The sequence below is a fragment of the Schistocerca serialis genome, chromosome 1, assembly GCF_023864345.2.
Source record: "Schistocerca serialis cubense isolate TAMUIC-IGC-003099 chromosome 1, iqSchSeri2.2, whole genome shotgun sequence".
NCBI lineage: Eukaryota > Metazoa > Arthropoda > Insecta > Orthoptera > Acrididae > Schistocerca > Schistocerca serialis.
The window spans coordinates 120,316,748-120,809,995 of NC_064638.1; the positions used below are offsets into that span (position 1 = coordinate 120,316,748).

The following is a 493,248-nucleotide window of genomic DNA, read 5'->3' on the forward strand; positions in this document are numbered from 1 at the left end:
GTCTAAAATATTTCTATTGTATATGGATCACTGAAGTAGCTGCTCAAGACAGTTTTCAGAAAATGTGGTGAGAACTACCTCACAAGATTGCCTGTCCATACCACTTGCAATGAATCCATAAAAGTTCCACTTTATACTCGATAGGTTAAAGTCTTGTCCACGTAATATTGCACGATCTAGGTATTTCCACACTGCTGAGCATAGACTTGATTTGAATGATTCAATTATTGTTACTGTGGAATTCCCAGTATAAACACCTGACGATCACCTTGCATTCACCAATCCAATCACTAACTTCCAGATAAATTTGCTCTCAGGCTCAATTTTGACCTTAACAAACACAATATTTTCATCGACTGCAATGAACACTAACACTACTGTGGCATCTAATCTGTCTTTTCAATATGCATACCATGCCTTGTTAAATACTTTGCATTTCATCAAGAGTTAGTTCTGTGAATAGTTTGAGTGTGACAACTTTCCTGGAGGGCAATAAATGTGGGAACTTTGTTAAGAATTCTTCGGAAATTTATTGTTAAAGTTTCGACACTCAAAGTGACTTTCCTTCATGTGCAATCTGATTTCACTCTCTGCATATTGACTGTCATGTGTTAATTGGAGGGCACATCAGAACTATCTCCTAGACTAAAAAAAGCCCCATGTCCACTCCACTCTTAATCAATGGAATCCTTGGATGAGGTCCTCTGTTCAGCCCCAAAGCAAAAGGACCCCAATAAATTTTGGGCATGATACTACAAATTGTGGGCTTTGCTTGCACCTTGTGAGGAAGGCCAGCAACTTTTATCACTTCTCACAGCTACCAGCACTAACTGAAGGTGGCCTGGAATGTAAGTGAGAGGTGTCATTGGTACTGACATGAGCCGCAACTTGCAGATGACTGCACCATGCGCTCTTGATAGCTACAGGCAGTGCCTTCTCCACATTGCACTTCTTTCCCACCCTGAACGCTATTTTACTTGGGGCTCCATAATGTGCCTAACATTGGACTTCCCAATGGCACATCAGTGAAGTCTTTCAGAAAAATGCAGTTTCTGAAAAATCAACCCATCAATCTTAAGTAATTTTTCTTGTTCAGCTCTACCAAAATTGGATTTATGAGAACTTATATTGCTTTCTCTGTGAATAATGCTTTATGGAAGCTAGTTTGAAAGGTTGTTAAAAGGTTCATTATGATTTAGTTTAATTTTTCCAAAGATTTGAAATCTATAGCACAATGATCTTCCTTGAACCAGCAGTCTCAAAGTGTAATGATAACTAGGTAAATTGATGAAACAGGGTTGGAACTACCAACCAAATCTTACATGACTGATTTCAGATTTCAATGCCCAAAATTGTTAATAATGTCAGGAAAGAAATTGATTTAGTTTAGTGGATTGATAGATGGGACATGAAGAATCCAAGAAGGGAGGCACAGGCAGCCCTACTATTCATTGAGTTTTTGATACTTACTACCATCAGGTAGAGGAAGCAGTCCCCACACAGTAAACAAACTGCTGTGGGTAGACTAGCAGTGCAGCAAAGAAAGCTACTTTTGCCTTCCTCATGCAATGCTAGCAGTATGCAACTCATGTAAGTAACAAATGTGAATTTCAGTAGTTAAAGGTATCATCTACAATGAGTATGGAATTGCTTCATCCCTCACTTTGGAAGCAAATAAACTTTCAGTGCAAGATGACATTGACTATTACTACTACTGCAGTGTGACACGTAGTATTGTTGTTTTTGGAGCCACTTTTTCAGGGAGAGGGGGCTCAATGATCATGAAAAGTTTGACAGATAGTGGGGAAATTTGTCCTGAATTCTGTTGGTAACTTCTAGTAATTCAGAAATATGTAATGTCCAGTATGGGGAGAATACAGTCAATTCAACAACTCATCCCTCTTAACTCATATTTACCTTGGAATATAGGGCATCTATGTATTTCAAAAGACTACCAGAGCCATTCTCCTCATCTGCCATCAAAGAACTGTAGTACTCATTTTTGCTTGATTGATTAGACTGCTATAATGTGCATGCTGATAGGTTGAGAGTGAAGGTAAAATTGTGTCAGCTCTTCGGGAAGAACTAATACGCCAACGCAGTGAACTGGAGACTGAAGTGATACGGCTTCTCACAAACTGCTTCAAAGATAACAATCTATCAAAGGATAAGGTGTTGGCAGTTGCACAGAAGGTGAAGTATTTTTTGGACTGTTTTGCTAATCTTCTTAATATGCATTCTGATTGCAACTGTTAGTTTCACTTTATTTGTTGTATTATTGTGCAATAATTTTGGAGTTGGGCAATTACCAAGTATCTAGATCTCTGGAGACAATGCATTTGTTGGAGGAGGAGGCGAGGGGATGCTGGCTGATTTGTGACAAATACATAATCTACAAATATCCAAAATGGCTTAAGACAAAAATTGTATAACAGTCCAACAAATAAAGTTAAACTGACAATTGTAAACAGAATAGATTCATTTAAGGGGGGGGGGGGGGGGGGGGGGTTAGGACGTCAAACTGGCCGACTTGGAGCAGGAGAGGCACCAAAGGGCATTTTATTTTCTACTGTCTATACTTTTACAAATAGATTCATAAAACTTTGTCAGTATGACCAGGAAGGATTCAGGATTCACACTCATAGCAGTGGAGGTGCAAAAACAACAAAATAAATTTTTTTTTAGATATGAAATTTCATCATTATTTTCACTTACTGTTGGCTGCATTTGTTGCTATAGGTACATTTTTCTTCACAAGTAAGAGAGATTCTTTGATGAATTTTGCACCGCATACAAACCATACTTACAGGTGTATGAAACTCTAGAATTTTCTAAATCTATTAAAAACTATGGTGAAAATTGAGATAATTAACTACAAAATTTGATTTTTTGTAGACATAAAGTTTAAAACGTAACAGCTCATTCATTTTTTCATAAATTAAATAGATTGTAGAGTTTCAGACACCTGTAAGTATGGTTTTTATGCTGAGCAAAATTCATCGAACATTCTCTCTTACTTATGAAGAAAAGTGTACCTATAGCAACAAATGCAGCCAATAGTGAGTAAAAAAATGATGAAATTTCACATGTAAAAAAAATTATTTTGTTATGTTTTTGAACTTCCGCTGCTACGAGTGTGTATACTGAATCCTTCCTGGTCATTCTGACAAAGTTTTATTAATTTACTTGTAAAAGTATAGACAGTGGAAATTAAAATGTCCTGTGGTGCCTCTCCTGCTCCAAGTCGGCCCGTTTGACGTCCTATCCCCCCCCCCCCCCCCCCCCCCCCCCCTCTTTAAACAATTGTCATGGTGTCATGGGTGTGGACTCAAGTTAAATGAAAAGCATAGTTGACCATTAAAGTGACACTGAAAATGATTTCTCCAAAATAAAAGTAAAATAATTGTGTGTTTGATGCAATAATTTTAAAGAGGTGCGGTAGCACATGAGGAATATGCTAGATGGGAATTGGGAATATTGTGGAAGGAGGAAGGGACATTATGATGTACCCTATGTAATTTATATTTTTGATTATGTCATTGTTTTAGTTTTTATCACATTTTAACTTACATCTTAGATGTCTATGCATTTATTCACAAATAATACTGGACTGCAAACAAGAACATCAGAGGAGTAAGTTTGAAGTCAGAAATTGATTTTTGAGAAATGGTTTGCTGAATGTTGTTCTACAGCTATCAGCATTTAATCACATAGAAGCATTAATTAAAGAACTTGCATTATCAAGAAGCAGTAGAAATGTATGAAATGCATTAGCACTGACATTTGTAACTGATCAGAGTAATAGTTAGAATAGTCATAGTGTTTTATCAGCAGTGGAAGCACTTAGTGGTTCAAACCATAATGTGTTCTTGTAGCTATGTGGAACAGTCACACGTTAGTATCTGTTGTGCCACTTAAATCCAATATAGAAGAAAAACACAAAACTGGAAATGAACGAAACTAATCATGAGAAGCACAGTCATTCCTTGTGGCTCTATTTTACAAAATAATTTTTATTATTCATCATTGAACATATTGCCAGATCATTAGCCATTCTATACCAGGGTAATTTTAGATGGTTGTTGTTGTTGTGGTCTTCAGTCCAGATACTGGTTTGATGCAGCTCTTGTAATTTTAGATGGATCCAGATACTTTTGAAAATTTTTATCAAAGTCCGTAAGACCTCTTATTCTTTGCTAATGTTTTATTTTAATTTTTGCTAATTTTTATTTTTATTTTCACTCTCAAACTAATGTGAAATGCAATAGATAGGCATATTTGTATTAAAAAATCCAGAAAAACTTATGTTCATCACTCTTTTTCATTTTTATTTTCACTCACAAAAAATATGAAGTACGGTAGATAGGAATATTTGTAATAAAAAATCATTGGGAGAAATTACATTTGCAGTCTCGAGTCAGTTTCTTAGTGTTAGGTTCATGTAGGGATCAGTTTATGTGAATAGTGTCTTTCAGGTGGGCAGCCATTGATCCTGAGTGATACTTGTTCTTCAAAAATAAAAATCATTTTTGAAATGAAATTTCACAAATATATGTGGATCCAAACATAGTAGCCAGGTATATGGCTAATTATTTTTGCCATTTTCATATTTTTCTGGGATATGTTTATTCCAAAATTCCTCAGCAGTTGCAGTTTTACACATCTGCAAGGAAATATCTTCCTGCAAGTCTGTTATCTTCATTTGGAGTAAAGGCTTTGAAAGACAGAACAGCTTTGCAGCCACATCCATCCATTCTGCCACAGGAGAAACTTCAAAAGATGATTTTAAGAATTGTGCAGCTTCTCTATCTATGAAAAGTCTTAGAATCTTGCTGCAAATTCCTTCTTAAAAGCTGACATAAAATTTGAGAATACTGAAATGTTCATTTTAGAATTATTTTTATATTCAAAAATTGTTGAAAAAATGAAGAAATTCTTGACTTGGTATGTCTTTTTTCAAAGACATCCAGCTTGCGATGGAAAGAAGATACACTTTGTATCCGTCCACATATTAGTATCCCATTTCCTTGTAGCTCAGTATTGAGCACATTGAAATGTTTCAGAATGTCTGTCAAGAAAGCCACAGCTAGCATACTGCATTCGTTTGGTAAGAACTCCAAATGGTTTTCCACTTCTTGTGAATCCACATTTTCTAATAAGCATGTTACTTCTTTTATTTGCCACAAATGTTCAATCATTTGACCTTTACTTAGCCAGTGAACATTGTTGTTCTGCAGTAAATCAGAATGTGCTAAATCACACTCGGAAAGAAACTCTCTAACTGTCTGTGCTGAAGAGCAGAATGAGATCTCATAAAATTAATCAACTTGATCAAACTGTCCATTACTTCTTTCAGAGTCACACTAAGTTTTCCAAAAAGGATAGTCTGGTGAATTATGAAATGAAAAGATAGTAGCCCAGCATTCTTATCTTTGATTCTCTTTACTAGTCCTTTTTCTTTCCGATCATATTAGAGCCCAGTCAGAAAATGGATGTTTGTTCTTCAGCAACAATGTTGCATGATTTATCTAGTGCTGTTCCACAGCAAGGTGCCTTCTGTATAAGTTCAAGTAAACTACTTTTGGTGTCAATAATTTCAGTTCTTCTTGTATTACTTCTTGCTGACAATGGAATACCTTGAGTTGTGGCAACAACATACTTTTTCTCTTCATAAAATGCCACGGCCACTTCCAGCAGACACTTTTTTACTATATCACAGTCTGGAAATGGCTTCTGGTGTTTATTAAGTGTCCAACACATATTCATTGGTGCTTCTGCAGATTTTTCGCACACACTCATAAAGAAAGCTGAGAAAGCCATGCTTTTTTGTTAGAAGCTAGATATGCCTGTAGTTTATCTTGACAAGTGTTACTATCTAGATGAAAGTTTGTATGGTGCTGCGGATGAGTTGTTTCATAGTGTCACTTTAAATTGGCACTTTCCACAAGAGTGACAGTTTTGTTGCATATGAGGCAAACTGGAACAGCTCGAGGCCTAACATTCACCATACAATGATATTCTTCAGTCCACTCAGTCAAAAACTTCCTGTTTTCACTAACAACTTTATTGCTTTTTAGGATCCATATCAACACAAAGGAAATGTTACACACCTGGATATTAATGAAATGCTTCATATGAGATTGCAGCAACTAGTGAGGAAGTGGCAATAAAATTTGTGCACTTATTTAGACTCATTCTGTATCAAAATACTGACACCCGGCACACAGCACATGCTGTGGCACTACAAAGGAGCTACTTCCATATCAAAGTGTATGCTGCCGCACACCAAAGGAGCCTCACTGCGAAGGAGCCGCTCTGCAAATGAGGCACTTTGTTGCCAAAGATCACTGCCACCGAATGAACTCACTGAAGCTAGTACAAAAAATGGTGTTTAAATGAATATGCCGTCTCTGATTTAAGAGAGATTTCAGAGGTTGCCAGAGTCTGAAATCGATTTATAAAATCCTTGTTCATTAAATAAAATTGTTTTGTTGCATTTGTGTGTGCAGAGCTCTTATGTGGATCGACATAACGTGCTGTACAGGCCGGCCAGCTTGCTCCCTCAGCATAGCAACTGTGTATTTAATCTACCTATAACTAACCATTAAGAATTCCAATTATTTGGCTGTTAATTGTACACTACTAGAAAAAATTGCAAGGGTGGTGCTCAAATGAACTGTTAGTTACAGAAAAATATTTTCTTCAATAACTTGAGTATGTAATTAAACAATGTAGGAAAAGATAGATTGCTACTTACTGTAAAGACGACACATCAAGCTGCAGACAGGCACGATTGAAAGACAATCACATATAGCTTTCAGCCACAATCTTCGTCAGCAGGGGCAGGGGGGAGATAGAGAGAGAGAGAGAGAGAGAGAGAGAGAGAGAGAGAGAGACAAAAGCAAGCACACGTCATGCACACGTCATGCACACATGACCACCAACTCCAGCATCTCAGGCTGGAATGAGTACATAATTTATACTTTAAAAATATTTTTGGCAGACCAGTTTTGACCTTCTGCAGTCCTGACATGGACTGCAGTCCGCCAGTTGCCGACCACTGTCCTACACAATAAGATGGGCCAACTGATCATGCGCTGATTTTCTAGATGTTTCTGAGATTTGCTCTCTCAGTAAGAGTTTGTTGTCTAAAGATTAATCTTGGTGAGGAAAATCCGGTATACTATTTCTTTTCATGATATTTAATGAGGTGCAAATCCAGTAGAGTCATGTGGCATATGGCACAAAACTCAGTTGAATTTCACCTCATATTCTTTCAGCTATACAACCTTTCTTGTGTTTGTTCCACACATTTCAATGCTGTGCACACTGTCTTCTGCTAGAAAATGCAGCCACCCTCTAAATGCAGTAACCTGGCTGTTGAAGTGCTGGACCAAATGTCATTTGGAGAGGCACTGCGTGGAAGTGTAGGTGTGAGTGGGAGATTTTAATGCAACAGCAGTATAGAAACTAAAGGAGGAATCTAAACTTTGATTTTGATACCAGAAGTGACAGAAATTGTACATTACAAGAATTCTCAGAGAGCCACAACTAGTTTGTCCACTACACATACTTAAATAAGTAAACAAAATGATAATGTACATGGAAAATAGCAGATGAAAATAAAACTGAAATTGACAACATTTTATAGGAAAACAAATAAATTGTACATGTTGTGATGGTTGTAAACTACTTTTCAATTGCAAATAATCTTAACCTCATAAGATGCAGAAGAAAAATAGTTTCAAATCTAGGAAGAAAAAGACTTATTTAATTATCAGCTTCAACATCTTGCAAAAGAAAGTTTATACAGACAGAGAGTGTGAAAGTAGCTACATAACAAAGGTTCTTAAGCAGTTGGTGAAATACGTCACATGTGCAGTAAAAGCAGAAGAAAGGAATGTCCTAAATGGAATGAGGTAAGTATTAAAGAGAAGGTAATTGTTTCAGATGGACACTAATAGCGTCATGACAGAACATGCTGAATTAAACAAAACTATCACAAAATATCAAACAATGGAAAATCCAGGATGGAATCTAACAATATTATGAAAAGGAAACTTGCTACTCACCATATGGCAGAGATGCTGAGTCGCAGATAGGCCCAACGAAAAGACTCTCATAATTAAAGCTGTAGGCCGTTGGCCTTCATCAACAATAGACAACACACACACACACACACACACACGATTGCAGTCTCGCAGCCTCAGGCAACTGAAACCACCACTCTGCAGTGTGGTTTCAGTCTCGTGTGTGTGTGTGTGTGTGTGTGTGTGTGTGTGTGTGTGTGTGTGTGTGTGTGTGTGTGTGTGTGTGTATTGTTGACGAAGGCCTACGGTCGAAAGCTTTAATTGTGAGAGTCTTCTCGTTGTGCTTATCTGCGACTCATCATCTCCGCTATATGGTGAGTAGCAACTTTCCTTTTCATAATACAATCACAAAATATATTTGAGAGGATGTGCCAAGATACAGTCAAAATTAGCTAAGAGAGATAGTTGAAAGAAAAAGTAAGGGCATGGAAAAAATTAAACAGAATCTTACGTTGGCTACTCAGTTGATCAATTGAAATGACAGAAAGCACAGCAACAAACAATAAAGAGAAAATTGTACAAGGATCTGTAGGTTTTTTTTTTTTTAATTCTGTATTTTTAGAGGTAAAGAGAAGTGTCAGAAACATAGAAAGTAAATGATGACATTCTGTACGCAATGCCAGGTGAGGTGTGTAGAACCATCCAAGGTACAAAAAAGAAAAATCACATGAAGATAATAGTATTTCAGTACAAATGGTTAAAATAATACAAAAGAAGCTCACAAAATTGTTTACGGACAATCACAGAGAGTTGTGATATTGCTATAATTATTCCACTTTACAAGAAAGCAGATGGTAAAGATATAAATGGCTATAGATCCAAGGGCCTCCTCTCTGTAATATACAATATGTTCACAATATATATTACGAGCCTCAAAGAAGAACACATTAGATTTTAATCAGTCAAATGAACAAAATGGCTTTAGAAGTAGATATAGCACAGTGGATCATTTGCAGCAAGTGAAAGCAATTTTAGAACAGAACAATGAGTATGAGTTATGACTTGTTTGGGGTTCATTGCTTTTGACATAGCTTCTGACTCAGTTTCTATAAAATCACTATAAACAGCCCTTGAGGAACAAGACTCGATTCAACGTAAGTTATTACTAGTACGGAATGGATTCGCATATTTCTACTGTATGTTGATGTCAGCTGTTCATGACAATTGAAAATTGTGCTGAACCAAGACTGGAACTCCGATTTCTCACTTATTGCAAGCAGTCACCTTAACCACTTTGGCTATCTGAGTATGCCTCCAGGATCGATCCAGATTTCCATATGTCACACTGTCACAACCCTTATACTCACACAGCGCATGATTACCACACAGGGAGACAAGTATTATATAATCATTTTAAACCATCAAGTCAGGGGTACATCATTGATTGTTTCAGTGTCCATGTTTATGTATAAACATCTCTATGTTCACAATACAGTGTTCTTCAGACATGCATACAGTACTAAATTGATTTCCATATTCAAACTATACATTGAAATCATCTGTTTGTGACAAATGAAAATTTGTGCCAAACCAGTACTCAAACCTGAATTTCCTGCTTGTGTGAGTGCAAGGGATGTGACTGTGTGACTTATTGAAGTTTGGGAACATGTATGCATGTCTGAAGGACATTGTATTGTGAAGATACAGAAACTGTATGAACACAGACATTGTAACCATTAATGATGTATTCATACCTAAATGGGCAAAAATGACAATATAATATTTGTCTCCCACTGTATTCATACCTCAATGGGCAAAAATGACAATATAATATTTGTCTCCCACTGTGGGAATTACAATTTGTGCGAACATAAGGATTGTGAATTCATGGCATACAGATGTTTGGATCAGTCCTGGAGGCATGCTCGGATAGCTGAAGTGGTTAAGACAACCGCTCATGATGAGCAGGAAATCCAGTTTCGAGTTCCAGTGTTACATTTACTTGTTTTAGGTTGAAAGATTTAACTACAGCATTGAACATTTTGTTATTTCACATTGTACAAAGACACACTTTGATAAATAACATGGTTATGTTACTTTTCTCTCCAAAGACTCTACAGCAGAAGTACTGTCAACTATCTTTTGTACTTAAATATAGATGTATGCGACTGTAAAACTTTCCCTTGCTTAATTAAGAAAAAATGAAGGAAATCTGAAACTCATCAACATGAAAGACCCATTTTATGACATAGAACTAACACTGTTGGATTTGCTTGGCAGTACATCTGCTAACTGATTATCTCTTTAACAGCTTCTGTTACAGTTACCAGTTTTGCTTCTGTTGTATAAGTGGCAGACATTTGCCATCTCTCGCTGAGCCAGGAGATGGCTCCACCTGCACGTTTAATAACTACACCAGATGTTGACCGCCTAGTGTTGTTGCATCCTCCAAAGTCTACATCACTGTAGCAGTCTAATATGCCATTGCATAAATTTTGATGGAACATTAGGCTTACATCACATGTGCATGCTACATACCAGAGTACTTCAGTCGTAATATATCATCTGTTGATGCCAAGTCAAGAGTTTGAGACAGGAAGCTTACACTGTAAGCCAGGTCAGCTCTCATTCCTAGCATCAGGTACATCAGTGCTGCAGCTGCTTGTTGACATGGAAAGTTGCACTTCTCTGTATTCTTTCTTTCTGCTTGTGATGTGTCTGTTTTCTTTACAGTTGGTGTTGAGATGGGGTTTGCACTCTTGAAAACTGAAATACTCCAGAATCTTCTTTGGACAGGCTTTCTGACTTATCTTGACTACACTGTTGAGGAAATACAATGCTGGTTTCATGGTGATCTCAAATTCAGCCTTCAACTCATCAACAAACTTTCTGACCTCCTGCTGATAACTCACCATAACTAACCCATCATATTCATAAAAATTCCAACAGTTTCTTGTCACCTTCTTCTCTGATATATAAACAAGTACCTGCGTGACTTGTGTTGAAACCTGCTGTCAAAAGAAATGCCCCAAAATGTTTACTCCAACATCTTGGGGCTTGCTGAAGTCCACACATACTTCACCTTAATTTTCAAACTCTCACTATGCTATCATTGTACCCTTCTGGCTGTTGCATAAATATTAATTCTTCTAATCCTCTATACAAGAATCAATGTCAAACCACTATGCAGCTGTTGATGAGGCTGGATAAAGAGTTTCTTTCCTCTGGTATCAACACTTTTGTCTTTGGTCTCTGATTCTTCAGACTCTTCTTTGTTGGAGTTTCCCTCAACTTCTACTTCTATACTGTGCAAACCACTGTGAGGTGCATTACAGAGAGTACATCCCATTGTACCAGTTATTAATGTTTCTTCCTGTTCCATTCACGTATGGACCATGGGAAGAACGATTCTTTGAATGTCTCTTTGCATGCAGTAATTATTCTAATCTTATACTCACAATCCCTATGTGAGCAATAAATAGGGGATCGCAGTATATTCCTAGAGTAATCATTTAAAGCCAGTTCTTGAAACTTGGTTAACAGGCTTTCTCAGGATAATTTACATCTATCTTCCAGTTCAATTCCTTCAGTATCTCTGTGACACTCTCCCATAGGTTAAACAAACCTCTGATCATTGGTGCTGCCCTTCTCTGTATCTGATCATTGGTGTTGCCCTTCTCTGTGTATGTTCAATATCCCCTGTTAGTTCTGTCTGGTAAGGGTCCCACACACTTGAGCAGTATTCTAGGTAGGGTTACACGAATGATTTGTAAGCAATCTCCTTTGTAGAGTGATTGCAGTTCCCCAGTATTTTATTTATTTATTTATTTATGCATTTATTTTACCTGGCAAGATTAGGGCCTTCAGGCCCTCTCTTAAACCTAACCAGGCATACTCAGATTGAACGAAATTCAGTTTGTACAGAACATTATGGACTCATCATGGGTTATGCAGTGTTAATGTTAAAGAAAAAAATAGAGATTATAACAGTAGTACAAGGAAAATTATAAGGATCAAAAAATAATTATAACAATCAATAATAATAATAATAATAATAATAATATGTCAGTCCTATTGCTAGTTGGGAATTTTCTCGTTATGTTCTTGCAGCTTGTGAGTTATTCTCATCGAGCAGAGACATAAGACGATAGAATGGGGTGAAAGAGATATAGGTTAGAGGAAGAGAAATAGAACGGTAAAATTCGAAGCTATGATGGATAGGAGAAAGAAAGAGATGAGAGGGGCACAACAATGGTGGCTATACCGTCCCTAATATGTAAGTTTTGAGTTCCCTCTTGAATGTTGAGTGGTTCTGGATAAGGGAAGCGCATTCCATAGTCGTATGGCTGAGATGGAGAATGACACGGAGAAAGATTTTGTGTTATGTAAAGGTACAGCCAAATGCGCAGAACAGGGAATCGGTGATCATAAGGCTGTTGCAGCATCCCTGAATATGGAAGTGAATGGGAATATAAAAAAAGGGAGGAAGGTTTATCTTTTTAGCAAGAGTAATAGAAGTCAGATTTCAGACTACCTAACAGATCAAAACGAAAATTTCTGTTCCGACACTGACAATGTTGAGTGTTTATGGAAAAAGTTCAAGGCAATCGTGAAATGTGGTTTAGACAGATACGTGCCGAGTAAAACTGTGAGGGACGGGAAAAACCCACCGTGGTTCAACAACAAAGTTAGGAAACTACTGTGAAAGCAAAGAGAGCTTCACTGCAAGTTTAAACGCAGCCAAAACCTCTCAGACAAACAGAAGCTAAACAATGTCAAAGTTAGCATAAGAAGGGCTATGCGTGAAGCATTCAGTGAATTCGAAAGTAAAATTCTATGTACTGACTTGACAGAAAATCCTAGGAAGTTCTGGTCTTACGTTAAATCAGTAAGTGGCTCAAAACAGCATATCCAGACACTCCGGGATGATGATGGCATTGAAACAGAGGATGACACGCATAAAGCTGAAATACTAAACACCTTTTCCCACAGCTGTTTCACAGAGGAAGACCGCACTGCAGTTCCTTCTCGAAGTCCTCGCATGAACAAAAAAATGGCTGACATCGAAATAAGTGTCCAAGGAATAGAAAAGCAACTGAAATCACCCAACAGAGGAGAGTCCACTGGACCTGACGGGATACCAATTCGATTCCACACAGAGTACGCGAAAGAACTTGCCCCCTTCTAACAGCCGTGTACCGCAAGTCTCTAGAGGAACGGAAGGTTCCAAATGTTTGGAAAAGAGCACAGGTAGTCTCAATCTTCAAGAAGGGTCGTTGAGCAGATGCACAAAACTATAGACCTATATCTCTGACGTCGATCTGTTGTAGAATTTTAGAACATGTTTTTTGCTCATGTATCATGTCGTTTCTCGAAACCCAGAATCTACTCTGTAGGAATCAACATGGATTGCGGAGACAGTGATCGTGTGAGACCCAACTCACTTTATTTGTTCATGAGACCCAGAAAATATTAGATACAGGCTCCCAGGTAGATACCATTTTCCTTGATTTCCGGAAGCCATTCGATACAGTTCCGCACTTGCTGAAGTCCACACATACTTCACCTTAATTTTCAAACTCTCACTATGCCATCATTGTACCGTTCTGGCTGTTGCATAAATATTAATTCTTCTAATTCTCTATACAAGAATCAATGTCAAACCACTATGCAGCTGTGATGAGGCTGGATAAAGAGTTTCTTTCCTCTGGTATCAACACTTTTGTCTTTGGTCTCTGATTCTTCAGACTCTTCTTTGTTGGAGTTTCCCTCAACTTCTACTTCTATACTGTGCAAACCACTGTGAGGTGCATTACAGAGTGTACATCCCATTGTACCAGTTATTAATGCTTCTTCCTGTTCCATTCGCATATAAACAAAGTAAGAGCTTACAGAATATCAGACCACCTGTGTGACTGGATTGAAGAGTTTTTAGCAAACAGAACACAGCATATTGTTCTCAATGGAGAGACGTCTACAGTCATTAAAGTAACCTCTGGCGTGCCACAGGGGAGTGTTATGGGACCATTGCTTTTCACAATATATGTAAATGACCTAGTAGATAGTGTCGGAAGTTCCATGCGGCTTTTCGCAGATGATGCTGTAGTATACAGAGAAGTTGCAGCATTAGAAAATTGCAGCGAAATGCAGGAAGATCTGCAGCGGATAGGCACTTGGTGCAGGGAGTGGCAACTGACCCTTAACATAGACAAATGTAATGTATTGCGAATACATAGAAAGAAGGATCCTTTATTGTATGACTATATGATAGCGGAACAAACACTGGTAGCAGTTACTTCTGTAAAATATCTGGGAGTGTGCGTGCGGAACGATTTGAAGTGGAATGATCATATAAAATTAATTGTTGGTAAGGCAGGTGCCAGGTTGAGATTCATTGGGAGAGTCCTTAGAAAATGTAGTCCATCAACAAAGGAGGTGGCTTACAAAACACTCGTTCGACCTATACTTGAGTATTGCTCATCAGTGTGGGATCCGTACCAGGTCGGGTTGATGGAGGAGATAGAGAAGATCTAAAGAAGAGCAGCGCGTTTCGTCACAGGTTTATTTGGTAAGCGTGATAGCATTATGGAGATGTTTACCAAACTCAAGTGGCAGACTCTGCAAGAGAGGCACTCGGCATCGCGGTGTAGCTTGCTGTCCAGGTTTCGGGAGGATGCGTTTCTGAATGAGGTTTTGAATATATTGCTTCCCCCTACTTATACCTCCCATGGAGGCCACAAATGTAAAATTAGAGAGATTCAAGTGTGCACGGAGGCTTTCCAGCAGTCGTTCTTCCCGCGAACCATACGCGACTGGAACAGGAAAGGGAGGTAATGACAGTGGCACGTAAAGTGCCCTCTGCCACTCACCGTTGGGTGGCTTGCGGAGTATAAATGTAGATGTAGATGTAGATGTAGACGTGTCCGATCTGGTATTGGGTTGTGGAATGATGATAGGTGTTTAATGTGAGAAGATAAGTATTGGGGTCACCAGTGACTAAGAAATCGATGAAGTAAGCACATCGTGTGGAGACCGTGTGCCTTATTTGGGTGTATCCGACCTAGCTGGGAGTATGAAGGACTGATATGATCATACAACCGTATATTGCACATGTATCTAACGCAAGCATTCATCACTAGCTCGAGGCATCTCGACTTCTCACTATTTGTGCCGTGTTGAACTACATCACAGTAGTAAAGATTAGGCAATAATAGTGTTTGGACTAATTTTTGTTTAACATGGGTTGGAAATATTTTTCTAAATTTTTGGATTGCATGTAGGGAGGAGAGCGATTTCTGGCAAGCTGTGACTGTTTGTTCTTTCCAGTTTAGGTTTTCATCTAAGATTATTCCAAGGTCTTTTACTGTTTTTTTTGGTATGGTAGTTGGGTACCATTGAGGAGTATTTGAGGGACTGTTTCATGAAAGATTTCTTGGGGTTTAGTTTCAGACCTAGGTTCTGTGCCCATCGAGAAACAGAGCAAAGATCTGCATTCATACTCGCTACTGCATCAGCGATGTTCTTGGGGCTTGCAGTTATGTACAGTTAGATGTTGTCGGCAAATAGATGGTAGTTTCAGGAGTGAATCACTGAAGAAATATCGTTGATGTACACTGAGACCAAGGACGGAGCCTTGGGGAATTGCAGAGCGCACTTTTTCCATGATGACTTCTCTGACCCACAAATGGCTTGTAGACTTCTGTTTTTGAGGTAGCTGTTGAACCAGTGTATTGTGCTGTTTGAGAAATTCAGCTGTTCCATTTTAATTAGTAATATATCAAAGTCAACTGTATCAAAAGCCTTGCTAAAGTCAAGCAGTGTTTGGATGGTAGCTTCACGTCTGTCCATAGCATGTTTAATGTCATCAGTTACTTTGATTAATGCAGTTGCTGTACTATGGTGCTTTTGGAAGCCTGACTGATATTTATCATGGGTGTTATGAGTTTTGAGGTAATGAGTTTTGAGGTAATCCGTCAGCTGTTCATGGACGACGTATTCTAGGGCTTTAGATATTGCAGGTAGTATGCTGATAGGCCTGTAGTCACCCGGTGACTGTGGGTTGTCAGTCTTGGGTACAGGTTGAATTAAACTTTGCTTCCACTCAGTAGGATATGTACTACTGACAAGAGACAGGTTGTTGTACAATAAACCGAAGTCTACCACCTGCACTACCCGCGACTGAGCCTACGGAATTTTATATGCATACAAAGTGTTACACCGAGGTATTTGTATGAGTTGGCCAATTCCAGCAGTGACTCACTGATATTAGTCATAGGATACTATGTTTTTTCGTTTTGTAAGGTGCACAATATTACATTTATGAAAATTTAAAACAAGTTACCAATTTCTGCACCACTTTGAAATCTTGTCAAGATGTGACTGAATATGTATGCAGCTTCTTCCAGATAGTACTTCATTATAGATAACTGCATCATCTGGAAAAAGCCTGATTTTACTATTAATATTGTCTGCAATGTTATTAATATACAACTTGAATGGCAAGGGTCCCAACACGCTTTCCAGGGGTATACCTGAAGTTACTTCTACATCTGACAATAACTCTCCATCCAAGATAACAAGCTGTGTCCTCCCTACCAAAAAGTCCTCAATCTAGTCACAAATTTCACTCGATACCCCATATGATTGTACTTCTGACAATAAGCATTGGTGTGCTACTGAGTCAAATGCTTTTTGGAAATCAACAAATACATCTTCTACCTCACTGTCTTGTTTCGAAGCTTTCAGTACATCATGTGAGAAAAGTGCGAGTTAGGTGCCATGTGGTCAATGTTTTCAAAATCCATGTTGGTTGGCACTGAGGAGGTCATTCTGTTCAAGATACCTTACTGTGTTTGAGTGTAGAGTATGTTTCAAGATTCTACAACAAATCGATGTCTAGGATATTGGACAGTAGTTTTGTGGAGCACTTCAAGTACCCTTCATGTAGAAGGGTGTGACCGTGCTTTTTTCCAACAACTGGGCATAGTTTTTTGTTCTTTTCTTCTTGAGCTGCATACTTTCCCTGATTACTTTCTTCAACATCCTTCAACAGTAATTTGACTTGTTCTTCACATTTTGCGGGCTTTTCATAGAAGATTACACATCTACTGAAAATGACTTTGTTTTCTTCTTTCACCCAGATTCTGTAATGCCCATTGTCATCATACCCCATGAGGTAACCCCTGACACCTTTCTTATCAATTAGAAGTCTTCTTTGGACTGGGATGTGGGCACAGCATGTAGTGATGTGGGCACAGCATGTAGTGCCTGTTATACGTAAATGTTTTATTCTCGGCTTCATATCTAACCACAACTCAAAAGGACTAATACCTTCCAGAGATGGTTTTGCAGTTCAGATTAGAGTGTATGCTGATTCTCCAACCAATTTTGCCCACATGTCTGCTGGAAAATTAATTTCTTTATTTGATTACTTAAGGTTCTTTCCATTTCAATTATAATTCGCATCTCATGCTCACCCCACCATTTTGCTGTGGTGTGCAGGGTGCCGCCAGCCTCTGAGTAACATCTTCTGCATGCACTATGTTCTGAACTTTTTTTACTGTTGAATTCTCCACCATTGTCACTTAGCAGCTCTTTGACTGTATGACCCAGGGCTGCTGCTTCATAGTTCACGTGTGGAGTTTGTGCTTGATTCGGCCACTAGAGACCATCTGGTCTACTAGTACGAGCAGTTGTGTGCAGTTTGCCAACTGTGCTCCTGTGAAAACTAATGACTATATAGGCCAGAGTGCAAGGCTCTGCTGGGCACTTGGGTGTTCTCTGTTGTGTGTACTTTGTCTTTCATGTGTTTATGTCTCTTCAAGTAATAAAGTTACAGTGTTCTTGGGTTCGAACACACAGTGTCTTTGAATGTTGAAGAACATATGTGAAAGCATTATTAGCATCAGGCTTCTGCCTTATGATATAGTAATGCAAAAATTCTGTGTAGCTGTGTTTGAACACAGCCATATAGTCTTCTTCTGGAAAGAGTCATTAAAAGGTCATTAGCTGACATCAGTTCACTTGGTTTGGTTGTTTTACATCTCTGACTAAATGGCTGTGATCTGCTGAAGTAATGAAGTCTTTTCAATGGCATTTACTATAGAAATTTCTTTAGGCAAAGATGATTAAATGTCTGCCTTGTACAAGATTCCAAATGGCTCCCAGGTCCCATGTAACACTATTGTATCATCAATTTTAAGCCAACACTCCCCTGCTGATGACTTAAATTCACTTTTATGATTTCAGTCATGAACAGCTAACACTGCAACCAAGTTTCTGGATTGATGTGGAACTTGCCGCACATCCAACAGCCTCATTTCCTCCCTGTCTGTCAGAGATGATGACTGAATACTGCTTTTTCCCCACTGCTATTATAGTTTGTTTTCCTGCTGTCTTTACACCACTTAGTCTGTCAGATTTAAGAAAGTCAGTAAAATGCTGTGAACAGTTTGTTACACACCTTGTAGCTACAATGTCAACCCACTATGTTGCTGAACCTGCTTCAAGTTAATAGGCTTCTGCACAGACAGATATTATCACAGCATTAGCAGCTGCACAACTTTCCTGGCTTCTGTTTTGATTTTTATTTGGTGTCCTGTCAGAAATCCACTGTTTTGAGTCCTCCGCCCAATGACCCTTTCATTTACAATGAAAAGCACCACTTTTTCTGGACTCATTTTCAATGAACTTGCTATTTCCATCTGGTTTTTGGTTACTTACATTTACCATTAATGCTTCCTTTGGCATTTTGCCACTGTTCAGATTCTTCATAAAATTCCTTGTAAACATACATAACTGTGCTATCAGTTCATCAAATGTCCTTTTCTCATTCTTGTTAACGTAAGATCTGGTAAAACATATTCATTTTCAGCTTTAAGTCCACTGTTCAACTCCTTCCAAAAAACTTTTAAGTTTTGCTTTGTGTGGGTGGAACATCTTCACCCAGTTTCCAGCAAAAGGAGAAAAAGTCTATACAGATTTTGAACAATTGATCCTTCGATGAGACTTCAGACTTCTGCTTTAAGCTATCGCTATCACTAGCTGTTTCCTTGTCCATTACCTCTTGATACACTTCATCAATAATTGCACTAGTTATCATACACTTTGCATAACTGTTTGCCTTTTAATACAAATTGAAATGTTCCTTGTGCTTTTTGGCTTGTAGATCTCTTGCACTGCCTTTCAGTGGTTTCAGCTTCACTAATCTTTTATTAGTGACATCCAGTGCACCTTCATGGTAATCCAGTAAGTCACTTCTTTTGCAAACTGGCCAATCCATTTCTCCAATTATCAGTTTAATATTTTTTGACGTATCCATTCCTGCAAAACTTTATCTCAAAACACTGTATGTGGCCTGAAGTTTCGAGAACATACCTTCACCAAGGAGTCGAGCAGTATATTGCCCACTCCTACGTATATCTCGCGAAGAGACCATGAGGATAAAATCAGAGAGATTACAGCCCACACAGAGGCATACCGACAATCTTTCTTTCCATGAACAATATGAGACTGGAATAGAAGGGAGAACTGATAGAGGTATTCAGGGTACCCTCCGCCACACACCGTCAAGTGGCTTGTGGAGTATGGATGTAGATGTAGATGTAGATGTAGATACTTGCTTTCTGTTGAAAAAGTTAAATACTGCACTGAACATTTCATTTATTTCACATTTTACAAAAACACTCTTTGATAAACAACACAGTTGCATTATTTACCTCTCTAAAAATTCTACAGCAGAAGTGCTGTGAACTGCATTTGATACTTCATCAAATACAGACATATGTAATAATATTTACCACAGCTGTGATCATTAGTGACAGTGTCTGTTCCTTCAGACAGGCATGCATGTATCATCAAGACTAATCTCAGCAGTCCTAGAAGAAAACCGAGTGAGGTGGCGCAGTGGTTAGCACACTGGACTCGCATTCGGGAGGACGACGGTTCAATCCCGTCTCCAGCCATCCTGATTTAGGTTTTCCGTGATTTCCCTAAATCGTTTCAGGCACATGCCGGGATGGTTCCTTTGAAAGGGCACGGCCGATTTCCTTCCCAATCCTTCCCTAACCCGAGCTTGCGCTCCATCTTTAATGACCTCGTTGTCAACAGGACGTTAAACACTAACAACCACCACCACCACCACCACCACCACCACCACCACCACCACCTAGAAGAAATTTTCAGACCCCTGGGAAAACAAAGAAGGAATATATGTTAATGTAATATATCCAAACCCTCTCCTTTCTGCTGAAGATAACGTATTGTTTGCATCTAGTACAGACAAACTTCACCATTTAATGGAAGAACTTACAGAGCAATCTTAAAAGTAGGTCTGAATATCAGTTACAACAAAAGTAAAACAATACATAACACAAACTGCCATAACCATTAACATACAACATTCCTGAACATACGGGCTAGCAAGAAACTTCCAGATGACTGGATCGTGGCCATTATCCACCCAGCTCAAAAAAAAAGGAAGCAAAAAAGACTCTGGTAACTAGAGAGGCATATTGTTCCTGTAGTCTTACACAAAATCTTTTCTAACACCCTCGAATGACATGTAATGATTGCAGGACTTCATGAGTTACGGGAATGTCAAGTAGGCTGCAGAGCATAGAGATTTTGTGTTGAACAAATAGAAAAGCTCAAGACCACCATCCAATACAGCAACAAATGAGGCAGGCAGAATGTAATCAGCTACCTTTGTAGACTTCCAAACAGTGTATGACTCAGTAGACAGAAACTATCTTTCAAATTCTAAGATAACTAAGGCTTAATGAAAAGATCAAAAGGTTGGTGCAGGCCACCCTGTATAACACTAAATCCAATGTAAAGTTTAGAGGAAAACTTTCAGAGAGACCCCTGATCAATACAGGGGTGACGAAAGGTGACAGTATTTCATGTACATTATTTAACTGCATTCTGGAAAAAACTGTCGGGGAACATGTAATGTGACATTTAAAATTTGTACAACCTGCAGGGCACCAAACGTACAAGACATTTTCGAGACATTCCATTCCCTTACAAGCCGTTGTTAACAACAAATATCTGTAGGTCTATATCCATTATTTGATGATTTATTGGAGAACAGAGAAATGAATGACAGCAGCCTGTGAGTCAAAGTAGCAATATACTTTTAAATTTCATGTTGCATTAGAAATGTAAATTGCAGAATGAATGCAGGAAGAGCATTCAAAGGGATGATATGAATACATGGTGAAGGGAATACAGAGACTGAATTACTACTGACCATTAAAATTGCTACACCAAGAAGAAATGTAGATGATAAATGGGTATTCATTGGACAAATATATTATACTAGAACTGACATGTAATTACATTTTCACGCAATTTGGGTGCATAGATCCTGAGAAATCAGTACCCAGAACAACCACCTCTGGCCATAATAACGGCCTTGATATGCCTGGGCATATCTTGGATGGCGTGTACAGGTACAGCTGCCCATGCAGCTTCATCACGATACCACAGTTCATCAAGATGTGACTGGCGTATTGTGATGAGCCAGCTGCTAGGCCACCATTGACCAGATGTTTTCAATTGGTGAGAGATCTGGAGACATGTCGGGTGATACACCAATATGGCGATGAGGAATACACGCTTCCAATGTGCGTTCACCGTGATGTCACCAAACATGGATGCGACCATCATGATGCTGTAAACAGAACCTGGATTCATCCAAAAAAATGACGTTTTGCCATTTGTGCACCCAGGTTCGTCATTGAGTACACCATCGCAGGTGCTCCTGTCTGTGATGCAGCATCAAGGGTAACCGCAGCCATGGTCTCCGAGCTGATAGTCCATGCTGCTGCAAACATCATCGAACTGTTCGTGCAGATGGTTGTTGTCTTGCAAACTTCCCCATCTGTTGACTCAGGGATCGAGACGTGGCTGCACCATCTGTTACGGCCATGCGGATAAGATGCCTGTCATCTCGACTGCTAGTGATACCAGGCCATTGGGATCCAGCACAGCAGTCCGTATTACCCTCCTGAATCCACCAATTCCATATTCTGCTAACAGTCATTGGATCTCGAGCAATGCAAGCAGCAGTGTCGCGATACGATAAACCCAATCCCAATAGGCTACAATCCGACCTTTATCAAAGTCGGAATTATGATGGTACTCATTTCTCCTCCTTGCACGAGGCATCACAACAACGTTTCACCAGGCAACGCCGGTCAATTGCTGTTTGTGCATGAGAAATTGGTTGGAAACTTTCCTCATGTCAGCACGTTGTAGGTGTCGCCACTGGCTCCAACCTTGTGTGAATGCTCTGAAAAGCTAATCACTTGCATAACACAGCATCTTCTTCCTGTCGGTTAAGTTTCACGTCTGTAGCAGGTCATCCTCGCGGTGTAGCAATTTTAATGGCCAGTAGTGTAGATAACAGTTTTCAAAGATAGACATTTCAAGAAAAGGGAAAGATTTAGAAGGGACAAGTAGGCATCACTGAAAATAGGATTTTTAAGTGAGTCCATTTATTCATAAGTGTTGTGTTTTAATACGTAAGAATAATAGTTGAAAACTTTTTCCTGTGTGTCTTTCATTGTGTTGTGTGTTTCAGCTGTTGGACCAATGGCCAGATGCTGAAAGCTCAACTCCTAATTCTTCCAGCCCTGACTCATGGGCTAGTTTGGGGATTGATTCATCTGAACCCACTCTGGAGTACGTTAGAGATCTTGTTAACACATACGTAAGTCTCACATTTTAAGCAATTGTTATATACCTTTTACAATATTTGAGAGTATTTACTGGTTGTTTTTAGCATTTTCAGCCGGCTGGGGTGGCCGAGCAGTTCTAGGCGCTACAGCCTGGAACTGTGTGACCGCTATGGTTGCAGGTTCGAATCCTGCCTTGGGCATGGATGTATGTGATGTCCTTAGGTTAGTTAGGTTTAAGTATTTCTAAGTTCTAGGGGACTGATGACCTCCAAAGTTGAAGTCCCATAGTGCTCAGAGCCATTTGAACCATTTTTTAGCATTTTCAATGGTATCATGCTACTAGCAGTTTTCCCTACAACTTGTTTTGTGAATTTCCAGTATATTTTTGTTGCATGAAACAATGTAATAGTTGTTATCACTGTTGAGTGTCTATTTACCAAGCGGTGTTCTCCAACCAACAGCTTGCCAGGTTGTCTCATATGTGTGCATTTGGTGTTCAGTGAAACTTTAGTCAGAAGTTCCGACTGTTTGGGCTGAATGACACAAACCACATTGGCTAAGGTGTAGGAGTTACTAGCAATATGTAGAGGCCTAGAGTGTACGATACTGTGTGTGAGCGATGTAATTGGGGCGGATAAGTGCATATGCCAGCGACTTGTGTTAAGAACTAGAAATTTCCATTTGTCACACAGTACGTTGTAACAGGTTGGTAAATGCAAAGCTGGAAAGTAACAGTAAATTTCTTCAATGTGAAATGCTTCTGTTATTAATGTAAAAGAGTTAACTGAGAAAAAATGTCTTAACATAACTGAATAACAAAGAAATACCAAATAATAGTGCTATTTAAAATTTTTCCTGTGTGTCAGTAAGTCTAAATGAAAAATATTGCACTTTCATTCTTTGTACTATCTTAACAATAGGAGTTAAGAGTTTTTGAAATGTAAACATCCAAATGTGACAATGTTAAGTTATGATGTGTTTATTACTGTGTTCGGTGTGCCATAAAAACAAGTTTCCAGCAAAATTATAAATAAAGACAATAATGAAGTGATTTAAACACACAATTCAAGATTTACACTAAGATAAATGAAACCTTCTGTACAGGGTTAAATTTCAGTACATTACCTCACTGGAGTGACACACCCAGCAAATAATCCTCATCACATTTCCAATTAATATACTTGTAACTGTACATGATGATTGGCAGCGTACTGCATAATATTAGTAAAAAGTGACTGAAGCAGTAAAAATTATTTCGTATGTTTATAATGCAGTTGCTGACCTCAGTCAGTTCCATACATCATGGATGTTATATTTTTCAGTAGCGTTCTGAGAAAAGAGCATCCCCCCCAAGGATTCTCATTATAAATCATGAAGCATTTCTATTATAAAAGTCAGACTTAGTGGAACTGCAGATCCCATTAACGACAACTAAGAACTGAACTCAATAGCGACAAGCCACCCTGCATGGAGTCTTCCCAGTGTGTGTTTTGATTTAGCCAACCAGTAACAAATCTAGCAACACACTTCTAAATTTCTTTGAAGTTTTCCATTAATATTGCCTACTGGGGATGCCAAACATTCGAATAGTGCCCAAGAATGGATCTCACAAGTGTTCTGTATGTCGTCTTCCATATAGATGAGCTATACTTTCCTAAAATTCTCCTAGTAAACTGAATTTGGCATTGCTCCCTCCTTACAACTGACCCTACAGGCTTATTCTATTTCATGTCACTTTGAAGTGTTACATCTAAATTTTAATTGCTGTAACTGTATCAAGACGCACGTCACTAATGCTGTATTCCAACATTGCGGGATTGTTTTTCCTACTTATATGCATTAACTTACATTTTCCCACATGTAGATCAAGCTGCCATTCATCACACCAATTGTAAATTCTAACCAAGTCATCCTGTATCCTCCTACAGCCAGTCGAAGGTGACACTTTCCTAGACATGACAGCATCATCAGCAAGCAGTCACAGACTGCTGCTCACTACTGCTTAACTATCATACAGAAATAGCAAGAAAAATTTATGAAAATAGACTCACTGATTATGTGGATGATCAGTGAGATGTCAAGATTTCTATATGTTTTTTGAGTCAGTGTGTTAAAAAGTATGTCATTTCCAAAAAACCAGTGCTTGGACTGTATAATTTGATGTTCATACATTTTCCAGCTTTTGATTATTACTTTTCGTGTTATGACCTGTTACTGCAGCCACCTTTGCACCAATTCATTACTTTACAAACAATTGTTTTTAGTTAAAAACATGTTGATGTTGTGGTCTTCAGTCCTGAGACTGGTTTGATGCATCTCTCCATGCTACTCTATCCTGTGCAAGCTTCTTCATTTCCCAGTACCTACTGCAACCTACATCCTTCTGAATCTCCTTAGTGGATTCATCTCTTGGTCTCCCTCTACGATGCCCTCCAAAGCTAAATTGGTGATCCCTTGATGCCTCAGAACATGTCCTACCAACCGATCCCTTCTTCTAGTCAAGTTGTTCCAGAAACTTCTCTTCTCCCCAATCCTATTCAATACCTGCTCATTAGTTATGTGATCTACCCATCTAATCTTCAGCATTCTTCTGTAGCACCACATTTTGAAAGCTTCTATTCTCTTCTTGTTCAAACTATTTATTGTCCATGTTTCACTTCCATACATGGCTACACTCCATACAAATACTTTCAGAAACGACTTCCTGACATTTAAATATATACTAGATGTCAACAAATTTTTCTTCTTCAGAAACATTTTCCTTGCCATTGCCAGTCTACATTTTATATCCTCTCTACTTCAACCATCATCAGTTATTTTGCTCCCCAAATAGCAAAACTCCTTTACTACTTTAAGTGTCTCATTTCCTAATCTAATTCCCTCAGCATCACCCGACTTAATTCGACTACATTCCATTATCCTCGTTTTGCTGTTGTTGATGTTCATCTTATATCCTCTTTTCAAGACACGGTCCATTACATTCATCTGCTCTTCCAAGTCCGTTGCTGTCTCTGACAGAATTACAATGTCATCGGCAAATCTCAAAGTTTGTATTTCTTCTCCATGGATTTTAATACCTACTCCGAATTTTTCTTTTGTTTCCTTTACTGCTTGCTCAATATACAGATTGAATAACATCGGGGAGAGGCTACAACCCTGTCTCACTCCCTTCCCAACCACTGCTTACCTTTCATGTCCCTCGACTCTTAACTGCCATCTGGTTCCTGTACAAATTGTAAATAGCTTTTCGCTCCATGTATTTTACCCTTACCACCTTTAGAATTTGAAAGAGAGTATTCCAGTCAACATTGTCAAAAGTTTTCTCTAAGTCTACAAATGCTAGGAATGTAGGTTTGCCTTTCCTTAATCTAGCTTCTAAGATAAGTCGTAGTGTCAGTATTGCCTCACGTGTTTCAATATTTCTACGGAATCCAAACTGATCTTCCCCGAGGTCGGCTTCTACTAGTTTTTCCATTCGTCTGTAAAGAATTCGTGTTAGTATTTTGCAACTGTGACTTATTAAACTGATAGTTCGATAATTTTCACATCTGTCAACACCTGCTTTCTTTGGGATTGGAATTATTATATTCTTCTTGAAGTCTGAGGGTATTTCGCCTGCCTCATACATCTTGCTCACCAGATGGTAGAGTTTTGTCAGGACTGGCTCTCCCAAGGCTGTCAGTAGTTCTTAATGGAATGTGGTCTACTCCCGGAGCTTTGTCGCGACTCAGGTCTTTCAGTGCCCCGTCAGACTCTTCACGCAGTATCATATCTCCCATTTCATCTTCATCTACATCCTCTTCCATTTCCATAATATTGTCCTCAAGAACATCGCTCTTGTGTAGACCCTCTATATACTCCTTCCACCTTTCTGCTTTCCCTTCTTTGCTTAGAACTGGGTTTCCATCTGAGCTCTTGATATTCGTACAAGTGGCTCTCTTTTCTCCACAGGTCTCTTTAATTTTCCTGTAGGCAGTATCTGTCTTAACCCTAGTGAGATAAGTCTCTACATCCTTACGTTTATCCTCTAGCCATCCCTGCTCAGCAATTTTGCACTTCCTGTCGATCTCATTTTTGAGATGTTTGTATTCCTTTTTGCCTGCTTCATTTATGCATTTTTATATTTTCTCCTTTCATCAATTAAATTCAATATTTCTTCTGTTACCCAAGGATTTCTACTACCCCTTGTCTTTTTATCTACATGCTCTTCTGCTGCCTTCACCACTTCATCCCTCAAAGCTACCCATTCTTTTTCTACTGTATTTCTTTCCCCCATTCCTGTCAACTGTTCCCTTATGCTCTCCCTGAAACTTTGTACAACCCCTGGTTCTTTCAGTTTATCCAGGTCCCATCTCCTTAAATTCCCGCCTTTTTGCAGTTTCTTCAGTTTTGATCTACAGTTCATAACCAATAGATTGTGGTCAGAGTCCACATCTGCCCCTGGAAATGTCTTACATGTCAAATGAAAATTATATTATCACAGTGCAAAATTATTTACTAGTAATGATGCATACTGAATGTCCCAGTAACTGTTTTTGTAATGTACCAGTCTTTTATGATTTCATCATTTTTGAAAAAAATGGCTTTTTCTCCAAGTATTAATATGTATTGAATTTGGTGTATAGGAAATTTCAAAGAACTCAATGTAATGATTGATTTACTAATGAAGATTGTGTGTTTTTTACGTGTACAGCACCAGGAATTGGGCACTCTTGAAGCAGAACTACAGAAAAGACTGCAGGCAATGAGTGAACACCATTCTAGAGTTGAATCTATTAACAATGAGCTTCAAGAAATGTGCTCAAAGATGCAGGTTTGTTCAACTCTACTATATGATCTGAAGTTAATGTTGCCTATCATTTTATGTTCCATAAAACTTTTAGTTCATAAAATTTTAATATAATGTAAAATTGAGGTATTTCCAGATGTAAGTAGCTCGAGGATATTTCAAAACATTTCCGTGTTTTCTCTTTCCTTCAAGGGAGGATCAAAAGAATTTGAAAAAATGAAGACATGTTTGGCCCAAAGAACACAGGAGCAGTTACAAGAGATAATGCTACGGAAACAGTCGTAAGTTATGACATACTTGTTAATGTGTGCAGAGTTTGTTCTAAGTGCATTATACATCTTCATCAGTTCACAAAATTTTCTATTTCTTTTGCACTGTGTTTTAAAAACTTTATAACTGAAAAATCTTTTGGGTTTTAATTTCATCTATTAGACAGGTTAATAATGGTTCTAGCATGAATTAAGGCATTCTGAAGACATACAGTCTATGTAAATACCAGATATTCACGTGTTCAGTAATAAATCTAATGGTGTGAGAAGATTTGTTACTTCAAGATATTCATTTCGTCAGGGGACTTAAGATCTACATCCTTCTTCTTTCTGGAACCTAGTATATTTATTAAAGAGAGGCTATAATCTTTGTGAAGCCCAGGGATGATGAATAGGAACAGCATTTCACAAATAACCAAATTTAAAAACTTGGATTTCAAAGAGGAGTGGTGGTTGCAGGGACAGCATCCACTCTCCTTCTGTCCTATAATTCTGTCAGAGTGGTGCAGGCTCAGCATTCGGTTGCTGGGTACGGGTTTGGCGACCCCGGGTTCCTGAGCTGGGGACTGATAAGCGCCATCGGTCCTCCATTACCGTAAGCTCCAGGCATGGTTCAGCAACCACCATGCAGTGCAGCGGTGGAATGTTGTTTCGGAGAACGGGCACTTCGGCTACACTGCCTGGACCACGAGTAAGGTACACACCTCTATAAAAAACCACTCAGCCTTAAGGTGTGCTACTTGCTGATGAGATGAATGGCTGTTGAGGTAAAACAGTCTCCAATGGGCAACCTGTAGGGTGCCTGCTGTCCCCCTGTTGTATAAGGCTTGATCAGGCATGCAGGGCTCTGCTTGGGTCAACAGTTGTTTCCCTAGCATCTCGTGGAATCCCTCTGGAACGGTCTCATCAAACTACTACAAACTGCTACTACTGATGGGACGGGTGTACCGTCAGGTAGTACCCACACCGGCTCATCAAAGAGAGCTCGGTTGGTCAGTCCTCCCAAAAAGTCTCAGAACCATAGTAACAGGTCATTAGTGTGCCATAACACTTTCATTGTAGTCAAGTGAACAGGGGGAACCTTTGAGAAGCTCTACCCTTTATATATTCATGAGGCATTTGAAGGTATTGCTGGCTCTTCAAAAAGTGCCAGACAACTTTGTAATGGAACACTTCTAGTTGAAACTGCTAATTCAAACCAAGTATCTAAGCTTCTGGGATTACCCAGTCGAGGCTAAGTTGCATAACACCCTTAACGTTAGTAAGGGCGTGGTTACCTGCTCCGATATAATGGAGGTGGACCCCACAGAGTTACATGAAGAATGGAAAAATATGGGTGTCATGGAAGTACAGAACTATATGAGGGGAGTCAGTGACAAATTGGAAAAATCTGCAAAGTTTATTCTAACATTTAGTACTCCAGAATTATCTAAACATATCCTCACAGGCTTTATCTGTCTTGAGGTTCACGCGTTTGTTCCTAACCCAATGTGATGCTTCCAATGCCAAAGATTTGCCCATACCACTATGGGATGTAATGGGAGGGCTACATGTGGCAATTGTGGAGGCTCAGCTCATGAGTCAGAAATTCTTGTACACTTCCTCTGAAATGTTTAAACTGCTCCAGGGATCATCCAGTGTGGAGCAGAAAGTGTGAGGTTTACAAAGAGGAAAGGAAAATTCATGAGTTGAAAGTCTAGAGATGTGTACCCTATTGTGAAGCTAAAATAGCTTTTAAAGCTGTGCAACCTCTGGTTTTTGCTACTTCTTTTGGATCAGCCCTTAACACACCAATCGGCAAGTGTGATGCCTCCACACAAACTCAGACCACAGATTCAAGTATGAGCACATGCACTTGTCGTTGTACCTGCGGGGGAAACACTACACTTGAAACAGAAGTCATTCGGAAGCCTTTGGCAACGGGATTACCATCTAAGCCATATACCACTGCCCATCATCAGAAGCCTACTAAACTGTCCCCTCAACCCAAGCAACCACCTCCTTCTATAAGTAAAGAAATACGTCCTTTGAAAAGTATTTTCAAGTTGAAGAAAGTGGTAGTTAAACCTTCGGATCAGTGAGCTCTCTCCCTCTCTGATGTGGACTATGCTCTTCAGCATATGGACTTCCAGTCAGAAGAACCAGAGCGCCGGGGACTGGCAAACATTCCCCCTGACCTCCCAGGTAAAACACCGCCTCCAAGGGAGAAAGAAAGGAACAACCTTCAGTAAACAATGGCTTCCACAGGGACTTCCATGTAGCAGTGGATTTTAAGTGGCTATCGCTCACATTTAGAAGAATTACCGCTCCTGGTCGAGGAGAAACCGTTCTGCATCTGCGTACAAGAAACGCATCTTAAAGTCACCGACACACTAGCATTACGGGGTCACCACCCCTACAGGAAGGACAATATTACCGGAGACATGGCTAAAGGTGGAGTGGCTGTTTTCATTGATGACAGATGACCCTTCTCCTTTCTCTCTTACCATGACCTTACAAGCATTTTCCTTGAAAGTTTTAGCACCACATTGTGTATCTTCCACCTATCTATGATTTGGATGCAGATGCACAGACAGAACTCTCCGGGTACTCCCACATCCATTCCTCCTTGTGGGGGACTCCAGTGCACACAATGTGCAGTGCGGCTCATCTAATAGTTGCTTCAGGGGTCATATGATCGAGCGACTTGTCCATTCTTAGAATATCTGCCTTCTGAACGCGGGTCAGACGACACACTTTTCCACAGCTACAGGATCTTTTTCTGCCACTGACCTTTGTTTCTGTTCCCCAACTATAGCAGACTCAGTTCAGCGAGAAGTGGCTACAGATATACATTCTAGTGACCACTTCCTGGTGTGAATCCATCTGCCGAGTAGGACGGTGGCTGACAGGAGACCACAAAGATGGCTGATGCAAATGGCAAATTGGTTGCAGACAGTCAACAGGCTATTTATGAACAAAATGATGTGCACAGGAGATGGTGGCCCATATCACTTATGAGATCCAACGGGCTGCCGCAGAGTCCATCCCCCGATCCAGTAACCACCTCAGACGATGGCCTGTAAATTGGTGGAATGACAACAGTCGATTGGCAACCTGGGCAGATGAACAGCTCTGTAGAACTTCAAACACCGTCCAACTACAGAAAACCTTTGTGCCTTCAGATCTGTGAGAGCACATGTGAGGCGATTGACAAAAGAACAGAAGAGGGCTTCCTGGAATGAATTCATGACTTCCATCAATCGGTCCAGTTCCACTGCGCAAGTTTGGGACTCAATAAGGCAGATGTCAGTTAAGGGTAATACAAATCCCCTCAAGGCCTTGTCAAGTAATGGGGTCTTGATGGACATGCCAGAAGACATGGCTCAGGGTTTAGCTGAACACTTTTTTACTGTCACTGTGACATCCAGACAAGCTCCTGCTTTTCAGGTGTTCTGTAGGACTGTGGAGATGAGTAAACTCTCACATAATGAGGAAGTATACAACCTTCTGTTCTCAATTTGGGAAATTGAATCAGCTTTATCTGCAGCCAGAGACACTGCTCCAGGACCTGATAAGATCCATTGCTTCATCATTTGTGCCATGAAGTGAAAAGATAGCTCCTCTCTTACTTCAACCAGATCTGGTTTGATGGACAGTACCCCATGACTTGGAAGGAGGCAATATTAATTCCATTCTGGAAACCAGGCAAGGATTGTAGTGCCCCATAACAGTTACTGGAGTGTGGCCCTTACCAGTTGTATGGGTAAGACTCTTGAACGAGTGGTCAACCACCACCTTGTCTGGCTGCTCAAATCCTGAGGTCACCTGGACTGCACCCAGTGGCATTTTAGGTGCTACCGTTCCACCATTGTTAGGGTAAGAGCTGTATTAGAAATGCCATTAGATAAAGAATCAAAAACCGTTTCAACTAAAGTTACTAAATACCCCGATTTTGCTATACTACACAATAACGTTCAGTCCCTCACAGATAAAATTTCCATGTTGGAAGCACTACTCCAGTATGCACTAAATGATTATAAAAAATATCGGTCTTTCATTATTAACCTTCCTGAGCTCTCTTACATTTGAAAATATAACATTAAGATGACTCACGAGATAATGAAAATGGATACAAAGTAAATTAATATATATTTTTTAAATATATGTTATGTTTTATACTTTTTATGAACATTTCAAATTTTAGAATAATTGACAATGCAACAGAAACTGCTTGCAGTGCATGCTTGTAGTCTGAAGATGATCAGTGACTGATCGAATCCCAATATGGCATTGTGACAAAAAAATTGTGAGTGAGACAAAAAAATTCAAAAAAGCGTAAGAACATGTCACACTTAAAATTACAACCAGCATGCCATTTTAAAAATAAATATTTTTAGGACTCTTCATTTGATAACATAAACAGTTACTAGCACTTGTTCAGTGTACTGCAAGGTCTCCCCCCCCCCCTCCCCCCAGCCCACCCTCCCCCTCATCCCCCTCCGAGATACTCAATGTTAGTATCATTCACGTAACAGTCTGGAGCTCTTCATTCAGGGATACAGGGATATTGTGAATTTAAACCACATGTGCATTGACCTCCACATAGCTCGGTAGAGAAAAATATGATACTGAGTGTGCATCCAGTGTTGATGACGCATAATACTTTCAAACATCAATTCCCTAATATAATACCTTTGTCTCTGTTGTACATTTATGCAGATTATCACTGGATCTGAAAAGGGCCACAGTAGTCTCTCCATCTATACCTTCTACTGAAGAGACAGTGCTACCCACATTGTCAAGCTCAGTAGGCACTGGAGACACATTTCACACAGCAACTTCACCATGCTCAGAGAAGAATGACAATGAGTACCAGCCAGTCAGCAACAACTCCACCAGCTCTTTTGAGCATGTGTCCCCACTAACCGAGTGTCATGCAAGTCCATATCACAACAACAAGTTGAACAAAGTAAGTGAATTTAGATCTGAATTATCAATACAGTGAACAACATGATGTCTCTCCTTTGTCCCTGATTTTACTTGTAATTAACATATGTGGTGCATAAATTCAATGTCATATAAAAGTCTTCATAATCTAGATTATTTATTTGGAATAATGATGTATACTGTAAGTGATTGTAGTTTCCTAGCATAAACAGTAACAAAAAAAAATCGCAGAGAAAAAATGTTTATATTTATTTCTAGTATTGAATGGAAGTAAGTGTACTGCAGTAATCATGATTTATTATTGTTGTTGTTGTTGTTGTTGTTGTGTCAGCTACTGTGGAAGTCAGCACAAACACAAACAAGGAAGGAGAGAAGTTGCAGTGGCAGTGGTAGGAGTCCAAAGTGATCTGTACAAAACACTTGCACATTAATGCGAAACTTTATTTCTAAAAAGGAAAGAAACATAACTTCTTTGTATGGAGTAGCTTGATGTGCTTCTTGTGCCTCCTACATGCAATTACATTTATACACTATTACTACTTGTAGAATGCAGGCTAACTTATTGCTCAGTACTAATGCTTTCAAAGTCTGTGACTGAACTGGGGCCGACTAGCGATGGGCAGCTGCTCTGCAGCTACTCTGTCTTGCTGAAGATGTGGAACTGCCTGCTCTCTCCATTGGTGTGTGGGTTGGTGCCTTCTTGATACCGTTTCACGGTGCCGCACTGTTAGATGGGCAAACTCCCCCCCCCCCCCCCCCCCCCCATATCCTCGCCGTTGCATGTAGGGAGCCATCTCACAACAGTGGGGGAGGGGGGAGGGCCAGGAGGCAGGAAATGGGGTGTGGCATGAGGAAATGGGACCGAAGCCGAGCCCCGGCTGCACCCCAACATCTGTCCTGTGCTCCAAGAGGAACGTCGGTCAGAAAATACCCAAAAAGGTGCCCACCCTCTTCCTGAGACAGTCTGACAAAAATGGAGAGGATGGCGATGACGATGATGCCAGGTCCACAACAGATGCTGAGGCAAGTGCTGGGAAGTTGAGCTTTTGCAGTGGCGATGGCGATGGGTCCAGCTCCATCGGTTCCATGGGCAGTGCCGAAGTGGACCGTGGGGGTGGCCGCAAGATCCCTGTAGGATGCAAATCTGTGGACAGAAAATTTGTGGAAGAATCTCGCAATCGATGAGCACAGATCTGTTTCGGTGGGTGGCACAGCACCTGAATACATGCAAGCACACAAATTTCGAAGAACTGTTCTTCTCTGCCAGTGCTTAGTGTGACCAAAAGCTCTGAAAAGAAAAGAATCATTAGGCGCAAAGCAATACTTATGGAGCATGGAGGAGGGCGGGGGGCTGTGCACTGCAGTGATTTGAGCAACTGGAGCAACGTGCGGTGGTGCTGGCCATGTAGAAGCCACCGGCAATGGACAGTTGTGGGGCTGGGTGCGGTACACTGTGAGGAAGAGCAGCAGTGCCTGCTCTCGTCGTATGGGAGGCACGTAGTTTGTTCATCTGTTGCTTGAACATACGCACAAATTGTTCAGCTTCTCCATTTGACTGAGGATGAAATGGTGCACTGGTAAGGTGCGTAAAACCACTGGCTGTAAAAAAACTGTTCAAAGTCCTGTGCCATAAACTGTTGTCCATTGTCTGCAATCAACTCTTGAGGCAAATATGACAAACCCTCAATGGTACTGCACAGCACAGTCAAGTTCATGGGCACTGCAAATGGATATTTGCTAAAACAGTCCACAACAATAGGCCAACAAGTGTTCCAAAAGGGGCTAACACAATCAATATGCACTCGTTACCACAGCGATTGAGACTTTGGCCAAGCTGAAAATGTCTGTTGCAGGGCCGATAGAGTTTCAGCACAACCACGACACTGTGACATCATCTGTTCAATTTGAGCATCTGTGCCTGGTCAAGTATAGTGCTGACATAGTGCTTGTGCATACGATTCCCCAATGTCCTTGCTGGGGTAATCACAGCACATATTTTTGCAACACTTTAGGAATAAGCACTTGCAATTGTCCCGAGTCATTTTACAATAAAAACACACCTTGCTGGATGGGGAGGCGAAGCTGATGAGCAAAATATCAGTGCACAAAAGAATTCTGAATGTTTTTCACTAAATGAGGCAAAGCAGTATGGATTTAGTGCAAAAAAAAAAGGTTCAAGTTAGGGTCCGCTTCTGACTAGCCTGTGTAGGAGCAATAACACCATTATCCTGCCAGTAGAAAAGTGCAGCATCTTGCGCATCGATCTGACATGTGGCATTAGCACTGAATTCAGAATCAGGACCAACAAGAAGCCAAGGAAGATCATCTGCATTTTAATGCTTTGACGTGGGCTGGTACTGTATTTCATATTGATATTTTGACAATAACAAAACCCAATGTTGCAGCTTCTGAATTGTGTGCGGCAGAGCAGGTTTGGACAAATGAAACAAAGACTGAAGTGGCGTTTGGTCTAGGCAAGACTTCCGACCAAACATATAATGGTGAAACTTCGTCATACCATTAATAATAGCAATTAGGGAATAGTTACATTGAGTTTTGGACAGTAACTTGAACATGAAAGATATCGGCCTGACCTGTGAGCGAAGTCTATGTGAGAGCACAGCTCCAAACTCGTACAAAGAAGCACCCACTCCGAAAACCACAGACTGAGCAGGATCAAAATATCAAAATGAACAAGGCATGTGTCACTCAGAAAGGCATTTTTAAGTTTCTGGAATACATCCTGACACTCTTTAGTCCGAATGAAACGCACATTCTTCCAGCACGTTGCAACGGATCTGCAATCTGGGCTTCATTGGCTATAAACTGGATATAATATGTCATTAAACAACGGAAAATCCAGGACAGAATGTAACAGTATTATGAAAAGGAAAGTTGTTTCTCACCATTAGTGTGGTTTCAGTTGCCTGAGACTGCAGTCCTGTGTGTGTTGCGTTTGCGTGTGTGTGTGTGTGTGTGTGTGTGCGCGCGCCTTTGTGTGTGCATGGGTGCACGCGCAGACGTGTTTATGTCTGTCTATTGTTGACAAAGGCCTTAACGGCCGAAAGCTATAATTGTGAAAGTATTTTCGTTGTGCCCATCTGCGACTCAGCATCTCCGCTATATGGTGAGTAGCGACATTCCTTCTTACAATATTGTTATAATATGACATTGTAATATGTCTGCAATTCCATTATATTCCACAAGGCAGGGAGGATCTGGATGGCCAGCAAATTTGGGTGAGGGGTTGAATGCCTTGGGTATTAAGAACATGGGCCACGTACTGAATATCGGTCTGAAAAAAGTCACATTTGTCCAGGTGACACTTCAAACTTGCAGCTGGAAGTACTTGAAAAGCATATGAAGGCTGCTCGTATGTTCCTCTGGTGTATGTCATGACACCACAGCATCATCCAAGTAATTTGAACAGAATGGAACTTTTGCAATAAGCTGTTCTAAGTAGTGTTGGAATATGGCAGTTGCGGAAGTACTACCAAAGGGCAAGCACAAAAACTTGAACAACCCTAAATGTGTGTTGACCACAAACACTTTTGAGACACCTCATCTAGGGGAATTTGCAAATACACATCACATAAGTCAGTTTTTGAAAAATAGAGGCCTGCACCACGCCTGTCCACTAATTCCTCAGAGTGAGGTAAGGGATAAGTATCAGTTATTGTTTGTAAAAATCAAACAATGGAAAATCCAGGGTGGAATGAAACAATATTATGAGAAGGAAAATCGCTACTCACCACACAGCGGAGATGCTGAGTCGTGGATAGGCACAACAAAAAGATTTTCACACTTAAAAGCTTTCGGCCAATGGCCGTGCACACACACACACACACACACACACACACACACACACACACACACACACACTCATGCAAACACAACTAAAACACACGACTGCAGTCTCAGGCAACTGAAACCACACTGTGAGCAGCAGTACCAGTGCATGATGGGAGTGGTGACTAGGTGGGGGAAAGGAGGAGGCTGGGGTGGGGAGGGGAGGGATGTATGGTGGGGATGGCAGACAGTGAAGTGCTGCAGGTTGGGCGGCGGGCATGGGAGAGGTGGGGAGCAGGGGAAAGTAGCAGAAAAGGAAAGAAATAGAAAAAAATAAATAAAATAATAATAATAATAAAATAAATATAAAAAAGGACTGGGTGTGGCAGCGGAATGACGGCTGTGTAGTGCTGTAATGGGAGCAGGGAAGGAGCTGGATGGGTGAGGACAGCAACCAACGGAAGTTGAGGTCAGGAGGGTTACTCTCCTTTTCCGCTACTTCCTCCTCCCCCCCTTCCCACCTCTCCCCTGCCTGCCGCCCAACCTGGAGCACTTCACTGTCTGCCATCCCCACCATACATCCCTCCCTATCCCCACCCCAGCCTCCTCCTTTCCCCCACTCAGTTGCCACTCCCATCATGCACTGGTGCTGCTGCTCACAGTGTGGTTTCAGTTGCCTGAGACTGCAGTTGTGTGTGTTAGTTGCAAATGCGTGCACGTGTGTGTGTGTGTGTGTGTGTGTGTGTGTGTGTGTGTGTGTGTGTGTGTGTGTGTATGTGTGTGTGTATTTATTGTTGACAAAGGCCATGGGCCAAAAGCTTTTAGTGTGAAAATATTTTTGTTGTCCTATCTGCGACTCAGCATCTCTGCTATATAGTTAGTGTTTGTAGATTCACAGTGGATTTAAAGTCAACACAAAGACAAAGTCTTCAAGAAGGCTTTGGTAAATTACTAAGGGAGAAGGCCATTGACTAGCCTGTATAGGAGCAATAACACCATTATCCTGCCATTCCTGAAGTTCACTTGCTGCTTTGTCTCTAAGTGCATGAGGGACAGGATGCGCCTGAAAAAACTTAGTTTGTGCATTGTCCTTTATTGTAACATGTGCCACAAAATTATTTGCTCTGCCAAGCTCTTCAGAAAACAAATCAGGGAACTCCTCAATTGAATGAGTAACACTGTCTTTTGGGTTGAAAGCAAAAATAGAAAGTACAGTGTCCTGAATACAAAGACCAAACAAATCAAAAGACTCTAAGCCAAAAATATTTTCACAGTCACATGAATGCAAAATAATAAATGTCACTGGTATGATGTGTAACTGGAATGTGGCAGGCAAATTACATGTTCCAAGCACTGGAATGTCCTGACTTTTATTTGCAGTAAGGTGCATGCAAGATTTTGTCAACTGTGGGGAGCCTAACTGTTTGTAAGTGGCATGATTAAGCAATGTAACAGAAGCACCAGTGTCTAACTGAAATCGCACACAGCATCTGGCAGTGATGAAGTTCACAAACAGTTCTTTTGACTGTCATTGCACAGCACTTGGGCAGGGTGAAAGCACATCCTGAAGTTGGTCACTACTAGTACTGGTAGCCAGTTAAAAAAAAAACTAGTCACTGAGTGAGGAGGTTCTTCATGCCTTCAAGAACGAATGGGGGTAGAGATCTTTTTCTGTTGCAAGCACACTGATTGTACATGACCTGGCTTTCCACATGCAAAGCAAGTCATATTGTGTGAAGGGAAATTTTACTTTTTATGCTTGGAAAAGCAATGGGGACATGATTTCACAGCAGACTCATGCTTTGACACTTGTTTACTCTGTCCATGGCACAGTGGCCTGTTTGCATGTGGTGATCAGTCACAAGGCCGTACCTGTTTGTCAGTGTGCACTACACTGCAAGTGGGAGCTACCTCAAAGTTTTCCACGGCACTATCACACGAGACCTGATGTTCAATAATTTGTAACATTTGTTTCAATGTAGGATCAGAATGTTTGAGAATTTGTTGATGAATCCTACTGTCTGGCACACTGCATGTAATTGCATCACAAGTCATTGTGTCACTGTAGTACTGTCCACAGCTACACCGAAAACAACACTTTCGTGTCAAGCCCTGAAGTTCAGTGACCCACTGACTGTATTTCTGTTCTGGATTTTTCCATAATTGAAAGAACTTGTAAAAAGCTGCAGCAGCAACCTGTACCTGATCCTTGTAATACTGAGTGAGGTCGGAAACTAAATCTTCAAAAACTAGCAACTCTGGCATACTAGTTGGGAATAACTTCTGAGCGTGCTGGCCATTGACAAGGAATAACAAAATTTCACAGTACCTTTCACTTGATGTGTAGAACAGTGAGCATTGAACTGTGCGTACCACTCGTTCCATTCCTCTTGTTGTTCATTGAAAGTTCAGAACGGTGGAATGCACTGAGGTGGTGCCATGGACGTGGTTGGCTGTTGTGGCAGAGTTGATGCAGCAGCAGTTCGTGCATTAATGAGCTACTGGACTGCCATTATCAGCTGCAACATTTGGTGGTTCTGAAACTGAATAAACTTCATTAGACCAAAGTCAGCTGCAACTGGAGGTGTAGGCACAGGTGGTTGTGTAGGAGGTGGGTCAGAGGCCATTTTAATGAGAGGACTGCTGCAACAAAGTATAAGTAAGCAATGCAAATACGTAAATAGCAGAAATGTTGTGGCTAGTCTGCAAGAAAGAACACAATTAGTATCAATATTACCCTGAAAGAAAAGAGAGAAATATTAGTGACACACTGAGATGGAACACCGAAGAGCAAAGGCAGCATTGGTTTCGGAATCTGTGGCTCCAGATGTTGTGTCTGCTGCTGTGGGAGTCAGCACTGACTCAAACAAGGAAGAAGAGAAGTTGCGATGGTTGATGGCAGGAATCCAAAGTGATACATACAAAACACTTGCAGAATAGTGGAACACTTTATTTCTAAAAAGTAAAGAAACTTAGCTTAACTTCTCGTTATGAAGTGGCTTGATGTACTTCTTGTGCCTCCTACATGCAATTACCTTGAAATACTATTACTACTCACAAAATGCTGGCTAAGTATTGTCTTCCTATGCCCTCACAGTCTGCGACCAAACTGGGGCTGACCAGCAAGGGGCATCTGGTTAAGTCCGTATTGACAGGGGGTGCTGAACTCTGTCTTGCTGGAAGTGTGGCACTGTCCACTCTTTCTATTGGTGCACAGGTCAGCACCTCCTTGATACCGTTTTGTGGTGCTGCACTGGTCAGTGCGGAATTGATGCTTTAGGACTGCACACACTGCAGTACACTTACTACAATAAGTAAACAGTACTAAATATCACAGAAATTTATGTAGAGGTAAATCTGTATGGGAACATAAAGTACCATATGAAGACTGTGAAGTATGCATAATTGACATTCGTGCTATCACCTACTCTCTCTTCAGTGTAAAAAACTTATATCTATGCTTACAAGCCTCTGTAGTCTGTTGTCAACTGGATGTGCATAGTGTACCTGGGTCATGTTACTGGAACATACAGTTCTGTTTTCAGATGATGTGCTAATAGAACAACTATTGGTACATTTGCTTCTTCTTTCTCTTCTTCTTCTTATTTTTCTTTCTGTTTCAAGGAGTAGATGATTCACCTGCTCCAGTCACAGAGGAAAGAAGCCAATGTTTCCATGGTCCCCCAAAGTCTCATTTTACCATTTGGTACATATCTGCATCCTTATCTTGTACTCTTAAGTCACCTTTTAGTGTGTGGAAGAGGGTACTGCACGCACCATTGTCATTTTCCGGTTCTAATTATGAATGATTTGTGGCAAGAAAGGTTGTCGGTAAACCTCCGGGTGAGCTCAGTTACCTCTAATTTTATATTTATGGTATTTTTGTGAGATATACTTAGCAAGAAGCAGTATATTAATTAACAGATCCCAGACTCATGAGCAATATTCAAGTTATGCTCGAAAGAGGACTTTGTAAGCTCCCTCCTTTGTGTATGGACTACAATTTTTTTGGTATTCTTCCTTCTTGCATTCTGTTCAGGTGTAAGAGCCATCTTTCTTTATTGTTGTTGGTTCACCATCTGTTTTAGAAACATTCAGTTTTCACCACACATCATTTTTAAATGTGTACAGTCTTGGACAGTCGTTCAGGGATCTCAGGAGTCTCATTTCTGATCCCTGCATCTTCATGAGCTGTTTAGCATTTGTCAGCCAATTCTCTGAGCTGCAAAGCAAGACTGGCACAACTGTGACTTCATTCTTGTTTCTTTTCTTGTTTCCCTGTATATATGGCCTGATACGTACACAGTTTGTGATGGATATAAAAATCAATGCCATATAATTTATATGAAAGCCAAGATATTAGAATGAAACACTTGCTCAGTAGGTCTATTATGTCTTCATTTAACCTGAAATTTCTGTAATTTTACCATCACGGTAATTTCACAGTGTTTATGTGGGAAGAAGTCTGTTTACTCTTCTTTCAATGGGAACTCACAAAATTTTAACAGCAAGTTGTCACATGTCACACAGAAGATAGTTAAGCAGAGGAAAATCTGGAATGGAATAAGAACAATATAAAATAGGATACACTGCTATTCATAGATGAGGATGAGGTGTTGAGTGGCAGACAGGTACATTCAAGTGAACTGTTGCATTGTTTGTCATTCTTCGGATGAAGTGTCACTGCACGCGTGCGACACACACACACACACACACACACACACACACACACACACACACACACACACAACACAACACAACACAACACACACATTGGGAACTGAGTTTGCTGAAGGAAAGTACTGACCAGTCTTTCTGCCACTTTGTAATTTGAACTGTAATTTGTGTTTTCTTACACTAACTATTTCCATTGTTAATCATATGTCACACAGTATATTTTCCTTGCATTACCAGTTTGTTTGTTTGTTTGTTTGTGTGTGTGTGTGTGTGTGTGTGTGTGTGTGTGTGTGTGTGTGTTAACAAGTAGTGTAGCTACAACTGTCGTGTCTCTGTCTAGATGCTGTTGTTGACATTTTTGCATCTACGCTGACAGCATAATGTTTTTGTCAAGAGTAAGGGAAACTTAAAAAATACTACTAAATCGAGTGAATACACTATTTAGCTCAGACTTGGGGGTAAAATAAAGATGAAGTTGCAGAAAATGTGGTGTAACACATCACCTTGGAGAAAGTGATGTGTTACACAATGTCTATCTAAAAGACAAATGATGTTTTTTAGTTAAGTAATGAGTTTAGAAACAATTACTGTTTGAAGTTTATTCTTACTTGTACATGAACACAGCTTTGAATGGATGGAGTGTGTTTGCAAGGCGAGATGACAATAGCAGCTTTATTGCACTTCGCAGAGGTTTATTCCATGCTGCCATATCCTGGCTTGGAAATGTCCTGTACACCATGGAAAAGCAAGTACTGTGACAATTGGAGTGATGTCATGGGAGACAGTTGAGTGAGGATTGGCTTTTTAAATTTCAAACATCTTACAGAATAAATGTCAAATTGATGTATGTTGTTATAACACGATGAAGTGATTCCATGCTGTAAAGGAAGGATCAGTATATTAATAATTTATGAAGAAGTGTTTTCTGTTCTTTAGTAGAGAGTTGGAGATTAAGAAAACCTTACAGCTTCCAGCACAGGAAAAGTTGATGGGATAAGGAAGTCCAAAGCATAGAAGGAACATTGAATCAAGAAGCAACAGTTCAGAATATAAAAGGAGCAGGAATCATAATCAAAATATACGCATGTCATAATATTAAACTAGGGATCAGTTCAAAAGGAGACTAAATGCTTGGTGACAGTCGAAATGGGACATGTTAATAAAATTAATAGAAGAATTATTTTATCTAACAAGCAAGAATACACAAGAAAGACATCCAGAATTAGTGTGGTACAGTTCTAGAAAATAAAACTTTGGTGACATCAGATATTGACATTAAACTGTGGAGAGAGCTCATGAAATTGCACATCTGTTCCGTAAACTTTGTCTGGAAATGGAACTTAAACTGAGAGTCTGCTTACCATACCAGATGGACATTTAGATTCAGTCACAAACCTAATGTTCAGGCCATTTTAGTATCAATGGACCATAGTTACATGTTAATTTGTTAATTAGTGTTTACTGAGAATTAGAAGTGAACTAATGACTTAGTGTATGTTTTTGTTGTTTCCAGAATGGTATAAATTCCGTCTCACATGGCATAGGGGCTGTGCAGATGATGCAACAGTTGTGTGAACGGATGGGACAGCAAAAGATGCTTATTATCAGAACACTGGAGGGTGAAAACTGCAGCAAGTCTGAGCTGAATCAGCAGATTGCAGTACGTACCCAGAATACACAGTTTTGCTGACTTGTGATACTGTTTTGGTATTGTATAGCTTATATTTTATGTATGTTTGCATTTAAATGACTAAAATATGTATTTTTCATTGTTGTAGGTATTGCAGGAACTGAAGCGGCAATATGTTAAACTAGAAATGGCTCTGGAGCATCAAACCCAGGGAGACATCACAGTTAGCAGTGATGAGTCTGAAGATCTGTCAACATCAGCTGATGACGGGTTTGTACAATCTTGTACATGTATATCAGTAAATGCCAAACAACAAAAAAACATAAGTAATGTTGAGCAGACTTCAAAAAATTATTAAGTGGCAGCTCTAGTTTCAAAACACATTTCTTTCATAATGCATACATGTACACATGCAGAAGTGGTCATGAACACTCTCTCTTTCTCTCTCTCTCTCTCTTTCTCTCTCTCTCTCTGTGTGTGTGTGTGTGTGTGTGTGTGTGTGTGTGTGTGTGTGTGTGCGTGTGTGCGTGTGTGCGTGTGTGCGTGTGTGTGTGCGCGCGCGCTCGCGCACTACATATTTTGTGTTATGCAGATGTTTAAAGAAAAAATAACAGCATTAGCATTTTTTTCACATTGTTTGCATTACTTTTCATTTGGCACTGGCCATTCATACTGGTGGAGAGCTGACTGGTAGTCATATCAATGTACAAAGCTGAGCAATGATTGCAGCAGAGCTGATATATGACATGGCTGGTTTCGCAGGTAGTTCAGTTTCTGATGTGTTAGCATAAACCTGTGATAGGTCTGGAATAGGAAGTTCAGGGTGGGTGGATTGGGCACATCTTGCACCTGCATCTTTGCCCTATGTCAATGGGGTAGGATTGTGAGTGGCATAGGGATGGACTAGGATGTTGTGAAGGTTGAGTGGGTGACAGAACACTACTTAACAAGAGATGGGAATGATCTTGGGTAGGGTGGCCATAATTTCAGGGCATAATGATAGATAATCGGGTGGTGGGAGGATTTTGGGTGTGTGTGGATATGGCACAAGAAATCTGCTGGCCGTCTAGGTCTGCGGGATAGTGCCTGTCCATGATTCCCTTTTTGAGAAATTCAGCATTCTGGGTAGGGGAGCACGTGTCACTGCAATTTGCCATTCCCAGGTGGCCGGCTGTATGGGAAGGGTTTTTTTGGTGTGGAATGGATGACATCTGCTGAAATGCAGGTGGCTTTAATGTGGGTAAAGGTGCAAATGAAGTCATCTGAGAGGAGGAGGTGCAGAAGAGAACTAAGTGAAGTGGATAAGTGGATGGGAAAGAAGGTTCTGAGGTTGTAAAAGAATGAGGATAGGATATTCTGGCTCTGAGTTCGATCATTAACGTATATCACCAATGAACCTGAACCAGGCTAGAGGTTTGGGGATTTGGGACGCTAAGAAGTTTTCCTCTAGACAGCTCATAAACAGACTGGCACAGGAGGGTGCCATGCAGGTGTCCATGGCTGTGCCATGAATTCGTTTTATTTCTTCCCTTCAAAGGAGAAATAGTTGTGCATTAGGATATAATTAGTAAGATGTGTGAGGAATAAGGTAGTGGGTTTGGTGTCTGAAGGACATTGGGAGACAATGTTCAGTAGGGGCAAGACCATGGGCATGGAGGATTTTGGTGTATATTGAAGTCGTGTCGACAGTGACGAATTGAGATCTAGGACATAAAGGGGTGGGTATGGTGGAGAGTAGGTGAAGGAAGTGGTTGGTATCTTTATTGCGGGGAAGGGGGTAGATTTTGAGTGCTAAGTTGGAAGCGTTGGTCAGTGGGGGCTGAAATTCTTGCAGTGTGAGCACAATAACCAGCTACAACAGGGCATCCAGGATTGTTGGGTTTGTGGATTTTGGGGAGCATGTAGGTGAGTGTGCAAGGTGCCACCAGTTGGTGGCAATCCTTGTAGCTAAAGCCACGTAATCCCAACACTGAACCCTGCCTCTCCCAATTTACACCGCCATCCAACCATGATCCTAGCCCCTGCTAACTTTCCAGGGATTCCTTACCTCCAACTTGGCCTGAACATCCTTTCCCATATCCCTTCCTAAGAACAACAACGTTTCAACAGAAGAAAGGCCTGTCGTACAGATCCTGCTAATTGCAGACAAAAGTTCCACCACTGTCGATAAGAATTGCAGTGACTACCTGGTGGAGCAGGCCTCCGGCAGTTGTCACCTCCACCTATAAACTTGGCCAGAGTGATCTGACCCAGGAGTCAAAATAACCTACAATCCCTACTTGAAGCCTTAGGCCCTTGCCTGAACATTTCTTCTGAATATTTTTCTCACTTCACTCGTATGACACCCCTTACACCCACCTTCCATGGGTCCAAGAGAACAGACACACATGTATTATTAAGGCAAGTCTGATCAATGATCCTTTCAGTGCAGATGCACACCTTGCTCTAACTCTTTTGGAAATCAGCAGAATGCCACAAGCAATGAGGATAATGGCCAATGACACTATGTCAGTAGTGTGTGGATAAATTAGAATTTGGGTTTGATCAGAGTCATGTTAGGGTAGTCCGTGAAGTTGCGATGAGCACTATATCTGGATGGCTTTGTGGTCAGAGCATCTTTTTAGTGAAATTTTAAACTGGTATGAAGTGGTCAGAAGAAAGGGAGAAAAAACATAGTGAACAGATGAAAGAATACTGAAAGAAAAGAACAGAACAATAGACAAAGAGTTGAAATGTGCCAGTCCCAGTCATCCGTGGTTGACCCATTCCAGAATAGGGAAGGGAGTGGGGGACAATTAACAATGAAAGGGTATTTGTTTCAAACAAGAAAAATCATAGAAATGATCAAAATCATCTGTAAATGTCTCAAAGAGAATGTTAGAAGGAATAATGAATATTTGATAAGAGAAACAATTTAAACAATGAGAGTCCGAAGAAAACCAAACAGAAACTTATGAAGATCATCCAGAAAGTAAGTTCCAGTGACAAAAAAGAAATCAAAAACATCAGTATGTAAGAGATATTTATTTCATCTTTTGCAGAGATTTCCTCAAGATAGTCACCATTGTTATTTAACATTTATAATCCTGATGCGCCAACACTTGTATGTCTCTGGGGTAGGTGTCTGCCACCAGCATCTATCCCTTATTGTCATTGTCGGATTGTTTTCCTACCAGAAAAAGTACCAGGACAATGGACAGATGAAAATCCCTTAGTGCAAGGTCAGAGCTGTAGGGTGAGTAGTTGAAGATCTCTCACCCAACACCATTTATTTATATATATGGATATATATATGACCAGATATGACCAGACACTTATTTTTACACCCATCCATCAGCTGTCGTGAAAACAAACTTGCACATGCTTTGTGGCAACTAAGCCATTGTGTGATAAATTTCTGCAGCAGTGTCTGCAAAATTGCATGCCACACTCTTTTTATCAGTTCTGTCATCACCAGGAGCAGTTGGTCACCATAATCTTTTCTGTGTGGACTGGTTTGCCCTTCAGTGAATTGCCGGCAGAATCATCTACCCACACTATTGCTAATGATGTTGGCTCTGTACTCATGGCACTGTTAGGGGCAGATCTGTAATGGAGTTTGCTTCCGAACATGCAGAAATCTGAAAGTTGCACAAAGCTCACAGTTTGCGAGAGACCACATCAGTGCTACCATTTTATCATAGTTCTGTGAAATAATTGAATGTTGTCACAACATTGATACTGCATCACATAAAAACCTGTGTACTACCACATATATGAATTCTAATCCAATTCTCCTTGGATTCATGGAGTTTGAGGATCTTTTTGACTTATGGGGGAATATTCCTAAGTGTCAATAAACAATTGTGAGGAAACTTGGTGGGTGTGTAGAAGAGGAAAACGAGTGCAATACTTGTTTTTTGTTTATGCCCAGTTTAACTTTAAGGGGTAAAATACATCCCGAAACGTAATTTGACATTTTAAATTTAGAGGGAATATCTTCAAAACAATGATATATATAAAAAAAATTTCATATAAAATTTGATATGTACTGTTCTTGAAAATGGTATAATCAACTTTTGTAATAATTTGAAATTTTTCAAAATACCCCATCACCATTGATTGATTTTGTTAAATTAGAACTTTTATTACAACATAAATTAAAGCAGCTTTCAAGCTACATACATCCATGTGTAATAAAGCTGGTTTTTGAAATACCATTTATGGAAAATAAGTTGTACACAATGTGCTGTCAGAGTATTTTCAACATACGTAATTAAAATATATAAACATTTATTACTGTTGGATTAATGGTGAGTTTGAACCAAGTTTTCAAGAATCTCTTTTTGAAGTCCCAGATGTCTTTGTGACAGCATAAAAATCTGGCAAGCAATTGTCTGACCAGATCAAAAGCTATTTGAAAGAGTTTTCTTTCCCGGGGAGGGAGAAATACCAGTATTATTATTAGATTCTTGCAGTGGTCAATGTGAAAGAACCATTTACAGCATCATGCCTGTGGACAAGGAACTTGCTCATCAGGCGATCCCAAGGAGCTTGATGGCACACGTACACCCTGAGGAACACGTATAAGTTTCAGTGACAGAAGAACTTTATGAGAAGACTTTCAAATCTAGTTTTATGGAATGATTTTGATGTCAGTCTCCACAATATGAACATACTGCAGTCATTAGTACATAATCATTTCTCTTCACCAAGGCTTATGAATGTACTGAAATATGCCTGATACAAATTAGGATATTTAGAGTATCACTCATGATGATTTAAAATAGTATTGAATTTTGTGTTACGTTACCTTCTATGTCGTGTATGTTACATGAAAGAATTTTGTTCATTTTATGTGCATGGTGTAGAAAAGTTATGTTTTAAGCATTTCTTTATAGATTATCATTATTGTAATTATTTTCTAACATAATAATGAGTCACTTGTTGTTTTCAATTAACAAGATATACTAATCTGAAATGTTAAACTAAAAGTAAGAAAATGAATGTAAAATACAATTTAAACTATAAAACAAACATAAGTAAAATTCACAATTAGAATAGTAATGAATGTTTAGATATTTTAATTAGGTATGCTGAAACTACTCCAACAGCAAATTGTGTACAGCTTATGTTCCAGAAATGATATTTCAGAAACCAGCTCTAGTTTTATTTCTTTAATTGATGTGCTAACAGACATGTGGTGGTGGGGTATCCTGAAAAATTACACATTATTACAAAAGTTGATTATACCATATTCAAGAACATTAGTTACATAGTAATTTTTATATGAAAAACATTTTTTGTATATCATTATTTCATCAAGATCGATTATTGATATTTGAGGATGTTCCCTTGTTAGTTTCAACAAAACCTATACTTAAAGCCTTAGAGAAACAAGGCATTGATTCAACCCGTGCTAAAGAAAATATACATTAATTTTATGGATTGTATTAGACTTCATCTGGATTGTGAGAAATACAGAATTGAAAGAGAGGTTAGACAAGGAGATCCCATATCATTATAACTGTTCTCAGCAAACATAGAGATAGTCTAGAATATTAGAACAGGGAAAAAAAGAAAAAGAGATATATGTTAATTAAGTGAAAAACATTATGACACTAATGACAATGAACTGAAGGCGCGCAGGACATGTAACCTAGTGAGTGGAAATTTAATGGACCAAGGAAGTTCTTCCAAGAGATAACAGGAGAGTAAGACAATGATGGAATGGAAGGTGGGAGGAAGAGATAAAGGAACATGATGGAGCAACACTGAGGCATGTTGTATATGGCCATAATGCAAGTAGTAGCCTGGAAGTTGCTATAATGCAGTACTGGAAACAAAATGGCTGGTAATGACAGTGATGTAATATAATCATACCTCAATGCAAGCACGCAGACCTGTCTTCCAAAATGCTTGATTTCAGTGTTATGAAAAGGGTTTATCATAATATTGTTAATATTGTAATTGTTCCATCAGGATTTTCCATTGTTTGATGCTTTATTTCAAGGTAGATAGGGAAAATAGGATTTGCTTCTTTTCAAGTGAACAAATGATAGCATTCAAACATGTATCTGACAAAGTAAAACTTGCTACCACCACCGCTGAATTGCGTGTTTGGCTGTCTTGGCCATGATCCTAGGCTTAGCAAATTTTATTCATTATTTTATAAGAAACCATGAGAAATGAAAAGTCAGTATCCTCTCAGATTTTCACAGGTAGCACAAACCTCCCTGTGCACACTTAATAATAGGTGCTCAGCATCTAACTCTAAGAGGAACCAACACTGCATTGTTCTACATCAGTTTGTCTGTCTGTATTTACAAAGAAAATGGCTCTTGGAATGTTACTTGTAATGGCATGCTCCATGGGATTGCTGAAACCCTGTAGAACAGTGTACTTTTGACCAGTTTCACTTCACTGTCAGGTACAGAATATGTATGACTACTGTTCAGTAAATCCAAGTTTCCATATTCATATTTGAAGTATGTGTAAGGCTATTTGTCATAATTATCACATGAAATATTAACCGAAATAATGTATCAACAGCTCATTAAAGTTAGAGAATTTGCTTTGAAATGTTTCGATTTTGAGTACTAGACACCAGGAAAGATAAAACCTGTTACTGGGACTCTAGAATAACAGTAGAAATTAGTTTAACTGTGGTTAGATGTATGTAGCAAATGTATTTAGCTATGTCTGTCGGTGTAGTTAATGAGTCTAGAATTATAAAAGACATCAATATCCTTGAAATCACATTACTGAAAATTTTCTTATTATTTAATGGAAAAAACTGTAAGTAATTTGAGCACAAATTTTTAAATAATAGTTACTTCTCTGAAGCACATGTCGCTCATGGCTTCTGTACAGGGGATGGCTGTGAATCTCTTATCAGTGTGGTCAAATTCTCGAATGCCTATCTGTGGACTTTTTGTCCCTTCAGTTATATCTCAAAAGCATGTATTTGACAGTTCTATTTATTTTATTTTTATTTACACATCAAGATCCGTAGGACCAATTTGAGAAGCATATCTCCAATGTCATGGAATGTGTCAGTACATGAAATTGCAACATAAAAGTTACAAAAGATAAAAATAAAATGTTTATGATCCCAAAAAAAGGTCAAGCCATAAATTTAAGTAAACACAATCAACAATCAGCTTGAGTTTTCAATGAACTCCTCAACAGAATAGAAGGAGTGACCCATGAGGAAACTCTTCAGTTTTGATTTGAAAGCACATGGATTACTGCCAGGATTTTTTTTATTCTTGTGGTAGATTATTGAAAATGGATACAGAAGGATTTCTGCTGAGTATTAACTGAATGAAAGCTGCTTATTCATCAGAATAAGCTGATATTGTTGACAAGGAACAACAGTAAAGAATATATATATTGAGAGGCCAATGTCAAAATCCCCAGACTAGTGAAAATGGGTCGACAAGAGATTTACGAACTTACACCACTTATTGCCTGAACCACCCATTTCTGGGCCATAAATATCCTTTTAGAATGGGAAGAGTTATCCCAAAATATAATACCATATGACATAAGCGAATGAAACTAAGCAAAGTAGACTAATTTTCTTGTTGAACGACCACTTACTTCAGATGCCATTTGAATAGTAAAAATGGAAGCATTAAGGCGCTGATCAAGATCCGGAACGTGGGCTTTCCATTACAGTTTACTATCTATCTGAATACCTAGAAATTTGAACTGGTCAGTTCCATTAATCATATGCCCATTCTGCGAAATTGAAACATTGGGTTTTCTTGAGTTGTGTGTTAGAAACAGTAAAAACTGAATCTTACTGTGATTTAGCATTATTTTTTATTTTATACAAGCCATGAACTTATGTCATGAACTACACTATTTGAAACTGAGCCAGTGTTGCACACAACATTCTTTACTACTAAGCTAGTCTCATCAGCAAACAGAAATTGAGTTACCTGTAATACTAGGGGGCGTATCATTTACATAACTAAGGAACAGGAATGGCCCCAACACTGATCCCTGTGGCACCCCTCATTTGACCATACCCCACTCAGATCCCACATCACAGCCATTCTCAGCACTGTGAATAATGATTTTTTGCTGTCTGTTGTTGAAGTAAGAGGTGAACCAATTGTGAGCTACTCCCTGTATTCTGTAATGGTCCAACTTCTGCAGCAATATTTTGTGATCAACACAATCAAATGCTTTGGTTAAATCAAAAAATATGCCTAGCATTTGAAACCTTTTGTTTGACCCACCCAGTACCTCATGGAGAAAAGAGAATATAGCATTTTCAGTTGTTGAACAACTTCTAAAGCCGAACTGTACATTTGATAGCAAATTATGTGATATAAAATGATCAATTATCCGTACATACACAGCCTTTTCAATAACATTAACAAACACTGATGGCATAGAAATGGGTCTAAAATTGTCTACATTATTCTATTCTCCCTTTTTATAAAGCGGCTTTACTACTGAGTACTTCAATCATTCAGGAAACTGACGATTCCTAAAGGAAAAATTACAAGTATGGCTAAGTACAGGGCTAATGTGTGCAGCACTGTACTTTACTATTCTGATAGGCACTTCATCATATCCATGAGAGTCCTTAGTCTTCAGTGATTTAATTGTTGACTCAGTCTCCCCCGTGTCGGTATCACAGAGGAGTATTTCAGACATCAATCTTGGAAAGGCATTTGCCAAGAGAGTTATATGATTCCCTGTAGAAACTAAATTTTTATTAAATTCACCAGAAATGCTCAGAAAATGATTGTTAAATACTGTACATATATCAGATTTATCAGTAACAGAAATATTTTTACTATGAACTGACTTTATATCGTCAACCTTGTTAGATATAATACACATCATCAAGCAAACACAGTGAGCAAGCAAGGAATTGTTAATGACCGAAATCAAGGAAACATTCTTTGTACATAATCATCTGAAAAACTTGCACTAGACGGTGATGGTCCCATTACTGTATTCTAGGGCACTTTACCGACACTGTATGCCCTTTTAGGGCTGATCTAAGGCCCATGCAACACAAACAGCTGCTTGCGGTGCCAATCTAAGAGGGATAGAAGAGGCACGTGAAGTGCAAAATTTATGTGGACTGTGTATCGTCAGCAAACAAGTTGTTAGGACATTACAAATGTGTGGTTATGAACCAGCACTGACTTCATTATCAAGAACAGGCTCACTTATCCATTTTCGACTATGTTGAAACATTAGAAGTTGTCTTATATCAGCAGCAAAATGTACCATATTCCCCAGTGTTGCACAATCTGAGTTATGGCAAGGGTGAAATTTGAGGTCAGTCAGATGGGGGATTTAACTGACATTTCAAATAAACAATACTAACTAGGGTAGTACGTCATACTAAAGCTAGTGGCAACTCGTACCACGCATTTGTGTTTTATCTTGCAAACAGCTCGTTTGTGAACACATGTTTACTGGAACTTTTTTGCTTTTGTTATTGCACGTTTTTGTGCATCATAAAATAAATGGGTTCGGCTATGAATGACAGACGAATCACAGTGTAACGGTTGTGATGTGAGTTACACAAGCTGTACTGTACAATGTGCTTGACCACACAGGTTTCCCTTCAGCAGTTATAGCACTATTAATTTTATAAGCCCTTCCAGTCAGGTTGTGCCACATTGGACAGGAAAAATTGGTTTTTACTTTTACTGAGGCCATAAACCGCATAAAAAGCAACAATCAAATTGATTTTTGAGTATTGTGAGACTGGCACAAGGCATGTTCAATAAGATGTCCACCTATTTTTCTCCCACAAGTTGAAATCGAGGAACACCATGTTGCACAACAAGAATGGAATGTTTCAGGAGTCACGTTAAGAATGCATTGCACAATGTGTGCCATTAATGCAGCATTGAACACTACATCTTTCAGGTAACCTTGCAGCCAGATCTCACATAGATTAAGATCATGATCTAGATGGTCCAGCTGTAGGGAAATGATGGCTGATAATTCTAGTATGTCCAAAATGCCTCTGCAGTAGCTGCTTCACCAGCTGTGCAATGTGTGGAGAAGCACCATCTTCCATAAAAAGATTCATACCCACTTATCCAGAGTGCTGAAAGGTCGGAATGATACTGGTGCACAAAAGGCTGTCATAGCCTTTACCAGTGACAGTACAGGTAACATGACCTACAGGACCTATCTCCTCAAAAAAATATGCCTTATGATAAACAATCCCATCAACCAGCATCACACAGTTGCCTTTGCAGAATGAAACAGTACTGGTTGACATAGGAGTGGATTTTCCATTGCCCGTATTCTGCAATTTGGTGTATTAACATGTCCTTGGAGATGTAAATAGGCTTCATCCCTCCTCAGAATGTTCCATGGCTGTTCATTGACCTATTTCATGCCTCCTACACATAGGTAATTTTGTATGGATAGCAATGCAGGATGTTTCATAGAATTTTATGCACATCCACAGTTTGAACAATTTCACGTGCACTGCACATATACATAACCACTTGCCCCCTCCCAAAGTGTTGTGACCACATCTCTTACTGATGTCGGATCAGTTGTTTTCCTCCCTCTGACATAGTGCTATGCTAAAGAACCTGTCTTTTAGAATTTCATGGTCTTTTTTCCAGACCTTGACAGTCACCATTCTTGTAAACAAGCTTTACTGGCAGCGTATGATATTGAAATGAGGCAGTCATACTGAGCATCTCAGAGACAAACTGAGGGACAACCATGTACCCAGTGTTGTTTATTTTGCATATTCTGCTGTTTACACCACAGTCTAGTGGTAATATTTTTGTTAAGTTATTTTTGTTTCCATGATGTTTCCCCCTTCTTCAATAATATTCCATTAAAATTCCACATCATTGTGAGCAGTAGTTCATTTTTTTACAGCATTTTGAAACTAGTACTTTAATTATAATTACCCTGTATATGATTTTCGGCTGGTGCTGTCAGCAGGAATCAAACCCATGTCAATGACCTTAAAATTCTGAACACTGTCAGTCAATTATGGAGGGTGATTATTATTTATGATATGACTAAAATAGTTCTGATTGGATGTTATTAACATCAGGTCATTTTCACTAATGATTTGCAAATGCTCTTTGCAACAAAATACCAAGCACTTCGCCCCTGCTCAGTAATAAGGAATAAACCATTTGCAAACACAAAATCATGCTCTGTAGCCAACTGTGACACTTCCTCCTCTCCTTCCCACTACTCAGTCAGTGATGGTGTCAAAAAAATGTGGTAGCAACACTTGATTACAAACCACAGTGTTCAGTTGACCTCCTTGAGGCTTTTGTTCCATCCAAGTATGGTGCTTTGTGACTGCGTTATCAGTGTGATGACAGATATAAAAGGGCTTGCTTTCTTCTCATTTAGACTTTGAAAAAGAGAACTAGATTCATCCCATGAGAGGGAACAAGGAATTTACGTGTGAGTTCCACGATGAGCCAGTTAGTGAAGGTGAAACAGAAACCTCCTTAATGTAAATTTTTCCTATTTCATTGTTGACACAGATATCTGCTCACTAAAAGATATCTACTGAAGCGCTAAAGAAACTGGTGTAATCACGCATATTCAAATACAACAATATGCAAACTGGCAGAATACGGCGGTCCATTTGGCAATGCCTATATAAGACAAGTGTCTGGTGCAGTTGTTAGATTGGTTACTGCTGCTACAATGGCAGGTTATCAAGATTTAAATGAGTTTGAATGTGGTGTTATTGTTGGCACACAAGCAATGAGACACAGCATCTGCGGGGTAGTGATGAAGAGGGGATTTTCCCATACGACCATTTCATGAGTGTACTGTGAATATTAGGAATCCAGTAAAACATCAAATCTCCGACATTGTTGTGGCCAGAAAAAGATCCTGCAAGACTTGGACGAACGATGACTGAAGAGAATCATTCAACATGACAGAAGTGCAACTCTTCTGCAAATTGCTGCAGATTTCAATTTCAGCATGTGTACCATTCAAAGAAATATCATCAATATGGGGTTTCAGAGCCAAAGGCCCACACATGGACCCTTCATGACAGCATGACACAAAGCTTTACTCCTCACCTGGGCCTGTCAACACTGACACTGGACTGTTGATGACTGGAAACATGTTGCCTGTTCAGATGAGTCTCGTTTCAAATTGTATCGAGTGAATGAACATATACAGGTATGGAGACAACCTCATGAATCCATGGACCCTGCATGTCAGTAGGGGACTGTTAAAGCTGGTAGAGGCTCTGTAATGGTGTGGGGCAGGTGCAGTTGGAGTGATATTGGACCCCTAATACGTCTAGATATGACTCTGACAGGTGACAAGTACATAAGCCTCCTGTCTGATCACCTGCATCCATTCACGTCCATTTTGCATTCCGACGGACTTGGGCAATTCCAGCAGGACGTGCAACACCCCCCATGTCCAAAATTGCTACACAGTGGCTCCAGGAACACTCTTTTGGGTCTGAACACTTGTGCTGGCCACCAAACTCCCCAGACATGAACATTATTGAGCATATCTGGAATGCCTTGCAATGTGCTATTCAGAATAGATGTCCACCCCCTCGTATTCTTACGGATTTGAGGACAGCACTGCAGGATTCATGATGTCAGTTCCCTCCTACACTACTTCAGACATTAGTGGAGTCCCTGCCACATTGTGTTGTGGCACTTCTGTGTGCTTGCGGGGGCCCTACACGGTGTTAGGCAGGTGTACCAGTTTCTTTGGCCCTCCAGTGTATTTGAGCTCATGAGCATACTTAGAGCAAGAACTAATACAGTATTCATGATCTGCAGATGTAGGATGATGGGAAATTAAAAGCTGTATGCATGGGTCTTGAGCTGTGTTAACTACTGGTGATGAATGTGACACCAGTGAGAAGGAACTAAATGATGAAGTTCTGATCTTAGCACCCAGTCTTCCTGCTGGAAGTCCACTACAGGGTTTATTATCTTATACTACAAAAAGCAACTTTATTGTCATTTTTTCAGTTCTTATGTAAGCTCACAATTCTTCTCGACTTCGCCTGTATAGGTAGCTAGTGGTGAAAGGAATTTTTCAAAACTCAAACTGATAAAGACATACCGTAAGTCAGTAGTTTCTCTAGAACGATTTTATGGACTGTCAACTTTAGCTGTTGAAAATGGTGCTGTGAAGTCAGTAGATTCAGATTCTATTCTGAAGTGTTTTTCAATGTTAAAGAGTAGAAAAATTTCATTGTAATGTTTTAATTCTAGGGAAACATTATCAGTATATATGCTACACAAGTGTAGGAATTATACATGACTTTATTAATAGAATATTTCTCTTTTGTATCCTGTGCAAATCTGTATGTCTCTTTTCAGTTGCATACATAAAATTTTACCATCTTTATCACTTTTGAATTTTCCAAAATTTAAGTACGTAGTAGTGAGATTTCTACACATGTAATATGCAACATATGCATTCAAACAATGTCTTCTTTAATATGTCAGTATAAAATAAATTAGATGATAATTTTGTATTCTGTCCCAGTCGTAAATTATAGAATGAAAATATTGCATTATTAAAAAAAAAAAAAAGAAATTTTGTGTTTCCCACTCTTTTTAATAAATAGCACATTTTTGTTGAAACTAGAACAAAACAATTGAAACTAGAACAAAACAATAGGACTACATCTTCCTGCTTTCACTAAAATATTACAAAGATTTCAGGAATTACCTTAAATATAAATAAACAGTTTCTTCTTGTAATATTTAGCACCAGAATACAGAAATTTATGTTCATTACAGAGTAATGTTTGTGTACTACTTATTATAAAAAAAAGCAACCCATTTCCATGATCACTAAATTTAGAATAATGTTTAAAGTCCTTAATAAGAGTCCTAGGAATAGTGACTAATGTTTGTTGGAGGGGAAAAGGAAGAGGAGGAAACAAATGATATATCACTTGTTTGGAAAAATGTTCTTGAGCTGGCTGTGGTGCCTTTACTACTGTGGATAGAACAGCCAGTTCCAGAGGGATACCTTTAACACTTTCAAAACATTAATATTAAACGTCAATTAATGATGCATCAAAATGCAATAGAGAAATCAAGAGACAGAGATTTGAGAGTGAAAGTTCAGTCATTCTATTGGTGCCTGTTCATTGTAAGCACTAGAACTTGAAAATTGTGGAGATTGGTATGACTCCCTTAGGCTCAGATTGTTGAGTATTCTAGAATCCCATAAAAACTGTACTATGCAGAAGCCATCTTCCCCCCTTCTAGTTCATGGAGCTAAACAGCATTTCACTAGCTACTACTTGACAAACATCACTCGATATCAACAGCTCTAAACAACTTGAATGTCATTTAAATACGTGGAAAATATTCGAAATGCTTCATGGTAATCTGAATTTTGTGAGGCATTATTAAAAAAATATTTCAATATATCTATTGTGACAGCTCCACTACAGAGTCCTCAACTATGGGCCACACATGCACTGAAGTACATTTCCTTTTGACTACAGTGGAGCTGTAATAACTGTACTTGGAAACTTGCAGCATGTTACATTGTAAAACTTACTGTTTCCACATCACAGTGAGAGACTGCAGTTATGAGCCATAAAAACATTCAGATAACTAAGCAAAAGTAGAAGATTTGGATGAACAGATATGAGTCCTTCAGGGGATAGTGGCACTGCATTTTTTATTTGCACAAACTATAAAACAAGACTGTGATGACTTAGTAGGAAATGAACATTACGAATATCACACCTACCACTCCCATAACACAGTGTCTCTTACAGTCATTCTCAGTGTAATTGGCATCTTCTGACTTTTTTTTCACAATTGTGATTGATCAAATATTACTAAAAGAAGCATAATCATTAGATGTTAAATTAGAATTAGCTTACTCAGAACATAAATAATACCCAGCCCTGAGCATACCAGTGAAACATTTTCTAAGGGTTTTCTTCATCCAGGTGCTCAAGGGCAGTTAATAGTGTTGACACAGCTCATCACACCAAGTTTGTCAGCCCTGTTCTGACATTACACAGTTGAAAAACAATTGGCCATTAATCATTTAAGCTGAGAGCCTGATAGAATTTCCATTATTGCATTTCCGCTATGTTAGTTTATGTATTAATAACTTTAAATTAATTTATGGTATTTGTAAAGATATTAACTTTTAATATTACATCATTTGTTCACTTTCACAGGTTATCTGAGAACTTGAGTGCGAGCTTGAGGATAGATACCCACAGTTATCAGGAAGACAGTCCAAGACGCAGAGCTTCGCAGAACATACATAAGAGAATTCTTCAGTATGTGTCATGGGATTGTACACCCTTACATACATGCTAAGGCTACATTAATTTCCCTTACCACTGTGTTAATTTCCCTTACTACTGTATTCTCGTCATTCCTTTTTTATGATTTACATTTTGAATGCAGCATAAAAGATGTCTGCAATTGGTAAAGATGGCATTGAAATGTTATCATGTATTACATGCCTATTGTAATTATTACTTATCTTCTACCTTTTGATGATAATGCTAATCCTGTTTCATTTAATAAAGTTTAAATTTCCTTCCAGTGGCCGACTTGGATCGCCTGTGAGTCCAATCCTCTATACTTCAAATTCTGTAAGTGATTCTTTTTCTTTTTTGTTGGGAATTTGTGACTGTTGTATTTCTAACATATCTTTCCTTTTCTATTTAAATACAGAGTCAGGGAGATGCAGATAGTCTTTCTGCTTACAGTCTCAGCATCCCTTCCCCCATATCTGGTGAGTAGGCTTAAATCATACATAAAATATGAATAGATAGTGTGCAGAAACCTCCAGGAATGCACAACGCTTGTATCTAAATTTGGACAAAACATGCTAATTTTGAACTATGAGAGAGAATTTTTCCCTTAGGAGCAAATAAAAGAGAAAGATGCAGTAAGTTAAAGGCCAAAAATTCAGGAGGGTGATTTAGGAGTTGACACAAAGTTTGTAGTGCAGGTCAACACAAACCACTTTATATTAGTACTGGTATATCAATGTAACTCCAACACAAGTTTGATAAGCCAAACTTGTTAACTGATGTGGCATCACATTGTACTAGTGAGTACAAAAATTTACAGTACTTAGATGTTAGATTAGTGGAAGGCAAAAAGAATATAATGATGAAGGAATTTAAGTAACAGTAAAAGCAGTTAATATATTGAATAATACAAACTACTATGATTTTTGAAAATCCAGGAGAAACAAAATTAGCAACCCAAGGAAAGGCAACCACTTATATTAGAAGTAGTTTTGACGGGCTAGAAGGTGCACATTAATGTCTTGATGGCTACAACTGAGCTGTTGACAACTATGGGACACTTTTACACAGTGTTATAATAACTGTGCTCTGTAGAGCCTCTCACATAGGGGGATTATCAGGGATGTGGATTGAGTTGGGTTTAAATTGAGAAAGATAAGTAGACATAGAAGAAGGCAGTGAAGAGGTGCTGATACCAGCTAAAAGACATTCCGATACTAAACTCCAGGTGGGATGGGTGATCAGTAGTAGACTGGCCCGTTTGAAATTTGCACTGTGAGTTAGACAAGTGGCCTTTACGTGATAGATCCCTCAATTTTTCATAAGTTGGTCTTCATGGAAGTACCACAGTTCAAATATCGTTTATACGGATGGCTCAAGAGTTAAAGACCGGACGGGCTACACCTTTACATGCACCAGGACCAACAAGCAATATCCCTGACTAGTCAGCACAGCCTATTTATGGTAGAACTGGTGGCACTAGTGTGTGTCCTTCACTACATTTGCAACCTATCACAAGAATGTTTCCAAATCTGCAGTGACTCAGTGAACAGCCTCAGGTACGTCACTCTCAAAAAAATTCTAGCTGATAATGCCTAGGCAGCAAATCAGGTTTTAAATTTCACCCATCAGAGTAGTTTGTATACTTTTATGTGAATCCTTTATAGTTATCATCTGGCCGGCTGCCAGACGGGGATGAAGGGTTTCCTGCTTCTGCCTTTTTGGTCCTGAGGGAGCCTCTGGCTGCCTCCTTATAGAGGTCAGGCTCGACCCTTGACATATCCACTCAGTTCTAATAGTATCCATGATTTTTTTTATATTTTAGTGGTCCTCCTAATAGGTATCCAACTTGGCAGCCGTATTGACTTTGTGTAGTGGGAGAGGCAGCCCGTCACAGTGCAGAGGTGGACTTTCCGCTGCAGGACAAGATGCCGTGGGCCTGTAATAATTTATTGTTAACACCTCTTATGGCTACCCTATAGCAATTTTCTTTTACCATCTATGTGGTTTAAAATCAAATGTTTTCTCATGTTTCTAACATGCCTGTATTGAGAGACTGATGACCATAGTAGTTTGATCCCTTAAAATCCTGTAAACCATCCAGCAAGAAATTGTTGAGTTCATCACTTGGCAAGTTGTTACGCAGAACTCTATTACTCTTATCGGTAAAATATGCGATTAAGTCAAAATTTTAGTAGGACCAAGAGTCATTAATCTAGCAAACAGATTCAATCCTGCTGTAATGAGATTTTCACTCTGCAGCGGAGTGTGCGCTGATATGAAACTTCCTGGCAGATTAAAACCAGCACACAGTGTTAATCTGCCAGGAAGTTTCAATCCTGCTATGTCGAATAAGCCATCATGCTTTGCATTAAGCACACGAGCAGCTCTGATGGACAACTGATGTAAATGAACAGTGTAGCACCATACAGCTCTGATCAAATAAAAAGTAATGAAAAATATTACATACACCAGAATACATTGTTTTTAAACAAGGAGAGATCCCCAGTGGTGGGATCAACTTTCTGAATCAATCTATATGGGGAATTACAGTTTGCAGCTGTTCACCCTGGTGGGGCCTCGTTTGCGAGTAATCAATGAAAAAAAAATTTTGGAATTTTGCGGCATACTATATTGCCTTAAGAAAAGGTATTAGTTTACAGCCTGGTTGCATAGCTAATAGTTAAGGTACTGACTTCACATGCAAAAGCTTACCGGTTTGAATCTCCTCAGATACCTAAAAACTATTTTATTTTAAAATCTTTATCAAAATGACAGTGATATTTATTTTTGTTCAGTTAATTGGTTTACGTGCAATTTTTTTTCTTTCCATGTGTCACATCATATTATTCATCATATGAAATACATCATTTGCTCTTGTTTTTCTATCAATCAGTCCTTTTCCATTTGGAATCTTACATTGACTGTGCAGTGGTGTCAAGAATGTGTTTCTCATTACAGGATGTACATCTTTTTTGATGGCAATGGTCATACACGATTTAAAACATAAACTCTTATTGCACTCCGGACAAAGTAATGTGGATGATGATTTATGCAAAAGCAGGGATTTTAAGTAAAGTGAAATTCAAGCAAAATGATAAAGAGAAATAATGATTGCAATAACATGAACAAAAATGTCAGGTGACAAAATGGAAGTAATTAATATCCATCTTTTTGATTTGCAGCTCCTTGTATTGGCCGTGTTTGCAGTTAAAATTATTGGATGTGAGGTCTGTCAGTTACACAAAACACCGTTTTTCTCAGTACCCAAACATGTTTCGGCCCCACTGTGCCATCATCAGTGGGTTTTCGTTTTTATTTATTCTTTACATTTGGTGACCATGAATTTTCTGGATCACTTTTGTGTTAATTATTACAGGTAGCTTGTCATGCTTTCGTGTGACAAGCACTTCCATTCTCCACGCCATGCTGAGATGTTGTGATTATTAAATTATATTATTAAATTTTATTAATTAAATCAAAAATAATACATAACAATAATTAAAATCACATGAACAAGGATTCCAAGTGGAAAAGACTGACAAGAAGAAAAACGAGAGCAAATTATGTATTTCATATGATGAAGAATATCATCTGACAAATAGACAGAAGGAAATTGCATGTAAACGAATTAGCTGAATAAAAATAATGATCAAAGTCATTTCTATAGAGATTTAAAAATAAAATAGTTTCTATGTATCCAGCGAGTCTCAAACCAACAACCTTTTGCTTGTAAAGTTAGTACCTTTACCATTACACTATGTAACCATTTTGTAAATTAATACCATTTTTAAAGCCATGTAACATCACATGAAATTCCAAATTGCAGCTAAAATACCATGCGATTGGAAAAGGTTTATTAGTATTATCACCACACAAAGAAACAAATATGGGAAGGATAGGTTGCTACTTACTACACAGAGGAGGAGGCGGCGGGCCACAGACAGGAAAAATGAAAAGCACACTAGAAATATTGAAGCTTCTGGACAAAGTCGTTCATCAGAAGTAGAACACACTCACATTCACACAACAACATCTCTCACCATGTGATTGAGGCCCAACTGCAACTACATCTGAAGTGAGCAGCAATCTGGTTGGGTGGGTGATGGGGCCAAGGAGATGGTCTGAGATGGGGAGGGGGAGGATTTAGCATGGCAGGAGTGGGGCAAGATGCTAATGCTACCTATGGCAGCATAAGAGAATGTGATGGGCACAAGAGAGGGCTGCATTGTACATCTACATTGATATTCCACAATCAACCTTACAGCACGTGGCAGAGGGTACCTCATACCACTACCACCACTAGTCATTTCCCATCCTACTCCACTTGCAAATAGAACGATGGAAAAATGACTGTATATGTGCTTCTGTATAAGCCCTAATTTTATGTATCTTCATGGTCCTTAGGCGCAAAGTATGTTGAAGAAGTAGAGTCGCCTATTTGTAGCTACAGGGTCTAAGATATTTCCATTGCTGAACTAGCAGTCCGGGACAGTTTTCAGAAATTGTGTTCAAAAATACGTCGCATTACTGTCAGTCTGTACCACCTGTAAAGAATCCATAGACATCTCAGTCTATACTCAGTAGGTTAAATCACCTCCAACCAGTAATGGATGATCTGTATATTTACATCTACTGGCCATAGACATTCTTTGAATTACCCTACAACTGTGACAACACAATCAGGTGACCAATAAAAACAGCCAACAATTAACTTGGTTTCACTTAGATCTGTTAAACATTACCAGATAACTTCACTGTCACACCCAACTTTAGCCTCAACAGAGATAATATTTTTGTTAAGTGCTATGAACAATCCCCTTCCTATGGCCTCTAATCTGTCTTTCTTATATACGTTCCCTGACTCACTAAATATCTTAGAGCTTTACATTGCAGGTTTCAGCCAGCTCTTGGTCCTGAGAATAATTTAAGCATGAGGACTCATGAGGACTTTCCTGGAGGGCAGCAAATTCAGGAACTTTGTTACAAATACTTCTATAATTTACTGATAAAATTTTAACAGTCAAAGTATGTTTACTCTGAATGTGGTCTGACTTCCTTTGCTGCATATCAACTGGTGAGTGTTTATCAGAGTACCCAAAACTAACACCTAGCCCAAAAGGCCATCATGTGCTCTCCACAAGTCCTCTGATACCCGAGTACCTGCTTTCTTTGTGTAGTGTACCCCTGACCTATCAAGGAGAGTCCTACAAATCCCCAACCAATAACACAGGTTAGAAGTCTCCTGGCAAGACAATCACAGAGTCAACAAATCGTTTAGTTGAAGTCCTTCACTCTGCTCCAGACCTAAGGATCCCAATCAATTCTGGGAACAATGCTACGAATTGCAAACTCTGCTTGCACCCACATGTGAGGCCAGCAGCCTTCACCACTTCCCCCAGGTGCCTATATGAACTGAGGATGGCCTCAGAACCAATGCAACAGGCATCGTTGGTGCTGACATGAGCCACAACTGGCAGATGACTGCACCCTGCATGTGCGATAGCCACAGGCAAGGCCTCCACCACACTGTCAGACATAACTAGTGCACAGTGGCTTTCTTTCCAGACATGATCGCAATTGCTGAAGGTGCTCTATAATGTGCCTAATGTTGGCAGCTAGCTCCCAATAACAAATAAACCACTCCCCCCCCCCTCCTCTTTACCTGCTCAGACACTGCTGAAGGAGGGCCACCTGTCCACTCACCAGGTGAATGGGTGAGGCCAGACCAGCAGTCTCCATATTGGTTTTCCGCCTCGAGCGATGCAGACGCATTACCACCTGCGTGCCACTCCCTCTGCTGTGAAGACGAATCCACCATACTGGGTACACCAGGAGCTGCCTCAGGAGCAGAGGCTGTCAGTGAAACAAGTGACACCTGAGGTGTCCCCTAAGACATGCCACATTCTCTTCCACCAATACACCCCAAGGCGGCAGACTGCAGGTGACTGACCATAGCCAAAAGTGCATTCATCTGGCTGCAAACTATGGCCAGCTCTTTCTACATTCACACACAGCTTGCCCACACCCTAACAATAGAGGCTTGGGGAGGGGGGGGGGGGGGAGGACGTAGAGAAGAGGAAAGGACTTTAGGTGCATTGACAGGATAGAAGGTATTTGTGTACTGTAGTGACAGCAGGGAAGAGGATAGACAGATGGACGAGACACTAACGAAGATAATGGCACCGGGGAGGGGGGAGGGGGGGGGGGATGTATACATTGTACAGATAGTTGCCACCTGTAACCTGTGCAGTTCAGAAAATCTGACTTGATGGGAAGAATCGAGATGGCACAGGCTGTGAAGCAGTCATAAATGTGAAGTATACTGTGTTGAATGGCATGTTTAGCAGCCAATGTATAAAATTTAATTTATTTTTTGTTTATTTATCAATTTCCGTGGGACTGTGCAAGCCAAAGCTACTTGGTCATGGCACATATCAGTACATGGTTTATAGATCCAATTGATGAACAGCTGCCCCACACAACGCACTTCACTTTAATGAGTGCTCTACAGGCTGTGCTATAACCCGGATTTTTTCCAACAACACCAGTTTTCTCAGTTGCGCAGGTGGGAACTGTCCCTGCAACACATCCTTCTTTCTTATAATCCCCCTGACCTCAATGTTCAATAGTCCCTTCCCTTCTCCCACTCTCCCACCACTGCAGTACTGGCCTCCGAATGCTGAACCTAACAGCCCCAACCTCGCCCCACCACATTAGATGCAATCACATTCATGCCTTAGTGGCAGTAGACAGTAGTTCTCTCTCTCTCTCTCTCTCTCTCTCTCTCTCTCTCTCTCTCTCTCTCTCCCTCCCCCTCCCTCCCTCCCTTCTTCTCCCTCCCTCCTTCTCTCTCTCTCTCTCTCTCTCTCTCTCTCTCTGTGTGTGTGTGTGTGGGGGGGGGGGGGGGGACGCGCGTGTGTGTGGTGCGTGCGTGCGCCAACTCCTACGCGGGACTCGGCGCTTCCTCTGTGTGGTGAGTAACAATTCAGAAATTATTTATTATTATTGTTTAGGCTGTGTGCATCATAATGTTTTTTTCCCGTGCTTCTAGCAATGATTTCTTAATGAGAACATCATGCAACTGTACCAGTATCAGAGCCCATGTTGTACTGCAGTTCCACTATAACTGACTAGAAGCCATTTCAATGGTCAGGGTAAGGGTAGGGGCATGAACTCCACTACTTGAGTATTTCTTTTGATATTCATTTTGATGCAACGAAAAGCTGTTTGGTTGGAAAAATCTTTAATACTGCACCTGCATAGGTAGTTAACAAAATGATATGGTTGATTTTGTTACACAGACATACTGAAAAGAAATCATATAAGTTTTAAGTGAAGGCTATTATTCAAGGAAACATAACGTCTTTTTCTCATTTCTGTCTTTATTGTTACAGATGGCTGTGCAAGTTGGGTGCAGATACCATCCTACGTTTTGCGAGGTGCTGGATCCTTTACTCACTACGAGTATGTGGTTCGAGTTTGTGTGGGTGAGGACAGGTGGACAATTCTGAGACGTTACAAACGCTTCAGAGAGTTACATCAGCGTATGTCTGCAAAATATGGACCGAAGGTGAGTAAACACAAATGATATTTCCTGCAGTGATTTGTTGCTGATATTCGGAAGTTGTGGAGAGTGTGTGGAGATAAATCGTGGGACTGGAGAATGTTTTCTTACGTACCCCAACAAAGTACCTGATATTCCTTGAGAACATTTCTCATGAAGAACAACAATTTTTTTACTACTTTAAAATGAAAAAAACAGTCTCGATGGCAAGAAGCCTTTATTTTTGTGGTTACCGATTTGTCAATTTTTGCCCATCTTCAGACCTCATACCATGATGGTGATGAACAGAGCAGGTGTTACAACTCCATGAATGTCAACTGCAGTTGAAGTTCCTGGAATTGTAACACCTGCTCCTTTCACCACCATCATGGTATGAGGTCTGAAGATGGGCAAAAACTGACCGAAACCAGTAACAAAAATAAAGGCTTCTTGCAGTCGAGGCTGTTCATGTTCATTCTAAAACCTGGTATTCAATTTTTTGTGTATTCAAGAGAACACTATTCTGATACATTCAATAAACCACAATTATTTGGACTAGCTTGTTATATTTTTTCTTACTTACGGCTTTGACATATTTTGCATTTCAGTAATTCACTGGATTTGGTTGCATCATTGTCTTTCCTTTCTTTCTTTTTAAAGTATTCTGTTCAGAGCATATAAATAGAATGAAGATCTCATTAGTTTCCCAGTAGCAAACCTGATTTTATTTCTTCCTGAATCTGAGTTTGCACAATGTCTGTATCAATCTCATTTTGGTGAACTGGTAAATCCCAATATTTTTTCATTCGTGTTTCAGTTCTCCTGATAAAAACTGAAGTTGGCAGATCTGACAGCATATTTATTGATAAAGAGTGTAACTGATATTGAAGTTCAACAGTAACATGGGAAGCAAAAGAATTGACTGTTTGATTTAAGAAATGAATGTAACCAGTTGAGATTTTATCATATATTGCAAGATAGTAATCACAGCAAAATTGGAATCAAACACAATTATAAGAAAAAAAGAAACTTACCTAGCACAATAAGATAAAGGCAGAAATAATTTTTCTTGTATGTTTTAACTGTCCAGGGTCTCATTTATATGGTAAAGCATAGAAAACTATTGTAAAAAATAAGTAAGCTTAATTGAGAAAGCTGCTCAGAATGCCATTCGAGAGGAAGAGAGGATGGAATAGGAGAAAAATGAACAGTTAAATACTACTAAATTTGCACGATTTTATATTCTTAAAAGTTAGAAAATGCAGAGAAGCCAATTGACAATTTAGAGATAAGGGAAAAACACAACTAAAACAGAAATATATAGTATATGTATGTGGTATGGAACATATGAAATGGAGGAAGCCACAAATAGAGGAAGAAAAGGAGGACATAAACAAATGGAAAATGATGGTAACAGTGAGGCAGAAGTAATCAGCATAAGTAATTTCACCTTACATTGCCCAAGAAAATTAAAGGTTTGTGTGAGGAGTGAACTGGTCAGGCATAGCTCAGTAGGTAAGAACACATTTGAGGACTAAGGCTCAGCTTTGAATTTCCGATTTTTAATCTTCTGGTGATCTTGAAACTTGGTGATGGTTGTGGTCCTTCTCTACAAATCCAGCATCCAATGTCACACTGATCTACTAATAATGGTTGGTTTGACAGAGACCTTTCCTGCATTTTCGCTGTTTAGGAAATGTGCCACCTCAAAAATAACCTCAGCCTTAACCTTCAGTGTCATTATAAAAATGCCTTCCACACAATGGTCACTTTGTGCGATGTCAGGAGAATGTAGAGATTCAGCAAAATGTGAATTCCCGAAGAATCTGCATGAGTAACTGTGCCCCATGTAGAATAAGCCAGGGAATTATCACTGAACGAGAGCACACCTCAGGGAGCTGCCTGTGGTGCTTCATCATTACAGCTTCCTGTAATCTCCCTGGGAGTTTTGGTCCTATGCTTCCATGACAGTTTGTTCCATATGAGTATAATCTGTCAACACCGTTACACGGAACCATCACCTCACCTGTTGATCATCAGTTCTTCACCTTCTTCGGCGGTGCTGAAACCATATTTTCATTACTCCTTTTTTTTCCCCTGTCGTTTGTGGTACTATGCCCAGCACTTGCCCATGGTGATTGGGCAGCTATAGAAGTCATCTGGATCAGTCTAATAGAAATGCAATATTTGTGCTGCCACCTCAGTTCAGCGGGCTGTACGAGTGGGTGTGAGCAGTTGCGAAACCTGATGGTTGTACAGCTGAACAGTTACAGTTACCTGTATCTGCAGTAACTGTTCATTTGCACTTCATTTGCATTCTCCCAAATACCATTTTGACTACCTGGCATGGTGATATGAAAATGTGTCCCAACTCGAAACTAGTCATCGAGCAAATGAAAAAAGTGAAATTTGCAACTTTAGCTGATTTTTTTCGTTGTACTGAAAAACTTAATTGCATAGTTTTATTCTTTCAACATAATTAATAAAAATACTAGAGGGAACCATAAGTGTACAGCTGTTGCAAAAGACGAAACTTGGAGTATATCCAATAAATAATTGAGTGCGCACGCACACACACACACACACACACACACACACACACACACACACACACACACACACACACAGAGTCTTTGACTTCGAGGCCGGGCCTCGGCAGCCTCCCCTCTGCTTTTCTCTCTTTGAAGTGTATGTGGTACCAGAAATATTCAAACGTGTTTATTTTTTTCTGCAGGTAGAAGCATTGCCATTTCCTCCACGCCGCTTCTTCTCAAAAAAATCAGAATCTGTGGCTCGACTGCGTCGTGTCCAATTGGAGACATATCTACGGCAGCTGCTTGAAGTATGTTCCACAATAGAAAGTTGTCCTTTATTCTCTTGTGTACAGAATCCAACTCGACTTGCACTTCTCGAGTTTTCTTCTTTTTTCCGGAAAGGTGTGTTTGAAACAGGGAAGTTTGGCACAAGTTAATGCCATTTTGTAATGGAGAGCAAGCTCTTTCTGGACTAATGAAGTGTGATACTTGTTATTAAGTAAGCAGTGTAATAATTTATTGCAAGCCAGCTACTTATGCTGCTCTTGTGCAACTGTTATTTTTCAGAATTTTGTTCTGAAAGTCTTTACTGGTTTTGTTTGACGACACACTCAGCTGTTTAATGAGATGCATATCTGAAAAGAGTATGTAAATGAAGAATAATATATGTAAAGAATGGTTGAGCATGGAGCTTAGTATTTTGATGGCAGATCATATTTCCATGACAAAAGTGTTTTGTAATTTTTTAACAGTGTAGTACACACAGAGAATAGCAATATTTAATTTTTGTTGATATTTACTTTTCTACAGTATTTAGTGAGGTTTCTCATTTCTTCTCTTCTTTTAATGATGCAGACAAGCTCATATTTTTATAAATCACAGATGAATATGTAATGGCCTGTAAGGTGCAAACTGCTTATACCTATTTACTTTATTTTATGGTTTATCTAAATAAATTTTGTGTAAACAAGCTATTCTGTAAGTGATATGAAAATACTATAATCTGTTTAATTTCCAAATGTATCTGAATTGAAGAGTGGTAATCATGTGAGTCTCAATAATAAAAGGAGATGTTAAAAAAATGTAAGAAGGGAGGAAGATAAGTGGCTACAATATTTTGGATTTCATTATTATTATCCTGCATATAAAATTTGTCTGATTATGCCAAGTTGTGAAATATTATACAAGTTGAAGTAATTGTAGAAACTGTTCAATTTCAAGAAACTGTGCTCAATAATATTTAGTGTACAATTATTTCTACAATATTTTCTTCATGATATGGGATTAATTGGATTAAAATACTGCGTTAATGAAGCTTCTAGTAATTCTATAATTATAATGAGCATCTTCTTTGTATATCTGCACACGAATATTTTGCCCCAGTTTCTCTATGTAAACATTGTAATGGTTTTCCTCTTTTTGTCATCACATTATTCATCTTCACCCTTTCCTGTTAGTCTTACTCCTTTATGTCTTTCAAGTAATTTATGTTGAGACTAATCTGCCAAAAGCATTATATAAAGAGACGTTTGAGTGATTTAGTGTTACTCAATTCCCTGTCTTACAACCTGTTTGGCAGTTCTGTACATGATACCTCATAGAGATATCTTGCAATATGTATCCAAAATAACTTGTTGATCTCTCTCGTAGAGAGATGCAATAGTAGTTAACACAGATGAAATAGGACCCCTATTACTTTAAAGATATTTGTAACCTATAACATAGTCATGATATCAAAATGAGTATGAAAGGTATTCAGTACTATTCTCATCATTATTATTTTAATTGTAAGATACAAACTCACTCTTTGTACATTTGCTGATAAACCGTGTTTCTGAAACTTTAGAATACAACACTGACTTCATCATCATCATTATTTCCTCCTCCTCCTCCTCCTCCTCCTCCTCCTCCTCCCCCCCTCCTGTTTTGGAGGGGTGGTGGGTTTATGATGTATGGATGTGAAAGAATTGTTGTCAATAACAATTATTCTTTGTTACTGAGACAAATGCATTCTTGTAGGAGTTATTAAAAAATGAATGCAAACAATCCTTGAGAACTATAAGCTGTGTCTTCAATTTTTTGTTTTACGTTGTTAATGTAGGAAACAATAAGTACTGAGTTATTTTCACCATTTTTTTCATGAAAATGATTTGCAAATGCATTGATTTTGCACTAATAAAAAAGTAAGAATGGATGTAAATTATATTTAAATAGCACTTGTTTAATGACTATGCATGGATTGTGAATTGTTGATATTCACCATTCATTAGCTTTCCAAATCATTTGTCAACCCTGCTGTTTGCATTGTTCTTCATTTTCTCTTTACATTTTGAAGAAGCGATCAGTATGAAAAAATTACATCGAGCATTCACAGATTTATGTTTCTCTTTGGGTCAATTACGGTCCTTAAAGCAATTTTTACTTGCAATCTTGATTTTTTGTCTTATTTGGACAATATTGTCTTAAGTGTAGTGAATTTGCACTGGGTTTATTCCTATATGGAAGTTACCTGGTTCAAACTCTGTCTGAATGAAGAGTGTGCCATTTTCTTGTTAAAATAAAAAAGTTGCACAGTAAATGGAAATTAGTTTGGCTGTTCCTCATATAAACTGAGTAGTTTGCGTAATATGACAGGAAGATGCTTCTTCTTTCTTACATAATTTGGACCTATGCTGTTGGTCTTACTGTGGAAAATTCTCCCTCTGTTTATTGTTCATTGCAGAAAAGATGACAAGTAATAAACTAAATAACAGTAGAAATTTATCCCAAAAAATATTTAAACTTAAATGTTTTTTAATAAGGTTCAGAAATTAATGGGAAAAGGAAGTGATGAATCAACAGAAAATTCTCTCCAGAAAACTATAAAGTTATGACACAATTGGTGGCTAGTGCTTTCCTTCAGGACAAATGTCTGTACTGCAAATAGACACTACTACATACACTATCCTAGCTTTTGGACCTAACAGTTCCTTCCTTCTGGAGCAGAGAGGGATAGATTGGGAAAGGTTAAAAATGAAATCTATCCACCCATCCTCCCCGAGGGAGGAACTGTTAGTTCTCAAAGTAAGGATACTGTATCTCTTCTGGCACTATTGACAGTTCTTGTGAATGTACTTACCACAAGTTCTGTCTGAAAAGAAGTGATATGGCAGAAAGCATGATGTGAGGCACAATAAAACATTTAGTTCCATAGTTCTCAGTAGAGCATATTTAAATATGATGGTGTAGAAGAGTAATTAGTAAATAATGCAGATCTTTCAGGAAGTTTCCATCTCAGAAGGGATGCTTATTGATAAATTATCTCCAAATTGTGAGAAGGAAATAAAATTGTTACCAGGAGTATAGATATAGATAAAAAAGAAATTACAAGAGGAAGGAATGAAGAGGTTATATTCACAGGAAATAGTGTAGAGCATAGAGAGGAGAGGAGAATAGATTCACAATGAAAGGAGGCTGAAAGAGGATATCAATTATTGTATTTCCAAAAGTAAGCTTAAACCAATATGCAGTGAATTTGGAGTAGATGTGTGTAAAAAAAATTATTCTTAATGCAGGAGAAAGTATAGGTTTTACATATTGTTACACTGTAATAGGACATCTTTCTTCTTACATTACAATGCTTAATTGATCTAAACTATTATTGTTTTCCTACTCACCATTCACTCTTAAAGACTGCCAACATTGCATTTCCTTTTTCTTTGCCTCATTGCATTCATTATTTATTTATTCTTTTTTTGTTATGTTTCCTTTCATGTATCCCAGTTTTTCATCCTCATGTTGATGGTAGCTTTACCATTTCTGCTTCTTTGTTTGTATGTGATTGTTCTTTCTTGTGCTACTCTTGATCTACTGTTAGTTTTTAAGTCTTTGCTGTTGTAGCACCATCATAAGTAATCTCCTCCACTTCCTCCCCCCCCCCCCCCCCCCAAGCCCCCACCCGCCTCACAGGTGTTAGTATGAAATTATCTATCCTTCAATCCTTCCTGTCTGTCAGTTTAGTGCTGTTACATTTTTTTATCTTGTGTATATCTTAATAGATAAGTTGTGTGTTAAATCATGTTTAGTCCTAAATGTTCATGAGTTTCATTCCCACAGGGATTGGTAAAATTCGTTTTTAAAGCTAAAAGTAAAAGGCACAGAAAATAATTTGAATGCAATACACAAAAACAGTGTTCTACATGTCAGCTTGTTTATTTACTGAGTTTTATATTTACATAACCTTATCTCCAAAGTATCAGCATTACAGCTGCATTAAAAGCCTATTAATAGACTTAGCAATATTACTTTGGAATTCTTAGAATTGTTTCAACAAACATGTTTGAAATCAACAGTAGGATTTCACTTTTAAGGATTTCACTTTTGACAGCAAAGTTTTATTTTTCTGTGGCATTGAGCTGCTTCTGATGTGATAAACTTTCAATGGCTAGAGTATCATCTCTGTTGTTAGCTTTAGGAACAGGAGGAAGCTAAACCTCTAGTAAACCCACTAAGTGAGTTTTCAGTTTTTGTTTATATCTTAATAAGTATGTAAACTGAGTATTCTGTGTCTTCTCTACATTATTTCTGTAACAAAAACCAAGATGGTTCTCAATTTTCCATTTCTTGACAATTCCAAACTTTTGTTGGGTATTGTTATGTCTTCCCAGTATTCTGGGTGTTCTAGTCAGTCATAATGGTTGTTGCGTGTTGTACTCCACTATCTTCCAAATGTCATCCAGATTATAAATTATGTATAACATAAAAGAAAACTGTGTTAGAAATTTTTGTGAATATTTAATGTTGTAATTGTGTGACTGAAGCAATCTAAGGCTTGTGTATACTGTATAATGTGTTATAAATGTTTTTCCTGTGTGTTGTTGGATAAAATTTTAATGAATGTTAAGCCAAAAAAGTCGAACTGTGAAACAATATAACCAATGTGAAACAGTTTTTCATACATAGTGTGAAAGATTCCCAAATGATTTGAATGACATGTTGGTTGCAACAGCGAGCATATCATTTAAGGATGAATGTGGAGTATTTAGTCACTTCACTGTTTACAGAAACAGCATTTTAATACAATAAAAAATGGGGAATGGGGCTTGCAGCTATATTTGACATCTTAGTAGCTTTTATAATTTTCAGTTTCTTTTAAGTACATTTGCAGTATAGCAAATAGACAAGGAAAGCTCTGATCTGTAACTTTTCTATATATAAATTTGCAAAGAGTGCCTTCCTTTTTAAAGAATATTGCAATAAGTAAATTTGAAGTTCCTTTGCTCATGCTGTAAATAAAAAGTTTGCAGTACACAGTATGCACACCATTTATTCCTTTGTTTATTTGTAAGCAGAATTGAAACAGATCAGAAGTAGTACGTAGTGTTAGCCTGGTACTAAGATTATCACTTTGATGATAGCAATGTATTATTTTGTAACATTGTTTTATAATGTCATGGTGCAAAGGAAGGCATATAAACTTTTGTGTATACAGTGCTTTTGTAAAAGCTAATCTTGTCTTGCTTAAGTGACTGAAGACATAAAAAAAGACTGATATGAGAAAGACATTAATGTGAACTGTTTATATTCAACCAGGTGTTGTTAAAAATTGCTTCTGTATGTGATACAGTTTCTCCAAAATGTGCCTGAGTACAAAATATTAACAATGATATTTATCAAAAGTTCATTTGTTTTTGAGTCTGTGTAACACACAATGTGCTTTTAATAGATTTTATTCATTGTGGAAAGCTGATGTATTCAATAAAGAAATTTTATTGTTAAACCACATTAAACAATTGACATTTTTATGTTTATATTCTTTAACTGTCTTCATAATCTCCAATGAATGTGTTCAGTAAAAGTCACCAGTTGTCTCCAAAAAAAAAAAAAAATAAATAAATAAATAAACCACACACACACACACACACACACACACACACACACACACACAGAAGGTTATACTTACGTAAGCTTTCAGAGTCAGTGGCTTCTCCTTCCGGCAGAAAGGCTAAAAGAGAAGGAAGAGGGATAAAGTGAAAGTACTGGAGAGGTTAGGGAAGGGGGTAGATTTCGGAAAAGTCATATCAGACCACAGGTCAGGGCAGACTTACTGGACGAGATGAGAAGGAAAGACTGATTGTTGGGGACTGCACCAAATGATATTTGAAAACCTGATAGCTTAAAGGTGGAAGACAGGGTAATATGCAAGACAGAGATTACTGCAAAAACATTGTGTATAAGTTAATAAGAGTGAAAAGCTAAATGCTTTGTAAGTGACAGAGGTGGTAGGGGGATGGAGAAAAATAGACAGGTCAGAAAATGAAGGATGTATAAAACTAAAACAGAACCAAGAAAGGAGTGGTTAAGGTGAAGAATTGCTGAGACAGAAGAAATTAATGTAAATCAACGCCAGGTGTGTGGTGAGAATCAAGGACATGTTGTAGTGATAGTTCCCACCTGTGGAGTTCTGAGAAAGTGGTGTCTGTGTCTAGGGAAAATATCCGGATGGCACGTGTGGTGAAACAGGCACCAAGGTCGTGTTGTAGAGCATAGCCTGGAACAGGATATTGTGTGTTGCCAGTATACATCCTCTGCCTATGCCCATTCATCCTAACTGACAACTTGATGGTAGTCATGCTGATGTAAAAGACCAAACAGTGTTTACGTAACAGCTGGTGTGCGGCATGTTGTTTCACAGGTGGCTTCTCCCTTTGATAGTATGTGTTTTGCCAGTTACAGGGCTGGTATAGCTGGTTGTAGGAGGGTGCATAGGGCAAGTCTTGCAGTTGAAGATGGTCACAGGGGTAGGAGGCATAGGGTACAGAGATGCATGCGTAAGAAACATAGGGTCTGACAAGGCGTAAGAAACATAGGGTCTGACAAGGATATTGTGGAGATTGCAAGGACAGTGGAATGCTGTTGTAGGTGTGGTGGGCAAAATCTCAGATAGAATGGATCTCATTTCAGGACATGATTTTAGAAAGTGATGGATTGTCGAAGTAGCTGATAAATACATTAAAGACCAGGATTATACTGAGTGACATTGGTGTGCTCCAAAGTTGTTATTTGGAGCGACCAGCAGTAACAGGATTGGATCTGATGGGCCGGGTAATTGCTTTTGAATCAGGCTGGTGGGGTAATTATGTCCAGTGAAGGCTGAGGTGAGAATGGTGGTGTATTGCTGTAGAGTCTGCATCTGAACAAGTATGTTTGCCTCAAATGCCAAGGCTGTATGGGAGGGAATGTTTGACATGGAAAGGATGGAAACTGTCAAAATGTAAGTACTGTTGTTTGTTAGTAGGTTTAATGTGGATAGAAGGGTGTAGCTGGCCTTCGGTGAGGATGTGAGGAAATTGTGGAAGGCTTGCAGGGGATGATTTTGTGGTGGTGATGGTGGAGGAGGAGGATCATGTTGGTATCACAGTCGAAACTGTTCAGGACAGGGTTCAATGTCTGGTCTACCATTCAAAAGGAATTCCTCATATCCAGTATTGCTTCACAATCCTTCCTCAGGTCCCAACAATATGACCCTAACCTGTCCTCTGCAGAACTCCAGGCTCAGCATTCCCTAAAAGCAGATGACTCCATCATTATCCTCCCAGCAGATAAAGGATCTACCACTGTGGTACTTGACCATAAGGAGTATGTTAGTGAAGGTCTATGCCAGCTGTCTGACACCTCTACATACAGCATCTGTATGAAGGTCCCATCCCTATGATTCAAACTGACCTGCAGTCTCTCCTTAAAACCTCAGACCCCTCAGAAAGACTAACGCCTCAATCCATAGAACTTCTTACCCCACCCAAACCACACATCCCCACTTTTTACCATCTTCCTAAGATCCACAAACCCAATCATTCATGCCATCCTATAGATGCTGGCTTTAAAGCATCCACCGAATGTATATCTGCCTTAGATGATCAGCACCTGCAAACCATAGTACAATGACTGCGCTCCTATGTTAAAGGTACCAGCTACTTCCTAGATCATCTGAAATCTATACCCATCTCACTCCCACCAAACAGCTTGGTTGTCACCATTGATGCCAACATCTCCCACATTCACGGTCTGTCTGCTGCTGAACGTTTCCTCAGTCACACCCACCTGATACCAAACCTATGCCATCCTTCCTGCTCACCTTAATCAACTTTATACTTACCAAAAATTACTCCACATTTAAGGGCAGACATACAAACAGATAGGGGTATGGCCAAGGGAAGCTCCATCCTATGCCAACCTTTTCATGGGTCACTTGGAGGAGGCTTTCCTGGGATCCATAAGCTTCAGCCCTTGGTTTGGTTTAGATACATTGATGACATCTTTGCATATGTACTCATGGTGAGGCTGACCTGTTAAAATACCAGGAATCTTTAAATACCTTCTTGACACTAAATTTCAAATTGTCTTATTCCAAACCCCATGCCACTGTCCTCGATGTTGATCTCATCCTCACTGAAGGCCAGCTACACACTTCTCTCCACATTAAAGCTACTAACAAACAGAACTTACATTTTGACAATTACTATCCTTTCCATGTAAAACATTCCCTCCCATACAGCCTTGGCATTTGAGGCAAATGTATGTGCTCAAATGCAGACTCTTTACAGTAATACATCACCATTCCCACCTCAGCCTTCAATGAATGTAATTACCCCACCAGCCTAGTTTAAAAGCAGATTTACTGTGCCACCACATCCAGTCCTGATTCTGAGTGTCTCTCGAAAAACCAGCATTGGAGCACACCACTTGTCACTCAGTGTTACCCTGGTTTTTAATGCATTAATCAACTATTTCAACAAGGCCATGACTTCCTAATATCAAGTCCTGAAAGGAGATCCATTCTGTCTTGAGATTTTGCCCACCACCTCTACACTAGCTTTCTGTCGCCTTCCCAATCTCCACAATGTCCTTGTCAGATCCTATGGTCCTTCTGCACGCATCTCCCTACTCTATGCCTCCTATCCCTGTGACCATCCCCATTGCAAGACCTGCCCTATGCACCCTCCTACTAGTCCTGTAACTGGCAAAACATATACTATCAAAGGCAGAGCCACTTGTGAAATGACATGTTCTATACCACCTATTATGGAAACACTGTTCGGCCTTTTACAGTGCACCACCAAGTTATCAGTTAGGATGAGTGTGGGCATAGGCAGAGAGGTATTTGCCAGCAACACACAATATCCTGTTGTAGACCATGCTCTACAACATGACAGTCATGACCTCGGTGCCTGTTTCACCACGTGTGCCACCTGGATTCTTCCCCTAGACACAACTTTCTCAGAACTCCACAGGTGGTACATGTCCTTGGTTCTCACCATGCACCTGGCCTTCATTTACATTAGTTTCTTCTATCTCAGCATTTCTTCACAGTAACTACTCCTTTTTTCACTCCATTTTAGTATTCTACATCTTTCATTTTCTGACCCGCATATTTTTCTCCGTCCCCCCAACCACTTCTGTTACTTACAATGCACTTAGCTTTTCATTCTTATTAACTCATGCACAAGGTTTTTGCAATAATCTCTGTTTTGCATATTACCCTGTCTTCCATCTTTAAGCTATCAGGTTTTCAAATATCTGGTACAGTCCCCAACAATAACTCTTCCCTTCTCATCTCATCCAATAAGTCTGCCTTGACCTGTGCCCCTGGGTTGACGTTTCCGAAATCTACCTATTTTTCCTAACCTCTCCAGTCATTTTCCTTCACCCCTCTTCCCTCCCTTTCAACTAGTGGCTCTGAAAGCTTGCATAAGTATAACCTTCTCTTGTTTGTGTGTGTGTGTTGTGTGTGTTGTGTGTGTGTGTGTGTGTGTGTGTGTGCCGCTGCTTGAACCCACTGACTGCTATTAAGTAAAATGCATGCATTAAGTAAAATGATGGCATGGCACAAATATTTGGAAATCTCTCCCAAAATAGAAGATTCTTTGTAGATTTTCAAGGGCAAGGAATCCCGTCAAGAACACAGAACAGCTTATCAGAAGGCGGCACACTAGTTTCATCGCTTTCCAGTATCTATAACAATGACCAGCCATGCTCTGAAAGCAACTAAACGCTTTATAGATGCAGGTGACTGTGCCAGTACAGTCTAAGTAGGTAAATTGGATACCATCGGAAAAAAAAAAGAGTCAGAAGCCCTTAAACAGCAGCTCGTGGTCTACTACAAGGAAAACCAAATCAAACCTAATACTTCTGTTGAGGAATGAAAGGAGACTCTTATGCCATATGATGACATTTTATAGTACTACAGCAGATTATCCATTATTCAAAACAGTTCAGGACAAGGAGTGTTCAGAAAACAGATCTTTTACATAAACAAATGTATTAACTATCACTGGAGCAGTATGAAACAAAGAAACAGATAAATGACAATGTTATGAAAGTGAAAGATTGCTACTCCCATACAGTGGAGATGTTGAGTTGCAGACATACACAACTAAAAGACAGTACTAAAAAAAATAAGCATTTGGCCAGAAGGCCTCCTGAAATAGACAACATACACACACACACATTCGTACAAACGCAGCTCACACACAAATGACCACTGTCTCTGGCTGCTGGGTCCACAGACAGTAGTCAAGTGTGTGTGAGCAGTTTTTGTGTGAATGTGTGTGTGTGTGTGTGTGTGTGTGTGTGTGTGTGTGTGTTTTGTCTATCTTGGGAGAAGGCCATCTGGCCGAAAGGTTGTGTATTTAGTAATCTTTTTGTTGTTCTTGTCTGCAACTCAACATCTTTGCTATTTGGTGAGTAGGAATCTTTCCTTTTTGTAATATGGTTGTTATTCCTTCTTGGATTTTCCATAGTTAGAATGTATTAAACCCAAAATTGCATATTGATGGTAGGAAATGAAAACCTCATAACACCATCTTTTAAATTTTACAGAAAAAGCAAAAGTGGATTCTTAAAAATATATGAATTTATACAGATGATGGTGCTACACTTGTAACTATATAGTAGAAGCCTTAGTTATTGACAGATTAGAGAAATCCACACACTTTCAAATCTCTCCTTGTTCATGGAGTTCTGTTTACTGGAATTACAAGGTTTTCATTGCCCTCCATTGGTATATTTTATATGTATTACAAAAAACTGTACAAACCTTATATAAAGTAGACATTTGCTATTAAAGTAGTCCTTCAGTTTTCGAAAAGAATTTTGTCATGACGCTCTTCCTTGTTGCTGCAAGGATGTTAGTCATTGTCAGCACTTGCAATGACTTATCATTCATCAGTAACTGATAATCAGGGTCACTAGCATTACATTCTAGCCAGTCTTGAATGTTTTCCTTATCACAGTCTTCAAATCCTGAATATTCTTAATCAGCACAGCTAGTTGCGATAAAATTGGCTCTTTGGTGGGTCTTCAGTTGCAGTGGTAAGCTCATCTGATGGAAGGAGCTTATTCCGAGGGCAGTGCCCTTTATAAGAGCCCAAGCTTCTGCTGCCATGTACACAACGTCCAAGTTAATTCTGGCGTACACTTCCTGAATTGTTTTTTGATATCTTTTTCCAATTAGAATCATATGTAGCAATGCCTTTCTATAATCCCATTTGAAGCCTTCAGTGATCACCTGATCCAATTGCTGGAAGAAAGAAATAATATTTGAAGGCAAAAATGTATCCCTCCATGAATTCTTTTGATTCCTGTAGGTGACCAGCAATCTAGCCTGTGTGTTCCAGTAACATTCCTCATATTCTAGCAGTGATGTGTGATTTGCTTGCCTTATAACTAGGTGCTGACATGTCTTTGTTGGAAACTAGGGATTTCGTTATCATTTTCTCCCAGTACAAACCAATTTCATCTGCATTGTAAACAATGATTTTGTTATAGCCTTCCTTATAAATACGTCTGTTAAAACATATTTTAAAACACTCAGCTGCTTCAGTATCAGCTGACAGTTTTTTACCCTGAATGTCCAATTCTCTAATTCTGTGCCTAGATTTTAAGTGTGTAAGCCAGCCGATAGTCCTTTAAAGTCAGCGTTAACCCCAAGTTCCTTAGTTATTTCAAGCTCTTTTTCATTAAATCAAAGGGTCACTTATTGGTTATCTTTGGCTCCTTACCTGCATAAACCATGTGTAATTTGCAGTCTGTACACATTGGTTTTTTGCCATTTTCAATGTTTTTTTGAGTAATATTCTGTCTTCATTGCCAAGTTGACTTGCAAATTTTGTAATGGCATCACTGTTGTTTTTAATATCTGATATTATGGCATGCCCTACTGCATATTCCCTAGCTAAGCTTGATCCACTAGCACCATTTTTCAATTGGCCTATTATTTTAAATTTACTGGAAATAATGTGAACAATGCTATTACATTTATTTATGATTGCAAATGGTACAACTACAGCATAATGTTACAAGTGAAGTCTAAGATGCCACTGACGAGTGCTGACTAGAGGCTCAAGGTCAAAAGCATGTGATTGCTCATTCATTGTTGATAGGGAGAGGAAAAGAGCTGCAGAGCAAAAGAACAAGCAGCTGCTAGCTGAACTGGATGGCATGCAGATTTAAATTTGCTGTCTGGGACCCATTTGGTTAATGGATGTTTCAGTTTATCAACATTCAGATAATCAGTGCTCTATAGTAGTAGACTGATGTGTGTGATGTGACTGTAACTGTAATTGATACTGTGAAATAAAGCTATGTTTGCTGATTTTCATCATTTTAAGTGGTGGTAAGAAGCAAAATTTTCATGCTGAAACCCAGAGCATGTCAAGAGATTAATTAGTACAACACTTTCAGGAGGAGTCTATGTTGACAGAGAGGATTTCGACTGACTTCAGTCTCGAAATACCATCACACTGAGCCACATTTAGCTCGTGGAGATAAGTCGTGGCACTGCTGTACTGCATTCACATGGACATTACTTATTTGCTTGGTGCATGCATCTTTGTGGGTAATATTGTGCAGTTGGTGTATTATTGAATGCAAAAGGAAACTGCTTGTCCTACTAGACAGCAGCACCATCTGTTGACAAACAGGAAACATTCGTAATGAGTACAGACAGTGAACTATGGTTCAGCAGTCCCATCTCTTAACAACGGCAACTACTTATTAGGGGGCCAACTATTACAGATGCACTGCCACGGCAATCTCTTAGCAACAGCAACTACTTATTAGGGGGCTGACTATTTCAGACGCACTGTCACACCAGTAGCAAAGGCATGACTGACAAGGTCATGATTCTCCCAAAACTGCAACACAAAGGTACAGCTCTGTGCTTGAACACTGTGTGAGCCAGATGCTGGTGGAGGAAATTGGATACTGTCAGGAATGATTGCAGGAAATGCTAGAAGAGCTGAACACACTAAATGACTTAATACTGAATTTCAAACAATGGAAAATCCAGGATGGAATGTCACAATATTATGAAAAGGAAGGTTGCTACTCATCATATAGTGGAGATCTGAGTCACAGATAGGCACAACAAAGATACTTGTCACAAATAAAGCTTTCAGCTAGTAAGGCCTTCATCAAACAAACACACACACACACACATACACACACAAATGCAAATTACATTCAGATGCAACTCACACACACATAGCTGCAGTCTCGGGCAACTGAAGCCACACTGAGAGCAACAGTACCAGTGCATGATGGGAGTGGCAAATGGCTGGGGGTAAGGAGGAGTCTGAGGCAGGGAGGGGGAGGAGGGATAGTAGGATAGGGGTGGCAGACAGTGAAGTGCTGCTGGGGAGCGCGCAAGGATGAGATAGAGACAGGGTAGCGCAGCTATGTGCAGTCAGGAGGTTAGGTGCAGGGCAGGGGAGAGGATGGGGAGGGGAAGGGGTAGCGGAAAAGAAGAGAATTAAAAAGATGGGCGTGATGGTGGAATGAGGGCTGTGCAGTGCTGAAATGGGAAGAGGGAAGGGTCTGGATGGGCGAGGAAAATGACTAACGAAGGTTGAGGCCATTTCATAATATTATTAATACTGAATTTGCTTGATGAGACTGAGTGTGAGGCCGATACAGAACCTTGCAGTGACTACACAGACAAATGTATGTGTGCTATTTGAGAGGCAAAGGGGCTTTTAGCAGGATCGTGTTCAGGGGATAAAAATATAGCTGATTACATTTGCCAACTGGAGCAGCTCAACAGTACCCTCTCTCTGGTGGCACAGAAGCATGGCCTCAATCACAGCTTTCATAGGTGAAATGTAGATGGCATTGATTGTGAATAAGCACATTTCTCCATGAATATTCAAATGAAGAACCCAAGGATTTGCTGTTAAAGCTGACAGAAATGAGCAGACAAAACAAATTTTGAAATCCAAGTACAGGGATAACAGGATTATCCAACGACATCTTGACTACTTGATGCACCTCAATGCTTCTACTTCAGGTAGTCCAGAGGCTCTCATTGCCAGCTACATTGAATGCTATAAGTGGATCCAAGCATTATCAGCACTATGAAAGAGTGTAGTTTCTTATGGAAGAGTGCTCATCCCCCTTCTCCCCAAACCACAGAAGAAGTTTGCAGACAATGGCTTACATACACATGCAAGCAAAAGGTTAAAGATAAGTGAAGATAGTCAATTATGTACCCTTGGCACCTGTTTTTCATGTGAAGATTAAAGTGAAGAGTGACAAGAAGAAGAAGCAGCAACAAAATTCAGACCTCTTTGCATGTACTGTGTAGATGTGGCCACAATAAAAATCACTGTTTTAAATGGGGCAAGCCATCCTTTGATAACTTTAAGGGAGAACTCCACATTTCCATCTGCAGTAGCATCCTCATGACAGTGTACAAGACTGAAATGATTTCCGGCTGCACATACCTATAAACTATTTGTATGTGTATCAGAGAACCAACCGGAAGGAGTAAACTGATATGTACAACCCTAGACACTAGGGGTCAGTAAAGTTTTATCCACCATTCACTGATCAAAGATCTCAAACTCAATATCACAGAAACTGCAACTCTGAAAATAATGTCATTTGTATCATCCTACAATTTGTTTCTCTCAAGAAGGATAGTTCATATTGATATGATGGGCTACTCCACAGGTGCCCACATATCAGTTAAAGCTTTCAAAAGCAGCAATAAATTCTCAAATCAACTGACAGAACCACAACATATAGGAGATATGACCTTGATGGAGGGTACACAGGTAGCAGATCCCTCTGTTGAAGTTCTGATCAGAGTTGATTACTGTGGGAAAATTGACATTGAAACAACCAATTAAAGAATCACTTCATTCATTCTTCTTCCCACAACCTTTTTAGGTATTCTTAGAAGAAACACAACTGATAAAGCAATCAACAACTTCTTTCATGGCTACTCCAGTGAGATGCCTGATGAGTCAGTGTGCTTCTTTTGTGACTTGGGAGACTGTTGGCTTAACACAGCATCACGTGTGAGCATTGAGACCCATGCACAACCCTGTCTCGCAGAAGTTTCAAGAGTCATACCACAAAGAGAATGGACAGATTTGCAGGCAAGTGTACTGCTTCTGAACCATATCTTTGCTTCCTACAAAACAAGTTGCAAGGGAATGAGGAACTGAAACTTATTTAACTTGAGAACATGTCAGACTACATTAAGAGGTATCAGCTAGAAATTGCATCTAAGGACTACACAGTTGGAAATGTGTTTTACCTGCCACACCATTTAGTGAAGAGATGTAGCAGTGGAACTGTCAGATACAGGATCATGTTCAGTGCATCATCACATCAATCAAACTGTGTAATAAGGGAAAAGTTCTTCGAGCAACACCTCAGTTTTACAACCCTTTTTATCTGTTCACAGCCATTGAGATTGTGGCTAAACTAATCTTCCAAGACACATGGGTGAGGGGTCTTGCATGAAAGGAAGTTTTATTCACAGATCTTGCATGTAGTTGGCATTCTGATTTCAAAATTTCACCACTTGTCATCATTGTACTTTCCCAAATGGATAGCTATAACAAGGACAAACGATTCTGCAGAGGCGTGTGTGTTCTGCGGTGCATCTGAATGAGTTTGTGATGCTGTTTTGAATGTATGATTGCACATTGAAATTGGTTACACACCACACATTGTTTGCAGCAAGAACAGACTGTTACCAGTCCAGAAAGTAACCTCACCTAGGTTGGAATTACTTGCTGCATTGGTCAGCTCCTTCATTACTTTTGCCAGGGAACATGTTTTGATGACAACAGAAGCTACTTCGTGGAATGATTCAATGGTTATCTTGGAGTGGGTACAAAATGATCCCAAGAAATTGAAAACCTTTATTTGCAAATTGAGTAGTAGAAATACTGCAACCAACATTACACCCAGTTAACGGAGGCACTGTCCTGGAAGACAAAACCCCACAGATCATCTCACTTAGAGACTAGAACCAGATTTGCTAGTAATGCTTGACATCTGGTGGTATGGTTCACCATGGCTTTCAGAAGACATTCACCAACGACAACTGGACATCCCAGCTCTTCATAAATCTATGCCAGAGACCCAAACCTGAACAAGTCACTCTGATGGCCATCACTGAACCCTTGTTGAACACCACATAGTTCAGTCCACACTGATGAATACTGCATACAACTAACCTTGTATTTCAATTTCTTGATATCATGAAGAACAAGGTTAAAAGTAATGGCGGTTTGAATGCTATGGAATTGCAAAAATTGGATCAGAAGAGCTTAAGAGCAACAATTTACTGCCAAACTGTATGGATTGTGTAAGGGAGGACAGTTACCCAAATCATCAAAGTTTGGTCAGTACAACTCTCCTGTCAGATGGCATGATTCAGCTCAGTGGTAGACTACAATTTGCTGCTTTGTCCAACACCAATTACCCTGAATGAGCATTGTCTTCTCTCGGAGCTTTTGATCAAATACATACGTATAAGATTTCATTCTTCTCTGTGTACACATTGTGCTAAGAGAGCTGCATGAAGAGTTTGGGATTTGTGAGGACAGCAAGCTTTTAGAAGAGATATTCACTCTTACCTGCCCTTGCAAGATAATACACAGTTATTGATGGACAAAGTTCAACTCGTAAATCCGTATGCAGTAATGGAGATGACACGAACTTGTATGAGACAGTGTTAGCACGTGATAAATTCTGTCATTGTGGGTCTCCATTTTGTTGGCTGGTCAAATAGTGCAGTATTCCTATTAATGGCCCATTCAAATGGGACAGTGGACAGATGTTGGACAGCATGGAAATGTGAGGCAGGCATAGTTGTGACTGAAGTTCCAAATGACCACTTCTGATTACTACAAAACGGGGTCACCATATTGTGCACCATCTACTCTGTAACCCTACCACACCCACATCTGTCATCTGAGAGCAAGTAATAAACTCCTTGCAAAATTTTGTGTCATCCTACACCTTTGGTTGGAGACTTGCAGTCTAGCAAATTACTGTCCTATGTTTGGGCTGCCATTAACACCACAAAGCAAATGGCTGCATCTGGACAGGTGCCGTGACCGGGAGACATGGATTGCTGATGAATGGTATCACACTGTATTCAGCAATATTCTGGATGACCATCATAATTGAGTATGGTGGTGACCAAGGGCAAGATCCCATTCTTCCGATGATTTGGAGAGGCAAAGTGGTATTACCAGTACTCCTAGCATCATGGTGTGAAGACCCAGCCAGGTAACGTTTGGTTATGACTGAGGGAACTATTGACAGCACAACAGTATGTCAAGGACATCCTATATCCTCACATCACCAAGTTTCCCTATGAACTATCTGTGTAATGTTGTACTCTGGTGACCAGTAAGAGTCCCAAATCTGCCTTCTATAAAACATCAGTGGGACCAGTTTGGACATCAGCTGCATCCCAGAGTCAGTATCCAGGATATCAAGGACCAGTTAAAAAGTTGTGGTATAACTTGCTCAGCAGAGGAAACAATGAGTTTATGATACTCTTCCCCACCAAATCATTTCCAGCCTCCAGATCAGAGGGAATGCAACATCTTATAAATAAGTGGACCCATACGGCCAAGTTAGATAAGTGTGAAGACTACTGCAAAATCAACTTACAGCTCATGCAGCCAAGCTGCAGACAAGAATAATAAATGGAAGAATAGAAAACAAAATTGAGGATCTGTTAGGTGATGATGTGTTTGGCTTTAGGAAAAGTAAAGGCACCAGAGAGGCCGTTCTCAAATTACGCTTCACAATGAAAGCATGTCTGAAGAAGAATTGAAACACATTCATAAGATTCGTCAACCTAGAAACAGCATTCAGCTATGTAAAATGGTGCAAAATATATGTAATTCTGAGGAAAATAGGAGTAAGCTATAGATGGGTAATATACAATATGTACAAGAACCGAGAGGGAACAATAAGACTGGAACATCAGGGATGAAGTGCTTAGATTAAAAAGGGTGTAAGACAGGATGCTGTCTTTTGCTGTACTGTTCAATCAATACATCAGAAAAGCAATGAAAGAATGAAAGTAAGTTTCAAGAGTGGGATGAAAATTCAGGGTGAAACAATATCATTAATAAGATTTGCTGAAGATATTGCTATCCTCAGTGAATGTGAAAATAGAATTACAGAAATCAGCAGTCTAATGAGTACAGAATTGGATTGAGAGTAAAGTGCAAAAAGACAAAGGTAAAGAGATGCAGCAGAAGTCCCAATAATGAGAAACTTAAAACCAAAATTGGTGAACACAAAGTAGATGAAGTTAAGGAATTCTCCTACCTTGGAAGCAAAATTACCCATGACAGATGAAGCGAGGAGGACATAAAGTGTAGACTAGTATAGACAAACAGGGCATTCTTGGCCAGGAGAAGTCTTCTGGTATCAAACATAGGCCTTGACATCAGGAAGAAATTTCTGAGAATGTACATCTGGAACACCACAAAGTATGGTAGTGAATTGTGGACAGTGGGGAAACTGGAACAGAAGGGAAATTAAGCATTTGAGATGTGGTGTGATAGCAGAATGTTGAAATTGGGTAGACTGATAAGGTAAGAAATGAGGAGACGCTGTCCAGAATTAGCATAGAAAGGAACATATGCAAAACACTGACGAGGAGAAGGCACAGGATGATTGGACATGTGTTACAGTATCAGGGAATGGCCACTATGATACTAGAGGGAGCTGTAGAGGGTAAAAACTGTGTGGGAAGATAGATATTTGAATACTACAAACAAATAACTGAGGGCATAGGATGCAAGTGCTACTCTGAGATGAAGAGATTAGCGCAGAAGAATTCATGATGGGTGGCATCAAACCAGTTGGAAGAACGCTCAAGAACCTGCCAAGTTCTTTATAAATCTGACTAGATTTCATAATCACTGATCTAACATCACATATCTGTGAAGTTTCATATAATTTCCTCCTCCACTTCTGGATGCTTCACTCTTTTTTTTTTTTTTTTTTTTTTATTAGGCAGTGTATGTTAAAATTTGCCACCAAATCAAATCAAGAAGTCTATGTCTACGTTTACAGCTACAAGGGCACACTGAAAAGTAATGCCTCCAAATTTTTTATGTGAAAACTCTTAAGACTTTTAAATAAAACAAACTTTATTAATATTCTACATCTTTATTCTTTATGTCTACATGTTTATTTCTCAACATAGTCATCCTGACCATGAACACATTTCTCCCAATTAGAGTGCAATTTGTTGATGTCGTAGCTGCAGAATGTTTGTCTTTGTTGATGAAGCCACAACCTCACATCTGCTTACATGGGTTCAACATAGGTCCTCAGAGCTGTTGTCTATGTTTTGGAAACAGATGAAAATCAGATGGAGGCAGTCAGGACCGTCAGGACTGTATGGAAGATGATGGATGGCAGTGAACCCAAGGCATCAGGTTGTTGCAGATCTTGGTGCATTTATATGAGTTCTGGCATTGTCATGCTGAAGGAAATGGTGCTCCACACATAGACGAACTCTTCAAATTCAGAACCTGATTACAGCATGCTGTTTCATATGCACTGTCATAGTTATGGTATGCATCATCATGTTACGAGCTACAATTCAAAGGCCTCTAGCGGCAGAGGATTGCAACTTGTGTCAGCGAAGCAGGGAAGTCGACCAAGTAAGATCCATGACATGTAATACCACAACCGATATTGAGAAAAAAATAAAAATTTCAGAGCACTGCTTTTCAGCACACTCTCATACATGAATACTCTGCAGTTTACAGTTAAGTGCTTGGCAGAGGGTCCTACATGGTCCTGTTCACATGTGGCACAATACATGCAGTTCATGCTGAGCTGTTCACTTATAGATTTCTGATAATTATGCAACACTTTGCAAGTTGTAGAAGTCTATCACTTACTGTTTATTTAGAAAATGCAACATGCAGCAAACACATAGCTGTCAGAGCTTTTCTAAATCCAACACTCAGAAATATGATACTACTGTGTCCACCATGGAATCACTTGGAAGTACACTAATGTCCAAAAGTAAAGCATAATCACAAAAAGAGGATATTACTGCCTTATCAGGATGTCAGAAGAATTACTGGACAAGATACAGCTTAATCACAAGACATTTGGCATACAATAGTGTCCTAAACATTTATGTCAGAAAAGTTCTGCTGGCTAAGATACACATTTGTAAGAAAATAACACAACTGGAAAACCTCTCCAGCAAAAAAAAAAAAAAAAAAAAAAAAGAAAGAGCTGTTAATAGGGGATATGATTATCCCTAACAGCCATACATTCTGCACAGCAACATGGAATGCTCTCTATGCTCTCTACGAGATGGCTCACGAGCTGTTATCGCAGCTGATCCCATTCCTCAGCAGAAGCAGTGCGGTGGTCTGGAATTGTTCTTAGTGGAGGGTGACAGGATGCGATTTGCTTCCCTAATGCGTTCCAGACGTATTCTATAGGATTCAGATCTGTGGACCTTGCTGGCCAGTCCATGCAATGGGATTTCTCCACGTTCAATAAATTCATCCACCAGAGCAGCTCAACGTTGATAGGTGTTATCATCCATAAAGAGGAAGTATGGACCAACTGCAACTCTGAAAAGGTGAACATTTGGTTCAGTATTCCTCTGACCATCAACAAAGATGTGCAGCTCCGTATGGCCATTTATCTAGATGCCTCCTCACACTATGACATCATCACCGCAAGACCGGAGTCTTTCTGTTCCTGGGGTTGTATCAGCTCCCAGGTTCTCTCCAGGGTAATGTGCAACAAGAATCATTTGACAAACAGAAGTGAGATTCATCTGTGGAGAGCACATTCCTCCATTCATTCATGATCCAATTGCGATGTTGCCGACTCCAAAACACACGGCCCCATCTCTGTGCTGGAGTGAGTGGGATTCACATGGCCACATGTCTGGCAAACAGCCCTGCTGTTCTAAGCCTTTGATACACAGTTTGTCAGAAAATAGCTACTCCTGAGGCAGCTGCAAGCTCTGCAGCCATTTCTCTAGCAGGTGTACTTCAATTTTGTTAGGCAACTATAGCCAGATGGCTTGCTGTGAGTAGCTGTTCTTGGTCAGCCTTCCTGACCTACAACCACCATCTCCAGCCTCAAAATGAAATTTTGTGGCACATCCAAGGATACTGAGACTGTGGTCTGTGTCTGGCCTGCCTCCAGATGGCAAAGTATTCTACCCTTCAAAACTGGGTCCAAATGGCATCTTTGCAACATTATGTTGTCAACTTCAGCAAGAGACCACACTCTGCTCACCAGGAATGGATAAACAAGAATGAGACATGAGTAGTCTCATGCATTGTTTGTGTTTACCTTTCACTTAAGCCACTATTCACAGCACAGAGGACTCCTTTCTTATACAGAGTGAACAATTCATTTGCAGAACAGAGCTGCACTTGCAGAGGTGGGAGTTTCTACTATAGGAAAAAAAGAAAGCACTGTTATGTCACAAATTCAGCCTGAAGCTGACTGTGGGTGGCTATGCGTTACAGGAAAAAGGAAGGAAGACTTATGTTTAATGTCCCATCAACAATGAGGTCATTAGAGATTAAACACTAGCTCAGATTAAGAAAGGATGGGGAAAGAAACTGGCCATGCCCTTTCTAGGGAATCAATCCACCATCACTGACAGGGATTTGAACCATCATCCTCCCGAATGCAAGTATACTGTGCTACCTTACTCAGTAGATATTATAATCAGCAAGCTCTTTTGTGTAATGCAGATATGTGGACCTTATGATGAATTTCCTAAGAACATTAGAAATTTAGATTAACTGAAAAATGCATTCCTTGGAGTGACCTGATATAAAATAAAAAGCTCCATTGATGGATAAGAGCAGAAAGATAACTAATTTTAGAAATGAAATATGATGTAAACTACAAGTATTGTCTATATATTATGTGGAGAAAGACACCAGCATGGGTGTTCTGCATATTCCAGACTTTTTCTCTCCAACAAATTTGGGGCAGGAGTGAGAACACTGAGACTTTACTATCTTCTCTGAAGTTTTGGTTCAGTTGTTGGTACCTACTGTGGCTGTGAGAAACATTATTATTTATTCTCAGGTTTTCTAAGTTTCATTTCTGATATTGTTCTTGTGATTCCACTGTCAGTATATTAAGGCGTAGAGGTAACAAAAATAAGTTTTTACTATATTTAAGTTACTTGTTTATGTGTGGATCATCAAATATTTAGAAAAATTTTTACGGTTCACTCAAAGGTAATGTCTTTCCACAACATGGAAACCACCTCTATTGAAAGGGGGTGCACGCTGTCGTTATCTGGTGCCATTCTGAAAAAAATATCTGCACTGCGGAACAGTGAGACATGAATGATGAGGGTACAGTGAGACACGTCTCACTGATCTCAATGCTTATTCTTTGTTCCTAAAAACAGCTGCTGCCCTAAAAAACAGTGAATCTGGTATTTCTAATTTAAAAAAATTAGTTTTAAGTTATACAGTACCCAGGAGAAAGAAGAAAAACAAGGGAATAGAAAGATTTTCAGAATCTTCAATGAAAGAAGCCATTATGCTGAAAATCAAAAATAAAATGAGCGTGTAAACAGTTTAGGTTATTCTTTCAAACTGTCAGTTGATATGTCAAGAAATACTGTAAGGTTAATGCTGTGAAAATGTGCCCCAACTGAAACTTCCTGGCAGATTAAAACTGTGTACTGGACCAAGACTCGAACTTGGGACCTTTGCCTTTCGCGGGCAAGTGCTCTAGCCATGTCTCCGCAATATCCTTTCTTTCAGGAGTGCTAGTTCTGCAAGGTTCTCAGAGAGCTTCTGTAAAGTTTGGAAGGTAGGAGACGAGGTACTGGCAGAAGTAAAGCTGTGGGACAGGGCATGAGTCGTGCTTGGGTAGCTCAGAAGCTAGAGCTGCCCGCGAAAGGCAAAGGTCCCGAGTTTTAATCTGCCAGGAAGTTTCATATCAGCGCACACTCTGCTGCAGAGTGAAAATATCATTACATGCCCCAACTATTCAGTGAACTGCATTTCCAATCAGAGTTGGAAAGTAATTTAAGTGGATATTTAATTGTATGCTCTAAAATGTTTTGTGGACTTACTATGAAAGATTGCCATATCATAGCTTATGAATTAGTTAAAAACCTGGACTAAAAATTAGAAAGCATCCATTGACTACCTCTTCAAACACCTTAAGGATGCAACTTGTCTAGAGCTGCAGCTTTTTGCTAAATTAATATGTCAGCCTTCTTTGATAAACCAGAAGAAGTTGTCAAGCATCACCCAAATTTTGCTGATCGCTCACGCATTTTCAATGTAGATGAAACTGGAACAACAACAGTGCAGTAGTGACAGAAGATTTTGGCATTAAGTGGTATGAAACAAGTTAGCAAAGTTACCAGTACAGAGTGCAGAACATTATTTATGGCATATTGTATTATAAATGTTCTTGGTAACAGCCTACCCCCCCCCCCCCCTCACCCCCCCCCCCCCTCACCCCTCAACTCCCGACCACATGTGAATTCCAAAGAAGATATGACATTGGGAGCACCTTGTGGCACATTAGATTTTGCCACTAAAGGAGCATGAATGAGCTCAGAATATTTTGTAAAGGTCATTAAGCACTTCAAAGAATTTTCAGCCAGCTCCAAAACAAATCCATCTTTGTACTCATAGATATTCACAAGGGCCACATCTAAATAGATGCTGTAATTCTGAGCAAGAAGACTGGAATAACAATTTTGACAATTCTACCTCACTGCGCCAATAAATTGCAGCCTCTTGATGTCAGTGTCATGAAACAATTTCACATATTTTGCAATGCACCTGTAGATACATGGATGATGTCACACACAGGCAAAACATTTTCAGTTAGCAATGCTCCTCACTGTGTGGGGAATAGGATATCTCCAAGGAATGACTACAGTTAATATCATTGCTAGTTTTAAGAAGACAGACTTTTTCCCGTTTGATCACCATTTGTTCAATGAAGATGACATTCTCCCATCCTCTGTTACTGATAGGCCTCTATGTGGAAGCCTGGACACAGACCTAACACCTCACAAACTCCCTGCAACTGAAACTGATGAGTAATAGCCATCACATTTTGATATTAAAACACTATATGCGGTGACAAGTAAGAAAAAATGCTCAAATGTGTGTGAATTCCTAAGGGACCAAACTGCTGAGGTCATTGGTCCTTATCTCTCTCTAGAAGATATGAGGGTTTCCCAGAGGTTACACCAAGAAAAAATTACAGTCATTGATGATCTAAAGGAGGAAAAATGATTGCAAGAGATGCACCAAAAGGAATGAACAACAAATGAAATAAAAACCAAAAAACGTAACCCAAACCAAAAGGGGGATTTTTTTCTAGATGATGGTAGTGATTCTAACAAAAGTGAATTATATATATACTAAGATGGTATCTGTTCTTTCGGACATGTCCGAAAGAACAGATACCATCTTAGTATATATATTGTTAAGGCTCACCAGCCACTTGACCATCTTCTTCTTCTGTGCGAATGCACAAACAGTGCCCGAACTCTTACAGGAATCGGCAACGCACCATGAGTGATGAGTCTTAACTTTGAAGACTTAGAGTGCTTAACCAAACTGATTGATTTTCTTTCAGTACAATTTAAAAAATGGAAATATATTATGTAGGAAAAATCCTTAGAATTTTAGAAGAGTCATCTGAGGGTGAAGTGACAGTTTTCAGGAAAATTTTGCGATTAGACAATAAATTTGTGCTTCCTCTGGTTCCTGATATTTCTTACAGTGACAAAAAAATGTATGAAACTGTTAGTACCAAACCCTACACAGCTCATTGCAAGGTAAAATGACAACAATCTGCTCCTGAGATAAAGTTTGATTTATATGACGTTCACTAAGGTTTTAAACACTGTCTTACTGTTCCCACTAGTCAAAAGTCATTGGTACAGTGAGACACTTTTACTTTTCATTTTTTATTCTTTAAAATGGAAGACAATAGTATAAAACGTAATTGTATCATTTTGCACATTACGCATTGCTACCATGGGATATGATGCCAATACTTTTCTTGGAAAGTATAAGTTGATTCTCAATTTTTGCACCTCACTGTTCTCGTTCCTCCCCTGTAAGTTGTTTTATCTGTGCCTGTCTGATCGATACTACTGAATATTTTCCCTTCTTTTTCTATTTAGATAATTTTATTTCGTAGATTGTCCTTCATTCATAAGCTCAATTTAAAAAATACCAAGTCTTGTGTGAAAATATGGATTTTCTAACTTCTTTTTTATATGGCATACTGCTTCATTTCTGAATTTTACAGATTAGTTTGTGAACTCAGTTATTACTTTCAGTTTTCTAATCATGGTGCAATATACAGGGTGTTTCAATAATGACCGGTATATTTGAAACGGCAATAAAAACTAAATGAGCAGCGATAGAAATACACCGTTTGTTGCAATATGCTTGAGACAACAGTACATTTTCAGGCAGACAAACTTTCGAAATTACAGTAGTTACAATTTTCAACAACAGATGGCGCTGCGGTCTGGGAAACTCTATAGTACAATATTTTCCACATATCCACCATGCGTAGCAATAATATGGCGTAGTCTCTGAATGAAATTACCCGAAACCTTTGACAACGTGTCTGGCGGAATGGCTTTACATGCAGATGAGATGTACTGCTTCAGCTGTTCAATTGTTTCTGGATTCTGGCGGTACACCTGATCTTTCAAGTGTCCCCACAGAAAGAAGTCACAGGGGTTCATGTCTGGCGAATAGGGAGGCCAATCCACGCCGCCTCCTGTATGTTTCGAATAGCCCAAACCAATCACACGATCATCGAAATATTCATTCAGGAAATTAAAGACGTCAGCCGTGCGATGTGGCTGGGCACCATCTTGCATAAACCACAAGGTGTTCGCAGTGTCGTCTAAGGCAGTTTGTACTGCCACAAATTCACGAAGAATGTCCAGATATTGTGATGCAGTAATCGTTTCGGATCTGAAAAATGGGCCAATGATTCCTTTGGAAGAAATGGCGGCCCAGACCAGTACTTTTTGAGGATGCAGGGACGATGGGACTGCAACATGGGGCTTTTCGGTTCCCCATATGCGCCAGTTCTGTTTATTGACGAAGCCGTCCAGGTAAAAATAAGCTTCGTCAGTAAACCAAATGCTGCCCACATGCATATCGCCATCATCAATCCTGTGCACTATATCGTTAGCGAATGTCTCTCGTGCAGCAATGGTAGCGGCGCTGAGGGGTTGCCGCATTTGAATTTTGTATGGATAGAGGTGTAAACTCTGGCGCATGAGACGATACGTGGACGTTGGCGTCATTTGGACCGCAGCTGCAACACGGCGAACGGAAACCCGAGGCCGCTGTTGGATCACCTGCTGCACTAGCTGCGCGTTGCCCTCTGTAGTTGTCGTACGCGGTCGCCCTACCTTTCCAGCACATTCATCCGTCACGTTCCCAGTCCGTTAAAATTTTTCAAACAGATCCTTTATTGTATCGTTTTTCGGTCCTTTGGTTACATTAAACCTCCGTTGAAAACTTCGTCTTGTTGCAACAACACTGTGTTCTAGGCGGTGGAATTCCAACACCGGAAAAATCCTCTGTTCTAAGGAATAAACCATGTTGTCTACAACACACTTGCACGTTGTGAACAGCACACGCTTACAGCAGAAAGACGACATACAGAATGGCGCACCCACAGACTGCGTTGTCTTCTATATCTTTCACATCACTTGCAGCGCCATCTGTTGTTGAAAATTGTAACTACTGTAATTTCGAAAGTTTGTCTGCCTGAAAATGTACTGTTGTCCCAAGCATATTGCAACAAACAGTGTATTTCTATCGCTGCTCGTTTAGTTTTTATTGCCGTTTCAAATATACCGGTCATTTTTGAAACACCCTGTACAAGGTATGTCTTTACTGAAATTAAAATAAAAGAGGCATAAAATAAACCTTACAGTTCTGTCCTCCACAGTATCCTTTTGTTTGAACAAGTCTCCACACCCCTCTGCCATCATCATCAAGAAAAGTTTCCAGACAGTAGTTAGGCCACATTTTCACATAACCCTCTCCACTTCTCTCAATCCTCCGACCAACATTCTGCAACTACCCTCTGCCAGTCCTCTCCTTTCCTCCAAATACTATCCTCCACTTCTTTCAGCCAGTTATCCTTTGATCTTTTGCCTTGAAATCTCTTCTTCCCTCAGTTTGTCTCACAGTCTTTCCGATTCTGCCTGCTCCAGTAAGGGTCTTTCCTTTACCATTGTCCTGATCTCTTCATTTCTTATTCTGTCCTTTATTGTTACTCCCACTCTGCTTCTGTAAAACTTCACTTCACATGCCTATGTGTTGCTTAAATACCTTTTCTTCATCATTGAAATTCAGGAGCATAGATCAGGATAGGCACATAGGACGTCTGATATGTTATTCCCCTGGTCTTTTGTAGAAACCTTTATACCCACACCGAACGCCTGGCACTTCTCAGAAATGCTATCATTTGCCTCCCTGTCATTGACTTCATTTATTAAAATTTCTTCCCACTATGATTCAAAGAAATCTGAAGCCATCAACATTTGTCAGCTGTTCTCTTGCTACCGTGAGTCCAGCGATTGTCGCCACCCTCTTCCTGGTCACAATTGTTAACTCATTCTTCCTCACATTAAATTTCATACCATATAATCCAACCAAACTAATTGCAACAGAGCTTCCTCTTCCTTTTTCTCCAGATCACTAGTTCACCAGCAACACCCATTAGTTTGTATTTATCCTCCCCAATGCTTTGCACCATATTGTGTACAAGGGACATAACAAATTAAAGAGACAAACTGATGGAGAAAAAACTTTTTTTTTTCACTACTTTTCAACATAATCCCCACCAATATTAATACATTTGTCCAAATGAAGGACAATTTTTTTTATACCTGATGCAAAGAAGTCTTTGTCTTGCTCTTTGAGCCATCTACCCACAAATTGTTTGACCTCCTAGTTGCTGCTGAACTTTTTTTCCCATCAGTGGGCCAAATAAATGAAAATCCAAGGAACCAAATCTGGACTGAAAGAGAATGAGATAGTATCTCCCAACCCACTTTTTCAGTGGTTTCTTAGATCAGCTGGGCAGCATCAGAACAAGCACTGGCATGTAGCAATATCGCACGTTTCCTTGAGATGTGCAACTTTTTTCTCTCATTGCTGGGTTTGCTTTGTTCACCAGAATGCCTGAGTGGTAGGCACTATTTATTGTATGCTGAACTACCAAATAATCACAAAAGACAATACCTTGGGTATCCCAAGAAGACCCACAGTCGCTGATGTGCAATCATTTTTTTAACTATTCTAAATACAAAAATTTCCATGGTGCATTCAACTTTCAGCATACTATAAACTCATTCAAGAAAAGATTTGGCCAGTTTTTCACTTTCAGAAAGCAAAAAACCTATCACTGAATGTTGTTCAGCTTATGTGGAAGCTTCAAACACACATGCCATCATTAAATGCGGTATTGAGGTTGTAAACAAAAGAATTTTTATCCATCAGCTGTTCACAGCTCATCCCCTAGTGTGGTGTCAATTTAACAGACTTGCAACTTGGCAGCTAAACTTCCTCATTTAGGGATTCCCAGCCTTCAATGCCTTATGGTCATTTCATTTTTCTCAATATGCTGGCAAGGTTCATCAGTAAATCTTGGCCATACTTATATTGTTCCTACTGCAGCTGCCTTAACACAAAAGCAACCCACTGAATAGCTGAGGCACTGACAAGCATATAAACAACACTAACACACACACACACACACACACACACACACACACACACACACACATAAACAACAATAGCAGCACACAGGCACACACATGTGCGCAAGCACGCCCCCCCCCCCCCCCCCCCGCCCCCCCCCACACACACACACACCCCTCAGCTTCAGCTGCAGCTGCAGTATCCTAGCTGACACACTGTGCTGGCACCACCTCAAATGGGTGGGGGACAAGGCCTTATCTACCGGAGCTAGCACAGACTGAGTCCACAGCACGAAGGTTATGTTGCAAGGGCAGCACCCATCTACATAATTCAGAGAAGCTGATGTTGGGGGAAAGGATCCAGATTGCATGGGTTATGAATCAGCCATTGAAATCCTGCACTGTGTGCTCAGTAGCATGTTTTGCCTTTGGGTAGTCAACTCTGCATTTGACCAGAATTTGGTGGTGACTATTAATTCAAGTTGACACCTGGTTTGTGTAATCTTAGTTTTCTACTGTGTATTTTCCTTCTGATTTGTTTTCCAAGCAAACATAGAAGGAAGGGGCCTAGCATTTGTAACCAGGGAACTATGAGCACACACAAACATGGTGGCAACTTTTATTATTGATGGTTAACTGGGTACATTTCAAGCTACAAGTCCAAAGGTTCAGCGTTAAATGTTCAACTCAGTCCTAAATGACTGGTGGTGTTAATCAGTCTTCCGGCTCATAACCTCAGGTGCCACTAGCTTATATATGGCCAAGATTCTTTTTTACATGCTTTCCATTTAGAGTAACCTAAGGGGCAGTTATAAGAGTTGAGGGGCATGAAAGGGAAGCAGTGGTTCGGAAGAGAGTGAGACAGGGTTGTAGCCTCTCCCCGATGTTATTCAATCTGTATATTGAGCTAGCAGTGAAGGAAACAAAAGAAAAATTCGGAGTAGGTATTAAAATCCATGGAGAAGAAATAAAAACTTTGAGGTTCGCCAATGACATTGTAATTCTGTCAGAGACAGCAAAGGACTTGGAAGAGCAGTTGAATGGAATGGATAGTGTCTTGAAAGGAGGATATAAGATGAACATCAACAAAAGCAAAACGAGGATAATGGAATGTAGTTGAATGAAGTACGGTGATGCTGAGGGTATTAGATTAGGAAATGAGACACTTAAAGTAGTAAAGGAGTTTTGCTATTTGGGGAGCAAAATAACTGATGATGGTTGAAGTAGAGAGGATATAAAATGTAGACTGGCAATGCGAAGAAAAGCATTTCTGAAGAAGAGAAATTTGTTAACATCGAGTATAGATTTAAGTGTCAGGAAATCGTTTCTGAAAGTATTTGTATGGAGTGTAGCCATGTATGGAAGTGAAACATGGACGATAAACACTTTAGACAAAAAGAGAATAGAAGCTTTCGAAATGTGGTGCTACAGAAGAATGCTGAAGATTAGATGGGTAGATCACATAACTAATGAGGAGGTGTTGAATAGGATTGGGGAGAAGAGAAGTTTGTGGCACAACATGACTTGGAGAAGGGATCAGTTGGTAGGACATGTTCTGAGGCATCAAGGGATCACCAATTTAGTATTGGAGGGCAGCGTGGAGGGTAAAAATCGTAGAGGGAGACCAAGAGATGAATACACTAAGCAGATTCAGAAAGTATGTAGGTTGCAGTAGGTACTGGGAGATGAAGAAGCTTGCACAGGATAGAGTAGCATGGAGAGCTGCATCAAACCAGTAACAGGACTGAAGACCACAACAACAACAAGGGGCACATGTGGCATTGAAAACTGGCACAAATATAACAAGCTTACCCTCATTCAATTGTTAACTGTTTTTATCTGTTGGGTTGTTATTGGGTTATAAATGATGATGTACCAAGATGTGCATTAGCTGTTTGCTACATACATCTGGCCAGTTGTTTGCCTCTGTACTACTACTAATACACAAATTGTTTTCAGTGTCTTCTTTGCTTGCTGTCACTTCATCATGCAATCAAGGGGGCGTATCTACTATCAGCCAGACATAAGTAGGAATGGAATTTGTTCTCAATCAATATTTCTTGAGAATTTTTAAGAAGGTATCAAAAGTGTTGCACTGGTAGAGCACCTTACCACAGTACAGAATTCACTTCAGTACATTATACAACTCAGTTGATCTCAAACACTTTTTTCCCCAGTTAATATGTAACTAAATATAGCAATAAACATCCTTCGTGAAATATTGCATGCTCCACAACTTCTACATAGTGCCAATTTTTTGTCAAGGTCTCTAACAAATTAACATGCCACAGTGAGGCAAATAGTTACTTCGTAAAAGTACAAAACAATACAGATAGCAGCAAAAGCTATCCATTCCATGACACAATTATTAATTTCCTATAGACAAACCATTACATAATGGATGAATGCAGTGCAGGAAAATGAAGTCGATAATATCACTGAGGTAAAAGCCACATGCTCTATCACGTGACAGTGACATTGAGAAATAGCAAGTGCTATGAATGCTGCTTCAAACTGCTCGAGAGCTCATTGAGAATATGAAACTCAAATGGTGTGCTTGAGATGCTATGCCGCTTCCTTCTGGGCACTGTCACACAGTAGTAGCAGTGTGTGGTTCAATGTTGGATTTCTTCACATCAGTGGCAATTTGTTGTTTATTTTTGGTAATTTTTCTCTTAGAGCTTCTTTAGCCTGCTGTAATCTATTGTCAAATTTCATTTGTGGTTTAAAAGTATTTTTAATAAACTGCAAAATAAAGCTTTGACATTTTATTTGCTGAAAACGCTTCGTGAGATGGAAGAGATGAACGTCCCTTGGGGTGAGGTCAGGGCTGTAGAGTGGATGGTCAAAGATGTCCCATCCTAACTGATTCACCACACTTCATGTGGTGCTGGAGCTGTATGGGATCTTGCACTGTCATGCACAAGTGTAACACCTCTTGTCAACATCTCATGTCTCTTGCTGGATCACTATCCTTCAGATTTTTCAATGTCTGACAATGCCAATCAGCATTTACGATCTCTCTTCACAACAGAAAAACTCACAGGAGGACATCATGTTGATCCCAAGAGGCAATGCACACGATTTTTTTCTTACTACGGTGCAGTGCATGGATGGTCTTTTTGTTTCTGGTGTGGCATGCACACCCATGTTTCATCCCCAGTGACAACAGGCTTAGGAAATGTGTCACCTTTCTATGTGTACCACAGAAGGAATGTCAGTGTTCATCTGTCAATTGCCTTGGCACTCATCTTGGATGTACTTTATGAAAACCAAGCCACAGGGAACAATTTCGTACAACAGTAAGCAAGACATCTGAGAGAGGGGGGTGAGGGGGGGGGGGGGGGTGTGGTATGGATGAGAGAGTTCTGAAATTTTGAAGTGCCAATTCTGCAAAATTGCTTGCCACACACTTTCCATCAGTTCTAGTGTCACCATCACGGTGGACCACTACGGTCTTTGTCGTGAATACTGCTTTGTCCTTCAGTGAATTGCCTGCACCATTGTCTGACTATATTGTTGTGTCTATACACATAGCACAACTGGTAATGGATCTCTGCTGGAGATTGCTTCTGAGCGTGCAAATATTGGATAACTGCATGAACCTTGGAGCTGGTGGGAGACAGTAGCAGAGCAGCCATTTTATCCTAGTACTGTGTGGTAACCACGCCATCACAAGACAAACTCTGCTGCATTATTCCCACATACCTCCTCTGGACACACTCAGAACTTACTTTCTGGATGTATCTCATACTTTGCATCTACACCAGCAACAATCCAGAATTTGAGATAATGTTTCTTGTTGTTGGGCATGGATAGGATGAACAAGTATGTTATTCTGCTTGTGTGTTACTGTCAGCAATAGTTCTATTTTCTGCAGTGGTAAGAAGAATGGAAATTTCCAACCAACTTCTCACAAATGGGATTAGACTTATTAGTTGGCAAGCTTCCAGACTGGGTTGATTTCTTGAAATTTAAAACCAAGTATTGTCTTACAGGAATGTACGCCCAAAATACATAACTGCAGTGCACATACATTGGCACCAAGGACACACACTGATGAGAAAATACGTCCACTGCCCATCCCAAGATTGAAAATCACGTAACAACACTGCAAGCATGTGACACGGTGTTGGACATCCATGCCTCATTACAGAAGATGGAAATCGCTGACTTTCCCACTCTGTAAAGTGGGGTAGATAGCAATCTGGTGACAGACAACAGTGCTGGTGAAGGCACAAATGTTTCGAAGCACACTGTTCAGCTCACATTGTCGAACATGGGGCTCCACAGTAGGTGACCCCAACCTGTTTCCAGTTGATGCCATGACATCAAGACCTACAAATGCACTTGACACCGAATCGTAGTTACCAGGCGTGGATAGATAGAAACATGTTGCTCAGTCAAATTAGCCGGGTACGCCTTCACCCAGGCAAATCGTGTTCAAAACGGGCACCGTGCCATGGATGGGTGCTGGTGGAGGCTGTTATATTATGCAGTGGGGGACACTCACCTAGGCTCCCATAAAACCTGTGTTAATAATGAAATATACTGTGACAGGCGAGAATTACAAGAACATTGTTGCAGGCCACCTGCATCCCTCCATCCTTAATGTCTTCCCCGACAGCAATGGCATCTTCCTGCAGGTAACATTCCATGTCACAAATTCAGAATCATTCTACAGTGTTTTGACGGACATGATTGTGAACATGTACTGTTTTGGTCACCGAATTCACTGATCTGAACCCAGTGCAACATATCTGGGATATTATTGGATGCCAGCTAAGCACTGACCCATATTTACAAGAACTGTGTGAGCTGTGCTTAGACACAGCAGTACTGGCTCATCAACGTAAATGTATATCAATTTTTCCAGTTCCTCAAGTGAAAGTCTACTTTCTCTAAATTCTGTGAAACTGTTACTAAATCAAAAATCTGACTTATGATAAAAAAATGTACATCATCTGATAATTGAGGCATTGACTTGTCAGGTACAAGTAGTGGGATCTTCTTGCTCTTCTAGAATGTTTATATCAGAGTTTTTCCATGACAACAATTGTAATGAGTAGGCATATATACCACCGTATTTTACCTCTTGCTACCATTCTGAATGTTTATGCATTTTACCGAATCTGTCGAGATGATCAGGGCATGTTCTGACAGGAATGAGGAATTATGTTACATCTGTAGACAAACTGGAATTTCCACTTGTCAGAAAATCTGAATAGATGTTTTCAAACTCTACATAACAACTTCTAGCTAGCACGTTACAGTGGATTGATCAATCACAGCTAAGACTCCATTTATGATTGTGCTACATGTTGTAAAGTAATATTATTTACTGCTGCAATTGGAACAGAAATTATAGTAGTGTCAGACTGGTTCGTTCTTCTGTCCACAGAAAATTTAAACTACACAAAATTCATACAATTTCATTAATTGGAATACATCATTCTAACAAGGATAAAAAAAAATTAAAGATCATGAACATTGCCTAACCTTCTCCACTCCAATGATGAGTGGTGCTCGACACTTCGAATTTTGTTTTCCACTCCAATGTCAATCACAATGGACATGATTTTTCGTAGCTCTCACATTCTCCATTCTCGAATCTAAGACTGTACTAAGCATCAGTACTGCATAGTACTGCGATCTAGAGAAACGTGTCAACTTGGCATGTAACTGTAGCAGATGTGTTGAGAGAAGAGTTGTGATTATTAAAGTAGTTGTGTGAGAAATGGCTAGTTCTTTCTGAGGAAGAGATCATAGAGCTTTTAGAGGAATCTTTTAAGTGGAAATGCATGAGACAATGATTTCGATGTGGTAGTGATTCATTTCTAAGCCATTTTGAGTGAAAAGAATGATTAAAACAGCAAAAATACTGCTGTTTCTTATGATTCGGCTGAAGATTTGTGGTGAATGTGGACCGGCGGCGACTCTCAATTTACAGATTTTCCTTTTACATTTAAAAGTGTGGTTTTATCATTGAAATTAGTAATGTTACGTCAACACCGGTTGGTTTCTTCCAGTTAAATTTTAGGACTGACCTAGCTGCAAATGAAACGAACAGGTATGCTACAATAAAAGTACAGAGAGTGACACCACTTCCATAACATTCTCCACAATTTGGCAGAGAAATGTTACCGTAGAAGAAAATAAATGCTCCCATGGTGTGCTACTAACTGTAGCATTATAAATGTGTAAAAATTTGTAGAACTTTTTGAGTGAATGGTCACAATTACCTGCCTCCTATTCAGACTGTTTTAGTCCAGACAATTTATACAAATTATCCTGGAATGTCATGTTTCTAATCCAGAGAGGGTTACACAAGTAATACTGAGATTCAGTCATGTCTCAGTAAAGTGAAAAATTTGTTGGATTTCTTGGCTGTTGAGTTTCTCTAAATTAAGACACAGATGAATTCAACACAGTAGATGCCAGAGGGTATTGATATATCAAGGGAGCCAGACTGGGATTCGAACCCATGTTTCCTGCCTACTAGGCAATTTTACTGACTGCTACACCATCCGGACACACTAGTCACCACAACTGCATGGACAACTCTAACGTGCTTCCCATCAGACTCTAATTCTTTACTTATTACACATACCACTGATGCAGTGCCCCTGCCCATTACTCGCACCATATCACTGATTTCCGTTAAGAGTTTGAGCACGGTGCACTAAAGGGATCATTGGTCATCATTGCCTTAATTATATACATAGTGTCTGTTCTTTTGGACATGTCAGAAAGAACAGACGCCATTCTGATCTTGAAGCCACTATGAATCAAGACAAGATGGTATTAAAGACATTACCTGCCAGTGGGCATTGATTTATATCAATACGGCAAGTTGAAAATTTGTGCCATCAATTTTTGTCCAAAAGAACAGACCCCATATATATAATTAAGACTATGGTGCTCAATGATTCCTTCAGTGCAGTTGCACACCAAGCTCAAACTCTTATGGGGATTAGCGAGATACTGTGAGTAATTTGACTAAGGAGAATTTGGGTCTGACGGGAGGCATGCTAGGGCAGTCTGCGTGGTGTGGTGACCATTATGTCTGGATGGTGCAGTGGTGAGAGCATCTGTCTAGCATGTAGGAGACCTGGGTTTGAAACACAGTCTGGCACAAATTTTCAACTTGCCCCATTAATATGAATCAATGACCACTGGCAGCTAATGTCTTTAATTCCTTTGTGTCTTGATTTGTAGTGGTTGCAGGATCAAAACAGTGTCTGTTCTTTCAGACATGTCCAAAAGTACAGACACCACATATATTTTCCTCTAAATTTACAAACTATATAAGTACTTTGCTGCTAACAAATCTACATATCGTTCAAGGGTCGTGTGTTCTTCAAAATGTAAAAACCTCGCAAACGAAAAATTTGGGGACTAAGTGTTTATGTAATTCAAGATCCATGAAACAGTAAATTTCCAATGTGATACCATATTTGGCACTACAGTGACAGAGTCATTGATTTGTCTAGACTTGGATTTTTCTGAGAATCATTCTTCAGTAGCTGGCTAATATCAGAAATGCAGCAAGGCAATTGTTGTATCTTCTGTACACAGTCTTTTTTATACAGGTGTTGCTTTAGCTTAAGCAATGTTGAAACAGATCGCGTGTTTTGCAGGAACTATACAGGCCAATCACAAGAGCCTTCCGGCTGCAATAAAGAAAAAGAGTTGGGTGTCTAAAGAAAAATGAAATAAAATTCCTCTGCAGTGACAAATGGTAATTCTAGCAGGGCAAGATGAACGAAATGTTCTCATGCATTCTACAAAAGAAAATACGTCAGTGCCACTTATAGAAAGGAGAAACAGAAAGGAAAGAGAAGAAACAATGAAACCAGATGTGGTTAAAGATTATACTTTGAAAATAGATGGAGCTGATTAATTTTACCACTTTATTTTCAGTTACAGTTTCATAATAAAAAGTCTCGTGTGGTGGTGAAAACTTGTACTTCTGGTTGTCGGAGATAGGACTTGTAAACAACTATTTGCTATTTCAGGATTACTGAAGATAAAACAACTTGACAATACTGTCTCACATAGCTTTCTGTGAAAGCATTGTAAAGGACTTAGTTGGTGAAGAAAAAAGATGAGGGTGAGAATGTAGTTCCACTTCTGATGCCGGGGAATGCTTAAATGGGAAGTTGAACATTATCAACAGGTTTCTTGGGGACAACACAAGGATTGAGTAACATGTTCCTCAGAAAAAAGGAAGATAGCAGGCATGAAACTGTGTATTATTGCAAAACATGCACATGAAACCCAGCTCCCCACCCTGACGAGCGTTTTTTTAAAAAAAAAAAAAAAAAAACCATTTTGTAATGTGATGCTTTTGTCAATATATATGTATGAATGAGTCCTTTTTGTTTAAATGTATACCCTAATAGTTGGTCAATGGCCTCATTGTTTCCACAAAGAGACTGGCGCATTTCTCAGTGGTATACTCACCACCCAAGCAGCAGCTATTTAAATAAGATCACACAGATATGCCATGTGTCTTCACTATGGAGTGCAAAGGGACTAAAAAAAAAAAACTGAAAGCATTACTAAAGAGGGAGGTAGCCCTGATCTAGCCAGTATACATGCAACAGCATGCACTACCTAATGTGTCAAAATGTGTGAATGCCTAAGGGACCAAACTCCTAATGTGTCCCTAAATCCCATGGATAAAAGCAGGATTCTTTCGAGGCACCATTAGTTCATGGGCAGTTCCTTAGAAATCCCCTAAAAAATGATCGCAATCTCAAACAACCTTGAAAATTTTCTCAATAGCTTTTCCAACTCAGAGAGGTTCAAAGTTACCCTTTTGTACAGGTAAAAAATGTACATAAAATCAAGTAAGAGGTGAAGACGAGTTTATACAGTGATGTAGCATGGTAAAATATGCTGTAAAGTGTCTCCATTATCATCAGAAAGGTTCTGGAAACCCCCATGTTGTAGTACTGAACCACGTGGAAAATTTTTGTGCACGTAAAATCTACTTTGGGGTGTGAAATTATTTTTGCATTATTTCAATTCCACATGAAGTAAAATACCAACCTTTTCTAGCCCATAAAGTTCTTTTTGTGAGTGACATCCATCGCTGTGCCAAGGAAAATAAGGGAACCAGCAGAAAAATGCTCCTATTGAAGCAAAAAAGGTGAATATGCTCATGCCTCACTTTACCTTCTTCAGCACCTTCAAGAAGTTTGGCATGCAAACATATTCACAATTTTTTGTGCTGAGAGAGAAGAAGACAGACAGTGGCCTTAGGAAAAAGGAAAAGTAACAGATATTGGACAATAGTGGTTGTGATACAGATGGCAGCTTGAGAGAATGAGAGGGATACAATGGCAGTGGAACACAGCTGACAGTGACAGAACAGTGGTAGGAAAAGAGTGAAGGAGAGAGTGCCACTGGGAGAGGAAAAAAGACAAGGAGAAAGTGGCAGTGGGTAACAGCCACTCATAATCAGCACAGTCTATAACAATGACAACAAGGAAGGGGGGGAGAAAGGAAGGGTGGGAGGGGGGAGGGAGAGAGAGAGAGAGAGAGAGAGAGAGAGAGAGAGAGAGAGAGAGAGAGAGAGAGAGAGAGAGAGTGCACAATAGTGGTAAGAAATGAACAAGATAGTAGCAGTAAGAGAGAGTGAGAGGGAGAGAGTGTGTGAGGGGGAGATAGTGTTAGTAGGACACAGAACGAAGGAGGGTGGCTGAGAGACTGGGGGTGGGGGGGCAGTGATAGACACACACATAGAAATAATGACAATGAGCTGGGCTCAATGAGAGTGAGAATGGGCAAGTGGAGTGAATGTGTGTGAGCGACTTATAGTGATAGAATAGTTGGTGCGAGTGAGTTAACAGTTAGGGGAGCTTGTGGGAGTGACAGGTATTTTGCACGTGAACACGATTATGTTCGCGTCCCAAAATTTTTAAAGGTGCTGAGGAAGTTGGTACCACACTTTTCAGTCAGTCTTATAAACAGAAGCATATTCACCTTTTTCTACTCCAATAGAACCATTATCCTGTTAGTATTAATATACATCTCTCTCATATACACACAATGGTTACAACAAACTGTATCCCTGTAATTTTGTCTTTATTCCACTCTTTAAAACTGCAACCAAAATATAACAACTGCTTGTGAATGCAAAGATAAAATCGACAGCTCCAACTATTAACACCAGGTCCAAAAACAGCAAAATTGTGTAATGATGTTTGCAGAATAGCTACTTCAATCCTCGTCTCCTGTATAAAAAATCTTATCTCTAGCACTCCGGCTTCAGCAGCAACAGAAATCTTAAAAATCCTCTGTGGAATACATATACCAATAAAAAGAATCTTACGTTACGATGTTTTTCCTGGGGCAGTAGTGGTAGTGGCTGTTGTGGTCTTCTGTCCAAAGACTGGTTTGATGCAGCTCTTTGTGCTGCTCTATACAGTGGAGCCGCATACCCTCGGGAAAAATTACAGCTGTAATTCCCTCTTGCTTTCAGATGTTCACAGAACAGCACGACGACGTCATTTTGGTTGATGCTACAAGTCCAGATCAGTCAATCATCCAGACTGTTGCCCCTGCAAATACTAAAAAGGCTGCTGCCCTCTCTTCAGGGACACATTTGTCTGGCTTCTCAACAGATACCCCTTTGTTGTGGTTGCACTTACGATACAGCTATCAGTACTGCCAAGGTTTATCATCTTCGCTATTAAGTTGGAAGCACTGTTATCTGAGGTGGCTTGTAGCCAATAATATCTATGCTGATTGGGACATGTTCATCAGTACAAGGATAATAAGTGATTTCACACAGAATAATAATTTATATCAGTAATTAAGTTCTTGATTAATTATGTACTCAAGTCAAACATTAAGAATAATGAGCAGGGTTCTCAACCCAATGAATGTTGCTGAATGTAGGTAGACATTTTCTCTTGTATGAACAATGATAAAAGAACAGAACTGAAAAAGAACCCTGATATTCTGTAGATAGTAACATATACCCATGTTATATAAACATAAAGAACATTAATCGCAATTTGTTGGATGCTTGGTTCTATTTAGAGCCACAAATAATTACGTGTTGTGTTGCAACAGTAATTATTGATGACACTTTTTCATACAGGAGAGAGAACTGTAAATAAGAGGGCATTGTTTCCCACTGATGCCGATTTCTAAATGATCATTCCAACAATACCACAAATTAAGTTATCAAAAGCAAGATTACTTTATGTGCATTATTGTGTCAACATAATACAAATTCTTAGTTTTGTTTGTTCCAATTGTTTTACAGAAGCTTTTTTTTTTTTGTACAGCTCAAGTAGTGACAATGGGAAAAGATGGCAAAAATTATTGATTCCTCACATTTGGATAATAGTGAAAAATTATGTTGCTGATCCAGAATTTGTTGCCAAAACAGTTGATGGTTTATCAAGCAACAGAAATGAGAAGGAGCAAAAGAGAACATGGTTGAAAGGGAAACACAAGAAAGATAAGAGTAGTTTTGTTGCACACACCTTTCAGGAAACAGTATAATTTAAGCATTTCATTTTAACATTATGCATTTTTATTGCAAGAGAGTAGAGCTCCTTACAAACTGAGGGGTAACCTTTAAATGCTTCTCCACCTGCCTCCAAAGCAGAACGTAACGCAACACACTCCTCACCAGACGCTGTTAGAATGTAGCAGTGCTCAAATAATGGAGGAGAACCCGTAAAAGGAGTAAAAATTTATCCTCATGTATAGTAAATAGAGCAAAAGAATCCTTCAACAAAGGTTCGTGCATAAAGGCCGAAAAAGTGCTGAAATCCAGGCTACATTAATGAAACCTGGACGTGATCCCAATTCATGCTGACTGAAATGTCATAAGAAGTCAACCCAAGAAAACACGCAGGATATTTTTGAACAGTTTTGGCAGATGGGAGATCATAGCAGACAGCAAGAATTCACCTATTGATGTCTGAAAAATATTAGCAGAAAACAGATCCAAAATGTGCCTGAATGAAGACGAAATATTTCAAGAGTATATTCTCCAACAGCTGATGGGAATAGCATTTTATGTCGGAAAATGTTTCCGCATTCCTCTCTATTACAGATATGCGGTTGAGGACTGCCCTGAAAAAATTGGGAGCAGATGGAATTTAGTCACCTGATGTGACAGGAAAGCGTTCCAAAAGGGGGAATGCAATACAACCTGAAATAAAAGAGTCAGTGCAAGAGCATATAAACAGCTTTCCTTGTCAAAAGTCACATTACACAAGGAGAGAAATGAGCAGAAAATGGTATGATGGTGAACAGTGCATTGTAAAGATGCACAGAATGTACAAAGAGTGGATAAAGGAATGTAAATATGTCAACTTGAATTCTGCCACATACACTGATAAATTCAACAAAGAAAATAATGTGTCATTCTTTTGCCCTAAAAAGGATAAGAGTGAACTACACGAAGTTTACACTAGTTCTTGCAGAGGGGAGAGAGCAAAGTTGGCAGTCAAATATGGATCTCACATTGCAAATAAAGCTGTTTCAGGGAACTGAAAGAAAAAGACAAAATCACTTCAATCTCAGACAATTCCATTATCAGTGCACTTTTCGATCTGCAGAAAGTGTTGGCACGAGGCCATTTGCCTGTCGTGGTCCAAATGAAATGGCCAGCTGTCTTTACCATTTCTTACAGATGCAAGCTGGTGAAGGTGACAGAACACCTAAACTCTATTTGCATAACTGCAGGGGACAAAACAAGAACAGATTCTTATTTTCTATGTCTGCCGTTGCATCTATTAAATATGGAATATCAATCGCTCAAATCTTTTTACAATGTGTATAACCACAGAATGAAGGTGATTCAATGCGTTTTATGATTGAAAGAAGAAGCAATTTGTGCACATTCTGTATCAGTGGATCACCTAAATCATGATGTGCAAGGTCAGTGTCAATATGTTCACAGTTAACAAAATGAATCATGCCTCCAGGAAAGTGGTGCAGAAACAACAGTGGATATATGACACCAATAAGAACAAGGCGATGTGCAATAAAGTAACACCGTATGAAACGTACTTTGAGTACACTTACTACGAAGAAGCAAAGTGTATCTTCCTCAACAAGCAATCTAGAGGAAGGCCACTATCACCCTGTCACATCCTCTAACAATGAACAGAAGTTGAAGCATCTATTGTCCTTACATGACAGCATGTGGATCCTAACTGCTTATGTTTTATGAGAGCCAGGTTTCAAAACAAACTGGCCCACCAGAACATATTGATGGTGATATATGAACTGCTGATGAATGAGGATCTCTTACAAAAATTTCATAGGAACATCATATAGCATTAATTTCTCAGTTTTTTTATCGTTGTGCTATTGCAACACAACTTGCAACAGAAATCTGCTGTACATTTACCAGAGAAAAACATCGTTAAGTATGCAATGTCCATTTCTGAAAATAGGTTTAGCATATAGGATATTTAAATCCCTTCATTTATTACCTGCTAGCCTGTGAAGTTTCAAAGAAATTTAAAATAAATTTGGATTTATATAATTCATTTTAATTTTCTTTTGCTTCTACTGTAAAACTGACAATCTGTAGTTAACAGTGTTAATATGTAGAGCCATCAAAATATCGCTGCACAATGTTCTGTTTTATGGTCATTAGGACAGACTGCTGCATGGCTGGCAGCAGCCACAGCAGAACCGCACAGCTGATGCTATGTGGCCACTGGCAAGGGGGCAATAGCAGAGCCTCATGCCCACTGCTGTGTGTCTGGCCTGGTGGTAAAACAACATCCGTCACTAAGCATGTGGCACTTCCAACGTTAAAGTGATAGTTTAAAACAAGTTTCTGCACCTAACCTTTCATCTCTAAGGCTTGAAAGCCTTATAAATTTGTATACAGAGAATTTGCAAACTTGAGCAAGCTGAATTATTTATGAATAGTTTAAGTTTTCAGTTAACTACATTTATTTTCATTTTACTTCTGCCATTGTAAGTCATTTTGTTGTCCAAGTGGCAAACTCCTCTACTATTTTCAGCATATAATCTCCTAATCTAAATCATCAACTATGCTATGCATTTAATAACTAATAAATTATGGTCAGAGTCCACATCTGCAGTTTAAAACCCAGGTTCTTTATATTTTTAAAATATAATCTGAAACCTTCTGGTGTTTCCAGGTATCTTCTGCACATTACCGTCTTTCATGATTCTAAAACCAAGTGTTAGCAATGATTAAATTGGCAACGGAAGAAATGTCCACTACATATTACTCAACCGTAATGTTACTGCAGTTGTTCTCTACCATTTGTGAGATGGACCACCCACTTCACAAGTCAAGGTTAGTGCAGTTTTCATTGCAAAACTGTAGTCCTGGTACCCTGCCTTCCCTCCTCAATCCCCCAATTATCAGTCGACTTACAGTAAGCAGACCGAAATGTCTAGCTCCCAGGTGCAATGATATTGTGATCGACTAATAACTACTTCTTTCATTCCTCTTTCCCAATCCATGTCTTCCCACTATTTTCCTTCCCTTCCTTTTCTCACTATTGAATTCCAATTCTTAATTGCAATTAAGTTCTAATCTCTTTTTAACATAGAAATTTCTTTCACCACAAACATTTTACACAATCTCTTAATGATTTATGAGGCTAGTAGGCAGGCAGGTCATGGTTTGTTCTATAACTTGGTTGTGATAATCCATTCACTCTTCTGTTTGTCATAGATCGCCCATACTGTAGCAAAGGTGCTACAGACTATGACACAGGGGAGTGGGTTGGGAGGTGTGACACAAAGAAAGCCAGTTAGGAGCGGTGAGTAGGTGTGGGGATTTAGTAGAGGATTGAGGCCAGGAGGAGGACAGCAACGAAGGATGTGTTGCAAGATTAAATCCCATATAAATAGTTCAAAAAGCTGGTGCTGAGCAACGGAAAGGATCAAGATAGCAATGATTGTGAAGCAGCCATTGGAACTGGACACGTTGTGTTCAGCAGCATGTTCTGTTTCTTGGCCACAGTTTGACAGTGACCATTCATTCCAGTGGGTAGTTTGCCGATGGTCAGCTTTGCTGTAATTTACACACAGAATTTTATGAGGGCAAGACCACCAACCACCAGCCCATTCGAAGTTTCTCACAAATAAATCATGCCAGGGCCAACCAAATAAAAATGAAAAGATATGTTATGAGACCTACCATTTACAGCTGTTGTAACAGGGCTGTTGGTGAACAAAAATAATAACCCAGCAATTATGTATCACAGGGTTAACCAATTATATTTAGGGGAGCTATCACATACTTTCTGGTCAAAACCAACCAATGAGAATCAAATCAATATTATATGAAATTTTCCTTGACACTAGAAGGCAATTAAGTTACTACAAAGTCACATCGATGTTTTACACGTGTAGCAAAGCAGTATAACTGAGAAAATATTGATTATGAGTTACACAGATCTTTTTACACTGGTCTGAAAACGTATATTTCAGACAAGGATTACTTTTGTAACAAATGTTAAGCTGCCAATAAGCCATTCTAAAAATGTACAATCTAAACTAGGACACTGGATAATAATTAAAACAAAATACTGCCTGCATCTTAACTGTAATCTACATGAAGCCTGCCTGTCTCGAGTATTACTGATGTCGTGATTCAATGGAGGGTGTGAGAACAATTTAACTCCTTTCAACATGCAAACATACCATGTTTAACAGAATGGTAGTTGTATGCAGAAAATATTTTTAAATTTTTGACCACAAAGACTTGTTATATTACTAAATAAAACAAAAACATATTATATAGTTGTATCAGTCTTTTATAGTCATCAACTTGTTACACATTCAGAAATAAAACACTGAAGCGTTGTTACATTTTGCCTGTCAGAATCCCATAACTTCTTACAAGATTTTTTTTTTTTTAATTCAGCCTTACACTGTAGTCTCATACATTCACCTTATGGCTGCTCACAGTAAGAGATAACTAACGGCAACAAATATGATGGAGATGTACTATGTTAATAACAGTTCAATGAATCACTACCAAAGGATGTAAAATTGCAAAATGAAAACTTTTCTCACATTGCAATCTATGGAGAGTATAATTACATTTAATTACAACGGATCTGATTTCAATAGTTTTACATGGAAAATAATTGTTTAGCAAATATCTAGTCCCCATCAGATGTATTTCTGCCTACCTAACTGGAGGTTGGTAAAGAAAGAACCAAGCGTGTTGTAGCAAAGCAGATATATCTGAAAGACTTCACAAAATTATTCCACTAAAGTGTTACATGTACACATCTAATAATTCCTAGAACTTAATATTTTACAATAGGATAAAGGCTGCAATGATGAATCAAACTGTGGCATTATGTGCAAAATAAAATCTATGCACTTTACAAAATTGTCAAGGACTACACATTTTGCTATGTCTATCAAACTTATCCAAATGAGGCCTCTGTCATTTTATCTCACTAAAAAAAATAAAAAAAATTAAAAAAAAAAAATTCAGAATAACAAAAAGAAAGCAGAATCTTTTTTTTTTTTTTAGAAAACAACAACATGACTTTTATGACCATAGTAAATACACACTGCCTACATTACATTTTTGACAATATCTGAACAAGTACTCAGATCTACAATATATACAAGGGCCTACATGTTTTTCCCCTACAGCCAACTTATGCAGAGTGATGGTACATGTTACAATTACTTCAGACACTGTCTTACAAAATGAACAATTACAAGTCATGGAAAAGGAAGAGGCAAATAACGTTTGAATATCCTACGCATGTCACTGTTCACAACATACTTCGATTATAACGAGGATTCATAACTGAGAAATAAATTATTTCACGAGAAACTAGAAGATTTTAGTACTGTGAAGTAGGTCACTGAATAATTTACAATAGGGTGATATCTTGTGACAACACAATTATTACTTAAATGTAAATTAAACTCAATAAAGAAACAGTTGAGTAATGAATGAAGGTTCAATTGTAAAAAAAAAAGCAAAACAATTGGCGATAGTCATTAAAATTTGTATTTCTATTTCTCATCTCGAGTTGAACTGTATAAAATTAATTACAATCATCTATGTACATAAATCACATAAAATATTTCAAGTTATTCTAAAACAAATACTTGATTTTAAAATTCTTCACCCCACAATGAACACTGCAACAGAATTTTACAGGGCAAGATGATGTTTCTTGTTGTATTACAATTGAGATTACAAGTAACTTTTGTTAAATGAGTAATACTGTAATTTGAAATGACATAGTTTCAATGCTATACTAACTTAAGCTTTAAGACAAAGAAGGTACAATGATGTAAAAAAAGAAACTTTAAGGGCATACAGAGTTAAACTCCAATATACATACAATTAATTTCACTTTTGAAGGAGAACGACAAATTGTCAAATAAGCATGCACTTCAAAACTTCTTTCTTTATCAAATTAACCACAAAATTTTGATTTCGTTAACGATCTTATATCAACAGAAGAATATCTGGTACACCACAGTGCAGATTTATAACCACTGCAACTCTCATCAAGGACAATATCTGCATTCAAGGACTAGATATTTGCCAAAGGTATCTGCCTGAGGTACTTTTAAATGAATTGGTACTTATAAAAAAATTATGAAAAAGTAACCTTTTAAGGACAGTCAGTATCAACTACCAGGATCATACACTTTACTTTGTAGGGAACAAAGAAGCCTTCCAGGAGCACAGGGACTTTAATTATTGGGGGGTTCATTTTACTGCAGTAAGAAAGGAAGAAAAATTCAAGAACATATAATAATAGTATATTTAAAGATCTAGACTGCTGCCTTTCTGTAAGCGTATTAGTGCTAGAGCATACATACAAAATAACAATGATACACTCTATCAGATATGAAAAATCTGTAATTAATTTGGCATTAATTTTCTTAGTTTGTGATGAAACACACACTTTTTTGAGTTATAAGTATCCCTTTCTAATTAATTTCCAACCTATGTAATCAGTCTCGCAAGTTTTATCTTATGCCCTGGAAAATCTACGTCAGTAACTATTCATACATGAGGAGAAGGGGGGAGGGGGGGGGGGGGGGGACACCTGCTCACACTACCATGGAATGGTCAGCTTGCAGTATACATATCAAGCATGCGAGATATATAGAATACGCTCTTATAAAGAGTACATACATCAATTTCTAGATATAAAGGTGGTCTGCTGCATCAACAATCACATATGTGAGCACTGGATTTGCTATATGAAGTAACTTTTCAGAACTGTCACATTATGTAAACTAATACTCCTTTTCAGAACTGAAGCTAAAAATCACTTTCTCCAAAGACGTGTAATTATTTGGTGGATCCTTAACATATTTAGCAACTTAAAAATGTGTGGTAATTTGTTCCTCCCTATTTCTATGAATGGGATTATGCAATTCTTTTAAAGGTAAATGAATGTTTAAGACAGATGAATATACTGTAACTATGGATTTGGCTGACAAACATAACTTCTTAGAAAAGGGTGACAGTTTCTTTTCTTAATGACCACTGACAATACAAATGAACATCGAAAATTTTTGAGTTATCTATTACCATTGAGCATACTCAGAGTAATGACTAAGTCTATATGATCATTAATTTTCTCTTTCATATTTTTGCACATCAAATTTAATAATTACACAAATAACTAATGTATAACAAGAAGCTGCAATTTGATGCTCACATTTTTTATCTTTGATGCCAATGGAGCAGGCCATTTAAGCAAGGAATTTACATCACACATAGTGCACTTAAAGAGTTTTACAACATTTTTCTCTATTAATATTTCTCCTGAATCATCACACTCCATTATCTGACAGTTGTTTGAGGTAATCTAAGATGGAGGCTACAGCACTGCTCCAGCTTTATGAAGCTATTACTCTGCTGGAAAATGCAGATAAACAGCTGTGTAAGCTATTTAGCAATTATCCGAAGACTTTTCTAACAAAATCTCCAACAATCAGCCTACACATCAGCATAAATGCTGAAAAACAATTACACCAATTTTTGCAGCCAAGTTATATTAATAATTATCTCTTCACAGAAGATTTAACCCTGTCACGTTCAAATTCTCTCTCTTCTTCAACTGTCCATTCTGGATCATTTGGATCTTCACCTTCCCCAATTGCAGACTCTGTTGAATCTGTACTAGGAGATACTGGTCTGCTTTCACCCTGTAAATAAGGATAGCACCTGCATTACAAATATATCCAAGAAATAAGTTATATTTTTATACACAATGCTTCCTTAATATCTGACTATGATTAATGTGTGCTGACTTTACTGTGCATGTCGACGTAGAATGGCAGGAATGAATCACTATCATTATCATCATTCAAAACATTTCAATTAGCATACTGCTAAAACTAGCCGTTTCCTGGATGTACTGTGTGTGAAATACTATGCTGTTCCTATGGTAGCTGCTCTAAACACAATTAGTTGTCCCAGTCTGATCTACAAACAGTAATTAGAGCAGATTCTCCATTGATGTCAATGAGGGCACTTGTGAAAGCAGCACTGACAAGTAGAATTCATCTGCAAAATTGTTATCGGACAGCTAGGATGGTACGAGATACTGATTAAGATGACTGTTCAGCTGTTATTGGGCAAACATGATACCAATGATTCAGGTTCTACTTGCTCTAACTGATTTTTCTCAAAGTTGATAATTAGCTGTGCATGCACGAGTACAACAAAGTGTGCTCTTGAACAGAAGTGCTGTTTTATCTTTGGCAGGCTGCACAAGGTACACTTATGGACAGACTTCAGACCTAGAAGGTCACCGCCAATCTTTCCAACTGCCCAATAATCCTCAAATGACTGAGTCAAGACGAAAAGGAAAAATGCTTGAGGATACTGAACATGTAATTCAGTATATGAAGAGACATGAAAAAATAATAATCATTGTATTTAAACAATATAATTTTTGTCAATTCTCTAAGAAGAAGTACTGCTTCAAATTGTTAAAACCAAACCAAAATTTGTTTTACAATACGAAGATGTGCCATCTCCACCACCCATCAACATCATTTGTCTGTGAAATTCTGCATTCATGTACAATCCATTTTGAAGGTTAATGAATCTAAGCACTACAGAAACACAAGTGCCTGAAGACACTTATGAGCAGTGTACTGACGAAAGCCACAAATCAGTTATTTGGCAAAAACCTAAGCATTTGCTTGAAACCATATTAATATTGACACTTACTGAAGAGTTATAGTTTCGAAAATAGAAGTTGCTGTGTCTTCCCTCATTCATTATCGAAGTTTAAATAAAGCGATAGCAACACAGCAGAATATACTCTTATCAAAGATCTAAATGATTTGATCACTGTGGCTTTTTATACTGGAATATTACAGTACAGATGCAACTAGAATTATGTAGCGTCTCTACAAGTTGCCTTGTCAAGTGTGAATACTCTTTGTTCTGTATTTTAGTTACATAACTGAAACTCCACATATGTAGATCAATGATTAGTTAGGGAAGAACTTACAACAACAAAGGAACTTCTAATTCATGGAATACGTCTCTCTCTCTCTCTCTCTCTCTCTCTCTCTCTCTGTGTGTGTGTGTGTGTGTGTGTGTGTGTGTGTGTGTGTGTGTGAGAGAGAGAGAGAGAGAGAGAGAGAGAGAGAGAGAGAGAGATATCCACAACACTGGATATAATGAGGCTGCAGCAAGACAACTACGTAAATGCAAGAAGACCTGCAGAGGACTGATGATATGATAGGTGCACGATAGGTGTAGTGGCTGGAAGCTGTCAATCTCACTCAAAACAAATTTCCATGATCATACACTACTTTAAGGCAAGCAAGAATATCATTCTCAGGGTAAGAAAATCGACTGAGATACTGTCGATCTCCTTCAACTGAAGCCTTGACTTGCTGCTTCACAACACAGAGATATGCATAAAAAGCAATAACAATGTGTTATGGTTACATGCACTTTAGTCGTCATACAGAAAATTGACACAGACGGTTATGTGATATTGATTCTTCAAGGACAAACTACGGTTTCAAGCCAATGTTTAGCCTTTTTGCAGCGCAATACTTCAGTTATGGCTTTCATAAATCTGCTGGCTACAATACTCTGTTATGTAGTAATGTTTCTTCAGCAATCTACACTTTTGTCATTAACCTTCAAAAATAAATTGTACAAAAATACAACTATATAGATAAGTGACCTTGATGAGCGGTTAGACAGATGCATCTCCAGATTTTAAAATCATTTTAATTTGGTTTTTGTTGATGGAAAACAACACATTCTTTAAAAAATATCATTTGTGACTTATTTTTTCTCAAAGCATGCCAAGTAAGGGTTTGAAACAACCTGTACAAAAGCTCAAAAGTTAACTTTTCTTTTACAACAGAATGTACTTTTAATAATAGGCAGTCAGGATTTGTTCATGTTTCACCTCCACCAGCAGAAATGATTTGAAGACACAGAGAAGACAGGAGCAGATAAGTTTACGAAATATTCTCTAGTGTACCAAATTTATTGCCTAACAATGGCTCATTTGTGGCTCTGCTCACTTCAGTTGTTCCTTTAAATTCCACTACATAAAAGCAATTCCATACTCCACATAATAAAATTTTATTTCTTTTTGTTCCTGTCTACAATAACAATGTGCGCGCTTCCACACATGCACACCAATTTTGTATGGGACTGGACTGAAATTGAGTAATTAATACGAAGCACACATTGTGCTTTTCACTGAACATTTCCTAAATCTTCTTGGGTAACTTGTGCAACAGTAGGTCATAGTGTTTTCTTCTTTTTGTTGTACCTTCATCCCACATCTACATAGGGTTGGTATGGGTGCTGTTTGTCTGTAGTGATATCCATGTGAAAGAGAGCAAACAACTGCTAAATATTTGGAAATTATGTAACTGAGTTGGGGCTTGGGTACCAGCCCTAATATTCACCAATTCAGATGTGGGAAGCTGCCCAAGATCAATTTCCAGGCTGGCCTTGGCAAAAGTCCCGCAGGAGGATTTGATCTGGAGCCAACAGTCCACCTGCCTGAATCTTGGAAACGTGCACAACTATCTGGGCGTGTTAATAAGTCATAGTTTCTATTTGTAAAGTACCACTTTTTTAAAGACCAGCTGACAGGTTTGCTAGGTCACATTGTGAAAGAGCTCTTTTGGCAAGACAAAAGTAGTTATCTTCCTCTTTATCTTTTTCAGGTTATGCTCACATGTAAGCAACATACTTTCGGATGGCTGAGAATCTCAACAACAAAGATACAGGTTTCCAACTCAAAGCAGTCTGGAATCTGACACTTCTACAGAAATCAGCCACAGGTATCCTTAAAAATGGCATTTTTCTAATACAATGAATAACACATAAAACCACATCTAATACTAACAAAGAGATAGAGGGGCTGGCCAGTACTTACCTCAGCTCAGTACAGCCGATAGATACACATAGAACAGAACAGAAAATTTACATTCCTAGCTTTCGGAACTTTGTTCCTTCATCAGGGAGGAGAGAGGGGAAAAAAAGGGAAGAAGGGAAAGTGGATTCAGTTACTCACAACCCAGGTTATGAAGCAACAGGGAAAGGTAAACGGGGAGGGTAGCAAGGATGGAGGCATGGTTGTCAGAGGGAAGCCAAAGATATTCTACTGTAAGTACTGTGCCAGCTTCAAACCAAAGAGGATGCATACAGAAGTAAAGAGGTATATAGTATAAAGATAAACACAACTATGTAGGATGAAAAGATGCGTGAATGGCTAAAGAGGAAAGGGAAAGAGGAGAAGACTGAAGAGTGAATGGGAGTGAGGTTGTTTAACGCAGGTTCAGTCCAGGGGGATGGCGGGATGAAAGGATGTGTTGGAGTGCAAGTTCCCATCTCTGCAGTTCAGAGGGACTGGTGTTGGGTGGGAGAAGCCAAATGGCACATACGGTGTAGCAGGTTCCTAGGTCCCTAGAATTATGCTGGAGGGCATGCTCCGCTACTGGGTATTGGGCATCTCCTAGGCGGACAGTTCGTCTGTGTCCGTTCATGCGCTCAGCCAGTTTGGTTGTTGTCATGCCGATGTAAAAGGCTGTGCAGTGCAGGCATGTCAGTTGATAAATGACATGTGTAGTTTCACACGTAGCCCTGCCTTGAATTGTGTATGTTTTACCAGTAGCGGGGCTGGAGTAGGTGGTTGTGGGCGGATGCATGGGGCAGGTTTTGCAGCGGGGACGGTTACAGGGGTAGGAACCGCTGGGTAGAGAAGGTAGTCTGGGAATATTGTAGGGTTTAACAAGGATGTTACGGAGGTTAGGAGGGCGACGAAAGGCAACTCTGGGTGGTGTGGGGAGAATTTTGTCAAGGGATGATCTCATTTCAGGGGTTGACTTGAGAAAGTCATATCCCTGGCGGAGTAATTTGTTGATGTTTTCGAGGCCAGGATAATATTGGGTGACAAGGGGGATACTTCTGTGTGGTCTGGGGGTAGGAACATTGTTGTTGGACGTGGAGGAATGTATTGCTCGGGAAATCTGTTTGTGGACAAGGTCTGCAGGATAGTTTCGGGAGAGGAAAGCACTGGTCAGGTTATTGGTGTAGTTGTTGAGGGATTCGTCACTGGAGCAGATACGTTTGCCACGAATACCTAGGCTGTAGGGAAGGGAGCGTTTGATGTGGAAAGGATGGCAGCTATCAAAGTGAAGGTACTGTTGTTTGTTTGTGGGTTTGATATGGACATAGGTGTGGATGTGAGCTTCAACAAGATGAAGGTCAACATCCAGGAAGGTGGCTTGGGTTTTGGAGAAGGACCAGGTGAAATTCAGATTCGAAAAGGAGTTGAGGTTATGGAGGAAATTAAGGAGTGTTTCTTCACCATGAGTCCAGACCACAAAGATGTCATCTATAAACCTATACCAGGCCAGGGGAAGCAGCTGTTGGGTCTTCAGGAAAGCCTCCTCCATGCGGCCCATGAAGAGGTTGGCATAGGAGGGAGCCATCCTGGTTCCCATGGCCGTTCCCCTGATTTGTTTGTAGGTCTGGCCTTCAAAAGTGAAGTAATTATGGGTGAGGATGAAGTTGGCTTCATCCTCACCCATAATTACTTCACTTTTGAAGGCCAGACCTACAGACAAATCAGGGGAACGGCCATGGGAACCAGGATGGCTCCCTCCTATGCCAACCTCTTCATGGGCCGCATGGAGGAGGCTTTCCTGAAGACCCAACAGCTGCTTCCCCTGGCCTGGTATAGGTTTATAGATGACATCTTTGTGGTCTGGACTCATGGTGAAGAAACACTCCTTAATTTCCTCCATAACCTCAACTCCTTTTCGAATCTGAATTTCACCTGGTCCTTCTCCAAAACCCAAGCCACCTTCCTGGATGTTGACCTTCATCTTGTTGAAGCTCACATCCACACCTATGTCCATATCAAACCCACAAACAAACAACAGTACCTTCACTTTGATAGCTGCCATCCTTTCCACATCAAACGCTCCCTTCCCTACAGCCTAGGTATTCGTGGCAAACGTATCTGCTCCAGTGACGAATCCCTCAACAACTACACCAATAACCTGACCAGTGCTTTCCTCTCCCGAAACTATCCTGCAGACCTTGTCCACAAACAGATTTCCCGAGCAATACATTCCTCCACGTCCAACAACAATGTTCCTACCCCCAGACCACACAGAAGTATCCCCCTTGTCACCCAATATTATCCTGGCCTCGAAAACATCAACAAATTACTCCGCCAGGGATATGACTTTCTCAAGTCAACCCCTGAAATGAGATCATCCCTTGACAAAATTCTCCCCACACCACCCAGAGTTGCCTTTCGTCGCCCCCCTAACCTCCGTAACATCCTTGTTAAACCCTACAATATTCCCAGACTACCTTCTCTACCCAGCGGTTCCTACCCCTGTAACCGTCCCCGCTGCAAAACCTGCCCCATGCATCCGCCCACAACCACCTACTCCAGCCCCGCTACTGGTAAAACATACACAATTCAAGGCAGGGCTACGTGTGAAACTACACATGTCATTTATCAACTGACATGCCTGCACTGCACAGCCTTTTACATCGGCATGACAACAACCAAACTGGCTGAGCGCATGAACGGACACAGACGAACTGTCCGCCTAGGAGATGCCCAATACCCAGTAGCGGAGCATGCCCTCCAGCATAATTCTAGGGACCTAGGAACCTGCTACACCGTATGTGCCATTTGGCTTCTCCCACCCAACACCAGTCCCTCTGAACTGCGGAGATGGGAACTTGCACTCCAACACATCCTTTCATCCCGCCATCCCCCTGGACTGAACCTACGTTAAACAACCTCACTCCCATTCACTCTTCAGTCTTCTCCTCTTTCCCTTTCCTCTTTAGCCATTCACGCATCTTTTCATCCTACATAGTTGTGTTTATCTTTATACTATATACCTCTTTACTTCTGTATGCATCCTCTTTGGTTTGAAGCTGGCACAGTACTTACAGTAGAATATCTTTGGCTTCCCTCTGACAACCATGCCTCCATCCTTGCTACCCTCCCCGTTTACCTTTCCCTGTTGCTTCATAACCTGGGTTGTGAGTAACTGAATCCACTTTCCCTTCTTCCCTTTTTTTCCCCTCTCTCCTCCCTGATGAAGGAACAAAGTTCCGAAAGCTAGGAATGTAAATTTTCAGTTCTGTTTTATGTGTATCTATCGGCTGTACTGAGCTGAGGTAAGTACTGGCCAGCCCCTCTATCTCTTTGTTAGTATTTGTTTCACATCTTATATGAGATTTTCCATTAATCATTTAAAACCACATCTAATTATGATCCCAAACATAGTAAGATGAGGTAGCTGAACTGGTGTTAATGTATACACATTTACACATTTTCGTGGCTCTGTCTCCTGAAGGACATTTTGGATTTACTGCCAATCCTGGTGCCGCCACCACACATCCAAGCAGACACACAGCTAATGATCATGAACAGTATAACATTTCACAGTGCCAACACTGGTAGTACCTACACTCAGGCTGTGTTATATGTATTAGGGTTTTCACAATGAGATTGAGCAGCAAATCCAGGACCACACACTACCCACAAAGTGAATAATATTTCAGCAACAAACACAACATGTAATCAGTCTTTAAGGGATTCTCCTGGTTTAAAAACACGACGGTCATGGGCACAGCCAACATAATTATTGTTGAGTGGAGAAAATATTTCATCAAAAAACCCATGAATTACTATAATGGCCAAAATATAAGGTACACTTTTTTCATCAAAATTCAGCTGTAAGTTTTGTCTTACCTGCGCAATCCTACAAATGCTAATATACTTTAATATCACAGAATCTTCAACACTAGATCTCTTCCCTTATTTCAAAATGGAGCAACAATATTGCTATTGTTGGGAAACAAATACCCTGAACTTTACGGTTGGGTACTTTCCTTTGCAGAAGATAAGACAAAAGGTTGAATAGCTATACCGAGAGATCCAAAAAAATATATCCACTGTTTAAAAGTCCATAACTTGCAAACTAATTGACGGAGTTGTCTCATTTTTGGTGAAAGTGTAGCTTAAAGTCCAACTTAAAGGTATCACTGTAGGTGTTTAAAATGGTCACCATTAACATCCACACACAAATGAAGCTGCCGAGCTGCACCACAAACTACTGACTGCAACGTGTTCAGTTGGATATTTGCACATGAATGTACGAAGGATTCTCCAAGTTCATCCAATGTGCATGGCTTTTGTCAATAAACGATGTCCTTTAGTGTTCCCCACAGGTAAAGGTCCAGAGTAGATAGCTCTGGGGAACTTGGTGGATATTCCACAGCACCTCTACGGCCTATCCATCTTCCTGGTAGATTTTCGTCGAGTTACGCCCTAACACGATTTTGGTAGTGGGCTGGGGCACCATCTTGTTGAAAGCAAACTCTTCCGTCTCCATACATGTCTCGGATGGCAAACTCTTCATCGTTATGTACCATGTTAGTAAACCACTCTCAGTACTCCATTCTACGATCTGGGTCGTCTTCATTCATTGCGTGTAGCAACTGTGGGATGTAGCACCTCCACTTTGCTGTCTTCAAAATTCGCCAAACACTTGAGCGACTCACTCCAGTTTCACGGGCACACTGTCTCACAGACTTCTGTGGTGACCAAGTGAATTGCTGTAACACACAATTGGAGTTAGCTGGATTTGTTACTGTTACAGGTCGTCCACATCATTATTTGTGTACATCTGTTACACAGCCTTCTGCTTCAAATTAGTCTTGAATGCGACGAATCGTTAAACGTGTCGGTGGATCTGTTTGATACTCATTTCGCCATTGCCGTTGAACCTCATTAATGTTTTCGTACTTAAAATACCACTCCAAAACTGACTTCCTTTCATTGAAAGTAAGCCTTGCACCAGCCATGTTTACTTGAGTAACTAGGTGCAACTAAAAACAAAACACTTACTATCTGGCGACTGCCATCTGAAAAAAACAAAAATACGCAATACAATGCTTGTGTGGCGATTGCCAGAACTAAAAACTATTACACTACCAAAGGTGAGACAACTCCGTCAATTAGTTTGCCAGTTATGGACTCTCAAACAGTGGATACATTTTTTGGACCCCTCTGTATATTGACAAATAATTTAATTAAAGGGCTTGGCAAATGGGAAGACCATAAACATACTCATTACAGAATTTTATAAGAGTACCTGTTAGTGTCACAGGTTTAGTTCTAGAAGGGGACTTTGTATATTCAAACTGACAGAAGATTTTACTGAGGAACTCAACAACTTACAGAGGTAAGTAATACAAATGCAGCAGCAGCGCCCTAACCTCTACACCAGATACACAACAGTGACCAGACCATCTTTTGGCAGATTCCAACCAATACAACAGTGGTGTACAAAGGGCGAAACAACTGGAATAAGAAAACTAAAAATTACTGTTATTTTAACAGTTACATAAGAGGAAAATTTCCCCACGGTGTTACTGATTTTCTGCCAAGAAATACCATAATTAGTTATGATCAGACTAGCTATTGCTTGTAATTGCAGATCTGGCGCACTGCCAAGTAAGAGCTATGCTAGCATTGGATGCCTTTAAAGTTTATCTCAAACTTGGAATAAACGAGGAAGTTACCATATTCGTGACAACAACAGAATCAACAGCAAACTAATGTCAACAATACTTCAGGTATACATGTGAACATCACAAACTTAAGGTGGAAAGAAAGAAAATAAGTATATCAGGATATCAAACACGAAGTTCAATATGTAAAGGAAAACAAAAATTTAACAGCTGTGGGTGATTGGAACACATTATTGGGGGAAGGAATAGAAGGTATGAGTTATGGGAGAATATGGGCTCAGTAGAAGGAATGACGGGGGAGAAAGACTAAATTCTGCTACAAATGTCACTTAATAGCAAGGAATACATCACTCAAAAGGATGGAAGAGGTATATATGGAAAAGGCTAGATACATAGTAAGCTTCCAGTCGGATTATATGGTGTACCCAGGATCAAACACTCGGATCACAATTTCATAATGTCCAAAAATACACTGAAGTTTAAGAGAATAGTCTGGGAGAATCACTGTTGAAAGAAGTATGAAGAAATAATAATGTGTGTTTGAAGTTCTCCAAGGCTGTAAGTACTGTTATGTAGAGGTAATAATGAACACCACAGTTAGTGGGTCACTTCAAGAGAAATGGACATCTCTAAAAAGGCAATAACAGACTTAGATAGAAGAAAGGTAACTGCAAACATACCTTATTTGACAGAACAAATACAACAATTGGAGAAATAAAAAAAATCAAAAAAATCTACACATCAAGTTACAGCAGGAGAGAACACTTATAAAGGTTAAAGGAATGTGGAAGCTTTTGGTGTCAGTGGCTCCACTTTCTGGCAGAATGGAATGAGGGGAGGAAGAGGGATGAAGGGGAAGGAAAAGGGAGGAAGGGGAAGGACTGGCAAGGTTTAGGAAACTGAGGAGTTTAGAAAAGTCGCCCAAAATCCTTGGTCTGGCGAAACTTACCAGACGGGATGAGAAGCAAAGACTCATTATTTTTTTCTTAGTCTTTTCCTCTTATCCCATCCGATAAAACTTCTTCAACCCGGGGTTCTGGGCAACTTTTCCGAACTCTCCCCATTTCCTGAACTTCACCAGTACTTTTCTTTCATCCCTCTTCCTTCCACTTCAATCTTTCTGCCAGTGGGGGCAGCCACTGGCTCCTTGCATTTTCTTTAGCCTTTATATTTTTTCCTTCTGCCACTGCTTTGTGTGTAGATTTTTTTATAGATCCAATTGTAATTTCAAAATGTGACTATTTTTGTTGACATAATAGAACAATTGGTACAATCAATTGATGAACAAACCAAGTACAAAAATACCCAGTAAAAGTCAAGAATAGAACATTACAAGTCAATTAGGAATGAAATAAACAGGAAGTACAGGGAAGCTACGGCAAAAAGGTCGCAGGTGAAAAGGGAAGAATTCGAAAAAGAAACAGGTTATTTGAAGAACTGTTTAAGCATATAGTTAACTCTCAACAACCTTTGGTGTATTAAAAGCAATAGCATCAACATTAGACTGCAAAAGGACAGGTCAAAAGAATACAATGAAGGTTTCTGTGAAAGGAACAAACTGGCTGATGATGTGATTGAGAGAGAAACAAAAGTCTTTAGGGCCACTCTATGATAAGTGGTCTAACTTTTTCCAAAGTTCCCACATGATGATCACTGATTTTGATGAAATTTTGTGCGAATGATCACACTTGGTCCCATTGAACATTGGTAAAATGTTACTTTTGCCAATTTAGTACTTGCAGAGTTATAGTCGTTTGTTTGACACTACAGTGCAGAAATCAACAGTGCACCCGTGAGTTTTCGGCAACTTTGAGACATAATATCTACGCTAATATTTTCTTGGAAGAAAATAAAGTAGGCCACCTTGCACAACATTTCGCTTTCTTTTAAGTGAAATCATAACGAGATTTCCTAGGCGATTTGCATATGGATAATTTGAAGCAAATAGACATTGGGAAAAATGTGAAATTTAGCTTTTTATATCTCTGAAGTACCATATATACTTGAATAATCTGTGCACTTTATCACCAAATTTAAGGACAATTGAGGTGTGCGGATTATTTGAAACAAGGTTGGTACTGTTCTGCCTCCAACAATATATCCCACTACACTATTGCATTGTTGTGACCTCATTACCACATTAGAAGTATTAACAGCGTCTTCAAACTTGTTAACTACAGCTACAAGTTCTCGTTATCACTCGTACACTGCTAAAGAAAAACTGAAAATTTTTGAAGAAGCCGAGAACATTGGAAACCAAGCAGTGGGAAGCAAGTATACGTGAGCAAGAGTTGTATTCACAAGTGGCAGAAAAACAAAACACGGCCTCAAAAAACTAACAGTAATCGCCGGGCACTTTGAGGCCAAAAAGCAAAGCATCCAGACTTTGACAAAAGATGAAAAGATGAAAAGTGTCAATATGGCTGCGGACAATTACAAGGAAAAATTGTGCACTTGAATTATTATGTGATGAATCTGCGACACAGACCTATATATTATTGCAAATTGGTGACAGGGATCAAATGCCAGTCTATTTTGAGATGCCACTTGACAACACCATGAACAGGAAAAGAGAATCCAGCCTCACGATATGAACTGGTGGCAGTGAGAAGCAAAAGTGTATAGTGATGATGTGATTAACTGGCGATGGACGAAAGCTACTACCTTACGTGACATTTAAAAGGAAAACTATTCCGAAAATATCTGTGAAAGGCATATTGGTGAGAGTGAATCCAAAAGGGAGGGCGGACAATGATCTTGTAATTGTCTGGGTGATGCATGTTTGGCGACATCATCCTGGTACGTTACTGAATTTACGTAACATGTTTGTCCTGACAGCTTCTGCAGACGTACACCTAAGGAAGTGCAGGACAAATTACAGAAAGGAAAAACTGACTTGGCCATTATTCCTGGAGCCCTCACATCCACCCTACAGCCATTAGAAGTGTGTATAAATCAGCCATTCAAAGCTGCACTTAAACAGCGATATAAGCAATGGATGGTTGATGTAAACCTCAAGTTCACACTGCGTGGAAAAATCAAACTGCTACATCTGTCCCAGATTTGTGAGTGGGTGAAAAGTGCATGGGATTCCATTCCACATCCAGTGGAGGAAAAATCCTTTAAAAAATGTAGTATCACCTGGATGGAACAGAGGGCGATAACTATGGGAAGATCGTGATACCGACAATTATTCTCCCGCCAGTGATGGTGACGAAAGTTATGATGAGCAGAGGTAAGGAAGTATTTGAACTGGCTAGAATCTCATACTGAACATACAGTATTAACACAGGGTGTATATGTGGACAAGGAAAAAAAATTCCCGGTTAAAAATACACTTTCTCCCGGGTGAAAACGCACTTTTTCCCTGTTAACTGACAGTATATTTTCTCTCGGAACTGTATAACTTAGCAGTCCTTTGAATGTTTATGGTTTTATACATGGGCTTAGGATTTCCCGGTGCTTTATAAAACGAAATTCATGGAAGAAAACACGTTTTGGAAAGATCTTTGATGTGCAGCAACATGTACGCTGCGTATTTTCGTATTACGAAAGTATAAATTCGAATCCACCAAACACCGCATGTTACTTTCCAAAGCATTGAAGTTGAGATTGCAATGCGCTTTGTAAGCCAGTCAGTCATATCGTCGTGTCACATGATCTCGCCAGCTGATAACAGCGGTTATTCAGAGCTCAGGACACATGATGTAGTCAGCCAATGGCACCATCACTGTTAAGTAGCGCTAACACACAAACAGCACACAAACAGCACAGTTAACGGTTTAAATTAATATCCATAGTGTTGCTACAAGAAAAGCAGAGCTTTCACATATAATATTGGTGTCTGAGGTTAATAAGCTGCAAGAGAAGCTAAGCTTTCACATATAATGTCTGTCTTTTATGGGCGTATTACACTTTTAAGATATATATATATCACAAATGAGGCAGTAAAATTTTTAATAACGACATAAATGTCTGAACTTCCGGGCTCGAAATTCTTCTAAATGGCTCATCATCAGTTGAGTTTTAAATGAGAGTCAAATGCTCTGTGATTTAAGAAATTCATCGTACAATCTCGCACATAGTTCAACTTGCGTAAAAGGAAATTTACTTTGTAAGTAATGCTTTTCAAACCACCATTCGCAATATTTTCCCAAATTGGTTTGTTTCAGCAGTTGCCAGAGAGCACCAGATAAGAGGCGCCACCCCGCTTGCGTAGCTACGATGACTTAGGAGGCCCGTATGTTCGTACGTGTAAAACATTAAAAGATCTTACAGTGTCATAAAAGAAACAAGACATCAGAGGATACTCCAAGGGTATCGGAATTTCGTGAACCGTACTAAAATGTACACATTTAAAGATCACATTCGTTTGTCTAAATTCCCAACGAAGTAGGCCTTGACCTGATATTAAGCTTTTCAGTGTGGTTTTCGGGATGTAAATTTTCTTGGAGTACCAGTACTGTGTTATCTCATGTATGTTTCTTTATTATGGCATAACGCAATACGTGCTATAAGATGAAAACGTGCACTTGAAATACAGCGACTAGTTGAAATTAGCCAATAGTGTGGAATTAAAACACTTAGTTTCTAAGATATTGACTGCATCAGCATAAAAGATTAACAAAAGGAAATTTCTTTAGCAAACTGACAAAAATAACTTCATTGTTCTACAGGGCGATTAATGCTTGACCGTCAGAAAGGTGGAAATAAAATAAAATCTGAAACTAATAACATATTTTTGCCTTCTGTAATCATGTGAATGTATTTTAATTCACTTGATATCTCCCGGCCACAGAAAACGGTTTTGTTTTCATTTGACGTGAGAGCAGTAAAGGAAGAAGAAATAGCAAAATCACTAAATGTAAACACAGGTCACATGGAGAATACCCACTTCCCCACTGTACTCAGACTGCTCTGCACATCAGCTCCGGATCTACCTGCTTCCAGTCGGCTGGTTTGACATCCTGCCCCACCCCCTTTTTTTACACCCTCTGTTAATACTGGATGGGATTATTTGTAAACAAAAACGCTTCAGAAAATATGCACTCTTTATTCCCTATTTGCTAACAACTTGCTGCTTTGTGTGACATAAAATTAAATACAGGATACATAAAACCAGCAAAGACAAGAGACAAGCAAGACAGCTCACGTTTCTTCAATCCTTAGTTCCTGGAGTTTTTTTCTCTCTAATCTTACTACAGGTGTATGTGGCAGGTTTTCCTTTCTGTGAAAGAACCTACTACTTTATCAAAGTTCGTCAAAAATTTTGCTACATGAAAAATCGAAATGTCGTTGTCTAATACTGAAAAAGCTGTTAATACAAATAGGACCCAAGATCGGTGTGGTTTCTTTATCTTATTACGTTTATTTTGTCACTGTCTGCTAGCTAAAACAAAATAGGCCTTCTAATACTGCAGCAATTGTAACACACAAATAAACGAGACTGTTTTGGCACAAATGGTCATTTTTACAACACAAAACAATATAATTCACAAAGTGCCAATATAAAATGCCTATTAGGCCTACTACAAGCAAAAAGCTTTATGTTGGGAAATAGTTTCACACTTGATTCATACGCTCCAGTTTCTCAAGCATGAGATCGAAAAGTAATAGTACGAAATTTTTACACAAATTTGGGATCATCATATTCTTCCATAATTTGTGTGATGTCCCCGTTTCTTCTTATTCCTCGTTCTAACGAACAGTCTTCTCATCACTAATTCTGTAACTATTCCTGTGAATGTCAAAGCTTATTTGCAGTATAACTTCACTAACTCTGACCTGCGGTTATTCTCCGGTTAGGCGTTGTTACATATTCGTACAACACGTCTTCCGCGCTACTTCCAGAATAGATGTTAAAGCGGCTGCTAGCTGGTGACTGTACAACTGGCCCTTACTGGTACAGCGATCTGGCCAAAACTTTCCTATCAAAATTTCATTTTCTTCGATACACCAAGAAGATAATAAGTTAGCTTTCTTATCTGTTATTTATGTTAGTCGTTTTATTTCCACACTGGTAGTCTGAATCTATGGATTTCGCAAGTAATTATAACAACGCTCATCATTCGCAAACCCAATCAACCACATAATCAGACAGCGGTTGGCATTCATCCGTTTCGGCTTTACTTCACTCAGCTTGTATAGCCCCTTTTGTCTGCAGGAAAGTTTATTTCTAGATGCGACGAGGATTCCCCTCACAGACATCATGTGCACTATGCATGCATTCACGAATCATTCAGAAATCAATTTAGAATGTGTTCAAAAACTGACAGGGATGCATTTCAAAGTCATGAATAATCGATAGACCAACGTGCGCTGGATGCTAGGCGCTTTGTGAAACAAGGTTTTTTTTTTCCCCTCAAGAATATGAATTTGATCCCGCCCCTCACCCTATATTCAGCCTGCTGCGCATGCGTGAATCTGGCGGCTTGGACACGCCAGTAAAATTTTTCCTGGTAGCATCTAGCTGCTTGCTGCGACTGCTTACACAGCCGACAGCCACATTTCTGTAGCCAGAAGCGGGAGGTGGCACTACTCAACTGCACATGCGCACTATCCCGCTAGTAACTGATAAAACGAATCTAATGTAAACAGCTGTGACGTCAAGCTCATCGGAAGCAATTTGTTGTTATGAAGCACTGCATTCATACGCTGCACACTTCATTCATACGCTCCAGTTTCTCAAGCATGAGATCGAAAAGTAATAGTACGAAATTTTTATACAAATTTGGGATCGTCATATTCTTCCATAATTTGTGTGATGTCCCCGTTTCTTCTTATTCCTTGTTAACTGAAAACAAAACAATGAAAATTCCCGGAAATGTAAAAAATTCCCGGGTTTTTCCCGGATCTCCCGGGTCGTAGACACCCTGTAACGTTAAATTCTTAAATATAGTGATTCGCATTTTCCCTTGGCTGTTGTAGGTAGGCCTAGAGTCATGGCTAGTGGGACTAATGTTTTTACCAATACAAGGACTTTGAACATAAAATTTCCGTCTCCTACTGCTTTCCGATATTTAACAAATTGAGGGCGAAGTTGACAATTTTTTCTCAAAGGTGTACAACTTTGTTTCCACCATTTGCAGGTAGGTGGTGACAATAGTAAGTAGCGGTCGAAAGAAACAGATCATAGACATCAAGCAGTTAGCTTGGACCTCGGTCAACATAACCTCATTCAAACGTTGGTCGATTTGCATCTGCATCAAAGTTGTTCTCGATTTAAAATATCAGTTTATGAGCTTAATTCTCATCATTTGCGGGAGGTGTTACTGTTTTGTTTCAGTATGAAGAAAACAGCAGCCGAGTCTCCTTGAATGCTCTCAACTACGTGTGGTATGGAGGCTATTAGCGAAAGAACATGTTGTGAGTGGTTTCAACACTTCAAGAACAGCGATGTTAACGTCTTAGACCGACATAGTGGTGGAAGAGAGAATGTTTTCAAAGATGCAGAATTGGAGACATTGCTGAGTGAAGACTCGCGTCAATCTCAAGAAGAACTGGGGCGATTAGTGGGAGTGACACAGCAAGCCATTTCAAAATGTCTCAAGGCTATGGGCATGATTCAGAAAGAAGGAACTTGGGTCCTGTGTGAGCTGAAACCAATAGACATTGAACGGCTTTTGTGTGTTTGCAAACAGTTGCTTCAGAGGCAAAAATCGAAGGGATTTCTGCATCGCATTGACACCAAGGGCAAAAAATGAGTTCATTGCGATAACACTAGACGCAAAAAATCATGGGGATATCCCGGCCACACTCCCACGTTGACAGTCAAACCGAATATTCACAGTTCCAAGATTATGTTCTGCATTTAGTGGGACCAGCTTGGCGTCGTGTACTATGAGGTGTTAAAAGCAACTGGAAGAATCACAGGTGCTTGTTATCAAAGGCAATTAATGCGCGCGCGCACACACACACACACACACACACACACACACACACACACACACACACACATATCCATCCACACACATAGACGTCTGCTTTTTTTGGTTTCTGTATTATCAAAATTTCCTTCCAAACAATCCCATAAATGACATCACCTGGATGGCAGTATAGTTTTCCCCATGACATTCTACAGCAAATTAATGAACCCTGTAAAAAATTGAAGTGGCTTGAAGTAAACATAAGCTTAGGGTCCTAAAAGGCACCTCTTCTAGCTCTTGACATCTGACACTTATAGAAACTTATCATCAGCTTGGGATGCTGTGTAAAGAACCCCTTATGAGGTTGGGGAATCTGCGGTAAAGTAACTCATCTGTAGCTGCTGTTGCACAGCTACCAGGTGTGGCCCCTATAGTAATGGGGGTGTTGGTTTTCTCACTTCAAAAGGAATGAGCAGTGATTAAGCCACAATGGATGATACCAACAGATTTATAAATTTTTAACTGCAAACTATACCTTAAATCACAATTAAACTGGCCCATCAATACCATTACACAATATAAAGACATACTAATAATTCTCTATAACATAAATCCATTCGAAAAAGTGTCGGGACGACTGCTGTGAATCTGACCAAAATTTACACACTGTGACTGATGTAAAACCCGCAGAATATTTATATGATGTGCGCTGCAGTTGTTATACAACAATTTTGCTACCATGATATCCACTGCCGTGGTAATACACAGATGAACTGTGAAGCTTACAATCAGTCTGATTCTGAAGTTATAGCAGATAAACAGATTGAAATATGTCACAACGAGTCATAACAAAAGAAAACCCTTTTTTGAAGTTTTCTGAACTTTATATCCCTTCCTAGCCATCAGTCTTTCTATATTGCCTTCCCCAGTGAGTACTAAACAACAAAAAGATCAGATTTGAGTACCAGCAGAATGTTGTTGTTGTCGTCGTCGACTTCTTCTTCAGTCCAGAGACTGGTTTGATGCAGCTCTCCACGCTACTCTATCCTGTGCAAGCAGCCTCTTCATCTCTGAATAACTACTGCAACCTGCATCCTTCTAAATCTGTTTCTGTAGCACCACATTTCGAAAGCTTCTACTCTCTTCTTGTCTAAACTGTATATAGTCGCATGTTTCACTTCCGTGTATGGTTATACTCCATATAAATACTTTCAGAAAAGACTTCCTGACACTTAAATCTATACCTGATGTTAACGAATGTCTCTTCATCAGAAACGCTTTCCTTGCCACAGCCAGTCTACATTTTATACCCTCTCTACTCCGACCATCGTCAGTTATTTTGTTCCCCAAATAGCAAAATTCATTTACTACTTTAAGTGTCTCATTTCCTAATCTAATACCCTCAGGATCGCATGATTTAGTTTGACTAAATTCCATTATCCTCGTTTTGGTTTTGTTGATGTTCATCTTGTATCCTCCTTTCAAGACACTGTTCATTCCATTCAACTGCTCTTCCAGGTCCTTTGCTGTCTCTGACACAATTACAATGTCATCGGCCAACCTGAAAGTTTTTATTTCTTCTCCATGGATTTTAATACCTATTCTGAATTTTTCTTTTATTTCCTTTACTGCTTGTTAAATACACAGATTGAACAACATCGAGGTAGGCTACAAACCTGTCTCACTTCTTTCTCAACCACTGCTTCCCTTTCATGCCCCCCGATTCTTATAACTGAACTGCTATCTGGTTTCTGTACAAATGTAAATAGTCTTTCGCTCCCTGTATTTTACCCCTGCCACTTTCAGAATTTGAGAGTATGCCAATCAACATTGTCAAAAGTTTTCTTTAAGTCTACAAATGCTAGAAACGTAGGTTTGCATTTCCTTAGCCTGTCTTCTAAGATAATTCGCAAGGTCAATATTGCCTCATGTGTTCCAACATTTCTACGGAATCCAAACTGATCTTCGCCGAGGTCAGCTTCTACCAGTCTTTCCGCTTGTCTGTAAAGAATTCGTGTTAGTATTTTGCAACCATGACTTAAGCTGAGCGTTCGGTAATTCTCAGACCTGTTAACACCTGCTTTTTTTGGGATTGGAATTATTATGTTTTTCTTGAAGTCTGTGGGTATTTTGCCTGTCTCATACATCTTGTTCACCAAATGGAAGAGTTTTGTCATGGCTGGCTCTCCCAAAGCTATCAGTAGTTCTACTGGAACGTTGTCTACTCCTGGGGCCTGTTTCGACTTAGGTCTTTTAGTATTCTGACACATTCTTCAAGCACTATCATATCACCAGCAGAATATGGATCCATTTTCAACACCCATACACCTTGTCGTTTTTTAGGGCCTTTTATGCTTGCACTGTGAAACCAAATATAGTTTTTACATGGTTTAGAACATGGTCTTTATAATGAAAATGATTTAGAAGAGTTTGCAGAAGACACTTGTTCCAGCATAACATCATGCACCGGCACGTTGGTTTGGAATGATACAGCAGAGGGGGCTGCGAGACAACGTCATCCAATAGTACGCTGATTAGGATGACACGACAGGAGCGGCCACTATACAATGAGAATATAAGCGCTGCTCCACCAAGCCTTGGCCGTACCAGAAGACGAGCGGTCATTCAAACACTTTAGCTGAGAAGATGGAAGACGAGCGCTTTTTTCTCCGCCCCGAGTTTCGACCCCTGCATTTTCATACATTATCCGACGAAGTAAATACAAATTCCGTATTTTTTCATCTTCGAATGTAGCAGCATTTCAATATACTATGAAAATCCGCCTGGCAAGACTGTTTGGAATGTTTGTCAATATGGCCAACTCTATGTTCTGAATCTTTCCCTAACTGTGAGAAGAGATGGTTGTTAATCGGAACTTTTCTGAATTGTGAATCACATGCAGTATTCTCTTCACCATGAGAATAATACGAATATAAACATTTTGCCATGTATTCTTTCGTGTTTGCTGCTATCTCATTTAAATCCTGTCTGCCTAAAAACTACGAAACTAGTGTGAGACAACAGCAAATGCGGAAGAATATACATATTGTGTCATGTTTATATTCGTATTATTCTTATGCCTAATAGTGATAACAGTCAGAAATGAAGCGCGGCAATTGACTAGATTTTTAAATCTAAGATGACTAATTTTTGTGCAGAAAGTAATGTACAAAAGAGGCGTCTGCAAAGATTTTCAAACGGAGAAAAATTTTAGCCAAGCTCTCGTTCAGAACATCTTCTATCATAGGCGGTCTGTTATTTGGTTCTTGTTGATTATTATCAAAGAAACCAGCAGTGTAAGTAACAACAAATAGCAGTCTCTTGCCATTGTTTCACTAATGAGACAATTACTCTCTTTTTTTTAAATTGTAAGCGGCGGTAGCGCGCACAAAAGCAAGCCATGCCGCGAGCGGCGACAGGTCGTAAACACACATTAGTAGAAGGCGACAAACAATGCATGACACGGTACAATAATGCATTTTAAGCTTAGATAAACACCTATAACAAGGAGAACGGCACTTGTCAGATCAAAGAAAAATAAGCAATCTATTCAAGCCAGGCGAAGCACGTGAAAAAGGAAGGGTACCCGTATACATATGGATAGACCGCCTGACGCATAGCAATGGCTACCTGGTAAAGCTTAACTGCTAAGCGTAAGACTCGAACCAAACTACTGTAGCTGTACCATCATTCATTCAACCTAAATTGTATCTCATATTACAATGGACCAACTTTGTTTCGATTTGGAGATGCGGCCTAATACTTTTCTCTCCCCTTGAATTTTGAGTCTCAAATTTCAGTTCCGGCTTAGATTCGGGCAATTTTTTTTTCTTTATTTCGAGTCTCATTTTTCAGGTGCGGCTTAGATTCGAGTAAATACGGTAAGAATTTGGCCCACTCACAAAAATCTAGTCATAAGGCTCATGTTATAAATGCAGTATATTCAACGTCTGCAACAGGCATTCGCATAACTGGCACGTGAGTGATATGCCAGTCCAACGAACTTTTTGTTCATTTGCTTCCTTGTTCGAAATACGTGAAATTTCAGTTGGACACAAGTGCTTCTGTCACACTGCTCAATTGTCACACATATGGACTGTTAGGCTCCCCACACCTGTCTAAGACTAGCAAACAACTGACTCCTTACAATGGACAAGGCATTCCTGTTCTCAGAAAATGTACTTTACCTGCCATGTACCTCTTGCATACGCGAACAGTGACTTTTACAGTGCTACTATCACGCGATTGTGAGAACATATTTGGTCTTTATTCATTTGATTTGTTTGACTTTAACATTTGGGATAGTTGTCAGCGTCTGGATTCCGTGCATAAGGACAGTGTAGCTAGCTTGGTAAAAAGTCCCGGAACTCTTTTCTGAAGGTTTAGGCAAAGCTAACAACTTTGTTGCACATATTACCCTGCAAGACAATGCACAGACGAAATTTTCTCGAGCCAGGACTGTTCTCATTGAGTTACTTGACAAAGTCACTGCTGAACTTAACGTAGTTTTCGTGTTAGATTTCTTAGTGTTTTCTTGATCGTTTAGAACAGAAAGCGCCCTAAAACCGTCTTTTGTTTGTTTCGCGGCCGTTAGCCACTAGTCACTTGAATCAGCAGTTGTCTTGTGACAGCCAGAGCGAGACCACCAGCAGCAGCGAGTACTGTTTGTATAAAGCGTTTTTGTACTTATTTGCTGCGCTTAGCTTTTAAATAGTTTTTCTGGGAAAACCTAGCGTAGTTTTCGCGTCTCGTATTTCAGTGAGTGTTTCTTGATTATCAGAGTAGCTCATCAGAAGATTATCTTGGGAATTTGTCACCGTATAGAGTAGGGTAAACATAGTCATGTGTAGGGACTGTGGTTGTTGTGAGCGGACGCAAGGAGAATTGGCCACTCTTCGGGGGCAGGTGGAGGCTTTGTCAGTTAGGCTCATCGAGCTCGAGGTGCAGGCGTCGGCTCGTAGTGGCGTTGGGGCAACTGTGGTGAGACCTATGCCTACTTCGGTGGCCTTGGAATCACATGGAACCCCTGATGTCGCTGCGTCTTCCGGCAGTGAGCATCTTACCGGTCAGCCATCACTCCAGGGTGAATGGCGGACAGTGGTGGGCTCGCGCGTGCCTGGCCGAAAGGCGAAGGTGGGATCTGGCCGCGTGGCAGCTGCCTTACCCCTTTCTAACAGGTACGGGGTGCTTCCTAGTGGTGATGACATCGTTTCCGAGCCACCACAGGATGCCTCGCCTGTTGGGCCAGTGGCCGATTCTCCAGCAAGGTCCCGACAGTCACAGAGGGCGGGCCTATTAGTTATAGGGAGCTCCAACGTTAGGCGGGTTATGGAGCCCCTCAGGAAAATAGCGGGTAGGTCGGGGAAGAATGCCAGTGTGCACTCGGTGTGCTTGCCGGGGGGTCTCGTCCGTAATGTGGAGGAGGCCCTTCCGGCAGCTATTGAACGCACTGGGTGTGACCGGCTGCAGATAGTAACACATGTCGGAACGAATGACGCCTGCCGCTTGGGTTCTGAGGCCATCCTTGGTTCCTTCCGGCGGCTGGCTGATTTGGTGAAGACAACCAGCACCGCACGCGGAGTGCAAGCTGAGCTTAATATCTGCAGCATAGTGCCCAGAGTCGATCGCGGTCCTCTGGTTTGGAGCCTTGTGGAGGGTCTAAACCAGAGGCTCAGACGACGACTCTGCGACTATAATGGTTGCAAATTCATCGACCTCCGTTATTGGGTGGAGAACTGTAGGGCCCCCCTAGACAGGTCAGGCGTGCACTACACACCGGAAGCAGCTACTAGGGTAGCAGAGTACGTGTGGCGTGCACACGGGGGTTTTTTAGGTTAGAGGGACCCCCCCTTGGGCGAAACGATAAAATACCTGACGGCTTACCAGAGAGGACATTATCATCGTTGATAAAGAACGTCCGTCCTCAGAGACCAAAAACAGGAAAAGTTAACGTAATATTGGTAAACTGCAGGAGTATCCAGGGCAAGGTTCCTGAATTAGTATCTCTTATTGAAGGAAATAGTGCGCATATAGTATTAGGAACGGAAAGTTGGTTAAAACCGGAAGTGAACAGTAACGAAATCCTAGACACAGAATAGAATATATAGCAGTAAAGAATTCAATAATATCCAGTGAAGTTATTAGCGAATGCGAATGTGAAATAATCTGGGTTAAGTTAAGTATCAAAGGTGGGTCAGATATGATAGTCGGATGCTTCTATAGACCACCTGCATCAGCAACCGTAGTAGTTGAGCGCCTCAGAGAGAACCTGCAGAGCGTCGTGAAGAAGTTTCGTGATCATACTATTGTAATAGGGGGAGACTTCAATCTACCAGGTATAGAATGGGATAGTCACACAATCAGAACTGGAGCCAGGGACAGAGACTCTTGTGACATTATCCTGACTGCCTTGTCCGAGAATTACTTCGAGCAGATAGTTAGAGAACCAACTCGTGAAGCTAACGTTTTAGACCTCATAGCAACAAATAGACCGGAACTTTTCGACTCCGTGAATGTAGAAGAGGGTATCAGTGATCATAAGTCAGTGGTTGCATCAATGACTACAAGTGTAATAAGAAATGCCAAGAAAGGAAGGAAAATATATTTGCTTAACAAGAGTGATAGGGCACAAATCGCAGAATATCTGAGTGACCACCATCAAACGTTCATTTCTGAGGAAGAGGATGTGGAACAAAAATGGAAAAAATTCAGAAACATCGTCCAGTACGCCTTAGATAAGTTCGTACCGACTAAGGTCCAAAGCGAGGGGAAAGATCCACCGTGGTATAACAATCATGTACGAAAGGTACTACGGAAACAAAGAAAGCTTCATCATAGGTTTAAGAGTAGTCGAATCATAGCTGATAAGGAAAAGCTGAACGAAGCGAAAAAGAGCGTAAAGAGAGCAATGAGAGAAGCATTCAACGAATTCGAACATAAAACATTGGCAAACAATCTAAACAAGAACCCTAAAAAGTTTTGGTCATATGTAAAATCGGTAAGCGGATCTAAATCCCCTATTCAGTCACTCGTTGACCACGATGGCACCGAAACAGAGGACGACCGAAGAAAGGCAGAAATACTGAATTCAGTGTTCCGAAACTGTTTCACTGCGGAAAATCTTAACACGGTCCCTGACTTCAGCCGTCGCACGGATGCCAAAATGGAAAATATTGAAATAAACGATATCGGAATTGAAAAACAACTGCTATCACTTAGTAGCGGAAAAGCATCCGGACCAGACGAGATACCCTTAAGATTCTACAGTGATTATGCTAAAGAACTTGCCCCCTTTCTATCAGCAATTTATCGTAGATCGCTGGAAGAACGTAAAGTACCTAGCGACTGGAAGAAAGCGCAGGTCGTTCCCATTTTCAAGAAGGGTCATAAATCAGATGCGAATAATTATAGGCCTATTTCGCTTACGTCAATCTGTTGTAGAATAATGGAACATGTTTTGTGTTCTCGTATTATGACGTTCTTAGATAATACAAATCTCCTTCATCATAACCAACATGGATTCCGCAAACAGAGATCATGTGAAACTCAGCTCGCCCTATTTGCCCAAGAAATTCACAGTGCCGTAGACACTGGCGAGCAGATTGATGCCGTATTCCTGGACTTCAGGAAGGCATTTGATACGGTTCCGCACTTACGTTTAGTGAAAAAAAATACGAGCTTACGGAATATCGGACCAGGTTTGTGATTGGATTCAGGATTTCCTAGAAGAAAGAACACAACATGTCATTCTTAACGGTTCAAAATCTGCAGATGTAGAGGTAATTTCGGGAGTACCGCAGGGAAGCGTGATAGGACCTTTATTGTTTACAATATACATAAATGACTTAGTTGACAACATCGGTAGCTCCGTGAGGCTATTTGCAGATGACACGGTTGTCTACAAGAAAGTAGCAACATCAGAAGACTCGTACGTACTCCAGGAGGACCTGCAGAGGATTAATGCATGGTGCGACAGCTGGCAGCTTTCCCTAAACGTAGATAAGTGTAATATAATGCGCATACATAGGGGCAGAAATCCATTCCAGTACGATTATGCCATAGGTGGTAAATCATTGGAAGCGGTAACGACCGTAAAATACTTAGGAGTTACTATCCGGAGCGATCTGAAGTGGAATGATCACATAAAACAAATAGTGGGAAAAGCAGGCGCCAGGTTGAGATTCATAGGAAGAATTCTAAGAAAATGTGACTCATCGACGAAAGAAGTAGCTTACAAAACGCTTGTTCGTCCGATTCTTGAGTATTGCTCATCAGTATGGGACCCTTACCAGGTTGGATTAATAGAAGAGATAGACATGATCCAGCGAAAAGCAGCGCGATTCGTCATGGGGACATTTAGTCAGCGCGAGAGCGTTACGGAGATGCTGAACAAGCTCCAGTGGCGGACACTTCAAGAAAGGCGTTACGCAATACGGAGAGGTTTATTATCGAAATTACGAGAGAGCACATTCCGGGAAGAGATGGGCAACATATTACTACCGCCCACATATATCTCGCGTAATGATCACAACGAAAAGATCCGAGAAATTAGAGCAAATACGGAGACTTTCAAGCAGTCGTTCTTCCCACGCACAATTCGTGAATGGAACAGGGAAGGGGGGATCAGATAGTGGTACAATAAGTACCCTCCGCCACACACCGTAAGGTGGCTCGCGGAGTATAGATGTAGATGTAGATGTACCGGAGCTATTGAGCTCATACAAGCTAGTCAGTGGGCAAGTCCACTGGTTTTGCTCCCCAAACCTTCAGGTGGCATTCACCTTTGTGTTGACTTTAAGCCTACAGTCAACCAAAAACTATGATTGATATTTATCCACTGCCATGCTCAGAGGATCTCAGTGAGATTAGGTGCTGGTCGCTACTTCTCGAAAATTGATTTGTGTGACTCATATGTTCAAATATCGCTCGATGAAGAATCTCAAAGAGTGTGTGGTAAATACTCATTTGGGACTGTTGAAGTATTTTGCCTTTTGGCAGTGCTTCCGCATCCACCATTTTCCAACAGTATTTGGAACAGCTGACTGCACAAGTGCCAAACTGTTCAAACTATTTGGACGACACTGTTGTAGCAGGTCGTACACTTGAAAAACATGCTGCAAATTTGGGTGCTTTGTTTAGTGTGTTATCTGATACAGCACTAAAGTGTACACTGGACAAGTGCATTTTTTTTTAAACCCAAGTTGCAGTATCTTGGTGATGTCATAAACAGTCAAGGTGATTTCCTCTTCAATTTGTTAGCCATACGAGATTTGCCAGTTCCTCACATTGTCGCAGAATTGCAGTCAGTTTTACGGAAAATCAACTATTATATTCGGTTCATACCGAATGCTTCATAAATCGCAGCTCCACTGCATTGCTTGCAATGCAAGAATGTCCCCTTTGTTTGGACAGATGAGTGCCAAGAAGCTTTTCAAAAACTTAAAAGATGCTCTGCTCGGTGATTGACGCTTAGTTCACTTTGATCCGAACAAGTCAGTTGTATTGAAAGTTGACGTTTCCTCTTACGGAATCAATGCAGTGTTTTTGCACAGATTTGGTGATGAAGACAGGCCTAGTGCTTTCACATCAAAAGTGTTCTCCAAAGCTCAGTGTAAGTATTTACAAACTGAGGAAGAGCCTTTGGCTATTGTGTATGGTGTCACCAAATTCCAACACTATTTGTTTGGCAGAAAATTCTACTTAGTAATGGATCACAAGCCTTTGCAGTCCTTGTTTCATCAGACAAAACTGATTCCTGTATGAACTGCCCAAAAATTGCAAAGATGGGCTTTGTTGTCTTCTCAATAACAGTATGAGATTGTGTATCGTCGGACAGCTCAACATTGTAATGCGGATGCATTTTCACGTCTTCCAATTGACTCCGATACAGACTTTGATGCTTCTGCTGCATCTTGTTGTCACGTCGATGCTCAAGATTCTGAATTGCTTCAATCTTTTCCGCTGAACTATAGGAAAATTGCACAAGCCACGGAAGCTGATTCAGATTTGAACATTTTGCTAATACGCATTTGCACATCTTGGCCTTGTTCCTTGCATATCATACAGAACTCCACAGTGTTCCGATACTTTGCACATCAACATAGCCTCGCTATACAGAAAGTAGTGATTCTTGTTCAAAATGACAGTGGACTGTCATGTGTATTGTTCCCTAAAGCTTTGCAAAAAGAAGTGTTGCAGTTTCTTCACCAAGGACACTGGGTGACTGTTCGTATGAAACAGTCAGCACATCAACACTTGACTTGGCAGGGTATGGACACCCAAATAGAACAGATGACGTCACAGTGTCATGCTCCGCCACAAAAATCCTCTGCTTGGCCTAAGTCGCAGTCACCATGGCAACGTGTGCACAGACCTTGTGGGACCTTTTTGGAACAATCGTTAGTTGATTGTGGTTGATTCGTATAGCAAGTTTCGATTTGCCGAGGCAATGAACTGGACAATGTCACATACCACAATTCAGGTGCTGTCCTCTATTTTTTGCCTCCAAGGTTTACCTGAAGTCAGTGTCGGACAAAGGCCCTCAGTTCATGTCAAATGAATTTTAAACATTCTGTGACCGCAATGGCATACATCATATAATTAGTGCACCGTTCCACTCACAGTGAAACGGCAAAGCGTAATGTTTTGTCAGAACCTTCAAGCAGTAGATGGCCAAACTTCACTCTGCATACACCAGGATCAAGCATTGGAACTGTTTCTCACCTCCTATCATTCGCAACCACTAGATGGACCACTGCTGACAGAATTGATTCACGGCCATCGCCATCAGACACTGCTCCGCCTGTTCCACCCTTTCCAGCATCTCGCGCTGAAAGAAGGCTACAAGTATCGCTTTGTGCCGCATGATATTGCCTTCTATAGTGGCAGCAGACAGTGGGCGCGAGGCGAGATTGTCCATCGACTTGGCGCTCACGTGTATCTCATTACAGGTCCAGACAGGATGCAGCACCAACATCACAATTGGCTTCGCCACTGTCATGTGTGCAATGATCTTTCTGCGTCTCTTTCCCCAGATTCAAGGATCCCGAGGACAGTGTGGCCACCAGAGGGTGTGTCATGACACCGCAGGATGACCCCATGGAAACTGAGCCTTTGCCTCCTCTTGTCCTACTGATAAGAGTTGGACCCACCCATACCACAGCAGCCAGCAGCCGATGCCTTCCCCATCTGGTTACTGGCCTATGGAGGTGGACATGTACCCTTCTGGTTGTTTTCCAAGAGACGTTTCTGCCGGAGCGAAGGCCGAATAGTGAGGTACGACCAGAAGCTTGATGTCCCCTGCTGCCACAGCTTCCCGTCCAGCGCAGCGTCCACCCTATTGCCTCCCTCGCCATTGTTGTGCTCCCTGAACGACAATGGGGAAGGGAGGAATGTTCCGGCGTAACATCAAGCGCCGTCATGTCAGCTTGGAATGACAGAGCAGAGAGGGCTGTGAGACGTCAGTCGATAGTACACTGACTAGGACAGCACCACGACAGGAGTGGCCCCTATATGAAGAGAATGTAAGTGCGCTCCCCCAAGCCTTGGCCGCACTAGAAGGCGAGCCCTCATCCAAACACTCTAGCCAAAACTTGCGACCATATTATTTACTTGCATGGAAATTGTATATATCAAAGGACATTGATTATCTGTAGTCATCATATAAGATTTGCTTGATCTGTTGTCCAGCTATCCAAGGAAACAGCCTCCTAGGCACCCTATATTAGACGAGAGGGCAGGAGATGACAACTTCTTTGTAAAAGTCTGCTGGAAATGGAAATGTCGTGTGGCTAGGGCCTCCCGTCGGGTAGACCGTTCGCCTAGTGCAGGTCTTTCGATTTGAAGCCACTTCGGCGACCTGCGCGTCGATGAGGATGAAATGAGCTAAAAATATTTGTTTCTGATGTTTTTAGAAAAATTGTCAACTTTGCCCTCAGTTAATTTGTTAACTATTGAAAAGCGGTAGGAGACTGAAATTTTATATCCAAAGACCTTGTACTGGTAAGTTATTAAATGCATGGTTTCATATGTATCCCGCAATTACTTCCGGATATATAAGTTGAACTTAACATTTTTTTCAAGCATCAGAAGTATTGAAATAATAATTGTGAAACTTTACCAATGTTCACTGGGAACAAGTGTGATTGTCCACATAAAATTTAATCAAAATCTGTGACGGTCATGCGGAACCTCTAGACCATTTGTCATGGAATGACCCTATATGAAAGACATAGGTAATCCAGCAACTTAATAAGCTATGAAAGATTCATGATCAAATAAGGCAGAAAGCAACAATAACATTCCTTCGGAATTTCCAAAATGATTAGAAGAACTGGCAACAAAATAGCCATTCCAAATAGTTTGTAGGATATACACTCCTGGAAATTGAAATAAGAACACCGTGAATTCATTGTCCCAGGAAGGGGAAACTTTATTGACACATTCCTGGGATCAGATACATCACATGATCACACTGACAGAACCACAGGCACATAGACACAGGCAACAGAGCATGCACAATGTCGGCACTAGTACAGTGTATATCCACCTTTCGCAGCAATGCAGGCTGCTATTCTCCCATGGAGATGATCGTAGAGATGCTGGATGTAGTCCTGTGGAACGGCTTGCCATGCCATTTCCACCTGGCGCCTCAGTTGGACCAGCGTTCGTGCTGGATGTGCAGACCGCGTGAGACGATGCTTCATCCAGTCCCAAACATGCTCAATGGGGGACAGATCCGGAGATCTTGCTGGCCAGGGTAGTTGACTTACACCTTCTAGAGCACGTTGGGTGGCACGGGATACATGCGGACGTGCACTGTCCTGTTGGAACAGCAAGTTCCCTTGCCGGTCTAGGAATGGTAGAACGATGGGTTCGATGACGGTTTGGATGTACCGTGCACTATTCAGTGTCCCCTCGACGATCACCAGTGGTGTACGGCCAGTGTAGGTGATCGCTCCCCACACCATGATGCCGGGTGTTGGCCCTGTGTGCCTCGATCGTATGCAGTCCTGATTGTGGCGCTCACTTGCACGGCGCCAAACACGCATACGACCATCATTGGCACCAAGGCAGAAGCGACTCTCATCGCTGAAGACGACACGTCTCCATTCGTCCCTCCATTCACGCCTGTCGCGACACCACTGGAGGCGGGCTGCACGATGTTGGGGCGTGAGCGGAAGACGGCCTAACGGTGTGCGGGACCGTAGCCCAGCTTCATGGAGACAGTTGCGAATGGTCCTCGCCGATACCCCAGGAGCAACAGTGTCCCTAATTTGCTGGGAAGTGGCGGTGCGGTCCCCTACGGCACTGCGTAGGATCCTACGGTCTTGGCGTGCATCCGTGCGTCGCTGCGGTCCGGTCCCAGGTCGATGGGCACGTGCACCTTCCGCCGACCACTGGCGACAACATCGATGTACTGTGGAGACCTCACGCCCCACGTGTTGAGCAATTCGGCGGTACGTCCACCCGGCCTCCCGCATGCCCACTATACGCCCTCGCTCAAAGTCCGTCAACTGCACATACGGTTCACGTCCACGCTGTCGCGGCATGCTACCAGTGTTAAAGACTGCGATGGAGCTCCGTATGCCACGGCAAACTGGCTGACACTGACGGCGGCGGTGCACAAATGCTGCGCAGTTAGTGCCATTTGACGACCAACACCGCGGTTCCTGGTGTGTCCGCTGTGCCGTGCGTGTGATCATTGCTTGTACAGCCCTCTCGCAGTGTCCGGAGCAAGTATGGTGGGTCTGACACACCGGTGTCAATGTGTTCTTTTTTCCATTTCCAGGAGTGTATATATCTGGAGACACACCATCCTGAGTATCTCAAGGGCAGATACATGTGAGAACTTTTCTGCTGTCAGTTTAATATATTGTGCATTCAAATTGCTGACAAGAATATACCCCCCCCCCCCCCCCTCTAAATTAAGAGCAGAAGCTTACGTTTAGGCCAATATGGTATATATAAATTTGGGCAGCACCAAGCACATTATTTCACAAGGTACACAGTCTTTAAGTTACTTCTCAGCATATCTTAAAAAGTGAGTTCATCAACAAGTAGTGAACATTCATACAGTGTGCAGGCAATATTTATTGGAAAACGACATTCCACATTGACCTTAAGATTACACTACAATTATTTTTACGCAATATTCTAGTTCTACTTACAAATTCAATATCTTTGGCTAAGAGCTTCTTTGGTTCTTGAGATGGAGGAGGATATGGATGGCCCTCTGGCATACATTTTAACATCTTCTCATACATATCGTCACCGAGAGGAAATTTTCTTGGTTCATAAGGAGGAACCTATGTAACAAAGAAGTAGGTCTAAATAACATAAAAGTTTTAAATAACTTATTAATTAGTTTACAGAACATTAAGAACATCTGCAGAGTGCAAAATACTCTTTATTTTGTTATTAGGACACAGTATTGTTTCTATATTTTACAACGTTTCATCCAGAAGATAAATTAAGTTCACAAATCCTGGTTCTCTCGTACTCTACACACATAAATACTAATCTGTGGCTTAAGATTCGGCTGCAAATGATATTTATAAATGGTATCTTAAAAGGCATTATACAAGTTTGACGTATTGTAACATTTTAATTAACTAACATATGCACTTCTGTTATATAGTTTACTCTGATCAAACCAAACAGTCGGGCTTAAAGCAATTTCGAGAGCATGGAAAGAAACCACTCACAGAGCTTCTATATGCTAATTGTAATGCAATTTCATGCGGACCAGAAATGAAAGCCTGACGCATTGTTCTGGCCAACCACACAAAAGCGAACTTGATACAAAAACCATACGGGTTGCTTTAAAGTCTATACCAAACCAAGTCTCTTCAGGAGGCTTTATCAGCCTTATCAATATCAATTACAATGGAAGAAAAAGTTTAAAAACCACAACTGAATGCAGTCTGCTATGAAAATTCTAGAGTGTTTAAATGACAATGGATATTTCACAGGCAATGGAAGACTTTTTGACAAAACCCCCCCTCATATCTGAGGTACAGTAAACAAACACAATCCTAACATCAAGGGCACAAATAATTGGCATACTGTTTCCTCAGTGTTACAGTGCTTTCTGAAAGTTCTTATTCTATTGTGTAATTTAGGGTGGGAATAATTTGCATTAATGTGTACAACTGTTCGGTGGTGTCCTCTCTATAAGTACACCAATCTTAGTTGCATTCAGCCTGATAGAGGAGTACATGCCCAGGCTGGTGAAACATGTCACTTGAAAGCTCGGACGTGGTTGGCTCTACTGATTACGAGGTTGCAATAGTTGTCACCGCACCCACCCACAACTCTGAAGTACTTTTTTGTAAATGTAAGCTACAATCAACATTTATACCAAAGTGCAACAAAGTACGTTTTTCTAACAGAACGACAACAGATACTAAGTGTTTGATAGTAGATGAAACCGGGAAATAAAAACACCCGAAGTTAACGACGATATCTATGAAAAGTCATTCCAAATCGTTGCCGTAATAGCTGCACATAAAACGTCATATAATCACGTAAACATAAACATACCAAAGAACACCTCATCCACACTCACAGAAAGAAATAAAGCAAAACATGCATAGCCTACCAGATTGCACAGAGAAAGAATTAATTCTGTATACATTTACACTCACCAACTTACAATGTCAATGGCACTATTCCATCCAGTTCTCCTTCATCGGAGTCAGTGCCAAAACAGTTGTCTTCGTCTTCATCTCCGTCTTCGTCATCATCATCATCATCATCATCATCATCATCATCATCAAGAGAAATCATTAATTGTTCATTTTCATTTATAATGCTGTCTATAGTCTGTGCTTCTCTTATGAGTTTAGCAATATGGTGTGTACTTTCTTCCTCAATGAGGTAGCATCTTTTTCCACTTCTGTTATAGTAAAACTTTTGTTGTTACTTCTAATGCATGCCTTGACTGCACTCCAAACCAATTCAATTGGATTAAAATGGCAGTGATAAGGTGGTAGCCTAATTATCAAGTGACCCTGTTTGCTTGCAATTTCACCTCCAATGTATTTAGGGGTCACAGGCTTATTTTGTTTTACGAGCGAGTATAGCAGCAGCTTTGTCATGCTCATGTCCACAGCAATGTCTCTCGCCTGCAACCACTGCACCATAGTTTCTTAACGGTCACTAGTGGCGGGAGTTTTATCTAAAATCATGGAATGGTACGGTGGATTGGCCATCACAAACACTGTCAGAACACTAAACTGGAGCAACAAATTTTTAAAGCACTGTAGGAACCATGGGTCATCCATATCCTCATGATAATCATCGGTTCTTTTCGATAGAAAAACTAAAAGTACTTCAGGCACAAAGCCGTTTGAAGATCCTGCATGAGCCCCAATTAATCGGGATCCTCTTCCTGTTGGCTGATGACCGCTGCTATTCAGAGTATATTTCTCTACTGATTCTCCAGCACTGACCCAGGTTTCGTCTAACCATATGGCTTGAGTGTCTGTCCTTTCTCACAATTGTGTGTAAGAAAATGGTACAAGCTGCAAAGACATGAGCTTTTTTAAGTACCTTATTTACTCGAATCTAAGCCGCACTTTTTTTCCGGTTTTTGTAATCCAAAAAAACCGCCTGCGGCTTAGAATCGAGTGCAAAGCAAGTGGAAGTTCTGAAAAATGTTGGTAGGTGCCGCACAACTAACTTCTGCCGTCGAATATATGTAGCGCTACACAGGCTTGCTTTGTAGGCACAAAGATAAATACGGGCGCCAAAAACTCTGCGTCAGTAAATAAATTTAAAAAGAAAAAGGTGGACGACGAGCTTTTTTTCTCCGCCCCGAGTTTCGACCACTGCATTTTCATACATTATCCAACAAAGTAAATACAAATTCCTTATTTTTCATCTTCGAATGTAGCAGAATTTCAATGTACTATGAAAATCCGACTGGCAAGACTGGGATGTTTGTCAATATGGCCAACTCTACGTTCTGAATTTTTTCCTACCTGTGAGAAGAGATGGTTGCTAATAGGAACCTGATGAAATGTGAATCACATGCCATATTCTATTCATCGTAAGAATAATACGAATATAAACATTTTGCCGTGTATTCTATCGTGTTTGCTGCTATCTCATTTAAATCCTGTCTGCCTAATAAACTACGAAACTAGACTGAGACAACGGCAAACGCGGAAGAATATACATATCGTGTCATGTTTATATTCGTATTATTCTTATGCCTACTAGTGATACAGTCAGAAATGAAGCATGTCAACTGACTAGATTTTTAAATCTAAGATGATTCTAATTTCTGTGCAGAATTTGATGTACTGAAGAAGCGGCCACAAAGATTTTCAAACGGGGAAAAATTTTCGCCTAACTCTCGTTCAGAACATGTTCTATCATACGCAGTCTATTATTTGGTTCTTGTTTATCATTATCAAAGAAAGCAGCAGTGTAAGTAGCAACAAATAGCAGTCTCTTGCCATTGTTTCGCTAATGAAACGATTCCTCTCTCTTTTTTTTTTTAAATTGTAAGCGGCGGTAGCGCGCACAAAAGCAAGCCATGCCGCGAGTGGCGACAGGCCATAAACACGCACTATCAGAATGCGACAAACAATGCATGACACAGTACAGTAATGCATTTTCGGCCTAGAGTGATGTAAACACCTATAACAAAGAGAACGGCACTTATCAGATCGAACCAAAATAAGCAATCGATTCGAACCACACGAAGCACGTGAAAAAGGAAGGGTACCAGTATAAATACGGATGGAGCGCCTGACGCATAGCAATGGCTACCTGGTAAAGCTTAACTGCTAAGCTTACGTCTGGAACCAAACTACTGTAGCTTTATCGTCATTCATTAGACCTACATTGTGTCTCATATTACAATGGACCAACTTTGTTTCGATTTGGAAGTGCGGCCTAAAACTTTTCACTCCCCTTGAATTTCCAGTCTCAAATTTCAGGTGCGGCTTAGATTCGGGAATTTTTTTTTCTTTATTTCGTGTCTCATTTTTCAGGTGAGGCTTAGATTCGAGTGCAGCTTAGATTCGAGTAAATACGGTATCAGTTTTCATCCATCTAACTTTTTAAAGCAGAAGCCCATACTATCATCTTAAGTGACTTTTCCCCCTTGAGAAAAGCCCACTTTCTTTAAAGAAATAAAATACTTCACTATCGTGGGGTATTCTTTCCTTCTATTGTATCCGTATGTGCCGATGAATTGCAAGGGATTGGAAACAATCAGTAACTGTAACAGGACGAGGCTGCTGTTTTTTCTTTCCCAGTGTACTTAAAAACATGCAGGGCTGTCTTCCACACTGTTCACTTAAGTGTCTAGTAAATCTTGAAGCAGCACCCCTTTCCTTATATCTGTTCTTTGATTGAGTCATAGAGTTTTCAAGGTATGCTCTAAAACTTTATCTGCAGGAGTCAACACATGTCCATGAACAGAAACAAATTCTTTTTCTTGCTCGTAAAACTCGCGTCCTCCATAGCTATTCCAAAGCCCGACTATTTAATGGCACTCCATGGCGCAACGGATTGTCACTCAGTGAACGACATTGTTTAATAAACAAAAACTGTTGTTGAGGCAGTACCACAACACAACACAACACAACACAACAGCAGGCGTCCACACAGTAACATACAATGTTTACATTGAAGCCGGCAACATGGTAGCATCAAAAGCCGGAACTATCTTTTGTTCGGTGCTGTTATTGGTGCAGAAGACACATTGCCTCGCATACCTTACTTGTTTGTTAGTTATATGACCAACTCTACGGTGCTTGGGGAGTGACCTTGAAGTGACACGTTTCAGTGGCCCTGGTATATATTAATAGGTCAACATATTGTGTCAAGGTGTAGTGGATAACTACTGTGTTTTGCCTACCGACAGCCACATTTCAGTGTAGGTCCATTTCACTTTTTCACAACTGTTTACAGAAGGATAACTTAACAGCAAAGCTGCTTACATTAAAACTGCAGGAACAGAAGAAATTTGGAAGTGAAACTGGGTACACTGGATAATAAGTGCTTTAAAACTCAAGTCTTCACATTCTGCAATGTTTCACAACCAGTGAAATGTACCTGTTACACAATGAGAGACTACTGGCGGCCCTGTAACCTTTTCCTTTCTTCAATCTTCCGAGTAAATGTTAATTACATATGTTTTGGTTTATAACTAATTTTACATCCCTCCCACAATCCAAAATGTCTCCCACTTCCAGTCTAAGAATACATCCTGCAAATCTAGTCTTCTTCAGCTTCATATTGCACAATACTAAAGCCACATTCGTAAGAACAGAAAGTTCTTCCTTATAATAAATAATTTGTTGAGATATTTGCAGTACTTACTTCAGTTACGCCATCTGGTGTAGAACTTCTCATCTCATCACGGTGCCATCGTGATGAGGAAACAGTACGTCTGCGTGTGCCAGAACCACAATACTGGTCTGGATCAGATGATGGTGGGAGAGGTGACATAACAGGAGATATGCCATCCTGATATTCCGAAGGATTCGGTGACATTGGATCTTGCAAAAAAATAATTTATTAGTTGAAACCAATAAAAGGAAATACGAGGAGCATTGAAATTATAACACTTTTTTAATGTGTGTGCACTCATAAATGCACTGACAGAGATGGACCACTGTACAGCACACAGCAATCTAGTGGCTAGTGCATAACCATTCGTTTTCTTCATTTGTGTTGGTGGTGCCATGGATGTATCTCATGTGTTCGTGGTGCAATAGTTCAAAGGAAATAGAACCGTGTATGACAACTAACCAAACCAATCTCAGCCTTGTACCAGCCAGTCTGTCAACATGATCGAAAAAGGTGAGTTGGTAGTTTTGGAGGACTGCCGAATGAGAGTGTAACACAGTGTCTCCAAAGCTGGTACACCAGTGGGACCTGTGCACTGAATCTCGCATGAAAACCTGATAATATGAAACATGTCCTTCAGCTGCCAAATGCTGACCACATGGCTGCTGCTAGGCAATGTTCAAGTGTAACGATGGCACGCATGCAACGTTTTTCTCCATCAACTGTGACAATGGATGAAACATGAATGCCATTTTCAATTCTGAAATGAAGTAGAAAAATTATGGTGGCCATATTCAGGCACATTGATGGCCTAACCCTTACTCACTGGGCACCAAGGGTGCTATGGCGACTGGTAAATCCTACGACGATGTTTTGATGAACAAGATCCTTGCAGCAATGCGGAAAAATGGTCAGAAAAAGTGCATGGCACGTTCTCTCACAAAGACCACACACCTGTGCATTGGGTGAACCTGACACTGCCACTTCTTCATAACGGTAACTTTGAATTGATTTCTGATGCTCTCTACTCGCCTGACTTTTGGCCATTTCCAACGATGAAAGAGACTCGACTTTTACAGAAGTGTTTGTAGAGGCCATGGAATCCTGGACTTGACAGTGGGGAAAATGTGCAAGGCTCCATGGAGATTACATTGAGAAGTGAAAAGTCTCACAGTTTTCATGTGATTAGCTTGTGAGGAGGTGTTTTAACTTGAATGCACCCCCCTCTCTCACTCACTCACTCACTCACTCACACACACACACACACACACACACACACACACACACACACACACACACACAACCTTTCAGAACTAATAATACATCTACAGAACATTTACCTGGAGTATTTGCACCACTACTCTCTGCCCTACTGTCTGTCCTTCTAGCAGCTCTACTGCGTCCAGAATATGGCAATTTAATATAGCTCATGAATTTCTTTTTCTCTTCCATTTCACACCTATCATGCCTTAAAGCTATTGTTTCATCACTAATATCCTCCACCTGTGAACATTTGCAAAACAGTCATTAATGCAAACACTTTTTCACACACTGGACATGATAGTTACTACAGTATAAGAGTCTACTGAAACTATTGTAGGCAACAAATAATGTCTTCCTCATCAGGAGTTTATTGTATGTATTTATGTATTCTGTAAACAGATTTTCATCTCAAGACCTCATAAATAACTAACATTGTCAGTGTTTTCTGATTACTGCCAAAATTTAGGAGAGACTAGAAACCAAGCAGAAGAGACTAGAAACCAAGATGACATTACATTTTAGTTTAATACTGTAGTGCACATCATTGTTGTCAGAACCACATAATCCTCTTCTTGCTGCTTGATAAAAAGGTAGGCAAAGAAATGAAGGACTTATTTCAATAGTGGTATAAGTCCACTTTTCAAAAAAATGGGGTTATCCTCACGTATGTACTCACACAAGTCGTTTTTAATGTACTTGCATAGAGGGACAGCTCCAGCTTCGTCCTGCTGCCAATAGAGTGCACCTCAATGCTGACACATGCAAGGAAGCATTTCACTAGTGGTATAAGTGCACGTGCTTTTGTGCATTACAGCGTGTTGCAATTTCTTGCAAAGACGATGGATTCAGGAGCATTATCAAGTGACTGTGATACAATTGATGATCCAGATTTTCATATGATTGCAAGTAAAAAGAATTTACTTACTTTCCTCTCAGCATTATAGAGAATGAAGGTTATGTTGAGAGTAATAATGAAAACTGAGGGTGTCCATCTTAATGTATTTCACATATACATATGTTTTGAATCATCTCGTGCTGTATATATAAAATTTGTGTTACTTTCTACCTAGATACGAGTACCGATGACGAAACTTCCAATGAAAGTGCAAAAAATTACGAAACAGGAGACACTGTGACTGATGCCTGTGTGAATGGTGCAGCTGCAAATTTGCAGACAAAAGGAAGCACACTCAAAGCAAGAATGATGCAAGGAAAACGGACACACACGAAAAGCATATTCGAAAGAAATAAAGGAACACTGGGGAGTTATACGTCACAACAACTGGTAAAATAATGCCCCCAAAAACATTTCACAATGTGGACTGCAGGTGTGCACATAAATGTTTCAATAAAATTTCAGAGGATGAGAGGAAGGCATTATTTGACAATTTCTGGGCTATGGGTGATATTAATCACCAAAATAGTAATCTGAATGGTTTATGCAAGTATCATTCAGTTAACCACCGACGTCCAAGATCTGGCTATGGTTCTCAGAAAATATGTGTTTATGTATATCGATTACATGTAAATGGAAACTGTGCAATAGTATGCAAAAAGTTTTTCTTGAATACTTTTGACATTTCTAAAGGACGACTCTCTAGGCTTTTAACAAAAAGCAAGGAGGAAGGTACATCTCACCTTGATGGGGGGCAAATATCCAAACAAATTCTCTGTACCAGAATGTCTGATCAATGATGTAAAGGAACACTTCAAAAGCTTTCCAGTTTCCAAGAGCCATTATGCAAGGAAGGATAATACCCACAAGAGGTTTTTAAAACTTAAGCTGTGTGTGGCCGCAAGTACGATTTGTACAAAAATAAATGCATATCTCAGAATAAAGAAATTGTGGGGGAGCACATCTATCGAAAAATCTAAGAGACTTCAACCTGTCATTTAGACCACCAAGTAAATGACACTTGCTCTTTTTGCGACAAATTGAGCTTTGAAATGGGCACTGCTACCAATGCAGAAGAAAAAAGAAAGCTTCAAACTGAAAAGGAGCTTCACCTTAGGAAGGCTGAAGCTGCAAGAACAGCAATGGCTATAGACACAGCTTGTAGTAAAGAGGCAGATTCTCAGATGTTCGTGTTTACCTTTGACCTGCAAAAAGCACTTACATTTCCTAAACTGACAACATCGATATCATACTACAAAAGAAACATGTACGTGTATAATTTTGGATGCCACAACTTAACTGACGGGAAAATCCATTTGTATTTTTGGGATGAAACATCTGGATCAAGAGGTTCACAGGAACCCCTTGAAAAGTGTCCCCCTTCTCAAAAACAGGTAGTTGCGTACAGTGACGCGTGTGGTGGGCAAAACAGGAACATAAACATTGGCCTAACACTAATGAAAGTGACACAATCTCCTCAATTTCATGTCAGCATTACTGATTTAAAGTTCCTGATCCCAGGTTGCTCATACATGTCAAATAACAGGGATTTTGCCCAGATAGAAAAACAATTAAATAAGAAAGTGCTTCTGTTTTTCCCAGATGGTATTTTTGAAGCAATGAAGAAAACTGGCAGAAAAAAAAAATTTGTATGCACAGAAATGAAGCATTCTGTTTTTTTAGCACTGAAACAGTTACAAAATGCAGTGGTAAGAAGGAAGCAAAATGAGGAGTATGTTCAATGTAATTGGCTGAAAATGAAATGGATACGTTTTGAAAGGCAGAAGCCGTACAAAATGCTCTAGAAGGGAACACTGAATAATGATATTGACTTCCACGCCCTAAACCTCGCTCACAAACTTCGTAGAGGGAGACCACAGAAATATGGTACTATTGCAGTTTCACAACTTTACCCACACATGAGAAAAGTGCTGCAAAAGAAAAAGCAGGATATGATTTATTTGCTCCCTTATATTCCAGTTATCAAACTTGGTTACTTCCTTGCTCTACAAACAGAAGACAGAGGTCTGGAACATGAAGAAGAAGAAGAAGAAGTAATCCTTAGTTTTACAGAAACCAAATGACCTGAAACACATCTGACTGTGTAGTTCAATTATACATTAAATTTAATAACAAGATGTACGTCAAAACTGCAATAAAATTATTTGCAATGAAAGAATTAAGTTTTATATACAATTTTCAATTCATTTTATTTCAACAGTGGTACAGCTCCATTACCTCCACTTTTCTGCCTATAATGCTGCTGAGATTAATGATCCAAACAAATACAAAGAAAAGTTCATCTCTAGCAACAAGCCATATACTTGAATATTTCTGTTATCTCAATTGCAGATTTTTCAGCACTAATTTAACTTTAAGACTGTATCTCAAAATGAACAAAAATGGACTTGTACCACTATTGAAAGAAGACCTTCAAATGTTCTTATACAATAATTGACACTTCAGCCAACACAAACAAGGAAATATGTAACAATTACTCAAAGTAGTATATTCCTACAATTCGAGCTACTAACACAGTTTTCAAAAAATTACAGCATTCAATATTCATTCAAACATGAGACAGCCATGTTTGACACAACTTAGCGCTTTTAATGTAATTTTGTATTCTCACATTTGACTGTTCTGACAGTCTACTTAAACAAACATATTTTGTAATAATGGTCATCTTCCGGCAATAGCTGTTAAAATCAATTATTATTGGTTTCTCTGTGTTAAGCTTACTGCATTTATAGAGAATTTTACAGCAGAGGTGCTTTGCTTTTATTTACAAAGCCACTGGTGTTTTTGCTTCTTGTTCGCATATTCTGAAAACCTTAGCTTTTTTCTTCTCTTTTGTCTGACAATGAGGGTGAAAGAAACTTTGCTTTAATATACACTTGGCACTTTTTTCCTTTTTGCACTCCCTCTTACACTGATCTGGCATTGTTTACACTTCAACTCACTTTAGAAATAAAACTGGAGTTACATGTGTTTGCACTCAGCACAATATTTCGATGTTTATGCAAACAAACACTATGCTTAGCATAAAACTGTAATACTGTATTGGGTGCTAATATATGTAACTATAGTTCTATTTCTAAAATGAGGTGAAGTACAAATAATGCCAATGCAGCATATGAGAAAGTAAAAAAATGAAAAAACTGCTTAGTGTATATTACAATGAAGTTTCTTTCAACATCAAACTCAGATAATGAACATGGAAAAAGCAATGGTTTGCAGAATATGCGAACAAGAGGCACAGACACCAATAAGAGAAGGTGCTTCGTAACCAAAAGCAAAAACAATAGTAATTGATGAAAGTTCAGATTACTTCCACCTTCTTCCGTTGTGTGTACATCTAATTCAACTATGTCACGTAATGGAAAGTGTTCTTTTTTTGTCTGATACTTACATCACTTTCATGACTAGACCTTCTGATAACACCATTATTCCTCAAACTTAACCTCGATCTTCCCACAAAATTATTTTCAATTAGCCTCCACCTGAAACAAACAGAATACAGTAGCTGAAACATACTACTTACACTAAAATAAAATGTACATTAAGAACTTAATGTGAAAGTTCACACAGAGGTACAGAGTATTAATACAAAATTTGAGGGGGGGAGAGGGGCAGGAAGAGGACGCAAGAGATGAGGATGAATGGTGGAAGGGGATGGGGGAGAAACGGGCAGGGGTGAGGGAAGAGAAAGGGGGGCAGTGGGTGTGAAATTGGGGGAGGTGGTGTGAAATAGGGGGAGGGGTGAGAAATGGGGTGGGAAGAAACGGGGAGGGGGTGAGCCGGAGAGTGAGGGGGGTGAGCCGGAGAGTGAGGGGGGTGAGCCGGAGAGTGAGGGGGGTGAGCCGGAGAGTGAGGGGGGTGAGCCGGTGAGTGAGGGGGGTGAGCCGGTGAGTGAGGGGGGTGAGCCGGTGAGTGAGGGGGGTGAGCCGGAGAGGGAGGGGGGTGAGCCGGTGAGTGAGGGGGGTGAGCCGGAGAGGGAGGGGGGTGAGCCGGAGAGGGAGGGGGGGTGAGCCGGAGAGGGAGGGGGGGGTGAGCCGGAGAGGGAGGGGGGGGTGAGCCGGAGAGGGAGGGGGGGGTGAGCCGGAGAGGGAGGGGGGGTGAGCCGGAGAGGGAGGGGGGGTGAGCCGGAGAGGGAGGGGGGGTGAGCCGGAGAGGGAGGGGGGGTGAGCCGGAGAGGGAGGGGGTGAGAGGGGGAAGACGGGAAGAGAGGGGGAGAGGGAGAGCGCTAATATGGGGAGGGTGACTGGGAAGGCTGATAAGGTGAATAAAAACTGTTACTCACCTCCACTTTAAAAACCTGTAAATTAAATAGTAGTTACAGCTGAAACCCTTAGCTTCTAAAACAATAGTTTCCAAATTAAGAAGGCATAGTACTTTACATCACTATAACACCATCTATAGACAGAAATATATTCACAAACATCCATTAACGTAAACACTTACTTGGGCGTGGGTATTTCCTTATACTGGAGTTTCTCAAGGCGTGCAGCAGAAGCAATACTGTATGGTATTACAATATTGTCAATATCATATGAGTTCTCTCTTTTACGCCTGCAAAATAGAAATTATAGTTTGTGAATGGCAATGCTCCTTGACTCAAAGAGTGTTTAGTGCTGTCGTCAACCGACTTCTGTATACTGTATCACATTTATAAATGTTTATATGTGCATATAATGAACAGTGCAAGCAACAACGTTTACTGATATCTTTTGGTATTTCAGTGGAGTTTCAATTTTCATTAGTATGATAAATGTTAAATAGTCATTTCAGATCACTTTTCCTGGAGCTGTATTCTAGCAACTGGATATGGCCAAGTGCATCTCATCTGAAGGACTCAAAAGGCTTCTCTTCATCTAGCCATCTTCTGTGGACGACTCAAAACAATGAAAGATTTTCTGGAATCAGGTCCTAGGCTTCTTTCAATTCACTTTTCAACAACTTACGCTGGGGCGGAATTGAAATTATTTGTATTCATTTAATGGTGATCCTTAATTACAAGAGGTATTTAGAGGAAATCACTAACAAGTTTTGGTCCATGTAAAGTCTGACAAAGAATAATAATAATAATAATAATAATAATAATAATAATAATAATAACAATAACAATTATTATTATTTCTTTCTTTCTTTTCTCAGATGTTATGTCTGGTCAAAAATGGAAAGTGACACGGACCTTGATCAAGCGTGACTTCCTTTTAACTGTACGATATACGTTATATTGCATTTAGGAACTTTCGGGTAATTGAACATATATCAATAATTACGGATTTCTGTAGTTGTATATACAAGTTTGGATGTAGCTGTATTGCATTGATGTATTGGTGGATATTGTGTGGTATGACTCCTGTAGTTGATAGTACAATCGGTATAATGTCAACTTTATCCTGATGCCACATGTCCTTGACTTCCTCAGCCAGTTGGATGTATTTTTCAATTTTTTCTCCTGTTTTCTTCTGTATATTTGTTGTATTGGGTATGGATATTTCGATTAGTTGTGTTAATTTCTTCTTTTTATTGGTGAGTATGATGTCAGGTTTGTTATGTGGTGTTTTATCTGTTATAATGGTTCTGTTCCAATATAATTTGTATTCATCATTCTCCAGTACATTTTGTGGTGCATACTTGTATGTGGGAACATGTTGTTTTATTAGTTTATGTTGTATGGCAAGTTGTTGATGTATTATTTTTGCTACATTGTGATGTCTTCTGGGGTATTCTGTATTTGCTAGTATTGTACATCCGCTTGTTATGTGATCTACGGTTTCTATTTGTTGTTTGCAAAGTCTGCATTTATCTGTTGTGGTATTGGAATCTTTAATAATATGCTTGCTGTAATATCTGGTGTTTATTGTTTGATCCTGTATTGCAATCATGAATCCTTCCATCTCACTGTATATATTGCCTTTTCTTAGCCATGTGTTGGATGCGTCTTGATCGATGTGTGGCTGTGTTAGATGATACGGGTGCTTGCCATGTAGTGTTTTCTTTTTCCAATTTACTTTCTTCGTATCTGTTGATGTTATGTGATCTAAAGGGTTGTAGAAGTGGTTATGAAATTGGAGTGGTGTAGCCGATGTATTTATATGAGTGATTGCTTTGTGTATTTTGCTAGTTTCTGCTCGTTGTACAAAGAATTATTATTATTATTATTATTATTATTATTATTATTGACACTACAGAAAAAGTTTCCTGACAAATGACCTGATCTTGTTAAACTATTTAATTTACCTACCACAGAATAAGACAACCCTAAAAAAAAAGAAAACCTCCTTTTTAATGATTTTCTTTGAGAAAATTATATTTTTAATGTATTCTAATCAAAATCACAAAATGTTTCATTGATATAAAGTATCTGCCTAAGAACGTTAAAAAAAAGTTTTGCATCATCATCATCATCATCATCATCATCACATAATAATCATTTCTTTCTATGCTTACTATCTAAGCCAGTCATCAATAGTATTAATATTTTTACCACCACCACCACCACCACCACCACCACCACCACCACCTTGGATGATACTTTCAGCTAAACAATGAGCAGTGGACAAAAGAGGCAGTGATTTCCTATATATAAGCAGCAATAAGCTTTATAATCTTTTCTGTCACAAATATTTGGCTGTTTTCTCAGAGTATATCATGATTTCCAAGCTGATGGTGAGGGTGTAACTACATACAACACATGAAATTGCTGCCAAGTGAAACGAGCACAATGAAATTTATGATCTTGGTTGTTGCAAACAGTTCGCTGTTTCTTCCAAATATGTTGGAATGTCTTAAGTTGTGGTTATGGTGGGACCTGAGAACACAGCTGTTTTTTCCAAATAGATAGTGGATTTCGCATCTGAACTGACATGAGAATGTGACATCATCTTCCTTTGTCTCTCGCTACCAAACATGCTTTCTGCCCATTGCTCTCTCGCTGGCTGCATAGAACTAGAAGCCTACATACCCCTCCTTTGTTCCTGTCATACCTCACAGCAAGCATTGAAAACAATACTGCACAAAACACACTAGCATGCCAGGGGACCCTACCTAGACTGTTACAGTCTCCTGCAGCAATGTATACTATTGTTGAGTATTTGTCCACTTTTAAAGTCAATCCAATTCCAACTACTAATGGAAAGTCAGCTAACTCAGAAAAAGATTTAGTTGCAATCTCCCTTTCATTGCTGCTGTGAAAATAAGTTTTCTTTTTTGCTAATGTATAGCATATTTTGGAAAAATCTGACGACACATTTTGCTCAACAGAGCCAATTAACGAATGTTATTACTTATGTGCGAACTTTCTTCAATCAATTCATAAAAACCATTAACAATATTTCACTGTTGAAACAGAAAGAGTATAAGCCATATAAGGAGGTTTGTACAGATTCTAACTTCCTTACCGCAGTGCCTTGGAGTTAGCACCATCTTAGTTGAATGAGACGTTCCCCATGATTGCACCAGTTGGAGGAGTACGAATGCTAGAGTCAGCAATTTTCTTACAACACAGCCTTTCCACATGCTTCAACGTGAACTCAATTCCCAAAGCTTTATCCGTAAATTTAAGATGACTCCTACAGTAATCTACTACAGGACATAAAAAAACCTTAAAGTGTTGCCCTCAGCAGTAGCAGTTTAGTCTAAGAACTTAAGACAATGCTGTATTTTTCAAATGACAAATCTGGGAAAAGACCTTGACTTATAACTGGGCTAATACAGTAGTAACATATTATCAATGGAAGATTTTCTGAATGGCTGAAATAAGATGAAACTGAACCCCCGTTTAAGAAAGAAGGTAAACAAATACCACAGAATTTCCAACCAATTTCACTTTTGCTAACATTTTTAAAATTTTTAGAATACACAAATCGGCTCCATAATTACCTAACTACAAATAATACATTGTCAAAATTACAGTTCAGGTTTCTAAAGGATTACAATACTGAGAAGGCTACTTACACACGCAAGTTACTGGAATATTTTCTCTCTCAAAGGTTATTAGATTGTCAAACCACAATGTCCTTTTAAATAACTAGAATATTACAGTGTAAAATGAAATGCTGCTGAACAACTTCAATTTTACCTCCTTGACAGGAAACAAAGTGTATCAATAGTGTCTTAAGCTAGCAGATATTTTCCAAATTGGACTTTGTCATTAAAATTTGTAAAAATTTACACTCTACGCAATTCAAAACCTTTAAGAGATTTCCCCAGTATATGCCTAAAATATGACAACAAGCAAATAGAAGAGGGTGATAATATTAAATTTTTGTGATTGCAACATGTTAATTAACTGAACTGAGAGCATACCATACAACCGCTGAAGTGTTTAATTTGAAATGCAGATGAGATCATACAATGGTGACAAAAATAAAAAAGCTAACATACTTCACTTATTTTTACTCCACAAAGACATAAGGGATCATTTTTTTGTAACTTATCAAGTCACGCTAAAGTTTTCCTAGTTCAAAATTTTGTAATATGAACTGGTTGTGGTTTAAACTCTAGAAACTTGTTACGGGAATTGGGGATGCTAACAACTGTTCTCCAATATACATTGAAGAGCCAAACAAATTGATACACCTGCCTAATATTGTGTAAGGCCCCCACGAGCATGCAGAAGTGCCGCAATACGTGACATGGACTCGACTAAGGTCTGAAGTAGTGCTAGAGTGAACTGACTCCATGAATCCTGCATGGTTGTCCATAAATCCAGAAAAGTACGAGGGGGTAGAGATCTCTTCTGAACAGCATGTTGCAGGGCGTCTCAGTAACTTGCCAGCAGACATGAGAAGTGTAATCACTAGTAAAGTTCTGTTAAAGAGGAGTATTTATTAGTGACCAACACCTACTAGATAGACGACTACCTTAGTAGAATAGAATGATGTGTTTATATTAATATATAATAAAGTATTAAGTAAAATTTGACTTCTGTACATCTTCAGTACAGTAATGAGATCAATTTAACTAAGTGTTGTAAACTGATCTCTCGTGATGAGGTGGGTATAATGGCCCAAGAATTATTATACATATCTCAAGTGTACGGATTTTCTGACAAGTTCGTTGTTATCTTTTAAATGAAAATTTGGTTAAGTTATTTTGACTGCTTCCACACCCAAGACGAGCCTTTCACTCGGGATCTGTGAAGATATATTAGTACATTTTTTCTTTGTAAATATGTATTATGTATTCTTGTTTTGATTAGTTCTGTATCCTGTAAGATTTCCTCATTACAGATCTACTGAACGTAAGGTACTTCTTCTTCTTCTTCTTCTTCTTCTTCCTCCTCCTCCTAAAAAGTTTCTGCATATGTAGGTCCATTTGCAGAGGCTCTTCGAAGCTTCTGTTTCCCCCACAGTCTCTCATTCAGCATTTCCTCCCACTTTGGTTGTTCACATTGTCCTTCACATAGCCTTTCAATCTTGTTCGTGGTTTTCCAATTGGCCTCCTTCCAGATTTTGTCCATTCTAGAGCTCTTCTTGGAAGTCTTTCTCGTCTCGTTCTTGTAACACAGCCAAACCATTTAACCCCATTTCTGTCCATAGTTTCTTTTAGGGGACTGATCTGAAAAGTGTTCCACATTATTTCATTCCTTACCCTGTCCCTTCTTATCTTACCTTGACCAGATCCATCATTCTTATACATATGTGAAAACTGGCATTTATGTCCGATACACAATAATAAAATTTTTAACCATTTTTCATCCCCTCCAAAATTTCATCCTTGATGTTTGCTTTCTTTCCTAACTTACTCCCCAGATTTTTGAAAGCATCTACTACTTTAATAGTATTTGCATTCCAACTTAAATTTCCTGTCGATCTTGATTATCTCCCTTCTTCTAAAGCTTTATTTCCATGCTAGCACCTTCAATCATTCTCCGCCAGGTATGTTTCTGCTAGTTTTCTTCCCAAATCATCAAATTTTCCAGTCAAACCTCTCTGTCTGTCCTAAAGCATTCTAATTTTTTCCCATCTATTGTATCACAATTCAGGCATTTGTTATACAAGTTTCCGAATTGTTGCATCCCTCTTGACAGTTCCAGTCTATTCAAACCTTGCTGTATCGATCCCCTTCTAACAATGTTAATAAGCCTTTTTTTTATACCTACAAATGCAACTGCGATATCTTTTCCAAATAGCCTTGCTTTCCTACTACCTGTCTATCTGTAAATATGGCATCTACGGTTGATCTTCCAGATTGAAATCTTTCTTGTTGTTCTCTTAATTATGGCTCTATGTTTTTATGATTTTCTGTTAAACTGTCTTCTCAAAAATCTTCATGCAGTGGCACAGTAATGCTATCCCCTATAGTTCTCCAGAGCACCTTCTAACCCTTCTTAAATATAAGAACAATAATTACCTTTGTCCAGTCAACAATAATATTTCAATGTATCCATACTATCCTCATTCTATACAACCACTGAATTCCAATATGTCCTGCGGATTTGAGCATTCCAATTTTGATGTCACCTATTCCATGAGCTTAGCTATTTTTCATTTCTAATAAGGCTTTTTCTATGTACAACATCTGAAGATCATGTCTTTCTATTTCATCTATGATGGTGTTATTTCTTTTGCCTCCCTCTTATTTCATTACATGTATGTGTTTCATGCTGTCCTTCAAATAGATTTTGAAAGGATTCTCCCACCACAGGTTTACCTTTCTTGTTGTACAATATCTTCTTGTCATACTTAAATTTCTCTTACGTTTCTTTTGAGACTTTTCCCCAAGATAGTTTCTTAGCCAATCTTACGCCTTTCCTTGCTGCTCAGCTGTTTCTATTTGTCACTATTATGTTCTGTTCTGTTTCTGAACCATTCACTCCATGTGGTGGTGGTGGTGGTCTTCACTGCTTCTGCAATTCTGATATTCCACCAAGAAATTTCTTTGCGTCTGACTCTTTCTGATGTCCTTCGCATGTTTCTGTCTTCCACTCTTTGAACCTCCTCGATTCTTTCTCTACACCCTTCCTCTCATCTTTGGGAAGCTCTGTTTTAATCTTTTGGATTTCTCCATCTTTTAGTTACCAGCACTTTATTTTTGCCTCTTACATCTGTTTCAAATTCCAACTGTGTATGGTAAAGTTGTGTGTCTCTCTTTTCTTATATAATCCATTAGCAATTATCCATTTCTTTCTCAGACATGTGCCTAGTAATAAATCACCACCTGTGATGATCTCTGTGGCTTCCTATCACTGTTTCATGTCGTCTTCTATCATTCCCCACTCTGGCATTAAAGTATCCCACAACCACGGTTACAGCATCTTCCAGTTTAGAGGTAAACTTTTCATTTCTCATCTATTACTCATCCTGTTTGTGGGGCATAAACTTGAACTACATCAAGAATATTTCTTGGCACCACTGTCTTAAGTTTAAATATTCTATTGCTTACATTTTCCACATTAAATACCTCATTTGCCAGTTCTTTAACTATTATTATTGTGAAATAATTTCTTCTTTTGTCTATTCCCAACTGCCACATCTTTTACCCCTTTTCCAGCACCTTCATACCATTTTCCTTCTTTCTTACTTTAATTAGTCCCATTATCAAAAGGTACTTCTTTGTCGAAATACATTTGATATACTGTATCCTTCCACCCTTCTCTAAGGATACAACACAGATAGTCCTAACTCCTACACACTTCTTTGGAGGAAAACATCTTTCATAGGGGCTATATTGGCTGTCATACCTGACAGATCTGCTCAAAGGCTTCTGCCCACTTCTGGTATGGATATTGATCCAAGAATCATTTTATTATTGAAAGTAAATGGATTATGCATTACTGGATTCTTTGACCTCTCATAGTGACACCATAGCCACATTAGCTGTCATTTATAAGTGTTCCTGTAGGGCCTTCATAGCTAACGTAACTGTCTGAGGGTACACATAGTCCCCACTGTACTTCACCCCTACAGACAATCCCCGCACCAAATCACCTACAAACCACTTTCATTTAAATGTAGTATGGGAAATTACTACAAGAAACATTATAGAAGATAATGTAAGCCCATGGAGACAAGAGTGGGCACTCAAAAGGAATAAGGCTATTGTATAGGATCCCCAAGAAGAGAGTATGTTTGCAGCTGAGGCAGTTACCTTGATGACTCTCCAGATACTTTGCAAGAACCTTGTGAAGTCAGCCTTTCCAAGGAACAAGATGCTGGGCCAGGGGATGGCACTGGAGAAGCATGTTTACTGACAGAGGCACCTGAATCAGGGACATCGTCATCTCCATCCTCGTACCCATGGTATGATGCTGAAATGACATTTATTGTGAGCAATTTCATACTCTTAAGTAGTCAAATTAAATAGTACTAATTCACCATCTCCATAAGCAGAACATACATGGCTTATGAATTATTCACAAATAATTTTGTACCTTCAGTTGTGTATTTTAGCACTCACTTCCATTACATCTGCAATGATAGAAAGTGCCCACCTTACCAGTTTCTCTCTAAAACTGACTGCAGATGCCTCAAAATCTGAAATCAATTTTTTATGGGAAAAAGGGGAAAACTGGAGATTCATCTCCGTCTAATTAAAGCCTAACTAGAAACAAAATAACAGTGCACACAGTGTCACTTTCATCACGGAAGACACTGGGAAAAATCTTTACCCTAGAATCAACTTCTTCAAAAATTCACATACTGCACCCCACAGCATCACAAACAACTCCTTGTTTAATAGTAGGACAAGGTAAGACTAGCGTTTACTCTGAACATCTTCAATGCAGAAAACCTAAGTTGGTACTCGAAACAAGGGGCATAATGACACTTTGGATGATATTACACTTATTCATCCCTGGTAGCACATTCCTGATGTAAGTCCTGATTTCATTTACATCATAACAATGATTATGCAATGATGATAAGAAGTTTGGTATCTCCAAATTAACTTTCTAGACCATCAGACAGTTTGCAACACTACATCAGAACTGACAATTTGTACCATACGCAGGTTAAGTTTCCAAAGCACTTTAAATGAGCTCTATGTTCCTTTCAGAGTATCTCCTTCACTATTCAATGACCATTTGTTTGAGTCCACAGTTACTTTCATCGATACAACTGCTACCCATAGTATATTTTGCTGCAGACACCATGAACACTCTTACTCTCAATATACCTAACACAGAGTATTTGATACTGTTGTTCCTGTTATGAGCTCCACAATAGTATATAGTAGTTTAATTTTGCCTCATTTAGATATAGTGAACTGCTTGGTTAAATCTATTGCAGGTTACTTAGAGAATTCCAAATTACTTACTTCATTACAATATCAAACTACAATAAGCACAAATTTATTAAGACTTTTTATTTTACAAAAATTATTTGTTCCAGAACATATATCTACCTATGAATTTAATATCTGTACATAATTACACACATACTGATACTACATGGAAGTTATATTTTATTTTAGAGTAAACAAATTAACCCTGACACTGAATCATAAAAAAATTACAATAAGTTTAATATAATGGAAGGAAACATTCCACGTGGGAAAAATTATATATAAAAACAAAGATGAGGTGACTTACCGAACAAAAACGCTGGCAGGTCGATAGACACACAAACAAACACAAACATACACACAAAATTCAAGCTTTCGCAACAAATTGTTGCCTCATCAGGAAAGAGGGAAGGAGAGGGGAAGACGAAAGGAAGTGGGTTTTAAAGGAGAGGGTAAGGAGTCATTCCAATCCCGGGAGCGGAAAGACTTACCTTAGGGGGAAAAAAGGACAGGTATACACTCGCACACACGCACATATCCATCCACACATACAGACACAAGCAGACATATTTAAAGACAAAGAGTTTGGGCAGAGATGTCAGTCGAGGCAGAAGTGTAGAGGCAAAGAAGTTGTTGAAAGACAGGTGAGGTATGAGTGGCGGCAACTGGAAATTAGCGGAGATTGAGGCCTGGCGGATGACGAGAAGAGAGGATATACTGAAGGGCAAGTTCCCATCTCCGGAGTTCGGACAGGTTGGTGTTGGTGGGAAGTATCCAGATAACCCGGACGGTGTAACACTGTGCCAAGATGTGCTGGCCGTGCACCAAGGCATGTTTAGCCACAGGGTGATCCTCATTACCAACAAACACTGTCTGCCTGTGTCCATTCATGCGAATGGACAGTTTGTTGCTGGTCATTCCCACATAGAATGCGTCACAGTGTAGGCAGGTCAGTTGGTAAATCACGTGGGTGCTTTCACACGTGGCTCTGCCTTTGATCGTGTACACCTTCCGGGTTACAGGACTGGAGTAGGTGGTGGTGGGAGGGTGCATGGGACAGGTTTTGCATCGGGGGCGGTTACAAGGATAGGAGCCAGAGGGTAGGGAAGGTGGTTTGGGGATTTCATAGGGATGAACTAACAGGTTACGAAGGTTAGGTGGACGGCGGAAAGACACTCTTGGCGGAGTGGGGAGGATTTCATGAAGGATGGATCTCATTTGTTTTTACAATAAGTTTATATACATACAATTTCCTGACTTAGGTCCATCTCTCCTCCTCCTTTTTATCCTCTGCAGTGTATGGTTATTGTTGTCTGTGTTTTTTTGTTTACGACTCTTTGTCAATTTTTTCTTGATTTCTGCAAGAACCAAAGTATTTTTATTCTTAGACTATCATCACAAATAATATAGAAATAAAGCTGAAAAACCCTGATAATTTCATTTAACATAATACATTCCTATATTATTTCGAACAACACAGGGTCACAGCCACTCAAAATTAACACTCACTTGCTGTCAAGGTATTTGTCATGGTTTTCTTCAGCCTGCTTGTATACTTTCTTCTTGGTTCAACTTGATGTTTTTTGTTTCTTCGTTCTACAACTGTATCTCTGTCAAACTTCGGAAGACCAGCAGCTCTCATGGATTTTAAACTGCTTCGTAATGTCTTCTGCTGCCATTCAGTGGTTTTCATGATACCTTCATAATAGATGCTCTCTTTAACATCTGTAAAGAATAAAAATAGAGGGATGATAGTTTCAGAACATAAGATTTAACCAAAATTCAGCTACACTGGGGAGCTGACAAGACATTACAAAAAAGCTTTTGACTTGTTAACTTGGTCTATATCCGAAGTTAAGCAGTGCATAATGCGTAGCCAACTCAGCAACAGGATGCAGAGATGAACTCTCCAATAAAGAATGAGCAGCACTGAGAAATCTTTGGGAGGAAAAAGAAACTTTAATTCTGCCAACCAACAATGCTATGGTCCTAAGTCTTAAGTAGATTACAATCAAAAGAATTGCAATGTTTTAAATGACACTGTCTACAGATGTATAGATTTGATCCTACGAATAATACCGAGAAGAATATCGTGACTTTTCTCAATGTGTCAGGCTTGCCACACATCATTACAGGTATTAGAACACGAGCAGCTGTGCCACCAAGATTATAGCTCTTCCTAATGTGCACAAGGAAAGCATTCCTCCAAGACCCAAAGGTACCAATATTGGTCCATCTACACAGCAGCTGGAAAAATACCTGAAACAACACCTCAGTGAATATGTGAGAAGTGTGAGCACCACATCTGAAACTCTGAACACCAAATCAGTCAACGGCGGCTCCAGGATATGGATATTATAGTCAGTTTTAATGTAGTCTACCTCTTTATGACCGTTGTGTTTCTACGGTAAAGTATGAGGATTGCTTCATTGACCTTTTCAGCACACACTGATCATCATCATCTCTATTCAAAGGAAAATAATATGAACAAACTAATGGTGTGATTATGGGTAGCCCATTATCACCTCTTGTGGCAAACCTGTAACGCATCAGTCACTTTGAACCCAAGCACAATGGCCTCTACCTCCACATGTCGAGCCATCACACTTCTATCACAAAGCAATTTGGTGAGAAAGACTCTCGTGCACAGACCTCCGACCACTCTCAGACAAGGACAGCCTTGCGAAAGAGCAGCAGCACGTGTGAAGTGTGTTCTGAAGGACTGGATGCCCAGAGTGTCAAATGGAGCACGAGTTGGAGTCAAAATAAAGACTGCCTGATAAAGTGGCTGAGGGTAAGTTTGAAACACAGAAAGAAGCTAAGAATTGCTTATCTACCTTACACTGGCCAAATAACTGGAAAGATCAGGAGACTCCTGTGCTGCTGCCAAAAAAGAGGGAAGTCTTCTCTGCAATGTTAAAAGACAACCTACGTCTTTGAAAGGCAGGTGCGTTTCACTTTCCGTCAAAATGTAGCACGTCTTGTGTGGGACCGGATTATTACAGCAGTCTACAAAAGATGTGAGGAACATTAGTGACACCCCGATGAAAACCACCCACACCAATCAGCTATCATCTAGCACAGTATCATGGAGCAAATGCCTAGTTTATGGGACCGTTATTAAGAAATCTAAGGCATAATCCATAGCACTTCAGGCAGGGCAGTTACCTTCATAGTCTCTGATGTTATTGAATTTTGCACACGTTAAAAGTCAGGAATAAGGAAGAAACACGTAGTTTTCTGTGTCACCCCCCCCCCCCAAAAATTATTCCTGCCCCAGTATACAGGCCTCCAATGATGATACAGCAAACGCCATTTTTAAGATGGGAATTTCGGAATTTTTTTTAAAATGCTGTATCTCTGTAACAGTTCTATATACTTTGTTAGAGCTTTTTAATTGAAAAATAATTGTTTTATGATTACAATGGTATCCTCCGTTTGGACATGCCTGTCAAAGTTCTTTTACTGTCACCTATCGAATTTTTTTTGTAATTTACAGGTTTTTTTAAAAAAAATTTTTTTATTAGTACCATGTAGTACTATATTCTCTGTAAAGGAGAGCTTCCACTTTTAATTTGGATGGGTTTTATTTTAACAAATATTTTTTTTCAATTTGCAAGGGTAATGTATGTCTTCACTGAAGTTGTTTCTTGCCAATTTCTTTGTTACAATGTTTTTTCTATTGTCTTTGTTGCAATTATTTCTTTTCACTTTCATTGTTGCAGATATTACACTCTGTAGTAGTTTGTCAGTTTCTTTCATGGTAGTTCATTGCAGGTTTCTGTACTGTAGTTGTTCAATGCTTATTTGTTTACTGAAGAGGCTTCTAAGAAATCTGAGACCATCCAGTGAGTTCTGTGAAAAGGACTGAAATGTCTTCTGACTGGGGCCACAGGAGAGAGACGTATGCTGGCTATTTGCATATCCATAAAAGAGTGATATTTAAAAACTCACCACAACAAGTGTTCTCATTTTAAGACTATGTTTCGAAGTGCAGATGTTTCCAGTGACGACTTTGTGTGTTCCAAATATTTTGACAGAATAACAATGATAGTATCTAAACAAGATGAAGCCACCCATGGTGCAGATGCTGCGGATTTTACATTAATAGAGGAGGAAATAAATATCCTGAATCAGTCAACTACAGAGTTGCGTGTTAGTCCTGTTAAGAAACAGTAGAGCAGAGAGCTTACTAAAGCTATGGATGAATACATTACAGCAAAACTGACCACACTTTTCAAAGTAGAAATTCAATCTTCAGAAGAAAATGAACGAAAGCACTGTTGCACCCCTTGCCAGGAATTTTTCACAAATATCAATTCAGCTGTTGAAAATTGTGCATTCTACAGTGAAAAGGTGCAAGTTAACCATGTAGTTAACTATTATTCCAGAGACGTTCTTAAAGAAAACAATTTTGAACCACTTTCCATCATCAGTATCAAAGTACATGGTAGACAAATCAAGAAATGTGAGGTCTGTAAAAGGAGTCTTTGGAAGACCAGATCCCTATTATAGCCATCATGTAGAAACAGCTGAAGTTCAAATAGTGCACTCGTTTTATCTGGAAGATAAATGGGACTGTTTTCACCAGAGTGCCAACAAAAAAGACACTTTTTGACTTCTAACTGTAACAGTTAGAAGTCAAAAAGTTGTGGAAGTGAAGACGTACATGACTCACAGTATTAAAGAAACTTCTGCAATTTACAAGAGCAACTATACAACTTCACATATTGGAAGGTCAAAATTTTATGCACTATGACCTAAGTGGGTAGTTCCACACCAACCTAGAGATGTCTGTTTGTGTGTGTACTGTGTGAATTTTGAACTCTGTGTGGTAACTTTGAAGAACTTACTGGAGGATGCGATATACAACACCTTGGTTGGGCGTGTGAAGTATTAGTAGTCTGTGACGTAAAGCAAGATACCTGTTTGTTTCAAGAATGTGGTGACTGTCCTGGAAAGGGAGGACTGTCTTTACAGACACTTGGCCTGGAAGACGTAGCAAATAACTCTGCAGAAATTACATATGTGACATGTAAAGAAAATAAACTAATTAAGAAAACTGTTGCCTCTGACAGTTTTATTGATGAACTTGGTAAATGGTCAGTGAAAGCAGTAACACACCAGCATCTGAAGAAATTGCAACAACAACATAGTGCAGGAGTGAAAGGGTGTGTACAGGCTGAAGAACTATGTTTAGTGCTTCACTGTGATTTTGTTGAGAACTGGTCTGCAACTCTTCCGCAATAAGTACAAGGGTATCATTGGAGTAATGACCAGGTTTCAATTTTTACAGGAGTGATATTTCCAATACAAGACCACAACTGTTGCAGTTTTAAGTGATGACACGGGCCATGACTCAGCACATGCTTTGCTAGCAGTGCGCAAAATTCTTTAACTGCAAACAGGGGCAGAGAAGATCATTATTTCTGATGGTGCTCCCTGTCATTTTAAAAATTGTTACCAGCTGTTTGAATTGAGTAAGTCGCTTGTGCCAACTGACTGGGTATACAGTGCTACTGGTCACAGGAAAGGGTCTTGTGATGGTAGCAGGCCTGCTGAAGCACCACGCTACAAAACAATCTTTCCAGACCAAATATAGCTGCGATTCAGAATGCTGAAGATTTTACAATAGTCGTGAAATCTTACACATCCACAGCCCTCATTCTTTTGTCCAAAGAGGAAATTTCTTTTGTCCAAAGAGGAAATCGAATAAGACTGTGTGGAGAAAAAAGTAGAATGGTCCAAACACACTACTCCTGTGAAAGGGATTCAGAAGACATTTTTGGACTCAAAGTGATGGGCAAACTCTTATTGCACACACTTTAAAGAGCAAGAAAGAAAAATTTCATTTGTTCGGCCAACACCTCAGAAACCGTGTTAATATTCAGATTCACAATGTGAGAAGGATGATGTTTGTGGCATGTGTGTATGACTGTGACTGATGGATTGCAGGGATTACAGACACCAGTTATGATTTAAACAAAATTGTAGTGAACTTTATGTTACCACATGGACCAGCTGCTGGATATAGGTTTACAGCTGAAGGACAGCAACAATGCCATCAGTGCTCACTTCCTGTTCACAATATTTTGAAGTTTGTAAGTGCTCCAGTTCCTATTGGTTCAACAGGAAGACATCACTCTATATCAGAAGCAGTGAAACACAGTTTTAGTCCATTGACTGGCTAATTTCAGTTCAAAATAGAGTGCACAGAAGCTGTATAAATTGAAACCTTTAAGTCTTTGGACCTTTCACATACATTTTGGAACCATTTAAAATGCTTGAAAAATGAGTCTCTTACTCATCTTTCAAAACTAAAATTATGTTAAATAAGGCTAAGTTTTGAGTTTTATGAGCCTGTTATGTGATAATGTGGTAATAAAACAGGTATTATGTATGACAAAAATTTCAATTGTTTACAAAAACTGTTAAACCTAAAAGTGGAATCTCTCTTCTTTCAGGAAATGTAGAACTATACAGTCCTAATAAAAATAAATAAAAAAATTACGGATTGGCATTTTTGGGAAAAAATCCATAAATTATAAAAAAAATGTTCAGAACACTATAGTAAAACAACTTTGACAGAAAAGTCGAAAAGGAGGCTTTCTTTGTAATCATAAAGCAATATTCTTTCAAATAAAAGAAACCCCAACGAAATATCTAGAACTGTTCCATAAATACAGCACTTCAAAATGTTTTCCAAAAATTCGCATCTTCAAATTGGTGTGCGCAGTATATCTTTGGAGGGCTGTATCTCTGAGCAGAAATTTTTCTGGAGAAAACAAAAAAATACGTGTTCCTTACTTAGACCTTCATTTTAACACATGCTAAATTCGATAACGTCCGAGACTATGAAGGTAAGACTTTTTCCTAGCCTGCCTGAATTGATATGGACTATGCCCTAAGGAAATAAAGATGTCTGGGAATCTGATGAACAGGGACGGAGGTTGTAATTTAAATAATGCTTGCTGTCCAGCAATCAATTTATGAAGATCTCATTGGGCATCACATTCACATGAATTGGGAAACAATGAGAATGTAAGTGTGGGTTCTGAAAACAAAGCAGCATCACAGGACATAGCAGGTGAACTCTAAGTCTTAATCAGCTAGAAATTGTGGTGTGATACCAAAAACAGTTCGTATCTGGTTCGAGTCCATGCAGAGAGTACACATAACAGCACAAATCTCAGCATCTGAAGAAGATAACAGAGTTGATCATTGAAATATCGTGCAAAGAGACTAAAATAAAAACTGTTTGTTGCTGCAAATAAAACGAGAATCAATATTTCGACATTTTTACAGAAAAATTCATGAATTTTAATAAGCCCAATAATTCTTTCGGTAGGATGTCTCACAGCAATAAAGACAACTATAATACTGCTGACAGACCCATTTCAGTGGTCATCAAGATATTTAAGCAATCAAAAAATTTTTGCTAGACCATTTCTCTGTCATACTTCTCGTATGGCCTCATTCAACAAAATATGTATGATATTTTTTTAAGAGTTTACAAAATGGAAGAGGTACTGGCAGAATTTAAGTTGGGAAGGTATCACAAAAATGTCTCATATATACATTATGTTCCCATTAAACCAAAATCAATAATTTTGACTGCAAAATAAAAATTAATAGATTCTTGAATTTTTCTTAAGCAAATTTTGTTCAAAACACAAAATGTCTCGGTGGTTGGTGCAAAATGGATAAGGCCACAGACTATAAAAATCTGAGTAGCAGCTGTGCCTTTAGCGTGCGATTTTTCCTATGTATCCCATTTTTATTTTACATTCAAGGCCATTAATAACTTTTCACATTCAAATTATGGCTCATTACAAAACTTTAATTTGTATTATTTTTGTAAAATGTTTATTTGTGGACTTATCACATTACTCCTCAAATAATCTTGACTTTCAGAATGTTCCAATACAAAAAATGAAACTCTGCCACAAATTAATCCTACAGCTGGTGTATTTTATACCAGTCACCTTTCATCCTCTACCAGGAGAACGTCAAGCCTCATAGCTGCTGTTACCTTTCCAGTTATTGCTTAGCTTATTTTTAGTTGTGTCAGAGCAATTGCAGCATCAACATGTCAATGACAACACTACGTTATTCCTAGAATTGTAGCTGCAATGTACTGTGTACACCACATACCTTGTCATGTAAGTACTACTTCATATTGTCAACATTATCTCTTTTACAGGGAGACAATTATTGAACTATAAAAAAAAACATAAATTAGTTACAAACTACAGCGAGGACATATTTTACTTCATCATATAAACATCACTACAGATATTTGATATAGGTTAATACATTTTCTATATGCCTGTCATCATTGGCGATGATGTGGCACAGATGAATAGCGTAATTCTGCGAGACCTGCTGAAGTGTCGGAACATCAACGCTGTTTTTGATCTCCTCAATGCCGGTTTTCAGCTTAACTGTGGTTTTGGAGTTATTGCTGTACACCTTGTCTTTAATATAACCCCACAAAATGGAGTCGCATTTGTTCAGATCTGGAGAATATGGTGGCTAACGAGGCCCATGCCAGTGGCCTCTGGGTACCCCAGAGCCAGAATGCAGTCCCCAAAGTGCTCCTCCAGGATGTCAAACACACTCCTGCTTCGACTGGGTCAAGCTCCATCTTGCATAAACCACATCTTGTCGAAATCAGGGAGTAATTTTGGATAATGGGGATGAAATCATTCAAAACCTTCACATAGCGTTCGGTAGTCACCGTGTTATAAAGGAATATCGCACCAATTATTCCACGACTGGACACTGCATACCACACAGTCACCCGTTGAGGGTGAAGAGACTTCCTGATCATGAAATGCGGAATCTCAGTTCCCCCTAACGCGCCTCTTTTGCTTATTGACAAACCCATCCAAATGAAAACAGGCTTTGCCGCTAAAACCAAATTGAATACATTGTAGTAATTCCCGTCATGCCCTGCGGCCAATTGTGCAGTTTGAATGTCCTAACAAAAACTGTTCAGAAGTTACAATGATTTTGTTTCATAAAATTCAATAATTGTCACACTGTACGTTTACATGAATCAGTGTGCCAAAACGTGGTATATTTTAGAGAAGTCCATTATTATACTTCATTACCTGCTAACAATAGTTCATATTTCTAATTTTAGGGTCAAACAATACTTCACACAGGAGGAATTAGAGTGAACACTTTTAGAGGCACTTGCAGAAGATCAACAACTGCGGAGATATTGATAATTTGTTCTCCGACAGGGAGGATGAGGTAATATTACCAAGAGATCATAATAGTAACTCAGAAGTTGAGTGTGATGGAAGATTACCTTCCATCCATACCCAATAAACCAGCAAATATATGGCATCAAAATATTTGCTTATGTGATGCTTAAGTCATTCTACATCGGTTTTTCATATGTTTACTGCGACTAACTGAGCCAATAAAAGGCACGAATGCAAATGTAGCAATAAACAAATGTATACCAGCTGTCTGCTGTCTCTCTCCCCCTAGTGCAAAACAAAATTACTTGTGTAGGAACCCTAAGAAAGAACACAAAAGAAATCCCACCTGAGATTTTGCCAATGAGAATATAGAAACCAGTCTGGCAGTTTTTTGATCCAGAAAGACATTACAATGTAATTGCATGTACTTAAACATAACAAATCTGTTTTACTCATTCCGACAACATGCAATAAAGGAACAGTAGATGAGGCCACTAAGAAATCGCACATTGTATTAGATTATATTATGACAAAAAAGTGGGGTTGATACTGTTGACCAAATGTGCAGGAAATATTCAACAACACGAATGACAAGAAGATGGCCAATGGTTATATGGTGCACACTGTTGAGCTTGGCCATTACCAACGCACAGGTGTTGTTTCAGACAAATAAAAAGAACAAGAAATATCAACGTTGCATTTTCTAAAAAACTTTTCTTCTCAACACATGAAACCATGTCTTATTGAAAGATCTGCAATACCAAATTTATCAACTGTTGTTAGCATGTATCCATGCCATTACAAAGAAGAGAGGCATATATAGGAGCAACAAATGAAGAAAAAAGGTATATGTGGAAGGGCAAAGAATATCTCCAGAACAATAAGACATGACTCCCTTAATGATTTTGTTTGCATAAATCATTCTCAAACAACAGTTCTCGCCGAAAAATGCAGAGTGTGTTAACCTGAGCTTGAAGACAATGTGTGTGTAAATTATTCCATTATTTGTAATCACCATACGACATAATGTGCAAGCCCGCTATATAATTCATTTAGCGAGCCACTTGTTGCGATAGAAATGGTTTATCAGTTTATACAAATAACTTTCACAAAATCTGGATGTTGCAATAGGTCAAAATAACAGCCAATAATTTAACTCATGGACAATCTTTAGGCACTGCTTTTAATGGAAATGATTTGGAAAGAGCAATTTGATGACAGTATTTGATAGCAGATTTTTTTAACATTTCAGAACACTGCCCCTCCCCCCTTCAGACACCAAAAGTATGTAATGTGGAACTGACCACTAGATGTCACGAGAAGTGGATCTCCCAGTATATAAGGATGCGAGGAGTATTTTGTAGTCGGTAGAGAAGCAATAAAAGCAGAATTATGCATTCAGCTGATCCTAGTGGCTTTGAACGCGGACTAGTCATTGGGCCTCACCTGAGTAACAGATTTATCAGGGACATTTCAGTCCCCCTAAAGCCACCCAAATCAACTGTTAGTGACATGACTGTGAACTGGACACTTGAAAGAAAAACCAAGGCTAAACCGATAGCAGACAGACCTCGTGTAGTGAAGGACAGTGACCACTACGCATTGTAGACTGTGGTTGTACAAAATCAGCAGAAGGAACTACAAACAAGTTCCAATGTGCTACCAGCAGCCAGCAGAGTCCAGCTAGCACTGTCACTGTGCGCAGGATGTTATAAGAGAATCTTTCAGATGGTCAACTTCATTTTGTTTTTTCATCTGGTATCCACCTTCGAACTTCTTTGGCCATGTATTATCATCCATTTGTTCGAAATAGTCACACCATATAAGTTTTTCATTTCTATGGCTTCCACAATATTCCCATCTATGTCCATAAATTTTTCTGTTTTCTTCCTTACTTGTGTGAACTGGAAACCTGAAAGAACAACTACCAATAGCAGTCAGACCTCGTGTAGTGAAGGACAGTGACGACTATGCATTGTAGACTGTGGTTGTACAAAATCAGCAGAAGGAACTACAAACAAGTTCCAAAGTGCTACCAGCAGATTCCAACGCACTGTCTCCAGGAGTAATTTTTTGCGAATAGCAGTTACCTTTTTCCTCATTCTTATTCCCCAAACTTCTGAGCCATATATCCATATGCTTTCTGCTCGTTTTGTATACGGCCTTTTTAGTTTTATTTATACATATATTACTACACAGAATGTGTTAAACTGTGAAATTACACGTTTCCCAGCCTTATCTTACTTTTAATATATGTTACTCCTAGACGTTAAGTGATGAAAAAATTTTGTATCAAATTCACAGTATTTAAATCATGCTGTTGGTCACTACCCAGTACCATATACTTGGTTCTCTCTGCGTTTATTTTCAAACTCAATTAAACAGCTTCCTTAGTAAGTGGATAGTCGTCACTATCTCAGCAACCATCACTTGGTCATCAGTGAAAAGGGGAGAGTATAGTTTTATCACCTCCCCTTGAAATTTTACTTTCCCAAGTCTTTAATCTTTCGTTTTCATAAATTTTATGATAAATTTTACAAGTCAGAAGGACCTGTGAACTACCTTGCCGAACGCATTTGATAATTTTTAATTTCTTCGAGTTGTGCAATACCCAACTAGACGACGAAAGTATTGCGCAACATTAGAAAATTACTGGTTCGTGTAAAGAAGAACGTGACGGTAAGGAGGCAATTTGGTTGGTTGGTGTTTTTGTGTAGTAATCAACAATTGCCCACTCAGTCGTTTGGAGGGAGCTGTGCCGGCATATGGTGAGTCAGATGCGCGTGGGGGCGCGCGCGCTTTGACCGGGACGGCTGGAGTGCTGCGCTGGCGCAGGCTTATCGACGCGACGAAACGCGGCCGCACACTGCGCGACTTTTATGGATCTCCAAACGTGATTATGTACCTGCCATGTGACTCACCAGTTCCTCTACCCGAGCATGCTCAATGCGCTCTCTCATATGGCACATTTTCTAGCGTTACTGGTAAAACCCCGTTACGCACATATTTGAATTAAACGAAAAGCGCGCGCAAAACTTTTTCCACTGTGCACAGTGCTTACTGTTATGCAGGCATACAACTGTCTTCATTTATATTTAAGCAACACTTCGTAATTTCAGGTTGAATATACAGTATCTCAACATAAATTACGAGCCATTTCTACTTTTCACAACATGCGGTGCTTCATCAAAGCCAAATAATTTTCAGCATACTGATTCAAGAATGATATCCCAGCTAGCACTACTAGATCGAGCTCCTGCGTGGCACTTTCACGCAGTCCTCCACTTAACGCCGAAATTTGATAATTTGTCTTCAACTAATAAACAACACACTTGGCGATATCGAAACAACGCTTTCAACACAAAAGATACAGATACTAAAAAGTTTTAATAGTGCTATTCATGATGAACAGTTGTGTGGCGATCAAAGAATTTTCAACTGACATCTAATGTATACGAGTCTCGCACTTCTTTACTAGTAAACAATGTAATGAATCTGAACAAATCAGCTTGACAACGAACCTTATCTATTATGGACAGTGAATAGAGTGGATTATGCTAAATGTATGTTCCAACGATAATATTGCAGATGACCCGCAGTTTGCCACTCACAATTTGATCTAAAACGTCGGTAACGTCTCTCTAACTGATAGCAAACACGATTAAGAGAGTTCCACTTCTATGCTCTTTGGGAAAAATCTCTCAACGTTCGACGCATCCCACTGGCACACCAATATAGTCGGCAACATTGTACTTATAATGCCAACTCCTTAAAACTACAGAGGAAAATAAAGTTCTTTGTCTATGAATTTCGATAACACGCAGTATTTATGCATTGAAAAAAGGATTTAACTCCAAAGTTCGAACTTTCTACTGGTGGTCCCATGACTTTGTGCGAATGGGATTCTTTATAAATTTGCCGTTCGGTGGTCCGCTAAGCTACGGTTCAAAACAACTTCGCATATCTGAAATCTGCTGGCTAGTGCTACAGCTTAAATGGGTGTTACAGGAGGAATGGTCAGTATTCAGGGATATGAGAGGACCGATCATTCAAACCAAAAAGAGATCTAGATCCAAAATACATACGTCAATTGCGACGATCACTTGCTTGGTAGAAGAAGTGTTTTTCACAGAACAGAAGAATTCTTTCTTGTTTTGGTCTGTACCTCCCAAAATGTGGAAAGCAAAGACCTTGCAGTAGAAGAGATTTGTTTCACAGTATCATAATAGAAAACACACTATTTACTTGAACGGACTGTAGTAAGTATTGAATTCTCATCATAAGAATAAACCTCATGTAAACAAACACAAACGCTAGTCAGAAGCCGTAGCACACGTACAGTGGTGTTGTTACGCTCGTGGAAGTAGGTCCTACTTACGATTAGATATCGTATTACTAAGTTACGTTAAAGGAAACTAAAATATTCAAATATATTAACAGCCATCAAAGTTTTTCTTAATCACGCTTTAGCTACATACTTTTTATTTCAAAGTTTGCGTACAGTCACAGCCTCTGCAGCGTTGTGCTCTGACTGTCGCGCTGTTAATGCGCAGTATGAAAATGGCTGGGGCTGCTTCTGTTCCGTAGTGAAACGCGCGCGTGGAAATGGTTAAAAAGGGCCGAGAATACACAGCGTGCCGCAAAGGAAATACGACTGGCTGAAATGGCTAAACAAGACAGTAAATTTAAGTCTCATCTTGTTCAACGCATTGCCAACAGTCACTTGGAATACGCGAATGATAATGTAACTTCTATTGATTTATGGACCTCTGCGCAATACGTTCGAGAGAAATGGAATTGCTGGTCAACTTCTGTTGAGAAAACAATTGTTAATTATGAAATTATGTAAGTCAACAAGGAACTTCTTTCAACTTTTACTTGTCACAGTTGCGGGAAGCCTGGACACAATTGGGCTAATTGTAGAGTTAAGGTACCAACAAGAATTCAGTATCAGCAACTCTGTGGCCGTAGCTAACGTCAAAGAGGAATATGGGTTTTGTTTTTAAGCATCAAATGAAGGTCAGTCAACGAACAACAATGGTTCTTGGACTATGGAGCAAGGAACATCTGATTAACAATAAGATACCTCTCACTAATTTAAGGAAACCGGAATAGCCAATTAAAGTCAGAGTAGCTAAGCCAGGCATTTTTCTTGAGGCTAAAGTAAAAGAAGAAATTAAGGTCACTAGTGTGGTAAAAGGAAAGGAAAATCAGATAACGATTAAAGATGTTTCATCTGTGCCTGATCTTAATTATAATTTGCTGTCAGTTAAAAAACTGGAAATAATGCTTTCAGTATCACGTTTGAAATGGCTCAAGGTTTAATTAAAAAAGGAAAAGAAACTGTTGCCATTGCAAATAAAAAATGCCGTGTGACTAGACCGTTCGCCTGGTGCAAGTCTTTCGATTTGACGCCACTTCGGCGACTTGCGCGTCGATGGGGATGAAATGATGATGATTAGGACAACACAACACTCAGTCCCTGAGCGGAGAAAATCTCCGACCCAGCCGGGAATCGAACCCGGGCCCTTAGGATTAACAGTCCGTAGCGCTGACCACTCAGCTAATAGGTATGAATGTTCTAAATTTTTTGCAACGAAAAGCCTTGTCAGCTGCTTCAACTGCAACTAATGCGGAACTGTGGCATAGCAGATTAGGCCATTTGAGTTATGGTATAGACACCTCCAGTCATAAGTTGATGGTATGGAACTGGACACTTCACTTCAACAATCCCCACGGAACAATGTTCAAATTGTGTCGAAGGAAAACAATCACAGCTGCCATACAATCACAATAGGAAACGTGCCACCAGACATCTTCAGTTGATCCACAGTGATCCGTGTGGGACAACTGCACCAGAATCCTTCGACGGAAAGAAGTATGTGCTCACGTTCGTCGACCGCTTTACACATTTCACAGTGGTTTATGCACTGGAATCGAAGTCAGAGGTAACCCGTTATCTGAAGATGTTTCATGCCATGGCTACAGCTCATTTCAACTGTAAGATTAGCAGATTGCTCTGTGACAGTGGTCGTGAATACATGTCAAATGAATTGAAAGTTTTTTGAAGAACAAGGAATACAGTTTGAGTTTACAATCAGATAGATTCCTCAGCAAAATGGTGTTTCAGAGCGAATGAACAGAACTATTATGGAGAAAGCTCATTTTATGATACTTCAGTGTAAATTAGATAAAATGTTCTGATCAGAAGCTGTTCGTACTGCCGTGTACCTGCTTAATAGAAGTTCTACTTAATAGAAGTTCTACAGCAGGTTTGGAAGGAAATGTGCCTGCAGCTTTGTGGTATAACGAGAAGTCTAATTTGAATAAGCTGTGAGTGTTTGGATGTATTGCTTATCTACTGGTATCAAAGGAATTGAGAATAGGGAAATTTGAGGACAAGTCCTTAACATGCTATTTCACTGGTTACTGTCCTAATTGCTACAGGCTTTGGTGTCCAGGGGAAGGAAAAATAGTCACAGGAAGGAACATTGTTTTCTATGAAGTAAGATTTGACTTTGGAAGTAAACCAGCTGAGGATTGGATCCCAGAATCTGTACAGGAATCATCCAAGAAGGATGATGATGAAGAAGAAGACATTGTCGAAGAAGATACCAAACCAACTGATGGGGCCCATGAAAGAATTCCCATACCAGAACTGACCCATGATGAAGAGGAAGCTGAAAATTTGTCAGAAAAGAAAACTGTTTGATGTTCTGCCAGGGAGAGGAACCCCCAAATATCAGAGAGACTATGCTGTTCTTGCACTCAATGCTGATTCATTTGTGTTTGATGTACCGAAAAGTTACACGGAAATTGAAAATCGTGAAGATAAGGAACACTGGTATAAAGCTGTACAGGATGAGACTGACTCTATAAAGGAAAACAAAACTTGGATCTTTGTTAAATTACAACCTAGAAGGAAGACCATTGGCAGTTAAGTGGGTGTTGAAATTAAAAAAGGACACGGATGGAATACCATAAGACACACAGCTAGACTTGTGGCACAAGGATGTTCACAGGAAAGGGGATCTGACTACAATGAAAAATATGCACCAGTGGCTCGACTTGCAACTATCAGAATAATGCTAGTTATTGCCATCTAACTAGGACTGGTTCTGGAACAATTTGATGTTGGCAACGCTTTTCTTCATGGATTACTCAAGGAGGAAATATACATGACTATTCCTGAAGGAGTGGGTATTCCAGAAGAACTGAAAGACAAAACTGGTTTGCTTTGCACGTTACAGAAATCTTTATACAGCTTAAAGCAAGCACCACTATCATGGAATCACTCTATTCATACCTTTCTTAAGTCTATACAATTCAATCAGTCTGAAGCAGTTAATGTCTTTCTAATATGATTTTAAAGGAAGTTGTCATTTACACTGTGCTCTATGTTGATGACAGGAAATAATAGAGAGGAAATGGACAGAGTGAAATTTAGGTTACAGGAGAAGTTCAAAATAAAGGAACTGGGAGAGCCACAATCATACTTGGGAATCGAGATTTCTATGAACAAGGGGGAAATGTATCTGAGCCAAACATCATATTTGAAGAATTTGCTACAGCAATTCAACATGCAAGATTATAATCAGGTCAAGACGCCTATGGAAGTTATACTGGAAATCAAGGAGGGAAAAATGATCGATAAGCCCTGCAGAGTTGATTGGATGTTTGATGTACGAAATGACAGCAACAAGACCTGATTCATGTGCTGTGGTCAACTTCTTGAGCAGATACCAAAACAATCCATCAGTACAACCCTGGAAAATCTTAAAAAGAGTTTTGAGATATATCAAAGAAACTGTCAATATGAGACTACATTATCGTAAGGGGAATGAAGAGGTTCTTCTGACCTATGCTGATTCAAACTGGCATAGAAAAGAAGACGCAAGATCTACCTCTGGTTATCTATTAAAATGTTTTGGAAACACCGTCTGTTGGGCAACAAGAAAACAGACTAGTGTTGCTTTGTCTTCTACAGACGCAGAATATGTAGCCTCTGGCGACAGCTGCAGCTCAGTTACTCTGGGTGAAATATTTGCTGGACGATATTCAAATTCCACTCCAGCTACCAATTCGTATATTTGAGGATAATCAGTCCTGTATACGGTTACTGAAAACATGGGAACATAGACGGTTGAGACACGTCAATGTTCAATATAATTTTGTGCGTCAACTTCACCACTACAGGATCATCATGACCGAGCATGTATGATCGAAGGACCAGATTGCAGATACTTTTACCAAAGGTTTACCAGCTCCTAGATTCATTGCTTTTGAGGAGTTTGTTGGGTTTGTTTTAATTTTTGTTAGCGTTAAATGGAAAATCATTAAATTGAGCAGGGGTGTTAAGATTGCAATTTTAATGATTCTCTGTGTGACTTGCGTTAAGTGCTGTACCATCAAAGAGTAGAACAGGCGTTTTTGTTCAGTTGTTCTGTTACGCCCTTCAGTTTAATAAAAACCATCTAATAGTTTTTAACTCTACGTGTGTTATTTTAACGTAAGAAACTAAATTACTTCAAATTTGAAGTACCTGCATCTCGTAATTATGAAACTCATCATTTTTTATTAATAATGCACATCTTCTTGTTTCTAATTCCATATTGGATGTGAAATTCCTGTTTCAAATAGAAATTCTTCATTATCGATGTTTTATGATTACTGTTCATAAAAGTTGTTTAGTAAAACAATTTAATTTTTTTTAAGGCTAAAATAAAAAACCAAATCCCCTTTATTTGGCTATGTCCATCGTTTTAAACCTCAGAGGTAGATAAGTATCTTAGAAACATGAAAAACAATAATTTTCAGAGGATCGATTACATCACACAAGTGTTACATTTCTACATTTGCTACTGTACCACTACAATATGAACCCAACAGAACTGATTTGGAGCCGAGCTGCGGGATTTGGCCCGAGAAATAATAAGACTGTTAAGCTGCCAGACATAATGAAACTAATGCACGCAAATTTTCCACACATCACTGCCAAACATTGGTAGGATATAGAACGGCTCATCATAAAAGGAAGAGAAAACGTGCTGTGCCTGGTTGGCTTCGTGGATTCAGTTGTTGATAGGCTCGTCAACATAGCAGGTGACACTTCCAGAACTGAAATGTATTTCTCGGATTCGGACAAGGAAGGAGCTAAGAGATTACCAGACAAACTGACTGTAAGTAATACCTTTAGTGGCTTCAATATTTAACTATACGGTGAAATCTTTGAATACTCTCTTACATTACACACAGCTTATACAGAAAAATTGTCCTGTGGTTAAGTCAGGAATTTTCATAATTCTTGTTTTTAATTACAATAGTACGTTAGCTAAAAACAACAATGTGTTGCCATTTTCGTCTAGTCGTCTAAGGAGCATATTGTGGGAGATTTTCAGTGTATTGTTTCATTATGCATAAAAATTAAATGACATTCGAAGCTGTATTGCTCCTATGCTCGTCTCTTTCTACGTGTGAACTGCAGCTGGCCACGTCACTGCAGGCTAGCTGTACCAGCTGACCGGCCAGTGCTGTCCAAGTTAAATGTGACGGTAAAGCTGTTGTCCCGTATTATTGCTGAGTCTATGTGCAAGTAACGCACAGCACAAAAGTACTCTTATTATCGAACTTGACAGTACTCTAAACAGCTTGGCTACAGTCCCACGTGCAACGAAAATCCAATTAGGATCCTGCAAACGCGGAAGAATACAAGGTTTATTTTTATGATGAACGGATTATAGTGGCCATTTTCCCACCAGCATGTTTAAAAATGACAGTGGTCATGCACTACATAAAAAACGAGATAATCCACGGCCCAGTAACTACTGAACAGTTTCTCTACATTCAAACTTTCGTAAATGCCACACTCGTTGACCCAAATAAAATTTACACAGAATTATATAAACCATCTATTTACTGGAGGGACTGAGGAGATCTGGCAGATTTTGTGTGGAACTGTGTTACTCGACAACCCATTACACCTCTGGGGACAGGCATCCCATTCCATGTAGTTTCTGCTTCCTACACTAGATGTATGGACAGCCCAAACACCATTCAGAAGCCAATACCTCAGCCCGAAATGTAAACAGCTGTATTGAAAATGGCTGTTTGGTATGTGAAACAACTCTGCAAAGTTATGTAAATAAAATGTTCATATATGGACTGAGGTGAGTAGTAATTTATTTAGTTACCTTTATACATACTAATGTTACTTTTGATAAAATATAAATACAATACCCTTGTAATATTAAATTATAATGTAAAATGTGACTGGGACTTAGCAGTCTTGACAAGTCCAGTGCACTGCCTTCACAATTTCGAAATTAGACTAATTTTTTGTGGCTTTTCTTTGATGGTTATAACTTTTCCTGCTTTCAGACCTTTAGTAAACTTTCCAGATGATACTGACTGATACACCATTTGAACGTGGTAATTACAGCGAAAACGAAATGATTAGTAATTTGATCGATAATAATAATGCAAAAAGTCTTTGGTGTGTGGTAGTACTTCACAAAAAATTGCAGAATCTGCAGTAAATGCAAATGAGTAAGAGAAGGAGTACGGCAAGGAAAATATTCAATCTGTATCTGCATTCCACAACCATATCACCCTTTAGTCTGCATTCAGGAATATGCCCAAAAATGATCAAGCTTCAGCATTTTCAGTACCAAACGACTAGAAAATACAGGATCTCACTGGGCAACATTTGTCAGTTCAAGGGGCAGATGTGAACTTTGCTGCTCATCTACAAATTGAAACCTACACCCACATTCAAAGTGCTCAGAGTGAAACAGTTTTTGCGTATTGATGAAAAAAGGACTGCTTTTTTATCACCAGAAGCAATAACACTAGCAGTACGATTCTTTTGGGACTTCAGTCCCTTAATGTGTTTTGCCTATATAATCCTGCTAGTCCTCTGATCATTTTATGCATTTACTGACTATCGTTTTTTGAAATATAATAATTTGCTATCCTTTCAGTAATACCTCATCAAAAATAAAAAAAATTTGAACCTAGATTTTATGGTTTTTAAAATTACCTCAAATAAAGGGTTTAAAAAGCTTTACTTTTATGGTTTTGAGGGCGAAGTGCTATCCCTGGTTACATCTTAACTGAGTGAACGAAAGCAAATTGTAGATTTTTAACAAAAACAAATCAGACACACTGTGAGTCACAGGAGGTATCCCACAAGGTTTCGTGCTTGGAACTTTGCTTTGCATAATTTAAGTAAATGATTTACCCAATATGATGGTATCTTATTAAGTCCACATGACAGATGACACTGCCTTTATTATAGTTGACAAGAACGCTGACACACTCAGGCAGAAGTGTGCAAAATTATAATATACAGCATTGCGGACAAGAACGCTGACACAGTCAGGCAGAAGAGTGCAAAATTATAATATACAGCATTGCGGCTGAGAGTAAATTATTTGTAAATTAGCCCCTCTAAAACTAAATATCCTTTTCAGGCTATGTAACAATGATAACTGTTGTGCCTCAGTTGAGCATTTGGCATTCATCTTGATCCAAAATTAGCTTGGGAAACTGACACCAACTCTATCCACAAAATTGGCCCTAGTCACCTATCTGCTAAGTAAACTCATGACTTGTTGGACTCAAAGCTGCTGCTGAAATTTTATGTTCTCTCTCTCTCTCTCTCTCTCTCTCTCTCTCTCTCTCTCTCTCTCTCTCTCACACACACACACACACACACACACACACACACACACACACACACACACAGCATGCAGTGCTCCTATGGTGCAATTCCTCTTGGGCGAAAATAATTTTTATCTGACAAAAAGGCCATTAGCTACACTGCTGGAGTAAGTAACCACTTATATACAGACTACTTTTAAGCTGCTCAAAATACTGACGACTGCATTCTCATTTATTTTCAGTTGCTTGGTGCATTTCATTTCAAGGAAAATAAAGACAGCCATGAACTGCATAAGTCTATGCACCAGTATGACACACATCAAAGACAGATGATTGATATACAAGTTACAAGCTTAAAAAACGGAAACAGTTACACATTCATAGGGATACAGTTATTTAATTTTGTCACCAATTACAGGAAGCAGTGTATTACTGAATTTCTTCTGAAACATTACAAAAGATGTGAGTCGAAGAAAAAGAGTTCTGTATGGTAGAATAATTTAAAATAATCTAATCTACTAAAATTACTGCCACTATTAAATCCACTATTATTTGAGCTATACATCAAATACAAGCGATATATATATATATATATACACACACACACACACACACACACACACACACACACACACACACACACACAAAAAGTGGCTTTTCAATCATCGAGCTACACCACCTCACGTGGTTTGTACTGGCGAGACATGCCACTTTTTAGATTGAACTATGAACACCTGCGAGCTCTGATAGTCACTCTTCACCAGTGTGATTCTTCATCACTGGCTGCAAACATCTATTAGTTGTCGTCCAGCCTTTTGAGATGGCATTGTGGATTGCAATACAGTGTCCTCGACAGATGCGGGCTTTCCTGTTACATGTAGACTGCTTTTGACTTTGGAGAAGTGCTTTTCCTGGTGTTCCCGTTCAGATTCCCAAAATTAATCTCTCTGTTACAAGTGTTCCCATAAGCTGTTTAACATATACATTTGGTGAAGTTACTATCCAATGGCTTCTTGAACATAGGACAAATGACTTTCCTGTAATTTAATACTTCCTTCTTCAGGTTGAATTTGATGGTGCAGAGAAACCAAAAAGGCTCGATTGGGTATTGTGTACAGGATCTTAAAACAATATATTTAAATCAAAAGTAAAAAAATACATACAACTAAAATAAGTAAGTTTAATTCCTAGGAAGTTACACAGTTCGGAATCTGTCAAATAAGAATAAGAATGGCTGCACTGTGGAATTCGGAACAATATTTTACATCGGGAACGTTATCGCCTCAATTCAAAGCTCCTACAGTAAGTGTCTGCGTTTCGATGAGCGCACACCGTAAGGTGTCGCTAATCGCACCGTCGTGATCGCGCTAGGCCACCTATTCTAGTTGCTTTCTTTCACAGAGGAGAAAGTTGTGGGTTAAAGAGAAATATCTTGTATGAAAGTGCCTGCAGTTACCTATGGCTGATAGGATGGAAGCCGCTCCAATTAGAGCACGCTAAGTTTACTTGCTTTTTACTCTGTCATTTTTTTCCCCACGTCCAGCCACGACGTGCTCCCCTCGTAATTGCAAACTTTTTCGTAACGGGTTTTCGGCCACGAATGATGCAGCTTTGTGGACAGAACTTCCCCGAGCCCGCCGAGTCAGAGACATACTCACCCTGCGGCATGGACAGCACGGGGTGGAAGGCGGGGTCGAGTGCGGCGGCGCGCTCGGCGGCCGGAAGGTGAGCGTGCAGCGGCCGCGGCTGCGTGGGGTCCGGCCGGCCGGTGCAAAGCGCGCACACCGTGGCGGGCGGCCGGCAGGCGCAGCGCACCGTGGCGGGCCGCGAGGCGCGCTTGCTGGCCGCGTGCAGGCCCTGCACGTGCAGCAGCTTGCGCTTCGGCAGCTGCGGCTGGCGCGCCAGCGGCCTCACGCGGGCGCAGCACTGCTCCTCGGACTTGCCCTGCGACGCCAGTGACGCACTGCCCGCGCCGGCACCGCTGCCGCCGCCGTGGTACCCGTTCACGACGAGCGGCGGACCCGCACCGCCCGCCGCGCAGAACGGCACGTCAGCCAGCACCATGGGGTCTTTAGTCAGGCGGATCTGCCTAAAACATATCGCAACGCCGCCCCATTACTTCCTACGCATTACACGCTTCAGTACAAAATAACTCTCGTTCGACGGAAAAATCTCTCTTGTAAAAGGATTAACAACACCATCATCTGAGAGATTTGCTGTTACGAACGTTACTCGATACACGCAACTCCAAGAAATGTATATGATGTGTTGTTCTTAGGACTGTAGAAATTAAAGTTTACTTTTTACTAAATTATGCATTTATATTTCAATCACTAAAAGAATAAAACAGAAGTGATATCCCCAAACTTTTTTTCTGTACCTTCTGTTTATTGGTTTTTTAATATACCTAAAAGAAAGAAAAAAAAGGGGGTCAAGTGTCCTCTGAGTGAAATTGACAGCCTCTAGAATGTTTCCTTTTTCTAAATTTTGGTTCTAGTTTCTTTAAAAGTTGGCGAAGTTGCGCTGTGTCATCTTAAAATATTCATAAAACTTTGTCTCGTCCATGAGATGAGGAAACTGTTCGAACTCTCCCTGTAGATGTCTTGTTTTACAGGTACTATGGATCTACATATTTCTTCTTTTGTCTGCCTTGCTTATTCCTCCGAAACAAGTACTGTAGGTCCTAAATTTGCAAACATATTTACAACCTTCACGAACAGAAACACAGACTCCCACTGCCGAGTCATTACAATGAACTACAAAACGCGGACGACCCTCAGTTATCTGTAGTTGCTAGAGGAACGGGTCGGAGCACAGGCGTCACTCTTCCGACGCTCGGTCCTGACACCTCCCTGGACATGTGTGAGCAGATTCTCAATGGTGTCAAGTCGGGGGACCGGGCTGTAAAGAACACAGGATCTTTTCGTCCCATCCACCTATTTGGAAACATTACATTCACAACTTCCCTGGAAACACGTGCGTAGTGTGCGGGGGCACAAATCATGCTGGAACCACATTGATAGACGCGTTTCCAATTCCACGTCCTCCATAAGAGAGGCTAGAATGTCTTTAAGTAATGGGTGCGTACTGCTGCATGTTTAATATTCCCTGATAAAAATAGGGAGCTACAGTACGGCTACCAATGATATCGCACCCAGCATTGAGACCCCAAAGTCGTATGTGCCGCAGATTCACGTCACCATGATTTGTGAATGACGCTTCATCCATAAACAACGTATCACTTAGGAATTCAGGATTACCTTTCAACTGCTTAAGTGCAAACCGACAGAATTCAATGCGGGATTCAAAGTCATTCCCGTACAGTTCTTGGAGAGAGAGAGAGAGAGAGAGAGAGAGAGAGAGAGAGATGTAAACGTACGCATGTGCAATGTTATCCACACACTACTTCAGCCTATTCCGTAATTGCGAGCGATGTGTCGTACATACACCTCAGTAGTGTTGTATGCCGACGCTTCCTGCGTACGCAGCTTCCCGTTTCCGTAAGACTTGTGCGCAGATGCTGACAACGGTAAGAGCGTAGCGTTCAGCGTCGTGTTAACAGCGGTGGTTGCATTTCTTTGACATGCGTCGGAAATTAAATAATACCTAGTTTTCTTTCATTACTGAAGACCGGCATATCGATCACAAGAAAGCAAATGTAACAAGCCACACACAATACAGGGAAAGCAATATTCTAATCGTAAGCGAAATGCGTTATAGTTTAATTTCCTGTTGGACCGCGGCAGCAGTACAGCACGCCAGATCAGGTGGCACTTGGAGACTGAACAATGTAGGTAGAGCGTCCTCGCTGATCTGGGTCTGTTTACAGCATGTTTTAGGACAGCGCAGGCAACTCCTGTTCTGCGCACTGGCGGAAACTGTTGCGCCTTTGCCATCCTTGAAAGTCTAGATGTTTCAGACTGTATGAGATTTATAACAGTAAAACCAAGTCTGCTATCACTAAATGTACCTGCATTCCTGGTCATTGTATGAGCTCCTAACATAGGTGCATCCGTGGCGAATTCCTTTTTTCACACTTTCATTTTACGAAACATTAGAGAAACATTTGACGTACATTTTAATGATGCTCGAAATCATCTACAGGAAATGATATGCCGATTGCGAATGTCCATTCTCTTTTCTTGATACTGGAATGTCTACCGAAAAAGAAAAGTGTTAGCGGCTGGAAAACTGTTGGAACTTTTTTTAGACATTCGATAATATATAACAGAAATGCGTCGACGCCACGTAACGGCAGACCACACGGTCTGCTTACCCACAGACACACTAAAATTTTAATCCACCAAGCAAATATCCTTGAACTTAAAAGTCTCAATTAGTAGCTTATGTGCTGTACACGATTTCAAGCCTCATTCGAAGGATTGTCAAACGTGTATCTAACCGATTTTATTTCTTATCTTCAGAAAACTCATTTCACTGCACATTTGGTCGCTTATTTTTTCCCAAAACTTTTTTTATATTCAAGTTTTGTTCAGAAAGCATGATCCTTCTAACACATCGTTTATCTTCCTTGTCTCTTCTGCTCTCTAAATGACCTAAATATAGTACTTTATTTGAAGGACGCTTTTTGACTTAAATATCACCCTGATGCAACTCTTTATGCACAAAATACCTACGCTTTGAAGATGTAAACTTTGGCACTTCGTTTACGTAGCTAGCAGCAGCTGCTCGTGAAATAATTCAATTTTCCTTCAAATCACTGATTACTTTTTCTCAATCACTTTAGTTCAGATGGCTCTGAGCACTATGGGACTTCTGAGGTCATCAGTCCCCTAGAACTTAGAACTACTTAAACCTAACTAATCTAAGGACATCATACACATCCATGCCCGAGGCAGGATTCGAACCTGCGCCCGTAGCGCATCTAGACTTTCAAGGATGGCAGACTGTAGCGCCTAGAACCGCTCGGCCACTACGGCCGGCAATCACTTTAGTTACTGAAGCACTTATTTTCCAGAACTAGATGTCACGCTGGTCAATTGGATACCCCTTTTGCCTATTTCCCACTCATCATTTGGCTATGAAAATACTGACAAAGATTCATCGTATAATTTATACAGACTCTTGTTTTCCCTCAGCTCAAATATTTCATTAAAAATGGGAAGGGTCAAACATTCCGCTTCACTATTTTATCTCAAAAAATAGTAACATCTGTGCTACAATCGTTCAATCGTCACCTGAAAAGCAATTAATTAAATGGATCGTAACGTCACTGGTAGAACGCGCGCTCCACACAACAGCCGGTTTTGTCACTGGATAAGCCTCGGATCTGTTGCGTGACTTGTACCATTACTGAGTCTCAATAACGAGCTTTCAATTTCAAACACACTATTTATTCAAGTATTTGTTACATCTGTGTGTCGCTACTTAACACTTGATAAGAAGACAATTTCAAGTACAGTGAGTCCACTGTGTGAGAAAGGTGGATATAAGTTCTACCGCTGCCTTAATTCTGTGCCCTGTAGATGTAAAGGCAAAAAGCTTGCAGAAATGCATAGTTTTTAGTGCCTTTTTTCTGCTTCTGTTAGTTGTATTGACTTGTACTGGTACTGAATGATTTGTTAACTGGATTTTGTTCTGTCTCTAACCGTACTGCTATGTTTGCACATTTTCGCACTAGTCCTATAGCGCTACTTCAGTATGACTGTGGACTGTACTAGACACAGACTGTTTCGAAGCTGAAACTGCGTATAATGGTGTTAATTCGTGGCAATATGGGTTACTTTATTTTCTTACGAAAAGACTTTACAACGTTTTCACGGCAAGTTGTAACTTATTAGTACAGTGCATACTAAACAGTATTTATTGAACACAACAGATAAACATAAAGAGATAATTAAATCAGCAACGTACATTATCTGAAACAGTCGCAGTATGTTCGGGTCGTTTTTCGATCCCACACCTAAAGGCAATATGTTGGTAGCACTTCGTCTTCTTGTATGTTATGCTGTGTTAACAGTAAAGCTGTGAACAGTTCACCATATTCTGTTACCGACTCAACTTCATTCCTGTTACAGCAGCCCGCCACCTCATGTAACGGCGCAGTGATTAGCAGATTTAACTCGCATTCTGGAAATTCAAACCCCGAGTCTGTTACAACAAGTTCAGGGATGGCTCCGTGGAAAACGACACGGCCAACCTTCGGCATGCCTTAAGCAGCCGACCACTGTTTTTCACAATATATGTAAATGGCATAGTGGAACGCCTCAGCAGTTCTGTGGGGTTTATCACGTGTGATAACTATGTGTACAGAGCAACGCTAGAAAATAGTAGCGAAATACAGGAAGACCCGCAGACGATAGGCACATGGTGCAGGGATTGACAATTGACCCTTAACATGAACAAATGAAACATACTTCGGATAAACAGGCAGAAAGACTCACTATTTTATGATGACACGATTGCATAACAATCAATGAAAGCATTCACAGAACAATCAAATGCAGAACAATCAATGGAAGCATTCACACCATAAATCATCTAGATATATACGCACATGCGATTTTAAGTGAAATGACCACATAAAACTAATCGGTGGTAAGGCATATGTAATACTGAGATTCATTAGAAGAATCCTCCCATAAAGGAGGTAGCTTACAAAGCAACCGTACGACCAATACTTGAATTCTGCTCGTCAGCCTGGGATCCGAAACGGATTGGATCTTCTCCATTTCCTCTATCAATCCTAAGAGCAGCAAACCGTTTCTTTGCGGTTTCATTAGCAAGTGCAAAAGTGTCACAGAGATGCTCAGTCAATTCCAGTGGCAGACGCTAAAAGGGGAGGAGTTCTGTATCACGTCGTGGATTACTGTTAAATACTGAGACCTACATCCCTGTAAGAGTCAACAAATACATTGCTTCCTCCAATGTACATCTCGTTAGAAGTCCATGAAGGCAAAATTACAGAGATGCAAACGACTCGGACGCTTGCCACCGGTCTTCCTTGCCACGAATCATTCGTGACTGGAACCGGAAAAGGGGCGAAGTGACGGTGCCACAAACGGTAAGGTGACCTGCGGTGTGTGGATGTAGATTTTAAATCGCCGATCGCGCTTTCTTGCTCCCATAGACAAGAGCACAGAAAAACATGCACCACACAGTTGAACGTACATTACTGCAGACGAAACGGCTTTATTGGCGCGTTCCGAAATACAGATTTAGATCTGAGGACTGTTCTGGAAGAGTAGCCACAGACTAAGATCTGATGTACTATGTTCTCATATTTGCTGCGTGTTTGGTTTGAGGTTTTCGGGCGCTAAACAGCATGATCATCAGCGCCCATCATGTTTGCTAGTCTACTAATGGTTTCGTATGATTCGTACTGGGGCTTCTATAACCTTATAGTGTGCACATAAAGGATAGTGAAGATACGCAGCAAAAGTTTTACAGCTCATTTACCTTGCCAGTTTCGCCACACAACGGATTTTTTTCTCCTTGAAGACATTTTTTGCATGAACAGCTTTGTCACTGCGAACTCCTCGATCAGAGGTTCCTATGCGGTGGTACGCAAGGACATTTCAGGTGATACACGTACAAGTGGGAAAAAAAAGTTCTGATAAAAGAAAATTATTCTTCTACGTTATTTTGTTTTTAAAGTAACATGATTGAGAAATAACTTATGGATAAAAGCGAAATCTGTGATTTTTAAAGATGTAGCACAGAATGTTTGTTCCTGACAGTACGCAGGACACAAGAAGGTAGGACTGTACCGCCCTCACCACCCATCATTAGTCCTCGCTGTCTTGGGCGGGAATGATTCATCTTGTTTTGACGCAAGCGATATTTTGATCGGGTCATGTCGGTGGTTATTCGGAAGTTTTCGTGGCGCTTTGTAACTACTACCAAATTATGTGGTGTACCACTATGTGGCACTGAAATCTTAATCATGCAGTGAATCGTTTATTACTGTTATTGTAGCGTTACGTTAAATGGCATAGTGATAGAAAGGTTGCGCCTGTAATCGGAGTGTGCTTATTACAACGATCTGATTCTTGACTACCATGATCAGGATGTTACGTTCAAATTGAATGTGTGACTTATACATGATTGTGTTTTTAAGCTGCTTATCGCAACGTTTGAAGACCTTTTCTGGCATTCTCAGGACTGGTTCTTCCTGCATGACAAAGGCAGACCCCATACCTCTTTATCTGTTAACGAGTATCTGTATAAACAGTCTGTTACTGCCATCCGACATCCGCCATACTCGCCCAACCTCTCGCCTTGCGATTTTTTCTTATTTCTGGTAGTGAAAAGACGGTATCTCAGGCATCCAACGCCCTGTGACAAAGAAGCTTCGAAGTATTGCAGTTGGAAATTTCCCTGCTTGCTTCCAAGACCTTCAGAAACATTGGCAATGGGACTACTTCGATAGGAGCTAGGATCGTTACTTGGTAGGTACAATTTTTTTCTTTAAATTGCACTGGAACTTTTCTGACAGAATTTTAAATGTAATTCTTCTCTTACTCACTGAATATTTGTAACAGAACCGGCGTAATTTAATTTCATACCATTAAGTATTACATGTAAATACGAACGACTCTGTAAAAAGAGTGCTTCCACGAAACCTTATAACGTACGTACACATAGTAGTTGACCTGCACGACGCAGATACCATGTACGCGTCGTCAGCACTGAGCAAGATTGTGAAAAATTATTGCCCCCATACCGTTCCTTCATCCTGCGGCAGTAGTTCCGATCTTCCGCCCCCCCCCCCCCCCCCCCCAGGGTTTGTTAAATAGTGAACTAGCTACAGTAATATGCCCGAATTTCTAAAAATGTCAAAAGTGATAGGCACTGATAAGAAGTATGGTACATGAGTGGCTACAGAAAACCACCCTAAAAGCCACCGAAGAACGACTCGCGGCTTACATGGTTACAAGAGAATGTATTCTCTGAAGTTTGAGATTCGGCGATACCGCTGATTTACAGGGAGCAGGATACTACTGACAAGTGAACAATCACATTCGTGATGTGGTTCGGACCAGGCCACATTACTCGTCTATCCTGAAAAAATACATGTGACATTTTTTGTTCGCAGAAGTTTAACGTAAGCAAATATGCTAAGGAGTACGATTTAGGCAAACTAGTAGTGGACAAAAAGTGGATCTACTTAATACTAAAATTTGGAGTTATGAGATATAAAGCTAACGTTAACGTTACTCTGCAACTAATCCTTTATAGTTTATATTGTGTTATGCACTTTTCACAGGGAAGTGAGCAAGTCCATAGACAGTAATTCTATCTCTTAACCACTGTGCCAAGTCACTCCGTGAACAATGAAATGCCCACGAAAAAAAGAAAATGAAAAAGAAAGTATATTTGATGCTGTAGTGCCTTCATTCCTACGCCTACACAATCGCAGGTGTATTCATACTTACTGTATTTCTAGATTTTTTTTTCAGTGTGACTATCAAATGAAAACTGTAACTGAATGACGTGAGAATATTCCTGCGGCTTTGCAATGATCGATCAAAACTAATGTTTCCTACAAAAATTTTCAGTTTACTGGAATTGTTGCCCACAGCCAATGTTTGTTCTCATTAATGCTGTTATCTATGTAGAATCTCATTTCTTCAGCAGCTTCTTTTCTAAGTAATTCAAATATGTACAAACCCGTGTGGAGTTGTTAGTCTCCCATCGGGCGCCTCCCCAGGTGGCGGATAGGGGAACGCCCCCCAGATATGGAGGGTACCGGGGAAATAAAATACCCGGGGTGGACCAAACCTAGCAACTACTGCCTTGTAGTTTAGGTACTGGATTACCAAAGGCTAAAGGAAGAAAACCTTGAGCAAAAATTACCTGGTCCTCCAGGTTGGGTGTTAATGCGATGGGCCAACTCCCCATTCATTGGAAAAACCTCACTGGTTAAAAAGCCTATAAGATTACAGCAGGACGGATATAATAGGAGACGAAAAAGGCTAAGAAAACGGACTGTCTTAATTGGTGTATGGAATATACAAGGATTACAAAATAAAGTAGGAGAAGTGATTAAAGAAATGGAGGCTAGAAATCGAGATATTATTATACTCCCAGAAACTAAGAAAAAAGGACGAGGTATTGAACGAATAGGATCATATACACATTTCTATAGTGGTGTCCCAAAAAATCAAAGAGCAAAACGGGGGATATCGATATTGATGAAAAACAAATTCAAAAGAATGGTCACAAACTGGGAACCTATTGATGAAAATCTGATTAAAATTAATATTGATATTCATGGATACAAAATTACTATTATAGGAGTATATGGAATAAGCGAAGATGAACCAATTTGTAAAAAGGATGATTTCTATAATAATTTAAATGGAATCATAGAGGATATCGGGAAAACCAGGGAGATTATTATTGCAGGGGATTTTAACAGTAGAACTGGAAGTAAAATTGGAAATAAAATTATAGGACCATTTGGAGAAAATGTTATAAATGATAATGGTAATAGACCTATTGATATCTGTGAACAAAATTCATTGAAAATATTAAATGGCTTTTATCAACATAAAGAAATACATATATCTAAAAACAAAGATGATGTGACTTACCAAATGAAAGAGCTGGCAGGTCGACAGACACACAAACAAACACAAACATACACACAAAATTCTAGCTTTCGCAACCAACGGTTGCCTCGTCAGGAAAGAGGGAAGGAGAGGGAAAGATGAAAGGATTTGGGTTTTAAAGGAGAGGGTAAGGAGTCATTCCAATCCCGGGAGCGGAAAGACTTACCTTAGGGGGAAAAAAGGACGGGTATACACTCGCACACACACACACACACACATATCCATCCACACATATACAAACACAAGCAGACATATTTAAAGACAAAGAGTTTGGGCAGAGATGTCAGTCGAGGCAGAAGTGCAGAGGCAAATAGATATATATTTCCTACGAGGAATGTTTCCCTCTATTATAGCCTCTGCACTTCTGCCTCGACTGACATCTCTGCCCAAACTCTTTGTCTTTAAATATGTCTGCTTGTGTTTGTATATGTGTGGATGGATATGTGTGTGTGTGCGAGTGTATACCCGTCCTTTTTTCCCCCTAAGGTAAGTCTTTCCGCTCCCGGGATTGGAATGACTCCTTACCCTCTCCTTTAAAACCCAAATCCTTTCATCTTTCCCTCTCCTTCCCTCTTTCCTGACGAGGCAACCGTTGGTTGCGAAAGCTAGAATTTTGTGTGTATGTTTGTGTTCGTTTGTGTGTCTGTCGACCTGCCAGCACTTTCATTTGGTAAGTCACATCATCTTTGTTTTTAGATATATATTTCCTACGAGGAATGTTTCCCTCTATTATAAAGAAATACATAAATACACATGGCATAAAGATACATTGAATCAAAAATCAATAATAGACTATATTATAATTAAACAGCAAATGAGGATAAAAATACATGACATAAGAATATATAGAGGGGTAACTCTTAGCGATCATTATTTGGTAAATTCCAAATTTTTATTCCCCTTCAGAGGAAAAAGCACCGAAGAAAATCGAAATTGTCCTATAGAAAATATACAAACAGAAATCAAAACTCCTAAATATAATTTGAATAGTTTTAAGAATGAAAGCACAATATTTTTATATCAAAAGAGATTAGATGAAAAACTGGTAGAAATAGAGTTTGATAATACAGAAAATCAATATCATTATATTGTAAATAAACTACATGAAGCCGCCAAGGAAGCTTTAGGAGAAACAGAAGAAACACGTACAAACCATCCATTATACTACTGGAATGAAGAAATTAAAAAGGAAGTGAAATTAAAGAAAGAAAAATATTTAAAATGGTTAAATACCAGAAATCTTCAAGATAAAATAGAGTTTAATGCACAACAAGCGAAAATCCGGAAAAAGGTTGCAGAAGCAAAAAACAAAGTTTGGGAACAGTCATGTCAAAAAATTGAATCCTATATTGGTGGTAAAAGAAACACAGAAGCATGGAAAACTATAAAAAATCTAAGAAGGAATTCCAAAGAAACAACACATATTAAATATATTACTCATGACTCTTGGGAAAAATATTTTAAAAGTTTATTAACAGAAAACAGGCAAGAATACTTGGGAAACCCTGAATATAATGAAATGATAGATCTACAAGCAGAGAATTACATCCGTTTGGAAATAGAGACAGTAAAAACTGCAATAAAATCCTTAAAGAATGGAAGGGCTACAGGCATTGGAGGTATTCCTGCAGAATTATTAAAATTAGGAACAAAGAAATTAATGGAATTGTTAAGAAACCTTTTCGAAAGATGTTTAAATGGGGAAGATGTCCCAAATGATTTGAAAGTAGGATATATTTCAGTGATACATAAAAAAGGAGCGAAAGATGAGTGTAAAAATTATAGGGGAATAACAGTGACCAATACCTTCGGTAGATTATATGGAAGAATTATTAAATATTTGTTAGAACAAGAATACAAAGAAAAGGAGGCTGAAGAACAAGCAGGTTTTAGAGCTGGAAGATCAACAATTGATCATATCTTTTGCCTACAACAAATTATTGAAAAAAAAAAAAAAAATGGTTCGGGCACAACCTATACATTTAGTATTCATAGATATAGAAAAAGCCTATGATAGTGTGCCTTTATCCAGTTTATGGAAAGCTTTAATATCAATAGGAATAAATCCAAGAATAATTAAAGCAATTCAAAATTTATATAAAAATTCTATTTCAAAAATAAAAATTGGTAAATATCTGTCACATGGATTCCAAGTCACAAAAGGATTACGTCAAGGATGTAGCATCTCACCTACATTGTATAAAATATATACAGAAGTAACTTTACAGAATTGGAAGAAAAAATGTCACACTATGGGAATACCAATAAATGATAGAACAATATACTCGTTACAATTTGCAGATGACCAACTGATTATAGCCCAAGACTATGAGGACATAGAGTATATGACCAGAAAATTGATTCAAGAATATAAAAAAATCAGGTCTAAATGTAAACATGAATAAAACAAAGTACATGGTAATTGGTGGAGTGAATGGAGACTTAATATTAGAAGAAGGGATGGGAACAATAACAGCTACTGAGGAATATAAATATTTAGGTGTGAAAATTACAAATGATGGGAAACAGGACAAAGAAATTAGATCAAGAATAAATTCTGGAAAGACGACAATCTCTTTATTGAATGGAATTCTCTGGGACAAACACATAACAACTGATAACAAAATAAGGATTTTTAAAACAATAGTTAGGAGCATTATTACATATGGTTCAGAAGTGTGGACAACAAAATGACAACTGAAATCAAAATTATTAGCCACAGAAATGGATTTCTGGAGACGTTCAGCAAGAATATCAAGACGAGAAAAAATAAGAAATGAAGTAATCAGAGACAAGATGAAATGTAAAAATTCAGTTATTGATTTCATCGAGCACAAACAACTTAAATGGTATGGACACATCAGACGAATGGAACAGGAAAGGCTACCAAAATGCATAATCGACTGGGTACCAATTGGAAGAAGAAAAAGTGGAGGGGACGACCACCTGATACATGGATGCAGGGAGTTCAGTCAGCAATGAGGAAGAACAACATTCCTGAAGATTTATGGACAAATAGAGAAGAGTGGAGAACAATAATTAGTGACTTACTGTAATCTAGAATAGGTGCTTGAAAAATGTACTCACATTGTAAATCCAGAATAATAATAATAAAAAAATATGTACAAATGCCACATCTAAATAGAACTGCGCGCCATACGCACACGCACACAAAAACAGTTTCTATTTTTCTTGCGTTCCATCGGTGAATGGGTGTGAAGAAATATTTATATATAAATAGATCTCTCACAGGCGGAGAAGAAACGTAAGGGAATAATCTTACGTATCTGTTGCGGCCTCTCAGTCCAGAAATTTTAAACGAAGAGTAATTCATTAGCTAAGAAATACTATTCTTTTTAGAAACTTTAAATTCTTCCCTCAAAACCAGTGAACAGAAAGAAATAGAAACACTTTTAAGAGAAATTCTACCAACTCTAAAAGCCACATTCCCAGAAGAACAAGTAACTACCTCTAAAGCAAACCACCGCTTTCTATGTTCACAAAAGTACAATAGGGTATGTAACAAAATTTAGATGTCTCACAACGATCATCAGCCCTATCAAATAAATGCAAAAACAAAAAATACATATTTGGTAACGGTCCTGGAGCGATAAATTAGGACAACAGGGAAATCTGAAAAAAATTAGAATTTTGGAATCTTTTAGAAACATATTTAAAATACCTAATATGAATATGATACTGCCTAGAGGGAAAAAAATGTAGAAACGCAGTACTGCATTACTCAGTCCTCAAAAGAGCTAACACAAATGGTATGAGACTGATCAGTCTATGTCAAAATTCCTACCTGAAATTAACGTGTACTATCTTCAAGAAAAGCCCAAATGTGGGCTAGACCAGATATTGGGAAAATTTCACGTAGATCATGTAGCGGTTTCTCAGAAAACTACTACGCAAATTATGAATGTGAAAGTAAAATAGAATGTTGAATTTTATTCTGATCACTACCCCTCTAAAATTAAGGTTGTACTCCTACCTAATAAAACCAATATCACAAAACTAATAAAATGAAAACAGACTTACTATAGCAAAAGAATCAATTTGAAATATCAAGACGAAATTGAAATAGCTGAAATATGACAATTTGTTAGTTATCTAAAATAATTAATGATGCTGTGCAGAAAACACTTGCTCAATCCAAAATAAAATTAAAACATGGTGCTATGAGATAAGAAAAGAAGCTTTAACGATGATGGCGAAAATAAGGAAAAAGTAGAAATATTCAAGAAAAGTTTGACACTATGGTCAATTTAAACAGCAAGAAAAGAAACAGTACGGGCAATTTCAAGAACAAAGATTTTCAAATAAGGAAACTTAGGGCAGACTGAACGAATACCAAACCCGAAGAGTGCATTTCATAAATGAAAATGGCAAACTTGGCAGAAGCGACACTGAAAATTGCAAAAAACTTGTGAAATATTTTGATCGGCTTCTTAATTGTCCAGAATCAACCCATAAAGCTAGATTTCTCACTCATGAAAATCTTTTTAAGATTTACTTCCAACTAATACAGAAATTGAAGTAATAACAACACTAAGAAAAGTGAAAGATTAGATTAGATTAATACTAGTTCCATGGATCATGAATACGATATTTCGTAATGATGTGGAACGAGTCGAATTTTCCAATACATGACATAATTAGGTTAATTTAACAACATACTTAAGTTAATATAACAACTTTATTTTTTTGTGTTTTTTTTAATATTTTTGTTTTTTTTCTTTTTTTTCTTAATTTATATCTAAAAATTCCTCTATGGAGTAGAAGGAGTTGTCACTCAGAAATTCTTTTAATTTCTTCTTAAATACTTGTTGGTTATCTGTCAGACTTCTGATACTATTTGGTAAGTGACCAAAGACTTTAGTGCCAGTATAATTCACCCCTTTCTGTGCCAAAGTTAGAGTTAATCTTGAATAGTGAGGATCGTCCTTTCTCCTAGTATTGTAGTTATGCACACTGCTATTACTTTTGAATTAGGTTTGGTTGTTAATAACAAATTTCATAAGAGAGTATATATACTGACAAGCTACTGTGAAAATCCCTAGATCCTTAAATAAATGTCTGCAGGATGATCTTGGGTGGACTCCAGCTATTATTCTGATTACACGCTTTTGTGCAATAAATACTTTATTCCTCAGTGATGAATTACCCCAAAATATGATGCCATATGAAAGCAATGAGTGAAAATAGGCGTAGTAAGCTAATTTACTAAGATGTTTAGCACCAAAATTTGCAATGACCCTTATTGCATAAGTAGCTGAACTCAAACGTTTCAGCAGATCATCAATGTGTTTCTTCCAATTTAATCTCTCATCAATGGACATACCTAAAAATTTGGAATATTCTACCTTAGCTATATGCTTCTGATTAAGGTCTACATTTATTAATGGTGTCATACCATTCACCGTACGGAACTGTATGTACTGTGTCTTATCAAAATTCAGTGAGAGTCCGTTTACAAGGAACCACTTAGTAATTTTCTGAAAGACAGTATTGACAATTTCATCAGTTAATTCTTGTTTCTCAGGTGTGATTACTATACTTGTATCATCAGCGAAGACAACTAACTTTGCCTCTTCATGAATACAGAATGGCAAGTCATTAATATATAATAAGAACAACAAAGGACCCAAGACTGACTCTTGTGGAACGCCATTCTTGATAGTTCCCCAGTTTGAGGAATGTGCTGATCTTTGCATGTTACGAGAACTACTTATTTCAACTTTCTGCACTCTTCCAGTTAGGTACGAATTAAACCATTTGTGCACTGTCCCACTCATGCCACAATACTTGAGCTTGTCTAGCAGAATTTCATGATTTACACAATCAAAAGCCTTTGAGAGATCACAAAAAATCCCAATGGGTGGTGTTCGGTTATTCAGATCATTCAAAACTTGAATATATGGCATTTTCTGTTGAAAAACCTTTCTGGAAACCAAACTGACATTTTGTTAGTACTTCATTTTTACAGATATGTGAAGCTACTCTTGAATACATTACTTTCTCAAAAATTTTGGATAAAGCTGTTAGAAGGGAGATTGGACGGTAATTGTTGACGTCAGATCTATCCCCCTTTTTATGCAAAGGTATAACAATAGCGTATTTCAGTCTATCAGGGAAAATGCCCTGTTCCAGAGAGCTATTACACAGGTGGCTGAGAATCTTACTTATCTGTTGAGAACAAGCTTTTAGTATTTAGTGGAGAAGACTATTACAAATGAATTTTTACACAGTATCTAATACAAATAATTAAAAAAATGAGCTAAAATCTTTAATGAAATCTCGAAAACAGAAAAATCGAAGAGTGTGGAAGGTAGCCTTGACACATCCATAACACAAGAAAGAAAAATAATCTGAAGATGACAACTGCAGAGGCATTTACTTGCTATTAGTTGCATGTAAAACATTTTGCAAGATTTTACTAACCAGTGTAGAAAAAAACAGCGTACGGTCATTTAGATGAATATGAAGGTGGTTTCAGGAAGAGCAGATCATGTTCTGAACAAATATTCAATTTGAAATCAACCATTCGCCACACATTACTGGATTAAAAATACGTTTAGAGATTTTTGTCGATTTTAGCGTGCCGTTTCATTGAAGTTGGCAGATAAAACTACAGATACAATAATCCCATTTTTGGTGTAAGGTCTAAATTAGCAAATCTAATTCGTGAAACACTTACAGACACAGTATCTACAGTGAAATTTATGGGAGAAATATCTCGCTCTTCGAAATAAACACAGGTGTGTGAAAAGGCGATGGTCTATCATCAACTATTTTTAATTGTGTTGTACGAAAAATAGTGAATTTAGAATGGAAACCTGAAAGAATAAAAGAGTTCTCCAATAAAATTGGGAAGAAAAAAAAAATACTTAATAGTCTCACGTTTGCAAATGACTTTGCTATACTTTTTGAAAATGTGATATCTGCTGTAACACAATCTTTTAGAAGAAATAGCCAGGAGGAGCCGCTTAAGAATTTCTGCAGAGAAAACCATACTTTTTATAAATATTAAAAATGCACTAAAATTTTTGAAAACAGATATTGACAAAATTGAACGTTAAAAAGTTTAAATATCTTACCGAGATAATTCAAGGAAATGGTTTGCGAAAACCAGCTATAGAGGAAAGACTACATAAAATCGAAAGGGCTTATGTTACAATCTTAGACTGTTTAATGCCTGTCTAAAAAATGCAAAACCGCCCCTTTACAACACAGTAGTAAAGCCAGACTATATGTATGCAGGTGAACGTCAACAGATTTGCCAACTTTTAAGAAAGACAATTAGTAATGTGACGGATAGTGCCTTACTTTACCAAGTAATGAGAAATGTCACTTTTTTTGTTTGTGGTTTTAGGGCGCACAACTTCAATGGTCATTAGCGCCCAGACTACGTTAGGAATGCACCGCGAGGCACAAGTTTAAAACAGCAACTAAAAGAGAAAACACGATAAAAGACAGATTGACAGGCATAGGATTAAAAAACAGCATAATCAAATGTCCTTAGACAGATTTGTCAAGTTCATAAAACGAAGAACGCGAGCAGCTGCTCCTGGGTCATCCGCTAAAATGGCATCTAGAGTACATGGCAGGCTAAGATCAAGACGCAGTGTATTAAAATCCGGACAGGACGTTAAAATGTGGCGGACCGTCAGCAATTGCCCACATGGGCAGAACGGCGCTGGCGCAGCCGTCAGCAGATGGCGATGGCTGAACCGCAGTGTCCAATTCGTAACCGGGCCAAAACTACCTCCTCCCGCCGAGAAGGGCGTGGGGAGGACGTCCAAGCCGCGGGAAGAGGTTTCAAGGCCCGAAGCTTGTTGTCCGTAAGTGCAGCCCAATCGGCATACCACAGCGATAAAATGCGCCGACAAATGACCCTGCTACAATCTGATGAAGGGACACAACAAGAAGCTGTCCGAGGCTGGAGGACCGCAGCCTTGCCGCGGCATCTGCAGCTTCGTTCCCAGGGATACCGACATGGCCAGGAACCCACATAAAGCCAACCGGAGAACCGTCGTCCACCAGCTGATGAAGAGAGCATTGGATCCGGTGCACGAAAGGGTGAACCGGATACGGATCACTGAGGCTCTGGATGGCGCTCAGGGAATCGGAGCAGATGACATAAGCAGAATGTCGGTGGCGACAGATGTAAAGAACAGCCTGGTAGAGGGCAAAGAGCTCAGCTGTGAAGACCGAACAATGGCCATGGAGCCGGTATTTGAAACTTTGTGCCCCGACAATAAAAGAACACCCGACCCCGTCATTGGTCTTAGAGCCATCTGTATAAATGAAGGTCATATTAATGAACTTCGAACGAAGTTCGACAAAAAGCGAGTGGTATACCGAACCTGGGATAACCTCCTTTGGGAGCGAGCTGAGGTCAAGATGAACGCGAACCTGAGCCTGGAGCCAAGGTGGCGTGTGGCTCTCGCCCACTCTAAAGGTTGCAGGGAGTGAAAAATCAAGGTGTTGAAGGAGGCGACGAAAGCGTACTCCAGGGGGTAGCAGGGCAGAGACATACAACCCGTATTGACGGTCGAGAGAGTCGTCAAAAAAGGAACAATAAGACGGGTGGTCGGGCATTGACAGTAGCCGACAGGCATACCGACAAAGCAGTATATCGCGCCGGTAGGTGAGTGGCAATTCACCGGCTTCAGCATGAAGACTCTTGACGGGACTAGTATAAAACGCTCCGATCGCAAGACGTAAACCCCGATGTTGTATGGAGTTGAGGCGGCGTAAGATGGACGGCCGTGCAGAGGAGTATACGAAGCTCCCATAATCCAGCTTGGAGCGGACGATCGACCGATATAGGCGAAGTAGGACGGTTCGATCCGCTCCCCACGACATGCCACTGAGATCACGGAGGACATTTAGAGAACGGGTACAACGGGCAGCCAAATATGACACATGTGGAGACCAGCTAAGTTTCCTGTCAAATGTAAGACCTAAAAATTTTGTTGTCTCCACGAATGGGAGAGTAACGGGACAGAGTCGTAAGGACGGTGGGAGAAACACTTTGTAGCGCCAGAAGTTAATACAGACCGTCTTCTCGGCAGAAAAACGGAAGCCATTGGCGACACTCCAGGAGTAAAGACGGTCAAGAAAACGCTGAAGACAGCGCTCCAGGAAACATGTACGCTGCGCGCTGCAATAGATGGTAAAATCGTCCACGAAAAGGGAGCCTGATACATCAGCTGGGAGGCAATCCATTATTGGATTGATTGCTATGGCGAAGAGAGCGACGCTCAAAACTGAGCCCTGTGGCACCCCATTCACCTGGCGAAAGGTGTCTGACAGGACAGGTGTCTGTCGATCCATTAAAAAGGAACGAATAAAAAGAGGGAGGCGACCAGGAAGGCTGATGGTGCGGAGAATGCCCGTCCTCCAACAGGTGTCGTAAGCCTTCTCCAAATCAAGGAACACAGCCGCGGTCGGGCGCTTCCGCAAGAAGTTATTCATAATGAAGGTCGACAAGGTAACCAGATGGTCAACAGCAGAGCGGCGCCTACGAAATCCACAGTGTACATTGGTAAGTAGGCGTCGAGATTCGAGCAGCCAAACCAAACGAGAGTTAACCATTCGCTCCATCACCTTACAGACACAGCTGGTAAGCGAGATGGGTCGACAACTGGCAGGCAAGTGCTTGTCCTTCCCCGGCTTAGGAATCGGTACGACAATAGACTCGCGCCAGCATGCGGGAACATGTCCCTCAATCCAGATGCGATTATAAGTACGAAGAAGGAAACCTTTACCCGCAGGAGAAAGGTTCTTCAGAATCTGAATATGAATAGAATCAGGCCCTGGAGCGGAGGACCGTGACCGGGCAAGTGCATTTTCGAGTTCCCGCATGCTGAATGGGGCATTATAACTTTCACGATTCGACGAGCGGAAGTTAGGTGGCCTAGCCTCCTCTGCCTGTTTTCGGGGGAGGAAGGCAGGGTGGTAATGAGCGGAGCTCGAAACCTCTGCGAAAAAGCGGCCGAAGGCATTGGAGACATCCTCAAGGGCCACAAGGACGTCATTCGCGACCGTCAAGCCAGACACTGGTGAGTGGACCTTAGTGCCAGATAGCCGGCGCAGGCTACCCCAGACAACAGAGGAAGGAGTAAAACTGATGAAGGTCCTTGTGAAAGCAGCCCAGCTGGCTTTCTTTAATAATAACGACGACACTGCGCACGTAATCGTTTATAATTGATACAATTCGCCACTGTAGGGTGGCGTTTAAAGGAGCGTGAAGCACGTCGGCGAGCACGTAAAGCGTCTCTACATGCTGCGGTCCACCAGGGGACCGGTACGCGACGTGGAGAAGAAGTAGTGTGAGGGATGGAATATTCAGCAGCAGTGAGAATGACTTCCGTGAGGTGTGCGACCTGACTATCGCAGCTTGTGAAAGTTTGATCCTGAAAGGTCGCCCTGGAAGAGAAAAGCCCCCAGTCTGCTTTGGAGATGTTCCAACTAGTTGAGCACGGAGAGGGGGTATGATGCTGGAGATGGATAACACACGGGAAGTGGTCGCTCGAATATGTATCAGAAAGTGCATACCACTCAAACCGGCGTGCAAGTTGGGTAGTACATATAGAGAGGTCTAAATGGGGATAGGTGTGAGATGTGTCCGAAAGAAAAGTAGGGGCGCCAGTATTGAGGCAGACAAGATTGAGCTGGTTGAAAAGGTCTGCTAACAGGGAGCCCCTCGGGCAGGATGCTGGAGAACCCCAAAGGGGATGGTGAGCATTGAAGTCTCCAGTTAACAAAAATGGTGCAGGTAGCTGAGCAATAATTTGCATCATGTCTGCCCTGGTGACGGCAGACGACGATGGAGTGTAAACGGTACAAATGGAAAATGTAAAAGTGGGGAGAGTAATTCGGACGGCAACTGCCTGCAGGCCGGTGTGCAATGTGATGGGATCGTAATAAATATCATCCCGGACCAGCAACATAACCCCTCCATGAGCCGGAATACCTACCTACCACAGGGGGTAGGTCAAAACGCACAGAGGTGTAGTGTGCTAAGGCAATTTGATCGCATGGGGGTAGCTTCGTTTCCTGGAGGGCTATGACGAGCGGACGGTGCAAGCGGAGCAGCAACTTTTAAGTCCTCTCGGTTGGAGCGAATGCTGCGAATATTCCAGTGAATAAGTGCCATCGTGAGAAGAAAAGGAAGATGAAAGAAGGGGTCACCTCGAAGGCCGCTGAGGGCCTGGCTTCGAGCGAGCACTGCCGCCGCTATCAGTAGGCGGACAGTCATCGTCCATTGGTTCTATAGGTTCATCAGCCATCTTGTTAAGATGGCCGGGAGGGGGAGCTTCCTCTGCGGGTGAACGGCCAGATGTTCGGCTACCAGCGGTGCGGCCAGGCGAAACGAATGACGGCCTGGGGGCGGCAACCGCTGGGTGGAGAAGGAGAAGAAATGCGCCGTGGTGGAGAAGGAGAACTGTGCTTCCTACGAGCCTTCTTGGAAGGTCGTTTAGTGGAAGTACTGGTCGACGGCTGGGAGTTCGAGGTGCGTAGGAAGTCTGCACGGGATGGTTCCTTCTTGAAGGCCCGTGCATCTGACTTCTGGGTCTTCGTCTTGGCAGAAGCTGATGAAGGTGCTTGTGTCTGAGGGGTGACGGGAGGAAGAGGAGACTTCGACCGCGCGATCTTCGCACTGGCCGAACGGACGACCGTGGTGCTGAAGGTCAGATCGCATGTCTGCGTCGCCACCTCCCTGGTAGTCCGAGGAGAGGCGAGGACAGTACTGTATTTTCCCGCTGGGAGCAGCGTGGGCTTCCTACTAGCAAATAGCTTGCGAGCAGCCGAGGTGGACACTTTCTCTTTGACCCGAATTTCTTGGATACAGCGTTCTTCCTTGTAGATGGGACAGTCGTGGGAGGACAGGACGCTGCAGGGTCACCCTGACAGTTCACACAACGAGGAGACGGAGGTGGACAGTCACCCTCATGGGCATCCCTGCCACAAGTGACACATTTAGCCGCATTGGAACAAGACTGGCGAGTGTGATTAAAACGCTGACACTGGTAGCAGCGCGTAGGTGTCGGGACATAGGGGCGAACATAAATAACCGCGTAGCCCGCTTTGATACGCGACGGCAGCTGAACACTATCAAAGGTCAAGAAAAGCGTCCCGGTCGGTACAAGGTCATTGTTGACCTTTTTCATGACCCTATGGACAGCCGTCACGCCCTGCTCAGCGAGGAAAGACTGAATCTCCTCGTCAGTCAATCCGTCGAGTACATACCACACCACGAGACGAATTCAATGTGCGGTGAGCCTCCACCCGGGCAGGGAACGTGTACAGGAGTGTGGCCCGAAGCAGTTTTTGTGCCTGAAAGGCGCTCTCAGTTTCTAGTAACAAGGTACCATTACGCAACCTGGTACAAGACTTGACAGATCCGGCTATGGCATCTACGCCCTTCTGGATAACGAAAGGGTTGACAGAGGAAAAATCCTTTCCGTCGTCAGATCGAGAAACTACGAGGAACTTTGGGGCAGGCGGTAGTACTTTTGTCACTGGTGGCTGGTCAAGTTTCCGTTTGTGGGCAGAAGTCGAGAGAGAAGAAGAAGAGGAATCCATTGCGGAGGAATCCCCCATGATTGCCAGCGTCTCCGATGGCGCGCTCCTTCTTTGTGGGGGCCCTCTCAGAGGGCACTCCCGCCTTAGGTGAATGTTTACACCTCAGGTCACACCTCCCGAGAAACAGACGGAGGGACCAATCGGCATGATCAGAAGGTATCAACTCAGGCAATCACCCCTCCCTGGGCCTGGCCTTTACCAGAGGGTACGTGCGTGCCTTACTTGTCTACCCAGGGCGGGGAATTACGCGTTACCCCGTCACCGACTACGCGTGCGAACGCGTGGGTCGGCCTTCAGGCACGCACAGGGAGGAAGGAAAAAGAGGAAAAAGAAGAGAGAGAGGACAGACTGTCTCAAACGCCGAGGCGGAGACCAGAGAAGGCAAGGAGAAGAAGGCAAGGGGAAGAAGGCAAGGGAAAGAGTAAGGAAGACAGTGAGATGGAGAAGAACAAAGAAAGGAACCAACCAAAGGAAGGAAGAAACGAGAAGAAGTGAAAAACCAAAAGGACCGCAAATATAGGTCGTGGAACCGTCCTTCTCCGGACGCAGGCGCTAACTACCCCCTTGAGGGGGAGGGACTCCTTTTAGTCGCCTCTTACGACAGGCAGGAATACCTCGGGCCTATTCTAATCCCCGGACCCGCAGGGGGGGGGGGGGGGGGGGAGGAAATGTCACTTAAAAACTGTTCAATATTAATATTTACGAGACCATTACGGCCCTTTTGGGAAGCTACGTGCACAAAATGACAAGCACAGCCTTGAAAGCGAATATTAGTATTTTCTTAACAAATAAAGGATTTAAACCTTTGGAAATACCTGTCACAGAACTTGGATTGTCACATACGAATCTTACACGCTTATCCCACAGAATATCCATCTACTTTAGTTCATTATCCAAAACAATGAATATTCATTTGCCTGTATTGTGAGTGGATTCTTGAATTGTGAGAATGACAGTTGAAATCTGCGTGGTTTCGGTGTCGAAAAGCGACGCCACTACTTAATAGAGCTTTTTGTTATATTGTTACTGCCGTTTGTTGCCAGGCAAAGGGCTGGGAATTCATTAACTTCGTTACCTTTCCCACAATTGCAGAAACTTTTTAACTAGCGCTCCCATTTTTGTTCTCTTACAACCGTACTTCAGGGCTATTTTCTAATCAGGAAACATTTTCTTGAATGAACGTCCCGCATGGTCAATGCATTCTAAAGGCAAGTTGTGATCAATAAGGAATGTCGTAAATAACTCTGTGTTTGCCACCGAACTTTCATCTTCCGAAGATTTAGTCAAAATTATTAAATTCTTGTCGGTGTCCTTCAGCTTCACTGTATCTGAATGAATTTTGCTAGCCAGGTGTTTGCGTCAATCGTCTCTTCGACCATGCGCAATTGAAAAACACCAGCCACACAACCTCAAAACATGTGTGAATCAGATTTGTAGAAGCGCCCTAGACAGGACCAAGCTTTCGATTATATCTCCCTAAATTTTTGAACAATTCCTGGTTCTCAACAGTGTCACTAGGCCGCGTACACAGCCACACACTTTTTGCTGCACCAGAAATCGCTTCATTGTTTATTTCAAAATCTTTCGAACATATTTCCTCAACACACGCCTTGTATGCACAAGAAGGGCATAAATGAAATAACCGCTTGTATGTGTATCACGCACAGACACATTATTCACTAAACGGAGCTTGACTCCAACCTGTCGTCGTAACAGAACAAAGACACCTACGCGGGAACTCGGCAGGAAGATTCATTATGTGACTAGAGGAGAACAACTGTGCAATATAAACCACTTCATACCTGGTTATACGTTACTATAAGTGAAGTCATATACCATATATGATATTTGGTGCAACACAATTCTACGAGGGGCAAGATAGGACAAGAATACCAACTGTTAACGAAAATGTGAAAAGAAATATCGTTGAGAATACAAGCAGTAAAGACTGATTTTTCTTGTGCAATCTTTTGGAGCACTTTATACGCTTACAAATAAACAAAAAAAATCGTAATTTTTGTTGGGCTTTCTGCGTCTAACATTGAACTATAATTTAGACAATTAAAAGTTCTAGAAAAGACGAATGTTAAGGAAAATGTTAGGTCCTTGAAAAACCATGGAAGGTTGGAAATTACATAGTAATGATGTAATTTATTGAAATAAATAAAACGTATCAGAAGGAGAAAAAGACCACAGGTTTTTTGGTCATATATATCTCGAATCCCAAGATTGTACAATAACCAAACATATCTTCAAATATTTGTGGGATAAGAAGTCAGTGGGATCCATGAAGTAAAAAAGGATTTAGAAAAAAACAACAGAAAAGCTATAGAACCAACTGAAAAAGTGTTTAGCGAAAATTACTGAATATGGAAGGATTCAAGGTAGAAGAGTGAGAAAAAATTTAATTTGAGTACAACAAATACGAAATTGGAATCAACACGTGGTATCTGGTAGGACCACGTGTTTATGAGTACTAATCTCTGCTGCACTGACATAGATATTCACTGTTTTGGATTTATCTTCCCACTGTCATACTTTCAGAATTTGAATCTGTAACTGAAGATAAAGCTTTCGAGCTCCTTTCAACTTAACCACAGGAGTAGAAAACATGTGCACTAAAATACATACGTTAAGAGCGTTACTTCATCTTCGCTACGGTGAAACATTTATTCTACTGAAGAAGTGCTCATAGCTATTAATGTTTGCATTTTTACAGTCACGTTTACGACTTTTTTGCTCTCCTCTTGGGATCCATATATGTAATAGTGATGCTCTCCCAACAAAGCCGCAGTGGTTAGACACTGGACTCGCATTCGGGAGGACGACGGTTCAATCCCGCGTCCGGCCATCCTGATTTAGGTTTTCCGTGATTTCCCTAAATCGCTCCAGGCAAATGCCGGGATGGTTCCTTTCAAAGGGCACGGCCGACTTCCTTCGCCGTCCTTCCCTAATCCGATGAGACCGATGACCTCGCTGTCTGGTCTCCTTCCCAAACAACCCAACCCAACAAAGCTCCAAACAAAAAAGGATGATAATTGGCCAAGATTGGTAGGGAAACTAGCAGAGTCTTTGTCAAAGTAATCACACCACGACTTGCCTTCAGCGATTTGAGAGAAACTACGGACAACTAACATATAGGATGCAGGAAGGGCACTGAACTCCATTCCTCCAGAATACGAGTCCAATGGGCTATGTCCCTGCTGCAAACAGTACCGTCCTAAGATTTTATACCGCTGAAACACGAGAGATATAGACGTGCAAGCAATTGGATGGTGTCTCGTACGACGAGTGGAGGTAACGTGAACTGCACTGAAAATTGAATCTAAAGTGGTTTACGAGGACACCTGCTCTGGTAAGAAGTTAGCAAAAATCTGACGCTACATACCTTTTTTTCCATTAAGTCACGAGAGGTTCAAACACACGGCGTCAATTTGTATACAGGGTACTACAGAACTGCCGTACACACTTTTTCTCGGAGACACCACGTCCGAACTTTTTGGGGTAACGTGCAAAAAGGCAAAGCGATAAGGACTAATTGAATGGTGAACCTCGCTGTGCCTTGCTGCAGCCGGAAAATGGAGAATCACAAAACGGCAAAAACTTGTACCATTGAAAATGCTTAAATCTACATTGGCTGTCTAGAAAAAAATCTTTGTTGTACCGACCAGGAAAAAGAAAGTGCCAATAAGGCTCGCGCAGTGAGGGTTCCATACAGAAATTTCACCCATTCTGGTAAAGGAGAATCTCCACGATGTTTGCTTGTTATCTACACTGATACTAAGATATCGCCTTGGACAGTCCAAAACTTTCGAGAATATTTTATTTTCAAATTTGAAATCTGAGAACAAATGAGAAAAGAACTATTTTCTGTGGGATCACAAATAATAATTTTCTGATTTTCTCCTTTACTTGCGCAGTGGAACTTTGCTCCTTGTCAAATTTCATTTCAACGGGAAGTACCCCACGGGTTTTAATGAGCGAGTTTGAGAGTATCAAAATACGTGACATACGGGTAAATGGCCTGTCTTTTGATTGCAATGACTTAGAAGTTAGCTTTTATTACACCACCAAGGGATAAAGTGATCCTGTAAGGACTCCGTTTTTATCGATTGAGATGGGGAATAAACGAAAGAACTGTCCCTCGAGCTGACGATCGACAAAAGGCTTTTTAATGCTGCAATGATAAAGTAACTTAACCTAGAAATTTAACACTTACAGCAACTTGTTAGAATGTAATTTCTTTGTGTTACTTTATGCCTCCCGCCTTGTTCTAAACACAGGTGTGCCAGCCTTTATGCACGTGGACTAACCCAAAGTATACCCGCATCTCTTATATAACCTTGTAATGTAGAACACCGTCCTAAAACAAATAAGGGGGTGTGTTAGTCAGGTCCCTTTCCCTTCCTCTACCAAATCATCGACCAGGAAACGTGATTTTGGATACACTCGGATGCCGAGGAAAAAAGTACTGGACATCTAACCGCTAAAACTACATGAAGAACCGCGTTGTTAGCGGAACATTTCTAACAACTGTCGGTGATGCTGAGGAGTACGAATAATCACTTTATTGCTCATCTAAAACTAAGATCCGATAACTATCACCATTAAGTCCACACGAGGTGTTTATGCTCCAGACGTGTTGGTTGACTTGCTTCGACAACGAGTAAAGGATTTCCTTAATAGTGAATTTGGTATTATCAGTTCTCAGAACGACAGACTAGGATAGATTTCGAAACCAGATGCAGAAAGAGTTTACTGCCGTAGATCTACTTCGCTTAGCGCCTGATAAACATCGATGTGATACTTATGTATACCACCACCCTAAAGAAGTCTCTAAACGGTACTTCCGCTCGCTCTGTAACCGTACTATTCTCTTTGTAGGGAGATTTACTTTACTGAAGAAAAAATACTCAACTGTTTGGAAGGATGAGACAGGTGATTAAACTATTTATTCCACACATTGCGGAAATAGCAACAGACATATGATTACAATTACAGGATGATACATAGACTTTGATGGCGAATATTCATAACGGAGAGAAGTCGCCATGTGCTGCGATTACAGCCTCTAGAAGCCATGACACGCAATCAAACGATCTAGATATACTGCTGTAGAACACATTACTACGCGGCTTGTGGGTGCGACCACAAAGCATCGACAATGGTTGCATGAAGACCAGAACGAACAAGTTACCAACAGACGGTATTGCAGGTATGTTCGATGGGAGACAGGTCAGGAGAAAGTGCAGGTCAGGGTAGCGCTGGTATCCCTCGTTATTCGAATAAGGCTTGTACATTCATCGTCAGGTGTGGGTGGACATTTTCCTGTATGACATGTGGAAATTATCGCCAATAGTAGCCCAAACCATCACATTTAGCTATGCAGCTCAACAATGCACTCTGCGATTTCTTTCACCTCAGTAGCGTCTATTAGGCACTAACACGTAGTAAGCGACTATCACAGGAGGACAAGTTGAAGCAGGACTCGTTCGAAACACTACGTTCTGCCACTCAGCAAGCGTAAAAAAAAAATGAGAAATGATCCACATGACAGATCATATACAATACCTCAGTGTTCGCCTCCTACAATAAGAGGCTCTGAAAATCATGCAGCGTCTTATTTCCGTGGGGACCTATCCAATCATCATAGTGCTAAAGTACGTGGATGCTAGGTATTGAACTTTTAAGTCCGTCTTTTTGCCGATAAGGAGTGTTCCGAAACTCAAAACGCCAATCTGATCGTATCCCATAGTATCACTATCACGTTTCATAAATTGGTTAAGGTTTAACATCATAGATCGTTCCCTTTTTGTTATTGATTACTAGCCAGAAAAATTATCCAATCTGTTTTTCTTTGACGAACTAACTACTGAAAACATTCTTGTTGCATGCAATTAACTGTTGATGGCTTTATTATGTCCTCCGCTAGAATTGTAATGGAAATCATGGAGTCCGTGTCTCAACATGTAGATGAATGCGGTTTTAGGAAAGGATGGCCAGTCTTCGAACTGTTGACGGTAAGGCCGATATTACACTATCATATTTCTTTATCAAAGTTGGTATGTGAAATATCTATGCCAAAGAAATTTGATAGTGTATTAGATAACTCTGTCAAATCTCGCCTGCCGTCAAATAAATACGATCATATTTATGGCCTCGCCGTGGATTTGATCATTAAAGTCGTTCGTCTTCAGTTCACTGCAATGTGAAATGTAACCACCTGGAGCGCTGGCGTCGATACAGCTATTTGATGTCTCTATAGTGTGTTTGTAAACTTGGCTTCGAAGTTAGTGTGTTTCTAGTTGTTGGAACACTTAATACCACTAAATTATTCAAAAATAAAAATAGGTATTATTGTCCATATAGTGTACTAAACATTTATTTACCTTCACATATTGCCCGTTCAATGCTTTATAAACCGCTTCACACGTTTCTGGAATTATTTATGTTAATGTGCAGTGTGATTTTCGAATGGTTCAAATGGCTCTGAGCACTATGGGACTCAACTGCTGAGGTCATCAGTCCCCTAGAACTTAGAACTACTTAAACCCAACTAACCTAAGGACATCACACACATCCATGCCCGAGGCAGGATTCGAACCTGCGACCGCAGCGGTAGAGCGGTTCCAGACTATAGCGCCTAGAACCACTCGGCCACATGTGATTTTCGAGTGCCGTGTTGTAAACTGGAGTAGCTCTCTCTTGTATCAAGAAATCGCCGTGTCACAGTTTGCCTGTCTTCTGCACATACAGCATTTCCAAGAGAGTATTCTGTTTTGCAATATGAGAAGCTGCTTTACTGAGATAATACTGAAATACAGTCTCATCCATTCGTAACTAACTTACACGAGGGTTGGATCTTAAATGGTGGCAACTATTTATTCACAACCGATACAAAAGTGTTACATGTTTGCACCTGTTACTGTCCTTCAAAGTAGTCACCACCGTTGTGTAGAACCCGTTGCCAGCGATGTGGAAGGCGTAGTACACCGTTAGCGGAGCCTGTTCTATTGATGGTGGGAATGGAGCGGTCTACTGCCTGTCGAATGTTTCACTGCGACGACCAATAATCATGAGCTACCCGAAACGGTGTTTCGAAAGCGAGTCATCTTTGGAGGAATGATAATGCCTTGGGATTCTTCAGACAATTCTCAAGCTGAGGTCTGCCTGTCCCGCGGCTGTATTTATATGGTTGCCAACCTTACAACGACTGATCAACTTTTTAGTGCTTCAGTGTCTAGGCCTAGTTTATAATGACTTGGAACGGGCTCCTTATATACAACTGCGTCATTGCGAACACCCAAGGAGAACTAAAAAGTTTTGTCACACATTTTATAAATGTGTTAACAGTAATGGTCCTTTTCCGCCTTCCATGATATTCAACGAACGCAGTTCTTATTTCTGACGATGTCTCGCCATTGGGAACGACGTGCTGGGTTCTGTTTGTATGCAATGCGATACCTGTTCTGCTATTTCATGGGCAAATTGTTTACAACAGGCGACGGGGTGGAGCGATATTTAACAGTTTCTTTAATCCATTACACACAGTATCAACCTAAACTCCGATATCTAGTCTTCTGCACTCCTTGAACGACCAGAAAGACGCAGGTCTGAGCAATACGTGTTGGATCCTACAGAGGAGCTTTCTGTCTTCTTTAACAATAATAAAATTAAAGAAAGGCTGAAACATTCCCAAGGCACTATCAACCACACGAATATTCCTAATGTCTTTTTGCAGCAAAATCTTAAAGGATATTATCAAGATCGATCGTAATGCCATTCCTCGACGGAAAATACCATGTGTGTGAAACGCACACTATTTTTTGCCAATATTAGAAGTTAAAAGTGGTTTGTGACTGGCATGAGAATTTCTTGGTAATGAGAACGCATCATATTATACTGAATGTAGAGTTACCGACATTCGGGAGAGCCTGTGGAACTGTGTTGGGCCTTTGTTCAAATGGCTCTAAGCACTATGGGACTTAACGTCTGAGGTCATTAGTCTCGTAGACTTAGAAATACTTAAACCTAACTAACTTAAGGACATCACACACATCCATGCCCGAGGCAGGATTCGAACCTGCGAACGTAGCAGCAGCAGCGCGGTTCCGGATGGGCCTTTGTTGATGGATATTAATGGTCTGGTAGATAATATGAATAGTAATCCAGACTTCTCGCGGACGGTGCACTTTATAATGTAGTATTCTGTGAAAAAAGCTGCACAAATGTCCCGCCTGATCTTGATAAGAATTTGAAGTGGTACGACGATTGGCAGCGTGCTTTGAATGTTCACAAACGTAAAACTGTGCCCCTACACAAAACGCAAAAACATATCCCAGGGGCTATAATCGAAGAGAGTCATAATTCTAATCAGTCAACTCACATCAATATGTCGGTGAAAAATTTGCGGTGATATTAACTGAAATGACGTAACAGGTGACAGACTTAGGTTCATCGATATGATACTGAGGAAATAGCCAGACCACAAATGAGATTGCTTACAAAACGCTCGTAACAAATGGGACTAGCAGGGAATATTGAACGTATACAAAAGGGCAGCAAAAATGATAGAATTTGTTTCACTAGGTAATGAGGCAGACGCAAACTATACCGCGAAAGTCTATTCACAAAATTTCTAGAACCGGTATTACGGGAGGAAATTAGGCATGTTCTACATTATATCTCCACACGTATCGCTCACGTACGAACAGCGAAAACAATACATGACTAAATAATATTGATTACAGTTCGCTCAGAGGCATTTAAAACATGCTCTTCCAATGCTGCTTACACGTAATGAACGGTAAGACATCCTAACATGAAGTACGTTACACGAGGTAGCAATAGCCCTGCCGTGCAGTTCCTGGTGGTTTGTAGGGTCCGGATGTAGTAGTAAACGTTCACCTATATTTCCGAAACGCGTTCTACGCTGTTCCAAACAAATAACTCTTAACTAGACAACAGCCATTCGAAACATCTACTCGGAACATCTAATCGAATGGTCGCTCACATTTTGATTGGTATGTTACAGTACACTTAATATTCTCAGTATACCTAAGTATCGTTTATGGATGACATACAAAATTTTAATTTTCCCTACTGCCCTACTGAACTGCCACTTTCCTCAAAAGAATAAAAAAAATGGTTCAAATGGCTCTGAGCACTATGGGACTCAACTTCTTAGGTCATAAGTCCCCTAGATCTTAGAACTACTTAAACCTAACCAACCTAAGGACATCACACACACCCATGCCCGAGGCAGGATTCGAACCTGCGACCGTAGCAGTCCCGCGGTGCCAGACTGCAGCGCCAGAACCGCGGCCGGCAAAGAATAATAACCCCTCGAGATAATGACCATAAACAATACAGAGAGAGTGAAACTGTCAGACTGTAACCTTAATCAAAGCCTGTCACATCGTTCTGAAACCTACCGGTAGTATTCTGAAGCGATACGAAGTAGAAAGATCACTCTCCAGCACATTGCAGCTTTTAAGAAAACTGCATGTCAGACATTAATGTGACAAATTATAGGATACTCCTCCAGTATTAGAGTGATCTTATCAAATTAAGACTGATGACAGACGCGAAAGGAATTCGAGACACGCTGGTCGAATCTTGTTCATTTTATTTCAATTTATTACTGATGGCTTGGGACCTAGGAAACTCAGAAACATGAGACAAAAGCACAATATGGTTACTTCATAATTATGTTGGCGTAGCCTATCTGAAGGAGCAACACGTACGACCAAAATACGTACAAGGGATCCGGCAGATGATAGGCTTTGTTTTCGAGAAATACTACTTGGTAAATCTGGAGAATATAGAAAATAGATATCTCCACACGCTAATTGGAAAAAAACGGGAATAGATAAAATATGTACTACGTACCCTCCCCCATGGGTAGATCACATAACTAATGAGGAGGTATTGAACAGAACTGGGGAGAAGAGGAGTTTGTGGCACAATTTGACTAGAAGAAGGGATCGGTTGGTAGGACATGTTCTGAGGCATCAAGGGATCACCAATTTAGTATTGGAGGGTAGCGTGGAGGGTAAAAATCGTAGAGGGAGACCAAGAGATGAATACACTAAGCAGATTCAGAGGGATGTAGGTTGCAGCAGGTACTGGGAGATGAAGAAGCTGGCACAGGATAGAGTAGCATGAAGAGCTGCATCAAACCAGTCTCAGGACTGAAGACCACAACAACAACAACAACAACAACCCTCCCCCACCACCCACTGTACAGTGGCTAGCGGAGTATACTCTAAAGCAGTTGATCTGGAAGTGGCGATGGGTAGTGGTTAATAATTACAATAATCAAAGTAAACGTATATAGAATATGGCTGTTTTTTCTCGGCCTAGGTTTTTTTATGGTAACGGGACCTCTTAAAAAGCTAACATTCCGACGCTGAACCAAAGTATCAAGTACATTCATAAGATTAGTGCATTGGCAGTTCCGAGCCATCAGTGACGGCACAAATACTCACAGAGAGATGCTTACATAGCTGAGAATTCAGCGCTTCTGGAACAGACTTTCTCGCCTAAAAGGTCACGACACACACTTTTTCTGAAATAAAAATGTTTCCAATATTTTCTTGTCAGTTTTAATAACCAAACGGGAATCTTTTGCCGCTTATACACATAGCACCCTTGCCGAAAGATATTTTTTCGGAATTTACTATAAACCATCATATTTTCGTAAAGTTCCTAGTTGTCTGGGGAATGATATCTTTACAAACATAGAAAAGAGGTAATAAGCCTTCATTCCACAGTGGTTCCAATACTGATTTCCGGTTTATGAGACCACGTGCTAATAAAATCGGTACAACAATCTTGTCATTCAGAGGAATGGCATCCTCTCTCCCGCACGTAGTGTGACACACAGACGAGATTGGATGGGAAGGGCTTTTACAGGCCCCGAAAAATGAATGTGCATCTGGTGGGGTAACATAGCGGGAAGTATATAATGGCTGGGACAGTGGGTGGGGGGTATCTTCCGGAGAGTGAAGCACGTCGACGTGTGTGCATCCGGCCCGAGGTCCAGCCAGACGACACGACTTCACAGGCAAGTCTAGAACGACAGCTACGAATGTAGGCCAGTATCCATCTCATTTCCGCTCGCTACATATAGTATCTGCTATATCAATACGCTTACTGGTTTTGTTACACGTGGAATAGATACTCGCAAATTTCGTGGCACTTGGTCGCAAGTTACTGATTATACCTATTGAAGTTCATTGACGCAAACAAGAACTGGAAGCTGATCATTTGTTTTCTCACAACGAAAATGCGTTACTAAATTCATATATGCAGCCAAAGAACTTTCGTCTATATGATCAAACGACAACTCACAATTTTGCTTCGCCTTAATCGCATTCATTCCTCTGCTAGTATATGATTCCGACTCCCAGCTCAACGTCGAAAGACGGTAGTTCATCGAATTGGGGTTATACATATAAAACGACTACGTTTAGAATAGAGGTAAAACTGTCTCCAAAGGTCACCTGCAATTGTGATAAATTGCAGACACATTTATGGCAATTAAACGAAGTACCCTTTTGTTCAGATATAATTCTTACGGATAGTAATGATTAAGTTTCTGGCACGCCGTAAGGCATTCATTTACGCTTATCTCGCAGCGTATTCTGTATCTTCTACGTTTATGATTTAAAAAAGAGGAGACAAATCCTCAGATTCCTTGATGTCGTGCAACCTCTACTCTTTTGGGCAAATAACTCACATTTCTCTCACGAACAGGACACTCCTCAATACTTGCGCAAGATACTGTCGAAACTGGTCTTTCTTCAAAATGACTGCTCAAACCAGCTGTGAATCGTAGTTAAAATTGGTGCGATAGTTCATTGAGAAGAGAAAATCCGAATGAGTTCCAAATAATATCTTCTTATGTCAAATGAACTGCACTAACTGTTGAATAAAAATATTCCACTAGAACGCTTCATCCTGAGATAAAAATATTAACGATTAGCCTATTTCGATGGGAAATTGACCACTCGAATGAGTGTAGAAGACACAGGGGACGCTGGAACCTGAATTGTACTGAGTTTTCTTCAGACGATTCCATTGGCAGAAAAAATGCCAGTGGTCACAGTTGTTCGTAATCAGTGTTACAGTATAGGTCATCCCCCACACCACAATGATCCCAAATAAATTTTTTTAGTTCATTCTCCAGTTGGGAGATTTTCAATAACACCTGCGTTTATACCTCCCTCAAACGTTATTTCAACTGTGCACGAAATCTGTACTAATGTATAGAGGGGAAACGTTGTTTCCAAAGGCATAGGAAAGTTCTTGACCGATTTACTTCGTATTTTTACACTATACTCTAACAAACATTTGGCCGGACGTGAGCAACGCAATTAAAAAAATAAAGCAATAATGCACAGGTTTCTATTAAAACCTACTAATAGAGAGAACAAGCTGTGCTGTAATTTCATGTAAAAATATGTTGTTTCGTTTTCTTTTCTGCACTAGGTTTAACTACGAACGTTAAAATTGAATGGGTAAATCGGTTGGGATCATTGGAACAAAGCATGAGAGTGTCTCTTCCGGCTGCTGGATCTGTGCCGATACTAGCTCCAATGAGATTATTTCGCAGTTTCAGTCTTGTCAATGAGTAGCTTTCTGATGATTCAGGTAGTTCAGCAGTATCCTAATCATATGCCTACAAGCCATAAATAAAATCTTCCAGGTATAGGTTTTCTATTACAATCGACTCCGAACAAAAAAACAAAACAGCATTATGTTGCACATACGATTACGGTTTAAAATTATAGCACACGGAACAACAATTTATACGTCCTACTGTTTTAGTTAAAACCGACCATGAGAAATACAACGAAATCGCACACTTTCACAACACCGCACACTACAGCATTGCCTTTCTCGCAGTCTTTTTTAACACAAAACCTGTAAATTCTTGCTTAATAAAATATATGGCGTATGTCCGACAGGAAGTTTACTAGAATATCGATGTCACAATGAGGAGCCGAAATTTGCTTCCCGCCAATTTTCAGGCATACCCCAGATTAGGACGTACATCCAATTCCCATACATATTTACAACTGCGAAGTATTGCCAGGTTCGATAGTATCGTATAAAATCAAAGTTTGGATTGCGATTTTAGAACTACTTCCGATAGAAAGTGCTTGCGTGGTGTATACGGTAAATGTTACGTTTACTGTACTGTGTCAAACAACCCGCAGTTTGCTGCTTCTCTTGTGAAGTCTAGAAATTACGTAAGGAGTCGATACAGATCTAGCGTGTGAACTTCACCGTGCACATGCCTATTTTACTCGACAGGTTAATTTACGACGTACTTCGAAAAAACGTAATGCACCTGTTTTACGGGCTTTGGACAAGAACGAATGGAACATAGGATGTCGTCCATCACGAGACCATCAGAAACTGTTCTAGGAGCTACGTTTTCTAGCGAAAGTGAACAGTAGAAACATGCAGTTGCAGCCCTCATTTATAATGCTGTCTACAAAGAGTTAATTACTCAATTTAAAAAAAATGTAAATGGAACTTGCTTCTTAAAGGAATTACCCCTGCATCCGGTGAAGGCACTAACTGCAAACATTAATTCCAAAGGGCAACAGTGAGAACTAAAGCAGTCCGGCAGAATACTGGTTCCGTGTTTCAGACCTGCATTAATATAAGAAAGGACACACATTTAACTGGAGCGAAACATCACAATGAGTGTCTCTGCTTCCAAACAGCCCAGTTCACAAAATCAAACTTGGGAATAACAATAATCGACATTAAGGCTCTAAATTTTGTGAAGTACAGTTTAATATGTCTGAAGGATTTCACGGTGAATAATTTCTTCTACATTTCTACGCTGAACTAACAGACGTACAAATTGATACTGAGAATCACTTATTGTGAATGTGCGTACTTAATTTACCTTGGTTATCAAGTCGTCGTCTTCTTTCTTCTCCTCCTCCTCCCTAGCACGAATTTTTATCAAATAAGCATAAAACTGTCACCCTATAGTAAGTCTCAGTCATTCTTAACTGTATTCCCATGTCTCCCAAAAGTTTGTACCTCCGGGATCTAGCGTACTTTGGTTCTCTTTTCCACAAGAAACTGCATTACCTTACGATACATATTACGTTTGTAATTTTTATTGTGCCGCACCCCTTCGGATGTTTCCATTTAGGATTACCGAAACGAACAACGTATGAAAAATTCCGGAATGAACAATGTATCTGACTCATTTCACATTTTACTGCATTTCGAGGATGATTGGACAACTTCCATTACACCGAATAAAAAAAATAAAAATAATAATAATAATAATAATAATAATAATAATAAACGGCACCCAAGAGCAATATCTAATCTACGATACTGCTGCCAGCTTTCAACAATGTGTGACTAAAGGGCGCTGGGAGGATCAGCTTTTCGTACTCCGCACGGCAGAAGTAGCTGCCTACCATGGAGTCTGAACAGAAACTTTTCTTTCTACCGCTTTTTTTTTTAAAACCTTATTTCAGAGTGGGTTAGAATGTGATACAGAGCATATGTACCTGAGAATTATTCGCATTCCATAGCAATGGTTCTCTTCGTCCGTAAAATAAGGAGAACAGCGGTCCCTACCCCCACTGCCCTAGAAGAAAGGTAACATTAACTTTACAACCGAACTCTCATGTTGCCCCTTCACTAAGGCAAGCCAGACCTTCTAACAGAATGCGAGCTTCTGTTCCGTCTCCAATGACCTCGTCGGCTACACGACGTTAAATCCTTCTATCTTTCCTTCGCTTCTAAACTATTTTGCCATTTGCAACAGAAATATCCAAATGGCTCTCAGTCCTTAAAAAGGTACCAGTCGCGATGTACTTTAAACACATTTTTCCTCGTGATACTAGGTAATATAAAAATACTACTAAAATGTGAATATAATTAGCATAAGAATGAAAGTTACCTGCCTGACAGCAAAACAATGGGTAAGGAGCTTGAAGTCCCGTTGCCAGATCGATTTCCTTCCTTAAAACCGAGCCTGCGCTCTGTTCCCAAAGCAACATTCCCGAAATTTGCCTGGAGCAATTTACGGAAATCACGGAAAACATAAATCTGGATGGCGAGTTGAACATTCGTCCTCCGGAATGCGAGTCCAGCGTGCTAACCAATGCGCCATCTAACTCCGTAAATGGGTATAAATATAACACAAACATACTAAGTTAAGGTGTGTTGCCTAAGTAGACACGCCAACCTATTGTAAAGTGCTAACATTAATATGTTGTTGTTTTTGTCTTCAGTCCAAAGACTGGTTTGATGCAACTCTCCACACAACTTTCCTGCTCACTGCATCCATCTCTTTCTCCCTCTGCGGTATTTACCCCCAAAACTTTCCTTCAACTACATTGGTGATCCCTTGATGTCTCAGGATGTGTCCTATCAAACGATCACTTCTTCTAACTCAGGTTCCACCAAAAATTTCTTGTCTTCCCGATTCTATTCAGTTCCTCATTAGTTAAGTGATCTATCCATCTGACTTCCTCATTCTTCTACAGCACCACATTTCAGAAGCTTTTATTCTGTTCTTGGCTACACTGTTTATCGTCCATGTTTCACTTCCACATATGGCTACACTCCACAAAAAATACCTTGAAGACTTCCTTACATTTAAGTCTATATTCGATGTTAACAAATTTCTCTTCTTCAGAATGTTTACAAATTTATCTTCTTCAGATGAGCTTTTCCTGGCATTGCCAGTCTACATTTTATATGCCCATCTTCTAAGAGGAGTCGTAGAGTCATTATTGCTTCTTGTGTCCGTACTCATACATTTCTCCGAAATCGTAACTGTCTTCCCCAAGATCGGCTTCTACCAGATTTTCGTGTTAGTATTTTACAACTATGGCTTATTTCACTGATAGTTCGGTTATTTTCACAGTGTCACCAACTGCTATCTTTGGAATGAAATCACTACATTCTTCTTAAAGTCTGAGGGGATTTCACCTGTCTCTTGAACACCAAATGGAAATTTTGTCATGGCTGGCTCTCCCAACGCTATCAGCAGTTCCGATGGAATGTCGTCTAATCCTGCGGTCTTGTTTCTACTTGGAGGTCTTTCAGTGCTGTGTCAAATCATCTTTTACTACATTTTTACGTTTTCATCAATTAAATTCCGTATTTCCTGTGTTACCCCAGGATTTTTGGTAGGCCTTGTCTTTTTACCTATTTAATGCTCTGCTGCCTTCACTATTTAATCTCCTAAAGCAATCACTATTCGTCTTCTACTGTGTTCCTTTTTTGTTAATATATAAATTTTTCTGCGGTGTTAAGTTTTATCTAAAAGAAATTTTTCTTAGTTTCCTCCAGCCCTACATCTTCCATGAAATCAACAGATAGCGTTACAGTTTGAAAACATGATGGGATCATAAAGCCACAAGCTTCTCTCATTAAAAATAAACCGAGATGATTATGCCGTGACACGCGACTTCTCTTAAAACTTTATTCTTGAAACAGAATGTTGTCTGGTTGTTATGTGTTTGTGTTCGATTTTCGGCGATATGTCGTCTGTCAAGTAAACATTATTATGTCAATTCTCATCTGTTAAGGCAGCCATAACTTACTCAGGATCATTCTGGGCGTTCTTGTCGTCGTTCAACATGACAATGTCTGTTAAACAGGAAAAAAAAGATAAGAAACATATGGGTGGAAACAACTAAGACAAAATTTCAAATAATGGACATACCGGTTTGACCTCTAAAAATTTAAGATACACGACAATGAGTAGTCTGAGCGCTCCATGTTTCACGTAACGTGTCCATGTTCATGAAGGAAAACAACATGGCGTTTTGTGTGTGTATACGAAACAACGATATCTATTATTGTATGGTCAACAGATTACGTGGATTTGTAATAAAGTTCTGTGATGCTCGGATTAGGATCAGCTCTTTGACAGTTAAATTTGTGCAGGAAAATACAACAGAATCTCTTTCCAGAAACAACGTTATATGGACTACAATTAAAACCTACCTATTTATTATATACAAAATACGCCCACGGCGAAGCCATCGAATGCCGCTGTTGACATGACACGTCATTCGCACAGGTAACAGACACCAAACAACATACGGTGTTCCGAACGCGACAGCAACAGGGAGAAATCCCAGCCTGTCTTACACGGAGTAATGTTCGCAATCCGTGTGCTAGCGGACGCGTTTGACTGCCGGCTGGCATTGGGGTTTCGGCTACCTCGTATGCTGAACCTGAGATTCTGTGCGGAAACTATCAGGTTGGCTTGACTCCGTGAACATTAAGACGCGCAAGCCCGCCTCCGAACTGCAGTCTTTCTCAAACAATTATAATGAACCTATTGTGTGAAAAAATTTGACTCTCGCACATCTTATAGCTTCATGATTAACTACCTAATATTTCGTTAATGGTAGTAATTGTGACATTTCAGAATTAAGTAAACCCCTGCAAGAATTTCGGAAAGTATGCACTGAAAATAGAGGTCGCTATGAATTTAAGGTTGGTTCATGTTAGGTTATTTTTGCTGCTTGTGAAATATAGCTAACATGTTGAATTTTTCGTTAACCTCTCAAGAAAATGGGTTGCACGTAAATCGCATCGTCCCGAACTCCTGTGACAGGGAAAACGCCAAAATGAAATATTCATACAATTCTTCCTATCCAATAAAAAGTTTGAGATACCGAAATAAGATTTTGGCATATGACAGTATGAAAAGAGGAGAGTAATTCGTTAAATATGTAATATGCGAAACTTTTATATTAAGCGCAATACTCAAACGACTAATGGTTTCTTTCAGTAAAATAAGTAATATTTAAGGGCTATAGATAACTGGCGAAACGAGAATTGCTGTGGGGTTGGGGCAATATAGGAGAAAAATTACAGTTTATTTTTACACCGAGAACCGACATTTTCATGAACTATTGTCATATCTTTCCATCAGTTGCTGTTTCATAATTTTGTCGCAATTTTAATTGCGTAAGTACGTTAATGAGATGAAAAATTAAAATCTCTTGTGTTTTGGCGAAAGAACCGGTTTTAACATGGCAACAGGAGAACTTGGGTATCACTCAAAACTCGTCACTGATAACGTGTCTCTGAAGAAATAACGAGAATATTAAGTCGGGCGAAAATAAATCGCTACGGCACTTCTGTTGAAATTTCAATGGAGTCCTACACCCCCTGTGTTTCTAATAATGAATGACGTGGACTGAAACTGACCAAAGGAATTTTATTTTGTATCTCAATGATCAAAAAAATATGAGAACATTTCAATCTGCACAATTCTATCATCTACCTGTCAATGTGTGAACAGATTACCAATTTTCTAGACGAAATAGTTGTTTTTGTTCAAAAAGTACATTCCTTTTTCTGCATAGGGATAGGAAAGAAAATATGGCATGCTACGTGCTGTTAATTGTTTTCATATTCCTTAGATAAATGAGATACACGCTGATGAGCCAAAACATTATGACCACCTGATTAACAGCTTGTTTGTCTCCTTGGAACGAAATTCATTAGTCATTGCGTGTATCAGCTTGGTTGGTTGCTTTGGAGTGAAAGGGACTAACCTGCAAGATCACCAGTCGTTTCATCCGTTTATGGAGTGGACGTCAAACAAAGGAGGCGAAAGGCAAACTCTGGAAAGCCTACATGTTACTAACACAATAATAAACGAGATAAAAGCCAGAAAAAAGACAGCAGCCGTTAAAAGATCAGTCAAGACAAGGCATTAAAATCAAGAAATGGAAAAAATAAAAAGATTGGATGGAGGTCAGGAGCAAAGGCCGCCTAAGGACCCCAGGAGAATGAGGAGGGGACAGGGAAGGGATGGGGGATTATGGAGCAGAAGAATGGAGCCCCTACCACTCCCTCAGGTGGTCAATGAGGCCAAAAAGCCCTAAAAATCACTGGGATGAATAGAAACCACCTTCATAGGCAAAACATAACATCAGGTCAGTCGCTTTGGCGTCGTCTGCTAGCACCAGATGTAGCATGTTGGGAAAATTAACATGTCACCTCAAAGCAGCCAAAACAGGGCATCTAGGAATAATTGGACCACCGTCAGGCGGCCTCCACATCAGCAGTGATTGGGATCCTCACATCGGAGAATGTGGCTATGGGGCACCCAAGAGTGGCCAGTGCAGAGTCGACAGAGGATGGTGGATACTCTGTGAGAAGCATGCAGGGGAACCCTGTCACATAGTCATGGTAGCCTCAATTGTACTCTGTTTGGGTTGATCAGGGCAGACCATTCTGAGTACCATACTTCCAGCAATTGTTCGAGTATAAAAAACCGAAGGTCCAGTTCTGGGATCCCCATTTCCAGAATCGGCATACTGGTGACTAGTTTGGCCAACCAGTCAGCTCATTCGTTTATCAAAATTCCAACACAGCCATCGGTCCAAACGAAACCGACCAGCAGTCGATCTTGAAGGAGGTTGAGGCAAGATCCTGGACAGCTGTAACCGCTGAGTGAGGAGAGTATCACTGGGTCAATAGCCAGAAGGATGCTTAGAGTGTCACTACAAATTAGGATACTCTTGCCAGCGCAAGAAGAACACAGCTAAGGGGTAGTTTAATGACCATCAATTCAGCAGTGAAGACACTGCAGCTGTTTGGCGGAGAGTGGATGTTACTGCTGTGTAGACATGGCTCAACAGTAGCCGGATGAACAAGCTATCAGTGAACACCACTTCTGAACCACGATTTGTCTAAGGTCAGCCAAGAACAGGTGGCGAAAAACCATGGTCAAAGGAATCTTTGTGGACCAAAGGATACTTCTGACACATATCCCAGATGAGGCAGATATGATGTCTCTCTGACCAGAGGTGACAGTGGAGGAAGGTGGAGTTCCAAACATAAGACACTGTAGGATTGCACCAATTGAAAACCCAGTTCTGTGTCACTGTTGTGGGGGGTGGAGCTCCCTTCCTGGCAAAAGGGCACAGTAATTGGGAAGTTCACGAAGGATACAAACGCATATAATGTAACTCAGTAGCTGCTGTTGGCGCCTGATACGTAAGGAGGGACTACTAGGCTGTTCATAGGGCTAGTTCAGAATGCTCGTGTCATACGGCGACACCACAATGATGAATGAGTTCCAGTATCCGCAATGGTAAGGGTGATGCTGAACCATATGCAAGACTCCAATGCACCAGAAGGACCCCCAACCACCTAGGGGACCGGCATTAGTGGGTAGCTCTGAGAGCCCACAGTAAGAGGCACAACAGAGGAAAGCCCCATCGACAGAGAAGGCGAGAATGTCGCGGTTGGAGTGCAAGATTGTGTAATTTGTATGGGTTTAAGACATTATACTTTTTTCTGGCACCTTGAAATCTAAGTTTGTCCAGGGTCTTATACTCGATTTTCTTCTCACGCTTGAAAATGGAGCAATCAGGCGAGCAGGGAGAAATAATCTCGCCACTGTTTACAGAGATAGGTGTGGGGCACAAGAAATCTTCGCATGCAATGGATGTCCACAATCCCTGCAGACAGGGTCAGTGGTGCAATGGGAAGACATATGTCTGAACATATACCTGAAGCATCTCATAGGGCAAGGAACATAGGGTTTCACATCACACTGGCAGACCTTTACATTTACCTTCAAAATGGTTCAAATGGCTCTGAGCACTATGGGACTTAACATATGAGGTCATCAGTCCCCTAGAACTTAGAACTACTTAAACCCAACTAGCATAAGGACATCACACACATACAAGCCCGAGGAAGGATTCGAACCTGTGACTGTAGCAGTCTCAGAGTTTCAGACTGAAGCAGACTGAAGTGCCCAGAACCGCTCGAACACCGCGGCCGGCACCTTGACCTTCTCAGGCAACTGATCGCCCTTAAAAGCCATGACGAAAGCCCCTCTAGCAACTCTATTTTCCCTTGGCCCCTATGAACACGAAGGATGAAATTCACGTCCTGTCACTGTAAGTTAGCCCACAGCTCATTTTCAGATTGTATAATGACTCCTTGGACTATACTGAGACTCCTGTAGGGACTGATAGTCACAGGAATGTCGGCCAATGTTTCACAAGAGAGCAGTGCCTGTGCCAGGGCAGATTGCAACTTCCTTGTATTTGTCACCAATGCCCTCAACGAAAAATAACGCCTTTGTGGCCAAAAAGGTGTCCCCGTCGGTCCTGGTATAAGACCACATGTTGGGGTATTACTTTCTCTCTGTCTAGCCCAACGTTCCTCTGACAATGTGGTCAGGGAAAGGAACATGTTGGGATAGTATTTCGTTACATCATATGAGTCCTTTCCATTTCAAGAGACTGCAGGGGCCGCGTGACCACCATCGGGGGAAAATTTAAGTTGCTTCACGTGTGAACTATCTATCATGGAGTCGCACCCAACGGGGCTCTTCCCATATGCGCTACCCGGCCTCAGCAATGGTTACCTGGACAGTAATCCATTGCTAGGAGTCCCCAAGCCCCAGTCATGATGGGCACGTATTCCATGGCATACATGAGGTGTGTGCAACGCACACAACAACAACAGTGAGTCCCAGTGTGGCCCCGTCAGGTGGCTACTGCTGTGCGGGTACTTGACCCCCCGCCTCCAACAGTATGGCTCCCATGCAGGGTTTTTGGTGCACTACGACAACAAGAACGAAGAGGGCTAGGAAGGCACAGGCGCAAAGGATACACCACAGTGGGCGACCTTCCCTGCATGACACTCGCTTCTGCAAAATTTGGCAGGTCAAACCCAATAATGTGGACCATATAACCATTAATGGAGCGCGAAGATAGCGCCAGGAGTGAAACTATAAATCAAGACCGAACTACGTCCAAGCGCCAAAAGGACCATCCACCAGAAAGCCAGAGGTGGTAAGAGATAGTTGAACTATAGGTTTGTAGCACATAAACATAACGTAGTGTTGCACAGGCTGGGGCCCCCGTCATACCCAAGCACGTACTCACCGTAGAGTGGTGAACCCCTGTGGAGGGGGTATCAGGTATCCGACAGTTTGTTGGTAGGTTTGTGGAGATATGTGGCATTAGATGTCTACAAACAGGTAGTGTAAAACATGTAAATAACGGGCCGCTGATTTACGTACATGTTTATGACACGCGATGGGACCCAGAAGCGTTCGATAGGATTTCTATTAGGTGAATTTGGTCACTGAGCCATGACTTGACTATAATGCTCCTCAAAATCACTGGAGAACGGTTCTGGCTCTGAGACGCGGACAATTATACTGCTGAAAGATAACATCGCCGTTGGGCAAGACACCGAGTATGAAGGGATGCATTGGCTGATTGATTTAGGGGAGGGAACCAAACAGCGAGGTCATCGGTCCCATCGGATTAGGGAAGGATGTGGGAGGAAGTCGGCTGTACCCTTTTAAAGGAACCGTCCTGGCATTTGCCTGAAGCGATTTAGGGAAATCACGGAAAACCTACGTCAGGATGGCCGGACGCGGGTTTGAACCGTTGTCCTCCCGAACGCGAGTCGAGAGTGCTAGCCACTGCTCCATCTCTCTCGGTGGGATGCAGTGGGTCGCAGTCGCCAGCGTGTCTTCGATTGCAACCACAGGTCCCATGCAGTCGCAGAACAACATCCCCCGTAGCATAATACTACTATCATCAGCCCTCCGTTCACCTAGATGACGGCGTTTGTGGAGATGACCGTCGACCTAGTGTAGCAAAAAGCCGACAAGTTTCTATTTATCGACGATCGAATCACGCTGGTTCCCTGTCCACTGCAATCGCAATTGACGACGTCGCTGGGTCAACATGTGACCAAGTTGGGGTGGTCTGCTGCGGAGCTCCATGTTCAACAATTTACGATGAACGGTGTGCTCTGAAACGCTTATGCGTGCACCAGCACTGTGTTCTTTTGGCAGAGATGCCATAGATGATCATCAATTCTACTTTACAAAGTAGACAAGCCTCCGAAACCAACGTTCGGTGAAGAGTCGTGTCGTCCAACCACTTAGCGCCTAGTGGTAGTTTCGCTGTCGTCCTCTCTCTTTCCATAGATGCTCACGACAGTAGCACGTGAACATTGTATCAGCTTCGCCGTTTTCGATATACTTTTTCATACGCTCTGCGTAATAATTATCAGCCCTTTGTCGAAGTTGCTTAACTCTATGATATCCCCATTTGCAACCCTTATCTTCGCTAGAGTGATCACCCGTCGGTTTCTGCTTCGCTTTCATATTTTTCTTACCGCGTCACGTACCCGCAACGTCACCAGCCGGCATCAAATAGCGCCGTGGGCATTGGTCATATTTGTTTGGCTTATCGATATAAAACCTGTTGGCCACTCGCAATCCACAACATTCGTTATTAAAAACACACTCGAGTACAGGATTCCGCCGAAATTTCAACGGAAGTAATGATTTATTTTCCCCGGACTTATTGTTACCTTTGTTTTTCTTCAGAGAAACGTTATCAGTTACGAGTTTCGAGTATAAGAAAGTGACCTTGTTGCCACATTAAAATCTGCTTCTTTCGCCAAAATTCAGCGGAGCTTATCAGTACTCATCTCAGCAACATTTTAATGTGGTTACATTTGCGACGGAAGCATGTAGCAGCGTTTAAACTAGAAACTGAGAGAAAGTCAAGTCAGTAGTTAATGAAAATGCCTATTCACTGTTTAAAAATAAACTAACTTTTTCTCATATATTGCTTCAAACCCCAGCAATTTCGTTTCACTGGCTATCGGTGGCCCCTCAGATACCACATTATTTAACTGAAAGAAAATTCGTAGTCGCTTGAATATAGCTCTGGATACGGAAATTTCGCATATAAACCATATAGCGAAATACACTCCTCTTTGCGTACAATCATTTGTGAAAATCCTGTTTTGATAGCTGGAACTGTTTATGAGATACGAGGAATCTTGTGAATATTTCATTCTGGCTTTTTCGTTTGCGCACGAGCTCTGGATGAAGCACTTTACATACAACCCGTTTTCTGAAGGCCACATCCTACCAAGTTCGAAGAATAACTCAATATGCTAGCTACATTTCACACGCAGAAAAAATATGACTAACACACATCGAACGCAAATTCATAGCGATCTCTATTTTACAGTGCAAACTTAGCGAAATTCTTGCAGCAGTTTACTTAATCCTGAAATATCAGCAGCATTTTTCTTAATCCTGAAATATCAAGTAACTATGAACTTTTAACGAAATGATAGGCACTTTTTTGCCCAATACTTTATTTACAGTCGTTTGAGAAAGATCACACATCGCCAGGGGTGCAGGTGACATTTTTTTTTTTAATCTCTAGGGTCAACTGGCATTGTCAGTGTTCCCACCCCGTATGCTATGACGTCAAACAGGACTCGTGATTGGCCTGCGCAGGTATTATTCAAGAAACCTTGCAAGGCCCCACAAGGAAAATAGCACCGGAGCTATCACGGAAAGCATGCACAGCACCCTAAGGGCAGCCAGCTAGCAGACATCAGAGCCTGCAACAGCTCGCCGGCAGCGTCAGGAAGGGATAGATTTCAACAGCGCTCTGGGAGTTCAGACCTCTCGGTGTGGGCGACAACTTTCGTCTCTCACGACGTGTTCGCCTTAGCTCTCAGGCAAGAAAAACTACACATCGCATACCAGATTTCTGCGTTATTTCACTGTTAAACATGTACAGTATCATAGCTTGGTAATATATTTTGCTGTACTGATGCACACATTACATAGAAGCACCCATGAAATTGCATATTTTGAGCCGTAAATGTGGCCTTGGCATGTTTCTGAGCAAAGAAATCGCCCCTTTTAGCTCCTCAACGAACAACACACACTGTTAGCCTATTTAGAAAGTTCTAGACTTAAGCCACGCTTTGCAGCAAATAAGGTAAACCATCACAGAAATATTATATAGAATTAAGAAACGAAAAATAAAAAAAAATTGTCACTGCAAAGATTCGATCTCACGTTAATATGATAAAATGAATTTACACACAGGTGCGCTACACACTTCGCCAGATCAATACTGCAACGAACCGTTCTATAAACTTGTACAGTCATTGTCGGTGTACAGTATCGTCGCGATTGATAAGGCAGGGTTGGTGAATGGCAGCGATGTGTCGGCAAAAATAGTAATGAAAATACTGCCAGGCAGTGGACTAAGAACGAAGTTAACTAGTTTGTAGGTGAAAGGGCCAAAGCTATGACTGAAGTTATGTTTGAAAGTAATTGTTTTGGAACTGTAAAAATTTCATGCAATACAGCTGTAACTACAATTTTGTATTACTTGGTATACATATTGTTTATGTCATTACGTTAATTGGGTGTTGAAGAACAGACCTCCAGGAATGTACGAGTTGATCCGTAAGTCAACACAAGGAAAAACGCTAAAATAACATGTCCGGAAATCCTTCATTTATCAGATATCCGCCCTATTTGGCTTTTGAACGTCTATGGGTATAACGATGAAATTTGGTCGTGTCATTGCGTCGTAATTGCTACTGTACCAAATATTAAAGAGAATAAACAGCTGATGCTAGAAATATTAGTGTCAAGGGCAGTCTATTTTTCACACTAATTGATTTAAGCATAACAGTATCTGGATTGGCAATTTTTGGCTCAATTATGAAGAGTATTTCTTGTGTCTTCATCAGTGTCATTCTTGCAAAATTTCTATACTATTGTCTTTTTCTCATCACAAGCTCTACAACGTGATTCTTTCGTGCCCCAAAATTATTCCGCTGCCGCATCCGCTCTCTCATCCATCAGCAACACGGCCATGTAAGTATTTACTTTGCCACTACAACGATTACTAGTGTCGCTGTATCCCGAGGCTCTTCCTTCACGCACAAAACTTCACCCTGCTGTGTGCAAACTTTTCCGACATCAGCTCTCCCAAGACAAGACACTTACACGAAGTTCTCGCAGGAACTACCAGACTGTAAATATCAGCATAAAATCGCCCTAGTGTAAACAGTTCTGCGACAACCATTTGAGAGGATGAAACTGACTTGAAGCAAAAAGCTCTCATGTGTTCCACGCCCTTACACGGCGAATTTTGCTCCGTGCGGCTTAATATGCTAAGTACCCTACGCCATGCGATTCACAGTGGTTTGCGGAGTATGTATATAGACGTAGATCACTCACACATTGATCGCTGAAGTAACAGGCAGGAAACGCAAATCATTTGAGATACTGCAGAACCTAACCTGCATTACTGTCGTGTAATCGGCAAAGTAGCTTTATAAAGATACAGAGGAATGGAAGACCACCTTTTATTTTACAACGACATCGAGATAATACCCGGACTGGGAAGAATGAAAAAGATCTTTATTAGTTTTAAAGATGGTACCATCAATTCCTTCTCTTCGACTTAAGTTGGTGCACAGACAGCAGCAAAAATAAGTAAGGATAACGCGACGAGATTTGAGGTCCACCCCTCATGATTAACTGTGTCTCAGCCACTGTGACATCTCACCGAATTTAGCTCTGGAGAATGAGAAACGACTTGCGTAAACCTTACCTTAAGAACAATGCGCTATTCCTCACATCAAGTACGGATTATTTGGGTAGCACTGCACTGAAGCAGATAACTTGACTCCGGTCACGTCCGAGGCACTTCTTTCGCTGTAGGACTTTCGTGTGTCATTCCACTGTGGCGAAATGCTAGTCTCTCCCAGTGGGAACTGAAAATATTTACCTGATTTTGGACTAAGAAGTCTCTTCACCACTGATCCGAAACAGACATGATGTTAATATCTCACCCTGCCTCGAGTCCAGCTAACATATGCGCTCAGAGAGATTTTTAATACCGCTTACGTGAGCTGTGCTTACAGCAAATCAGATTCATGGTGAAAAACGAGCATTAGTACTGAAGTCAACCGAGCGAGGTAACGCAGAGATTTAGGCAGATGTCTTTTTCGGGAGGACGACTGCGGCTTTCCTACATCGCTATAGCTAGTCGCAGGACGTTTCCACATGGAGAACGACATATTTCGTGTCCCATTCTTCTCCAAATGACATTTTACTGTCTCTCATAACTTCTTGGCGTAAAGTTAGAATTTAACATCTTTCAACTAATACTGAACGAACATTTACAGGAGTGAGGAAAATAGTCTACCTCTTGCAATTTCCTTGGACTTTGGTGACAGTCGTAAACAGGTGTCCACAGGTTACCCGTCCAACTACAATATCGGCAATGCGTTTCCCACCACTAACTACAATGTTTACAATAATTCCATACTTGATTAACTTGAACTAGCCCAATCCACTCTCCATGTTATGGGAATCTACAATAAGCCAGAGAAATCCGACTCGACTCCCAACGTGAATTTTAGTGTTGGTATTAATCGGTGAAGTTGGTTTGTGTGTTTTGCTGCATTTGTATGTAATACAATCGTGATTACAATGAAGCTCCGTCGAAGTGTCACAATCTAGTCTGGCCTAAGGAAAACACAAGCAGGTTGATCCTTAAAGCAGAGGAATTACCTCGAGTTCTCAACTCGAGGTAATTCCTCTGCTTTAAGGATCAACCTGCTATGTCATAAATACTGTAATTTCCCAAAAATTACTTATAGAACTTCAGATAATTAAATATCATTTAACATTTCTCATCCAGGTCTACGTTAATAGGTGAAGACATTACTAAGCTGCATCTGCAAATATGAAATTGAGATGCATATTTCCGTAAGTAATGTAATAGAGACTAGATGTTTACTTTAATGAACTCATTTTCCTGTGTAGGCTCTTTTATTTTTAAATAAACACTATTCCATTATTTATCAGTTATCTAATTTCTCCTGATTGGGCATAATCAAGCTACAATATGGCGGGTTGCTGGTAAATGTGTCGATTGCACCCAATTTGATTTTAATAAGTCAAAGTGTGTTTCTACTTATTTTAGTGTGTAACGTATGCTGACACAGTAACAAAACCGGCATATTGACTGCACTTTTTCCATTTTACATATGGACTTGGTAGTTGAGCTAGTAGATACTATGGTTGTGCGAAGTTCTTTATTAGGGACGTCGTCATATTTGCCTCCTCCCCCTCTTCCCCACATATACAAGACACTTATGTATGGAATATAACATGCTGCAAACATACAATATATTTTATGTGCTTAATTATGCGTAGGTGGGTAAAATTAACTAACTTCTAAATAATGAAATCATAGAATAGCCAACGAAAGAAAATGACTTCCTTTTAAGAAATGAAAGTACCTATTTATTAGAGTACTGTAGGACTGGAATGGCGTCTTCCATAGTACTCACAAATATGCGCAGAAGCATAGAAGGTTGAAGAGGAGAGCACGCCTACCTGTGGATGTCATTGTGCTGGCGGATGCGGTACTCCAGGTCAGAGATCTGCGCCTGCAGCCATGTCCACCGACTGGCTATCCTCGCGCGATGTTGCGCCCAGCGCCAAGCCGCGCGTTTCTCTCTGAAACAACAGAGTTTGCAGCTGCTATCAAATCTATACACACACAAAATAAACTCTTCAATCATATTATATAATGTTCTTATTTTAAAGACAGTACTGTTACAACACAGATTTCTTTCTAATTGGCGAGCAATTCTTTTTTATCTTAACCGTCCTTTTCCGTGGTCGAGGTCGCTAAATCTCTCAGCAGCCTACAACGTGATAAGATTCCATTTGTATCATCTGACCGGAAATGGGAGGAACGGAAGCTGCCTACCGCTCACAATCGGTCATCAATGTAGTGAGTTTCGCTCCGGAGCCAGCGCAGTCTCGTGTTATCCGTCACTTAAAGACGAAAAGTGGACTGTGAGATATACCTCATTATCACGATAATCTTCTTCCTTTTCTCCGCAGCTATCCGTAACAGCACAAACGCCAACATTACATTACACAAACGCACATACTACATTAACCTAGACCAAACAGTGTAAGTAAGGTACCATTCACGGACTGAAGGAAGGCAACAACAAACCACTTTTACTATAGTCCCATTAAAATTACTTTACTGTTGACACCAGTCATTTGCCACTACAGTGTTGCCACATGGGCAGCCGTTCGGTTAAAAGCGGGTCACTTCGGAAGTGCTGTTCATGTGACGCGGTGCAATGTTGGAAGCAGCTGCCGTCAGGTACGGCGGGAACGTGAAATGCTCTACCCACAACTGATTTTAAGTGACCAACGACTGAACTGCGGCAACCGACGTCTTTTTAGCTTTGGACTTACTCTCGTGTCCTAACTTAACCAAACCGCATACTGTGCAATGTATCAGGGAAAAGGCGGTCAGTAACCTGCGGCAGAAGTATTAATCACGCTGTTTTGTTCACGGAGATTAAAGCTGACTTCTCCCAGCAAACTCAAGGCAGAAAACTATCAGTTCCAGCACTAACAGCTTCATTGGCTTCACGAGCTGGTGCGATAGCAACCAATGAACAGTCCTGGTCATTACTCTGTTACAGGTTGTAGGCGAGACAAGCTGATTACAAATGAAAAACGAAAGACGGGTACAAAAATAAGACCAAATAAAGTCAATACGGTGATGAAAATGATGCGAAGAAACATTAAAAATAAAAAAAATTACATTTAACCAATTAACTAAAAACAACAATTGTCATTATGATACAGAATTACAAATAGCCATAATTAGATTCGAACCCACGACCTTCAGTATGTCAGGTTTGTACGGTAACTATTGCAAACTACTTCATTTCAAATTATAGTATTTATGCCTCTGCCTGTATAGGACCAGTTGCAAACGATGATTTGCTCTATGCAAAAAGTTCCGCCTCAAACAATGTCGTATGGAGCCTATCTACTATAGGACGATCTCTGTGATGACGATAACTGAGAATATGAAGCTGAATTGCGACTTCTGCTAAAGGATCCAGCAGTGGTTAGCTAGTGCTGTGCACGAAACGCGCGCGCGCGCGCGCGCGCGCGCGCGCGCGCGTGCGTGTGTGTTTGTTTGTTTGTTTTGGATAACTGTCTGTCTGATTAAAGGGACCAAACTGTAAGTCATCAGTCCCTTTTTCCTGGAGCAGACAGGTCTACGTGACTGTACCTCAAAGATGGCCTACCGCACAAAACGCCGGGGAAGACACCCCCAAGGTCTCCCAAATAACAATGAAGGCTAAATAAGGAACAAAAAAGACAGTATTACTGATTTTGAATATGTATTTTGCTCTGGTAAATGAATGGCTAACTTAACCAATTAGCTACTAACCCGCCCTCTTTTCAGCTCAATTTGCAACCAGTCTCTAGCACGAAGAGTTGACTACTAATCTATTTAAAGCCGAAGCTATTTTCACCTTGGAATAGTACTTTGAGTGTTGAAAAAACGGGTCATTGCGTAACTACTAACTTAAAACAGGTAGTTCTTACGCGTAATACTGACTCAGTAATAGCGCTTTTATCTTCATTTAATCGATGTGTCAAGTAAATCATTATCAGTTAAGGTAAAATCCACCACATTCGAGATGGTATTCGTATGAATGTAAGGTTCACTGTTTCCCTTTTCTTTCAACGACCGCTACATGGCGCTACTGAGATGTGACATTACTACGGTTTGAAAATTTGTTGTTGTTGTTATTAAAACTACGGCAGTTCAAAAGTTTGCCAAGTAGTTTGTTTACAGTGACCAATTAAAGAAAATTTTGGGAAAAAATTGAAATGTCACGTGAATGTACACAAGAAGACCTCGAAGCGCTTCGTTCGCGCAATCCAAACTGACAATCGTCGTGATGACAGATGGGAGCAATCGTATAGGCATTTTCCGATTTCCGTTCGCTTCAATCAGCCTCCTCGTCGAGTGTCAGCTTCGATTGCACTAATAGTAGTTATATTTAGAAAATACTGTTCAGAACTGTTACAGAATTTCGTCATGCATGTTTCCATCAACGAAGAATTTTGACAAGATAGAGTATAATCGGTAGCTGATCCAAGACACATCGAAGAAGTGCGCAACATGACAAAAGAGGTTCGACCTGAGACTTACCGTGAGGTAGAAACAACCTTATGCATATGGAAGATTGCAGTATATTCGATTCTTGATGAACATTAAACTGTGAAAAATAACAGCGAGATGTCGCACGATTCGACCGAAGTTCATAAACAAAGTAGTGTCAATTTGTGTAAGGAAATATTCGACCGTGGAAATGTTAAATCCATATACATATACATCATTGTAAAGGGAGACTGAAGTTTGATGTATTCGTATGAGTTAATAAGCACAGCATCAACCAATTGTTTGGGTATCCCACGATGAAGAGACACCAACTACAGTGGTTCGTTTGCGAAGACCTTGCGCGAAACCGATCGTTTATCACTACAATAAATTGAGGAAGAAGATTAAAAAATGTCGCAGCATTTATGACAATGCCAGCAGCTCAAACAGACCAAAACCTTATTGCCATTATTGATCTGATTTATCGCCATAGGAATTCTTTTCATTCCCCTCCATCAGACAAACAAATATACATGGACGGCAATTTTCATCACCTCAAGAACTTGTTGGACCCTTGCAAAACCTTGCTTTTGAGGTACCAGCATCAGAATGGAAAAATGTTTCCAGAATTGGTTCGAACGGATATAAAAGTGCATGTATTTTTTATTATAGGCGAATATTTTGAGAAACAATGATTTTTATCAAAAAAAGGGTTCTTTCATTGTTTTTGTAAAAACAAACAGGCGTGCGGAAATAAGGCCACAGATCAAATAAAAATTTTCACTCTTTTAGCTAATTTAAAACCCTTATTTCTCCTTCCAAATACATCTTAAATTTATCATTTCACCTTTCAAAAGTTCTGATAAATGTGAGAATCTTTTGCTGAAAGCAATTTAATGAAAGAGCGTCGTTCCATGACATTAGTTACAATTTGAGAAACGTCTTTATCGTAAATAATTCAGTGCACACATTCACGAATCACTTCGACAACGTAAAGCAAGCATGCTTTTCTTGACGATTTCCAGAAAATGATAGCTTTTTATTCTAAGTGCCGCTCCAAATTCGCATTTATGCTACTTCTACCTGAACCGGAGGGCTGCGGCTTGTTATCCGCGTTAGGAACTATTTTAGAAAAGCTGAGGTACCTTTTTTTTGGCGGGTTTGTGTTGATACAGGTGGGGGGGGGGGGGGGGGAGTGAAAGGAGGAAGGGTGGAGGGATTGGGGGGGGGGGGGGGGAGGGGGAGAGAGAGAGAGAGAGAGAGAGAGAGAGAGAGAGAGAGAGAGAGAGAGAGCCTATCGCCACGGCGCATCGAGTCGTGAACTTTGCACCGGCCACCAGTTTGATAGTGCTGCTCCGAATAAGCAGACGCGCTATCAGCTCTTTACATCGAGCCAAACAGTGCACGCACGTAGCATGAGACATTCCAAAGCTGTGCTGCCACTATGTCAAGGCTATAGTGAGAGTATCTCTATTCGAAAGAAACCACCACTGACAAGTGTCCATTGACACGCACGAGATTCGAAGAGTTGCACAGGCAGCGTAATCTCTGCTACCCCAACCCTAATGTGGAATGTTGCAATGAATCGAAGGAAAGTATACAGAAGTTACGCGGTCGGCTATGTTGTGCTGAGAAACAAAAGTCAAGAAAAAGTTCAACACATTGCGCCATTTCCGAGTTAATTAGCATGGAGTTATCTAATTAGGCCATTGCGCGCGCAAAGTGTAGCGCCCCGCGACAAACAATTAGTGTCAGTTGTTCTCATGGCGTCGATGTTAGCGCGTAAGACTGCTCAGCCCCTAGATCGAATTCGATTTTTACCACCGTTCTATTTTCAATTTTTGTATCGCTCTCTTGTTCGGTTTTAGGCAACAAAACGAATAACACGCTTGGTGACACCGCCTCTGACAGGGGGCTTGAATTTTCGCGCCCAACGGCCTGATTGGCTAACTTCAACGCTAGTAACTCGGAAGCGGCGCAACGTACTGATTTTTTTTTTCGTAACAGTTATTTCTCAGCATAGCCATCCTTCAAAATCCTTACAAATTGTTTTTACTACCCTGCATACCCAAACGTTGACGCGCCCATTATCTTCGAATGGGCGCCCAACGACGTGCCAGATACATGGCAGTATAGTATGCGTGTGACTATGCTAGTGCAAGTAACGTGGTACCATGTCTTCTTCACACGATGAAGGTATTCTGTCTTTTGTTAATCAATAGTGAGCTTCTGGGTGTTCCTCCGAGTTCGCTCCATTTTATGCACATTATTTCGAAGACCGATCCAACCATTTTCTTCAAGTCTGAGTCCAGGCAGCGTGTACAAGTAACAGCGTGCGGCACTTAAGGAGACGGCTGGGTCATCGAAATATTGCGCATAAAATTAAAGTCACGCCGAGAAAATCTGGGAGATGTTTTATTAAATAGAGAGATGCTGCACACATCTCTGTAGTTAGTTTTTCAGCGAAACTTTTACTTTTCGCGTTAAAAATTAAGAGCCACTATTTTGGGATTGTGCATGTTCCCTACATGCTATGTTTCTCATTCGGTATTGACGAACTGTAAGAAGTAAAAATCGGATTCTTACGCTTCTACTCGGAAATCTAAGCTTGATCATGAACTGTCTCTTTTCGGTATTGCTTATTGTTAGTATGATATTTAGAAATAAAGTAAGCATGCCACATATATTTAAAAATGTTTGTACGAGGTCTGTTCAATAAATACTGAAAAATTTACGGTCATAGTTTCTCGCGCTAAAATTTAATCTTATGATATTCTGTTAGCTTAATGTGCAACAAACACGCCGGAGTAGTTTGATTGTTGGGACTCCTTGTTCCCGCCTGTGAGAGGCAAGCAAGATCAGACACATTATCGCCTACTCCTGCAATGGAGGTAACAAGCGAGAAACAATATGCGGCTTTGAAATTCTGCTTTCGTCTCAACGAATCTTCAGCTGAGGCCTATACAGGGTTATTACAAATGATTGAAGCGATTTCACAGCTCTACAATAACTTTATTATTTGAGATATTTTCACAATGCTTTGCACACACATACAAAAACTCAAAAAAGTTTTTTTAGGCATTCACAAATGTTCGATATGTGCCCCTTTAGTGATTCGGCAGACATCAAGCCGATAATCAAGTTCCTCCCACACTCGGCGCAGCATGTCCCCATCAATGAGTTCGAAAGCATCGTTGATGCGAGCTCGGAGTTCTGGCACGTTTCTTGGTAGAGGAGGTTTAAACACTGAATCTTTCACATAACCCCACAGAAAGAAATCGCATGGGGTTAAGTCGGGAGAGCGTGGAGGCCATGACATGAATTGCTGATCATGATCTCCACCACGACCGATCCATCGGTTTTCCAATCTCCTGTTTAAGAAATGCTTCTGCTTTACCCTTTTCCGTAAGATTTTCCAAACCGTCGGCTGTGGTACGTTTAGCTCCCTGCTTGCTTTATTCGTCGACTTCCGCGGCTACGCGTGAAACTTGCCCGCACGCGTTCAACCGTTTCTTCGCTCACTGCAGGCCGACCCGTTGATTTCCCCTTACAGAGGCATCCAGGAGCTTTAAACTGCGCATGCCATCGCCGAATGGAGTTAGCAGTTGGTGGATCTTTGTTGAACTTCGTCCTGAAGTGTCGTTGCACTGTTATGACTGACTGATGTGAGTGCATTTCAAGCACGACATACGCTTTCTCGGCTCCTGTCGCCATTTCGTCTCACTGCGCTCTCGAGCGCTCTGGCGGCAGAAACCTGAAGTGCGGCTTCAGCCGAACAAAGCTTTATATGAGTTTTTCTACGTATCTGTAGTGTGTCGTGACCATACGTCAATGAATGGAGCTACAGCGAATTTATGAAATCGCTTCAATCATTTGTAATAGCCCTGTACAATGTTACATGAGGCCTATGGAGAGAGTCTGTTCTTTCCAACAACACAACTCGAAGGTGGTTTAAAATGTTCAAAGAGGGGAGACAATCATTTTCAAAGGAAGGTGGACCCGGTGCTCCAGATAGTGCTCTTACGGAAGAGAACATCAACACTGCTGCTGTCATGGTGAGAGAGGATCGACGAATTACCTTAACCATGTGGCGCATAGCGTCAACTACAGTGGACAGCTGTTAAAGGTAGCTTCTTTGACATTTTCAATCAGGCCTGAGGCTGCAAATGTACACCGTTCACTGCAGTGCGCACTCCCTACTGGTGTTGTGTCCTGCATGCATTTGCAGCCTCATGACTGACTGAAAACGCCAGAGAATTGACCATTAACAGCTGTCTACTGCAGTGAAATTCATGCACCACAGGGTTAAGATCACTTTCTGAAATACTGAACATTTCATTGGGTGCCATCCACACGTTGGTGACAGAAAAATTACACATGACACGTGTTTGTGCGCGATGGGTTCCAAGACCGCTGATTCCTGAACAAAAGGACATTCGCGTGCAGGTCTGTATGCAGCTGAAGTTGATGTTAGAGGAAGATCCGGAGTTTCTTTCAAATGTAATCACGGTTGATGAAGCTTTGCTACATCATTTTGATCCTGAGAGCAAACAGCAATGCTCAGTGTGGAAATCTCCATCACCTACCTCCAAAAAAGCAAAAGTGGTTGCCTCTGCTGGGGAAGTTATGGTCATCTCATTCTTTGATATTCATGGAATAGTTTAGCGACATGTTGTACCTGCACACACATCAGTAACTGGACAATACTACATGGATGTCCTGAAAACATTGTAAATCCATATCAGTCGCAAAAGATCACATTTCCATGAAGCAGGCTGGATGCTGCACCACGATAATGCGCGGCCGCATATTGCCAATGTTGCTGCTGAATGTCTTACAAAAATCAACGTAAAGTGCATCCCTCACCCTCCTTATTCTATTCCCTAACATGAAGAAACACCTTCGCGGGAGGCATTATCAATCATCAGACGCAGTGGTGAAGGCTACGGTGGCGATTTTGAAGGACCTCTCAAAAAATGTTTTCCAGCATGTATCTGAAGACTGGCAGAAACGCTCGGACAAGTGCGTAGCGTTAATGGGAGACTACTTTGAGAAGGACCATCAAAATTATAAGGATGAGAAAAGGTATGTTGTCAAAAAATTTTCGATCATTCTTTATTGAACAGCCCTCGTAGTTGAAAATGTAGCCACCGGCCAGTTTACATCTGGTGCATTTTAGGTCCCATTCCGCTGCGTACGAATCGTACACCAAACATATAGTAATTGTTTTTTAACACTGAAAGGACAGTTATATCTTTCCAGTCCCGAATACGTAAGTGGCCGCGATGAGTTACGACGTGCCACACTCGATGCTATGGTCGCATGCTGTGTGGAATTGCAGATCGTGTTTCTCTTTAGTATGTGGTTTATGACCTCAGTTACATTTGAAGGTAACTGAGTTATTTTCATTGTAAAACTAAGCGATAGGCAACCGCGCATCCAGTGGCATAGTTAGCTATATACTCTATACGTCAATTATTCTTGTCTACATTAACAGTTTCATTCAGGAAAATTTCAATAACTGTATTTGTTCACACGTTGTCGAACAAATTGCGTGTGTTCCGGCGATCAATGGATGCGAAATACTATTACGTTACTGATGTAGTTAAAAAACATATCGTGTTCTGAGCGTCACAAACAATAGGACGCATTTACTGAGAATGGTTTAGAGACTGCCACAAACTTGCTTGGAAGAAGAAAAATGTGCAAAAAACAAATACAGGATGCAATGGCTAATTATTTTGTAAGATGACAAAATCTGAGGCCTTATAAACTCAAATAAAATAACAATAATAATAAAAAAACGACGCACGACAAATGAATTATCCGAATGGGATAGAAATCTGTGGATGTGATGTACATGTACAAACAAACAAATTATTGCAAATTTCTGAAAAACTGAATGATTTATTCAAGTGAAAGAGCTTCACAAACTGAACAAGTCGATAACGCGTTGCTCCACCTCGGGCCCTAATGGTTGATGGCACTGCCCATAATGCTCCAAACGTTCTCAATCGTGAAGAGCTCTGGCGATCTTCCTGACCAAGGTAGGGTTTGGCACGCACAAAGACAAGCAGTAGAAACTATCAGCGTGTGCTGAAATGTAGGACCAGGATGGCTTGCCATGAAGGGCAACAAAATGCCATGAAGGGCAACAAAACGGGGCGTAGAAGATACTCTACGTACCGCTATGCTGTAAGGGTGACAACCAAAGGAGTCCTGCTACGAAACGAAATGGCACCCCAGATCACCACTCCTGGTCGTCGGGCCGTATGGAGGGCGACAGTCAGGTTTGAATCCCACTGCTGTCTGGGGCGTCTACAGACACGTCTTCAGGCTGTGTTCATATATAATCTTTTTTTTGTTGTTGCGTTATTTTTGGTGAAATACAACTGAATTACTGAAAACAAATATCAGGATCATTTCTTCTGTTCTGCACGCTGCAAGATATTTACTTTATAAAATACCTTTACAAGCCTTCAACATAAGTCTCCATTCCTGCTTATGACATTTACCCAACACTCGGCAACTTCTGTATTCCGAATAGGTAATTCCATTGTTCAGGTGTCTGAATACTACAATCACGTCACTACAAGTTTCGTCAATTGTATAAAAAAGTTTCCGTAGGAGTAGTTCCTTAAATCTGAGAAACAAAATAGGGCGGGCTCAATCAGGACTGTATGGTGGGTGGATGATTATTTCCCATCCATATTTGTCGTGCGTTTCTCTCAATAGTAGGGCAATATGCGGTCTTGTATTATAGTGCAAAATGGGGACACCACCAGCAAGCCTGTTACCCCTTCTCTGACGAATTCAGTAAATTGAAGCAAGACATTCTGACCGCATTTGCTATTTCCTCATATGTTTTTCGTCTATCGTCTCTCTGAATGCCATTAACAGTAACCTGAGAGATTTAGTCTGTTGCAGTTGATGGCCTTCCACCTACGACCCACTAGACTGTTCCCACACACGTCTCTCAAAGCGTTGCAAATTTCCGTTGGGCATTGAGAAGCAAAATGACGTGTTTCTCGCCTATTTAAATTTAAGTTTGGATTTTATTTGCGTTTCTGAATTTCACAATATGGCACAATATGGAATTCCGCATTTTTACACTAGTGTTCCACATAACTGCTGTACTTTCACAACCTGTTTTACTTATAGGAATTACTTCAGAAATGACTTCCCTAGCTCGAAAGCAGTGGAATGAGTCTGCTATGAAATAACAATTAAACGTGTTTGAGAGGAAAAAAAAGGGCCATTCCAGAAATCTGGATGTTTTAAATCTCGCACGCGAAACCGTGTCAAACCTTGTGTCTGCCTCCTACAAGATGTAACCGCTGGACAGAACTTTCACGAGTCCTTTGAATACCTATTATTCTGAGCTGGTACGCGTATGGATGACGAATAATGAATGTCCAGTAACAAATTTGTATATCGCCGAACTGAATGACAAGGTCTACCTCAGTGCCAGACAGGGGCGATAGCAGTCAACACATTTAGGGTGACATGATATACCCGTTAAACCATCATTTTTACGAATGCAGACTTCATTGCCAGCAATGAATACACGTCAAACCATCATATTTTTACGGATGCAGACTTCATTGCCAGTAATGAAGGTATAATTAAGGATTTACCGAATCATCCAGTCAATGAGCCGTTTGCTGCAGCAGCTGTGGCTTCTGAAAGTGGGAAGGATAAAGTTGAAGTAGAGGGAGAAACATCTGCCGCCACATCTGAAATTACACCTTGACAAATCTCACCCACTGCACAAATACGGAAGGTGCCAGGAATAAAGGAAAGGAAAGCAGGTCCTTCAGCAGTCCTAACCTTGATGCCATCTCTTGAAGTATCGAAGACAGCAACAAATAAACTGGAGACAAAGAAGCAGAGGCGACCAAATCCCAGGAACCAAGAATCTCTGATTTTGAGGATGGTGTCTTTTATTGTGAGACTAAAGTTCTGGACAACAGTGACACCCACTTTTGATGATGGCAATTGTCTCGTCTGCTCAGGTAAATATTCGCAGAACGAGGGAAGGAAAGAATGGGTAGTGTGTCTAACGTGCCAAATACGGGCGCACCCTGAATGTGCACATTACGGTAGAGGAATACGCATGACTTCCTCAAGTGAAATTACTTGGCGTAAGGAAGTTAACAACTGAAAAAAGGTATATTTGGTGTTTTTTATGGAGTTATTTTTATAGCGTTTTCTTTGACAATGAATTATTAGATTTTCCATTATTCGTTTGTTTTTAACTTTAACAAACTTGAAACGAGTGGAGTATTCCATATATCCTGAAATATGTGCAACAGATATTTTGTTTGCTTAATGTAAAATACTGACAAATTTATGAACGAAAAACAAAATGGTATTCCATATTTCTACCACTTCCTCTACGATAAGTTGTTTGTTGATGAAATCTTAATACTAACGTGTTCATTACAAGTAATTCTGCGAAGTGCACGGCATTATGTCAACTCTGTGACGTATACTTTTACCGGCAGTAGAAAAATTATACTCACTGATAACAGAAGTGTCCAGCTCTCATCGTACAGCTAAGAGAGATCACAAGTAGACACGATGCAATTCAAATACACGCCTCGATCCAGCATCAGTTACAGGCTCCAGCTTTCCCGAAAATGTTTCGACATACATGGTGGTTTGCAGCGTTAACGAGACTTCTTTTCCTGATACACTCAATAATGTGACTATGGTGTATGTGGCTTCGCTCCGTTGCTCGTGGTGCTCCGAAATTTTTAGGATGTGAATGCTTTTGTGACAGGTGGAATGCAATGGTTCTCTCCAAGTTGGTTGGTTGGTTTGGGGGAGGGGACCAAACAGCGAGGTCATCGGTCCCTTCGGATTAGGGAAGGAAGTCGGCCGTGCCCTTTCAAAGGAACCATCCTGGCATTTGCCTGAAGCGGTTTAGGGGAATCACGGAAAACTTAAATCAGGATGGCAGGAGGCGAATTTGAGCCGTCGTCCTCCCGAATGCAAGTCCAGTGTTTCTCTCCCAGTATGGGAGTAAAAATCAAATCAGAAAAGGAATGTTTTTCATGTTCGATTACTTTCAATAATATAAGCTTACATTCGACTTGCGATGAAAAAAATCTATCTGAAATAAGATTTGAAATTCTCATTTGTCAATTTCATTGTATTTCGTAACGCCACGAAAAATGTTGCTGTCACGTACTTCCGACCCAGCAAAAAATACAGAAAAACTAAACATAAGATTGGATTTGGCTACAAAAGGCAACGATGCTACCGACTCACATTTGACGCTGCGCAAGCGACTCGATGAACTGGTGTCTAAACTTTGGTCGTCATTTTTTCGGAAACTAATGGTTGTCGTCACTTAAACCGAATGGTGGGTTTCTCTTACCAGCTTTCAGGTGTTTTGGAGTTGAATATGATTCCTATTTCTTTTTATTTTGTTCTGAGGACATGCAACGATTCAAATAATTTTGGCTGACACGCCAAAGGCAATATGAGAACATCTACAGCCTATATATTTACCAACATCAAATCAATAATTTTGGAACAAAACAGCTCAAGGTTATTAGGAAGTGTGGAATCTATCTAACTGTAATGGTCGCTTCGACGGGAGGCATAAAAGATTTAAATTTGGATCAACATTTTAGAATTCCAATGCATAGTGATGTGCTATTTTTAGATACAGATGGATAATATTTATCAACTGATGTTGGTGAGTATTAAAAGAAACTTAGTAAAGCAAGCACAGTTAGGAGGGAATACCGCTTTCAGAATCAAAATTCTGCCGGGAGACGAGTGCTTTTCCATTTACAGAACACATGAAATTGTGGTCTCTCAGAGAATTAACTAACGAATGGCGTAATTTAATAACGGATTATCCCCGGGAAGGTGGTCTGTAGGACGTTTGTTTGGTATGGAAGTGTCAGAAAGCCAGATGTTGGCTACTTCAATTATGGCACGAATAAAAGCTATACGATGGTTCGAACTTGAGAACTCGCATCAAAAACCAGAAATCCAACAGCTACCAAGCAATGCTCCGCAATTGAGTGATTCACACTGTAGCTTCTTTCTTGGTCCATGGGAGAATTGTCTTTTCACAACGAAGTATCATCTATGTACCTACATACTGAAAGTGTAGCTAGCTTCTTCAAGGATCAGAAGTAAAGCAGCGAAGAGATTTGCAGATTTTTACAGAAATCCACCTTATGTAATTCTATTTTGTTCACTTCTACAACAAATTTAGAAAATTTCAATTACTGTATTACCAGTAGTCCTATCCCACACTTATTTTAAGCGTTCCTGTTGCTGTGTTCAGCACCATTACGATCGTAAATACATGGATCTTTCTCCACTAGATCAACCAAAAACTAATACTGAACTCAGAATCGCCTCTCGTTTTCCTGGATCCTGAGGCAATAGAACAACCAAAGCAGAAACGTTCGCAAACTGTAAGTAGCTTAGATATGGCGCGTGACAAAAAGAGAAACACGCCGCATTTATCTGGCTATGACATGGAATGCCATGCGACTCAGTAGCGTCGCAACTGTCTGGTACTATCGAAGCGCGCATGACGTGCTGCCCAACGTTCTGTGTGTGCACCCGCAGGCGTGTATAGCTGCGCTGGCCAGCGCGGCGAGTCGGCGCACAGACTACGGGCACTCTTTCTGTTCTTACTCTTACACGAATGCTTCCGATAGAAACCGAAACGTGCCTTCGAGAGGAGAAGACGTCAGTACCTATGCACGTTTCGAGAAGAAAGATGTTAGAATATAGCAACGTAGTGCACGGAACACGTGAGTGTTCTGACAATATAAACTGAAACCATACGGTTTTGACAACAGCTTCAAAGCTTATCAGAGTAGGAACAAACGTGATACGGCAGTAAACGAAATGTGCAGTATATATATATATATATATATATATATATATATATATATATATATATATATATGTGTGTGTGTGTGTGTGAATTCCTAAGGGACCAAACTGCTGAGGTCATCGATTCCTAGACTTACACACTACTTTAACTTAAACTAACTTATGCTAAGAACAACACACACACCCATGAGCGAGGGAGGACTCGAACCTCCGAGGGGAGGAGCCGCCCACTTCGTGAAATGGCGCCAGACCGCGAGGCGGTACGCTGAAGATTGTACAAAGGCAGAAGAAATAAAAAAGAAAATCTTAGTACTGCTGAGAAACATTTCAGTAAGACATCTACGATAAGCGGAGATGTTTGCTTATAGTATAGTTTTTTTTTACAGTCATAGATTCACCAATGACATGGAAAAAGTAATTGCTTAAATCATCACAGTGTTCTCCTTTGTTAATTTGTTACAGATCCAGTAAGAATCAATAAATATACTCACTTTATTATGTGTTCTAGTCAGAAACAAATACAATAAAGAGTAAGTAGCATTAAAAGCAAATGAAATCTTGAACTGTCAAGCTACACTAGTGTTGACCAAAGTCGTGCAACAAATGCTCACGGAACTGCAAACAGAAGATGTGTGCAAGAGGCACAGCAGGTGGTACCCACAGGAAGCGTAATTTCTGAATGTTTCTCCTGGATCTTCCAGTTCTCGAGGAAGGGAGAGTCTAGGCATAGTTACTGATGTATACTAGATGAAATTTAGGCTTGATCTCAAACGTGGGGTTGCTGGAACATACACATGTAATGAATGGTTTTCCCGATGAGCCGGATTTGTCCCTCCGCGTTGGCAGCTTCTTGGCGACGAATATATGGGTGGCGCTATGCTTACGTGCCCCTAGTTACCAGTGCCGTACATATCAAACAACTTGAAAGACGACTACACGTTTCGTTCCGCGCCTTGTCAACCAAGTTTGCGTGGATGGTCTGCAGTCTGTAAGGTATCACTTCACTCACTACAGAAATAAGTATTTTCTTTCGAGCTTAAAAATAAGCTCTTAGACTAATGCTCCACTTACTTGACTACGGTGGTGCTAATTTTCCAAGGACTTTCGTACGAAAACTCACGCAGGCTGGAACTGGAGATCAATAACTGTGTACGATACAACTGTGACTAAAGTTTTTCCGACCGTATTACATCAGCCTACGAACAATTATCATGGCTACATGCCGATTAGCACAGTAACCATCGTACTCTATGTTTACTCTAGCGTCTTCTCAATCACTGCACTCAAGCTCATTTGTCTTCAACTCTTACAGAACTATCTATACAGCACGACAGGATACGCTTCTGAACACCTAGTAAAATTATCGCTGTCCCCCTTATAAGACTGCCATGTTCTCTACATAGTTTTCCATATGAGGGAGGCAACTTTGGAACAGTTTTCGCCAAAAATATCAGAGAAATTAAATTCCTTCCTAACTTCACAAGAGAGCTAATGGGGCCTACCTATCACAATACCGTCTCCCCCATATTCTGTGCAACTCACTCTCGTCAGTCAGTCAGTCTCATCTCCCCCCCCCCCCCCCCCCCCACCACCAACCACTTTTCTCTATCCCTCTGCTGCAGAGTTCTCTACTTGCATTCTGCTTCTTCCTAATAGCTACTATCACTGTCAGATGAAAGACAGGGCTTAAGGCCCTATCTGGTCAGGCTAAATATGTAAGCAACAAATAAATAAATGATTTGTACCTGACTGCGCAGGCATACTCTGCAAGCACTTTAACATGTTTCTAGTGCCGTGATTCTCATGACTTATGGTCGAAAACCTCCCGTGCTACCGCTGATCTTACCAGGGATATTTCTGGTTTCCGCCTTCGTTCTCGTATTCTCGCAATACTGCTTGTACGTCAGAGTACGATCCAGAGTGACTCCCAGATACTTTGGATTGGGCGGATTTGCAAACTATATCCCTTGCTACGTTAAGTTTGCGACATGCCTGATTGTGATGAAGATGAAACGCATACAGCTGAATTTGGAAGAAGTAGACTGTAGGGTAACAGAAACTCAACTCCATGCATCTGTCATGGGAGCTTCAAGATTTTCGAAAGATTTGCTTTGACTCATTAACGCCTAATCATCGATGAAAGGAGACTCCTCGTGTTTCTCAGAAGCGGTTGGGCGTTGGTATAGATGTTAAATAACATTTGCAAAAACGTTCACGTAGGATCTTTTGTTTGGAGTATACATAGAATAAGTTTGGTGAAGCTGTAATCTTTCGTTATCCCATACATTTCCTGTGACAATGCCTGGTATAGTGTCAAACATGCGTCAGGCGGATAAAAGCTACTTCCGTTAATTCTTATTTCAAAGCTACCGTATAAACAGAGTGAGATTTCACCTGGTCTGAAACTTGCTTGCCCTTGGCTCTACAACAAGAATTAAACGATTCGCAACATTCGCTCGAAGATAGCACAACAAGGATTTTGGGCTTCTGAGAAACACAAGGAGTCTCCTTTACATCGATGATTAGGCATTAATGAGTCAAGGCAAATCTTTCGAAAATCTTGAAGCCCCCAGGACAGATTTTCGAAGTTTTAGGGCAGGAACCACGCGTGATTTCCTCCACGTTATGGGGACATATATTTGTTGAAAAAGCGCCAAAATTCACACTCTCTTTTCATCACCTAAGTGTTTGCCCGCTACATTCCCATACCTGCCTCTGCTGCTTTAACGCCACACGAAAGACAGTAAAAATTCACTAGTCTCCAGTTTCACTGCTCAGACAATTTTATAATCTTTCTTACGTCCAGTTAACCATAATTTGTAAGTCCCTTTCTAGTTGTTGCATCACAACTCAGACGCTAGCTCCATCCTCAATTTCGAAACGAGTAATTCAGTTATCTATTTGTAATGTTGTTCACTGACCTGCATATAAAACAGCGATCGGAAAGAGAGCACTCTACGGCTTCTCCGTGGGCGCAGTACTGAAGGGCGCTTTGTGGCGCGTCTAACCACAGGCTAGTTTCTCCAATCGCTGTTGCGCCTACTTTAAGGCACGTATAATTAAGTCCATTGCCATGAACAACAGCAACAAATTGATGAGAGGGATATGGAGTACAGAAACCACCGATCCCGGTGAACTCTGTATAGCTCAGGTTACAGTGCACAGAGATTGGCACGGGTGTAGAAACACAGCCAGTTGGGTTTCGCCGCATGGAAAAAAAATAAAAAATACAGGCTCAAATGATAGTCGCGGTCGATGGCGGAGAACAAGTACGTCGAAAACTACATGAGACTAAACATCCCACTTACAAGGCACTGTTCGGGTAAATGGTAAAGGTATTCTCAATAACCGGGGGAGGGAGAGGGGGGCGGTGGTAGATGGGAGGGGGGTGTGTCACACGGGATGAAATGGACCCTTGATAAATCTGCAATTGTCTTTCACTGGTGAACAACACACACACCTACTGTCTGATCATACCTATCCTCCTATTCGCCTGCTACACTCCCTGTGACTTCAAGAAGATAATGCATCAACCCAAGCCTTTGATATGTGTGTGTAAGTATGATTTTCGGGAACACTCCAACGGTATTAAGGTGCTTGTGTAGGCGCCGCATGCCACATGGCCTCAATACTAACACATCTGGATTGCCATATGGAGAGTTTTGGATCCAGCTACGACCCATCCACGCCCGTGAGTTGCAAGCGCCGACTGAGACGTCAAGCAGTAGGATCGCGTTTCGTGGAGTACAAGCCACGACGCGTCGCATTCGACATCAGGGCGAAAGGTAGTGTTAAATGCATGTAGCTAAATGTCTCTCAACATAATTGCTAATGCGTATTACAATGGATATCACAACATTGAGATCAAAATTACTGACAGCAGATGATCGTAAAAGGAGTGTTTTCAGACAAATAACTGAAGGTAGGAAAACGAATATTTCAGGCAACACAAGGTCTAGATTGAACACCAGGTAATGTGCAACATGGAAGCAGATTGGCAGCAGAGAAGATACTACTAACTGACACCATACAGTCCTAGTCCACAAGCTGAGAGATAATCATTGCTGGTGATATGGTAAGTACGTGGCATACGGGGTTTCACCATACTAGCCGGCCGGTGTGACCGAGCGGTTCTAGGCGCTTCAGTCTGGAACCACGCGACCGCTACGGTCGCAGGTTAGAATTCTGCCACGGACATGGATGTGTGTGATGTCCTTAGGTTAGTTAGGTTAAAGTAGTTCTAAGTTCTAGGGGACTGATGACCTCTGATGTTAAGTCCCATAGTGCTCAGAGCCATTTGAACCATTTTTTCCACCATACTGGGTACAGTCACTGAGCCAGTTGAGAACATCACCACTGCTGAAAGATGTGTCATTCGTTAACGTTATAAACTGTAGGAATGTCGGCAGTGCAGTAGTGTGCCACATAGTTTACTAACAAAGTTTTAGTTTCAAAATAATTTGATTCCACTGTTTGCATACGTTATTGAAAGATATGTACGAGGGTTTGAACTATAATAGTGGCGACTATTTATTTACAGTTTATACAAAATAGATATGTTTCAAAGTTTTTCTGTTCTTCAAAGTAGTCACCAGCATTGTACATAACCCGTCGACAAAGATGTGGAAGTCGTAGGATACCATTAGCAGCGCCAGTTCTGTTAATAGTTCAATTCTTCCAATTTAGGAACCAAGATGAAGGCACAAGAGTTTACGTTTGGGGAGTGCGGTGGCTAATACAGCACTTCCTGCCCCATCCATTGAACAAGTCAGTCACAACATGCACAATATGCAGCAGAGCATTGTCCTGCAAAATGATGGGCGGGTCCTGCAGTGTAACCGCTTCATTCTCGAAGCTGATCGCAGGCAGTGTTCCAAAAACGAAGAACTCTGAGAAAGAAGCTGTGACACTTTCTCTCCAAAACTTGTCTGTGTAACGTGTCGCTATTGATTTGACATGTGCGCTACGGAAAAGCTAGTAAGCAAATGTTCCTTGTGGTGTAGCTGGGTAGAAGGACAGGAACTCGGTAGCTCTCTGTTCAGTATGTAGACAAATTATACCACCCTCGCATCACTGTAATTAGAGTCTTCTTATTTAAGAATACAATGACAGAGAATCGTGGCGAGAAGTTGTAGCGGCCGTGCGGGAGGAACGTGCGAGGAAATAGATAACAAGCACAAATCAGATCTTGATGAGAACTGAAAGCAAATATTTTATTTGTATAAACAGTGTACACTGAAATTTATTCCTGAATAAAATGCCAACGAGCCATTTCTAGACTAAAAAATTAGTCTTCATTCGAGGACGTTAGCAAAATGATCTCTGATACTTAGACGGCTATTAGTTACGTCTGTCCCAGTTGAAGGAATTCTACACAGGTTTGAGTGTAAATTTTTTTACCTGGTTCAGTTGCTTTCAACATATTTATCTTCTTGATGATTAACGTCTATGAATCAAACAACATCTGCTGTCTGCTAAGGCCATTAGTACAACATATAAAAATACTATCTGTAATTTTACTAATCACTACCTGATCTCCATGGTTTAACGATTCTTACGTCTATTTATCCCACACAGTAAGCAAAATTTGCCGTTTCTTATACAGGTCGCTAACATTCTTCCACTCTTCTGTGGTCGGTGGATTATTATTAATCTTTAGCATCTACCATATGAACGTGCACGGGTCTCAAATGATGTCAGCGACTGTCGATCGGCCGAGAAGTTTCCCAAAATGTGGACAGTGCATCGAATTCCCAGTCGCAAGATAACTGTAAATTTGATCCGATCCATTAGAAATGGCGCCTGTGGCTCTTATTTATATTTATATTTTGCAAGACGCGTTTCGGTAAATGATTCCCATTTTCAAGGGCGTTTCCTGTCTGATATACCATTTATTCGTGATGTTTTCCATGTGTTAGGTGGTGCTGGTGTTAGTGACTAAACTCTACACGAAGACTGATCATTAATTAATAATTGAGCATATATATATATATATATATATATATATATATATATATATATGCAATTTTTAATTGGTGTGTTTGGAGTGGAGAAAACAGGTGTGACACCTCACACACGGAAAACATCACGAATCAATGACAGCAGATACAAAACGAAAATGGGAACCGGTTCCCGAAACGTGCCGTGCAAAATATAAATAAAGAAGGAAATCGTGACTGGTATCAGAAAAGCAACAAAGCTATTAAATTATTTCATTTTAATTAGGAACTACGAAATAAGCAGCACATAATTACATAACTGTGCAACACTTTTATCCACGATCTTTTTAAGGACAGAAGTAAGAAAGTGTGGAAATGTATGAAAGATTCGTATATGGAATACGTGAAAAATCAGGAAAAAGTGGTGATATTGCCACATCCAGCAGACCATATGTATTTCACTAGCCGAGGTCTTTCCTAGAAGGAGTGTGTCAACATAGTACGTCAGTGAGTTTATCGATTATTACCTGTGGGTCTGTATGTTCCCTAGTTGAACTATAATAGCCATTTCGATTGGTTTAGTATAAAAGAATATTTCATTAAATAATTTTTTTTCAGAACTGGTGGGGAGTATGAACACCGTTGAAAGAGGTCAGAGTACAGAGAGTACGTGCACCTGAGCCTCGATCGGCAAAAGTACGCTGAGGCTAAAATCTAAGAAGTGGAAACAGGAAATGCAGGCAAACTATATTTTGAACTGAAATTCATTCGACTTTAAGGCCGGCTTCACACGGGGATGACTTAACCCTGTACTACTTGACCTCTTACTTACAAATTACCTGAGTATTGCTCTTAATGATGCTACGGCGTAACGACAAGTGATGTCTCCTTCGAGAAGCATTTGTAAGTGATATTTTTCTACATTACATTTCCTCAGTGAAAACTACTTCGCAGTCGGCTTCAGAGTTTCGTTCCTTCCCTTTCTGTTACTGCGTATTAGGGATTTCTACCAATTAAAAAAGAGAAAAACCTGTATTTAAAGGAACGTAGGGATAAACGGAAAATTGCTCATTAGCTGTCTAGATGTTCTAAGAAATTATAATGTACGGTATCTCTCGTCACTTGAAGCTAAATTTCTACGTACCTGACACACACACACACACACACACACACACACACACACACACACACACACACACACACACACACACATTCATGAGTAGTCTACAAATAGCCAAAATGCTCGAAAACCCTGACAAAAGTACATTTCGCGCTTTCTGTACCGGTCAACTTGATTTGTGAAATGTACCAGTTAAATCACATAAGATGACATATTTTAAGCAGCAAATGTAGGATCCTGCGTAAACTGGTTAACACACAAACTAGTGCATCCAGTGCATTGTCCAACGTAAGGTACGCTGCTGTTGGCGCCCAAAGTACCCCGTTGACAATGACGATGATCCCAACCTCTCAACGACCAAAAACGCGAAGAATGCAGTGGAACAGATGATACTAACATGCTCATTAAAATTTGAAGATGTGTATTAATGTGTAGCGCTTCCAAAACAATATGGTATTATTGCATTCCAAATTGTGAAACGTCATTTGGGTATTGATCTACAGTAAAAATACGGGTGGGTGGGTGTATCGGATAACGTTTTGTCGACGACGAGGTCGTTATAAACGTACCTTAAGCTCTGGAGAAGATGAGGAAGGAAGTTGTCTTATCGTCTCCTTTACATGATTTATGATCTACAGGGTCAGTCAACAGCCAAGGTGTGTAAATAATAGCAATATTTAGTTAAAGGATTTCTATGTATCCTGAAGAGTTGACTCTAAATCTGAAGCAACAGTTTCAACTCCTTGTCCCATATAGAATTTATGAGCTTTTCAAGGGAGATAATGCGTCAGATCGAACCAACAAATATAAAGGAGTATATTGTTTTTAACCTAACATTACGGTTACCAAAATGAGGGCGCCAGCACTGCGATACGTGTAGTGTCATTTTCTCTGCCAAGTAATACTCAAAAGGTTTTTTCGAACAACGTGAAATGAACAATTACGCTCGATCAACGTAAGCCAGTCAAAACTCCTTTTTGAAAGAAGCTATCTCATCAACCCCACCCAGTTCAGAGGCCCTCTCGACTAGTACCCGCGACTTTTTAGCCTTTACTTCATTAACGTGCTGGACGATGGATCCCTTCTGTCTAGGTCTCTCTCTGCTTCTTCACTTTCTTCACACTGTTTCTGCTTTAAAGCCTTGTCATGCCGATCTCGAGCACTGCGATAGCCAATCAGCCCATTGTTACGGTCAATCTTTGGAGACGCCACCAGCCGAATTTACGGCGTCATATGCTTTGTGTGTGGCCACTTGACTGACTACAACACATTTTGTTACAGGAAACTCCTTGGTCGATTCTCGTCTGATTTCTCTTGTAGCCTGCGCAGAGATCCAAAACTACTTGCTTACCAAGAAGTTTCGCGAATTCTCTCTCAACCTTATCACCGTCCTTAGCACTCATCCAATACTGCGAAGAGAATTTCTGCAAGGCATTTGAGATTCTTCTCTTATTAGTTCTTCGACTACTATTTATCGCAGCTGGATCGTAAAGGTTCGTGTATCTACGAATGCTTCTTCGCCTACAAAGGTGACTAGGTGGTGGTCTGAGCACGTTTTGATCGTAAGTGCCTACCCATCGCGTAAATGCACTCATGTGCGGCCAGCTATTCACGCGCATAATCATGAGTCAGCGACAGCGGTGTTGTTTAACTGAGACCGTGGTGATCAATCCGTGCAGCGGGTAACCTCAGCGAATACTGAGTGATCCAAACAAACCACTCGTCGCGCCTCCCTGGCGCTTTCGTCGGCAGCTGCTGGGCTAGCGGCAACCCGTGGTGGCGCGCTGATTGTGAGCGAGTGGGGGGAAATGAGGGAGGGGAGAAGCGGTAGGGAGGATGGAGCAGGGAAGACCGCACGACACCCAGCAGCCACTCGGCTGCGCCCATCCAGCGTCTACGCAATGGGCAGTTAAAAACGATACTGATATTTTAGTTCTGAATAACCGGTTTTTTCGCAATGCTAAAATTTCTGGATTTTAAATAACCCTTTTAAAGCAAAGGCCAATGTTATTTATAACATTTGCATTGGTTGGAAATATGAAAATGGGGAAAAGCGAAGAGTGCTATTTTATTAACAATGCCGACAGAAACGAGCGACAAACACATGGTATAAAAACTGGTACAGAGTTGCTGAGGCAATAATGACCCTGTTTGCGCGTGTTGTGGCTTGAGGTACGCATGTATATTCAGCGTTGAAGACTATCCAGCAATTTCTCTCTGGTCGCGGGAAATCTTTTGTGTTGCAGAGTGGCATAAAACTCAGTCTGTAAATATTTTTACGAAGTGTCGTGGCAATGAAGTCCAAAGCTTTGTTTGATTTGAAAGATTAAATATTTGTCCGCCATTCCCGTCACATAATAAAAGAGGAAGGAAATTTTGGTAACAGTAATACGTCACTTAACAATTTATTCATAGTATACAACAAAAATAGAAAGGAGATGATCTGCCCGTGTCTACATAATATGCTTTTATCTGATTCTAGCCCATGAAAACGGGAAAAAAACGTGAAAAACGGAGTTCTCACTGTCAGTTTTCATCCTTTAGCACTGAAGATTAATTATGCCCAAATAGTGGTATGATCCCCGATTACAACATGATTTTTGAGCAAATATTTCATAAAATTAGAACCAATAGGAGAGTACTAGTGATTTTTTTGTAGTATTCAACCAATTATCACTTTTCTATGTATCGTGAAACAGATACATTTCTTCAGTCCTACTCCGATTTCTAAGTTTATCACAGGAAATAATATGAATAAAAATCGAAAATCGGTTATTGCGCGTGTTGTGGCTTGAGGTACGCATGTATATTCAGTGCTGAAGACTTGCTCCCTCTTGGTCTATCCGGCAGTTTTGAGCAGATTTAACATTCATGTTAAACTAGCAGGGGAAAGAAACGACTTACCCGAAATCCGGTTGTTTTAGTGATAACCGCCATCCCTACTACGTGAAAAAAGCATCTCATCCATTGAGCCAAAAAACGAGACTTTCCTGTTTTATTTCGATTTTTCACGACACGTTTGAAATTCCCTAATTTCAGATGTTGTGACAACCCTGCTTATGCAAGTGGACCTTTGTCTCTTTGTCCTAGGATACAGTCATCTTTTTTCGTTCAGATAACGGTGAGAACATTTGAAGAGTATGCAAATTTTAATAGAAACACGTCTCTTTCAAATACAGCCTGAAAAACAATAGTCTCATTACATAGGTATGAAAAACACACACACACACACACACACACACACACACACACACACACACACACACACACACACACACAGAGAGAGAGAGAGAGAGAGAGAGAGAGAGAGAGAGAGAGAGAGAGAGCACGCCAGGAAGACATCTGCAGATTCAAAGGATAGAAAAATGAAGAGAATGAACGACGACCTTAGTCACTGACCAGTGTAAAGACCGCGTTCCAAAACTAGTTTTTATCCCAAGCAATGCCGATATAAGAAAATTAAAATTTTATTTCTTTCGAATTTTGTTGAATAAACTTTGACACACTTACGAATTCATACAGTACAGCTTTTCTATTTATTCTGCGCAATTTCATGCTAACAGTTGCTCGCAACGCCATTCCTTCCACGTCAGATTAGCTACATGAGTCACGCTTGGGCTTTGACGGGAATTCAGGTGAGTTGCTGACGCAACATATCATGTACGGGCTGCCGCTACCTAAGTATTGATAATTTCTTTCTTGTACTCCGAATGTTCTCTTTCTTACTGTACGTCTAAGAACCAAAGCCCGCGATATTTGTGAGTCGTCAAAGCTTTGGAATAGTTGTTAAAGAATTAATGTACTTACGTATGCATAAAAGTTCTGTTCATTTTGTAATTAAGTCCTTGTAAACTAGTTAACTTGCGTTAGTTAATGTCATTACAACATACTCATTTAAATTTAGAATGAGCCCATAAAAGATGTAGTGAGTGGGAAGACTACTTCTGACCAACTATGTTACCGTGACGATTGGCTTTTTGCTGATTTCGAGCACACAAGATACTTGGCCTCTCAACGTTACAAACTCTTCAACTAACTTCTTAGCAACAATTTCCGTGGGAATTCCACAGGCGTACGTCCAGTGTCTCCGGTATTTTCTTTTTTCCTCTCAATATCCTGCCACCTATTTACGGATCCAGCGACCAGTATCTTCTCCAGCCTTTAGCAGAGCCGAAAAAAGCTGTATCTACTATTTTCACACACTTTTTGGACTTAAAAATCACACTACAGTCAAACAATTTACTTCTCAATATAAGCCCATAGATATTTTTTTGATATATTTGTTACTTTTTTGTTTCAGGAGGTATCTGTTGTACCTCGTGGTAGACTATTTTTAGCAGGTAACTTAGTTCCCACAGAATTCAGATTATCACTGTTTTCCCGTTTGAAAGTTACCACTTTTTCCTTCATTTAGCGGAAAGGATGCAAATAGGTCTTAAGTCAACCACAGGTCGATAGGTTCAAGAGTATAGCTGTAGATTCATTTCTCTAGAATTAGTATGATGAAACCAGAAAACGTTGCAGAACTTTTTCGATAAGTTACAAACGGAAACGGAACTACATTAAAAATGTAATCTAGAAATAAATGCTACACATGACATGGAGTTTGGTACACATTAGTTGCCTGTCTTACGACGCGGCGATTGATATTAATTTGTGCAAAGGACGAAAGAGAATTTAGATATGGTAACAGTAATACATATATGCCACGCTGATTACATATATCCCCATTTGATGCGCCACAGTACTGGGCGCTTGCAGAAATTTATTCATGCAGTGGGGGAAATTAAGACTAAAATTGGCTTTTTTACGTAAATTACACACATCAAAAAATGTTTTGCATCACCCCAGTTCCCAGAACTCCTGAAGACAGACGTTGACTGTGGATATTGTATCACAGGGACAGTCCCTTTGACTGTTTACAGATGTCACTAAACCCGCCAAAAATGTGAACAACCACGCACGAGCAGCACCTATTACACGGAGCAGGTCCGGCAGCCGATCAGTTCCAGTCATTCCACCAGGAAGGAAGTACACGGCTCGTGTTAACCATGCCTAGACGGTCAACATAGCGGTTCGATCGCGTCCGCATTGTTCCTTTGTGCCAGGAAGGGCTCTCAACAAATGAAGTGTCCAGGTGTCTCGGAGTGAACCAGAGCCATGTTGTTCGGACATGGAGGAGATACAGAGATACAGGAACTGTCGATGACCTGCCTCACTCAGGCCGCCCAATGGGTTACTATTGCAGTATTGCCGAATGGACCGCTCAGGATTGGCATCACGTTCTCTTCACCGATGAGTGTCGCATATGCCTTCAACCAGACAATCGTTGGAGACGTGTTTGGAGGCAACCCGGTCAGGTTGAACACCTTAGACACACTGTCCAGCGAGTGCAGCACGGTGAAGGTTCCCTGCCGTTTCAGGGTGGCATTATGTGTGGCCGACGTAAGCCGCTGGTGATCATGGAAGGCGCCGTAAGGGCTGTACGATACGTGAATGTCACAGTGCAACCATTATCGGCAGCATATTGGCGAGGCATTCGTCTTCAAGGACAATTCGCGTCCCCATCGTGCACATCTTGTGAATGACTTCCTTCGGGATAACGACATCGCTCAGTGGCCAGTATGTTCCCCAGACATTAACCATATCGAACTTGCCGGGGATAGATTGAAAAGGGCTGTTTATGGACGGCGTGACCCACCAACCACTCTGAGGGATCTACGCCGAATCGCCGTTGAGGAGTGGGACAATCTGAACTTGTGGATAGTATGCCATGACTAATACAGGCATGCATCAATGCAAGAGGACGTGCTACTGGGTATTAGAGGTACCGGTGTGTACAGCAATCTCGACCACCTCCTCTCAAGGGTTCGCTGTATGGTGGTACAACACGCAATGTGTAGTTTTCATGAACAATAAAAAGAGCGGAAATGATGTTTATGTCGATCTCATTCCAGTTTTCTGTACAGACTCCGGAACTCTCGGAACCGAGGTGATGCAAAACTTTTTTTGATGTGTGTAGTTGGTCGGTATTGAGACGTGCCATGCTGTAAGAGCTTGATTTTTTAGGTGACATAAACTTAATATGTCCCACAGAATTGACGTTCATTCACTCAATTTTTATTATTGTATATCTGTTCTTCCGATTTCGCAGGGAGAGAGAGAGAGAGAGAGAGAGAGAGAGAGAGAGAGTTGTAAGGCCTCATGTGCTCTATCTGTACCCTCTCCCAACTCCCCTCCTTGCGGCCGACTACTGACAGTCTAACGGCAATTTAACCACATCTTCTCATTTGCACTAAAAATATTTATAACACTTATTCACAGAAATCTTGTAATCAGTGATACGCCGCATGCCAGTGTGAAGAGTACCCACATATTTATTCTGCCTTTTAGCAATCACATGATCTATTTCCAAAGTGTGCCGTTAAAGTTACTGTGTAAGTACTACTCGTTTTATCTAAAACAAATAATCTGATTCCTCTGGTGGAATGCGTGAGAAAACTATGTTGAACACACACACACACACACACACACACACACACACACACACACACACACGCGCGCGCGCGCGCGCGCCACGCGCGACAGCAAAAGGTAGGAATCTGCTGGGCCGAGTAAGCGCAGACGCAGCAGAGGAAATGTGAGCGGCTCCCACAACAGCGTCCCTACTGCGCTTTCGCGCTTCCATGCGGCGCCGCATTGAGATTCACTACATACGTAGTGTACATTGTCCGACGCAATCTATTAGTTGCAAAGTTCTAAAGCAACGTGCAAGCATAAAACAAATCAGGCGCAATGTACGGACCTTACTTTCCAGTTTAGTATTAAGGAAAAGCTTTCATTTTCTACAGCAGCTGCTCGGTCTCTAGTACTTGATGCATAAATCTCTATCACACCGTGCCAAATACCATTTCACGAACTGTCTTTTTGTTGTATCAGTATAGTCCAAGGTGCTCTAGCTTTTGGTCTGAATACTTTCACTGATTCCTAAGATTTAGTACTAACATTTTAGGTTAGTTACTTATATCAATTGAAATTACGTGTTTACTGCTACCAGTCACGATTTATTTTATTTCCACTACTAGATTCAGAGGGCGGAAGAAAAAGGAGCTTGTGATCAGTGGAGGCAGTACTTAAGGTTAAAGCCTTACACACAACACATACATGTCATATTAATCCATTAAAAACCATGAGATGGACGTCTAAAATGCATACTGGAAATAGCACTGCGACTGGCAACACTAAACTACGTTCAATTAATACGATTTACATGTAAAACCGATAATCGTGTAGTAGAATATTACTGGCAAGTTTATCTTGGAAATGTGTTTCCTCGTGGCGATGGAAGTTCCCCCGAACTCTATTCTCTAACAAAAATATCTTAGGTTTTTATTTCACACCGAAAAAATTTATTGTAACTGAATAAAACTGAACGTACTACAGTTTTCGATGGGTTTTCAAATTCATTTTTATCTTCAACGAAAATAATAAAAAGACGTTGACTGTTTCTCTGCGACCTGGACGCTCTGATAACCACACACTAAGATTTCGCTAGAACGCTAACACGCAGGAATGATCCAAGACCGCTACTGTCATTCTTCTAAAATTTCGACACTGTTGCCGATTTTCCATCACAAGCTCCATAATGAGTTTCTTCCATGTTCCAAAATCATCCCGTTGGCTCGTCCGCTCTCTTATCGAACACAAAAACGGTCATTTACGTTTTCTTCTTCGACACAAAGCATTAAAAGTGCAACTGCCGAACAATGCTCTTCCATAGCAACCTCTTCCTTCAGGTGCGGAACAACGACCAAAATATCTCGAGACGAATAATCTCTCAGGTCTCACGGGCATACTCATCCTGCTCAATGTAAAAGCTTCCGACTTATGCTCTGGCAAGGCTCTAGACACTTATATAGAAAGTACTGCGAAGGAACTATCAGCTAAAATCCGCCCCCAAGGGTAAAATTATGCGATTACTATCTGAGAGTACCAAACTGCCTGAGAGGAAAAAAACACGTGTATCCCAAACCATACGACATAAGCAACGTTTTTCTGTACCAATGACGACGATAGAACTGTTTGGACACAAGACATTGAGGCAGATAACGCCCGCATCGGAATCTAGGGAGACATTATATGGTTAAAATGAGTAGCAGAGCCAAAAAACGGCACTAAAAGGTAAAATATTTTGAAATTTTTCTCTGCAAAACACACACCAAAAATATGTCAAAGGAAAAACTCAAGAAGGACTAAAAACTAACTTATTCACAAAATTTCTATTCGATCGGCAGACAATTGTAAAACCTGTTTTGAATAAATATCCCATCTACAATAAGATCTGTTAAGTACACATGCTACACACTGCGCTTTACACACTGTGCTTTACGCTTAGCAGGAAAATGGTCGCACACAAATATTAACATTAATGCATTTTCCTTCACATCGATATATTTAGGAACCTAGCAATTTGCAGCAACATGAATACATTTTGCTTCTCTTAGTGGTACATCCCCCTTCGATGCAAAATATCCCTGGCAACAGAGGAGTCGTCGCCTCTGTAGAACAGAGTCCACGCCCCTCCACGATTTCGTAATTATTTTTATCTTTATTCTGTTGCCAGACACGTTCCTGTTGCACAAACGTCAGTTTAAGAGAGGAAGTCGTAGGCGCCATGTCTCTGAAATTTGCCATCTTGGTTTCGTGTGCATTCGTATTTCAACTGAGGTGACATCTTTTATTCCGTCGTCGAATGGAGAAGAGCGCAGAAGCTACTCAGTCTGACAGAGCAACGGTCGTTAATCTATAGCGCAGATTCGAGCCGTTGTTCTAGAGTGCGAATTCGAGCCGGGTGAGACTTTGCCACTGTTTCGTAAGCCAGCGTTCTACTCGTTAAGTTAAACGTGCAGATCCCTCCAAAGCATGGGCTACGAGGTTAGCTAGATTCCGGCTTCGTTGGAAAACCGAATAGCAAGCAGTTCTTTGTCGCCCACGCTACGCTGGAATGGTTGCTGCGTTTCGACCCCTTAGCATTACCAACATACGTGTTTAGAACTTGAGCGGTAGGCATTTGTGTTTCCCTTCCGCCAATGTGAGCCCAACTTACTTATCTCAATATTATTAACACACACAAACACACACACACACACACATACAGAGAGAGAGAGAGAGAGAGAGAGAGAGAGAGAGAGAGAGAGAGAGAGAGAACGTTGATGATGTTAAGCGTCATCTGTAATTTGTAGTACAGGGCACGGAGATCGCAAAAGTAAGACAGCCCCAAAACTGTCTCCTCTGTTCCAGTCGAATGTGCATTTTAGCCCATGACAGGTATATATACTGTCTTTTACGTTTCAAAGGTATTTCGCTCCATACCGTGGTCTAGTAGTTTAAACAACAATCCAATAGTCGCGTTTTCGATCTCACTCATTGGCTGGATTTTGAAACGAACAACGATCATCATCTATGGTGACCGAAGACCTCCAAGGAGAATCACCCTAGTCTGCTAATGGTCTTGTCAAAATAGGGCAGAGGAGCGGAAACAATGTTCAGAGCAAAACGTATCCAGCAGAAAAAAAGGAATCAGTAATGACCAGCAGCTTGAGGAAACATTAGACAATGGAAACCACTACGTTAATGACGCACGATGTGTATCCGCCGGAAATTAGGAATGTCACTGAAAAAGTGTTCCGATTTATCTACTGGCAAGAATTCGATATCTCTATTACCTGAAAACCAAGAACTAAAAAAGATAGCTGCTTTACTTACAGTCAAAAGCTTGTAAAACTTCGCAATGATAGATGTAAGAGGTTTTAGAAACTATACAGTCAAAAGCTTGTAAAACTTCGCAATGATAGATGTAAGAGGTTTTAGAAACAATAACAGAGGGGCTTCATATTCCACTGCCGCGCAAGCGTACATAAAGCAGAACCAATTTCTACTCATGAGAAATAAACGTATACAGCAGTATTTTGTGACACTTGAGTATTCGCGTATGTGGCACTAAGCAAAACGCGATGCTCTTCTTATTTTGTGTGAACACAGCGGAAACTTTCACCAAATAACTACGTACCGAAAGACAGCTAGTAGATAGCCATCATTAAGTAAACGTTAGTACGAAAGAAGTAATCTTATGTCTGCTAATAAAATATTCGCCAGGCTATGTTATTTTCCTCACATTTCCTCTTGTATCTTTCGCATTCTGTAAGTCGTGTTTTTGAATACTGTAGCAGAAATGCAATTTTCCTCTAACTCATATCACTCAAGAGCATGGCAAATAATGTAAAAAACAAAACGAGACAAATGACACCGGAAGATGGAGCCCATATGAATCCAAATGTGTTGGGTAATTTAATAAAACGATAATTACTGTGACTCAAGGATGTGTTGATCATATTTCCTGTTTGTTACATAAAGTCAGCGCCGCAAATGACAGGTGTGAGGTCCATATTACAAGTGGAAATGAACAAAACCAATACTCTGTTGCTCAAATTTATTTAGGCTAAGGCACAGCAGTGAATTTAGTCTCTAGTACGATGTCTTTCTTTAGAAGCTTCATAAAGATATATTAATTTATGAACCTCGCACTGCTGGATTTTTCTAGAGAATTGGGTACGGTTAATTTTTTGAATAAATCATTGTTTACCACGTGTTTAGACATTTCCTTAAAAGTAAAACAGTTCTTGATCTGCAGGATGACAACTTATACGTAGGGACTAAAAGTGTTTAATCAGGCCCTCAATCGTCTCATAGCATTCGAAGGCGTAGATAGGAGGCTTTTCTTGCCGTCTCTTTGTTTAATGGTAACAAAATCATACATTTTGTACAACGTACATGAGTGGCTAACTAGACTACTAAAATTCAACTGTCAAAAATACGACAATCACTGCATAAAATTAAAATGGCAATCTAGTTGACGCAGGTAGTACCTTATGTTCACTGACAGATGTTTTATCATCCACTGCGGGTTCAGGAATGAACACTGGATTGAATGGCACCTCAGAGCTAAGACAGTGGCGAGAAGCCCATCCGCCCACCTCCGCTCTCTCAGCCGTAACGGTGTTGTCTCTAAGCAAAGGGTACTAGGAAAGTTTTGCAATACAGCTTTATTTACTCAATTTATCCGAAGTAATTTCCATCACATTGAGAACACCACTCCATCCTCTAAAACCAATCCCTAAACCTGTTATCACAAGTTTCTGTAAGGACTAAGACACACGCGCTGTCTCAAACTCTCAGGAGGTCCTAATCACTTGAAAACTGCACTCTTTCAGTTTTATTTCCACATGCGGTAACGTTGCGAAGTCACAGGGCGAGGTCTGGATTCTGAAGGAGGGTGTTTCAGTCCAGTACCCTGCAGATACTCTGCGCATGCTTTGGTGCGGTGAGCTGGAGCTTTGTTGTGATGGAGAATCCAAGCGTCCATTCTTTACTTCGGTCGTTGGTTCTTCAAAGATTGGATGACTGGGCAGGCACTGCTGAGCATACCACATAGCTGTGCCTGCCTTCTGCGTGTCCAAAACAACACGCTCAACAATTCCACTCGATATGGAAAAAAAAACGCTTTCCTTTCTTCATTACCGATCGGGATTTTCTGACAGCTTCGAGTGTGTCATCTTCAAAGACCCAAACTTCGTTTTGAGTCTTAGTCGGCACGTCATAATAGCACAGCCAAGTCTCGTCACCTGTCACAATGCTATTCACATACTGACATTGTTCCTTAGAAAACTACTTTAAAATCTCTTGGGACCAAGTCACCAAGTCGTGTCATTTGCTCAACCGTCAGTCTCTGCGGCTCCTAGAGACAACAAAATTTCTTTACTTGCAAATGATCATGCAGAATTGCCGATGCATTTAGCCCTGAGGTATGTTCTATCTGCTTATAGGTCATTCGTATGTCTTCGTCTAGAATTTTCCTCACAGCATCAATATTTTCCTTCGTAACTGGTGATCGTGGCCTTCTCGTCCTTTCTGAGTCACCCAGAGTGAAATTTTCTCTTTGGAATTCTCTGTACCACCTAAGCACTGGTCTATGTTTAAGCCAGGCGCCAAGTTGTTCCGCACAACTGTCCAAATCTCACTTAGTGACCACAATGGCATAGCATGCACTTCAAATTAACCCTACTAGTGAACGTCTAACCCTACTAGTGAACGACTGTGCCCACAGACTTGTCACTGCGGCTAAAATATCATACAGCAACACTCATCCTCCTGTGATTTATTGTTGCTTCGTATTGCAGAACTTTTCTAATATACTTTGTATCGTTGTAATATCCATTCTCTCTCTCTCTATTCGTTTAGTCGGTTCCGACTCTTCGTGACCCCATGAACCAAATCACGCCACTTTTTCCTGTCTTGCACTTTCTCCCGTAGACCTTCCAGGTTGGAACACATTGCTTCTGTGATGCCATCGATCCATCTCATCCTCTGACGTCCTCTTCTTCTAGTTCCTTCAATCTTCCCCAGCATTAATGTTTTTTCCAGCGAGGCATGCCTTCGCATTGTGTGTCCAAAGTAGGTCAGCTTTTGTTTTAAGATTAGACCTTCCAGGGAGAAATCTGGTTTAATTTGCTCCAAAATTGATCTGTTGGTTCTCTTTGCACTCCATGGAACTCTAAGAAGTTTCCTCCAACACCACAATTCGAAGGAGTCAATTCTTCGCCGTTCAGCCTTTCTAATGGTCCAGGTCTCACATCCATACATCACAACTGGAAAGACCATAGCCCTCACAATACGGATCTTTGTTGCTAGTGTTATATCTCTGGACCTTATAACCTTGTCAAGGTTTGACATCGCCTGTCTACCGAGCAACAGGCGTCTCCGGATTTCATGGCTGCAGTCACCGTCAGCAGAGATCTGGGAACCGAGATAACTGAATGTGGTCACTACTTCCATGGTTTCTCCTGCTATATCCCACGAATTGGTAGGTGTAGTTGCCATATCCATTACTCCATAGCAAGTATAGCATACTGTTTCATCGCCCGCCAAAATCTTTGTTACATGGAGTCCTATATCCATTCGACATCAGAAGTCAGGGTAGATATACAATTTTAGATGATATCGAGTTTCATCATCCCCGTTACCTCTCTGGCTAATTTATCAGCCAGTTCATTCATTACCTGGAACGCTGACATGCCTCTGCGTCTATATAAAAACAGTGGATATCCCTGTGAGGCAGAGGGTATACAGTTTGTCACGGATGGCAGATGGATGTTATAGATAGCTCTCGCCTATCGCTTGCAAAGCACTCAAGGCGTAGCTGCATATAACGGAATTCCGTAGAGAAAAATATGTTTTCCACTACAGCATATATACCGCACTTTTCATAGAGGTCGTTGTTCTCGATACCGGTTGTGTACGTATACATAACCGTCCCGTTCATTAAACTAGAGCCGTCTGTGTAAACGATATTAAAATGTAGATACTGTTGGATGACAAAACGCAAGGATATATATAAAATGGTTCAAATGGCTCTGAGCACTATGGAACTTAAAATCTAATGTTATTAGTCCTCTAGACTTAGAACTTCTTAAACCTAACTAACCTACAGACATCACACACAACCATGCCCGAGGCAGGATTCGAACATTCGGCCGTAGCAGCAGCGCGGTTCCGGACTGAAGGTCCTAGAACCGATCGGCCACAGTAACCGGCGGAGATATAAAATTGGGAGTTATTTCTATCTTTAGTGTCGCAGCGTAGGTCCATCCTTACTGCTGTTTGGGGAACAAACCAAGGGGGATTTTATGACGAAGTATAGCATACAGGTTATCGGAAGAAGTTGCAGTTCTCGTCGAAGGTCTTTCAATCGTACTGCTGCTGGTCGTCCAGCTCTAAAATAGAGCGTGAGTAACTGGGTCGTTGCACTGTGAAATAAAATGTGATGACGGGGGAATTTTGGCACTTGATTAATCGTGATTGCATTAATAAATGAATTTTGTTGACGTATGTTATGCGGTGATATTCACGCTTCTAAGACGATGTTATCGACTGGGCTCCACTGTGGTATGTAGTGTCTAATATTTATGAAACGGACGGTGCTACTGATTGATATACAATACCCCCATAGTCTTAATGGGATAAAATGAAAGCTTTATACAATTTGAATAAAACTGCTCAATTGGTACACCAGGAACCGTTACCAATGAAAAGGAGAGTATAATCATGCGGAAGCTCTTGTGTGGTATATGTGGTAACTATTTATCAAAAAGACGTCTTAGAAAACGGTACAGATCCACACTTCCAGCAATTAAGTTTCTAGGTGTGGTTCTGGATGAGAAAGGGTAGATCATTTTCTACAAAAATGCACGACGCAGGACTTAAATTGGTAAGAAATGGTATCTATGGCACCGCGCCCAATTTTGTGTGTGTAGCTGACCGCTGTCGACATTCTGCTTGTGTAGCTGTCTAAGGTTGACATTCTGCTGTACATAAAGAAAAATACGAAGCTATAATACAAAGGTTGACATACAGTGCGTCCCAGGAGGAATGGTCACTATAAAGAGATATCAAATGAACAATTAATCTAAGCAAAAGGGTATAGCAAACGTGGGTTCCAAAATGCATAGCTTAAGACTATGAGCGTTATTTTATGTTTGATAAAGTGAAACATATCTCTAATACTGCCAGCTCTTTGCTTTTAAAATTTTGACAGACTGTAGTATGGACCAAAACAAGAAAAAATGACAGTAAATGTGTACTCTAAGTTGCACACCATAAGAGCTATGAGCACTTCTTCAGTAGAAGAGATGTGTTTCACAGAAGCGAAGATGAGAACTACTCAAAGCGCTGCGTCTACTATGTCATTTATTGCAATTGCAAAAGATATGGCACATAAAACCATTGCCATGGGACTACATTTGCCTGCACGTATTTGTCACTTGTGGTCGTGTCCACCATGGCACTATACCAGGGGTAGTCAGTGTTCTTTACCGACCGCGTACTTTCTTATCTCTGTTAAGAGTGAAATTTTTCTTGCCACCCATCAGTTCCACAGTAGTGGTATTCACAACAAAGTAGACAAGTAACTTCAAATTAAGGAAATTTAGGGAGTTATAATAAGTCAACGCACCTAATACGCGTGAGTGAGTAGAAGTTTAACTGAAATAGTTTTGTGCACTCTATGATCAAAAGTTACGACGGCATGAACTTGCTGGGAACTAATTGCACCAGTCATTCGGGCCGCTTCTCGTTCCTTTTGAAGTTTGTTCTTCAAACTTTGTATGCAGGTTTTCTCGAGATAGTGACCTCTCTCTCTCTCTCTCTCTCTCTCTCTCTCTCTCTCTCTCTCTCTCTCCCCCCCCCAATGACGCTTCTGATGGCCAGAAAATGCGAGATGGCTACCGGGAATCGAACCCGGGACCTCCGAGTCAGCAGTCAGCAATGCTAACCACTACACCAAGGAGGCTCCAATGAAACCACTTCTTTGCATTCATCTGTTTCTCAACCTCAACTTCCTTAGGAATATCTTGTTCATGCCCGTCACGTGACTATTGTGCATTCTGTCGGAACCATGCTGGCCCTGAGAGGGCATCTATAAGAGCCTGTACATGGGTCGGCACTGAGTGGATTCCTCTTCGTACCACGTTGGAACCAATAGTAGTGAGTGAAACATTTTTCTTGTAAAGCAAACTGCAGACGAGAAGTGCAGTTGACTACAATACCCATTACAATTTCACTGAATCATGATGTTACGTTTGTCCACGTTAGGCGTGAACGGGCTAGAAGAGCTGAATATGCCCCAGGATCACTGCCTGCCACCGATGGCGGAGGAATAATATCAATGCGCACGGTTTTAGAGTCAGTCAGCGTGGGGGGTTAGTCCGTAGCTCCGTTTTCAGGGTAAGGTCTCAGTGGGAGATGATTCCTTGGACAATATTTAAAGTCTTGTGTGTGGCAATGATGACACACGTCATCCAGAGGTTCACATGTCTGAAGATCTGTAAATTGTGCAGCAGAGGAGACTCATCAACAGCAATTCACTGCGCCTTTCCCAATGACTGAACTATTCCAATTTTGTCTTCAATATTTTCTACAAAAAACAACAGCTTTGCCGCAGTGCAATTATCCCCATCAGTTCAAGTACATATTATGTATAGGGTAATACATACGCATATGACTTGCTCATATTCCCGTGTCGTAGCCAGGGTAGGGAAAGCAGCTGGGTTGTAGCTATCTGCATTGAAATTTCTATTCCTACATTATGAGACGGCCGGATTAGAACCGCCATTGTTTTGCGAAACGTCCGCCCTGATGTCACCTACTTCTACTTCGATCAAGGGCTCTCCCCACGGGTGCCACCTAGCCGCGGGAAACAATCTGACGCGATGGACTTTGTCGGGAGTCCTAATGCCCTAGACAGACAGGGCTACTCCTCGGCATGCGTGGGGAGTTCGCAGCTCAGGCATCAGCAGAGTAATCCTCATATAGTCAGGAGGTTCAATGGAAAGGATATATAACTATCCCAAAATGCCGGATCGCCTACAGCAATTACGTGCTTACGCAGATTTTGCGCGCAGATGATCATTTCTGAATGCAATAGGCGCTATTTCAGGTGTTCTTCCCCAATCGGTCCGAACTTCAAAAAATTTGGAAAATGGAGGTCAAACCCAGAAGGGGGCCCACAAATTACTTCAACCAAAAGATGGCGAGCGAAAATATTTCAAGAAAGGAAAGCAGAACCTAAGGGATAGCTGGGTCGACGACAGAGGCTGTCACTACGAGAAAGGCAGCAAGGGGGATAGTCACGAGGTGATAGATTGCAGCACAGGAAAGGAAGTTGGTGCGTCAATAGCTAGGGGCCCCGTGCTCGCCACGCATATACTCGGGAAAAGTTCGTCGGACTTCTGAGGGGTGCATACACATTGTGCAGTTAGTATGGACTTCAGGTTTGTCGCAAAACAGCGGACGCATGTAATGTTTGCAATAAAGTGCGGATATCACTCCGTCATTTGCTAGAACTTCAGTGATGTAGCTGTTGAGTTTGTGTCACAAGTAAATTTCATTAATTTTAGAGTGTCGAAGCTGGTGAACGATGTGATTTTCAGCATTGATTTATACTTCAAAAGTTAAGAAGTAATATTATCTTACTACAATCGATTCACGAACAACGTCGGTTCGCGCAGATAGTGGTACGGATGGGGGATATTGTTGCCGGTTCCAAGCGACAGCTGTGGTAAGTGCATACATGTGCTCTGCACTTTAGGGAAGCGTGTATTCTGCAAATTATGTCCCTCGATTGCTCATTTAGAATTTATCGCTTATCAATACCAACAATGATGACAACTAGTTATAAATAAGAGTTTAAAAAATCATTACATAACTCGGTACGATTAATACTCTCACTAGCTACGACGTACACAGCAGAGCGCTCAAAGCACTATTGATCACTCATTGGTTGCCGGAGAATGCGTAGCGTAGGTGCGCATTGTAAGCCTAAACTCGACCGCCATTGTTCGTGACTCCAACTAAAAAATTAAGTAGTCAAATAGAGCCTGTGTCGTAATAATTAGCAGTGTCAATCGTGTCCCGGAGAGTGGTTCGAAACTGCAAATAAAGACAGAGATTGAAATGTTTTGGAAGGCGAAATGAACGAGTATCTGCTCCCGAGTGTTTTAATGATCCTAGAACTAAACTGCAAAGGAGATTAGTTCTAAACTGCAAAGGAGATTGAGATCAGTTGCAGATAATCAGCGGACACCTATGACACCTCATACGGATTTGTTCAAACTACATTCGCAGAAAATTACGAAGAAATGCTTGTGGCACGCATGAGACATTTGGATTCCAACTTTGTTGCAGAACATTGATAGAAAATTTAAATCACATTTAACAGAGAAAATAATATAGCAGGTATAAATTCCTATAAAAAACTGACTAACAGAAGACCTCACACCACAAGTTTGAGTGTAATGTTCAGACGACCACGAGTTGAAAGATTTTTTAAACCAATTGTTCTTTTTTCATTACCTTGCACTTTTGACATATAATTTGTGAACCACAAAAACCTTTTTTTATTTTAGAAACTATTTTATTGCAGCGTAAGTTTGGTTAGAAATCTTTTTTCTGCATCTACATACATACTCCGGAAGCCACCACACAATGTATGGTGTATCGTATCTTGTTCCGACTAAATACACTCCTGGAAATTGAAATAAGAACACCGTGAATTCATTGTCCCAGGAAGGGGAAACTTTATTGACACATTGCTGGGGTCAGATACATCACAAGATCACACTGACAGAACCACAGGCACATAGACACAGGCAACAGAGCATGCACAATGTCGGCACTAGTACAGTGTATATCCACCTTTCGCAGCAATGCAGGCTGCTATTCTCCCATGGAGACGATCGTAGAGATGCTGGATGTAGTCCCGTGGAACGGCTTGCCATGCCATTTCCACCTGGCGCCTCAGTTGGACCAGCGTTCGTGCTGGACGTGCAGACCGCGTGAGACGACGCTTCATCCAGTCCCAAACATGCTCAATGGAGGACAGATCCGGAGAGCTTGCTGACCAGGGTAGTTGACTTACACCTTCTAGAGCACGTTGGGTGGCACGGGATACATGCGGACGTGCATTGTCCTGTTGGAACAGCAAGTTCCCTTGCCGGTCTAGGAATGGTAGAACGATGGGTTCGATGACGGTTTGGATGTACCGTGCACTATTCAGTGTCCCCTCCACGATCACCAGTGGTGTACGGCCAGTGTAGGAGATAGCTCCCCACACCATGATGCCGGGTGTTGGCCCTGTGTGCCTCGGTCGTATGCAGTCCTGATTGTGGCGCTCACCTGCACGGCGCCAAACACGCATACGACCATCATTGCCACCAAGGCAGAAGCGACTCTCATCGCTGAAGACGACACGTCTCCATTCGTCCCTCCATTCACGCCTGTCGCGACGCCACTGGAGGCGGGCTGCACGATGTTGGGGCGTGAGCGGAAGACGGCCTAACGGTGTGCGGGACCGTAGCCCAGCTTCATGGAGACCGTTGCGAATGGTCCTCGCCGATACCCCAGGAGCAACAGTGTCCCTAATTTGCCGGGAAGTGGCGGTGCGCTCCCCTACGGCACTGCGTAGGATTCTACGGTCTTGGCGTGCATCCGTGCGTCGCTGCGGTCCGGTCCCAGGTCGACGGGCACGTGCACCTTCCGCCGACCACTGGCGACAACATCGATGTACTGTGGAGACCTCACGCCCCACGTGTTGAGCAATTCGGCGGTACGTCCACCCGGCCTCCCGCATGCCCACTATACGCCCTCGCTCAAAGTCCGTCAACTGCACATACGGTTCACGTCCACGCTGTCGCGGCATGCTACCAGTGTTAAAGGCTGCGATGGAGCTCCGTATGCCACGGCAAACTGGCTGACACTGACGGCGGCGGTGCACAAATGCTGCGCAGCTAGCGCCATGCGACGGCCAACACCGCGGTTCCTGGTGTGTCCGCTGTGCCGTGCGTGTGATCATTGCTTGTACAGCCCTCTCGCAGTGTCCGGAGCAAGTATGGTGGGTCTGACACACCGGTGTCAATGTGTTCTTTTTTCCATTTCCAGGAGTGTATTTCCTTTCCCGTTCCACTCTGGAACATAGCGAGGGAAAATCTACTGTCTACATGCACCTAAACGATCCCTAATTTTTCTGTACTGTCTATATGCCCCTATACGAGCTCTAATTTTTCTGATCTTCGTGGTCCTCACGCGTAATATACTTTTAAGGCAGTAGAATCGTACTGTAGTAAAGCTTCATATGCCGTCTCTGTTCTCAATACTGTTCCTCGAAAACAACGTCGTCTTACTCCAGGGATACCCACTCGAACCTACCAGTAACAAACGAAGCAGCCCGCTTCTGAACTGCTCCGATGTCTTCCTTTGTTACGAACTGGTGGGGATCCCAAACAATTGAGCAGTACTGAAGAATGGATTGCACTAGTGTTCTCGGTCTCCTTTACAAATGAACCGCACGTTTCTAAAACTCTCCGAGTAAAGCGAAGTTGACCACGCTCCTTGCCTACTATCATCATTACGTGTTCATTCCATTTCATAGCGCTTTGCAACATTATGCCTACATATTTAATCTATGTGACTGTGTCCAACAGCACACTACTAACATTGTATTCGAATACCACAGTATTTTTTTCCTACTCATCTGCGTTTGATCACCTATGAATACAGATAACAACAGCAGTCCTATCATACTTCCCTGGTGCAATCGTGAGGATACCCTTATCTCTGATGAACACTCGCCTTAGTGGACAACGTACTGGGTTCTATTACTTAAGAAGTCTTCAAAACACTCAAATATCTGAGAACCTGTTCCGTATGCTCGTACCTTCGCTAACAGGCCGTGTCAAACGCTTGGGGAAAGTCTAGAAATATACAATCTGTTATCGCCCTTTGTCCGTGCGGTATCATGCGAGAAACGGGCAAGCCGAGTTTTACGTGAGTGATGATTGAGTTTTGTCCACCGCGCCCACCGAAACAAATGTTCAAGCAAAGGCTTTATGCAGTTATGTCGTATTTAAAAAAACAACAAATTTGATTTAAGTGACACATACTAGCTGCCATTCCCCACTGCGTTATACAGCTGTCGATGACGTGCGGTGGCTGTATCACAGGAGATAAAACAACAATGTAACAGCATACATGAGTACTTTGAGGGATATGCTACCCACATTAGAAGAAAATGTGACCCAAGTCGTTGCGCAACATTGTGAGCGACACTACTGACTTATTTTTTGAGCTATGTATTGATAAACTCCTTTCCAAGATGGTGAATCTGGCGTCGAGTGTTTGGTTAGACTGGTCTCTTGACCATGGCTCAATGGACCTTTTAGTTGTGGAACGAAGAGAAGTGTGGTGTCACTAACCTGATTAATCCCTGCAATCTAAAAGAAAACTAATTTTAAAATTTTTCCATAATTGGCGCCTTATCACAGAGAGCAACGAATACAAGAAGAAATTGGGGGAAAGTAAACAATTAATTGTTACGTTGTGGTTCCGCTTTGGAACCACTGGGACATAGCAACCACCGGTGACAAATTTTTTCAACCATCCATCATTTCATGAGAGATACTTTTATGGCAATTTCGCTTTTTTCCTAGATACTTTCTCATCTCTCGAGACTTGCATGAACCCATACTCGAGACTTGCATGAACCCATAATGCCTCAAACAATTTACAATTATAAAGAACAAGCAAAAAACGGGCCTAAAATTTAAGAAATTTCTATCAAAGGTACACACTGCTCCAGTGGCTTCATTTCATTAGTAGTAAAATGTCAAATTTAAGTTCCAATAACTTTACATATACTTACTTTCACTGCCAATGATCTCAATGTGATCACTATATAAAAGAAGTTCATGTCACTATCTCCCACAAACACAGAGTACAATCTTTGTTCAACGGTTGCTTCGAACGCAATGGCTTCTGCAGTGCAGTACATTCGTACAAGTACCTCAGTGCACCACTACACGGTCTTTCAATAGCATCGGTGGATTCAAGCTTTAAACACTGGTCTTTCGGAAAAATTAGTGAAATTGGTTTCCGACAGAAACGACTGGTACTCCGACACAGCGTATCAAAGCACCAGCAAAGCTGTATAACAGGGCTAAGGTATCATCGAGAAACTATGCAGCCCCTGTTGCAGCGATGCCACATAAGCATTGCTCCTCATTAACACCCACTTCGAGTATCTCCTATGGTACCCCAGTGGGTCGTCATTATTACTGCACTGTAGGGCATATGTTCACAAGAACCACTAACCCCGACCTTCCAAAACCCTTGGTCGGAATTTAAAGTCCCTGAAAGTTGACATTAAGCCCCCCGCTCCCCTCCTCGATACACACTCAGTTAAGGCGTATTGCACTCGAGTTTGGAGGGGGCACGTCTGAGGTAACAGATGAAGTAGCCCTCTGGAATTTCTCAGTAGTTTTCTGAATGTATACCGTAGCTGAAAGCATTTGTTGCATACTTCTAACGTGTCCAGATGTACAAACTATTCGTCATATTGAAAGCAGATAATGAAGTTACGTGTGTATTAATAAAAGTACAATAGATGACGTTGCACATCGTCTCCAAGACCAGCCACTGCATTCGTGAACGTGGACATTTCATAACGACAAGCGCATATGCCGTTCAATTTGCCCTGTTGTCAGCCACGCAGGGGACGCGATATCTACGCCTGTACGGTATTTATTAATCCTCGTTCCTCAGCAGTACACGGAACATTTGTTGCTAACTTCAGCAATTCAATTGCTAACTATTATTCTACTGGGCATGGGAACAATGGAAGCTGTACACAGTATTAGTTCAGAGTTATGCAGAGTACTTGGAAGGCTATCGTTGCGAACTGAACCGAATTATGTGATGTATTTTTCACAAGCAGAATACGACCACGGTCGAAATCCAAGCTTTCCTATAACCACTCTCATAAACAAGTGAGCCCCAAAGAATGTTAACAATATTGAAAGATTATGGAATTTTATATTCAACCACAGCTACGATGACCAGATTGCTGCGTTGATGCCTTCACTAATAAATGCAAATACACAAAAAATAAGTAGAATTAAATACTCTGAAATTATATATTGGTTGCAATTCATTCGAAGGTCGCGGAAACCTTAACAGTTTGTTTGAGAAATAAGTATAGGTGAAAGATGCAAGTCTGCTTGGTACACTGTTCCTATTTCGCTTTTATTGGCGACTTTCCACTACTTCGCAGGAGCATATTTTGAAAGATAACATTTCATTTTAAAGAATGACGCGTAAAGGACCAAATCTACTGTTCTAGTAGCAACCCATATTGACGTCCAAAGAGCATGAAAAAATTTTAACCACGAGACTGGACTGGATGATACACTTTACGATAAAATTAATGATGCGCAAAGTCACAGGCTCAAACTCGCAATCTTCCATGTATCGAACAAGTTTCATGCACACTTATTGGCCGCATCTCGACAACGACGTTATGCCCATTCTTACTATATAGTTCTTCGGGCAGTTGCTTCGATTCCTCAATGGAATCTGGTAGGCTGTAGATAGCCTTCAAATCGCATTCTGTACATGTTGATGCTGATGTGCAGTCCTGCAAACACTGTGGTTTATTAGTGGGGTATGTTAACTGTGCACATTAATAAGCATAATGCTACCATAATACTGCCACCAATGGATAAATACGGTTCTATACATGCACCAGTCAACCTGCAATATCGTCGCAGAAAAATATAAAAGGCAAATACAGAGTGCTGTCTTTGCACTGGGTTACATTTTACTGCTTTCGGCGCTCCCGCTTCAAAGCTGTCAACTTGGCTCAGGAAACAGACGCTTTCTGCATTGCTAATGCGGATCTGATGACTAAGTTTTTTTGCCAATAGAGTACCGCAAGATACAATGTGACACCCATTCCCATGATTAATGGAGTTGAAATCTCTACACCGTGATCGGTGGAGTACAGAATATCGGTATGGCGATTGTGAAGCAAATGGCATGGACTTCGGAAGGGAATTAAACCCAAGTCTCCATTTCCATTTCATGGAAGATGGCACTTCCTGTAATAGTTAACGAGATCGATGGTCCTCAATGGCAAATCTGACATTAAACAACGAATACTGCTCTCGTGGTTGAAGGTCGCGATGACCGGATAATTTTGATGATATTATTTCTAAGAACACAGTTTCTAAAAAGTTAGAACCACGTAACGGAGATGCAGTGGCACACCTACCTATGAACACCTAACACACAGGTGTTCTCCAAAACTGCGAGCAGAAAGTTGTGACTGGGATCTCCTTGTGAGAAATTTACTGGCAGGAAGGAAATACCACCTAAACTCCTACTCGGGGAGGGTATGACATAGGCTGTGGACGGGAAAGGGAGGGGGGGGGGGCGAGGGGGGAGGTAGGGATTAGCTTGTGAGCAGGCATATAGATGAGATACGAGTCACGAGGAGGCAGGTGGTCCAGGGACAGAGCATGATTATGCAAGTGAAAGAGAGGAGAGAGAAACGGAAGGGGGCTGTACATTAAGGGAGAGATTAAAATTTTTCATGATTGTTTTGATGAAACCGCTCAGATTCAGAGACAGGAGTGTGCAATATATACGAATATGCGTACGTGGGTGAAGCCCCGTGTGGGAAGCTAGTAATGTAATTGGATATATACCCTACGTACATTCCACATCTCCTCCTCAACCACCATCTTTGAAACGAATGCGACACACACAAAAAAAACTGTCTGGAAAAAAGAACTGTGGAGGGTAAGAACTACCTAGCTCCCGTTCCAGTGGGGGGTGACCATATGAGGGAGGGAGGGAGGAGGGGGAGAGAGAGAGAGAGAGAGAGAGAGAGAGAGAGAGAGAGAGAGAGAGGAGGGGGGATGGGCAGACAGTGAAGGGGGGGGGGAGAGAGGAGGAGGAGGAGTTGGAGAGACAGAGAGAGACGATAAGGGATTTTTTTTGGGGGGGGGGGGGGGGGGGGGGGAAAGATGTGTAAAATATACGAGGGTCATTGTAAAAGCCATGACAACTATTTTTTGTCTCTAAAATAGTAACGAATTAAAAAATTCTGAAATATGCAAATAGAAGGTTAGTTCATACGTAAACATTACGTGTAAGGAGATGGACGAATACGCACACTGCCATAAAGATATAGCACGTGAGTAAAGACGAAAAAGTTTGTAGTTTAAAACGTTTTACTGTCAAGTGCAACAGTGCACAATAGTACAAGGCAGGAACACGGACCTGTGAAATCTTGGAAATCCCTCGCAATAGAAGCCCAACGAATCCCACAATCACACACTGTCATTCTGTGGAAGGCGCCGAATACCCGTGGCCTCACCATGTGCGAACCGTCGGATCTGAGCCCTTCATTGGTATGACAATGTTTTCGTTGTCCTGGAAAGGATTGCCATCTACTGTCAGGTCACGTTACGTTACTCTGGATTCTTGGGAAGACTCCTCATGAAACTGAATGCTCTTAGTTTGTAATGCACTACTGTGATTGATTGCAACGCCAACTTTTCTTCATGTTTTTTTCTCCTGCTACATCTTAATGGCAGTGTGTGTGTGTGTGTGTGTGTGTGTTCATCCATCTTCCTACACACAATGTTGACATATGAACTAACCTTCCATTTGCATATTTCAGTATTTATTTCGTTACCATTTACGAGAAAAGTTGCCATGACTTTTGCAATGACCACACCATGTGACATAAGCGTAGGGGAGGGTGAAACAGCGGGTAAAAAGTTAGCATGACTATAAACACCAAAGCTGTAGAAAGCACAAGAAACACCAAAGCTGTAGAAGGCACAAGAAGGAAGACTGGTGTTGACGTCCTGCCGACGGGGCTCAAGCTCGGAATAACTAAGGACGGGATAAGGCACCTATGTTCTTTGCAATGCACCATCCCACCGTTTGCCCTCCTCAATGGTTTACAGAAAACCTAAATCCGGATGATAGGGGAATCTGAACTGAGCTTCTCTCTAACGCGAGTCCAACTAAGAAGATAGTTAAGTAGAGAGAAAATAATGAAGATTAAAAGTTTAAATGTTTGACAGTTTGACATAAAATCTACTTTTTCTATGGCTCGTTAAACCAAGAAACTTAACAATCAAATCACTTCGTTTATTGCGAGCTGGAGAACGCCATCGCAAGGTGCATATACGCCCGCACACCTTTTCTTGAAAGGGTGCCTAAATATGCAGGTCTTGGGGCAGAATCTGACACTTCGATCGAATTGAGTGGGACAAAAAATGGGGGCTCTGGGGAGCGCAGTGCTCAATTTTCCCAAGAAACCCACCCAAATTCTGTTACAAATGTAAGCAGACAGGCCCTCTTTTCGATAACTAACACGCAAAAGAAATTTCAGACAATATCCCGAGTGCACCAGCAACAGCTAAAGCTCCTAAAAAACTACAGGCCAAGCTCCTAACAGAAATTAGCGAACAGTAAATCGTCAGATCACTAGTCGCCGTTAGTAAAAACTCTGCTCGTGGAAAATATGGTATAACCAGTAAGCCGCTAGAAGCCAAACCATAGGCTAATACCATTGCTCTGTTAAGCCATTCAATGCAGCAAGCTGTCCCAGAACAGTGCCAAACAGTTACAACAAGTCAAAGTAAAAATGTTCCAAAAACCTAGCACGGCACCAACACCATCTTTCAGTCCTATCTCTCATCAATAATAGCAGAACACTGTGAAACAGTAACGAAGAACAGCTTTCTTACTTTCATAACACAGCTGAAGTTACGTTTGAACAGGCAGACTTTCGCATATGACTTTACAGTGGACTCAAATCATACAACCAATAAGCAATACAACTGAAATATCAAATAGAAACGAGTGTATTGTGGCACTGCGGACTATGCTACGAACTAGCACTACAAGGACCCCCCCCCCCCAGTCAGGTCATTAATACACTCCTGGAAATGGAAAAAAGAACACATTGACACCGGTGTGTCAGACCCACCATACTTGCTCCGGACACTGCGAGAGGGCTGTACAAGCAATGATCACACGCACGGCACAGCGGACACACCAGGAACCGCGGTGTTGGCCGTCGAATGGCGCTAGCTGTGCAGCATTTGTGCACCGCCGCCGTCAGTGTCAGCCAGTTTGCCGTGGCATACGGAGCTCCATCGCAGTCTTTAACACTGGTAGCATGCCGCGACAGCGTGGACGTGAACCGTATGTGCAGTTGACGGACTTTGAGCGAGGGCGTATAGTGGGCATGCGGGAGGCCGGGTGGACGAACCGCCGAATTGCTCAACACGTGGGGCGTGAGGTCTCCACAGTACATCGATGTTGTCGCCAGTGGTCGGCGGAAGGTGCACGTGCCCGTCGACCTGGGACCGGACCGCAGCGACGCACGGATGCACGCCAAGACCGTAGGATCCTACGCAGTGCCGTAGGGGACCGCACCGTCACTTCCCAGCAAATTAGGGACACTGTTGCTCCTGGGGTATCGGCGAGGACCATTCGCAACGGTCTCCATGAAGCTGGGCTACGGTCCCGCACACCGTTAGGCCGTCTTCCGCTCACGCCCCAACATCGTGCAGCCCGCCTCCAGTGGTGTCGCGACAGGCGTGAATGGAGGGACGAATGGAGACGTGTCGTCTTCAGCGATGAGAGTCGCTTCTGCCTTGGTGCCAATGATGGTCGTATGCGTGTTTGGCGCCGTGCAGGTGAGCGCCACAATCAGGACTGCATACGACGAGGCACACAGGGCCAACACCCGGCATCATGGTGTGGGGAGCGATCTCCTACACTGGCCGTACACCACTGGTGATCGTGGAGGGGACACTGAATAGTGCACGGTACATCCAAACCGTCATCGAACCCATCGTTCTACCATTCCTAGACCGGCAAGGGAACTTGCTGTTCCAACAGGACAATGCACGTCCGCATGTATCCCGTGCCACCCAACGTGCTCTAGAAGGTGTACGTCAACTACCCTGGCCAGCAAGATCTCCGGATCTGTCCCCCATTGAGCATGTTTGGGACTGGATGAAGCGTCGTCTCACGCGGTCTGCACGTCCAGCACGAACGCTGGTCCAACTGAGGCGCCAGGTGGAAATGGCATGGCAAGCCGTTCCACAGGACTACATCCAGCATCTCTACGATCGTCTCCATGGGAGAATAGCAGCCTGCATTGCTGCGAAAGGTGGATATACACTGTACTAGTGCCGACATTGTGCATGCTCTGTTGCCTGTGTCTATGTGCCTGTGGTTCTGTCAGTGTGATCATGTGATGTATCTGATCCCAGGAATGTGTCAATAAAGTTTCCCCTTCCTGGGACAATGAATTCACGGTGTTCTTATTTCAATTTCCAGGAGTGTAGTTATGGGTACTGAGGGGGAGGGATTAGATGGAGGGTGCGGCGCGCAAGCAGGAGGAGGGGGGGAGGTACCTGCCGAATCTGGGTACAAGATTTTTTATTCGTCACTGAATTCTCGTTAATGCGTACCATTTATTTACCACGGCTATACTGAAATGCATAAACTGAAGTATATATTTAACATTGCAACTGCAATGTCTAATATGTGACATGCTGTTCACAGGATTCACAGGAAATTACACATATTCCGTGGGGTGGCGTCGCTTCGGCGCTGTTGTGCAGCCACGATGGATACGACACATTACCGAACAGTGCCCTCAATTTCCTCTGACAGGTCCTCGTAACGCTCTTATTGGGCTGCAGAAAGGGACCAACACAATACACAGATGCAAGGGTTTTGCTGTACAACACACATAGGAGCAATTATACGTGCCCATCATCAGTACCCAATTCAATTTAAAAATTTTATATGTTGGTTATTTTTGTTTCTTCTTTTTTTCCTATTCCGAGCTTATAACGTTCAGCTTCAACCCAACGTTATCGGAATATAAATACATATTTCAGCAAATATTTTCTAGCTTATTTCGTAACTCGTCGAAAAGTGAGAGTTTAATTATATGAGGATGTAATTCAAATAGCCGAATCAAAAACGTGACATTCACATAAATATTAATAACATGAAATGAAGTACTTTGTGTATACTGCTGGGTATAGTTACTACTTGGGTTTCTAAGCGATCTACTTTAATAATGGATATCAAATTGTTTGAGATGCGAAATGTCTTTTGCACTTCTTTAGTTCTTTGGACACGACACGTTTTTTAAACTTACCAAATCAATTATACAAAAAAAAAATAATGCTGGAAGCTTTCCCACTCTTGGCAAAATTTTTGCGTAAGCCAATGGCTACAAACTATAGCCGCGCCACAACAGCCCTCGCAACCTGCAAGTACGTCAGGTGGCGACTACGATACAGCCTAGAGCAACATTGCCCACTTTTCGCATTACTATAAGAGACCGTTGATGTTCCCCGCCAGAACTCTGCTACTCGTGTTGTGCATGCGTAAGGGGCATTTTCAACTTATCTTGCCCCTACCCCTCTCACAGGATCCACGAAACATTCATTTGTCCGATACTGGAATAAGATGCACGTGTGTTGTCGGCCTCAGAATGTCCGACTCCGTTTGGAGGCTACATTACACCGCGACGAAAGAAGCTGCTTATTCAACACACTATCACAAACGGACAATAGACACTGGAAAGTATGGACTCTAAGAAGCGACAAAGAGAGGCTCGCAATTTAAAAATAATAATAATTATTATTATTCAAACATTACATTTTTCGAATAATCATATCAATTACATTTTACCACCTTTGTATAAATAAAACTATCCCCGAGAATAAGTGATCGAACAGGTGACAAAACAGATGAAAATGAAATATCAAGTGTAATGCTTTCTCGCCAGCAAATCAAAATGGAATAGATGCACATTGAGCGTTGTGAAGTGCATCAGCAGTGACTATTCATTACCACACTCTAAAGAGGCGAGTACGAATATAATTAATAACCTAATGTCAAGCTGTGATTTCTCTCTCTTTTGAGGTGTACCTCTTGATGATGGCGTATTAATACCAGAGACAGATGATGTATACATAGCTTTGCTGACTGTAACTCCAAACGTTTCTCACGGTCTATATTCAAGCATCCTCACCCTCACTTTACAGAGGAGTATTACATCGGAACAGACAATACATAACGATAGTTAAACATATGCTAAACAGTTAGAGCACGACAAACAAAGTACATTCACATAAATCTTATTAACAAACATTTCGGGCCGACTTCGCCTTCCGCGTTGGAAGCGGGGTATCACAGTTTTACGACACAATGCCGGTATTGGTAATTTCACCAGACGGAGAAATAATATTAAGGTTTAACAGCATAGGAGTAATAAGCGCGAACCATCAATTCTAGCTCCTGATGATAGTTTTCTGCCTCAAAGATATAAAGTATAATTATAAACCGCGTTTGGACAAAGGTATGGGAAAGAAGAATGAACGAATAGGTAAGGATGAAGGGTGGAAGAAGTCACACGTACTCTAATGGGATTTTACTACTCGCCAAATGTTTGAAGTATAAATCTACCTCCATAATTGAAGAAATTTAAATAAAATGCCAAGATCCCAGTTTCCGAATGAGAACGTTAACATTTGACACATTTTGTGTTCATGGAAGATCAGGCTTTAACAACCTGTAGACGACGTCGGCAATGGAAATGTATATTTTGTAACTGTGCGTAATTCAGGTTCCGCGCAATGTACTTTGTGAAAATACTGTGATGATGATGATGTGGGACAACTAAAAAAAAAAAGTACGCTGGGAGTTAGTTTCAATATGAATGCCTACAATACCAATGATGAACAATACCAAATTTACCAGAAATAAGGGTAAGACGCTATGAAAAATGCATTCCCTGCACGTACCTGGACATTAGAACTCAAAGAAAATCTTTATCTGTGTCCAAGTTTGCATTATCAAGCCATGTGACTAAGTGTTAGTGGACACATGGAGGTGTTGCTGTGGTCTTCAGTCCAGAGACGGGTTTGATGCAGCTCTCCATGCTACTATACCCTGTGAAAGCTACTTCATCTCCCAGTACCTACTGCAACCTACACCCTTCTGAATCTGCTTAGTGTATTTATCTCTTGGTCTCCCTCTACGATTTTTACCCTTCACGCTGCCCTCCAATACTAAATTGTGATCCCTTAATGCCTCAGAACATGTCCTACCAACCGATCCTTTCTTCTGATCAAGTTGTGCCACAAATTCCTCTTCCCCCTAATTCAATACCTCCTCATAGGTCTACCCAGCTAATCTTCAGCATTCTTCTGTAGCACCACATTCGAAAGGTTCTATTATCTTCTTGTCCAAACTATTTATCGTCCATGTTTCACTTCCATACATGGCTGTACTCCATACAAATACTTTCAAAAACGGCTTCCTGACACTTACTATTCGATGTTAACAAATTTCTCTTCAACGCTTTCCTTGCCACTGCTATTCTACAGTTTATATCCTCTCTACTTCGACATCATCAGTATTCTGCTGCCAAAATTACGAAACTCTTCTCTCATTTCCTAATCTACCTCCCTCAGCATCCCCTGATTTAATGCGACTACATTCCATTGTCCTCGTTTTGCTTTTGTTCATGTTCATTTTACATCCTCCTTCAAAGACACTGTCCATTCCGTTCAACTGCTCTTCCAGGTCCTTTGCTGTCTGACCTAATTACAATGTCATCGGCGAACTTCAAAGTTTTTATTTCTTCTCCGTGGATTTTAATTCCTACTCTGGATTTTTCTTTTGTTTCCTTTACTGCTTGCTCAATATACAGATTGAATAACATCGGAGATAGGCTAAAACCCTGTCTCACTCCCTTCTCAACCATTGCTTCCCTTTCATGCCCCTCGACTCTTATAGCTGCCATCTGGTTTCTGTACAAATTGTAAATAGCCTGTCACTCCCTGTATTTTACCCCTGCCACCTTCAGAACTTGAAAGAGTGTATTCCAGTCAACATTGTCAAATGCTTTCTTAAGTCTAAAAATGCTAGAAACGTAGGTTCGCCTTTCCTTAATCTAGCGTCTAGGATAAGTCGTAGGGTTAAACATTGCCTCACGTGTTCCGATATTTCTATGGAATCCAAACTGATCTTCCCCGAGGTCGGCTTTTACTAGTTTTTCCATTCGTCTGTAAAGAATCCGAGTTAGTATTTTGCAGCAGTGACTTATTAAACTGATAGTTCGGTAATTTTCCCATCTATCAACACCTGCTTTCTTTGGGATTGGAATTATTATATTCTTCTTGAAGTCTGAGGGTATTTCACCTGTCTCATACATCTTGCTCACCAAATGGTAGAGTTTTGTCAGGACTGGCTCTCCCAAGGCCGTCAGTAGTTCTAATGGCATGTTGTCTACTCCCGGGGCCTTGTTTCGACTCAGGTCTTTCAGTGTCCTGTCAAACTCTTCACGCAGTATCATATCTCCAATTTCATCTTCATCTACATCCTCTTCTATTTCCATAATATTGTCCTCAAGTACATCGTCCTTGTACATACCCTCCGTATACTCTTTCCATCTTTCTGCTTTCCCTTCTTTGCTTAGAACTGGGTTTCCATCTGAGCTCTTGATATTCATACAAGTGGTTCTCTTTTCTCCAAAGGTCTCTCTAATTTTCCTGTAGGCAGTATGTATCTTACCCCTACTGTGATGTACCTTTTACATCCTTACATTTGTCCTCTAGCCATGGTGTGCTAACATCATTAGTCCTCTGCTGTTCCACTCGTGAACTACAGATATGAATTACTAGTGGCTCTACGTCCCTGTATTAGTTCTAATCTTTCTCATTTAATGATCATTACATAACGTGTATGTGGAAAGCAGAATAAAATTTTAAGAACCCGCATACCATGAGCTGACAAGATGTATTCGTGATACACAGTATGCTTGTTTTGAGCATGCCACTAACACTTTAGCTCTGACTAAGTACATTTTACACACTAAGCGTAGTTCTCTGAAGTGAAGATTATCTATTCCACTGAACTTCTTTTAATACGGATAACACAGAAATAACACAGAACTTGTGGAGTGTCAATGTAGAAGAGGAGGCCTGGCATCTTTTTGGCGAAAAATCCCTCTCCGTAGAAATTACAGTTCCAAAATCGTCGTCATCAACATCATCATCGGCGTCGTCGTTCCGAAGACTGGTCTGATGCATTTCGCTACGCTAGTCTATCTTGACTCTACATCCTTGGCTATTATCACTTCAACAGACTTACTGCAGCCAAACTTTGGTCTGACTCAACAGTTGTTTTCTTTCCACATTTTCTCTCCATTACCAAATTTACTATTTCTTGGGTCTTAGAATGTGTCCTAACAACCTACTTCTCCTCCTTTAAGTCAAGTTGTGCCATTAATTTCTTTTATTCCTGTTCTATTCAGTACCTCTTTATAAGTTGCTTGATCTACCGACTTAAATCTTTAGCATTCTTCTGTAGCAGCACATTTAAATAGTTTATATTCTGTTATTGTTTGTACTGCTTATTGCCAGAACTTCACTTCTATATAAGGCTACAGCACTGCAAACAAATATTTTTAGGAATCATTCAAATTAGATTTTAAATAATTATCTCTTTCAGAAAAACTTTCTTGCAATTCCAAGACGCACTTTATATTATTTTTATTTCCTTTATTGCCACTTGTTTTCCTAACCTAATTCCATCATCAACTCATTGTTTTGTTGGATTACATTCCATTCTTGTTTTATTTTTGTTGATATTTTACAGCCACTTTTCAAGACACTATCCATTCCTTTCAACAGATTCTTCAAGTCCTTTGCAAATTTAACAGAATTACGGACAATCATCAGATGATAATGCTTAAAATTTTACCAATGGTGTTGAACCTATATACATCTCTACCACAGCATCACATGTTCTTACTCAATAAGAAGAGTTATCATATACTAAGTCCTGGCCAAAATGAAATGGCAACAGATATATTAAGAATGGTGGCAGATGGGAGATATTCATACAAACAAGCACAACCCCTTTACTAGCTTAAGGAACGCAATATACCTTTTAAGTCCCTATTAAACGAGCATAACACGGAGGGTGACAACCGCCTCCTCTTTGTCTTTGGAAGCCGTAGAATTACATTTAATCGTGGTACCACCAACGATCCTACTGCCGAAGTACGAGGGCGTGCTGAAAAGAATGACTCCGAATTTACGTGAAAAAACGCAAAGTTTTTCAATAAACCCAATTTTATTAACAATCTGCATCTTTATTCTTCATGGCTCCATATTGATTTTCCAACATAGTCAGCCTGGCGGTGAACAAATTTCTCCCTACGAGAGACCGGTTTGTTGATATCATCACTGTAGAATGTTTAACTCTGTTGACGGAGCCACTACCTCACCTCTGCTTGCATCACTTCATGGCTATCAAAGCGCTGTCCTCGAAGGTGTTCTTTACGTTTGGAAACAGGTGAAAAGCGGTGGGGCGAAGTCGGGACTGAGTGGAGGACGATCGAGAACAGTGAACCCAAGCACCCCACGGTGTCGTCTTATTGCCGACGTCGCTTCGCTGATGTGTGGCCTCGTGCTGTCATGCTGAAGGAGAGGATGCTCCTTGCGTGGATGAACTCTTCGAATTCGTGCATTCTGTTTTCTGGGGGTCCCTCACGCACCGACGTAATTTCGCTGCACTCCGCCCCTTTACACGCTACAATTCGGAGCCCTCCAGTGACACAAGGTTGCAACTTACGTCAGAGAATGGGAGAAAGTCGAGAGAATAACATGCAGGCATGTAAAACCTCAGTCAATATTGAAAACAGAATAAAATATGCGCAGGCATTACTTTTCAGCACGCCCTCATATTTCTGCCTAAATATAACTCGGGAGTAATATAGGACAAGGACTAAGAGACTTTTAGATAAGTCTTAGCCGGCCGCTGTGACCGATCGGTTCTAGGCGCTTCAGTCCAGAAGCGCGCTGCTACTACGGTCGGAGGTTTGAATCCTGCCTCGGGCATGGATGTGTGCGATTTCCTTAGGTTTAAGTAGTTCTAAGTCTGGGGGACTGATGATCTCAGATGTTAAGTCCCATAGTGCTTAGAGCCATTTGAACATTTATTTGGTAGTCATAAACATCAGCTCGAATCGACATAGCCAAATGTAACAAAACTTTTCGATTGATAACAAAAAGGTATCAGCCAGTAGATACTAATGAGGTGAAGGCTTAAAATATCATGGGGATGGCTAACGTCCTATAGAAGTAACCGTGCTCCAAGAAGCATCATGATCTGATGCGATTATTCACAGGCAGAAAGAGACCTTAAAGATGGATGCCCGTTGGCACGACGGTGACGGAGAGGAGGCGGGGTGGGGGGTGGAAGACACTCAGCTATGTAGGCTGATTAACAAGAGGACACACAAAATTTGGTATGTTCTGAAGTTTTCTCCTTCGCCCTTACACTTTCCATGGGAAGTCGTATATATAAAGTCATCATCTTTTAAATTCATGAGCGATTAATGTAGGTGATGAGAAACTCACGCTGGCGATTTGCAGAAGCATTCCATTCAAATTTATTTACGCCAATAAAAGAGAAAGAATAACTTTTCGTAACTTCAAGTGCGTAAAATCGAATTAACACTGAAAACGGCAATCAATACGTTATGTTTCCATGTTGTGGAAATTAGATAGGCGGCTAGCGAACGATTTTCTCTGTTCGTTAAATTAGAGCTAACCGAAAGATAGGTTCATGTCATCGAAAGGAAACGTTGGCACCGTATGTTGTGAAAAATGTTGTGTTAAAGTTTCGACAGTCTGAAAAGTTAAAATTTTCCATACTAACAACCATGCAGTCGTAGCAGTTTATTGTGATCAAGGATTAAATGTGTCAGTGAAATGCTAATGTAGCTCTAAATTCCACGACACGAGTCGCAATGTTGTACACAGTTGAAGGTTAGAGAAAATTCCAAACTTTGCAATCGTGTAATCCCTAAATATTGAATGATTTCGGATTTACACAAAAACCAACTTGATATGTAAGTGAATCTCGTATGCAGGACATCTCACCGAGAAGGTAATCGTGATTGAACGCCACGAAATTTTACAAATTAAATAATCATTACAAACATTTACACCAACATACTAGTGAGTAAAAAACGTCAGCGAAATTGCTGATACCAAATATAGATATCTAACTTAGAAAATGTGACATCATAGATCACATTCGCTAACAGACTTAACAAACCGAACAAAAGATAGTTAACGTCACGCCTGTAATATGAAAGACCATAATCAAACCCAACTCAAAAATCTCGACTGTCTTCAAAGTGTAAGCCAAATGAGCAGTTTGCGCTATCAACAATTCTGCGAATTAGAATTTCACAAAAACACGATACTTATTTCTTCGCCGGGTGTAGCGTGTCCCCGACGATGTTTGAACGAGTCGCATTGTCAGCACAAACGGCAAATCGAGCACTCAATCTCCTTTGCAATAAAACACACAGGTACATCGAAGATACGGTTTCCTGAGTTTACATACCGATACAAAAATCAACTTTTTCACTCTTGCGGCCACGCTTTCTATTTAGCTCCTACAAAAGAGTTTTAACCGTTTATCAAAGCTGACTATGGTGGTCGCAGGATAACACATTTAGAAAATGCTGTGTTTTCACACCTTTCGCTTGGTGCGGCAATATCAGCGTTTACTCTACGCTATATTCTGTCTTCAGGGGGCAAGTAAAAGCAACAAAAAGATCGTGAGAGGTATAATCATCGAAATATCTCTATTTATTGCTACGCTTGGAACCAGTCACACCACGTCACCGAGTCAATAGTAAGTGTTGTTACCTTCCGCTGCGAGCAGCAGCTGCAAGAAAATTAGTAATTAAATCAGCTTCTATTTGTAAAAATTTGCGCCAACTCACAGACATGGCGAAACATACCCATTGCTGTTGCGCAATTCGTGACGGGAACAGGCCTTATTGGGGTACAGTGTAAGCCTACTACGAACGCCGCCTACGTGGCCTGTGTAGGAGTGCCTTCGACCGTGACGCACGCTCAAGTGCGGTACTCACGGGCGGGAACACACAAAACGAACGCTGAGGCCGCGGTCCTCAACGTACTTGCGCTGACTGTCTCCTACAAATTCGGATACGTTATCTCTAAAGAACGACGCACGCATGCATTAGCCGAGCCAGCAAAACAAGATCCGCAGATAGGAGACGTCAGCTAGTGTTGATGACATTACCCATCAGATTACAGCGCACGTTTACTATTTATAAGCTGACAAAGCTAAGAAAGACGTGCGGCAACATAATACTGCTACACCAAGCGGAAGTCACAAGATGCACAACTTTGGAGTTCGATGTAGCAATTTATCTAGTTTTACCTACGGCATTTTAATACACACAGAATTTGATAGTTTACGTTACTCCCTTTAACTTCTTGTACATTACGTTCACGGTAATTTTGCGGCAAATGATTGAATAGTTTTGACATTTTACGACAGACGGTTCTGGGTACACTTATTTGTCAATATCCATCACACGTTCTTGGTTTCTTCAAATTGATAGTTGATAAATTGTTCTGTCTGGCGAGGCAGAATAAGAGTGGGGGGCGGCTGCAATCACCTGGCTCTCGCTGGGTATATCCTTTACCGTCAGGAGGACCAGTAAAACGAGAAACAGCTCTTCCGTCAACAAGGTATGCTAATTTCAATCACGCTCAGAAGTGTGTCATTCTCAAATACTGAAGTTGCTCTCTAGAGTCCAATCGTCGGCGCCAGTGATGTCGTGTGTCATCGCGATTTATCGGAGTACTGCCAAGAGAAAAAAAGGTCTCTGATTTTTCTTGCTATAACACTGAGTGTAAATGAAACAGTGCTGAAACAGAATGCGATTTTCACTCTGCAGCGGCGTGTGCGCTGATATGAAACTTCCTGGCAGATTAAAACTGTGTGCCCGACCGAGACTCGAACTCGGGACCTTTGCCTTTCGCGGGCAAGTGCTCTACCATCTGAGCTACCGAAGAGAGATACTGGCAGAAGTAAAGCTGTGAGTACCGGGCGTGAGTCGTGCTTCGGTAGCTTAGATGGTAGAGCACTTGCCCGCGAAAGGCAAAGGTCCCGAGTTTGAGTCTCGGTCGGGCACACAGCTTTAATCTGCCAGGAAGTTTCAGTGCTGAAACAATTTCTGTAGTACGCTTTTCTGTTTGTTCAAAAAATCTTCCCTTTTCTTCTGTTGATTTGGAGGAAATAAAATTCTTTTGAAAGGAAAATTCATTCTTAATATTTGTGTAAAGTCTTAACTTGAGGCAAAATAAACATCTTGCAAATGCCAATCACAGCAATTACTGTATTCAGCTTTTGATTAAGTAGATGCACTAAAGTCAGTGATTTATCACATCAATTGTGGTATGTACCGCAATCGAAGAGTGTCTGAAAACGGCTTCGCTTTATTAGTTCGGATAGTACATACTTTAATGTGGCGTTCTTTAATCACTGTCGCTCGATGTCTGCACAGTCCCCTCATAGATTCTTTCCTGAAGAATAGAAACATTACGAAAGCAATCCAACTGACCCGCCATCATCTGAAACTTCAGCAACTACGGGTGGCTATTTTGCCAACACTGAAAGTTTCTCTGTGGATATTCATTTACGAACTACTTCAAGAGCCGCACTTCAGCAGCCCGGCGTAGCAGTCAAGTCACCAAAACTCATTATGAGAGTTGTCCCAGATTGTAGAAGTCTGACGTGCCGTCAGCCGCTGAAAAGAATGCGACTGCGAGTCAAGTAAAGTGAAGTGACATAGACAAGGTAATACACACTATTCTCAACACATTCTCGTGGAAGCAACTACACGAAAATTGTGACCGACTTCCTTGAAGAGGTTCTACCGATATAGATATATCAAATCGCCTCACGTCTTCAATGCATTGGTACTTCCGAAGTTATGTCCAGACATACAAGGCGACAAAGATGTCTATCAGTTTTTCGTCTTCTACAACAATAAATGACATTTTTATGGCACACATTTCAACGGTAACAAGTTTGTACTTTCATCTGTAGTGCAACTGCGATGGTCCCTCATCGGTGTAGCCTTAAGGCTCTCAGCTGTCGTTCACCGGACTGCTGACGCGGCGAGCTTGCTCATGGTACCACTGGAGGATGCATCAGATGTCGAAACCGACTGCCGCTTACCAGAAACCGCACCTTGAGACTGTAAATACCTCACATCTCGTAATGCTTTCATGGATGTGAGCCTTTAAACGTGTACGATAAATTTGTATGCCATTAGGAACGAAACGACAACCCCCGAAGTACTAGAAAGGAAGGACATGGAAACATCGCTCTAGAGAGGAAAGGTAACCTAACCTACTGACAGACGCGAACGGGTCTTACAGGTACGCGAAAGGGTTTGCTCCCCTTTTAGCAGCATTTTTCAATGCGCACTGGAAAAACTAAGCGTTGCTAGAGGTTGAAAACAAGCGCCGCTCATTCCCATTACAGAACATGGCCGTCGGAAAGAGGTACATAATTATCTACATTTGAAATTTATACGCAGTGCTTGGCAGAGGGCTCGTAGAACCACGATCAGACTATTACTCGATCATTTCAATCTCGACTAGCATGTGGGAAAAATCAACAACTCAATATTTCCATGCGGGCTCTATTCTGGTGTTTCATTGCGATTGTCACTTTCCCCTATGTACGTGGGAGTCAACTAAATGTTAAGACTTCAGTATTCGGTTGAGAATGTTGGTGAGTGAAATTTTGTGAAAAGATCTCGCCGAAACGCAAAACGCGTTTATTTTAATGACTGACACCTTATTTACTTGACTATCCGTAACTCATTCTGCAGACATTCAGAAACTATGCTTTCTGACGTGCCAACGGAGGTGACCGTGGATTTCGTATGCAAGTATTTCTGTGCAATGAGGAAAGAAGAAAACCGTGTGTAGCTGCTGAGAACAAGGGTGATATAAATGGCACAGGAGCCTTGTGGATGTTGCTGTGCGATGTGAGGTTTGGCCTGTAAATTGAATATGCAGTACTTTTTACAGCACACCTTTTTCTTATGAATATAGAATTAAAATGTGGATATGTAACAAACTGGAACAGCAGCTTTCATAGACGGCCTACCAGTTGCAAGAAATGGTGGTTTTTAGGTAACCTTTACCATGGTTTCGACGGATTTAAACTCACGTTCCTCAGAAGGGCAACCCGCATACAATGCGTTAACCTAACTTACAAACAAAACGTCACGGACAAATATTACTTACCAAACAGAAACTACTCTCTACAACTAGCGTAGGAATGTCACCAACAATATGATATACACCAACATAGGACATGTTGTACTTAAAAAATTCACATGAGCAGTCAGTCAGTAAAGTTGTCTCCACATAACGTGTTGGCAACAGTGTTATGTCCATATGTAAAAACCACCAATTCTTGCAAATGGCTGGCTTTCTATTACACCTGCCGTTCTGTAACCGTTACTGTAGTGCAGCCATGTTCAAAATATTCAAATGGGAACAGATTTTTTTCTAAGCTGCAGACACATAATTATGTCTCGCGCTATGGTTCGTTTTAAACAGCATTTAAATATTTCCGCAAATACCTTTTGATTTATACAATTAGTGACAAACGATAATTTTACTGTTTAACATTACTGCTTTCAGGGCAGGAAGATCCACAGTTTATCACGTCCTCTCTCTAGTTTTGTGGCGCCCATATATGTAATTTTGATGTCAGGTTACAACAATTCTTTTCTTCTTCTTTATTATAGAAATATTTCTTTGCTGGCCAATGGAAGAAGGTGATGGTAAGGGAAACTGAAGTCCACTGTCACACCAATATTTCCTTTTCCTCATACAGAAGGCTAAATAAAGGAAACAAATTGTGCCATCCGCATTCCACTTAAGAAAATAATCCGTCAGCAGAGACAGCCACAGAAAGCCAGCAGTAGTGTTACAGAGATCCTACACGTAGTATGGAAGTCAGTGACTTAAGTGCATGAGTAGATTTATTTGTTAAGCAGGCGTTTTTAAGCAGATGTTTTTCAAATCACCCATACTGCTTTCTTCTTTGCTGCCCATGTTGTTCCACCATAGGTACAAGCATTACTTCAGTATTTCTTGTGACTCAGCAGTTATTAAAAAGGTGCAGTCATCTGCGGGCAGTATTGTTTCCACTTCTGATACATTATGTGTTATCGTTAATATAAACATGGAATAGTAATGTGCCCAACACAATGCTACCTATGTTTTTACATGCTCTTGATCCGAGAGATGCTTCCCAATACAGTTAAATGCTTAATTAATATGAAAGATTTCTTTTCATTCCATTCTGTTTACTCCCTTACTATCTTCGTCATTCTATGGGCATCAAGTTCCTTTAACGAAAGTCCGCGGTCTGCCGAGTTAAAGGTTTTAGTTTGGTCTGGGAAGACGTCTGTTACCTATTATTCTTCATCTGACATTTCTAGAACTGCTATTGTAAACTGTTTTCCACTTTCTAGGGGCGAAGGCGAGCTGTTCTTAAGCGAGAAATCTACTTCAAGTGATTAACAACTATGTTTCCTCAGTAGGATAATAATGATGAGACTGACCTGCCATTTTCTACATTTCCATTGCCGCCTAATTTGTATAAAAGGACCTTTGCTTCTTTCAGATATGGTGGGTTGGAATTAAATATCAATAACGTATTAGCAGTGTCCAATAAAGGGCCTTCCGTACTGTTTTTGATACTGAGCATTATATTGCTGACTGCCTACACTTAGGCACTATCACAGGCAGTTATAGTATCCAGGAGATGTGTATGTGTCTACTGTTAATGGACTTGTATGGTCTAATTTGAGCTCATTTGTAAAGGTAATGATGAGTATTGTTAACTAATGACAAGAAAGAGATATTGCACTCTATTTTACTTCTTAGCTTTTATTGCCTGTGTTTCTACTGATGTAGACTTAAACACTTTACTGTTAAAACTGAAAATAAAGAAAGACGTTTCAGTCATTCTACATGTTCTTAATAGGCCTCACATAGTTGAAATGTTAAGAGGATTTTCTGTTGCATATATTCGACCCACTCCCTAACAATCTTGAGTATTTCATGAAATGCTTCCTCAAATATCTGAAAATCACGTACTTCTACATTTATAAATTCATGTCTGATTATGTTTTGTGCTTCCTCTTGGTTCTGCCTTCGATTTCTTTTAGGTGAACGAGAGGGAGTGTTTTCTGTCTGCCCACAGTATTACACTCCACAGCTAAACCGTGCCAACTTTTATAACAAGTATTATGATGGAAATGAAGACAAGTCATTGCTCATCAGACAGAGGATGAAGCGCCGAGCAACATAGAGGCACACAGAGTCATTTCTGGTTGCCGGTCTGCCCCTCACTGCTTTCTCTGTCTGGTGAGCAGTGACCTGTCCTCATTTGTATACTTTTTAACTAAGTCTTTGGGACAATGAATACTGTTGATGAAGGGTATGTGGATAGGAACGTATATAGGATGGCAATAAGGACAACAGCTTACTTAAGTTATAGGCCACCTCAAAACTATTCACTGCGTGGGAGGTGAAATTCGTTACTCATGCTTGTAGTTTTAAGTTTCAAATTCTGTGGCAAAGGGAATGTATGCCTTTGATTTGTACTAGACCCAACAGAAATTAGTCAATATGGACCTCTTGCCTAAAATCAGTGCCTCCTTGGTGCATTCTGAAACGTCTAGTCAAGAGGAAGCAAGTTACCTGAAACGTCGCATATCTGAATGCGTGACAACAGACAGATATTAGGTAAATTGTTGTCATATGTACTTCGTATTTGTAGTTGGATGCTTCAGCAGTATTCACTGTAAATAATTGTCCGAATTTCAGTCTACAGCATGCCTCGCTTACTGATTTCTTGCCTTTGAAGAGAGAGGGGGGGAGGGGGGGAGGGAGGGAGAGAGGGAGGGAGGGGGAGGGAGGGAGAGGGAGAGAGAGAGAGAGAGAGAGAGAGAGAGAGAGAGAGCGCTACGAACATTTCTGAGCACAGTTATGTACAAAACATGCCGCTTGTAATGTCGCGTGTAGCTCAGTATGTAGCATTCTAGACGTGCTGTTGGCAGTTCGATTCCCGATGTAACCAAATCTTGCGATTTATAGAGTAAGAGAAATTTAACGAATTCTTTTGTACAAGTGTGGAGGACCCCACTTTTTTTTATTTATTTAGAGTCGTGTCAACTGACGCTTTTCGCATCATCCAAATATTTTCTCTAGATCATTTTTCCAATTAATTCTGATCTCATGACTTCACTAAATGGTCAACAACTATTACATCTTCAAGCATCTACGAGGGCTACTCGGATTGTCTCCTACATCTTATACATGAATTAAGAACAACAGAGCGTCTGTATCACTTCCTTGGGGAACACCAGACATCACTGTATCAATCGATGACTTCCGAGCCATTTCTACGGACTGTGACCTTTCTGACAGAAGATTATGACTCAAGCTGCACAACAGGCAATACTCTATAGGCACACAATTTTGGGAGAACGGTATCAAAAGCCTTCCGGAAATCTAGAAATATGGAATCAACTCTAAACCCCGTCGATAGGAGCACTCGTTACTTGTAGGTCTATATCGCCTACATTAAGTCTGCTGCTGAACTGTGGTGAAAGTTTTATTCTCGCGAGGGTATTATACCCTTTCCGATCAATTAAATCTCCTCTGTAAATCAATTAAATCTCCTCTGTAAGAATCAACATTGGTTCAAAACGAGAATGCTCGGTTCGTCCATGAGATGCTTAGAGCAGTAGATAACTGTGCACAGGCTGCCGAAAGATATTCGATCAAGTCCCACAATGTCGTCTAATAAACAAAATACGAAAAAATGGTTCAAATGGCTCTGAGCACTATGGGACTTAATATCTGAGGTCATCAGTCCCCTAGACTTAGAACTACTTAAACCTAATTAACCTAAGGAATTCACGCACATCCATGCCCGAGGCAGGATTCGAACCTGCGACAGTAGCAGCAGCGCGGTTCCGGACTGAAGCGCCTAGAACCGCTCGGCCACAACGGCCAGCAACAAAATAAGGGAACAAGGTTTGTGACTGGATTGAGGCCTTCGCAGTAGAATATCTAAATGTCATTCTTAACGAAACGGCATCGACAAATATAATGGGAATTTTGGGCGCAATCTAAGGGAGCGTTATAGGGCCTTTTCTGTTCACGATTTATGTGAACGATCTGGTAGATACGCTGAAAGCTCTGCGATATTGGTAGTGGTTTATACTGTTGTATATGGGAGAGTCGTAAGGCCAGAAAGTTGTAGCGAAATGTAGGAAGACCTGCATAGGATAAACGTTTTGTGCAAGTGAAATTTGACTATAAGTAAACGTAATGTACTGCAAACAAATAGGCGAGAAGACCCATTATTGTCTTGTCATACTATTGGCAATAATCACTGGAAACAGTAAAAATATCTAGGAGTATCCACCCGGAAGTACCAAACGCGGTACAATCACATGAAACGAGTTATAGAAGAAGCAGATGCCTTAGATTCATCGGAAGAATCTTACGGGAACGTAATTAATCAACGAAAGAGCCAACTTTTGAAACCCTCATCAGGTTCATGGGTATTGCTCTTTAATATGGAGAATTCCAGCGACAGACGCTGTTAACAGACACACTGTGCTTCACGGAACATTTTGCTATCAAATTTCCGAGATAATGAAGTCGGGCAACATACTGCTTCCTCCACAGACGTCTCACGAAATGACCAAGGCGGGAAAACTGGGAAAATAGAACCAACGGAGATTTACCAATAAAATTCTTCTGACGCGCCTTTCTTAAAGGGAGCGCGGAAAGTGGGAAGTAGCGATAGCATAAGTTTTTTGTTCTGTATAGTTGTAGCATCCGAAAATTAGCTCGTCACATCTGGTAAACCGGTACAATACAAAACAAATATGTTTCTTTGCGCGAACATTCTAATATGGTGTTGATAGAGTCATGACGTGCGCTAGAATTAGCACTGTTACATGCAATTCATTTCTGCTTCATTCGACGGTGCGAAGGTAAAGGAACGGAGGTCTACGCTGATGCTCGACCTCGGGTTATTTCCTTTTTGTGGTGTACAATAATCGTCAGCACACTGTTCAGCTGGTAGAAGGAGATACGCCACAAGGGGAGGTTAGTATTTGAGTGGTGTGGTTACACATCCATATTTTACAAACCACAGTGAACTGTATTGCACAGAGAGTTTCCAATTGTGCAATGTATAACTACACTCCTGGAAATTGAAATAAGAACACCGTGAATTCATTGTCCCAGGAAGGGGAAACTTTATTGACACATTCCTGGGGTCAGATACATCACATGATCACACTGACAGAACCACAGGCACATAGACACAGGCAACAGAGCATGCACAATGTCGGCACTAGTACAGTGTATATCCACCTTTCGCAGCAATGCAGGCTGCTATTCTCCCATGGAGACGATCGTAGAGATGCTGGATGTAGTCCTGTGGAACGGCTTGCCATGCCATTTCCACCTGGCGCCTCAGTTGGACCAGCGTTCGTGCTGGACGTGCAGACCGCGTGAGACGACGCTTCATCCAGTCCCAAACATGCTCAATGGGGGACAGATCCGGAGATCTTGCCGGCCAGGGTAGTTGACTTACACCTTCTAGAGCACGTTGGGTGGCACGGGATACATGCGGACGTGCATTGTCCTGTTGGAACAGCAAGTTCCGTTGCCGGTCTAGGAATGGTAGAACGATGGGTTCGATGACGGTTTGGATGTACCGTGCACTATTCAGTGTCCCCTCGACGATCACCAGTGGTGTACGGCCAGTGTAGGAGATCGCTCCCCACACCATGATGCCGGGTGTTGGCCCTGTGTGCCTCGGTCGTATGCAGTCCTGATTGTGGCGCTCACCTGCACGGCGCCAAACACGCATACGACCATCGTTGGCACCAAGGCAGAAGCGACTCTCATCGCTGAAGACGACACGTCTCCATTCGTCCCTCCATTCACGCCTGTCGCGACACCACTGGAGGCGGGCTGCACGATGTTGGGGCGTGAGCGGAAGACGGCCTAACGGTGTGCGGGACCGTAGCCCAGCTTCATGGAGACCGTTGCGAATGGTCCTCGCCGATACCCCAGGAGCAACAGTGTCCCTAATTTGCCGGGAAGTGGCGGTGCGCTCCCCTACGGCACTGCGTAGGATCCTACGGTCTTGGCGTGCATCCGTGCGTCGCTGCGGTCCGGTCCCAGGTCGACGGGCACGTGCACCTTCCGCCGACCACTGGCGACAACATCGATGTACTGTGGAGACCTCACGCCCCACGTGTTGAGCAATTCGGCGGTACGTCCACCCGGCCTCCCGCATGCCCACTATACGCCCTCGCTCAAAATCCGTCAACTGCACATACGGTTCACGTCCACGCTGTCGCGGCATGCTACCAGTGTTAAAGACTGCGATGGAGCTCCGTATGCCACGGCAAACTGGCTGACACTGACGGCGGCGGTGCACAAATGCTGCGCAGCTAGCGCCATTCGACGGCCAACACCGCGGTTCCTGGTGTGTCCGCTGTGCCGTGCGTGTGATCATTGCTTGTACAGCCCTCTCGCAGTGTCCGGAGCAAGTATGGTGGGTCTGACACACCGGTGTCAATGTGTTCTTTTTTCCATTTCCAGGAGTATATTTTCTTCTAGTTCCATTCACATATGGTGTGCGGAATGAATGACGGCATAAATGCCTTAGTGCGTGCTGTAATTGATCGTAAGTCTTCACCGTCCCACAGGCAACATTACTTAGGGTGCTATAGTATATATATATATATATATATATATATATATATATATATATACTTCTCTTACTATCTTGTTTAGTCGGCTTTCGCGGGAGATTTTTCGGCATTTCCGGGACTTTTTTTTTTTTTAGTTCCACTGCGAATATTGCTTCAAAGCCAGCAGGCACAGAAGTATAAAATTCCTTTGTGCCCATTTGTGGAACAGCTGTTTAGTTTAAAAATTGTCACATCTGTGTACTCACATGCTCTACATAAATAATACGTCACAACTACACTACTGTCAGGCTGGAATATAGTGCGACAAGGATATCCACTTGAAGGTCAAGTGAAGGAATCGGCTAGAAGCCTGACACCAGCGCAGCGTAACGGTAAAGGCATAACCGGGAACGCTACTTCAAGTCAACACTGCGCTGCAGATGTGTACTTTTACAAGCAAAACGTTGTCGATGTTCGGTTTGAAAAAAACGATGTCTAAAAATACTAAGGATACAGAGGCAACTGGTGGGTCGTGCAAGAATAGGCAACGCGAAGTGCGCCACCAGCGAAAAAAGGAATACCGATTCTAAACGCTGCCTTCAAAAATTTAACATGTTACAAATTTACGTTTAAGTAAACGTGACTAATGTCTTACACCAGTCTCTGGAAAAACTCCTTTCATAGACTCTATATTTTTTCATTTGTGGTTATCCGCTAACTTGCAACCAAGCAACTTCGGTAGGATTGGCGTACTGATATGTAAACCATTGACGGTGCTAATTCGTCGCAACAGGGCTCATCCTGGATTCCACGAGCCACTTACAGTAACCTCGTCACAAAGTTACAGCTTCACTATAAAAGGACCTCATTTCAGTCATGTGGCTGTACTTTTTGAGATGAAGATAAAATGCAAAAAATATTCGGCTGTAGTGGGAAAGGCTTTGACCTTTTGGGATGCTTCAGATGGTACTAGGTAGTTAACAGCTGCTTCTAGCGTAGTACAGCAGAAACCAACTGTTTTTTGGGGCTACGGCATCGCGTTATCTACAGAGAATTATTATAGAAAAAAATCAGCAGTCAGAGAGAGAGAGAGAGAGAGAGAGAGAGAGAGAGAGAGAGATGGACGCAAATCTCGTTTTATTGTGCGACGGTCGCAACGAATGGACTGGTGTGTAGGAGCAAGATGCTCCTCCCTCCCTCTTAAGGAGTCTTCTTAGATAGTAGCGCTGATTGTCCACGAATTGCTTAATTCTCTTTCTACTAGATACATCGCAAATACACTCCAGTGAAATTAAACAGCAGGTGAAAAAACTGGTCCGATTCTTTCGACTGCCAATTCCTAGATAGTCCTCAGGAGTAAAAATGTGCCCCTGCTGTAAGATAAAACATGGAAAACGCCATCTTACGATAAGCAACTACTCACAGCGCACTAAGTTTAAGATCATGATGTGCTGTTTCGCACTGGCCCGGAGTGCAAATAAAAACATCCGCAAAACTTTTTCTCCGTTCGATGCAGTCACAAATCTATACCACAGTTGGTAGACCAGTAATTGGGTCATTTCATGTCAAGTGGTCTAGCGATTCCCGCGCGACTGTCAGATTTTGCTACAATTTTCATAATGAACACTTCATTTTTGAGGTTTATAACCAGTTTCATTCTGTGGTTCTCGTAGGAGAAAATCAGGCTGAGATTTGTCATAATAAGTCGAAACAAAAGACACCTTTTTAAATCTTTCGGGTTGTTCTGTCTCGATCTCACTTTCAAGTCACCAGGACTTAGGTATTACCTTCCCCAGAGTGTACTAAACAATTGTACAACATAATAAAATATGTTAAGATTTAATCTGACGACTCAAGGAATATGGGCGTAATTTTCGTGTACCTCCACTTTGTATTTGTTTTTAGGGCCTTATGCGCTAGCTTTCCAAAACAAAATCCCGTTTTTTACGTGATCTTTGTAGCGAAAACGGTTTAAGAGAGTTTGCAGAATACTTTTATGTTGAAGTTGGCTAAAAATAGCAGTTTTCGGCGTTTTTTCAAGCGTCTATTTCTTCGGCAGACTTTGCTTCAAATTAAATCTGTTATGGTCATGTAGCAACCTCTAGACCACTTGGCATATAATGACCCCATTACGGTACGCAATAAGACAGTTCGAAACATTCTGAATAGCCTATACTATGTTTCGGTTCCACTGCAAAGTTGTGTTCTAGCGTATCTTGTGTTTTAGCTAAATTATTGCAGATTGTGGAACGTCACCCAAGCGTCTAAATGAGTAACACTGACAGTTAGCTGCTACTGGCGGAGCACATGCACCACGATGCCGCAAGATCTTCCTACACAGCATGTGCTCCTGTTACGTAATTGGTGAATGGATAGCTACTGCTTATCTCAGCATATGTCTTTGCTCGCCAGAGAGAGAGAGAGAGAGAGAGAGAGAGAGAGAGAACGATGCTATGAGAAGCCGATGAAGCGTCCACTTTACCGCGTTATCGACGCGCTTTGAAGATGGCGCCAGCTCTGCCAGCCCCGCCCCGCGCAGTCGATCGATGCTGCGAACCCAACCAACGCCCACACCTTGCCCGGCTTCCGCCTTGAGCCGGGGCTCCTGCCTTATTTTACCGAACAAAGCAGTCATATATCAAACACTTTCTTCAATGAAATAACAATTAGCATTATTACTGCAAACTAGGAGCAAAATCTACAATGTTCTGTCCCGATACCCGAATTTAAGAAGTATGTGGGTGGCTCGTAATTGGTGGGGAAAGGGATGCTGCTGGAAGAAATAAACATGAAAGAATCGTTACAGTGTTCAACTAAAAACAAAAAATTATCTCACTGTTACTTGGAGATATAAAAATACAGTAATGACTTAGGTGAAAATGAGTGACAGAATGGAGCTCCCAAAAACTCAACTGTATCTACATTCTGCAAACCACTTGAAAGTCCATGGCAGAGGGTACTTAGCATTATACCACCTATCAGGGTTTTTTCCCGGTTCCAATCGTGTATGCAGCACGAGAAGCATTACTACTTAAGTGGTTCAAATGGCTCTGAGCACTATGGGACTTAACATCTGAGGTCATCAGTCTCCTAGAACTTAGAACTAATTAAACGTAACTAACCTAAGGACATCACACACATCCATGCCCGAGGCAGGATTAGAGCCTGCAACCGTAGCGGTCGCGCGGTTCCAGACCGTAGCGCCTAGAACCGCTCGTCCACTCCGGCCGGCTACATCTTAAATGCTTCTGTCCATGGTATAACCAATTTCATATTGTCTTGACGATACACCCCCCCACGAGCAATACGCAGGAGACTCGAAAATATTTCTAGATTATTTCGCCTAATACTGGTTCCTGATTAAAATTTGTATGTAGGGTTAAGCGGAATAGTTAGTGTATCTTCAAAAGTATGCCAATCTAGGATTTTTGAAATTCCTCTCAGGAGTCAAATTAACCTGTTACGATTCGTGCTGCCCTTTTCTGTATATGTTCAATATCCCCTTTTAGTCCTACTGTTATCGATCCCACAAATTTGCGCCATATTCTACGACGGTCCGCGCAAGTGATTTGGAAGCAGTCTCCTCTGGTAGACCGATAGCATTTTCCTAGTGGACTGCCATCCATTTTACCTACGACTGACCTTACATGCTCTTTCCGCTGTACATCTCAACAAACTGTTACAACCTGGAGTTTGTACAAGTTGACTGACTCCAACTGCAAGTCATTGCTGTTGTAGTCATACGACAGAAAGCTGTTCTCCTTTTTTCAAGTACAATTATTTTGCATTCTGAACATTTAAAACAAGCTGCCAATCTTCGTACCATCTTGAAATCTTAAGATCTGACTAGATATTTGCGCAGTCTTATTTCAGATGGTACTTTGTACGCAGGTTGGAACCTGAATAGTGGCAACACTACTGACGAGACACTACGCAATGGAATCTATTATTGTCGCTGATAGCACACGTTGTTGACATAACTACCTTACCTCCGAGCAAATGGACTCGCACGTCCCACGTCACCGGCGTGCGCACAATCGAGGGAAACAGTCACTTTTGAGCGAGCGGTCTAACGTAACGGTGTCACTATGTTTTCGAAACAGGAACAACGGAGTTGGATCAAGATTGAATGGGTCAGAGGTCGTACAGCACGACAGTGTCATCAAGGTCTTCAAGAGGCGTTCGGATAATCGGCATTGCGTACAGAACAGTAGCACGTTGGAGAAAGCCTTCAATGAACGTCGGCAAACTGTTGCAGACATTTATCGGGCAGGTCGACCTAGCGTATCTGAAGGAGTATGCATGCTGTTGCCACGTTAGTGGACAGTGATCGACGCCGTACAATTTGTGAACTCGCTCACGAAACCGGATTAGCGCATACGACTGTGCTTCGCACCCTTAAGGAACGTCTGGACATGTGAAAAATTGCATCACGATGGGTTCCGCATGACTTGACGGAAATGCAGAAATGGATGCGTTACGACGCTGCTCAGACACACTTGGAGCGCGAAGGAGAGGCTTTCTTAGCCGTATCGTAACACTGGATGAGAACTTGGCCACAGTGTAAGGACCGAAACAGAAACGCCAGTACAACGAATGGCGTCATTATGGGTAGCTGCGAAAGTCAAAAGTGCGTCAGAGCGAAAGTTATGGTGATTCTCGTGTAAGACTGTGATGATGTTACCCTAACGCATTACGTTCCTCCACGGCAGATCGACAATGCATTGTATTAATGTTTGTTTTTGGAGCATTAACTGCGACCAGCTTTGCGAAAGAAGAGGCGACACTTTCTGCGCAACCCACGTATCATTTTACACGACAATACGCGGGCGCATAAAGCTGTGGCTGCTCTGTTCGGTCGATGGGACTGGGAAGTTCTGCCCTTCACCATACTCCCCGGACTGAAGTCCTAGTGACTTTGATTTGATTCCGAAGATGAAGGAACCACTTCGTGGCATTCGCTTCAGAACTGTTCCAGAGATTCGGCAGGCAGTAGAATGCTCCATTCGCACCATCAACAGAACAGGCTCTGCTAACGGTATACTACGCCTTCCACATCGCTGACAACGGGTTCTACACAACGGTGGTGACTACCCTGGAGGACAGTAACAGGTGCAAACATGTAACTCTTGTATCGGTTGTGAATAAATAGTTGCCACCATTTAAGTTCCAACCCTCGTATAAATATCTATGGCTGGAAGAAGCCGGCGGCATGTGATTAATTCATTAATTAGGGTGAGAAGGTTAAGTTGGTTTTTATGGACGCTGAGGGATTCAAAATTCACTCCAGTTCTCATAATTTTGACTCTTCCGCAGTTTCCCTACGTAGAGTCCATGGAAGACCATACACTCACTCAATAGTTCTGAGGTTGCTAGTGGACAAGTACTAATCGCCTACACATCTTTGCCTTACCTAGCGTATTACACTTCTGCTTTTAGTTCTACAGGGTGTATCTAAAAGGACACGAAACAGAACCACAAATGTCAAGTAAACATGGGTTCTATAACGCATATCTTAAGAGCTATGAGATATTCTTAATTTTCAATACTGTGAAACAAATCTCTTCTACTGCAAGCTCTTTGCTTGCCATATTTTGGGAAGTGGTAGTATGGACCAAAACAAGAAAAAAATGTCCAGCAAAAATGTGCTCTAAAATGCATAACTTAACAGCTATGATCACCTGTTCATCTTCGGTACTTTGGAACAATTCTTCTAATGAACAAGAGCTCATAACTTTTAAGGTATGCATTTTAGAGCACATGTTTACTGGACTCTTTTTCTTGTTTTGGCCCATACCACCACTTCCCAAAATACGGAACGCAAAGAGCTTGCAGTAGATGAGATTTGTTTCCCAATAATGAAAATCAAGAATATCTCATAGCTCTTAAGTTAGGCGTTTTGAGCCCATGTTTACTTCACATTTGTGCTTCTATTATCATATACTTTCAGCCGTGTAAGTCTGCCTCATCCTTTTTGATACACCCTGTATAGCATTACGATGATGATGCAGAACACAGTATTAACATTTCTCTCTACTACAATAACTTTTATTTAAACTTAACAAAAATACCTAGCGGCTAAGGTGGACATACCCCTTCTCCTGCAAGTCATTCTTCTTTTCCGAAGAGAAAAGCAATAAGGGAAGTAAACAGGAAGTTATCTGGGAAAAGGAAATGAAGGAGCCATTCATTGAAAAAGTTAATCAGACGACAAAGTTATTTGAAACAGTGAAAGCATAACCATTCACAACTACGCAACATCGGAACTCTTAGACGAAGTGGAAAACTCATATCGAGGGAAACGTTGCTACATAATGGCGTTCAACGGACACTACACAATGAATAGCTCTGCAAAATTCGTGCTCATTCAATATAGAGTCATCTGGGCGAAAGAATAGTTGCCGGAAGCCACAATCTTTTTTACTTAGGAGGAGTTATTGGCTCCCTGTCTATTGAGCTTTAGTATGAAGTGATAAGAATTTGAACAGCCTCGCCCCTTAAAAACTACTTTATCACTACACTGTTTGCACATTAAGCTACCGTTTAACGATGCTATAACTTGGCGTGCGTGATTCGAACTGCCACATCAAAACATTTAATGTGCTTGTACTGGGTAACAACATCTTTCAGGGTGTTACTAATGGTTAACTAAGACAAGTAGTTCACCTAACACGGGCCCCAGACATCACGATAACCGTGAACGGTGCGCACCGTACCACCGTTTTTATATTTCGCCTATTCTGAGCTCTACGTGCATTATCTATGATGAAACACTGACCTCAACCTTTGTCTTTCCGCAATGAAAAATGATTATCTTACAGTAATCAAAACAGTACAACTGCACACGTCACACGTCATGGAGATAAATGATTCAAATATTATAGTTCGCTGGATAAGGGCCATACGACGGATTTAGAGGGTTCCCAGTGCCATCGGCGAAGTGAAACCCACTAACAATCATTACTAACGTATTTCATGTTTTGCGTTTAGTATTTGTGAAAAATCTTTAAATACGTTATTCTCTTAACGAATATTTTAAACATGGTCGATTACATAAATTATTTTGCAGTATACCAAACTAAATAATAAAGTAAACGAAAAGAAATTGACCATTTAACAGCAAATCTTTGCGATCATAATTTCAAAATGACGAAAGCATCTGATGATTAGCCCTCTTCTAACCACCGCCATTGTCATTCCACACTGCTATTCCTATTTTCTTGCTTCGTTCCAATGAAAGGAGTTATGGCTCTGAGCACTATGGGACTTAACATCCATGGTCATCAGTCCCCTAGAACTTAGAACTACTTAAACCTAACTAACCTAAGGACATCACACAACACCCAGTCATCACGAGGCAGAGAAAATCCCTGACCCCGCCGGGAATCGAACCTGGGAACCCGGGCGTGGGAAGCGATGAAAGGAGTTATTCATGACAAACTATACAAGTTTCCGTAAAGTCGATTGTCTTCCCTCGCGGCTGTAAAGAACTCTCCTCCTATCACAGAACAGATTGTGTTACAAGATTGTATCGTCTGTTTATTGCTTTCACTTACAAATGAAGTTACCTTACGTTTTCTCCATCTGTATTATTCTATACTAGAATGATATCACTATAGAGTTATTTCTTCAGTGAAAATAAGTAATAGATGGTACCAATCAGCTGTTTTATAATTAATACTTAATTCTTCTGAACACATTCATTATTTCCCAAAACTAAGCCAGAAAGCATGAAATTAAAAACTTTTGGTTACTACCACTGCCTATAAAATAAAAGTTGCAAAAAAATGATTGTTTCTCGTAGAATACATTAACTTTTACATGATTACGTATTATCTCAAATGTACATGAAATATGTGCCAGTGGGTAACTGAACTCCTATAAATCACTACTACAGTACGCCTATTTAGATGAGCTTTTCTATTATTGGGAATGCTAAGCTGGTCCGATGAGGAAACATTACTCACCATAATATTGATTACATTTTGGTAAAGGAAAATTAAGGTCAGTATTTAACGTAGGACTTACGGCGAGGGCGCTAAAGATGGAACTTAGCTCGGAAATTATATAGACGGTGAAGGAAATAAGACCACGCTCCTTTCAAATAAACTATCGCGGAATTCGCTTTTGTCGATTTACGGAGCGAATGGAAAACTGAATAGGGATTGTCGGGCGGGGTTTTTAGCACCAATCAACCGGATTGCGTGTAGTGCTAGTAGTAGTAGTAATCATCATTATCTCTCTTCTACAAAGAGTTTGGACATTGCCTTGGTATTACAATTTAAGAACAACAAAAATAAAGCAGTTCACAAATACAAAGTTACAGATCTAGTGTGAAAAGGATGGTTACACGTAGTAGGCCGTGACCTTATACGTAGGAAACATCCTGGCATTTGCCTGAAATAGTATAGGGAACCCACTGAAAACGTAAATCAGGATAGCTGGATGAAGACAGAAGCCTCCTACCTCCTGAATACAACGCCATTCTGTTTAAAACAGTGCAACTTCATTCAGTGAACCCCTAGTATATAATATTGTTTACGTATACGTTCTTCAATAATAAGAAATGATAATGCCACATTGTTCATATTTCTATTCTTCTTCTTCTTCTTCTTCTTCTTCCTCCTCCTCCTCTATTTGTATACTAAGCTTTATCTCTGTGCCACCTTGCTCGAGATCAATTGCTCAACCTCTGTTCCCCGAGAGGATAATGCTATATACGATAGTGTGATGAGAATTAATGCCTCCGAATTTATGTGAAAACTTAAGCTTTGTACATAACACGAACTCAACTAACATTCATCATTAATCTTCATGTCTACATATTTGCAAGTCTTGCTGCTAGAGGGCTCCGAATTGTACCGTGTAACATGGCGGTGTGTAAGTAGCTATGAAGGTCCGCGACAAACAGCCTGCTGTAATCGAGTTTCAAACTTATGACAAATTTGTCCAAACGAGAACAACTCTCTCCTTCAAACACGGAAATGCCAGAACACGCTTGTGCCGCAATATCTACAAAAATCCGACGCCTTCGGTTCACTGTCACTGATCATCCCCCATAGTTAGGAATTGGCCCCATCCGATTTTCATCTACACTCACACACACACACACACACACACACACACACACACACACACACACACACACGCATACGCGCACACACACACACACACACACACACACACGCACCTCCTATGACATCACGTTGATAGTGAAGAGGCGGTGCAAGCAGAGGTGAGGTTGTGACTGTCAACAAAGTCGAATAAACTTACGCGTCAAAGAAACTGGTATAGGCATGCGTATTCAAATACAGAAATATATAAACAGGCAGAATATAGCCCAGCGGTCGGCAACGCCTATGTAAGACAAGTGTCTGGCACCACTGTTAGATCGGTTATTGCTGCTACAATGGCGGGTTATGAAGGTTTGAATGGGTTTGAACGTGGTGTTACATCGGTGCACGAGCAACGGGACACATCACCTCCCAGGTAGCGCACCACCATTTCCCGTGTATACCGTGAATATCAGGAATCCGGTAAAATATCAAATCTCAGACATCACTGCGGCTGGAAAAAGATCCTGCAAGAACGGGACCAACGAAGGATTTCAGTGCTGGGCCATCAGCAAATGTCAGCGTGCGAAACATTCAACGAAATGTCATCGACCTGGGCTTTCGGAGCCGAAGATCCACTCGTGTACCCTTCATGACTGCACGACACAAAGCTTTACCCTAGCCTGGGCCCGTCAACACTGACATTAGACTGTTTATGACTGGAAACATGTTGCCTGATCGGACGAGTCTCGTTTCAAATTGTATCGAGTGGATCGACGTGTAAGGGTATGTGGACAGCCTCATGAATCCGTGAACCCTGCATGTCAACTGTTCACTGTTCAAGCTGGTGGAGGTTCTGTAATGGTGTCCGGCGTATGCAGTTTGAGTGTTATGGGGCCCATGATACGTCTAGATACGACTCTGACATGTGAGACGTACGAAAGCATCCTGTCTATTCACCTGCATCCATTCAAGCCCATTTTGCATTCCGACGGACTTGAGCAATTCCAGCAGGACAATGCGACACTCCACACGTCCAGAATTGCTACAGAATGGCTCAAAGAACACACTACTGAGTTTTAAACCCAAACATGAACATTATTGAGCATATCTGGGCTCCTTGCAACGTGCTGTTCAGAAGAGATCTTTACCTCTTCGTACTCTTACGGATTTATGGACATCCCTGCAGGATTCATGGTGTCACTTCCCTCCAGCACTACTTGAAACATTGGTAGAGTCCACGCCATGTCGTGTTGCGGCACTTCTGCGTGCTCGCGGGAACCCTACACGATACTACGCAAGCGTACCAGTTTCTTTGGTTCTTCAGTGAATTCCAGAGGAACGATATCAAGAAACTTGTCTCGTTGGAAGAAATGTATTCGTCACCACGATGACTATGTTGAGAAATAAATATGTATACATGAAGAACAACTTTTTAGCCAGTCTCTGACTGTTCTTCTCCCACTCCCAATAACATACTTTTGTGAAATTACAATGAAATCCAAACCATTAGCTACATACAGGCGTTGATAAATAGCAATGGGGACAGTTGAAAATGTGTGCCCCGACCGGGACTCGAACCCGGGCTCTCCTGCTTACATGGCAGAAGCTTTATCTTTTTCCCTTCATTTTGTTCGATGTTGTTCGTTGCGTTTGGTCTGGGCGGACCTCACATGACATTCCTCTACTCAGTTTTTTATTGCAGAGGGCTACCGCCTCTCTGATCGAACACGCTGAGCTACCGTGCCGGTTCCGACTGAGCCATCGAGGACACAGAGGATAGTGCGACTACAGGAACTTACCTCTGGTACACTCTGCGTGAGACCCACATTTCCGACTTACTGTCCACACACTACATCTGTATCGCCCCTGCCCACTATACTCATTACTCGCGGCAGTCAATCTACCGCGGTAGATCCATACAAAGACAAAATACTGCAGTATAGTGGATACTAAATTTGAGGTGTGTCTTCCACTCTCTTCTACCAAGCCCTGACACTGAACAGTTGGTTAAAAATTAAAACAAACAACTTCAAACCTCCAACTAAATGGAATCAATACACTGTTATTTTGTGTATACTGTATTACTGTCTGCTGATTTTCATATTGTTGTAGAAGTCAGCAGTGTAGGAGGCAGCTCCATTTCCGTAAAAGAAATGTGTTCTCTAGACATATACCGTATTCATGTACACTATTAAATACCCAGTCACACATTCTTAAAGAAAAGAGATAATTTGTAGAGCCCCTCACTGAAGTTTGACTTAATGTCTGCAAACTACTCACCTATGGTAACTGTGTTCCAAATTTTTCCAAGATACAAGTATCTTAAGGTGCGAAAGACAGACCCAAATCTGAGGTATGGAGTAGACAGTAACAGTTTTACTACTCTAGATCCCTTAGTTTTCTATTCCGAAAGATGTTTGGTTGTGTGAGTACTGTCCCGACGATAGATTATTAATTGCTTTTCCGTTGCAGTCCCTTACATATTTTTTATTATATAGTTGGTCCACAATATTTGCATTACGTTCGCCCGTAAATGTTTCAGTGTTCGCAAGATAATTAATAGCAAAAACTCTTTGCATCCAAAAACAATACTAGCAGGTGGAGTCGACGACCACATTTGAAAGAAATTGCCTAAATCTTCAATTTTTTATGAACATAAAGGAGCAGACATTATTCAATTGAATAAACTACAGATCAATTCCCATTCGCGATACACTGTGCACGTTAAAGACTTTGATAAACGAGCAATAGTCTCCTTTGTATATTCGTATGGAACGCACAGAAATTAATTTCAGAAGGCACGCCGACAAAACTATTCCGCAGACCACGTCGATATTAATTACGTTTTTGTGTTAATAAGTTTTAAACCATAAAACCTCTTTATTCATAAAAACCTTCATTCATTTCGACGGACTTCAACCATGTCCTAACGCCGTATTCCCCTGTCGTCCCAACAGTAGCAGCGTTCAGACTGAATTAGGTAGCGCACGAAGTGAACGATTTAAGCTGTTTGCCTACTGAAACCGTCGAATTTTGCAGTTAAACACTCGGGTTAAGATACATGCACTACTTATTGAGGGTTCATACTCCTTTTATATGAGGACAGAATGCCTGAGAAATCACTCAAAAAGGCCCTACTCTGTCCTGCATACTGCGGCGTCGCAAACTAGGAGGCCACGGCGCACCAGCACGGGTAAAATCAATGCAGAAACACGCAACGCAAAGCGGTGCGACGGAGCTTAATCGAAAGCTATGTAGGACTGTTTACACAATGAGAGACACTACTGACCGAATACGTTATTCGCCTGATTATGTTCACGAATATAGTGTCGACTGGTGTGTGTGTGTGTGTGTGTGTGTGTGTGTGTGAGCGCGCACGCCAGTGAAGAGTATATCAACGAACTTCCATAATTACAGAAACAATAGTTGCTAAAATCCACACTAGCCTCTTTTATTCAATAGCATATAAAATTTTTTCATATAATTCTACGCAAACAACTGCTTCAGCTTTCACTTCTAAATACAATTATATGTTTCGAATTACTTCTCCCGCGCCTTGCGTTAGTGGAAGTATTACAACGAACTTCAATTTTTAGAGTATAGAGGGATATCCACACCCATCATTATTATGTGAACGTGCCTCTTAGGTTAATGGCGAAAGCGGAAGACTTAGGTTTTCCTGCCGTACTGCTACGTACAGTGAATAATCCTGTTAGACGATACCACAATGCGTCAAGGTGACTAATTATGATCGCACATGGGCAGTTAGTCGTCAAGAGACGGGTAAAACTGTAAACACTATCTCCGCAGCAAGGCTAGTCATTGCGGAACAGTAATGAATACACAACAAAGAGAAGTTCAACTTTTTTGTGCCGCACTGGGTCACGACTATTTTCAAGAACGAGGCGACCTTCCTCGAGAAAACAACCGTCATATAGATTGGAGATATAGTGTGTATCTTGAGAACAGATACAGATTGTTCATTGGAGTATCATGAAAACTTCTCACTGGTCTGCTGACATGCGGTGTTCAATTTCTTTCTTCGCGCGTTAGTGCTATGGGTTCAGTTTTTTGCGTTTGAATTACCTGTGTTCGCCCATTGTTGGTAATTCCAACTACCTTCGGTAAATAAGGTCACAATGTTTGTTTTTTCGCGGCCCATATCCACCATCAATGAACATACCCAGTGAAGAAAAAAGCTGTGGTCTCTTTCCCAAGTGACTGGAGGGGCGATTATTCGACAGATCCGATAGAAAAACTTGAAACGACGTTTGTAACAACAGTTTAAAATTTGACAGAGTGATACCAATTGTGGTACGGTGAGACCTAAAAAAGGCGTCTAGCATGTTATCCTAGCGGCTCTGTGCCACAGGCGCAACTAAACAAGAAAAATTAGCATTTCGGCATTAAATTTTTATTTGAGATACAACAACCTACTGATATAGACGGCACACTCGCGTAGTGCGGTCAACTCTAAACAACAGGAAATCGCATAAAATATGGTGTCCTACAAAGTTAGATACTTGGCCCATTCCTAAATTTGATTTGTGTCTATAACTTCCCGTACTCTTCAAAAAATTTTGTTTTCTGATGCAAATATTTATTACTGGTACGGGACCCAAAAGCATACAGACGGACAGCTGAATAATGTAACAAATTCACAATTGGTTCACAGCAAACAGTTTAACCCTTAAACTTAAGAAGACTCATATTGTGTAATTTCAGACCAATAAAAATAACTTACAGATAGCAGAAGCATAGTCAACGCAAAAAAGCAAAGAATTGCGTTTTCGCCAATACGGGCCAATCAGGACTTGTGACCGTCGCGACATCATCTGCCAATTGCGTCATTCGGATGCGGTATGTATGGCTGAGTAAATTGGCATCACTAAGCTGAGTAAAGCCCGCTCCAGCCCTCCCAAGATCGATTACAAACCGTGGTGGCATCCGTATGTGTAAACAAACAAGAAGTCAGCTCTGCCGGCTTCACACTTTATCTGCTTCACTGTGTATACCTCCAATAGGGATTGCTACAGGTTCAAATGGCTCTGAACACTATGGGACTTAACATCTGAGGTCATCAGTCCCCTAGAACTTAGAACTACTTAAACCTAACTAACCTAAGGACATCACATCCATCCATGCACGAGGCAGGATTCAAACATGCGACGTAGCGGTCGGGCGGTTCCAAACTGTAGCGCGTAGAACCGCTCGGCCACCCCGGCCGGCTAGCATACAGGGCTTAAGTACTGTCGTCTGCAACAATTCTATACAACGTGTCACTCTTATTCCCACGTTAGTCGTCATATTGTCGATGGACACTAAGGAGGAAGTGTTTATGCAAGGTGTTAAGCCTGCGGAAATGCGCTGTATCGTGGGCAGTTGTTTATCGCGACGCAAGATCTACGAATGGACAGATAGCTTCAAACAGGGAATAACGTCTCTATATGACGAAGAAAGATGGTATAGGCCACCGACGTCAACAACTGAGGGCAATTTGGAATTCGTTGAGAGTACTGTGACTGAAAACAGACGAAATCGCCAATACTTTACGTATTACTCATGGCTCAGCGTATTACATCTTAAACGACATGCTAAATTTTCGGGAAGTGTGTGCACGGAGGGTGTCCCTCGTAAACATGTGACCCATTATCATGACGGAGAAGATGGAATGTTACAGCAAAATCATTACTGTAGACGAAACGTGGGTGCATCATCACGAACCGGAAAGTAAGGCTGCGAGCATAGTCTGGAAACATCCACCACAACAAGTTATGAAATTTAAAACGTCAACCATCAGCTGGTAAGATTATGCAAGCAATATTCTAGGATATGGAAGGTGTGGTAGCCGCTCTTTCACTCCAAGAGGAGAAACTATGGACAGTGAGAACTGTTGTGATATGTTGCGAACTAAACTGAAACCTGCGATCACATCCCAGCGTCGCGGAAAATTGTGAAAAGGTGACATCCTGCAGCAAGATCAATGCTCGCCCACATTCTGACGGCCGAAACAATAATAGTGATGGGATTCGAACGGCTTGAACGCCCGCCATACAATCCAGACCTGGCTACAAGCGACCAGTGAAAGAATCGACCAAGGAAGATTTGCAACCGATGCAAAGTCACTGATGCGGTGCAAAATTGGTTACAGGAGCAATCAAAAAACTTTTTCCGACAGAATCAAAAAACTTTTTCCGACAGAATCAAAAAACTTTTTCCGACAGAATCAAAAAACTTTTTCCGACAGAATCAAAAAACTTGTGAAATGTTGGACAAAATGTGTTGAGGTTATGCAGAAAAATAATTTATTTTCCAGTTTTCTATCATTAGAATAAATACTCCTTTTCTCAAATATCCCTTTACTTTTTCCCTTTCCCTCGTACTTTGTATATTTTTACACAGTATTGTTCACTGGCATTAGCTTATGGGGTAATGCATCTACGTTAGCAGCATGAAGCAAGAATATCGTGCAAAGTAGATGACTGAACACCTTGCAGAATACTCTTTTGGATCACTGGAATTCTTACACTCAGGTACAAACTAATTTAACAATCAGGTCCAACTCATTCAATTTGTAGTAGCATAAGTCGTTATTAGTAAGAGTAAATTTATAATGAACTGTGAAATTCACAATCTCTATAATAAAAGTAAAAAAATGATTTGTATCCATGCATCGTTGCTGTTTTGATCCTAGGAAAGTGTACCTATAGCAACAAATGCAGCCAATAGTAAGTGAAAAAAGGATGAAGTTTCATATCTAAAAAAAATATTTTGTCATGTTTTTGTACTTCCGCTGCTACGAGTGCGAATCCTGAATCCTTCCTGGTCATGTTGACAAAGTTTTATGAATTTACTTGTAAAAGTATAGACAGTGGAAATTAAAATGTCCTGTGGTGCCTCTCCTGCTCCAAGTCGGCCCGTTTGACGTCCTACCCCCTTAAGAAGAATGAAACAGAAAGAAAAATTACCGAAAACATTCGAAATAAATCACTTCGAAAACATGAAAATTGCTTGTGCTTGTAAATAAGATTATTTGCATTTTTGTCAAAGAGATGAAGTAACAAATTCCAACGCATTACTTCTTTGACCCAATGGTTTCATCGCCGTACAAAATACATAGCGATGTGTAAGATCCGGCTTTATTTACATTTACCCTACGATTAATTCAACTAAAATTTTACTGCTAACCATGTTAAAGCAGAAAGCACAAAGTAGTCTGGATAAAGGAACCACTTAGGACTACACTCGTTCCATATCAATCGATTGCCAGTGTCTGATGTAAAGGTCCTAATACTCGGTTAGCCTAAATGATTCGTCGGGTTTCGATGCACTATTTATTTACATGTATATGACGTACCAATACGGAAGATACATGAAAAGATACATACGCTCCCCAAGTTTCTGGTACGTTCTACAAATGTTCAATGCGCTGAGCCTTGGTCAACCGCCACACATCCCAGCAGTAATCCAGTTACTTCTATAACGTTCACAAGCATGATTCCGTCAAAGTCCGTCACAGCAGCAGTGATGTGTTTCTGCAGTTCTTGCAGCATTGTTGGCATTGGGGATAAGTAAACTTTGTCCTTAACATAAACCACAGCAACAAATCACATGGCGTGAGATCTGGCGACCTAGGCGGCCATGGTAACAGAGGAACATCACCCACACCAGAACGCATTATCCACCGATGCGACAGTTCTCTGTTGAGAAATGCGCAGACAATTGTGCTGCAGTGATGTGGAGTCTAGTCCTGTTGAAACATGAAAACTGAGAAATCAGCAGTAATGAAAATGAGGAACCAACAGTCAGTGGTGGCAACAAGTGCAACGAATCCTGCTACACGGAACCTGTTGCCGTCTGCTCGGTGAAGAAATGGGATCATGCACCTTTATCTTGGATATGGCCCAGAAGACATTAACTTTTGGCAAATCCGTATCCCAGTCTACCTTTCCCGGCAGATGGAAAGTTGCCTCGTAGCTGAATATCAATGTCCCTGCAAAGTCGCCGTTAGCTTGCTGCATTCGGATACAAATTCCGCTACATGTATGACTTTTCCTCGTACGTTGTATACTTCAACACAAAAAACAGTGCTTTGAAACTCGATGTATCATTTCTGCTAAATCTGTATAAACAGTACAGAGCATGACTAATTCGTTGGAACTCTTTTAATTTAGACCATAATTCCAGATTAGAACTCGTCTACTGTCATGGGGACGACACTGTTGGTTGACAAATGAGACTGAACGTTTTCATCGTTTATGTCGAGAAAATAAGTCTCAGATGTTTTATAAAAAACAACGTTTAGCACATTGCAACACGTTTTCCTCAACTCTTTATCGGGATGTTATTATCTGCGACGATTTCTCCTCGTGGTCTCTTTTATTCCTTAACTCTATTTTGATAGACGAATATAGTCACATTACTAACATTCATTCTGCCGCGTTCAACGGATCGATTGAATGAGATGATGAATTATCTCAGTGAAAGAGCAACTGTTTGCTGCCAACCTTGGCGTCTTTCAGCAACGCAAAGTTTCGAACGATCCAACAATGAAGCATAATAGGGTACAGTTATGGTTCTGCGTTCTTCCAAGTAAACTATGACGACTATTCCTTGGGAATCCCAAGGAACAGTAGCCATCACTGTACCAACTGACAAAATGGTCTCCATTGTTTCGACTGCCATTTTGACTCTGGTGTGTAATGATGGATCCGGTCACAAATCGGCGCAAAAAATGTTGAGAGTAAGCATCGCCAGACCTTTTTTTGAAATGTTGTATCGACTATGAGCATCTGCGGCACCCACCTCGCACGTAGCTTCTTTACAATCAATTCTTTGTGCAGAATATTATCCACTCGCTCAGCCGAGATGTCATTGGTTTCCTTTGTAGTGACGTGAATTGCACGGCCGGAGCGAACTTTGTCTGCGGTGCTTGTCCGACCACGTTTAAATTCGTCAATCCCAAAGTAAATGGTCTTAAATGATGGTGCTGAGTCCGTGTGAACTTCATCCAGTTCTGATATGATTTGTGCAGCAGTCCAACTCATCAAAAGAAAATGCTTAATAACAACAGGAAACTCTGTTTTCTCCATTTTCAAACGCAACCAATTCCGGCGGCTGTTAACGACGAACTGCACGCTGTACATTGTTGAAATACCTTGTATGATCCATGAAGTTGCAACAAAAATGTTCCACAAAGGTTAAATTAGAAAGCTTAACACACTACGTCTATACTCTGCTCAACGCATTCCACTAAAGCGACTCATGAACATGGACTTTCACAGACAAACTAGGGGTTCTGCGGCTGAAGGAAGTTTTCAAAAAATACATTTATGGGCTTGCATATCTAGTGTGTCCACTAATGATCGTGAGCAGCAAAAGACTAGCCGACGGATGCGGGTAGTGCCACTCGTTTAAAATGTTCACTATTTCTCAACTATTTTCTTACGCTAAAAGCTAAGTTATGGACCTGTCTCAATTTGTGCAGAATCTCATTGTTATACAGGGCTTCTCACAGCGCAAGGCGGTGTTACGAGACTGGGTAAGTATTCAGGATTAGTACAAATCCCCATCCGTATTCAGTATTTAACTTTACCGTTGTTTCGTACGGTACTTTAGCCCAGTATCGGAGTGGTTATCTCATCAAGTCTACGGTCGATCACTTTGAACATCCTTGTCAATCTCGAGTTAGCAGAAAAAAAGCGTCCTTGCCCTCACAGAACCTCGTAGTGCAATATTTACAGCCTTGGCTTTTGTTTAGTACATTACCACAACAGAAAAAATAAGAATATACAAAAACTGAAACGATCACACCTTCTGCTACATGGCTATGTTAATGGTATGAAGTACTTTTGGCCGATTTCACGGACAGTATTGGAAAAAATAAGGTATAACGGGTTGGCAAGAGCTATTACGCAACCGGCAGCGTCATAATGTAGGCTGACTGTGCAATGCGGTAGCCTCAGCTGCAGCGTCACCTTGACCGTTCCCGACACGCCGGCAGGACACAAGGGCTTTCACCGTCTCTCAGATCACGTTATCCGGCAACGCTTTGACCCACCTTCGGAACATCGATCCACCGACCCTGCTGTATCAGTGTTTTACTACAACACTTACTTATAATGAATAATGCGGACATTCTCATCCCTTTCGGCTACTTACTAGTTTCGACTGACCATCCAAATTAACACCTTCATTCTAAATAACAGGGTCATGTAGCAGCATGACCACTCAATTTATGCAAAAACTTGTTTGTACTTACTGTTCGCCGAATCTACTTTTAAGTTACAGTTACTCACTAGCGAAACTTGTCGCATGTTTTGGCACAATATAAATACAATGGTTTCACCTCTATTGCTATCCCTGGCTGGCAAAAACGTAACAACAGGAGCTATCTTTGTATCGACTGCAAGCGTCAACGGAAACACTTCGGAGCATGACAAGACACGGGAAGGAGTGTCCCACTTGAAAGATAACGCCCGAATGTTGCGGCATATGTTTCGAATGTAGATACATCTGAGGGATCTATTAAACAAAGATATTTAGTGAACTTAGCAGTACGTTAACCTACTTAGAACGCGGGACGATAATCGATGTAAGACACAAAGGTCATAGAATACCAGAAATTACGTAAGAATCTGGGTTTCTGAGGTCGATGCACCAGAGAGAATGTTTCAACACGCCCAACAGCCGCACCGGACGATCGCTACTTAATCGTGTTTGACGAACGAACATCCGACTTCACATCACATAATTATAACTGGTCTAAATGAAGCGAAGAACGTTCCTTTTTGGGATATTTTAACTTTTTCTCTCAGATACAACTAAAATAGGTGCTTCATAATGAGGAGGAAAATACCCGTATTTTGAAAGTCCTTGTGAGCGTCCTCCTTTCACCAAGCGTTTAAATGCTCTTCGAACATTTTACAGTTAAGGGAAGGAAGATTGCACAAATAAACATAAATTTATTTTAATTAGTACTGAAAAAGGTATGTTCACGCCAACGAAATTTGCGTAGTAGGCAGACCGTATGTGTCGACGTGCAATTATTTCACTGTAACTTCGATTACACATTTGTGTGTCTGAAAAGTCCGTATGTGCAACGCCATTATCCCTGCACAGATTGATACGCCTCCAGCAGTTTAAGTTACTGTACGTTAGATCACTGATGGCCACTGAGCGAATGCATACACGCCTAAGTCTATTTTCATGTGTCAAGTTGTTGTAGCAACACACGTTCTGGTCGACTTCCGCACTTGTTTCCCTTCGGATATCGGGCGTTGTGGTCATATGGAATAATTACAACTAACATCAGCAAAAAGACTTCGCAGGCGTAAATCTTTCATCTCTCACGTTATCAGTCTGATGGCTTGGTGGCTCCGTGCCAAACCATTCAAGGAACCACAAACTCGTCACCACGTGTTCCTCCAAAGTGAAGTCACCGGCATCAGACACTGTTCTTCACCAAACACGGAAAAGTGACAATGAAAGTCGCAGTACACAGACATTATTCTCCTTCCCAGGCAGTCACGTGGCAGTTACACAGCAGTCACGTTTCTGTTCACGCGAGGAGCACTGATGCCACATCACTAATCAAGGGAGGTTCAAATCTTAAATATCCTACCACCTTACATAGCGAGATGCATTTAATTCATGTGTAAATGGACTTTCTTGCCGGCAGACATTAAAGGCTTTATAACTTTATTTTATGGTAAGTGATTTCTGGAGTCTACACACTAATTTCGTCGTCGTCGTCATCCAATTTCTCCTGATATTCCTTTGCATCACTTTGAGGACTTCGGTCATAATTTAAATGTGGCACATTGTCATGAAAATCGTCGGCTGAACGGGCTGATTGTCTTCAATTCTGACATACCCGGCCAGCCCCATGACGAATCCTTCAACGCGAATACCGAAAGGCTCCGTCGCATGTAGACCACTTATGAATATCCGCTCACAGTTTACACGCTCGACTAGGCTAAATACCGATGACAGCGGCAACGCACTACTTTCAGGGCTCGTTTAGGCCGGTATTACAATATCAAATTTCTTTGTCAAAGTTGATATGTCAAATATCTATGTCAAAGAAGTTTGATGGAGTAATAGGGCACTTTGTCAAATCTCGTCTGTCGCCAAGAAATTTGATCAAATCTAGGGCCTCGCTGTAGATTTGATCATAGAAGTCGATCGTCTTCTGTTAACTGCAGTGTGACATGTTACCACATGGAGCGCTAGTATCGCTGCAGCGTTGTCATCTGTAGTGTGTTGCTAAACATGGCCGGTAAATACAATTGGTGTGTACGTCAACTACAAAATGAATACAGATGTATGAAGCTGATGAGGCGCTTTACAACGTGAGGCACCCTGAATACAAAAATAGATTAAGAAGATTGGAGAGTTATAAAAATATTGCGGAGGTCATTAGCCGTGCACGGCAGCAGACAGGTGGATTTGCTGCATGCGACGTCTCGACATCCACAACCGATCACGTCTGGATATATCGAGGCTGCCTTCCAGCAAGATGGTATAGAAGAGGAGGATTCAATTTAATAACTTACTTGAAGTTCACTAATCTTCTTAAACTGTTTTTCTACTCAGGATGCCTCACATTGTAAAACGCCTCATCAGCTTCATACGTTTCTATTAATTTTGTAGTTTTCGGACACAAAATGTCATTGATTTGTTTATAAAATAGAAATAGTTCTTAATGCACCTGAAGTGTATTGAACATCTATTTACCTTCAGACATAGGTCCTTTAGTGCTTTATAAATTACCGCACACGTTTCAGGTATTATTTTCGTTAATGTGCACTGTGGTATTCGAGTGCTGTACTGTAAGCTGGAGTAACTCTCTCCTGTAGCAAGGAATCTGAGTGTTACAGTGAGCCTCTCTTCTGCAGATATAGCAGTTCTTAAGTGAGTATTGTGCTTCGAGATATGAGGATACACTTCACTGAGCACAAACTGAAATGTATGCTCATCCATTCTTAAGTAATTTACGTACGCCTTGACGTCCACCACTGCAAGCTCACGTCGTAACATGTTTTGTAGAATGCTTTTTATCGTCTCGTCGTAAAACCCACGGGTTCACCCAGTACAGTCTCCTGCTTTTTTCCCCGCTTCTCTTCCACATGTGCACACAGTGCAATTGTGGTACATGCAACTGCTGCGGTTAATAACAAGTTGTTATTGTAGTCAGTCATCTTGAACTTTGACTAAAAATATGATGACAGTGCAATACCCCTTTTTAGCGCCACGCCAAAGACGAATATTTGATCAAATCTTTGACAAAGAAATTTGATAGTGTAATACTGGCCTTAGCCATGTGGAGACACATAATATCGATAGCGTAGTCACCAAACTTCGCCCAGATTCACAACTGGACTAGCCTATCAGGCAGCTTCATAGCCCGATGCGTTCATCGAGCACAAGTGTGTCGAGGTAGCGGGCATGTGCTGTTCCATAATTAAAACAGCCATAGTCAATGCCTGTTATATGTACACATGAGATACGTACTCTATCGCCCTATGCTCGTCTGCGGGGACAAAAATATTCAGTACTTTCATGCAATTTGTTCTTAGTTTGCTCACGAGAAGTAGAGCGGTTAATTTGCTACACCAGATGATTCAAAACGAAAAAACAGATTTCGATTGTTTATTACAGACAAATCTATAAAAGAAACACATTGCGCATGTCAATTGATAGAGTAAGGTTCAAAGTTTTGAGACAGCTGTGCTGCTGTTTACAGCAACAGGACGACTACGCCACAAGAGAAATCATTTTGTGTGCAGAAATTTGCGCGAAGTCATTCCATTATTGAAGTGCAAAGTGCATTCCGCCGTCGAGTCTGCTAGAAGCCGCCTCTGCACAAGCAGATTTATGAATGGCATACAAATTCTTGGAAGATGGTTGCACATGCAAAGAGTCGGCCAGGCACGTCTGATGAAAATGTCGAGCGTATACGATATGCGTTCACACGGAGCCCTAGGAAGTCCACAAAACGCACAGGCCAGGAACTGCTACAGCGACGCCTGTATATGATGCTTTACACCCAACGACGTTGAAATAGATGGGCAGAACAAGATCTTGTTCATTGCTTTTGGCCTACCTGGTCAACAGACGACACACTTTCCGATTTTCTTTTCCTGTGGGGATATATAAAAAGGCAAGAGTCTTTGTCCCATCTATGGCAGCTACTCTGAGAATTTCTCAGCTATGGCTGAGAAATGTAACTGTTGAAGCAGTCGAATCAATAAACAGGGACCTGTTGATTCGTATATGGAATGAAATGGGCTACCGTTTTGATGTTTCTCGAGCAACGCACGAGGCTCATATCGAGTGTATGCTGTAGTGTCTGTGCGAAATCTAAACCGTCCTTATTCAGTGACATGTGCTCCTCCCTTTCATAGTTCGAAATAAAAAACTGAAATCTGTTCTCTGTTTTCGAATTACCGTATATGCAATGTTAGGTTCAAAAACAGTATCTACCATTTTTAGTTGTTGTTTATGAACAAGACTTCAACGATTAAAAATTTTACATGCTGTTTTCACAGATGGAAACATGAAACCTGTTCTTCCAATTCTTCCTGTCTTTTGGTGGTCAACTGCAACTGCCGTGATGTGGACGTAATGTGCAGGTTGGCAACAAACACTCAAGATGTAAATGAAAACAAACGAACAAGCATAAATACTGTGACAATGCAGAATGAAAAACAGTTTAAGGAAGTCAGTTGTAAATGGTACAGCACAGGAAATACTGCAGAATGCCAAAAACTGCCAAGTGCAGATGTGAAATGAGGCCTATCGACACCAACCACTGATAGCAAGAATGGAAGCAGCAGATTATGTAAAGAAACACCGTAAGTACCTTGCAGACCAACTTTATAAAGTAAACGTTGTTTTGAATCTAAAAACAAATCACAAAATGTACAAACATATGTATCCAATTTACAGAATAACCACGGAAGTTGCTTTGTAAGTAAAAGCGAAACGCGTCTGATGTAATTCTTTTTAATTAGACTGCAGTCAGTTCAAGGCGGATAACCTATAGTAACAGACAGTAAAATTATTCTTGGAAAAACTTAGTGCTGATTTCCTTTCTACAAGACACTTAGCTGAAATGCTGCAACTAGCGGGCGTTCGATGGCGCAATGGATATCGCATCTGACTGCAGATTAAAAGCTCAGATGTTCGAATCTTGGTATAGTTATATATACCTTTTAAAAGTTAGCAAGAACTGATTTAGCAGTTGGTTCGATTTTGGGAGGTATTATATATAGCTTCACATTACTATAATCTGAAAAATGGACAACAGAGAATACATGCATTTACTTTGTGAACAAACAGTTACCTTTTTATGGAACTCATAAGCGGGAAATCCGGGTTCGAGTCCTGGTCCGGCACAAATTTTCATTGTTGTATTCCATTCTACAGCTGATGGTTGTCATTATTCGCAACTGCGAATTCATTTAATGTATTTCATTGCGGCTTTAGTAGCCACAGTGCCTGTTCCTCTGGACACGCATGAATATGCAAAGGAACTTTGTATCGTAATCAGAATAACGCAGGTACTGCAATAGCTCAATAATATTCTGTTTCTGGTCGGCGTGGTAAAGTTTTGTAATTGTGATTTGGTTTTCATGTACGAGGATTGTCGAGTCGTTTTACAAGTTTAAATGTTCAATCGGGTTAGATTCGAACCAGCGATCTATGGACATGAACCTATAAAATTCGTCGGTCTATCGTTCTACCAACTGAACTAATGAATAATTCAAGTGTAGTTGCGAAAACAATTTTCGCTACGAGTTTAATTACGTTGAATGGCGCTATCCTTCGTTGTAACAGTGGGAGAGCGAATCTCTGATTTAAGTTAACATTAACTTCACAGTGCAACACTTTTTAATTAATGTACTGAATTTGTGCATCGATGTGGTGGCAATTTGCCGGTACAGTGCAACCACGTTTTACGCATCCTCTCATTTTCTGGAACTCTCAAAAGCAACTTTTCAGGAGGTTTTATAGATGTACTTGTACAGTATGGTACTACACAATTTTCAATACATTTTCCGAAATGTAAATTCCAAAGCAAGACGTCACTGTGAATTGCCATTATGACAGTAGGAGCCGCGAGCTAGACAATTGCTGACTCGAATGGAGCGTTTTAGCGGACTTTCAAATTATTTGAATTTCATTTTCGTTTTATAAAAAAATATTGAAATTCAAGAGGAAGAAAGAATGTTACGTGTGTAAAATGACATAATTAATCGCTGAAGACAATTTCCAGACAACAGTCGAATATCCTATTTTCAGCTCGTCCAGGAGCGTGCGTGCCTGGTTGCGCGTCGTCGTTACTCCGAATCAGCCTGTCGACGCTGGTCACGTTCCGAGGCCGTCTGCAAAGCACTGAATTCATTCTCCTTTATTGTTCCGATCAAATACGCAAGGGCAGTATCTTTTAATGGAGACCGAAAATCTTTTATTACCATCACCGCCCAGTCGCGATAACATATGGGGAACATCAGGAGCAGTATACAATCCAACTGCAAACCATTAGAGAATAATTGTTATGATGAAGATGGTCACCGCGTAGTGTTCGGTTAGATTCATCAGCATCATCAAATATTTCTCCCCTAACGTATACATTTTTTACTTTATTATTTGGACTTGCGCCAGTTTTCCTGACAGTTCAATATTTCGGGGGGTAAAAATTATACTTGATTTAAAAAATTATCAATAAACTCAAATTAAAATTTCAACATCAGCACTTTCACAGATTCGATGCCAACGTACTTGCCTGGTTGAATACAAGGGTTCCCGTCAAATCACTGAAATTAAGCAACAACGGGTGTGCCCGGTGCTCGGATGGGTAACCGCCCGGGTACTTCGCGCGCTATTGGCGTGATAAGACACGATGTCCTTATCACCAATCCTGGATTAAATTCCAAACCACTCCGCAGTCACTGGGAATGAAAACGCGCTTCACATTCACCTCTTTCACACACATTGCGAAGGAAAAATGCTAGTTTGCACGAAGGAGAGAAAAAACCATCCCAATTACACAGCTGGACATGCCCGTCGCCGTCTCCCTGCCAATCACGCCATACTAGTATATTTTTTACAAGTTTGTGTTTTTCTAGGTTCATTATGCGCTCACAGAAAGGACGCAAAAGTACGAAATTACTGGTGCTGGCCGCTGATACAATTAAAAAAGGACAAACCACACAAGAAGAAAATCCATCAAAAGTTTGATGAAGTACCTAGCACCGAAAGATCAAGGACCAGATAAAGAATAAGATACTGCAACAAAATAAATTTTGAATGGTTCTGAGTGATTTCCATCATGTTTCACCTGGCAAGTATATTCTCTGTACATCATCTTCAAGATAATGATGATCTTTAGAGGTACTCTGTAACTCTGCGTTGTTTTCCACATGGCTTCACGCTGGACTCTACCAAAGGATTTTCCAAAGTCAACAAAAGTCAGATACAAAGGAGACCAGTATTCCATGGATTGCTCAATAATGTTCTTCAAGGTGTTGATTTAGTCTGTGCATTATCTGCTTTCTCTGAAACCAGTCTGTTCTTTCCTGAGCTTACTATCCATGGGTACTCAGACAGTTTAAAACAATCCTTGAAAATACTTTACTGGGTGTTTACAAAAGTGTGATGCCACGCCAATTGTTGCACTTTGTCAGGTCTCCTTTATTGAGCAACTTGATACGAAATCCCTTCCTCCTACCTTCTGGGATGGTTTTTGTGTTCCAGATTTCTTGGAACAGGGGCAGTAAAATATCTGCTTTTACTTCACAGTACCTTGAGCATTTCCACCATCACACTGTCTACACCACGTGCCTAATTATTCTTGCATTCATTTTAAATTCTGGAGTAAGGCAGGGTTGTTAGCTTTCACCACTGCTGTTTCTGATGACATTAGATGGTGTTATGAACAAGGTAACCCGAGAAAAAAAGGAGAGGTATACAGTGGACTCTATATGATCGCCTGGAGGGCATGGACTTTGCGGACGACATCTGATTTCTGTCCCACACTTTCAAGGATATGAGTGAGAAGCTTAAGGAATTGGAAACAGAAGCTCAGAGACTTGGATTAAAAACAAACAGCTAAGACTAAAGAGCTTAGGATGAACAGTAAGAACAAGAATGCACTAGCTGTGAAAGAAGAGGAGATTGAGCAGGTGAAGAGCTTTTGTTACCTGGGAACTATTATTTCCAAAAATGGGTTGCCCAGCTGCGACCAGTTTGGACATCTCATGAAATATAGTTGAAGTAAAGTTTAAAATCTTTGACTGAAATGTAAAATCTGTTCTCTTTTACGAGTTTGAGACGTGGAAGGCGACATCACATCAACAAGAGTACAAACCTTCCTCAATAAATGTTTGAGGACTATACTGGGAGCATGCTGGCCAAATGTTATCTCAAACCAAGAACTATGGTAACGCATTCAACAATGGAAAGCCGAGATAACCGTAAAAGAAAGGAAATGGATTGGACACAACATATTCCAAAGCAAGCTTTAGAAAGGAAGGCGCAAGGAGGAGTGGCAGACCGAGGTCGACCTGGCACAGGGCTGTTGAAGCTGTGGTGGCAGCCGTTGGCCACTCCTGTAGTAACACCATGAAGATGGCAACGAACAGGTCAGATGGAGAGCTCTAATATGTGCCCTATGCTCCAATTCGGAGTAAAAGGAATTAAGTAAGTCAACAAAAGAAATAGAATTGACGACACAGCCCCGTACATCAAGATACACATTCTAGATGGCAATTTACTGAAACCCCATATCGAGTATTGGGATTGAAATCACCGGGTCCGGATGGAATCCCAGTTAGATTTTATAACGAGTACTCTAATGCGTTGGCCCCTTACCTGTCTTGCATTTACCGTGGATCTTTCACCCAGCACAAATTGAAAGCGACTGGAAAAAAGCGCAGATGACTCCAATATATAAGAAGAGTGAAAGAACGGACCCGCAAAATTACAGACCAACATGCCTAACTTCTGTCTGCTGTCCTTGAACATATGTTCAGTTCCGAGTATAATAAACTTTCATGAGACAGAAGTTTATATCCACGAATCAGCATGGTTTTTAAGAAAGCGTCGCACGTGCGAAACTCCACTTGCCCTCTTCTCCCATGATATACTGCGTACAACGGCTGAAGGGCAACTAGAAGATTCCATATTTCTAGATTTCCGAAAAGCTTTTGATACGGTGCCCACCGCACGCCGTTAACGACGGTATGAGCATATGGAATATATTCACAGATATATGAGCGGCTCTAAGACTTCTTAAATAATAGGACCCAGTATGTTATACTCGACGGCGAGCGTTCGTGAGAGACAAGGGTATCGTCAGGACTGCCCCAGGGAAGTGTGATAGCACAGCTGTTATCCTCTATATGCATAAATAATTTGGCGGACATGGTGGGCAGCAACCTGCGGTTGTTTGCGTATGAAGCCGTGGTGTACGGTAAGGTGTCTAAGTTCAGTGACTATAGGGAGATACAAGACAAAATTTCCAGTTGGTGTGATGAATAGCATCTAGCTCTAAATGTGGAAACATGTAAATTAACGAGGACGAGTAGGAAGATCAAACCTGTAATGTTCGGATACAATATTACGAATGTCCTGCTTGGAACAGTCAAGTCATTTACATATCTGGGCGAGACGTTGCAAAGCGAATGATGTGGAACGAGCAGGTGGGAACTGTGGTAGGGAAGGCAAATGGTCGAGTTCGGTTTATTGGGAGAATTTTAAGGAAGAGTGGTTCACCTGTAAAGGAGACCGTATATAGGATGCTGGTGCGACCTATTCTTTAAGTACTGCTAGTGTGTCTGGGATCCGTACAAGGACGGATTGAAGGTAGACATCCAAGCAACGCAGAGGCGGGCTGCTACATTTGTTACCGGTACGTTCAAACAACACGTATGTGTTACGGAGATGCTTCGGGAACTCAAATGGGAATCGCTGGAGGAAAGGCGACATTCTTTTCGAGAAACACTATTGAGAAAATTTAGAGAACCGACATTTGAAGCTGACTGCCGAACGGAATATCTGTGTGGATGTAGAAATTACCACGGATTAATGAAACAGTACACCCTCAAGAATCATCAGAGGAAAGCGTAGACTATCCTCTTCGGTAAACAATGCGACCGAAGGGTTTGATGTTTAAAGTGGCATCACATCGAAAATTTATACCGCATACAGAGAAAGTGGGAAAACATCACCCGCTAAATCAAAAATGGTTCAAATGGCTCTGAGCACTATGGGACTTAACTTCTGAGGTCATCAGTCCCCTAGAACTTAGAACTGCTTAAACCTAACTAACCTAAGAACATCACACACATTCATGCCCGAGGCAGGATTCGAACCTGCGACCGTAGCGGCCCCGCTAAATCACAACGCAGGCGAAACTGTATGCTGAGTGATCGTCAAATACGTTAACTGAAGAGAATTGCGACGAAATACACGAGGACGAGAGTTGCAAATGTCACAGCACAAGTGAATGTCGCACTCGCGAACCCTGACACACCAAAAGAACATGAAGGGAGATCGGTTTGTTGGAATTCCAAAACCATTCATCGGTGATGCAAACGCCCAGAACAGGAAACTTCGAACTTCTGACCGAGTTTAAGTCTCAAGAGGGAAATATTGCGGAGGTTAGGAGCTGGTTTGGGCAGCCATATCGTGTTATTTCACGGTCCCTGTGGTTAGTCCGCAAGGTTCGCGTTACTACCAAGGATTATGTGATCAGGTCCATCCCACTGTACAAAGTTTGTTCGCCAAAGGTGATACTGTGCTCCAAGGCGACAGGACTCCGGTTCACACAGCTCGCATCGTCCAGGACTGATGCACGAGGATGAATCACATCTCTCCTCGCCACCAGATCTTAGTATTATTGTGCCTCCGTGGGAAACTTTGGAGAGAAGGGTACATGATAGCTATCCTCCTCCATGATAGCTGCCTGAACTTACCACTATTTTGCGGTAAGAATGGTACAACACTTCAGTTGTAGTAACCAATTACGAGACGAATGGAAGCTATTTTCAACGCCAACAGCTTTTCTACCCCTTATTAGTTTTGGTAATGTGTTTTCGGTGTTTCCATATTTTGTCCACTCTTGTACGACTGCTCTTCGAGCTCAGTTATCAGCTAGACACAAGGAAGCATTTGGCAGTGGAACCATGAGGTTTTTTTCTCCATCAACGATGTAAACGTCCATGTTTGCATTTTGTTTGTTTCTTTTTAAGTTAAGGCAACGTTGGATGTCAGTGACTGACTTACTAGGACAGACTGCTAAATTAAACTAAGGATATCTTCAAGAGGGTCTAGGTTGAATCGAAAGACACCACTGAGTAGATCCTGCTATGAAAGATGGTGCTACTGACCATTTTAATACCATCCCAAGGATAGATAGCCGTTGTCAGCACGAACGAAGTACTCGGGATTTATAGAAGGTGCGAAAAGTCTGGCTGATTTACACTGCAGCTAAAACAACAAGTGAATTAAAAGAAACGTTCCTTGTGCTAATCTCAAGATGTATTCGCGAATTTTCAATGACAATTTTCACATAGTTGTAGCTCCGAAAAGAGATACGTGCGAATTAGACTGCTTTCACACTTAATGTTCATAAATTATAAGTTTGCATTTTATTTTTCTCTAATAATACAATTTGAACTTATTTGTCATTTTGCCTAATGGAGATTAGATTGTCTAGTATTATGGTTGGACTAAATGAAAAAATAAAAAAAAAATTGACGTTTCAAAGTGCTGCTGACAGTGTTACATGCGGGGTCATAACAAAAACAAAGTTTTTAGAGAAGCTTGAACACCAGGAACTAATTTCCAACTACCTGATAACACCTAACATTGTGTGAGAACAGAGCTACAGACCTATGTCTTAAGTTCTTATGGGACCAAACTGCTGAGGTTATCGGTCCCTAGGCTTATAATCTACTTAATCTAACTTAAAACTAACTTACGCTAAGGACAACACAACACACATCCATGCCCGGGGGAGTGCTTGATCCTCCGACGGGGGGAGCCGCGCGAACAGTGGCAAGGCGCCCCTGACCGCGCGGCTATCCAGCACGGCTTACATATTTCAACATAGGTTTTACAGAATTAAGTCTACTTTTCTCAAGTACCATGTTTTTTAGTTGTGTTATTTCTCTGTTGTAGGCGAAATGTTACGCCTCAAAACGAGGCTGGTTGAAGTCTCGTCTCGCCTTGGTCATCCTTTCTTCCGTTCAATTTGAAATACCTACATCTCGTAACTGTAAAATTCATTATCATTTCTTACGAATAATGCACGTCTTCTTGTTTCTAATTACATACTGCACGCAAAATTCTCGTTTTCATTTCAAATATAAAATGTTAAATTACAGATTTTTATGAAAGGTTATTAATAAAGGTCGCTTAAATTAAGAAAACAAATTTTAGGGCGAGAATGACAAACAAAATACTCTCTAATTTGGACTATGAGCCACAGACGTAGTCTCTCACGAACCACAGTGGTGGATATCGTAGAAAAATGAAAAACAATCATTTTCGCAGCATCAAGCACGCCATACAAATGCTGCATTTTCACATTTGCCACTGTACCATTACAATATAAATCCAACAGAACTAATCTCGAGCCAAGTAAAGGGACTTGTCGCGAGGAATAACTATATTGTTTCTCCGCTCGTCCCGTTTTACGTCTGAACAGCAACTGCTCACACCATTGCAGGTTAGCTGGACAAGCTGGCTGGCCAGTGATGTACAAGTTAAATGCGCCGTTACAGCTGTTGTACCCCATTATCGTTCAGTCTATGTGCGTGTAACATAAAAAGTATCCTATGATCATACTTGACTGTACTGGAGCACAGCTTGACTTCCGAACACTTGCAATGGGTTTGTCACAGCGCTGCCAGCTTTCAGGGTGCTCTCTCGCGGACTCTGCTACAGGTGGAAAAATACGGTGAACTGTAATGAAAGTAAGAGGGTGGCGGATTCAAGGACGATTTTCTTTAGACCTATTTGCTAATAAGAGCATACAACAACTTCCTGTAACGGCCATTAAAGGTCTGCAATAAAGTGAACTAAAGTTACCGCGAATAACAATCGCCCCTTTTTTTCTATCGAATTAGCGTTATACACCACAAACTGATCTTTATTTCAAGCTTACTGCTACTTTTTAAATGACGCAACGATTGCTTTTGGCTGTCTTTATTTCACTAATACAAGCACCTGCGCCATTTCCAACCATCTTAAAGGACATAATACAACGTGTTGTGCAAAACAATATGAGACTGACAGACGCACAAATATTTTTTTTTTAGTTTGTTAACATTCACACAGATACAAGATTTGATGTTATATGGTGCCATAGAAATAGATTAAAATAACTTTCTAGTGAGACTACATTACTCTTGGTGGTAATACGATCAATTTTATTACTTATAATTACTTTATCGATAAGAGCAGCACTGTCTGACACGACTCCTTAAAAGCGAGCATGACGTCTTTTAAAAAACTTTACAGAGGCTGTACACCCACATTACAAGAACTCACCAATAGTATTACAGATTGTAGTAAAAATAAGAACTACGTATGAAAATCCATGGCGAAAAATAATCAGATACGGCAACGTATCGAGTTACTTTTATATTCACTGGAAACTTTAACACAAGAGATTTCTCACATGTTTTTTGAAGCTTGATGACGAGAAATCACCCAATATTTGGATAGCGCTCAGAACGACGTTTCGAGCATACGTGAATAATTCTCCAGCGTGTGTATGCTGCGAAGCGCTAAAGCGGTTACCTGCTATAGATGCTTACACAACCACTGAATGCTGACGCAATATCCATCCCATCCTCCCTACCTTTCCTCTTATCGAGCGCTAGGCAGTGCGTGCGCGCTTCTGTGTGTACTTCCAAATGTTCACTCCGGGTGGAATCTTACAATACAATTTTGCTGAACTCTCTATACATCACAGTTCTACGGGCACATTAAGCTATGCCTCAATACCACCCTTTACACGAGCGGAAGAACAACGAGTATGCTGGAAACTCTAACCCCCCCCCCCCCCCCCGAATTACTAACCCTTGATAAATACGTTGTAGTTCAATATAAGACCTGAGTTTCTCCTGGCGTATACAACTTTCAAATAACTTCGGGAAATTCAGCTAGGTAACACTTTCAGCGACTGCTTCAGTCCGAGAACCGAGGTTTTAAATTTGCATGTACGTCCCCTGTCCGTTGCAGTTTGCCTTGAAAATGGCGGGGTGTTCTCCCGCCGAAATATCGGCGGTCGCTGAAATTGTTACCTGGCTGAATTCCCGGAAGTTATTTGATAGTTCAATATAGTTTTCTCTCAAGATCTTCATCAGCTATTCTGCAGAGAAGATAAACGCACACTTGCTATGTGATGGGGCAGTAAATGGAACTCTTCTCTCGTACGGTCACAGTGAACATGCAAGGCTTACTAGGGTTTGTAGGGAGGGTGTATAGTAGACAAAATTTTGCTAATCTCCAGAAATTTGCCGTTAGGCTGAAAAATAAGTTTGAAAGTCGGATAACTTTCGTATCTCCCACTTCACGGTATACTCACAGCGGAGACAACAAACTTTGACCTTTACACTCCACAGAAGCCCTTGGAATTGGTAATGTCTCGAGTACTTGCAGTCACGTTCTCGTCTATGTGACAAAGGGCACCTTTTCACAGTAGAGTGTGCGGCGCGTCTGAGGGACACCCACAGTCAACTCTTGCAGTTGCGAACATACCAGTTTCTCGCAGCCACTGTTTTAGTCTGAAGAAAATAATATGCGATGCCATACTTACAAAAGCGGTAGATGACGGCCCCCTCTGCTCAGTTTGTGTGCGTACTGGAGAGGCGGAAGATTTGAAAGAGATCCAATTTATTTTATATCCAAACGGTACATTTCCGGACGACATGAGTTTCGTATCATAACTTCTATCTATGAAGGCCTCTTTTCAACCCAACGAGTCTGTAATAGTAATTTTGAAATCGTTTGCATTTGTTGGCCTTGAGTTTCATTACACTGCCGCTATCATCTTGTCTTTAATAGCTCCAATATGCCATACTTAGTTCAGTTCCGTCATGGGATCTTAATGGTTAGCTGCTAAAACTGCGGACAGACTTACCTCATTGTCCTACGAAAATTTTCCCTATACGGAGGAGGAGGGGCGCTTTAGGGTTTCCAGAGAGATAACACATACTCTATGACTACATATTACGTTCTTCCGTTTTTGGGCTGTTAATCCGTACAATGCGACGCTGTACGTTTATATTATGATAAATGAGAAAATTCCTGAACAAAAAACAAATGCCAACAGTCAATACTCACTATAACAGAGTGAATCTACTGTCTGATGCAACCTTGTAAATTCCCAAGAAACAGGGAAAGCTTTGTTTTTGTCCCGCCACTTTCATGCCATGCAGCAGAATTAATCTTTTCGGCGTACCTGTTACATACCACTGAAGCTAAACTGTGGCCACACTGGCCGGGAGAAGCACAACAGAGGGGAACCCTATGGCGTACACAACGGGCGTACGTGACGTCAGAGTTGCCACGTTGGCCGCGGCGCGCCGTCAGGTCTGGTTAACAGCGCAGCGGGCGTTGCCAGACAAAGCCGGACTCGGCTTCGTAAATTTAAAACACCGCGCCGCACCGGGCCGCTGTCCAAGTGTGAGCCGAAATGCCGCGGGCAAAATGCTGTCTGTACCTGAACCGTGGAGAAGTACAGGTCGCTGCATTTTCTTTAGATGAACACGAGTACTGTGCGGTACGTAACTACCATGACTCACGTCGGCACGCCACGTTGTCATAACACTTAGATGCATGTGCCAGGAGTGGAAGAGACTAGTGAACTAAAGGGAATTCGCCATTGTTACTTGCTCTTAGTGATGTTGTGGCTCAAAAGGCAAGTTTCAACATGGTTCGAAAATTTCTGATAGTTCAAATTTAATCTTGGCACATTACGAGAAAAATCATACGTTGCTTCTCATATGGATGAATTAAATAATTTCAACAAGTGTTCGTTGGAGCTACAAAGTCATATTCGCATAACTTAAGCTTTTAATACTCAGTGTGATGAATATCGATTCTGGTTGATTTTTCTGTAGAATGAAGTTTTGGAAGTATAACAGTATGGGTCTTCATGCAATGTATTCCGTAACTGCATTGCTTTTATCGAGATACTTTAAGAAGAGATGATCCAGAAACAATTTCTGGCAATATTTATCAATGTTAATAGGTGACATCGCTAGCGAAATGATAACGTGGAAAACAATTTCCGAAGAATTTATCATTGAATCTTAGAACGCTGTCTCCATAGAAAACGAAATGGCACAAATGTAAAGAAAAAGAACAAGAGTAACAGGAACACTGATACGGAGAACATCAGTTGCCTAAGCAATGTGCATACCAGATGGGCAGATTCGTCTACGGCGATGTCTTAACTATGCTCACGTATTTAAAACCATTCTGAAACCACGAGCGAAAGTAAAAGACGATGTAAAACTTATTTTTTCAGATATCACTATCAGGTCAGAAGCTGCAATTAGGAGAACACAAATTTTGGTAAATGATATCCTGGTTGGATAGTGCACCTATTAGATTGGTATAAATAAATGTTTCGCATGGATGACTAAATTACTTAATAGTCCCGAAATAAAGTTGAAAAACTCTTCAATTCTTGCTGCACTGTTTGTAAGTCACGAACTCGAGCATCTACGTGGAAAAACGATCATTTTCTTCCAATACGATAAATGTAAGGCATATGAGGTCAACGTCAAAATACGTGTGTTATCGTTTTAATACAAAAAATCTCTTGTTTGGTCCGGCTCGACATACCACTATGATACCAGCTTCATCAAATTAGTTTCACATCTAATGGAGGTACTCTATTGTTTTTGACCTCTAAGGGCGTTTCCTCTAGCACAAATGAAACTATTCCCGTATCTCGTAATACCTATCCTGTCAACTACTTCTGGGCGAGCACCAAAGCCTCGTAAATTTGAAGGAAAACATCGTTCCATCGATCAGTATTTTAAAATAGTACCTTATTAAGCACTATTACTTTCGATCATTGGTCATTCTCAACTGCATCTACGAGCATAACAAAATTATTATTGACAGTCAAAATACGTACGATTTTCACAAAAGCATTTCACAAGAAACGATCGAAAATACTACACTGTGTTCATCATGTAAACATTACACCATGGACTCTTCCGCGCTTGCTGGAATCTCATTGTATTCCCTTTCACGTGGAGCGGAAGCCAAGATGTCACGAGAACAGTGAAGTACAACGGGTAATAGTAAAGTTTTGCAATACAGCTTTATTTATTTAATTTCTTCGAAGTAATTTCCTCCACAATGCATACACCTCTCCATCCTCCGAAACCAATCCCTAAACCAGTTCTCTCAAGTTTCAAGTTTCTGTAGAGAATAAGGCACACCCGTTGTCCCAAGCCCTCAGGAGGTCATCACTTGAAAACTGCACTCCTTTCAGCTTCATTTTCATGTGCAATAACAGAGCAAAGTCACAAGGAACAAGGTCTGGATTCTAAGGAGAGTGCTCAAGAAGTTTCAGCCTTATACCACGCATATTCGGTACATGCTTTGACGTGATGAGCTGGACGTTGTGATCGAGGAACCAATAGTCCATTCTTGACTTCTGACGCAGGTTCTTCAAAGATTGGATGATTTTGGGCAGGCAATGCTCAGTGTTACACCATAGCTGTGACTCTTCTGTGTGTCCAAAACAACACGCTCCTCAATTCCACTAGATATGGAAAAAACAACGCTATCTTTTCTTCTTTACCGGTCGGGATTTTCTGACGGCTACGGGTGTGTCGTCAACTTCAAAGACCCAAACTTTGTTTTGAGTCTTAGTCGGCACGTCATAATAGCTTAATAGTACAGCTGTCTCGTCCTCTGTCACGATGTTATTCACAAACTGAGATTGTCCCTTAGAAAACTTCTTTAACATCTCCCGGGACCAAGTCACATTTCGTGTCATCAGTTCTTTCGTCAGTATATGCGGCACCCACAGGCAACAAAGTTTCCTTTACTTGCAAATGATCATGTAGATCGAACAAATTACTGGTGCATTTAGCCCTGAGCTACGCTCTATCTGTTGTTTATAGGTCAGTCGTCTGTCTTCGTCTAGAATTTTCCTCACAACATCAAGTTTACCTCCGTAACTTACGATCTGGCTTTTCCGGCTTCTCAGCGTCCTCCGAAGTGAAATTTCCTCTCTGGAATTTTCTTTTACTACCTGAATATACAGAGTGGTGCACGGTAAGTCACTTGATTTGTCTCATGAATAACACATTTGTTGTTGACAAGATTTGTAATTTATTGATGAAGTAAAGAATACAGCTTGGAAATACAACCTAATGAATCACATGTTCAATGTTACTGCCTTTTTCTTTACAACTTCTTTAAGTCGCGCACGTGCATTTGTGACGACACAAATCTTCTGGAAATGGCGCGTCGTATCTCCGCAATAATGCACTGCATTTTCTTTGCTAACCTCTTTAAGGAACCCCCAAAGGAAGAAGTCACATGGGTTAATGTCTGGGCTGTGGGGCGGCCACATTCCACCTCCTGGATAACGTTCTGGAAATCTGTTTGACAATACCCCAAGACCAAGTGTTTTGTGTAGCAAATCAAGCACAACGTTGGCAGTATGGGGGGTGCTCCATCCTGCATGAGCCATTGTGTCTGCAATGGAAGACATGAGGCCATGAGTTGAGGAAACAACTGGTTTCGCAGCATGTGTAAATAGAGTTAACTGGTCACTGTAGTATCGAAGAACGGACCATGGCTTGACAACGCGACCCACACGCACCCTTTCTGCCAGTAGGTGGTGTTCGTGTGGTTCATTCGCGGAGGTTCAAGTGCCCAAAATCGAACGTTCTGTTTGTTCACAGAAAAATAAGCGTCGTCAGAAAACCATGTGTTTTGTAGCACTGCCTCTCGGTCTTGCTCGATTGCCCACCTTGTAAACTGCAGTCTCCGCTCCTTATCTCTCGCAATAAGCTTATGCGCCACTGTCATCTTGTATGGATACAAGCGAAGGTAGGATTGAACAATTCTTTGCTCAGATCGGCGTGAAATTCCCAACTCGGCACTGGCTCTTCTTGTTGATTTACTCGGACTACGAATCAAAGCCACTCTAACTTTCAACGTTTTGCGGCAACATACGGTACGTGCACGTAGCCGCTGACACTCCAAACAGATCCAGTACCTTCAAATTTTTTATATAATCTGTGTACTGTCTGTGAGCCCACCGTGCGCCGAAATAAGCACTTAAGTTTCTCTGTGTCAACGTAACGCTGTTCGTCGCTGCGCACAGTAACACAATCTTCGTCTTTTGTGCGACGGTCAAGCGTCCTTTGTCCGCCATCGCGGCAAACTGAAATGGCGGACTCTCAACGGAAGCGACGAACTGGCAACGACATCTGGCGCATTTTCCATGAACTGCAAGAAGTTGAGCGCCCCTCTAGTATATTTGTAGGATCAAAATTCAATCGGGTGACTTATAGTGCGTCACCCTATAGTTGAACGATGTGGATACTCATCACCGAGTGCAAGAGTCATTTCTTCAAATCACTTGTCAATGCTTAAAACACGTGCGAAGTTTTAACGCAAAACTGCCCCTCATTACTTACAGTTTTAACTAACCCTGCTAGTGAACAACTGCGCCCACAGACTTGGCACAGCGGCTACAATGGCAAGCACCAAGTATTCTCAAAATACAGCAACACAGCCTCCTGCGACTTATTGTTGCGTCGTATTGCAAAATTTTCCTTGTGCTATGGTTCAAATGGCTCTGAGCACTATGGGACTCAACTGCTGAGGTCATTAGTCCCCTAGAACTTAGAACTAGTTAAACCTAACTAACCTAAGGACATCACAAACATCCATGCCCGAGGCAGGATTCGAACCTGCGACGTAGCGGTCTTGCGGTTCCAGACTGCAGCGCCTTTAACCGCACGGCCACTTCGGCCGGCTTTCCTTGTGCTCTTTGTACGATAATAAAGACACGTTTTATAATGTGTGTCATGCGCACATGGACTGAGAGATAATACGGGACGACACCTTTGCCCGCACATTAGTTTCGACAGCACTGGCCAGCTAGCTGGTCAAACTAACGTGCGGTGATGTGAGGAGCTGCAGCTACGGCCTAAAAAAAGAGACGAGTAGAGAAACAATATAACTTCGAATTTCATTTAATTTTAAAGAGAATGAAATAATATTCGGCAGAACTCCAGAAATACCGCACGCTTATTATGGGAACAGACGGAAAGGTTATCATGATCTCGTTCTTAGCTAACATAACACTGTAATTAAAAACAAGTGTAATGAAAATTCCTAACTTACACACAGGGTAATTCTGCGCGAGATGTGTATGACGCAAAAGCGTGTTTCACGGATTTCAGAGTATAGTTGCATACATAAGCCACTGAAGGTATTTCTTCGTCAGTCGCCCAGTAATCTCTCAACTCTTTCCACAACCGAATTCGAGAGATACATTTCAGTACTGGAACTGTCGTCTGCTACATTGATAAAGAATCGATCAACAGAACCCACGAAGCCATCCAAGCGCCACATTTTCTCCTTATAAGACGCCGTTCTGTATTCCGCCGACATTCAACAGTGACTGGTGACAAAACTTCTTCAGTACGTGTGACCTCTTAAATGCCTTGTTATTTATCCCGTAACTTGGCTCCAGCTCAGTTCCTTCGGGTTTATATATCAGTTGTACGGTGGCATTTGTAATGCCTCATTTTTATGGTGTGCTCGATGCTCTGAAAACTGTTTCCGTGTTTCTTCGACGCTTACCACTCGGGCTAGTGAGAGAAGTCTGTAGTGTGAAACAATGGGCACAGTACAAAATAGTGAGAATTTGATTATTAATTTATGTCTTACAGATTTGATCGGTTTGACTGCTAAACTTTAATAACCTGTATTAACAATCTTTTATAAAATATCAATAAATAATTATTTACATTTGCATTGAAACTGAAATTCTGCGTGCAATACGTAATTAGAAACTAGACGTGCATTTCTCATTAACACTTTACTCACGAGATGTGGTCTCTCAGACCGCGAATAAATTTTCACGCTCACTCTCCAAGGCCAGTCGTGGTGGAATGCTTCTATACTTATCCCATTCTCCTTAAATTGCCAAGCCTACGATGTTTTGTTGTCGGTTGCACTATCGCCATCTGTATTTATTGTTGACTCATATCACTGATAGGTGTTGGAGTCTCCTTGACCGCGTCTCGTGAAGAACGTACCTGTTTTCTTCAGTACAGTACCATATAGCTCAAAATGTGTTGGCACGAAATGTGTCATTTTTAACTTTCCAGAGTTTGATGGAATTATTAGTCGGTCTATGGAAGGTGTCAGTGATATAGATCAAGAAATAAACGAAAAAGACGACGATTTTACACTAGCTATCGCACAACAGGATCATTCAGAGGAAGAACTTCAGGAAAGTTGTGTGGGGATCTGTGTTTCTCCAATGAAACACTTAAAGTCTCAGTTAAATTCAAATGTGTTCTGAATGGTGATAAGAAAGATGTAGTTACTAGCAATTAATGTCAATTTGACAGACTTTCTTTTTGTACCTGTCGGGTGGAATTTTTATGCGCAAATTTCAGAACGTAAAATTCAGTACTCTTAACAGTATATGTGTACTATCTTAAAAAAGACACAAAATGATGTGGTTTTGTGTGATAAGTAGTAAAATGCTGGAGGTTTCCTTTAGTGCAATAAAATAAACTAGTAGCATTTAAAACACTCACATAATTGTAAAAATAATAGACTAAATAAAATTTTCAAATGATTTTTTGCCTTTAATCTCTGTTTAAACATAGGGGTCCCAGAGATCCCACTTCGTGGTGAAACGTTACAGAAAAGTCACCTCGCGAGTTAAGGGTTAAAATGATGATGAGATAAGTGATGATTAGCACGTATTTGATGAATTTTACATTTAAAAGTTGTAGGTATTCCAGAAACTTGACGAAAAAAAGAAAGGCCAAAGCGAGTTTTCAACCATTTACGCAGGGTTCCGGTGTACCTGTGTATCATGATACGACGCTACCGATTCAGCTATGCAGACGAATTACGAAAATCAATAAACTCAGTAGTTACTTGAAAAACTTCGGTGCTGATTTTTCTATGTAAAATGTGAAAACATGAAGAAAACCTAGTTTCTCGCCACTTTTTAACGATGTTCGACGCACATGTTTCACCACGGTGCAGGAAGCAGCGTCTGCAATTTTCACATTACGTAATGGCAGCGCGGCGATCACCAACAGTAGAGACAGCGACTGTACACAGTTTTTGAAATAAAACTACACAGATCAAATATTTAAAAAAACCGTTGATGACTATTAATACATTAGGGCTTAACGTTTCATTTACCGTAAAATACACTATGTGAACAAAAGTATCCGGACACCCCCAAAAACTTAGGTTTTTCATATTAACATTGTGCTGCCACCTATTGACAGGTACTCCATATCAGTGACCTCAGTAGTCATTACACATCGTGAGAGAGCAGAATGGGGCGCTCCGCGGAACTCATGGACTTCGAATGTGGTCAGGTGATTGGGTGTCACTTGTGTCATATGTCTGTACGCGAGATTTCCACACCCCTAAACATCCCTAGGTGCGCTGTTTCTGATGTGATAGTGAACTGGAAACGTGAAGGGACACGTACAGCACAAAAGCGTACAGGTAAATCTCTTCTGTTGACTGACAGAGACCGCCGAGAGTTTAAGAGGGTCGTAATGTGTAATAGGCAGACATCTATCCAGGCCCTCACACAGGAATTCCAAACTGCATCAGGATCCACTGCAAGTACTATGACAGTTAGGCCAGAGGTGAGAAAACTTGGATTTCATGGTCGAGGGACTGCTCGTAATCTCACATCACGCCAGTAAATGCCAAACGACGCCTCGCTTGGTTTAAGGAGCGTAAACATTGGACGAGTGAACAATGGAAAAACGTTGTGTGGAGTGACGAATCACGGTACACAATGTGGCGATCCCATGACAGGGTGTGGGTATGGCGAATGCCCTGTGAACGTAATCTGCCAACAGTAAAATTCGGAGGCGGTGGTGTTATCGTGTGGTCGTGTTTTTCATGGAGGGGGCTTGCACCCCTTGTTTCGCGTGGCACTATCATAGCACAGGCCTACATTGATGTTTTAAGCACCATCTTGTTTCCCACTGTTTAAGAGCAATTCGGGGATGGTGATTGCGCCTTTCAACACGATCGAGCACCTGTTCATAATGCACAGCCTGTGGCGGAGTGGTTCGATACCTCTCCTCAGTGCAGCACTCCGTGAAGAATGGGCTGCCATTCCCCAAAAAACCTACCAGCACCTGATTGAACGTATGCCTGCGAGAGTGGCAGCTTTCATCAAGGCTGAGAGTGGGCCAACACCATATTTAATTACTGCTTCTTGTCTAAAGTTAATATCAATATCAATCTCAGCACAACTACTGAGAAACTTATTACACGACTGTCACTTTTAATGAACCCACTCTCTTCAGTACGATTCAGCTTTACGAGATACGATTAAATAGGGCTGCACATAAATACGCGAGTTCCCGGTTCCTGTAGAGAATTTCAGCAACTCACATACAAGGTAGTTTCTTATGAGGGAAAACATTTCGAAAAACAGACTCGTAAAATTATTGTCAGTGTATATTCAATTCTTTTCGTAACTGTGAAGCCTCATGCCTTCAAGAAAAAATGGGTCTCAAACGACTACAATGGTAGAGAGAAAATTTTATATTTGTTTACATGAAAATCTAAAACCGCGTCCACACCGGAAGCGCAGCACACTAACGCGTGCCTCTGAACAGCGCATGCCAGGGCAGAACTGCGCAAATGGAGCAAAGTGTTCTTTGGTGCGCAGTAATGTTTGCGCGCGCGCGCTTGTGTGGGGGGGGGGGGGGGGGGGGGGGAGGGGCGGGAGGGCGTTATACCGACGCGTTCGATGTGGACGTCAAACAGTGTCGTTCTGAGCACCAATGGACAAGATCCGCGCAGTGTCGGAACAACATAGGAAACGGTTCATTCTTGAGCGCTCGCGCAATACGATCATTGCCGCGCTCCTATGAACACACTGCTGCTCTGCGCCGCGCGGTGCGTCCAGTGCGGACGCGACTTAACAACGACAGGCACTGCAACGATACTAACTATAGTCCGATTAAAATTACTTGACAGCTGACGTCTGTCACTTGCCGCTAAGTGTTGCCACATCGGCTGCCGGCTACCGCTTGGATATAGGCGGCGTACAAACATTGTGGGTCACTTCACATATGCTATTAACGTGTAATGCTGAGCAATGTTGAACTGCCGCACCTATTTATGACGGAAATGCGAGACGCTTTGTCGATATGACTGAACAGCGGCAGACGACACGCTTTGTAGCCCTAAATTTAAACTCGTGTCCTAATCTAACCACGAACTCATTAAGTACAATGTATCCGACAAAGCGGCAGTCAACAATCTGCTTCTGAACTCAAAGCACGATAGTTTTCGGCGATTAAAGTTAACCTCTACGAAAGACTCAAGACAGAAAAATTTCTGTATCAGCGCTAAAACCTAACTGTAATTTCTCGCTATCACTGGTTACCTAAAACTATCCTTACACAAGATACACGAGGTGCCGTGTTACCAACCGATGAGCAATCCTAGTTATGATTACAGGTGACAGACAAATTCCAAACGAAAAAAAAATAATAAGAAGAAGAAAAATAAGAGCAAATAAAGCCAATATGACGATAAAGATGACACGGCATAGTATTGGACATAAAAAGTTAATTTTCAACTAATTAACCGAATAATAATAAATACTAGTTTTGTTTAGAATTTGAAATACAAAAATTCACTGCATTTGACGTTATTCGAACATATGATTTTCTATTCGTCGGGTTTATACCACTGATATGTCATTGCACTTCATTAGGCTGTTATACAGACTGGTGATCCAGCCGTAACCATAGTTTGCAGCCATCAAACATTCGTTCAGCTTCATGCAATGTCGTGCGAATCTTATTAATGTAGCCAATCTCTGATTATTATAGCCGCACATGTAAAGCTGTAACAGTCTTCTGTGTATGAAACGTGTGTATTTCGTTAGCATATCTCTCTCTCTCTCTCTCTCTCTCTCTCTCTCTCTCTCTCTCTCTCTCTCTCTGTGTGTGTGTGTGTGTGTGTGTGTGTGTGTGTGTGTGTGTGTGTGTGTGTGTGTGTGTCAATGTCGAACGGTTCGGGTGTGGCATTATTGAGTGCTCTGATTGGAAAAAATCAGCTCCACCGTGTCAAGTGTCAACTATGAAATAATTTTAATATGACTATAGTGCAGCTCTAACCATACACCGTAAGATGCCGTCGCCAGCCCCCCTCCCTCTAAAAGAAAAAAGTGTCTAGTAAAAATGGGCTCCAAAATGAATATTGCAAGAGCACATTTTCATTTTCGCTGCTGCGAAACACAACTACTCAGCTCATAGCTCTTCAGGTATGCATTTTAGAGCCCATGTTCACTAATTTTTTTTCTTTTTTGGTCTATCAAATCTGAAAGTTTGCTCACAGAAGCAGGAGTGTTTAACCAACTTAAAAAAAAAAAAAACCAATTGCCCCTGCTACTTAATCATTTGAAGTGCATTTCCACGGCGTTTGTCATGTAACTTCTGTTTTAAGAAATGGTCACAATCCTATGAAAAGATGGGGGTAGTTTTATTACAGATTAGCATCTGTACAACACTAGTAAATGTATAGGCTATGCGTAAGACGAAATCTTTCAATTTTGGTATATTTTCTAATACGTTCTAGTTTCTAGGGCTTGTGCGAATAAAAGACACATCAAACACATCAAAATGAAAGTAATATTAAGAGTTAGTGCTTGTAACTGCCAAGCTATTCTCGCAATTCTTTGTAAACATCGTCCAGGATCTCGTGATATTTTGAAGCGTTAATACCTCTGCATAAAATATACAGCCGGAAGTTCGGTGTCTATCCACAGTCTCAAAGGACGTTGACGAACAATGTCGTGCGAGTGATGCGCACTGATCAGGAATGAATGGGGTATTTAGAGTATTCGCCGTGTTCACAGTTTCAACTAGTTATCTACCGGTCCAACATAATATCGAAAACTGGTACGAGTGAAGGTTTACGATAATAGATGCGAAAACGTTCCAGTAAATTTTGGTCTGCAAACACGATGGATAATTGCGAATGTAGTGCTTACGAGCCGGCACGTAAGTGCTGTCCCACTCAGCAAACTTTATTTCAAATGTACACTTTGTTAAGTCAGCATCTAACTGGCCTCAAATTTCAGACATGAGCCATGCCATGGTTGGAGAATGTGGCACATCAATGAGACATCGACACATTTTTCTGCATATAATGCATCAGTACGGTCTAAATGGGCACAGCAGGCAGCTGAGAAGAATGCCTGCGGTAGGTGAAGCGAGGAAACAGTACTTCCTTTTGGAGACTTCCGCTCTGCCGTTGCCAGCAATCTGCGATGCTAGTCGTCTGCAAATCATTTCTTTTGCAGGGAGTTCATTGTCAATCTTTGTGTGTTTCGCTGTCTACCACTAAAGTATTTTTATTTCTTTTACTTTTTATCTGAAGAAGCACTGTCAAAGGAGAAAATTATCGAGAAACTTCTACATTAAAAGCTATACTAGGATGAAAAAACGTACATGTATCCTGACGAAAATACGTTTCAGCAGGTGTGCGAAAAGGCCAGTATTAACGTTATGGGCATACAAATGAAGATGTTTGTAGAACAGTATACAGGTGCTTGATCTGTGGTGGTACGCACCGGTACCCCGTGCCCGTACCTATGATGAAAAGCAAAGAACAAATTTTGGGACATGGTACGACAGAAACAATGCCATGTTTCATGTGCTCATTTTCACTTTCTGATACACCGTACCGGCAGTAGTTACTGCTTCTCTAGCAATAGGATGCCTTCAAAATAGCAGCAAGGCATGCGTCAAACCTCACCCACCTCCCCAAGTGCAAACGATGCTTCTGATCCTTTCGTGTATAACTTATGGACCATTTCACGTCAAGTAGCCTTAATTTATACACGGTCCCCACTCGACCTCACCCCAATTCTGATGAAGTTTTTACAGGGTACAAATAATACTCATGAATCCATACCAAATTGTGTCTGATAAGTAGTAGAGTTCAGGGCACTCAGGTCCTTTGGAAGGGAAACTGCCCCTAATGGCGGAAGAATCAGCAGTGATCAACGGCTTGGGGATGCAGAAGGCAATGGAAACCACTGCATTAAAGACACATAAACGTGTGTCCACAAAACATGTAGCCTCTAACTGGAAGAAGTATCATGATGAACTCTCCATTGGCAAGAGACTCTGGGATACTTCCCATTCAGATCTCCAGGAAGAGACTGATATAGAGGAAATGAGCATGAGAAAAAGATTGAACAACCAATGGAAGGATAACGTTCTACGAGTCGGGGCGTGTGGAACGGCAGTAGCTCGAACGTAGGGAAGCTAGAAAATCCGAAAAGGGAAATGCAAAGCCCTCAATCTAGATATTATACACATCAGTGAAGTGAAATGGAAAGAACACGATTTCTGGTCAGGGTTACCAACACAGCAGAAAATGGTATAACGGGAGTAGGATTCGTTTTGAATTGGAGGCCAGACCAGAGAGTGTTACTGGTACTGTGAACAGTTCAATGATAGGGTTGTTCTTACCAGAATCAACAGCTAGCCAACACCAACAACGATAGTTCAGGTATACATGCAGACATCGCAATATGAAGAAATAGAGAAAGTATATGAGGATAGTAAAAGGGTAATATAGCACGTAAAGGGAGACGAAAATGTAATAGTCATGGCGGACGGGAATGCAGTTGTAGGGGAAGGAGCAGAAAAACGGGTACATGAGAATATGGCCTTGGGACAAGGGATGAGAGAGGAAAAAAATTATGTTTCTACTAAAATTTCAGCCAGCAATAACGAATACTCTGTTCCCTAATCACAAGAGGGGGAGGTATACCTGAAAAAGGTCGGGTGATACGGGAAGATTTCAGTTAGATTACATCATGGTCAGAGATTTCGAAATCACGTACCGGATTGTAAGGCGTACCCAGGAGCAGATATAGACTCAGATCACAATGTAGTAGCGATGAAGAGTAGGCTGGAGTTTAACGGATTAGTAAGGAAGAAGCAATACACAAAGAAGTGGGATACGGAAATACAAAGAAATGACGAGATATGCCTGAAGTTCTCTCTCTCTCTCTCTCTCTCTCTCTCTCTCTCTCTCTCTCTCTCTCACACACACACACACACACACACACACACACACACACACACACACACAGATACAAGTAGATACAGCAATTCGGAATGGCTCAGTAGGCAGTACAGTTGAAGAGGAATGGGCATCTCTAAAAAAGGGAAGCACAGAAGCTGGATAGAACAACATAGGTACAAAGGAGGTAACTGTGAAGAAACTGTGGTTAACAGAAGAAATACTTCACTTTATCGATGAAAGAAGGAAGTAACAAGATGTTCAGGGAAATTCAGGAATACAGAAATACAATTCGCTGAGGAATGAAATAAACAGAAAAATGCGGGGAAGCTAAGACGAAATGGCTGTATGAAAAATGTGAAGACATTAAAAAAGAATTGTTGTCGGAAGGACTGACTCGCATACAGGAAAGTCAAAATAACGTTCGGTGAAACAAAAAGCAACGTTGGTAACTTTACGAGTTCAATGAGAACTCCACTATTAAATGCAGACAAGAGAGAGGATAGGTGGAAAGAGCACATTGAAGGCCTGTATGCGCGCAAGATGTGACAGACGAAGAAACAGGAGTCGACTTAGAAGAAATAGGAGATACAGTATTAGAATCAAATAAGACACACGAGAAAGATAACATTCTGTCAGAATTTCTAGATTCATGGAGGGAAATGGCAACAAAACCACCAGACTTTCGGAAAAATGCCATCCACGCAAATCCGAAGATCGGAAGGCTAACAACTGCGAGAATTATCGCACAATCAACTTAACAGCTCATGCATCCAAGTTGCTGACAAGAATAATATACAGAAGAATTGATAATGGAAGCAAGACTAAGAAAGAATCAAGACACATTCATAGGATTTGTCGACCTGGAAAAAGCGATTGACAATGTAAAAAGGTGCAAGATGTTTGAATTTTTGAGAAAAATGGGGGTAAGCTATAAGGGGAGACGGGTGATATATAATGTGTACAAGAGCCAAGAGGGAAAAATGAGTGGATTCTCTGAATGTAAAGGGTGTAAGACAGGCATGTAGCCTTTCCCCCCTACTGTTCAATGTGTACATCGAAGAAGCAATGTGGAATTCAAAGAATGGTTGAATAGTAGGAATTAAAATTCAAGGTGAAAGGATATCAATGATACAGGTAACTGATGGCATTTCTATCCTGAATGAAAGTGGAGAAGAATTACATGATCTGCTGAATGGAATTAATAGTCTAATGAGTATAGAATATGAACTGAGAGTGAGTCAAAGAAAGACTAAAGTAATGAGAAGTAGCAGAAATGAGAACAGCGAGAAACTTATCAGGATTGATGGTCACGAAGTAAATGAAATTAAGGGGCCGTGCGGTTCTAGGCGCTTCTGTCTGGAACCGCGTGACCGCTACGGTCGCAGGTTCGAGTCCTGCCTCGGCACGGATGTGTGTGATGTCTTTAGGTTAGTTAGGTTTAAGTAGTTCTAAGTTCTAGGGGACTGATGACCACAGATGTTAAGCCCCATAGTGCTCAGAGCAATTTTTGAAATTAAGGAATTCTACTATCTAGCCAGCAAAATAACCAATGACAGATGGAGCAAGTAGGACATCAAAAGCAACTAGCACTGGCAAAAAGGGACATCCCTGGCCAAAAGAAGCCTACTAGTATCAAACATAGGCCTTAATTTGAGGAAGAAATTTCTGAGAATGTACGTTTGAAGCACAGCATTGAATGGTAGTAAAACATGGACTGTGGGAAAACCAAAACAGAAGAGAATCGAAGCATTTGAGATGTGATACTACAGAAGAATGTTGAAAATTAGGTAGACTGATGAGGTCAGGAATGCAGAGGAGATGAATATGTGGAAAACACTGATTAGGAGAAGGGACACGATGATAGGACATATGTGCGGCATCAAACCAGTCAGAAAGCTGCTGACTCAAAAAAATCTGCAAGGTCATCGATCCCTTGTTCCAAGTAGAACAATTACCCAAGGGGAAGTAGATGTACGGCACAGTAACAGGTGAAAGGAAGAACCTGAACGACAAACACCAAAATGCACAAAACAGGACAAGAAAACCGCAGACACACACAAGAAACAGGGAGAGGTGATTAAAAACAAGAGAGCAGATCATCATGTCTGGCTGACCATGAGAATAAAAAAGGAGAAGCCAGCCACTATGCAACACATTAAAACTTCCACCCTAAAAGCCCTACGGTGGAGGACACAAAGGGATAAAGGACATGAGCTAAAACTCAGATCAAAATGATAAAACCCACCCTCACGAATAAAACATAAAACTAAAGCTGTTGTTGAGGCATAGTCACCCAACACCGAAGGTAGGGTGTTGGGAAAGTTATAAGTCTGTCACAGAGCGGCTAAAAGTGGGCAGTCCAGCAAGAGGTGGACGAGTGTCATTTGGAAGCCACAGGGACACTGAGGTGGGTCCTCGCGATGGAGGAGGTAACCATGTGTGAGCTACGTATGGCCAATGGGGAGTCGACAAAGGACAACTGATTCCCTGTGAGAAGCCCGCAGGGAATACTTTCACACATTCGCATGTCTCCTTAATGACACGCAGTTTGTTGTGCATACTGTTATGCCACTCCGTCTCCCAAAGCCGAATAAAACCTTACGGCGTAAGGCAGAACGCAGGTCAGTTTCAGAGATGCCCATCTCCAGGAGAAGTTTCCGCATAGTCAGTCTGGCCAGCCTGTCATCAAGTTCGTTGCTTGGGATTCTGACACGACGCAGAGACCACACAAACACCACTGAACGACTGGACCGTTCCAGGGCAGAGATGAACTCCTGGATGTTTGCTACCAAACTATGGTGAGGGTAGCACTGGTCAATAACTTTTAAGCTGCACAGGGAGTCAGAACAGAGAAGAATTGACTCACCAGAACAGGAATGGATGTACTGAAGTGGATGAGATATGGCCACGAGCTCTGCAGTGAATACACTGCAAACATCAGGCGAGGAATGCTGCTCAATATGGTCTCTGTGGGCATAGGCGAAGCCAGCATTACCATCAGACATCAAGCCATCGGTGTCAACAACTTCAGAGCCCCGGGACAGGTCAAGAATATAGAGGAAGCGACAGTGGAGAGCGGCGGAGTTAATGAAGTCCTTAGGGTATGCAAAAGGCCTGGACGAAGCTTTAGCCGAGGTGTACACCACGGAGGTGTGAAAGGACCTCAAGTACAGGTGGTAAAGGGAATTACTCCAGTTCGGAGTGAAGGGATCACACGTGAACAGCAATGCGGGAGATGAACTGCCACGGGTGGGCAAAGGAGATGGTAATTCAAATGTTCAGGAGAACTACGAATGTGGGCAACATAACTGGCGAGCAGTTGTGCACATTGGACCCGCAATGGAGGGACTCCGGCCTCTACCAGGACACTGGTCACCGGATTCGTTCTAAAAGCTCCCGTCGCTAGGCGAATGCCACAGTGGCGCACTGGGTAGAGGAAATGCAATGCTGAAGGCGCCGCCAAACCGTAAACCAGACTCCCATAGTCAAGGCGGGATTAAATAAGGTCTCTGTAGAGCTGCAGCAGCATAGAGCGATCTGCACCCCAGTTGGTGTTGATCAGGCAGAGGAGAGCATTGAGGTGCTGCCAGCACTCCTGCTGAAGCTGACGGAAGTGAGGTAGCCAAGTGAATCGGGCGTCGAAAACCAGTCCTAAGAATGGGTGGACCATCCTTAAGATTAAGTGCAGGTTCTAGATGAACGGTATGACGCCGACAGAAGTGCATCATACACGACTTCGTGGCTGAAAACTGGTAGTCGTGAGCTAGAGCCCATGATTGCACCTTGTGAATGGCTCCCTGTAGGCGACACTCAGCAACACCTGTACTGGAGGAGCAATACGAAATGCAGAAGTCACCTGTATACAAAGAAGGTGAGATGGATGGCCCTACAGCTGCTGCTAGACCATTATTGGCCCCTAAAAATAGAGAGACCCTCAATACAGAGCGGTGCAGGACTCCATTCTCCTGGATATGTGGGGAACTATGGGAGGCACCAACTTGGACACGGAAAGTACGAAGTGACAGGAAATTTTGGTTAAAAATCAGAGGTGGGCCCAGGAGACCACACTCATACAATGTGGCACTGATATGATGTCGCCAAACGTGTCGTACGCTTTACTTTAAGACAAAAAATATGGCAACTAGGTGCTGGCGTCTGGAAAAAGCTGTTCGGATGGCAGACTCGAGAATCTACATCTACATCTATACTCCGCGAGCCACCTTACGGTGTGTGGCGGAGGGTACTTATTGTACCACTATCTGATCCCCCCTTCCCTGTTCCATTCACGAATTGTGCGTGGGAAGAACGACTGCTTGTAAGTCTCCGTATTTGCTCTAATTTCTCGGATCTTTTCGTTGTGATCATTACGCGAGATATATGTGGGCGGTAGTAATATGTTGCCCATCTCTTCCCGGAATGTGCTCTCTCGTAATTTCGATAATAAACCTCTCCGTATTGCGTAACGCCTTTCTTGAAGTGTCCGCCACTGGAGCTTGTTCAGCATCTCCGTAACGCTCTCGCGCTGACTAAATGTCCCCATGACGAATCGCGCTGCTTTTCGCTGGATCATGTCTATCTCTTCTATTAATCCAACCTGGTAAGGGTCCCATACTGATGAGCAATACTCAAGAATCGGACGAACAAGCGTTTTGTAAGCTACTTCTTTCGTCGATGAGTCACATTTTCTTAGAATTCTTCCTATGAATCTCAACCTGGCGCCTGCTTTTCCCACTATTTGTTTTATGTGATCATTCCACTTCAGATCGCTCCGGATAGTAACTCCTAAGTATTTTACGGTCGTTACCGCTTCCAATGATTTACCACCTATGGCATAATCGTACTGGAATGGATTTCTGCCCCTATGTATGCGCATTATATTACATTTATCTACGTTTAGGGAAAGCTGCCAGCTGTCGCACCATGCATTAATCCTCTGCAGGTCCTCCTGGAGTACGTACGAGTCTTCTGATGTTGCTACTTTCTTGTAGACAACCGTGTCATCTGCAAATAGCCTCACGGAGCTACTGATGTTGTCAACTAAGTCATTTATGTATATTGTAAACAATAAAGGTCCTATCACACTTCCCTGCGGTACTCCCGAAATTATCTCTACATCTGCAGATTTTGAACCGTTAAGAATGACATGTTGTGTTCTTTCTTCTAGGAAATCCTGAATCCAATCACAAACCTGGTCCGATATTCCGTAAGCTCGTATTTTTTTCACTAAACGTAAGTGCGGAACCGTATCAAATGCCTTCCTGAAGTCCAGGAATACGGCATCAATCCGCTCGCCAGTGTCTACGGCACTGTGAATTTCTTGGGCAAATAGGGCGAGCTGAGTTTCACATGATCTCTGTTTGCGGAATCCATGTTGGTTATGATGAAGGAGATTTGTATTATCTAAGAACGTCATAATACGAGAACACAAAACATGTTCCATTATTCTACAACAGATTGACGTAAGCGAAATAGGCCTATAATTATTCGCATCTGATTTATGACCCTTCTTGAAAATGGGAACGACCTGCACTTTCTTCCAGTCGCTAGGTACTTTACGTTCTTCCAGCGATCTACGATAAATTGCTGATAGAAAGGGGGCAAGTTCTTTAGCATAATCACTGTAGAATCTTAAGGGTATCTCGTCTGGTCCGGATGCTTTTCCGCAACTAAGTGATAGCAGTTGTTTTTCAATTCCGATATTGTTTATTTCAATATTTTCCATCACAAGATTATCAGTGGTAGAGCGACCCTGGCGGAAGCCAGTAGGCCATGTGACTCCAGGAGCCGACCGAACCCTACCGCAGACACACCATAAATCCCAGCAGCTTACAGAGAACGTTGTTGAGGCTGACACCTATCCACATCAAGTGGATTTCTACCGAGTTTTAGAACTGAAATGATGGTGCTCTACCGTCTTTGCGATGGAAAGACACCATCGCACCAGATCTTGTTGATGATGACAAGGAGATATCACTTCATCTGACTGTGGATCCGATTCGGCCCAGGAGCTTTGTCAAGGCAATGTGTAAGGGTGCTGAGGAACTCCCACTCTGTAAATGGGGCGTTATAGGGTTCACTGTGAGATGTAGTGAACAAGAGGGTGTGAAAGGCTACGGGGTAGTTCTCCGACACTGAGGCTCGATCATAGTGCTCAGCAAAGTGCTCGGCAATCGCGTTTGCGCCTGTAGAGAGCACACAATTGAAGTTAACGCCAGGGACAACTGTTCGGGTCTGGTACCCAAAAAGACGTCTGATCTTTGTCCAAACTTGGGAAGGTGACGATGGTACCCAACGGTCGACATGTACCTCTCCCGACACTCCTGTTTCAGTCGTTTTATAAGCAGGCAAACTCTGGCATGGAGCCACTTAAAGGCTACTAGGTGCTCTAGGGAAGGGTGATGCTTATGTCGCTGTAGAGCTCGCCGACGCGACTTCCGGCGACCACCAAGGGACTATTTCGCCGGGGGCACCCTAGAGAACGAGGGATCGCGTTTTCCGCCGAAGAAATTATCGTTGTAGTGACCTGCTCAATAACAACATCGATGTCACCACTTGGGGGAGATTCAACGGTGACAGCAGAGGTGAAGGCTACCCAGTCTGCCTTTTTAAAGCCCACTTGGGTAGGCATTTGTGGGCATGACGCCGGGGGAAGGACAGGAAGATGGGGAAGTGGTTACTACCACACAGGTCGTCATGTGCTCTCCAGTGGATAGATAGGAGGAGTCCTGGGCTGCAAATTGATAAATCAATGGCTGAGTAACTACCATGAGCCACACTGAAATGTGTGGCAGCCCCAGTATTTAAGAGGCAGATGTCAACTTGTGACTGTAAATTTTCGACATCTCTGCCACGGCCAGTAAGCATGGTGCTACCCAACAAGTGGGTTACGGGCGTTGCAATCTGCCAAAAGTAGGAAAGGTTTAGGGAGTTGATCAATCAGTACAGCCAATACGTTCAGGGGTACCGAACCATCTGGAGGGAGATATACGTTGCAGACAGTTATTTCCTGCGTCGTCAGTATCCTGACAGCCACAGCTTCAAGAGGAGTTTGAATGGGCACAGGTTCACTACAGACTGAGTTCAGGACATAAACGCGAACTCCAACTGACACTATTACATTCGCTACGGTTCTTGTAACATCCCCTGTAGCTGCAAAGGGCAAGGGTCCGCATTGTCGGAAACCAAGTCTCCTGGACGGGAATGCAGAAGCCACGTGTAAAGCTTAACAGTTGCCGTAGCTCAGCCAGGTGGTGGAAAAAACCGCTGAAATTCCACTGGAAAATGACGTGATCGCGAGACTGGGAAGGCATGAAACACTCAAGAGGCAATCTACGCCTCAGGGTCACCTGCTGCCACCAACTTATTTCCTGAACAGGCTATATCCATTGTGTCTGAGGGTTTGGTGAGATCTAGGTCCTCACCAGACACCAGAATCTTCACCTCACCCTCAGAGACAGAGGTTTTAGGTGCAGTGGTGTGGGTGCATTTGGTCTTGAGGGTCTTCTTTCTGGATTTGTCTTACTGATTCTTGCGTTTCTCTGGCTGGGAGGGCTTCACTGATTCAGTCTACGAGACTGAAGATGATCGTGAAGCCCTATGACCAGCTGCTTCTAGCCAACTGGAACTCACGGAACTCATGGGGTTACAACTGTTCTCGTAGCGGCAGCGTAAGAGGAGGTCATAGCCATAGGATGTAGGCGCACAAATTTCCTCTTGGCCTCAGTGTAGGATAGTCGGTCCAGGGTCTTACATTCCATGATTTTCCTTTCTCGCTGTAAAATCCTGCAGTCGGGTGAGCAAGGGGAATAATGTTTGCGCAGTTGACACAGATGGGAGGCGGGGCACATGGAGTACTGGGATGGGATGGACGTCCACAATCTCAACATGTGATGCTGGAAGTACAGCGGGCCGAACTTCCAGCACTTAAGGCACCGCATCGCGGGAGATATATATGGCTTGACATAACAGTGGTACATCATCACCTTGACCTTCTCGGGAAATATGTCACCCTTTAAAGCCAAAATGAAGGCACCGGTGGCAACCTGATTATCCCTCAGACCCCGATAGACACGCTGGACGAAATGAACTCCTCGTCGCTCTAAGTTGGCACGCAGCTCGTCGTCAGGCTCCAAAGAGAAGGCCCTTGTGGAATATAATACCCTGGACCATATTTAAGCTTTATGAGGCATGATGGTAACGGAAACATCCCCCAAGCTTGTCCCAAGCAAGTAATGTCATTGACTGGGCAGAGGATGCCATTTTATCAATACTGACCCTGACCGCATTTTGGACAAGCCCTCCACCTCCCCAAACTTGTCATCTAAATGCTTTACAAAAAACTGAGGCTTCATTGAGGCAAAGGAAACCCCATTAGCTTTCGTACGTATGAGGTACCAGGCCGAATAAGGTTCGCTGCCATCCTTAGCCTGGTGTTCCTCCCATGGTGTGGCCAGGGAGGGGAGGAATTTAGGATCATACTTCCTTGCATTGCACTGAGATTTAGAACGCTTAGAGACTGCTGGCGTTTTATCACCAGCTTCATCGCGCGTCTTCCGCCCTGATGCCACCCAGTCCGACCAGGGGTCCTCCCCACAGGCACTGAGATTTAGAACGCTTAGAGACTGCTGGCGTTTTATCACCAGCTTCATCGCGCGTCTTCCGCCCTGATGCCACCCAGTCCGACCAGGGGTCCTCCCCACAGGCGCCACCCCACCACAGCAAAGGCCACCCGGCAGGATGGCCATTGCTAGGAGTCCCGATGCCGAAGGGTGATTGGCCTCTATCTGTGGCATACGTGGGGAGTATACGGCGCAGATATCTGTAGAGCGATCCCTGTGTGGTCAGGGGGCTACAGCCAACAGGGTACATGGCAGCCCCACCACAACGGACTGGCTACCGTGCTGGATGTGAGGTGCACAGAATTCCATGGCCTTCGTCGGCCCAGAAAACGACGCTGCATAGTGTGTGAGGAAACGCACCCATGAAGGTGTCCTCGCTCAAGAGATGGAGGATGAGGGGGACTGCAATGCCCTGACAAGCAAGTGGCCTAAAGATCTCAATGCATGATGGGCATGATGCCCTTCCCAAGTTGGCTCGCTCTTCGGGAAAATTTTGAAAAAATGGCGGTCAAACCCTACATGGGACTAACACACAAAGGTCGAAAGGTGATAGACTCCTTTTAATCGCCTCTTACGACAGGCAGGAATACCTCTGGCCTATTCTAACCCCTGGGTCCGGATTTTGGGCGGGAGGGGGGGGGGGAGGGGGGGGGGGGGGGGGGGAGGGGGCGGAAGGCCGACGACACAATAACTTAGGCTGTTGATAAAATATCGATATTTTCATTTTAAATTAGGCTATATATTTTTGCAACTTTCGGTAAATATTTTTAATACAACATAACTTTACTTTCACTGTGTTAATGAGTATTACCACTTTTTGAGGTTCCATCATGTCCAGCCTCTTTCTTTGACTGTATGAAGCAATCAGGGGTGGCACAAAGTAATAGTCCAATTGCACTGTAGTGTGTGTGTGTGTGTGTGTGTGTGTGTGGTTTAACTTCACTACGCAATGAAACTTCTAAGGTCGCTGGCACTTGCAGCTGAAAAAAAAAAAAAAAAAAAAAAAAAAAGACATGAAGTGTTCCGCGTAAATCCAATATGTGACGAAACCGAATGTCGTATCCATCTGACACCTTTTCATCTACATATACACATCACAATACGCAAGCCACCTAATGGTGTGAGGCAGAGGGTACTTTTGTACCACTGAGTCGTCCTACTGAGTTTCACAGGATCTCTGTTTGCGAAATCCTTGATTTTTACAGAAGATTTTCATTCTCCAAAAAGTCATGATTATTGAGCATAAAAAATGTTCCAACAAGCCATTGTTGTTGTTTCAACGGTCGTTCGACACCCGAAAGGCGGGACCGCGTTACGATCTTTCGTGGCAAAATAATTTCGGAAGACCGAATTCAGTATTTCGGCCTTCTCTCTGTTATCTTCCGTTTCGGTGCAAATATGGTCACTGAGTGAATGAACAGATGATTTTGACCCACTACTGATTTTACATACGACCAGACACCTCGTAGGGTTTTAATCAGATCGGTTGACAACGTTTTACTTTGAAAATCATTGAACGCTTCTCTTATTGCTCTCCCTACGCTCATTCTCGCTTCGTTCAGCTTTTGTCTGTCGGCTAGGTTTCTACTTCTATTGAATCTGAGATGAGGTTCTCTTCGTTTACGTATAAGTTCCCTAACACGGCTATTAAACTATGATGAGTCTCTTGCCATCCCTTCAGACCTCACTCGGAACATACTCGTCTTGGGCACATTGCACGATGTCCTCGAATTTTTTCGTTTGCTCTCCATATCTTCGTCCTCATCACCGAATATTTGATACTGACTGTTTTTATTGTGCTACTTACATGCAGTAACCATTGTTAGGCCGGTATTACACTATCAAATTTCTTTGTCCAATATCTTTGTCCAATATCTTTGTCAAAGATTTTTGATAGTGTAATAGGGATCTTTGACAAATGTCGTCCAATATTTGATCAAATCTAGGCCGAGGCCGTATATTTGATCAAAGAAATCGCTTGTCTTCTGTTCACTGCAATGCGATATGTTACCACGCGGAGCGCTAGCATCGCTGCAGCGTTCTCTCGTCTGTAGTGTTTTTATAACCATTGCCGGTAAATACAATTGGTGTGTGCCGACATCTACAGAATTAATAGAGATGTCTGAAGCTGATGAGGGGCTTTACAACGTGAAGCACCCTGAATACAAAAATAGATTAAGAAGATTGGAGACCTAACCTGACCTAACTAACCTAACATAACCCTCTCCTGTAGCAAGGAATCGGAGTGTTATAGTGAGCCTGTCTTCCGAAGATGTAGCAGTTCTTAAGTGAAAATTGTGCTTTGTGATATGAGGATACACTTCATTGAACAAATACAGAAATGTATGCTCATCCATTCTTAAGTAATTTATGTACGACTTGACGTCTTCCACTGTAAGCTCACGTAACAAGTTTTGTTGAATGCTTTTATCGTGTCGTCGTAAAACCCACGGCTTCACCCAGATTAGATTAGTTTTCCGTTCCATAGATCCGTGCTGAGGAGATCCTCGTGGATTTGGAACATGTCGATTTTTTTTAAGCTGAAATAAAAATACTAATAGTATGAATAAATACAATACATCATTTGTTTCTATTAAAAATTTCGCCAATGAAGTAGAAGGAGTTGGCCAGTAGTAAGTCTTTCAGGCTCCTTTTAAACTGATCTTTATTTCTAACTAAATTTTTTATGTTTCCTGGCATATTATTGAAGATGAGTGTTCCTGAGTAGTGGACCCCTTTTTGAACTAAAGTAAGTGCTTTTAAGTCCTAGTGCAGATCATTTTTGTTCCTAGTATTGTATGTATGAACAGAGTTGTTTGTTGGAAAAAGAGATATATTATTTACGACAACTTTTATTAAGAAGTAAATATACAGAGAGGCAGTAGTTAGTACACCCAGTTCTTTGAAGAGGTTTCTGCAGGAGGTCCGTGAATTTACTCCACAAATAATACGTATTACACGCTTTTGGACTCTGAAAACTTTCGTTTGACTTCAAGATTTACCCCAAAATATTATCCCATATGACATTATGGAATGAAAGTACGCAAGCTTTTTCATTTTTATGTTGCCTATGTCTTCTAACACTCGAATTGCAAATACAGATTTGTTAAGGCGTTTCTGCAGTTCTGTGGTGTGCTCCTCCCAACTGAATTTATTATCAAGTTGTAATCCCAGGACTTTTAAGACTGTCAACCTCGTATGTATGGTTCCATTTTTCCCCCCACTTCTTTTCCGCATGTGCACACAATGCAATTGGAGTACGTAAAACTGCTGCGGTTAATAACAAGTTGTTGTCAGCCATCTTGAACTTTGACGAAAAATTTGATGACAGTGTAATACCCCTTGTAGCGCTACGTCAAAGATCTTTGTCAAATATATTGGACGGAATATTGGATCACATCTTTGACAAAGAAATTTGATAGTGTAATACCGGCCTTAGCAAAGTGGTTAACACCACACACTGAGCGCGCCGCGCAAAACGGCTCTGCGCGCTCTGTGTGGACGGCGAACCGCGCTGCGCCGCGTCGTGCCGCGCAGTTTTCCGGCTGTTGTCGGTACATCAAAAGGAAGTGGCGCGTTTGCGCGCGCTCGGTTTAGACGTGGTTTCGGCTCGCTCCATCTTCAGACCACGCGCGCGCTCCAACTGGAACACAGTGCGTGCCTCGGAGCGGCGCGGCGGGGCGCGGACGGCGCACTCCTCTCTGTTACAGCTGTGCGTGGGGTGCAGTAGCACGGAGCGCTCAGTGTGGACCCGCCTTAAGAATAAATCGATAGTTAAATATACAGCTCTAAAACCGGCAGTATACTTACAATGTGTAGCCGATATTTTCTTTCCCGTTGAAATATCGAACTTTTTTCCAGTTATATCGAGGGTAGGTAAAGATTTTTTAATATAGGTTTCCTGATATTTTCAGCAGTCCTACCATGAACACGACGGTCAAGCATGTCTCACATATGCACGATGGGGTTTAGGTTGGGACTCAACACCAGCCATTCCATTACTGCATGTCCAGGCTTCGCAAGATATCCCTGTTGGCGCCTGCCATATGGGCTCCGGCATTAGAAGCTATTCTGGGGCAACACCGTGTGCAGCAGCCATCACATGGTCCGACAGGCTCTTATCGATGTACTGCCTTGCGGTAAGGCGACTGTGGATAACATTGAAGTCTCTCTATGACATCACAGAATCTTGGAAATCTGTCCATTTCCCGGTCAAATTTTCTCGTACCGCTCATTACGGGTCATCACTCACGAACACTGCCACCATCTTGCGTCAGAGGATATCTGAACTCATCTGTGAATAACATGTTTCAGTCATGAAGTTGCGTGTTGACCGGGGAACGGTAGAAACTGAATGCGAGCTACAAGATACTGTGTCAAGCAGCGTACTCGAACAGGACATTTGGGTCGTAAGGTCCTTTCTCGTAACCCGGTCCTCACGTGAGGCTGTAATGCGTCGGCGATCTTATCCAATACGCCTTGTTTACTGACCTGTCTCCCCGTAGCGTGTCCATAACCTATGGATGACGTCCTGGAGAGACACTGGCATCAACAGCAACACGACAAAGTCCATCCTTTTTGGGTCAAACATGCCACACTTGCAACATCCACTGCATTACCATGTCGGACTGCACGTACTTGGTCGAATACAACGTCCATCAGTGATAGCTGCCATCTCTGTACCTCACTGGACAACACTGGAATACCAGTACTCATTCCCTTCTGAGCGTTCACCTGAAACTGTAGTGCGCAATGGCGAATGATTTAAATTGTTCCCTACATTGAAACCGAAGATCTCAAGCCGCGTACTAAGACCACAGGTACTGCCTGTATCAAAATAGATTTTAACATATCAGAGGGTGATGCTAGTGTTCCGCTTAATTAATTTGAACAGTGTAGGAGTCAAAACATGCTTCTGAACTGTTTTGTCTCAAACACGAAAAACTCTTTTTGATCAAACAAAATGAGGTCTTCTCAATGGTGAGAAGGCAAATCAAATCCGAGGGGACACTTTTTGAGATCGGGCTTTTGAAAATCAGACAAAACTCATTAAGTTCTTGAATGAACTTTAATGTTGGATAATTCTGAATAATGTGAGTAGTCAGGACCCCTCTTGCACAGCCCCATGATATGCTGGCTAGATGCAACTGAGGAAAAAAATCAGCATCTGACTGTCACTGTCATAGCCACAAGCTACCAAATCATCATCCAAATTTGAGACAAGATGTATGAGCTGCTTTGACAACAAACTTGGATAAATCTGCTGTACAATGAGCACATGTTAAAACTAAGCAGTTGTACCTACTAAGTTGAGCGCAATCAAGCTTCACCACACAAGTCGTCTTACAGCATGAACAACGTCTTTATTTATTCATACCTGCCACAACATGAAAAAACTGGAATTTACAAAAGAATAGCTAGTGGTCCACCATAATACTAACCAGGGTGGAATCTGATGTAGCTTCATGTAAGACATATGTATGTACATCTGTAGAAATTTTATCAAAATTTGAGGGGGTAGGGTGAGCACCCTTAGACCAATTGACATGGAATTACCTTTATATATATATATATATATATATATATATATATATATATATATATATGAATGAAGAAATACAAGTGTAATTGGTTTCTTTATTCCACTATTGGTAGAATACTTTCATATTCAAACATGAAAAGACATCTGTAAGTATCACTGCCTTTATATTGACGTAATCTGTGATGGGAACAACACACACGTAATAAACCGCTTCTCAAGCTGCTCTTAAGAGTACCACAGAATTTTTGCTTCTCTGAATAGTTCTATTTACCTCTATTTCCGAAAATAATTTCCGTTAATTTCGCAGCGACGTCGAGCTTATTAGAGATGAGCACAAACTCGAGATGTGTCGGGGATGGGGAAAGAAATCGACAGTGCAGTTTCAGAGGCAAAATCAAAGCATCTGTCTGGTCGAGTGATTTAGGAAAATCATGGAAAACCTGACGCTAGTGACCGGGCGCGGATTTGAGGCTAAATAGTTAGCACAACTTTTTAATCAAAATCCTGGATTGTCGTCGTAATTAAAGAATTTAATCTCGGTTCTTCATGTGGGATGGATGGCTGGAGGATCAGCAACATGAGGTAGTGAAGAAAGAAATATAGCTCTTGCTTTTTCTGACTGTGGTAAATAGCTGATTGGACTTCATTCTTGTCACTCTTTACTTTGTAAATTGGATTTGTGCACTAAGGAGAGAACGTTACATTTCCCTAATGTACAAATACTGTTTCAATGCACGGTCTCTCCGAATTCATAATCAATAGCAATAACCATATTCATAAAACTGATGTAACATGTAAAACCCGTATGGTGCATGACCAATATCAGGATTAAAATTAATGCATAAAGTAGATAGCAATCAGAATACGGCCTTGATGATTGCACTTCATTGAACATTTTCTGGCTGGCTGCTGAACGTATTGTTGTCCTATCAAAAGTCACGCAGTGAAGTCCGTTACTGACTGACCCACAGCTACACGAGGTATTTTCACAGACAAAAAGCTTTGTCACTGGGCGAAAGTAAAAGTTCACACGGCAAAATACCAGACACCCAAAACCAATATCGGGATTCCATGGAGAGAAAGTATTTCCATAGGAGTTCAAATTGAAACAAATTATCCTTTGGGCACAGTCGTTCTTAATTGCTTCCATGCATCCAAGAAAGAAACAGAAGCTGTGGAACATAAGACAAGGCAAAATAAGTGCGTGTGTGTAACTGAATTTATGTGAAACCTATACACAATTTTTTTTACATTATTTAAAGGAACATATTTTACAACTTACACAAGATTCAGTTTTTACGGAAAGAGTTTCTTTAGTTTAGTTGTTAATGCTGGCCGTATCTGTAAGATGGAAAGAAGTCTGCACCAGTTTAACGTTAATGGGAAAAATAGCCACACGTTGTCCGACCAACAGTGGTGTTTTGACCTTATCTAGTCATAACGCTCAGTGTGCTCATAACCAGCCACTACTGAATCTGCAGTGTGTAGCGGCTCAGTTCGGCCGCGTCACTTGGTGAACAAAGCGTGCTGTCTTGATCACGTGTCTCGATGACCTCGAAAGTGACCTTGGTCTCTCCAGCCGGCTCAGCGCGCTGCTTCCCAAATACCGCAGCGCTCTCGCGAGTAGCTTCAGGATAGAATTATGTCACCGTCATTTCGAAGACGGATACCAACTCTTACTACCAAGTCTAAGACGGACCTAGTAAGTCTAAGACGGACATACAGCCTTCCTGTCTTAACAAGCATTGTGTCTAATCCAAATGATCAAACACTTTGGACACTAATTATGAAATGCAGACACGAGCTATTCCAGCAAAGAAAGTAAATGGTATTAGGTGGCCTATTTTACGTACACTCAGAGTTCCTCCACTAGTAAGTCGAAACGTTACGACTCTCTTCACTGCTGTAGGGTCCTCTAATTCCACATACTTTTGGTGGCCAATGTCTTACACCTATGTCTATTTCGATACTTCTACTTTTCTTTTCGATCCTCATTCAACATTATACCGTGCGTCTCCCTACCTTCACTACACTGTCCCGCACTCCTTGTTCCGTATACCATTATATCCTAACCCTTATCTGCTATGGATGATACGATCACAATTACTATGGAGGGGTCTTTCAGACGAGCTTTTCATTTTTAACTATAATTTTGGTGAAAATATATTTTCATGACTTTCTGTTGTTCATTATATTTCTTGGAAGCAGACCAAGGAAATTTTAGGTTTTTTTAAAATACTTCGTAGGATTTTAACAACTGGACAACTAAAAATAAAAAACAATTGCTATATACTGAATTTTAAGTACTACTAAAATAACATACTTTTCTCTTCGAGCACAAATTAACTTCCCGGCGATGGTATAGATTCGCAATTTTATTTTACGAAAAAATACGTTTCAGCTACGGAATACTGTACGTGAAATAAAACTTTGAATTTCCTACTCGTCGTTATAAAGTAGAACGACTATTGCACTCAATAATTCTATGTAGGGAGAAACTTTTTTGCATTTTAATTTTAAATGAATGGAATAGAAAATTGTCATCTATTACGAGACCCTAATCCATAAACATGTTTCACAAATAATTCAGCTTTTACGCCACACACAAACGGTGACATTCAACAAAAACACGACACGCAAACGTCTGTGAGACCACTTCAGACCCACAAATAAGAAACAAAGCACAGCAACAATGCAAGAGTTCTGGCTCGTGTAGCTTTCCTTCCCATAGGAAGGTACACAGTGGAGTTCATTTCGCTTTTCGGGGCTGAATAAAATATCACGAAACAAAAAAACGTAGCGGTCAGAAGCTGTCCATGGTACTTCCGGGCCACCCACGATCTACCTGCACATGAGGTTTGGCGCATTGGAAGCTAAGAGGCCTCGACATACGGCCTTAGATAAATAACTAATTTAATAACATCCCCGCAAAGATTATTCTACCACATCAGGGAGCTTTCAACTGCCAAAGTCAGATATGTAGAAAAACATTATCTTAGGACTAAATGATGGCAAGGAAATCGTGAAGACCACGGCTTTCTTAAAAACTCTGTTAGACAGCTGCTTACATAAAATGTCAACAGAGAGGTTTTCCAGGGCGACCTTATATGATTCCGTGTTTCAGTGCAATCGTCAGCCTCATCTCATGTTCCGCCAAGAGGGAGATAGGGGGGGGAGGGGGAAAGAGATTTTGAGGACCAAAGTTCCCAATCTGTACAGCCCTTGGAATAATGAACAAAGGTGTAGTTATGGAGAGAAAAAATGTGAGTACTATTACGCTAACAGCTTGGCTTCACAGTTTCCGATGCCAAGGGCTACATGGGTATAATGAAATTGACTGGACGCATTTTCTTTTTTGAAAATTACGGACGAGTACGTCATGAACTATATAAAACCCGGTTGCATAACCCGCTAAGGTGTTTCTGACGTCCTCATCCTAATATGATTCTACTTTTAACTGGTAATGCTCCGCATGTTCTCAATAGCATAACAACATTAATATTTACCAGATATTAATAATAGTGCACAAAACAACCACCTAGAAGAGGTGCCTATATACAGGCAGCACAGTACGATTTATATTACAGAATGTTGCTGATGATTCGCAATGCAAAATCAAACTAAAAAGAGCCATAAGAACTTTTCTAACCCTGGTTTACGAGGACCTGCTTGTGAAAATTGACAATTGACCGAAAACTAGGAAAAAAAAAATTCTACTCTATACACAAGGTTATTTCAGACCGACAACACTAATGTTTAGATTATGGAAATTTTCATTCTCCGTTTGTTTATAAATCAAGTGAACGTCATGTTTATTTATTCCAATTTTGACACCGGTACACTTATGAAGCTCCTGAATGTTTCCTGTCTGTCCACCATTCATTAGATCGCTGTATCTGTCTTTTTCACATCTCTGAATCTAGTAGAGACCTTTCTTCAGTGTAACACGGTTGCGTCTAGTTACGGTGATTAAGTATGCAATAGCTTTAGTTCGGCTACATCGATTGTGAGAAATTTGATCCGTCCATTCACCTCTCTACATGACCAGTGCGAGTCTATTGCATTTTCGTCATGGTCATAATTAGGCCTATATCTCCACATCAGTCTCTTCACGATCCATTTGTTCGTTTACCTGTCTGTTTTAGTAGAGATCAACACTGAACTTTATCGACACTAGACAGTAATGGCAGCAGCAATACTAACTAAATTGGCTGGGTGTTCCATTAACAGGTATTCCAAGAGACTAGTTTTAATGGTACTGGAGTATGCAACAGCTTTAGCCAGACTTAGATTGTGATAAAGTTAAACTGAAAGAGGGCTCAGGAAGAAAGAGATGGAGATACCAGATCTCTTTTTCTTGACTCTATTTTAATTCCTCACCCACCATGAAGTCTACTGGAAGTAAGCACGTAAATATTCTTCAGCATACTATCACACACTAACCAATTATTTCCCATTGTCTGTAGGTACACATTTCGTTGAAATGAACTGAAGCTTTCTGAAATGTCATGTGGCTCCTTTACCTGATTAGCATTTCACAGAGGCTCATGATATGTCTGGCAATCCTGATTTTAGTTTTCTTAACCAATTTCCTTCAAGAAGGTCATCGCCATATGTCACCAGTCCTGTTTCTCCTCATGTTTAGCTTGTATCAAGCCAGTAGGTCCTGTGTCATTTTAAAATGATCCTTGGACAAATAAATTACTGATACCGGTTTACGTCTGCACTGAGTGAAAATTGTAGTTGATACATTCTACATTACAGAGAGATGTCGATGGTAAATAAGTTTATTTAAAACTCTTGTCTGTCTCATTTCTAGTGAAGGTAATTGCAGCAGTGTGTGAGGAATTTCATTTGTTCATGAACATTCTGTAAAAAGTTTTAGTCATTTCTATTTGTACAACACCACACTTCTATTGCAACACCATCTGCTGGCGTCACCCCTTTCTTGATTTACAACCATAATCCGCAAACGACTGCGAAGTCCGTGGCGGAAACTACTTCGAACTGTAACGTGCGGATATTAGGGTTTCTTCCCATTCCATTCGTGTACGGGGCGAACAAAGAATTATTCATCTGTCATTTGCGGTCACTACGGGAGCGATATGTAAGAGGCGCAGTATAGTCCCGGATTATTCGTATTAGGCTGTACGCGCACTTTTTCTTAAACGTCCGCAGAATGGTTGGTATCTCTCTTTGCGCCTGTCAAGTTAGTCATCAAATGTACCTGAGACCCATACTGTTGCCCATTTATCTCCAGTACTCTCTTATTCCGATCTGGGGTCAATCTCTCACAATGCAGTAATAGTGGACTGGCAGCTCTGGTAACTCTTATGCGATCTCCACAGGCGACTGTTCATGGAACTTTATTACTAATTGTGCAGTGCGACTGTCCTCGCCTCCACACGCAAGTAGAGGCACCTGTGTAGGTGCACGCCTCTTCCTCAACATGTGCGAGCGAGTGATTCAATTCACACTAGTCGCCTCTATTTCCGTGTGGGGTAAGCTACAGCCGCACGGCGACTAGCCGCAAGGCCCACAGGTGTAAACGCACCTTAACACTGGGATACTGCCAGTTCTCTGCTTAAAGATACACTTGCATTTATTCAAATTAAACGCAAGTTGTAATTTATTACAAAGTCCCCGGCTCGCTTACTGCTAGCCAGTAACGTTAATTATCAGTAAATCTGAAAGTGCAACGAGTTTGCCACTCCATTTCCGGGCGCTTGATTATGATGTGAACAAGTACGACTATGCAATGAGTTCACTCGAAATTATGAGACAATCACATGCTTAGAAAAATACTACATTGCCTTTCAGGAAACTTCGAAGACATTCCACCTATCCGCTCCCGATGAATTAAAAAAGTATTAGAAACATTATTCACTGCATTACACATATCTGATGTTTTATTACAGAAGGGGTGGGGGATATACAAGCAAAGTGTTGTTATAGTAAAAATGTTTCGGCTTATTTCGTAATTCCATTGGAAAGTATCTGAGCCGATATATTGCCATAGCCTATCACATAACACCTTTTGCCTTCGGGCGTTTGTATTGTTGGCGATAGCTGTACAGTAGAAATAATTATTGCAGCGTTGTCTCTTAGGGAAAGTGTCGTCAGCAACTTAATGGCTAGGTTTTTCCTTTTACGCTTCACAACGATAATCAGTGCCGATGAACAGTTATTCATTTATATACAGCAGACAAATCCGAACTTACGCTTATGCAATCTGTATGATGTAAGATATTGAATGATTAATGAATGCAAAGTTCGAATGCAAAGTTCAAATGCAACACTACTGAGCAGCAATACCGTAAATTAGCCAGGGTGGAAAACTTAAGTGAGCAGTTACACCAGTGACAATAGGTACCTGGAAATGAAAGAACAACAAACTGCTAATTTAAACCAAGGGGATTGTCTTCGGGGAATATATTGCGGCACTCAGCAATATACAAAAGTTTTGGATACATCAACTCGCCCATCCATATACATGGGATTGAATCATGGTCTCGTCCTATGGCAAATTTTCGCTACACGAAACTCAATGAAGATAATATCATCATCTTCCGTAGTATACCAGTTTTCAGTCATACCAGGAGGACCATTAATCACCAATATTTTTTCGGCAAAGGCAAGTATTATTGAACATATGATATCAGTTAAAGTAGCTTCATATTTCTGCTATATTTTGCACCAGAGATCAAATTGCATTACTTTCCGTATAGACTCTACTCAATGAATTATGGTAATGGCTCAAGGTGGAAACTGTTTTTGATTAAATTTTAACTGTGTTAAATATGGAAAACTGTTACACCACCTTCAAAACAAAGAGTATTACTTCAAAGTTTGGTAAGTACTAGTCAGATTAAACAAAACGCAACGATCCTTGAGACAAGGAGCTCGCGCACAACTCAAGCGGAAGCGGTGTCGACGTTAAGGCATACAGCCTCACTCCGTATCTTCTCTGCCGCGAAACTGAAAAGGAAGTAAGCGGTGACAGCCGCGCGAGCTCTGTTTATCGTAGGAGCCTTGTCGGACCTACCCGTCCAGTGTTGCCGTACTGCAATCACGAGCACGTGTTTGCTGCCGCATTAAAAACAACTGGTCATAGTTCCAACGCTTTTCCAATATTCTTTTGCGGAAAGCACAGATTTCGCGACGTCATAATATCTCCCTATTGATTTTACTTTTTATTTCCGTTACCATCACAGGAAAAACTAATCATGGAAAATGTGACAACGGCTAACTAATGTACTACTTAGCTACTCTTCGCAAAGAAATAATTTTGGCACTGTTAAATATGGAAATCGTTTTAACCTTCATATTATTCTAAGCAATGTTAAGTTTCTTACGCTTGTAAATAGATACAAATTCTAACTTCAGCTTTCGTTAAACTGTGCAAACAAATTCAATGCATTAACAGATCTATTTAATACAATATTTGTAAAATTATGTCGTTCGTAGTCAGTCAACAATAATGAAGAGATCTGACCTATTTCCCCCATTCAATGCAGGTAATTAAGTGGCAGATTTTATAGATTATGCTACGTTCCTTTGTATCTTTTTTTATACTGGCTGATCGAAACCGCTAATGGCAATTTGAAAGGCTCAAGTGACTGCGCCGAAAAGATTTATTTAAAAACTAAATAAAAATAGAGAGAAAACGAATGGTTTAGCTACAAGATAAAAATTCTAATTTCAGAAACCTGACGACACAACCTTACACTAGGTTCTTTGTAAATTACATATGTCATTTCATATAGAAACGAAAGTTACTCTACAACTGCAGACCTAAACAACATGGGCATACACAGCAATACGTGACTTTGGATACAAGGAATATATAGCAACTTTCATATTGGTCATTCCACGCTTACGGACGTACCATTAACATGAAAAATAATAATAACAAAAGAAACAACCTCAATATGACACTACACGATCTTAAATTTTTCTATATAAAATGCTCAAGACCTTTTCTTGTTCCTTAAGTTGCGCTATTTTACTGGACTGGTTAAGATGTCAGTTTAAGAAACCAACTCAAACTGTGGTCGAACTGACCAACTGAATACAAGTAAATGACTGTAATGAGCTTTTCTGCCATTCATTCTGCGTGACTCCAGCGTTCCCCCACCCCCATTCAGGACACTACATTTTAAAACTTACTAATTTCAACCAAAATACTAACATGGTAGACGGCAAGCCACTGTTGCCCACGCTGCAGGTTTGAAAATAAGTAGTCTCTATTACAGTGGTTTTCCATCAATTATCTTTAACTTGTGTGGAAAAATGAGAACGTACTGTTTTGATAACGATTTCTTCACAGTTTACTTAACAGGCGATAGCATTTAACCAAATTAATAGAATGTCGGTGCATTGGTGTGTTCCATAGCCTAATAATTATGCACATGTAGCTATACTTCTGAGCAAACCACAGAGCCTAGTCCTCTTCGTAAAATTTATACGTGGGAAAGTAAACATTGTCTAATTTACTACAAAAATTCACGCGTCACATTAATCGATCAACCGAGGGAATATGTAAACAATGAACGCAAGGGGGTGGAGGGAGGGGGGAGACTAAGACCAGTTACAACATCGTGTGTTAGCTTTTAAATCTTGTCACTTGTACCTATGCTGTTGCAAATACGGCTCCCTAATTTACGACTAAGTATTAGGAGGTAAATAAATATTTGTACTTACATCGGTAACCTGTGCTGGTTACTGTCTTCATTCGTCAGGAATTCATCACAACTCTCCCCACCAGAACTGCTTGCAGTGACGTCCGAATCTAATTCATTCTGCACAAACTTGAGCTGCGTATGTAACTGACCAGACACACTATCCAGTTCTTTTACCACATCCGGACTCAACCTAAGTTGAGGACCACTAACGACGGTAGCTGAAGCTGAAGTAGTAGTACACTCCGCACTGATACCACTGTATTTTCGGCTTCCTTGCCGGCTGGTGGAAGTTGAAACTTGATTGATATCATAGCTCTTGTAAAACGTAGATGCTGCCTTTAGCGAAGCACTCTGCCTGTCGTTTGCAGCAACTGACGCGCACGCACTATCACATTCACTTGTCGTAACAGCCGCTGAACTACATTCTCCACTGCCTAAGTCTTTATGGGAGTTTTGTTTCATATTTTCATACGAATACGCAATAAAGTTGTTCACTTGACGTTCAGCACACGAGACCATTATTTTTGCTTGAAACATTCTTATTCGCCTAGCCAAGAAATCACATCTTCGTTCTACTTCATGCTGCTTCTTACGTAAAGCTTCAATTGTTTCCTTAGTAACACCTGCTCTATCGTCAGAAGTGAACCCCTTTGTGTCATCGACACACAACTCCATTACGTTACTCAAGAATTCGTGCTCAAAAGTTTCGTCTGCGCCACGCGGCGTTTCGAAACTAGCTTTTGCATTGTCGTTGTTAGACCCTAACACTTCCGTACTAGTCTTGCGCCTAGAATTAACCATCGCACCTGAACTTCTTGATACACTGGTTGTCGGGGGAAGATTGTTTCTTTTAGTCAGGGAGGTGCAGTTGACGGTTTCATTCTTTTTTGAATTCCGTGTCACTGTTGGATTGAAGATTTTTATTTGATTATCTACTTTATTTACATCACTTTCAACTCTATTTAATCTCCCACTCTCCAAAGACCGTATTGCTGTACTGCTCTTCTGCAAACCCATTTTACCTTTGTTGTCCCCCATAGATGGGTCGCTATAATTCATTCTAAGATGCTCTATCCCACCACTCTCTCCTTCTGAGACTTTCAGAATGCCTTCTGATAAATCTGTACGTTTATTCAACAACTCAGAAGCAATTGCCAAAGTTTTCAAATTATCATATGCTAGAGAACCTGCATCTGCTGAGTATTTCAGAAAACCGCTTCTGAATCCATTCGCGCAGTTAGGAAACTTCTTATTCTTAGTCGTTTTGTTAGAAGTAGCTATTTTGTATACGTCATCTGACAAGAACGGAGATGCTGAAACATGTTTGTGTCCATTATACGATACTCCAATTGGAGACGAAGGGGAAGTGTGTGCTGACGGCAATTTGAAGTTCTGTGACTGTCCAGCTTCTGTCAGAGCTGGTGCCATGACAACATCCGAATGCCTCAGGGAGGCGAATCTTACACCCATTCATCCATGGGGTCACATTCATCGAAAATGTTCTTAAAACGTGTGCCGGTATCGCTATCTTTTTATCACAATTTAAAGGTAATTTATACATGAACAAAACTCCCAAGTTATTTCGCAAACTTCAAAAACAAAGACAAACTTGGAAAAAAAAGTGCATAAGGCCTAGGGAAAATTATCTCGTGGTAGCGTTACATGTCACACGTTACATATTTAACACACGCGCTCATTCCAATATCACTTTTTACACTGGACACATGTAAGTGAAAGAATCTTCTACCACCGGCGAATTCCATTCCGGGTCGGCTCCAAGATTCTAATCTCAGAGCATTGATCGTACAGCTCGTTATTCCAAGTACTGCAAAACAGAAAACAACGACTTCAGAATACGCTGAAATACTTCGAATACAGTTCATGGAAAAACAACAATCATAAAATTGCATGCAACTATTAACGGCAATTACTTGGTCATCCACAACACCCACGTGACAAAGGCAGGGCTTACGACACTAGGAAGAAAATCGGGAGAGGCAGGAGAAAATTTATTCATATTTAGGTAGCATCATGATACAAATGTCATTCGCACAACGCACTGATATATACGTAGCTCGCTTACCCAAAGCTCACTTTATTTCTCACGAAAAATCTGAAGACATGTATTTCACAATGACGAAAAATACCCTACAACAATGGCGGAATGCAACGTAGTGCTTTCTGCAACAGCTAGCGAACATTCGTCTACAAGAAATGACCGGCCAAGGCCTGGAGCTACTACTCAAACACAACATTTACTGCACGTGTGAGGAGAATGATAAAAATAAATTTTACCCGGCAAATAAATAGATATGAACAAAACAATGAACGTAAATATTATACTAAGAATTGTATGAAATACTTTATACAAAATTTAAAGCAATCTGTAAAGATGTTAGAAAAAAGGCACTCAATTGCTTCAAAGTACTCTTCATGACATCAATACGCATTCCCCCCTCTCTAGCGCTTCTACTATTGGTCGAAGAGTTGGTCCGTGCTGCGTCCCCCTTCCTTAAACATTAAATTCCGTCTCAACACAAACATGTTTGAGTTTTTTATATAGGAAAGCAACTCCTGTAATTTAAAAAAATGACATTTCGTCTCAAGTGCTCAGGAAATACAAAAGTAAGCACAAAGTTTGACCAATTTTTAATTAGTCTTAACATCGCAGTGGGGGGTATGTCTGCTGCCGCGAACAGCCAACGCTACCAGAAACAACGTTCTGCAATTAAACAACTACAGTGACACGTGCCTACCACAAACGGCGTGCTTTGACAGAATGAATGATACAATCATTCTTTTATATAATTATTTAACAATGTCTGTAGCCTTATCAGTGTAATGTTCTCCAATGCCGAAACCTCACTGAGACGTTAATATCACTCAATTACAACATTTTGTTTACGAATTATTGTTATTCTAGGATCGTAAACAAAACATAAAAACCAGATGTTCGTGAATTACGTCCAAAGTGTCAAAGGTGTGAATGTCATGCGTGAAAGAATGCTTGTGTAATATGGTTGCAAAGTCTCTACACAGTGTTGAATTTCGGTGCTGTACACGTAACTTCGAGTTGTACATAAGAAGAACTTAAATTTTTAAGTGAATGTGTGATTAGTGTTCATTACACTCATGAGGAGGAACAAGATTTATAAGGAGGATTAAGATTTATTGTTGCACGACTTATGTCGTTGTGAGATCAAGGGTTTTCAGTGTCTGAGCTACAATGATTTTGGTAACTGTACTTTTTAAGGGATTGTAGGGAAGTCTGGGATGATTTGAATGATTATTCTAATCGAGTAGTTGTAAACAATGTAACTACAGCTTCTATGTGAATTTGTTTCAGTACATTATGATTAAGTTTCATAAGACAGTGACAGTTAAACTAATTTATTAAAATCTTGGGACTACTTTCATATTTCTGCTCCAAAAAGTTCCACATAATATGATGGCTTCTATCAAGTCTATGAGTGATTGCTTTGTGTAGATTGGTATGTTGGGATTCCAGAATTTTCATATTCATGTAAATACGATTCAGATATGCTAATAGATATTAGTATATCACTGCACTTACGAGACATGTTCTAGTTTGATTACGAGTGATGGAGAAACAGTTTTCCCGGGCCTTATCACGAATGCAACACTACTTTAGTGCAAATATTATTACATTATATCTGATGGCACAAGAATTAGTCCAAAAAACTTGTTGAAGAGCAGTTGGTTTGAAATTTCTGCCCAGCTGTCCATATTTAGATTTTTCTAGACTAATTGAGGGAAATGCTGAGTTTTTCTTTACCACGGATACACTAGATTTTCTTCCTTGACAATGGTTATGCTGTGCCAATACTACTCTCATTCTTGCTGGGATATTAAACCCCAATCTTCCTTTAGATAATTAAATATGTGGTAACTTGACTGCATCCACTGATTGCTTTTTATAATAGAGAATGATGCTCCTTCCAGTCTCACAGCAGAATATCTATTTTATTTGAAAAGCGTGCCATTTAATTTTTCGGCACATTTGAACTGAATCCCAAAATTTACTGGTCTGATCTGATTCATGAGTGTGATTACAGAAATGAAGTCGCATAGCACTGACGGGATAGGTGGATAGATAGTTTACTCTTAAGTAAATTACTTACTCTCACTCATACACTTGAAAGTATTAGATTCAATCAAGACAAAGGTGCATAGGCTAGTTATAAGGAATTGTACTGACAATCTCCCCTTCTAGTGTTGGTCACATGTGTTATGAATGTTTCATCCACCTTTTGGATTTTTTATATATTGCCCCTGGATCATGATCTACAATCTTAACATTGTTGTGTGATCTCACTGTGGATCATAATATCACCACAACAACAAAGGCAGTAGAATATAATCTCGTGCAAATTTTAATGTGATTAGTAGTTGTGTAACCTTTCTTTTCCATGTGATACTATTATCAAAGTAAAAGTGCAAGCACATGTCAAAAATGATGTAGGATATAACTTTTGAGTCAAGAGTTTGACTATTTGATGTACAATGGGCCAGCCAGCTGAAGGCCTTTTCCCTTTCATTCACCATTACATATATCTCTCTCTTAGTGTAACAATTACATTCCCTTTATGCATTAAAAATGATTTGTAGAAATTCTATGACTGCATGAATAAGGATTTTACAACACTGTGACTGTTTATGAATTTATTGTGATGACTATTGGTCATTCTTTAGAATAATACATAGGCCAAAATTGTTAACTCATAGTGGGATAGTATCACATCACTGAAAGTGCTGATATCAATTGCCTGAAGTTGATCAATCACACTGGTTTCAACTGTGCTGCTGTGTGTTGTCCTTTGAAATTATGAAGTTTGTGACCAATCCTAACATGAAATTTTTGTATTGCATATGGTAAGGCATTTTCCCACTGTGCCTGCACATTGACTGGCATACGTGTTCTGTTCACTATACAATGACGAACTATTAAGTTGTCTATAATTGTCAGATGATGCCATAACACGTGAAGCAAAGTGTTGTTAGTCCTAAAAAGTATTCCAATCATGCATCTCACCATCCCTTGAGCAAGGCACGTGTCGCAAAAATGTTTGTATCTTTAACCATACAGATTTAGGCTAGAGTACGATAGTGCCTTCTCCCCTCCCTTTCGTTCCAACAACTTGGCCGTGATGGCACTGGTATGTAGCATAGCCTCAGGACTAGGTTAGATTGGAAGGTGATAATCTGGTAGTTGGTAAAGCCAACTAATGTGAATGCAGGATATATGTAATGCAGCCAGACACCTATGTTCATTCTGTATTTATTGCACTTTTAGCTATAAAAACTAAAACTGTTGGGTAAATTAAGGAAACATATATTACATAATGGGCATGTATCTCTGAATATTTTGACACTTACTGCCTACACATAAATCATACATAAAATACGAAATATGTAGGGGGGGGGTAATTATAAATCATACATAAAATACGAAATATGTGGGGGGGGGGGGGGGTAATTATAGCTGACTTAAGTGGCTTCTAAAGAGCTTGTTAAAACAGGAATGAAAATGTAATTTGTTTGCACACAATGTTCAATGATAAGAGAACAACCCACTTAAGTAGCTGAAGCTAAGGCCTTTCTTTTCCCACAGATCATTTGTGAATTCTCAAAATTTACTTCAGAGTGAAATTAATTTAATCTCTCTCTCTCTCTCTCTCTCTCTCTCTCTCTCTCTCTCTCTCTCTCCCTCTCACACACACACACACACACACACACACACAAATCAACAATTTTGTCACTTCACTGTCTGTGATTCACTGCCAAAGGCAACCACTGTCTGTGATTCACTGCCAAAGGCAACTACATACGAAAATATTATCTTATACCTACATGGTGACAAGGAAAATCACCAACACCATGACTTTCTTTGTTAAAAGTCTGCTTACATAAAATATCATACACAAGTTTTGCAGGACAATCTTCTATTTCTCCACATTTCAAAACAAACATTTTAAACATCGGCCTTTACCATATTCTGGCAAGATTGGTGATTTTTGATAATAGGCCTATATTAAATAACAAAAAAAGGGAATATTTTCTCAGTTTTTTTTTTTTTAATGTAAAGCAGGCTTGACACCACAGCTACATTTGCTGGACATGCTCAAGTTAGCATTGGTATGCCATAGCATTCCTCCTTGTTGGGAAATGTGTGATGGAACTATATTGGCTTTAATGGCAACAAATAGACCTGACCTCTTAGAAAACGTCCACATCAAAACTGGTATCAGCGACTAGGATGCAGTTGTGACAGCAATGATTCCCAAAGTACAAAGGACAACTAAAACAAGCACAAAGATATATAGAAATGTTCAGTAAACTAGATAAAAAATCATTAATGTCATATTTCAATGAGGAACTTGAAACTTTCTGCACAGGGCATGAGTATGAAGGTTCGAGTTCAAAGGAATAGTTGACCATGTACTGTGTAGACATGTGACGAGTAGAACAGTTCATAATGGGAGGGAACCTTCATGGCATTCAGTCACTGTAATGAAACTTCTAAAGGAAGAGAGATCACTGCAGAGTAGCTGTAAAACAAAGCATAGGGCTATAGATAGAGAGCTGCTGAATGAAACACATTGGGCTGTCAAGAGAGCAATCCAAGATGCCTTCAATGACTACCACAGCAGAATATTGTCAAGTGATCTTTCAGAGAACCCAAGGAAATTCTGGTCTTATGTAAAGTTAGTGTCTGGTTCTTAGTGAATGAGGCGAATGGAAATTGAGGGTAGCAAAGCAAAAGCTGAAATGTTTAACCCCATTTTCAAATGTTCCTTTACAAAGAAAAACCAAAGGAGAATTGCCCCAATTTAATAATCATACAATTGAAAAGATGAATGAAATAAGTGTTAGTGACAGCTGAAATCATTAAAAATGGACAAAGCTTCACGGCCCGATGGAATCCCTGTCAGATTCTATACTGAATTCACAGCTGAGTTAGCCCCTCTTCTAACTATAATCTATCATAGGTCCCTAAAACAAAAAACCTTGCCCTGTTTTTGGAAAACAGCACTGGTCACACCATTTAGAAGAAGGGTAGTAGAAATGGTCCACAAAACTACCATCCAAAATCCTTGACATCAATTTCTTGTAGAATCTTAGAACATCATCTGAGGTCAAACATATTGAGATATCTTGAACAGGATGACCTCCTCACTGCCAACCACCATGGATTATGAAAACATCAATCATGTGAAACGCAACTCTCACTTTTCTCACATGATATACTGCAAGCTTTGGATTAAAGCAATTAGGTAAATGATTTATTTCTTGATTTCCGAAAAGGATTTGACTCAGTATCACACCTATACTTACTGTCTAAAGAACGATCATATCGAGTATCATATGAAATTTGTGACTGGATTGAGAACTTTTTGGTAGGGAGGACGCAGCATGTTAAGAGAGTCGTCATCACATGTAGAAGTAAAGAGTGTTGGGGCCCTTGCTGTTCATATTGTATATTAATGATGTTGCAGGCAGTAATTATAGTAACCTTACACTTTTTGCAGATAACGTAGTTATCTGTAATGAAGTACTGCCTGAAAGAAGCTGCATAAATATTCAGCCAGGTCTTGATAAGATTTCAAAGTGGTGCAGAAACTGGCAACTTGCTTTAAATGCTCAGATATGTAAACTGTGTATCATAAGACTATAACATCAATGAGTCACTGTTTGAATTGACCAACTCATACAAACACTTGGGTGTAACAGTTTGGTGGAATATGAAATGGAATGATTACACAGGATCAGTCATGGGTATAACGGGTGGTATCAGACTTTGATTTAGTGGTAGAATACTGGGAAAGTGGAATCAATCTACAAAGGAGATTGCTTACAAATCACTCATGCGGCAGGTTCAATATAGGTTCTAGAATATTATCAAGTGTGTGGGACCCGTATCAGGTAGAACTACCAGGGGATATTGAACGTATATGGAGAAGGGCAGCATAATTGGTGTCACAGGTTTGTTTAATCCTTGGGAGAGTGTCACAGAGATTCTGAAGATCTGAACTCACAGACTGATCAAGAGAGAGAAACTACCCTGAGAAAATCTATTACAAAGCTTCAAGAACCAGCTTTAAACTATTGCTCTTTGAATATACTACAACCCTTTCCCCTTTACCTATCACTCATGTAGGGACTGTGAGGATAAGATTATAATTATTGCGTGTGTGCGCCCCCCCCCCCCCCCCCCCCCCACACACACACACAGATATTCAATCAGTCATTCTTCTCACGTTCCATACGTGAATGGAACAGGAAGAAACCCTAATAACTGGTACAATGGCTCCTACCCTCTGCCATGCACCTCACAATGTTTTGCATAGTATATATAAGGAAACAATCCACGTGGGAAAAAAAAATATCTAAAAACAAAGATGATGTGACTTACCAAACGAAAGCGCTGGCACGTCGATAGACACACAAACAAACACAAACATACACACAAAATTCTAGCTTTCGCAACCAACGGTTGCCTCGTCAGGAAAGAGGGAAGGAGAGGGAAAGACGAAAGGATTTGGGTTTTAAGGGAGAGGGTAAGGAGTCATTCCAATCCCGGGAGCGGAAAGACTTGCCTTAGGGGGAAAAAAGGACGGGTATACACTCGCTCGCACACACACACACGTATCCATCCACACATATACAGACACAAGCAGACATATACAGCAGATATATAGGGAAACATTCCACGTGGGAAAAATATATCCAAAAACAAAGATGATGTGACTTACCAAACGAAAGCACTGGCAGGTTGATAGACACACAAACATACACACAAAATTCAAGCTTTCGCAACGAACTGTTGCCTCATCAGGAAAGAGGGAAGGAGAGGGAAAGGCGAAAGGATGTGGATTTTAAGGGTAAGGGTAAGGAGTCATTCCAATCCCGGGAGCGGAAAGATTTACCTTAGGGGGAAAAAAGGACGGGTATACACTCGCACACACACACATATCCATCCACACATATACAGACACAAGCAGACATGACATGACATGAATGGAACGTGTGAGAAGAATGACTGACTGAATATCTGTGTGTGTGTGTGTGTGTGTGTGTGTGTGTGTGTGTGTGTGTGTGTGTGTATGGGCGCGCGCGCGCACACACGCAATAATTATAATCTTACCCTCACAGTCCCTACATGAGTGATAGGTAAAGGGGAAAGGTTGTAGTATATTCAAAGAGCAATAGTTTAAAGCTGGTTCTTGAAGCATGACATGACATGTTATGTCTGCTTGTGTCTGTATATGTGTGGATGGATATGTGTGTGTGTGTGCGCGAGTGTATACCCGTCCTTTTTTCCCCCTAAGGTAAGTCTTTCCGCTCCCGGGATTGGAATGACTCCTTACCCTTTCCCTTAAAACCCACATCCTTTCGTCTTTCCCTCTCCTTCCCTCTTTCCTGATGAGGCAACAGTTTGTTGCAAAAGCTTGAATTTTGTGTGTATGTTTGTGTTTGTTTGTGTGTCTATCAACCTGCCAGCGCTTTCGTTTGGTAAGTCACATCATCTTTGTTTTTATATATAAGTAGATGATGTAGAATTAGCCCGGCCATTCAATTGAATAATGTGGAATCTAAATTTTGACACAAGCAGTGAGCTCTGGTTTAGTCAGTTTATCCAGGTCCCAGGGTGCTGTCAACTGTCATGTGAATACTGGTATGGTGAGCATGGGGGGCCAAGCCATTTTAGTACTTCCTCTTTCCCTACCAGAACTAAAACTAATTCCATCCTGTTAACAATCTATGTAGCTAAAACCAATGGTTATTCTCCAACTCTTTGAGTTTACCAACCATTCTGCCAGAAACTTGACCCTTAGAGAGCACTGGTCTGCACAGATGTTATTGGTGAGTGAATTCCCCTCCATATCACATTGGAAGCAATAGCAGTGGGAGTACAAAGGATCCAGAAACATTTATTTAACCCCTGCCAGGATCTTGCATAACCTGAGATGACAACCTGAATCCCCCCCCCCCCCACCCCCCCCCTCCCCCGTCCTACTTGAAGATTTCAATTCACAACACCCTTCCCTGGGGGAAGTATCACGGTCAACTGATACGGGTCTGCTGATTTTGCTACATTACAATCATGTTGCTTCCTTGTCAGTGCTGAATGGACCGGTTACCATCATGGGCTCTAAGAAGAGTGAACTGGAAATTCTATCTTTCTGCTATCATCTCCATCACATCTGTCAGATTACATTCACGAGGCTGTGGGAGCGTGTCTCCAACATGCTCACTTGTGCCGCTGGAACTGCTGTTCCCTCTGCTACAGTCCCTTTCCGCTGCTGGCTGGCTCCATGGTTGACCCAAGAAACTGCAACAGCCTCTGTAGAATTGTTGAAAGGCCCTGAAATGCTGTCAGTGATGTCTTAAATGCTAAGGCTCATTATAGCAAGAAAGAATGCTGGAAGCACTACATCTCCTCCTTGCCAATATACGCCTCTTTATCGCAGTTTTGGGTGAGCTCCACATTATACTGGGCTGTCAAAGATCAACATTTGTTCTAGTTCTCTTCCTCAATGGTGTTATTTCTACCGATACGTCTCTTCTTGGTGAACATGTTGCAACCCACTTTGTGACTGCATTCTTTTCTTACCCGACTACCTTTTGAATGTATACACGACAAGTTTAAAGCAATCTACCTAGACCAGATGATCTGACACCTGAATGTCACTCAAAGACATCATCTTCAACCATATTTCATTAGAAGGTGCTTTGCAATGGCGGGATAGTATCACTGTCGCAGTCCTTCAAGCAGACAGAAACCCCTTGTACATCAACATCTACCTACTGATTAGCCTTACCAATGTGTTCTGAAAATTACTTGAAAGTATGGTAGCCCAATGATTATGCTGGGTTCTCAAATCACGGGGCCTTTTCCCTCCTATTAGTGTGGTTTTGTGAGGGAAAATATACAACTGACAAATGGTTAGGTCAGTAACAGCAATCGAACAGGCTCTTTCTAAAAGCTGCCATTTCATTACTAATTTTTTTATCCCTCCCGCCCATGAACTGTGGACCTTGCCATTGGTGGGGAGGCTTGCGTGCCTCAACGATACAGATAGCCGTACCGTAGGTGCAACCACAACGGAGGGGTATCTGTTGAGAGGCCAGACAAATGTGTGGTTCCTGAAGAGGGCAACAGTGTGGGTGATTGACTGATCTGGCCTTGTAACACTAACCAAAACGGCCTTGCTGTGCTGGTACTGCGAACGGCTGAAAAAGCAAGGGGAAACTACAGCCGTAATTTTTCCCGAGGGCATGCAGCTTTACTGTATGGTTAAATGACGATGGCATCCTCTTGGGTAAAATATTCCGGAGGTAAAATAGTCCCTCATTCGTTTCTCCGGGCGGGGACTACTCAGGAGGATGCTGTTATCAGGAGAAAGAAAACTGGTGTTCTACGGGTCAGAGTGTGTAATGTCAGATCCCTTAATCGGGCAGGTAGGTTAGAAAATTTAAAAAGGGAAATGGATAGGTTAAAATTAGATATAGTGGGAATTAGTGAAGTTCGGTGGCAGGAGGAACAAGACTTCTGGTCAGGTGACTACAGGGTTATAAACACAAAATCAAATAGGGGTAATGCAGGAGTAGGTTTAATAATGAATAGGAAAATAGGAATGCGGGTAAGCTACTACAAACAGCATAGTGAACGCATTATTGTGGCCAAGATGTACACGAAGCCCACTACCACAGTAGTACAAGTTTATATGCCGACTAGCTCTGCAGATGACAAAGAGATTGATGACATGTATGATGAGATAAAACAAATTATTCAGATAGTGAAGGGAGACGAAAATTTAACAGTCATGGGTGACTGGAAACATAGTAGGTGAGTATGGAATGGGGGTAAGGAATGAAAGAGGAAGCCGCCTGGTAGAATTTTGCACAGAGCATAACTTAATCATAGCTAACACTTGGTTCAAGAATCATAAAAGAAGGTTGTATACATGGAAGAAGCCTGGAGATACTGACAGGTTTCAGACAGATTATATAATGGCAAGACAGAGATTTAGGAACCACATTTTAAATTGTAAGACATTTCCAGGGGCAGATGTGGACTCTGACCGCGATCTATTGGTTATGAACTGTAGACTGAAACTAAAGAAACTGCAAAAAGGTGGGGATTTAAAGAGATGGGACCTGGATAAACTGTCTAAACCAGAGGTTGTACAGAGTTTCAGGGGGAGCATAAGAGAACAATGGACAGAAATGGGGGAAAGAAGTACAGTAGAAGAAGAATGGGTAGTTTTGAGGGATGAAGTAGTGAAGGCAGCAGAGGACCAAGTAGGTAAAAAGACGAGGGCTAGTAGAAATTCTTGGGTAACAGAAGAAATATTGAATTTAATTGATGAAAGGAGAAAATATAAAAATGCAGTAAATGAAGCAGGCAAAAAGGAATACAAACGTCTGAAAAATGAGATGGACAGGAAGTGCAAAATGGTTAAGCAGGGATGGCTAGAGGACAAATGTAAGGATGTAGAGGCTTATCTCACTAGGGGTAAGATAGATACAGCTTACAGGAAAATTAAAGAGACTTTTGGAGATAAGAGAACCACTTGTATGAACATCAAGAGCTCAGATGGAAACCCAGTTCTAAGCAAAGAAGGGAACGCAGAAAGGTGGAAGGAGTATACAGACGGTCTATACAAGGGCGATGTTCTTGAGGACAATATTATGGAAATGGAAGAGGATGTAGATGAAGATGAAATGGGAGACATGATACTGTGTGAAGAGTTTGACAGGGCAATGAAAGACCTAAGTCGAAATAAGGCCCCGGAAGTAGACAACATTCCATTAGAACTACTGACAGTCTTGGGAGAGCCAGCCCAAACAAAAACTCTACCATCTGGTGAGAAAGATGTATGAGACAGGCGAAATACCCTCAGACTTCAAGAAGAATATAATAATTCAAATCCCAAAGAAAGCAGGTGATGACAGGTGTGAAAATTACTGAACCCTCAGCTTATTTCACGGCCAAAATACTAACGCGAATTCTTTACAGACAAATGGAAAAACTGGTGGAAGCCAACTTCGGGGAAGATCAGTTTGGATTCTGTAGAAATGCTGGAACACATGAGGTAATACTGACTTCACGACTTATCTTAGAAAATAGATTAAGGAAATGCAAACCTACGTTTCTAGCATTTGTAGACTTAGAGAAAGCATTTGACAATGTTGACTGGAATACACTCTTTCAAGTTCTGAAGGTGGCAGGCGTACAATACAGGGAGCGAAAGGCTATTTACAATTTGTGCAGAAACCAGATGGCAGCTATAAGAGTCGAGGGGCATAAAAGGGAGTGAGACAGGGTTGTAGCCTATCCCCAATGTTATTCAACCTGTATATTGAGCAAGCAGTAAAGGAAACGAAAGAAAAATTCGGAGTAGGAATTAAAATCCATGGAGAAGAAATTAAAACTTTGAGGTTCGCTGATGACATTGTAATTCTGTCAGAGACAGCAAAGGACGTGGAAGAGCAGCTGAACGGAATGGACATTGTCTTGAAAGGAGGATATACGATGAACATCAACAAAAGCAAAACGAGGATAATGGAATGTAGTCGAATTAAATCGGGTTATGCTGAGTGTATTAGATTAGAAAATGAGACGCTTAAATTAGTAAATGAGTTTTGCTATTTGGGGAGCAAAATAACTAATGATGGTCGAAGTAGAGACGATATAAAATGTAGACTGGCAATGGGAAGGAAAGCATTTCTGAAGAAGAGAAATTTGTTAACATCAAGTATAGATTTAAGAGTCAGGAAGTCGTTTCTGAAAGTATTCGTATGGAGTGTAGCCATGTATGGAAGTGAAACTTGGACAATGAATAGTTCAGACAAAAAGAGAATAGAAGCTTTCAAAATGTGGTGCTATAGAAGGATGCTGAAGATTAGATGGGTAGACCACATAACTAATGAGGAGGTACTGAATGGAATTGGGGAGAAGAGAAATTTGTGGCACAACTTGACTAGAAGAAGGGATCAATTGTAGGACATATTCTGAGGCACCAAGGGATCACCAATTTAATATTGGAGGGCAGCACGGAGGGTAAAAATAGTAGAGGGAGACCACAAGATGAATACACTCAACAGATTCAGAAGGATGTAGGTTGCTGTAGGTACTGGGAGATGAAGAAGCTTGCACAGGATAGAGTAGCATGGAGAGCTGCATCAAACCAGTCTCTGGACTGAAGACCACAACAACAACATATGGATATGACAGCACTTGGGACAATCATATTTTACTTACTCTCCACGACTGGGAGTTTTAAATGATTAATGGAAAATCTCATATAAGATGTGAAACAAATACTAACGAAGAGATAGAGGGGCTGGCCAGTACTTACCTCAGCTCAGTACAGCCGATAGATACACACAAAACAGAACTGAAAATTTACATTCCTAGCTTTCGGAACTTTGTTCCTTCATCAGGGAGGAGAGAGGGGAAAAAAGGGAAGAAGGGAAAGTGGATTCAGTTACTCACAACCCAGGTTATGAAGCAACAGGGAAAGGTAAACAGGGAGGGTAGCAAGGATGGAGGCATGGTTGTCAGAGGGAAGCCAAAGATATTCTACTGTAAGTACTGTGCCAGCTTCAAACCAGAGAAGATGCATACAGAAGTAAAGAGGTATATAGTATAAAGATAAACACAACTATGTAGGATAAAAAGATGCGTGAATGGCTAAAGAGGAAAGGGAAAGAGGAGAAGACTGAAGAGTGAATGGGAGTGAGGTTGTTTAACGTAGGTTCAGTCCAGGGGGATGGCGGGATGAAAGGATGTGTTGGAGTGCAAGTTCCCATCTCCGCAGTTCAGAGGGACTGGTGTTGGGTGGGAGAAGCCAAATGGCACATACGGTGTAGCAGATTCCTAGGTCCCTAGAATTATGCTGGAGGGCATGCTCCGCTACTGGGTATTGGGCATCTCCTAGGGGGACAGTTCGTCTGTGTCCGTTCATGCGCTCAGCCAGTTTGGTTGTTGTCATGCCGATGTAAAAGGCTGTGCAGTGCAGGCATGTCAGCTGATAAATGACATGTGTAGTTTCACACGTAGCCCTGCCTTGAATTGTGTATGTTTTACCAGTAGCGGGGCTGGAGTAGGTGGTTGTGGGGGGATGCATGGGGCAGGTTTTGCAGCGGGGTCGGTTACAGGGGTAGGAACCGCTGGGTAGAGAAGGTAGTCTGGGAATATGGTAGGGTTTAACAAGGATGCTACGGAGGTTAGGGGGGCGACGAAAGGCAACTCTGGGTGGTGTGGGGAGAATTTTGTCAAGGGATGATCTCATTTCAGGGGTTGACTTGAGAAAGTCATATCCCTGGCGGAGTAATTTGTTGATGTTTTCGAGGCCAGGATAATATTGGGTGACAAGGGGGATGCTTCTGTGTGGTCTGGGGGTAGGAACATTGTTGTTGGACGGGGAGGAATGTATTGCTCGGGAAATCTGTTTGTGGACAAGGTCTGCAGGATAGTTGCGGGAGAGGAAAGCACTGGTCAGGTTATTGGTGTAGTTGTTGAGGGATTCGTCACTGGAGCAGATACGTTTGCCACGAATACCTAGGCTGTAGGGAAGGGAGCGTTTGATGTGGAAAGGATGGCAGCTATCAAAGTGAAGGTACTGTTGTTTGTTTGTGGGTTTGATATGGACATAGGTGTGGATGTGAGCTTCAACAAGATGAAGGTCAACATCCAGGAAGGTGGCTTGGGTTTTGGAGAAGGACCAGGTGAAATTCAGATTCGAAAAGGAGTTGAGGTTATGGAGGAAATTAAGGAGTGTTTCTTCACCATGAGTCCAGACCACAAAGATGTCATCTATAAACCTATACCAGGCCAGGGGAAGCAGCTGTTGGGTCTTCAGGAAAGCCTCCTCCATGCGGCCCATGAAGAGGTTGGCATAGGAGGGAGCCATCCTGGTTCCCATGGCCGTTCCCCTGATTTGTTTGTAAGTCTGGCCCTCAAAAGTGAAGTAATTATGGGTGAGGATGAAGTTGGTAAGTGTGATAAGGAACGAGGTTTTTGGAAGATCTTCGGGTGGGCGTTGGGAGAGGTAGTGCTCAAGGGCGGAGAGACCATGGGTATGTGGGATGTTTGTGTAAAGGGATGTAGCATCTATGGTGACAAGAAAGGTTTCAGGTGGGAGAGGAGTGGGAATGGATTTGAGGCGTTCTAGGAAGTGGTTTGTGTCTTTGATGTAGGATGGGAGTCTGCGGGTGATAGGTTGTAGGTGCTGGTCTACCAGAGCTGAGATACGTTCGGTTGGGGATTTGAAGCCTGCTACAATGGGACGGCCAGGATGGTTCTCTTTGTGGATTTTGGGTAATAGGTAGAAGGTAGGGGTACGTGGCTCAGGTGGAGTGAGTAAGTCTATGGAAGCCGTTGTGAGGCCTTGTGAGGGACCTTGGATTTTTTGCAGCTCAGTCTGGATGGAGGGAATGGGATCCTGGGTAACAGCTTTGTAGGTTGAGGTGTCAGAGAGTTGACGCAGTCCTTCTGCCACATACTCCACACGGTCAAGTATGACAGTTGTGGAGCCTTTATCCGCCGGGAGGATGATAATAGAGCGGTCTATTTTCAGCTCCTTAATGGCACGGGATTCAGCTGGGGTGATGTTGGGGGTTGTCGGGATGTTCTTCAAGAAGGACTGGGAGGCAACACTGGATGTGAGGAATTCCTGAAATGTCTGCAAGGGATGGTTTTGGGGGAGGGGAGGAGGATCCCTTTGAGAAGGCAGTCGGAACTGTTCTAGACAGGGTTCAACACTGGGTCTAGTACTTGGGGGCTGTGTTTGGGTAGTGAAGTGACATTTCCAGTTGAGGTTCCGGGTGAATGAGAGGAGATCTTTAACCAGGGCAGTGTGGTTGAATTTAGGTGTGGGGCTAAAGGTTAAGCCTTTTGATAGAACAGATGTCTCTGGAGGAGAGAGGGATCTGGATGAGAGGTTTAGGACTGAATTGGGACTGGTGATATGTGGCATTTGACTGTGGTTATAGTTGAGATTTGGTCTGTGTGGGGTATGTGCTGGGATGGGGAGATTGAGTAGGGTGGCTAGGCTAGGTTTGTTGGCTATGAGGGGGGTTTGTTGAAGGTTCTGTTGTGGTTGGTGTTTGTGAGGGATAGGGAGAGGGACCCCACTTCTTAGGTGTTGCACTAGCACTGTGGATAGTTTTTTCAGGTGGTGTGTGGCATGGAACTCAAGTTTGCAGCTGGCTTCTAGGATGATGTTCCTCAGTGTGTTCTCCAAGCAAGGGTTTGAGAGGTGGAGGACTTTGAAGAGAGATAGGAGCTGTTGGGAGTGGTGGTTACATGAAGTAGTGTAGAGATTCAGGACAAGTTGGGTAAGGGCTAAGGATTGAAGGTTCTGGAAGTCCAGGAGAGACTGGTGGAAGGAGGAATTGCACCTGGAGATGGGAACTTTTAAGGTAAGCCCTTTAGGGGTAATTCCAAAGGTTAAGCAGGACTGGAGGAAAAGTATGTGGGATTGCAGTTTGGCTACGGTGAATGCATGTTTCCGGAATGAATGTAAATAATGTGGTATAGGATTAGGGTACATAGTGGGTAACTGGTGGGTAGGGAAATTAAATAACTAAAGTTGAGATAGTAATTTTTTTATTTGTCAGTTCCTGTTCAACCTCTTGTTTCAGGTTAGAGATGATACATCACTCAGCTCGCCACAGGTCCAAGACAACAGTGTCCCACAGGGCTCTGAGCTCAGTGTTACACCCTTTGTCATCGCCATCAACCTCCATCAACAACTTTTGCATTTGGTATCTCCCAGTCTCTAACCTTGGCTCGAAGATGCCATCTGAAGGGCCTCTGCTTGGACCCTTTCCCTTGGCTTTCAATTCTCTTCACCAAAAATGTGAGCCTTGCATTTGTTTCGTCATACCATGGTCCATCCTGGCCCCAGAACTACCTGGCTACCCAGCGCCTGTAAGTTATTGTGCAGCCCCAATATTTGTGACTTCTCTTTGATAAAAAGCTAACATTCCTCAACTAAAGACTACCTGCATGCAAAAGCTCAATGCTCTCTGCTTCCTTGCCCACACCTCTTGGGGTGTGGGTCTACTCTACATTTACCATTCCCTCATCTCATTTCATTGTACTACAGGTGCCACGCTTGTGGTTCAGCGACACCTTTGGTTTTGAAATTATTGGACCCAGCCCATCACTATGGAGTAAGATTAACTACTGGCACCGTTTGGAGTAGTCCCACAGTCTGTTTCCTTGCTGTAGCTGGGATCTTAACACTTCAGTTCTGATGGTATCAACTCCCATCCACTTATGCAGTCACCTGCCAAACTCTTTTTGCATTGATGGGACATTGATTCAATGATACCCCTCGTCAAGTGGCACTACCAGTGTGAGGCCCCTTGCTAGGATCCTCCCCCCCCCCCCCCCCCCTCTCTCCCCTCAGAATGTGCTTTCTGTGTTTTCTTTAACCCCTTCTCCCCTTGGTGAGTATGCAGACCACAAATTAGGACCAATCTATTTCAAGGACGTAAAGTTCCAGTTGGTCCCATGACCTGTCTGATTTTGTTGGTCCTTCAGAAATATCACAATCCTATTTTCATTTATACAGTAAGTTCTAAAACCATAAACAGGGCAGGATATGCGTTTACATCTCTCGCAGGTCAGATACAACATTGTTGCCAAATTGTGTAGTGTTTTATAGCGGAACTGATAGCTATTAACAAAGGTCTATGCTTTATTACATAGGCTGCTCTTACTTGCATTTTAATTTGTAATAACTCAATGAGCAGTCTCCAGATCATTGACCAAAGTTACTCTTGTCACTTTGTGGTCTCTGCTATTCATGGCCTTCTCCCTGAATTTAAATGGGAATACTCCCAAGTGTTAATGGATGATACTGATGAAATATGGTGGGTATGAAGACAGGCAAAATAATGCTGTGGGTGTTTTCTGTTTATGTTAAGTGGGTAAAACATGCCCTGAAAGGCAATTTGGCATATTAGGTTTAGAGGAAATATCTTCAACATGATGACACATAAAAAAACGGTTTATCATATAAAAGTTGATACATAATTAATTTTCTTGAAAACTGTATAATCAACTTTTGTAATAATTTGAAATTTTGCACCCCACCACCTATAATTAATTTTGAAAAATGAAATTTTTTGTTAGAACAGAAATTAAAGCAGCTTTCAAACCACATACGTCCATGTGTAATAAAGCTGGTTTCTGCAATTCCATTTTTGAAAAATAAATTGCACACAGTGTGCTGTGTGAGTGTTTTCAACATACCTAATTAAAAATATCTTAAGATTCATTACTATTCTAACTATCTATTTTACTCATACATGTGAAATCCAGGATGAAATGTAACAATATTGTGAAAAGGATAGTTACTACTTACCATATAACGGAGATTTGGAGTCGCAGATGGGCACAACGAAAAGACTATTACAAAATAAGCTTTCGGGCAACAAGGCCTTCACCAAAAATAAGCAAAACACACACACACATATGCAGTCACATAAACGCGACTCACACCTACACCATCACAGTCTCTGACAGCTAAAGCAAGACTACCAACTACAAAAAGTCTGGCTTCAGCTGCGCACTCGTGCGTGTGTGTGTGTGTGTGTGTGTGTGTGTGTGTGTGTGTGTGTGTGTGTGTGTGTGTGTGTCACGAAGGTCTTGTCGGCCAGTAACTTATTTTGTGGCAATCTTTTTGTTGTGCGTATCTGTGACTCAGCATCTCCCCTATATGGTAAACAGCAACTATCATTTTTGTAATATTGTTACTTATACTTTTTTTTTTGTGTTTTAAAGCTTTTATTTTACATTCATGGTTTTTCCCCTGTTTTAAGTTTACCATTTCACGTGCGTGTATTTTATTAATTTAAAGTAATTTAAAGCCCCTTAACCACCACCCAGCCACTTTCTATGCCTGAGGCATAGAAAGTAATTACTTTCCTAGCTATTTCGTTTCCTCTTATGTCAGCTTCAATTTGATTTCATTCAGCAGTTGTGTTTCTCCAGATAATTTCTATAGTATTTCACCCACTATAATGACACACTAAAACTAGTTTCCTGGTGCCCTTACATTCTTTTCCTGCCCGAACTGGAGGAGGAAAGAAACCACGTTTTACCATAGTATGTCTTTTATTTTGAAACAGTTGTCTTCTTTTGCTTTGTTTATTTCCACAAACAAGATGGCTTTGTATCATAAGTCATTTTTCTATGATCTCATAGCTAATGTTAATTATTGGAAAATTTCTGCAGTATACTGTTAGTACCAATTGTGTTTAACACTGTGTTTTTTGCATTGTAGAAAATACAACAGGTTCCTAAGTCACCAGTCTCCTCTGCAAATAACTCCCACATACATTTAAATGATTGCCATTTTTTATGTATATTTCCATTTTCTTTCAGATGGCATAAAATATTGGTTTATTAAAGGGGTCAGTGGAAGAAATTACTAATCCTCATTTTTGTAGTGTTTTCAAATGCACCATATGCTGGTAACAAGTAGATGCATTTTTACTGCTAGAAAAAACTGTCTACAATATACACTATTTTTCACCAACATTTAATATGCAGTAATTCAAAATTACACTCCTCTGGTTAGCAGATTCTTCCGCTGGCCCTTCAATTATTTGTGTAATGATTAGGTATCATGTGCATAACTAATGCCTATATGAACACTACATAGCGAATTTGTGTATTATCATCCTCTCACAAGTGTTCACATCTACAGGTGTATTTGATTTTTATAAATATGTACATGTTAATCAGTAGACCAATAACTTTAAAAGAAAGGACAGTAGTTTAAATTTCTAATACTGCTGAATAGTTCATTATATGGAAATGTGTTGTAAACTTAGGCTGTTTGAAATAGCTGCTCTGTCACATAAATCACGTATTTTGTAAATGTATTTGGAAGATATATTAAAGCAAAACACAATCTGGAATAAAAGATGTAGACACGCACTGGGGAAACTGATAGATTTGAAATATGAATTGTTGGAACGTCCACTCAATTTAGCAAGTTTGGCAGTTTCTGACTTTTACACATTTAGAAATTCAAACACATCTTTTCAGTTCACTGAAGAAGCTAGCCAGCTGTATGCAGGTCTTTTGCTGTCCTTCCAGACTCACTGCTGTCGAATGAAATAAACTCGCTTGATAGTGAGAAGGGGTGATATGCTGCCAGACAAAGACTTTTTTTCTTTTGCTCTTGAATGATACTGTTAATTTTGTGCACTTGATTCCTGGTAAAATTACAATGATATCGTATATTTATATGAAGATAGAAATGCATACAAGTACTGCTTGAACTCATAGCTCATGATATTCTGGACTACAGAGTTAGAAGAAAGTCACAAAGATTGATAATATTCCTGACATACACCCTTATTATCCTGAATTCTGGCCAACTACAGTAAGTGATGAGTGCATTGGGCAGCACTGCATGATGGAATGACATGGAACTTGTCATCTATGAAGTATCATTAACAATACCCCTTCCTTACAACATTTGATTTTTACAGAAGTTTGCCTAACAACTTTAAATACCATATGTTTGGAAACTGTGGAGTGTAATGAAATGTATAGTTTTTACAAGTTATAACAAGTCATGATTAAAAAAAAACAACAATGAGGAACGACCTTTCTGATCAATCAGTCCCTTTTACAGATTATAAAAAGAACAATGCAAGTGACCAGTACCTCAACAAGACTGTAATAGAGATAAAAAATAAGCTCAATACACTTGCTTTAAACTCACCAGCAACTGCAGACTCACGAAATTGCTTTCACATACATAACCATTGGTCATCACTATTTCATGATTATTTTATGCCAATACAATGTGTGTGGAGAATTACACACAAACATGCACACAGTGTATCTCTCCTAGGAGTTGTCAGGCGAATTTTCTCTGGTGTTTCTGCAATTATTTGCATTTTTTTTTTTTTTTTTTCCACAGCCCAAGCAAATGCTGCTCATCACGTCTTCCATGCGACATGACGGAAAGCGTTTGTTTGTTTCCTGTTACAAACAAAATTATTTTTAAAGAGGAATTTTACATGCTCATTCGATTGAGCGATCACATATTAGTCTAGCTCAATATTCATTTTACTGATATGAAGTAACAGGAACAGTATAACATATAAAAAAAAAACCTTTTCTCGAGCAACGACTGAGTAGTGCTGCTGCATGGCAGTAGCAGTTGGGGTGTGCTGTCACTTCTGGAATACTGGTTATTCTTCATTTTTTTACTGTTCATTTTAATACATATTGATAAAAAATATATTGCACTAGACCAGGGCTTCCCAACGTGTGGTCCGCGGACCCCTTAGGGGTCCGCCGGCTCTTTCTAGGGGGTTCGCGGCCACCCTTCACCAAATAGTGTAAAATAATGAGTAAAATTATTGAATAAAAATGTGAAAATCAAATTCATCACTATTTTTTTTTTTTCGTGTGAAAAACGTGTGTACTTTTACTTCAGGTCGCATTCCCAAGCAGCCTTTGCAGTTCCTAAGTGAGAATGCATACACAGTTTAGTGCCGGAGAATGCGGCTTCTCTGATCGACTGTTTCGCAACAATACGGGGGTCGCTTGTGCGCCGGCTCACGGAGGCAGATGCGCTGATACCTTTTACGCATGTGCGGAACAAGCTTTGTCGACCAATCACAGCGCTCGCTGGCACGTATGCGGCCCCAGGCATCATTAAATGTTAAACTTGCTTTGTCAGTGCACTACCTATTTCATAAGTCAGTCTTTGAAAGTTGTTTTCATTCATCTCTAAACCAAAGACTATTGATACTTTGGGGGGAGGGGTCATTGAGAACATGGAACTTGCATTAAGAAGCTTTCAGTTCCCATGGGTTTCGCTCTGAAATTTAAAGTTATTGTGCTCTTGACTGACTAGGGGTACGCCATGGATTTTCGACTGAAGAAGGGGTCCACCAGCTGAAAAGGTTGGGATGCCCTGCACTAGACTAATTTGGGGCTGCTCTATGGAATGGACACGCAAAATTCTGCATTACAAGCTATTTTGTTTGTAACAGGAAACAAACCAACGCTTTCCGTTGACACTGGGTGTCGATGAGCAGTATTTGTTTGGGCTAACTCCAACTACACACTGCAAAATGGGATAGTACAAGAAAACATGACAAAGATGAAGTGTATTCCCAAAGTGGTGATTAATTACTAAAATATACAATAGTCTTCAAAAAAGTTACAGAAATAGGTGATAAGCTGCACAACTTGCTCTTAGCCCATAAATGTAATTTGCCATGACTAAAAGAGACATAAATAGTGTGCTTTTCGGTTACAGGGGCATAACAGTGATGTTGCTCTATGCCCAGTTTTATCTGACAGAGGACATAAGTTTTCTCATGCTGCAAGTGGAATAAATGACAGGACATCCACTTTTTTTACATTGAACAAAATTGGTATGCTTCTCATCTGAAGCATGGACTAAAGCATGGAACTTACTCCAGTCATCACTCTTCCTCTAATGGAACCAATTTGCAACTGTCTACACTGAATCACTTAAATTTCATCTTACACCCTTCACTGTCCACAAAACAGTGTTTCATTAGTCGCCATCTGATAGTTGGTCATTCACCTTTCAATGCTGCTTTACAACAGCAACATCGTACTATGCCATGATTAGCTTTACACTCCTGCATGCTTGAGCAAGAGAGAATGAATCAAGAAGTTGGAAGCAACTGCAGTGCCGCCATTCTTGGACATGTCTTACTCACAAAATTATAGTAGAAAGGAAGATGGTACAGCTCTGACATAACAACAACACATATATCTGTGGCGTACGCAACCCAAAACATTATAGTCGTACTCGCTGCATTTCTGATCTCTAGTCTGCGCCATTCTTTATAGTTACAATGCTCTGTGGGTCATGTTAGTCAGCTACTCAGAAAATTGTATAATCATAGACTGAAGAGCCGAAGAAGAAACTGGTACACCAGCCTTATATCATATAGGGCCCCCGCAAGCACGCAGAAGTGCTGCAACACGACGTGGCGTGGACTCCACTAATGTCTGAAGTAGTGTTGGAGGGAATTGACACCATGAATCCTGCTGAGCTGTCTAGAAACCCGTACGAGGGAGTGGAGATCTCTTCTGAACAGCACGTTCCAAAGCAACCCAGATACGCTCAATAATGTTCATGCCTGGGAAGTTTGGTGGCCAGCAGAAGTGTTTAAACTCAGAAGAATGTTCTTGGAGCCTCCTGTCCTGCTGGAATTGCCCAAGTCCATCAGAAAGCATAATGGACATGAATGGATGCAGGTGATCAGACAAGATGCTTACATATGTGTCACCTGTCAAAGTCGTATCTAGATGTATCAGGGGTCCCATATCACTCCAACTGTACATGCCCCACACCGTTACAGAGCCTCCACCAGCTTGGACAGTCCCCTGCTGACATTCAGGGTCCATGGATTCATGAGGTTGCTTCCATACCAGTACATGATCATCCACTCAATACAATTTGAAATGAGACTCATCCGACCAGGCAATATGTTCCCAGTCATCAACAGCCCAATGTCAGTGCTGACAGGCCCAGGTGAGGTGTAAAGCATTGTGTTGTGCAGACATCAAGGGTACACAAGTGGGCCTTCGGCTCCGAAAGCCCATATCCATGATGTTTTGCTGAATGGTTCACACGCTAGCACTTTTTGATGGCCTAGCGTTGAAATCTGCAACAATTTGCAGAAGGGTTGTGCTTCTGTCATGCTGAATGATTCTGTTCTGTTGTCTTTGGTCCCATTCTTGCAGGATCTTTTTCCGGATACAGCGGTGCTGGAGATTTGATGTTTTACTGGATTCCTGATATTCACAGTACACCCGTGAAGGAGTCATATGGGAAAATCTCAACTCCATTGCTACCTTGGAGATTCTGTGCCCCATCACTTGAGTGCCGACTATATAACCTGCCACTGTAGCAGCAGTAACTGGTCTAACAACACCGCCAAACACTTGTTGTCCTATATAAGCATTGTTGACTGCAGTGCCCTATTCTGCCTGTTTACATATCTCAGTATTTGAATATGCATGCCCATCCCAGTTTCTTTGGTGCTTCAGTGTAGATGCGTGAGTTTCATGAACAATGGATTAGTACCACAAATCAGATTGACAAGTTAGTCTTCTACAGCAATATCAGCTGATGAGAAAACTGTAAACAGTGACACTAAATGTAATAAAAAGAAAAGTGATATTAAAGTATATCCACACAATGCCTCTATCTGGGAACTTACACACCAGTTTGAGCTATTTGTTTCACATTTCAAATAAATCATTTCAATGATTATTCCTGAAACAGAGAAACACTGAAGGACGGTTCGTAGCAATAATGTTAAAGTTACTTTGACTTTCGGTAAGTTATTTGTATTTTATTTTAAGAACAGTTATCTACACAATTTCAAATCAGAAAAGATAATATATGGACTTATATTCTTGGACTCAACAACTTCGGAAATTGCAGAGACCCATATTAGTTTGTTGAGGACCCCCATGTAACCATGCTTTTCTTTTGTTCAGATGTCGGGCACCTCAATAGTTGTGCTGCTGTTACCATAATCGTCAAAAATAATTTATTAATAATAAAATTCACATCAAGTAGCAGACAATAAGTGTCTTTGTTATTTGGCTCATTAAAAAGGTTCCACTTTTTTCCACAGTGATTAGTATTACCTTCTTTTATAGACTAGAGCTATCGCATCACCAATACCAGCAGTTGATCATCATCATCATCATCTCATCCTCCCCATATTTAGGGTGTGGTCACTATTTTTAGCATGTTGCTAAAGCCTTCTGCATATTTGGAATATTACAAGCTTTTTCAGTGTTCGTTTTGAATATATGATAAATAGCCATACTATGTTGTTGCTCAGTGATGCTCTACAGCTACTCTGCAAACCACTGTGAAGTCCCACTGTATCAGTTATTTGGACTTTTTCCTGTTCCATTCACATATGGAGAGAATGATTGTTTAAAAGCCTCTGTGCGTGCTGTAATTATTCTAATCTTGTCTTTGTGATCACTATGTGAGCGTACATAGTTGGTTGTATTATGTTTCTTAGAGTCATCACTTAAAGCCAGTTCTTGAAACTTTGTTAGTAACTTTCTCAGGATAGTTTCCATCTGCCAGTTCAGTTCTTTTATCATCTCAATGACACACTCCTGCATATGTTCCATATTCCCTGCCAGTCCTGTTTGGTACAGGTCCGATACACTAGGGAAACATTCTAGAACATGCCGCACAAGTGATTTGAAAGTAATTTCCTTTGTAGACTGTTTGCAAATTTTCCTGGAATTCTACCAATAAACCGAAGACTGCTACCTGGTTTATCCATGACTGAGCCCATGTGATTGTTCCCTTCACGTCCCCAGTAAGTATCACATATAGGTATTTGTATCAGTTCGCAGATTCCAGCTGTGACTCACTAATATTATATTTGTAGGATATATTTTTTTTGTTTTGGGAACTGCACAATTTTACATTTTTGAACATTTATGAAGCAAATTGCCAATCACTACATCACTCTGAAATCTGATCACAGTCTGACTGTATATTTGTACACCTTAGTTCAGGCTTAGATAGCTGCAGGTTACTATTAAAATTGCCCACAAGATTGTTAATATACAACATGAACAGCAAGAGACCCAATACGCTTCCTTGGGGTACACTCAAAGTTGCTTCTACATTTGTAGATGGTTCTCTATCCATGAAAACAAGCTGCGTCCTCCCTAGCAAGAAATCCTCAATCCAGTCACATATTTCATCGGCTACCCCCATATGATCATAATTTTTATAATAAGTGTACGTGTGGTACTGAGGAAATCGAGAAACGCTGCATCTAACTGACTGCCTTGATCCATGTCTTTGAGTATGTCGTTGAGTATGTTGTGTGATGTGAGTAAAGTGCAAGTTAGGTTTCACATGATCTGTGTTATCGAAGTCAATGTTGGTTGGCATGGAGGAGGTCATTTTGTCATGATATTATGTTTGAGCTCAGAATATGTTGTGAACATGTACAACAAATGGATGTCAAGGATACTGGACAGTAGTTTTTTGGATCACTTCTGCAACCCTTCTTGTAGACAGGCCTGGCCTGTGCTTTCTTCCAGTTTTTTTTCACAGGATCTACAACAGGTTATAGTTAACAGAGAGGCTAATTCAGCTGCAAATTGGGTATAGATTCTGATAAGGATTCCATCAAGCTCTGGAACTTTCAGCTGTTTCCCAATGCCAGTAACGCTAATATCTATTTCATCCATCTTTTCAATGGTACAAAAATTAAGTTGGGGCAATACTCCTGGGTTTTCCTTTGTAAGGGAACATTTGAAAACAGTTAAGCCTTTGGTGCCACTAACAGCCTTTACCTATGATCAGAATTTCTTTGGGTTTTGTGAAAGGTCGTTTGACAATATTCTGCTATGGTAGCCACTGAAGGCTTCGCATATTGCTCTCTTGACTGCCAAACACGTTTCATTCAGCATCTCTCTCTATCTATAGACCTAGGCTTTGTTTTATACCTATTACACAGTAGTCTGTTTCTTTACAGTGACTTTATACCATGGATGATCTCTCGAGTTATGAACTGTCCTACTGGGTACATATCTATCCAATGCATGGTCAACCATTCTTTTAAGCTTGAGCCATAGTTCCTCTACATGCTCCCATCATAAGCTAAAGACTGAAGTTATTAACTGAGATATGAAACTACTGCTACTCTGTCTGGTTTGCTGAACATATAAATCTTTCTGCTTGTTTTGGTTGCCCTTTGAGTTTTGGTATTCATTGTTGCTATAACTGCCTCATTATCACTGATGTACCAGGTGTCTTGTCATCCCCATCACTGACAAAATTGTAACTATCCCAATTGAGTGTCAAAAGTCGCCTCCACTGATTACAGTATTATTAGAGAACTTACAAGCAAGTGAAGCAAGGTTTTGTCTAAAGTTTTCGTGTACATCAAGAGGAGAATCTGATTGTAAATGGAAGGACCATATTATAATTTTTTGCCCACTCTTTGTACTGAGTCTTGTCCAAACAATTTCACATGCAGCTTCAACTTCAATCTCTGTGGATTTGAGTTTCTCATCTACTGCAACAAATATACCACCTCCCAAAACTTCCTGACAGTTTAGAACTGTGTGCCAGACAGAGACTCAAACTTGGGACCTTTGCCTTTCACGGGCAAGTGCTCTACCAACTGAGATATCCAAGCACGACTCACGACCCGCCCTCACAGCTTCAATTCTGCCAGTACCTCGTCTCTTACCTTCCAAACTTCACAAAAGCTCTTCTACGTAATTGCAGAACTAGCACTCCTGGAAGAAAGGATATTCCAGAGACATGGCTTAGCCACAGCCTGGGGCATGTTTCCAAAATGAGTTTTCCACTCTGCAGTGGAGTGTACGCTGATATGAAACTTCCTGGCAGATTAAAACCGTGTGCCAGGCCGAGACTCGAACTCGGGACATTTGCCTTTCGTGGGCAAGTGCTCTACCAACTGAGCTATCCAAAAACACGACTCACGACCCCCTCTTACAGCTTCAATTCTGCAAGTACCTCATCTCCTACCTTCCAAACTTCAAAGAAGCTATTCTGTGAACACTGTAGAACTAGCACTCCTGGAAGAAAGGATATTGTGGAGACATGGCTTAGCCACAGCCTGGGGGATGTTTCCAGAATGAGATATTCATTCTGCAGTGGAGTGTGTGTTGATATGAAGTACTGGCAGAATTGTAGCTGTGAGGGCAGGTCGTGAGTCGTGCTTGAGTAGCTCAGTTGGTAGAGCTCTTGCTGCGAAAGGCAAAGGTCCCGAGTTCGAGTCTCGGTCTGGCACACAGTTTTAATCTGCCAGGAAGTTTCATATCAGCGCACACTCCGCTTCAGAGTGAAAATCTCATTCTGGATAGCACCTCCTGTTTCCCTATCCTTTCAGTATACAGTTAAATGTCCCCCAAAGATCTCGCTACTATCAACTTCACATTTTAACCAGCTTTCTGTGCCTAATATTACATGAGCCTCGAGTTTTTTAGGAGCACTTCAAACTGTAGCAGTTTGTTGTAAATGCCTCGGCAGTTAACCAATTGGAGTTTGATACTCTCATCTGCGGGAGGCATTTCTTTGCATCTTACATTGATACTTCTGTATTTACCATAGCTATTGTTGTCTGTACTGGATGGAGAGTCACCAAATCTTTGTTCTCGGGCCTCTGAGTCTTTCTGGTTGCATCTACATTTTCAGGGATTGTCCTTTCATACACTGCCAAGGTATCACCTTCTTGTCCCCAAAACCATAACATGAATATTTGTCAACAGTTATCATATGCACTTTTCATAAATTTATAGGCTGCTCCTTTTCTGTTTTCCTACTTAGATACTTGATTCTATTCTTTACCGCAATATGATCGGTGACTTCTCTAATAACTTGATGATCAGGATATCACATCTCAAATTTTTATTCAAATAATCTTTAGAAGTGAAATTCCATATGACTTCTCCTTGTCTGTAATCATATATAAATTTCAGTGCCCTTCTTTTGGAGTCAACACACATTACTGCCCATAAATCACCTTAAAGCATAACCTCGACAACTACACTATTAATTTCTGCAAATAAATCACCCACCAAACCCAGGAAGCAATGTGCTGTGACACTGACACACACCCTCCAATTCAAAGAAATTACGCATGCATGCTTGGGCTTTTAGAAATGTTAAGTGCACATGCAAAAAAAAGGCCTATTAAGGAAGGTTTCACACATCTTCATTCAGAAAGTCTCAAAATCCATTGTTGCAAACAGGGATTTAGTTTTCTACAAAGCAAACCTTTGTCCATTTCCTGTGATCACACAGTATTTACAATCCACTAGCATTAGGTATTTTATGAGCATGATAGGCCCAGCAACAATTCTGGGCTTAATGTTTACAATAAGTATCACACTTAATTACATGCAAGAATTCCAAATATAAGAACCATGCTTAGTGTCGCACTCACAGGCTGTGGGGAGCAGACATAGTTGCTGCTTAAACAGTATAAAGCCTTTTTTTTCCAATATTAGTTAGCAGAACCTACTTTCTAACCTTCATGAATCAGTATATCCTTCATGAGTCAGTCAAGTTCGCCAATGATGCTTAAGAGGCTATACTTCACAAACTCTTCACCAACGTTTGTGAATATCCACTATCCACTTTGGAACAACACCTCCTGATGTGTCTGTCAACATTTGTGTCTGGCTTTACCTAGTTTTCCATCTGTTCAGCATCCAACTGTGCAAATGGCATTTCCAAATCACCCAAGAAACACAAAGCCATTTGGTATCCACAGAAGGCAAGATACTTTCCACAGATAAGATAGAGTTGTTGGAGCCAACTGAGCCCTTGTTGAGGGGGCCTAAAATTGTTTTGACTGTAATGAACTAAAAGAAAGACTATACTGTATTTACAAATAAAAATTTTAAACTTACTAAGTGAGCACAGCAAGGTACACCAGTCTAAACTGATTGATCTAACCTAGTTTAATTTGTGGTTTCCCTGATTTATTTAAGATCTGCTACTTAATGAATTCATCATGTACAGTGTGAAGATACATGGGATCCTGACACTGAAGCAGATGACTTATTTGCCCTATGAAATTCTTCATCTACTTGAACTTCCTGAGAGGATTTCAAACCAAGCTGTATATATACCCAGAAGAAAACCAAATCCAGACTACCCAGGGCTCCCTTTTCTATTTGTAGTATCAAGGGAACATGATTGCTATTCAGGTGGGTACCAGCACATGTCAGTATTCTAGGTCACAAATTGATTGATAAGGCAGCTAAGTAGGTGAACATAATACCAACAGGCAGTGTCTTTGCAGCTGAGACAAAAGGTCATTAGTCACTGAAAGGATGGGTGACAAATTAGATACAACAAGCTGCCATCAATCCAGTTGTGGCTTAGCTCCTTGTACTAAGTAAGATGATTCAGTGTGCTATATGCCTCTTTGGATTATACATTGCTCTTTGATAAGTGGATTCCTACTCTGAGAGAGCCATATCGTATAACTGAATCCTATACAAGAAATTGCTGTTTTGTTTGCAACATAACATGACCTTTCAGAAAGGCAGGAAGTCTACTCACAGAAAGAAAAGATATAAGACCGATAGGGAACATGGAAAATGTATCTGTTGGAAATCTAAAGCAACACAAATGCAAGTAGGTGTGGCATTATGACCATGATCTATAGTTGGTTTTGCTGGTATGTAGCTCACTACAGTAAAATATCAATTAAAATAATCAATTTTTGAAAATATAATATAATTGGATAGATAATGAAACCTAATATAATTGGATTGATGATAAAACTTCTATTCACCCAGCAGTAGCAAGAGGAATTGAATAATATTAAGCCAGTTTTCAGAGCAGTGGATCATTCTTCTGGCAGAAGGGCTGAAGGGAAGGGAAGAGGGACAAAGAAAAAGGACTGATGAGGTTTAGGAAATGGGAAGCATTACGGAAATGTCACCTAGAACCCCGGGTCAGGGGCAACTCATCAGATGAGATGACAAGGAAAGACTGATTGCACCAGAAGAGATTTGAAAAGCTGAGGGCTTATAGTTGGAAGATAGGGTAATAATCAAGAAACAGATTACTGACTAAACAACAGGCAACAGTTAATAAGAGTGGAAAGATAAGTGCATTATACATGGTAGAAGAAGGTACGAGGGGGCAGGGAAAAAGATGGGTCAGAATATCACAGATATAGAAAACTACAAGAGACCAAAGAAAGACACAGTTACTGAAAAGAAATGCTGAGACTGAAGAAATTAATGTAAATTTAGGCAAGATAAGTGTCAACAACAACCAAGAACATGTAACATCAGATCCCACATACATGGTTCTGAAAAATTGGTGTAAGGATCCAGACACCATGTGTGGTGAAACAAGCACTGAGGTTGCGACTGTCACACTGTAGAGCATGTTCTGTAACAGCATATTGTGTGTTGCCGTTATACACCCACTGTCTGTCCCTATTCATCCTAACTAATAACTTGATGGTAGTCATAGCCATGTAGAAGATCGAACAGTGTTTACATAACAGCTGGTACACAACATGTCACTCCACAGGTGGCTCTCCCTTTGATAATATATATTCTGTCACTTTCTACTCTACCAGACTTCTCTCACTGGCTCCAACAGCTTGCACGTTTCTGTTTATATGTGCTTTCTCTTGCTGCCACTAGGTGAGCAGATGCTTTATCTATCCAATTAAATCACTTCATTAACAGACTTATCCAGTAATTATGATTAGTACTGTAGCGCTCTTGAGTTGGTCATGCACATCTATACACTGAAGAAGTATTACAGTGCCACACATTTAAGAACATATCCTTGGTGATGAAAGGATACTGGAGAAATAGTAACTCTGACAGGACTACTTCTAATACTGTAACACACTGAAATTATATGTTTTTCTTTGTACTGAATTTCTTCATTGTTTTATCCTCACTCTAACTTGCAGGGTTTTTCAGTGAAATATTTACCATTTCCCAAAGATTATTTTTTTTTTCTTCCTTGTATTCCCTCTACCATTGCTTATCAATTCCCTCCAGTGTGACAGTTCGTAGCCCTTACCTCAGCGTTACCCAACTAACAAAATCATGCTTACCAGTTTTTAAGTTTACAAGTTCTTCAATTTACACTGCATGTGACCCTGAATCTTATGGATAAGGTATTCTGTTTTTATAACCCTTTTCATCATACACTCCTGGAAATTGAAATAAGAACACCGTGAATTCATTGTCCCAGGAAGGGGAAACTTTATTGACACATGCCTGGGGTCAGATACATCACATGATCACACTGACAGAACCACAGGCACATAGACACAGGCAACAGAGCATGCACAATGTCGGCACTAGTACAGTGTATATCCACCTTTCGCAGCAATGCAGGCTGCTATTCTCCCATGGAGACGATCGTAGAGATGCTGGATGTAGTCCTGTGGAACGGCTTGCCATGCCATTTCCACCTGGCGCCTCAGTTGGACCAGCGTTCGTGCTGGACATGCAGACCGCGTGAGACGACGCTTCATCCAGTCCCAAACATGCTCAATGGAGGACAGATCCGGAGATCTTGCTGGCCAGGGTAGTTGACTTACACCTTCTAGAGCACGTTGGGTGGCACGGGATACATGCGGACGTGCATTGTCCTGTTGGAACAGCAAGTTCCCTTGCCGGTCTAGGAATGGTAGAACGATGGGTTCGATGACGGTTTGGATGTATCGTGCACTATTCAGTGGTGTACGGCCAGTGTAGGAGATCGCTCCCCACACCATGATGTCGGGTGTTGGCCCTGTGTGCCTCGGTCGTATGCAGTCCTGATTGTGGCGCTCACCTGCACGGCGCCAAACACGCATACGACCATCATTGGCACCAAGGCAGAAGCGACTCTCATCGCTGAAGACGACACGTCTCCATTCGTCCCTCCGTTCACGCCTGTCGCGACACCACTGGAGGCGGGCTGCACGATGTTGGGGCGTGAGCGGAAGACGGCCTAACGGTGTGCGGGACCGTAGCCCAGCTTCATGGAGACGGTTGCGAATGGTCCTCGCCGATACCCCAGGAGCAACAGTGTCCCTAATTTGCTGGGAAGTGGCGGTGCGGTCCCCTACGGCACTGCGTAGGATCCTACGGTCTTGGCGTGCATCCGTGCGTCGCTGCGGTCCGGTCCCAGGTCGACGGGCACGTGCACCTTCCGCCGACCACTGTCGACAACATCGATGTACTGTGGAGACCTCACGCCCCACGTGTTGAGCAATTCGGCGGTACGTCCACCCGGCCTCCCGCATGCCCACTATACGCCCTCGCTCAAAGTCCGTCAACTGCACATACGGTTCACGTCCACGCTGTCGCAGCATGCTACCAGTGTTAAAGACTGCGATGGAGCTCCGTATGCCACGGCAAACTGGCTGACACTGACGGCGGCGGTGCACAAATGCTGCGCAGCTAGCGCCATTCGACGGCCAACACCGCGGTTCCTGGTGTGTCCGCTGTGCCGTACGTGTGATCATTGCTTGTACAGCCCTCTCGCAGTGTCCGGAGCAAGTATGGTGGGTCTGACACACCGGTGTCAATGTGTTCTTTTTTCCATTTCCAGGAGTGTATATCAAGTTCCTATCCTACCCATGTGGCTTGTTTCCATTACAACAGAGATCATCACAAACATAAATATTATATTGAACAATCCAATACATCACACACAGCTGTAATTTTTGTTCTGCAGTTCCCTTCCCTTTTATTTTATTATGTGAGTGATGAAGATATTGAATTATTATTCCAGAAGCTTTTTACAATTGCTTTACAGCGCTTGGCAAATGCTACAATGGTTCCTTTTAATGTCATTGCACAAATGAGCTAGCATACTGTCTTTATTGTCACTGAAATTGAGAGTTCTCTCTCTCTCTCTCTCTCTCTCTCTCTCTCTCTCTCTCTCTCTCTCTCTCTCTGTGTGTGTGTGTGTGTGTGTGTGTGTGTGTGTGTGTGTGTGTGTGTGTCACACGGTAGTTGCCAATGAATAAGACACACATTTATAATATTCTAAAAAAGCCCATGCCTTACATTTTTCTGACATAATTAGTCAAACATTTTGCAAGGTATTTAATTGTTAATTTATAAGATTTCCTGTAAAATTAAACTACATTAAGATTTTTTGTTGAAGACACACACATTAAATATGTGAACGAGTAGCAGAAAAACATGGTAGCTCCTGATACAATTAAATGAAAAATGCTACTACACTAATATGCAAAACTCTATGATGTGTTCGCTTAAAAAGCAGAAAACCTGATGTAACTTATTTGAATTAAGATGTACCTGTAACAGTTTCACGGTGGATACACATTCCATAGTGATAAGTATTTGTCAAAACACAGAATGCAGCAGGTACTCCAGATTGCAACTTCCAGCTGACATTGCTGTGCCATCCTTGTCAGCAAACACTGCCCTACAAATCGGAAAACAGGACAAAAATCATTAAACACATAAGGAAAATTTCAAAATGTAGAATGACAACTGTACACACTACAAATAATCACATGTTGAGAACCAGAGTATTAGTAAAACTCATTTTTAAAATATATTAGTCATGAAAAGTTGACTACCAGCAATCTTACATTCTTAGTTGACAACAGAAAAACTATAGAGATGCATATAAAAATACAAATTTCTGAAATGAGGAACAGGAGGTTAGTAAGAGGTTACTTTGTGGAGCACGGGAATATGTATCTAAAGGATAACAAAAATTATAAATGTAAGGAACAGCCAATTTGTGCATGAATAGTAAAAAGTAATTGTGGGTGATACGGGGGAGGGGTGGTGGTAGTGGTGGTGGTGGTGGTTCAAGGTCATCTGCCCCTCAACCCAAGAGTGGTGCATCCAAAAGTAAAGACGTCCACCAAGAACATGATCTGATCTAGTCGAGAGCTTTATAACAAACTGAGAAGGCTAAAAACATAATGGACATCTTTTGTAACATAAGTAAAAAAAGTGAGACGAAGGGAATAGAGCAACCAGTTGGTGGAAGTCCCCAGGGCTTTGCATGCAACAGGAAATGTCCCTACTAATAGCTGTCGCATCCCTAATCCATTACAGTCAAGAGCACCCATTATTCAACAGAGTGTGAATCATATAATAGAAAATTGGGTGCAGCTGAATAAAAAAACTATTAAAGGAGAGATGAAAGAATAGCCAGGTTGAGGAGGTGGTCGGGGATACCTTAGACCCTATGTACAGAGGGAAACACCCTACCCAAACACCCTGCTCCAGAAGTAGATTAAAACCTTATAATTGACAATAAAAACCACTTTCACAGACAAAACTGAGAACCAGTTCAATGATCTGTGAATCGTCTGCCAATATTAGAGGCAAGGAGTCTGGAAGTCCATACTTAGCACAATGGGCCAACAGGAGGGGGGCATTCCACCCAGGTATGAGCTGCTGTCTGTAAGGCTCCATAATCATAATGTGGGGGTGGCTCTTTACACAAAATAAAACTTTGGGTTAACCTGGTATCACCAATGTGGAGTTGACATAGGACTGTGGAATCCTCCCGGGAGGAGTAAAATGGAGAGCACCATGCTGCAGTAGTCTTCTTGATTGTGCAGAGTTTATTAGGTGGGGTGGTAGCCCACCAGATGTTGATCTATTTCTGAGTGAGCAGAGATCTTACGTGAAACCGCAAAACTGCACCTTGGATCGGCAAAGTGACTGGGGAGCAAGTAAGTTTTCCTCTAGCCAAACAATCAGCCAATTTGTTCCCTAGGATACCAACATGACTTGAGACCCAGAGAAAGACCTAGCACCTCTGCCGTAAACATGCTACTTGTTCCCGGCAGCAAATGGCGTTCCATAATGGCAGGAGGTGTAAAAACATAATCCGTTTGATCCATAGTTTCAGAGTCGTCTGTGTAAAAGGTGGTACCACCGTGCAACTCATGAGGAATGACAACTGCATAGAACAGGTGCAGGTACTGTCAAATCTGAATAGTCAGGATCCCCATTTCAGCAAGGGGACTCTCTATGGGTCTTGTCCAGAAGGCACTAGTGGCCAGATGCATGCAAAGATGATGGTCTAGGTATAACAGTTTTGAAGTTGAAGGAGCTGCTGAGTCACAAACCTGGCAAAAATAGTCTAGTTGGAATGAAACCAGACCTCGGTAAACATGGATAAGAGTAGCATGATCTGTACCGGGGCAAGGTGTGTAGGTAAGCAAGCAAACAGTGTTAAGCTTCCACATGCATTTATCTTCAGCTGACAAATATGGGGTAGCCCAGTCAGCTTTTTATCAAAAAGGAGGCACAAGAAACATGACTATGCTACACCATCCAGATGCTGGGTATGTAAGTAGAGACTTGGGTCAGGAAAGATAACAGAAATACATGACCCACATTTTTGGAGGAGAGAACTGAAAGTCATGGGAAAGAGCCCATGCAGAGGCCCACTGGGTGGCACCTTGCAGCTGGCTTTCAGCAGAAGCTTCCGAGTGAGTGCTATAGCAAATACAAAAATCACTGACATACAATGCAGTGTAACCAATGGACCATTGATGGCGATAACACTTAAACACAGTGCCCTGTGAAGGGGCAAGGGGGTGTTGGTGAATAAAAATCGGTAGGAAGTCTTCAAAACAGATGGCAAGTAAAATGTGAAGATGCCAAGTGGAGTCATATGCCTTATGTAGGTCAAAGAAGACTGCAAAAAATATTTTCAGTTTTAGAAAAAGCCCATCGGATTGCTGTTTCCAACCTAAGCAGGTGGATTGCCCCTCCTGGAAACCACACTGGTAGGGAGACAAAAGGCACCAAGATTCGAGAAACCAGCATAATCTGCAGGCAACCAGCTTACAGAGTACATTGGAGGGAATAATCGGCCAGTAGCTGTCAAGAGGCCTTGGCTTCTTGCCTGGCTTAAGGATTAAGACAACTCTGCTACCTTTCCATTGCGAGGAAACTTTCCATTGCAAGAAAAAGACAACTTGTGCCCAAATACGGTTGAAGACCTTGTGCGGTACAAAGGTAACTGGATATGAAGAGGATGTCCTTGCTGTCACAGTGTGGGTCGCAAGGTATTCTGCAAGAACTGATGAATTGGTACAAAGACCAACTGGTAGGACAAGACCTTGAACAGCTGTTGATCACTGGTGGCCCAGAAGACTATGGACTCAGACTACACCTAAGATGAAGAGGCATAAGTCCCCAGAGAGGAGACCTATTCCTCCCAACATCCCTTCTCGTGTTTGATTACACGGCGAGCCTTAGAATGAAGTTGCTTAAAACTGATAAGATTGTTGTTTGAATCACTGCACGTCTCATTGGCAGTCCTGAGTAGCTACTGCAAATGTCTTTGGCCCAAAACAGCACCAGATGACACGAGGGGACCTGTAAAAATGGGGATGGCAGTTCCAGTGCTGTGAATGATCATGTCTGAGAGGCCTTGCACAACCTCATCAATACAATGCAACAGAAAGGTGGCAGGCATGCAAATACAGTCTTTCTGGCGATGGTAAGGAAACAACAGGATCACAGGAAACTGGCCATTGCCACAAAGATCTTTGTGTAGTGACCAATATAACGAAGCCACAAGATCAGGAGAAGAAAATGTTACATCAATAGCTGAAAAGGTGCCGTGGGTGGCACTGATGTGGGTAGGAGAACCATCATTTAGGAGGCACAGATCATGGTCTCTTGAGAAGCTGGTCAATTAGAAGGCCTCTACCAGACAAATTGGTACTTGTCCACAGAGGGTGTTTTGTGCTGAAGTCAACAAGGAGGAGAAAAAAGGGAGAGGGGTGGGGGAGTATTACTGGATTAATGTACTCAGTAGTAAAGCTGCTTTATAAAAAGGGAGAAAAGGATAACACAGACAATTTTAGACCTATTTCTATGCCATCAGTGTTTGCTTTTATTGAAAAGGCTATGTATGTAAGGATAATTGATCATTTTATATCACACAATTTGCTATCAAATGTACGGTTCGGCTTTAGAAGTCGTTTAACAACTGAAAATGCTATATTCTCTTTTCTATGTGAGGTACTGGATGGGTCAAACAAAAGTTTCTGAGTGCTAGGCATATTTTTTTGATTTAAATGAGGCGTTTGGTTGTGTTGATCACAAAATATTGTTCCAGAAGTTGGACCATTGTGGAATACGGGAAGTAGTTCACAATTGGTACACCTCTTACTTTAGCAACAGTCAGCAAAAGGTCATTATTCACAATGTTGAGAATGGCTGTGATGTGGGGTCTGAGTAGGGTACAGTTAAGTGGGGGGTGACCCACTCCTGTTCCTTATTTATATAAATGATATGCCCTCTAGTATTATGGGTAACTCTAAAATATTTCTGGTTTGCTGATGACACTAGCTTGGTACTAAAGGATGTTGGCCCAGTTTCATATAGTGCAGTTCATGACCTAAGTTCATGGCTTTTAGAAAATAAACTAACGTTAAATCACAGTCAGACACAGGTTTTACAGTTTCTAACACACAATTCAACAAAACCTGACATTTTAATTTCACAGAATGGGCATGTGATTAGTGAAACTGAAAAGTTCAAATTTCTAGGTTTTCTGATAGATAGTTAACTGCTGTGGAAAGCCCACGTTCAGGATCTTGTACAAAGACTTAATGCTGCCATTTTTGCTATTCAAACGGTATCTCAAGTGAGTGATCGTTCGACTCAAAAATTAGTCTACTTTGCTTATTTTCATTCTCTTATGTCATATGATATTATATTTTGGGGCAACTCTTCCCATTCTAAAAGAATATTTTTGGCTCCGAAACGAGCAATTCGAGCAATAAGTGGTGTAAGTTCACCAACCTCTTGTTGACCCCTGTTCACGAGTCTGGGTATTTTTACATTGGCCTCTCAATATATACATTCCTTACTGTCATTTCTTGTTAACAATATTAGCTTATTCCCAAGAATAAGCAGCTTTTACTCAGTTAATACCTGGCAGAAATCAAACCTGCATTTGGATCGGACTTCCTTAACTTTTGTGCAGAAAGGTGTGCAGTATACTGCTGCATCCATTTTCAATAATCTACCACTCGAATTCAAAAATCTTAGCAGTAATCCACGCACTTTCAAATTGAAACTGAAGAGTTTCCTCATGGGTCACTCCTTCTATTGTTGAGGAGTTCCTTGTAAAATGAAGCTGATTCTTGTTGTATTGTTGATTGTGTTTACTTAAACTTATTGATTGACTTTTTTCGGGTTAATAAACATTTTGTTTTTATCTGTTATTACTTGTACGTTGTAATTTCATGTACTGACATGTTCCATGACCTTGGAGATTTGCTCCTCAATTTGGTCCTACGGAACTTTATGTGTAAATAAAATAAAATGTGGTCAACACAACACACATAAGTGACCTGCCTGAAGGTAGATAAGTGTTGCAAATTGTAATTGCCAAGATCACTTGCATCTACACCATTATTGCTCCAATGTGGTATGAAGAGGAATCTATTCACTGATGACATCTGTGCGAACCAACGTACAGACACCTCCAGATACCCTCTCTAGGTAGCATGGTTCCGACAGATCGTACAATAACCATGGAGTGTTGGAGAATGGTCATCGGTGACGTTTGTTTCTTGGAGAGCAGTGCAAACTGTGGAAAAGAATTTGAAGAGAGGACATTCCCTTCAAACACTAAGTCAAAGGCACCTGTATCCGTACGGTTATCCTTGGACCCTTTAGTACATGTCTGATAAAATATATGCCTCACTGCTGGAGATTAGTCTAGAGCTCATCTCCTGTTTGGAGCATAAGATCTCCATGGAAGATGATTCCTTGGACCATGTTCACCAAAGTTTTACGTTCGGCAATGGGTACAGATACGTCACCTAGATGAACATTTGCCTGAAGATATGTAAACTGGGCAGCAGAGGATGCTTTAATTAATAGTGAACCATTCCACATTTTCCCCAGACACTCCTCCCCCCATGAACCATGGACCTTGCCGTTGGTAGGGAGGCTTGCGTGCCTCAACGATACAGATAGCCGTACCGTAGGTGCAACCACAACGGAGGGGTATCTGTTGAGAGGCCAGACAAACGTGTGGTTCCTGAAGAGGGGCAGCAGCCTTTTCAGTAGTTGCAGGGGCAACAGTCTGGATGATTGACTGATCTGGCCTTGTAACATTAACCAAAACGGCCTTGCTGTAGTGGTACTGCGAATGGCTGAAAGCAAGGGGAAACTGTGGTGTCACCGCCAGACACCACACTTGCTAGGTGGTAGCTTAAATCGGCCGCGGTCCATTTAGTACATGTCGGACCCGCGTGTCGCCACTGTGTAATCGCAGACCTAGCGCCACCACCAAGGCAGGTCTCGTGATACGAGAGAGCACTCGCCCCAGTTGTACGAGAACCTAGCTACCGACCAGATGTACGAAGCCTTTCTCTCTCATTAGCCGAGAGACAGAATAGCCATCAGCTAAGTTAATGGCTACGAACTAGCAAGGCGCCATTAGCCATACAGTGATTGTAATTAAAGTCTCCTGTGTATCGTCAAGATCGATGTACCTCAATGATATTAAAGATAAGTATTAATCCTGCTCCGTACTTTTCTTCCTAACATTAATTACGTAGCCTGTTCCAGTACTTCACGCCCGTCTGCTTTAGTCTAGCGTGCATTTTCAGCCATCTCAACTTCACGGTGTCGGCCCAGCTACCGACACAACATTGGCGACGAGCAAAAGAGTTTGTATTAATTCGTTTGTGTCATGGCTTCGCCACATTCTCCAGATGTACTGTCCGAATTTTATCGCTTGCAGAATCAGCAGACGCAGGCGTTACTGGATGCCCTTGGACAGCTCGTCCAGGGTCAACGTACCATTCAAACCGATGCGGCCGCCGCCGCTTCTTCGCTACCGCTGCCACTAAACGCTGTTGCACCTCCCTTTCGACCATACGTGGCAGCCGATGAGACCTGGCACGAGTGGTCTCGCCAGTTCAACTTTCATCTAGCAGCCTACAGAATTCAAGGTAATGAGCGGCAGCCGTTTTTGCTTTCTTGTGTCGGTGTGTCCACATACCGTGTGATAGTGAAATTGTTTCCCCGACGCGACGTAGCAACTCTGTCCTACGAGGAAATTTTGTCTGCTTTAGATGCCTATTTCAAAGAAACAGTTAATGTGGTTGCAAAACGGTATACGTTCTTTCGTACAAAACGTACGGCCGGTCAAACTAATAGGGAGTGGGTAGCAACATTGCAAGGACTTACTAGGGACTGTGCCTTTGAATGTGACTGTGGTCTTTCTTATTCCGATACAATGGTGCGTGATGCAATAGCACAGAACGTTTCTGATGTTCGCATACGGGAGCAAATTTTGAAACTAGTTAATCCCTCCCTTCAACAAGTGATAGACATATTGGATAGACAGGACACACTTGACTGTGCTCAGGAATCTTTTGAAACTTCGCCAGCCGTGTGTAACATTAACCGGCCCGCTGGACGCGCTGCGCGGCCCGGTAACCGGGCCTTGCGCACGTCGACACAGCGGCCGCCACGTGCTAAGCCACGTGTGCCGCGCCAGCCCACAAATGTAGTGAAATCGTGCCCGCGGTGTGCTACTAGACATTCGCGTGAACATTGCCCGTCACGCCAAGCTATTTGCTTTTTCTGCAATAAGAAAGGACATGTTCAAAGTGTTTGCCAGAAAAAGCTCAGATCAGACAATCACAATCATTCCAGGCCCTTTGCTTCGCGCCGGAATCGAACCAAGGACACTCAGGCTCGTGGACCTTCGCCTATGGACATTCATGTCGTTAATTCCGCTTCGTCCAGTGACACTTTCTCTAACAGTGACTGTGTTCGTCCCACAAAAACTGTGCGTCGACGTCGCCGGAAATCACGTCAATTAGCGAGTGATTCTGTACCAGTGTCTATTCAAATTGCACAAAACAGTCGCTTTTGTCGTCAGCAGAACAATAAACTTTTTGTGGACTTGGACTTTGAAGGCAAAGTGATACCATTCCAGCTCGATACTGGAGCTGCAGTTTCATTGCTCAATCATGACACGTACAAACAACTGGGCAAACCTCCGTTGCGTTCCGCAAATGTTCAGCTAACTACATATTCCGGACAGCCAATTCCTGTGTTAGGACAGTGCAGCCTTCTTGCAACATACAAGGGACAAACAAAACTTGTGTCATTTTACGTTCTTCGTTCTTCTTCTGCAGTGAACTTGTTTGGTCTAGATTTATTTAAGTTGTTTAACATGTCTATTGTAAATCAGGTCCTATCAGTGAATCAGACTGTGCCTACAGACAGTGTTTCTCGGCTGTGTGACGAATTTGCAGACATTTTTGCACCGGGCTTAGGTTGCGCTAAAAACTATGAAGCACATTTAGAACTGAAGGTCAACGCGCAACCGAAATTTTTCAGAGCGCGCAATGTTCCCCACGCATTGCGTGATGAGGTCGCAAGAACGTTAAACGATCTCGAATCACAGGGTGTAATTGAACGTGTGCAAGCTTCTCTCTGGGCCTCACCCTTAGTAATTTTGCCAAAACCTTCCGGAAAATTGAGACTTTGCGTGGACTTCAAGGCCACAGTGAATCCACAGCTAGTGACTGCTACTTTTCCTTTGCCCCGCCCGGAAGATCTTTTTGCTAAACTGTGCCCGGGAAAATATTTTTCAAAGTTGGACCTCGCCGATGCGTACTTGCAAATACCGGTGGACGACGAATCCCAGCGCGTATTGGTGGTTAACACGCATCTTGGATTGTACCGCTTCAAAAGACTGCCATTCGGGTGTGCATCCGCCCCTGCCTTGTTTCAGCAATATTTACAAACTATTTGTGCGTCGGTCCCTACTGCAGCAAACTATCTGGACGATATAGTGATCTCCGGACAGACAGAAGAAGATCATCTTGCGAACTTACGAACATTATTTCAGGTCTTGCGGCAAAATGGTCTTCGCTTGAGGAAGGACAAATGTGTGTTTTTTGCTCGTGACTTACCATACCTGGGACATGTCATTAATGCCCAAGGCATACATCCGAGTCCAGAGCACCTCCGTGCCATACAAGAATTGCCTTCCCCTCAAAATGTGAAACAGCTACAGAGTGTGTTGGGTAAAATTAATTATTACAATAAATTTGTGCGCAATGCCTCTTCCATTTCAGCTCCGCTTCATCGCTTACGCCGTAAAGGTGTTCCGTTCGTCTGGACGACGGAATGTGAACGCGCCTTTCGACAGTTGAAATCGGCGTTGCTTTCTAATACTTGCCTTACGCCATTCGATCCCCAGAAACCCCTTTTGTTGATGGTAGATGCATCGGATTTCGGGATCGGTGCTGTGCTTGCGCACAAAGTTGGCTCGCATGATCGCCCTATTGCCTTTGCGTCCAAATTGCTCTCGTCTACGCAAAGAAATTATTCACAGATAGAGAAAGAAGCTTTGGCTCTCGTCTTTGGTGTTACTAAGTTCCATGATTTCTTGTATGGTCGTCACTTTACCATCATCACAGACCACAAACCTTTGACATCGCTTTTTCATCCGACCAAGCCTGTACCTCCACGTACAGCGCAGAAATTCATTCGCTGGTCTATTTTCCTCTCGCAGTACCGCTACGATATCTTGTATCGGTCCACTGCTAAGCACGGCAACGCCGATGCGTTGTCCCGTTTGCCTGTTGCTGAGGATAAAGCATTCGATTCTTCCGAACTTGCTTGCATGTTCATTGATTCGGAAACCGATGAAGTGGTCGAATCGTTTCCGATTGATTTTCGTCGTGTAGCTACAGCCACAGCTGCTGACCCTGTCCTTGCTACTGTTTTGCGTTTTGTTGCTACGCAATGGCCTTTGTCAAAGTCTCGGATCGAGGATCCGTTGGTTCGCCGATTTTTTGCTCACAAGGAGAGACTTTTTGTTCAACGTGGTGTTTTGTTGTTGCGTTCTGATAATGATCAGTCCAGAGTCGTGGTCCCACGTTCGTTACAGTCCTCTGTTTTACGGCTTCTTCACCAAGGACATTGGGGTATAGTGCGAACGAAACAACTTGCTCGTCAGCACTGTACTTGGTTCGGAATCGATGCTGCGATTACGAATATGTGTTCTTCGTGCCCGGCGTGTGCCGAACAACAGTCCGCACCGCCGCGGAAAGTCTTTGCGTGGCCAAAAGCCACTTCCCCTTGGCAACGCTTGCACATTGATTTTGCTGGTCCATTCTGGAATGCTCGATGGTTGGTTCTGGTCGACGCCTTCAGTAATTTTCCTTTTGTTGTCCGGATGTCTTCCACGACGTCCTCCGCCACCATCCAAGCGTTGTCTGCTATCTTTTGCATTGAAGGTCTTCCGCAGACTATTGTTTCCGACAATGGCCCACAATTCATGTCCGCAGAATTTCAGTCCTTCTGCCAGGCCAATGGTATTCACCATCTGACATCCGCGCCGTTTTCGCCTCAGTCCAACAGTGCCGCTGAACGATTGGTCCGGACTTTCAAGTCACAGACGTTGAAATTGAAAGAGTCGCATTCTCGGGAGGACGCATTGTTGCTCTTTTTGTCTTCGTATCGCTCTCAGCCCCGAGATGGTCGCTCGCCGGCTGAGTTGCTCCACGGTCGTCCTCATCGCACCTTGATGTCTTTGCTGCATCCGCCGCATCAGGTTCCTGTGCAGCGGCAGACTCCTGCTTTTGCTCCAGGCGACGTTGTATTTTATCGCAACTATCGAGGTTCACGGCGTTGGCTCGCAGGGCGCATTCTTCGCTGCCTCGGCCGCGCGATGTATTTGGTTTTGGGGGCCTCTGGTGAGGTGCGTCGGCATCTCAATCAGCTGCGCCTCTGTCGTCGCTCGGGTTCTGCCGCTCCCCGTCTGCTTTCAGCGACGGTGCCGTCCGGTCAGCGCCCTGGGGACCCATCTACTGGCTCGCCTCATCCCCAGGTGTTACCGACGATGCCTTCCATTTTGCCCCATGGCGACGCGCCGCCGCCGCCGCCGCAGCAGCAGCAGCCGCCGCCGCCGCCGCTAGTTCTCCCGCCGGCGCCGCCCGCATTCGACGCTTCGTTGCGGCCGCCAAGCGCCTCCCAGGGTCACGCGCCGCCGATCGCTTCCCGTGACCAGCTGTCCTCCGCAATGGAACTCCCGCCCGCTCCGGACCACATGACGTCTTCGCGCATCGGCTACCCCGACGCAATGGAGGTTGATCCTTCGGTCCCTCCTGTCTCTTTACGGGCGCATCCACCGCATGTTGACGTGCACCCTGGACTAGTTTTTCAGGCGTTTCCTAGCTCCCCTCGGACCGAATGGCCGGGTGCGGGTGGCACAGCCTCGCCTGTTGTTAGGTTCCCCACCTCATCGCATACGTCAACATGTGGTCCTCCCCACGGCGGGCGGAAACCTTATCACACGACCGTTCGCCGATTTGCGGGGGAGGAATGTGGTGTCACCGCCAGACACCACACTTGCTAGGTGGTAGCTTAAATCGGCCGCGGTCCATTTAGTACATGTCGGACCCGCGTGTCGCCACTGTGTAATCGCAGACCTAGCGCCACCACCAAGGCAGGTCTCGTGATACGAGAGAGCACTCGCCCCAGTTGTACGAGAACCTAGCTACCGACCAGATGTACGAAGCCTTTCTCTCTCATTAGCCGAGAGACAGAATAGCCATCAGCTAAGTTAATGGCTACGAACTAGCAAGGCGCCATTAGCCATACAGTGATTGTAATTAAAGTCTCCTGTGTATCGTCAAGATCGATGTACCTCAATGATATTAAAGATAAGTATTAATCCTGCTCCGTACTTTTCTTCCTAACATTAATTACGTAGCCTGTTCCAGTACTTCACGCCCGTCTGCTTTAGTCTAGCGTGCATTTTCAGCCATCTCAACTTCACGGTGTCGGCCCAGCTACCGACACAACAGAAACTACAGCCGTAATTTTTCCCGACGGCATGCAGCTTTACTGTATGGTTAAATGACGATGGCGTCCTCTTGGGTAAAATATTCCGGAGGTAAAATAGTCCCCCAATTTGGATCTCCGGGTGGGGACTACTCAAGAGGACGTCGTTATCAGGAGAAAGAAAACTGGCATTCTATGGATCGGAGTGTGAAATGTCAGATCCCTTAACCGGGCAGGTAGATTAGAAAATTTAAAAAGGGAAATGGATAGGATAAAGTTGGATATAGTGGGAATTAGTGAAGTTCAGTGGCAGGAGGAACAAGACTTCTGATCAGGTGAATACAGGGTTATAAATACAAAATCAAATAGGGGTAATGCAGGAGTAGGTTTAATAATGAATAAAAAAAAATAGGAGTGCAGGTAAGCTACTAGAAACAGCATAGTGAACGTATTATAGTGGCCAAGATAGACACGAAGCGCATGCCTACTACAGTAGTACAAGTTTATATGCCAACTAGCTCTGCAGATGAAGAAGAAATTGAAGAAATGTATGATGAGATAAAAGAAATTATTCAGGTAGTGAAGGAAGATGAAAATTTAATAGTCATGGGTGACTGGAATTCGACAGTAGGAAAAGGGAGAGAAGGAAACATAGCAGGTGAGTATGGATTGGGGCTAAGAAATGAAAGAGGAAGCCGTCTGTTAGAATTTTGCACAGAGCGTAACTTAATCATAGCTAACACTTGGTTCAAGAATCATAAAAGAAGGTTGTATACAGGGAAGAATCCTGGAGATACTAAAAGGTATCAGATATATTATATAATGGTAAGACAGAGATTTAGGAACCAGGTTTTAAATTGTAGGACATTTCCAGGGGCAGATGTGGACTCTGACCACAATCTATTGGTTATGAACTGTAGACTAAAACTGAAGAAATTGCAAAAATGTGGGAATTTAATGAGATGGGACCTGGATAAACTGACTAGACCAGAGGTTGTACAGAGTTTCAGGGAGAGCATAAGGGAACAATTGACGGGAATGGGGGAGAGAAATACAGTAGAAGATGAATGGGTAGCTCTGAGGGATGAAGTAGTGAAGGCAGCAGAGGATCAAGTAGGTAAAAAGACGAGGGCTAGTAGAAATCCTTGGGTAACAGAAGAAATATTGAATTTAATTGATGAAAGGAGAAAATATAAAAATGCAGTAAATGAAGCAGGCAAAAAGGAATACAAACGTCTCAAAAATACGTGGAGGCTTATCTCACTAGAGGTAAGATAGATACAGCCTACAGGAAAATTAAAGAGACCTTTGGAAAAAAGAGAGCCACTTGTATAAATATCAAGAGCTCAGATGGAAACCCAGTTCTAAGCAAAGAGGGGAAAGCAGAAAGGTGGAAGGAGTATATAGAGGGTCTATACAAGGGCGATGTACTTGAGGACAATATTATAGAAATGGAAGAGGATATAGATGAAGGTGAAATGGGAGATACGATACTGTATGAAGAGTTTGACAGAGCACTGAAAGACCTGAGTCGAAACAAAGCCCCAGGAGTAGACAACATTCCATTAGAACTACTGACGGCCTTGGGAGAGCCAGTCCTGACAAAACTCTTCCATCTGGTGAGCAAGATGTACGAGACAGGCAAAATACCCTCAGACTTCAAGAAGAATATAATAATTCCAATCCCAAAGAAAGCAGGTGTTGACAGATGTGAAAATTACCGAACTATCAGTTTAATAAGTCACAGTTGCAAAATACAAACGCGAATTCTTTACAGACGAATCGAAAAACTGATAGAAGCCGACCTCGGGGAAGATCAGTTTGGATTCTGTAGAAATGTTGGAACACGTGAGGCAATACTGACCTTACGACTTATCTTAGAAGAAAGATTAAGGAAAGGGAAACCTACATTTCTAGCATTTGTAGACTTAGAGAAAGCTTTTGACAATATTGACTGGAATACTCTCTTTCAAATTCTAAAGGTGGCAGGGGTAAAAGACAGGGAGCGAAAGGCTATTTACAATTTGTACAGAAACCAGATGGCAGTTATAAGAGTCGAGGGACATGAAAGGGAAGCAGTAGTTGGGAAGGGAGTGAGACAGGGTTGTAGCCTCTCCCCGATGTTATTCGTGGTGGTGGTGGTTAGTGTTTAACGTCCCGTCGACAACGAGGTCATTAGAGACGGAGCGCAAGCTCGGTTTAGGGAAGGATTGGGAAGGAAATCGGCCGTGCCCTTTCAAAGGAACTATCCCGGTGTTTGCCTGAAACGATTTAGAGAAATCTCGGAAAACCTAAATCAGGATGGCCGGAAACGGGATTGAACCGTCGTCCTCCCGAATGCGAGTCCAGTGTGCTAACCACTGCGCCACCTCGCTCGGTCCCTGATGTTATTCAATCTGTATATTGAGCAAGCAGTAAAGGAAACAAAAGAAAAATTTGGAGTAGATATTAAAATCCAGGGAGAAGAAATAAAAACTTTGAGGTTCGCTGATGAGATTATAATTCTGTCAGAGACAGCATAGGACTTGGAAGAGCAGTTGAATGGAATGGACAGTGTCTTGAAAGGAGGATATAAGATGAACATCAACAAAAGCAAAACAAGGATAATGGAATGTAGTCGAATTGAGTCGGGTGATGCTGAGGGAATTAGATTAGGAAATGAGACACTTAAAGTAGTAGATGAGTTTTGCTATTTGGGGAGCAAAATAACTGATGATGGTCGAAGTAGAGAGGATATAAAATGTAGACTGGCAATGGCAAGGAAAGTGTTTCTGAAGAAGAGAAATTTGTTAACATCAAGTATAGATTTAAGTGTCAGGAAGTCGTTTCTGAAAGTATTTGTATGGAGTGTAGCCAAGTATGGAAGTGAAACATGGACAATAAATAGTTTGGACAAGAAGAGAATAGAAGCTTTCGAAATGTGGTGCTACAGAAGAATGTTGAAGATTAGGTGGGTAGATCACGTAACTAATGAGGAGGTATTGAATAGGATTAGGGAGAAGAGGAGTTTGTGGCACAACTTGACTAGAAGAAGGGATCGGCTGGTAGGACATGTCCTGAGGCATCAAGGGATCACAAATTTAGCATTGGAGGGCAGCGTGGAGGGTCAGAATCGTAGAGGGAGACCAAGAGATGAATACACTAAGCAGATTCAGAAGGATGTAGGTTGCAGTAGGTACTGGGAGATGAAGCAGCTTGCACAGGATAGATTAGCATGGAGAGCTGCATCAAACCAGTCTCAGGACTGAAGACCACAACAACAACAACAATGTTTTAGTAAAAAAAATAATGGTGTTGTTGCTGTAAAAGTATCCTCTTCAGTGTGAGTATGTAACAAATATTGGGTGAAGTTTTTCGCTCCCAGATTTCTGGCTTGACCCTCTTCCCATAGCATTGCCAAGAAGGAAACATCGTGGGATTACATCAGTCTGCATTATAATAAGCTTTTCCATCTGAAGAGACTTGTTGGGGCCTAGCAGAAGAAAGTTTGAGTTGCTTCATGGTATTCCTATGAGCAACTAAAAATTGAACGTCAACTCAAACAGAGCCACGCTTCTCTGATTAAGCTTTATATAACTGCGGTGCAGCAGGTTGCCCAGAGGTTACCAGCTAATAATAAAGACTGTTCCAACTCAACAGCCATGCATCTCACTGGTGAACTTAATACCTTGAGATTGAGGGGTTTTCTAATATAGGATTTTTTTCTATCCATGCAATTCGTGCGACTAATCAAGATCCCCATTCGCCGTGATACACAATGTACTACCACTTTGGCACTTATATTTACAAAAGACTGGTGATGCCTTCCAGTCCATAGCTCTGGAAACCTGAATGTCCAAAACTAACAACCAAATTCAAACAGGGCCAGCATCATGAAGACCATCCTATGGAAAGTCAGAATGGAAAAATAATGGTAGAAGGATGAACTTGCAGCACAGGAAAGGAAGTAGTGCTGTAAGGAGTGGGGTCCAATAAGGACATACTCACAAAAGCGATATGAGTCGCCTTGGGGGTAAAAAGTAATTGTTGAACAATTCATTGCTAAAAGGTTAACTGCTGGACTGCACTGGGCAGATTTAAGGGTATGAAACAGGACTTTACATCATAGGAAAGAACACAGATGAAGGAAGGGATGAAAATTAGGGTTTAACATTCTGTCCACAAGATTATATGAGGTGGGTTCCACCCATCAGGGGAATTTGGTCACTGTGACATCAATGTGAGTTCACTATAATGCTCCCCAAACCATTATAGCATGGTTCTGGCTCCAACACATGGACAATTATACTGCTGAAAGATGACAGCGCCATTGGGAAAGACATCAAATACAGGGCTATTACAAATGATTGAAGCTATTTCATAAATTCACTGTAGCTCCATTCATTGACATATGGTCACGACACACTACAGATACGTAGAAAAACTCATAAAGTTTTGTTCCGCTGAAGCCGCACTTCAGGTTTCTGCCGCCAGAGCGCTCGAGAGCGCAGTGAGACAAAATGGCGACAGGAGACGAGAAAGCGTATGTCGTGCTTGAAATGCACTCACATCAGTCAGTCATAACAGTGCAACGACACTTCAGGACGAAGTTCAACAAAGATCCACCAACTGCTAACTCCATGCGGCGATGGTATGCGCAGTTTAAAGCTTCTGGATGCCTCTGTAAGGGGAAATCAACGGGTTGGCCTGCAGTGAGAGAAGAAACGGTTGAACGCGTGCGGGCAAGTTTCACGCGTAGCCGCAGAAGTCGACGAATAAAGCAAGCGGGGAGCTAAACGTACCACAGCCGACAGTTTGGAAAATCTTACGGGAAAGGCTAAAACAGAAGCCTTACACTTGTGAATGCGTAAAAAAACTTTTTGAGTTTTTGTATGTGTGTGCAAAGCATTGTGAAAAATATCTCAAATAATAAAGTTATTGTAGAGCTGTGAAATCGCTTCAATCATTTGTAATAACCCTGTATGGAGGTCTGCAGGTGGTTCGCAGCTGTCAGCATGTCTTTGATTACTGCCACAGGCCCCATGCGAGTACAGAAGAATGTCTCCCATAGCAAATACTGCTCTCCCAGCCTGCATCTGTGGTGCGCTACACATTTTAAACTGCCATTCACTTCAATAACAGCGTTTGTGGAGATGATCATCAACCTAGTGTTAGGTCATTCCGAGTCAAATCAACACACTGATTTAGTTTAACATTCTCAAATTTTGATGAAACTAGGTGTATCTAGTGTCCCTACATAGTTATGAATGAAAACCATAAAAATGTGTAGTGATTTAATAAAAAATTTATCAAGCCTGGCATTTTTGAATTTTGTTAAAAATTGCTACACCCTGGAGTAGTAAGTTGCCATTTTCTCTGAAACAAGGTTAGATTTAGACCTGAAAAATGTGTTATTTTAAAGGTCTTTAGATGGGCTTTCATTTGGTATGCAACATGACGAAGTTTAAAAAATAAATTAAATAAATTTTAAATTTCTAAAAAAAGCCATATTTTAAAAATTTTCAAAAATCATAAAATTTCCTTGCAATATACTCTTACACTCCTGAAATTTTCATTTTGGGATGATCATGGGATAACATGTTGCAAAATTTTCAAGTTCCACATCTCGTGTGAAGAATGACTTTCATAGAGGTTCTAAATTAAGAAATCATCAAATGTCCACAATCTACATACATAATGTTCCTAATAGATATTGTGAGTGATTTTGAGTGATGGGCAAAATATCTATCAGGAACATTGCATATGTAGATTGTGGACATTTGAGAATGTGGATCCCATGGGAGGCATGCAAGGGATAAGTCCCTGCAGTCTCACTGTTCATCTGTGTCCTCAGTGGCTCAGATGGATAGAGCATCTGTCATGTAAGCAGGAGATCCCGGGTTCGAGTCCCGGTCGGGGCACACATTTTCAGCTGTCCCCATCAAGGTATATCAACAACACCTGTCGACAGCTGAGGGTTTCCATTAACTATCATTTACTGTGCCATCTTGTTTGGTTTCTGATAAAAGTACAATAATTCTGCTTAGTGATATTGTGAACAACTGACTAATGTCCTACACACACACACACACACACATACACACACACACACACACACACACACACACACACACACACACACACACACACGCTTACACACGCGTCAGACATTTTTTAACCCTTTAACTGCTCTGGATGTGTTAACGTGCAACTACAAGAAATTAAGTTGCAGGTACGTGTCTGCTGTCCTGGTACAAATTAAAATCTCCACACCACTAGAGGAGCCAAAACAAAATGAGGAATACCATTTGTAGAGTACAATGTCATGCAGTTATTCATTTTTGACAGCAGTGAATATGGTGTAGTTCTTTTAGACCAATGCCATAAAGAAATAACCACATGATACACTCCACTCTACCGACTAACTGCACCATTTTCTTAAGTTCTCCTCTAGTGGTGTGCTACCAAATGTGGCATGGTGATTTCAATACGTACAAGGATTGCAACAAATAAAAAAATTTAGAAACAAAAAAATTGTTGCAAATGAGAATATATGCCTGACTGATATATATGTTCTTTATCATAAATTTCCATGTTTTATTCTTGTTTATATAAATACACATGCACACATTAGTAAAATAAAATATTTCTTGTGTTTTAGTTCAAACTATGATCACTTCCATAATATTAAGGGGGGGGGGGGGGGGAAGCAGGTAATGGGCCCAGTTTACCCAGACCACCTGGTTAACATAGTTTACTTAAAATTATGAAACAAAAATAACTACAATCAGCGATCTATATGAAATCAGAATTATGGCATTATAGAAAAACTGAAAGGAAGAGAGAACTACAATACGCGTCAGTTTGCAATGAAAACATATTTTCAACATGAAAAGCTATAGGAATGCATCTCAGCTGAAATAAAGATAGTCAGATGATTCAGTAATTTACATGCACCTGCAGAAAAAAAAACTATAAAAGAAACCTGGGACAAATTAAACCAAATATATGAAGACTCAGATCTTCACTGTTTGCTGGCTACACTCCTCACAACTCGACTGGGAAACTGTACGTCAGTAGACAAATATGTATCAAAAATAATTTGTTCTTCTAATAAGTTAAATACTTTGAATTTTGAAACTGAAATATGGGTGGATAGAGTGCATTTTATTGGTAGGATTACCAAATGATTACAAACCAATGATTACGAGCCTAGAGAATGCTAATATACTGATAACTGGAGACTCAAAACTAAATTGTTGCAGAAAGTGAAAGATGAAAAGCACTCTCACTCTGTGAACAATGATGCAGTTCTTCAAGTGAACAAGAAAGATAATAGAATCTTTGCACACAATTTCTCCAAGGCACTAAGATGCTATAATTGTAATAAAAATGGTCATTGTGAAAGAAACTCTTGCAGCAAAACCAAAGGAACTAGCAAGTCGTCAGAAGGGACCACAAATTACAAAACATTCTTCTTTACAGCAGGTAAAGCCATAAATAATGACTGGTACATTCACTCTGATGCTTCAACATATGAGGGGCCCAGTGGAAAAGGGGCAAATGCCACCTGCGCAGTGATTTTGGTACAGGAAAACAGCCTATGCCATCTAGTATCATAGGTGGAACTTCTAGCACCATTCCTTTGAAAGAGAGCAATTATATTTGCTGTTATTCGGGACTGACACATTCCCAGTGGAAAAAGAGGCCCATGCCAATAGTATCTCTGTGTCTCATGAGTCGATTCATCTCATTGGTTGACTTTGTTTCAGAAAGCTTTTAAAAAATGTTGTTCATATGTTTCCAAGATGGCGGGAATAGGTGTTGCTATTAATGTTACTCCTGAAGGAAATGCAACAGTACAAGCGGGAAAAAAAAAAAAAAGTATTCGTAAAGATAATGAGTGGAAAGATAATGAAAGGAAGATGTTAAGAAACAATGGATTGTGCCCAAGAAAGTGTTTCATAGTGCCAGTGGTCCATGCTGCAAGACTAGTTTCTGCAAAAACTCAACACTGAATGAAGAAGAGAAGGAGGTGATATTTATTGAGTTTTATTGGTTGGGAGATTATAATAAGCAAAATGCTTATTTATTTGGATTAGTGCGGCCTAATAAGTGCAAAAAAGTGTATCCAAAGAAGAGGAAGGTTCTAAGCCAGAGGAAGATTTCTTCCATGTAATTTATTCGTGACACTCCAGCTACTGAGGTTGAAGTGTGTAGGACTGCATTTTTAGCTGTTCATGCCATTTCTGTTAAACGTTTGAGGACTGTCTGTAGCAATGAAGACTGTGACACTGAGAGTCATGAATCTGCAACACATGTATCTGTACATACACCTAGACAGGATAGAAGAGGCAAGCATTCTAACACACTTCATGCCATTGATAACAAGAGAGAAAATAAGGTTAGAAATCACATTGAAATGTTTCCAAGGTACACGTCACTTTATAGTAGAATGCAGAATCCAAACAAGTCCTACATAACCTCTGTTCACTCGATTCCTGGTATGTATCATTTGTGCTGTGAAGATCTTACAAATACAGATGAAGTCCCAAGGAAACAACATGTGTATGAAACCATTTTCAACATGGAAAATAATATTGGTTTGAAATTGCCGTTGAGTGATACATGTCATATTTGTGATTCTGCTAAGGCACGTAATAACGCCGAATCCACGGACATCAAACTACACCTTGAGAAAGCTGAAGGTACATATAGTGCTCTGAAAAGTGACTCAAATGAGTCAAAACAGGATGGTAGTGATGCACTCGTTTTGTGCATGGACTTACAACAAGCATTGCCAACACCATATATTTCAATGCAAACGGTTTTTCATAAGAGACAACTTTGGACATATAATTTCTGTATTCACCGTTGAAGTGACGAGAAGGCAGTGATGTGTGCCTAGTCTGAGAATGTTGCATCTAGAGGGGCCGATGAAGTAGCTAGCTGCATTTTAAAAGCTTTGGGCATGATGAAGGAAGAACGTCATCGAAGGCTCATCATTTATTCTGATCCCTGTATTAGACAAAATAAATACTATTTTATCATAGGTCTGTGGTTGTACCTTCTAGATAAAAAATGTTTTGATGATGTTTAGCACAAATTTCTCCTCCCTGGTCACAAGTTTCTGCCATGTGACAGGGATTTTGGAGTTATTGAGAAGCTGAAAAGAAAGACACAGGCTGTGTACACTCCATCAAAATGGATTGAATTTATGAGCAATAGCAAGCAAAGGAACCCATTTGTTGTGGTTGAAATGAAGAAAGAGAACTTCGTGTCTTTGTTGTCTATAATGAACAGTATCATCAAACATAACTTTACTGTTGTCAAACAGCCTGCAGACATCAGAAATGCAATGGTGTTTATATTAGCGAGCCATGAACATTCTGTATATATCAAGTATTCACACAATCAAACTGAGAAACCTGTGCGAGTTAGTTTACAGAAGTGTCGTGGACAATTTACGAAGCTTGCAGACTGCCAGTTAGTGCCTAAGTACCCAAATGGGCATCAAATTAAAGCAGCAAAGTTCACGGACCTTCAAAGCTTACTGAAATTTGTGCCTCCAATATATTCAAGTTTTTATCAGTCATTGATAAGTGATGGTAGTGACGACACAATGGAACAGGAAAAGACTGGTGAGGAGTTGACTATTAATGATGTGCTACGTAATGTGTCATGTCGAGGATTTCATTTTCTGTACTTTAAATTGCAATAAAGTGGGTCTAATATTTAATAGTATTTGTAAAACACCATCTAATTAGTGTAACAACTGTCGCTATCACAGCAGGAGTTCACATTACTATACTATCTTAATTCCCATTTCCTGACATAACACACACTGTTGGCATGTGCCCCTTTTCCACTGGGCCCCTCATATTTCTAAACACTAGGGTGAAATATGAAATGTCCCCCCCCCCCCCCCCCCCCCATGAACCATGGACCTTGCCGTTGGTGGGGAGGCTCGCGTGCCTCAGCGATACAGATAGCCGTACCGTAGGTACAACCACAACGGAGGGGTATCTGCTGAGAGGCCAGACAAACGTGTGGTTCCTGAAGAGGGGCAGCAGCCTTTTCAGTAGTTGCAGGAGCAGCAGTCTGGATGATTGACTGATCTGGCCTTGTAACAATAACCAAAACGGTCTTGCTGTGCTGGTACTGCAAACGGCTGAAAGCAAGGGTAAACTACGGCCGTAATTTTTCCTGAGGGCATGCAGCTTTACTGTATAATTAAATGATGACGGCGTCCTCTTGGGTAAAATATTCCGGAGGTAAAATAGTCCCCCATTCGAATCTCCGGGCGGGGACTACTCAAGAGGATGTCATTATCAGGAGAAAGAAAACTGGCGTTCTACGGATCGGAGCGTGGAATGTCAGATCCCTTAATCGGGCAGGTAGGTTAGAAAATTTAAAAAGGGAAATGGATAGGTTAAAGTTAGATATAGTGGGAATTAGTGAAGTTCGGTGGCAGGAGGAACAAGACTTTTGGTCAGGTGAATACAGGGATATAAATACAAAATCAAATAGGGGTAATGCAGGAGTAGGTTTAATAATGAATAGGAAAATAGGAATACGGGTAAGCTACCACAAACAGCTAGTGAACGCATTATTGTGGCCAAGATAGATACGAAGCCCGCACCTACTACAGTAGTACAAGTTTATATGCCAACTAGCTCTGCAGATGACGAAGAAATTGAAGAAATGTATGATGAAATAAAAGAAATTATTCAGATAGTGAAGGGAGACAAAAATTTAATAGTCATGGGTGACTGGAATTCGAGTGTAGGAAAAAGGAGAGAAGGAAACGTAGTAGGTGAATATGGATTGGGGCTAAGAAATGAAAGAGGAAGCCGCCTGGTAGAATTTTGCACAGAGCACAACTTAATCATAGCTAACACTTGGTTTAAGAATCATGATAGAAGGTTGTATACATGGAAGAACCCTGGAGATACTACAAGGTATCAGATTATATAATGGTAAGATAGAGATTTAGGAACCAGGTTTTAAATTGTAAGACATTTCCAGGGGCAGATGTGGACTCTGACCACAATCTATTTATAATGACCTGTAGATTAAAACTGAAGAAACTGCAAAAAGGTGGGAATTTAAGGAGATGGGACCTGGATAAACTGAAAGAACCAGAGGTTGTACAGAGTTTCAGGGAGAGCATAAGGGAACAATTGACAGGAATGGGGAAAGAAATACAGTAGAAGAAGAAAGGGTAGCTTTGAGGGATGAAGTAGTGAAGGCAGCAGAGGATCAAGTAGGTAAAAAGACGAGAGCTAGTAGAAATCCTTGGGTAACAGAAGAAATACTGAATTTAATTGATGAAAGGAGAAAATATAAAAATGCAGTAAATGAAGCAGGCAAAAAGGAATACAAACATCTCAAAAATGAGATCGACAGGAAGTGCAAAATGGCTAAGCAGGGATGGCTAGAGGACAAATGTAAGGATGTAGAGGCTTATCTCACTAGGGGTAAGATTGATACTGCCTACAGGAAAATTAAAGAGACCTTTGGAGATAAGAGAACCACTTGTATGAACATCAAGAGCTCAGATGGAAACCCAGTTCTAAGCAAAGAAGGGAAAGCAGAAAGGTGGAAGGAGTATATAGAGGGTCTATACAAGGGTGATGTACTTGAGGACAATATTATGGAAATGGTAGAGGATGTAGATGAAGATGAAATGGGAGATACGATACTGCGTGAAGAGTTTGACAGAGCACTGAAAGACCTGAGTCGAAACAAGGCCCCCGGAGTAGACAACATTCCATTGGAACTACTGACGGCCTTGGGAGAGCCAGTCCTGACAAAACTCTACCATCTGGTGAGCAAGATGTATGAAACAGGCGAAATACCCTCAGACTTCAAGAAGAATATAATAATTCCAATCCCAAAGAAAGCAGGTGCTGACAGATGTGAAAATTACCGAACAATCAGTTTAATAAGCCACAGCTGCAAAATACTAACACGAATTCTTTACAGACGAATGGAAAAACTAGTAGAAGCCGACCTCGGGGAAGATCAGTTTGGATTCCGTAGAAACACTGGAACACGTGAGGCAATACTGACCTTACGACTTATCTTAGAAGAAAGATTAAGGAAAGGGAAACCTACATTTCTAGCATTTGTAGACTTAGAGAAAGCTTTTGACAATGTTGACTGGAATACTCTCTTTCAAATTCTAAAGGTGGCAGGGGTAAAAGAAAGGGAGCGAAAGGCTATTTACAATTTGTACAGAAACCAGATGGCAGTTATAAGAGTCGAGGGACATGAAAGGGTAGCAGTGGTTGGGAAGGGAGTAAGACAGGGTTGTAGCCTCTCCCCGATGTTATTCAATCTGTATATTGAGCAAGCAGTAAAGGAAACAAAAGAAAAATTCGGAGTAGGTATTAAAATCCATGGAGAAGAAATAAAAACTTAGAGGTTCGCCGATGACATTGTAATTCTGTCAGAGACAGCAAAGGACTTGGAAGAGCAGGTGAATGGAATGGATGGTGTCTTGAAAGGAGGATATAAGATGAACATCAACAAAAGCAAAACGAGGATAATGGAATGTAGTCGAATTAAGTCGGGTGATGCTGAGGGTATTAGATTAGGAAATGAGACACTTAAAGTAGTAAAGGAGTTTTGCTATTTGGGGAGCAAAATAACTGATGATGGTCGAAGTAGAGAGGATATAAAATGTAGACTGGCAATGGCAAGGAAAGCGTTTCTGAAGAAGAGAAATTTGTTAACATCGAGTATAGATTTAAGTGTCAGGAAGTCATTTCTGAAAGTATTTGTATGGAGTGTAGCCTTGTATGGAAGTGAAACATGGACGATAAATAGTTTGGACAAGAAGAGAATAGAAGATTTCGAAATGTGGTGCTACAGAAGAATGCTGAAGATTAGATTGGTAGATCACATAACTAATGAGGAAGTATTGAATAGGATTGGGGAGAAGAGAAGTTTGTGGCACAACTTAACCAGAAGAAGGGATCGGTTGGTAGGACATGTTCTGAGGCATCAAGGGATCACCAATTTAGTATTGGAGGGCAGCGTGGAGGGTAAAAATCGTAGGGGAAGACACTAAGCAGATTCAGAAGGATGTAGGTTGCAGTAGGTACTGGGAGATGAAGAAGCTTGCACAGGATAGAGTAGCATGGAGAGCTGCATCAAACCAGTCTCAGGACTGAATACCACAACAACTACAAGTGTGAAAGGAATTCATGTAGATAGATTTTAAGTTCACGTCTAAATGCTGGTGTGAAATGAATTCGTGTAGATCAGCATTAAGTTCACTAGTGGTAGTGGCGAATAATGAGAATTCAGCCACTCCGTGAATTGGTGACAAAAAAATTGATGCACAAACTCATAGAAAAAAAAAAAAAAAAACCCGAAGTAACAGATGTTCTTTACCTGCCTCACTTATGTACAGTTTTACTTTCTGTACATAAGATACAGTAAAGGCACATCTGACCACCTTTGAAAAACTAGGCTTCCACATTTACAAAGAAAAAAGAAGTCTATTTTGAATAGCAGAGCTTAACAATGACATGTACAGATTGTGCCAAACAGATAATAACTATTAAATGAAGCAAACTTGTGGTATAGGGGATTAGGACATATAAGTCATGACAGAATGGAAGATTAGCAGAAAGATATGGCCAATGGCAGTAATTACATGGGAACTATTGAATCTCCATGTATTAGATGCTTGGAAGATAAATAGATGAGATTACCTTTCCAACATTCTGAGACAAAAGCAAAAGGTATCTTTGAATTACTATATCCTAAAATGTGGGCAGACAGAAAAAAATTCCATTGGAGGTATCAAATATGTCATGGCTACTCAAGAAAGACATTTTTGTGTACATTAAGTGGTAAAAACCAGGTGTCAGAAACTATTACAAATTGCAAAAGCTAATGGAAAAATGATCTGGCAATAAAATTTGTGTCTTGTGCACACACACAATGAGAAGAATATGTGAACCAAGAACTAACAACATTTTTAAAGAACGAAGAAATAATTCATCAGACAACAGTACCCTAAACATCGGAACAAAATGGAGCAGTAGAAAGGCACAACAGAACAGTAGTAGAAAAAAAAGTAGGTGCTGATTTGATGCAAGCTTAGCAAAAGCCCACTGGAGGGGAAGCAGTCTCTACACCCGATTACCTCATTAACAGATCGTCTGCAAAAGCATTAAAAAGGCATGTCACCAGAAAAAGGATTTACGGAAAGAAAATCAACATTAGATATTTAAAAACAATTGGTGGTATGGTCTTCATTCATGTACCTACAGCAAACAGGTGTAAATGGGATAAAAAGAACACTGAATGGACAGTGGTAGGATATTGTGAACAAGGGAGAGCATATTGGCTGTTTCAATCCAACCAATCAAAATTAAGAAAGGCAAGAGATATGATATTTAAAGAAAATAGTATTCAGAGGAATGATGATATAGCAGTGACCACAAAGTGTCAGGAGCCAGAAATTATTCCCAAAATAGTTGAATCTGAGCCTATTACTGATGAAAATAATGACGACTCAAACTGTATTTTACCTGATCAAAGCAGCTGAAAGATTCAGATTCCTCATATGTAAATAAAGATTCTGTAGCCAAACAGCAAAGTCAAATGCTAAGATCATCAACAATTCTGAAAAAATAAAGGTGAATGCTAATGTAACATATTACTTACAGACACAGAGCATTCAGGTCCATTATAATCATTAGAAGAAGCTTTACAAAGCAAAGAATCACACAGTTGGCTTCACGCAATTCAGACACTGGAAAAGATAATTTTAACCCTCGGATATGGGCCATGATGATCCCACACCCTGCCACCTCTCATCTTGGACCAGATTCCTTATAATATTTTGTCAGCAGAGCACTCTTCAATGTTACTTTACCCATCTTTATCCCTGAGGAGAGAAGAAAACCTTCAGTCTTTCATGGGGTGTAACAATGATTGGTATTGTTCACAGATGTTCGTGTGTGCTATTCCTACTTGGAACTAGCGCAAGGCTGATACAGACACAATTCTTCCGTTGGAGTACTTCTCTTCACGAGACAGCGAAGTGAGACCCAGAACTGAAGGTAGGGCTGCTGCAAATACTAGTTTTGCTTGGCTTGCATGTGAGTGGCAATGATGGCAAATTTTTAATAACTAGAGTAACCCAGTAATCAATTGCGATGGACACACTGCAATGTGTGTATTTGCAGACTGTTAAGTGCAATTATGCTAAGAAATTCACCAATTAAAAGCAGACGCATAAGGTGGGAGTGAAATGGGTCAACCAAACACCAGCCCTGTGAGTATAACCGATGAAGGTTAACTGACTCAGTGGTAATTGACAACTTTTCTTTGATCCTTACAGTTCCAGCATACCCCCCCCCCCACCCCCACCCACCCAGGGGGCCCACAGTGGGTACTGTGTGGCGTGCATGGGGCCCCAAGCTATTGCAGTCTCCTTTCCTTTCCAGGCTGCATTACCATCCCTGTTCCTCTCCCTCCCTATCCTTGCTCCTTTGTCCCTGCACCCTCTTTTCCCTCTTAGTGGACTTCTTTATGTCGACCTGGCAATCCTCCTGGCTTTGTTTTGGTCTGTGCTATTGTTTAGTTTGTTGTTTCCATCTCCTTTTCGGTGTTTTTGGTTCCCTTGGGGTTTGACCTCCATTTCCAAAATTTTCTGTTCAGTGTGAGCCATTTGGGGATGAACTCCCTACCTAGCTTCCATGGTGCAGTTTCCTCTCCCCGTCCCCTCCCCTTTCCCTTTGCACCCTGCCCCCCCCTCCCCCCCTCCTGCAAGGCCACCAGCACGGTAGCCAGTCCGTGTGGTGGGGCTGTTAAGTACCCACTTGGCCGAGCCTCCTGAAACCACAGGGATCACACTACTAGTACCCGAGCTGTTAATGCCTTGTGTTTGCCCAGGAGTCAATGCTCAACACTTTGGGGCACCAGAACTCCCGGCAATGGCCACCGTGCCAGACGGCCCTTGCTGTAGCTGGGTGGAGCCCATGGGGCCAGCCCCTGATCGGAGTGGGTGGTACTAGGCCGGACGCCTTGCGCATGAAGCAACAAAAGCTTCACCATCCTGGCCATTCTGTGGCCGTCTCTAAGAGTGGTAGCAGATGTGACACTTCTTCTTCTGATCCTTCGGCCTTCCCCTCCCTGGCCACCCCCTGGGAGGAGGGTCAAGATCGCCGGCTTGGGTTGACACCTTTCCCTCAGTACCTGGTTTGTACCAGGACAGATGGAGGAAGTTTTGCCACGACCAAGCCTTTGTTTTTCATGGAGACAATAGAAGATAAGTATGGCGAAGTGGAATTGATAAGTAAGATGCGGTCTGGTGCTTTGCTCATAAAGACATCTTCTGCTGCCCAATCTGACACCCTGCGTGCTAGTGACCATCTTGGTGACGTCCCAGTCTCCGTCACGCCCCACCAATCTTTGAACTTGGTACAGAGCATTATTTTCCACCAAGATCTTCTTCTCCAAACTGACGAGGAACTCCGTGCTAACCTTGAGCGAGGGGTTCGTTTTATCTGCCGTGTGCAGCGAGGCCCTCCAAACAATTGCACCACTACGGGCGCCTTTATCCTGACCTTCGAGGGGGATGTCCTCCCAGAGAAGGTCAAGGTCATGGTGTATCGGTGTGATGTAAAACCTTATATTCCACCACCAGTGAGATGCTTTAAATGCTTACGGTGTGGACACGTCTTCCCGCTGCACCATTGATCCCCTCTGCAGTGACTGTGGACGCCCCCTCCATGAGGGGAGTACCTATGCTCCTCCGCCAGAGTGTGTAAATTGTCATGGACAGCATTCTCCACGCTCGCCTGCATGCCTGGTGTTTGTGAAAGAAAGGAGGATTCAAGAGTTCAAAACCTTAGATCGACTCTCCTACACTGAGCCTCGACGAAAGTATGACCCGCTCCATCCCGTGTTTATGACTTCTACTTTTGCTTCAGTTATGTCCATTCCCCCTCCTACCCCCTCCTCTTCCCACCCGCACCCCATTCGCCCCATGACTTCAGCCTCAGCCTCAGCCTCCTCCTCCTCCTCATCCTCCTCCCTCTCCCCCTCCCCCACCGGAGAACTGCTCCCCTTCTTCGGCGGCTACCGGTACTGGAGCTCCCTCCCAGGACTCCTCTTCCCGGTACCTCCCTGAAAGGTGATCTGCTGCTCCACATCAGCAGCACGAACTGCGGCTGGTGGGCACCAAGATTGCCCGATGTAATTCCGTGCCCACCCTTGCTGAAGTCTGCCCTTCTCTTCCTTTCCAAGAGAAGAAGCAGCAAGGCAAGAACAAGGGCAAGACCAAAGGTGCAGCTATCCCCTCCTCCAGTCAATGAACCAACAGAGTCTGACACCACCTATATGGATATTACCCCATCTTTATTGGTGATGGATGGTGACTCGGTGGTGTGACCGACACTGGTCCGTTCGCTTCACATTTGGACTCCGGCTTGAGAATCTTCCAGCGGAATTGTAATGGATATTTGCATCACCTTCCAGAGTTGCAACCCCTTCTTTCCTTCAACTCTGCCGCTTGTATTGTGCTCCAGGAGACCCATTTTGTCAATTCTTACTCACCCACCCTTCGTGGGTTCCATGCTTTCTGTTGGAACCAAATTGGCTGCTTGCGGGCTTCTAGTGGTGTTTGCATCTTGGTCCGCAAGGACCTTGTTAGTAAATGGGTTCTCCTCCATACCACTATGGAAGCCACTGCTGTTAGGGTCCATCTTGCCACTCCAATCACATTCTGTAATCTCTACCTCCCACCTGACAGGCCACCCACATCCCTTGCCCTAACCACCCTTCTTCAACAACTCCCTTCTCCCTTCCTGCTACTAGGGGACTTTAATGCCCACAACCCTCTTTGGGGTAGTCATATGACTACTGCCCTGGGCAGGACAGTTGAAGCTGTTCTGGCAGGACTTGACCTCTGTTTACTAAAAACAGGCACTCCCACACACTTTAGTGTGGCGCACAGCACTTTCTCTACAATTGACCTCTCCATTTGCAGTCCTGGCCTTCTTCCCTTCATTTAGTGGGGTGTCCACAGTGACCATTACCCGGTTGTTTTGACCTTCCTTCAGTGTCTCTCATTCTGTCACCCTCCCAGGTGGGCCATCTCTAAGGCTGATTGGGGTGCCTTCTCCTCTGCTCCCGTCCCCCTGTATTGCCACACGACGGTGTTGATGACTCGACACAGACTTTGACAGCCGCCATCCTTTCAGCAGCTGTTTCAGCAATCCCTTCTTCCTCAGGCCGCCCCCCCCCCCCCCCTTGGTGCAAGATGGTCATAAAAGACCGCCACCACGCTCTTCAACACTTCAAGCGGCACCCTTCTACTGCTCTTCTTCTGGTCTTCAAATGACTCCGCGCCCGGGCCCGCTTCCTAATCAAATTTCAGAAACAGATTTGCTGGGAATGATACGTAACTGCCATAGCACCACACACACCCCCTTCACAAGTCTAGGCGAAACTCAGGCGAATTTTTGACCACTGTCCTCCCATCAGGGTGCCGACCACTCTGTTCTCCTGCGATTGTATTAAGCGTTGGTCCAGTCTCATTTAGACTATGGAAGTCCTGTCTACGAGTCTGTGTCGCCTTCGACGTTGCAGATACTAGGCCCCATCCACCACTGTGGGGTCCGACTTGCGACAGGTGCCTTCTGGACTAGCCCCGTACTTAGCTTTCTTGCAGAGACGGGGATTCCACCACTGCGAGTTTTGTGCCAACAACATCTGATATCTTATGCGCTCCGCATTTGCTGCATCCCAAAGCACCCTAATTATGGTCTCCTTTATCCAGAAACAGAGATCACCCTGCCGCAACAACGGCCACGATGTGGGCTTACCATGGCTGTCCGCATTCAGTCGCTCTTTTCTGAGCACCAGCAATTCCCTTTACCGCCTCTTTTCTCTGCTCACGCACGAATCCCTCTGTGGTACGTCTCTCAGTCACAGCTCTGTCTTGATCTCTCAATTGATTCAAAGGATTCTGTCCCTCCAATGGCTCTTCGCCACCAGTTCTACTGTCTCCTCAGTTCTTTTTAGGGTTCATAAGTGATCTATACTTATGGCTCCATGGTTGCTGGTCGCACTGATTTTGCTTACACCTATGCGCTAGGCACGGAACTTCGTTCCTTGCCAGATGGCTATAGTGCCTTTACTGCAGAATTGGTAGCCATCTTGCGCGCAGTGGACCATATCCACTCCTGCTCAGGACTATCCTTCACTATCTGTAGTGACTCATTGAACGGTTTGCACGCTATTGGCCAGTGCTTCCCCTGCCACCCGTTGTTCATCACTATCCAGGACTCCCTTTCTCTCCATGCTCAACATGGATGCTCGATGGTTTTCATTTGGACCCTAGGACATGTTGGGATTCCTGGCGATGAACTTGCTGATCGACTGACTAAATTAGCTACCACCAGGCCATCTCTTGCTATTGGCATTCCAGAAATAGACCTTTGCTTGGCATTATGTCATCAGGTTTTGGGCCTTTGGGGTGCAGAATGGCACACTCTTTCTTCGCCAAACAAGCTCAGGGTGATTAAGGATTCTACAACTCCGTGGCAGTCCTCCTTCTGGGCCTCTTGTAAGGCCTCTGTCATCCTATGCCAGCTCCGCATCAGCCATACTTGGGTGACTCACGGTTATCTCCTCCGTCATGAGGACCCCCCTCTCTGTCTTTGTGGATCAATGTTGACTGTGGCTCACCCCTCTTATTGGACTGCCCCAATTTAGCCACTCTGCAATGGATTTTTAGCCTTCCAGACTCACTATCCCTGGTGTTGGCTGACAAAGCCTCAGCGGCAGATCTTGTATTACGTTTTATTCGTGATGGGGTTTTTTATCGCTTTATTTAAGGGAGGGACCTTCCACCTTATTGGTGGATGGAGGGGCTGGAAGGCCCTCTTGCTGCCCCCTTCACCCCAACTGGATTGGCTTCAACTGGGCTTGGTTGTTCCACCCTGGCCCTCTGCCTTCCTACTCCTTTCCTTATGGGGTCTGTTATGACTTGAGCGTCTCTTGTCTCCTGTGCTTCTTCCTTCACGCCCCTGTCATTAGTCACTTTCTTTCCCTCACCTTTTCTCCCGTCCTTTTCCTTCCTTCCATGTCAATAGTTTATCGTTTTATGGACATTGTAGTTCCCTCTTCTATTGTGGAATTTTATCAGTTTTACATAATCCAAGGTCAGAGGGACTGATGACCGTGTAGTTTTGTCCCTTCTCCCCCCAACCAACCAACCAACCAACCAACCAACCAACCATCCAGCTTACCACATGGCAAAACTGCGAATCTAAGATGATGCACTCGATTTCGTCTTGTGTGATATGAAGTGTAGCTTTGCCGCTACCTTCGACTGAATTTATAAACAGATAATTGTGCAACAATACAAGAGGGAAAAACATGGCAAGGTTTTACAGAGTGCAGCTCCACAGTATGCATATTTTGGAGAGAGATTCCAATGAGTTCACACTAACACATAGAAGCTCAGTAAGAATTATTCACACAATGAGGCAAAATTGTTTGAAGCTGGACGAAGGGTATTAGGTACATTTTTGAATGGGCTACTGGGTGAAGTCTTTTTTAAAGGGATTACTATGTTAAGTCAGCTGAGCAGTAAGACTGGCACATTGTGAGACATTTAAAGCTAAGTAATAATACGAACGGCAGTTCAATTTGTTGATGAGTTACGGAGCCCTCAAACTGGCCGCAAACAGGATCATCATGTTTTCAAAGCTCACTCAGAAACCAGCTGTCATGGCAACAGGCACCAAAGCACAGCTTCTCGTAGAAAAAAAGAGTTGAAGTTTCATCTGTGAAGTGGAAGGTCACAGCATGAAACTATAAGAAGGGGAACACAAGGTCTCAATGGAGAGCTTTGGAAGGAGTATATCAAGATGACAGAGGGGACAGGATGGCTACCACTACTTCTTCCAGCCCCAAGAAGCCGTAGTAACTGCGAGCTCCACTGATGACAACTTCACAGGTCTGCTTGTCAAATCAATTTACCATTGACAAAATGTCCCTTTCCTAGTCAATACAGAGGCTCAAATTTCTTTAATGTGATGCCACATAGTTAAAGAAGAAGGTTGGCTGCAGCCTCGCTACACAATTAAAGGGTTAAATGGCAACCGGATGACCGTTGTGGAGAAGCTGTGATTAACTCTGTGATAGACCCAGATGAATAAGTGGCCAAAATACAAATGATAAGGATTTCCTGGCATCTAACCATCTCAGACCAACGTAGGAGAAACAGAAATCCGATTCCGTCGTAATCACTGTGGCTGCAATGGGAACTCTAAAGGTCAGATGCAAAAGAAAGTTGGCACCGCTGACGTAATGTGTAGACCAAATAGTGATACAGTTATCTCATTTCAAGTTGACGTATATTTAACTGAATGTGAATGCATCCATCTGATAACAGAATAAACTCTGTATATTGATGTGAAGATGCCAGGGAAGTGATTTGTTTTTAACAGAGCCATCAGTAAATGGTGGATTGCTAGACCAGAGGCGTTTCTATGTAAGGAGAATTGTCAGTTTAATTAAATATGATACAGGTGGGAAATTGCAGGTTCCAGTGGGAAATTGCATGTTCCAGTAAACACTGATAACCTGAGTAATGCAGAAGTAGAACTACCACGAGGCAATATTGTTGTAACAGTATCGAACATAGATCTGCAAGATATAAGTACCTACCAAGGAGCAAGATGTGCAGGTTCTACATTATTGTCCACCTAACAACTGTGTGAAGAAATGAACTGATGAAGCTGCTTACTAAATTAAATCATTTATCACCAGTGCTACAAAGCCACTCTGATATTTTCTGTGAATGGGATAATCTCCAAGTAACCCTCCTAGTTCAACACAGGACACATACAGGATTAGCAGTATCCATTACTCAACGACTGTACAGAATACCATACAGTCATCAACATGCTTCAGTTGGAGAGAGAATTGAAGAACAATTGGAATCTGGGTTCATTGAACCTAAAGAATTGTCATAGTAATTTTGAGGAAGAAACCACATACAGGAAAACAGAAGTGCAGGTTTTGTTTTGATTGCAGGGAGCTGATTGCTGTAATCTTAATGGATATTCATCCATTGCCAAATCTTGTACACTGCTTGGATTATCTTGTAATCTTGATGGATATTCATCCATTGCCAAATCTTGTACACTGCTTGGATTATCTCGGTACATGCATAATCTTCTTTATTTGTGACCTTACCAGAGGATACAATCAACTCACTGTACATACAGATAAGAGGGCTAAAACATCGTTTATTATGCATACAGGGGTGTGCAAGTATAACCCTCTTCCTTTCCCAGAAACATTCCAGTGACTGATGGATATTGTACTCAGAGGATTAACACCCACTCAGTGTCTGATTTATCTTGTCCAACCTAACTTGAAACTGGTAGAAGCTGTCAAGAACTATCCAGAACTGAAGAGTGTGAAGCAAGCATTCCTAGGCACTGCGAATTTCTGTCAATGATATATTCAGGAGTGTGCTGATACAGCACAACCAAAGACTCAACTACTGAAAACAAGAAGCTGTTTTTATTTGGAGTTCTGAATGTTCACAAACAATGGAAACGCTGAAAGTAGCTTTGACAGCAGCTCCCATATTATCCTATCCAGATTTCTCGAAACCCTTCATCTTAACTACTAACACTAGCAATTGTGCCATCAGGGTAGTTTTTATCACAGAAAATCAAAGGAGAGGAACATCGAATTTCATTTGCTTCCTATCTTCTGAACAGAGCTCAATGCAGTTACACGACATAGGCACTTGTCTATGTCTAAAACTGAAATTTCTTAATTACCTGAGAATTCACTATAGTAACCAATCGTGCCAGTTTGAAGTGGCTGCTCCACCTGAAGGACCACTGGAGTAGATTAAACTGTGTGAGTACCAATTCAAGGTAACTTACTAGCCCATGAAGCTACACAGCAATGCAAATGGTTTTGTTGTACCTGAAGTTCCACAAGAACAAGTGTTACAAGACTGTCACAATAGCCCATTCGCACGACACAGTGGCAAAAGAGCAAATCGCACGACACAGTGGCAAAAGAGCAAATAATCTATGAACAGCACAAATCTATTGGTGGTCAAACTGGAAAGCTGATGCTTAATGTTACATTTCACATTGTGACTCATGTCATACACTAAATGATGTGGGCAAAACCGAAGGACCTCTGCAAGGACTTCCAGATGCTAGCACACCTTTTGAATGAGTGGGTCTTGATATTGTAGGATCCCATACCAAACCCAAAAGATGAAAATTGTTATATACTGACTATTTTGGATCATTTCTCAAGATATCTATTAATGATACCAATCCCAGGTCAAAGTGCTGACACAATAGGGGGGGGGGGGGGGTGTTTGTTTAAGGTCAGATTTTGAAGTACGGTTCACCTCCTCCTGTAATTAGCGAGCAAGGTTCCAATTCAACTTCTGATTTACTTACAGCAAGTATGCTGGTTGCTGAAGATTAACAAGCTAAGGACAACACCATCTCATCAATAGAGGAATGACCAAGTGGAAAGAGTCCATCAAATCCTAATGAAAATGACAAGCTACTATGTTGTCAGTAAGCACAATTCGTGGGACACCTAGATATGATACAAGCTCAGCAGTTATGCCATAAATGCACTGCATTTATGAACTCACCTATGGCAGGTGAATGACTATGCCATTGACCTTCACAACATCAGCAAGAGACGGCAGCAATGAAAATGCCAGGGACTTAGCCAGCAAACTACATGTAGTACAGAATCACATAAAGGCTTGAAATCATTTCTCCAGTAGGCCACTCAACATGACTGTAGAGCTCTTATACCTAAATAGTGTGTTGGGGACTTAATTTAGTTAAGTAATCAAGTATTGAAGAAGGGTCATATCAGTAAGTTTAAATTGCATTGGAGAGTACTGTATAAAGTCTTTGAAATCATCTCCCCGGTTACATTAAAAGTTAAACTGCTGTTTCACTCTATCGCAGTGCATATGAACTGTGTAAAGCCTTATTCAATCAGGCCAGCAACTGAACCACCCAATGGACCAGAAGAATGACCCTAAGACAGGCCCCAGGAACTTGCTGAGACACCCCCAGAACACACCAGACGGTGACAAGATAGTGAGCCCCCAATGCTGAGATCAGCTGTTCAACACTCACAAGACAGGATGCCATCGGACGAGCCAGGATTGGGGCACTAGCAACACTTTGACACAGTATCTACAGTGCCTGAGACAGTGTTAAACTTATGATAAGTGTGTATATATCACCCAAGGCAGTGAGCGCATGTCTAAGCATGCGTATGCAGAAATGAGAAGTGTGTTCATCTCTTGTAAACAGCATGCTGAGAACTGAGTCAAATGTTAGCATTGTATTTTCTTTCAGAGAACTATTCATCTACCTCAACTCCATTGTACTATGCTTAAGGAAAACAAATCTTGTTTTTGTTTTTATCACTAGGTCTTATTTTGAGTTTTGTCTGTCTGTCAGAATCTTTCCACATCAGTTTGGTGTTCTTTTTGAGCCAAAAAAAAAAATATGATAGAAGCTAGTAGTAATTTTAAACTTATTTTGAATCATAACCTTATTGAGGTAGTTCCCGTCAATCATACCGTGGTATCATCATACTGTGGTATCATCTCAGTTGCTTGTCCTTAAGGTCTTCTATCATACTGCAGGCACTGGTAGAGACTTTAATTACCCAACAATCAACTCGAAAAATTGCAGTTTTGTTAGTGGTGGGTCTGATAAGACATCCTGTGAAACATTACTAAATGCCTCCTCTGGAAACTACCTAGCACAGACAGTTTGGAGCCCCACTCATGATGGAAGTATATTGGATGTAATGGTAACAAACAGACCTGACCTCTTTGAGGATGTCCACATCAGAACTGGTGTCAGTGACCATGACACAGTTGTGGCAACAATGATTACCAAAGTACAAAGGACAACTAAAACAAACAGAAAAACTACATAAAAACTCAGTAGTGGCATATGTCAAAGAGGAACTTGAAACTTTCAGTACAGAGCAGGAGTACGTAGAGGAACTACGGCCCAAGTTTAAAAGAATAACTGACCATATAATGGATAATGCATATCCAGTAGTACAGTTCATAATGGGCATTGGGCGGTCCATGGTATACAGTCATTGTAAAGAAACTTCTACAGAAACAAAGACTATTACATAAGAGGTGTAAAACAAAGCATAGGGCTCTAGATAGAGAGATGTTGAATGAAACACATTTAGCTGAAGCCTTCAGTGACTACTGTAGTAAAATATTGTCAAATTATCTTTCACAAAACCTGAAGAAATTCTGGTTGTATGTAAAAGCTGTTCGTGGCACCAAAGTTAGTGTACAGTCCCTAGCGAATGAGACAGCAATTGAAATTGAGTAGCAAAAACAAAAGTTGAACTCCATTTTCAAATGTTCCTTTACAAAGGAAAACCCAGGAAAATTGCCCCAATTTAATCCTTGTACCATTGAAAGATGAGTGAAATACGTATTAGTGTCTGTGGTGTTGAGAAACAGCTGAAATCATCAAAGTTGATAAAGTTCCAGGGTCTGATGGAATCTCTATCGGATTCTATGCTGAATTTACAGTTGAGTTAACTCCTCTTCTAACTATAATCTATCATGGTCCCTCGAACAATATACCATGCCAATTTCTTGGAAAAAAAGCACAGGTCACACATGTCACACCCATCTACAAGAAGGGTATAGAAGTGATCGACAAAACTACCATCCACTATCCTTCACATCCATATGTTATTGAATCTTAGGACATATTGCGAGCTCAAACATAATCATGCATCTCAGACAAAATGATCCTATCCACGCCAATCTGCATGGAATTCGAAAACACTGACCATGTGAAACCCAACTTGGACTTTTCTGCATGATAAACTGAAAGCTTTGGATCAAGGCAGTCAGATAGGTGCAGTATTTCTTGATTTCTGAAAAGCATTTGACTCAGTACCATGCCTACACTTAGTATTAAAAATAAGATCATATGTTGTACCAAGTGAAATTTGTAACTGGTCTGAGGACTTTTTGGTATGGAGGATGTAGCACGTTGTCCTGGACGGAGAGTCATTGTCGGATGTAAAAGTAACTGCAGGTGTGCCTATGGGAAGTGTGATGGGACTCTTGCTGTTCATGTTGTGTATTAGTGACCTTGCGCACAATATTAATAGTAACGTCAGACTTTTTGCAGATGATGCATACCTTTAATGAAGTACAGTCTGAAAGAAGCTGCATAAATATTCAGTCGGATTTTGATAACATTTCAGTGTGGTGCAAAGACTGGCAATTCGCTTTAAATGCTCAAAAATGTAAAACTGTACATTTTACTTAACAAAAAAACATAGTATCCTATGACTTTAATATCAATGAGTCACGATGGCCCAGTGAATAGTGAGTCAAAAACAAACACAGCTCTAGCATGGAAACAGTAAGGAGTTCTACTTAACTGTCCTTTTCGAAGGGCTATTCACTGGGCCATTCTGCCACTAAATCTGGAGGGGGTGGGGGGTGAAATGGGGAGTTCCCTAGTAAGTATCACTCACATATAGATTGCGGCGATAAGATCAGAATAATCACAGCACACACGGAGGCATTCAATCAATCATTCTTCCTGCATTCCATACGTGAATGAAATGGGAAGAAACCCAAATAACCGGTACAATGTGACATACTCTCCGCCAAGTACTTCCCAGTGCTTTGCAGAGTATAGAATGTAGATGTAGGGTAAATGACTGTGCCAATCAAGGAGGCATGCAGTGGACATGACTCTTGCTGGTACATCTAATCTGCTCCCCTGAAGCCTGGACATAATTACTGATTGTGAACTCAGTGGCTAGTTGTGATGGAAAAGGAAAACCTGCTGCCAGAAATTCTCAAGTATTCAACTTGTCCTGTCAGATTTTTACTTTAACCCACGAATGCAGCTCGTCAGTACTGGAACACTTGCATTACAGGGTGATGTGTTGAGAGAAGTGTGCATTGAAAATTTCAAAGAATATATGAAATGCTCTCCTCATCCCTACAGTGAAGTATACAGCTACTCCAATCTTGTCATATATTTCACTTCAGTTTTACTCTCGTTTGCTGCTGTACTAGTTCAGCAAGTGAGGCAGGGACAATGAATAACAAAATGAAGGAAGCTCCACAAACTGGCACATGTGTCTGACATAATCACACTAAATTCAAACGAAATGACCAGTTAGTGTGACTGTGTCAAAACAACATTTCCAGAACGATCACTCACTGTACTCTCTAGCTTGACCAAAGTGTCATTCTTTCTTAAATCTTGGTATGTGTTAAATGCATCTAATTTGACCTGTGATATTCTGTTGTTACAATATGCTTGAATGGGAAGTGATGGAAGAAAATTTAGCAATTCCCAACTTTCATTATCTCATGCATTAAAATTTTGCTATAGTTTCAGTGTTCTGAAGAGGCATCCAGTTTGAAGTAAATCCAATTTTTCTGTTTTACTTTTCATGCAGAATGGCACATAACATAACTGATCTCATTATTAATTCTTTTATACTTGAGGACTCTACAGACACACTCTGAAAATCACTGTGAAGTACACGACAAAGGGTACTTCTCATTGTACCACATAGTACAGTTTCTTCCTATTCCATTTATGTACGGAGTGCGAGAAGAACAACTGCTTGAATGCCTCTGTACAGGCCAAAATTAGTCTAATCTTGTCTTTGTGGACCCTCCAGGAGTGATAAATAGAAGACTGTAATATATTTGGAGTTTCCTCACTTAGTACTGGTTCTTGAAACTTCGTAAGTAAAATTTCCCTGAATAGTTGGCACCTATTTTCGGGCATTCCATGAACTAGATGACTTCGACATCTTGCCACAATATTTCGTTGACGATCGCTCGGTCATCTTCAGGTGAGTTTTACACTTTTAGATTGATGGTGTATGCCTTTATTCCAAAAAATTGGCGCAGAGCACAAATGCATAGGTTCTCGCTGCATCACCTATTTGCTCCATCTGAGGCACACAGGTGCATTGGGACATTTATACTACATGTATGCTCTCTGTCAAACTGTGGAGTTACGATTCAGTTCTCTCAATACAAAATAATCACTGGAAGTTCCTCTACATGTAAAATTTTGTCATTCTGAACAAATCAGAAACATCACTGAGTCCCAAGCCTTATCAAGTTGAAAGCCATCATCACAATTAACATCTTCCCTCAAATGTATTTCCCCAAGTTCCTTAATAATTGAATCACAGAAAGATCTTGCCATGGCCAAGATTTTCGTGGCAGGATAATCACTAGAATATCCTGTGGAGGTACAAATTTGACTATGGCTGACTTACTGGTTGCTGAAAGGTGAGTGTGGCAAACCTTTTATGGACTATTTGTGTGGTTTGACCAGTGTAGGCTATGCCACATTGATATGGTATTCTACAGATTCCAGCCTTCTGCACACCCAGGTCACCCACTGCTGAGGTCAGAAGAGCACATTATTGGAGGTGGTGGGAAGATTAATCCAATACCATTTTTTTTCAGGATTCTAACTAATTAAGATGAAATGTTGTCCATGTACGGGATGAATGCCCTGGACTTAAAAAGCTACTTCTCTTCTTTATCTTATGAACTGTTACATTTAGTCCTCGTTAAAGCTATCCTTATTTGATCTGAAGAATGTCCATTGTCTTTAAACGTAGACTGTAGGTGTTTTAGTTCCCTTGCAAGGGTATCATTATCAAACACAACTGGTGCACCAGTGCATGAAGTATGCCCATAATTTGTGAAGTGTTGTGACTGCTAGACACCTGCAAATATAGGTCTGTATGTGTGGGCTTATGCTGAACAGAACGATCTAGTGATCCATCAACTTTCCTACTGACTAATACGCCTAAAAATGGAAGACAGCCATTTTTCTCTATTTTCATTGAAAACTGGACATTCTTGTGAATAGAATGAAGATGTAACAAGTGACAGCTCTTCTTCACATGGAACCATGCTAAAAAAGTATCATCTACAAATTGCTATAAGACCTTTGGTTTTAAGTTCCACTGACACAAGTGCCTCTCCTAGAATGTTCTGTAAAAAGTTGGCTATCAGAGATTGTTCAAAATAGAAGATTACTACACAAATGTTTCTTATCAATTTAGTGGATACAAGGGCATTATATTAACTGTAAAATTACAATTGGGGTTCACAGTAAGTGTCAAACATTTATTATATATTACATGTGTGTATGATATGAACTAGACTAGAAGAAGGTATTGGTTGTTAGGACATGTTCTGAGGCATCAAGGGATCACCAAGTTAGTACTGGAGGGCAGCGTGGAGGATAAAAATCGTAGAGGGAATCAAGAGAAGAATACACTAAGCAGATTCAGAAGGATGTAGGGTGCAGTGGTTACTTGGAGATGAAGAAGCTCGCACAGGATAGTGTAGCATGGAGAGCTGCATCAAACCAGTCTCCGGACTGAAGACCACAAAAACAACAACAACAACAACAAACAACAACATGATATTTTCAGGAGTTACAATCTTTATAAAATCATTTTCTTGTATTTCATTCTCATATATTCTTATGTTTATTCTTCAGAAAGATTTTGTGCCTTCCTCTGTACTATATCGATTGTAGAAACATTCAAAACAGAAAAGGCAGGTTTGCCACAGCAACATTTCTTCTTATAAATCTTATTCGGGAAAGAAACGTCATTAACACTGCTGAAGATTTCACGTGTTGGCAATAACTTTGCGACAAATCACACACAACATCATTTTTTCAAAAACTGGCATTTGCAACTGATGACATATCAAGGTGCACTTTGGGAATTTCACTGCAAGCAATTACAAATAATTTTTTTCATTTATTGTTAATATATTCACCAGAAATATGATTAGTAGACAAATAAGGACAACGTTATTCCAATATACATTAGAAAACATTCATGTAGTGATCTTCTGCAGACATAAGCATAGGTGCAAAAGTGTGAAGCCACGGCACTAGTCACTGTGCCACTCTCCGGTGGAAGCATTTACTCACTCAAAAGCACATAAAGTACCTCGAAAACTTTGATGGTCATTTTCTCAACGGTCGAGTATCTATAGAAAAGCCGAGACATGTGTCCGCTTATTTTGGCTCCTCCTCCACCAAGCAAAGTGGGAAGTTGGGTTATGGCATCTGCCATTTTCTCCTCATAAGTCAAAGTCAGTGCTCTAATATTACTCATAGGTGGTCATAGTGGTGGATCTTGCTTGTGGCTTTTCAGAAGCCCATATAACCTAGGTGGACTAGAATTTAATCTTCTCACAACTTCTTGTGGAAGAGACGAAGAATTTAACACCACTGGCATTTCTATTTCCACTCTACCTGTAAGGTCTTTGTCAATCGTATAGCACATAGGTTCACTCAACAAACTATAAATCTTCTAGTTGTTGACATCATAAGGCAAAAGTACAGTGGCTTTCCCCTTATCTGCTGGAAGGACCATTGTTTGATGATCTTCTCACAGCTTGTGTAGTGCAATCATTTCCATTCAAAAAATATTATTTTTTGTGGAGGAACTCCTGTAAGTATGCAACATGTTGCACATCTTAATTCTTCCACTGCTGCATTAGGAAGATGTCTAACAAATTCTTTGACAGAACAAATATGTTTTGTTAGAGGCATAGTGTTATACTGTAGGTGCAAAATTTGAACATTTTTCAAGTACTGGCAGTGTCACATTGTGCAAAATCTTATCTGTAAAACTGACCATGGAACATGAAAAAGTAACTACTTGGGTGATGTTGCTGACAGATGGGTGAACTTCAATTAATTTTTTGAAGAAAACTCCTTACGGACCTAGTCAAACTTAGCTCATGTTATTCTGTCGATCCATTCTCAGGAGGTGAATGGAAGATTGGATGTAATCACCAATTGTAGATAAAACATCTGTATTGAAATTGGTAGTCCCCTTCCCCTCTGGAAACCATTATTTTTATGGAAGACTTAAAGGTGAGGGCACTAGAGTCACTGGAAATTACACCCGAAGTCTTCTGGCACAATGTAGATGACACTTTTGTAGTGTTGCCCTATGATGAGAACAGCTGTCAAAAGTTTTACATAATCTTAAGTCCATCCACAAGAATATTCAATTTACCATGGAAGTAGTGAGAGATAGCTATTACCCATTTTTAGATGTCTTTGTTAGGTGGAAACTGGATGGATTACTAGGGTACTTTGTTATACACAAAACCGCATATATGGGTCTAAATTTGCAGTCATCTATCCGTCATGACCCATCACAAACTACGGGCATCCTTTGTATGCTGGTGCACCAGGCATATGTTGTGTCTGATAGTGACAACCTTGCAAAGGAGCCAGAATACCTACAGTATGAATTTACAGAGTTAATTGATATTCTGAAGAAACAAACAGTCAGTCTTCTTTGTAGGAATGTATTTGTTATTTATTTGCCAACGAAGCATTTTGCCTTATTAAGGCATCTTCAGATTGGCTGAATATTAGATGGTGTTAGGTATATGGGATATTGTGCATACAGAATGTCCCAGCAAATAACTGCCCTTGTCAAATATTTGGAAATGGCACAGCCCAGATATGAGCAACCACAACTCTGACATATTTGCATCGTGACAGATCTATGTAGGCGTGATCCTATTTTGCATTCACCATTGGGCTATGTCACGTGCCTCAACAGGGACACCGGACAATGTTTCCCAATATTTGATGAGGCCAATTATTTGCTGGGAAGTTCTGCATGCTTCATATCCAATGTATCTACATTCAACCTCTATTCAGCCAATATGAAGATGTCTGAATTAGGTGAAATGCATCATTGTTATATAAACAGTAAATACATCCCTGCAACCAAGACTGACTATTTGTTTCTTCATCATATATTTCTGGTTGCTGTACCATCCCTGCCATGTGTCGGAAAACATTTAATGGATATTCTTTACAAGTCAGGGCAGATTAATGAGGAGTAAACATGAAAATTAATAAGATAAAGAAGAGAAGGAGCTGTTTATGCTCATCACATTCCTCCCATGTATGGGCAATATTTCATCGGAATTAGGCAGATTCCTGGAGAAATGTCACGTTACAGTAATCTTTCAGCCACCTACAAAAACATGTGCTCATCTCAGCACAGCAAAGGATGACTTGGGTTTGTCGAAGGCTGTAGTTTATGGAATACCATATCAATGTGGCAAAGTCTATTCTGCTCACATGCACAGTTCTTGAAAAATTGTGTAAAATGTTTGCCGTATTTGTTTTTCGCAGACCAGTAACTCAGTCATAGCTGAACATTGTATCTCCACAGAACATACTATGGATCATTCTGTCGCAAAAATCTTGGCCATGACGAGGTCTTTCTAGTATCAAATTATTAAGGACCCTGTGGAAGAATGTTTGGTAGAAGATCTTATAACTGTGGTAGCTGCTTTCAACTTGACAATGCTTGGAACCCAGCAAGTTCTCTGATAACTTCAAAAATAAAAAAAATTTACAGCAATGACACACACAGAGCTAGTTAATTTTGTTATTTACACAACTGAATTTTAACAACTCAGGCCCATAGTTTGACAGAGGGTGTTAAAATTGATAGAGGGAGTTCATGCAGTGAAAACTTATGTGCATGTGCCACTGCACTAATTTTTGGTATGAAGTCAGCAGTAAGTACCAGCAATCTCCAGTGTAAATTCATCTGAAGAGGGCTGAATGGTTGTTAGGCAAATTATTCTGGAAAATGTTGACATCATCCAGCTACAAGCCCGAAATGTTATGGAATACACATTATGCCAGGAAAAATTCAGATATCAATGGACAGGTGTTTCAGCATATCCATGTTGCTATTTCATAAGTAAAAATTAGGACAAATCATGCATCCCTTCTTTGTATGCATTCAACATTCTCTGTTAATCTATATGCTACGGGCCCCAAGTACTTGAGCATTAATCTAGTGGGGGTTGCACGACTGTATTGTAAGCAATCACCTTTGCAAACTGATCACACTTTCACAGAATTCTACCAGTAAACTGCAGCCTGCCACATGCTTTAACTACGACCGACTGTGTTATCGTTCCATTTTGTATCACTACAAATTTTTACACCAAGGTATTTGTAGGAGTTTGTCAGATTCCAGTTGTGACTCAATGATGTTGCAGTCATAGGATATAATTTTTTACATTTTGTGAAACGCTAAACATTACTTTTCCAAACATTTAAAAAAGGTGCCAATCATTGCACAACTTTGTAATCTTATCAAGATCTGACTGAAAATCTGTGCGACTTTTTTTTTTCTGGTTGATTGCAGATAACTACATCATCAGCAAAAACTCTACCGAGCGAGGTGGCGCAGTGGTTAGACACTGGACTCGCATTCGGAAGGATGACGGTTCAATCCCGCGTCCGGCCATCCTGATTTAGGGTTTCCGTGATTTCCCTAAATCGCTCCAAGCAAGGCACGGCCGACTTCCTTCTCCGTCCTTCCCTAATCCGATGAGACCGATGACCTCGCTGTCTGGTCTCCTTCCCCAAAAAAACAACAACAACAAAAACTCTAAGGTCTGCTAGGTTTCTGATACAGCATGAATGTATGGGCACCAACACATTTTCCTTGGGCAAGCCTGAAATTAGTTCCATCCAAGATAACATTTTGTGTCCTCCCTGTCAAGAAATCTGCAGTCCAGTCTCAAATTTAATTTGAAACCTCATATGATTGTACTTTCATTAATAAGCATCGGTGCAACACAGTGTCAGATGCTTTTTGGTACTTGAGAATTACTACATCTATCTGAATGCTTTGATCCGTGAATTTCACATTACTCAACTTGTTTGGAATCCATGCAGGTTGACATGGAGAAGACCACTTTGTTCGGATCCCTTACAATGTTTGAAACCAAGTATGCTCCAAGATTCTACAATAAATGGAAGTCAATCATATAGGGTGATAGTTTTGAAGATCACTTCTGCTACACTTCTTGTATGTAGCTGTGGCCTGTGCATTCTTCCACCCAACAGCTGAAGTTTTTGTTTGAGGTCTCTACAGTATGTTGTTGTTGCCTTCAGTCTGAAGACTGGATTGATGTGGCACTCCATACTACTCTATCCTGTGCACGCCTCTTTGTCTCTGAATAACTACTGCAATATACATCCTTCTGAATCTGCATACTGTATTCATCTCTTTATCTCCCTCTATAATTTTTACCAGCCACACTTCCCTCCAGTACCGTACAGTTGGTGATCCCTTGATGTCTCAGAATGTGTCCTATCAACTGATCTCATCTTCTAGTCAGATTGTGTCACCAAATTTGTTTTCTCCCTAATTCTATTCAGTGCCCCTCATTAGTTACATTATCTACCCATCTAATCTTTAGCATTGTTCTGTAGCACCACATTTCAAAAGCTACTATTCTCTTCTTGTCTAAATTTTTTATCGTTCACTTCCTTACATGGTTACCCACCACACAAAATCTTTCAGAAGAGGCTTACTGGCACTTAAATCTGTATTTGATGTTAACAAATTTCTCTTCTTCAGAAATGCTTTTCTTCCCATTGCCAGTCTACATTTTATATCCCCTCTACTTCAGCTGTCATCAGTTATTTTGCTGCCCAAATAGCAAAACTCGTCTACTACTTAAAGTGTCTTGTTTCCTGATCTAATTTCCTCAGCATCACCTGAGTTAATCAGTTACATTCCATTATCATTGTTTTGATTTTGTTGATGTTAATCTTATATTCTCCTTCCAAGCCACTAACCATTCCATTCAACTGCTCTTCCAAGTCCTTTGATGTCTCTGACAGAATTACCATGACACTGGCAAACCTCGAAGTTTTTATTTCTTCTCTCTGGACTTTTAATTTCTACACCAAATTTCTCTTTGGTTTCATTTACTGTACAGATTGAATAATATTGGGGATAGGCTACAACCCTGTCTCACTCCCTTCTAACCACTGCTTCCCTTTCATGATCCTCAATTCAACTGTTGCCTGGTTTCTGCACAAGTTGTAAATAGGCTCGTATTTTATCCCTGCTACCTTCAGAATTTCAAAGACAGTATTCTGGTCAAGTTTGTCAAAAGCTTTCTAGTCCACAGATGCTATAAATGTAGGTTTGTGTTCCTTAACCTACCTTCTATTAGAAGGCATAGTGCCAGTATTGCCTCATATGTTCACACATTTCTCCAGAATCCAAACTGATCTTCCCTAAGGTCACTTTCTACCAGGTTTTCCATTCTTCTGTAAAGAATTTGTTAGTTTTTTTTGCAACCAAAAATTATTAAATTGAGAGTTCAGTACTATTCACACCTCTCAGAAACTGCTTTCTTAGTAATTTGAATTATTATATTCTTCCCGAAGTCTGATGGCATTCCTCCTGTCTCATTCATCTTGCACACCAGTTGGAAGAGTTTTCCATGGCTGGTTCTCACAGAGATATCAGCAGTTCTGACAGAATGTCATCTACTCCAGGGGCCTTGTTTCAAATTAAGTCTTTCAGTGCTCTGTCAAATTCTTGCAGTAGCATATCTCCCATCTCATCTTCACCTATGTCTTCTTCCATTTCTATGATAATGCTCTCAAGTACAGCTCCCTTGTATAGACCCTCTATATACACCTTCTACCTTTCAGCTTTCCCTTGTTTGCCATTCCTGCTTAGTTATTTTACACTTCCTGTCAATCTCATGTTTTAGATGTTTATATTCCCTTTTGGCTGCTTCTTTTGCTGGATTTTTATATTTTATCCTTTCATCTGTTAAATTCATCCTTGCTACCCTCCCTGTTTACCTTTCCCTGTTGCTTCATAACCTGGGTTGTGAGTAACTGAATCCACTTTCCCTTCTTCCCCTTTTTCCCCTCTCTCCTCCCTGATGAAGGAACAAAGTTCCAAAAGCTAGGAATGTAAATTTTCTGTTCTGTTTTGTGTTATCTATCGGCTGTACTGAGCTGAGGTAAGTACTGGCCAGCCCCTCTATCTCTTTGTTAGTATTTTCTTCACATCTTTATATGAAATTTTCCATTAACCATTTAAATTCAGCCTCTCCTTTGTTATCCAAGGATTTCTACTAGGTCTTGTCCTATTACCTATTTGATCCTCTGCTGCCTTCACTATCTCATCTCTCAAAGCTACCCATTCCTCTTCTACTGAATTCCTTTCCCCTGTTCTTGTCAATTGTTGCCTGAAACACTCAACATCCTATGGTTCTTTAAACTTTTCCAGGTCCCATCACCTTAATTTCCTACCTTTTTGCAATGTCTTCACTTTTAATCTACAGCTCATAGCCAATTAATTGAGGTCACAGTTCACATCTGCCCCTGGTATCTACAGTTTATCATGGTTGAAACAGGCACTAAATCAGTCACAAATTCTGTATAGAACCAGATAGGGATTTCATTGGACCATGCAGTGTGTTCAATTTTGACAATTTCAACTGTTGCTCAATGCCTCTGACACCGTTGACTACATCAGTCACGTTCACAATGTAGTGAGAATTTACAGTCAGTTCCACAGGAAAGTGTACTCCATAATTTTAAATGTAATGTCTGCAGCAACATCTTTGGTAATGATCTCAAATCTGTAATCAGTGTGCTTTTGCACAGCGTACAGATAAACAGCGTGAGGGTTGAATGTTTTGTTTTGTCAATTGCAGTTTAAAATGAATGAAAAATGTCTGAAGTGTCACAAGGCAGTGTCTCTTGTAAACCACCCAAAAGAGACCAAAGCTTTCGTATAGAGTTGATGCTAAAATTTTTAGAAAGTCATGACATTTGTTGCAGAATGGGTTAAACAATATTTAGAGGTTGGAAATGTGGATGATTTACCAGAGAGAGGACTAAGGTGCCAAGCTATGATCGATAATGGCAGTGATTGGATTAATTATTAGATAAGTGTGCAATTAGTAATAAAAAGTATTTTCATGTAAACATATATTTATAATAGTTTCTTTTATTTCATACAGATAACGGCGTACACTTTCTTGTGAAACTGACAGTATCTTGGGCAGTACTTCTCTGCAAAGGGACACTTAAAAGTTGAGTTTGTCATTTCTGCTTTTACTGTGTTTGCCTTAATTTCAGTTCCCATGTCATCAGTGAGTATGCGATACTATCTTCTATGCCCATGAGAGTCGTTACACATTACTAGAATTTCTTTGTGTTCTGTGGGCATTTCCAACTAATTAGTTTTCATAGAGTAATTTGCTTTGCAGATCATTTGCATTTCACGGGTACCTTCAGTCTTGAGTATTTCTGGGAAGGTACGACTCAATGCAAACAAATAAGGATTCTTAATCTTTTTTTTTAAAAAGTTTTATTTGCTTTCCGCTATAGTGACTATCCATGCATTGAAGCAACTGTAGTGTGATGCAGCAGAGGAATTTTAATAAACAAAATTATAAGAATTCTTATCTAGCTTGTCTGACTTTTATTATTTTTATTATTATTATTATAGTGAGTTCAGTTACTCTTCTTTATGTGTTTTTTTCTTTTTTTTCTATTTTTCCAGTACTCCTTCATCTACTCCCCATGTTGTCTTTTCCTGACTTATGTCCCTGTTGTTCCCAATTTCTTATTTCTTCAGCACTGAAAGCCTTCTAAATTTAATATTTTATTCTTGAAAAGATTTCTGTAATCCATGCTATTTTTTATTTCTTTTTTCAGAAATACAGGAATAGTTGTTTCATGAGTCTTTTCTCATTTATTCGGTAGAGGTGACCAAAAAAAAATTAATCTTCCTTTCATCATTACTTCCAATATTGCAATTTTGTCAAATATAGATGGATAGAGACTGTAGCTGTTAGATGAAATAAACTGTTGATTGTGTACTGAAACCATCCACAAATTGGTTTTGGATTACTTTGTTTAAAAAGTGCTATTACCAGTTTCAAATTTTTCACATATCATCATTAGACGGCATGAGAAAAACCATCTGATGATGAATTGTGAAAAATCCAAAACCGATAACACTACTTTTTAAATAAAGTAACCTAAAACCAATTTGTGGCTGGTTGCTGCACACAATCAACTCCTGATATTGTCTCTATATTTTTGTAGATCTCCTGATTACTTATCATTTTCCAGCCCTCTGTAGTTTGTATTGCACCCATTATTTTTCGGAACTATCCACTTTTCAAGTACCTCTATTCTGTCCAGCTTACAGTTCATTGTTAGGCATTCTTGTGGTACCACTGTGGTATAGTGTTTTGTTTTGTTTTTCTAGATATGTATTTCTTATTGTAGATATTCTTTGTTATACCACATGCTCTCTCCATTTTGTTAACTCTTGTATCTACAGCAAATTCTTCTAGTCCATTCTGTTGCATAGTTTCTCCAAGATATTTGAATTTTCTTACTTGCTCTATTTTATCTGTTTATTTTTCTATGAAATTTGGTGCATTTTTTTATTTGTCATGAATTTCGTTTTACCAGCTGAAATTTTAAAACCAGTTCTACTTGCTATTTCTTCCAGAAGACTTATCTGAATAACTGTGACTGACAGGTTTTCTGAAAGTATTGCAAAATTGTCTGCAAAATCCAGGAAATTTACCTAATTCCATTTGTTTTCCTCCCTAGAATTATTGGTCCAGTTTTATGATTCTTTAGATCCAAATTCCAAATCCTTACAATTTTTTTCTAGTATGCAGTTAAACAGTAAAGGTGATAAACCATCCCCTTGCCTAACACCAGTTTTTATTTCAAATGTCTGGGATAGTTCTCTCATAAATTTAACTTTAGATACCATCTTTGTTAAAGTTTCATGAAATTTGGTCTACATTTTCTTCTCAAGCCAAAAAATGTTGTCAGTCCCTCTATACAAGAATGGTGCATTCATAAGTAGAGACATCTGTGATCTGATCTACTCAGGAGATTCATAAAAGTAAAAGGGAGAAGGCTAAAACGTAATGGACATCTTTGAACCAACAGTTATAATAAAAGCAAGATGAAGGAAATAGGGAAGACAGAAGGTGAATGTCCCTGGACTCTGCAAGCAACAGGAAATGTCCTGCCCACAGCTGTCCCTCCTCTGATCCATTATAGTCCCACTACTGAACAGAGTGTGAAATATAGAATAGAAAATTTGGTGCAGCAGAAAGGAGGCACACCAAATCTAGACGTGATTAAGACAAAGTTGAAAGTGTAGCCCAGCAAAGGGGATAGGTTTGAGGAACCACCAGACCTAGCATACAGCAGGAAACGTCCCATCCCCAACTACCCTGCCCCTGCTCCAGAGGTAGATTAAAACTTTATAACAGAGAATAAAAATAACATTCACAGAGACAACTGAGAATCAGGTCAATAATCTGTGAATCATCCGCCAATATAAGAGGCAATGAGTTCTGAAGCCCATACGTAGCATCAAGGGCCAGAAGGAAGGGGAATTCCACCAAGATATGAGCTATTGTTACAACCACAATGTGGAGGTGGCTTGTTGCACAACATAAAACCATGAGTTAACCTGGTATGATCGATGCAGAGATAACATAGGACTTTGGATTCTTTCTGGGAGAAACAGAGCAGGAGTGCCATACTGAAGTGGTATCCTTGATTGTGTGGACATGCTGCGTAGTCTCTTTGATTTTTCAGAGTTTATTACGAGGGTTGCCCAGTAAATAATGCCCCATATTTTTTTTCTCCAGAAGTATTTATTCCACAACAATCGAATTTACATATGTGAAAGACTGATGTTTTGTCTACTTGCTTTATTTTTCCACATAATCTCCTTCAAGTTCGACGGCCTTTTTCCAGCGAGACACAAGAGCGTGTATTCCCTGCTGGTAAAAATCTTTACTCTGCCTACGGAGCCAGGTTGTCACTTCGTGAATCACTTCTTCGTCATCGGCAAAACGTCTTCCACGAATGAAATTCTTCATTGGCCCAAACAAGTGAAAGTCTGAAGGAGCCAAATCGGGGCTGTAGGGTGGATGGGGTAACACTATCCAACCCAGTTTCGCGATGTGTTCACAAGTCCTCAAACTTGTGTGAGGACGAGCGTTATCATGCTGAATCAAAACATCCTGTGGGTTAACATGACGCCCAAGGCACCGGAAGCGCTACTTAAGTTTGTCTAATGTTTTGACATAAGCCTCTGAATTAATGGTACTGCCTTTTGGCATCACATCAATGAGAATTACGCCCTCGCAATCCCAAAACACAGTCATCATGACTTTTCCGGCTGAAGGAACTGTTTTGAATTTTTTCTTCTGTGGAGAATAAGCATGACGCCATTCCATCGATTGTCTTTTTGTTTCGGGCTCAAAATGATGCACCCAAGTTTCATCACCTGTCACAATCCGTGACAAAAAGGCCTCCCCGTCAACGTGAAAGCGTCGCAACAAATCGAAAGAAATGTCTTTTCTTTGGGATTTGTGATCGACAGTAAGACACCGAGGAACCCATCTTGCACACACTTTTGAGTATCCAAGCTGATTGATAATCACATCCAAACTTCCTTTGCTTACTGACAACTCCAGTGCCAATTGTCGAGTCGTAATGCGTCGATCCCGTCGAATGAGAACATCAGCCCGCTGCAACATGTCAGGCGTGACAGCCGTGGGAGGCCTTCCCGACCGCGGCAAATCTCGGAGCTCCGCAGCACCGCCCTCTGATGCTTTCACCCTCTGTGCCCAGCGACCAACAGTACTCCTATCGACTGCAGATGTTCCGTAGACGTTGCACAAGCGTTTATGAATATTGCCCACGGTTTCTTCCTCTGCTACGAGAAATTCAATCACTGCACGTTGTTTCTGACGGATGTCACTTGCAGACGCCATTTTAGAACATTCCTACACCACCGCTCTCTGTCGGAGGAAATTTAAACTTTGCGTACACACGCGGGAAACTTCAAATAACTCGCACCTAAAGTGTCACATTTCTAATATTTTTTATTTCGGAGAAAAAAAATATGGGGCATTATTTACTGGGCAACCCTCGTAGATGGGGCAGCACCCCACCTAATGTCGTTTCATTTCCAAGTAAGCAGAAATCTCATGCTCATGTGCACCCGCAAATCCACACCTGAAATCGATAAAGTGAATGGGGGCAAGTATAGCTTGTTCTTACAGAGAAGAGCAAGGGCTCCCTCATTCTGAATCAGCAAAAGTTGGTAGCACTCAGTCAACTTTGGCCCGTTCATGTTTTGTGTCCTGATGCTGCCCACCTCAGCTATCTAATACAGAACACTGTTTATGTAATCACTGTCAAGTGACTGTTGTGCTGTGTTGTTTTCAGAGTAAGGTAATACATCCCTTGATAGTGACCATGAAGTGATTCCCGGAACATCACAAGCAATGCCAGATACTCCTTCCCCTCCTCTGACAAGGACAAGGGGTAACACATTATACAGGGTTATTCTAAATGATGGACACATTTTCAAGAATTTGTATGTATTCAAGTACAAATCTAAAATGAACAAGCTCTATAACAATGAAAAGAGGAAGTTTCAAAGTTTTTGGCGGGTGGTGGCAGTGATGGATTCAGAAGCGGCCGGTAGAATTTGCGCAGTAATAGGGCCATCGTTCCATTTCAGTCAGTTGTGAGTGAGATGGCGACTCTGGAGCACAATGTTTTCTGCATTCCTGAGTTTGTGAAAAGTGAGTTGCAAATTGCAGTGCAGTGGGCATTTCACACCAAATTCGGTATTCAACCACCAACTCACAAAAGCATTAGCCGTTGGTTTAAGCAATTTAAACAGACTGGGAGTGTGTTCAAAGATAAAAGCACAAGCTGGCCATGTGTGTCAGAGGATGTTGTCTGTCGGATTCAAGAAAGTTTTGTGCACAGTCCCAGTAAGTCTACCAATAGAGCCAGTCGAGAACTTAGAATACCCCAATCAACTGTTAAAGAAAGTTCCGAGATGGCATTTGCTGTGTACAAACCCTACCAATTACAACTTGTGCAGGCTCTCCAGCCCCAATGACAAATTGAAGCGTCTTGCATTTTATGGTTATATGCTAGCAAAGGTGGAGGACGACACATTTCTACAGCGTGTAATTTTTAGGGATGAAGCGACGTTCTACCGTAGTGGAAAAGTCAACAAACACAATGTTCGCATGTGGGGTTTGGAAAATCCACATTCACCATTGCAACACAAAAGAGACTCACCGAGTATCAATGTGTTCTGTACCATATACCATACAAAGGTTTATGGACCGTACCCCCATAGAAAGGTTTATGGACCGTTTTTCTTTGCAGAAAGAACTGTAATGGGAATCACATACCTGGATATTTTGGAACAATGGCTGTTCCCTCAAGTTATGGAAGATTCCCAGGACTTCATTTTCCAATAGGATGGAGCTCTGCCCCATTGGCACTGTGATGTACAAGGGTTTTTTAATGACTCCCTTCCTCAGCACTGGATCGGTCGCAGTGGACTTGAGGACCTGGCTCTACATTTCTGGCCACCAATAACTCCTTATCTCACACCCTGTGACTATTTCTTATGGGGTTATGTGAACAAAGCTGTTTAAGTCCTGCCTCTACCAACCGCTCTGAACAGTCTGTGGAACTGGATCACAGCTGCTGTGCACTCAGTAAGAGCAGATACGCTTTTGTGCGTGTGCGTCGAGTTTGGCTACTGCGTCAATGTTTGCTGTGCAGCCAATGGTGGCCACACTGAACATTTATAACATTTCTAATTATTAAATAATTATTAATACCTAATTAATTACAAATTATTATATTTATTAAATTGATATCAAATATTATAAAAAATACTTTGAAAATTCCTCTTTTCATTGGTATAAAGCTTGTTCATTTTGGATTTGTACTTGAGTAAATATGAAGTTTTGAAAATGGGTCCATCATTTAGGATAACCCTGTAGAGTGGAGCAACAAAAATAACTAATTATGTCACTGAATGTTGCGAGTGATTGGTTGGTTTAAAAGGGCGAGGGAGGGGTGGGGGGGGGGGGGGGTGAAAGGGACCAAACCATGAGGTCATCAGTCCCCGGTAAAATAATTACACAAGGGAAAGGAGAAAAGAAAGGAGACAAACAGCACAATAACAGGAGAAAGGAAGAACCAGAAGAACAACAGAAGGACAACCAACACTACTATGGACAAAACAGGAAAAGAAAACGATAGAGGAAAGCAAGAAACAGGAGAAGGGGTAAAAACAAGAAAACAATTGACCGTGGCTGGCCGACCACAAGAATAAAAAGGAAAAGCCAGCCACTCTGCAACACATTTAAACATCCACCCTAAAAGCATTAGAGTGGAGAACACGAAGGGATGAAGGACATGCATTAAAACTTATATAGAATGATAAAACCTACCGTCACATATAAAATGTAAAACTAAATTAGCCGATGATGTGCTGTCAGCTAAAGTGAAAGGCAATGAGTCCGGTAACTGAAGAGTCAATAGCAGGGCAGCCAAAGGAGGACAGCTCACCAAGATTTGGGCCACTGTCAGCCCGGACAACACACAGACACTGAGGTGCCTCATCATGGCGCAGGAGGTAGCTTTGTGTATCCCAAGCATGGCCAATGTGGAGCCAGCAGAGAACCACAGCGTCCCTGCGAGAGACCCACATGGAGGACTGCCACGCATTCATAGTCTCCTTAATATCACGCAATTTGTTGTGCGTGTTGAGGTTATGCCATTTCATCTCCCAAAGCCGCAAAACCTTGCGGCGTAGTACTGTATGCATGTCAGTTGCAGAGAAGCCAATCTCCATAAGAGGTTTCCGCATAGCCTTTTTGGCCAGCCTGTTGGCAAGTTCATTGCCCGGGATTCTAATGTGACCTGGGGTCCAGACAAACACCACTGAATGACCGGACCATTCCAGGGCATAGGTGGACTCCTGGATGGTCGCTACCAAAGGATGATGAGGGTAGCACTGGTCGATAGCTTGAAGACTGCTGAAGGAGTCAGTACACAGAAGAAACGACTCCCCAGGGCGTGAACGGATGTGCTCAAGAGGACGAGATATAGCCACCAGCTTGGCAGTGAAAACACTGCAGCCATCGGGCAAGGAATGCTGTTCGATAAGTCCTTCATGGACATACGTGAAGCCGACGTGCCCATCAGCCATTGAGCTGTTGGTGTAAACCACTTCGTGGCCTCGGTACATGTCAAGAATCGAGAGGAAGTGGCAGCGGAGAGCCGGGGTTAACCGAGTTCAAATGGCTGTGAGCACTATGAGACTTAACTTTTGAGGTCATCAGTCCCCTAGAACTTAGAACTACTTAAACCTAACTAACCTAAGGACATCACACACACCCATGCCCCAGGCAGGATTCGAACCTGCAACGGTAGCGGTCGCTCGGTTCCAGACTGTAGCGCCTAGAACTGCTCGGCACCCCGTGTTGATTTGGATGCGCAGGAGAACTACAAACGTGATCAACGTAACTGACCAGCAGTCATGCATGCCTAACCTGCAATGGAGGGACCTCCACCCGGACGCTAGTCACTGGACTCGTCCTAAAAGCTCCTGTTGCTAGGCAAACGCCACAGTGGTGCACTGGGTCGAGTAAATGCAATGTTGAGGGCGCTGCTGAATCATAAACCAGACTCCCATATTCAAGGTGGGATTGAACAAGGGTTATGTAGAGCTGCAGCAGCGTAGAGCGATCTGCACCCCGGTTGATGTTGCTCATGCAGCGGAGAGCATTGAAGTGCTGCCAGCACTTCCGCTTAAACTGACGAAGGTGAGGAAGCCAAGTCAATCAGGCATCAAAAACCAGTCCTAAGAATCTATATGTTTCCACTACAGTGAGTGGATCATCATTAAATTAAGTTCTGGTCCTGTATGAACAGTATGATGCCAACAGAAGTGCGTAACACATGACTTTGCGGCCGAAAACTGGAAAGCATGGGCTACAGCCCATGACTGCACCTTGTGGACGGCTCCCTATAGGCACCACTCAGCAGCACCAGTGCTGGTGGTGCAGTATGAAATGCAGAAGTCGTCTGCATACAGAGAACGTGAGGCGGATGGCCCTACAGCTGCTGCTAGACCATTATTGGCCCCTAAAAATAGAGAGACACTCAATACAGAGCCCTGCAGGACTCCATTCTCCTGGATATGTGGGGAACTATGGGAGGCACCAACTTGGACACGGAAAGTACGAAGCGACAGGAAATTTTGGATAAAAATCAGGAGCAGGCCTCAGAGACCCAACTTGTATAATGTGGCAAGAATATGATGTCACCAGGTGGTGTCACACGCTTTTTGTAAATCAAGATGACGGCAATCAGGAGTTGGCGTCTGGAAAAGGCTGTGCGGATGGCAGACTCAAGGGACACAAGATTATCAGTGGTAGAGTGACCCTGGCAGAAGCTGCCCTGACATGGACTCCTGACATGTGACTCCAACCCAACCGCCGACACACCATAAATTCCAACCGCTTACAAAGAACATTGGTGAGGCTGATGGGCTGATAGCTATCCGCATCAACCAGGTTTTTACTGGGTATGAGGACCGGAATGATGGTGCTCTCTCGCCATTCCGATGAAAATGGAGATGTCGCTTGTAGTCAGATGAGAGATGTTTAATCATCTGGCTGTGGATGTGATCAAGCCCAGGAGCTGTGTAGGGGCAATGTGCAAGGGCACTGACGAGCTCCCACTCTGTAAATGTGGCGTTACAGGATTCACTGTGGCATATAGTGAACGAGAGGACTTTCCCTTCCAGCTGCTGTTTGAGAGTGCAGAAGGCTGGGGGGTAATTCTCCGATGCAGAGGCTCGAGCATAGTGCTCAACAAAGTGCTCGGCAACCACGTTTGTGTCTGTAGCCTAGTACCTTCCGCCACGGACGTCGAACACGCACCAGAACAAATGGACGTGGTCAGCCCATAGAGGGCTCCGCCTCTGCGGCGGCTATTCTGCGCAGCAGCTCTCGCACAGCGAGGGCGCCACCGCTACGCCACGTGCAGACAGTGGCCAATAGCCGCTCTCTCTGGTTTCGTATATAGGGACCCGCTCTGCCCTAGTCCAGTCAGTCTGGTACTCGCTCTGGATTGTTTTCTATCTCGGCGGTACTGCGTTCTGGTCGTTGCTCGTTGTTGACATTTGCCTGGCTCTGGTTCCGAGTGGATTTACTGTTGGTGTTTGGTGTTGTGGTTTCCACAAGCCTCCGTTGTTTATCTCTTCCTTGTTGTGTCGGTCATAGTCAGTCGTGGTCGGTTGTTGTCGTTGGTCTGTCGTCCAACTCGTCCTTGTGTTTACCCGGTGGTGCGTGCTCCACTGCCGGCGGCTTCCCCGCCTGGCGGCTCCGATCTGCAGCCCAAGGCGTTCTCGCAGTTGATTTTGGTTACTACAGGTAGATAACATGTCATTTATGTTAACACCGGGAACACCTGTTGGGGTCTGGTACCCGAAAACACGTTTGATCTTTGCCCAGACTTGGCAAGGTGACATATGGCACCCAATGGTCGAGACATATCTCTCCCAACACTCCTGCTTCCATCGTTTGATAAGTTGGTGAATGCAGGCATGGAGCCGTTTAAAGGCTATGAGTTGCTCCAGGGAAGGGTGCTGCTGTAGAGCTCGCCAATGCTCCGTAATTGCTTCAGCGACACTGGCAACCACCAAGAAGCTGCCTTTTGCTGGGGGCATCCTAAAGAGCGAGGGATTGTGTTTTCTGCCACAGAAGGCGTCTACGGGCCTCACGCCAGTGCAGTGACAGGAAGATAGGGAAGTGGTCATCACAACACAGGTCATCATGTGCTCTCCAGTGGATAGAGGGGAGAAGTCCTGGGCTGCAAATTGATAAATCAATGGCCGAATAACTACCATGAAACACAATGAAATATGTGGTGGCCCCAATATTTAAGAGGCAGAGGTTGAACTGAGACAGTAAAGCTTCGACATCTCTGCCTCTGCCGGTAAGCATGGTGCCACCCCACAAGGAGTTATGGGCGTTAAAATCTCACAAAAGTAGGAAAGGTTTAGGGAGTTGATCAGTCAGTGCAGTTAATACATTCAGGAATACTGCACCATCTGGAGGAAGATACATGTTGCCGACAGTTATTTTCTGCATCATCCTTATTCTGACAGCCACAGCTTCAAGAGGGGTTTGAAGGGGCAAACGTTCACTACAGACTGAGTTCAGGACATAAACCCAAACTCCACCTCACACTCGATTATAGTTGCTGCGGTTCCTGAAGTATCCTTACAGCTGCGGAGGGCAGTGGTCTGCTTTGCCGGGAATCAAGTTTCCTGGAGGGCAATGCAGAAACCAGGTGTAAAGCTTAACAGTTGCCGTAGCTCGGCCAGGCGGTAGGAAAAACTGCAGCAATTCCGCTGGAGGATGATGTCATCATGAGACTGGGAAGACATGGAACATTCAATGAGGCAGTTTCTGCCTCAGGGTCACCTGCTGCCACCAACTTTTTGCCTGAGCAGTCTATACTCATTGTGTCTGAGGGTCTGGCGAGATCTAGGTCCTCAGCAGACACTAGAATGTCCACCTCAGCCGCAGACGCAGAGCTTCTAAGTAGTGGTGGTGTGGGTGCCACCCCACAGTTCCCTTGGTCTTGGGGACTTTCTTTTTGGATTTCTCTCACTGCTCCTTGGGTTTCCCTGGCTGGGAGGACATCACTGATTCAGTCTCCGGGACTGAGGATGAGCGTGAAGCCCTACGACCAGCTGCTTTTGGGTTCTTCAGCCACTGGCAGGTGTCATCTTTCCCACTAGCAGAAACCTGGAAAGGGAGTGACCCGAGGAACCCCTTCCTAGTAAGAGGAGCCAAAGGAGACTTAGGCTTAACCAGCTCAGAAGTGTGGACTGATATCTCCGATGGTTGATGGTGGGGGGGGGGGGGGGGGGGGGGGCTCCCAAAGTAGGTGGTGCAGGAGCAACAGGGAGGGAAGTGCCCCCCACGATCAAGGAAACAGTAGTAGTCTTCTGGTTCTGAGAGGCGACAGGAATGCAAGGAACTGATGGGGCGATATCTGTTCTCATAGCGGCGGTGTAAGAGGAGGTCATAGCCACAGGATGTAGGCACTCAAATTTCCTCTTAGCCTCAGTGTAGGTCAGTTGGTCCAGGGTCTTACAGTCCATGATTTTCCCCTCTTTCTGTAAAATCCTGCAGTCTGGCAAGCAAGCAAGGTGAATGATGCTCTCCACAGTTGACACAGATGGGAGGTGGGGCACATGTTATGTTATGTTATGTGGTTTATTCATCTCATTACATACAATTTTCAAATCATTTGATTTGATGTACAGGAGACATGTCAAGGTTTACAAAAGAAACTTTTTTCACTTTTTTTTAAGAGAACTACAAAAGTTTACATTATATTTTACATTTCTAAGTTACAGCTACACATGTACATAAAATAATAAATGTATTACAATCCCTGTGCTCAGATTGTGAAGCTGTCCTCAATGAATTCATCGACAGAATAATAACACTTTTCCACCAGGAGAGTAAAGAGCAATCTTTTCAGTGAACCAATCTCCATTTTAAATATATTACTGCCTTTTATTTTATTGAAAATTTTTAACCCCATATACTCTGGCGTTTGGGCATAAAGTTTTAAACGATGTGTTGGAAGTTTGAAGTTATCTCTGTGGCGAGTGCTGTAGTTGTGGTCAAAACGAAAATTGTCTAGTGTATGTTGATTTCTATATAGGAACATCACCATCTCATATATGTAAAGTGAGGGGATAGATAGTACTTTTAAATTTTTTAACAGTGGTCGACAGGATTCCCGTTTTTTTGCAACACACATGTTTCTAATTACTTTCTTTTGTAATACTAGGAGCCTAGTGACATTTGCTGAATTTCCCCAGAAGATTATGCCATAACAAATAACTGACTCAAAGTAGCAGTGATAAACTATCTTTCTGGTATCTATGTTTGTGGCACCTGACAAAATACACATTGCAAATGCTAAGTTGTTCAGTTGATTTGCTAAGTAATCTATGTGTACCTTCCAATTTAAATTTTTGTCTAGATTTAGGCCTAAGAACTTCACGTGGTTTGCTTCTGTGATATCCTGATCATTGCAAGTTATCTTTATTTCACTCCTTTCTACTGATTTAGCTTCAAATTGCATCATTTTGGTTTTAGTTACATTTAGTTTTAGTCCATTTTGATAGAACCAAGATTCAAGTTTTTCTAAAGTGTTTTTGGCTTTTTCTGGAATATTTTCAGATACCTCATTTTCAATTAGAACTGATGTATCATCAGCAAATAAGACTGAATGAACATCAATAGCAAGTGGTAGGTCATTTACGTAAAAAAGAAACAGATAGGGACCCAATATCGAACCTTGTGGGACTCCTTGGGGAACTGTTTTCCAGTCTGATGAATAATTGGTTCCATTTGAAGTTAAAATTACTCTTTGTTTCCTACCTGACAGGTAAGAGCTAAACCATTTTAAAGCAGTGTCTCTGATTCCATACATCTGTAATTTGTGGAGGAGTAATGCATGGTTCACTGAATCAAAAGCTTTAGTCAGATCACAGAAAATACCTGTGACCTTTCTACCTTTATCTAACGTGGAGCATATTTTTTGGATAAACTCATTTATAGCATTCGCAGTGCTTTTACCCTGTTGGAATCCGAACTGGTTTTTAAAAATTATATCATTTACAGTAAGAAAGTTATTAATTTGTTTTGCTGCAATCTTTTCAAACACTTTAGAGAAGACCGGCAAGAGAGAGATAGGGCGGTAATTCCCCATATCTTCTGTCGATCCTTTCTTGAATAGAGGTTTGATCTCACCATATTTCAATACCTCTGGAAAGCATCCCTGTTCATAAGATTGATTTATAATAGTTGACAGTGGTTGGGAAATAATATCATACACATACTTGATTACAGATGTTGTTATTTCATCCCACCCATGTGAGGTTTTGTTTTTTAGAGACAATATTTCCTTTTCCACATCCCTTTGGGTTATTTTTTCAAATTGTTTAAAAGATGTGTTCTGGCTGTTTTCCAAATTTGTGATGCCCTGATAGAATGTCATATCCACATCCGATCTTACTACGTTTAGGAAGAATTCATTGAAACAACTTGACATCTGAACAGGGTTTACTATAATTTCATTTTCATGTCTAATTTTCAAAATCTCATGAATTTTTACTTTGGCTCCTAGTTCAGACTGAACAACTGACCACACTGCTTTTGTCTTATTTCTGTGTTCTCGTATGAATTTATTATTTGCCATTTTTTTAGCTGCCGCTACAACTTTCCTAAATACAGCTTTATACTGTTTGACATAAATGACAAAATCTGGATTTCTGTTTGATTTTAACTCATTGTGGAGCTCTCTCTTTCTGGCACTAGAGATCTTTATTCCTGTTGTAATCCATTTGAGTTTACCATTAACCTTCTTTTGCTTATATCTACGAGGAAATGATTCATTAAATACCTCTAAGAAACAATTTAAGAATTTGTCATAGTCAATCGAGCTTGAACTATTGTAGTCTACAGGCCAGCTTATTATACTTAATTTACTGCGGAATAAATCCATTTTACTTTTACTGAGATCCCTTTTTATACACACTTCTGGAGACTTTAGGTTATTTGCTTTTGGGAGCTCAATAAACAGAGCTGAGTGATCTGAAATACCCAAGTCTAAGCAGTATTTGTGCTTATTTCCACTGTCAAATATGTAGTTAGTAATAATATTATCAATGCAGGTCACTGATCTGCTGTTTTCCCTAGTGCCTTCAGAAAAATTTAGCTTGAAACCAGATTTCTGAATTAAGTCACGAAATTTTGTGGAATCATTGCTTTCAACTAAGACATTTAAGTTGAAGTCTGCTGCTATAACAACTTTTTTTTTACTTTCTTTCTGGAGTTTTTCCAGGAGGCATTCGAATTTGGTTAAAAACACTTTTGTTACCGCACATCCAGGAATTCTGTAGATTGCTATAACCAATGTATTCAGATCACTCAGCTCTACAGAGCAACTTTCAAACACGCTCTCTTCATTTAAATAATTAAAACTATCTCTTACTGTATAACTTATGGAAGAATTGACAAGAATGCAGGAGCCTCCACGAGATTTGCTTATTCTACAAAAGCTAGCAGCTACCTTATAATTATTAATACTATTTAGTACTTTTATACTATCTTCTGTTAACCAGTGTTCATTTAGGCAGATTATTTTAATATTTACGGATTCTGAAAGCAGAATTTTTAGTTCGTCGATTTTTGAGAATTTACGATTTGGTAGTTCTGCCCCTAAGCCATTTATATTCAAGTGCATCAATAGATCATTTTTTCTTTTAGTTATTTCGCGTGCATCCTTTGTTTGGTACCTAAACTTTTTATTTTCAGTTTGAATTTTTTCTTTGTCACCCCTATCACAATGAATTAGTTTCCCTTGCTTCTTAGGACTTTACACACGTCTATGAACATTTTACTAAGGTTCACAGAGCCTAATCTATTCAAGTGCAGGCCATCTTTTCCCAGACACTTGCAGTTTAAGAATTTGTTTGGGTCAATGAATACTGCACCGAGTCTGTTGCACTGTTCCCTAATGCCGGTATTTAACCTGTTGATGTAAGTATCACTTACCGATCTTCGATGAATGATTCCACTAATTACCAGCCTGACTGTTGGGTATACAGTTTTCGCCGATCTAATCAGATTCCGCGTTTCATTCACGATTTCTTCCTCACTGTTACTGCGGATGGAGTTTGTGCCCACGTGGATTAAGACACCTCTGTAATCGTCGGTACTTAAAGTTTTGTTACCAGTTTCGCCCGTGTTTCTTTTCGTGGACAATACATTCTTAAAATGTTTGTTGAGCTGATGCGATCGGATTCCAGGTCGAACATCGACCTTGCAGTCCGGCACAATAACATTTTTTAATATAGAATCACCTATTAACAGAAAATCGTTTTTGTCATCTTCTTTGTTCGTTGCACTTTTACGTTTGCCCTTCTTATTATAGGAAACTGTTTTCCATTTATACTTATCACTTGTTTCACTGACAGAGTTCTCTGTTGTATTATTTGCCGTATTACACAAATGCGGATGTTTGCCACTTTGTTCAGTAATGGGTTGATTTCTACACACGCAGGATTTTCTTTCAATAACCAGTTCAGAATTTTCTTGTTTCAATGCTAAAATTTCCGCCTTCAGCGCTTCAATGTCACTTTGAAGCAATTTAATAATTTCTTCTTTTGAGTTCACGGTACTTACGAGTTCGGCCGTCTCCATACGCAAACAATGTGGACACGACCATGGAAACTCGTCTTTTATGAGTTTTAAATTCACTTTCGCGCATTTTTCATGAAACCAGTAGTTACACTTCACACAAAAGATGCCTTTCATGACGCGTTTCGAACATTCCCTACACGATGAACTATTTAATTTAACCTTTTTTGAGGACTGACTCTTCTATCGGCGCCATCTTGTAAAGATGGGATGTGATAGATGTCCAAAATCTCGAGATGTGACGCTGGAAGTACAGCAGGAAGACATGGCCGAACTTCCAGCACTTAAAGCACCGCATTAGGGGAGAGATATATGGCTTGATGGTCCCACCACACCGGACTGGCAACCGTGCTGGATATGGGGTGGTACGAAGTCCACGGTCATTGTCGGTGCAGAAAGCGACACTTCATAGTGCTTGGTGGAAAACGCACCCAGGAAGGTGTCCTCGCCCAGGAGATGGAGAATGAGCGGGACTGCAATGCGACAACGAGAAAGTGGGCTAAAGATCTCAATGTACGATGGAAACGATGCACTATGTAAAATGCCCTTCCCCAATTGGCTCGCAATTCAGGAAAATTTAGAAAGATGGAGGTCAAACCCAACAGGGAACCATCACATAAAGGCCAAAACATGTGAGACTCCTTTTAGACACCTCTTACGACAGGCAGGAATATCTCGGGCCTATTCTAACCACTGGACCCGCAGGGGGGGAGGGGGTTGCGAGTGGGAGAGAAAGAATGAAGAGTTCCTCTATCTTCTCTCTCAACTTACAAGACATACCATGACATAAATATCGGCAAGCTTTAACTCTGTGAAAAGAATTTGCAGATTTTGCAAAGAGAATCCTGAGAAATCACCAGAACTCCCGACAAAGAGAGATAAATTTCAGTTCAAATATTTCTGTTCAACAGCACTTTGAAACTGTCTTCCACTTTGTCTGAATTACTTTAAAGTTGTCAACCAATAGGTGGTTCCATATGCAATAACAAAGCAGATTTTTTGGAAACCCTTACACAGTCTTGTGGTTAAGGTGCTAGGGTGCTTTGCTGAACATAGTAGGCATGAGTCCAGTCACTTGTTAGTTAAATACAACACACACACACACACACACACACACACACACACACACACACACACTGTAGAAGAAAGGCATTGTGTGAAATAGAGAACCACTTCAGCTATACCAAAATCCTTTGTTGTTGTTGTTGTGGACTTCAGTCCTGAGACTGGTTTGATGCAGCTCTCCATGCTACTCTATCCTGTGCAAGCTTCTTCATCTCCCAGTACTTACTGCAACATACATCCTTCTGAATCTGTTTAGTGTATTCATCTTGTGGTCTCCCTCTACAATTTTTACCCTCTACTCTTCCCTCCAATACTAAATTGGTGATCCCTTGATGCCTCAGAACATGTCCAACCAACTGATCCCTTCTTCTAGTCAAGTTGTGCCACAAACTTCTCTTCTCCCCAATCCTATTCAATACGTCCTCATTAGTTATGTGATCTACCCATCTAATCTTCAGCATTCTTCTGTAGCGCCACATTTCAAAAGTTTCTATTCTCTTCTTGTCCAAACTAGTTATCGTCCATGTTTCATTTCCATACATGGCTACGCTCCATACAAATACTTTCAGAAATGACTTCCTGACACTTAAATCTATATTCAATGTTAACAAATTTCTCTTCTTCAGAAACGCTTTCCTTGCCATTGCCAGTCTACATTTTATATCCTCTCTACTTCGACTATCATCAGTTATTTTGCTCCCCAAATAGCAAAACTCATTTACTACTTTAAGTGTCTCATTTCCTAATCTAATTCCCTCAGCATCACCCGACTTAATTCGACTACATTCCATTATCCTCATTTTGCTTTTGTTGATGTTCATCTTATATCCTCCTTTCAAGACACTATCCATTCCGTTCAACTGCTCTTCTAAGTCCTTTGCTATCTCTGACAGAATTACAATGTCATCGGCGAACCTCAAAGTTTTTATTTCTCCTCCATGAATTTTAATACCTACTCCGAATTTTTCTTTTGTTTCCTTCACTGCTTGCTCAATATACAGATTGAATAACATCGGGGAGAGGCTACAACCCTGTCTCACTCCCTTTCATGTCCCTCGACTCTTATAACTGCCATCTGGTTTCTGTATTGTAAATAGCCTGTATTTTACCCCTGCCACCTTTAGAATTTGAAAGAGAGTATTCCAGTCAACATTGTCAAAAAGTTTCTCTAAGTCTACAAATGCTAGAAACGTAGGTTTGCCTTTCCTTAATCTAGCTTCTAAGATAAGTTGTATGGTCAGTATTGCCTCATGTGCTCCAATATTTCTATGCCTCATGTGTTCCAATATTTCTACGGAATCCAAACTGATCTTCCCCGAGGTCGGCTTCTACCAGTTTTTCCATTCGTCTGTAAAGAATTCATGTTAGTATTTTGCATCCGTGACTTATTAAACTGATTGTTCGGTAATTTTCACATCTGTCAGCACCTGCTTTCTTTGCACTTTTATTGTGAATTCACTATAAAAAAAGGAATTTCAGATGGCTGAAGTGGTTTTCTATTTTCCAAGATTCACAGCTATGGTTGCCCAGACAGTATAGTCTTTTGTAATAGAAATTATTTTCATTCAATTACTTGTGGTAGCATCATGTTATACATGAGACTACTACTCTGTAACTGGTTTTACTAAGTCAACTGTTCCCTTTTGGATTTCTACTTGTTATTTGTAACTACACATTTTGCATAAAACCAAATTCTACCTTCAGACTTCTTTTTTTATAATTCTCTTTCTCTTACAGCAAAGATCTACTGGGAAAATCCAGTTGGATAACTTTGACAGGGGTGTCTTGAGACAAACAATCAACTTATTCCCCTTGGTTCAGAAGACTGCGCCCAGTCTGCAGCAACTTTGACCAATACTCCATGGGATTCACATGGAAAGAAGTGCAGAATGAGAGGTCTTTACTGCTAGAGGGTGGATACATTGTTGATTGGTGATCACGTTTCATTGTATAATTTTCTATGAAAACTGATACAAAATTAGTAGCCACAAGCACCATCATTCAACATGAAACTACCAATTTCAGTTTCATGAATCCTGTAAACTTTTGTTACACCCTTGTCTCAATTTTTCCAGTTGTAGATGTGTAGTGTGTAGCAATTGACAACTATTGCAGCAGCAGCTAAGAGATGGATAGCACTATCAATGCCCCTTTGAACACAAAACTTGGTGCGGCTTGTTTCTTCCACACTGCCCCTCACCCCTCAGCAGCCTGTGTGTTGACAGTCAGTGGGCAGAACTTGCTTCCTCCACTCCCTGTGCCCCTCTCAGATTTTGCTCTTCTTCTTGTGAAATATTCTAATCTACTCTAATCAAATGGTCAGTCATTTTATTTCCTGGGATACCCACATGACTTTGGACCCGAAGAAAGCCAATCGAGCAGGCAGCATGACGAAGGTCATCGGAAAGGTCATGAGTAGCAGATACCAAAGGGTGGCAACAATAGCATCAGTCTGTAGCCTGGAGACTGCTCATTGAGTCAGAGCGTATTAAAACAGGTCAAGAGAGGCCTGTTTAATTAAGTGGAGGGCTCTGCTAATGGCTGTTAGCTCTGTCATAAACATGCTACATGTTCTTGGCAGCAGTGAAAAGCATTCCATACCAGCAGGAGATGTAAAAGCATATCCTGTCTTATCTGGTGGTGTAAAGTACGTAGCATCCTGGAACTCTTGAAGAACTGGACATAACAGAAGCCAAAAGGTCATGGAGGTGAATGAGACTTGTGGACCACAGAAGAGATTAGCCCTAATCCAAGGCCTGGTACCATCAAAAAGGGACTGTGTGAGAAAACACGGGGAGCAACAGTCCAGGGAGGGGAGATGCAGATCTCGGCAGAGAGAACTGTGATGCATTCCACCTGGTAGTCTCACCTGAGGGCAGCTATCCGGATGGGACACACCCCATATGTAAAGACAATCGGATAGTGGGATGATCAGGGTATTGTTGAATGGCAATTGCATCAGAGACCAAGAGCTGGAGCTGTCAAATCTGAAGAGGGAAGATACCCACTTCAGCAAGGAGACTATCTGCGGAACTAATCTGAAAGGCACTAGTGGCCAGATACATGCCATGATGGTGTACTGGGATCTAACAGCTTTAAAGCTGAAGGAGCTAATGCGCCATAAACCTGGTAAACATAGTCCAGTTGGGACAAAACATGGACCCGGTAAAAATGGATAAGACTAGCATGATCCACACCCCAAGAAGTGTTGGCAAGGAAGCAGAAAGAGTTACCGGTAAGCTTCTGCCTGCACCTAGTCTTCAGGTGGTGAATGTGGGGCTGCCAGCTCAGCATTTTACCAAGATGGAGGCCCAAGAAACAGGACTGCGCTACAAAGTCCAGGAGCTGGATACCCAGTTAGAGTTCTGGGTCAGGATGGACCATTGCACAACGGCAGAAATGCATGACCCGTGTTTTTGTAGGAGAGAACTGGAAACCATGGAATAGAGTCAGGCAGAGGCCCACCAGATGGCATCTTGAAGCTGGCATTCAGCAGAAGCTACTGAGTGGGAGCTGTTCCAAACGCAAAAATCATTGACATAGCAGTGCAGGAGTGACCAGGGCTCCATTGATGGCGAGGAGGGAGAGAGTGACACTCAGACACAGAGCCATGTGGGACACCATTCTCTTGGACCTATGTGGAAATGAATGAAGTGCCAAATCTTATCCAGAACACCTGTGAGAGGGAGAGGGGGAGGGGGGACTGGGGCGATGAATAAAAATCGGTAAGGAGCCTCAAAATCCCCAGTCATGGAGAGTAATTAAAATGTGATGAAACTAAGCTGTGTCTTATGCCTTGTGCAGGTCAAAAAAGACTGTGACAAGGAGATTAGAAAAAGCCAGTTGTATTGCTGCTTCCAACCTAAGCATATGGTCGGTTGTGCATCATCCCTCTCAGTAACCACAGTGATAGAGGGACAAAAGATCCCAAGATTTGAGAACCAAGCTTAACCTGTGAGCAAACATCCTCCAAGTGGCTTACAGAACACACTGGTCAGGCTAATCAGATAGTGACTGTTGAGAGACGTGGATTCTTACCTGGCTTATGGACTGGGACAACTATGCTATTTCGTCATTGCAAGGGGAAGGCACCTTGTAGCCAAATACAGATGAAGACACTGGGGAGATGTTGCCTTTGGGGAACATTCAGGTACTGGATCATCTGATTGTGAATAGATTCAGCGCTGGAGCTCCGTTATGGGATGAAGCAAGAGCCCGAAGTAGTTCACAGTCGATGAAGGGTTCATTATAGGATGCAGCTTGGTGGGGAGTGAAACATAAGGGAATATCTTCAGTTTGTCACTTTCGCAGTAGAAAGACAGCCTCATAGAAAGAGGACATCAATGCTGTCACAAGGTGTTCTATAAGATCTGATGAATCGATACAAAGACCACCGTGTAGGACAAGATCCGGAACAGCTGTTAATCACTGGCAGCTCAGAAGGCCACAGAGCTTGGCTCACACCTGAGGAGAAGAGGCATACTACCCCAGAGATGAGACATAGTGCTCCCAGCACTCCTCCTTACTCTATATATACATCAACATCAACATGATTACTCTGAATTCACAATTAAGTGCCTGGCAGAGGGTTCATCAATCTACCTTTAAGCTCTTTCTCTACCATTCCACTCTTGAATTTCACGCATGAAAAACAAACACTTAAATCTTATTGTGCAAACTCTGATTTCTCTTATTTTATTATGATAATCATTTCTCCCAATGTAGCTGGGTTGCAACACTCTGAGGAAAAAGTCAGTGATTGAAATTTCATAAGAAAGTCCTGCCACAGCAAGAAATGCCTTTGTTTTAATGACTGCCACCTCAATTCATGAATCATGTCTGTGGCACTCTCTACCTTATTTTGAGATAATACAAAACGAGCTGCCCTTCTTTGAACTTTTCTAATGCCCTTCATCAATCCCATCTGATGCGGATACCACATCGCAGAGCAATACTCCGGTGTAAAGTTGTGCACTTCATCAAACGAAAAACACAGTATCCTATGACTATAATATCAACATCACTGCTGGAATCGACCACATCATACAAATACCTGGGTGTAACGCTTTTAGGGATATGAAATGGAATGATCACATAGGTTCAGTCATGGGTAAAGCAGATAGACTTTGGTTCACTGGCAGACTACTGGGGAAGTGCAATGAGTCTGCAAAGGAGATTGCTTACAAATCATCCATTCTAGGATACTGCTCGAGTGTGTGGGACCCATACCAAATAGAACTAATAGGGGACATTGAATGCATACAGAGAAGGGCAGCATAATGGTCACACACTTGCTTGACCCATTGGAGAGTGTCACAGAGATCCTGAAGAAACTGAACTGGCAGACTCTTGAAGACTGATGTAAACTATCCCAAGAAAGCTTACCAACAAAGTTTCAAGAACAAGCTTTAAATGATGACTCTAGGAATATATTACAACCATTGCTCACTTAGCGAGGCTTAGAATAATTACAACACACACAGAAGCATTCAATCAACCATTCTTCCCAATCTCCACACATGATTGGAAAAGGAAGAAACCATAATAATTGGAACAAGTGGAGATGCCCTCTGCATGTACTTCACAGTGGTCTGCAGAGTATAGAGGTAGATGTTTAAGACTGGTTAGATAGTGAGTTTTAGCATGAAGTTGCATAAAATGATACTGTTGGTCTGTGAAGGGTGGCGTTTGAAACATTGCACGACTTGGTATTGATCCTGAATAGCTACTGCAATCTCTCTAGTCCACTACAGCATTGGACGATGATGGGGCAGGCCTGTAGAAAGGGGAATAGCACTTCCAGTGGGATGGATAATCATGTTGGAGTCACCTTGCACAACCTCACCAATACAATCCAACAGAGAGGTGGTAAATGTAACAGCACAGGCTTACACAGCATAGCTGGCTCTGTGAAGTGCCCAACATGGTTGTCGGTCTGTCTGGCAGGGGCAAGTAAACAACAGGATCACTGGAAAGTGGTCACTGTCACAATAGTCATCATGTAACCAAAGTAGTGAAGCCATACGATTAGAAGAACAAATGGTTAAATCAATAGCTGAAAACTCCCATGGATAGCAGTTAAGTGGATAAGAGAACTATCACTGAGGCAAAAAGCAAGGTCTATGAGAAGCTGGTCAATTAGAAGGCCCTTACCAGATGAAGTGTTACTCCCCCACAGCAGAGGGTGGTTTGTGTGAAATCCACAAGCACAAAAAAAAAAAATGGAATGTGTGTGTGTGTGTGTGTGGTTGGGGGGGGGGGGGGAGGAGATTATTGGATGGATTAATGTGGACAATGCAATGTAAGTAAGTGGCCTCCTTGGAGGTAGGTAAATGTTGCAAAACGTAATTGCTGAGGTCATTTGCACCTGCACCACTATTGCCTCCAATGAGTATGCTGGGGAATCCATTAATTGACAACATCTGTAGGAACCAAAGTACAGACCCCTCCAGATGTACTCTCTGGAGCAGCATGGTTCCAGCAGTACGCACAATAACCATGGAATGTTGGAGAATGGTCTTCACTGAAGAGCATTTCTTAGAGAGCAATGCAAACCACAGAAGAAGAAATAAGGTGGCTTCGTTCGGGTAGGTGACAGTAGTTAGGTATGATTGGACCAAAGATCACTGCCTGTCACCAGTGGTGATGGAAACACATTCACAAACATTGTCTCACAATCCCACTGCATGGTGGGATCTGGCATGTCCAGGGGCACCAGAGAACCCTTGTCTGATTCTTCTTTTCTTTTGTAACCCTGGTGGGTGAGGCTCATGCAAGGGGATATCCCCAGTGAGTGCGGGGACAGACGAAGTAGAGAAGCCATGGGACCCAAAGCCACGACTCGTGCAGCCATTCTTTGGCTGGGGGGGGGGGGGGGGGGGATGCCAGGTAGAGGGATCCCAAGAGGCCCAAGAGGGAGCCTGTAACCAGTAGACACCAAAGGAGGACAATGCTTCTCCGGCTAAGTGCTGGAAGCGGTTCCCGAAGAAGGTACCGCAGAAACCATGGGAAGGGAAGGTGGTAGGAGATCTAGTTTGAAGAAGGTAGGAACCATAGTACCAACCACCCCTCCAGGTGATATATTGGGAGCAGCATGGTTCCCCCAGGTACACACAATAAACAGTGTTTCTTGGAGAGCAATGCAAGAAGTAAGGGGGGGAGGGGGGCAGTGCCTGTAGTGTTAGTGTAATTGATCATCATATCCATAGGAGGTAAGCATTCATATTTCTTCCGTGCCTCAAGTATACAACAGGCAGTCAATAGATTTGTATTCCTGGATCATTTGTTCTTTCTATTGGGCAAACTGGGAAGGGTGATGTTGACACATAATGGTGAATGAATGTTCACATGGACTATCTTTGTGGAGCGATCATCCACAACTGCTGAATTTTGATCCATTGTGGAGCGGGATGATATATGCCCAAAACTTAAACATCCACAGTAGCTCACAGGTGGAGGGACATGTGGTTTCGCATCACACCTATACACCATGACCTTAAATTTCACTGGGAGGACATTCCCTTCAAAGGTTAAGATAAATGCCCCTGCATCTGTATGGCACTTTTGCACTTCTCTCATAAAATGTATGCCTCACCACTGCAATTTAGTCTGGAGCTCCTCACCTGTTTGGAGCATTTGATCTCTGCGGAAGACGATTCCTAAGACCATGTTCAAAGTTCAGTGTAAGGAAATGGCCAGAGGACCTATAGGTTGGGCAGCAGAGGAAGTTATAATTAATACCAAACCATTTTGCACTTTTCTCAGATACTCAACCTTACCAAATTTGTTTTCAGTGTTTTCCACAAAAAATAATGGATTTGTTTCAGAAAAAGTGCCCCGCAGTCTGAGTACACACCAAGTATTTGGTGAAGTGTTTCATACCCAAATGTCTGGCTTGCACCTCTTCCCATGGCGTAGCCAGCGAAGGAAACACCATAGGGTTATATCTCTCTGCACTGTAATAATCTTTCCCATCTCCCTTGTGGCCAACAGCAGAGGAAAGTGTAATTCGCTTCATGTGCAAACCTTCTGCCATGGTATCTTCCACTCCGATCGGTATCATCCTCTAAGGGGCACCACCCAGCCCACAGCAACCATTACCTCACCAGCAGACTGTTGCCTGGAGTCCTGTGCCCCAACCATGATGGACACATACTCCCTGGCTTGCATGGGTATCCAGCTCAGGCACCAACAGGGTGACCCCTGTGGGTTCAGAGAACTACCACTGTGAAGGTATTTGATGATGCCCCCCTACATACACTCCTGGAAATGGAAAAAAGAACACATTGACACCGGTGTGTCAGACCCACCATACTTGCTCCGGACACTGTGAGAGGGCTGTACAAGCAATGATCACACGCAAGGCACAGCGGACACACCAGGAACCGCGGTGTTGGCCGTCGAATGGCGCTAGCTGCGCAGCATTTGTGCACCGCCGCCGTCAGTGTCAGCCAGTTTGCCGTGGCATACGGAGCTCCATCGCAGTCTTTAGCACTGGTAGCATGCCGCGACAGCGTGAACGTGAACCGTATGTGCAGTTGACGGACTTTGAGCGAGGGCGTATAGTGGGCATGCGGGAGGCCGGGTGGACGTACCGCCGAATTGCTCAACACGTGGGGCGTGAGGTCTCCACAGTACATCGATGTTGTCGCCAGTGGTCGGCGGAAGGTGCACGTGCCCGTCGACCTGGGACCAAACCGCAGCGACGCACGGATGCTCGCCAAGACCGTAGGATCCTACGCAGTGCCGTAGGGGACCGCACCGCCACTTTCCAGCAAATTAGGGACACTGTTGCTCCTGGGGTATCGGCAAGGACCATTCGCAACCGTCTCCATGAAGCTGGGCTACGGTCCCGCACACCGTTAGGCTGTCTTCCGCTCACGCCCCAACATCGTGCAGCCCGCCTCCAGTGGTGTTGCGACAGGCGTGAATGGAGGGACGAATGGAGACGTGTCGTCTTCAGCGATGAGAGTCGCTTCTGCCTTGGTGCCAATGATGGTCGTATGCGTGTTTGGCGCTGTGCAGGTGAGCGCCACAATCAGGACTGCATACGACCGAGGCACACAGGGCCAACACCCGGCATCATGGTGTGGGGAGCGATCTCCTACACTGGACGTACACCACTGGTGATCGTCGAGGGGACACTGAATAGTGCACGGAACATCCAAACCGTCATCGAACCCATCATTCTACCATTCCTAGACCGGCAAGGGAACTTGCTGTTCCAACAGGACAATGCACGTCCGCATGTATCCCGTGCCACCCAACGTGCTCTAGAAGGTGTAAGTCAACTACCCTGGCCAGCAAGATCTCCGGATCTGTCCCCCATTGAGCATGTTTGGGACTGGATGAAGCGTCGTCTCACGCGGTCTGCACGTCCAGCACGAACGCTGGTCCAACTGAGGCGCCAGGTGGAAATGGCATGGCAAGCCGTTCCACAGGACTACATCCAGCATCTCTACGATCGTCTCCATGGGAGAATAGCAGCCTGCATTGCTGCGAAAGGTGGATATACACTGTACTAGTGCCGACATTGTGCATGCTCTGTTGCCTGTGTCTATGTGCCTGTGGTTCTGTCAGTGTGATCATGTGATGTATCTGACCCCAGGAATGTGTCAATAAAGTTTTCCCTTCCTGGGACAATGAATTCACGGTGTTCTTATTTCAATTTCCAGGAGTGTATAACAATGGTGGCTACTGTGCTGGGTTTTGGGCATAATACCTTTGCAGAAAGGAAGAGTGCAAAGACAAATGCACAAAAGGTGCAATATACACCGTGCTGGGCAACCTCCCCCTCATCATCCACATTTCTGTAGAGTTTGAAAAATGAGTAGCAAGTCAAACCACATCAAGAGGACCACATAATTACGAATGAAAAGTTGTAGAATGCTAGAAGGGAGAAAAGGAGTGTCTAAAATCACAAACCAGATCCAAGCACAATAGGCACTATGAAGACCATCCAATGGAAAGACAGAGGGGAAAAAAGAATAATAGAAGGATAGATTTGCAGCATGGAAGGGGAAAGTAGAGCTGCAAGGGCTGTGGCCCCATGGTGGCCCAGTACTCACAAGAGAGATGTGAACCCCTTGGGGTGCATAAGGTATTGTAGTATGAAGAGCTGTATCAAACCAGTCTTTGAATCAAAAATAACAACAAAAACAACATCTATTATTCAGTATTACAGCAGCTTTCTATTTACCATCTAGAACTTCCCTTTTTTCGTGATGCTGAGTTTCAAGTGTTGGGATTAGTTAGTATGATAGATCTGCGGCAAATTAATTCGTTTGGAGCCTAACTTTCCAGTTTTCTCAGTCTAGCAATGTGCAATTTTTCCTCTTACAAGTCTTTGGCCCCACTATCTGCTTTGTATATCACATTTTGGTCTCACAGCACCTTCATTAACCCCACTTTTTTTTCATCAATCACAATCTGCAGCTTATCTCAAGCATCCACTTCCAAGCCACACCACAAAAAAAGCTGAAATTAATTACAGCTCTATATTCTATACTTAATCACAGCAATCACTTCTTAATATCTTTCAATGAATAAATTTGAAGTCCACAAGCCGCCCGACCTTTGCCTCCTCTGTTGCAATTTTCTGTCTTGCTCAGAGTCAACAAGAATAAATGACAAAATTAGCTGCATCCTTTCAAATGAACCCTATTGGTATTTGCATTGATTAGTTTAGGCACAATACAGAAAAATTTAAACTGGGGTGACTGGATGGGGATTTTATATATTAAATGTGACTCCATTACTTTAACCATTCCTCTGAGAAAATATTCATTCTGCACAAGGCCTTGTTCGTGTGAAATCACCCAATGGTCATTGCCCTCATATCAGAGATCTTTATGAAAATATGGTAGGAGAAAGTATATAATGAAAGAGGATTAAAATAATTTTTTCTAGAAGCTTGTGATCTAAACTATAGTTAGGAGGCCATTATGAAATGGGTGTCATTTTCACAAAGTGGCATTGAGGGAGAGGATGGCTTGTAAGTTTGTAACCACTGTAACTTTTTTATTTATGTATTGATTTTATACAATTTGGTGACACTGGGAAAATAAAAGGATTCATGTATGGTATAAAATTGTTAAAATGCTGGAACTATTCACACAAATATTAGAAAATCTGTGACGAAAATCATTCCTGAAGGTTTTTGTAAATTTAGAATTTTTTTCACAAAATGACTATTACCATACTTCTCTGGGAGGGGGGGAAGGGGGGGGGGAGGGGGAGGGGGAGGGAATCGGAAGAGTGTTTTTCCTCTCTTGCTAGACCTGTGTTGTGGGCTGCAACAGGTTTATAATGTTCTCAACCTGCTAACTGAATATGCTTGACAGATATTTCTGCCGTGTCTGACTGAAATCTTATTTGTTCCTTAAAAGTGTTACGAAATTCCATAAAGAAGCCATTAACCCTTGTTTCCCCTTACAGAGTCTTCATAATACATCTTTGACTGAACAAAGACTGAAATAATATTCCTTTTTCATGGCTCTTTACCATTTGATTTAGAAATGATCATGAAAAACAAAATTTCAGTCAGTCTTGTGTCACAAGAAAAGTCATAGTAGCTAAGGAAAGAGACTGGCAAGTTTTGAATCATTCTGATGTTGAATTACTGAAGCTAAGAAGTACCTGTGAATATAATGACAGTGTTTGAACTTTTCGTTAAAGGCTCTATATGGGAACATGTGAGGACAAAGAATTTACGGTGACCTTTTAGGAATCTCAGTAAAAAGGCTGTTAAAATATATCTGAAACTTGTTTCTTTAACCATGACAAGGAAATATAAGAATCTTGCACTCATCCCTGCTACCAAGCTTCCTATGACATGCTGTAAGGCCATTTTGTCCCTGAAATTGCAAGGCATTTGATCTAAATCCCATCATATAGCACAAAATTCCAGCAAACAGCATCATAAGTGCTACATATTCCAGTGGAAAAAGTGCCTGAAGAATGTGCCAGTGCTGAATGCACAGACTAAAATAGTTTAATGCAAAAACTTCAAGAGAAATTTAGTAAAAGTTGTGTTAAGGAAAACTGCAAATACTTATCTTTGCATCAACTTCTGTGTGGTAAAGAAAAAAACCTTCTGTGTGCCAAGGAAAAAACCTAAACATTTTTAGAACCACTGAATACATGGTAGAGAAGTTAAGGGAATTACTAAAAAAGGAGATTGTATTTTGTCAAAAGGAAGATGTGATGTGGGAAACAGAACAGACAAGGATGTGGAAACACATGTCCAGACCTTTTACTATGATGATTACATAGGTCAAATTTCAGCTAGTAAAAGAGACTGTATTGGTTACACATTAAGAAGAGACTATCTGTCTCTTCAGAAAAAAGCAAAAAATCATAAATACAAAAAGACTCATTTTGCATAATCTGAAAGATGTGTACTTAACTCTCAAATAAAACTACGCTTGTGATACAATTTGTTTCACAATGCTTTGTGAACTTTGCCCAAAAGAAAGCAGAATGAAAAATTTGGGTACATGCATTTCTCAACAAAATGTAAAACTGAGGATGCACAATGCACATGTAAAACTTAACAGAAAAACTTTTACAGGAACTTGTTTACAATCTGTAAAATGAGGAGTGCAAATATGAACTGCATAATTTTATATTGGAGATGGAATCCTTACAAGATTTTGAAAATGTTATTTTCAGGCAATAAATCCAAACTTATCACCCTACATTGGACACTTTCATGAAGACAGTCAATGAATTTGTTGAGTATGTTGTGTAAGTACTTCAAAACTTAACACATCATTACATACAAAAATCTCTGAGTTACTACTTAAAATCAAGCAAGGAAATACTCCATGATACTTCCTACATCATTATACTGGATTTTGCACAAAACTATACTTGTTTGCTTCAGGATGTTGCACAAGGTTTTCATTGGCAGAACTTTCAAATTATGCTTTATCTTTTTGTTGTGTACTATAAAACAGAGAATTGCTTTAAGTCAGTGTCGTAGTTTTGTCTTTAAGTGATTTTTTGCAGCATGATACGAATACCTGCTCTCACCTGGAACAAATACCACACATCCAACATTAATTCTTTTATTTCAGTGATGGCAGCTAATCACAAGGTAAAAACTTTAAGAACTTTCTAAATCCATGTCATCACAAGCAAGATCAAGGGTATGTAATTGCAGAATAGAACTTTTTGCTTGGTCATCACAAAAGTTTATGTGATGGGGTTTGTGGTACTAATAAATGTTTAGTCACATGAGCAAGTTTAGTGTCCATAAAACAATGACATTTTAAGGAAAAAAAAATCTGTTTTCAGTTGCCAAAACTCATGCTCCAGGAATACAAAGATCTTATGTTTCTGACTGAGGAGATAACAATATACACAAATATGTTACAAAAATGATATTAAACTGGTTCTACCAGTCCTCGGACAAGAGTTAATCAGTTTTTTCAAACCACTGAAGAAAAGCAGGATACTGGTGAAGTGTGGTTCATCATGTACTAAATTTATAAAAGTTCATCTTAGGCCTCAAAACAAGGCCAATGTCACAACTGAAGAAGAAATGCTCATCACTGGTAGCTACAGTAACCAATGGTGGGCTGGAAAAATACCTGCGATCGGTGAAGAACATCGAGTTGCAAAGGTCAGTTTCATGAGACCATGTGGACCTTCCTCAGTTTATTAGCGGTCACTTCATGGTGATGTTTGTTGGACCCCTTATTAAAAAATTTTAAAGAGTGCATCTGCTCTTACTGCAAGCACAAGAACTGTCATTTAAATACTTGAGATTGGACACAATTTCCACTGATAATTTGTTAAAAGAATGAATAATTTTTAGAGTATTATGTATGTATTTTATGTAGATCAAAGATCACACTAGCTGAGTCATAAAACGATATGAATGTATTTTTATTTATGTTGTTTCAGTTTTAGATCACTAAACAGAACAAAAATCCTTCTCATATTTTTTGTTAAGTAGTATGATAATAAACGTTATGTGAAACAAACATTAAAATGGTGAAATTTGCGATTTCTGCTAAGAAAATAATACCTGAAATTTGTAAAAAGCACTTATATTTCCAGTGAAACAAACAGAGTAAAACTGATACATAAATTTAAAAAAGTTATTATTTTATTTGCACCTGTTTGTGGAAACGAAATGAATTTTAAAATTATGCCTTAACCACAGTTTTGATCTAAAAATTCAGGAAAAAATATATTAACACTCTTTCATTATGTACTTTCTTACACTAGATTTTCATCTGTGACTTGAGTGTGACAAGATTTCTTTATTCTGGATGATTTTAAATTAAATGAACCAAAAGCGAAGTGTTACTGCAACAGTTTAACTGTGATTCTGTGATTATATTACTGGTCCGCTAATGCCAGAGGCGAAAGTTATAAGTGAAAATTGATCTGATACTTGTGCCAGAGGACCATGCTCTTTGCATTCCCTGTTTTGGAAGGAGATAATATTAAACAATAAAAAAATGTTTAGCCAACATGAGCTCTACAATGCATACCTTAAGAGCTATGAGTGCCTGCCATCTTTGCTACTGTGAAACACAACCACTGAACAGGTGCTCATAGCTTATAAGGTATGCATTTTAGAGACTGTGTTTATTAGACAGTTTTCTCTTGTTTTGGTCCATACTACCTCCTCCCGAAACATGGAAAGTACAGAGCTTATAGCAGAAGGGGTACACTGTCACATATATCAGGACAATTTTCGCTTATAATTTGCAATTCAGTTGTTTCTTGACCAGTGTATCTTTTCACAAATTGATTCATTTACCTTTCTTCATAATCCCTGAAATCCTGTATCATCATCATGGAGTCACTATGTATGTCAACTTGTCTAGTTTCACATGTTGAACTAAAAACATAGTTTTAAGGTCATCAGAAATATGCAGGCCTGTATGTCTGTCTCATATGGAGGGCTACCGACAGTCGTTCTTCCTATTTACTATGTAAGAATTGAAGCGAAAGGGTAAGGAGAGGGATGATAATGGTATTGCAACATACTGTAAAGCACCTTGCAATGTGCAGATATTGAAACAGTATCTGTAACATTCACCACAAAATCTTATAGCCTAATCCATACAATCTTAACAATTTTAGCGGTAGCCATGCAACAGCCAACACTATTATTGGAGTGTTTTTGTAACCAGCACTACTACATCATACAAGTTACAAAAACTGGATTTCTAGAGATCTATCATACATTGTAATGGGAAGACCATTTCCGTGCATAGTGAAAATGTATTTAATTACATACTAATGGTGATCTATCGTACAACTTGTCAAATGCATGAACTTTGAAGCCAATTTATATTCAATAGAGTATTGAGGTGTTAACAGGGGGTGACAATGAGTTTTGGATTCAGGTCTTCTGTTAATTACTTTTCCTTATATACCATACAGTTCTACCACCATTCCCTTGGCAGGCTTAAGTTTGCAACATTTTACTCTTATCACAGTTTTATTCAACAGGAAACATCACATGGCTCTTTGGTAGGCCCACCCAGCCTCCCTCTGCACATCTTCTATTCCTCTGTTTACCTGATTCCCCTTATGCAAGTCACTTTTCTGTCTCTTGGTTAATCACAGTTTCAGCTATTTATATGCTGTATACACAGTTTGTTTACTCATATAGGAAAATACATTATGAAGTCTCAATATGGTACAAGCAGGGTGTGGTAGTAAATGGCAAACTGTGTAAGAGGAACTACACAAGTGAAGAGCACTGTGGCAATTATCAGATACAAACTGAAAATTCGTCAGTCTTGAAATGTTATTGTACAGTCTCAAGAGTTATGCAGCTAAAACATTTTTGTCAAGACATACTTCAGATCAGCATATTACTATCTATTCCTAGCAATGTTAAGTTGCTGTGCTAATTACAGGGTCTTAAATGCATGAAATCCTGTTTAGTTGCAAAAGACCACTGCAATCCAAATTTACACATTTGAGATACTCTGCTTACTTTAGAGTGAATTGCCTGTTAACAACATGGGCCATTCACTGTTGTTAGCTTTATAAATTCACCCTACAATGCTTTCCGCTGAATATACAATATCAGAAAATCACTAATGTACTGTATATGCTGTTTTACATTTAATAGAAAAATTCATTTTACGAATGCTAGATTATCGAGAAGATGTATCATCAAAATTTCATTAATTCTTTTATTTATTTATAGTTTTGTAATAACAATAGCTATAAAAACAAAGTTTTCTGATGATAATAAGTACCAATGTATTTTATACATCTGTGATGATTAGAAATGCAGCAAACAATTGTTCATATTAGCCTGATTTTCTCTTTGCCAATTACTGAGCAAGGATATTCTTTTTTATTTGCAAAAAATTTTAATATATGAATAACATACTTTAGGTCATATTTAATGACTTTCTGTGTGATAAAAGCATCAAATAGAATTGTCACAGTGGCTGTAGTATGACCAATGACGCTTTCTAAGAGGCATAAAAAAAGAATTGAGATGTAAATGTTAAGAAGTAAGGGTTTTTATAATAACCAGAATGAAAAAGTGTC

The 493,248-nt window shown here is 41.1% G+C and overlaps 2 protein-coding genes across 2 annotated transcripts in view; one reads left to right on the forward strand and one right to left on the reverse strand.

The window, feature by feature from the left end:
• Nucleotides 1-73,890, forward strand: part of LOC126463709 (kinesin-like protein Klp98A) — a 419,586-nt gene extending 345,696 nt beyond the window's left edge. Inside the window, exons 15-26 of the mRNA XM_050096180.1 lie at nt 2,044-2,193; nt 22,618-22,746; nt 27,408-27,527; nt 27,696-27,784; nt 32,474-32,723; nt 42,681-42,827; nt 42,946-43,067; nt 57,964-58,068; nt 58,341-58,389; nt 58,472-58,532; nt 65,451-65,626; nt 68,334-73,890. Coding sequence (XP_049952137.1) covers nt 2,044-2,193; nt 22,618-22,746; nt 27,408-27,527; nt 27,696-27,784; nt 32,474-32,723; nt 42,681-42,827; nt 42,946-43,067; nt 57,964-58,068; nt 58,341-58,389; nt 58,472-58,532; nt 65,451-65,626; nt 68,334-68,570 — 1,635 coding nt within the window. The 3' untranslated portion in view covers nt 68,571-73,890. The remainder of the gene's footprint in view (nt 1-2,043; nt 2,194-22,617; nt 22,747-27,407; nt 27,528-27,695; nt 27,785-32,473; nt 32,724-42,680; nt 42,828-42,945; nt 43,068-57,963; nt 58,069-58,340; nt 58,390-58,471; nt 58,533-65,450; nt 65,627-68,333) is intronic.
• Nucleotides 73,891-113,022: 39,132 nt separating this feature from the next.
• Nucleotides 113,023-379,301, reverse strand: LOC126449995 (KAT8 regulatory NSL complex subunit 1). The gene is made up of 13 exons (XM_050091025.1): nt 379,173-379,301; nt 377,109-378,914; nt 240,119-240,241; nt 190,345-190,775; nt 169,320-169,535; nt 169,058-169,168; nt 166,677-166,836; nt 159,039-159,146; nt 157,987-158,077; nt 153,757-153,919; nt 152,447-152,625; nt 147,274-147,411; nt 113,023-116,374 (listed from the first exon to the last, which is right to left on the reverse strand). Exons 2-13 carry the CDS (start codon nt 378,557-378,559, stop codon nt 116,231-116,233), a joined length of 3,315 nt encoding a protein of 1,104 aa, XP_049946982.1. The 5' UTR covers nt 378,560-378,914; nt 379,173-379,301; the 3' UTR covers nt 113,023-116,230.
• Nucleotides 379,302-493,248: the final 113,947 nt, after the last annotated feature.

Coding starts and splice junctions, on each gene's coding strand:
- LOC126449995 (XM_050091025.1), bottom strand. CDS start 378,559: ATGGGTGTAAGATTCGCCTCCCTGAGGCATTCGGATGTTGTCATGGCA. Junction 147,412..152,446: donor CACCAGATGGCGTAACTGAA/GTAAGTACTGCA, acceptor TTTGTTACATAG/GTTCCTCCTTATGAACCAAG. Junction 116,375..147,273: donor TAGCCAAAGATATTGAATTT/GTAAGTAGAACT, acceptor CCTTATTTACAG/GGTGAAAGCAGACCAGTATC.